The sequence below is a fragment of the Microcaecilia unicolor genome, chromosome 4, assembly GCF_901765095.1.
Source record: "Microcaecilia unicolor chromosome 4, aMicUni1.1, whole genome shotgun sequence".
Classification (NCBI taxonomy): Eukaryota; Metazoa; Chordata; class Amphibia; order Gymnophiona; family Siphonopidae; genus Microcaecilia; species Microcaecilia unicolor.
Genome location: NC_044034.1, coordinates 45148844 through 45674724, shown reverse-complemented (window position 1 = coordinate 45674724; position 525881 = coordinate 45148844). Strand labels below are relative to the sequence as shown.

Below are 525881 nucleotides of genomic sequence, written 5' to 3'. Positions count from 1 at the left end.
GTGGACAGGATGCTGGGCTCAATGGACCCTTGGACTTATCCCAGTGTGGCATTACTTATATACTTATGTTGGAAAGTTTTTGCAGGTTCCAGAACCAGGGCTGACTCTTCTGCCTGAGTGACAGTAATAGGAGGAGACACCCCCATGGAGGGAAACAGAGGGAAATGCCATGGGAGCATCTTTGCTTTGGCTTTTTTTGCTCCCTGCCACTGCACTATCAAGTAAAGGGGAGCTTCTGGCTGACTAACACAGCCAGTGCACCAGGGGATAAAAGAAGTGAGAGAAACAGCAACAAAACCCACACCATTGCTGCACTGATTCCAGGTAGATTTGGAATGGGGATCAGGCCACCAGCGCTGCCTTCAGAGGAGAAATAAGGAGAGAACACGTGTGGAAACCATCTATCCAGTAAAACGCATTAGGAAAGAGAACACCAGTAGTGAATCCCAGTGGGAAAGGGAAGCAGCTATCAGCAGGTGTACCTGCAGGCTCAAAGAGCCCAGCTTCCTGAAAAACTTGTGACTCAAAACAGCCCTCTCAGGATCTGGTGTGGGTGGGTGGGGGGGGGGGGGGGGGGGGGGGGATCTACATTTAAATTTTAGCAAGATATCATTCATTTTTTAAGTAATACTAACATTCATTTAGAGATTTCAGTCATGTACAAATGTGGACTCCAATAGCCAGGATTAGATTGAAAATTATATTAAGAAAAAGCGGACAAATAGAAGCTACTATACTAAGAAAGCATCAGATGTGAAAAATAAAACTAGTAAATGACTGATAAAGAAGTAGATGTCATGAAAAAAAAAAGTGAGTAGGTTGTAGCAGACTACCAACTGAATATAAGCCTAGGCTAATACCAAAGACAAGTAGGGAAAGCATGCAAAGGCATTGTTTGGATCTATATTTAGAACAAATCAATTTAATTTATTTTTTTATAGTAATACACATATCAAACTTCCACAAAATCCCTTTTCCCACCCCAACTCTCTCCCCTTGCCCCCTCCATCTCACCATTTAGGTAATCATAGCATTTAAGAGTAAAACGTCTACAATGGGGTATTAGAATCATTACAAAACGGATGCCACATTTTCAAAAACGTTTCCTTCTTTTCAAACTGCTTCACAAACGTTCCATCTTCAGTAACTGGTGCGTTTGCATGTGCAAACCTTGAAAAGGTGTGTGGACCAGGCTCCACCAAATGAATCAATATACATCACTTAATGGTCAAGCAAGCACTGCATTAATAGTTGATAGTTTAATACCAGTCTGCCATCTTTGAACTTCAGACAGACAAAAGGTATCCCCCAAGAAACTAAGTGGCAATACAGTTATGAAATTAACCCTACTCGCACGAATTGCCTCATCAAAATCTGATCTATAAATTCACTTTGGAGAGTCTGGAATATCTGAAAATACCCCTAAAAATATTGACTCCACAAACCAAACTCCCTCTGCAACTCCACAAAGGACCATCGCCTTTCGCTTCCAAAACTATCCCACCCTTTGAAGCCCCACCTGACTCCATCTATGAAATATCAATGGTCCTATCCCTGGCAGGAAGTCCTATTCTCACAAACTGAAAGATAGTCCAATGTCATGGGTACCTACCCACCCTTTTATACATATAAACCCAAGCCCAGCATATAGCCCTAATCAGCAGACTTTGTAGCACCTGCTCAAATGAACATGACACTTCACTATGCAAAGATGTAGAACAAAAGATAAGATACAAGTCTCACGGGTATGCAGCAGCAAAAGAGGAGGAGTGAGGCACCAAAGACACTGATTCCAATAATACAGATTATTTAAAAATATTTTATTAAAAAGTCTCAATTTCACGTGTTGAGAGGATTCACCATGGCTGTGTTTTGGCAACTATACCTGCATCAGGAATCTTTCAACCTTATAAAAACATAAGAAAAAACAAGTAAAAAACATATAAATGTACAAATACCATAAAACTGAATAACTCATAGAACTTCATATTGTTACAAATCATAAGAAATAAAATAGACATAACAAAACAAGCCATATATAAAATATATTTAAAACGTTTTTAAAAAATCTATCACAAAGCAATTGTTGTAGTGAAGGGACTATTGGCCTTATTTTCTAAAGTGATGGGCGCCCATATTTCGACCCAAACTGGGAGATGGGCGCCCATCTCACAAAGGAGCCCAAATCGGTATAATCGAAAGCCGATTTTGGGCGTCTTCAACTGCACTCTGTCGTGGGAACGAACAAAGTTGACGGGGGCGTGTCAGAGGCATGGTGAAGGCAGGACTGGGGCGTGTTTATCGGCCAAGGAGAGATGGGCGCCTTCGGCCGATAATCAAAAAAAAAAAAGGCGGCAGAAGCGAGAATTTGGGTCGCTTTTGCTGGAAACTTTTTTTTCACGATCCAAGTCCCAAAAAAGTGCCCCAACTGGCCAGATGACCACAGGAGGGAATCGGGGATGTCCTCCCCTGACTCCCTCAGTGGTCACTTACCCCCTCCCACCACAAAAAAAGAACTTTAAAAACTTTTTTTGACAGCCTGTATGCGAGCCTCAAATGTCATACCCAGCTCCCTGATAGCAGTATGCAGGTCCCTTGGAGCAGTTGTTAGTGGGTGCAGTGGACGTCAGGCAGGCGGACCCAGCCCCATCCCCCCCTACCTGTTCCACTTGTGCTGGTTAATGTTGAGCCCTCCAAAACCCACTGTACCCACATGTAGGTGCCCCCCCCCCTGCACCCCTTAGGGCTATGGTAATGGTGTAGACTTGTGGGCAGTGGGTTTTGGGGGGGATTTGGGGGGCTCGGCACACAAGGAAAGGGTGCTATGCATCTGGGAGCTATTTAAATTTTTTTTTTGATTTGTAAAAGTGCCCCCTAGGGTGCCCAGTTGGTGTCCTGGCATGTCAGGGGGACCAGTGCACTATGAATCCTGGCCCCTCCCACGACCCAATGCCTTGGATTTGTTCATTTTCAAGCTGGGCACCTTCGGTTTCCATTATCGCTGAAAACCGATAGCGCCCAGCTCAAAACCGCCCAAATCCTAGGCATTTGCCCCACACAACCTGTATTATCGAAAAACAGATGGGCACCCATCTTTTTTCGAAAATACGGTTTGTCCCGCCCCTTCGCATGGCCACCCACGGAGATGGGCACCCACTTTCGATTATGCCCCTCCACATGGACCAAAGATTCCATAGTACAGACATAATAAAGCAGAATATATCAAAACAAAGAAAGGGCATGCTATATGTAAAAAAAATTTACATAGTAAAGTACAAATGTAGGTCACAAAACAATTGTAGTAGTGATAGGAAAAGAATTTTATGATACAGAGAGGAGTCTGTGAACACAGAACAGAAATATTTATTAAGCAATTTGGCTTTATACTTATTAGCTTCTACATATTCCTCCACTTTACCCCTGAACTCCACAATGTCACTTTGGCACTTCCTCCTATCACTTACATATCTAAAAAAATGTCTCCCAATTTTACAGTATTGGCTATTTTTTCCTTCATTTGCTTTTCTACTTGTCCAACTTCCCTTAGCTTTTCCCGGTAGTGTTGCCTATCTTCCTCTTTCTGTGATGTCTTGTCATTTATGAAGGCTAACCTCTTTTCCCTTACCTTTTCAGCGACTACTTTTGAGAACCAAAGCAGCCTTCTTTTCCTCTTACTTTTATTTACTTTCCTAACACAAAGGTATGTCATCTTTAAAATAGTTCCTTTCAGTTTTATCCACTGCTTTTCTATTTCCCTCAGTTGTTCCCATGCAACTAGCAACTCCTTGAGATATTATCCCATGTTGACAAAGTTTTTTTGAAGTTTACAACCTTCAGTCTTAAATAAACCCTTTCCTTGTGTCTTAATATTGAACAACACCATCAAGTGATCACCAGATGCCAAATGATCATCCATTGTAACATCAGAAACATTCTACCCATTCATAAGCACCAGGTCCAGAATAGCTCCATCCTGACATGTTAGGTCCAATGCGGTACCCAATTTCAAAACATTTTCTTTAGGAACTCATGATGATGCTGCTTTCAAAAACCTTACATTGACATTTCAATCCATACACCAGTGTTCTAAAGTCTATTAAAAAAAACTCAGTCCCCTGAAGGTATTCTTTCCTTTCTCTCAACTGAGCTGTGGAGAGGGTTTGAATTTAATGAGGATGCCAGCATCACACTGATGATATCACCCAGATGGGCATGGTCAATCTCCCAGAAGGCCCGGTCAAATTTCTCCATGGGTCCCCCAAACTCAATCTCCATGGAAATTGGTGCTCCAGAGCCCCCTGAAGGTACTCCTGCCTCTTCCTTATTTTAAGTCAATTTCCTTAGTGATAAAAGAATGAGATTTCATTTAAGAAGTGCAATATAATGAATTCTTAACTTGAAAAAGCAGTAGTTTACAAAGCAAATACTTTCTTGCAATTTAGGATTCTAATTAGTGCCCCAGCCCATAGCTATGACAAATTAATTTCTTATAATCCACCTGCAAGCCCAAAAGCTATCAAAGTAGTGTACATTCAAGTACAGTAGGTATTTATATAGTAACTCTTTTTTGGAAGTTAACATGTCCATGCACTGAGAGGAAGTGAGTCACTGCCATGCAAACACTAATAAGCCAAATAGGACAATTATGGGCGAATATTCAGTTCATCACCTCTCCTTCTACAAATGATGCAATTACTGAAATGTGCTTTTCTAATTTTTTTTGTTGTTAATGTGTGTAATCCCCTGTTAGGTTAGGGATTACTAGAAGAGTAAGTTCCCTAGAGAGAGTCACTGGAGGGAGTGACTGCCAATAGGAGTAGCTTTGAAATAAAATGCAAAGAGATAGTGCCCTGAGACTGAAGAGTGACAGGGGGGAGGAGGTTGGAAAGAGACAGTTTGCCCTTTGGGGGGGGGGGGGGGGGGGGGGGTTGCCTGATGGTTCCCTGCCACTGACCTGGAGGAGTAAAGGGGAATCCCAAAATAGGGACGTGTGGCTCAGCCAAGCAACAACTGTGGAAGAGGAGAGCTACGAGTGGGCAGAAGCAGTGCTGCCGAGAGGAGGATGGGGGGGGGGGGGGGGGGGGGAGAGGGACAAAATTCCCCAGGCCCCGCCTCCAAGGGGGGCCCGGTGCCAGGGTCTATCTCTCTTTCCTGCTCCTGACAGGACCCAGGTTATCACCGAGCCCCCCTTGGAGGCTGGGGAAGAGCAGACACAGCAGGACTTTGGGCCAGGGTCTCTGGTTTGGCTGGTAGGACCCACCAGCAGAAGAGGTCTTCCTCCAGTGCTGTTCTTCACTCTGCCACATTGCCTGCCAAGCAGCTGCTTTTCCCCTTAGGTCGCACATGCTCGGTTTTGAAACCGAGCATGCTCAACGTGAGAGAAAAAGCAGTTGCAGGGACAGGGCAGGCAAAGTGGCAGAGTGAAGAGCAGCACTGAAGGAAGACTTCTTCTGCTGGCAGGGCCTCAGAATCCCCGCCAGCCAAGGTATTTGTAGGGGGGGCACAGTGATCCTGGGGGGGGGGGCAGCAGCGGTGGTGATCCTGGTGGGGGGCAGTAGTGGTGATGATCCTGGAGGGGGGCAGCAGCCCTGCCTGGAGACCCAGCCTGTGAGTGTGGGATCGGAGCCAGGGAGTGCCCATCCCAAGACGATGATGGATACCGCTTTTCTACAGTTTTTGCAACCACATCCAAAAGCGGCTTACCTGGGGCAACGGAGGGTTAAGTGACTTTACCCAGAGTCACAAGGAGCTGCAGCGGGAATCAATCCCAGTTTCCCAGGACCAAAGTCCGCTGCATTAACCGCTAGGCTACTCCTCAACTCCATCCAAAGTAACGATCAATCTGGAGGAAAGACCAGGCCACAGGGGGTTTGGACCTGTGAAACTGAGGAGCACAGCAGCTGGGACACTATTCTCTGGGATAGGCATGGACAGGAGTCTGCAAAAAGTGTACATAGTCCTGCTGAAAAGAATCTGTAAATATATGCAAGGGAGGAGAATATAGGAGTTCCCCTGGGGAATACTAGGACTGTGGCTTTAAAAGACTTGCATTCAAAGTTAGAGAGTTGATATGGTTTGATATTCCTGTTTTGTGGAGTTGAAGAACAAACAGTTTGAGGTTTTTATAAACTGCTGACTCCAGCGTGATTTGTGGACTTGAAAGAGTGTGTCACAGTCTCCTGAACCCACAGAGTATCATCCTGGAGCTGGACCACCCATCCCAACCTGACCTGTGGGATTCGATGGCCAGCCTTGTTCACAATTTCCTTTTTGGATTTCTATCTCTTTTGTTTTCCTGGGGGAGAAGAGCGTAATCCCAACCACTAATGCTTCTTTCCCAGGTGGAAGCACCAAGCAGCAATGAGTAAGGGACTGACAGAGACTGCCTTCGGGAGGCTCCAACTGGGTCAGTTACATGTGCAAGGCAAGTGGATGCAAGAAAAGACCCCCTCCTACTAGACATAGGAGGAAAAGTAGTGATACTGGTTTAACCCTGCCCTGACTAGCCTACTCAGCAGCTGCAATAGGAACCACCCTTTAAAATGTAGACTTGTGGGAGACTGCTTGGCTTCAGAATTTGTCTTCTAACTAGGTTTGTGCTCTCACTTGGCTACAGAATATACCTTCCTTTATTCTCTTAATATATTTCTTATCTATAGAATGTCAGACCGGCATCTGTTCTTGCAATATTCCCTTAGTCAGTGTGATTGCAAGATGAGAGATGCCATTCTCCAGGTCTAGACACTAAATCATTGAAAATAATTCATATTTGAAAGAAACTCTCATGCTAATTAAGAATTAGATGTGGACACCATCCATCAGCTTAGCAGTGCCGTAGCGAGGGTGCCTGACACCCGGGGCGGGTCGCCGCTGCGCACCCCCCCTGGGTGCAGGGCATGGCGCCCCCCCCCATCTGGAGCACACCCCCCAGAAACGCACCCTTACCTTGCAGCGGAGGGCAGGCGGGAGGGCCGATCCGCCCCCAGTGCACATCACTGGGAGCTGCGTCGGCTCTGCTGCTTCCCTGCTTTCTCTGCCCTGGAACAGGAAGTAACCTGTTCCGGGGCAGAAAGAGCAGGGAACCAGCGAGCCGACACCCCCCCAGCGGCGTGCACCCGGGGCGGACCGCCCCACCGCCCCCCCTTCCTACGCCACTGCAGCTTAGTTATCTTAGAAATGAACTGGGTGTTTTGAGGCACATTTTAAAATTATGGGATAAATATTCAATCAGCAGCAGACTGCAATTTTTTTTTGCCACCACCAGCTTTATACCCTGAATATTCAATGCCAAGTCATGCCCGGGCACAAGCGTTGAATATTCAAGTATGTATAGATGACTGACACTTAACAAGTGCAGTGCCAATATTCAGCTTTAACTGATTAAGTTAAAGAATCCAAAGATAAAGCTGCTATTTATGTGGTGTTATTTGGCCTATTAACATGACCAGTTAAGTGCCCGCTCTGTCCTTGGACTGCCCACTGATCAGTTCCACACAGATGATCTAACTAGGCAGAAGTCTCTCCTGCCCAGTTAAATTGCTTTTAATATTTACCCCTGAGTGTATAAAGTTATGAACAAAATATTTAATGTACGCTGTCAGCAACCACAAGCCCCAGGAGAATGGGAGTCCCACGTATTGTCAGTGGCCAGGCTCAAGGTCAATCTGCCACTTTCAAAGAATGGCAGTTCTGTTCAATGTGCATGTTGGGCCTCCTGCTGCGGAGGAGGAGAATGTGACCCAAAGTGCTACTGCTGTCCTCATCATATTGCCAGCCTGATCAGAACACGAGAGGGAACTGGCAGGCTGAAGAGGGGCTGGGGTATGGTTTGCCATTTATTGAACTTGTTATACCACTTAATGTATACAAGAACACAGTGGTTTACAAGAAGAAAAAAATGAAAAAAAAACCTCCATCAATGAGACAGGAAAGAACACACCCATGAAAAGGTACCCAAAACAAAATTCTATTTCAGTTTAATTGATTGGATTTATTTATTTATTTGTAGCATTTGTATCCCACATTTTCCCACCAATTTGCAGGCTCAATGTGGCTTGCATTTGCCGTAATGGCGGTTGCCATTGCCGGATAGCAGAATTACAAAAGGCGTTGCATTAAGGTGCATACATATATTGTAAAGAAGAATACGTTATGGTAATGCATATTGGTTCCTAAGTGATAGATTGGATTGTAACATACATTAGGTCATGCTTGTATCCCACAAGCATCCGAGTTGGTAGTTCTATGTGGCTTACATGAGATAAGCAGATATACACATGTATAGGTCAAGGATGCATTGAGCAATGGGGTGTGGTTATAAGAATAGGGAGGGGGGAGATCAGGTTTAGAGTGAATTACTTATTGGTTTGAGGCATGAAGCCTATGGGGAGTAGATGAGTCCTGGTTGGGGAGGGGGAGGGGAAGTACATGATGATGATTGATACCCGGGAGTGCTTGGCAAAAAAGGACCAGCCTCACCTCCATGAGGATCCCCCAAATGCAATGGTGAAATAATATTAACAACCGCTTGAACGGCTTCAATGAGCCCTCAGCTTGTAAACCTTTAGAAAGCACATTCCACAATGTACTACTACTACTACTACTATTTAGCATTTCTATAGCGCTACAGTAGGTGCTAAATTAAAAAAATGCTCCAGCAGGTGGCCTCCTGAGAGTGCGGGATAAAACAGGTATCTCTAATTTGTGAGCAGTGACATACCTCAAAGTCCTCTTGGGCACATACGGCCTGTCCAAGACAGCAAGGGAAGGAGAAGATCCATTATGAAGGGCCCTATCAGTAATACCAGTATCTTAAACTCATATCTGTATCGCATAGGGAGCCAGTGAAAATGCACAAAGTAGAGAGACATGATCAAATCTCTGCAGCTTCCCAAATAAGTGAATTGCAGCATTTTACAGAGTTTGCAACCTCCTAAAATTAAAACCTGCTATCCCAGTGTAGCCCAGGTCTCACCTGGTTCTAGCTCTTGTCCTAGGCCCATAAAACAGTCACTGCTCATTCAGGCCATGCTTACCACACTCGAGCCTTCTAACTCCAGTCGAGCTGGGAGTGGGTCAATAGTCCGGAATAGCAATCCGGGGTTTTGAGAAACACTTTACCAGGTAGGATTCTGGCCCGCTCTTCAGTCCAGGAACCACTCTGCATTTCGGGAGGTTTTATAAACAAACTTAACTTTTATTGAACTTGACTGCAACAGGTAGTTAGTTACTTGAACTTTTCTTCAATACAATCCGAAGGTTTCAATTTTCAAAACAGTTTTAGTTTTGAGACTGTTGATGACTGGGGGACCCCATGGGCCCCGATCTTTTCTCATAGGCATATGTACAGGGAATTTTTAAATCGGGGCTATTTACATATAGACAAATCCTCCTGTCCATGCCTATCCTGGTAGCCAGATGTTGGTTTACAAGGGCTATATTTCTCCTGCTTCCAATCTCTCCTCTTCCATCAGGCACAAACCCCTTTAGAGCTGTCCTCCTTCCACAAGTGCACCTTGCTGGGTCACACCCCAGCCTTCAGCAGACACTTTCCTGCTCTAAATCCTGCTCCTGGATAGGACTCCCCAAGAGCTTCTTTTCCAGTTATTGTGAGAACGGCAATAGCTGCTCCTTAATTTCTGCCCAATTTTATAAATGGTGTTCCAAGATCCTCCTTTTCCTTCCTGGTCACTTGGCAGAGACTTCAGAGTTCACTAGGTACCCTTTGTCAGAGGCAAAACCAAGGACATCTTCCTGCTCAAAATCTCCTTTATCACCATCCTTTATCTCCACCTCCCCTGTCACTCTTCTCTCCAGGGGCACTTTTCCTCTGCATTTTGTTTCATAAACACTCCTATAGGTTGGGCTTCCTCTCGCCCAGAGACCGCCCAGTCACTCCCCTCATGGGCCGATGATCAGAAGCCCTGAACTGTTCCAAACAGCGCTCTAAAAATAGCACCGGAACAGCGCAGGGCTATAACGCCCCTAGGAGCAAAGCTAATAGCTTGCAAATTTATGTGCACTATTAGCTCTGATCATAGGGGTACTTCTGCAGGAGGATTGTGCCTGAGCATGTGTCCAAAGCACAATCCTCCAGCAGAAGTTGTTTGACAGGTCTTTCATTCCTTCCTCACTAGCAAACCTTAACACCAGCTCCTAGCTGGCATAAGGTTTGCAGTGGTAGCAGTGCCCTTGTTTGGTGTGCTGCCCGCTGATCATGAGGGAGACCCTTGTTTGTATGCATTTGCATACAATTAGTGTTCAGAGCCAGCATGCGCATTATTACCCACACTCACCGGCTCTGATCATCGGGCGGGTGCGAACATAGGTGCTAGTATGGCACTGTTGGCCTCTAGCACCCGTGTTTGCTTCTGATCATCAGCCCATTTAGTGACTATGCACAGGGACTCTGTCTTTTAGTAATCCCAAGTCAACAGAGGATTACACCAGCAAATACTACATTCCCATAATCCAACTGATATAACAAAGCATGCAACAACATAAGGCAAGAAGCCTCATCAAAAAACACACCTAGCTGCCTGCAATTTAAATAGAATACAGAAGCCCCTCTGCACAATTACTGAAATCTGTTCAGTAAAAGCAAGATGAAAATCAATCATGATCTCCAAGTAAAGTTATCGACAACCAAAACTGGTACACCAAAAAGCATAGGCGGTTGGTGGCCCAACTGTTTGGGGAGGCTAAAGAAGGCGGGGTTTGGGGTGGGGCCAGGGGTGGAGCTTAAATCCATAATTGTCTGATAACACAGAAAAAAAAAATAAAAATAAAAGTCACAATTAATACCTTTTATTAAATGTAGGTATTAGCTATGTATCATATGTCAAAGAATAAAGTGGTTGCTCAAAGCATATACTAACCACAATCGCTCAACTGCAAAACACTATGCACAATTCAAACCTTCATTATACTAACTTCAGAAACAATCTAAGTAATAATCTGTCATGGAAACAGGACATCTAGAACCCGAGTTCACAAATTGAAGGCACATAAAATAAAATATGTGAATCAACCTAAGCATTTTTTCAACAGAGAAAACAAACTAAATGGCTAATCTAGTATCCCTTGAGCTACTACTGAAAAAGATGTGAGCAAAAATCCAAATAAATAAACACAGACTCATGCCAGTGCACCCACAGTTATCATGGGAAATCAAATTTTGAAATTTAAGACTGTGATAACACTGAAGTTTACTGTACAGAATAATATAATTAAAGGGCTCTTTCCTTGTACAAAATATCTTGAGTGAGATGTGTTAACCAGTTTGCCATGCAGTTACCTTTCCCAGCTTGTCTGTGTGTTCCTAGAACAGATTACCTGCCCAGATATTTAGAGTTTAAGCTTAATGCTTTCCCTATGGCTTCTAATCAGTTTCCTTCACACAGCAAATACATCAGCTTCTAAAACCCTGATAGTTCCTTACTCCAAATTCTATAGCAGTATCCAAGTTCCTACCTCATTTCAAGACAACGAAGCCTCAATCATCCCCTCCTGAGGCCATCCTGTAGCTTTGCAGCTCTCATCCTTCTGCCTTGCGGACTTGGCACTAAACACCCCATGCCGCCGCCCACCCCCCGCTGAGCCCGATCTCTCAGCTCCCCGACCTTCCTGCAGTGGCCCGCCCGGGGACGGCGTTTAAACCTTTTTAAGTTGCAGCGACGGCTCACCTCCGCTCCAGCCTTTCCCTTCTCGCTCAGTGTCCCGCCTTCCTCTGATGAGGTATTTCCTGTTTCTGTGAGGGCGGGACACTGAGCGAGAAGTGAGAAGGGAAAGGCTGGAGCGGAGGTGAGCCGTTGCTGCAACTTAAAAAGGTTTAAATGCCGTCCCCGGGCGGGCCACTGCAGGAAGGTCGGGGAGCTGAGGGCGGGCTCAGTGGGAGGGGGGCGGTGGAAAAGGTCACAGCTTGGCTGGGGAGGCTTAGCCTCCCCAAGCCTCTTATACGGGGCGCCTATGCCGAAAAGTGTCAAAAATCATGGATGATTTCTGAGAGAGTCCCACAATCCAATACACTGTTGTTTTTGACATGTTCAAGACTAGACTGTGAGCAGCAAGCCAACAGAAAGCTACCAGTGTACAAAATCTGTAAGGTCCAAGGAATATGCTGGGAATGTAGTAACCGGCAACAGGTCATCAGCATCAGCATAAGCATAACTATTTATCCCAAACTTCTAATCACTGACAATAAAGGACTCTGAAAGATATTAAGAAGAATTGGATATTTATTTATTTAATTTATTTATTCATGACATTTATACCCCACATTAGACCAAAATAGACTCAAGTTCAATGTGGCTTACAAACAATAATACAGTGAATAAAACATAATAATGTACAGAATATAACACAAATTACAATAAGTTCAAGAAGCAAATTGATACATGTGCAGTAAGTAACCAGGGATTTAGACTATCTCAAGGAAAAACTAATAATTAAGGGTGGATAGGTGAGAGCATAATTAGGCAGGACTAGATGGGAAACGAGATTAAGAAAAGGGTGTGTGTTCTTTGTATTCTTTGTGTGTAAAAGATGGGTTTGGAGGTCAGAAGATGTGTTCAAGAGGTGGTAGGCAATATGGATGTGAAATAAAGGTTGGGGAATCAGAAGGTGTATGAAAAAATGGCAGGGGAATGTGAAAGAGGAGTTGAGGTGTGTGTATGTGTGTGAGTATTTCTACTTAGGAGGAGGAATGAGATGGCAGATTCCTAGTAGAGAGCTGCATGGGAATGGGGTTCGCGGGAATCCTGCGGAACCCGCGGGACTCCCACAGGGACGGAGGCAGTTCCACGGGGATGGAAGCAGTTCTGCGGGGTTCTCACGGGGACGGAGGCAGTTCCTGCGGGGTTCCCGCGGTGATGGAAGCAGGTCAGCGGGATTCCCGTGGAAGTTTAGGCTGCACCTGCACCAGCCTCTCATCTACCGAATACCAAGTTCTTTGACTGCTGTCTTCTCCTCTTCTTCCTTGCTTTAACAGCACAAATGTGGAAAGTCTTCCATTAAGGCGGTGCTAGAGTCACAAATGATGACGGAATTCAAAAAGGCATGGGATGAATACAGAGGATCTCTAATTAGAAAATGGAAGTTATATAAAACCTAACCTTAAATGGCTGCATGTGTGTGGATGTGTCAAGTGACGCTTAGATGGCGACTCTGGCTGTGATGAACTAGGGCTGATACCTGGCAGACTTGTATGGTCTGTGTCTCATACATGGCAATCTGGTTTAGGATGGGCTGGAAAGGGCTTAGACAGCAACTTCAGTGGCTGGAACATAAGTAATGCCACACTGGGAAAAGACCAAGGGTCTGTCGAGCCCAGCATCCTATCCACGACAGCGGCCAATCCAGGCCAAGGGCAAGCTTCCCAAACGTACAAACATTCTATACATGTTATTCCTGGAATTCTGGATTTTTCCCAAGTCCATTTAGTAGCGGTTTATGGACTTGTCCTTTAAGAAACTGTCTAACCCCCTTTTTAAACTCTGCCAAGCTAACCGCCTTCACCACATTCTCCGGCAACGAATTCCAGAGTTTAATTACGCGTTGGGTGAAGAAAACTTTTTCTCTGATTTGTTTTAAATTTACTACACTGTAGTTTCATCGCATGCCCCCTAGTCCTAGTATTTTTGGAAAGCGTGAACAGACGCTTCACATCCACCTGTTCCACTCCACTCATTATTTTATATACCTCTATCATGTCTCCCCTCAGCTGTCTCTTCTCCAAGCTGAAAAGCCCTAGCCTCCTTAGTCTTTCTTCATAGGGAAGTCGTCCCATCCCTGCTATCATTTTAGTCGCCCTTCGCTGCACCTTTTCCAATTCCATTATATCTTTCTTGAGATGCGGCGACCAGAATTGAACACAATACTCATGGTACGGTCGCACCATGGAGCGATATAACGGCATTATAACATCTTCACACCTGTTTTCCATACCTTTCCTAATAATACCCAATATTTGCTTTCCGAGCCGCAGCAGCACACTGAGAAGGTTTCGCGTATTATCGATGACGACACCCAGATCCCTTTCTTGGTTCGTAACTCCTAACGTGGAACCTTGCATGACGTAGCTATAATTTGGGTTCTTTTTTCCCACATGCATCACCTTGCACTTGCTCACATTAAACGTCATCTGCCATCTAGCCACCCAGTCTCCCAGTCTCGTAAGGTCCTTCTGTAATTTTTCACAATCCTGTTGCGAGTTAACGATTTTGAATAACTTTGTGTCATCAGCAAATTTAATTACCTCGCTAGTTACTCCCATCTCTAAATCATTTATAAATATATTAAAAAGCAGTGGTCCTAGCACAGACCCCTGAGGAACCCCACTAACTACCCTTCTCCATTGTGAATACTGCCCATTTAATCCCACTCTCTGTTTCCTATCCTTCAACCAGTTTTTAATCCACAATAGGACTTTTCCTCCTATCCCATGACCCTCCAATTTCCTCTGTAGCCTTTCATGAGGTACCTTGTCAAATGCCTTTTGAAAATCCAGATACACAATATCAACCGGCTCCCCTTTGTCCAAGTTTGTTTACTCCTTCAAAGAATTGAAGTAAATTGGTCAGGCAAGATTTCCCCACACAAAAGCCGTGCTGACTCGGTCTCAGTAATCCATGTCCTTGGATGCGCTCTGTAATTTTGTTTTTAATAATAGCCTCTACCATTTTCCTCAGCACCGACGTCAGACTCACCGGTCTATAATTTCCCGGATCTCCCCTGGAACCTTTTTAAAAAATGGGTGTTACATTGGCCACCCTCCAATCTTCCTGTACCACGCTCGATTTTAAGGATAAATTGCATATCACTAGCAGTAGCTCCACAAGCTCATTTTTCAGTTCTATCAGTACTCTAGGATGAATACCATCCGGTCCAGGAGATTTGCTACTCTTCAGTTTGCTGAACTGCCCCATTACGTCCTCCAGGTTTACCGTGAAGTCAGTAAGTTTCTCCGACTCGTCAGCTTGAAATTTCCAACACCGCTATATCCCACCCAAATCTTCCTCGGTGAAGACCGAAGCAAAGAATTCATTCAATCTCTCCGCTACATCTTTGTCTTCCTTGATCGCCCCTTTTACCCCTTGGTCATCCAGCGGCCCAACCGATTCTTTTGCCGGCTTCTTGCTTTTAATATACCGAAAAATTTTTTACTATGTTTTTTTTTACCTCTAATGCTATTTTTTTTTTCGTAATCCCTCTTGGCCTTCTTTATCTGCGTCTTGCATTTGCTTTGACACTCCTTATGCTGCTTCTTGTTATTTTCAGACAGTTCCTTCTTCCATTTTCTGAAGGCATTTCTTTTAGCCCTAATAGCTTCCTTCACCTCACTTTTCAACCACGCCGGCTGTCTTTTGGAGTTCCGTCTTTCTTTTCTAATTTGTGGAATATGTTTGGCCTGGGCCTCCAGGATGGTATTTTTGAACAGCGTCCATGCCTGTTGTACAGATTTTACCTTCTCAGTTGTCCCCCTAAGTTTTTTTCCACCGTTCTTCTCATTTTATCATAGTCTCCTTTTTTTAAAGTTAAACGCTAACGTATTTGACTTCTTGTGTATAGTTACTTCAAGGTCAATATTAAAACTGATCATATTATGATCACTGTTATCAAGCAGGACAGTGCTGGACAGACTTTTACGGTCTGTGTCCCACAAATGAGAAGACAAATAGACTGGAGTGGGCTTCAACGGCAATTCCAGTAGTTGTAACATAAGGATAGGGCCAGATACCGACTTCTGTGGTCTTTGTTCCAGAAACACGAAAGAAAGACCATAATCAAGTATATAATATCACACTCGTTGATTTAATGATGAATTGATAATGAGTGTGACTATTGGGCAGAGTGGATGGACCGTTCAGGTCTATTTGCTGTCACTTACTATGTTACTATTAATCCTCTTTGCTCCCAGGCTGGTGCACAGACCTCAGCTCTGACACAGGCATGAGAATCAGATGTCACCTGACCTACTGGCACGTGTATGTGGTGACCTCTCAGCACACAATGCCAGTGAATCAGAGACAAATCTTACATGTGCGCACCAGAGTGTTCCAAGTTCCAACTTCCGTTCCTTCCTTGCCTACAGTGCTGTGGCTCAAATCGAGAGACAGACTGAGGGAGATGACTGGAATTTTCTTTTATGTACCATTAAAATTTTACGAGGATGGGTTAAATTCTTGCGGGGACAGGTTGGGATGGGTTAAAATTTTGCGGGGATGGGTAAGATTCCAGTGGGGACGGGTAAGATTCCAGCGGGGACGGGTGGGGATGGGTAAGATTTCTGTCCCCGTGCAACTCTCAATTCCTAGGATGGGTAGTGGAAGTGAGAGAAAGAAGACTGCGAGTTGGAAGGGGGAAAGAGCAATGGAGAATGAGAGTGGAGAGGCAAAAAGGATTGGAGATGGAAAGGGGAGCAGGTCCAGAGCCACAGAAGGGACACCTCTCCCCCCCACTCCAGATTCCCCTTGGGGGGGGGGGGGGGTTGGGAGTGGGCCAATGATTTTGAGGGAAGGGGAAAATATGGATATACACTCATTTCAAAGCAAATATGAAATTCAGGGCTGGATAATCAGTGTTTGAATTGAATATCAAGGCCTAATTTAGCTGGCGGCAGTCAGCATTTAACAAAATGTTGACAGTTGCCGGATGAATATTGAGCAGTTAGTTACTATTCAGTTGGGATTTGCATGCATTTGAAACAACATGGGAAATGTGAACACCATTTCTCATGTCTTATTGTGTCATTTCCTGCCCAAAACTATAGGAATAACCTGAAATATCTAGGGTTTTCTTTGTCTAGGGTATTAATAATGCTCATGCTTCTGACCGAGTGTGCCCTCTTTTGGAGGGCACACTGTTTGTGAAAGAAGGCATATTATCACCAATATTGCTTTGGTAATGAAAATAATGAAGAAAAAACTTGAACAAAATGCAAGTTCTCGGAAAAAGCATGGGAAATAATACAAAACAAAAATGTATGGACTGCACACCCCTATTTATCAGCGGTTTGATTATAGATGGAGAGTTCTGTTTTTCTGTTCTTATTTTGTTATATGCTGTAATTGTAGGGTACCCACTTAAAACTGTTTCAGTTGTTTGGCTGTCCACCTTATAATCGAAAGAGAAAAACGCCTAGATTTCGACCCAAATCGGGAGATAGACGTTTATCTCACAAAAACGAATAAATCGGTATAATCGAAAGCCAATTTTGGACGTTTTCAACTGCACTCCGTCACGGATGCGGACAAAGTTGATGGGGGCGTGTCACAGGTGTGGCGAAGGTGGAACTGGGGCGTGGTTATCGGCCGAGGAGAGATGTACGCGTTAGGGCGATAATCGAAAAAATAAAGGCGTTTTTAGCGGAAATTTAGGACACTTTTGTTGGATCCTTTTTTCACACGAACAGGTCCCAAAAAAGTGCTCTAAATGACCAGATGACCATCGGAGGGAATCGGGGATGACCTCCCCTGACTCCCCCAGTGGTCACTAACCCCCTCCCACCACAAAAAAAAATGATGTTTCACAACTTTTTATTTTCACCATCAAATGTCATACTCACCTCCCTGGCAGCAGTATGCAGGTCCCTGGAGCAGTTGTTAGGGGGTGCAGTGGACTTCAGGCAGGTGGACCCAGGCCCATCCCCTCCTACCTGTTACAATTGTGCTGCTTAATGCTTATTAGTTGTCCAACCCCCCCAAACCCACTGTACCCACATGTAGGTGCCCCCCTTCACCCCTTAGGGCTATAGTAATGGTGTAGACTTGTGGGCAGTGGGTTTTGAGGGGGATTTGGGGGGCTCAACAGACAAGGGAAGGGTGGTATGCACCTGGGAGCTCTTTTACCTTTTTTTTTTTTGTTTTTGTAAAAGTGCCCCCTAGGGTGCCCGGTTGGTGTCCTGGCAGGTGAGGGGGACCAGTGCACTACGAATCCTGGCCCCTCCCACAAACAAATGCCTTGGATTTATTCGGTTTTGAGCTGGGTGCTTTCATTTTCCATTATCGCTGAAAGACAAAAACGCCCAGCTCACAAATTGTCGAATAAAACATGGACGTCTATTTTTTGCGAAAATACGGTTCGGTCCGCCCCTTCACGGACCCGTTCTCGGAGATAAACGCCCATGGAGATAGATATTTTCGTTCGATTATGCCCCTCTGTATTTTCTTGATGACCTGTGTGGGGAAATTTGTGATTTTTATGATTGTTGTTCCTCACTGAGAGTGCTTTTAAAGTGATTTGGTGAGTAGTAAATTGGTATAAATAAATATAACCTATTAACTCCAGGAATCAAATTCAATATGTGGCATGAGGAGGGTTTGTACCAGTAAAATACAGTACCTGGAGTTTTACATCCACAGTGTTTGAATGAGTCTTTTTTTTTATTTCAGTTTATACAAAGATGACAATCTGAAAGATACACCAATATTTGAATAACATCTCATCAAAAGAGAGAAAAAAATAAAGGCAAAACAATATTAAGTAATCATGAAAATAATGTTTTTTAACAGTCCACAATATGAGAGCGAATCCAATATATGCCAAAGGAAGTTGGTTTTTAAAATAATCAAAACCAAAAAGAAAAAAGAGCAGGAGGTTACCCCTTCAATTCAATTAACCTGCTTCATATCTATCAGTCAATCTTTCTTGTTACCTTGCATATTTAAAAAATTACATAATTGTTCAGGTTCATAAAAGACATATCCATTATCTTTAAAGAACAGTAAACACTTGCATGGAAATCTCAATTGAAAAGAAGCATTTATCTTCATAGATTCTTGTCTCATTTCCAGAAATTTCTTCCTCCTTTGTTGTGTCCATCTGGAAATATCCAGGAAAATTGAAACTTTGCTTCCCATAAATTCAGGATGAATCTTTTTAAAGTACAGCCTTAAAAAGGCTTCTTTGTCTTGTAAAAATACAAAGGTAATAATTAGGGTTGCTCGAGTTTTAATTTCCTCTTTAGATTGTTCCAAAAAATCTGTGATATCCAAGATATCTGTTGAAATGTCCTGTTGGATTGGAGCTTTTTGTACATTAGTTTCTTGAAGCTTTTTTTTAATCTTCTAAATAGTATAATTTCTGTAAAGGTGGAAGAGATTGTTCTGGATACTTAAAGTTCTCTTTTAGGAATTTAGTAAACATATCTCTAGGAGAAACATACTTAGTCTGTGGGAAAAGCGAATGCTACATACCTGTAGAAGGTATTCTCCGAGGACAGCAGGCTGATTGTTCTCACTGATGGGTGACGTCCACGGCAGCCCCTCCAATCGGAATCTTCACTAGCAAAAGCCTTTGCTAGCCCTCGTGCGCCGATGCGCACTGCGCATGCGCGGCCGTCTTCCCGCCCGAAACCGGCTCGTGCCGGCCAGTCTCATATGTAGCAAGACAAAGAGAAGGGAAGACACAACTCCAAAGGGGAGGCGGGCGGGTTTGTGAGAACAATCAGCCTGCTGTCCTCGGAGAATACCTTCTACAGGTATGTAGCATTCGCTTTCTCCGAGGACAAGCAGGCTGCTTGTTCTCACTGATGGGGTATCCCTAGCCCCCAGGCTCACTCAAAACAACAACCATGGTCAATTGGGCCTCGCAACGGCGAGGACATAACTGAGATTGACCTAAAAAATTTACCAACTAACTGAGAGTGCAGCCTGGAACAGAACAAACAGGGCCCTCGGGGGGTGGAGTTGGATCCTAAAGCCCAAACAGGTTCTGAAGAACTGACTGCCCGAACCGACTGTCGCGTCGGGTATCCTGCTGCAGGCAGTAATGAGATGTGAATGTGTGGACAGATGACCACGTCGCAGCTTTGCAAATCTCTTCAATGGTAGCTGACTTCAAGTGGGCTACCGACGCAGCCATGGCTCTAACATTATGAGCCGTGACATGACCCTCAAGAGCCAGCCCAGCCTGGGCGTAAGTGAAGGAAATGCAATCTGCTAGCCAATTGGATATGGTGCGTTTTCCTACAGCCACTCCCCTCCTGTTGGGATCAAAAGAAACAAACAATTGGGCGGACTGTCTGTTGGGCTGTGTCCGCTCCAAATAGAAGGCCAATGCTCTTTTGCAGTCCAATGTGTGCAGCTGACGTTCAGCAGGGCAGGAATGAGGACGGGGAAAGAATGTTGGCAAGACAATTGACTGGTTAAGATGGAACTCCGACACAACCTTTGGCAAGAACTTAGGGTGAGTGCGGAGGACTACTCTGTTATGATGAAATTTGGTGTAAGGGGCCTGGGCTACCAAGGCCTGAAGCTCACTGACTCTACGAGCTGAAGTAACTGCCACCAAGAAAATGACCTTCCAGGTCCAGTACTTCAGATGGCAGGAGTTCAGTGGCTCAAAAGGAGGTTTCATCAGCTGGGTGAGAACGACATTGAGATCCCATGACACTGTAGGAGGCTTGACAGGGGGCTTTGACAAAAGCAAACCTCTCATGAAGCGAACAACTAAAGGCTGTCCTGAGATCGGCTTACCTTCCACACGGTAATGGTATGCACTGATCGCACTAAGGTGAACCCTTACAGAGTTAGTCTTGAGACCGGACTCAGACAAGTGCAGAAGGTATTCAAGCAGGGTCTGTGTAGGACAAGAGCGAGGATCTAGGGCCTTGCTGTCACACCAGACGGCAAACCTCCTCCATAAAAAGAAGTAACTCCTCTTAGTGGAATCTTTCCTGGAAGCAAGCAAGATGCGGGAGACACCCTCTGACAGACCCAAAGAGGCAAAGTCTATGCTCTCAACATCCAGGCCGTGAGAGCCAGGGACCGGAGGCTGGGATGCAGAAGCGCCCCTTCGTCCTGTGTGATGAAGGTCGGAAAACACTCCAATCTCCACGGTTCTTCGGAGGACAACTCCAGAAGAAGAGGGAACCAGATCTGACGCGGCCAAAAAGGAGCAATCAGAATCATGGTGCCTCGGTCTTGCTTGAGTTTCAACAAAGTCTTCCCCACCAGAGGTATGGGAGGATAGGCATACAGCAGACCCTCCCCCCAGTCCAGGAGGAAGGCATCCGATGCCAGTCTGCCGTGGGCCTGAAGCCTGGAACAGAACTGAGGGACTTTGTGGTTGGCTTGAGATGCGAAGAGATCCACCAAGGGGGTGCCCCACACCTGGAAGATCTGTCGCACTACACGAGAATTGAGCGACCACTCGTGAGGTTGCATAATCCTGCTCAACCTGTCGGCCAGACTGTTGTTTACGCCTGCCAGATATGTGGCTTGGAGCACCATGCCGTGACGGCGAGCCCAGAGCCACATGCTGACGGTTTCCTGACACAGGGGGCGAGATCCGGTGCCCCCCTGCTTGTTGACGTAATACATGGCAACCTGGTTGTCTGTCTGAATTTGGATAATTTGGTGGGACAGCCGATCTCTGAAAGCCTTCAGAGCGTTCCAGATCGCTCGCAACTCCAGGAGATTGATCTGCAGATCGCGTTCCTGGAGGGACCAGCTTCCTTGGGTGTGAAGCCCATCGACATGAGCTCCCCATCCCAGGAGAGACGCATCCGTTGTCAGCACTTTTTGTGGCTGAGGAATTTGGAAAGGACGTCCCAGAGTCAAATTGGACCAAATCGTCCACCAATACAGGGATTTGAGAAAACTCGTGGACAGGTGGATCACGTCTTCTAGATCCCCAGCAGCCTGAAACCACTGGGAAGCTAGGGTCCATTGAGCAGATCTCATGTGAAGGCGGGCCATGGGAGTCACATGAACTGTGGAGGCCATGTGGCCCAGCAATCTCAACATCTGCCGAGTTGTGATCTGCTGTGACGCTCGCACCCGCGAGACGAGGGACAACAAGTTGTTGGCTCTCGCCTCTGGGAGATAGGCACGAGCTGTCCGAGAATCCAGCAGAGCTCCTATGAATTCGAGATTCTGCACTGGGAGAAGATGGGACTTTGGGTAATTTATCACAAACCCCAGTAGCTCCAGGAGGCGAATAGTCATCTGCATGGACTGCAGGGCTCCTGCCTCGGATGCGTTCTTCACCAGCCAATCGTCGAGATATGGGAACACGTGTACCCCCAGTCTGCGAAGTGCCGCTGCTACTACAGCCAAGCACTTTGTGAACACCCTGGGCGCAGAGGCGAGCCCAAAGGGTAGCACACAGTACTGGAAGTGACGTGCGCCCAGCTGAAATCGCAGATACTGTCTGTGAGCTGGCAGTATCGGGATGTGCATGTAGGCATCCTTCAAGTCCAGAGAGCATAGCCAATCGTTTTCCTGAATCATGGGAAGGAGGGTGCCCAGGGAAAGCATCCTGAACTTTTCTTTTACGAGATATTTGTTCAGGGCCCTTAGGTCTAGGATGGGACGCATCCCCCCTGTTTTCTTTTCCACAAGGAAGTACCTGGAATAGAATCCCAGCCCTTCTTGCCCGGGTGGTACGGGCTCGACCGCATTGGCGTTGAGAAGGGCGGAGAGTTCCTCTGCAAGTACCTGCTTGTGCTGGAAGCTGTAAGACTGAGCTCCCGGTGGACAATTTGGAGGTTTTGAGGCCAAATTGAGGGTGTATCCTTGCTGGACTATTTGAAGAACCCACTGATCGGAGGTTACGAGAGGCCACCTTTGGTGAAAAGCTTTCAACCTCCCTCCGACTGGCAGGTCGCCCGGCACTGACACTTGGATGTCGGCTATGCTCTGCTGGAGCCAGTCAAAAGCTCGTCCCTTGCTTTTGCTGGGGAGCCGAGGGGCCTTGCTGAGTCGCACGCTGCTGACGAGAGCGAGCGCGCTGGGGCTTAGCCTGGGCCACAGGCTGTCGAGAAGGAGGATTGTACCTACGCTTGCCAGAAGAGTAGGGAACAGTCTTCCTTCCCCCCAAAAATCTTCTACCTGTAGAGGTAGATGCTGAAGGCTGCCGGCGGGAGAACTTGTCGAATGCGGTATCCCGCTGGTGGAGCTGCTCTACCACCTGTTCGACTTTCTCTCCAAAAATGTTATCCGCACGGCAAGGCGAGTCCGCAATCCGCTGCTGGAGTCTGTTCTCCAGGTCGGAGGCACGCAGCCATGAGAGCCTGCGCATCACCACACCTTGAGCAGCGGCCCTGGACGCAACATCAAAGGTGTCATACACCCCTCTGGCCAGGAATTTTCTGCACGCCTTCAGCTGCCTGACCACCTCCTGAAAAGGCTTGGCTTGCTCAGGGGGGAGCGCATCCACCAAGCCCGCCAACTGCCGCACATTGTTCCGCATATGTATGCTCGTGTAGAGCTGGTAGGACTGAATTTTGGCCATGAGCATAGAAGAATGGTAGGCCTTCCTCCCAAAGGAGTCTAAGGTTCTAGAGTCTTTGCCCGGGGGCGCCGAAGCATGCTCCCTAGAACTCTTAGCCTTCTTTAGGGCCAAATCCACAACTCCAGAGTCATGAGGCAACTGGGTGCGCATCAGCTCTGGGTCCCCATGGATCCGGTACTGGGACTCGATCTTCTTGGGAATGTGGGGATTAGTTAGAGGCTTGGTCCAGTTCGCCAGCAATGTCTTTTTCAGGACATGGTGCATGGGTACTGTGGACGCTTCCTTAGGCGGAAAAGGATAGTCCAGGAGCTCAAACATTTCAGCCCTGGGCTCGTCCTCCACAACCACCGGGAAGGGGATGGCCGTAGACATCTCCCGGACAAAGGAAGCGAAAGACAGACTCTCAGGAGGAGAAAGCTGTCTTTCAGGAGAGGGAGAGGGATCAGAAGGAAGACCCTCAGACTGCTCGTCAGAGAAATATCTGATGTCTTCCTCTTCCTCCCACGAGGCCTCACCCTTGGTGTCAGACACAAGTTCACGAACCTGTGTCTGCAACCGCGCCCGGCTCGACTCTGTGGAACCACGTCCACGATGGGGGCGTCGAGAGGTAGACTCCCTGGCCTGCATCGGCGAAGCTCCCTCCGCCGACGTAGTCGGGGAGCCTTCCTGGGAGGCGACGGCAGTCGGTACCGCGACGACGGCGACCTCACCCCGGGCGATGGACCAGCCGGCGCCACGCTCGACGGTACCGGTGGCGCAAGCACCGACGGTACCGGAGGGGTAGGGCGCAGCAGCTCTCCCAGAATCTCTGGGAGAACGGCCTGGAGGCTCTCGTTCAGAGCGGCTGCAGAAAAAGGCAGGGAAGTCGATGCAGGCGTCAACGTCAGAACCTGTTCCGGGCGTGGAGGCTGTTCCGGGCTGTCCAGAGTGGAGCGCATTGACACCTCTTGAACAGAGGGTGAGCGGTCCTCTCGGTGCCGATGCTTGCTGGGTGCCGACTCCCTCGGCGACCCAGAGCTCTCGGTGCCGACGCGGGAAGGGGACCGGTGTCGATGCTTCTTCGACTTCTTACGAAGCATGTCACCGGAGCTTCCCGGCACCGACGAGGAGGACGTAGAATCCAGCCGTCTCTTCCTCGGGGCCGAGACCGAAGAGGGTCGGTCTCGGGGGGGCTGTACCGCAGGAGCCCTCAGGGTAGGGGGAGACCCACCCGAAGGCTCACCGCCACCAGCAGGGGAATGGACAGCCCTCACCTGCACTCCAGACGAAGCACCACCGTCCGACGACATCAGCAGACGAGGTCCCGGTACCACCGACGTCGATACAGTCGTCCGATGTCTCAGCGCCGATGCAGAGGGCCGATGCCTCGATGCACTCGATGCACTGGCAGCCGAGGATGAAGGTCTGGACGCTGAAGACGTCGATGCACTCGATACCCCCGGTGCCGATGCCGACGAAGAGCCCGAGAACAAAATGTTCCAGTGGGCTAACCTCGCTACCTGAGTCCGCTTTTGTAAAAGGGAACACAGACTACAGGCCTGAGGGCGGTGCCCAGCCCCCAGACACTGAAGACACGACGCGTGCCTGTCAGTGAGCGAGATTACCCGGGCGCACTGGGTGCACTTCTTGAAGCCGCTGGAAGGCTTCGATGTCATGGGCGGAAAAATCACGCCGGCGAGATCAAAAGTCGAAATGGCGAAATTTGGCACCAGAAAAATAGCGGAAAGGAAATTTCGACCGGGGCCTAATAAAGGCCTACCCTGACGACGAAAGAAAACTTACCGGGGCGAAAAAAACTCGAAGTACAGGAAGGGAAAAACCAAAAGAGGTCTTTCCGAAACTATTTACAAAGTTTCTCACGGAAACGAGTTGAAAACGATGCGCGAGGTCGACTTTTCGGGGCACGAACGGCAAACACAACCGTACCGAGCGCGGAGAAAAGAAGACTGGCCGGCACGAGCCGGTTTCGGGCAGGAAGACGGCCGCGCATGCGCGGTGCGCATCGGCGCGCGAGGGCTAGCAAAGGCTTTTGCTAGTGAAGATTCCGATTGGAGGGGCTGCCGTGGACGTCACCCATCAGTGAGAACAAGCAGCCTGCTTGTCCTCGGAGAATTCAATATACGCAATTTAAAGTCCTTGTTAAGCTCTCCAAATTTTCAATCTTTCGATGTAGCATTAAACGGTCTCCTGATATTTGAGATTGTTGTTCTTGTACTTTAACCATATCCGATTCCAATAAAGTTTGTTTACTTGAAACAATCTCAGTCTTTTCTTTAATATCTCTTACTTGCGTGGCATTATTTAATGAAACTGAAATAAAAAAAGCACAAACCTTATGCAAGGATTCAAGAGCTGACCAGATAGATTCCAACGATATTAAAGCACACAGGGAAAATTCCTCTTGCAGACCAACGGTTTGAATCCCTTTCACTGTTGCCTCTCCCGATGCCATTCCTGGTGAGCACTGATTACCCTCCACCAATCCCAAGCTGGTCTCATCTGCCGCTTCCTTCGGCGAGGCCTGCCGCCCCTTCGAGTCACCATTTGTCTTAGTGCTCGGCACTATGTCCCCGTCTGGTTGCAGAGGTGGAGGAGTTGCAGGTCCTAATGGGCTGAGTGAAATCTCGCTCTCCAGACCGGGGCTCTTCCTTGCCCCGGTAGCGGAAATGCCTGTCGGGGTTGAAACCAAAAATGATGAGATGGAAGATTGTCCCGTGAGATGGGGCCAAGAGCTTCGGGAGGGGGTGGTCCCTTGGGCTTTCCCTTCCTCTTCGGCATGCTCATTCCTGAGGAAAAAGGATATTTTTAAGTTCTAAAGAGAGCGTTCCTCTCACACATCCTGCTCAATCGCCATCTTGGATTCTCTCCTGTTTGAACGAGTCATAATCTAAACTGTGCAATAATTGCTGAGGATAGTGCCATTCCCTAAGCAGGAATGAGTTTAATGATCTGCACTATATGGCTTTGTCCTGTTTCCCATGCCCCTCATGAGCACTCCTTTAGTCAATGTTTCATTTTGCAGGCGTTTGCTACTGTGGTTATTTGTGTGATAGCTCTTTTCTGCCCTCTAGTGGTGAATGTCATATGAGTTACTGTAGATCCCAGCCACTGTAGTTAGATTTCCATCTCATTAGACAAATAGTATAGAAAGGACTGGAAGATGCCATGCAAAAGATTTGGGTTCAAGCACTGTGTTAGGGCTTCTGTTCCTTGAGCCAGCCTCCCTGGGTGGAGGGAATATAAGTCAAGCCATCTGCCAGGACTCCTTCCTCTCAGTCATCCTATTCTCTTAGGAGGAAGGAGCCCTAGTCATCACACAACATCAGTGCAATCACAGAGTTTCTGAAAAGACACTATTGCAAATATTACACCAGTCCTTAGAACCTATCTCTTATTGGGAAAAGAAAGCGAGCTAAACTGCTACAAATCCCTATACAGGAGCTATATGCCTACAATCCCCTGTCTGGATTCCATAAATAACTCCAAAAAAGTCAATCCCTTATTAGTATGAACCAGGTATTTACTGAAAACACACGCATAGATAATATTAATAAGATAAGTGAAGAACCAAAAAGAGAGTTCATTATAGGCTGTACCCACAGCCGAGCATAATATTCAGTGAGTCTAGCCGTGAATACGGCTCACTATAAAGCTCTATACATCTATGTATAGAGTTTTATAGTGAGCCGTATTCACGGCTAGACTCACTGATTATGATGCTCGGCTGTGGGTACAGCCTATACTGAGCTCTCTTTTTGGCTCTTTTCTTTATGTTTCAACAATTTTATTGGAGATTTAGCATGTTATACATAATCACAAGGTTCAACATTTAATAGTTAACTGACCTAACACACTAGTATAAATACACCGTAACTTCTAACGCCAATGTTATTTAACAATTTTCCCCTACCTCGCAAACAACCTTTATAATAGCAAGCAGCATATTTGCGTATATCTTTCCCCCCTTTGCAGAATGTTGAAAATACTTTAATGTAAAACATGACACCATATCAACATCAGCAGAAAGTTACCAACAATCAGCACTTTGAGATAGTATTGAACACATTACCCCCCTCATTCTTGTCTGTGTCTGACGCAGTTAACGTAACCAGAATTCTATCCCTATCCCAATCCTCTAAGTGAACCCCCCTATGAAAACTATCAATACCCCCCTAACGCCTCACCCCTATCCCTCCCTCCCTCCCCTGAACCCCCATTCCAGACAACTGCTACCTTGTCATAATTAAGATTATAAGCTATTTCTCTAGTGGGCAGGCCATCTAGCTTCCAGCTCTTATATCCTACCCAGTTGATTGAGAATGGAACTACGAGCCCTATGGGCCAGATTATTAATATAGGGCTCCCACACTTGGTAGAATTTGCGTTGTATTTTAGGTTTGTAATAACAGTCTCGCAGCTCCACCATTAGCAGAGCATGCCATCTGTTACGCCACTGCCAAAATGACAGTGCTTCAGAATTTGTCCAATTTACCAAGATACATTTCTTCCCCATTACACATGCCTTATCTCTCTATATAAAAGGCAACACCAACGTTCTATGAAGCCTCCAGCCGGAAGTGTGAAGGGGGCGAGATATCCGGTTTCCCTATGAGTGTCTGCCCCGCCCTCTCTGTAACACAGTCAGTGAAGGAAAACAGCAGAGCACGAAATCAAATCGCTGGCTCTGTAACAGTGAAGGACTCAGAGGGGGGAGGGGAGAGAGGCCAGAGGGCAGGGACACACACACTCCCACATGCACACAGAAGAAAACATTGCTAGCCCCCGTTTCATTTGCATCAGAAACGGGGCTTTTTTACTAGTATATTAATAAGTTATGATAGACAGTACCATCTCCCAGCAACAAATCCTTCCCCAAAAGGGCTGCCTCTGGTGTCAGTACCACAGTTCTACTCAGGATGTCCCCCAAGAACTTCGCGATCTGCATCCAATAACTATGGATCACTGTACAGGCCCACATTGCATGGTAATAATTATAATGAGGGTCACCACACCTACTACATATGGATGATTCTGCTCTGCCCATTTTATGCAGTCTCGACAATGAAGTATATGCCCTATATATGCTTCAACCTTGACACTCCCTCAACTCAGCACTACTAAGCCTTGTTGCTATTTGCCGCAAACTACGTAGTAAGGCACTTACAGTAATCCTTTTTTGCAAATCTGCCGTCCACCTCAAAGCCAACTTCTCTAGTTGTATGACACAGGAAGTCGCTTAACTTTCTTGAAGCAACGGGGCTGTTTGCTCTTTCCAATGACGAGGGGTTCCAATTTCTCACTCCCATCCATATTGCAGCAAAGGAGTATCATCAGTCGGTCCTTCAACGTTTTACCTCCAGTTGTTTTGGCATGTTTGAATGCAAGTGTTCCATCAGGAATCACTCTCCAGTACAGACCATTTTCATCAGCATTGAAAATGTCACGAGGTGCAAACTCGTTCAAGATGGTAGGAAGAACTGAAACAACCCAATTTTCAGCACCAAAGTCATCAGTTTCTTGTTTCTCACCATGCTGTTTCTTGAATTTTATGTTGTTCCTCTCCTTCCATCTTTCCAACCATCCAACAGTGGCTTTGAAATTAGTTAGTCCAAGACTTTCAGCTAGCTGGTTAGCTTTCTCCATAAGCAGTGGAAACTGCTCCTGACTCGAGAAAACCACCGAAGAGCAACTTCTACCTCCTCAGCTTTTCCCACCCTTTTTCGCTTCCTGTGTGGATTTGTATTGTTTTGCCAGTCTTCCAGAAGCTGATCTTTCTGCTTCAAGACAGTGAAATTTGAGTGGGATTGACACCATATTCTTTAGCAATAATGCTTGACTTCGTTTTCTAATTTTTTAAGAACTTCTATTCGTTCAGCCAGTGTTAGTCTTACAGTTCCGCCCACAACGACGACGACCCCAGTGTACACTTTAACAACATTCTTTCACTTATTCTGCTTGTGGCAGTTAAAGGGGCGGTAAATTTGAAATCTCGTTGGTTGTCACGCGCCAATCGGCTTCCATATTGGCCTTTGGGACCACTTAGTAATTGCGTCTAAACACCATAGAGTGAATGGATCGCTTCACCACTCATCTCAGGGGCACATTTCATCTCCACTTCCACCCAATTATGGAATGCCTTGCCTAGAGCTGTTCAACAAACCAGAACCGTCTCAGCATTGGGAATCTACCTAGGACCAGCCTATCTCGGAAAGCCTTCTTTAAGGATTCAACATATAACCTAAAGTCCTTCCTAATAACATATCCGTGGACCATTTTAGACTCTTTAACCTTTCCCTTTTTCTACCCTTTTCTTTCTATCCTATCTAATTTGATTGTAATTGTATAACAACTGGTCTGGCATTAGCCTCACAGTACATTGTAAGCCACTTTGTGCCTGCAAAACTGTGGGAAAAAGTGGGGTATAAATGTGCAAAATAAATAAAAATAAATAAAGGTCCATCGAGCCCAGCATCCTGTTTCCAACAGTGGCCAAGCCAGATCACAAATACCCGGCAAGATCCCAAAAATGTACAAAACATTTTATACTGCTTATCCCAGAAATAGTGGATTTTCCCCAAGTCCATTTAATAACGGTCTATGGACTTTTCCTTTAGGAAGCCGTCCAAACCTTTTTAAAACTCCGCTAAGCTAACCGCCTTTACCACATTCTCTGGCAATGAATTCCAGAGTTTAATTACACTTTGAGTGATGAAAAAATTTCTCCGATTCATTTTAAATTTACTACATTGTAGCTTCATCGCAAGCCCCCTAGTCCTAGTATTTTTGGAAAGCGTGAACAGACGCTTCACATCTATCCGTTCAACTGCACTCATTATTTTATAGACCTCTATCATATCTCCCCTCAGCCTCTTTTTCTCCAAGCTGAAGAGCCCTAGCTGCTTTAGCCTTTCCTCATAGGGAAGTCGTCCCATCCCCTTTATCATTTTCGTCGCCCTTCTCTGCACCTTTTCTAATTCCACTATATCTTTTTTGAACACAATATTCGAGGTGCGGTCGCACCATGGACCGATACAAAGGCATTATAACATCCTCATTTTTGTTTTCCATTCCTTTCCTAATAATACCTAACATTCCATTTGCTTTCTTAGCCACAGCAACACACTGAGCAGAAGGTTTCAACGTATCATCAACGACGACACCTAGATCCCTTTCTTGGTCCGTGACTCCTAATGTGGAACCTTGCATGACATAGCTATAATTTGGGTTCCTCTTCCCCACGTGCATCACTTTGCACTTGCTCACATTAAACGTCACCTGCCATTTAGACGCCCAGTCTCCCAGTCTCGTAAGGTCCTCTTGTAATTATTCATAATCCTCCCGCGATTTAACGACTTTGAATAACTTTGTGTCATCAGCAAATTTAATTACCTCACTAGTTACTCCCATCTCTAGGTCATTTATAAATATGTTAAAAAGTAGCGGTCCCAGCACAGAGCCCTGGGGAACCCATCAGGTGAGCACCAACACTACAAAAACAGAAAATATTTTTGTAGTGCTGGAAAAAGCACGCGCTGGGGGTGGGAACTACTGCCAGGCTCCTGTGGTAGCTCCGGATTGGTGCACAGCAAACCCTTTAGTAACAGGGCCCCTCAATTCAGCTGCTCTTTGTTGCTTTCCTAATGGCTAAGCCGGCTCTGGACTGCGAAACATGAAAGAACGCCGACATCTTTTGCATTTTTTTCCCATTTTTATTAACAGCTTGTAAGATTAGATCATACATGAAACCAGGTCCCAAGGGAGGTTCTCCCTTTTAGGCATGAACCCCCATAGTTCTTCACTTAAATTATCATTCGCTTTCAACAAAGGAAGCAATAAGAACTATGTATTTGCATATGCTTTCTAGTGCTTTTCATGGTTACCTATTGAAAATGATCCAAGTCTCATTCTGGTCATCTTCAACAGCATAACTTGCAGGACCCAGTTTGGACCTTACTGGTGTAGTTTAGGATATATTGAACTAGCCCCCTAATCACTTTGACACATCCTGAAAAATAAAAGTCTCTCTCTTCAATCACCATGAAAACATTCTCAAAATGTAAGTACATCTACCATATAATAAAAGTAAGGTAAAAACATGTGCTCAGAACAATGACTCTAACCATAGGAGGGTTGATATTCAAGGTCACCACTTTCAATTATTGCACATGAAAAACCTTTCTGAAAAAAAAAAATAAAACATAAAAATAACAGTGCTGACTGCCGCTGACATTATGCCTGGAAATTCAATGCCAGGCTATGTACAGGCTCCGGCATTACATTTCTGAGTTTACTGGTATAGGGGCCCTTTTAAAAAGGTGCGCTGAAAAATGGCCTGCGGTAGTGTAGACGCATGTTTTGGGAGTGTGCAGAATCATTTTTCAGCACACTGTTAAAAAATGCCTTTTTTAAAACTTTTTGCTGAAAATGGACGTGCAGCAAAATTGACCTAGTGGAAAGGTCTCATGCAGTAACAAGGCGGTAATGGTCTAGGCTATGCGCGTAAAATGGCAATTACCACCCGATTACCATCTGCGCACCAGAAAATAAAAATATTTTCTGGCACACATAGCGGATGCGCATAAAAAATGAAATTACCACAAGGGCCACGCAGTAGCCAGGTGGTAACTCAAAACTGACACACGTTGGGTGGGTGTAGGCGCCTACACAGCTTAGTAAAAGGGCCCCTAAGTGCAATATTCAACACTTAACTGGCTATGGTGAACTGCATAAAGATAGGACTAATTCTTATGTGGTCTTATTTATGCTATCATCTTGGTTGGTTAAGTGCTGAATATAAGCACCTAATCAGCCAAGTGCTGACTCCACTGCTGGAATGACCCCAAAATAGCTGGTTTTCAGTTAGGAGCTAACCAGACATTTTCAGCAGCACTAACTTGTTAAGTGCTGCTAAAAATGGATGGTTAGCACCCCATACGTGATTTAACTGACTAGGAACCATTTCTGGCCAATTAAATCGCTTTGAATATTGACCCCTATATATTTATTTATTAGGATTTATTTACCACCTTTTGAAGGAATTCACTCAAGGCAGTGTACGGTAAGAATAAATCAAACATGAGCAATACACAATTACAGTTAACAGCCCACTGAGCCTGCTCCACCACGTTCTTTCTGTATGGGCCTTCAGTTCCTCCCAGACTACTGTAAAATGAAGATACTTACCTGTAGCAGGTATTCTACGAGGACAGCAGGCTGGACATCATCACGCGTGGGTCGTCGTCTGCGACGGCCCAGGAGCTCTGGAGTTAAAAAGAAAATTTTTTTAAAACTTCTAGAAGCGACGAGACGGGCGTGGGGACAACACACCGTGCATGCGCGAGTGACTTCCCGCCCACGACACCCGCGCGCTTATCTCAGTTATATAATAAGCAAACAATTAAAGAAGAAATCCAAAGGGGAAGAGGGAGGGTTGTGATGATGTCCAGCCTGCTGTCCTCGGAGAATACCTGCTACAGGTAAGTATCTTCATTTTCTCCGAGGAAAAGCAGGCTGGACATCATCACGCATGGGGTATCCCTAGCACCCAGGCTCACTCAAAACAAAGAACAATGGTCAATTGGGCCTCGCAACGGCAAGGACATAACTAAGATTGACCTAAAAACAAACACAACTAAGTGAGAGTGCAGCCTGGAACAGAACAGAAATGGGCCTAGGAGGGTGGAGTTGGATTCTAAACCCCAAACAGATTCTGTAACACCGACTGCCCAAACCAACTGTCGCGTCGGGTATCCTGCTGAAGGCAGTAGTGAGATGTGAATGTGTGGACTGATGACCACGTTGCAGACTTGCAAATCTTAGAAGCTGACTTCAGGTGAGCCACTGACGCAGCCATGGCTCTGACATTATGAGCCGTGACATGGCCCTCTAGAGTCAACCCAGCTTGGGCATAAGTGAAGGAAATGCAATCCACCAGCCAATTTGAGACTGTGCATTTACCGATGGCAACCCCCATCCTGTTGGGATCGAAAGAAACAATTGGGCGGACTGACTATAGGGCTTTGTCCGCTCCACGTAAAAGGCCAATGCTCTCTTACAGTCCAAGGTATGCAACTTGTCCTCACCAGGGTGGGTATGCGGACGGGGAAAAATGTTGGCAAGACAATTGACTGGTTCAGATGGAACTCCGACACCACCTTCAGCAGGAACTTAGATGAGTGCGGAGGACTACCCTGTTATGATGAAACTTAATGTAAGGAGCATGAACCACCAGGGCTTGGAGCTCACTGACTCTACCAGCTGAAGTAACAGCCACCAAGAAAATGACCTTCCAGGTCAAATACTTCAGATGGCAGGAATTCAGTGGCTCAAAAGGAAGTTTCATCAGCTGGGTGAGAACGACATTGAGATCCCATGACACTGGTGGAGGTTTGACAGGTGGCTTTGACAAAAGCAAACCTGTCATAAAACGAACTACTAAAGGCTGTCCAGAGATAGGCTGACCTTCTACACGCTGATGATAAGCACTGATTGCGCTAAGGTGAACTCTTACTGAGTTAGTCTTAAGACCAGACTCCGACAAGTGTAGAAGGTACTCAAGCAGGGTCCGTGTAGGACACGAGAAAGGATCTAGGGCCTTGCTGTCACACCAGTCGGCAAACCTCCTTCATTTAAAAGCATAACTCCTTTTCGTGGACTCTTTCCTGGAAGCAAACAAGACTCGAGAGACACCCTCTGAAAGACCCAAGGAGGCAACTTCTAAGCTCTCAACATCCAGGCCATGAGAGCCAGAGACTGGAGGTTGGGATGCAGAAGCGACCCCTCGTTCTGAGTGATGAGGGTCGGAAAACAGTCCAATCTCCAAGGTTCTTCTGAAGAAGAGGGAACCATATCTGACGAGGCCAGAAAGGTGCTATCAGAATCATGGTTCCGCGGTCTTGCCTGAGTTTCAGCAGTTTTCCCTACTAAAGGTATGGGAGGATATACATACAGAAGACCTGTCCCCAATGAAGGAGAAAGCCATCTCACGTTAGTCTGTTGTGGGCCTGAAGTCTGGAACAGAATTGAGGAACCTTGTGATTGTGCTGACTGGCAAAAAGATCCACCGAAGGGGTACCCCACGCTTGGAAGATCTTGCGGACAACGTCCATGTTCAGAGACCACTCGTGAGGTTGCATGATCCTGCTCAACCTGCCGGCCAGACTGTTGTTTACGCCTGCCAGATATGTAGCCTGGAGAAGCATGCCGTGCTGGCGCGCCCAAAGCCACATTCTGACGGCTTCCTAACAGAGGGCGAGATCCGGTGCCCCCCTGCTTATTTGTATAATACATCGCAACCTGATTGTCTGTCTGAATTAGAATAATTTGATTGGACAGCCGATCTCTGAAAGCCTTCAGCACATTCCAGATCGCTCGCAATTCCAAGAGGTTGATCTGAAGATGCGCTTCATGGAAGGACCAAACTCCTTGAGTGTGGAGCCCATCCACATGAGCTCCCCACTCCACAAGGGATGCATCTGTCATCAGCATTTTTTGCGGCTGAGGAATTTGGAATGGTCGTCCCAAGGTCAGATTGGAGCGAATGATCCACCATTGAAGGGAATTGCAAAAATCGGTGGAGAGATGGCTGACATCCTCTAGATCCCCCGTAGCCTGACACCACTGGGAAGCTAGAGTCCACTGAGCTGATCTCATGTGTACACGTGCCATGGGAGTCACATGAACTGTAGAGGCCATGTGGCCCAGAAGTCTCAACATCTGCCGAGCTGTGATCTGTTGGGATACTCTAGCTGAGGACACTAGGGCCAGAAGGTTGTCTGCCCTTGCCTGGGGAAGATAAGCTTGAGACGTCCGTGTGTTCAACAGAGCTCCTATGAATTCCAATTTCTGTACGGGAATCAGATGGGACTTGGGATAATTGATGCCAAACCCCAGTAGCTCGAGCAGTTGAATAGTAATCTGCATGGATCGTAGAACTCCTGCCTCCAAGGTGTTCTTCACCAGCCAATCGTCGAGATAAGAGAACACATGCACTCCCAGTCTGCGTAGCGATGCTGCGACAACTGCCAAGCACTTTGTGAACACTCTGGGCGCAGATGCGAGACCAAAGGGCAGTACGGAGTACTGAAAATGCTGAGTTCCCAGGCAAAATCGAAGGTACTGCCTGTGATCTGGAAGCACCGAGATGTAAGTAGGCATCCTTTAAGTCCAGAGAGCATAGCCAATCGTTTTCCTGAATCATGGGAAGAAGGGTGCCCAGGAAAACCATCCTGAACTTTTCTCGGACCAGGAATTTGTTCAGGCCCTTCAGGTCTAGGATGGGACGCATCCCCCCTGTTTTCTTTTGCACAAGGAAGTACCTGGAATAGAATCCCAGCCCTTCTTGCCCTGGTGGAACGGGCTCAACCGCATTGGCACTGAGAAGGGCGGAGAGTTCCTCTGCAAGTACCTGCTTGTGCTGGGAACTGAAGGATTGAGCTCCCGGTGGGCAATATGGAGGTATTGATTCCAGATTGAGAGTGTATCCGGACTGGACTATTTGAAGAACCCACCTGTCGGAGGTTATAAGAGGCCACCTTTGGTGAAAAAATACCAGCCTCCCTCCAACAGATAGATCATCCGGTACGGACACTTTGATGTCGGCTATGCTGCTCTGGAGCCAGTCTAAAGCCCGTCCCTTGCTTTTGCTGTGGAGCCGGAGGGGCCTGTGGCGCACGCTGCTGACGAGAGCGAGGCTGCTGGGAGCGAGCTTGAACAGGAAGCAGGAGTGTACTTACGCCTGCCAGAAGAATAGGGAGCACTCCTCCTCCCTCCAAAAAACCTCCTAGAAGAGGAGGTAGTAGCAGAAGGCGTCCGGCGGGCGAGAAAATCCATAGCATCATGATGCTTCTTGAGGGAATCAACCATATCCTCAAACTTCTCTCCAAAAAGATTATCCCCCCGGCAAGGAACATCCGCCATTCGGTGCTGGGTCTTCTGATCCAGGTCCGAGACACGCAGCCATGACAGTCTGCGCATCACGATACCCTGAGCAGCCACCCGGGATGCAGTATCAAAAGTATCAAAAGCTCCCCTGGCCAGGAATTTGCGACACGCCTTCTGCTGCCTGACCACCTGGTGAAAAGATTCAGCAAGCTCCGGAGGGAGAGCTTCAACTAAACTGGACAGTTGCTTTATCGAGTTCCGTAAGTGAATGCTGGTGTACAGCTGGTATGTTTGAATCTTGGCTGTGAGAATTCCAGCCTGATATGTACGCCTCCCAAAAGAATCCAAAGTCCTAGACTCTCTGCCTGGGGGCGCCGAAGCATAGTCCCTAGTACTCTTGGATCTTCTGAGAGCAGAGTCCACCACCATGGAATCGTGAGGAAGTTGGGCTTTCACCATCACAGGCTCACCGTGGACTCTGTACTGGGACTCGGACTTCTTGTTGACAACTGAATTAGATAAAGGGCAAGACCAATTTAGCAACATCACTTCCCTGAGTGTATTGTGCAAGGGGGCCGTTGCAACCTCTTTTGGTGGAGAAGGATAATCCAGGACCTCGAACATCTCGGCCCTGGGCTCGTCCACGGCCTCCATAGGAAATGGAATGTCCCTAGACATTTCCCGTACAAAAGATGAAAAAGAAAGACACTCAGGTGGAGATTGTCTAACCTCAATAGGTGGAGTAGGATCAGACGGAAGTCCCTGAGAATCTTCCTCCGAAAAACATCTGGGGTCTTCCTCCTCTCCCCATGAGTGCTCCTCTTTGGTATCGGACAGGAGCTCCCGAAGAGCAGCCCAAACCTGAGCCTGCATCGACCTCGAGGATCGATGTCCTAGTGAGGGGTGTCGAGAAGTGGACCCTTGCCTGGACTCCGGCGAAGCTTCCTCCACCGACGTCGAGTCGACCCGGGTGGCAACCGGCTCAGGCACCGCAAGCGGCACCAAGAGCGAAGACCTCCACGCAGGAGATGGGCCAGACGCCGTCTCAGCAGTAGGTACCGGAGGCGCAAGCACCTCCGGTACCGAGGCAGATGGACGCATCATCCCTTCCAGAAGGCCTGGAAGCATGGCCCGGAGACACTCACTGAGGCCCGCCATCGGAACAAGCTGTGGGGCCGGTGCAGAAGTCGGTGCCAGAATCTGAGGAGGTTCGAGAGCCGGTACCTGGCTGACAGACAACCGACGCATCGACACTTCCTGAATGGAAAGTGAGCGGTCCTCCCGGCGCCGATGCTTTTTGGGTGCCAACTCCCTCGGCTCCCCGGAGCTCTCGGTACCGTGACGATGCTTCTTAGCCTTCACCCGATGCCCGTCGACACTCCTCGGTACCGATGAGGAGGACGTGGAATCCTCACGCCTCCTCGGGGCCAGGTCCGACTCAGGGCAGTCCCAGGGGGCCTGCATAGCAGTAGGTGTCGAGACAGGTGGAGACCCACTCGATGCCTCGCTGCTCCCAGCTCTGAGTGGTCTCTTGGCAGCCATTACCTGACCTCTCGATGCTGCTTCCCTCGATGTCGATGCCGCCGACCTCGGTACCGATGTCGATGCCGAAGGACTGGACTGATCTGAAAAAAAGTTTCTCGTGCTGAGCCTTTCGAGCCACCTGGGTCCTCTTTTTCATTAATTTACACAGCTTACAAGAAGCTGGCAGATGGTCGGGCCCGAAGCACTGGAGACACCAAGCGTGAGGGTCGGTAGACAAGATGGTCCAGTTGCAGCGGGAACAGCGCTTGAAGCCGCTGGGAGTCCTCGATGACATGGGAGGAAAAATAGCAGTCGAAAAATCAAACAACTCGATGGTGCCAATGAGAAAGGCACAAAAAAAAGAAAAAAGAAACGCGACTGAGCAGCCTAAAGGCGGCCGTGATGAAAAAGAAAGGAAACCTAAAAAGATGAGAAAATCTAAAAAAGATTAAAAGGAAACACTTTTTTTCCCCAAAGAGATGATAAAGGGAAGAATCGGAGCGCGTAACGCAACAAAAAGTCCCCTGGGCCAAAAAATCACGAGGAGTGACAAAACAGACAACTCACTCGCGAAGTGGAAAAAAAGGAACTGAGAGAAGTGTGCGAGCGTCGCGGGAACTCACTCGCGCATGCGCGGTGCGTTGTCCCCGTGCCCGTCTCGTCGCTTCCAGAAGTTTTAAAAATTTTTTCTTTTTAACTACGGAGCTCCTGGGCCGTCGTGGATGATGACCCATGCGTGATGTTGTCCAGCCTGCTTGTCCTCGGAGAATAGCTATTTCCACCACTCTCCCCCACTGCTTCTTGTGCTCCAACCTGTATTTACAAACCTAGTCTCCAGACATCTCTTGCTTTTTCCTACCCATCTTTTTTTTCTCTTACCTCCTCCCATATCTCTTCACACCTTTCTTCACTTCTTCATTCTCTATCTCCAACTGTTTCATGGTTTGAGATAATAGCCACCACTGCTGTCCTGCTTCCATCTCACAAGCAAAAACTGCCACGCCTGTTTCACTGACCAATATTATCACCAAAATCTCCATTTCCTTCTTGGCTAGTGCTTGCACTGCTACTTCCTCCATCTGCCCATGTGGGCTGATATGTATGCGTTGTCTTCTGCTGGTCTATTCAGATGGATGCTATGATCACTATCTTCTGCCTCTGTGCTCCTACTGGGCAGAAGATCCCACAAAGCGAAAGCCACATACCTGTAGAAGGTATGCTCCGAGGACAGCAGGCTGATTGTTCTCACGAATGGGTGACGTCCACGGCAGCCCCTCCGATCGGAGATCTTCACTAGCAACAACGTTTGCTAGCCCTCGCATGCGCATGCACTGTGAGCATGCGCGACCGTCTTCCCGCCCGAATGCACTCGAGTTCGTCAGTCCAATACATAGCAAAGAAAAAGACTAGGGAAGACTCCAAAGGGGAGGCAGGCGGGTAGGTGAGAATAATCAGCCTGCTGTCCTCGGAGAATACCTTCTACAGGTATGTAGCTTTCGCTTTCTCCGAGGACAAGCAGGCTGCTTGTTCTCACGAATGGGTATCCCTAGCCCCCAGGCTCACTCAAAACAACAAACATTGGTCAATTGGGCCTCGCAACGGGGAGGACATAACTGAGACTGACCTAAACTTATTCAACTAAATGAGAGTGCAGCCTGGAACAGAATAAAAATGGGCCTAGGGGGGTGGAGTTGGATTCTAAACCCCAAACAGATTCTGCAGCATCGACTGCCCAAACCGACTGTCGCATCGGGTATCCTGCTGTAGGCAGTAATGCAATGTGAATGTGTGGACAGATGACCACGTTGCAGCCTTGCAAATCTCTTCGATAGTGGCTGACTTCAAGTGGGCCACTGACGCTGTCATGGCTCTGACACTATGAGCTGTGACATGACCCTCAAGAGTCAGCCCAGCTTGGGCGTAAGCGAAGGAGATGCAATCTGCTAGCCAATTTGAGATAGTACGTTTCCCGACAGCCACTCCCCTTCTGTTGGGATCAAAAGAAACAAACATTTGGGCAGACTGTCTGTGGGCTGTGTCCGCTCCAGACAGAAGGCCAATGCTCGCTTGCAGTCCAATGTGTGCAGTTGACGTTCAGCAGGGCGGGAATGAGGACGGGGAAAGAATGTTGGCAAGACAATTGACTGGTTCAGATGGAACTCCGACACCACCTTCGGCAAGAACCTAGGGTGAGTATGGAGGACTACTCTGTTATGATGAAATTTGGTATAAGGAGCATGAGCTACCAAGGCTTGAAGCTCACTGACTCTGCAAGCTGAAGTAACTGCCACCAAGAAAATGACCTTCCAGGTCAAGTACTTCAGATGGCATGAATTCAGTGGCTTGAAAGGAGGTTTAATCAGCTGGGTGAGAATGACATTGAGATCCCATGACACTGTAGGAGGTTTGATGGGGGGCTTTGACAAAAGCAAACTTCTCATGAAGTGAACAACTAAAGGCTGTCCCAAGATCGGCTTACCTTCCACATGGTAATGGTATGCACTAATTGCAGTAAGATGAACTCTTACAGAGTTGGTCTTAAGACCAGACTCAGACAAGTGCAGAAGGTACTCAAGCAGGGTCTGTGTAGGAGAAGAGCGAGGATCTAGGGCCTTGTTGTCACACCAGACGGCAAACCTCCGCCATAGAAAGAAGTAACTCTTTTTAGTGGAATCTTTCCTGGAAGCCAGTAAGACCCGGGAGACACCCTCGGAAAGACCCAAGGAGGCAAAATCTACGCTCTCAACATCCAGGCCGTGAGAGCCAGAGACCGGAGGTTGGGATGTAGAAGCGCCCCCTCGTTCTGTGTAATGGGGGTCGGAAAACACTCCAATCTCCACGGTTCTTCGGAAAACAACTCCAGAAGAAGAGGGAACCAGATCTGACGTGGCCAGAAAGGAGTGATCAGAATCATCGTGCCTCGGTCTTGCCTGAGTTTCAGTAAAAGTCTTCCCCACCAAAGGTATGGGAGGATAAGCATACAGGAGGCCTTCCCCCCAATCCAGGAGAAAGGCATCCGACGCTAGTCTGCCGTGGGCCTGAAGTCTGGAACAGAATTGAGGGACCTTGTGGTTGGCTCGGGTAGCAAAGAGATCCACCAAGGGGGTGCCCCACGCTTGGAAGATCTCATGTACTACTTTGGAATTGAGCGACCACTCGTGAGGTTGCATGATCCTGCTCAACCTGTCGGCCAGACTGTTTACGCCAGCCAGATATGAGGCCTGAAGACACATGCCGTATCGATGAGCCCAAAGTCACATTCTGGCGGCCTCCTGACACGGTGCCCCCCTGCTTGTTGATGTAATACATGGCAATCTGGTTGTCTGTCTGAATTTGAATAATTTGGTGGGACAGCCGATCCCTGAAAGCCCTTAGAGCGTTCCAGACCACTCGTAACTCCAGGAGATTGATCTGTAGACCTTGTTCCTGGAGGGACCAACTCCCTTAGGTGTGAAGCCCAACGACATGAGCTCCCCATCCCAGGAGAGACGCATCCGTCATCAGCACTTTTTGCGGCTGAGGAATTTGGAAGAGACGTCCCAGAGTCAAATTGGACCGAATTGTCCACCACTGCAGGGATCGAAGAAAACTGGTGAACAGCTGGACTACATCCTCTAGATCCCCAGCAGCTTGGTACCACTGGGAAGCTAGGGTCCATTGAGCTGATCTCATGTGAAGACGGGCCATAGGAGTCACATGAACTGTGGAGGCCATGTGGCCAAGCAATCTCAACATCTGCCGAGCGGTGATCTGCTGAGATGCTCGCACCCAGAAAACGAGGGACAGAAGATTGTCGGCCCTCGCGTCCGGAAGGTAGGCACAAGTCTGAGTATCCAGCAGAGCTCCTATGAAATCGTGTTTTTGAACTGGGACTTTGGATAATTTATCACAAACCCTAGTAGCTCCAGGAGTCGAATAGTCATCTGCATGGACTGTAGAGCTCCTGCCTCGGAGGTGTTCTTCACCAGCCAATTGTCGAGGTAAGGGAACACGTGCACTCCCAGTCTGCGTAGAGACGCCGCTACGACAGCCAGGCATTTTGTGAACACCCTGGGTGCGGAGGCGAGACCAAAGGGTAGCACACAATACTGAAAGTGCCGTGTTCCCAGACGGAATCGAAGATACTGTCTGTGAGCTGGCAGTATTGGGATATGAGTGTAAGCATCCTTTAAATCCAGAGAGCAGAGCCAATCGTTTTCCTGAATCATGGGAAGGAGGGTGCCCAGGGAAAGCATCCTGAACTTTTCTTGGACCAGATATTTGTTCACGGCCCTTAGGTCTAGGATGGGACGCATCCCCCCTGTTTTCTTTTCCAGAAGGAAGTACCTGGAATAGAATCCCAGCCTTTCTTGCTCCGGTGGCACGGGCTCGACCGCATTGGCGCTGAGAAGGGCGGAAAGTTCCTCTGCAAGTACCTGCTTGTGCTGGAAGCTGAAGGACTGAGCTCCCGGTGGGCAATTTGGAGGCTTTGTGACCAAATTGAGGGAGTATCCTAGCCGGACAATTTGAAGAACCCACTGGTCGGAGGTTATGAGAGGCCACCTTTGGTGAAAAAATTTTAACCTCCCTCCCCCTCCCCCCGACCAGTAGATCGTCCGGCACGGACACATTGATTGTGGCTATGCTCTGCTGGAGCCAGCCAAAAGCCCGTCCCTTGCTTTTGCTGGGAAGCTGCAGGGGCCTGTGGAGGCGCAAGCTGTTGATGAGAACGAGCGCGCTGGGGTTTGGCCTAGGCAGCAGGCTGGCGAGAGGGAGGATTGTACCTACACTTATTAGAAGAATAGGTAACAGTCCGCCTTTCCCCATAAAAATGTCTACCAGTTGAGGTAGATGCTGAACGCGTCCGGCAGGAGAATTTGTCGAAAGCGGTGTCCCGCTGGTGGAGCTGTTCTACCACCTGTTTGACCTTTTCTCCAAAAATATTATCCCCCCAGCAAGGAGAATCCGCTATCCGCTGCTGGAGTCTATTCTCCAGGTCTGAGGCGCGCAGCCATAAGAGTCTGCGCATCACCACACTTTGAGCAGCGGCCCTGGACGCGACATCAAAAGTATTGTAAACACCCCTGGCCAGGAATTTATGACATGCCTTCAGCTGCCTACCTGCTGAAAAGGCTTGGCTTGCTCAGAGGGGAGCTTGGCCACCAAGTCCGCCAACTGCCGCACATTGTTCCGCATATGAATGCTCGTGTAGAGCTGGTAGGACTGAATTTTGGAAATGAGCATTGAAGAATGGTAGGCCTTCCTCCCCAAAGAATCCAAGGTTCTAGAGTCTTTGCCCGGGGGCGCCGAAGCATACTCTCTAGAACTCTTGACCTTCTTAAGGGCCAGATCCACCACACCAGAGTTGTGAGGCAACTGAGTCCGCATCAACTCCGGGTCCCCATGGATCCGATACTGGGATTCGATCTTCTTGGGAATGTGGGGATTAATTAGTGGCTTCGCCAGCAATGTCTTCTTGAGGACATGGTGCATGGGTACTGTGGACGATTCCTTATGTGGTGAAGCGTAGTCCAAAAGCTCAAACATTTCAGCCCTTGGCTCATCCTCCGTAACCACAGGGAAGGGAATGGCCGTAGACATTTCCTGGACAAAGGCTGCGAAAGATAGACTCTCGGGAGGAGAAAGCTGTCTTTCAGGGGAGGGAGTGGGATCAGAAGGAAGACCATCAGACTCCTCATCTGAGAAATATCTGATGTCTTCCTCTGCCTCCCACGAGGCCTCACCATCGGTGTCGGACACCAGTTCATGAACTTCTGTCCAAAGCCGTGCCTGCCTCGACTCCGTAGGAACATGACCACGGTGGGAGCGTCGAGAGGAAGACTCCCGTACCGGCGGCGATGGAGCTCCCTCCATCGATGTCGTCGGGGAGTCTGCCTGGGAGGCAGCCGATGCCGTACCGCAATGGGAGACCTCACCACGGACGAGGGCCCAGCCGACGCCTCAGTCGTATGTACCAGCGGCGCAAGCAACTCCGGCACCGGAGAAGGGCGCAATAGCTCTTCCAGGATCCCTGGAAGGATGGCCCTGAGGCTCTTGTTCAGAGTGGCTGTCGAGAGAGGCAAGGAGTCCGGTACCGGCGACGAGCTGCAAATCTGTCCAGGACGTAGGCTGTCCACAGGGGAACGCATCAACACCTCCTGAATGGAGGGTGAGCGGTCCTCTCGATGTCGACTCTTGGGTGCGGGTGCCACCGGCGACCCAGAGCTCTCGGTACCATGTCTGGAATGCGACCGATGACGATGCTTCTTTGCCTTCGCACGAAGCACGTCACTGGTACCTCCCGGTACCGAAGAGGAGGACGTCGAATCCAAACGTCTCCTATGGGCCGGGTCTGAAAGAGGTTGATCCCGGGGGGCCTGTACTGCAGGAGCCCTCGAGGCAGGTGGAAACCTACTCGAGGGCTCACCACCACCAGCAGGGGAATGGACAGCCCTCACCTGCACTCCGGAAGACGAAGCACCCTCCGACGACATCGATACCACCGATGACCTCGGTATCGTAGACGCTGGATCACCGGCAAAAGAGCTGGGTACCGCAGACGTAGACACACCGGACGATGACCTCGGTACCGAAGACGTTGAAGCACCGGACGAGGCCCTGAACAAAAGATTCCACTGGGCCAATCTCGCCGCCTGAGTCCGCTTCTTCAAGAGAAGACAGAGAGTACAGGCCTGGGGGCGATGCCCGGCCCCCAGACACTGAAGGCATGAAACGTGCCTGTCAGTGAGGGAGACAGTCCGGCTGCACTGGGTGCACTTTTTGAAGCCGCTGGCAGGCTTCGAGGGCATGGGCGGAAAAATCGCGCTGGTGAAGTCAAAATTCTTGATGATGGCTAATGGCACGAAAAAAGTTAGAAAAAACCCGTACAGGCGGCGAAAAAGGCCGCGCCCGACAACGAAAGGAAACTTACGAGAAAAAACGAAGTAAGGGAAGTTTTTTTTAAAAAAACTAAGAGAGACACGACGGAAAAGACAAAAACCGGAAACTTCCGAATGGAAGAATGCGGCAAAAAGACGTGAGGGGTCTCCTTGGGGCGCAGACCGACCGAAAAACAGCCGTCCTGAGCCACGGAAAAAAGAAGACTGACGAACACGAGCGCGCTCGGGCGGGAAGACGGTCGCGTATGCACACGGTGCATGCGCACGCAATGGCTAGCAAACGCTGTTGCTAGTGAATCTCTCCGATCGGAGGGCTGCCGTGGACGTCACCCATTCGTGAGAACAAGCAGCCTGCTTGTCCTCGGAGAATCCATTGCATAATGCAACATGGAGTGGCTGAAATGCAGGCTGATTATAACCCATGGGGATCCCAACTTTAGAACATGAAAGACAGTTTGACATGGCATCTGTTAGAACATGGTATCTGGAAGTGAAGGCCACAACTCAGAATGCCTACATGCATGGTCAGCACAACTGAAGGATTTAGAATTTGGAAGAATTTATTCCATTATAACAAATAAAACAAGAAGATCAAAAAGAAAGTATAAACATCTTTCTTTTTGGGTCAAAATCAATACATGAAAAAATAAGTTTAATTCACAATAAACTTTATTTTTACACACAATAATAAAAACACCCAAAATCATTGGTCTGAAATCCTTTTTATCCTTGGAAACATACTGTTTTCTATTTTTACCATGCTATTATCAGTTTTAGCAACAGACATTTTAGGATAGATTGCATTCTCCTACATTCTTTCTGCTTCTATACAATATAAAATTCTGGCATTGTGACTGAAGAAATAAGTGTACCCTATTCTGGTGCTCTGTTGTCATCTTTACTCACTACACTATACACATAAATACAGTTTCTTAATTACAAAGTATAAAGCTATTCTAGGTCAATTCTGTCACACTTCTGAAAAATGATGCATACAGTGCAAAACATCCGGATCATAAAGTGACTTGGCATAAAGTCAACTCTTGGATCTTTCTCGGCCACTAGCATTTTGAAATACAGCATATAATAAAATTAAATTTCTCTAAAACAGGGAATTTCATCCTTGCCCTCAAATAGCCCCTAGCCACTCTAATTTTCAGGATATCCACAATGAATAGCATGAAATGAAGGCAGTGTATGCAAATCTTGCTTATGAATATTATGAATAAACTGCAAAAATAGATTGATTAGGTGGAGGGAAGCTCAAGGATAGGGTTGAAAACCTCTGCTCTACAACTTAAAAAAATATACAAGTACTTCAAGTAACAAACTTGCCTTTTAAAACTCTATTTTTCACAGTACATTCCAATGCGAGCAAATGAATGTGCTGTGAACAATGCACACATTTTTGAAAGTTAAAGCTGTCAATTTCTTAGAATACCTAAATAAAAACAGTAACATGCACTACATCACTTAAATCCCTTTGAAGTTACATCTAGTTTTAAACTGTTTGTTTTCTCCCCCTACAGATAGTAAAGATATTCTGCTAGTTCCATGCTGGGTTCTCTATGGATGCTCTGCCCCACTAGGAAAGTTAGCTTGTGAGCATACTGGCAAGGTGCTGGCACACGGATAACACCCTGCGAAACAAATAATAGAAATGAATAACTGTTTCATCTAATCACTGCTAATAAAAGTACTGCATTTTATCATTTGCATAAAGGTCAAATTACTGAGGTTTCCACATATTTAAAAGCTTAACTGCAGAAACATTTTACATACTGGAAGTTCTGAATACTGTAAACTTTTTTTTTATTATCAAACTAAAGGGGTCTTTTACTAAGGTGCACTATTGGATTTAGCATGAGCTAGATGATAAGACACTCATTATATTCCTATGGGCATCTTATCATTTAGTGCGCACTAATTGTTAGTGCATGATAAATCTGTTAGCGCACATTAGCAAAAGGAACCCTAATTTTCTTTTCACTAGAATTTGCTAGGAGCGGAGAAAAAAACTAAAAGTTTTACCACTGGTTTACCTGTACTTTGGAATCTTTTTGTTGGTCTTTTTATAGATCTCCGTTTAGCTTATAACAGTTAATAATCACATGCAATGTTAATGTATGAACAACTTTGCAGAACATCTGCTTCTGTTTCATGCTATAACCATGAAATGTGAAAGAACATAAAGGCTATTATTTTAGAAACATACTCATATGTAAACAGCAGCATACACACGTGTATATCACATACCTATGTAAAATGAAGATACATACCTGTAGCAGGTATTCTCAGAGGACAGCAGGCTCAATATTCTCACCGATGGGTCGTCGTCTGCGACGGCCCAGGAGACCGGAACTTCAAAACAAACTAGAAGTCTCTGGAACGCTCCGTGCGCGGCCTGAGCGCACCACGCATGCGCAGACGGGTTCCCGCCCGCGACATGAGAGTCAGTTCCTTAGTTTAATAACAAGGAAACCAGAAAAGCAAGGACAACTCCAAGGGGAGGAGGGCGGGTATGTGAAAATATTGAGCCTGCTGTCCTCGGAGAATACCTGCTACAGGTATGCATTTTCTCAGAGGACAAGCAGGCTGAATATTCTCACCGATGAGGTATCCCTAGCCCCCAGGCTCACTCAAAACAAAGATCATTGGTCAACTGGGCCTCGCAACGGCGAGGACATAACATAGATTGACCTGAAAAGAAACACAACTAAGTGAGATTGCAGCCTGGAACAAAACAGAAATGGGCCTAGGAGGGTGGAGTTGGATTCTAAACCCTGAAAAGATTCTGCAGCACTAACTGCCCAAACCGACTGTCGCATCGGGTATCCTGCTGAAGGCAGTAGTGAGATGTGAATGTGTGGACTGATGACCATGTTGCAGCCTTGCAAATCTCTTCAATGGAGGCTTACTTTAAGTGAACCACTGAAACAGCCAAGGGTCTGACATTATGAGCTGTGACATGGCCCTCTAGAGTCAGCCCAGCTTGGGCATAAGTGAAGGAAATGCAATCTGCTAGCCAATTGGAGATTGTGCGTTTTCCGATGGTTGACTCCCCTCCTGTTTGGATCGAAAGAAACAAACAACTGGGCGAACTGTCTATAGGGCTTCGTCCGCGCCATGTAAAAGGCCAATGCTCTCTTACAGTCCAAGGTGTGCAACTTGTCTTCACCAGGGCGGGTATGTGGACGGGGAAAAAATGTTGGCAAGGCAATTGATTGGTTCAGATGGAACTCCGACACCACCTTCGGTAAGAACTTAGGGTGAGTGTGGAGGACTACTCTGTTGTGATGAAACTTGATATAAGGTGCATGCACTACCAGGGCTTGGAGCTCACTGACTCTAGCAGCTGAAGTAACAGCCACCAAGAAAATGACCTTCCAGGTCAAGTACTTCAGATGGCAAGAATTCAGTGGCTCAAAAGGAGCTTTCATCAGCTGGGTGAGAACGATGTTGAGACCCCTTGACACTGGTGGGGGTTTGACTGGGGGCTTTGACAAAAGCAAACCTCTTATGAAACAAACTACTAAAGGCTGTCCAGAGATAGGCTGCAGGGCCGGTCTTAGGGCGAGGCGACCGCATAGGGCCCCACGCTCAAGGGGTCCCCGCGCGGCGCGCCTAAGGTCGCCCCGCCCACCGTTCCCACCCCCCCGACGGTCGATCGCTGCTCCTACCACCCTGTCCTACCTTAAAAAAGAAATTTGAGAAGCGCCGGAGTAGCAGGCAGCGCCTCGCGTCTGCCCTGCTACTAAAAATCTCCTGGACGTCGTTGGGCCTTCCCGCATTGAGCCCCGCCCTCCTCTGAGGGGGCTGGAACTGGGATTTGAGAAGGGGCCATATGGGAAAATGGGGGCCATGCATGGGGCTGGTGGGAAAATGGGGCATGCATGGGTCAGGTGGGAGAATGGCTCTGGGGCTGAAAAGGGGGGCCCTAATACAAGGCATGTGGATGAAAGGGGCTGGAACTGGGGGCTGAAAAGGAGGGTAGGTGGGATAAGGGGGCTAGTACTGGGACTGGAGGCTGAAAAGGGGCAGGGGCTGAAACTGGGTACTGGGGGCTGAAAAGGAGATAGGGAGAAGTGGCTGGGGCTGAAGCTTGGGACTGGTGAGAGAAAAGGGCTGGGGACTGGGGTTAAAACTGGGGGCTGAAAAGGGGACAGGGAGAAGTGGCTGGGGGCTGAAGCTCGGGACTGGTGGGAGAAAAGGGCTGGGGCTGAAACAGGGGACTAGTGGGATAGTGGGGCTGGAACTGGGGGCTGAAAAAAAGGGGCAGAGAGAGGGGCAGATCCTGGATGGAAGGGGGAGCGAGAGGGAGGGCAGACCCGGATGGATGGGAGAGGGAGGGCAAATGGTGGATGGAAGGGGCAGAGAGAAAGGGCAGACAGTGGATGGAAGGGCTAGAAAGGGCAGGCCGTGAATGGAAGGGGAGATGGCAGACAGGGGCAGATGGTGGATGGAAGGGGCAGAGATAGAGGGCAGATGTGGATGGAAGGAGCAGGGAGAGAGGGCAGACATTGGACGGAGGGAACAGCAGAGAGGGCAGACACTGGATGGCAGAGAGAGAACGAAGACAGATGCTGGATGGAAGGAAGACAGTGAAAAGAAGATGAGGAAAGCAGAAACCAGAGACAACAAACTGTAAATAAAATATATATTTTTATTTTTTTGCTTTAGAATAAAGTAGTATTGTAGCTGTGTTAATAAATGTTTATAATAGAACATGTAAACAAGGTAATCTTTTTATTGGACTAATTTTAATACATTTTTGCTAACCTTTGGAGAACAAAACCCCCTTCCTCAGGTCAGGATAGGATACTGTAACAGTACTATACTGTATTGACCCGAGGAAGGATGTTTTGGCCTCTGAAAGCTAAATGTATTAGTCCAATAACATGGTATTATTTTATTTTCTATATTTATTTTATTTCTATTTGCTAATTTGTAAAGTGGTGATTGGTATTTGTTAGTTTTTTTCAAATTTACATTTGCTGTCTTTATATTTTGCACAGTACTAGGGGACATTTTCTGTTTCTGTGGTGTTGCATTGTATGCAGAGTCTGGCATCTTGGGGGTTCAGTTTAATTTTTGTCTAAATAGAAAGTTTAAATATTACTACTTATTCTATAGTGGATTAGGGTGTTATCTGTGTTTGTGAAAAAGACATGGTTTTCAGTTGGCATTGACTCTGCAGGATCGACAAGCCCTGGAGCTGGGGGCCTTGGAGCTTGGAGGGAGGGGTGGCCGGCCCTGGAGCTAGGGTGGGGCCCCATCAAATTGGTCTGCATAGGGCCCCACACTTGCTAAGACCAGCCCTGATAGGCTGACCTTCTACATGTTGATGATAAGCGCTGATTGCACTAAGGTGAACCCTTACGGAGTTGGTCTTGAGACCAGACTCTGATAAGTGTAGAAGGTATTCAAGCAGGGTCCGTGTACGACAAGAGAAGGGATCTAGGGTCTTGCTGTCACACCAGACGGCAAACCTCATCCATTTGAAAGAGTAACACTTTTTCGTGGAATCTTTCCTGGAAGCAAGCAAGACTCGGGAGTCACCCTCTGAAAGACCCAAGGAAGCAACCTCTAAGTTCTCAACATCCAAGCCGTGAGAGCCAGAGACTGGAGGTTGGGATGTAGAAGTGACCTCTCGTTCTGGGTGATGAGGGCAGGAAAACACTCCAATCTCCACGGTTCTTCGGAGGACAACTCCAGAAGAAGAGGGAACCAGATCTGACGAGGCCAAAAAGGAGCGATCAGGATCATTGTTCCCCTGTCTTGCTTGAGTTTCAGCAAAGTCTTCCCTACTAGAGGTATGGGAGGATAAGCATACAGGAGGCCTGCTCCCTAATGAAGGAGAAAGGCGTCTGACGCTAGTCTGTCGTGGGCCTGAAGCCTGGAACAGAACTGAAGGACCTTGTGATTGATCTGAGAGGCAAAAAGATCCACCAAGGGGGTGCCCCATGCTCGGAAGATCTTGCGGACAACTTCCATGTTCAGAGACCACTCGTGAGGTTGCATGATCCTGCTCAACCTGTCAGCCAGACTGTTTACGCCTGCCAGATACGTGGCCTGGAGAAACATGCCGTGTTGGTGAGCCCAAAGCCATATTCTGACGGCTTCCTGACACAGAGGGCGAGATCCGGTGGCCCCCTGCTTGTTGGTGTAATACATTGCAACCTGATTGTCTGTCTGAATTAAAATGATTTGATTGGACAGCCGATCCCTGAAAGCCTTGAGCGCATTCCAGATCACTCGTAATTCCAGGAGGTTGATCTGAAGATCCTTTTCCTGAAAAGACCAAGCTTCTTGAGTGTGAAGTCCATCTACATGAGCTCCCCACCCTAGGAGGGATGCATCCGTTGTCAGCACTTTCTGCGGCTGAAGAATTTGTAATGGACGTCCCAAGGTCAGATTGGATCGAATGGTCCACCCCTGAAGGGACTTGCAAAATTTGGTGGAGAGATGGATCACATCCTCTAGATCCCCTGTGGCCTGGCACCACTGGGAAGCTAGGGTCCACTGAGCTGATCTCATATGTAGGCGTGCCATGGGAGTCACATGAACTGTGGAAGCCATGTGCCCTAAAAGTCTCAACATCTGCAGAGCTGTGAACCATTGAGACGCTCGAGCCAAGGACACCAGAGCGAGGAGATTGTCCGCCCTTGCCTGGGGGAGATAAGCTTGAGACGTCCGTGTGTCCAACAGAGCTCCAATGAATTCCAATTTCTGTACCGGGACAAGGTGGGACTTGGGATAATTGATTACAAACCCCAGTAGCTCTAGTAGTTGAATAGTCATCTGCATGGACTGTAGAGCGACTGCCTCCGAGGTGCTCTTCACCAGCCAATCGTCGAGATAACGGAACACATGTACTCCCAGTCTGCGTAGCGATTTTGCGACAACTGCCAGGCACTTTATGAATACCCTGGGCGCAGATGCGAGGCCAAAGGGCAGTACACAGTACTGAAAGTGCCGAGTTCCCAACTGAAACCAAAGATACTTCCTGTGAGCTAGGAGTATCGCAATGTGTGTATAGGGATCCTGTAAGTCCAGAGAGCATAGTCAATTGTTTTCCTGAATCATGGGAAGAAGGGTGCCCAGGGAAACCATCCTGAACTTTTCTCGGACTAGGAATTTGTTCAGGGCCCTTAGGTCTAGGATGGGACGCATCCCCCTTTTTCTTTTGCACAAGGAAGCACCTGGAATAGAATCCCAGCCCTTCTTCCCCTGGTGGAACGGGTTCGACCGCATTGGCCTTTAGAAGGGCGGAGAGTTCCTCTGCAAGTACCTGCTTGTGCTGGGAGTTGAAGGACTGAGCTCCCGGAGGGCAATTTGGAGGCCTGGATTCCAGAATGAGAGCGTAACCTAACCGGACTATTTGAAGAACCCACCTGTCGGAAGTTATAAGAGGCCACCTTTGGTGAAAAAAAATCTCAACCTCCCCCCAATCGGTAAGCCGTCTGGTACGGATACTTTTTCTGAGGCTATCTTGCACTGGAGCCAGTCAAAAGCCCGTCCCTTGCTTTTGTTGGGGAGCCCTAGGGGCCTTAGGCGCACGCCATTGACGAGAACGGGCATGCTGGCACTGAGCCTGGACAGGCTGCCGAGAGGCAGGAGTGTACCTACACCTATTATAAGAATAGGGAGCACTCCTCCTCCCTGCAAAAAACCTCCTGGATGAGGAGGTAGTAGCAGAAGACGCCTGGCGGGAGAGAGAATCCATAGCATCATGGTGCTTTTTGATCTGATTGACCATGTCCTCTACTTTCTCTCCAAAAAGATTATCCCCCTGGCAAGGAACATCCGCCATTCGCTGCTAGGTCTTATGATCCAGGTTAGAGACGTGCAGCCATGAGAGTCTGCGCATCACTATACCTTGAGCAGCTACTCAGGATGCTACATCAAAAGTGTCATAAGTCCCCCTGGCCAGGAATTTGCGAAACGCCTTCTGCTGCCTGGCCACCTGGTGAAAATGTTCGGCGAGCTCCGGAGGAAGAGCGTCAACCAAACTAGACACTTGTTTCACAGAGTTCCGTAAGTGGATGTTCGTGTAGAGCTAATAAGTTTGGATCTTGGCGGCGAGCATAGCGGCCTGATAAGTTCTCCTCCCAAAAGAATCCAAAGTCCTAGACTTTCTGCCTGGGGGCACCGAGGCATAGTCTCTAGTACTCTTGGCCCTTCTGAGAGCAGAGTCCACCACCATGGAATCGTGAGGAAATTGGGCCTTCACCATTACAGGTTCTCCATGGACTCTGTACTGGGATTCAGATTTCTTGGGGACCACTGGATTAGAAAGAAGGCACGACCAATTTCGCATAAGCATTTCCCTCAGTGTATTATGCAAGGGGGCCGTTGCAACCTCTGTGGGTGGAGAAGGATAGTCCAAGACCTCGAGCATCTCGGCCCTGGGCTCATCCACAACCTCCATAGGGAATGGAATGTCCTTAGACATTTCCCTAACAAAAGATGAGAAAGAAAGACTCTCAGGTGGAGACACTCTACTTTCGATTGGCAGAGTAGGATCAGAAGGGACACCACATGACTCTTCCTCCGAAAAGTATCTGGGGTCTTCTTCCTCTTCCCACGAGCGCTTCTCATCGGTATCGGACAAAAGCTCCCTAAGAGCAGCCCGAACCTGAGCCTGTCTCGATGTCAAGGATCGAAGACCTCGTGGGGGGTGGCGTGAAGTCGACCCTTGCTTAGACTCTGGCGAAGCATCCTCCACCGACGTCGAGGGGGAATCGACCCGGGTGGCAGCCAACGCCGATACCACAAGCGGTATCGAGGACGGGGACCTCACCACAGGTGATGGCCCAGATGCCGCCTCCGCAGTCGGTACAGAAGGCATAAGCACCCCTGACACCAAGGCAGACTGGCGAAGCAACCCTTCCAGAAGCTCCGGGCCCTGATGTGCTCATCGAGAGCCTGCATCAGAAAAGACTGGGGGGCCGATGCAGAACTCGGTTGCAAAATCTGAGGGGGCTCGAGAGCCGGTACCAAGTTGCCTGAAGACTGACGCATCGGCACCTCTTGTATAGAGGGTGAGCGGTCCTCCTGGCGCCGACGCTTTTCGGGCACGACTCTCTTGGTTCCCCGGAGCTCCCGGTATCGTGCGTCGAAGGAGAATGATGACGGTGCTTCTTCGCCTTTGCTCGATGCCCATCATCTAGACTCCTTGGTACCGAAGAGGAGGACGTGGAATTCTCATGCCTCCTCGGGGCCGGGGGACCTGCATGGCAGTAGGCCTCAAGACCCGCTCGACGCCTTGCTGCTCCCAGTGCGGTGTGGTCTTTCGGAAGCCATTACCTGCACTCTCGATGTCGATGCTACCCTCGACGTTGACGTCAATGCCGCCGACCTCGGTACTGAAGCCAATGTCGAAGGACCGGACCGATCAGAAAAACTTTTCTCAAGTTGAGCCTCCCTAGCCACTTGGGTCCGTTTCTTCATCAAATTACACAGCTTACAGGCAGCTGGTAGATGGTCGGGCCCCAGGCACTGAAGACACCACGCATGGGGGTCGGTTCCCGAGATGGTCCGGTTGCACCGAGTACAACGCTTGAAGCCGCTGGGTATCCTCGATGACATGGAGGGAAGAATGGCAGCAGCAAAATTAAAGGGCTTGATGGTGCCAAATAAAAAGGCACAAAAAAGGAAAAAGTAGCCTGATCGAGCAGCCTAAAGGCAGCCATGACAAAAAAACAAGGAAACTTCAAAGGGTGAAGAAAAAAACTAAGAAATAAAGGGATTTTTTTAAATTTTGGTTTAAACACGAGGAAAAACTAAAAGAAACAAGAAAAATGAAGTGAAAAATGCCAAAATCCATCTCCTGAGCCTGAAAAAAGGGATCGTAATGGAAAAAACAACTCTCCCGATCGCGGATCAGAAGAACTAAGGAACTCACGCTTGTGTCGTGGGTGGGAACCCGTTCGCACATGTGCGGTGCGCTCGGGCCACGCAATGGAGCATTCCACAGACTTCTAGTTTGGTTTGAAGTTCCGGTCTCCTGGGCCGTTGCGGACGAAGACCCATCGGTGAGAATATTCAACCTGCTTATCTTCAGAGAAACAGCAACTTCAGAAATCTTCTACTTATATGTAGAGATCCTCACCATGTAGCTATTTGGGTGTGGTATGGGCAGTACTAAAATCTACAGATGTATTCCCCATTTTCCAAAATGGAATACACATGTATAGGAAAAACATTTCCATGTTGGGTGTTATACCTGTTTATTTTGGCCAGGGGCTTAAGGGAGCCATTTTCCTCAATCCCCTGTAGTTTATTTCCACCTCCAAAATGAAACCAAGTTAAAATTGTGGCCTCACTATTTAACTTGTGGTACCTACAGATGTAGGCTTGTAAAATGGGGCAGCCGCATGTGGAAATGGTGCTACCTATATGTGGGAACTGTGAAAGTGCCACTTCCACATGTCATTGGCAACATCTCTGTTGAAGTTGCCAGATTTGTGCCATTCATTTTATTAATGTACACGTGGAGGGGCATAATTGAACGTCGCCGTCGAACTAGATCGCCGGTGATCTATTTTGGCGGCGGCGCAACAGCTGGCTGGAACCGTATTTTCAAAAAAGATGGCCGGCCATCTTTTTTTTCAATAATACGGTTTAGCCTGGCCAAATGCCAGAGTTCGCCGGGGTTGAGATCGCCGGTTTTGTTTTTCAGCGATAATGGAAAAAACTGCCAGCCATCTCAAACCCAGTGAAATGCAAGGTATTTGGTCATGGGAGGAGCCACCATTCGTAGTACACTGGCCCCCCTGACATGCCAGGACACCAACTGGGCACCCTAGGGGTCAGTGCGGTGGACTTCAGAAAAAGCTCCCACAAGCATAGCTCCCTTACTTTGGGTGCTGAGCCTCCCAACCCCCCCACAAAACCCACTACCCACAAATGTACAACACTACCGTAGCTCTTAGGGGTGAAGGAGGCAACTACATGTGGGTACAGTGGGTTTTGGAGGGCTCCCATTTACCAGCACAAGTGTTACAGGTAGGGGGGGATGGGCCTGGGTCCGCCTGCCTTAAGTGCACTGCGGTACCCACTAAAAGTGCTCCAGGGACCTGCATACACGCAGGCCTCTAGGACTTGTTGCTGCTGTATAACCTTGGCACACCAGTTGACACCTGAAGACTAATCTCTTTGAAAAAGTCCTTTATTTGAAAAAGCACGTTTACTCACAGTTAACTGCAGATCAAAGGTTGTGCCCCACTGGCAAAGTGTGTCCCTGGTACTGAGATTAGCAGTAGGTCAGAGCTGGCAGAATGGTGTACAATGCCCTCTTTCAGCAACATTCAAGGTAATAACTAAGTTCTCTAACATGGTAACACATGAAAGGGATCGAAAAGTGGCTGACAAAAATGGCTACTACCTCATGGACTACCGGAAACAAAACTGGACACACTCTGACCCAGTTAGCAGGAGGAAAAGCACCATGGAAGTAGAGCCCACTACCCTACACCCACCACAATGCATTGCTGATGTGACTCTGCAGTGCAACTAACAGAAAAGGTGTCACACTCACCCGAGAGCCACATCACAACCAGGGAAAGGCTGTCAGAGGATAGAACACATTCTGCTGTCATTGAGGTGGGTACGGCATTTGAGGCTGGCATACAGGCTGGCAAAAAAGGTTTTTATTTTTATTGTTTTAGTGTGGGAGGGGGTTGGTGACCACTGGGGGAGTATGGGGAGGTCATCCCCGATTCCTTCCGGTGGTCATCTGGTCAGTTGGGGCACCTTTTTGAGGCTTGGTCGTGAAAATTAAAGGACCAAGTAAACCCGGCGAAATACTGCTGAACACCGCTTTTTTTTCCATTATCAGCGAAAGTCGGCCATCTGGTAGCCACGTCCATGCCTGCTCATGTCCCGCCTTCGCTACGCCGCTGACACACCCCCTTGAACTTTCGCCGGTGAGGCGACGGGAAAGCGGCGATGCTGTCAAAAAAGCCGCTTTCGATTATACCGATTTGGCTGCTTTTGCGAGATCGCCAGCCATCTCCCGATTTATGGCCGGCGATCACTTTTGAAAATAAGCTTGATAGGTAAAATGGCTGCTTCTGTTGCACATGCCAGCAAATACACAAACTCTTGCACTGGTACAGTCTTTTCTAAAATACCACCAGAACTGAAGCACATCCCAACTGGGACTCTTAATTTCCATCCCTATATTTTGGGGTGCAATTATATAACTGGCCGCCACCATTTAGGCACCATAGTAACATGAGTAGTGAGCCTATTCTATAAGAACACATATGCTTATGCCTGCAGGTATCATCTATATGTAGGTACAGTAGGTTTTTGGTGAGTTTTGGAGAGCTAACACTTTCCACCAGAAATACCAGTTAGAGTGGAATAGGGCCTAGGACCCCTTTGCACCGACCTCTAGGCTACTCCAGGAATAGCTTCACATGGTATGGCCAATCCTATTAGAGCAGCAAACAGGTCCCCAGAGTAGCCTAGTGGTTGGTTCAGTGCACTGTAGAGAAACTGTCATAGAGGCTGGCATATACGTTTTCATTCACATCTTTGGAGGGTGAGAGGGGGTCATTGACCACTGGGAGAGTAAGCGGGGTCATGCCTTAATCCTTGCAGTGATCATCCAGTCATTTAGGGCACCTTTTTGTGACTTAGGCATGATTGAAACAAGTCTAGACCACATCATCTAACCATTATGGCAGAAAAACATCCAGGTTTTGAGAAAAACGTTTCAAATCTGAGTTTCAAAAATTGTGATTTGGATGTGCTACAGAGAAAAATGTCCAAATGCCACTTTTTGCTGTTTTTGAGACATTTTTCTCTTTTGAAAATGAATCTCAAGATCATGCAAATCAGATCAGTAATAGTCAATTTTGCAAAAATGAGCACCTCACTGAGGCTCCTTGGTGCCGACAAGGACAACATCGAATCCCCATGTCGCTTCGAGGTCGGGTCCGATGATGGACGATCCCGGGGGGCCTGCATAGCAGGAGACCTCGAGGTGGGTGGAGACCCACTCGATGCCTCACTACTCCCGGCATGTCGTGGCCTCTCAGCACCTATGCCTACTTCCACTTTCGACGTCGATGCATCCCTCGATACCAACGTCGATGCAGCCATTGATGCTGACGTCGAAGGACTGGACCGAGCCCCAAAATGTTTTTCCCTCTAGGCTTCTCGAGCTAGTTGAGTCCTTTTCTTCATACAAAGACAAAGAGCACAACTAGCCGGGCTATGTTCGGGCCCAAGGCACTGGATACACCATGAATGGGTATCTGTGCCTGAGATGGTCTGGTTGCACTGAGTACAGCATTTGAAGCCAATGGGAGTCTTCGATGACATGGAAGGGAAGACTGCCTAGCAAAATCAAAAAACACGATGGTGCCAAAGAAAGGGCACAAAAGAGGGGAGAACCAGCCGAGCAGGCCTAAGGACGGCCGTGGCTAAAAGAAAGAAAACTTAAACGCGGGCGAAACCAACTTGCCTACACCTGCTTTAACTTCACAGGTTTTTGTTAAACCAGCAGTTGTGACATTAGAGTCAATATGGGACCTTGCATTTGACATGCATTCCTTTTTACAAACTTTGACATTGGAAAATACTAAATATATTAAAGTTTTATCAGAGGCTGCTCTTCTTCAAGCACAGGAATCTGCTCAGCAGTCCTCTAGATTGGATTTCTTGGAAGGTAAAATTCAAAAACTGGAAACTTTGGGTTTAACCAGAGTTAAAGATAAGAATTTTATACATCGTTGTTTGGAATACCTAGAAAACCAGATTAGAAGACTTGAGGTTACTCAATTTTTCCAGGTCTCCTCTTATAGCACCTTTTGATATGGTTAAGAAATATCTAATTGAGGTTCTAGGGATGTTTGGAGATTCATTATCTCCTTTTACGTGAGCCCAGTACATACTGGCCTCGGGGAAACCTGTGGGGGAGGCCCTGCGAGATCAAGATCACTCCTGGTAGTGGGAGGCAGGGATAGTGCTGGGCAGACTTATACGGTCTGTGCCCAGAAAAAGACATGTACAAATCAAGGTAAGGTGTACACAAAAAGTGGCACATATGAGTTATCTTGTTGGGCAGACTAGATGGACCGTGCAGGTCTTTTTCTGCCGTCATCTACTATGTTACTATGTAACTAAGAAAATAAGGGGATTTATTTTTTAAACAAATTGAAAGAAAATAAAAAGGAAGGCGAAATAGTTGAAACAGGCAGAAAAAAAGGCTCTTCCCGGGCGAATGAGGACCAACAGCAGAACCTACCACTCCTGACGCGGAAAAAGAAGAACTGAGGAGCACAGTCACGCGACGGGCAGGAAGGCACTCTGCGCATGCACGGTGCGGCGCTGCACGCATGTCAGAAGGCTCTAGCAAAACCTTTTCTTTTTTGTTATGCATTATGTCGATTCCCGGGCCGGCGTAGATCGCCGACCCATCTGTGAGAATAATATAGCCTGCTTGTCCTCAGAGAATTGCTTGTTAATTGGCAATTACTGGTGCTGACTGGCTTGTTAATTAAGTTGCATGTGCAAATCCAGAATACGACCGGATCTGTGTATGCAACTTAAGTTGTGCTATATAGAATCCAGGGGATAATGCTGCTGAAAATCTGGTCTGAATGCTTTGGCATTATCCAGGTAGTGAAGGGGCAATTCGAGGGCAGAGATACGGTGCAGCCTTAGGTTATCTGGGTACCACTGATATTCAATGCCAGTACCTGGATGACTATATGGCTAAGGGGTTGGGACTCTACAGTTCTGAACTTGAGATAACAGTGGACGTGCATTTTGGAAAGAAGTGATGTACTTTTGAAAGTAAAGAAAAAGAAGTGAGGCAACAAAAGACGAGGATTCCAAAGATGTAGTGTAGCACCTTTAATAATATCACAAGTCCATTCACCTAGTGTGTCAGACTCTGTGTCAGACATGACATGGCCATGCTAATTTACATGCAGAATGCTGTTACTCTCACTCTACAAGCTGTACACCACTGGTCCCCTGCACAAGCCTTGTTAAGAATTAGATTTTTTATATCTCTGATTACATATGTTTTGCACAATTTTGCTTTGCTGGATGACAGGTTCTATTGACTCCTGACACAGGCACACTCACTGAAACATAGCCGTGTCGAGTGACACAGAGACTGACACACTAGGAGAATGGACTTGTGATATTATTAAAGGTACATCTTTGAAATCCTTGTCTTTTGTTGCCTCACTTCTTTTTGTTTGCTGTTGCGTATTCATGAGGATTTAGACCTCCTTCTTTTCTCTTTGGACTGTTGTACTTTGGAAAGCACTACAAAGGGGTATCTTCTGAATTTCTCCAGAAGAACACAGCAGATAAGTGATTTGTTCCTAGTGCATATGGAACCTTGGGTGCATTCTACTGTGAAACTTACATTGTCACTACATTTAAGAGATTAAGGTTTTTTACATAAGGACTTAAGAGTTGCCATACTGGGTCAGACCAATGGTCCATGTAGCCCAGCATCCTGTTTTCCAAACAGTGGCCAAGCCAGGTCACAAGTACCTGGCAGAAACCCAATGATAGAATTGAAGACAGCGGTTACTTGTGGGTTTTCCCTGAATAGTTGTTACTTAAGTTTGAGGCTTTTTCTCCATCTTGAGTATTGTATCTTGTGGGTTTCCAGTGAAACGCCTTAAAAGTGTGCTTTAGGCAATTTGGGAGAAGCTGTGCCAACTTAGGTCAGCACCATAGCTGTCCTAACTTGCTCGAATAGCTATCTGGGTACTTGTGGTTAATATCAGTAGTACCTGGACAGCTTCTGGATAGCTTGGTGTTGAATATCCTGGTAATGAAAAACCCACCTTAAAATTTAAAAAAAATGCTGACCACCGCAGATGTAATATGATCTCCCCTAAAGTTTTACTTACTGGCCAGTTGTAGTAGAGATGGCACATCTTGTAAGTAAGTCTCTGCATATGGTCAGGTTTTAATCCATTGTCATCGTATACAACATTATAGTATGTGGGGTTGACTGTCCCCTGACGAGCTACTTGGCTGATGAGATAAAAATCATACCTACGGATCAGAAGGAATACAATTATCAGTTTAAAAAAATGTCTAATGTATAGAACGATGAAGAGTCAATCCAGTGCCTGAATTGGCTCTCTAGGTTTTATAAAGATTGGCATCTGAAGAAAAAACAAGTGTGGTCTCCAAACTTCAAGTACTTCTAAACTGTCCTTTTCTGCTGGTCTTCTATACAGTGTCACAAGTGTAAAGGCAAACAAATTGCAGGTGAAAACATTTTACTATCATTTCAAGGGCAATTTTCAGACTCGCTGCTTTGTTATCAAGCTCATGGGTGCTATTCACCTTTGTGCTACTTTCAAAAGGGAAAGCATCTGTTGTCTTTGCTTTGAAAATTACCACAGCCATTTATGACTAAAACCTGCATAGTTTTCAAATATAAAATGTCCAGCATTATCACTATAGCAATTCCTGCCCTAGTCATGTCCCTGGGAATCAGTCCATTGAATGTGGTAAAAGTACACGCAGAGGAACAGCATATGTTCTTTCACCTGTGCATAGGGTAACATAGTAGATGACGGCAGATAAAGATTTGTACGATCTATCCACTCTGCCCAACAAAATAAACTCATAGCATAAGGTATGATGTGATACTACATATGCATACTTGATCTTGATTTTTCCTTGTCATTTTCAGGGCACAGACCATAGAAGTTTGCCTAGCACTAGCCTTATTTTCCAACTACTGAAGCTGTTGTCAAAGCCCACTCCAGCCCATCCAAATTTCTCCAGCCACATATGCCTTCAGAAACCGGTGTGTGATTTGGTTCTAGTTAGCCCTCTTCCATCAACACCCTCTACTTCAGGGGCTACTTTAAGCCCCAATTTGAGACTGCCTCCACCTCTTTCTGGTACTCCTCTTTGTCCAGGTTTTAAGGGAGAGGTCTCAGCGAATGTGTTTCAACCCGCCTTTAACTTCATCTCCAGAGTCTTCTGACCAGTTGCTAATACCAAATCCTATTAGGTTGCCAATTGATTTAGATTTACAGTCATCTTCTTCTGGTGAACTCTCTAGTGATATTTCTTTGAAAGATATTTGGACGTTGCTTGCTAAGAATAATTTGCTTCTGCAGGGACTTGTAGGGGACTCTGAGAAATTTTCTCAGACTATTGCTAAATTGAAGGAACATGAATCTGATTTGTCTAAAGTAGCTGGTCCTCTTAATAGATTAGAATCACAAGTGAATGCTATCCAGAATGTAAGTGTTGCACATATTAATGATAGTATGAGTATGCACAGACATATAGAATTATTGGAAAATTCATTAAAAGCTAGAAACTTGCATATTCTTAATTTTCCTAAAACTCATCCTTGTTACAGAATTATTTCTGTGATGTTTTGCAGCTTGTTAATGTGGATAATATATTAATTTCTAAACTCTATTATTTAACCCCTTTGGGGGGTTATCAGCCCAGGCTTTCCCGGTTGATAGGGATCCTACTATTACTAATTTAACTGATTTCCTGGAATCATCTCAGGATAACATCTCAACCGCTACACAAAGAAAAAGAAGATTAAAAAAAATTGAAACCTGGCTGAAACGCGGCACCCCGGCACTGTAGACAGCCATTAGGCATTGGCTGTTGCCCCGCAGCTGCTCCTCCTCTTGCCTCTACGTCACTGCGCTCCTCCGGGGTCTTCCTCCAGGGGCAGTGATGTAGAGGCAAGAGGAGGAGCGGCTGCGGGGCAACAGCCAATGCCTAATGGCTTTCTACAGTGCCGGGGTGCCGCGTTTCAGCCAGGTTTCAATTTTTTTTAATCTTATTTTTCTTTGTGTAGCAGCTGCTGCTGCTCAACAGGAGAAGCAGCAGCGGCCGGAAATAGGGGCTGGTGCTGCGTGCGTCGCGGCTTCGCGCCGTTCGCGGGAAACTTGGCAGGGAGAGGGAAACCAACAGAGGGAAGGATTGGGGAGAGAGAGAAAGAGGGAAAACAACAGAGGGAGGGATTGGGGAGAGAGAGGGAAACCAACAGAGGGAAGGATTGGGGAGAGAGAGAAAGAGGGAAACCAACAGAGGGAAGGATTGGGGAGAGAGAGAAAGAGGGAAACCAACAGAGGGAAGGATTTGGGGGAGAGAGAGAAAGAAAGAGGGAAAACAACAGAGGGAAGGATTTGGGGGAGAGAGAGAAAGAAAGAGGGAAACCAACAGAGGGAAGGATTGGGGAGAGAGAAAGAGGGAAACCAACAGAGGGAAGGATTGGGGAGAGAGGGAAACCAACAGAGGGAAGGATTGGGGAGAGAGAGAAAGAGGGAAAACAACAGAGGGAGGGATTGGGGAGAGAGAGGAAAAACAACAGAGGGAGGGATTGGGGAGAGAGAGGGAAAACAACAGAGGGAAGGATTGGGGAGAGAGAGAAAGAGGGAAACCAACAGAGGGAAGGATTGGGGAGAGAGAGGAAGAGGGAAAACAACAGAGGGAGGGATTGGGGAGAGAGAGGGAAAACAACAGAGGGAAGGATTGGGGAGAGAGAGAAAGAGGGAAACCAACAGAGGGAAGAGAGAGAAAGAGGGAAACCAACAGAGGGAAGAGAGAGAAAGAGGGAAAACAACAGAGGGAAGGATTGGGGAGAGAGGGAAAACAACAGAGGGAAGGATTGGGGAGAGAGAGAAAGAGGGAAACCAACAGAGGGAAGAGAGAGAAAGAGGGAAACCAACAGAGGGAAGAGAGAGAAAGAGGGAAACCAACAGAGGGAGGGATTGGGGAGAGAGAGGGGAAAACAACAGAGGGAAGAATTGGGGAGAGAGAGAAAGAGGGAAAACAACAGAGGGAAGGATTGGGGAGAGAGAGAAAGAGGGAAAACAACAGAGGGAAGGATTGGGGAGAGAGAGGGGGAAAACAACAGAGGGAAGGATTGGGGAGAGAGAGAAAGAGGGAAAACAACAGAGGGAAGGATTGGGGAGAGAGGGGAAAACAGATGGAAGGATGGGGAGAGAGAGAGGGAAAAACAGATGGAAGGATTGGGGAGAGAGGGGGAAAAACAGATGGAAGGATTAGGGAGAGAGAGAAAGAGGGAAAACAACAGAGGGAAGGATTGGGGAGACAGGGGAAAACAGATGGAAGGATGGGGAGAGAGAGGGGAAAAGATGGAAGGATGGGGAGAGAGAGGGAAAAACAGATGGAAGGATTGGGGAGAGAGGGGAAAACAGATGGAAGGATGGGGAGAGAGAGGGGAAAAGATGGAAGGATGGGGAGAGAGAGGGAAAAACAGATGGAAGGATTGGGGAGAGAGGGGAAAACAGATGGAAGGATGGGGAGAGAGAGGGAAAAAACAGATGGAAGGATTGGGGAGAGAGGGGAAAACAGATGGAAGGATTGGGGAGAGAGGGGAAAAACAGATGGAAGGATTGGGGAGAGAGGGGAAAACAGATGGAAGGATTGGGAAGAGAGGGGAAAAACAGATGGAAGGATGGGGAGAGAGAGGGAAAAACACAGATGGAAGGATTGGGGAGAGAGGGAAAAACAGATGGAAGGATGGGGAAAGAGAGAGGGAAAACAGATGGAAGGATGGGGAGAGAAAGCAGAGCTGCTGGATGGAAAAGGGGAATAGAGAAAGACTGGAGAATAAGAGGAAGGGGCATGGGGAGAACAAGGGTGAGGAAAAGATGAAAAGCCACAGGTAGATGAAGGAAATTAATGAATGGATAGTAAGAATGAATTAAATCTGGACAGAGAGAGAGCCTGAAAAATATTGAAGAAAGCAAAGAAAAAGGAGACAAAAATGACAAATGGCACAGAAGAGTTAAGCGAAAACAAAGGAAAGCAGAATCACAGACTGGGACCAATATGGAAAGAAAAACAGTCACCAGACAACAAAGGTAGAAAAAAATAATTTTATTTTCATTTTAGTGTTTGTAATATGTCCAATTTGAGAATTTACATTGGCTGTCTTATTTTGCACTGGGTATACTGGAGCTGTAAGAGCTTACAGAGATTATTTATAATGAAAAAAATCACGTTATTTTTTTCTCCTATAGTACTATAATATTTTCAATGATGTCTGTTTATATGCGCCATGGCTGGTATAGGGGGTGTGGTTAATGTGGGTGTGGCTATCACAGGGGTGGAGCCATATGTGGTGACCCCGCCCATAATGAGTACCGGCACCTTTTTTTCTACAAAAAAAGCACTGCATAAAATACAGTTTTATGTGCAGAAATAGATACTTTGAATATTACCCACTCTATCTTAAACTTAAGATAAGTCATTCCACTTTGTGCCTAAGGCATAGTTTTGACTTTCTAAAAATATGTGCAAAGCTTTACATGGGAAAAGTACACATACAAACTGAAAGGGCAGACTGTGTACATACTTTTCATGACTCTAATTTCCAAGAGAAACTTTCTCTTTGAAAATTGATGCAGTTTACAGATACCTGTATTGTTTGAAAGTTGCCCCTCAAGGTCAATTAATATACATCCAATCAGAAGGCAGACTATTTAAATATTCAATTCCTTTAAAACTAAATTGGCATTTTGAAATGTGTTTTGGCTACTACTCTGTGCAACGAAAATGACTTATAAGTTTAATCCTGCCTATTGCCTAGGTGAAAGTCAATATTCAAATGTCGTATTACAAGTAAACTTTTTAGAATTAAATGAAACTGAAAATTAAGAAATTAAGATATGATCACTTCAGATAACATTGTCCACCTAGGAATGGAAAACAAAGTTACTCACCTGTAACAGATGTTCTCCGAGGACAGCAGGATGAATATTATTACTAACTAGTAAAAAAGGCCCGTTTCTCAAAGAAATGAAACGGGCGCTAGCAAGGTTTTCCTCGGAGTGTGTATGTTTGAGGAGTGTGTGTGAGAGTGACTGTGAGAGAGAGAGTGAATGTGCAAGTGTGTGTATGTGTGTGAAAGAGAGAGAGTGAGACTGGGTGCAAGTATGTCTGTGAGAGAGAGAGTGTGTGTGTGTGTGTGAGATTGAGAGTGTGTGCCAGGGGCCCCCCTCCCTCCCAGTTCCAGTGTCCCCCCTCCCTCCGTGTTCCAGGGTCATTGTCCCCCCTCCCTCCGAGTTCCAGGGCCGTTCCCCCTCCGTCCCTCCGAGTTCCAGGGTCGTTCCCCTCCCTCCCTCCCTCCCTCCGAGTTTCAGGGTCCCCTCCCTCCGAGTTTCAGGGTCCCCCCTCCCTCCCAGTTCCAGGGTCGTCATTTCTCCCTTCTAGTTCCAGGCCCTCTCCCTCGGATTTTTAAAAGTAATTTTCACTTACCAAGTCAGAGTTATGGCGGCGGGCAACAACAGTAAAACGCGTGCAGGCTCGGCCCTTCTCTCTCTTTCTCAGCTGTGGTCCCGCCCTTGCGGAAACAGGAAATGAGGGTGGGACCACAGCTGAGAAAGAGAGAGAAGGGCCGAGCCTGCACGCGTTTTAGCGCTGCTGCCGGCCGCCGTAACCCTGACTTGGTAAGTGAAGATGACTTTTAAAAATCTGAGGGAGGGGGCCTGGAACTGGAAGGGAGGGAGGGAGCAAGGGACGACACCCTCATGCGTGTGACATCGCGTTCCTTTGCCTGGCAACTCTGCAGCGTGCCCTTCCCTCTCACTGTTCCACCCTCGACGTCATCACGTTTTGACGCGAGGGCGGGACAGAGAGAGATGGTGACAGACTGACGAACCTTACGAACGCTTCACTTCAAGTGTGCCACGGTCAGATTCAGAATGTTGGAGGTGCAAATTATTATAGTAGAGGTGTGATGTCACTGATGGAACCCCAGCACAGAGACGTTCCCGTGTCCTTTGTAAAGAACCTTTTGGAAATGGCCATCTATGCACGTGTGCATCTTCTCGCCAACCACTGCCATGTGGGATCAGATCAGTCTGTTTCTGTTTTGGTCTACTGACACTCTGGTCCACGGTGAAGGCACCAAGGAACCAGTGATTTCTGATGCCCCAAGGAAGCTTCCTCCTCCCAGTGGCTGGAGATCAACATGGTCTCAATGTGCATTAGAACAGATTCCCTCTGGGGAACTGGTGTTGATGCATGTCTGACAGGCAGGTCACGGGCCTCGACGATGGGTTGGAGTACCCGAGTCAACATCAATGCCCCTGACAACACAGCATCATGCCAGGCCAGAAGATGCTCCGTCTCATTCTGAATCATGGCTTGGAGCCACTCCTCGAATGCTCCCATCGGTAAAGACTAGGGCTGAGCCGATACGGTCACATTCATGGAAGCCATCAAGGCCAAATCAGTGATCAGATCTCAGCTCGATGGAGGTTGTCACACCCCATCTGGTTCCTTGGAGAATGAGTTCTCCTCATGTTGGGAGCACTTTAAGGGTATCAATACTTTGACGCCTTGGTGCTCTCAAAGCCATGCCTTGAGATGTATCGATTCCAATGCTTCTTGGCCTCTGCCTGATGGATGGCATCAGAGTCCCTCGGTATAGATGAGGATGAAGAATCCTTCCTCCACCTTGGGATGGGATCAGGGGATGCCTGATCCTGAGGGGGTGATACCGACACTCAATATTGAGGCAGGCAGAGAGCTCCTCAATGTCTATGTGTCCCCAGTGTCTGATGCAGCTCCTGGAGCCACTGAAAACGGATATGCCTCTGATGCTGAAGTTGATGGACTGGACTTGCTGGTGACAAAAGTAGTTCATGCTGTTTCTGATGACCTCTGTCATGAAACACCTAGCCACCCACCTGGGGTTACCCCACGGCCACTTAGAGGTCTAACCCCAGCACAGCTTAGGTCTGCCTGCACCTGCTGCTTGTGCTCTACACTACCACCCTCCTTTCACCGACTGGGTTACAACCGCCTCTGGGCGAGCCTCCGGCTCTCACATTATCCCCAGTGATTTCTAGTTTACTGGAGCCACACTCCCAGTGGTCCCACGGTTCCCAGAAAGCACTTACAGACCCAACACACAAAGCACCAGGATTCTTTATCAGTCCAAACAGGGCGAACAAACAATTATGTTTATTCTCTTAAAAAATATTGAACAGTGGAACAAAATAGTGCAATTGGCAAATAACAGGTAACTGAAATATGGATCAATTAAAAAACTAACTAAACAATTGCATACTTCCTAGAAAGTAACTGGGGAGATCAAGACATATACAGCTGTTCACCAGTTATCAAATATAACAGTTTTTTTTACAGGGCTTCAGCAAAAAGCTCTCTATCTCTCTTTTCCAAGGCTGAAACTGAACTCAAAACCAGTAAAGTCCAAATGAGAGCCCAGTCAACAAGATTTCAAATAAAAACTGGTTACATCATTGCAAGGCACTTCCTATTATCTGTGTGCCAACAAGTCAGTCCTCTGTAACAGCTTAAGCATAGACATGCACCATCTGCTGGTCAAACAGGAGAAATACACTTCAGACATATTTAAGACAGGAAAATATGCAATATATTTTACAGGCTTAAAACACACAGTTTCTCCAGAGCTTCCAATCCATCCTCTTTGATATCTGCCACATGAGTTTGAAGTCAGCTGAGAAGAACATAAAGAAAGGTTCCTCACTGCTTAACAGAAAACTAAAGACTGACCCAGTCCTGCGTGATGACGGTGAGAAGATGTGTGCACGGATGCTTCCAAAAGCTTCTAGAAAAAGAATGCTGGGAAGCATCTCCATGCTGGGGCTCCAATGGTGAGATTACCCATTAGTGAGAATATTTTCATCCTGCTTGTCTTCAGATAAACCAGCAAACTACCACAAACATAAAAAAAAATCCCCATGGGACTGGATTTTTAAAAACCACAATGTAGATAAGATAATTTTACCTTATAACCTTTATCCAGATTTTCAGCAGCATCTGTTCAGCCTAAAGTCCTACTGACTATACAGGCTAAATTTACCTGCACAAATTTAGCAAAGTATCACTGACTATCATGCTGTCTCACTAAATTTTAAAAGCCTATCCTGGGAATGATTCATCCCTTTTCATACCCAGCTAAATTTGTGTGGGCAATGAGAGGAATTTTGATACATTCACCTAGGTAATGAGAGGAATTTTAAATGAATAAGATTTACCTGTCTAAATTTTAGCCAGGTAAATCTTTTAATATTGACTCTCAGGTGTTTCAGATGTGAAATATCAAAACATTTGTGCTGAAAATAATGTTCTAAGAGCTACTTTTTTATTCAATCTTACTGCTTCAGCTTTGTGTATGACAATATGCTCAATGAGTGCTTGTATTTCTCTGACTGCACAAGTTGTTATTTTACTATTTGCATATAATTCAGCTGCTTTTAGAATAACAGTATTTTTCTTTTCCACCAATTAAAAGAAACCCCACATTATAATCTACATTAAAAAAAACATGTTGGGATATCATTATACTTTCCCTTTAAGCATCTACTTGCCATTCTGGACGTGTGGCCTCTCTATCCACAACGGTACCAAGAGGGGGATTCTGCAGTTCTCGATTTGCCTCTGAGAAGAATCTAGGAATACATTTCTTCCTCACCACAATCACTGATAACTTTGGGCTTGAAATAAAATGAAAAATATACAGCATTAGTCAAAATTCAGATCAACAATCCTCTCATTCTTGTCAAGACAGTACAGTAAACATATGGGAATAATCACCTCATATTTTTTTCAATTACTGTAAATGAACATTGTTCTGAGCTCCAGAGAACAAAAGTAGGCCAAGTCCATTTTGTTACAATGGGAGACATTGGCCAGGTTGTGAGATATACATTTTAGTAAAAAGAAGAAGCAATGTCTGAATCGGCTTTAATCTCTATTCATGTAGGTATGGACATGGCCCGATATTTCTTCTGTCTTTAGACCATAGATGCTCTGAATCTGTGCATAGCTGAAATAATGCAAAAAGTGGACATGGCCCAATTTTGCTCTGAAGGGCTCAATTTACAACAGGAGGAGTAATTTTCTTTTACTTTGTCCCTTTTAAATATATTTGAGGTTGTTCTATTATTGTGAAATCCAAACTCCTGCAATGTGTATGAAAGCAGTTTTTGCAGTAACATCACAACAATCTCACTGTAGGAGCTTCTTGTAAAACAAATCTGATCAATTTGACTGGGTGACCAGATAGTTGGGTCAGGGGACAGTGCTTGATATAATGCTCAGCACTCCACCAAAGGCTGTGTGAGAGGTGCATCTGTACAAGGAACACGTATTGAGGGGGGGGGGGCACAAAACTTGCTCCCAATACACCTTCTCCTCTCATTGGTGGTGTTGAATAGCCAGGGAGTACCTGTGGGTGAATGCACAGGTTACAATTATAGCCTGGTATGGTCCTGATAGTTTTTTGTGCAGTTTATCAAGTTTCTGCAACATGAGGGTCACAGCTAAAGTTATGGAGACACTGGTAACACAGCGGTTGCACAACTATTTAGAGGAGTTTCAATGTCTAGAACTGCCCCAGTCAGGATTACTGGATGATTTACGAATAATCTGGTATCAAGGAAAGATCCAGGCCATGGCTGGCCTCTACCTGTGGCCAGAATGAATTGAAGGCAGAGTAACAGGGTAGTGGGCTATCAGGTGGTTATATCCAACCCCCCCAACATAAGCAGTGCTCCCTCCTGAACCCCCCCAACACAAGCAGTGCCCCCTCACAAGATCATCTCCCCAATAGACCTCTCCTCCCAACCAGCACAATATAAACAGCACCCCCTTGAGCACATCCTCCCAATATAAGTGGCACCCTCTCCTGAACCCCCTCTCTTAACACAAGCAGTGTCCCCTGACCCAAGATCAGCCCCCCCCCCCCCGAACCTCCTCTGACAAACAGCGCCCCTCCCGCACACTCATCAACACAAGCAGCGCTCATAAGAACATAAACATTGCCATACTGGGACAGAATGACGGTCCATCAAACACCGTATCCTGTTTCCAACAGAGGTCAATCCAGATCATAAGTACTGGCAAGGTCTCTAAAGAGTAAAAAAACAGATTTTATGCTGCTTATCCCAGGAATAAACAGTGAATTTTCCCAACTTCATCTTAATAATGGCTTATGGACTTTTCTTTTAGGAACTTGTCCAAACCTTTTAAAACCTTGCTACACTAAATGTTTTTACCACATTCTCTGGCAATGAATACCAGAGTTTAATTACACATTGAGTGAAGAAATATTTTATCCAATTTGTTTTAAATTTACTCCGTTTTAGCTTCATTGTATGCCCTCTTGTATTTTTGGAAAAAGCAAACAAGTGATTCACATCTACCAGTTCCACTCCACTCAGTTTTTATAGAACTGTCATATCCCCCCTCAGTCATCTTTTCTCCAAGTAGAAATGGCTCTAGGTCATCTGGCTCATCTGCTCTCTCTCGAGTTTTAGACATATTTCTAATCTGTGTTTTCTAGCAAAAGTTACAGAAAAAGTAGCACTTGCACAACTTAATAATTACTTTGAGTCTACTAATGTATTACATCCTAGGCAGTTTGATTATCACTCTGACTGAAGCACAGAAACAGCTTTGGCATCCCTACTTAGTGAACTGCACAAAATATTAGATAGAGGTGACCTGGCATAGACAATTCCATTAAATTTGGCATCAACTTTCAATTTGATAGATCATTCTTTGCTATGTTCTAGATCACATTCACTTGGTATGACAAGTTTTGGATTGGTATCAAGAGTAACAGAAGCAGCCTTGGGTTTATTGCTGGCACAACAGGATGGGTAAAGGACAGGAGCCTGTGTAAATATGTACAGTTTTGGAATACTCAAAGAGTGAAGTGGAGTGGATAAGATTATCACGAATAGTCTTGGGTGGACAATGTACATAGAGAGTTCTGAAGAGTTTGCCTGCTGGTTGCAGAAGATCCAATAAAGCTATTTTGCATTAAATAGAACTCTTGGAGTACAGAGTGATTCTTTTGGCGTGAGAGTGAGGACGCTTGTACCTGGACTGAGAAGGATGTACCCTTAGTAAGTCTCTCTTAAGCTCCCAAAACCCCGAATCTCTATTCCAGGTTTTGCACCTGAGCTAGTAGCGGCGAGATCCGGGTTAAAAGTGTCTATCGGGAGGTGGAGGGAGGGGGCTGATCTCGGGACTAGGACAGGAGGAGTGATCAGAGGAGATCTGAACAAGGGGCAGTGTTGGAGGATCGCAGTGGGGTGGAAGTGGCAGCAGTGGTAACCCAGAAGTTATGAAGGTGCTGGCTAATATTCAATTATCACTAACCTTTCACACCCTAAACATGGCACAGATAAACTCAGGTAGGAAACCCATCCCCCCCAAGTAACACATGGTCACCAATGGAAGAGAGCACGGGATTAGGGTCCGAGCCCTCAACCACAAGATACAGTGGTTGATCTGACGCATAGGCCACATCCAAAATGGTGGTGGTTCCCATCAAACTTGGGACCTCCGCCATGCTTACACCTACTTCACTCCCCGGCCCTAGCACAGCTCTACCAGGCACTTTTTACGAGTCACCGCAGGCCGATGCTTTGAGCTCCCTGAAGTATTTACACTGCGACCCAGAAGCTTCCAATTCCCTGTGCCCACAGGCATTGCACTACTGTAATCACTTAGAGCTCAAGGTGCAAGAGACCTGCAAAGCCCATCGGTAAAAGCTCCTTTGCTGCACAGCTTCAAACACCCACCCTCCATGAACAAGATGGGGAAGAAGGAAAAGGAGGAATGCAAGGTACAGCCCAAGAAGCAGTGTTTCTGCAATAGGCTAAGGGTTTTTTTTTTTAAGACTGTGACTGAGAGCTGCTCAAAAAGCTGCGAGCTGAGGTACAATGTGGTCCTCCTGGAGGGAGGGGGTAGGGGCCTGGTCACTTAGGTGTAACAGTCCCGGAGTAAAAGTGGCTCCCATGGACCAAACACCCCATGAGCCTGAAAACACAGACAAGAGAACCAGACAGGAAAATCTTCCCATTTTTTCCCTTTTCTTTTGCAATTGAAAGTCAAAGGTCCCGGGACTGCTGCTGTTCTTTGATGCCCCCAGAAGCTGCTGTCCTACATAGCTGCCTAATCTGCCCAATGATTAAGCCAGCCCTGAGCTCAGAAAGCACTTGAAAAGTCCACAATCTACAATTCAAAGAAAATGCTCATCTTTGGAGAAACTGGTTAGATTACTGCATGCATGCTATAAGATTAGACTGTGCTATGCTTACTATTTCTATTATAACTGAGAACAAAAAAAACAAAATAATATCAAACATATAAATGGCAAGTGACCGACTCACCTGCAAATGTGCAGTAGAGACTTCTCTCTCTGTCCCGCCCTCGCGTCAAGACGTGATGACATCAGAGGGCGGAACAGAGAGGGAAATGGAGTCGGACGCTGCCGCTGCCGCCTGGAAATGAACATTGCGAACACCAACCTCCCCCCTCCCCGCTGCCGCTCCCTCCCCCCTCCGTGCCGGGCCCCCTGAACTGACCTGACAGCGCCTCTCACCTCCGTGTGGAAGCGCTGCAGGCAGCAGCAGAGCAATCTGCTGCTGCCTGCAGCGCTTTCACACGGAGGTGAGAGGCGCTGTCAGGTCAGTGCAGGGGGCCCGGCATGGAGGGGGGGAGGGAGCAGCGGCGAGGAGGGTAGGTGGAAATCTCACCCGTTTTAACGGGCTTAATGGCTAGTAAATACAGAAAAGAAAGTCAAACAGTGAAACCACATATATTATTTTGCTTTCACTTCTTTGTGTACTCAACTACTTATTTTACAGTTACTATAAGTTACAATACCTGTATTCAATATTGGTTTCTCGGAAGCTGTTGATAAGCTGTGGAATTTCATAATCCATCACCATCTTCAACTGCCCATCTCCTACACCATCACGATACACTATGATGCGACTAGGTAATTCACAATTAACTTTCTGCCACTTTTTAAGGGCACCTATAGTAAGAATCAGTAAATGAAAAGTGGTATAAACAAATCAAATGACAACTACTTGAAATCCATAATATGAACTATATAACACTTTTCTTTACAGGTATGTATGTGAAGCTATGTAACTACAATTTTGGAAGGATATGGTAAACAATATAGGACATGAGAAAATTTCACCAGGAACAAGAATAAATTGTTACAATAAACAATGTAAATAATCTATATAAATAAATCCCACCTCGAACATTCTGAAGCTTACTGCAAGGCAGTGAAGCACAGAACTCCTGTAGTCTTCAACTCCTGTAGTCTTCTTAGGCTAGGCTATCAGGACCACTCACCCTAACTCATAGACACGCCCTCAGCCACGCCCCAAGCCACACCCCATCTGGACATAAAACGCTACCTCAATGTTCTGAAGACAACCTGCTCAAGTCATCCCTAAACAGTTCGTAAGTTCATGGTGGTGAAGCCTTCCAAATCACTGTCTCTATGCCCCGCCCTCGCGTCAAACGTCATGACGTCGAGGGCGTAACACAGAGAGTGAAGGGACTGCAACCCCCTCCAACAAACAACGAACCAGGCAGGGGGAGGAGTAGGGAAACACGCACAGCATGTTTCCCTACTCCTCCCCCTGACTAGGAATCGCTACACAACCTCCATTGCTCCAAGTAAAAATAAGTACCAGCCTGCCATAAGTGGGACACCGCGGGGTACAAGTGTAACAAAAATTTAAAAAAAAACCACCTTCCATAATGAAGGGCGGCGGGGGGGGGGGGGGGGGGGGGGGGGGTGCCTGCGAGAAACCTCTAACTGCCCCCCCTTCACCTGAACAAACCCTGCGCGACGCAACATCACGAAGCCCCGTCCCCTACTGAGGCCACAACTCCGTCACTTCCGTCAGTCATGTTCCAGATATCTGGATTTCCACACTGTAGCTCTGCTCCGCCCTCGCATCAAAACACGATGATGTGGAGGGCGGGGCAGGAAAACCGCCACCTACACAGAGCTACGACAATGGAAACAACAGCGGCACACGAACCAGGTAAAACTGCGACGAGCCACGCAGGGCTAACAAACCGTGTCGCTCCTGCCCCTCACCAGAAATGAGCCACCCGCCGCCAGAACCACGTCGGCCCCCCCTCAAGGAACAACAGCGGCGCGGATGCCGGTCCTGCCCCCTCCCCCCGCCACAGACGACACTCACAAACAACATGACCTCCGCTGCTGCAAAAAACAAACACATCTTCCCCCTGAAACGGAGACATCCAAAAGGTGAGAGGGAGGTACGGAGGGAGGCAGGCGAGCAGGCAGCCAGCCTCAGCTTCTGAGGGAGCCAGCCAGCCAGCCTCAACGTGGTGCAAGGGAAGAATGGAGGGAGCCAGATGCATCATGGTGGCAGTGGCAGCAGGGAGGGAGCCAGATTGAACAACACAATGCAACGGATGACCCTGAAAGGCGGAGGGAGTGGGACTCACCACCCTGAAGCAGGGGAGGGGAGGAAAGGGTGGGGGGAATGACGGGGGGGGGGGGGGGGGGAACACAGGGGGGAAAAGGAAGGAGGGGGAACCCTGCCACACACTCTCATTCTCACACACACACAGACTCACTCTATGTCAAACAACCACACACACTACCGCATTCACTCTGTCTCTCTCTCTCACACAGTCACTCACACACACACTCTCCCAAACATACACATTACCATGAAACCCTTGCTAGCGCCCGTTTCATTGCTCTCAGAAATGGGCCTTTGTTTACTAGTAGTAAATAAAGACTAAAGCGGCCCATCCAGTCTGTCCAGCTAAGAGAATTTGCAGCTCTAGGGAGACTATGGGCCAGAATCATTAAAGCCTTTTGCTTTTTTTGTGTTTCTATAAGGGGGGGAAAAGGCATATTGAATCAGGCCCTATGTCTGGTAATAGGTAAGGAAACCAATGACACTATGAAATCCTTTAGATTTGTTTTGAAGTCTTTAGTTATTTCAATCTCCAAATGTCTTGCATTTTTAGGTAATTTTGAAGTTCCCATTTAGAATCTCAATTATAAGGTAATTGACCAGTGGTTTGGTGTAGAAAACATTTCCTTACAGGATTGTCTCTTTGCTTTTCCTTGTGATGCATTATCTTATCCCTGTAAAGATTCATTTATATCTTTAACTTCTGATGCTCTTCACTAAAGCAACACATTCTTTGGCTTTTGCTGCACTGGATAATAAAGAGTATACTGCATTAACAAATGTACGTGCAATCCCTTACTGAATGCCTTTCATCTGGACTATTTTTATTGGACTAACTTAATAAACATCTTGATTAGCTGTGGGTGAGCGGACATTCCTTTCCATCTAATCAACTGATGTTTTTTGCCATCTTAAAAAGCCCGTCACTCTTAGGCAACCGGTTCAGTTGAAATAAGATTGTGGTTTCACAGACTACAGCAGAAAAGTCCATATTGGCCCCCCTGCCTCTCCCCCCTAGAGGTGATTTCACTGTCTCAGAGAGCTTACAAATAACCTATAGTGGCATATGTCACAGGTGCACACCATGGGCATGTGCACAAGGAGCAGTCAACGCTCTTTAGTGTGCTCCTTCATGTGTCTTTTAGCACAACTTGAGCCTGAACCTGCCCTTTTCCTAATTTTTTCACCTTTTACTATTCACTGTACTATGTGAGGTTTAGCTTATGTTACATCTCTAAACTTTTTCAGTTTACATGCTAGATGTAACTTTTACACTTTCATTGCCTGCAGAGCCAAAATTAATTAAGGTTATGGATGACTGTTTCAGGAGCTTCCATCCTTAATATTTTCCTACTACAAATGTCAGGCCCTGAAAAATTATCTGAAGTTCTAAATTCTGTTGTAACCTCTTTTTTTATCAGAAGGGATAATAAATCCCTGAATAAGAACTTTCTGGTAGCTCAACAATAAATCATCCCATTGTATCAGCTAACATATGAACTAATAGCTATCTTATCCTTCTGCAGCTTGTCCCTGAAGAAACAGCTGGTTTTATGAAACCTCTATTTGATTTCTTGGGTGGGGGAAGGAAGAAAAGTATACTATTAATTGAAATGAACTGTAATATGAAACTGACAGCTCAGTTGTATTATGAGTTGTCAGCTTGTGGGATGAATATAATAGGCCTATAGTAAGGATGTGTGATGATACCTCCACTTTTAACCCTTTATAGGTGTGATTCAAAGCTCTCAGGTTAGGAATTTGAATTTAAATACCTTTCATGCAAACTTTTAAACAATCAGCAATGTCTGAGCTTGAATTCTGAAGGATGCACCGTGAGAACCACCTAAAAATTAGAAAAAGTTAAATTGAAGAGAAGCCACAATAAACCTAGATTACATTTTCTGTAGATTTTTCACATCTTAATGATAAATGTACATTTTTCACATCTTAATGCATTATCAAAATGTAAATGAAATATTTGATTACAGTGGTGACATAATGGCCTCAATGAGTTAATAGATCATATGAAAATAGAAGGCAGCTATTCTGTGCTCTTCTTGCCTGTCAGCACACTTTCATGAATTGTGGATTTTTCCACTATTTGAATAATTAAACAAAATCACCTCATATTTTATCCAAGTAAGCATTCACCAAGATAGATAGAGGGGGTATTTCTATAAATAAGATGCTAATATTTACATTGCAAATACACATGTAAATGATTAGAATACTGGTCTATAAGTGCATGTGTGTGCACATATGCGTGTAAATGCCAAAACTCTGGCTACATACTATTCTGTAAATATACACATCTTCCACACTATGTATTTTACAGGTGAGCATACACATAGATGGGAGTCTGGGCAGGACCTATATGCACATAACTCACAGAATACAATAAGTTACGTGTGTATCTCCAGTATCTAGGTATAAGCATTTATGGCAGTTCCCCCGGACACCTATTCAATAAATGAAAGCAGGCACTTATTTTTCCTTTATAGAATACTAGCATAATTAAGGATATGAGTGCGTATACTCAGACACAAGCATTTACACCAGCTATAAAGCTAGTGTAAGTGCAAGTGGTGTAGCCATTCACAGTGAATATTTTGAGTATGCACCCCCTGTCAACAGCACTTAAAGCACAGGTGCTTTTTCCTGAGTTGGTCATAGGTGTTGCTAGGGGGTGGTACAGGGTGACAAGTGCCATCCCAAAAAACTGCCTTGCCACCCCATCCAGAGTTAGTATACTCCGGCAATCACCTCCCTACCTTTCTCCTCCCACTCATCTCTCATGTCCAGTTCCTCCCCCCTAATCTCTGATGTCCAGTGTCTCTCCCCTCCACCTTGTTGCACGTGCCAGCCAAGGAAGTTTAATAGACAGCAGAGGAAGTGAGCCTATCTAGTCCACTGTAAACAAGGAAGCCAATTTGGTTAATCTCTGTTTCCACTCCCCATGCAGCTGTCATCTCTAGTACACTCAAATCAAAAGCAAGCAAACCTATGAGCTGCTGCACATGAAGAGTAGAACATGCTGCACAGGAAGGGAAGGGAATGGAAGAGGGGAGATGCTGCACACGAAGGGAAGGGAAAAGTAGAGGGAAACACTGCATATGAAGGGAAGGGAAAGGTATAGGGAGACATGTTGTACATGAAGGAAAGAGGGGAGGCATGTTGCACATGAAGGGAAGGGAAAGAGGAGGCATGCTGCATAGGAAGGGAAGGGTAGAGGGATGGAAAGCTAAACAACTGAGGAAGAAAAATGGAAGAAAGCTGAACATGAAAGATCAGTGCCAAACACAGAAAAAAGGCAGGAAGTGAAGAAGAAAGGAGGCGAGAGACGAAACAGCAAACGAACAGGAGGCTCTGGAAACTGAGATAAGTGGGAAGCAGAACCAGAGACTGAAAACAAGGTGATTAGAAAAATAAAAACACCAGACAATAAAGGTAGGAAAAATGATTTTATTTTCATTTTAGTGACTAAATTATGTCAGTGTTGAGAATTTACATCATCAGCTTTATTTTGCACTGTATAGGACATGCATTTCTTTCTATTTCTGTGGTGTTGCATGACATGCAGAGTCTGGTATCTCTGGTTTCAGTTTTTGTCTCCATTTCAGTTTTTCTCTGCATGTTTTCTGTAGTCCCCTATTTTGTATCAGGTGAGAGTCATGGTCCGCACCTGCAACTAAGGTAAAGGATTATGCTAGCATGTAGTTTCTGTGTAGGAATGTGTAACAATTCATCTTGTTCCAGTTTTCCAGGAAAAGGTATATTGGTGCTCTAGGGAAGTGAAATATTTATAGCACTGTCTTTTCATAGATGGGTCAGGGCTATTATGGTTTTCTATATAGGTTTTGAGTGTCCTTTTGCAGGGTACTGCAAAGTGTTTGGCCTGTTTGAAAAATCGGTAGTTGCAGCTATACTAAGCAATGTGTTGATACCAGTACTTAATGTAAACATAAGTTTAACACTAGCAGTTTGCTTTGTATTCCTCACATCTGCAGCCTGTAAAGTACACAAGAACAATAATTGTATTGTATGTGAGTGCGAGAGCCTAATGATTAGAAACTGTGCAATAACCCCGACCTGGCTACAGACGCACCCCCCCCCCCCCCCCCCCCCCCCCACTGGTAAGTGCTCATGCCTAAATGCTGGAGATACAAGTGTAACCTATAATATTCTATAAGTTATACACATAAGTGCAAGTACCACACACGCTTCTCCCAGATTCTGCCTATGTGCATGCCTACTTGTAAAATATGTGTTATGTAAGGTATATGTGCACTTACAGAATAGTGCTTATGGCAGAATTTTGACATTTATGCACACATATGGCATTACTCCAATCTTTTAGATGTGTAATCACCACATAAAGTGAAGACACTTACCTGCAGCAGGTATTCTCCGAGGACAGCAGGCCATTCATTCTCATTTGTGGGTGATGTAATCCACGTTGCCCAGTGAAGAGCTTAAACAAGCTACTTAACCTTTAAGAGCATGCACAGCGTCCCCATCATGCATGTGCGCGTGCCTTCCTGCCCGCCGCAAGAATGTGGGTCCAGAAGTACAATACTAGAGAATACTACAAAAAGGAGACAACTTCATGGGGAGGTGGGAGGATTTGTGAGAATGAATGGCCTCGGAGAATACCTGCTACGGGTAAGTATCTTCATTTTCTCCAAGGACAAGCAGGCTATAATGTCACATGTGGAAATCCGTATCTACCAGGCTCACCGAAAACAATCATCATAGGTCAACTGAGCCTTGCAACAGCGAGGAAAAATAGCAATTAACCTGAAACTACATACAACTGTGTGAGTGTGCAGCCTGGGTCAAAACAATATGGGCCTAGGAGGGTGGAGTTGTATTCTAGACCCCAAACTAATTCTGCAGAACTTTCTGTCCAAACCAATAATCGGGTCAGGTATCCTGCTCAAGGCAGTAATGAGATGTGAATTTGTGGACTGAAGACCAAGTTGTAGCCTTGCAAATTTCTTCAATGGAGGCTGACCTGAAGTGGGCTACTGACACCGCCATGGCTCTGACATTGTGAGCCTTGACATGACCCTCAAGAGTCAGCCCAGCCTGGCCATAAGTCAATGAAATGCAATAGGCCAGCCAATTGGAGATTGCGCATTTCCCGATGGCAACCCCCATCCTGTTGGGATCAAAAGAAATAAAAAGCTTGGTGGACTGTCTGTAGGGCCTAGTCTGCTCCAAGTAAAAGGCCAGTGTTCGCTTGCAGTCCAAGGTATGCGGTGCACTTTTGCCAGGATGGGCATGAGGTTTGGAAAAGAATGTTGGGATGATTGACTGATTCAGATGGAATTCCAACCCTACCTTGGGAAGAAACTTAGGGTGTGTGCTGAGAACTACTCTATTGTGATGAAATTTAGTATAAGGTGGATCCACTACTAGGGCCTGAAGCTCACTGACCTGTGAGCTGAAGTAACTGCCACCAAGAACAGGACCTTCCAGGTCAAGTACTTCAGATGAAAGAAATCCAGCAGCTCAAAGGGAGCTTTCATCAGCTGGATGAGGACGACGTTGAGGTCCCATGACACAGGCGGAGGTTTGACAGAGGGCTTTGTCAAAAGCAAACCTCTCATGAAGCAAATAACTAGAGGCTGTTACATGATGATAGTAAGTACTAACTGCACTAAGGTGAACCCTTACAGAGTTGGTCTTGAGACCAGACTCAGAAAGGTGTAGAAGATATTCAAGCAAGTTCTATGTAGGGCAAGAAAGATATTTCCATCACACCAGACAGCAAACCTCCTCCACTTGAAAGTATAACACCTCTTTGTGAAATCCATCCTGGAAGCCAGCAGTTGAACAGTAAAGATGTCCATCAAGAGGGTGCCACACTCTTGTAAGATCTTGTGGGCAATGCCCATGTTGAGTGACCACTCATCCGGCTGCACGACCCTGCTCAGTCTGTTGGATTTGCCCGCCAGGTAAGTGGCCTTGAGAAGTATCCTATGCTGGAGTGGCCACTGCCATATACGGACCGCCTCCTGACAGAGTGGGTGTGATCTGGTACCCCCCCCCCCCCCCCCCCACCGCTTGTTTGTGTAGTACATTACAACCTGATTATCTGTTTGTTTGTTTGTTTGAATGAGTAAAGTTTGGCTGCACAGCTGATCTCTGAATGCCTTTAGAGCATTCCAGATTGCCAATAGCTCCAGGAGGTTGATCTGAAGGTCTGATTCCTGAGCTGACCAAGCACCCTGGGTGTGAAACTCATCTATATGAGCCCCACCCCAGGCAGGATGCATCCATCATCAGAACCTTCTAGAGCTGAGCAATTTGGAATGGAAGTCCCACAGTCAAATTGTACCAAATTGTCCACCAAAGGAGAGACTGTCAATGCTGGTGTTCCTCGGATGACATCCACTAGGTTTCCTGATGCTTGGTACAACTGGGAAGCTAGGGTCCACTGGGTAGATCTCATGTGAAGATGTGCCATGGGTGTGACCTTAACAATCTCAACATCTTCCGAGTTGTGACCTGCTGGCTGGCTCAGACCTGAGTGGGGAGAATGACAAGAGTATCCACCCTTGATATAGGGAGAAAAGCCTGTGCCTGCTGAATGTCTAGCAGGGCTACGATTAACTCCAATTGCAGAACGGGATGGAGATGGGACTTGGGATAGTTTATAATTAACCATTGTACCTTCAACACCTGAATAGCTCTCTGCATTGATTCCTGAGCACCATCCTTTGACATGCTCTTCAACAGCCAATCGTCCAGGTTGGGGAACACATGGATTCCTAGTCTGCATAGTGACGCTGTGACTACTGCAAGACACTTGGTGAAAACCCTGGGAGCCGACGCAAGGCCAAAAGGCAACACACAGTGCTGGAAGCTGTGTGTTCCCAGCTAAAACTGAAGATACCTACTGTGACCTGGAAGTATCGGGATGTGAGTGAAAGCATCTTTTAAATTCAGAGAGCGTAGACAATAGTTTTCCTGAATCAAGGGAAGAAGGGTGCTCAAGGAAACCATCTTGAACTTTCCTTTGACCATGAATTTATTGAAGACCCTTAGCTCTAGGATGGGACACATCCCCCCCCCCATTTTCTTGAGCATGAGGCACTGGAATAGAATCCCAGCCCTTCTTCCCCTGGTGGAACGAAATGGACCACATAGGCATCTAGAGTTCCTCTGCAAGGATCTGCCTTTGCTGAGAGCTGAAGTGAGATGTTTTTGCTGAGATCTGAAGCGAGATACTCTCAGTGGGAAATTTGGTAGTTATTGATGCCAATGCAGGGAGTAATTGAGATGGACTATTTGGAGAACCAACCGGTCTGAGGTTACAAGGGGCCACCTTTCTTGGAAAATATTTAGCCTCCCCCCGACTGGTAGGTCATCCAGGATGGTTATCTTTACTGTGGCTATGCTCTGCTGGAGCCTGTCAAAAAGTCATCCCTGACTTTGACTAGGGAGCTGGCTGAGCTTTGAGACTGAGCCTGCTGAGGCTGGTGAGAAGGGGCGTACCTACATCTCTGACAGTAGTAGGTCCCCTCTTCGACTTGCCCAAAACCTAGATGAAGAGGAACGTGCAGAAGATGTCCGATGGGAGAGAGTGTCAAGGGTGTCAGTGTGTTTCTTGATGAGGTCAGCGACCTCCTCCACCTTGTCTCCAAAAAGGTTATTTCCCCGGTACATCAGAGACATGCAGCTCTGAGGGTCTAAGTATCACTATACTCTGGGCAGAGATCCTGGACACTACATCAAAAGTGTCATAGGCACCTTTGGACAAGAAATTTCTACATGCCTTCTGCAGCTTAACCAACTAGCGAAGTGACTCAGCCTGCTCCTGTGGGAGAGAATCTACCAAATCAGACATACTGCATACCAAGTTCCACCAAGTACAGGCTCATTTAGAGCTGATAAGATTGAATACAGGAGTTGAGTATAGAAGCTTGGTATACTTTCTGCCCAAAAGAATCCAGGGTTCTAGCTTGTCTGCCATGGGGCGTTGAAGCATAGTCTCTGGAACCCCTAGCTCTTTTGAGCATGGATTCCACCACTAGGGAATGATGAGGCAACTGACGCTTGTCAAACCCTGGGGAACTCTGGATCCAATACATGGTGTCTATCTTCTTGGGCAGGATAGGGATCAACAGTGAGGACTCATCTGAATATCTTTCAGGATCCAGTGAAGAGGGACTGTCACAGCCAATCTAGGAGATTCATAGTCTAGGAGCTCAAAAATCTTAGCCCTGGGCTTGTCCATCTCCAAATGAATGGGAATAGCAGCTGCCATTTCTCACACAAAACCTGGGAAGGAAAGGCACTCTGGTGGAGACTTTATCCTTTCCTCTGGAGGGGAGGGATCAGATGGGATGCCATAGGACTCATCCAAGAAGTACCGTGGATCCTCATCAGACTCCTATGAGCACTCCTCATTGGTGTTGGAGAAAAACTCCTCATGGGAGAGCAGAGACTCAGCCTGCCTTGAAACAGAGCAGCCATGTCCTTGAGAAGGGTGTCAAGGAGTGGGTTCCAGCCTTGACTCCAGTGAAGCTTCCTCCACTGACGTTGAGAGGGCGCCCAGACGGGTGACTGTTGACACCGGTGCCGTACACGACACCGGTGTTGGAGACCTCAGCGCAGGCTGAGTGCCTGCAGGGCAGCAGGAAGTAGCACGGCTGGTGCAAGCTCCACAGATACCAATGCCCACTACTTTAAAATCCCTGCCAATAGCTCAGGGAGTATGGCCCAGATGTGCTCATCGCGAGAGGCTATCAGGAAAGGCTGGAGTGCGGGTTCACAGAAAGCCTGCTGAACTGCCTGGGTCGAGATGGGTGACTGGTCCTGGCTACATGGAGACCTGCACATTGGCACCTCTTGTATGGAGGAGGAGCAGTCCTCCTGGCGTCAATGCTTCTTGTGGACCGAATCTCTCAGTGCCCCTGAGATCCCAGCACCGTGCGTCGAAGGGATTGGTGCCGATGCTTCTTGGCTTTGCCCGATGCCGGTCACTGATACTCCTTGGTGTCAACAAGGATGACGTCAAATCCCACATCACATAGGTGTTGGGTCCAATGCTGACCGCTTCTAGGGGCCCTGCACAGCGGCCAGCATTGCGCAGGTGGAGTCTCGATGCGCGTCCACTCCCAGTGTCTGAGACAGGCCTGTTAGCCATATGGACTGATACACCTGATAAAACTCTCAATATTGAAGCCGACATCGATGTTGATACCAATGCTGAGATTTCGGATGAGGCTCCAAAAATCTTTTCCCTTTGAGCCTCTCTGGCCAGCTGGGTTCTTTTCTTCACACAAAGGCAAAGAACATAGCTGGAAGGGGTATTTTCAGGCCCCAAACACTGAAGACACCAAGAATGAGTGTCTTTGCCAGATATGGTCCTACTGCACTGGCTGCAGTGCTTAAAGCCACTGGGAACCTTTGATGACATGGAAGGGAAAACATCCATAGCCAAATCAAATGGCTCGATGGTGACTAAAAAAGGGGCACACACCAGAAAAATCAAGGGAGAAATATCCAAATGGAGCTCAGGCCTAAGAGGGCCTACTGAGAATGCCAAAAAGAAAGGAAACCTAAAAGTGTGGAAAAATAAACTAAAACTAAATGGGAAGGGAGCGGGACCTTTCTGAAGAAAATAGAAAATAAAGTCAGGACCCCCCCCCCCCCCCCCCTGAAAAGGCATAAAAATTGAAGAAGTATGCTCACTCACCAGACGCTGTGAGAAGCATAGGACAATCATGTTCTCTCTTCACTGCAGATGAGAAGAGACTGATGATCCCGTGCTCTCGCGGTGGGCAGGAAGGTACTTGCACATGTATGGTGGGGACGCAGCATCTGCTCTTAAAAGTCTAGTAGCTTGTTTAAGCTCTGCACCGGGTGACGTGGATGATGTCATTCATATGTGAGAATATGGCCTGCTTGTCCTCGGAGAAATTTAATTTAATTTGGTATTGGTAAAGTGCCTTATTAAGTAGTAGTAGTAGTGAACAGAATAAAGACTAAGACAAAAAGATTTTGTATAGTGTATAGAACATAACGATACATAGAAAAGGCTTTGTACATTATAACATATGACCTAACGATACATTGTAACAAAGTAGCCTAATGACATATTGTGACAAAGTGGCAAAATGATACATGGAACCAGTTTTATTCATAGAAACATGACAGCAGATAAGGGCCAAATGCCACATCCAATCTGCCCTTCCTCAGTAACCAATAACTTCTCCTTTTCCTAAGGGATCTCAAATGTCTGTCCCATGCTTCCTTAAATTCTGACACAGTCTTCGTCTCCACTACATTCACTGTGAAGGAGTGTTTCCTTAGATTCCTCCTAAGCGTGTTTCCTCTCAACTTCTTCCTATGCCCTCTCATTCCAGGGTTTTCCTTCATTTGAAAAAGGCTCACCTCCTGTACATTGATGCCACTAAGGTATTTAAACATCTTTATCATATCCCCTCTCTCCCACCTCTCTTCCAGGAAACAGAAGCTGACTGAAAGAGATGCACTGCAGTGGTGGTTATGTAAGTCAAGTCCGGCTCAGTCGCTTCTCTGCGCATATCCAGCAGATAACCAAGACCTGTCGCTTCTTTCTCTATAACATCAGCAAAATTCGCCCTTTCATCTCTGAGCACACCACCCGAACTCTCGTCCACTCTCTCATTACCTCTCGCCTTGACTATTGCAACCTACTCCTCACTGGCCTCCCACTTAGCCATCTATCCCCCCTTCAATCCATTCAGAACTCTGCTGCACGTCTTATCTTCCGCCTAGACCGATATGCTCATATCACCCCTCTCCTCAAGTCACTTCACTGGCTTCCGATCAGGTACCGCATACAGTTCAAGCTTCTCCTACTAACCTATAAATGCGCTCAATCTACAGCCCCTCACTACCTCTCTACCCTTATCTCCCCGTACGCTCCTACCCGAAACCTCCGCTCACAGGACAAACCTTCCTCTCTGTTCCCTTTTCCACCATCGCCAACTCCAGGCTCCGCCCTTTCTGCCTTGCCTCTCCCTATGCTTGGAACAAACTTCCTGAGCCCATACGCCAAGCCCCCTCCCTGCCCATCTTTAAATCCTTGCTCAAAGCCCATCTCTTCAATGTCACCTTCGGCACCTAACCATTTCACCTCTATTCAGGAAATCTAGACTGCCCCAATTTGACTGTCTGCACATGTTGTCCATTATATTGTAAGCTGACTGCACATGCTGTCCTTTAGATTGTAAGCTCCTTTGAGCAGGGACTGTCCTTCATTGTTAAACTACTGTTCAGAAGGACCCTAGTAGCGCTTTAGAAATGTTAAGTAGTAGTAAGTTCAGGGAAGGTTGTTGAGGGCAAGTAGATGTGCAGAGTATTTTTGGATGGTGGGGTAGTTGTGGGGTGGGGATAGTTGTGTTAAGGGTAGTCGGGGGGGGGGGGGAGTAGTTGAGGGCAGGGGAAGTTGCAAGGAAGTAGATGATTCTGTAGTTTTGGAAAGTAAGGGCATCTTGGGGTGGTAGTTTTGAGAAAGGAGGACAGTTTGGGGGGGTCTAAGGGCCGTTGTGGGGCAGGTAGTTGGGGGGTGGGGCAGTTTAAGGGAAGGAAGCATTTGAAGTGTTAATTTTTTTTTGGGGGGGGGGGGGTAGGGGATAGATTTTGAGGCAGTTGGAGGGTGGAGGTAGTTGCGGGACATAGTTTTGGGGTGAGGCAATTCAGGAAGGGGAGAGTAGGAGGAGAAGAGGCAGTTTGAAAGGAGAAATTCCCAAACTGCTAGGTTTCACAGTTTGTAAGTTTCTATACTGCAGACACTGGAACTACTTCTCCCATAGAAATGCACTGGGCCATATAGGGGGGAGGGGCTTATTTCTCTGGAATTCCTGGCCCTATCTGGACCATTTATGAACTTGATACTCTTATCACTGTTTTTTTCTCTCATGCCAAGTTTCATTCCATTCCATTCAATATTTGGAGAATTATTTTGCCCCCAGAAGACAGGTGGCCAGAAAGACATTTTAACTCTTTTTTTTCTGTAATTCTTTCCAACTTCCATTTGGTTGGAAAGAATAAAACCAGTTCACTAATGGCATTAAGGACTGACTTACCTGGTCATTTTGGCATTGATGCTGGATACGAATCCAACTACTGACTGCCCCTTATTAAGTGCATCCTTGTTGACGTCAATACCAACCAACAAGAGTGATTTCAGCTGTGAAGTAGAACATAGAAATGGCAAGGAGAAAGCAACATGAAATATTTCATACTTTTATAAGTAATAAGATGACTGCAGAAGGCCAAAGGTCGACTAATCACTTAAACTGAACGGGTAATGTGATAAAGAATTTGGCAGATCATTTTGAAAAAGAATTTTAGATAAAAAGTAGAGGGGAATATCCAGCCCACAGAAGTGAGCAGCTTGTAAGCTGCTCACAGCCGTGGGTGAACTAACCCTGGATATTCAATGCCAGGGCATGCACAGCTCTTGGTATTCAATATCCTGGTATGTGCACTGACCTGGAAGTTAACTGGGCACCAGCCGATATTCATACTGGTGCCTGATTGACTAAGCACATAAAGTTAGGACAGCCTTTTTGCAGACCTAACTTTATATGCTTACATAGCTGGTTAGTGGACGAAATATCATTACTAACTATGTTGTGGCTCAGCCCAAACTCCTCCCCTAATCTAGCCAGTTAGGTAATGGCCAGTTAGCAGAGATAGTCAGTGCCACTACCTGGTTAAATGTTGCTAAATATCAGCAGCTGGCCAGCTCAGTGGGTTTAACCAGGCATGAGCCTCTGAATGTCGGGCCTGTAATTGTGGGGAACTTGGGGGGCTCGGGACCCCTCATGTTTGTATATTCAGAGCACCCTTCTGGATAATAAACAAACAAGGATTACCTGAAAGATTTACTTCATCCCCCCTAATTATTCTGTGTGCTGTTTTCAAGCCTTGCTAATTAGATCAGGCTGCAAGGTGGCCTTTTGAAATTATGCAAGGACACCCATGTGAGTCACACTCATTCTTCCCCCCCCCCCAAGTTAATGCTTTATTAAAGCTAAATCAAACAAAATAGAAGTAACAATGCAACAATCATTAAGAAAATTATGAAACATCCAATAATCGTCCATGAGCATTGAAGGATCGGCTCATACAAGCATAAACCCCCCTTTCCTCCCCTAACAACCCCCCACCAGCAAACCAACTACAGAGTGGGTAGAGAAGAGTCAGGATGAGCAGTCCACTGTATATAAGGGTCCCAGATGTGAGAATAAACCAATATTTATCCGCTACGCAGAGCCATCAGTTTAGACATCAGATGAATATGAGCTAGTTTCCTCAAAACAATTCCAAGTCCCGGTAAGGTAGGCTTCTTCCAGGCCACAGCAAGTACCAATTTACCTGCTACAAACAAGTGTGAAACTAGCTGAGTTGTCACCTTCACCCCTCTTGGTCTGAAATGCAGGAGACAGTGTTCCAGCCTCAGGGGGTATGTACTTTTGGTGAGAGAGAAGACAAATTTCAAAACATTAGTCCAGAATTCCAGAGCTTGAGGATATGACCACCAGATGTGGCCCATGTCTCCCACCTTACCGCACTGACGCCAGCACAGCGGAGACCCCGCTGGAAATATAGCAGCCAAGCACTTGGGAGTGTAATACCAGCTATATAAAATTTTGTACCCATTTTCCATCAGAGCACTAGATACAGATACTTTAAGAAGTGATTTGAATACTCGTTCCCATTGTGAATACTCATAAGAAATTCCTAGAACAGACTCCCATTTAAGAAGGGAGTCACACTCATTCTAACTAAACTGGACCAAAAAACATGTTTACGCATTTAGTGTGATTTATTGGGCAAGCAATAGGGGAAGTGGACCTTTTACTGAGACAGATGTGTTTGGGTGAGAGAAGTTATACAAGATCTTGGGGAGGGAGATGTGTCATGAGAATGGAAAAAAAATCAGTTTTTTCTGTATTTTTGCTGACCAAAGTTAAGGTCATGTCTAGGGCAAGATACTGTACATGACAGCTTAAGAATTTATTGTTTGTGAACTTTGTTACATAGTAACATAGTAGATGACGGCAGAAAAAGACCTGCACGGTCCATCCAGTCTGCCCAACAAGACAACTCATGTGTGCTACTTTTGTGTATACCCTACTTTGATTTGTACCTGTGCTCTTCAGGGCACAGACCGTATAAGTCTGCCCAGCACTAGCCCCGCCTCCCAACCACCGGCTCTGGCATAGACCGTATAAGTCTGCCCAGCACTAGCCCCGCCTCCCACCACCGGCTCTGGCACAGACCGTATAAGTCTGCCCAGCGCTATCCCTGCCTCCCAACCTCCAGTCCCACCTCCCACCACTGGCTCTGGCACAGACCGTATAAATCTGCCCCGCACTATCCCCGCCTCCCAACCTCCAGCCCCGCCTCCCACTACCGGCTCTGCTATCCAATCTCGGTTAAGCTCCTGAGGATCCTTTCCTTCTGAACAGGATTCCTTTATGTTTATCCCACGCATGTTTGAATTCCGTTACCGTTTTTATAAGTTTTTAGAAGATAAGTAAATGCATATAGAATGGTCTAATGTAATTAAGATAAGTTTAATGGATATTTAGATTTGTATTAATTTTGGGGTCAAGACTTCCTATGTTTCATACAGTTTGAAACCACATTGTGTCTGGATAGTGAAAAGGGGAAGTTGGGAACAGTCTGCTACCTTAACCACAAGGTCAGCTAGTATATAGTTTGGATATGTGATATAAAAAATAAACAAACTGCTGAAGTAGCATGAGGAGGTGGGCTTGGAATTTCTGACAGAAGGTATGGTGGGAGAGAAGTTACTAGTAGGTGGATGAAGATAGCATGGCTTTGTTACTCAGAGTCAGGTGGAGTGGTGTAACTGCTATTCTAAAAATTAGAGTATGAACTGATAATTGATAGAATTCCGATGTGTTGGATTAGGAAAGTAAATGATTGGTTAGTGGGATGTGCTAAGATAGTAATTAGTTTCCAGATTATTGTATAACATGTACTAAATCAATTGTATAAAAATGAGGAAAATCTATGTGTGATGGGCTTCCTTGTTTCCAGGGCAGCGAACTGGCATGGACCCAAGAAAGTCTATCTAACAATTTCTTTTCTGTATTTCAGACTTGCTATAAGCCTCTGCTTGAGCTACTATTTACTTGTTTCCAGAATAAACCTTTCTTTTTATTTCACTTCTGAGCGATTAAGTATAGCGAAGATACTTGCCTGTAGCAGGTATTCTCCGAGGACAGCAGGCTGATTGTTCTCACAATTGGGTTGTCATCTGCGATGGCCCAGGAGACCAGGAAAAATTTGCAAACCAAAAGCTTTCCAGAACGCTCCATCGCGCGGGCAGAACACTCTGCGCATGTGCGAACGGCTTCCCGCCCTTGACGCGAGCGTGCCCTCCTCAGTTAAATAAAAAGCATAATAGAGAACTGTAACAACTCCAACAGACAAGTATCATTGATTTCTCCGAGGACAAGCAGGCTGCTTGTTCTCACAATTAGGGTATCCCTAGTACCCAGGCTCACTCAAAACAATGAATATTGGTCAATTAGGCCTTGCAACGGCGAGGACATAACAGAGATTGACCTGAAAAGAAACACAACTAAGTGAGAGTGCAGCCTGGAACAGAACAGAAATGGGCCTAGGAGGGTGGAGTTGGATTCTAAACCCTGAACAGATTCGGCAGCACTGACTGCCCAAACCGACTGTCGCGTCAGGTATCCTCCTGAAGGCAGTAGTGAGATGTGAATGTGTGGACTGATGACCATGTTGCAGCCTTGCAAATCTCTTCAATAGAAGTTGACTTCAAGTGAGCCACTGACGCAGCCATGGCTCTGACATTATGAGCTGTGACATGGCCCTCTAGAGTCAGCCCAACTTGGGCATAAGTGAAGGAAATGTAATCTGCTAGCCAATTGCAGATTGTGCGTTTTCCGATGGCGACTCCCCTCATGTTGGGATCGAAAGAAACAAACAATTGGGCGGACTGTCTGTAGGGCTTTGTCCGCTCCACATAAAAGGCCAATGCTCTCTTATAGTCCAAGGTGTGCAACTTGTCCTCACCAGGGTGGGTATGTAGACGGGGAAAAAATGTTGGCAAGACAACTGACTGGTTCAGATGGAACTCCGACACCATCTTCGGCAAGAACTTAGGGTGAGTGCGGAGGACTACTCTGTTGTGATGAAACTTGATATAAGGTGCATGCACTACCAGGGCTTGGAGCTCACTGACTCTTCGAGCTGAAGTAACAGCCACCAAGAAAATGACCTTCCAGGTCAAGTACTTCAGATGGCAGGAATTCAGTGGCTCAAAAGGAGCTTTCATCAGCTGGGTGAGAATGACATTGAGATCCCATGACACTGGTGGAGGTTTGACAGGTGGCTTTGACAAAAGCACACCTCTCATGAAACAAACTACTAAAGGCTGTCCAGAGATAGGCTGACCTTCTACACATTGATGATAAGCACTAATTGCACTAAGGTGAACCCTTACGCAGTTGGTCTTGAGACCAGACTCTGATAAGTATAGAAGTTATTCAAGCAGGGTCAGTGTAGGACAAGAAAAAGGATCTAGGGCCTTGCTGTCACACCAGACAGCAAACCTCCTCCATTTGAAAGAATAACACTTTTTCGTGGAATCTTTCCTGGAAGCAAGCAAGACTCGGGAGACACCCTCTGAAAGACCCAAAGAGGCAACTTCTAAGCTCTCAACATCCAGGCCGTGAGAGCCAGAGACTGGAGGTTAGGATGTAGAAGCGACCCCTCGTTCTGGGTGATGAGGGTCGGAAAACACTCCAATCTCCATGGTTCTTCGGAGGACAACTCTAGAAGAAGAAGAGAAAACCAGATCTGACGAGGCCAGAAGGGAGCAATTAGGATCATTGTTCCGTGGTCTTGCTTGAGTTTCAGCAAAGTCTTCCCTACTAGAGGTATGGGATGATACTCATACAGAAGGCCTGTCCCCCAATGTAGGAGAAAGGCATCTGACGCTAGTCTGTCGTGGGCCTGAAGTCTGGAACAGAATTGAGTGACTTTGTGATTGAACTGAGTGGCAAAAAGATCCACCGACGTCCATATTCAGAGACCACTCGTGAGGTTGCATAATCCTGCTCAACCTGTCGGCCAGACTGTTGTTTACGCCTGCCAGATACGTGGCCTGGAGAAACATGCCATTGTGGTGCGCCCAAAGCCACATCCAGACAGCTTCCTGACACAGAGGGTGAGATCCGGTGCCCCCCTTCTTGATGGTGTAATACACTGCAACCTGATTGTCTGAATTAAAATGATTTGATTGGACAGCCGATCCCTGAAAGCCTTGAGCGCGTTCCAGATCGCTCGTAATTCCAGGAGGTTGATCTGAAGATCCTTTTCCTGAAAAGACCAAGCTCCTAGAGTGTGAGGTCCATCTACATGAGCTCTCCACCCCAGAAGGGATGCATCCGTCGTCAGCACTTTCTGCGGCTGAGGAATTTGGAATGGATGCCCCAAGGTCAGATTGGATCGAATGGTCCACCACTGAAGGGAACTGCAAAAATCGGTGGAGAGATGGATCACATCCTCTAGATCCCCTGTGGCCTGGCACCCCTGTGCCCTAAGAGTCTCAACATCTGCCGAGCTGTGATCTGTTGAGACGCTCAAGCCAAGGATACTAGGGCCATGAGATTGTCTGCCCTTGCCTGGGGGAGATAAGCTCGAGACGTCTGTGTGTCCAACAGAGATCCAATGAACTCCAATTTCTGTACTGGGACAAGGTGGGACTTGGGATAATTGATTACAAACCCCAGTAGCTCCAGCAGTTGAGTAGTCATCTGCATGGACTGTAGAGCGCCTGCCTCCGAGGTGCTCTTCACCAGCCAGTCATCGAGATAAGGGAACACAGGCACTCTCAGTCTGCGTAGCGATGCTGCGACAACTGCCAGGCACTTTGTGAAAACCCTGGGCACAGACGCGAGGCCAAAGGGCAGTACACAGTACTGAAAGTGCCGAGTTCCCAACTGAAACCAAAGATACTTCCTGTGAGCTGGGAGTATCGAGATGTGAGTATAGGCATCCTTTAAGTCCAGAGAGCATAGCCAATCATTTTCCTGAATCATGGGAAGAAGGGTGCCCAGGGAAACCATCCTGAACTTTTCTCGGACTAGGAATTTATTCAGGGCCCTTAGATCTAGGACGGGACGCATCCCCATGTTTTCTTTTGCACAAGGAAGCACCTGGAATAGAATCCCAGCCCTTCTTCCCCTGGTGGAACGGGTTTGACCGCATTGGCCTATAGAAGGGCGGAGAGTTCCTCTGCAAGTACCTGCTTGTGCTGGGAGCTGAAGGACTGAGCTCCTGGAGTGCAATTTGGAGGCCTGGATTCCAGATTGAGAGTGTATCCTAACCGGGGACTGAGCCTGGACAGGCTGCAGAGAAGCGGGAGTGTACCTACACCGATTGTAGGAATAGGGAGCACTCCTCTTCCTTCCAAAAAACCTCCTAGAAGTGGAGGTGGTAGCAGAAGACGCCCGGCGGGAGATTGAATCCATAGCGCCATGGTGCTTTGTGATCTGATCGACCATGTCCTCTACTTTTTCTCCAAAAAGATTATCCCCATGGCAAGGAACATCCACCATTCGCTGCTGGGTCTTATGATCCAGGTCAGAAACATGCAGCCATGAGAGTCTGCATATGATTATAGCTTGAGCAGCTACTTGGGATGCCACATCAAAAGTGTCATAAGTACCCCTGGCCAGGAATTTACCACACGCCTTTTGCTGCTTGACTACCTGATGAAAAGGTTCGGCGAGCTCCGGAGAAAGTGCTTCGACCAAACTGGACAGTTGCCTCACTGAGGTCCGTAAGTGGATGCTCGTGTAGAGCTGGTATGTTTGGATCTTGGCGGCAAACATAGAGGCCTGATACATTTTCCTCCCAAAAGAATCCAAGGTCCTAAACTCTCTGCTGGGGGCGCCGAGGCATAGTCTCTAGTACTCTTAGCTCTTCTGACAGCAGAGTCCACCACCATGGAATCGTGAGGAAGTTGGGTCTTCACCATTACAGGTTCTCCATGGACTCTGTACTAGGACTCAGCTTTTCTGGGGACCAATGGATTAAATAGAGGGAACGACCAGTTTCACATAAGAACTTCCCTTCCCTGTGTTATGCAAGGGGGCCGCTGCAACCTCTGTGGGCGGAGAAGGATAGTCCAAGACCTCAAGCATCTCGGCCCTGGGCTAATCCACAACCTCCATATGGAAAGGAATGTCCTTAGACATTTCCCGAACAAAAGATGAGAAAGAAAGACTCTCAGGAGGAGACATTCTTCTTTCAACTGGCGGAGTAGGATCAGAGGGAACCCCATACGACTCTTCCTCCGAAAAGTATCTGGGGTCTTCCTCTTCCCACGAGCGCTCCTCATCGGTATTGGACAAAAGCTCTCTAAGAGCAGCCCGAACCCGAGCCTGTCTCAACGTGGAGGAATGACGGCCTCGAGAGGGATGTCGACAAGCCGACCCCTGCCTGGACTCCGGCGAAGCTTCCTCCACCGACTTTGAGGGGGAATCGACCCAGGTGGCAGCCAATGCCAGTACCGCAAGCGGCACCAAGGACGGGGACCTCACCACCGGCGATGGCCCAGATGCCGCTTCCGCAGTCGGTACGGAAGGCGCAAGCTCCCCAGACACCGAAGCAGACTGATGCAGCAATCCCTCCAGAAGCTCTGTAAGAAGGGCTCTGATACGCTCGTCGAGAGCTTCCATCGGAAAAGGCTGTGAGGCAGGTGCAGGAGTTGGTGGCAGAATCTGAGGGGGCTCGAGAGCCGGTACCAGGCTGCCAGATGACCGACGCATCGGCACGTCCTGTATGGAGGATGAGCGATCCTCCTGGTGCCGACGTTTCTCGGGTGCCGACTTCCTCAGCTCCCCGGAGCTCTCGGTACCGTGCACGGAAGGAGAATGATGACGGTGCTTCTTAGCCTTCGCTCGACGCCCGTCATCGAGACTCCTCAGTACCGAAGAGGACGTGGAATCCTCACGCCTCCTTGGGGCTGGGTTCAACAAAGGTAGGTCCCGGGGGGCCTGCATAGCAGTAGGCCTCAAGATAGGTGGAGACCCATTCGATGCCTCGCTGCTTCCATCGCGATGCGGTCGTTCGGCAGCCATTACCTGCACTCTCGATGTCGATGCTTCCCTCAACGTCGACATCGCCGACCTCGGTGCCGATGTTGACGTCGAAGGACTGGACCGATCTGAAAAGAGCTTCTCACATTGAGCCTCCTGAGACACTTGGGTCCGTTTCTTCATTAAAGAGCAGAGCTTACACGCAGCTGGCAAATGCTCGGGCCCAAGGCACTGGAGACACCACACGTGGGGGTCGGTACCCGAGATGGTCCAGTTGCAGCAAGTACAACGCTTGAAGCCGCTGGGAGTCCTCGATGGCATGGACGGAAGAAAAGCGGCTACAAAATTAAAAGACTCGATCGTGCCAAATAAAAAGGCACAAAAAAAGGGGAAAAATGACCCGGTCGAGTAGCCTAAAGGGCGGCTGCAACGAGAAAGAAAGGAAACTTAAACAAAGGAAGAAAAACTAATAAAATAAGGAAAAAACTACTTTTTAAAAACATATTTGAGAAAAACTAAACGGTTTTGAAGTTGAAAATGAAAAAGGGGAGCAATAGAGTGTGAAAATAAAGGTCTCCTGAGCCAAAAAAGAGCGAGAGAAACATCTTGTCACTCCAGACATGGATCAAAGAAACTGAGGAGGGCACGCTCACGTCGTGGGAAGCCGTTCACGCATGCACAGAGTGTTCTGGAAAGCTCTTGGTTTTTGCTTTGCAAATTTTTCCCGGTCTCCTGGGCCATCGCAGACAACGACCCAACTGTGAGAACAAGCAGCCTGCTTGTCCACGGAGAATATTTGTTTTATTAGTGTAAGAAACAAATCCAAGAACACGGGTGTTCTAGCAGTAATCAGTTGGGGTTTGGCTAAGGTGGGTGCAGACCCCAACATAATGCCAAATAAGTTACTGATGCAAAGCAAAAAATTCCTCCTAGAATAAGAAAGGTCATGCTGCATAGTTTCAAATTAAACAAGTAGAATATGTAAAATTCTAGCTAACCAACAAACAGAAAATATATTCCACTGAACTAAAGTCTTCACTTATTATTCAAAAAAGTGGAATAGAGAGCGATTTTCACTGAGGAATCAGTATATTACCATGATTCACCACAAATTAAATATTATCTGAAGGAAAAAAGTTCTTGATTTGATTTGAAAAAGAGGCACGAATGGACATCCCTTGATGAAGCAAGAGTGGAACGGGTTCCCGTTGGGATTGCATATTTGAAGTTAAGTGCTTCTTTTCTTTTTCCCGTAGTAGTTTGCATAATGATATTTGGTGTTATTCACAGAGGAAACTTCATAATGAAAGAGTTTGAATTTATGAAAGTTCAAAATGATAAAAAATAAAATTTGAATTGAGAAGATATTTGGAGGGGGGGGGGGGGGGGGTGTGTGTGTTTCAGAGCCAATGATAGACAACAGCTGGAAGTGGTCAGAATTGTGGAATAAATTCTCTGATTCACTAAGAAAGGTTTCCTGCAGGAACTGAAGCTTTTTACCTCCAAATAATATTTAATTTGTGGTGATGAATGGAAATACTGTATACCAATTTTTCAGTGAAAATAATTAGCTATTCCACTTTTTTAAAATTCTAGACAGCCATGATTCAACCCCACATTCATCTTTTGGAAAGGTGCCAAACTTTGTTGCCTTGTGTGCCCTTCTCCTTACAGTGAAACATTCCCTAACTTTGAGAAGTGGGAAAGTTTACTGTTATGCTCAAGGATCTATTTCTATATAAAATCTGGCACAACTTGGGCTAATCATTCACAACACAAACCACAACACACACAGATATTCAGTATGACCTTATTACATTCTCTGTTCTATTTTCAGCCGTGGTGGTCCTATGACGTTGTGATGGCCCTAGCACTTAGCTTAATACAGAAATTCAACAGCACTATTCATTTAAGCAGTACCACAGAATGTACAGTACATGTAAATGGATGATTTCCAGCACCACCTCTCCCTCTCCTCTAAAGCGGACCCTTTTATATCTGGCCATTTAGGGATGTAGTTATCAATGTGGGCTACCACTAAGAAGTGTTATTTTACCACTAACTTGTGATATTTTATCACAGATCCTATTGTAGGCAATGAGACCTAGTTACAAATAACTGGGGTTAACAGTAAAATAACACGTTAATGTTAGCCCACATTGATAATTATGCCCCTGAGTGAGTTAACCAGCTCAGTATTCTCTCTATATGTTTTAAAAATATCCAAATAGATGAATAATACATTAACCTAATGAATGTATTGTGAAAAACCGAAGGTCCATCAAGACTAGTAGCTTGTTTCCAACAGTGGCTGATCCAGGTCACAAGTACCTGGCAGGATCCCAAAAGAGTAAGAGTACAATAGTTTTTTTGCTGCCCAAGTCTGCCTTACTAATGGTTTATGGACTTTTCTTCCAGAATCTGTCCAAACATTTTTAAACCTTGCTTTATCACATTCTCTGGCACTGAATTTCAGAGCTTAATTATACATTGAATGAAGAAATATTTTTTCTGATTTGTTCTAATTGTACTACTTAGTAACTTCATTGCATGCCTCCTAGTTCTTGTACTTTTGAAAAGAGTAAACAATTAATTCACGTCTATCCATTCCTCTTTACTCATTTATCTTATAGAATTCTATTTTTTCTCCTCTCGTCGTCTCTTCTCCAAGCTGAAGAGCCCTAACTTCTTTACCCTTCCCTCATAAGGGAGTCAGTCCATCCCCTTTTTCATTTTGGTTGCCCTCCTCTGTCCCTTTTCTAATTCAGCTGTAACACCAGAATTGCACATTCGAGGTGTGGTTGCACCAAGAAGCATTACAAAGGTATTATATATTCTCTGTGTTGTTCTCAATTCCATTTCTATTGATTCCTAGCATTCTATTTGCTTTCCTGGCCGCCATTGTGTACTGAGCAAAGGATTTCAACATAACATCAAAAATGACATTCAATTTTTTTTTCTGAGTGGCAATTCTAAAGTGGAACTTTGCATCATATAGTTATAGTTTGGGTTGCTCTTCCCTATGTGCATCACTTTGTACGTGCGCATTTTAAATTTGTTCTGCCAACTGGATGCCCAGTCTGATAAGATTATCTTGCAATTTCTCACACTTCTCTAATTATTTAACAACTTTGAATAACTGAGTCATCAGCACATCTGATCCCTCACTTGTTACTCCTGTTTCCAGGTAATTTATAAATATGTTAAACTGCAGATCCAGCATAGACCTCAGGGAACCCCACTATTTCCCCTTCCCCAATGAAAATATGGATCCCTTTTAAAAATTTACCTTTTTGAGAAAGCTTTTAATGTGCAGACTGATAGGTTGGCTCATCCTGGGATCAACTGACACTGCAAGTCTATCTGTTTTAAGGCTATATTATTGTAAGTTTCTAATGTGAACTTCCCTGGAACTGGTCCTTCTTTCTTTACGAGTTTACTCTCTCTATACGCTATACTTTACTGTTATTTACTAGCGGTTTTTCCTGTTTTTTTTTAATATTTACATTTTTATTTTTAAGCAATTTAAACAATTTTTACAAGAAATCTCTTGTTCTGAAAAGAAACTATCACATGGGGCTAAATAGTCGCCCATATGATCCTACAGGCGACTTACACATGCTAATCATTAGAGCACGCTAAAAACGCTAGCACACCCTTAGCATAGCTTAGTAAACAGGGCCCATAGAGAGGAATTACACAGCATAAAGAGAAAAAAAGAATAAGGCTTGAAAAATTCCTCTTAATCCTCACCTTATTCAACAGAAAGAAAATAAAGACATCAATAAAGTAATAATCGTATCTTAAGTCCACAAAAGAGGAGAGGCAAGGCACAATTCAAAGAAATTAAGGTTAGCAAGAAAAAGCTGAAAGCCAGTATCAAGCTAAACATACTTTTACAGAGTAGATGTTACTGGCACCGACAAAGGTGGAGGGGGTGGAAACCAGCCTAGACTCCAAGAAACTCTGTAATCCCCCAGTGGCGCACCTAGGGTATTTGACACCCAGGGCCGATCGTTTTTTAACACCCCCCTCCAAAAGCCAGTACTAAGCATACTGAGAATACAAAACACAACAAATGTCACTCAGGACCTAGAGAACAATTCTACCATATCATAAGCAGTAACTTCTACGAGTCACACAAGAGTGTAAATAGGAAAAGGCAGTATCTTAAATACTGCAATGAGCATGAACATCAATATACCTATTGTAAAACTAAACCAGCCTGGTAGTAAAGATTGTCCATCCTGCACAGTTAATGCCAACAGAAAACCATTGGGCTCATTTTCGAAAGAGAAGGACGCCCATCTTTCGGCATAAATCCAAAGTCTGCCTTTTCTCTCTCCCTGCCCTTGCAATCCCGTGACTGCCTTCTCTCTTTCTGCACCCTCCATCCAGAATCTGTCCTCTCTTTCCCTTCCATCCATTGTCTGCCCTTTCTCTCTGTCTGCCCCCTCTCTCACTGCCATCCAATGTCTGCCTTCTCTGCTCCTTCAACTATCTGCCCTCTCTATCCCTTCCATCCAGCATCTCCTCTCTCTGTCTCCATCCATTCCATCTGTCTGCCCCTGTCTGCCCTCTCTCTCCCCCTTCCAACCACTGTATGCCCTCTCTCTCGCTTCCATCCTGGGTCTGCCTTTTTTGTCTCTGCCCCGTCCATCTACTACTGCCCTTTCTCTCCCTTTTATCCAGGTCTGCCCTCTCTCTCTGCTCCTTCCATCCACCATCTGCCCTTTCTCTTCCTTCCATCCTTCTCTCTCTCTGCTCCTTCCATCTACCATCTGCCCTTTCTCTCCCATCCATCCAGGATCTGCCCTCCCTTTCATCCAGGATTTGTCCTTTCTCTTCCTTCCATCCGCCATCTGCCCTTTCTCTCCCATCCATCCAGGGTCTGCCCTCCCTCTTTCTCCCTTCCATCCAGGATCTGTCCTCTCTCTCTCTCTCTCTCTCTGCCCTTCCATCCACCATCTATGCTTTCTCACCCTTCAATCCAGGATCTACCCTCTCTTTCTCTCTGTCTGCCCCTTCCATCCACCAACTGTTCTTTCTCTCCCTTCCATCCAAAGTCTGCCCTCCCTCTCTCTGCACCACCTTTCTATCCACCATCTTCCCTCTCTCCCTTCCATCCACTGTCTGCCCTCTCTGTCTCTCCCCTTCTTCTATTAACTGTCTGCCCTCTCCTTTCTTCCATGTCTGCCATCCCCTCCCCCCATGCTGCTGCTCCCACTTCAAACTAGCAGCAGCAAAAAAAATAAAATCAATATTGCGAGGCCTTATCTACCCATGGCTGTCAACTCTGCTACAGAACTAGAAGTGATGTCAAAGGGGCAGGATCGGCAGCCACAGGTAGCGTAGACCCCACAATTTTCCTGCTTTTATTTGTTTACCGTCACTGCTGCTAGTCTGCAGGAGGAGAAATAGCAGTTGCGATGCTGACAGCCCAAGCAGGGATGGAGGCTGCTAGAGGAAGGCATGGGAACAGCCAGAGGAGAGGCAGCGGTGGCGGCCCAAATAGAGGGACTGGAGAAGTGGGAGTGGGGCACCCCCTTTTGATTTGTATCCGGGGTGCGCCGCCTCCTCCATCCCGTCCTTGGTACATCACTGTAATCTCCCCTTTTACAAAGATGCGCTAGCAGCTGCCGGTGCAGTAATGCCAACGAAATCCATTCAAACTGAATGGCCTGTATCTGCATTGCCACACAGTTTTGTATGGGGGGGGGGGGGGGGGGTTAATGAGAAGGTTCAAAGAAAACAGGTTTAACTGACGGTAGTTTTATTTATTTGTTACATTTGTATCCCACATTTTCCCACCTATTTGCAGGCTCAATGTGGCTTACGTAGTACCATTACGGCGTTCGCCCGTTCCGGTATGAACAAATACAAGGTGAGGACAAGTATAAGGTGTGGTTGTGGTAGAATGGGGTTCATGTATGGTAGATACAATGGGGGAACATTAGGGAGGAAGAGGGAAAATTAAGCCAACATATACTCCCTAACTGCAAAACACGTGGACACAGTTTCAAAAAGGTTTGACGCCTCTGTTGAGTTTGTCTGGAGATATTGGGAAAAACTCTTACTCTATGATTCAGAAATTCTTCTTGCCTGTGACAAAAAGCAGCCTCAAAATCCAATCTCAATCTAGTTGTAGAACAAAGTACACAATCAACGTAGCAGTCTGCATTCCCATAGTTTCATCTTCTATTGTCTGAGTTAATTTCAAATGATCAAAAGGTACCTCACACCCCTCCGCTATTAACTGTTGAAAAGGTTTCTTTACATAAGGTAACAAATAATATATTCTAGACATGGGGCGGGGGGGGGGGGGGTATGACTGTTTTGGTATATTCAAAAACTCAACAAGATATCTTTCAAAAGTAATGAGAAGCGCTATAGCTTGTAGTTTAGGAAAGTTAATAAAACGCAACGTTTTCAATCTCTGCAGAATTTCTTAATTTTCAATTTTTCTTTGTAACATCACATTCTCTTTAATTAAAGCAAGCTACTCCTCCTTAAGTTTCACAGTCTCACATTTAATTGTTGTTGAAGGAAGAGTGATAAACCATTCAACCCTATTCTCCGTTTTCTATCTTCTTAATCCACAATAGGACATTGCCTCCTATCCCATGACTTTTTAATTTTCTCAGGAGTTAATCTAAACTCAATGGGATCTTTCCCATTTTTATTCTGTGATCTGCCTAAAGCCTATTTAGGCAAAAAAGATAGAAACGTCCATATTGGTTTAAATCAGATAAGATTAGATTAGATTCATGAGGTACTTTGTCAAATGCTTTCTGAAAATCCAGATACACAATTGCAGCTGACTCAGATATAGCCAAATATTTATTCACGCCTTTAAAAAAAATGTAGTTGTTTGGTGAGGCAAGATTTCCTTTGACTTAATCCATGCTGGTTTTGGCCCATTAATCCATGTGTATGTATATGTTCAGTAATTTTGTTCTGGAGGATGTAATGGTGCAATTTCAGAAACTGAAGAGTAGCAAGTCTCCTGGACCAGATGGTATTTATTTATTTGTTACATTTGTATCCCACATTTTCCCACCTATTTGTAGGCTCAATGTGGCTTATATAGTACCGGAGAGGTGTTTGCAGACTCCAGTGAAAACAAATACAAAGTGATATTGTGGTAAGATAAAGTTCATGTGGCACAGCCACATTAGGGAATCATACAACAGAAGAATTGTGTTATTCATCCCCGAGTACTGATAGAATTGAAAAATTAACTTGCAGAACTATTGTTAGTCATATGTAATTTCTCTTTAAAATCAAGCATGATTCCGGAAGATTGAAGGGTGGCCAATAAAATGCCGATTTTTAAAGAAGGTTCCAGAAGACATTCGTGAAATTATAGACCAGTGAGCCTGACTTCGGTGCCGGGCAAAATGGTACGGACTATTATAAAGAAAAAATTACAGAACATATTCAAAAGCATGGATTAATGAGACGTGGAGGGGCATAATCGAACGGGGCACCCAAGATTTCCTGAGGACGTCCTCGCAGGACATCCCGGCAAAGGGGCAGGGAAACCCGTATTATCGAAACAAGATGGGCGTCCATCTTTCGTTTCAATAATACGGTCGGGGATGCCCAAATCTCAACATTTAGGTCGATCTTAGAGATGGTCGTCCTTAGAGATGGTCGTCCCTGATTTTCGGCGATAATGGAAACCGAGGACACCCATCTCAAAAACGACCAAATCCAAGCCCTTTGGTTGTAGGAGGAGCCAGCATTCATAGTGCACTGGTCCCCCTCACATGCCAGGACACTGTAGGGGTATGTCCCTGTGTCTCCCTTGCTGGTCTTGGCCTATACAAGCCTATGACATCTTGTTACTAGAAGATGGCTGCTGCAAACCTCTGACTTGCACATCTCTGTGTCAGAGTTAGCTTCAGTTTGTGGAAAATCACTGACAGGCTTGCTGAAACCAAGGACACTCTGTGCTCCAATTATTCCCCTTCTATCTCGGAGATGATGAGAAGGGAGGCATGCATAGCACCAGAAGTTACCATTTCCAAGGTCACAAAGAAAAAAATAAGAACTCTTCTTGCCATGCACAGGATGGTACAAGAGGATAATTGGTATCACCTGACCGAGAGGCGCTGGAAGAGCGGGAAGAGTTGGGGAGTTAGTGAGTCGGAATCCTTGGAAGAAGGTGGAGGTGGAAAGAAGACCAGTGACCTAAGAAGGTCCACCAACTGATGAACTGTGTTTCTGGAAGAGTACCGTGTGGTTCAGCAACCTACAAGGTGTGACCTGTGCCTTTGCTGACTGCTGCAGAGTGCCTGTCGTGGCTCTGACGAAGACTCGCTGATCTCTCAGCTTGAGTCTGGGAAGTAACCTGTGCTACTGAGAGGTGTCCCCGGAGGTTGCCTGGTGAGAGACACAGTGATCTATCTCCTATTAGTCTGGGTTAGCGAGTGGTGATTACCTGAGCATAAGGCTGGTGTTAGTCATAACCTTGGTCGGGAAAGAAGCTGCTAATTACCATACTACCTCGTAACATAGTTATTGCATTCTAATCAGTTGTGCAAGTTTACCTAGCAACCAGTAAGAAATGTGTGTAGTGTGAGAATATAGTTGTAAGAATTACTGCCAGTATTTTTGTTCAGCCAAAGCTTTGCCAAATCTCTATTTTGTATATCTTTTTTTTATATTATCCATAATAAAGCTAATATATATCTCAGCCTGATTTCTCAGCTCTCTCTCTGACCGAAATAGTGGCATGTAGGGCCATAGCCAAGGTTTTCCCCCTTCCCCTAGACAGAGAACAGAATATTTTGCTTGCGGATAGTTCTGTTGGGAAACCTTGTTTCAGGTAATTTATTATCTGGGAAATCCGCCTACAGATATGGGGGCTCGTCCGGGATCTCTAAGAGATGAGAAAAGTATTCCGGTTTGTGTTTCGGTAGTGAGAGAGAATTGCTGCTGTGATATTAAACGCTTTGTTGAAGTCTGGATTCATTCTGCAATTCCTTGCTCTGTGTCTCTTAGACTGTTCAGAGACGTGCAGGGGGGGAGTATTTTGGCTGTGTCTCATCAGGTTTCTGTGTGTGAAGCTGCCTGCAGGCTAAGCCATAAATCTCGCCTGTTTCTGGCTTGTTAATACAGCCTGTGTTTAGTGCTTACAGATAAGCAGAGATCATGTCAACTCATACAGTTACGCTTTCTAATTTGGAATTAGAAGCTTTAGAAATTCTGGTGTCTTTCACAAAACCGAAGTTGAAACAAGGGTTGACTGTAACCTCTTTATTTAACTTGTTTCACAAGGCGGGCGATGATAGCATAGCCGCATATTCATCAGCAATTAACCGGGTGATAACAAATAAAGCACGCCTTACTGTCCCAGATCTAGCTGAATTAAGCTGTATTCTCCTGGCAATTAAAGAATATAATGCAAACCGTAGCTCCGCTCAGGGGGAGAGGCTACAACAGATGCAGAGCACTGTTGAGACTCTACATAAGGAAAAGGCAGAGTTAATTGCACAGGCAGCTGATAAGGATAGGAAAGGTGCGGACGGCATCCAGGTTCAGGCATGTGTCGAATGTGTTGTGCTCAAAGAAAAATGTTCTGCTATTGAGATGGAAAGATCTAAAAGGGAGGAACATGCTCTCTCCCTGCGTAGAGAACTGAAGGAGGAGTCCTCTCTGTGCTCTCAGGCCCAGCGTTTAGCTGATATGAATCACGAGTTGGGCATGACGCAGCAAGAGTTAGACCGGCTTCGGTTTCTCCATCAGGAAGAGAAAGAAACTTCCCAGGGGTCGCTCGCTGCCCTCCGGCTAGAATTGCAACAGGAAAAAGATAGCCTTAGCTCCGCTCAGCAGGAGAGGCACAAAGCTAATCAAGAAATGATTGATTTATGGGAGCAGAACAGAGAGCTCACACTGAAGTTACATAAAGCCCTTCAGGATAACGATACCTGTGTAAATGCTTTAGATCTGTACAAAGAAGAATTAGACGCTATGAGTAAGGAGATCTGTAGCCTGGAATATGAACATACTGTAATGCCTATGGAGTTGCTAGACAGTGATGATGCCCAGTTACCTAGCCCTGCGCTGGAACTTGCCAGACTGTCTGATCGGTACTCCAGATATGATCAGCAGCTGGACCCTCAGAGCTTCCAGTTAGGCTCCAGGGATCAGACTAAGTCAGCCCCTCCCCGGTACAGTACCATAGTTCCTGAGACTTACGACGGCATGCATGAGCCTAGACTCCGCCCAGTCCGGCCAAGGAACACTGTATCTCTTGGTGAGGCCCACAGGGTGGAGACACCTATGCCCCTCCCAAGAGGGACACAGCTTAGTGCACTATCTGAGGTAGACACCGGTACCATTACACACATGCTCCACCCAAGAAAGGCACAGCTCTCTGCCCAATCCGATGAGGTCACTAGGAATCGTGGGCCAGTGCCCCTCCCCAGGAGGTCACTGCCCCCAGCCATACTTGATGACATCAGCAGCACAACCGCATCCCTGTACACTACCACTACTGGTAAACAGCAAAATTCCACTCAGACAAACACAGTTACTCCTTTATCTAGAGAGCAGCACAATCAAGTAATGAGAACACTTCGCACTATGATTGTACCTTTTAAGGAGTCTTCATGGGTTACCATACACGTTCACCTGGATAGCGTGCATGACCTTTTTAACTCACTACAGGTTTACGCCGAATCAGATAAAAGAGCTCTACTGAAATGGACGTTTGCGGCGGAGTGCCAAACGTATTTAAAGGCCATTTTAGCCGAGCATAATGATCTATTCACAGTGGAACAAGCCCTGAAGAAGCGGTATGGACTGTTCGCGGATCCCACAGAGGCCAAAAGAGCAGCATATAATATGCGCTGTGGTCCAAATGAGAGTCCCCATGAATGGGCCTATCGCCTGAGGGAAGCATTTCAGGAGGGGGGGGGGGCAGACCCTGAGACCCAAGAGTTTGAAGTTGGAGATTTGAGAACTCTCTTTGTGAAAGGCCTGCCCAACCACGTAAAAGTGTCTTTAGCGGGTTACCAGAAAGAACCGTTCTCCGTTATGTTGAAGCGGGCTGAGGAGGTTTTTGATATGTGTCGCACACAACCCACGGGGGCGGCACCCAAACCGGCTGCGAACCGTGGGCTTCACCCAGTGTTTGTGCTGTTTCCTCCACCCTTTCTCTGGAGAATAAGATGGCAAGCCCTCATACACAATTCCAGGGTGGCAGTAATCAACCACGCCGGCTGAGGGATACAGTGCCCCCTGCTGCTGCGGAAGATCAAGAACACCCAAGAGGGCGGCGCTATAATCAGAGGAAGCGGGCCCAGGACATGATCCGGTCCTTGCAGGCACAGCTTGATCAAACGATAGAGCAACATCGGAGTCCCGATTCTGAGGAGAAGATCAGGGCCCTAGAAGCCCAGATTAAAGCATTGCGGGATAAACAACAAGGTTCAAGTTCGGGAGCATTGCAGCAACCCTCATCTTCCTACATGAGAAGAAACAATTACCCAGGGACCAAGGATCAGGTCCCCAATAATATCAGCAAGACAGGGCCTAGTGTCAAGTCCACTGAAATCTCTGAACACCAGAATACAGAAGAAGAACCGGCATGACTAGGCTCGGCTCCTTCTTCACCAACCCTTTTGCCCATTGTTCAAGTAGATGCTGTGTCAACCGTCAGTAAGGAGTTATCTGATGCAAATGCAGATACCCCGCCCTCGAACCCGGAAGGGCCTCTATGGAGTGACTCAATTAAGGAAACCAGGTACTTTATGGGTAACCTTACTCCTAAAGGTTCCAGATATACCATGGATCTGTTGATTCAACAGACATTTTCCTGTCAGGGTCTACTGGATATGGCTTCAGAGGTGACTTTGATTAAACAAGGCCTGTTTCAGAAACTTGAGGCATCTTTAGCTGAGGGTCGAGATAGCTTGAGCGTCACCCCATGCAATTTCTCATTGGAGGCTTATGGCAAGCAGAGCATTGGTACTGTGGGTCAGGTGTGGCTTTCCTTACAGCTCGGGGAAATGTACATCAAACACCCCGCCATAATTACTACTTGTCCTGGTGAAGAATTCTTAATTGGAATTGATCTTCTGAAAAGATTGTGGGCTACTTTGGACTTGCGCCATGAGGTGATCTGGGCCCAAGTTACGGACCCCCTTCCATATGGGAAAGTAAGGCATATGAGCAGAGTCAGTGGTTCCAGTTCTGTGGGACTTAAGGATTCCCCTATCCGAATCAATTTTCAGAATTCCGAAGACCCTCACATCTGGGAGCTCCAGTTGTGTGGTGCACAAGGGGTGGACCAGCGTGGGGACGATCGGATAGCTGACATTGTTCTAGGGGATGACAATCTGGAGATCGTGTTGAATAACTCGCCTACGGTGAAAGATTCTCCAGATGACGCCGTCATAGCCCAAGAGTCCGCTGATTCCACTTCCAGTCCTGACCCACCACATCCTCGCAAGTTGGTTGATGTCCTACAGAAGGATGAGACCTACACCATCCCTGTCCAGATAGCTGACCTTACACTTCAGTCCACTTTGCTGTTGCCTAGCGACGTTTCCTTCATCAGTGACACTCTGTTTCACAGTCTTCGCAAGTCTCTGCAGCTACCCTTCAGCAAGGGGTCTTCCACTTCTGTGCAGGTACCTGGACAAGGTGCCAAGACGCTTGTGGGAATGTGAAAACTGCCCATGATCGTGGGACAGAAGTCGTTCACCCACAGCTTCTCGGTGGTCAAAGGCCTACAGGAGTCCTTATGTTTAGGTTCCGATTGCCTCGTACGCTTGGGAGTCTATGTGGATCTGGTGAACCTTGTCTTGTGGAGTCGACTTGATGGCAACCCTGTGGAAGTTGAAGCTACGTCTGCTGGCCTGAAATCGGGACAGACCATACCCCAGGTCTGCGAAGTAGTCTGTGATAAAAATGTGACCATTCTGGCAAGAGTGAGGGACTTTTCCATCTGGCTCCGTCTTGCACAGGGACAGCGTCTATTGGACAAAGTGGTATTCTTCAACCCTCATTCCCATTTTCGGGACCTAGGGTTGTGCACTGGTGTCCTGCCATGTTTGGAGGTGACTGGTACTTCTTTTCACTTGTTGGTCACCAATCCGCAATCAGAGGAAGTATTTGTATCTAATGGAGACCCTTTTGGATTTCTGGTGGGAGAGTCTTTTCCTGATATCGAGGTAAGTTTGCCTATTATTGGCAGGCTGCCTTCCTCTTGGAACACCTGCCGGGGGGGGGGGGAGGGGAACTGAGAGTCTGTTTACCTCTCCCAGAGGCCTCGTCTCTCTGGAGTTTGTCTGGCCTTATGACGCAACGGGTTCACAAGTGCTGTTGGAAGACGACTTCTTGATTTTGTCCAGAAAGATGGCTAGAGTTGTGAATTCTGTGGAAACCTCATCTCTGCAGGCGGACATTGAGGAACAAGTGGAAAGAGCTAATCGTACCATCGTCACCATTCTGAAGAAGTATGTATCCTCATCAGGTAAGGATTGGGACATGAAGTTGCCACTGGTCCTCATGGCCATTCGTGCCACACCTCCTCGGTCTACAGGAGTGTCACCTTTTGAGATGATGACAGGTAGGGAAATGATGTTACCAATTCATTTGCTTTACAGGACTAATGATGTAAACTTGTCCAGTGCTACTTCCTCTCATGAGTATGTCACCCATTTGTGTCAACATCTGCAAAGTGCCTTTGCACAAAAGAACTTGGAAAGTAGTGCTAGAGGTAGAAAAGCCTACTATGATCAAGGGACTACCTCCAAAGAATACCAAATTGGCGACAAGGTATTCTATTTCAATTTTGCCAGAAACAAGGTAAAAGAAAATAAGTTTTTGCCCAGTTGGCATGGTCCTTTCCCTATAGTGGAAAAAGCTTCACCTGTGGCTTACCAAATTCGCTTCAGAAAGAATTCTCAAGGTGAAGATAACCTTAAATGGGTCCACATCAATCAATTGAGACCATGTCATCCCAGTCATTTGGTTCCAGATACATGCATTGTTGAAATGACCCAAACTAACCATGAAGCAGAATAGCTTCGTTTTCTTTTGTTTTTCAGCTACAGAGAAAAAACAAAACCTTGAAGATTCAGTGCAGTTGCCAAACAGATTGATCCTGTTTCCGTTCCTGATGTCGTTCTTCAAGATGTTCCTGACGCCCTGCTTCCTAATCCATTGGTGGTTTTCAACATTCCTTCCCTTTGTCCCTCATGATTTCCATTGTTTAGTCATGACTGTTGGATTTTCTTTGCCCAAGAATCATTCTTCTTGTTGGGGGGGAATTTGTTTGGTTTTATTTTAACCGATCCAGTGTTCCTGAAAGTGAAGTTTTGGATGTGCTTATTTGTTTTTGGGACATTTCATTGACTTTCTTTTTGAACTGTGTCCAATGCTTATGTTTGAAGACTTTCTTCATCATCACCATTACGTGGACCATTGTTCCTGTTTGATGTCTTCTTGATGTGAGAAGTTGTCCATTTATACCTCATCATTCATCACGGTCCACCCTATTGACTTTGGTTTGGACATTATGCCATTTTTACAGTCTAAAGACTCTCATACTATTGACTTTGTTAGACTTTGTGGAGGTCAACCATGAGTAACTCTCCACTATGCAACATCTTAGTTTACATTTTCATATTCCGTACTAATTTTGCTGATGCTTTTGCCATGCATTTTATAGTATCATGTAATGATGATTTCATGTATTAAGACATAACTGCTAACACCCTACAAGTGTTCTAGAATTAGTAGTTTGCTGTATTAGCCTTTTTGAAACTACCATGCTTATGATTTTATGAAGTATGTGCTTCTAGTTATCATTGATAGCGTGTTAGTATTGAGTTAATGACATTGACTGTTTTTCTGTCTTCAGTCTTGACCATGAGTTCTGATGTACCCGTCTAGCTGTTTTAGTTAGGTTGGAGAAGGCTTTTACTCCTTTGTAGTAAATTCCATCTCCAAGGGGGGGAATATGTAGGGGTATGTCCGTGTCTCCCTTGCTGGTCTTGGCCTATACAAGCCTATGACATCTTGTTACTAGAAGATGGCTGCTGCAAACCTCTGACCTGCACCTCTCTGTGTCAGAGTTAGCTTCAGTTTGTGGAAAATCACTGACAGGCTTGCTGAAGCCAAGGACACTCTGTGCTCCAATTATTCCCCTTCTATCTCAGAGATGATGAGAAGGGAGGCATGCATAGCACCACAAGTTACCATTTCCAAGGTCACAAAGAAAAAAACAAGAACTCTTCTTGCCATGCACAGGATGGTACAAGAGGATAATTGGTATCACCTGACCGAGAGGTGCTGGAAGAGCGGGAAGAGTTGGGGAGTTAGTGAGTCGGAATCCTTGGAAGAAGGTGGAGGTGGAAAGAAGACCAGTGACCTAAGAAGGTCCACCAACTGATGAACTGTGTTTCTGGAAGAGTACCGTGTGGTTCAGCAACCTACAAGGTGTGACCTGTGCCTTTGCTGACTGCTGCAGAGTGCCTGTCGTGGCTCTGACGAAGACTCGCTGATCTCTCAGCTTGAGTCTGGGAAGTAACCTGTGCTACTCCTGAGAGGCGTCCCCGGAGGTTGCCTGGTGAGAGACACAGTGATCTATCTCCTATTAGTCTGGGTTAGCGAGTGGTGATTACCTGAGCATAAGGCTGGTGTTAGTCATAACCTTGGTCGGGAAAGAAGCTGCTAATTACCATACTACCTCGTAACATAGTTATTGCATTCTAATCAGTTGTGCAAGTTTACCTAGCAACCAGTAAGAAATGTGTGTAGTGTGAGAATATAGTTGTAAGAATTACTGCCAGTATTTTTGTTCAGCCAAAGCTTTGCCAAATCTCTATTTTGTATATCTTTTTTTTATATTATCCATAATAAAGCTAATATACATCTCAGCCTGATTTCTCAGCTCTCTCTCTCAGACCGAAATAGTGGCATGTAGGGCCATAGCCAAGGTTTTCCCCTTCCCCTAGACAGAGAACAGAATATTTTGCTTGCGGATAGTTCTGTTGGGAAACCTTGTTTCAGGTAATTTATTATCTGGGAAATCCGCCTACAACACCAACCGGGTACCCTAGGGGGCACTGCAGTGGACTTCAGAAATTGCTCCCAGGTGAATAGCTCCCTTACTTTGTGTGCTGAGTCCCCCCAAACCCACTACCCACAACTGTACAACACTACCATAGCCCTAAGGGGTGAAGGGGGCACCTACATGTGGGTACAGTGGGTTTCTGGTGTTTCAATTTCTTTTCGAAACTCAAAGAATATTTATGCTCATCACAATCTTCAGATTTGTGGTTAAATTCTTATCTTATCAAGCACTTGAGGTTGATTTAAACATACAATTCTTAGTTCATTCATCTATTACTCAATAATTAGAAATTTCCGATATTCTATCTCCTTAAACATAATCTATCATGTCTACTTGTTTTCATTTAAATTACCTCTTATTTTTAAATAATGATAGTGTTGTATTTTAAATCACGTTTACTTTATTCATCATCATTTGTTTATTGAGAAAAATATTTGTTAATGTCCATGCAACGCAAGTTCTTCATTTGCTAATCAGATAAGTTGCGGCTTATCGCATATATTTTTTCTCACACACACACATCACACAATTAGTATAGTTTTAGGGCTGTTCCAATTTCCGTTTTCCAATTAGCTGTCATCATTTGACTTTTAGCCGTTGGTTTCTTCCCTCCATTTTTTGAAAAACGTCACTTCCTTCATTTTATCTACTTAAGTGGCACTGTTGCCACCGCCATTTTTTATACCATTTTGTAATCGCAAACGTATGAGAGAAGGTAAGCATCAAGAATCAAAGTATAACTTTTGTTCCACAGCATTTAACCATCACACATACGTTTCATTGATTTAGTTTGCACATCTCTGTTCGTCCAGCACAGGTATTGCCTTCGATAATCTTGGTTTTAAAGGGGTAGAGATACACATATATATAACACCAAGTTTATATAGAGGCACTCACCCAGTAGTGGGTTCAAAAAAAACTTTTTCTGGAGAGTAGACATTGTTTTAATATATATTTAAGTGACCATAAAATCAGTAATAGCTATAATTTTATCTTGTTCATTTCACAAAATTTCGGCCATTCACCATTTTACAAGCATGTATAAAAAGTTTCTTAGGATTCGTATTTAATATCAACGCACTTTAACTTTAATTAATTCACCGGCTGCTTTATTTAATTATTTATTTATTTTTTATCGGTAAATTTTTCACCTTCCTTCTTTACTTTTTCTTCACTTTGTCGCAGTATCACAGGTTTAGTTCCTGGTCATTACAAAAAATTTTCTTCAGAGGAGAGGAGGTAAGTTAATTTTGATTTTTCATAGGTCATTTTTCAAATACTGTTCAACACAAACATATCTCTATACAGCATTATTATTATTTCTTCACATAGTATTCTATATACAGTGGTGGAAATAAGTATTTGATCCCTTGCTGATTTTGTAAGTTTGCCCACTGACAAAGACATGAGCAGCCCATAATTGAAGGGTAGGTTATTGGTAACAGTGAGAGATAGCACATCACAAATTAAATCCGGAAAATCACATTGTGGAAAGTATATGAATTTATTTGCATTCTGCAGAGGGAAATAAGTATTTAATCCCTCTGGCAAACAAGACCTAATACTTGGTGGCAAAACCCTTGTTGGCAAGCACAGCGGTCAGACGTCTTCTGTAGTTGATGATGAGGTTTGCACACATGTCAGGAGGAATTTTGGTCCACTCCTCTTTGCAGATCATCTCTAAATCATTAAGAGTTCTGGGCTGTCGCTTGGCAACTCGCAGCTTCAGCTCCCTCCATAAGTTTTCAATGGGATTAAGGTCTGGTGACTGGCTAGGCCACTCCATGACCCTAATGTGCTTCTTCCTGAGCCACTCCTTTGTTGCCTTGGCTGTATGTTTTGGGTCATTGTCGTGCTGGAAGACCCAGCCACGACCCATTTTTAAGGCCCTGGCGGAGGGAAGGAGGTTGTCACTCAGAATTGTACGGTACATGGCCCCATCCATTCTCCCATTGATGCGGTGAAGTAGTCCTGTGCCCTTAGCAGAGAAACACCCCCAAAACATAACATTTCCACCTCCATGCTTGACAGTGGGGACGGTGTTCTTTGGGTCATAGGCAGCATTTCTCTTCCTCCAAACACGGCGAGTTGAGTTCATGCCAAAGAGCTCAATTTTTGTCTCATCTGACCACAGCACCTTCTCCCAATCACTCTCGGCATCATCCAGGTGTTCACTGGCAAACTTCAGACGGGCTGTCACATGTGCCTTCCGGAGCAGGGGGACCTTGCGGGCACTGCAGGATTGCAATCCGTTATGTCGTAATGTGTTACCAATGGTTTTCGTGGTGACAGTGGTCCCAGCTGCCTTGAGATCATTGACAAGTTCCCCCCTTGTAGTTGTAGGCTGATTTCTAACCTTCCTCATGATCAAGGATACCCCACGAGGTGAGATTTTGCGTGGAGCCCCAGATCTTTGTCGATTGACAGTCATTTTGTACTTCTTCCATTTTCTTACTATGACACCAACAGTTGTCTCCTTCTCGCCCAGCGTCTTACTGATGGTTTTGTAGCCCATTCCAGCCTTGTGCAGGTGTATGATCTTGTCCCTGACATCCTTAGACAGCTCCTTGCTCTTGGCCATTTTGTAGAGGTTAGAGTCTGACTGATTCACTGAGTCTGTGGACAGGTGTCTTTCATACAGGTGACCATTGCCGACAGCTGTCTGTCATGCAGGTAACGAGTTGATTTGGAGCATCTACCTGGTCTGTAGGGGCCAGATCTCTTACTGGTTGGTGGGGGATCAAATACTTATTTCCCTCTGCAGAATGCAAATAAATTCATATACTTTCCACAATGTGATTTTACGGATTTAATTTGTGATGTGCTATCTCTCACTGTTACCAATAACCTACCCTTCAATTATGGGCTGCTCATGTCTTTGTCAGTGGGCAAACTTACAAAATCAGCAAGGGATCAAATACTTATTTCCACCACTGTATATATTCCTTATCACATTTCGTTTATAGCATAGAGTTGGCAGTACTAATTTCTCAATTATTCAATCATTTTCATTTAGCGCTGAGTTTTATATCGCATCATCATAGATGCATTATTTTTTTATGCTACACTAATATCACACAAGAATCTTAATAGATTTTCCACTTGTTTTTTGCATTTCGCTCATTCATTGGTTATTTTTAACAGTTTCTGTTTTTTATGTTTACTCCCATCATCATATACATAGACCTAAGAGGGTTCTGCTATATTATTTTTCTCAGAGTGTACGGCTCACATCAAACTACCCAAGGTATTTTAAAAATTAAAATTTATTCATTAGATTCTTATTTATATTATGAGTCATGTACAATTTTTACTTGTGTATGGTTAAGTCACCATATTCATGTAGCAATCAGTAATATCAATGGTTCATTGATATTGATTATTTAATACTTCATTTTCATGGTTCATATTCTAATATATAGCAATTATGGATGTATGTATATCCTTACATATATTATTAATCATTCTTTTATCTTCCATTATTCTCTGTTTTTAATTTGAAATAAACGATAATGTTTGTTTCCAAATATATATTTATGTATCATCCATTGCACAATCAATGCGTTTTAATAACTTACACTTGTTAAAATAAAAAATACCTGTTCTCATATAATTTTAATATACCTTTCAAATAACTTATAATATTCAAAATCACATTTTTAGATTATGTCGTTGACAATTCTATGTTCATTTATGATGTAACATTAAGCTCTCAACGATTGTGTCATTTTATTATACACAATATAATAATTATTATTATTTTTAATTATTTTTAATATCTTGTTTTATTTGTTCCATTGTCTTGTTTAGGTTATAAAGACCCCTGAGTCAGGCCTTTGGGCCGAAACACGGCCGTGTCGGGTCATTTTTTATGTGAATAAACAATTTTTCTGGTATCCTCATTCATTCTCCTCACTTTTTTGTTTCATATCTCACGGTGTCGTGAGGGTTTTTACCTCCTTTTTGTTGTGCCGTGGGTTTTGAAAGGCTCACATTTACCATCACAAGTGTAACAGGTAGGGAGGGATGGGCCTGGGTCCGCCTGCCTGAAGTGCACTGCAGTACCCACTAAAACTGCTCCAGGGACCTGCATACTGCTGTCAGGGAGCTGGGTATGACATTTGAGGCTGGCAAAAAATATTTTTAAAGTTTTTTTTAGGGTGGGAGGGGGTTAGTGACCACTGGGGGAGTAAGGGGAGGTCATCTCCTATTCCCTCCGGTGGACATCTGGTCAGTTCGGGCACCTTTTTGAGGCTTGGTCGCAAGAAAAAATGGACCAAGTAAAGTCGGCCAAGTGCTCGTCAGGTACGCCCTTCTTTTTTCCATTATCGGCCGAGGACGCTCATTTGTTAAGCATGCCCCAGTCCCACCTTTGCTAAGCTTCTGACACGGCCCCGGGAACTTTGGTCATCCCTGTGATGGAAAGCAGTTAGGATGCCCAAAATAGGCTTTCGATTATGCTGATTTGGGTGACCCTGGGAGAAGAACGCCCATCTCCCGATTTGTGTCGAAAGATGGGCGTCCTTCTCTTTCGAAAATGAGCCCAAAAGCCAACATGGATTTAGTGAAGGGAAATCTTGCCTCACCAATCTATTACATTTCTTTGAAGGGGTGAACAAACACGTGGATAAAGGTGAGCCGGTCGATATTGTGTATCTGGATTTTCAAAAGGCATTTGACAAAGTACTTCATGTATGACTCCAGAGGAAATTGGAGAGTCATAGGATAGGAGGTAGTGTTTTATTGTGGATTAAAAACTGGTTAAAAGATAGAAAACAGAGAGTAGGGGTAAATGGTCAGAATTCTCAATGGGACCACTGCTTAGAGATAGGAGTAACTAGTGAGGGAATTAAATTTGCTGACGACACAAAGTTATTCAAAGTTGTTAAACTGCAAGAGGATTGTGAAAAATTACAAGAGGACCTTACAAGACTGGGCATCTATATGGCAGATGACGTTTAATGTGAGCAAGTGCAAAGTGATGCATGTGGGAAAGAGGAACCCAAATTATAGTTATATAATGCAAGGTTCCACATTGGGAGTCACCGACCAGGAAAGGGATCTAGGCCTCATCGTTGATGATACGTTGAAATCTTCTTCTCAGTTTGCAGTGCCCCTAAGAAAGCAAATAGAATGTTAGGAATTATTAGGAAAGGAATGGAAAACAAAAATGAGGACATTATAATGCCTTTGTATCGCTCCATGGTATGACCGCACCTCGAATATTGTGTTCAATTCTGGTCACCACATCTCAAAAAAGATATAGTGGAATTAGATAAGGTACAGAGAAAGGCGACGAAAATGATAAAGGGGATAGGAAAACTTCCCTATGAGGAAGGGCTAAAGTGGCTAGGGCTCTTCAGCTTGAAGAAAAAAATGGCTGAGGGGAGATATGATAGAGGTCTATAAAATAATGAGTGGAACGGGTAGACTTGAATCGCTTGTTTACTCTTTCCAAAAATACTTGGACTAGGGGGCACGCAATGAAGCTACAAAGTAGTAAATGTAAAACGAATCGGAGAAAATATTTCTTCACTCAACGTGTAATTAAACTCTGGAATTCATTGCCAGAGAATACAGTAAAAGCAGCTAGCTTAGCAGGGTTTATAAAAGGCTTATATGGCTTCCTAAAGGAAAAGTCCATAGACCATTATTAAAATGAACTTGGGGAAAATCCACTGCTTATTTAACATATTAACGTGGAGGGGCATAATCGAACAGGGGCGCCCATCTATAAGGGCGGCCATCTCAAATGACGGCCCCGTCAAGCAACGTACCCGACTGTATTATCGAAACAAGATGGCCGGCCATCTTTCGTTTCGATAATACGGTCGGAGACGCCCAAAACTCAACATTTGGGCCGCCCTTACAGATCACCGGCGTTAGAGATGGCCGCCATTGGTTTTCGCCGAAAATGGAAACTAATGGCGGCCATCTCAAACCCGGCCAAATCCGACCCATTTGGTCGTGGGAGGAGCCAGCATTTCTACTGGTCCCTCTCACATGCCAGGACACCAACCGGACACCCTAGGGGGCACTGCAGTGGACTTCACAAATTGATCCCAGGTGCATAGCTCCCTTTCCTTGGGTGCTGAACCCCCAAAACCACCTCCCCATAACTGTACAACACTACCATAGCCCTTAACAAGTAACGGGGGGCACCTAGATGTGGGTACAGTGGGTTTCGGAGGGCTCCCATTTACCACCACAAGTGTAACAGGTAGGGGGGATAGGCCTGGGTCCGCCTGCCTGAAGTGCACTGCAGTACCCACTAAAAACTGTTTCAGGGACCTGCATAGTGCTGTGATGGAGCTGGGTATGACATTTGAGGCTGGCAAAAAAATGTGTTTTAATTTTTTTGGGGGTGTGGGAGGGGGTTGGTGACCACTGGGGGAGTAAGGGGAGGTCATCCCCGATTCCCTCTGGTGGTCATCTGGTCAGTTTGGGCACCTTTTCAAGGCTTGGTCGTGAACAAAAAGGGACCAAGTAAAGTTGGCCAAATGCTCGTCAGGGCTGGCCTTCTTTTTTCCATTATCGGCCAAGGATGGCCATCTCTTAACGACGCCCCCGCCTCACCTTCGGTACACTGCTGACATGCCCCCTTTAACTTTGGACGGCCCTGCGACGGAAAGCAGTTGAAGCCGGCCAAAATCAGCTTTCAATTATACCGATTTGGCCGGCCTTAGGAGAAGGCCGGCCATCTCCCAATTTGTGTCGGAAGATGGCCGCCCTTCTCCTTCGAAAATAAGCAGGATAGTAACTTAGTAACTGACGGCAGAAAAAGACCTGTACGGTCCATCCAGTCTGCCCAACAAGATAAACTCATATGTGCTACTTTATATGTATACCTGACCTTGATTTGTATTTGCCATTTTCAGGTTACAGACCGTAGAAGTCTGCCCAGCACTAGCCCCGCTTCCCAAGCACTAGCCCCGCCTCCTAATCACCGGTGCTGCCACCCAATCTCTGCTAAGCTTCCGAGGATCCATTTCTTCTGAACAGAATTCCTTTATGTTTATCCCATGCATTTTTGAATTCCGTTACTGTTTTCATTTCCACCACCTCCCTTGGGAGGGCATTCCAAGTATCCACCACTCTCTCCGTGAAAAAATACTTCCTGACATTTTTCTTGAGTCTGCCCCCCCTTCAACCTCATTTCATGTCCTCTAGTTCTACTGCCTTCGCATCTCCAGAAAAGGTTCGTTTGCAGATTAATACCTTTCAAATATTTGAACGACTGTATCATATCACCCCTGTTTCTCCTTTCCTCCAGGGTATAAATGTTCAGGTCAGCAAGTCTCTCCTCAAACGTCTTGTAATGTAAATCCCATACCATTTTTGTAGCTTTTCTTTGCACCGTTTCAATTCTTTTTACATCCTTAGCAACATACAGCCTCCAAAACTGAACACTGTACTCCAGGTGGGGCCTCACCAATGACTTGTACAGGGGCATCAACACATCCTTTCTTCTGCTGGTCACACCTCTCTCTGTACAGCCTAGCAACCTTCTGGCTATGGCCACCGCATTGTCACACTGTTTCATCACCTTCAGATCCTCAGATACTATCGCACCAAGATCCCTCTCCCTACCTGTACATATCAGACTCTCATTGCCTATAAATGCATCACTTTGCATTTCTTCGCATTGAATTTTAATTGCCAAACATTAGACCATTCTTCTAGCTTCTGCAGATCCTTTTTCATGTTTTCCACTCCCTCCCGGGTGTCCACTCTGTTACAAATCTTGGTATCATCCGCAAAAAGGCAAACTTTATCTTCTAACCCTTCGGCAATGTCACTCACAAATATATTGAACAGAATCGGTCCCAGCACCGATCCCTGAGGCACTCCACTACTCACCTTTCCCTCATCCGAGTGAATTCCATTAACCACCACCCTCTGGCGTCTGTCCATCAACCAGTTCCTAATCCAGTTCACCATGTCGGGTCCTATCTTCAGCATGTCAAGTTTATTCAAGAGCCTCTTGTGAGGAACTGTGTCGAAAGCTTTGCTGAAGTCTAAGTAGATTAAATCTATAGCACGTCCTTGATTCAATTCTCTGGTCACCCAGTCAAAAAATTAAATGAGATTCGTTTGGCACGATTTACCTTTGGTAAAACCATGTTGTCTCGGATCTTGCAACTTATTGGCTTCCATGAAATTTACTATCCTTTCCTTCAGCATCGCTTCCATTACTTTTCCAATAACTGAAGTGAGGCTTACCGGCCTGTAGTTTCCAGCTTCTTCCCTATCACCACTTTTGTGAAGAGGGACCACATTTGCTCTTCTCCAATCCCACGGAACCTCTCCAGTCTCCAAGGATTTATTAAACAAATCTTTAAGAGGACCCGCCAGAACCTCTCTGAGCTACCTCAATATCCTGGGGTGGATCCCGTCTGGTCTCATGGCTTTGTCCATCTTTAGATTTTCAAGTTATTCATATACACTCTCTTCTGTGAACGGTGCTATATCCACTCCATTCTCATATGTACTTTTGCCAGTCAATTGTGGTCCTTCTCCAGGGTTTTCTTCAGTGAAAACAGAACAAAAGTATTTGTTTAGCAAATTTGCTTTTTCTTCATCATTATCCACACAGCGATTTACAGCATCTTTCAGTCTCACAATTCCATTTTTAGTCTTCCTTCTTTCACTAATATACCTGAAGAAATTGTTGTCGCCCCTCTTTACATTTCTAGCCATTTGTTCTTCCGATTGTGCTTTCACCAGACGTACCTCTCTCTTGGCTTCTTTCAGTTTCATCCAGTATTCCACTCCGTGTTCTTCTTCTTGAGTTGTTCTGTATTTCATGAACGCCAACTCTTTAGCCTTTATTTTCTCAGCCACTTGCTTGGAGAACCATATCGGTTTCCTTTTTCTCTTGCTTTTATTTACTTTCCTTACATAAAAGTTTGTGGCCATATTTATAGTTTCTTTCAGCCTGGACCAGTGCCCTTCCACTTCTCGTATGTCCTCCCAGCCCATCAACTACTTCCTCAGGTATTCCGCCATTTTACTAAAGTCAGCATGCTTGAAATCCAGGACTTTGAGTTTTGAGTGGCCACCCTCCACTTCAGCTGTTATATCAAACCAAATTGTTTGATGGTCACTGCTGCCCAGGTGGGCACCCACTCAGGCATTTGACACACTATCCCCATTTGTGAGCACTATGGGGTTTTTTAAACATTAAAAATTAGTAAAATAACCTGTTTCATTCTTACTCTTTAATCTGTGCTAACAGCTTGTCTCCTTTATCCTCTCTTTCATTATGTCATTGTTTTATTCAAAATAAAACATATTCTGCCTTCACATTGGAAGGTATGTTTAGAGTGAAACTGGCCTACTTCAAATGCTATAGGTATTTTTTGGTAACCATTTCAACTTCACATTTTAAATGTGCATTCTGGTAAAATTATGTCTTATCTGATAATTTTCTTTCCTTTAACCGTAGCAGATGAATCCAGGAACTGGTGGGCCACATCTGTCCACCAGCAGATACAGACAGACAAAAAGAACCGAAGGCAGTGATGCCAGACGGCCAGCCCCCCTCTCAGCTAGCATATGCCATTCGTAAGCAGTAACCAAGGCAAGAAGAAGAAAACAAGTAGAACTCAGTAACCATCCTCACTATAAAAAACAGAGAACCAAATAAATTAACTTGAAACAGAATCCATTTGTCATATGAACTGAAATCTGTACAGTGTTCACATCTCTGTCTGAATCTGTAAGAGAACACGGAATGAAAAATGCTGCAATTCGTGCAGAACGAACAAAGTCAGCTCAGAGGGAGGGATCCTGGATTCATCTGCTGCGGTTAAAGGAAAGAAAATTATCAGTTAAGACATAATTTTACCTTCCTTGTCACCTGCAGCAGATGAATCCAGGAACTGGTGGGATGTACCAAAGCAATCCTTAAGCAGGGTGGGAAGCCGACGCTGCCCATGCCAACACCTCTGCCTCAAAACGGGAATCTTCTCGAGCGGCTACATCCAATCTGTAATGCTTCGTGAAGGTATGACGGGAAGCCCAAGTAGCTGCGCGACAGATCTCATCCAGAGATAAAATAGACGTCTCTGCCCAAGAGGTTGCCTGCGCTCGAGTAGAATGGGCCTTCAAAGCTGGTGGAGGCAGCCGACCATGTAAAATATATGCCGACACAATGGCCTCCTTAATCCACCAAGCAATGGAAGCCTTGGAGGCTGCCTCACCCCTCTTCCCTCCAGAAAGAAGCACAAAGAGATGATCAGAGCGAAGAAAATCATTAGAGACTTGCAGATATCGGAAGAGAGCTCTCCGCACAACCAAAAGGCAAAGAAATGCAAATTCCTCCAGATAATCCTCTTTCCTAAATGAAGGAAGATAAAGAGTCTGCTTGAGGTGAAAGGCCGAGACTATCTTAGGCAAAAATGACTGTAGCGTTCGAATAGAGACCCTGGCATCAGAAAACTGCAAAAAGGGATCTCAGCAAGACAAGGCCTGGAGTTCCGAAATCCGTCGAGCTGAAGTAATGGCAACCAAAAACACTGTTTTAAGTGTAAGATCCTTTTCAGAATCCTTGTGTAAGGGCTCGAATGGGGGTGCTTGAGGAGCACGGAGTACCAGGTTTAGACGCCAAGAAGGGCATGGTCGCCGAAGGGGAGGCTGGAGACGAAGAGCTCCGCGCAGAAAACGAACCACATCTGGGTGAGCTGCCAGGGAAGAACTGGCTACTCATCCCCGAAAACAGGCCAGAGCAGCTACGTGGACTTGAAGGGAATTATACGCCAATCCCTTTTGAAGACTTTCCTGAAGGAACGCCAAGATGACTGAAATGGAAGTCTGAAAGGGCGACTCGGCACGCTAACCACACCATACCAAAAAAGTTTTCCACACTCAAGCATAAGCTGCCGATGTGGACTGTTTCCGTGCCCTCAAGAGAGTGGTAATGACGGGTTCAGAAAACCCCTTCTTCCTCAACTGTCGCCTCTCAATAGCCAGGCCGTCAGACCAAAGTGCGAGGGATTTTTTTTTTGTTACATTTGTACCCCGCGCTTTCCCACTCATGGCAGGCTCAATGCGGTTTACATGGGGCAATGGAGGGTTAAGTGACTTGCCCAGAGTCACAAGGAGCTGCCTGTGCCGGGAATCAAACTCAGTTCCCCAGGACCAAAGTCCACCACCCTAACCACTTGGCCACTCCTCCACTCCATCCGAACTGGTCTTTGATGTAGAAGATCCAGAGTCACTGGGAGCTGCAAAGGAGAACCCCTGATCAACCAAATCAGATCCACATACCATGGGCGCCAGGGCCAATCTGGTGTCACTAGCACGACCGGTTCCTGATGAAGTCCTATGAGGTACAGAATTCTCCCTATTAGTGGCCACAGGGGGGAAGACATATAACAGCTCCCCCTCCGGCCATGGCTGGAGAAGGGCATTGAGGTCTGTGGTTCCGGGTTGTGTTTTTCGACTGAAGAACTGTGATACTTTGGCATTTTCTGCCGTGGCCATAAGATCCATCACCAGCGTCCCCCAATGCCAACTGATCAGATGAAACGCCGATTCCTACAGTGCCCATTCCGCTGAATCCAAAAGAATCCGGCTGAGAAAGTCCGCCTGAGTATTGTTCTGACCCACAATGTATGCTGCTGACAGGCAAAGGACATGAGATTCTAGCCACACTAGCAGCCGGGGTGCCTCTTCTGCTAGGGGAGGACTGCGAGTGCCCCCCCTGTCGATTGACGTAGGCCACTGTTGTAGTGTTGTCTGAAAACAGAATAAGCAGCATAAAATGTATTGTACAGTTTTGGGATCTTGCCAGGTACTTGTGACCTGGATTGGCCACTGTTGGAAACAGGATGCTGGGCTTGATGGACCTTTGGTCTGTCCCAGTATGGCAATACTTATGTACTTATTTTGCCTGGCACTGTCAACAGGTTCACTAGTCTAATTACCTGGGTTATCTCTGGAACCCTTCAGTGCCATCTGAAACTGAACATGGCTCAATCTGAACCCACCTTTCCTCTTCCCCCATTCTCTATTTCTGTGGGTAACTGTCTTATTCTCCCTGTCTCATCAGCTTGTAACCTTGGGGTCATCTTTGACTCCTCTCTCTCTCTAAAACTTGTCATTTCTTTCTCTGTAACATCACCAAAATTTGTCTCTTCCTTTCTAAACACACTACCAAAATGCTTATCTACACTCTCAAAACCTCACACTTAGATTACTTCAAATTACTTCTCACAGGTCTCCCATTACCTCTCTCCTCTTCAGTCTGTTCAAAATTCTGCTGCTGGACTTATCTTCTGCCAGCATCACTACACTCACATAACTTCTCTTCAGATCACTTCATTTGGTCCCTATCCATTTCTATATACAGTTCAAACTCCTCCTACTGACTCACAAATGAATTCATTTTGCAGTTCCTTAGTATACTATTGTTAAACTGTTTTCTTCATTCTGTCTTAGTTTTGTTACCCGCTTTGAACCAGTAATTGGGAGTTGGTGGGCTATAAGAACCAAGCCACCATCAAATCACCCAGGAACTCCATTCATCAGGTGAGTCTCTCTATCTGTACCTTTCTCCTGCTCTTCCAACACCAGACTTCGTCTCTTTTATTTTGCTACTATCATACTCACTGACACAAGATGGACACCTACACTATGGTCAGACCACCATAAAGCAAATGTCTCTCTCTGCTGGCGAAAAACACACACAAACACAATCAATAAACAGGAGCGAACAACATACACAACGAGAGGAAAAATAGACCCCATAATATTCTGGCAACAGATCTACCAGAACGAATGGCCAACAAACGCTGACACCATCCAATTCCTCCAAGAATGGGATGATCTATGTACAATAACATTAGACAAAATCGCCCCAATCCAAACCAGAACATCACACAGGAAAAAACAAACCCATGGTTCACCGAAGAGCTGAAAAAACTTAAAACACAAGTCAGGAAACTAGAAAGAGAATGGAACAAAAAAAAAAGACGAACAAACACTGAACGCATGGAAATTACTTCTGAGAAAATACAAATACACCATAAAACAGACCAAAAGACTACATTACAAAACAATAATAGGACCAAACTACAAAGACACACATAAACTCTTCAACCTTGTGAACAAACTGTTAGACACCACACCAGTTACAAACAACGGCAAAGATGTACCAGATATGGACAACCTTGCGAAATACTTCAAGGAGAAAATTATACAACTACGACTCAAAATACCTGCCAGCCCTATTGAGTACACCACAATTTTAGATTGTCTAGACCCAGAAGAAGGAACATACCCTGCAGACAGAACATGGACCGAATTCGAAATACTATCAGAAGACCTCATCTCTGAAAGATATGCCAAATCCCACTGCAAACTAGACACGTGCCCAAATAACCTCATGAAATCTGCTCCTCAACAATTCATAACAGACCTAACGAGCCATGTGAACTTCATGCTACAAAACGGACTTTTCCCAAAAGAAAAAGGAAAATTCTTACTCACCCCAATTCCTAAAGACACAAAGAAAAGCATGAGTGAAATAACCAACTACAGGCCAGTAGCATCCATACCACTAATAACCAAAATAACCGAAGGAATGGTAACCAAACAACTCACAAACTATCTAAACAAACACTCAATACTGCATGACGCCCAATCAGGATTCCGGTCGAATCATAGCACAGAAACAGTATTAGTCACCCTTATGACTAGATTTAAACAAACAATTGCAACTGGCAACAATATACTCCTCCTACAATTTGACATGTCAAGTGCCTTCGATATGGTAGACCACGGAATCCTACTACACATACTCGAATACTTTGGCATTGGAGGAAATGTCCTGAATTGGTTCGAAGGGTTCCTAACCCAACGTTCGTATCAAGTCACATCAAATTCGACCACATCTAAGGCATGGACACCTGAATGTGGAGTACCACAAGGATCACCTCTCTCACCAACCATTTTCAACTTAATGATGATCCCTTTGGCAAAACTCCTATCAAACCATAACCTTAACCCATATATATACGCTGATGACGTGACAATATACATCCCCTTCAAACAAGACATTAACGAAATCTTCAACGAAATCAATCAAAGCCTACACATCATGAACACATGGGCGGATGCATTTCGTCAAATTAAATGCAGAAAAAACTCAATGCCTGATTCTCACCTCCCAATACAACACAAAAGAATTCACAGCCATAAACACACCAAATCTGAACCTTCAAATCTCAGAAACGCTAAAAATCCTTGGAATCACTATCGACCGCCACCTAACGCTTGAAACTCACGCTAACAACACAACAAAAAAGATGTTTTACAGCATGTGGAAACTAAAAAGGATAAGACCATAGTTCCCAAGATCCGTCTTTCGCAGCCTAGTGCAATCCCTCGTGCTCAGCCATTTGGATTACTGCAACTCACTATACGCAGGTTGCAAAGAACAAACACTGAGGAAACTTCAAACAGCCCAGAATACGGCAGCCAGACTCATCTTTGGAAAGCCAAAATATGAAAGTGCAAAACCATTAAGAGAGAAACTGCACTGGCTTCCACTCAAGGAACGCGTCACTTTTAAAGTATGCACATTAGTCCACAAAATCATTCACGGCGAAGCCCCAGCCTACATGTCTGAGTTGATAGACTTACCACCCAGAAACGCCAAAAGATCATCCCGAACCTTCCTTAACCTCCACTTCCCCAATTGCAAGGGCATGAAATACAAAGCGCTACACGCGTCAACCTTTTCTCACATGAGCACGCAGTTTTGGAATACACTGCCGCGCAACTTAAGAACAATCAACGAGCAAGCTTCCTTCCGCAGATTACTGAAGACCCATCTTTTCGAAAAAATTTACGGAAAGAAACAACACACATAAAGTCCACACTTACTGTTCACTAATGCATCATACATTCACCTCTGAACTCTCATTCCCGTAATATCACATCACTCATACCTTTACTCACAGAAAGATATATACCATACGTCTTCATGCCTTTTTATCGCCCTCTAAACTCCCATTGTTTCCTTCCAAAGTTTCAATGTTTATGTTCCATTGTTACATTCCTTAACGACACCTCAATTGTTTCGCATAACTCTGCACAATGTAATCCATAACCAATCTGTAACAAATTGTATTTCCAACATTCAACTCATATTGTAAGCCACACTGAACCCGCAAAAAGGTGGGAAAATGTGGGATACAAATGCAATAAATAAAATAAATAAATAAATAATGCCTGGAATAGACTTTCTAATTTGGAATGTCAAACTCCTTCTCTGGCTGTATTCAAATCTATGCTAAAAGCCTACCTTTCTGAAGCTGCTTTAAAACTCTTAACCCTCTAATTCACCTGTTCAGTACCCATATCTGTTGTAATCAATCCCACAATAAATAACCCCCTAATCCTTTATTTGTCCTTAGTCTGTCTTGAATATATTGTAAGCTCTGTTGAGTAGGGACTGTCTCATATGTGTTTTGTGTACAGTGCTCTCTCTATTCCTTTTAAAGCAGACCTTAGCGAGATCCATGAGGAACTACGACTTGGATTACACACCATGCTCGACTGGGCCAACACCTTTCAGTTCAAGCTCAATACTGAGAAAACCCATTGCCTCATTCTTTCCTCCCCTTATAACAAATATGCACCGCAAGCCTTAATTACTCCTGAGCTTACCCTCCCAATTTCTGAATCCCTGAAAATCCTAGGAGTGATAGTCGATCGAAACTTAACGTTAGAGCAACATACGACTTCTTTTTTGTTACATTTGTACCCCGCGCTTTCCCACTCATGGCAGGCTCAATGCGGCTTACATGGGGCAATGGAGGGTTAAGTGACTTGCCCAGAGTCACAAGGAGCTGCCTGTGCCTGAAGTGGGAATCGAACTCAGTTCCTCAGTTCCCCAGGACCAAAGTCCACCACCCTAACCACTAGGCCACTCCTCCACACAACAAACATCATGTTCTTCACTCTTTGGAAACTTAAACGCATAAAACCATATTTTCCTAGAGACGTCTTTCGCACTTTAGTGCAATCACTGGTCATTAGCCGTCTTGAGTATTGCAATGGCATCTACTCAGGGTGCAAAGATGTGCTTCTGAAAAAACTACAGACAGCTCAGGATACGGCTGCCAGGCTCATTTATGGTGCATCTAGATTTGAAAGTACAAGGCCTCTGCGAGAGAAACTGCACTGGCTTCCTGTCAAAGACCGTATCACTTTTAAAATTTGCACTCTGGTGCATAAAATCATCTATGGTGAAGCCCCTGCATACATGGACACCCTAATCAACTTGCCACCAAGGAACTCCCACAGATCCTCACGAACGTACTTAAACCTCCATTACCCAGTATATAATGGACTTAAATACAAAAGCACCTATGCATCAACTTTCTCCTACTCTAGCGCTCATCTCTGGAATGAACTGTCTAAACTGGTGAAACTTACTACTGATCACCCTACTTTCAAAAAGCGCCTCAAGATCATTCTATTTGGCAAATCGTATGCATCACTCCCGCCAGGCATCTCTACCTTCTGATCTGTCTTACCCCGGTGTCACATTACTCACCGCTGCTCTCTCTCTTTTACTTTACCTAGCTTTGCCTTTTCCCCATTATACTTCTAGGACATTAATTGTTTGACCCCTGACATACTGTGTTTTTATGTAGATTGTTGTAAGCCACATTGAGCTTGCCCATGGGTGGGAAATTGTGGGATATAAATGCTGTAAATAAATAAATAAATCCAAGTATCTTTATAGAAAGATTAGTAAAGGTAGTAACCCTTTTAAAAAATTGGCGTCACATTGGTCACCCTCCAATCTTCAGTTACCAGGCTTGATTTTAAAGATAAGTTATAAATTACTAATATATCTGCAATTTAGTGAAGTTACTCACCTGTAGCAGGCGTTCTGTGAGGACAGCACGGTGAACATCCACTCTGATGGGTGACATCATCTGACAAAGCCCTGCATGGGAATCGCTCTCCAGCATCTTCTTGAAGCTTTTGAGAATAGTACACTGTGCATGTACATGCCTTCCCATCCACTGTTGTCACTCGGGACCAAGCCAGTCTAAAACTGTAGCTGACAGAATACAACTCCCAGAAGTGGGCAGGGCAGTGTGGATATTCGTCCTGCTGTTCTCAGAGAACACTTGCTGAGGGGAGTAACTTCTCTTTCTCTGTGGACAAGCAGGACGATATCTCCACACTTATGGAAAACCCCAGCTATCAAGGCTATCTGAAATAAAAAGAGGAAAGAAGGCCTGCAATGAGCAAGGTAAAAGAGAACTATAATAAAAAGTCTTAAGACCCCAAGGGGGTGGAGTTGGATTCTAAACCTCAAATAAATTCTGAAGGACTGTCTGACTAAACCGTCTGTCGCATAGGGAATCCCATTTTAGGCAGTAGTGAGATGTGAATGTGTGGACTGATAACCACATTACAGCTCTGAAAATCTCTGTGGAGGTTGTTCTCAGGTGGGCTATTAATACTACCATGGCTCAAACATTGTAAGCCATGACATGCCCTCTAGAATCAACCCAGATTGGGTAAAAGTGAAGGAGATTCAGTCTGCTAGCCAATTGGATTTTGTGCATTTGCAAATGACCACACCCATCTTGTTGTGGTCAAAAGAAACAAAAGCTAGGTGGACTGTCTATGGGCTTTAGTCCACTCCAGAAAGAAGGCCAAGGTTCCCTTGCGGTCCAGAGGGCAGTGCGCTTTCACATTGATAGGCATGTGGCCTTGGAAAAAATGTTGGCTGAACAATCGACTAGTTAATGTGGAAATCCAACACCATTTTAGGAAGGAATTTAGGATGTATATGCAGAACTACTCTGTTATGATGAAATCTTGCATAAGGTGGGTCAGCTACTAGGACTTGGACTCTGCATCCTGAAGTGACTGCTACCAAAAACAGGATCTTCTAGGTCAGATACTTCATGAGACAAGCGTCAAATGGCTTGAAAGGAGCTTTCATCAGCTGGGTAAGGACAACATTGAGATCCCATGACACCGGAGGGGGGAGGGAGGACTTGATGGGAGGTTTGAGTAGTAGCTAGCCCCTCATGAAGTGAATAAGGGCTTACCCTCTACACAGTGATAAGCTCCAATTGCACTGAGGTGGACCCTTACAGAGCTGGTCTTGACACCAGATTGAGTAAGGTGTAGAAGATATTTCAGAAGTTTTATATAGGACAGGAAAAAGAATCTATGGTCTTATCCTCACACCAGTCATTACACTTTCTCCATTTGAAGCCATATGACCTCAAGCAGGTGTACGGAATGTACCTCTAGCCTCTTAACATCCAAGCCATGAGGGCTAGGGACTGAAGGTTGGGATGTAAAAGGGATCCTTCATTCTGCTTGATGAGGGTCAGAAAGCATTCCAATATCCACGGATCCTGGCAAGCTAATTCCGGGAGCAGGGGGAACCAGATTTGCCTTGGCCAGTATGAGGCTATGAAGATCTGTCTTGCTTAAGGTTCAGGAGACTTTTTGCTATGAGAGGCGCTGGAGGATACGCGCACCGAAGACCCTTTGCACAGTTGAGGAGAAAGGCATCTGAGGCTAGTTTGCTGTGATCCCAGTCTGGAACAGTACTGAGGGACACTGTAGCTCAGGTGAGTGGTGGTTGACCAAGGGGGTTCCCCATTATTGGAAAACCTCTTGGGCTATGCCCATTTTTAGCAACCACTCGTGAGACTGCATGACCCAACTCAGTCTATCTGCCAGACAAATGTTCTTCCTTGCCAGATATGTGGCTCTGAGTACCAACTCATGGGCTGTAGCCCAGTGCCACATTCCGACTATTTCATGCAGCAGGAGGAATAACTCCTTACCTCCCTGCTTGTTGATATAATACATTGCAACCTGATTGTTTGAATGAGGATAATTTGACACAGTAACCAATTTCTGAAAGCCTTTAGGGCATTCCAAATGGCCTATAAAAGATTGATCTGGAGCAATCTCTACTGAGAAGACCTCTGAGACTGGGTGTGCAGCCCATCTATATGAGCACCCTAGCCCAGGTTGGATACATCTGTCATTAATGTCTTGTGGGGCAGAGGAATTTTGAAAGGTAGTCCCTTGGCCAAACTGCTGCAAGTTACCTACCAAGACAGAGACTGTTTGAGGGAAAGAGTGACAGTGATGACATTTGCTAGATTCCCGTGGGACCACTGGAAAGCTAGAGACCACTTGGCTGGCTGCCAAGGGTGTAATGTATACAGTTGAGGCCATGTGGCTGAGAAATCTCAACATATGACATAGTCTGCTATTGAAACAGACATGGGGGAAGCCACTGCTTGCCATGGGATTGGTAGCATGGAATGTTGCTACTATCTGGGTTTCTGATAGGTACTTCTGACCCAGATTGGTCACTGTTGGAAACAGGATACTGGGCTAGATGGACCATTGATCTGACCCAGTACGGCTATTCTTATGTCTTCAGCACTGCTGGTATCAATATGCCAGCACCTCACATCACTCTAACCACAGGAGTGTCCCAGCATTGTCACAGACAGTGTGAAACTTCAGTCTGTGGTCCTGCACAAAGACAACTCTCCATCCAGTAAAACTTTTACTAGCACTAGTTCAGAACTCCCCTCATACCTACAGTTCTTGCAGCTAGGTCCAAAGTATCACAGAGCTTGTACAGATTGTAGGGGCCAGGAGCCAGGAGATGAGGCACCAAAAGAAAAAGAAACAAAAAAAAAAAAACCCAGAGTAAAAATAAAATAAAATCCTCTCATGCAATCAATGTCTCATCTCCTAATAGATGTTCACCACAACTGCTACACCCCTTCCTTCCTACACAGTATAACAGGGCCAAAGAATGACTGTGCCTGGCTTGAACAGTCGTTGTAGACCTCCTTTACAGGTAAGGCCTGCATAGCATTTATGTGCTAATGTACCTTATTTAGGGTATCAAAAATGGGTCTTCCCATCAACTGTGATCTGTAACCATGCTGGGCACAGTAGTGCATAGGGCATTCTCTAGTCTTTGAGCAGTTGTTTGACCTCCAAGTAGCTTTGGTGGATTTTTTGTACTGAAAAATACATATGTATTGTCCTTGGATAACTAATTCCCCTTTTGAAGACTGCATCCATAATATGTCTTTTGTCACCAAATGTGCAGTCTCAACAAAAAAGCTCATGGCCTCCAGTGAGGCCCAGAATTGGTGCCAATGTGTGATGCATCTGCTCTATTTTGAGCCTTTTATTCTTGCAATTCAAGCCCAACAGGCCTGTAAACCAAGTGAAAAGGAACTCTGTAGTGTTTAGGCCCTCAGGTTTCTCTGGTAATCGCACAATGTGGAGGTTCTGCCAGTGATTCCAATTTTCCAAGTCCTTCTATTTCTCTGCCACAAATTATTGCTACTTCAACCTATCTTCTGTCCATATATGGTGAGCGCATCCTTGAAGTCCCTGATGTGGTCTCCCACTCCTTTGATCCACTCCTCGTTCTCATGCACTGAAGAGTCTAGCAGCACAAAATTTATTCACCACAATACTCGACTTTGAATCAAGGCTCTTGGTGATTTTGCTGGTAAAGTACTCAAGAAGTCAGTGTATATTCTCTGTGGAATCTGGGGTAAGTCAGTATTAGTGTAAATATAGAAAAAAAAAGAAGCCTTTACCTTGTCTTCCCCCCCTTTTTTCCAGGGAAGGGGAGCATCCTGCAGAGGACAGGGAGGTACAGAGGTCTCAGGGCAGCACAGCACTGACACCTTTTAGTTGAAATGTTTAGTGTTTAAAATGCTCCAGCACTGTTGTACAAAGAACTCAGATGTCCATGGCTGCTAGATGTGTGTTTTTAAAGTTTCACAAGTTTGAATCTGTGTGGAAGGGACAGGGAAACCTGTTAGAAAGCTTCCAATTGGCTGCCTGCAAGCCCAGAGTGAGATGAGGGCTAGGGGAGAGAAAGAGTGAAAGTCAGCCAATAGGAGCCAGGATCTGCTAAAGGGCATGGATTTGGACCAATGGGATAGCAGGAGGCAGTCTGATCCTGAGATTGGCACGAATTTCAAGCCAATCCAGGGGACAGAGAGGTGGGACAAAGAAGTTTTACAGTGCAGAGGCTGCCTGGCAAGGGGAAGGCAATCGGGGGACAATGGAGACTGCAAGCATGGCTTGAGAGGAGAAATCGGACTCATGCAGAGGGACACGCTCGGGCAGGCTGGATGAGGAGAAGATCCAATCAAGACAAGGAGAGACAGCTGCAGGCTGATAGAGGACCCACTGATGAGACCCGGACGAAGAGAAAAAGAGAGCTGGTGAGTGTGGCTGGGCACTGAAGCAGGAAGGAACAGGAGAGGGGAGAGGGGGTTTGGAGTGAGCTGGTGCAGAATATTTGCTGTAACACTGGGAAGCTGGATGGGAGCAGTGCAAAGCTGAATAGCAACGTGGCAAGGTCCCTGGATCACCAGAGAAGTCTACCCTGTGTATCCGTGTGTGTGTTTGTCTGCCTGTCCAGAGAAGAGAGACACCCCACCCCCTGCACCGAATGCCCAGACTCCAAAGGAACTTTTTTTTGAGTACCTTCCAGCAAGTGTCTGCCTCAGGAGAATATAGATAGAAGCCTGTCCTGGGGAATAAAACTGTCCAGCCTAAGCCTGCACCTGAGCACTGAGAGCATCTGCATGTAAGAGTCTGCCTTGCCTTTTATGAGATTTAGTGTAGCAGTCCATCAGTGAGATTAGGAGTGGTTGTAAAGCAGAACAAAAAAAAGGGTCGTGTTTTCGGAGGTTTTAGATAGGAATTCCCCCTGCTTATCTTTTTATTTGAATTTAGTTAGTCCACAAGTTCCACAGAAAGTCAGGGTCTTCCTTTTTTGAGTTTTTTTTTAGTCAGAGCAGTAGGTACCCTGCAGTTCCTGAACCAGTGAGCTGACCTCACAGCCGAGGAGACGTGGACGTGGAGAAGACCAAGGTACCCAACGCAAGGAAGCAGCAATGCTAGCGAAGATTTGATATACCGGTAATATTATTGTGTGCACACAAATTGAAAAAAAATATATATATATCAGATCTGAGTATACTAATTAGTGCTGTGTACATGTGTGGGATGTTTTGGGTTACTGCAGATGTGGAGTTGGGGTCTTGATAGCTATGATCCTTGATAACTGTGATTGTAGTTTTAAAATTGTTATTGCCTTTATTTCCTTTGTAACTTATCACAAAGCATTTAACATCTTGCACTAATTTTATTTAATACCATCAACCTGTAAAAATTGGTACCAACATTTAAGAAACATATCCCAGTGTTTCTATTTACTTTACCCTTTAATAAAACCTTTAATGTTTCTTTTCTTGCTAAATCCCTTGGTTGTGTGGAGTTTATTTGGGAACGCTATTTAAAACTGTGACACTCATATATTTATTTCTTTAATTATTGTTGTAATTCACCTGCTCCACGACTAGGGGGTTTACATTATACCACTCTTCAGTCTTGTTGCAACTGAGCCTGCCTTGTTCACAGTCATTGGGAGAATATTCTCTGAAAATTTAGATTTTTTTTTTTTTTAATTTATTTATTTATTCATATTGTTAAATTTATTACAAGAAAACATCTTGTGTAGGAAAGTATCCGTTTATCAATAACATATTCAAACCTAATATCAAGAAAAAAAAGAAAAGGTGAAGAAAAAAAATTCCTCACATTTTCAAAAGAAAACAATACTCAAGTCCATAAATTCGGATCCAAGATTTCGGAAATCTGTAGGAGAAAAACATTACAAGGGAAAAGAAAAATATCGCAAGATATGCAAATTCTACTAAGCAGAGTTAATTCTTATAATTAGCGCTTTTCCACTTTCACTGAGGCTATAAGCGCCGACACATGGGCAGGTTCTGTAAATACATATTTTTAATCCCTAAACTTTATTATGCACTTGCAGGGTACCTTAAAAAAAAGGTGCCCCCCAAGTGCAGAATTTCAGGTCTAAGGAGCAGAAATTGTTTCCTCCGTCGTCTTGTCTCCTTAGAGACATCCGGAAATAATAATACTTTAAAACCTAAAAAAGGTTTGTCCTTATTACGGAAAAACAGACGAAAGATCCAACTCTTATCTGGTAATAGTGCGACTGTCGCCACTAATGTGGCTGCAGTCGCTAAGTCAGTGTCCGAGGTCTCCAACAAAAGAGAAACATCTATCGGAGCTTCAGGTTGATTCAGGTCTTTCCCAGGAATATAATAAGCCATAGTCATTGGTGGTATATTTTGTTCGGGAATTAATAGTATTTCGCGCATATAGCGCTTCAACATTTCCAAGGAAGCAACATTTTGAAGTTTAGGAAAATTGACAAATCTAAGGTTATAATTTTTAGTGTAATTATCAAAAATTTCCAATTTAACCCTTAGGTTCGTCAAATCTTTAATCATAGTAGGTTGTACTGTTTCAAATTTCATAATTCTTTGGTCCATTTTAACAACTTTATCGTTCAAGTCCTTAATCTGCTCTTCTTTCTTTTGTAAGTCTTTTCCCAAGGTTTTTAATTTAGGCAATACCTCATTAGTTTGTTTTAAGAATATCTGTCCAAGGTTAGAAACTAAATCCCACAAAGCTTCTAATGTAACCTCGTTTGGTTTGACCAGGAATTCTATGGGAATTTCAAACCTTACAGTCTGCTCAGGGGTCGCACTCTGTTCCTCAGGTCTTCTCTCCTCAATCCGCGGCGTTTCCATGGGCGAACTGCCCTCCAGTCCGGCCCCAGGTGTAATAACAGCTTCCATTCGACGATCTTCTGGGCCCCTACCCTCTTCCGGGGTGGACCCTGTCGAATCCTCGAGGTAGGAACTGGCGCCTAGCGGTTGGGGAGGAGGGGTGCGCTCGGCGGTGCTCAAGGTGACGTCGAGGCCAGGGGACGCCGAAATCTCCAGTTCGCCGGCGTCTCTCACTGGCAGCATTCCGCTTTCTTGAAGAGGAAGAAGGGCAACCTTCGAAAGCTAATCAAGAAATGTATTAAGTTATGTCCAATAAAAAAGGTATCATCTTATTTTCTTTTCCATGTTTTATTTTGTTTGATTTCTATTGATAACGCTTTCATGAAGAACTCCCTGCGGCCTCAGATAGCGATCTAAAGGACCAGGTAAGGAGGGAGTTAGCGGGGAAGCTCTGACTGCTAGTCTCCCTCTCCATTTAGGCAATTTTATTTTTAGTAAAGAGATCGAGACTCGCAGCTACTTAGCGAGTTGCGGCCATCTTGGATCGGCCCATTTCAGTTTTTGAAAATTTAGATTTATTAGCCTTGTCTTCCCACATATTCATGTTGGATCACTTGAACACTGCTTTAGATATGCTGATGTTTTAATAACTCTGCCTAAAATCAAAATTAAACTAGTGATCTGAGCAAAAGGAACAGAGATCAATACAAATGCTGTTGTCTCTTCTAAGGTGTTAAGTGACCTCTCCTTCCCCTTTGTTGGTCTTTTAAAAGTTACGACTATGCTAGAGTCCACTGATTATCCAATGCAAATGTTATTTTCAGAATTGCTAGTAGTTTTTAAGCCCCTGACTGCCACAGGCTAAATTAAGCCTGGACAGTCACTGCTAGATCATGCCTATGCTACGACATTGATAATCTGGTAACAGTGGCCAGTCGGAAGTTAACTGAGCACTAGCTAATATTCAGAATATTCCTGCTAACTGGTTAAGTACTGGCTCTGCCCACAGTCTGCCCCAGCACTAACTCTATGTTCAGTGGTACTGTTCAGTTAAGTGCCACTGAATATCAGTGGATAGGCAGGCACAAGTGATTTAACTGGGCAGGAGAGCCTCCTCTTTGATTAAATCGCTTTGAATATTGAACTTCTAGGTTTATAATGCGAAGAATCGGGTTTGATTGTGAAGAAGACTGGTCTTAACAAACAGAACAACAAATCAGAGGCTATAATCCCATTAACCAGGAATCTCTGATCTAAGTGAAAGCCTATCCAACTTATAATCTAAAGTGATCGCCGGCCATCTTCCGACACAAATCGAGAGATGGCCGGCGATTTCTTAAAAGCGGCAAAATCGGTATAATCGAAAGCGGCATTTTTGACAGCATCGCCGCTTTCCCGTTGCTTCGCCGGCGAAAGGTCAAGGGGGCGTGTCGGTAGATTAGCGAAGGCGGGACATGGGCGTGGCTACCAGATGGCCGGCTCACCGATAATGGAAAAAAAAGCGGCGTTAAGCAGTATTTCGCCAGGTTTACTCGGTCCTTTTATTTTCACGACCAAGCCTCAAAAAGGTGCCCCAACTGACCAGATGACCACCGGAAGGATTCGGGGATGACCTCCCCATACTCCCCCAGTGGTCACCAACCCCCTTCCATACTAAAAAAATAAAACTAAAAACCTTTTTTGCTAGCCTGTATGCCAGCCTCAAATGCCGTACCCACCTCCATAACAGCAGAATGTGTTGTATCCTCTGACAGCCTTTCCCTGGTTACGATGTGGCTCTCGGGTGAGTGTGACACCTTTTTTGTTAGATGCCCTGCAGAGTCACATTAGCAATGCATTGTGGTGGGTGTAGGGTACTGGGCTCTACTCCCATGGTGCTTTTCCCCCCTGCTAACTGGGTCAGAGTGTGCCCTGTTTTGTTTCCTGTTGTAGTCCATGCGGTAGTGGCCATTTTTGTAAGCCAGTTTTAGTTCCCTTTCCTGTGTTACCCACGTTAGAGAACGTAGTTCTTACCTTGAATGGTGCTGAAAGAGGGCATTGTACACCATTGTGCCAGCTCTGACCTACTGCTAATCTTAGTACCAGGGGACTCTTTGCCAGTGGGGCACAACCTCTGATCTGCAGTTAACTGTGAGTAAACGTGCTTATTTCAAGAAAGGACTTTTTCAGAGAGATTAGTCTTCAGGTGTGAACTGGTGTGCCACAGTTATACAGCAGCAATAAGTCCTAGAGGCTGTATGCAGGTCCCTGGAGCAAATTTAGTGGGTGCAGTACATTTGTGGGTAGAGGGTTTGGGGGGCTCAGCTCCCAAAGTAAGGGAGCTATGCACATGGGAGCTTTTCTGAAGTCCACCGCAGTGACCCCTAGGGTGGCTGGTTGGTGTCCTGGCATGTCAGGGGGGCCAGTGCACTAAAAATGCTGGCTCCTCCCACGGCCAAATGCCTTGAATTTGGCCGGGGTTTGAGATGGCCGACATAACTTTCCATTATCGCTGAAAAACAAACCCGGCCATCTCAAACCCGGCAAACTCCACGGCATTTGGCCGGGCTAAACCATCTTATCGACAAAAAAGATGGCCGGCCATCTTTTTCGATAATACGGTTCCGGCCAGCTGTAGCGCCGCCGCCAACATAGATCGCTGGCCGTTCGATTATGCCCCTCCACGTCTACTACCCCTCAATGATGTCAAGTGACAAATACATTAGAAGGCTCAACACATCACCTCGGCAAACACAATACACAGTATACAGGCCAATATTCAAATGATCTAGGTGCCTAAATCTGCCAAAATAAAAATTCTTCCTTGCTGAGCACCAGATGTGTGTGTCTATAATGTAGGTAGGCCAGGTCAGTGGAATAAAGTTACACATTCATTTCTGGGCTTAACTTGAGAATATCAAGAACTGCCCTAAATCGAGGAGCCTAAAATAAGTCAGGCACCATTTTTTGCCCACAGTTTTAGGTTCTCAAATTTTAGTGCTCAGCTTTATCTGAATATTGGCCTAATATGAATTTAAAAGCCTATAACATGAAATTAAGACTGTCGGAAGAGATTGTTCAAAAGTATAAGGGCATGCCATCAATGTGATAATGACTAAAGATGCATGGAAAGAGGTACAGGCTTCTGCTCACAATTTAGGAACTAACAATAATAATGCTATTCTGTAATGCAAAAGTGAAAAAAAAACCCTGTTTCCCTAAATTTCAAATTGCAACAATGATATTTCTAATAGGGATTACTTACAGGAATTTCTACTGCCCACAGCTCTCCTCCAATTTTACAGATTATTTGCATCGCAATTTTTGTGGCAACACTCATCAGCATCTGCTGTCGGCTCAAAGTGCGGACTGTGACACACTGGCTTGGGGTGGGTCGATCAAAATTCAGGAACTTTTTAATTGCATCATAGCAGTCTTTCTGATTTGAAGAAAGAATGCACAATACCTAAGCAGAAATAGAAAAACCATGCGAGTCTATAATTGGGTGCAAATAATATCCATGAACATAGCCTCATGTATAATGAAAAGGCAGCTCTGTGATTATCTACGTTTTTCTGTACTGCCTTCCATCAAAAGATGATCAATGAAGTTTACATATAGTTAAAAAACTAAGTAAAAACAAAAAAATAATAAAAATTACAAAACAAATGCAAAGTAAAACTAAAATATAAAACAACTAAAATCCAGTCTCCCTCTTTCCTGAACCAACCAGATCCTAACTTGTCATCCTTACCTGTCTGTTGGCAAAAAAAAGCCTTTAGGTGCTCTCAGAACTTTAAATACTCTTGTTCCAGTTGCAGTTCCAATGGGAGAGAGTTCCATAACTCAGTACCCACCACTGAGAAAATCCACTTATTCCAGAGTACATAAGAACATAACACAAGAATAGCCATACTGGATCAGATCAATGGTTCATTTAGCCCAGTATCCTGCTTCCAACAGTGGCCAATCCAGGTCACAAGTACCTGGCAGAAATCCAAAAATAGTAGCAACATTCCATGTTACCGATCCCAGAGCAAGCAGTGGCTTCCCCATGGAGAAGAAGCCTAATGGTGGGTGATGGGGTGAGATCCTGGGGAACTGGGTTCAATCCCACCGTAGATCCTTGTGACCCTGGGCAGATCACTTAACCCTCCATTGCCTCATTTGGGACTTTAATGTCTAGTCCCTGCCTTGTCTGTCATACTTGTTGCCTTGTCCAGTCCCGTCCGGATCCAGTTCTCGCCTTGCCTATCTGGACCCAGTTTTAGCCTAGTTCCATGTCTTGTCTTATCTGGGATCCAGTTATCGCCCTGTTGCCTTGTCTTCCTTGCCTTGTCTGGATCTGGTCTGTGTCTTGTCTTTCATGCCCTGTCCTGTCAAGCCTTGCCTTGCTCAGCCCTGTGTAGTCTTGCCTTGTCAGTCTGGTCCTTGTCCTGTCTAGCCTTGTCTTACTCAACCTTGTCCAGCCCTACCTTGTTCAGAGTAGTCCTGTCAAGCCTGGTCTTGCTTTGCCCAGTCCTGCCTTAGATCTTGCTCTAACTCCTGTCCTGTGCCTGCCCAAGGGACTTGTGTGCTGCAGCTCCAGCTACGGCTCATGAGCTCACCATCCTGCATCCGTGACAGATGTAAGCTTCCTTTCAGAAAAACTTAATATGGGTTGCCCAATATGCACAGAACTGAAAGTCATCATCCCTAGAGACCAACTGTGCTTACTCTGTCATATGACAAACAAGCAAATAAAACAAGATAATCGTAACAGTGTATTATTTTAAAAGCATTCACAACATTGCATATGGCAGTGCTTCCAAACTTTTATCTAATATGACCCCATTTTAACACTTAAAAATTCATATAACCCAGGATGGTGATGAAAACAAAATAGCAGACCCCCACTCCACCCGACTCTCTCATCCACTCCTCCTTCTCCCATCTGTCCTAAACATGAAGACAGCAGCAGCAGCAGTGGTGGTGATATTAGCAGCAGTCAGCACAAGGCCAGTGTGCACTCATAGATAACATTGAATGGGGTTTCTTGTCTAACGGAAAGCCCACAAGGAGGGGGGGGGGGCAGGGCCTGACTCACAGGACCCATGCTGCTTGCCACTACTGGACTAGGTCACAGTGGACACCCAGAGAATAGGGGAGCAGCCCTGTTTCTATAACCCCATACATTGGTGATATGGCCCCATTTACGAAAGGCAGTATATTAAGTTAATAAACCATAAGCAACCAGTCCATTGTCTTCAGCTATACACTTACTGCCAACTTTGCTCTATCCAGCCACCATGCCAGCCAGCTCATTATTGAAAGGGAAGCCTTAGGGGACAAGATGGCGCCTAAAAGGGGACAAGATGGCGCCTAGAAAGGTCACGTGAACTTGAGCTCCCGACCCTCAGCAGACGTACCTGAAGAAGCAGCACTCTTTCTCTGGAGGTTCCATGGGAAAGAGGAAGGGGAAAACCAAGGTACAACCGTACAACCCTCCTCTGATCCTGGAAGACTGGCTCCTTGGCAACAGATGCTGGAAAGTTTCGGTGTTCAAGCATTGAAAGCACAGACGCCCAAGTTGATGGGATCCGATGCAGGTGAGACGGATCGCAGCATTGAGGCGGCTTCGTTAAGCCCGCCTCAAAATACAGCCCCCCCCCCCCCCCCCCACGACCCGGAAGCAATTTGTTACCGGTGGAGGTACAGCTAGAGCTACTGACCGAAGAGTCGTTTGCCCAAGTAGCTGGAGGAGGCCCTGCCGTTACCTCAACCCCGGAGATGTTAATATCTAGAAGTACAAGGGTTGATAGCCCTGTACTTCTTCCTGATCTGGAGGCTGCTTCCAAGGGGACTGGAGGCCAATTGAAACCTGCTGTAATAATGTTGGAGACACTGGGATGCTATTCAAGGAATGAATACAACCCTTATCCAGGTAACAAATTCAATTAAAGAAGAAGTTATAGGTCTAAAACAAGGTCCAGATTCTTTGAGAGAGTACAAGAAAATGAAGGAAAAACTGAATTATTAGGAGAGATTAAAAAAACTACAGAACTTAACAGGAACAATGATTAAAGACAAGGATATTCTGGTGAGGAAGCTGGAATATCTTGATAACCAAGGGAGGAGGAATAATTTAAGATTTCTTAATTTTCCAAAGTCACCTTTGATTCCTGCAATTGATATGTTAAAAAAATATTTTGGAGAAATCTTAGGAGTTCTGATGGAGGGTTTTCCACCCATTGTTAGAGCTCAATATATAACTGGAATTAGAAATCAGCTCTTGGAACCTGAACCTGGACTAAATCTTACTGAGTTCTTGGAAAGTTCATTAGAGGTGATAACCCAACGTACAACCCTCCTAATGACTTTTGCACTTGAGCCAGACAGAAATAATATCTTTTGTTTATATTTTAGACTTATGAATGCACAATTCTTTGGAACCAAGATTCAAATATCTCCTGATCTGAATAAAGAAACACAAAAAAGAAGGTGAAAATTTATGGTGTTAAAACCAAGAATACTCGCCCTAGGTGGAACATATGTATTAAAATATCCTTGCAGATGTTTTGTGTGTTTTGATGAAGTAAACTATGTATTTCTTGACCCGAAGAAAATGCAAAAATATGCAATTTCCAAAGAAGAGGGCAAGAGTGGCACTTCTACCTGATGCTTCCCACAGAATATTATGCTGGTAACATCAGCTAGCGGGTATCTGTGTTTTCCCTTTTCGAATCTTATTGAATGATAATTATCTTTCTTTTGTACTTTATTTTCCTAGTATCTTGTCCCAATAATAGTGGTCAATGTTAAAAGAATATAAGTTTAATTTTGTGAGATAATAATCCTCTAATTGTATTTCCTACATTTGTAATGATATGGATGTAAATTAGCAAAATCATAAAAAAAAAGAAAAGAAAGGGAAGCCTTAACCACGACTTTGCAAACTGGCTAACCATTGAGAGAGCAGCAGCTTTTACAGAGTCTGAACCTACAGTACCAGGTCCAGTGCTGCCACACTAACCTCAAAACCTGGAGAAAATCAAATGCTCTGGGACAAGGGACTCCAGAAAATTGCGTACCTACTCCTGCAACTTCCAGATTTCTGTCAAGAACACTTTGTCCTCCTTTCTATTGAAGAGAACCCCCAGATATTCAAAAGACTGAGTTGGTACCAACCTGCTCTTGATAAAGTTGGTTACTCAACTCCTATAGGAGATGAGCCCCTAATCCCTTGAGTCATTGCCATCTTGCTCTTGGTGTAAGACCTTGCCTAAATCAGCCAATCATTGAGCTAAGTGTGATCCAAGAAACCATTTTTCTGAAGAGTGGCTGATACCACAATCATCATCTTTAAGAAAGTTCTTGGTGCTATGTCCACACTGAAGGGCAGGCCTTGAAACTGAAAAAGCTACTACTACCGTGTTTCCCCGAAAATAAGACACTGTCTTATATTTATTTTTCCTCCCCAAAACGCGCTAGGTCTTATTTTCTGAGAAACATCGGTCGCCCCACCCCCACCCGAGGTCGCCCCCCCACCACCCCCACCCGAGGTCGCCCCCCCACCACCACCACCCGAGGTCGCCCCCCTACCTCCGTCGCTCCTGGAACTAACCTGAAGCTCCTTTCACCTTCGCAAGTTCGGATTCGGAGCAGCAGCATGGCAGACCTCTCCTTCCTTCCGTGTCCCGCCCTCACCTGACGTAACATAACGTCAGGTGAGGGCGGGGCAATGAAGGAAGGAGAGGTCTGCCCTGCTGCTGCTTGCTGCTCTGAATCCAAACTTGCGAAGGTGAAAGGAGCTTCAGATTAGTTCTGGGAGCGACTGAGGGGGGGCCCGACAACCTCGGGTGGCTCTTGGCGGCCCTGCTTAAAAAAAAAGTTTGGTAGGTCTTACTTTTGGGGGGATGTCTTATATTTTAAATTTGCAGGAAAACCCCGGTAGGTCTTATTTTCGGGGTAGGTCCTTTTTTCGGGGAAACACGGTACTAATCATTTCTATAGCGTTACTAGACGTATGCAATGCTGTACACATTATATGCAGGTACTTTTCTCTGTCCCTAGAGGGCTCAAAATCATGTTTTTCTTTTTATTATTTATTTATTAAATTTTACATTTATATCTACAAACATAAATGTATTGGCAATATCAGAAATAATAAAGTAAAAGGCAATATAATATCTTATATCACAATAATATAATATGGGAATCATGATCTTAACTTTGTCCATCATAGTGAGGTTGCAAAAGAGATTGTAGTAGATCGGGTATCTTTAAATAACAATAAAAATCAGACAAAAGATTGCCAATTAATACTGTCAAGTACTAAGCATGATGTACTTAGGAACAACAAACATAGTTTGAAATGTCTATATGCGAATGCCAGGAGCCTAAGAAATAAGATGGGGGAGTTGGAATATATTGCACTAAATGAAAAATTAGATATAATAGGCATCTCTGAGACCTGGTGGAAGGAGGATAACCAGTGGGACACTGTCATACCGGGGTACAAATTATATCGTAGTGATAGGGTGAATCGGATTGGTGGAGGGGTAGCATTGTATATTAACGAGAGCCTTGAATCAAATAGATTGAAAATTCTGCAGGAAACAAAACACTCCTTGGAATCACTGTGGATTGAAATTCCATGTGCAAAGGGGAAAAGGATAGTGATAGGAGTGTACTACCGTCCGCCTGGCCAGGACGAACAGACGGATGCGGAAATGTTAAAGGAAATCAGGGACGCAAACAAACTGGGCAACACAATAATAATGGGGGATTTCAATTACCCGCATATAGACTGGGTTAATGTAACATCTGTACACGCAAGGGACATAAGATTTCTTGATGAAATCAAGGACAACTTCATGGAACAGCTAGTTCAGGAGCCGACAAGAGAAGGAAAAATACTAGACTTAGTCCTTAGTGGTGCTCATGATCTAGTGCAGGGGGTAACGATACGAGGGCCGCTTGATAACAGTGATCATAATATGATCGGTTTTGATATTGGCATTGAAGGAAGTGAAACTAGGAAATCAAGTACGCTAGCGTTTAACTATAGAAAAGGTGATTACGACAAAATGAGAAAAATGGTGAAAAAAAGACTGAAAGGAGCAGCTCGCAGAGTAAAAAACTTGCATCAGGCGTGGATGCTGTTTAAAAACACCATCCTGGAGGTTCAGGACAAATATATTCCACGTATTAGAAAAAAGGGAAAAAAGACTAAACGTCAGCCGGCGTGGCTAAACAGTAAGATAAAGGAAATCATTAGAGCCAAAAAACAATCCTTCAGAAAGTGGAGAAGAGAACCAACTGAAAGTAACAGGATAGATCATAAGGAATGCCAAGCCAAATGCAAAGCGGAGATAAGGAGGGCAAAAAAGGACTTTGAGAAGAAATTAGCGTTGGAAGCAAAAATACATAGTAAAATTTTTTTTAGATACATTAAAAGCAGGAAACCGGCCAAAGAATCGGTTGGGCCGCTGGACGAAAATGGTGTTAAAGGGGCGATCAAGGAGGACAAAGCCGTAGCGGAGAAATTAAATGAATTCTTTGCTTCGGTCTTCACCGAGGAGGATTTGGGGGGGACACCGGTGCCGGAAAGAATATTTGAAGCGGGGGAGTCGGAGAAACTAAAAAAATTCTCTGTAACCTTGGAGGATGTAATGGGTCAGTTCAGCAAGCTGAAGAGTAGTAAATCACCAGGACCTGATGGTATTCATCCCAGAGTATTAATAGAACTAAAAAATGAACTTGCGAAGCTACTGTTAGAAATATGCAATCTGTCCCTAAAATCGAGTGTAGTACCGGAAGACTGGAGGGTAGCCAATGTTACTCCGATTTTTAAGAAGGGTTCCAGAGGAGATCCGGGAAATTATAGACCGGTGAGTCTGACGTCGGTGCCGGGCAAGATGGTGGAGGCTATTATTAAGAATAAAATTGCAGAGCATATACAAAAACATGGACTGATGAGACAAAGTCAGCACGGATTTAGTGAAGGGAAGTCTTGCCTCACCAATCTAATGCATTTTTTTGAGGGGGTAAGCAAACATGTGGACAATGGGGAGCCGGTTGATATTGTATATCTGGATTTTCAGAAGGCGTTTGACAAAGTGCCGCACGAAAGACTCCTGAAGAAATTGCAGAGTCATGGAATCGGAGGTAGGGTATTATTATGGATTAAGAACTGGTTGAAAGATAGGAAGCAGAGAGTAGGATTGCGTGGCAGTATTCTCAGTGGAGGAGGGTAGTTAGTGGGGTCCCGCAGGGGTCTGTGCTGGGTCCGTTGCTTTTTAATGTATTTATAAATGACCTAGAGATGGGAATAACTAGTGAGGTAATTAAATTCGCCGATGACACAAAATTATTCAGGGTCGTCAAGTCGCAGGAGGAATGTGAACGATTACAGGAGGACCTTGCGAGACTGGGAGAATGGGCGTGCAAGTGGCAGATGAAGTTCAATGTTGACAAGTGCAAAGTGATGCATGTGGGTAAGAGGAACCCGAATTATAGCTACGTCTTGCAAGGTTCCGCGTTAGGAGTTACGGATCAAGAAAGGGATCTGGGTGTCGTCGTCGATGATACGCTGAAACCTTCTGCTCAGTGTGCTGCTGTGGCTAGGAAAGCGAATAGAATGTTGGGTGTTATTAGGAAGGGTATGGAGTCCAGGTGTGCGGATGTTATAATGCCGTTGTATCGCTCCATGGTGCGACCGCACCTGGAGTATTGTGTTCAGTACTGGTCTCCGTATCTCAAAAAAGATATAGTAGAATTGGAAAAGGTACAGCGAAGGGCGACGAAAATGATAGAGGGGATGGGACGACTTTCCTATGAAGAGAGGCTGAGAAGGCTAGGGCTTTTCAGCTTGGAGAAGAGACGGCTGAGGGGAGATATGATAGAAGTGTATAAAATAATGAGTGGAATGGATCGGGTGGATGTGAAGCGACTGTTCACGCTATCCAAAAATACTAGGACTAGAGGGCATGAGTTGAAGCTACAGTGTGGTAAATTTAAAACGAATCGGAGAAAATTTTTCTTCACCCAACGTGTAATTAGACTCTGGAATTCGTTGCCGGAGAACGTGGTATGGGCGGTTAGCTTGACGGAGTTTAAAAAGGGGTTAGATAGATTCCTAAAGGACAAGTCCATAGACCGCTATTAAATGGACTTGGAAAAATTCCGCATTTTTAGGTATAACTTGTCTGGAATGTTTTTACGTTTGGGGAGCGTGCCAGGTGCCCTTGACCTGGTTTGGCCACTGTCGGTGACAGGATGCTGGGCTAGATGGACCTTTGGTCTTTCCCAGTATGGCACTACTTATGTACTTATGTACTAATGTGAATCAAGAAACTAAGAAAATATTTTAAGTGGAAATATATAGTAAATTAAATTAATTACATACAACGGTAGAGATAGATCGGATGTTCACAGCCGATATAACAGCATTCTTAACTAGGGAGGCGCATTCATAGGCGGTCCGACCATTTCTTTTGATTCAATACATTCTAACAATTTCTTGGGAGTGAAAAAAACATAGTTTGCCAATTCAAAAGAGACAAAACATTTACAGGGAAATTTCAACAAAAAAGTTCCACCTATTTTAAGAACTCTTGATTTATACATCAAGAATTCTTTTCTCCTCTTTTGTGTACTTCGTGCCATACCAGGAAAAACCTGTATCTTTTGTCCCACGAAGGAATCATTTATATGGCGAAAATATGACCGAAGAATGTTGTTCCTGTCTGGTTCAAGAGCAAAAGTTACCAATAATGTCGTTCTTTCAGTAATAAGTTCAAGCGAACTCTTCAAGAATTCTGTCAGATTTAGATTAGAATTAGGAGCAGTTTGAGGTTGCTCTTTAGATAATCTAGGTATCCCTGTTATATATTGGGCCCTCGTTATGGGGGGATATCCCTCCACTGGAATCCGCAATATATCACCAAAGTACTTCTTCAGCACATCCACAGCGGTAATTAGAGGCGATTTTGGAAAATTCGAAAATCTCAAGTTATTCCTAAACCCATTATTTTCAAGGTGTTCTAACTTTCTATCCTGGATTTCTCTTTCTTTGATTAAAGCCGCAGTGAGATTCTGTAATTTTTCAACTTCTCCTTCTATCTTAGTGGTTTTTGCACTCTGTTCTTGAGTATGGTCAGTTTTTGATTAGTCTTTTTTAATTCCATTATTTCACCTTTAACAGAAGTATTCATCAAAAGCAATATGTTGTTCATGCCCTGAATAGCGTCCCATAGTGTGTTCATAGTCACCACTGCAGGTCTCAATAATCTTCCGATACTCACGGTTGCAATCTCCCGGGTAATAGGAGCAGTGTACTGCACTTGCTCCTGCTCTGATGTTTCTTTACCGGGGTTGAAGTGCCCATAGGCCCTCCTTCCACGGGCGCTAAAGGCCTGACCATTTCCAAGGCCTCAAGCTGCCGTGACCCCACAGGCAACAAATCACCTCCGGGTTGCGGAGGAGCTGTGTAGGAGGGAGGACTTAACGTCACTCCCTCAATGCTGCGCTCTACGCCTGAGGAGGGCGATTCAATCGAGGTGGGCATCTGATCCCCAAGGGCTCCCACTCCAAAGCTCTCCAAAGTCATCTGGCGGGTGGTGGGCATTGGCGGCGGAACCACAGAGGAAGAAGCTACCCTCTTCCCCTTTCTCTTCCCTATCCTAAAATTGGGAAGAAAAGTCCTCTCGCCAGGGCAAAGTCAAGTCTCAGGAGCTAAAGTCCACACTACCGTTCCTGACGCCATCTTGATTCATCCAAAAATCATGTTTTCCTATCTGTAGCAATAGAGGGTTAAGTGACTTACTGAAGTTCACAAGGAGCGCCAGTAGGAATTGAACCCAGGTTACCAGGATCAAAGCCTGCTGCACTAACCATTAGGCTACTCCTCCACTCTTCAAGGACAGTAAAGCGAAGTTACTTACCTGTAGCAGGTATTCTCCGAGGACAGCAGGCTGATTGTTCTCATGATTGGGTGACGTCCGACGGCAGCCCCAGATCGGAAGATCTTCCTAGCAACTAAGTTTTCTAGCCCCTGTGTGGACATGCGCGAACCGCGCATGCACGACCTTCTTCCTACCCGTAGCGCGAGCGTGCTCCTCAGTCCAGTAGAAAGCAAAAGACAAGGGAAGACACAACTCCAAAGGGGAGGAGGGCGGGTTTGTGAGAACAATCAGCCTGCTGTCCTCGGAGAATACCTGCTACAGGAAAGTAACTTCGCTTTCTCCGAGGACAAGCAGGCTGCTTGTTTTCATGATTGGGGTATCCCTAGCACCCAGGCTCACTCAAAACAACAAACAGAGGTCAATTGTGCCTCGCAACGGCGAGGACATAACTGAGATTGACCTAAACAGAACCAACTAACTGAGAGTGCAGCCTGGAACAGAATAAAACTGGGCCTAGGGGGGTGGAGTTGGATTCTAAACCCCAAACAGATACTGCAACACCGACTGCCCGAACAGACTGTCGCGTCGGGTATCCTGCTGTAGGCAGTAATGAGATGTGAATGTGTGGACAGAAGATTACGTCGCAGCCTTGCAAATCTCTTCAATAGTGGCTGACTTTAAGTGGGCCACTGACGCTGCCATGGCTCTAACACTATGAGCCGTGACATGACCCTCAAGAGTCAGCCCAGCTTGGGCGTAAGTGAAGGAAATGCAATCTGCTAGCCAATTGGAGATGGTGCGTTTCCCAACAGACACTCCCCTTCTGTTGAGATCAAAAGAAACAAACATTTGGGCGGACTGTCTGAATGTGCTTGTCCGCTCCAGATAGAAGGCCAATGCTCGATTGCAGTCCAATGTGTGCAACTGACGTTCAGCAGGGCGGGTATGAGGACGGGGAAAGAATGTTGGCAACACAACTGACTGGTTCAGATGGAACTCTGACACCACCTTTGGCAAGAACTTAGGGTGAGTGTGGAGGACTACTCTGTTATGATGAAATTTAGTACAAGGAGCATGAGCTATTAAGGCTTGAAGCTCACTGACTCTACGAGCTGAAGTAACTGCCACCAAGAAAATAACCTTCCAAGTCAAGTACTTCAGATGGCAGGAATCCAGTGGCTCAAAAGGAGGTTTCATCAGCTGGGTGAGAACGACACTGAGATCCCATGACACTGTAGGAGGCTTGATAGGGGGCTTTGACAAAAGCAAACCTCTAATGAAGTGAACAACTAAAGGCTGTCCCGAGATAGGCTTACCATCTACACGATAATGAAAAGCACTAATTGCGCTAAGGTGAACCCTTACAGAGTTGGTCTTGAGACCAGACTCGGACAAGGATCTAGGGCGTTGCTGTCATACCAGACGGCAAACCTCTTCCACTTGAAAGAATAACACCTCTTCATGGAATCTTTTCTGGAAGCAAGCAAGACTCGGGAGACACCCTCAGAAAGACCCAAGGAGGCAAAGTCTATACTCTCAACATCCAGGTCGTGAGAGCCAGGGACTGGAGGTTGGGATGCAGAAGTGCCCCCTCGTTCTGAGTGATGAGGGTTGGAAAACACTCCAATCTCCACGGTTCTTCGGAGCACAACTCCAGAAGAAGAGGGAACCAGATCTGACGCGGCCAGAAGGGAGCGATCAGAATCATGGTTCCACGATCCTGCTTGAGTTTCAGCAAAGTCTTCCCTACCAAGGGTATGGGAGGATATGAGTACAGGAGGCCCTTCCCCCAATGAAGGAGAAAGGCATCTGACGCTAGTCTGTCGTGGGCCTGAAGTCTGGACCAGAACTGAGGGGCCTTGTGGTTGACCTGAGTGGCAAAAAGATCTACTAAGGGGGTGCCCCATGCTTGAAAGACCTTGCGTACTACTCTTGAGTTGAGAGACCACTCGTGAGGTTGCATTATCCTGCTCAACCTGTCAGCCAGACTGTTGTTTACGCCTGCCAGATACGTGGCTTGGAGAAACATGCCGTGCTGGCGAGCCCAAAGCCACATCCTGACAGCTTCCTGACATGGGGGCGAGATCCGGTGCTCCCCCTGCTTGTTGATGTAGTACATAGCAACCTGATTGTCTGTCTGAATTTGAATAATTTGATGAGACAGCCGATCTCTGAAAGCCTTTAGCGCGTTCCAGACCGCTCGCAACTCCAGGAGATTGATCTGAAAACCTGTTTCCTGGAGGGACCAACTCCCTTGAATGTGAAGCCCATCGACATGAGCTCCCCACCCTAGGAGAGACGCATCCGTCGTCAGCGCTTTTTGTGGCTGAGGAATTTGAAAGGGACGTCCCAGGGTCAAATTGGAGCTTATTGTCCACCAATGGAGGGAGGTGAGAAAACTCGTGAACAGCTGGATCACATCTTCTAGATTTCCTGCAGCTTGAAACCACTGGGAAGCTAGGGTCCATTGAGCTGATCGCATGTGAAGACGGGCCATGGGAGTCACATGAACTGTGGAGGCCATGTGGCCGAGCAATCTCAACATCTGCCGAGCTGTGATCTGCTGAGATGCTCGTACCCAGGAGACAAGGGCTAGAAGATTGTCTGTCCTCGTCACAAGAAGGTAGGCATGAACAGTCTGGGAGTCTAGCAGAGCTCCTATAAATTCGAGTCTTTGTACTGGAAGAAGATGGGACTTTGGATAATTTATCACAAACCCTAGAAGCTGCAGGAGTTGAATAGTCATCTGCATGGACTGTAGAGTAGAGAGTTGCATGGGGACAGAAATCTTACCCATCCCCGCCTGTCCCTGCTGGAATCTTACCCGTCCCCACCCGTCCCCATTGGAATCTTACCCATCCCCATCCATCCCCGCAAAAATGTAACTCATCCCAACCCGTCCCCACAAGAATTTAACCCATCCCCACCCATCACTGTAAGAATTTAATGGTACATAAAAGAAAATTCCAGTCAGCTCCCTCAGTCTCTCTCTGGATTTGAGCTACAGCACTGTAGGCAAGGAAGGAATGGAAGCTGAAATTTGGAACACTCTGGTGTGCACATGTAAGATTTGTCTCTGATTTACTGGCGCTGTATGCTGAGAGGTCACCACATGCACGTGCCAGTAGGTCAGGTGACATCTGATGCTCATGCCTTTGTCAGAGCTGAGGTCTGCTCATCAGCCCGGGAGGAAAGAGGATTAATTGTAACATAGTAAGTGACAGCAAATAAAGACCTGAATGGTCCATCCAGTCTGCCCAATAGTCACACTCATTATCAATTCATGATTAAATCAACGAATGTGATATTATATACTTGATTATGGTCTTTCTTTTGTGTTTCTGGAACAAAGACCATAGAAGTCTATCTGGCCCTATCCTTATGTTCCAACTGCTGGAGTTGTCGTTGAAGCCCACTCCAGTCTATGCGTCTTCTCATTTGTGGGACACAGATCGTAAAAATCTGTCCAGAACTGTCCTTATGTTCCAGCCACTGAAGTTGCTGTCTAAGCCCGTTCCAGCCCATCCTAAACCAGACTTCCATATATTAGACACAGACCATACAAAGCTGCTCGGTATTGGTCCTAGTTAATCACAGCCAGAGTCGCCATGTAAGCATTACTTCACACATCCACACACATGCAGCCATTTAAGGTTAGGTTTTTAATAACTTCCATTTTCTAATTAGAGATCCTCTGTGTTCATCCCATGCCTTTTTGAATTCCATCATCATTTGTGTCTCTACCACCTCCTTAATGGAAAATTTTCCACATTTGTGCTGTTAAAGTAGGAAGAGGAAGAGGAGAAGGAGGAGGAGGAGACAGCAGTCAAAGAACTTGGTACTCGGTAGATGAGAAGCTGGTGCAGGTGTAGCTTACATTTCCACGGGAACCCCATAGGAAATGCTTCTGTCCTCGCGGGAACCCCACAGAACTGCTTCCGTCCCCGCCCGGAAACCCACAGAACTGCTTCCGTCCCTGCGGGTTCCACGGGATTCCCGCAAACCCCGTTCCCGTGCAGCTCTCTACTGTAGAGCTCCTGCCTCTGAGGTGTTCTTTACCAGCCAATCGTCCAGATAAGGGAACACATGCACTCCCAGCCTGCGTAGAGATGCCGCCACGACTGCCAGGCATTTTGTGAACACCCTGGGCGCAGAGGCGAGACCAAAGGGTAGCACACAGTACTGAAAATGCTGTGTTCCCAGACGGAATTGAAGATACTGTCTTTGAGCTGGCAGTATCGTAATGTGAGTATAAGCATCCTTTAAGTCCAGAGAGCATAGCCAATTGTTTTTCTGAATCATGGGAAGAAGGGTGCCCAGGAAAAGCATCCTGAACTATTCTCGGACCAGATATTTGTTCAGGGCCCTTAGGTCTAGGATGGGACGCATCCCCCCTGTTTTCTTTTCCACAAGGAAGTACCTGGAATAGAATCCCAGCCCTTCCTGCCCCGGTGGCACGGGCTCGACCGCATTGGCGCTGAGAAGGGCGGAGAGTTGCTCTGCAAGTACCTGCCTGTGCTGGAAGCTGAAGGACTGAGCTCCCGTGGGCAATTTGGAGGTTTGGAGATCAAATTGAGGGAGTATCCTAGCCGGACTATTTGGAGAACCCACTGGTCGGAGGTTACAAGAGGCCACCTTTGGTGAAAAAAACTTTAACCTCCTCCTACCGGCAGATTGCCCGGCACAGACACTTTTATTTCGGCTATGCTCGCCTGGCGCCAGTCAAAAGCCCGTCCCTTGCTTTTGCTGGGGAGCTGCAGGGGCCTGTTGAGGTGCACGCAGTTGACGTGAACGAGCGCGCTGGGGCTTAGCCTGAGCAGGCTGGCGGGAAGAAGGTGTGTACCTACGCTTATTGTAAGCGTAGGGAGCATTCTTCTGACCCCCGTAAAAACGTCTACCTGAAGAGGTAGAAGCTGAAGGCGTCCAGTGGGAGAGCTTGTTGAATGCGATGTCCCGCTGTTGGAGCTGTTCTACCCCCTGTTCGACCCGCTCACCAAAAATGTTATCCCCCCGGCAAGGAGCATCCGCAATCCGCTGCTGCACTCTATTGTCCAGGTCAGAGGCACGCAGCCATGAGAGTCTGCGCATCACTATACCTTGAGCAGCAGCCCTGGACGCAACATCAAAAGTGTCAAACACCCCTGGACAGGAATTTGCGACACGCCTTCAGCTGCCTGACCACCTCCTGAAAAGGCTTGGCTTGCTCCGATGGGAGATTATCGACCAAGTCCGTCAGCTGCCTCACATTGTTCCGCATGTGGATGCTCGTGTAGAGCTGGTAGGACTGAATCTTGGACACGAGCATAGCAGAATGGTAGGCCTTCCTCCCAAAAGAGTCCAGAGTCCTAGACTCTTGCCCTGGGGGCGCCGAGGCGTAATCCCTAGTACTCTTGACTTTCTTGAGAGCCAGATCCACAACTCCAGAGTCTTGAGGCAACTGGGTCTTTATCAACTCTGGGTCCCCGTGGATCCGATACTGGGACTCAATCTTTTTGGGAATAGTGGGATTACTTAAGGGTTTCATCCAGTTCACCATCAATGTCTGCTTCAGGACATTATGAAGGGGAACAGTGGACGACTCCTTAGGTGGCGAAGGATAGTCCAGAACCTCAGCCCTGGGCTCATCCTCAGTAACCACTGGGAAGGGAATGGCAGTAGACATTTCCTGGACAAATGACGAGAAAGACAGACTCTTAGGGGAGAAAGCTTTCTGTCTGGCGAAGGAGTGGGATCAGAAGGAAGACCACAAGACTCCTCATTAGAGAAATACCTGGGGTCTTCCTCCGCCTCCCATGAGGCCTCACCTTCGGTATCGGACACCAGTTCACGAACTTCAGTCCGAAGCCGAGCCCGTCTCGACGCCGAGGAACTAAGTCCTCTATGGCGATGTCGAGAAGAAGACTCCCTCGCCGCTGGCGACGAAGCTCCCTCCAGCGACGTCGACTGGGAGTCAACCTGAGTGGCAGCGGATGCTGATGCCACAAGCGGTACCGGCGTCGCAGTCCTCACCACGGGCGGGGAGCCAACTGCCGCATCTCTCGACGGTACCGAAGGCGTAAGCACCGGCGGTACCGGAGCAGAAGGTCGCAGCAGTCCTTCCAGAATCCACGGAAGTATGGCTCGGAGGCGCTCGTCTAGATTGTCCGTCGAGCAAGGCTGTGGGGCCAGTACCGGCGACGAGGACAGAATCTGTCACGTCTGTGGTCGTGACCACCCTCAGACTTACCTTATTTCTGGGGGTCAGCATCTATGCTGGCTTCTGTCTGTTTCTGTGTTAGTCTTGTCTCTGTCTCTGTGTGCTGATTGCTTCATTAGACCTCACCTGTGTGGGCTATGCCTCTCTGAGGAGCCAGCATTTAAGATGGTTCCCGCTTGTTTTGTGCCAGCTTCCAAGATGGGTCCTGCCTGTTCTTCCTATGTGTTCCAAGCCTCTCCTTGGTGTGAGTGTGTTCCCTGCTCCTGTCCTGCAGTAGGTGACATCATCAGTGACAGCCTTCATAAGGAAGTGCTGTGCTTGCATTCAGGGCCTTTGCATAGTAAGTAAGAGTGTTATGCCAAAAGGCCGTGAGGTTAGTGAGAGCACTGTTGCGCTGCTACTTAACCTTTCTCTGGGGCTCTTGCCCATCTCCTATTTGTGTCTGTGGACTGCCAGTCCTTCTGTGTGGGCACTGCTTGCCCTTCTGCTTTGTGTCTGTGGACTGCTAGTCCTTCCGTGTGGGCTTTTGCCCTTCTGTTTTGTGTCTGTGGACTGCTAGTTCTTCCTTTGCCTTGCTCTGCGTTTGGAGTCTGAAGCTTCAGCCATTTTCTCTTGGTCTGTGTTTGGAGCTGCTGAAGCTTCAGCCCTGACTCTGTTATCCCTGGTTTATTCCTCTGCCTGCTGCCTGCCCAAAGACTCTGTTAGCTCCTGGTTTTTACCTCTGCCCGCTGCCTGCCCAAAGACTCTGTTGCTCCTGGTTTATTCTATTGTCCGCTGCCTGCCCAAAGACTCTGCAAGTTCCTGGTTCTTCTTCTGTCTGCTCTGCCTAGCTTGCTTTGCTTGTATATCCCGAGTCCTGTTTCTGCCAAGCTTGCTTGTATTTCCTGAGTCCTGCTTCTGCCTAGCTAGTGTGTATATCCTGAGTGTTTATCCTGAATCCTGTCTCTGCCTAGCCTTTGTGTACGTCTTGTCCCCTTGGTCTGTCTTGTGTTTCTGGTTTAGTGGCTGCATGCAGCTTTCAGTCCGAGTTTAGTATTTAGCCTAGTCTCCCTCATGTATCCCGGACCCAGGGTGGGTCCTCTGGATCTTCAGTTCCTGCCTTATCCTGCAAGTCCTGCAGGCCACCCGCACTATGGAGCTCAACTCCGGAGGAACGGTGGTCAAGCGCAGGTGAAGTTGTTCCTGTTCTGCCTGTTCTAGTTGCATGCCTCAGTACTACTCCAGTCCAGAGTTCCAGTCCTGCTCTTCTGTGTATCCAGTTCCAGGGTGGTCTTGCCTGCCGCTGCCGCTCCTCGGCAGTGGCCCAAGGGCTCACGTATTCCGGTTCTGCCTCGAGAACCTGACAGAATCTGTCTGGGGCACGGAGGTGGTACCGAGCTGTCTGGAGAAGAGCGCATCGACACTTCCTGGAGGGTGAGCGGTCCTCCCGGCGTCGACGCTTTCCGGGTGCTGATTCCCTCGGCGCCCCGGAGCTCTTGGTACCGTGACGGGAAGATGACCGATGACGGTGCTTCTTCGCCTTCGCTCGAAGTATGTCAGCGGTACCTCTCGGTACCGACAAGGAGGTGGAATCCACACGTCTCCTCGGGGCTGGGTCCGAAGGGCGGTCCCGGGGGGGGTCTGTACTGCAGGAGCCCTCGAGGCAGGTGGAGACCCACTCGATGGCTCACTGCTACCAGCGTGGGATCTCTGGACAGCCATCACCTGCGCTCCGGACATCGATGCACCCTCCGATGCCAACGTCGATACCGGCGATGACCTTGGGACCGCTGGCTCCGTCGACGTCGAAGGACCGGACTGGGCTCAGAACAACAAGTTCCACTGAGCCGATCTCGCCGCCTGGGTCCTCTTTTTCAGCTGAAGACACAGCGTGCAGGCGTTGGGACGATGACCAGCCCCCAAACACTGAAGACACGAGACGTGCCTATTAGTGAGTGAGCGAGATTGTCCGGCTGCACCGCGTGCACTTCTTGAAGCTGCTGGCAGGCTTCGAGGACATGGGCGAAAAATTGCGCTGGCGAGGTCAAAATTCGTGATTGTGCCGAAAACAGACACCAAAAAAGGGAAAAAACCCGCACAGTCACGACAAAGAAAGGAAACTTACGGGGAAAAAACTAAAGAAATAAGGGAAACTTTTTTTTTTTTAACAGAAGAACACGAGCGAACTCGTAAACACGCCAAACCTCGGAGAAAACGACAAAGAAACGCAGCAAAAACGCAGCGGGGGCCTCTCTTGGACACAGAACCACCGTAAAACAGCCGTCCTGAGCTGCAGAAAAGAAGGGACTGAGGAGCACGCTAGCGCTACGGGTGGGAAGACGGTCGCGCATGCGCGGCTCGCGCATGTCCATGCGGGGGCTAGCAAACTTTGTTGCTAGGAAGATCTTCCGATCTGGGGCTGCCGTCGGATGTCACCCAATTGTGAGATAAAGCAGCCTGCTTGTCCTCGGAGAAAGCTGGTCATCTGGATGGACAGGAATAAGTAGATAAGCCTCCATGAGATCCAAGGAAGTCTAGTACTCTCCTTGGCACATCACCACTATAATAGATGATAGACCTTACAATTTCCTTGAGGAACCCAGGCGCTCACAGTGTGCTGATTTCAGTTAGGTCTATGATGAGCCGAAAGGTCCCTTCCAATTTTGGTACCAAAAAATAAATGTAGTACTTCCCTACACAGCACTTCTCCAGAGGCATCTGAATGACAGTCCCCAGTTTCAACAGCCTTTCTGAAAGATGCTGAGAACAGCTAAGTGGAGAGTGAAGAGGATAACGCGAATGGGCTAAACAAATACAGTGTTCACGGAAGAAAATCATGGAGAAGGACCATGGTTGGCTGCCGAGGTTTATCTGGGAATGGAGTGGGTATTGCACTGTTCAAGGAAGAAAGCATTTATAAACAACTGAAAATTTGAAAGTGGACAAAGCTATGGGGCCAAATAAGATACATCCCAGGATACTGAGGGAGCTCAGAGAAATCCTGGTGGGAACTCTTAAGGGTTTATTTAATAGATCTGTAGAGATGGGAGAGGTTCTGTAGGATTGGAAATGAGCAGATGTGGTCCCTCTTCACAAATGTGGGGACAGGGACGAAGTGGGAAACTACAAGCCAGTAAGCCTCACGTCGGTGGTAAGAAAAATAATGGAGTCACTGCTGAAGGAAATGATAGTTAACTTTCTAGAATCCAACAGGTTGCAGGATCTGAAGCAACATGGCTTTACCAAAGGAAAATCCTGCCAAGGATATACGCTAGATGTAATCTACTTGGATTTCAGCAAAGCCTTTGATAATGGTTCCTCATAGAAGACTCATGAATAAGCTGAGAGGGATGAATTTAGGACCCAAAGTGGTGAACTGGATTGGACACTGGTTGACCGACAGGTGACAAGGGTTGGTGATAAATGGAATTCCCTCAAAGGAAACAAAGATGAGTAGTGCAGTGCCTCAGGGGTTAGTACTGGGGCCAATTCTGTTTAATATATTTGTGAGAGACATTGCTGAAGGGTTAGAAGGAAAAGTTTTCCTTTTTGCAGATGACACAAAGATAGTCAATAGAATGGATACCCCAGTGGGCATAGAAACTATGAGAAGAGATCTCCAAAAATTAGAAGAATGGTTAAATTTTAACTGCCAGATGTTTGATGTAAAGAAATGCAGAGTGATACACTTTCGATGCAAAAATCCAAAGGAGATGTAGGAGATAGGAGAAGAGAGATTGATAAGCACAGCTAAGGAAAGGGACCTTGGCACAATGGTGTATGAGGATATCAAGGTGATGAAACAATGTGACAAGGCAGTGGCCAATACCAGAAGGCTGCTAGGGTGCATAGAGAGGGGTATAACCAGCATTGATGCCCTGTACAAGTTGTTGAAGAGGCTCCACTTGTTACTGAGTTCAGTTTTGGAGGTTGTATCTTGCAAAGGACATAAAAAGACTTGAAGCGGTTCAGAGAAAAATGACAAAAATGATATGGGGTTTGTGCCACAAGACATATGGGAAAAGACTTGATCACTTGAAGAGTTATACCCTGGAGGAAAGGAGAGACAGAGATGATATTATATAGACATTCAATTATTTGAAAGGTATTAATATAAAAACAAAACTCTTCCAGAGATGGGAAGGTGGTAGAACTAGAGGACATGAACTGAGGTTGCAGGAAGGCTGACTCAGGAAAAGTATTTTTTCAAGAAGAGGGTCACAAAGTACTTTTTCAAGGAGAGGGAGGTAGATAACCGGAATGCCCTCCCATAGCATCTGGGGCTGAAACTTCAACATTTTGGTCTAGACCTGTTTTCAGAACAAATAAGGCACAAAAAGGTGCCCTAAATGACTAATGACCACTGGAGGGAACCAAGAATTACCTCCTAATACACCCCTACTAGCCACTGACCCCCTCCCACCCCTCAAAGATGTGAATAAAAATATGACTTACTAGCCTTTATGAGAGCCTCAGTTGTTATTGCCAGGTCTATTAGAGCAGCATGCAGGTCCCTGGAGTAGTGTAGTAGTCAGTGCAGTGCACTATGGAGTGGGGGACTCAGGTCCCTATCTCCCTCTACCTGTCAAACTTGTGGTGGAAACTGTGAACCCTCTAAAACTCACTAGAAGCCCACTGTACCCACATATAGGTGCCCCCTTTACTCATAAGGGCTATGGTAGTGATGTACAGTTGGGGGTAGTGAGTTTTGGAAGGCTTAGCAGACAAGATAAGGAAGCAACAATGGGAACATTTATTTGAAGTCCACTGAAGTGCCCCCTAGGGTGCCCCATTGCTCTCTTGGGATGTCTGGGGGACTAGCCTGTTAAAAATGCTGGCCCCTCCTACATCCCAATGGCTTGATTTTGTGCGTTTTTAACTTGTGCATTGTTTTTTGAAAATGGCCTAAAAGGATAAATGCACAAAGCACAAAACCTGTTTGAAATGGTATTTTTGAAAAAAAAAAAAAGAGAGACTTTTTCTTTTTTCGAAAATGGATATATTTTCTATCCGGATTTTGGATGTTTAGCACAAAACGTCCAAAGTCCAACTTAAGTGCACTATCAAAAATGTCCCCCCAGGTAACCATTTCCACCTTTAAGAGGGACGGGCAGGGGGACTCCATAAAAGCATCAGAGAGTGGCCATGCTACTCGTGGCCATGCTACTCTTCAATATCTTCTGAAATCTGGGCCAGCTCATGCGCCCTCAAGTTGAACGGGCTCCTTCAGGACCTGAGGATCCACTGTCCGTACCACCCTTTTTCTCATTTCTAAAGGACTGAGTTCTGAACAAAAACTTAGACCGCTGATGTGCTCCTACCTTAGAATGATACTTCCAGAGTTCTCAAAATTGGCCACGTAATGAGGGAGAATGCCTCACATTTCATGGCCTATCGTTCAGCAGCTTGAGCACCTTGGTATCCAATAAGTCCTTCACCACCTTTTCCAGCTCTACACCAAAGCAGAGCTTCCCTTTAAAAAGGAGCTTACTGAGCAGTGTTTTAAAACACCATTGGGCTCATTTTCAAAAGAGAAAAACGTCCAAAAAGTGGCCTAAGTCTGCATTTGGATGTTTTTCTCCCAAAAACATCCAAATCAGTATTTTTGAAACCTATTTTTAGACGTTTTTCTCTAAAGTCCTTCAGAAGTGCATCCAAATCTCAAGGGGGAGTGCCAGGAGCGTATTCACGGTGGAATTTGGGCGTTCCAAAGACCTAGACGTTTTTCAGCCATAATGGAACAAAACAAAGCTGTCCAGGACTAAAACTTAGACGTTTTGAGCTAGACCTGTTTTTATACTGAATAAGGCAAAAAAAAAGGGTGCCCTAAATAACCAGGTGACCATTGGAGGGAATCAGGAATGACCTCCCCTTATTACCCCAGTGGTCATTAACCCCATCCCCATGGATTATCTGGTGGACTGGTCTAGCAATGAACCACAGAATCCATTCAGAAGTTAACAGTTGCATATAGAAAGTGTGGTAAAAGCGTCCTTGAGAATCCATGTTGCAGTGAAACAATATTCATATTCTGAGTGTGGTAAAGGCTTTAGCAGAAGGCAGACCTCACAATACACAAGAAAATCCACAATAGAGTGAAACCATTTACAGGTTCTGAGTGTGGTAAAAACTTTGGTTGGAAAGAAAGCCTCACACAGTATAGCGAAGATACTTACCTGTTGCAGGTATTCTCCGAGGACAGCAGGCTCATTGTTCTCACATATGGGTTGATGTCCACGTCGGCCCAGGAATCGGCAAATTTTTTTGCAAGCATAAAGGAAAAGTTTTGCCAGATTCTTCTGGTGCGCGAGCAGTGAGCACTGCGCATGCGCAGACAATTTCCCGCCCGTCGTGCGAGCGTGCCTCTTCAGTTAAATCAAAAAGCATAGAAACAAAGTAACAACTCCTCCAAAGGGGAGGTGGGCGGATTTGTGAGAACAATCAGCCTGCTGTCCTCAGAGAATACCTGCTACAGGTAAGTATCTTCGCTTTCTCCAAGGACAAGCAGGCTGCTTGTTCTCACATGTGGGATATTCCTAGCAACCAGGCTCACTCAAAACAATGAACATTGGTCAAATGGGCCTCGCAACGGCGAGGACATAACATAGATTGACCTGAAACCATAAACAGCTAACAGAGTGCAGCCTGGAACAGAACAAAAATGGGTGTAAGGGGGTGGATTTGGATTCTAAACCCCAAACAGATCCTGTAGCACTGACTGCCCAAACTGACTGTCGTGTCAGGTATCCTGCTGAAGGCAGTAGTGAGATGTGAATGTGTGGACTGAAGACCATGTTGCAGACTTGCAAATCTCTTCAATGGAGGCTGACTTTAAGTGAGCCACTGACGCAGCCATGGCTCTAACATTATGAGCCATGACATGGCCCTCAGGACAGCCCAGCATGGACATAAGCGAAGGAAATGCAATCTGCTAGCCAATTGGAGACTGTGCATTTTCCGATGGCAACTCCCCTCCTGTCGGGGTCGAAAGAAACAAACAACTGGGCGGACTGTCTGAAGGGCTTCATCCGCTCCACGTAAAAGGCCAATGCTCTCTTGCAGTCCAAGGTATGCAAACTGCTTTCGCCAGGGTGGGTATGAGGACGGGGAAAGAATGTTGGCAAGACAACTGACTGGTTCAGATGGAACTCTGACACCACCTTTGGCAGGAACTTAGGGTGCTTGCGGAGAACTACTCTGTTGTAATGGAACTTGATATAAGGTGCATGCACTACTAAGGCCTACGAGCTGAAGTAACAGCCACCAAGAAAATGACCTTCCAGGTCAAGTACTTCAGATGGCAGGAATTCAGTGGCTCAAAAGGAGCTTTCATCGGCTAGGTGAGAACGACATTGAGATCCCACGACACTGGTGGGGGTTTGACTGGGGGCTTTGACAAAAACAAACCTCTCAGGAAGTGAAAAATTAAAGGCTGTCCAGAGATAGGCTTACTCTCTACACGGCGATGATAAGCACTAATCGCACTAAGGTGAACCCTTACGGAGTTGGGCTTGAGACCAGACTCTGATAAGTGTAGAAGGTATTCAAGCAAATTCTGTGTAGGACAAGAAAGAGGATCTATGGCCTTACGGTCACACCAGACGGCAAACCTCCTCCATTTGAAAGAGTAACACCTTTTCGTGGAATCTTTCCTGGAAGCAAGCAAGACTCGGGAGACACCCTCTGAAAGACCCAAGGAGGCGAATTCTAAGCTCTCAACATCCAGGCTGTGAGAGCCAGAGACTGGAGGTTGGGATGTAGAAGCTACCCCTCATTCTGGGTGATGAGGGTCGGAAAACAGTCCAATCTCCATGGTTCCTCGGAGGACAACTCCAGAAGAAGAGGGAACCAAATCTGGCATGGCCAGAAGGGAGCAATGAGAATCATGGTTCCCCGGTCTTGCTTGAGTTTCAGCAAAGTCTTTCGTACTAGAGGTTTGGGAGGATAGGCATACAGAAGGCCTGTTCCCCAATGCAGGAGAAAGGCATCTGACGCTAGTCTGTCATGGGCCTGAAGCCTGGTACAGAACTGAGGGACCTTGTGATTGATCTGAGTGGCAAAAAGATCCACCGAGGGGGTACCCCATGCTCGGAAGATCTTGCGGGTGACACCCATGTTCAGTGACCACTTGTGAGGTTGCATTAGCCTGCTCAGCCTGTCGGCCAGAGTGCTGTTCACGCCTCCCAGATAAGTGGCTTGGAGAAACATCTGGACAGCTTCCTGACACAGAGGGCAAGATACGGTGCCCCCCTGCTTGTTGGTGTAATACATGGCAACCTGAGCGTCTGTTTGAATCAAAAGGATTTGGTTAGACAGCCGATCTATGAAAGCCTTTAAAGCATTCCAGATTGCTCACTATTCCAGGAGATTGATCTGAAGAACCTTTTCCTGAAAGGACCAGGCTCCTTGAGTGTGAAGCCCATCTACATGAGCTCCCCACCCCAGGAGGGATGCATCCGTCATCAGTACATTTTATGGCTGAGGAATTTGTAATGGACATCCCAAGATCAAACTGGATCGAATTGTCCACCACTGAAGGGAATTCTGAAAGTCGGTGGGCAGTTGGATTACATCCTCTAGATCCCCTGCAGCTTCATACCACTGGGAAGCTAGGGTCCAATGAGCTGATCTCATGTGTAGATGTGCCACGGGAGTTACATGAACTATGGAGACCATGTGCCCCAGAAGTCTCAACATCTGTCGAGCTGTGATCTGTTGAGACGCTCGAACCATGGATACCAGGGACAGGCGATTGTCTGCCCTTGCCTCGGGAAGATAAACATGAGCTGTCTTTGTGTTAAACAGTGCTCCAATGAATTCCAACTTTTGTACTGGGATGATATGGGACTTGAAGTAATTGATCACAAAGCCCAGTAGCTCTAGCATCTGAATAGTCATCTGCATGGACTGTAGAGCGCCTGCCTCCAAGGTGCTCTTCACCAGCCAATCGTCGAGATAAGGGAACACATGCACTCCCAGTCTGCGTAGTGACGCTGCGACTACCGCTAGACACTTTGTAAACACTCTGGGCGCAGACGCCAGACCAAAAGGCAATGCACGGTACTGAAAGTGCCGAGTTCCCAGCCGAAATCGAAGATACTTCCTGTGAGCTGGAAGTATAGACCTACCAACCAGAAACACATCCGGATCAACACGAACATATCTAAATCTCCACTACCCAAGCTGGAAAGGACTCAAACACAAATCAACTTATGCATCCAGTTTTTCCTACATAAGCACACAACTGTGGAACGCATTACCAAAAGCCGTGAAAACAACGTATGACCACCTAAACTTCCGGAAATCACTAAAAACTAACCTGTTCAAAAAGGCATACCCTACCGATCCAACTTAAATGCCTGAACTCTGCAATACAACGAAACCAAAGCACATAATGGACATAACATAACTCTTCCGCTCTATGATTCCCTAATGTGTCTGTTCCACATGAACCTTATCCTACCACAACATCACTTTGTATTTGTTCATACCGGAGTTGGTGAATGCCTCTCTGGTACTATGTAAGCCACATTGAGCCTGCAAATAGGTGGGAAAATGTGGGATACAAATGTAACAAATAAATAAATATCAAGATGTGTGTGTAAGCATCCTTTAAGTCCAGAGAGCATAGCCAATCGTTTTCTTGAATCATGGGAAGAAGGGTGCCTAGGGAAACCATCCTGAACTTTTCTCGGACAAGGAATTTGTTCAGGGCCCTTAGGTCTAGGATGGGACGCATTCCCCCTATCTTTTTCTGCACAAGGAAGTACCTGGAATAGAATCCCAGCCCTTCTTCCTCTGGTGGAACGGGTTCGGCCGCATGAGCCTTTAGAAGGGCGGAGAGTTCCTCTGCAAGTACCTGTTTGTGCTGGGAACTGTACGAATGAGCGCCCAGTGGGCAATTTGGAGGACTGGATTCCAGATCGAGGGTGTATCCTAACTGGACTATTTGAAGAACCCACCAGTTGGAGGTTATAAGAGGCCACCTTTGGTGAAAAAATATCAACCTCCCCCCGACTGGTAAGCCGTCCAGTAAGGACACGTTTCTGAGGCTATGCTGCACTGGAGCCAGTCAAAAGCCCGTCCCTTGCTTTTGCTGGGGAGCCCTAGGGGCCTTAGGTGCACGTCGTTGACGAGAACGAGCATGCTGGGACTGAGCATGGACAGGCTGCTGAGAAGCGGGAGTGTACCTATGGCGATTTTAGGAATAGGGAGCACTCCTCTTCTCTCCAAAAAACCTCCTAGAAGTGGAGGTGGTAGCAGAAGACGCCCGGCGGGAGAGAGAATCCATAGCATCATGGTGCTTTTTGATCTGATCCTCTACTTTTTCACCAAAAAGGTTGTCCCCCCGGCAAGGAACCTCCGCCATTCGCTGCTGGACACATTGATCCAGGTCAGAGACACGAAGCCATGAGAGTCTGCGCATGACTATACCTCGAGCAGTGATCCTGGATGCTACATCAAAAGTGTCAAACGTACCCCTGGCCAGGAATTTTCGACATGCCTTCTGCTGCCTGACCACTTGGCGAAAGGGCTCGGCCATCTCCGAAGGGCGTGCATCAACCAAGCTAGACAGTTGCCTTATCGAGTCCCGCAAGTGAATGCTCGTGAACAGCTGGTATGACTGAATCTTGGCGGCGAGCATAGCGGCCTGATACGTCTTCCTCCCAAAAAGATCAAGAGTCCTAGCTTCTCTGCATGGGGGTGCCGAAACATAGTCTCTAGTACTCCTGGCTCTCGAGGGTGGGATCTACCACCATAGAATTGTGGGGTAACTGAGACCTCATCAATCCAGGTTTACCGTGGATCCGATACTGGGATTCAGCTTTCTTTGGGACCACAGGGCCAGACAGAGGGGCCGACCAGTTTCGCATAAGGACTTCCTTCAGTACCTTATGCAGAGGAACTGTTACAGCCTCTTTAGGTGGAGAAGAATAGTCCAGGACTTTCAGCATCTCAGTCCTGGGCTCATCCTCAACCTCCACAGGGAAGGGAACAGCTGTACCCATTTCCTGGACAAAAGAGGAAAAGGAAAGACTCTCTGGTGGAGATAGTCTCCTTTCTGTTGGAGGGGCAGGTTCAGAGGGTATCCCATAGGACTCATCTGAAGAAAAGTACCTGGGACCTTCCTCTGACTCCCACGAATGCTCCTGCTGAGTATCGGATAAGACGTCCCTTAAGGTACTTCGACACTGAACCTGCCTCGACGCTGAGGAACGAAGTCCTTGATGGTGATGTTGAGAGGCCGACATCCACTCGAACTGCGGTGAAGCTTCCTCCACCGATGTCAAAGGGGAGTCGACCTGGGTCACAGGCGGCACTGCTGTCGGGGACCTCACTGCAGGAGAAGGGCCAGACACCACTGCAGCAGACGGTACAGAAGGTGTAAGCACCCCCGACAATGAAGCTGACTGACGTAGCAGTCCCTCCAGAAGTTCTGGAAACAAGGGCCGGATGTGCTCGTCGAGAGCCGCCATAGGAGAAGGCTGAGGGGTCGGTGGAACAGGCGGTGTCGGAATCTGTGGAGGTTCGGGAGCAGGCCCCGGACTGTTAGAAGACCAACGTATCGGCACCTCCCGTATAGAGGGGGAGCGATCCTTTCGGCGCCGATGCTTCTCGGGTGCCGACTCCCTTGACGCCCCGGAGCTCCCGGCACCGTGAGTCGAAGGAGAACGATGATGGTGCTTCTTCGCCTTCGCTCGACGCCTATCTTTGAGACTCCTCGGTACCAATGAGGACGTGGAATCCTCACGTCTCCTCGGGGCTGGGTCCGATGAAGGTCGGTCCTGGGGGGCCTGCATAACAGGAGGCCTCGAGGCAGGTGGAGACCCACTCCACGCCTCGCTGCTCCCAGCACGAGTTGGTCTCTCAGCAGCCATTACCTCTCCTCCCGACGTTGATGCTCCTCTCGATGTCGACGCCGCCGACCTCGGTACCGATGTCGAAGGACCGGACCGAGCCCCAAAAAGCTTTTCTCGTTGGGCTTCTCGAGAAGATTGGGTCCATTTCTTCATACAAAGACACAGAATACAAGCGGCTGGGCTATGGTCGGGCCCAAGGCACTGGATACACCAGGCATGGGTATCGGTACCTGAGATGGTCCCGTTGCACCAAGTACAATGTTTGAAGCCGCTGGGTGTCTTCGATGACATGGAAGGAAAAACGGCTTCAGCGAAATCAAAAGATGCAACTGTGCCTGTTAAATAAGGGCACAAAAAATAAGGGACTAACCCGACAGCAAAAACAAAGGAAACTTTAAAAAGTGAAGAAATCTGAAAGACACTACGGGATTTCTTTTTTTTCTTTTAAACTGACAATAAATTAAAATAAAGAGAAATTAGAACAAAATAGCGAAAATTCACAAAGACTTATTTTCCTGGGCCTGAGAGGAGCAGAGACAAAAACCAACTGCACCTCAACATGGAAAAGAGAAAACTGAAGAGGCACACTCGCACAATGGGCGGGAAGTTGTCCGCGCATGGGTAGTGTGCGCTGTTCACACGCCAGAAGACTCTGGCAAAACTTTTCCTTTTTGCTTGCAAAAAAAATTTGCTGATTTACTGAACCAACGTGGACGTCGACTCACATGTGAGAACAAGCAGCCTGCTTGACCTCGGAGAACAGAGAATCCACACAGGGATGAAACCATTTACATGCACGGAGGAGGTAAAACGTTCAGTTGCATTGGGACAGGTAATTAGGGAATGTACACTCTTGCTATGAAGTATGGAAAAATAGCACTCTGGTATTTAGATATATGCAATGAGACCTCCTTTTTAACTATAGATCTGAATTCAAAGCCTTAGCTACTGATAAACAATAGACACAAGGCTCAGATGTATTAAAAAATAGAAAGCTTGGCATCAGGTAGAATAATGGAAAAGTGACATCCCAGGAAAGCAACAGGGCACCCTAGAGGGGGCTGCAGTGGACTTCATAAAATGCTCCCAGGTACACATCTCACCATTGCTCCTTTACCTTGTCTGCTAAGCCCACCAAAACCCATCCAAAACGCACTATCCCCAACTGTACACCACTACCATAGCCCTTACGGGTGAAGTGGGCACCTATATGTGGGTACAGTGGGTTTCTGGTGAGTTTTGGAGGGTCCACAGTTTCCTCCACAAGTGTAACAGGCAGGGGCGTAGCCACGGGTGGGCCTGGATGGGCCTAGGCCCACCCAGTTTGGGTTCAGGCCCACCCAGCAGCGGAGCGGAGGGAGCAGGCAGCGCTGATCCTGCATCTGCCCCCTTCTCTCTGACGGCAGCGCTTCCCAGACGCTGCCTCCGCCGCCACGATCTACCTCCTCCCTCTGTCTCACTCAACAGATCGTGGCGGCGGTAGGCAGCGTCTGGGAAGCGCTGCCGTCAGAGAGAGGGCGGGCAGGTGGAATGGGAGGGAAGGATGCATGGGGGTGAAGGAGAATCGCTGGACACATGGATGGGAGCGGGAGGGGAGAGAGGAGAGTCACGGGACGGATGGATGAAGGTGGGGGTCAGGGGAGAGAGGAGAATTGCTGGGGATGGATGGATGGAGGTGGTGGGCAGGGGAGAGAGGAGAATTGCTGAGGATGGATGGAGGTGGGGGTAGGGGTAGGGGAGAGAGGAGAATTGCTGGGGATGGATGGAGGTGGGGGGCAGGGGAGAGAGGAGAATTGCTGGGAATGGATGGATGGAGGGGACAGGGGCAAGAACAGAATTGCTGGGGATGGATGGATAGGGGCAGGGGAGAGAACAGAATTGCTGGGTATGGATGGATGGATGGAGGGGAGAGGAGAGTTGCTGGACATGGGTGGATGGAGGGGAGGGAAGAGGAGAAAGGAAGGTTGCTGGACATGGGTGGATGGAGGGGAGGGCAGGGGGCAGAGGAGGGTTGCTGGACATGGATGGATGGAGGGAAGGGCAGGAGAGAGGAGGCTGCTGGATATGGATGGAGGAGAGGGAAGGGAGAGAGAAGAAATGCTGGACATGGATGGAGGGGAGGGAAGAGTGAGGAAGGAGATGAGATGAGGGAAAAGGAAGAGAGGAGAAAATTGCACATGGATGAAGAAAATAGGCAGAAGCTGGATCCACTGGACAGTCAAGTCTGCGGAGGACCCAGAGTAAGAAATGAAGAAGAAAGGCGGAAAGTAAAGAAATAAATGGAAAGAAGCCCTGGAAACGGAGTAAAGAGGACAGATAGCAGCAGAATCAGATACTGGGCCAGTATGATCAGAAAAACAAAGTCACCAGACAGCAAAGGTAGAAAAAAATCATTTTATTTTCATTATAATGATTGGAACATGTCCACTTTGAGAATCAGGTGCTCAACATTAAAAGTTTATATTTATTTACTTATTTATGGCATTTTATCCCACATTAAACATGAATTAGATTGGAACCTGGGGTCATTTAATGTTTTTTTCCCTGGAGAGAGAAATGCATTGCCTCCCCCACCCTCCCCCACCCCCCAGGCTCTCTCCCCGGCTATAGCCAGCGCTGCAATTTTGAGGGGAGGTGCACAGGTGGAAGGGGGGGGGGGGGGCGCAGAGGTGGACCGGGGAGAGAGCCTGTTGTTAAACATTTACCAGCACACCACTGTCTAGTGCCCACCCATCCAACCTGTTGGCCCACCCAAAAATTGACTTCTGGCTACGCCACTGGTAACAGGACTGATTCTACAGCAGTTTGAACTTTGTTTTAGATGTCATATCGAAAATGCCCTTTAAGTCTGCCAACCAATTTCTCAGTCACAGGAGCCAACACACTACAACCAGCAACCCATGTTCTTTGCTTTTACCAGGTCATACAATGCATCCACTAGAAAGGTGGTTCCCATCTTCAAACAGGCAGCTTCAAATAAGGCCTAGTACCCCCCCCCTTCAAGCCAAAGGCTCCTCAGGGAAGCACTGAGCCCAATGGATATAAGCTCTGGCCATGTAACCTCTACAAATGGTCACCTGCAAGGCCAGCACTGAGATGTCAAAGGACTGCTTGGACCCCCTCCCCCCCAAGCCAAAGGCTCCTCAGGGAAGCACTGAGCCCAATGGATATAAGCTCTGGCCATGTAACCTCTATAAATGGTCACCTGCAAGGCCATCACTAAGATGTCAAAGGACTGCTTCACAAGGGCCTCCATCCGATGGTCCTGAGCATCTCTGTGCTGCTCCCTCCCCCCTCCTGATGAGACTAGGGCATCCACCATAGACAAACATAGCTGTTCCCTTTCCTCTGCACGAATCAGGTATATTTTGGCCATAGATTCCCCAGCTTTCATACCTGGATCCAGGTTGTCCTAATCTGCTGCCACACAACATCATCTGACATTACCCCACTAACTATTATTACAGCCCCTGGGTCCTGATATAAAATATGCAGTATATACTTGCATAAAATACCTCCCAATCCATAATGCTCCAGTACTGCAAATAAAAAAAAAACACTCCATCATGTCTCAGCATCAAAGCTAACCACCAGGGCAGGGAATTTTTGACATGTACAGTATTCCTTGGAGACCAACAGGTATACGGGCACTGGCATTGAATATTGGCCAGCCCGCATATAACTTCTGGGTCCAATGAGGATCCAGATATTCAGTTCCAGTGCCTGACATTGCCAAGCATTGAATATCCTGGTCTAATTCAGTCTGTGCCTGTCAGTGGCTCTAAAACTGCTGACCATTATGATATTGTACCTTTACTCTGTACTTTGTACTATTTACTGAAACGGAATAAAAATGTTGAACAATAACAACAACAACAAAAAAAAAAAAGAACTGCTGACCACTGTAGCTGGGTCACCCATCCAGGACCCAGCTAGGCTTGACCCTGCTTAGCTGCCTCTTCCTCCACACAATGACTGTTGCCTTCACTCCACAGCAATCTGGCTCCTCTGAGCCTTGGCTCCAGGCCCTGTGAACTCCCAGGACTTCCTCCTCCCTCCGTTCCTTTCACAGAGGCATATTCAAAGCCCAATGTTTATAAGTAAGAGCTTTTATTTTCTTGCTTCAAATCAAACAAAACACCCTTCACTCCAGGTTGTTTAGGCCAGCAGCCCAGAGCACAATCCAGGTTCAACACAGTCAAATTCAGGTTCAAAAACAGTCCATATAACTTCAAACTCAGGTTCAAAAACAGTCCATATAACTTCACTTTAGCTCAGATTATGTCACTTAGGGAACAGTACATTATCAGAGGGAAAAACCCAATAGCTTGGTAGATTGCAGCCCAGACCTTTTTAGTATGAAACAGTTTACACAGTCTTTCTTGCACCTTCTTACAGCACGGTTATTCCCACCTGGTTCAGGCTGGGGTTTCAATTGTGCCCAGCTCTCTTTCTCTCCCACAGGCTGCACCTGTTTCCTCTTTAGTAGACATTTCCCCCAGTGCCTCAGCCTCTCTCCTCCGGTCTTCCACCAGTTTCTCCAAGGTACAGCTAGCCACCCTCTTACAGCAGCTTTTTGGGTTTGAGCCAGGGCTCCAATCTCCATCTGTTCCTCCCCTAGCCCTTCAGTAATCTCCATTTTATCCTACTTTCCAACTTTTGCACAGCCAGGTGGGGAAGAGAAGTATTCTGGGACTGGTAGTTCCTCCCCTTCTTCCTTAACCCAGCCAACCTCTCTGCCTCCGGTAGCCCAGCTTTCTGAATGTGGGTGTTGTGCACATGAAATCTGCCCCGTTGGGATTCCCCGGCTCCCTGTACCCCCTTTCTTCATGCCTTCCCGGATCCCCTTTCACCTGCACTCTCACACCACTGTGGGTTGAATATTGCCCAGGATGTTGTTTTGTGCATAAGTAAAATTACACCTGCAACTCTGAAGTTGGAGCACTACTGAAAATTTACACCATCAACTGCACCATGCCAAGGCTGCTCATACAATGTATTTAGTGAAATCTACGTTTTCTTGTTTAATCTAGATAATAAGATCTGAAAATAAATGTCATTTTAAAAGTATCAATGAGAACATGTTATCCATCAATCTTAACATTTTTACCAATTCCTTGCCCCTGCATGAAAAAGCAAACATAGTACATACCAGCTGTATATCAGGATCCACATGTTGTTGTAGTGCTCGCAGAAATGCTGATGTGCTATCTTCTATCCGCACTCTATATGAAAATGGATAAAGTGAGGCAGAAATGACCCAGGATCTATTTACTATGTGAAGTATATGGACCAAATGTGCTAAAGGGTCTTTCCTATTTTGCACTCTATGTACTGAAACTCAAACCAAATATTTTGAGTGTATGGTGGTAAAAATGTAATAGGCATACTAATATACAACTTAAGGGGCCACGCACTAAATTTCATACTGTATAAATTAAAAATAGCACAATATGATGTCTAAGTAGTAGCATACATGTAAACCACAAAGGTACTGTATAGCAACATATATTAGTTGGCAGTAAACTTAAAAAAGAAAATACTGCGTTTTGCTTGCTTGAGAGGGCATACAGGTTTGATCATGTATCCTCTCTCTTGCAGAGCTGGTGATACCATATGTTCCTGGAAGAGCACTGAGATCTGCCTTGGATCATAAACTAGTAGTCCCTGCAGTATCCCGGGCCTGCAGACAATCCACGTGTGCTGGTGCGTTTTTTATTTGGTGCCTATATCGTGGATTGCTCTCCCAAAAGATCAGCGGGCTGAAAGTTGTTACTGGAGTCATATTATTTTGCCACTGCATTTGAGGCATTGTCCTGTAGAGACTAGATGGTTTCTTTATCTCATGTATCTGTCTCTAGCGTGACCATTATTCGCTGTTTGCAATGTAATGTAATATAATGTAATATGACTCTTGTAAACTGCCAACTCCCACTGAAGTGGTTCAAAGTGGGTAACAAAAATAAAATATTATAATATAAAATTTAAGACAGCACCACAAAAAGGCCTTCAGAACTGGAGCAATCAAGAGATCTTTAATAAATAGACCTGACACTGGCCGTGTTTTGGCATACATACGCCTGCGTCAGAGGTCAAATACAGTGAAATCACTCCCCCAAAAATCGTTAATGCTCACAGTGTTGTTAGATGCAATACTTTAAGATGCATTTTCAAGTTCTGTTGACTGCACGTCTGCAATTTTGTCTGGAGATAAATCACACGATTTGAGTGATTTCACTGTATTTGAGCCCTGACACAGGCGTATGTATGCTGAAACACTACTTACTACTACTACTTAACACTTCTAAAGCGCTACTAGGGTTACGCAGCGCTGTACAGTTTTAACAAAGAAGGACAGTCCCTGCTCAAAGGAGCTTACAATCTAATGGACAAAATGTGCAGTAATCAAATAGGGGCAGTCTAAATTTCCTGAATAGAGGTATAATGGTTAGGTGCTGAAGGCGACATTGAAGAGGTGGGCTTTGAGCAAGGATTTGAATAATATTGATGTGGATAGATATTTTTCAGCTTCATCTTTGGCTTTATATTTTTCAGACAAAATTTTAATATAAGGAAATCAGTTTCCCCCCATGTTAGATGCTGTCTCTGATCTGCCTGTTTTGGCTTTGTCGAATTCTCAAGCCATTCCAGAAGACAGATTGTGGGATTCTTTTCAACTCATTAAAGCAGAGCAAGTGGCTACTCTTCTTTCTAAGCTAGCCTCATCCTTCTGTATTTCAGACAGTTGCCCTCTTATGTTATAAAATCACCTCCTTTTTTAGTAATTAAATGAGTTAATTTTTGAATTCCCTCCTAGGTTTGGGACATTACCCTTTGAGTTTAGGTGAAATTGTTCTTACATCCATCATTAAAAAAAGCTAACGCTGATCCAAGTTTACCTGCTAATTTTTCTGCAGTGGCCACTATTCCACTTCTTTCTAAACTGTCGTGAGTCTATTGTTGCCACTCAATCATCATCTTACCCGGACAGTTGTGGCTACTTAAGTTCTCTTCAATTTGGATTCAGAGCACTTCATAGTACAGAGTCAGCTTAATCAGCTCTTGTTTCGTATGCTAAACGCTTTATGGCGAAAGGTAAAACTGTTGCAGTTTGACTTGACTGCTACATTCAACACAGCGGATCATGAAATAGTATTGTTGAAATTAAACAAAATTTGGCAAAATTTTACTGTGGTTTAAAGAATTTTTGGTCATTAGAAGTTACTCTTAAAATGAAGGGTGAACTTTCCACTTCCTGAATACCACCCTGCGGTGTACCACAGGGTTCCTTCCCCATTATTGCCCATCCTGTTTAATGTTTACATGACCAAAATGGACTATGGTTCTTCCACCTTAGGTACATTTTTACTCATACGTGGATGATATGTTGCTTTTGGTCCCAGTTAGTGAGAGCCGGTCCGATACTACAACAAAAGTTGCCAAATGTATTGGTATGATTAAACACTATAGTACAATTCATGGTAATGTGAGCAAGTGCAAGGTGATGCATGTGGGAAAAAAAGAACCCGAATTATAGCTACGTCATGCAAGGTTCCACGTTAGGAGTTACGGACCAAGAAAGGGATCTGGGTGTCGTCGTTGATAATACGCTGAAACCTTCTGCTCAGTGTGCTGCTGCGACTAGGAAAGCAAATAGAATGTTGGGTATTATTAGGAAAGGTATGGAAAACAGGTGTGAGGATGTTATAATGCCATTGTATTGCTCCATGGTACGACCGCACCTTGAGTATTGTGTTCAATTCTGGTCGCCGCATCTCAAGAAAGATATAGTAGAATTGGAAAAGGTGCAGCGAAGGGCGACTAAAATGATAGCGGGGATGGGACGACTTCCCTATGAAGAAAGATTAAGGAGGCTAGGGCTATTCAGCTTGGAGAAGAGACGGCTGAGGGAAGACATGATAGAGGTATATAAAATAAGGAGTGGAGTGGAACAGGTGGATGTGAAGCGTCTGTTCACGCTTTCCAAAAATACTAGGACTAGGGGGCATGCAATGAAACTACAGTGTAGTAAATTTAAAACAAATCGGAGAAAATATTTCTTCACCCAACGTATAATTAAACTCTGGAATTCGTTGCCGGAGAAAGTGGTGAAGGCGGTTAGCTTAGCAGAGTTTAAAAAGGGGTTGGACGGTTTCCTAAAGGACAAGTCCATAAACCGCTACTAAATGGACTTGGGAAACATCCACAATTCCAGGAATAACATGTATAGAATGTTTGTACGTTTGGGAAGCTTGCCAGGTGCCCTTGGCCTGGATTGGCCGCTGTCGTGGACAGGATGCTAGGCTCGATGGACCCTTGGTCTTTTCCCAGTATGGCATTACTTATGTACTTACGTAAACTTAGCGGAGATTGGGTGGCAGAGCCGGTGGTGGGAGGCAGGGCTGGTGGTTGGGAGGCGGGGCTGGTGCTGGGCAGACTTCTACGGTCTGTGCCCTGAAAACGGCAGATACAAATCAAGGTAAGGTATACACAAAAAGTAGCACATATGAGTTTATATTGTTGGCCAGACTGGATGGACCGTGCAGGTCTTTTTCTGCCGTCATCTACTATGTTACTATGTTTCAAGTTAAATGCTGACAAAACCAAATTACTTTGGCTCGCTCGTATAGGTGACCTTATCCCCAATTTTTTCCCGGTGTCTAGTGATTTATCCTTAAAAATTGATTGTTCTTCAATGATTCTTAGAATTATACTTGACACCTCTCTCTCAGTTGAAGCACAGGTAAATTATTAACTTATACTGTCTTTTTCAAGCTATGTCAATTTTGTCATATTTGACTTTTTTTGATAAAGCTCATTTTGCCATTTTGGTTCAGTCATGTGTTTTGAGTCACTTACACTACTGTAATGCACTTTATTCATCTACTTCTGTGAAATTACATCATAAATTACGGTTGATACATAATACCACTGCTAAACTCATTCTAGGTCTCAAAAAATCTAATAGTTCCACCTTAGCTCTTGCGTCTCTGCACTGGCTCCTTGTTCATCTCAGAATTCTAATAAGCTGGCTTGTTTAATTTTCAAGATGTTTGTTGGTTCATCTCCTGAATATTTTTAAAATTTGATTTCTTTTCCTTTTGCGCATGATGAATTGAGAGCATGAGATCCATTTTGTTTGTTGCTCCCTTCTTTTTCAGGTATTAAATATAAAAAGAATCTTGAGTCGTCCTTTTGTTATCAGGCCCCTCATTTTTGGCTTTCACTTCCAACTGAACTTTGAAGCTTTTCTAGTTATTTTCAATTTCATAAGAACCTAAAAACTTATTTGTTGAGGTAGATTCCAAGATGGCCACGGACACTGAAGCACTGTGACAATGTTCCATGAATTTCTATTTCTAAAATAGTTTCCTCTACTGTTTTGCTGCTGGACAAGATGCCTAAGAGACGGGGAAGAGTAAGGAATCTCCCTCCAACCTTGACGCCGACTCCGTTGGACGTGGGGCAACGATCCATGGAGCAGTTTGTCACGGTTCCCCAATTCACAGTTCCCCAATTACTTCCAGGTGTTCTCATTGCGGAGACCGCCACACCGCTGGGCAGCAACATGCACCTGAATCCATTATCTCCACCCCTGCCACCAGCTCTTCGTGTTTCGATGGGGAGTCAGGTACAGGAGAAGCCTGTTATGGCAGCCTCGATCCTGCGGGAGATCCTAAGTGAAACACAGTCCATGTTTGGTCTATTTATTAAAGATCTCCTGATTGCTCCAGTCCTGAAGGCCATTTTGTGTTGTTTTTTGTGCAGTCTTTGCTTGTGTTCTTTTGGACCTTCTCTGTTGCTACCTGGTAAATAGAAAATCAACCATAACATTTCTTAAACAAATAGGTTTTCAAATTCCTATGAAAGGAAAAATAGGTAGGTGATGAACGAAGGACAGAGGGAAGAAACAACAAAAAATGAGGGGCCCGATAAAACGAGTTCTCCAGTTTTTTAAACCTTATGCCTAAAAAAGAAGGCAGAAACAGGCGAAATGGATCTCTAACCTTTGAGGCAGCATGTGCAGAAGGAAAAGATATCAAACTAAAAAAATAGGCAAGAGCGAAGCTCTCAAACATTTTAAAAACAATACAAGCCAACTTAAACAAAGCATGAACCTGAACTGGGAGCCAATGAAGAGCAGATGTGACACTATCCAATCTTTTGAGGCCAAATATAAGCTTAGCAGCAGTGTTCTGTAAGATCTGAAGTTTAGAGTGGAGTCTAACTGAAATAGATGACTAGAGAGCATTACAGTAGTCTAAATATGACTTAGAACAATAGCTGGACCAAAATCACAAGATGTTTCCTATCAAAATAATGATGAACACAGTGCGAAGAATTTAAAAAATACTACTTGAACTAAATGGTCACAATAAATAAATAAATAAACCCGTGGTTCAAAGGAGATAATGGTATCTACAATAACCCCAAGAACCTTGGACGTACACTCAACTTTTAAGACAAGATCATCAGAAACAACAAATAAATCTGGGGCAGTATTAACATTACAGTCAAGCCAAAGTAATTTATTGTTCTCAGCATTCAGTTAAAACCGTGAATCAAGCTATAGAATTTGATCTTCAAAATACACAAAGCAACCTTATTCTAATTGTTACCAACAGGAATTAACAACAACATATCATCTACGTAAGAGTAAAATTTTACTCCTAAGGAGGAAAACCCATAGTCCATTGATGTCACATAAATGTTAAAAAGATTGTTACCAACAGGAATTAACAACAACATATCATCTGCATAAGAGAAAAATTTTATTTCTAAGGAGGAAAACCCATAGTCCACTGATGTCAAATAAATGTTAAAAAGAATGGGAGATAATGGTGAAACCTGTGGGACTCCTCAAGGAAGAATCAAGCATCTGAAAGAGTTTCTTTCATTTTGACCAAATAAAATCTGTTGAATAAGAATTGCTTAAACCATGAAGCGAATGCTACATACCTGTAGAAGGTATTCTCCGAGGACAGCAGGCTGATTGTTCTCACTGATGGGTGACGTCCACGGCAGCCCCCTCCAATCGGAATCTTCACTAGCGAAGGCCTTTGCTAGCCCTCGTGCACCGATGCGCACTGCGCATGCGCGACCGTCTTCCCGCCCTAACCGGCTCGTGTTCGTCAGTCCCGTATATAGCTCACAAATGGGAATAGTGTGTCAAATGTCAGAGTGGGTGCACACCTGAAAAGCAGTGACCATCAAACGGTTTGGTTTGATATGACGGCTGAAGTGCAGGGCGGACACTCTAAACTCAAAGTCCTGGATTTCAAGCGTGCTGACTTTAGTAAAATGGGCGAATACCTGAGAAAGGAGCTGATGGGCTGGGAGGACGTACGAGAAGTGGAAGGACAGTGGTCCAGGCTGAAAGAAGTAATAAATAGGGCCACAGACCTTTATGTAAGGAGAGTAACTAAAAGCAAAAGAAAAAGGAAACCGATATGGTTCTCCAAGCAAGTGGCTGAGAAAATAAAGGCTAAAGAGTTGGCATTCCAGAAATATAGAAAATCTCAAGAACAGGAACACGGGGAGGAATACCGGATGAAACTGAAAGAAGCCAAGAGAGAGGTACGTCTGGCGAAGGCGCAAGCGGAAGAACAAATGGCTAGAAATGTAAGAAGGGGAGACAAAAACTTCTTCAGGTATATTAGTGAAAGGAGAAAGACTAAAAACGGAATTGTGAGACTAAAAGATACAACAAAACGCTATGTAGAAAATGATGAAGAAAAAGTCAATTTTCTAAATAGATACTTTTGCTCTGTTTTCACAGAAGAAAATCCTGGAGAAGGACCGCTAGGGACTGGCAAAAGTACACCTGAGAATGGAGCGGATAGAGCACCGTTCACGGAAGAGAGTGTTTATCAACAACTTGGAAAGCTAAAGGTGGACAAAGCCATGGGACCGGACGGGATCCACCCCAGGATATTGAGGGAGCTCAGAGAGGTTCTGGCGGGTCCTCTTAAAGATTTGTTTAATAAATCCTTGGAGACGGGAGAGGTTCCGAGGGACTGGAGAACGGCGGAGGTGGTCCCTCTTCACAAAAGTGGTGATAGGGAAGAGGCTGGAAACTACAGGCCGGTAAGCCTCACTTCGGTTATTGGTAAAGTAATGGAAGCGATGCTGAAGGAAAGGATAGTGAATTTCCTGGAAGCAAATAAGTTGCAAGATCCGAGACAACATGGTTTCACCAAAGGGAAATCGTGTCAAACGAATCTCATTGAATTCTTTGACTGGGTGACGGGAGAATTAAATCAAGGACGTGCTGTGGACGTAATCTATTTAGATTTCAGCAAAGCTTTCGACACGGTTCCCCACAGGAGGCTCTTGAATAAACTAGATGGGCTGAAGATAGGACCCGAAGTGGTGAACTGGATTAGGAACTGGTTGACGGGCAGATGCCAGAGGGTGGTGGTGAATGGAGTTTGCTCGGAGGAGGGAAAGGTGAGTAGTGGAGTGCCTCAGGGATCGGTGCTGGGGCCGATTCTGTTCAATATATTTGTGAGTGACATTGCCGAAGGGTTACGAGGTAAAGTTTGCATTTTTGCGGATGACACCAAGATTTGCAACAGAGTGGACACCCCGGAGGGAGTGGAAAACTTGAAAAAAGATCTGAAGAAGCTAGAAGAATGGTCTAACGTTTGGCAATTAAAATTCAATGCGAAGAAATGCAAAGTGATGCACTTAGGGAGTAGAAATCCAAGGGAGACGTATGTGTTAGGCAGGGAGAGTCTGATTGGCACGGATGGGGAGAGGGATCTTGGGGTGATAGTATCCGAGGAGCTGAAGGCGACGAAACAGTGTGACAAGGCGGTGGCCGTAGCTAGAAGATTGCTAGGCTGTATAGGGAGAGGTGTGAACAGCAGAAGAAGGGAGGTTTTAATGCCCCTGTATAAGACGTTGGTGAGGCCCCACCTGGAGTACTGTGTTCAGTTTTGGAGGACGTACCTTGCGAAGGATGTTAAAAAAATGGAAGCGGTGCAAAGAAAAGCTACGAGGATGGTATGGGATTTGCGTTCCAAAACGTATGAAGAGAGACTGGCTGACCTGAACATGTATACCCTGGAGGAAAGGAGGAACAGGGGTGGTATGATACAGACGTTCAAATATTTGAAAGGTATTAATCCGCAAACTAATCTTTTCCGGAGATGGGAAGGCGGTAGAACGAGAGGACATGAAATGAGATTGAAGGGGGGCAGACTCAGAAAAGATGTCAGGAAGTATTTTTTTCATGGAGAGGGTGGTGGATGCTTGGAATGCCCTCCCGCGGGAGGTGGTGGCGATGAAAACGGTAACGGAATTCAAACATGCATGGGATGTGCATAAAGGAATCCTGTGCAGAAGGAATGGATCCTCAGCTTAGCTACAATTGGGTGGCAGAGCAGGTGGGGGGAAGAGGGGTTGGTGGTTGGGAGGCGAGGATAGGGGAGGGCAGACTTTTATACGGTCTGTGCCAGAGCCGGTGATGGAAGGCGGGACAGGTGGTTGGGAGGCAGGAAAAACTGCTGGGCAGACTTATACGGTCTGTGCCCTGAGAAAGACAGGTACAAATCAAGGTAAGGTATACACATGAGTTTATCTTGGGCAGACTGGATGGACCGTGCAGGTCTTTTTCTGCCGTCATCTACTATGTTACTATGTTACAAAGACAAGGGAAGACACAACTCCAAAGGGGAGGCGAGCGGGTTTGTGAGAACAATCAGCCTGCTGTCCTCGGAGAATACCTTCTACAGGTATGTAGCAGATGCCAGAGGGTGGTGGTGAATGGAGTTTGCTCGGAGGAGGGAAAGGTGAGTAGTGGAGTGCCTCAGGGATCGGTGCTGGGGCCGATTCTGTTCAATATATTTGTGAGTGACATTGCCGAAGGGTTAGAAGATAAAGTTTGCCTTTTTGCGGATGACACCAAGATTTGCAACAGAGTGGACACCCCGGAGGGAGTGGAAAACATGAAAAAAGATCTGAAGAAGCTAGAAGAATGGTCTAACGTTTGGCAATTAAAATTCAATGCGAAGAAAGAATGTTGGCAAGACAATTGACTGGTTCAGATGGAACTCCGACACAACCTTCGGCAAGAACTTAGGGTGAGTATGGAGGACTACTCTATTATGATGAAATCTGGTGTAAGGGGCCTGCGCTACCAGGGCCTGAAGCTCACTGACTCTACGAGCTGAAGTAACTGCCACCAAGAAAATAACCTTCCAAGTCAAGTACTTCAGATGGCAGGAATCCAGTGGCTCAAAAGGAGGTTTCATCAGCTGGGTGAGAACGACACTGAGATCCCATGACACTGTAGGAGGCTTGATAGGGGGCTTTGACAAAAGCAAACCTCTCATGAAGTGAACAACTAAAGGCTGTCCTGAGATCGGCTTATCTTCCACACGGTAATGGTATGCACTGATTGCGCTAAGGTGAACTCTTACAGAGTTGGTCTTGAGACCAGACTCAGACAAGTGCAGAAGGTATTCAAGCAGGGTCTGTGTAGGACAGGAGCGAGGATCTAAGGCCTTGCTGTCACACCAGACGGCAAACCTCCTCCATAGAAAGAAGTAACTCCTCTTAGTGGAATCATTTCTGGAAGCAAGCAAGACACGGGAGACACCCTCCAACAAACCCAAAGAGGCAAAATCTACGCTCTCAACATCCAGGCCGTGAGAGCCAGAGACTGGAGGTTGGGATGCAGAAGCGCCCCTTCGTCCTGTGTGATGAGGGTCGGAAAACACTCCAATCTCCACGGTTCTTCGGAGGACAATTCCAGAAGGAGAGGGAACCAGATCTGACGCGGCCAAAAAGGAGCAATCAGAATCATGGTGCCTCGGTCTTGCTTGAGTTTCAACAAAGTCTTCCCCACCAGAGGTATGGGAGGATAAGCATACAGCATGCCTTCCCCCCAATCCAGGAGGAAGGCATCCGATGCCAGTCTGCCGTGGGCCTGAAGTCTGGAACAGAACTGAGGGACCTTGTGGTTGGCTCGAGATGCAAAGAGATCTACCAAGGGGGTGCCCCACACCTGGAAGATCCGGTGCACTACTCTGGAGTTGAGCGACCACTCGTGAGGTTGCATAATCCTGCTCAACCTGTCGGCCAGACTGTTGTTTACGCCTGCCAGATATGTGGCTTGGAGTAACATGCCGTAACGGCGAGCCCACAGCCACATGCTGACGGCTTCCTGACACAGGGGGCGAGATCCGGTGCCCCCCTGCTTGTTGATGTAATACATCGCAACCTGGTTGTCTGTTTGAATTTGGATAATTTGGTGGGACAGCCGATCTCTGAAAGCCTTCAGAGCGTTCCAGACCGCTCGTAACTCCAGGAGATTGAGCTGCAGATCGCGTTCCTGGAGGGACCAGCTTCCCTGGGTGTGAAGCCCATCGACATGAGCTCCCCACCCCAGGAGAGACGCATCCATAGTCAGCACTTTTTGTGGCTGAGGAATTTGGAAAGGGCGTCCCAGAGTCAAATTGGACCAAATCGTCCACCAGTACAGGGATTTGAGAAAACTCGTGGACAGGTGGATCACGTCCTCTAGATCCCCAGCAGCCTGAAACCACTGGGAAGCTAGGGTCCATTGAGCAGATCGCATGTGAAGACGAGCTTTGGGAGTCACATGAACTGTGGAGGCCATGTGGCCAAGCAATCTCAACATCTGCCGAGCTGTGATCTGCTGGGACGCTCGAACCTGGGAGAAGAGGGACAGCAGATTGTTGGCCTTTGTCTCCGGAAGATAGGCACGAGCTGTCCGAGAATCCAGCAGAGCTCCTATGAATTAGAGTCTCTGTACTGGGAGAAGATGGGACTTTGGATAATTTATCACAAACCCCAGTAGCTCCAGGAGTCGAATAGTCATCTGCATGGACTGTAGAGCTCCTGCCTCGGAATTGTTCTTCACCAGCCAATCATCGAGATAAGGGAACACGTGCACTCCCAGCCTGTGAAGCGCTGCTGCTACTAAAGCCAGGCACTTCGTGAACACCCTGGGCGCAGAGGCGAGCCCAAAGGGTAGCACACAGTACTGGAAGTGACGTGTGCCCAGACGAAATCGCAGATACTGCCTGTGAGCTGGCAATATCGGGATGTGCGTGTAGGCGTCCTTCAAGTCCAGAGAGCATAGCCAATCATTTTCCTGAATCATGGGAAGAAGGGTGCCCAGGGAAAGCATCCTGAACTTTTCCTTGACCAGATATTTGTTCAGGGCCCTTAGGTCTAGGATGGGACGCCCCCCCCCCCCCCCTGTTTTCTTTTCCACAAGGAAGTACCTGGAATAGAATCCCAGCCCTTCTTGCCCGGATGGCACGGGCTCGACCGCATTGGCGCTGAGAAGGGCGGAGAGTTCCTCTGCAGGTACCTGCTTGTGCTGGAAGCTGTAGGACTGGGGTCCCGGTGGGCAATTTGGAGGCTTCGAGGCCAAATTGAGAGCGTACCCTTGCCGGACTATTTGAAGAACCCAACGGTTGGAGGTTATAAGAGGCCACCTTTGGTGAAAAACTTTCAACCTCCCCCCGACCGGCAGATCGCCCGGCACAGACACGTTGATGCCGGCTATGCTCTGCTGGAGCCAGTCAAAAGCTCGTCCCCTGCTTTTGCTGGGGAGCCGTGGGGCCTTGCTGAGGCGCACGCTGCTAACGAGAGCGAGCGCGCTGGGGCTTAGCCTTGGCCGCAGGCTGTCGAGAAGGAGGATTGTACCTACGCTTACCAGAAGAGTAGGGAACAGCCCTCCTTCCCCCATAAAAACGTCTACCTGATGAGGTAGATGCTGAAGGCTGCCGGTGGGAGAATTTGTCGAAAGCGTTATCCCGCTGGTGGAGCTGTTCTACCAACAGCTCTCCCAGAATCTCTGGAAGAACGGCCCGGAGACTCTCGTGCAGAGCGGCTGTGGAGAAAGACTGAGAAGCCGATGCAAGCGTCGAGGTCAGAGTCTGTTCCGGGCGTGGAGACGGTTCCGGGCTGTCCAAGGGGGAGCGCATCGACACCTCCTGAATAGAGGGTGAGCGGTCCTCCCGGTGCCGATGCCTACTGGGTGCCGACTCCCTCGGCGACCCAGAGCTCTCGGTACCGAGACGGGAAGGAGACCGGTGTCGATGCTTCTTCGACTTCTTCAAGCGAAGCATGTCACCGGAGCTTCCTGGTACCGACGAGGAGGACGTAGAATCCAACCGTCGCTTCCTCGGGGCCGAGGCCGAAGAAGGTCGATCTGGGGGGGGGGGGGGGGGGGGGGGGGGGGGGAGGAGACCCACCCGAAGGCTCACCGCCACCAGCAGGGGAATGGACAGCCCTCACCTGCACTCCAGATGAAGCACCACCGTCCGACGACATCAGCAATAGTGGAGGTCCCGGTACCACCGACGTCGACGCAGCCTTCTGATGTCTCGGTACTGACGATGCAGGAGGTAGAAGCCTCGATGCAGTCGATGCCGATGCAGAGGTCGAAGACTTCGATGCTGTCGACGTCGATGCACTCGACGAGTCCCATGCTGTTGTCGTCGAAGAGCCCGAGAACAACACGTTCCACTGGGCCAATCTCGCTACCTGAGTCCTCTTTTTCAAAAGAGCACAAAGACTACAGGCCTGCGGGCGGTGCCCAGCCCCCAGACACTGAAGAGACGAAGCGTGCCTATCAGTCAGCGAGATTACCTGGGCGCACTGGGTGCACTTCTTGAAGCCGCTGGAAGACTTCGATGACATGGGCGGAAAAATCACGCCGGCGAAATCAAAATTCACGATGATGACGAAAGGCACCAAAAAGAAGGGAGAAAAAAACCCGTACCGAGGCCAAATAGGCCGGTCCCGAAAGCTAAAGGAAACTTACATGGGGAAAAAGCTGGAAACACGGGAAAGGGGTAAAGACCTGAACGGTCTCTTTTTTTTTTTTTAAGCGAAAATCGCGAAGACGCGCGAGGTCAACTTGAGGGGCACGAAACGGCGCAAAACACGACCGTCCCGAGCGCGGACAAAAGTAGACTGACGAACACGAGCCGGTTCGGGCGGGAAGACGGTCGCGCATGGAGGGCTAGCAAAGGCCTTTGCTAGTGAAGATTCCGATTGGAGGGGGCTGCCGTGGATGTCACCCATCAGTGAGAACAAGCAGCCTGCTTGTCCTCGGAGAAAAGAACATTACTAGAAATGCCAATAGAGTTCAACTTAAATAAAAGAATGCCATGGTTCACAGTATCAAATGCAGTTGAGGTCAGATTGAAGTAATATAACAGCTTTACCCTTAGACAAGATTCTAGCATCAGAAACAAGTACTAATAGTGCTCAGTCAGTACAATGAAATGCTCTGAAGTCAAATTGTAGTGAGCTCAAGATACCACAGCTTTCCAAATAAGATGTTAATTGGCCTGCTACAATGGCCTCTGAAAGTTTGGACAATAATGGAATGCTAGCCACTGGTCTAAAGTTGGTAGGTAAAGTGGGATCCAAATTAGATTTTCTAAGAAGAGGTGTAAGAATAATTCCACCTAAATTTGAAGGATAATATTCCTGTGATAATAGAGAATTTAGAAAGGATGTAAGCCAAATCAAAGATGTAACCAAAATCAATTACTAAAGAAGGAGGAGATTTCATAAGGTACAAAAGACTGCTGTCCAATGAACAAGATAAAGAAGAAAGTATAGAAAAAAGAAGCAAAATCTCATCGTTACTAACTGTTGAGAAGTCAAACCAAAGCCTATCTGCAGGAGTTGCTGGAGTGGTCAAAGAAACAGAGATAGAAAGATTAGCAACTGACAATAAATCAGGGGGGTACAAGATCCCAAATTTTAACAATTTTATCTAGGAAATAAGATGCTAAACATGAAACTGATAGACAATTTGTTATAATCAATATCAGCAGACAAATCAGGTACTAAAATACTAAAAAGCTTTTTAGATGAAGATGATGACATGATGAAAAAAACTGCTATATTTCACTTCATCTTAATTTCTATGCTGCAGAAGCTGGAACTGCTTCCCCCACAGAAATGCACTGGGCCATATTTTTTTTTTTTTGGGGGGGGGGGGGGCTTATTTCTCTGGGATCCCTGGTTGGATGCACCACTCCTTATTCTGGTGATGATATCACCAAAATGTCAGTGTTCTCTGTCTCCATCTGCTGCTTGGGTAGCATAACCCACTCACCTTAACTGGTCTAGCAGAGTGATAAGGAAGGAAATATTTAATGGTAAAATTATGTCTTACCTGATAATTTTCTTTCCTTTAACGCAGCAGATGAATCCAGGAACTAGTGGGTTAAATCCGCCTACCAGCAGGTGGAGATAGAGATAAACAAACTAAAGGCAGTGATGCCAGACGGCCAGCTCCTTCCTCAGTTAGTATGTAATTCGTAAGCATTTGCCAAGGCCAAAAATATGAAACCAATAACAACCAGAAATCATTCTCACTATGAAAAACAGAGAACCAAATAAGAACTTCGAAATAACTGCAACTTGATCCAGAAATTGGAATCCTTTCCGTGTTCCCATATCTGTCTGAAATCTGCAAAAGAGAACCCGGAAGGAAAAAATAGCCACACTGCGCGGAAAATGAAAAAAAAAAAACGCTGGCTGAACTAGGGAGGGATCCTGGATTCATCTGCTGCGTTAAAGGAAAGAAAATTATCAGGTAAGACATAATTTTACCTTCCTTGTCACTTGCAACAGATGAATCCAGGAACTGGTGGGATGTACCAAAGCATTCCTTAAGTAGGGTGGGAAGCCAATGCTCCCTGCGCCAATACTCCTGCCCCAAACCTCACATCCTCCCCGAGCAGACACGTCTAGCCTGTAATGCTTTGCAAAAGTATGACGGGAGGCCCAAGTAGCCACCCGACAAATCTCTTCCAGAAATAAGGCCTCCGCCCAAGAAGCTGCCTGTGCCTGAGTAGAATGTGCCTTCAGGGCCACTGGAGATGCCCGCCCTTGTAGCAGATATGCCTCTCCAATGGCTTCCCTAATCCAGCGAGCAATGGAAGCCTTAGAAGCCGCCTCACTTCTTTTCGATCCCGACAAGAGCACAAAGAGATGATCTGAGCATCGAAACTCATTAGAGATCTGCAAGTACCGAAACAAGGCTCTCCGCACGTCCACGAAACGTAACGAGGCAAACTCCCCTGGATAATCCTCTCTTCGAAAAGACGGAAGATAAACTGCCTGATTGACATGGAAAGCCGAAATCACTTTAGGTAGAAACGACAGCACCATCCGGAACACCACCCCTGCTTCAGAAAACTGCAAAAAAGGATCTCTGGAAGACAAAGCCTGAATTTCAGAAATCCTCTCAGCTGAAGCAATGGCCACCAAAAACAATGTATTAAGTGTTAGATCCTTCTCAGAAACCTTATGCAACGGCTCAAACGGTGGGGCCTGGAGGGCTTACAGTACCACATTCAAATGCCACGCCGGGCACGGCTGAAGTAGAGGATGCCGAAGCTGAAGAGCCCCGCGTAGGAAACGGACTACATCAGAGTGAGCTGCTAAAGAGGAACCATCCAGTTTGCCCCTAAAACAAGCTAGCACGACCACCTGCACTCGAAGGGAATTATATGCCAATCCCTTTTGAAGACCATCCTGAAGGAACTCCAGAATAACTGGAATGTCTTATATTCCGCCAGAGTCGCTATACTCACGTTAGCCCTCTCCCTATCCGCTTCCGCATACGGTTCAAACTTCTCCTTTTGACCTACAAGTGCATCCACTCCGCAGCTCCTCAGTACCTTTCCGCTCTCATCTCTCCCTACACTCCTCCCCGTGAACTCCGTTCGCTGGGTAAATGTCTCCTGTCGTCCCCCTACTCCCCCACTGCTAACTCCCGGCTCCGTTCCTTCTATCGCGCTGCTCCCTATGCCTGGAATAGACTCCCTGAGCCAGTACGTCAGGCTCAGTCTCTGGCTGTCTTCAAGTCTAGGCTAAAAGCCCACCTCTTTGCTACTGCTTTCGACTCCTAACCATGACTCTCTTACTCAACACCCTCACTTATCATCCCTACCACTGTAATTTCCCCACCCCTAACTGTCTGTTCATCTGTCCAATTTAGATTGTAAGCTCTGTTGAGCAGGGACTGTCTTTTCATGTTCATTTGTACAGCGCTGCGTAAGTCTAGTAGCGCTATAGAAATGTTTAATAGTAGTAGTAGTAATAGTAATGTCCGCCCAAAAAGGCGATTAAGCACGCAAAGCACACCACACCGAGAAAGCTTTCCACACTCGCGCATACGCTGCTGAAGTAGACTGCTTCCGTGCCCCCAAAAGAGTGGCAATGACTGGTCCTGAAAATCCCTTCTTCCTCAGCTGCCGCCTCTCAATAGCCAGGCCGTAAGACCAAAGCGGGAGGGATTTTCCATCTGAACTGGCCCTTAATGCAGTAGATCGGGAGTCACCGGAAGTCGCAATGGTGGCTCTGAGAGTGCTCGAACGAGATCCACATACCACGGCCGTCGAGGCCAGTCTGGGGCCACTAGAACGAACGGCCCCCGATGCCGCTCTATGCAGCAAAGTACTCTCCCTATCAGAGGCCACGGAGGAAAAACATACAGTAGCTGTTGTTCCGGCCATGGCTGGAGAAGAACGTCCAATCCTGCGGATCCTGGCTGCCGTTTGCGGCTGAAGAACTGGGGAACTTTGGCATTGCAATCCATGGCCATGAGATCCATTACTGGTCTTCCCCAACGTTGACAGATCAGCCGAAAAACCGAGTCTGACAGCGTCCATTCTGCTGCATCCAAAAGAGTCCGGCTGAGAAAATCCGCTTGAACATTGTTTTGACCTGGAATGTGCGCTGCTGACAGACTCTGAACATGCGCTTCCGCCCATACTAGAGGACAAGACGCTTCCACTGCCAAGGGAAGACTGTGAGTGCCCCCCTGCCGATTGATGTAGGCCACCATCATGGTGTTGTACGAGAATACACGAACTGCCTGCCCCTGCAGAAGGTCCTGCAAACTCCGCAGCGCATTCACGATTGCTCACAACTCCAGACAATTTATCGGCCAAGTCGCTTCAAGAGGGGTCCACAATCCATGGGCTACTCGATGAAGACAATGGGCTCCCTAGCCCGCAAGGCTGGCATCCGTCACGACTACCACCCAATTGGAAGACGCCAGAAAAACACCCTTCTGCAAATTGGCTGACTGGAGCCACCATGTGAGACTGTCCCTGGTCCGGCTCGACCAAGGAAGGAGGCATCGTTGATAATCCAGCGATGTCGGCGACCATCTGCTCAAAAGGAAATTCTGAAGAGGCCGCATGTGAGCCCTTGCCCATGGAATGACCTCCAAGGTCGCCGTCATGGAACCGAGGAGCTGAACATAGTCCCACACTCGGGGAGCACGACGACTCAATAAGGTCCGTACCTGAGAAAGCAATTTGATCCTTTGACCCTCGGGAAGAAGCACCTTCCCCCACTTCGTATCAAATTGCACTCCAAGATACTCCAGACTCTGAGTAGGAACCAGATGACTCTTGTCCATATTGACCACCCAACCTAAGGATTGCAACACCGCAATCACTCGGTCGATGACCACTCGACTCTCCTCTGCTGTTGTCGCCGAATCAGCCACTTGTTGAGATATGGATGCACTCGAATCCCCTCCTTCTGCAGGAAAGCCGCCACCATCACCATGACCTTGGAAAAACTGCATGGGGCAGTGGCCATTCCGAAAGGAAGGGCCCGAAACTGGAAGTGCTGACCCAGCACCGCAAATCTGAGAAATCTCTGATGGGGCTGCCAAATGGGAATGTGCAGGTAAGCTTCCCTCAAATCGAGAGCTGTCAAAAACTCGCCTGGTTGAACAGCAGCAATAACTGCCCTTAATGTCTCCATGCGGAAGTGACGAACCCGCAAAAACTGGTTTAGTTTTCTGAGATCGAGAATAGGCCAAAAAGCCCCTTCCTTCTTTGGAACCACAAAGAAGATGGAGTACCGACCTGTGCGGCTTTTGGGAGGAGGAACAGGAACGATAGCCCCTATCCTTAGCAGGTCTCGCAAACACTGCAGAACCGCTGTCGTCCTGGCCCGCGATACACAACGGGACTCCAGAAAAAAGTCTGTGACGGGAGAGAAGAATTCTAGCTTGTAAGCCGCATTGAGCCTGCCATGAGTGGGAAAGCGCGGGGTACAAATGTAACAAAAAAAAAACAAAAACCTTCTCGCACCACATCGAGGACCCACTGGTTCGAAGTAATTCTGGCCCACTCTGGAAGAAACAGAGAAAGCCGACCACCGATCTACTCTCCTCCCGAGTGGGCCTGTGCCCCATCATTGGGAGGCCCGAGAAGGAGCTCCCTGATGGGAGGGGGGTCCAGCCGGACGCTTCTCATTGCGAAAGGAAGAATGCTGCCCAAAACAAGGACGCTGAAAGGCTGCATTTGACTGCCCCGGGCGATACCGTCGCGTCTCTCTGAAACGTGACCTCGAGGCTCCCTGCCTGGAAGTAGACTTGGGTCTATCCTCTGGAAGATGCTGAGATTTGGAATCCCCCAAATCTTTAACAATCTTTTCTAGGTCTTCCCCAAAAAGCAATTTCCCTGGGAAAGGCAATTTAATGAGCCGTTGCTTAGAGGCCATATCTGCGGCCCAATGACGGAGCCACAGAAGACGCCGAGGAAATGGTCAAGGCCATGAGTTTGGCTGAAGCACGGAACAAATCATACAAGGCATCCGCCAAGTACGCCAGCCCAATATCCATCAGCGACATCTGAGGAGTTCCCGGCATATCAGACTCCGAAATCGAATCCATGACAGAATGTAGCCAACTGAGACAAGCTCTAGCCGCATAAGAACTACAAACAGAAGCTTGAAATGTCAAAGCGGCCACCTCAAAGGCATGTTTTAAAGAGGCCTCCAGCCATCTGTCTTGCATATCCTTAAGTGCCACACCACCTTCCACTGGAACAGTAGTCTTCTTAGTGACCGCCGTCACCAGGGCATCCACCCTAGGTAGAGCAAACTACTCTAAATGGTCCGCTGAAACTGGATACAGCCTGGCCATAGCCCTGGCTACTTTCAGCCCCCCATTCGGATCTACCCACTAGGCCGAAATCAACTCTTCAATAGCTTCATGTACCGGAAAGGCCTTAGAAGGTCATCTGGTACTAGCCATCTTGGGGTTGACCGCCTGAGAAGCCGCAACCTCAGGGTCCTCTATATTCAGGGCTTCCAGCACCTGAAACATAAAGGAGGACAACTCCTCCTTATGGAAAATCCTCACGGCGGAAGAGTCCTCCGGTTGGTCAATGAGGACACCGTCCTCCACGTCCTCTATCCCCGTCTGCTCCGAGAGAGCCTCAATCAGAATCCACAACAAAACCCTACGCGATCATTTGAATTGTGTCTTGTTTTACAGACCTCCAGGTAATTGAAACGAAGGCCAGACCAACTTCTTGGACTTCATTTCAAACACATGTGTAACCAACTCCAATTCACTAGTACTAGGAGACATCAACCTTCACTTAGAAGACCCGAACTCTGTCAATGCATGAGAATGTAAGGAATTTCTCCGTTTATGCGATCTCAAATGGCCACAAATGCAAGCAACCCACATCCAAGGGCACACACTTGATCTAATCTCACACAAACTCTCAACAGACCAGAACCTAAAAATAACAAATACGAAATGGACCGAGACACCCTGGACCGACCACTACAAACTAAACTTATCCCTACATTGGCGGAAGAAGGGTATACAACGAATACTAGCACACACATATTACAGCAGAAGAGGTCAAGTAGACATGAAAACATTCTGGCAATTAATATACAATAATGAATGGGCAACACAAACAGACTCCATATACTACCTCATAGAATGGGACAAAAGATGCAAAAGCATAGTAGATGAAATTGTGCCCTTACGAACAAGAACCCCATGCAAGCATAACTCGATACCATGGTTCAACGATGAACTGAAAAAGTTAAAAACACAAACCAGGAAACTCAAACGAGCATGGAATAAAACAAAAGATGTACATACACTCAACACATGGAAACAAATACAAAGAAAATACAAATAAGCAATAAGACAGGCCAAAAGATCATACTATCAAACCAAAATAGGGACACATTACAAAAATATGAAGAAATTATACCAACTCGTGAACAAACTCCTAGACACCAACTTAGTCACTACCACGAATACAGATATCCCATCTGCAGATGAACTTGCGAAGTATTTCAATGAAAAAATTGTAAACCTACGCAACACGCTACCTCAGAACAACACCGACATTGAAAACTTCCTTAATGAATTGTACCCAACCATTGGAGAATACCCGGCAGATCGGACCTGGTTAAACTTCGCCCTCCTTACCGTCAAAACAGTTACCCAGGCGATTAGTAGGTTTTCCAACACTCACTGTAAACTAGATACCTGTCAGCTACCTAATGAAATCTGCTCCTGACCACTTCATAGCAGACCTCACATCCCACCAATTACATGCTTCAGCAAGGCCTCTTCCCTAAGGAAAATGGCAATATCCTACTCACCCCAATACCAAAAGATACCAAGAAAAAAACAAACAAAATCACTAACTACCGTCCAGTAGCATCTATCCCGTTGGTGGTCAAACTGATGGAAAGCATGGTAACCAAACAACTTACAGATTACATAAACAAATTCTCAATATTACACAAATCACAGTCAGGCTTTCGCCCTCTCCACAGCATGGAAACAGTATTACTCATTCTTCTAGCCAAATTCAAGCAGGACACAGCAACAGGCAAAAACATCCTTCTCCTCCAATTCGACATGTCTAGTGCATTCGACATGGTAAACCATAATATATTAATAAGATTACTAGGTAAGTTCGGGATTGGTGGAAACATACTTAACTGGATCAAGGGCTTCCTAACCCAGTGGCATCCACAACAAAGAAAATGTTCCACTCAATGTGGAAACTCAAACTCGTGAAGCAATTCTTCCCAAGGGAAACATTTTGCAATCTGATACAATCAATGGTACTAAGTCACTTAGATTACTGAAATGGAATTTATGTGGGATGTAAAGAACAAACCTTAAAGAAACTTCAGACCGCTCAAAACACGGCAGAGCTAGGCTTATATTTGGTAAAACGCGATTTGAAAGCGCAAAACCCCTCCGTGAAAAACTACACTGGCTCCCAATCAAAGAACGCATCGCCTCTGCATCCTGGTTCACAAAATCATCTACGGAGAAGCCCCAAGTTACATGACAGACTTGATCGACTTACCAATTAGAAATACATCCGAATCAACAAGATCTTATCTAAATCTGCACTACCCAAGCTGAAAAGGACTTAAATACAAAATAGCTTACGCATCTAGTTTTTCCTACATAAGCACACAACTGTGGAACGCATTACCAAAAGTCTTGAAAACGACGTACGACCACCTGAACTTCCAGAAATCACTAAAAACCAACCTGTTTAAAAAGGCATACTCTACCGATCCAATTTAAATGCCTAATCTTTGCAACACAACCAAACTAAAACATGCAGTGGACATAACATAACTCTTCCGTTCTCCGATTCCCTAATGTGGCTGTGTCACATGAACTTGATCTTACCACAACATCACCCTGTATTTGTTCACACCGGAGCCTGCAAAGGCCTCTCCGGTACTATGTAAGCCACATTGAGCCTACAAACAGGTGGGAAAATGTGGGATACAAATGTAATAAATAAATACTGCTGCTTAGCTCTGTATACTTATTCTCAGTTTATTATCCATGAATACCCTGGTCTTTTTGCCAGTTACTATTAACAAATACTAATTGGTTCAAAGTACACAGCACTTGCCTATTTGTAATGCCCCATATGGACACCCCACTCTTACGCTTTTGGTCGTTCAATCCCGAATCCCATTCCAAATCCAACTCTTTGCAAGCAGTTTAGCAGCTTCTCAGCTATCTCTTCACTTCTGTTACTGTATACCATCAGCCACCTCTCCAAGGGCTGTGCTTCAAGTATCCTGGCATTACGGATATCACGTGACCAGTCTGCAGCTGTCATTGGCTGACACTGGAAGAAAAAAAAAACATAAAATCATTGAACAACTGAATCAACAAGAAAGAAAACACCAAGCACTGAAACTGATCATAAAATATATTAGAACATTACATGCAGAAGTATCCGAGTACACTTCTCTCTATACATAAATACCATAGTTGCCTTTTCCGTTCTGAGGCATACGGACCTAGGAAAAGCCCTAAAAGTACTTTTTTAATGAGAAAATAAACTTGTATAATTTTGACATGTTTTCTGTTTCTATATTTGTGCTGGCTTTGGATCTCCGTAGCTTGCCAATATTGCAGCCTCGCTACATAACTGATAGCATTTACAAGTGTAAATTTGTAAAATGGGACAGCTACATGTGGGAGTTGCAAAAATAGCCACTTCCACATGTAAATGCCAATACCTCCACACCAAAGCTGCTGGGTTTCTGCTGTTCATTTTTCAACACGTATATTTATAAAATGGGTGCTCCCACTGCACATGCCAGAAAATGCACATTCACTTTATTTTATTTGTTGCATTTGTATCCCACATTTTCCCACCTATTTGCGGGTTCAGTGTGGCTTACAATACATTGGAAATGATGGAATTACGATTTGTTACAACTCAGTTATAGATTACATTATGAGAAGTTATGCGGAGACAAAATCAAAGTATCATTAAGGGAATAGGACAGAGGAAAAGAACAATGGGACAGTGGAAAGAGACAGCGGGAAACTGATAGGGTAATAGTACATTAGCAAAAGAACATTTGGTATAACATTTTCTGTGAGTAACGGTATAGATGTGATAAAATTATGGGGAATGAGAATTCAGAAGAGAATGTATTGGTGTATTTCTGAAACAGTGAGTGTGGACTTCATGTGTTTTAATCCTTACAATAAATTTTGTCGATTTATTTTAGAAAAGGTTCTGCATCATCAGGGAGGGTGGAGGGGGCGGGGAATTGGAAGTACCTGGGAGGAAGGGAATGGAAAATCGGATGTACTCCAGGGGGAGGGGATGATGAGGTTCAGGCTACGACTGACAGCTATGTGGGTGCCAGCCAATATTCAATGCAGGCACCCATATGGCCAACCAGGCAAAGTTAGGACTGCTTTTTACCTACATGCCTGGTTAGCTACGTGGGTGCTGGCACTGAATATTTCTGGCACCAGTATAACTTCCTGTAATACACCCGACCTTCCCACTTGGGTCATGGCTGGTAAGTGCTGATATTCAGCAGCACTCTCCAGTTAAGTGCTGCTGAATATCGGTGGTTAGGCAGGCACAAGCAATTTAATCAGGTAGGAGGCTCTCTTGCCTGTTTAAATCACTTTGAATATCAATCGGTACGTACGTAATTGGTACATAACAGTTAATGCATATATTATAGAATTGTCCTCCACATGACTACCAGTATTGCTAAAAGTTGCTATGAAACACGTTATTAAAAATGCATTCTTTAAAAAAAGGAACGTAGATTCAAATGATGAAAATCAGAAAGAGCACAACGTTAATATGGGAGACCAAGAGAGAATATGAGAAAAAATTAATTGAGGCAAAAGTTACAAATAAAGCCTTTTTATTATTAGAGCAGTTCAATAAAATTTATAGGAAACTAATTTATAGGAAAAGCGAGATTCAGTTCAGATATGCACATAATAAGAAACAATATAAAAGCTCTATCGAGCAGGGACTGTCTCTCTGTGTCAGGTGTTCAGTGCTGCGTGCGTCTGGTAGCGCTATACAAATGTTAATAATAATAATATAAAGCGAAGTTACTCACCTGTAGCAGATATTCTCCGAGGACAGCAGGACACATATTGCCACATATGGGTAACGTCATCCGACTGAGTCCAGCATGGACGCTACCCAGCATTCTAATAACTTCTGAAGCCTTTGACAGCACTGTACTGCGGATGCATGGCACTTTCCAGTGTGACATGAGCACACAGAAGGAGTATAACTAAAAATGCTTAAGGAATACAGTTCCTAGGGGAGGAGGGAGGGTATGTGGCAATATGTGTCCTGCTTTCCTCGGAGAACACCTGTTACAGGTGAGTAACTTTGCTTTCTCCAAGAACAAGCAGGACATCATATGTCACACATGGGGATCCCCAGATACCTGGCTCACAAAAAAAAAAAACATACAATGGAGAATAAGGTCTTGCAACAAGCAAGCCCAACGCAGAACCAATTAACCTATAATTTATATACATTCCTGTTGTGAGCGTGCAACCTAATGGGCCAAGAAGGGTAAAGTTGGATTCTAGACTCCAAACAAATTCTGCAAAACTGTCTGAATGAATTGACTATTGCGTCAGGAATCCTGCTCAAGGCAGTAGTGAGATGTGGATGAGTGAACTGAAGATCATGTTGCAAATTTGCAAATCTCAACGGAAGCTCAACTCAAGTGGACTACCAACGTAGCTATGGCTCTGACACTGTGAGCCATGACGTGAACCTCTATAGTCAGCCCAGCCTGGGCATAAGTAAAGGATAATGGAATCTGCTAGGCAATGATACAGTGCATTTACTGATGGCTGTCTCCATCCTGTTTGGGTCAAAAGAAACAAAAAGCTGATGGACATTCTATAGACTTTAGTCCACTCCAGATAAAAGGCTAAGGCTCGCCTGCAATTCAAGGTGTACAATTCACTTTCGCCAGGATGGGCATGAGGTTGTGGGAAAAATGTTAACAGAACAATTATCTGAATAAGATAGATCTGCTATGCTCACTGACACTGCATGCTAAAGTGACCGCCACCTGGAACAAAACCTTCCAACTGCATTGAGGTGAACCTTTATGGAGTTCATTTTTAGGCCAGACTCAGAAGGGTGTAGAAAGTATTCAAACAGTTTTTATGTAGGGCAGGAAAAAAGGATCTAAGGCCTTCCCCTCATACCACAGGGCAAATCTCTTCCATCTGAAACTGTATGACCTCTTAGTGGAATTTTTTCTAAGCAGGATATGGGAGATACCTTCAGGTAGCAGTAAGGATGCTAGCTCTATGCTCTCAACATCCAAGCCATGAGGACTAGGAATTGGAGACTGGGATGCAAGAGAGACCCCTTGTTCTGAGTGATGAAGATCATAAAGCAATCCAGTCTCCATGGCTCTTCTAATGGTAACTGTAGAAGTAGAGGGAGCCATAACTGTCTTCCAGTAGGGCATGATGAGGATCATGGTTCCCTGATCTTGCTTGGGTTTCAACAAAGTCTTCTCCACAAGAAGTATCAGAGAATATGCAGACAGAATGCTGGTCTCCCAATGAAGGAGGAAGGCAGCTGATGCTAGTCTGTCGTGTGATTGCAGCCTGAAGCTGAACTTAGGGACTTTGTGGTTGGAGGCGAGTGGTGAAGAGATCCACCGAGGGGTGCCCCACTCTCAGAAGACCTGTCAGACAACACCCATGTTTAAAGACCATTTGTGCAGTTACATTACCCTGCTCAGTCTGTCCACCAAGTTCTTGTCTTTTCCTGCCATGTATGTGGCTCTGAGCACCATGCCATGGCTGGAGGCCCAAAGCTACATCCTGACCACCTCCTGACACAAGAGATGGAACCCATGCCTCCCTGTTTGTGGACATCACTACCTGAATGTCTGGTTGGATGAGAATAATTTTGCTCAGCAGCCGTTCTCTGAAAGCCTTTAGAACGTTCCAAAAGGCCCTCAGCTCCAGGAAATTGATGTGAAGTTGTTTCTCTTAAGTAGACCAGTGACTCTGGGTGTGATGTCCATCTACATGAACTCCCAAGCCCAGACCTGATGCATCTGTTGTCAGTGTCTTGTGTGAAGGAGAAATTTAGAAGGGAAGTCCCATAACCAGATTGGGCCAAATTGTCTACCACAAGGGTGATTCCTGCAGAAAAGGAGTGACAGAGACAACGTCCACTGTTTCCCATGGCTAAACACCACTGAGAAGCTAAGGTCCACTAAGCCTCTCTCAAATGGAAAAGTGCCATGGGTGTTACATGCACTGCGGGGGCCATAAGTCCCCAAAACCTCAATATCTCCTGAGCTGTGACCTGCTGGCTCTGGCAAACCTGCAGGGTGATAGCAATCAATGCCTCAACCCTGGCTTCAGGAAGGAAGGCTCATGATTGAGTCATGTCTAGCAGGACTCCAATGAATTCCAATTGCTGAATGGGAATGAGGTAGGACTTTGGGTAGTTTATGCTGAACTTTGCTTTGGCTGGATAGCTGGCTGGGCATTCTGGGGCCACTGATGTCTTGGTCTGGAGTGGGGCTCCTGAGATTGCTGGGAACAGTGGGTTGGAAGAGTATACCTACAGCTTTGAAAGTAGTAGGATCTCCTTTGGGCACCACCCAAAAACCGCCAACAGGTGGAGGCCTCAGAAGGATTGGGCCAAGAGAGAGACTTCATGGTATCAGTTCTTTTCTCAATGAGTTCAGCAACCTCTTCCATTCTGTCTCTAAAATGACTGTCACCTCAGCAAAGAATGTCCACCAGTTTTTCCTGAACTGCAACTTTTTGGTCTCAAACATGCAGCCAGGCGAGTCTGCACATGCCATTACCTAAAGATGAAACCCCAAATGGAACATCAAAAGCATCATAGGTTGCTCAGATACAATGCTTTTCACATTCCCTCTGCTTGGCTACTAACACACTGAGTTCTGCAGCCTTGTCTGAGGGCAGAGAATCTACACTTTGCTACACTGCATAGCAAGTTCCACAAGTAGATGCTCATGTATGTTGGCATCAAGCATAGAGCTCTGATAAACCTTCCTCCTAAAAGACTAAAGTTCTAGCATCTCACTCCAGGGAAGCTGAGGCACGGGTCCTCTTAGCTTTCTTGAGAGCAGATTCGACCACCATGAAATGGTGTGGCAGCTATTGCTTCTTGAATCCTAGGCCCACCTTCTAAGGTACAGACTGCACAGAGAGGATTCCTCATCTGTGCTGTATGAAGGATTCATTGCATAGGCACTGTCATGGTTTTATTAGGAGGATCCTCACAGTTGAGAATGTTCAACATCTGGACTTATTCTCACCATCCAAATCAAATGGGATGGTCTTAGCCATCTGCCTCAAAAAACTGACAGTTCCTCTGGTGGGGATTTTCTCCTTTGCTGAGGTAGGGAGGACTCAGATGGTAGACCAAAGGAGCCTTCCTCTGGTTCAACCTCAGACACCCAAGAGCAGTCCAAGCAAGACTCAGCAAAATGCTGCTCCTGAGTGGGCTACGTCTGTGTCCGCTTTGCTCTACTGGACTCACATCCAGACCCTGAGTGAGAGTGCAGAGGAAAAAAAAACAACGGGGGTGAAAGTGATGAAAGTTCCAAATGACCAAGGCAAACAAGGAGTAAAAGCATCCAAAAGTTTATTTGCCAAAATCAACTGACCCAAAAGACCCTACACGGGCTGTGTTTCGGCACACAGCCTTCCTCAGGGGTCAAGATGGTTCAGATAGATCAGCTTCGCAGAGAGGACTGGTTACCATGGAATGCAGCGTATTGTGCTCCAGTTCTTTAATGGTTATTACCACTTACATTCTCTGCGAAGCTGATCTTGTGATGCTCTTACTCCTTGTTTGCCTTGGTCATTTGGAACTTTCATCCCTATTGTTTTTTGCTTGCCTTTCCTGTGGAAGTTGTGAGGAACCCCTCCTTTTTTCCTGCCACGAGTACTGAGGAACAGGTTCCTTCTTAGACATCAGGGGAGCTTCCTCCCCCAATAGGCTGCAGAGGAGCAGCACCTCTTCTGGCACCAGCACCAGTCAAAGCATAGGCATCGATGAACAGGCAACAGACAGAATATGGACCTCAAGGATTGGTTAGGGGTGGAGCCACAGTCAACATCAGCACCTTTGAGGTTTCTGCATTACATGGAGTCAAGATCTGCTCCAACTCCTCTTGCAATAGGGCCTGGAGCCGCTCCTCAGGGGTAGACATTGCCAAAGGTGGGGCCAGTGTTGGTTTGGGGACAGCCTGTCAAGATTGAGTGAATTAGAAGGCTGTTCCCGGTGTCCATGAGGCTGATGCATCAACACAGACTCCTCAAAGGGGGAGTGGTCCTCTTGGCACTGATGCTTCTCGAGTATTGGCTGTGCCAATGACCTGGAGCTCCTGGCACTGTGTTTTGAGCAGGACCAATGCTGATACTCCTTCACCTTCACTTGGTGCATGACATCAGGATCCCTCTATGCCGATGAGAATGATGTAGAATCCTGATGCATCCTCAGTGATAGGTCTGACACAGATCAGTCAGATAGGGCACTACCTGCTCCTGATGTCAAGGCAAGGGAAGACTTCCTCGATACCGGTGCGCCCCCAGTGTCCAATGCAGCTCAGTCAGCCATGGGGAGTGATACCTCTGATGCCGAAAACAATGGATAGGACTTAGAAGAGCCAAAAAAGTTTCTTGCACTGAGCCTCACAACTTTTTTGGGTTCTTTTCTGCATTTTAGAACAGAGAAGAAAATTAGAGGCCTTGTGGTTATGCACTAGTTACGGCAAGCACCAATTGTGAGGGTCAGTCACAGATATGACTTTGTCACACCAAGAACATTTCTTAAAACCACTGGGAGTTTTAAGGGTCATTGGAGCAAAAATAATAATAGCGAAATGAAATGGCACAATTTTTTTTTTTAAGTAAAGGATACCCGGACCTAAGAGGGCTGAAGGAGCCTCACAAAAAGATAAAGAAAACTTAAGACAAACCAACAAGCACTAAGAAATTAAAAGGAGTAAGGTGCCAACAAAAGAAAAAATAATAATGAGAAAAGGGTCCCACATACCACAAGGGAAGGCACAAAAACCAGTGAAAAAGATGTGCTGAGGAGAGCTTGCTGAGATGCGACTGCTCTGTTCTGCAGAAAGAGAAAAGACTGCTGTCCTACATGCTCATGTTGAGCCGAAAGACATGGTATGATGCTGCCAAAGGCTTCAGAAGTTACTAGAATGATGCGTAGCATCCATCAGATCACATCACCCATATGTGGCAAATGATATCCTGTTTGTCCTCAGAGAAAAAGAAACCTCAAATACTGACTAACCTCAACCAAAACCACATCCATTGGGGTGGCAGGGAGAGTGTGGAGGTACGTGTATAAAAAGAAAAAAAATGAAATAAAAAATGAAACAGCCAATAACCTTCAATGATTACTACATCTTACCCCTACCATAAATCCCACAATCCCACCTAAGATATAGGTTTGCCTTGAAAACATAATCTGAACTGCATGGGGATGTAAAAAATGATCTATTTACAGTGTGGGCTACTAAGAACTTGCACAGGAATTTTAAATAACAAGTCTCACACAAACTTTAAAATGAAGGGAGTTTTTCCTATTCGACTGTGTCACTCTTGCCACATCTGGGAATAATGAGATCTTCTATTAAAAAAAAAAAAATAAATAAATAAAAACAGAAACAAAAAAAACCCACCATCCTTATTCTTAAAGAAACTTCTAAATATAAGGATCTTATCTAACTCTGAGCAAATAAAATAAAAAGGACATAACCTGGGTTTATATACCACATTCAGGTCATATTCACAACCAAGATATCTCATCAGACATACTTATATCCTGCTGAAATCAATGTTCCCCGTGCTAGAAACAAAGGGGCTCTTTGAAAAGTTATGGTTAAGCACTAACATGTGCTTACAGCAGCATAAAACTGCGGGGAGTACTGAGGTGTCCTGCAGTAATTTTGGGATGTGCATATGCTACTCATTAAAAAAAATTAAAGGGTTATGATTGTGTTGTATCATCTCCACTATTTGTTTCCCTTTTTCCCCTGCAAACTTCCAGTTTTCCCTGTCCTCCCAGAATACCCCTTTGCCCTCTTGTTTCTACTGGATTGTTGTCCTACTGTTGAATGCTAGACTCCTGTCCTATCCATACACTGTGTTCATTTTCAATTTTCTTATTTTGTTGTTATTTTAGTTTGTAAACCACCCTGCGAGTCAGTTTGGGTGGTATAGTAAGTATAGGGATGTGTGTATATGCATCCTTCAAGTCCAGAAAGCATAGCCAATTGTTTTCCTGAATCATGGGAAGAAAGGATGGGATGCTTCCCCTATGTCTTTTTCTGCACAAGAAAGTACCTGGAATAGAATCCCTGCCCTTCCTCTCCTGGTGGAATGGGTTCGACTGAATGGGCCTTTAGAAGGACGGAGAGTTCCTCTGCAACTACCTGTGTGCTGAGAGCTGAAAGAATGGGCTCCTGTGGACAATTTGGAGGTTTGGAATGCAAATTGAGGGTGTATCCGAGCTGGACTATTTGAAGAACCCACTGGTTGGAGGTTATGAGAAGCCACCTTTGGTGAAAAAACATTAACCTCCCCCCGACCGGCAAGTCATCCAGGGCGGACACTTTTATTGTGGCTATGCTCTGCTGGAGCAAGTCAAAAGCTCGCCCCTTGGGCGTATGCTGTTGATGAGAACAAGCACGCTGGGGCTGAGCCTCAGCAGGCTGGTGAGCCGCAGGATCGTACCTATGCTCGGAATGGGAATATGGGGCACTCCGTGACCTTCCAAAATACCTCCTGGATGAGGAAGCAGTTGCAGTAGATGCCTGGTGGGAGAAAGAAGACATAGCATCAATGTGCTTCTTGATTTGGTCGACGACCTCCTCTCTGAAAAGATTATTTCCCCCCCCCCCCCGGCAAAGGGCATCCATCAACCTCTGCTAAACAGAATGGACCAGGTCAGTAACACGCAGCCATGAGAGTCTGTGCATTGCTATACCTTGGGTAGAAATCCTGGATGCCACGTCAAAAGTGTCGTAAGTGCCCCTGGCCAAGAACTTGCGACATGCCTTCTGCTGCTTGACCAACTGTTGAAACTGCTTGGCCTGCTCCAGAAGGAGTGCATCGAGCAAGCCTAACAGCTGTCGCACTGAGTTCCACAAGTAGACGCTCATGAAGAGCTGGTAAGACTGAACACGGGCGATGAGCATAGAGGCCTGAAAAATCTTTCTCCCAAAAGAGCCCAGGGTTCTAGCTTCTCTGCCTGGGGGAGCAGAGGCATAGTCCCTAGTACTCCTGGCTTTTTTGAGAGCGGCATCCACCACCATGGAGTTGTGGGGTAACCGAGACCTCACCAACCCAGGTTCCCCGTGGATCTGATACTGGGTGTTGATTTTCTTGGGGACCACAGGGACAGATAGAGGTGATGCCCAGTTCTTAACGAGGACTGCCTTGAGTACCTCATGGAGAGGAGCCATCACTGCCTTAGGTGGGGAGGTGTAGTCCAGGACCTCGAGCATCTTGGCCCTGGGCTCATCCTCCACTTCTAGGGGGAATGGAATGGCCTCAGCCGTTTCCCGTACAAAAGAGGTGAATGAGAGGCTCTTAGGTGGAGGGAAGGGCTCAGGAGGAATCCCATAGGACTCATCTGAGGAAAAGTACCTGGGATCCTCTTCTGATTCCCATGAGCGCTCCTCTTCGGTATCAGACAGAATTTCCTTCAGGGATGTCCGAGACTGGGCCCACCTCAATGTCAAGAACCCATGCCCTCCAGAACGGTGTTGAGGAGCCGGCTCCCGTCTTGACTCCGGCGAAGCTTCCTCCACCGACGTTGAAGTGGTACCGGACTGGGTGGCTGTCAACACCGGGGAAGCAAGCAGCACCAGCGTCTGAGTCCGCACCATGGGCTGAGGGCAGAAGGTATGGCAGGCACAAGCACCATTGATGCTGACACACATCGCTGCATGAGGACTTCCAGAAGCTCAGGAAGCAAGGTCCGGCAAGGTAATTGAAGGTCGTTGTCGGTAACGGCTGTGGAGCCAGTTGGAGCTCAGGTTGCAGAACCGCTGGGACCGATGCGGGAGATGCACGCATCGGCTCCTCCTGGATGGAGGGAGAGCGGTCCTCCCAGCGCCAGTGCTTTACAGGTGCTGAATCCCTCAGCGCCCCAGAGCTCCCAGCACCGAGTGTTGATGGAGATTGGTGATGGTGCCTCTTGGCCTTTGCCCGATGTACATCACCCATGTTCCTCGATGCCGAGGATGACGTCGAATCCTCACATCGCCTCAGGGTCAATGATAGATGGTCCAGGGGGGGCCTGCATAGCAAGAGGCCTCGAGACAGGTGGAGACCCACTTGATGCTTCACTGCTCCCAGTGTCTCAGAGCTTCGTGGCAGCCATTCCTACCGTGACTCCTGATGACAGTGCAGCACACGACGTCAATGCCTCCGACCTTGATGCCATTGCAGACGTCGAAGAACCGGACCTGGCTCCAAAAATCTTCTCATGTTGAGCCTCTCTGGAAATTTGGGTCCTTTTCTTTATACGAAGACAAAGGACACAATTGGCAGGGCTATGGTCGGACCCGAGGCATTGTAGACACCAAGAATGGGTGTCTTTTCCCGAGATGATCCGGTTGCACCAGGTACAATGTTTGAAGCCACTGGGAGTCTTCGATGACATGGAAGGAAAAATGGGTTTAGCAAAATAAAAAATCGCGGTGGTGCCTAAAAAAGGGGAAGAAGGCACAAAACGGAGACCTGACCGAGCAGGCCTAAACCCGGCCCGCGCTGAAAAAGAAAAGAAACTTAAACACAGGCAAAAGAGCTAGGGACTATAAGGGACTTTTTTTTTAACAAATTGAGGAAAGAGGAAAAAAAGGAAAGCGGGTAGCAAACACCACCAAAAGGCACAAAAGTAGCTCTCTCCTGGCTGTTGAGGAGCAAGCAAAAAAGCCGCTGCTTCTCATGTGGAGAAAATGAAATTGAAAGGCGCGGCCGAGCTGCTGGTGGGAAGGCACTTGTGCATGCGTGTTGGAGACACTGCTCATGCTCCAGAAAGCTCTCGTTCTTTTTCTATTGCAACGCGGGATGCGTCTACCCACTTGTGAGAATGGTAAGCCTGCTTGTCCTCGGAAAATCAACAGCACTAAGGCTGGCAGTGCCACTGAATACCACCTCTGACTGCAAAAAGTGGGCAGGTCAGAGGCAGCATTAGGGAGGGGCCTGGGGTTATGGCGGGTGCCTGTATTATTCAGTGCCAGCACCAGTATAGCTAAGCGGCCTAATTAGGACAGCTCAAAGCAAGCAGCCATTTTCACTTAGCACCTGCAAGGGGCTGGAACAAGGGGGCTTAGCTCCTGCCTCCAACAATCTCTATGGACCACTAGGGAGGAAACACAGACCCAGGAGGGGGCTTACCTGGACCATACAGGGGGGCTGAGGGTCTTGAGCCGAGTGGGAGGGGATGGAAGGAGAGGGGGCTGGAAGGGCTTGGAGGGGGGGACTTTACCCCCCCCCCAAGAAAAAGACCTATGCTCGTCCCAGACGATATTCAGCTGGGACCCGCATAACTATTTTATACAAGCCCCGGCTGAATATTGCCCAGGATCTGCATAAGCTCCGGCAGCCAGGCCATATAAAATTAGCACCGGATATTAGGTGCTATTGCCCGCACAAGGCCCAGCACAGTATATCTTGAGCTAATCTAGCCGGCGACACTACGTATTTGAAAAAACACTGACCACCGGCGGCTGAATATCAGGGGGATAGATTTTAAAAAGTGAAATGAAGAAAATGGGCTTGGAGGAAAAATTTAAATGACAACATTGAAAGGGTGGCTGAAATTTGGGACTACAGTCTTAGTTGAACTTGGCAAAGAAGTCTTGTGATGTAGCCAAGACTAATCAAAGTTGTTCCCAACTTAATAGCATAGTATTAACCGAATTTTAGGCAACCAATTCTCCTCATCGATCACTCATCTCTATAATTAAATATTAATTACTATTTTTTAAATCCATGCTAATGCTGAAAAGATGGCAAAATAAACTTTTCCAAAGTTAAGCTATCACAACATGTCTGTTCAGGATTTTCACTTTCCAGGCACTGATCTCTCTTTTAATTGAGTAATAGCATGTCACCTGCAACAGTCTGAAGAAGAATCTAGATTGTGTACACTTACGATCTGGTCCAACATTAGGATTTTTTCTGAGGGAATTACACGGCCAACAAGGGAAACTTGTGTTTGGAGGTGCAATCCCCAGTTCTCTAGTTCTAAACGGGCCTCCCTGTTCCTGTAAAGAGAATTAAAGTCAAATTACCAGCACTGTATGTACTTATGTATGTACTTATGTACTATTAATAAATATGTCATCTCTGGGAATTCAAGAGAAATCATCTATCCTAAAATCCTTCTATACCAATAAATTATAAGAATACCAATTTTTAAGTAGGGAATTTAGGACTATTCAAGAGAGGTATTAGTCACGCCCATTTATTTTTGGATTTGGAAACTGACTATCTGTAGATATGTGTTCTTTTCCCCACATAGTAACTGTTGTAAAGGTAAATTTAAATTTACCATTTAATTTCCTTTTTAGTCTTGCTAGACCAATCCATATAAATTGGTTATGTTTATTAAAACTTACTATACCACCTATTCCAAGTAATAAAAAGGATTAAGCAATGTACAATAAAATCAAATCATATAAGAACATAGAAAAAAAGTGAAGGGGAATTATTGAGTTAATCATTTTAACATATACTAAACAACTGTACATTATAAGAAAAGAAACGGCTTCTGACCTTGTGTGTTACAAGAAGAACTGAATGTTCTTAGATATGCTTTTTGGCTAGCTTGTAAAAACCTCCTAATGGTCTAAAACTGTAACATGTTCATCCAAGCTTAAAAGATATGCTTCATGTACAGCTGCACGTAGATGAGAGTCTAAAAGATATATAAGAAACGGGAAGGTATGGGGAGGGCAGACAACTTAATGAGGGTATGCTGCATTTGTCTCCTTGCAAGAAATAAAACTGCTTTAAGCCTAACTTGGTCTCGTGGTGTTTGTATCATTGGTAACAGCTTGGTCCTTCGAGCTGGAAACCAATAACCTTTTCCTTGTGTCAGGATCAGAAATGTTGCGCACACGGATTTTGAAAAAAATCCCTTAATCAAAGTCCCCGGGGAGATCACGTAAAAGGGGCCAGTTCTTCTGACACTTGGAAGGGTGACGGTTTTCCTTCTTAGATGTCACGAATCACATGGGATCAATTTAGGTAATGTTTTTGAGTTTTTTTAGTAATGAGATTTGGAGTGAGGACTCTTTTCAGTCTGGGACTGCTATAGTATAAAAGAACTCCAAGGTCTGGGACCCACTCGGAGGAGAGTGCAGACTCTTTTTTTTTGTCTGGGACTGCTATAGTGTAAAAGAAGTCTGGGGTGGGACCCACTCAAAGACCATAGTCTTTGTGAGAAAACTGCAGGAATAAATAACTCCGTGTGCACATTAAAAAAAAAGAGAGAGAGAGAGAGAGAAAAGAGTTGGTAGGAATTTGGAGTTCCTGAAACCAACAGTTTAATAACCATGGGAAATTTATGTTGTAAGACTGGTTGTTGCGCATGTCTGTGTTGTTGTTTTAAGAGATCTCCAGGGAAGGAGATCCTTTATGGGGACCCAAAGTTTATGCATAAAAGTAATCCAGAAAATGTGTTGTATTTACATAAATAGAAAAAGAAGTTTGGATTTGATGGTAAATTAACTGTTGATTTGTGTAAGAAATTACTACAAGATATAGAAGATTATGAGATCACTAATCCTAAGAAAGCAGGGAAGAATGGCTATAAAGAAGCTCAAGACTGGTTCCTAGAATCTTGTAAAAGGCAGAAATTAATTGAAGAAAAGCGGTCAAAATCCGAGGCACATAATGTACTAACACAGGAGGATGACCTCCTAGTAATTAAACCCCATGCTCAGCCATGTCCTAATGCTCGACTTACGCCACCACCCTATTCAGAACCACCTAAGCCTAGCTGCCCTATTTAACCAGTCACTCCCACTACATCACATAAGGCTAGCCATGTTACTAGAAGTGGAAAATCATGGGGATAGTGGCAAATTTAAAAGTCCCCATGCATGGCAGACGGACGAATATGAAAAATTTCCCCTTATAGAAGTACCCAACCCTCGAGCAGGTGAACAGGGTCAGAATGACACCATGTTCGTTTACCGATCATGGTCCCTAAATGATGTAAAAAAGGTCACAGAAGGTACTCCAAACCCCAAAATTAAATCATTAGATTTTGAAACTCAGATTCGTAACTTATGTCAAAGTTACCGGTTAAATGGGGTGGAAATGGAAAGAGGTTTTAGGCAAATTCTTGGTCCTGATTGGTGCCTTATCAGTGGAGACTGGTGACCCACCGATGGCAACAACAGACCGCTGAACTATGATGATGCCGTCCTTGCCCAAGCATTAAATCAATTAATGGCTCATATTAGGCCTAAATTTGTACCGAGGGCAAAATCCCCCGCCCAATATGGATAATGATACACCATATGAACAACAGCTTAAAAATGCCTTTTTAAAAGGGTGCTTACAACCTATTAATGGTTTTATTACTAAACATACAGTAACACATCACACATGTCATCTCAGCTGTCTTCTTGAATATGCTAAACATGCAGAGACACATTTTCAAGAAAGGAAAAAACAGAAAAAGTCCAATCTTTTAATGGTGGATGAGGGTACCGGCGAAATATACCTGGCACAACCAAGCCAAAATTTTAGAGGGAACCGAGGGCAAGGTAGAGAAAGAGATAGACAAATTAGAAGGGAACCAGGATGTTGTTATGTTTGCAGTAAGAAGGGACATTGGGCTCGGGAATGCAGAGATCGGAAGGACGAACCGAGAGCATGACTAAAAAGGGAGTCCCCACTGTTAGTCTGGGACAAGGGAGATGATGACTTGGAGGAAATAGGAAAGCTGAAATGGAAAACGGATGTTGAAGATGAAGAAGTACTGCAGCTAGAAAGAGTTTATAATTGCCTTGAAAGTCATACCTTGCCTCAGATAACCCTCATGGTCAAGAAAAAAGAAATTACTTTTCTGTGTGATACTGCGGCTGGATGCACAGTTGTAAAATTTGATGATGCAAAATTAATTCCCTTATCCTCCGAGACTATTATAGTAAAGAATGCAGGTGGTAGCATAATAAAGGAACCACTATCTAAATTAATAGAGGTTCTTGAGCCTGAGAGTGGTAGATGCAGTACATGCCAAGTGATTGTATCTAAAGTCTGCCCATGTAATTTATTAGGGAGAGAACTTCTTCACAGCTTAGGAATTGCCATAGTGCCAACCGAAAAGGGCTTAAAGGCTTTTAGAATTGAGGAAGGCATGTATATAACACAGGCTGTACAACCCTTCATTCACTTCTACAGTCTGGACCTTACTCATGAACGGACCATCCTCTGTAAATAGGGAACTAGTGCAGATAATACAGACCCTTGTTAAACCAACAGCTGTAGAATTCATATGTCCTGAGGATTTGCACTGTACTACTTACTCATACATCAAAACCTGATTCCTTGTATGAGACCGTTTTTTTGAGGCTGAAACAGTGCCGAATAACTATTTTGAAATTGTACTGGGATGACAAAGGCTTTTGCGCAGCTCATGTACAACTGCCTGACATGTTTCAGAAAACCATCTCTATAGATCAAGATATGCCCCACACATTTCCCTGTCCAAACCCCATCTTGCTAAATGGGTAGATGTGGGCAGATTTGTCACTACTTGTGTACATAATGATAATCGGGAACCCCTGGAAGAATATGGACTCCAATTTAATCCCACAGTAGGTGCCTGGTCAAAATTAATGTCATGGACCACGGTGGCACTGCCCACGGTACACCTGAAAGATTTACCTGAAAACTTTGACTGATATCTGTACTACCTGAATGAGCCCAAGGATATAGAGTTGCCCAAGATCCCCTCCACCTTATGGTCCAAGGGAAGTACTGATATTGGTACAATCAAAGATGCACCGATGATTTACATCACCCAGAAAAGCTCATTCAGGCCCTATCAAAAGCAGTATACCCTGAAACCAGAAGCAGCGGATGGAATCCGACCAGTCATAAAAGACCTTTTACAGACAAGAGTATTAATTCCATGTTCAGACTCACCCTGTAATACTCCTTTGTTCCCTGTAAAAAAAGCACCTCCTTCCCAAGGATGGAGAATGGTGCCAGATTTACAAGCAGTAAATAAGGCAGTAATCCCGAGAGCACCCACCTGATCCATCCACCTTGCTAAATGACTTAAGACCACAAAACAAATACTTTTCAGTCATAGACATCACTAATGCCTTTTTCAGTATCCAAATTGACCCACGGAGTAGGTTTTGGTTTGCATTTACCTTTGAAGGAAAGAGGTATATACCTATACTAGCCTTCCTCAAGGATACTGTGACTCACCCACCATTTTTTCCACAAATTATGTCCGCAAACCTAGCAAAATTTGAACCACCACAAGGGAGTCAGATACTACTTTATATCTTTTGATTCATTATGTAAAACCGTCAGATATTGAACTTACACAAATTCAAAATAGCCTTGATGAAGTAGCTAGCTGGCTTAAAAACATCATTTAGTACTGAACTCAGACAAGACCGTTACATCATGGATTACAGGTCGTGAAACAATCCCTCCTATTATACCTATCTTATTTGATAAACCGATACCAATAGTGCAATCTTTCAGATATCTTGGAGTCATTATTGACTCAGCTTTATCATTTAATGAACAAATATCTGAGGTAGTCAGGAAGTCTATCACCTTCTAAAACTATGCTCAATTAGAAATTCAATTGATAAAGCTTCACTATGTACACTAACACATGCATTTTTTACAATACGTTTGGACTACTGCAATATCACTTATGCAGGACTTACTAAGATGAATATAAAACGGTTACAGATGATACAGAATACTGCAGCCCGTATCATCTGCAGGGCCTCAAAATATGACAGAATTACGCCACTTTTATTCCAACTTCACTGGCTTCCAATGGAAGCCAGAATAGAATTCAAAATCCTTACCTTGACTCATAAAGCACTATATCTATTAATTCCATCGTATTTAGCAAATCTTATTTGGCTTTATTCGCCTAGGCGAACAGTTCGATCACGTACAGACAACAGATTATCCCATCACCACAGAAGGCCAGATGGGAATCCACTAGAAACTCAGCTTTCTTTTTTTGGCCCCTTCTTTTTGGAATTGTTTCCCAAAAAATCTTAGATTGGAAGAGTCCTACATCCAATTTCGTAAACTCTTGAAAACATACTTATTTCAGAATATGTTTGAAAATAATCTGTGATGAAAGGCAGTTTTTAGGAAGGATTAAATATGCAGCACAATTATATGTTAGTCATGTACTTGTTATGAATGGTGGTTTTAATAAGCATTGGTGTTTGTTATCTTTTAGAATGGTTGTCTTAGTTTGCTTTCCTATCAAATCGATGGAGTTCTTTTATGTTTTGTTTTTACTATGATTTTTATATTAATATGTAAACCGTTCTGTTTTGTAAACACAATTTGAAACGGTATAGTAAAATGAATAAATGATAAACGATACTCATACCACTGGTTGTACATGCTGAGCAATGCAGGAAAAAGGATTGTAGCACAGTATTAACTGCTGCAGAATACGTGGCCGCACACTGCATTAAAAAGAATGGATATGAGGCCATTAAGTATTCTGCAGGATGCACAGAAGGAATCAGTCACTTTCGCCAGGTCCAGGGCAGCATAGCTCATTCTGACCACTCTCTCAATAGCTTTCTGCACAGCATCCCAACCCAACCACACTCCATTCTCCCAATATTTAAAAAATGATGTTCCCTGGTGTCTAACAGCACCTTAGCCCTGGTATAAGTGGCACCTCTCCCTTCCCCTCTCTCTGAACTGATCTTACAATCCCTTATCCAGGGACTGGACTTTCTTTGAGTCAGAGATGGAAGGAAGGGGTGAAGGGTCATGTTGGGTGTGCCTATAGACAGGAATTGTAGGATTGGTTGAGGGAGGGAGGGAGGCCAGTGTAGATGCTGGTGGCTTCACTTGAGTGAGTTAGGTTTGGTTTTTTTTTTTTGGTAAATGTCATCCTTTTTTGTCAGTGTGAGAGCCAATCATCATTTACGATCTGACAGGAAGAGAAACATTTTGCAATGTGATGCCAATTACCGCTCTGATTTTAATGCAGTAGTAATTTGCTTGCTTATTGTTTACAGCATACTGTGGTTATTTTGGAGCACTAATTTTGCGGTAGATCCACATGCTCAGCCAGCTCTTCTGCGACGCTTTCTGCATCAGCCCCTTTATCTAGATAGTTATCTGGATACAGCTGCTAGCCCGATAATTCTCGGCTCCCTCAGCCTGAACTCACTAGGGGGGCTTAATAGCTTGTTTCCTCCTCCTGCCATAGGATCCCTCAAAAGAACTCAAAGGGTGCACTCCCAACCACAACAATTCTGCTCTGGATTGTCTAGGTCACTAAGGGGGCTGAGCTCATCTCAGAAGTGGTTTGTTAAAAATTTACCACAAAACTTTTCAGCAATGCAAATAGAAACAAGGCAGCATACAGCTAAAAAGCAAATGGGTCAATAAACAAAAGCATTTATTCAAATACAAGTACCTGGAGAAAAAGTTCATAGTCTGTTATTGAAACAGACATGGGGGAAGCCACTGTTTGACCTGAGATTGGTACCATGGAATGTTGTCACTAACTGGGTTTCTGCCAGGTACTTGTGACCTGGACTGGCCACTATTGGAAGCAGGATACTAGACTAGAAAGACCACTGGCCTGACCCAGTATAGCTATTATGTTCTTAATTTTCTGTTTCCTCATCCCACTTTTTTATTTCAGTATTTGCTTCATTTCCCTTTTACTCATTCTCGTCTTGTTAGTCATCACATCTCTCTTCCATGCCCTCATCTCACCATTCTCGCCGCTGTCATACAATCTTCTTCTACTTCCCATTTTCTCCATCTCTACACCTATCTCCTTTCTCTAAGGAGGAGCAAGAATAATATTATAGTTCTGAAAAATTCAATATCTTCTTTTGTTTCTTTGTGCTAAAACTCTGGACTATAAATTATGGCAGAGTAAGGAATTTTCAAAAATTTTCACTTAAGTTTTCAAGTATGTACTAAAATCCTGATGACAAATTAGAACTTAGTGCCACATCAAATAAATTACCTCTGAATGTTATCAGCCAGCCTCAGTAACCGCTGCTGTCTACGCTCTGGGTTTAGCTGAGTTTCCAATGACAGATCCTTCATCAAACGGAAATCTGCACGAGCCTGGCTAGACAACCCTACAAAAAAAGAAAGCATCAAATATTAAACAGCAACAATAAAGTAATGTGTTCTGTGTCATGCCATCCAGTCATTTATGTTCTGCATACAGGAGGCAATCCTTTAACAGAGCACTTACAATTAGGTGCCCAGATGGGCATGGTAGGAGCTTATTCTAGAAAGGAAAGCAGGCACCTACTTTCCTTTCTAGAATACTAGTGTAATGGGTATAAAAGCGCTTACCATTTAGATGCAAACATTTACACCAGCCATTGAGCTGGTATAAGTGTTAGTGCCTAAGTGTTGCAGATACACATATAACCTACAGTATTCTGTATGTTATATGCATAAGTTTGAACCTAGCCCATGGTCTGCCCAAGCTTCACCTATGTATACACCCTCTATGCAAATGCACACATGTGCGCACATACAGTGGTGGAAATAAGTATTTGATCCCTTGCTGATTTTGTAAGTTTGCCCACTGACAAAGACATGAGCAGCCCATAATTGAAGGGTAGGTTATTGGTAACAGTGAGAGATAGCACATCACAAATTAAATCCGGAAAATCACATTGTGGAAAGTATATGAATTTATTTGCATTCTGCAGAGGGAAATAAGTATTTGATCCCCCACCAACCAGTAAGAGATCTGGCCCCTACAGACCAGGTAGATGCTCCAAATCAACTCGTTACCTGCATGACAGACAGCTGTCGGCAATGGTCACCTGTATGAAAGACACCTGTCCACAGACTCAGTGAATCAGTCAGACTCTAACCTCTACAAAATGGCCAAGAGCAAGGAGCTGTCTAAGGATGTCAGGGACAAGATCATACACCTGCACAAGGCTGGAATGGGCTACAAAACCATCAGTAAGACGCTGGGCGAGAAGGAGACAACTGTTGGTGCCATAGTAAGAAAATGGAAGAAGTACAAAATGACTGTCAATCGACAAAGATCTGGGGCTCCACGCAAAATCTCACCTCGTGGGGTATCCTTGATCATGAGGAAGGTTAGAAATCAGCCTACAACTACAAGGGGGGAACTTGTCAATGATCTCAAGGCAGCTGGGACCACTGTCACCACGAAAACCATTGGTAACACATTACGACATAACGGATTGCAATCCTGCAGTGCCCGCAAGGTCCCCCTGCTCCGGAAGGCACATGTGACGGCCCGTCTGAAGTTTGCCAGTGAACACCTGGATGATGCCGAGAGTGATTGGGAGAAGGTGCTGTGGTCAGATGAGACAAAAATTGAGCTCTTTGGCATGAACTCAACTCGCCGTGTTTGGAGGAAGAGAAATGCTGCCTATGACCCAAAGAACACCGTCCCCACTGTCAAGCATGGAGGTGGAAATGTTATGTTTTGGGGGTGTTTCTCTGCTAAGGGCACAGGACTACTTCACCGCATCAATGGGAGAATGGATGGGGCCATGTACCGTACAATTCTGAGTGACAAAATTCTCCGGGCCCGGGCCTCCAAGGGAGGCGCTGGGGTCTCACTCTCTCTCTCCTGCTCCTGACGGGACTTAGGTGATCGAGTCCCGAAAGGAACAGGAGAGAGAAAACACTGGCGCCAGGCCCCCCCTTGGGGGTTGGGGAGGAGCAGACACAGCAGGATTTTGGGCCAGGACCTCTGGTTTGGTTGAGGGGGTCCCCCCTAGGCCCTGCCAGCAGAAGAGGTCTTCCTCCAGAGCTGCTCTTCACTCTGCCACATTGCCTGCCAAGCGGCTGCTTTTCCCCTCAGGATGCGCATGCTCAGTTTTGAAACTAAGCATGTGTGACATAAGAGAAAAAGCAGCTGCAGGGGCAGGCCATGTGGTAGAGTGAAGAGCAGGGCTGGAGGAAAACCTCTTCTGCTGGCGGGGCCTTGGGATCTCCACCAGCCAAGGTTTTTGCAACTGCAGTGATACTGGGAGGGTGGCAGTGGCGATCCTGAAGGGGGTGGCGGCCCTGTCCCGGGCCCAGCTCAGTCTCTTGGTGGTCCTGCCAACAGGTCCAGAGCCTAAGACCCTGAAGGACAATATGTCTGCAAGTTTCGGACCAAGGCTAATGGAGCATCATCATGAGGTGCCTGAAACAAGAGCTTAAATTCAATGCACCACACTATGGGCAGCCAAAGCAACATCTTTAACTGTGGTGTAATATGTACTTCTCAGCTTACACCTGTGAGAAGCCATGCTGCAGAATTCTGTGTTACCTGCAATGCTCTTAACGTTGAATGTGGAAAACCACACAAAGCGAATGCTACATACCTGTAGAAGGTATTCTCCGAGTACAGCAGGCTGATTGTTCTCACTGATGGGTGACGTCCATGGCAGCCCATCCAATCGGAATACTTTACTAGCAAAGGCCTTTGCTAGTCCTCGCGCGCCGATGCGCACCGCGCATGCGCGGCCGTCTTCCCGCCCGAACCGGCTCGTGTTCGTCAGTCCCATAAGTAGCAAGACAAAGACAAGGGAAGACACAACTCCAAAGGGGAGGCGGGCGGGTTTGTGAGAACAATCAGCCTGCTGTCCTCGGAGAATACCTTCTACAGGTATGTAGCATTCGCTTTCTCCGAGGACAAGCAGGCTGCTTGTTCTCACTGATGGGGTATCCCTAGCCCCCAGGCTCACTCAAAACAACAAACATGGTCAATTGGGCCTCGCAACGGCGAGGACATAACTGAGATTGACCTAACAATTTATCCAACTAACTGAGACTGTAGCCTGGAACAGAATAAACATGGGCCTAGGGGGGTGGAATTGGATTCTAAACCCCAAACAGATTCTGAAGCACTGACTGCCCGAACCGACTGTCGCGTCGGGTATCCTGCTGCAGGCAGTAATGAGATGTGAATGTGTGGACAGAAGACCACGTCGCAGCTTTGCAGATCTCTTCAATAGTGGCTGACTTCAAGTGGGCCACTGACGCAGCCATGGCTCTGACATTGTGATCCGTGACATGACCCTCAAGAGCCAGCCCAGCCTGGGCGTAAGTGAAGGAAATGCAATCTGCTAGCCAATTGGATATGATGCGTTTCCCCACAGCCACTCCCCTCCTGTTGGGAGCAAAAGAAACAAACAATTGGGCGGACTGTCTGTTGGGCTGTATCCGCTCCAGATAGAAGGCCAATGCTCTTTTGCAGTCCAATGTGTGCAGCTGACGTTCAGCAGGGCAGGAATGAGGACGGGGAAAGAATGTTGGCAAGACAATTGACTGGTTCAGATGGAACTCCGACACAACCTTTGGCAAGAACTTAGGGTGAGTGCGGAGGACTACTCTGTTATGATGAAATTTGGTATAAGGGGCCTGGGCTACCAGGGCCTGAAGCTCACTGACTCTACGAGCTGAAGTAACTGCCACCAAGAAAATGACCTTCCAGGTCAAGTACTTCAGATGGCAGGAGTTCAGTGGCTCAAAAGGAGGTTTCATCAGCTGGGTGAGAACGACATTGAGATCCCATGACACTGTAGGAGGTTTGACGGGGGGCTTTCACAGAAGCAAACCTCTCATGAAGCGAACAATTAAAGGCTGTCCTGAGATCGGCTTACCTTCTACACGGTAATGGTATGCACTGATTGCGCTAAGGTGAACCCTTACAGAGTTGGTCTTGAGACTAGACTCAGACAAGTGCAGAAGGTATTCAAGCAGGGTCTGTGTAGGACAAGAGCGAGGATCTAGGGCCTTGCTGTCACACCAGACGGCAAACCTCCTCCATAGAAAGAAGTAACTCCTCTTAGTGGAATCCTTACTACTACTAATACTACTATTTAGCATTTCTATAGCGCTACAAGGCATACGCAGCGCTGCACAAACATAGAAGAAAGACAGTCCCTGCTCAAAGAGCTTACAATCTAATAGACAAAAAATAAATAAAGTCAGCAAATCAAATCAATTAATGTGAACGGGAAGGAAGAGAGGAGGGTAGGTGGAGGCGAGTGGTTACAAGTGGTTACGAGTCAAAAGCAATGTTAAAGAGGTGGGCTTTCAGTCTAGATTTAAAGGTGGCCAAGGATGGGGCAAGACGTAGGGGCTCAGGAAGTTTATTCCAGGCGTAGGGTGCAGCGAGACAGAAGGCGCGAAGTCTGGAGTTGGCAGTAGTGGAGAAGGGAACAGATAAGAAGGATTTATCCATGGAGCGGAGTGCACGGGAAGGGGTGTAGGGAAGGACGAGTGTGGAGAGATACTGGGGAGCAGCAGAGTGAGTACATTTATAGGTTAGTAGAAGAAGTTTGAACAGGATGCGAAAACGGATAGGGAGCCAGTGAAGGGTCTTGAGGAGAGGGGTAGTATGAGTAAAGCGACCCTGGCGGAAGATGAGACGGGCAGCAGAGTTTTGAACCGACTGGAGAGGGGAGAGGTGACTAAGTGGGAGGCCAGCAAGAAGCAGATTGCAGTAGTCTAGACGAGAGGTGACAAGGGTGTGGATGAGGGTTTTGGTAGAGTGCTCGGAAAGAAAGGGGCGGATTTTACGGATGTTGTAAAGAAAGAAACGACAGGTCTTGGCGGTCTGCTGGATATGAGCAGAGAAGGAGAGAGAAGAGTCAAAGATGACCCCAAGGTTTCGAGCTGAGGAGACAGGGAGAATGAGAGAGCCATCAACAGAAATAGAAAATGGGGGGAGCGGGGAGGTGGGTTTGGGGGGGAAAATGAGAAGCTCGGTTTTGGTCATATTTAATTTCAGGTGGCGTTGAGACATCCAGGCAGCAATGTCAGACAAGCACGCTGAAACTTTGGTTTGGATGCAAGGTGAGATATCAGGGGTAGAAAGGTAGATTTGGGAATCATCAGCATAGAGATGGTAGGAAAAGCCATGGGATGAGATTAATGAACCAAGGGAAGAAGTGTAGATAGAAAAGAGGAGGGGACCAAGAACAGAACCCTGAGGTACGCCGACAGGCAGAGGGATAGAAGTAGAAGAGGATCCACCAGAGTGAACACTAAAGGTGCGGAGGGAGAGGTAGGAAGAGAACCAGGAAAGGACAGAGCCCTGGAATCCAAGTGAGGACTGGGTATCGAGAAGTATGCTGTGATCGACAGTGTCAAAAGCAGCGGAAAGATCAAGAAGAATGAGGATGGAATATTGACCTCTGGATTTAGCCAGTAATAGGTCATTGGAGACTTTAGTAAGCGCAGTTTCGGTTGAGTGGAGAGGGCGAAAACCAGATTGTAATGGGTCAAGAATAGCATGTGAGGAGAGAAAATCAAGGCAGCGGCGGCGAACAGCACGCTCAAGTAATTTGGAGAGAAAAGGAAGGAGGGAGATGGGTCGGTAATTAGAGGGACAAGTAGGGTCAAGTGAAGGCTTCTTTTTTTTTTTTTTTTTTTTTTTTTTTTATTATTATTTCAATAATTCACAAGTAAATGTAACTTGTCAGAAAAAAACAGCCAAAAAAAAAAAAATTCAAATTTACAGAAATTTGCTTCACAAATAAAATAGGAAAAATAATCTCCTTTTGGATGCTTAAAAGTCCTCAACTAAGGATTCCAAGATACAGATAAATTGGAGATATAAGGAAAAGAAATTAAACATTTCAAATGTATTATTAATAAGAAAATAAGATTTCAGCATTTCAGGCTTGGTATATATTACACTTAAAGAGCTCTCTTAGATGTTAAAAAGGAACATAATTGGGAAGGGTCAAAATACACATATTTAACATTCAAATAATTAACCAAACATTTACATGGATATTTTAAATAAAACGTTGCTCCTAATTGGAGCGTCTCCTGTTTTAACTGCAAGAACTTTTGCCTGCGCTTTTGCGTATCTCTCGACAAGTCAGGGAATATCCGTGTTTGTAATCCTCTAAAAGTTTTCTCTTTCTTTTGAAAGAATTTTTTTAATATCCATGACTTGTCTGAGGTCAACGCAACCGTGGCAAGCAAAGTAGAGGCAGCTGGAATTTCACTATCTGAACTTTCTAACAATGCAGAGACATCTATTGCCTGAGTGTTTAAATGTTGTTCCACTTTTTTAGTCGGAATGTAGAAAACCTGGGAAATAGGAGGAAAATGTTCTTCATTAATTTCAAGAACTTCTTTAAAATAATTCCTTAACATTTCCCTCGGAGAAATTAGAGGTTGCACAGGAAAATTAATAAAATGTAAATTGTTATTTTTGAGACTATTTTCAAGAAACTCAGATTTTCTCCTTAGGTTTGTCAAATCTTTAACTGTTGTTGTTTGCACTGTTTGTATTTGTTGTATTTCTTTTTCAAGTTTTTCAGTTTGTGAAGCCACAGAATTAAATTTAGTTTCTACTTCCTTAAGTTTCCCATCTATTAAGGCAACTTCTTCTGAGATCTTTTTCATCTGTGGGCATAAAGCCTTACCAAGGTCCACAATTAGTTGCCAAAGATTGTCTAAAGTTACTTCAGTAGGTTTTTTAAAGGGAAAAAACTCTTCTGTTCCGGTGTGTATTTGACTTACATTTCCCTTTGTTCCTGCCGTCTCCTCCTCAGTTCTTCTTTCTACGGAGGCAGTTAAGGTGGGGAAAAACAAACTTCCCAAACCTACCAACGAGGATTGAATTGCCTCCCGTTCCCCTCCGCTACATGACTCTCCGGTCTTCGCGGTCGGGTACGACATCGTCGGTGAACTGCTTCCAATTGGTTGTGGAGGCGGGTCTCTACCGTCGGGGCTCAATGAGACTTCCAGCCCTGTGTTCAAAGCACTATCTCCATCTAGTGAATGGACAGGCGGGCTGCCCATCGACGGTGTTGCCATGCCTGCGGCCCTCTGCAAGAAAGGCTCTATCGAGCCTGGAGGGGGTAGATTCCTCGTCTGCTGGGAGGCAGTCGCCGCAGCCCTTCCCCTTCTCTTCGGCATTACAGAAATTTTCAGGTAAGAGAGAGACGAGAGAAAACGCGTCCGTCCTATTCAGCGGCCATCTTGGAATCAAGTGAAGGCTTCTTAAGGAGAGGTGTGACCACAGCATGTTTAAAGGCAGCAGGGACAGTCGCAGTGGAAAGTGAGAGGTTGAGAATGTGACAGATAAAGGAATAAGAGTAGGAGAGATGGCATTAAGAAGGTGGGTGGGAATGGGATCAGAGGAACAGGTGGTACATTTTGAGGAAGAAAGGAGAAGTGTAGTTTCCTCAATAGTAACTTCAGGAAAGGAGGAAAGGGCATGAGGGGAAGGAGAGAGAGGGGAACGGACTAGTGGAGGGAGAGGTGGTGAGGTAGAGAAAGCAAGGTTTATCTTTTGAACCTTGTTGTGAAAGAATTCAGCAAGGGTCTGAGGAGATAATGAAGGGGGAGTTGGGGGAGGGGGCACCTTGAGGAGAGAGTTCAATGTGGTGAAGAGAAGTCGAGGATTAGAGCCAAGAGAGTTGGTCAGTTGGATATAATAATCCTGTTTGGCACGTAAAAGAGCAGATTGGAAGGAGGTCAGCATGAACTTAAAGTGTAAGAAATCAGCAAGGGCCCGAGATTTCCGCCAGAGGCGTTCGGCAGAGCGGGTACAGGAACGTAGGTAGCGGATATTAGAAGTCAGCCAAGGTTGGGGTTTTGTACGCCTTACAGGGCGGGTCATCAAAGGTGCAAGAGTGTCTAAGGCAGAGGATAGAGTATTGTTGTAAGAAGAAACAGCCTCGTTGACAGACGTGGATGGTGCCACAGTAGAGAGGAGGTTTGAAACATGGGAGGATAGAGATGAAGGGTCAATATCGTGAAGATTCCTAGATAAATTAGATAGGATAGGACGGGACTGGGAGGGAGGAGATTTAAGTGTGAAAGTTATAAGATGGTGATCAGAGGAGGGATGATCAGAGGCAAGGAAACTAGAAGGTGAACAGTTGGAGGAGAAGATGAGATCAAGACAGTGACCATTTTGATGAGTGGGGGAGGTGGAGCATAGTTGGAGATTAAAGGACGACGTTAAAGCGAGTAACTTGGAAATATAAGAGTTGGAAGGATCATTAGCAGGAATATTAAAGTCACCAAGGATGAGAGAGGGGGAGGAAGGATCCAGGAATCCTTCCTGGAAGCAAGCAAGATGCGGGAGACACCCTCTGACAGACCCAAAGAGGCAAAGTCTACGCTCTCAACATCCAGGCCGTGAGAGCCAGAGACTGGAGGTTGGGATGCAGAAGTGCCCCTTTGTCCTGTGTGATGAGGGTCGGAAAACACTCCAATCTCCACGGTTCTTCGGAGGACAACTCCAGAAGAAGAGGGAACCAGATCTGACGCGGCCAAAACGGAGCAATCAGAATCATGGTGCCTCGGTCTTGCTTGAGTTTCAACAAAGTCTTCCCCACCAGAGGTATGGGAGGATAAGTATACAGCAGACCTTCTCCCCAATCCAGGAGGAAGGCATCCGATGCCAGTCTGCCATTGGCCTGAAGCCTGGAACAGAACTGAGGGACCTTGTGGTTGGCTCGAGATGCAAAGAGATCTACCAAGGGGGTGCCCCACACCTGGAAGATCTGTCGCACTACTCGGGAGTTGAGCGACCACTCGTGAGGTTGCATAATCTTGCTCAGTCTATCGGCCAGACTGTTGTTTACGCCTGCCAGGTATGTGGCTTGGAGCACCGTGCCGTGACGGCGAGCCCAGAGCCACATGCTGACGGTTTCCTGACACAGGGGGCGAGATCCGGTGCCCCCCTGCTTGTTGATGTAATACATGGCAACCTGGTTGTCTGTCTGAATTTGGATAATTTGGTGGGACAGCCGATCTCTGAAAGCCTTCAGAGCGTTCCAGACCGCTCGTAACTCCAGGAGATTGATCTGCAGATCGCGTTCCTGGAGGGACCAGCTTCCCTGGGTGTGAAGCCCATCGACATGAGCTCCCCACCCCAGGAGAGACGCATCCGTAGTCAGCACTTTTTGTGGCTGAGGAATTTGGAAAGGGCGTCCCAGAGTCAAATTGGACCAAATCTTCCACCAATACAGGGATTTGAGAAAACTCGTGGACAGGTGGATCACGTCTTCTAGGTCCCCAGCAGCCTGAAACCACTGGGAAGCTAGGGTCCATTGAGCAGATCACATGTGAAGGCGGGCCATGGGAGTCACATGAACTGTGGAGGCCATGTGGCCCAGCAATTTCAACATCTGCCGAGCTGTGATCTGCTGGGACGCTCGCACCTGTGAGACGAGGGACAAGTAGTTGTTGGCTCTCGTCTCTGGGAGATAGGCACCAGCCGTCCGAGAATCCAGCAGAGCTCCTATGAATTCGAGTCTCTGTACTGGGAGAAGATGGGACTTTGGATAATTTATCACAAACCCCAATAGCTCAGGAGGCGAATAGTCATCTGCATGGACTGTAGAGCTCCTGCCTCGGATGTGTTCTTCACCAGCCAATCGTCGAGATAGGGGAACACGTGCACTCCCAGCCTGCGAAGCGCCGCTGCTACTACAGCCAAGCACTTCGTGAACACTCTGGGCGCAGAGGCGAGCCCAAAGGGTAGCACACAGTACTGGAAGTGACGTGTGCCCAGACGAAATCGCAGATACTGTCTGTGAGCTGGCAGTATCGGGATGTGCGTGTAGGCGTCCTTCAAGTCCAGAGAGCATAGCCAGTCGTTTTCCTGAATCATGGGAAGAAGGGTGCCCAGGGAAAGCATCCTGAACTTTTCCTTTACCAGATATTTGTTCAGGGCCCTTAGGTCTAGGATGGGACGCATCCCCCCTGTTTTCTTTTCCACAAGGAAGTACCTGGAATAGAATCCCAGCCCTTCTTGCCCGGATGGCACGGGCTCGACCGCAGTGGCGCTGAGAAGGGCGGAGAGTTCCTCTGCAAGTACCTGCTTGTGCTGGAAGCTGTAAGACTGAGCTCCCGGTGGGCAATTTGGAGGTTTGGAGGCCAAATTGAGGGTGTATCCTTGCCGGACTATTTGAAGAACCCAACGGTCGGAGGTTATAAGAGGCCACCTTTGGTGAAAAACTTTCAACCTCCCCCCGACCAGCAGGTCGCCCGGCACTGACTGCTGGAGCCAGTCAAAAGCTCGCCCCCATGGGGCCTTGCTGAGGCGCACGCTGCTGACGAGAGCGAGCGCGCTGGGGCTTAGCCTGGGCCGCAGGCTGTCGAGAAGGAGGATTGTACCTACGCTTACCAGAAGAGTAGGGAACAGTTTCCTTCCCCCATAAAAACGTCTACCTGTGGAGGTAGAAGCTGAAGGCTGCTGGCGGGAGAACTTGTCGAAAGCGGTATCCCGCTGGTGGAGCTGCTCTACCACCTGTTCGACTTTCTCTCCAAAAATATTGTCCGCTCGGCAAGGTGAGTCCGCAATCCGTTGCTGGATCCTATTCTCCAGGTCGGAGGCACGCAGCCATGAGAGTCTGCGCATCACCACACCTTGAGCAGCGGCCCTGGACGCAACATCAAAGGTATCATATACCCCTCTGGCCAGGAAATTTCTGCACGCCTTCAGCTGCCTGACCACCTCCTGAAATGGCTTGGCTTGCTCAGGAGGGAGCTTGTCCACCAAGCCCGCCAACTGCCGCACATTGTTCCGCATGTGTATGCTCGTGTAGAGCTGGTAAGACTGGATTTTGGCCACGAGCATAGAAGAATGGTAGGCCTTCCTCCCAAAGGAGTCTAAGGTTCTACAGTCCTTGCCCGGGAGCGCCGAAGCATGCTCCCTAGAACTCTTAGCCTTCTTTAGGGCCAGATCCACAACACCAGAGTCGTGAGGCAACTGAGTGCGCATCAGCTCTGGGTCCCCATGGATCCGGTACTGGGACTCGATCTTCTTGGGAATGTGGGGATTACTTAGAGGCTTGGTCCAGTTCGCCAGCAATGTCTTTTTTAGGGCATGATGCATGGGTACTGTGGACGCTTCCTTAGGTGGAGAAGGATAGTCCAGGAGCTCAAACATTTCAGCCCTGGGCTCGTCCTCCACAACCACCGGGAAGGGGATGGCCGTAGACATTTCCCGGACAAAGGCCGAGAAAGACAGACTCTCGGGAGGAGAAAGCTGCCTTTCAGGGGAGGGAGTGGGATCAGAAGGAAGGCCATCAGACTCCTCGTCAGAGAAATATCTGATGTCCTCCTCCTCCTCCCACGAGGCCTCACCATCGGTATCAGACAAGTTCATGAACCTGTGTCTGAAGCCGTGCCCGGCTCGACTCCTTGGAAACACGGCCACGGAGTGAGCGTCGAGAGGTAGACTCCCTCGCCAGCACCGGCGAAGCTCCCTCCGCCGACGTCGTCGGGAAGCCCTCCTGGGAGGTGGCCGCAGTCGGTACCGCAAGCGGCACCAATGTCGGAGACCTCACCCCGGGCAAGGGGCCAGCCGGCGCCTCACTCTACGGTACCGGAGGGGAAGGGCGCAACAGCTCTCCCAGGATCTCTGGAAGAACGGCCCGGAGACTCTCGTGCAGGGTGGCTGTGGAGAAAGACATAGAAGCCGATGCAGGCGTCGAGGTCAGAGTCTGTTCCGGGCGTGGAGGCTGTTCAGGGCTGTCCAAGGTGGAGCGCATCGACACCTCCTGAACAGAGGGTGAGCGGTCCTCCCGGTGCCAATGCCTACTGGGTGCCGACTCCCTCGGCAACCCAGAGCTCTCGGTACCGATGCGGGAAGGAGATCTGTGTCGATGCTTCTTTGACTTTTTCAAACGAAGCATGTCACCGGAACTTCCCGGTACCGACGAGGAGGCCGTAGAATCCAACCGTCGCTTCCTTGGGGCCGAGGCCAAAGAAGGTCGGTCTCGGGGGGGCTGTACCGCAGGAGCCCTCAGGGTAGGGGGAGACCCACCCGAAGGCTCACCGCCACCAGCAGGGGAATGGACAGCCCTCACCTGCACTCCAGTCGAAGCACCACCGTCCGACGACATCAGCACTAGTGGAGGTCCCGGTACCACCGACGCAGCCTTTCGATGTCTCGGTACCGACGATGCAGAGGGTCGATGCCTCGATGCAGTCAATACAGTCGATGCCGAGGTCGAAGGTCTTGAAGCTGTCGACGTCGATGCACTCGATACTCCCGGTGCTGTTGCCGACGAAGAGCCCGAGAACAACACGTTCCACTGGGCCAATCTCGCTACCTGAGTCCTTTTCTGTAAAAGGGCGCAAAGACTACAGGCCTGCGGGCGGTGCCCAGCCCCCAGACACTGAAGACACGACGCGTGCCTATCAGTGAGCGAGATTACACAGGCGCACTGGGTGCACTTCTTGAAGCCGCTGGAAGACTTCGATGACATGGGCGGAAAAATCACGCCGGCGAAATCAAAACTCGTAATGGCGGTAAAGGCACCAAAAAGAGGGAGAGAAAAACTCGAACCGAGGCCTCAAAAGGGCCTACCCCGAAAATGAAAGGAAAATTAGCGGGGTAAAAACTGGAAACACGGGAAGGGGAAAAACACCGAAAAGGTCTTTCTCCAAGATCCCTTTTTTTTTTTTTTTAAGCAAAAAGCTCAAAGATGCGCGAGGGTCAACTTAAGAGGCGCGAACGGCGCAAACACGACCGTCCCAAGCGCGGACAAAAGAAGACTGACGAACACGAGCCGCTTCGGGCGGGAAGACGGCCGCGCATGCGCGGTGCGCATCGGCGCGCGAGGACTAGCAAAGGCCTTTGCTAATAAAGTGTTCCAAATGGAGGGGCTGCCGTGGACGTCACCCATCAGTGAGAACAAGCAGCCTGCTTGTCCTCGGAGAAAAGAGCATTACAGTAATCAAAATGAAGTAGCACAAAAATTTAGACATTTGAAACAGTTTAACCAGGGAGGAGAGGTTCTTGCTTATCCCCTAATGTCCAGTTTCTGTCCTTTCTCCCGCACCATCTTACTGCACTGTGCCCTTCCCTCTGGGCCCAGCATATTTCCATTTCCCTTTTTTGTCTCATGTCACAACTGTCAGGAATGGTGAACCCTTAGATCAAAGCTGGTGTTTGGCAGACAAATCACCGGGGCTGGCACAGGCAAGAATCAGAACAGACTGGACTAGGATAAACTAACAGACTCAACAAGGCAGGACAGAGGTATCTAAACACAATGGACAAGAACCGGATCCAGACGAGGCAAGGAAAAGAAGGCCAGAACTGGAACCCATACAGGACAAGGCAAGACTCGGAACTGGATTAAAACTGAGACTGGGACCCAGAAATGCAAGACAAGGCAAAACACGGAAGTAGATTAAAACTGGGTCCAGAAAGGGGCAAGACAAGGACTGGATCCAGGCAGGACTAGAATGAAAGAGACAAGACAAAGCACAACTAGACAGGTAAGACAGGGTAGGAGCTAGGCAACAGAATAACAGAAGAAAAACAATACACAAGGCAGGAACAGAATTCAGGATTCTCAAACAGGCTTGGCTGGAACAGGATTCAGGATTCTCAAACAGGATTCAGGATTCTCAAACAGGCTTGGCTGGAACAGGATTCAAGATTCTCAAACAGGTTTGGCTGGAACAGGATTCAGGATTCTCAAACAGGTTTGGCTGGAACAGGATTCAGGATTCTCAAACACGATTCAGGATTCTCAAGCAGGCTTGGTGGGAACAGGATTTTGGAATGGACTTGGCTGGAACAAGATTCTGAAACGGGCTTGGCTGGAACTGGATTCTGGAACGACTTGGCTTGACTGGAACCGGATTTTGGAATGGACTTGGCTGGATCAGGATTCTGGAATGGACTTGGCTTGGCTGGAACCGGAGTCTGAAAGGGACTTGGCTTGGCTGGAACAGGAGTCTGAAAGGGACTTGGCTTGACAGGGAACATGATACCGAAAGGGACATGGCTTGATAGAGAGCAGGGACAGAACTAGCTCAAACACATAACAGGGACAGAACCTGGCTCAAACACACAACAGGAACAGAACTTGGCAGAAACAGAGCTCAAGAGCCAGGAAGCAAACATAGCAGGCAAAGGATTAAGCAAACTAAGGGAAGACAAGCAAACAAAGAAGCAATGTGCTTACCAGCATCCACAGCTAGAAAGGGAGAGGCCAGGCAGATTGAGAGGAAGCAGACCCAGCTGCATAGCAGTGAGATAATTAGGGATAATGCTGGCTTCTACAGACTCTCAGAATTAACAGACAAGAACTACACACACAGGAAACAGAACAGAGGGAACAGGAACAGAGCTTGGCTAAACACAGAGCTCAAGAGCCAGGAAGCAAACATAGCAGGCAAAGGATTAAGCAGACTAAGGGAAGACAAACAAACAAACAAACAAACAAACAAACAAAGAAGCAATGTACTTACCAGCACCCACAGCTGGAAAAGGAAAGGCCAGGCAGGCTGAGAGGCAGCAGACAACAAGGGCAGGGTGTGGCTCTAGAGCCAGGCTTTCAGGATCAAGGTACAAAAGCAAACACACAGAAACAAAACAAGCATTGAAACACAAGACTCAAAGAAACACAGAACAATAGTTCCCTTTCCCTATGTGTCCTATCTGTCCTGATTTAGATTGTAAGCTCTTTTGAGCAGGGACTGTCTTTTCTTCATGTTCAATTGTGAAGCGCTGCGTACGACTGGTAGCACTGTAGAAATGATTTGTAGTAGTAGTAGTAGAACAGACCTTCAGGAGCAAGATACTCAGGAACAAAGACAAGCAGGGAAATGTTCTAAACAGGTAACACAAGATTAAGAGACCTCTTGCAACGGCAACGTAGGAAAGCTCCCTGGGTCCTTATAAAGGAGTAGGCTGATGATGTCACAAGTAGGAAATGAAGCAGAAGCAGGGAGAACAAAGCGAGGCTTGGCTAACAGGAAGAACAACAACAAGAAGAAATGAAGCAGAAGCAGGGAGACTAAAGCGAGGCTTGGCTTAAAGGAAGAACAACAACAGGAAATGAAGCAGAATCAGGGAGACCAAAGCGAAGCTTGGCTTACAGGAAGAACAACAATAGGGAAAAAGGCAGACTGGAGAGGTCACAGAGCTAGATACAGAGAAACAGTAGGTCTGAACATAAGGGCATGGCCAAAACCGTGACACCTCATGACCTCCCAAAACCCAAGGGTCAACATCACTTCTTCTCTCTTCCCTCCCTCTGCCCCCCTCCCAGGGGGGTCCAACAAGTGTCCCTTTCTCTACCATCCTTCTGATCCTCCCTCCATGGGTCTAGCATCTTTCCCTCTTTTTCCTTCCCCCACAGGTCCCGGCATCTCTTGTTCTTAAATTGTAAATGGATGCAGTGGCTGCAAAATCAAAGATTCTTTATAGTAAACAGGAAGCCACTATAGAACTTGAGAAGCTCAACAGGAAGAAAAGAAAGCAGCAGCTACCACTGCACATAGGGAAGCAGAATTAGAAGAACAGGTAAGAGAAGCAGCTGCCACTGAATGCAGGAAAACAGAATTAGAAGAAGAGGAAGAAAAGGCTGCTGCTGAATACAAGCAGGCAGAGTTAGACAGTGCCTTGAAGATGTTCAAGCAGGAAAAAGAAACAGTTGTTATCGAGGCCCAAGTTAAGGTACTTCAAGAGGCCACAAGGCAGGATGGTGGGGGAGAGTCAGCTCAACCACATAATCATAGAAGATTCTGCCCAGTGAACAGCAGAATATGTGAAGGCTCATAACCTGGCTCACAAAAGTGCACAGTCACAGTCTGATTCAGAAGAGTCATCAGATTCTAAGCAAGCATGTTCCTCCACAACAGAGTCTAGCTTGCCCAAAAGAAGCAAGCCTAAGGCAAAGCATGCTACAGAGGTGAACCCCACCATAGTGATCCACGCATTCAATCAGATGCACTACAACTGGCTCTCGCTCCAGAAAAGCACACCAAGGGAAACACTTCATTTCAACCACAACTCTGGCACTACCCAAGAACTGGGCTCAAATAAAGGTTGAGCAGTTATGCCCAGCAAAACAAACTGTGATTAAGCAACATCCACCTGACCAGTCACACTCCACGCCTGACTCCAAACAAACCCCAGCACACAGCCAGCCACAGGCAACTACTGCCAGCACACCAGACTTCAGAGGAAGAAGATTTCACAACCTATATGAGTCACAGAGATGGTAAATATGGGGCTTACCCAATTCAATGACTGCCCCAAAAAGTACGGAAGATGTAAATCCAACTTCAAGGAGAGCATGATACTCATGAAGCCTGGGAGTTGCAGAACTTGATTAAAGCACCAACAATAAAGACCCAATGGTCTATGTTTCGATGGGTGAGCCACCTGTTTTAGGGATCACATACAAACACTGTATGTAAAACAAATATAAAAAGTATAAACGTAAAATACAAACTAAAAAAAACATGACCACAAAAAACCTTATAAACACATACTTAAACTATGTATGTAAATATATGTACCATCTCCCAATAATATTTATATATATATATTTCTTATGCATCATCCTTTATATGTGTTTTCATTAAGTATTATCCACTATTTTTATATGCATAATTTACATATGACTTCTTATCTGATGGTATATGGTATTAAATTGTATGATGAGCTCTGTCCCATATTTTGTCTCACCACTTTGTTTTTTTAGTTATGCAGTTTATCATCAATACATTTTTTTAAATATTGGTAGTCCTCTTTTTACACTGGCAGACCATTTTGTGACATATTTTATATGCTTCTGTTATATGTCTTTTATACTGGCAGTCCACTTCATATATTTTTATATACATAGTTTCAAGTACGTGTTTTAAGGTTTTTTTTGTGACCATGTTTTTTAGTTTGTATTTTATGTTTATACTTACATAAGTATATAAGCACCGCCATACTGGGAAAGACCAAGGGTCCATCAAGCCCAGCATCCTGTCTCCGACAGCGGCCAATCCAGGCTTCAAAAAACCGGCAACCCACCCCCCCACCCCCAAAAAAAAAAAAAAAAAAATTAATAATGTTCAATGGACTTTTCCCTCAGGAATCTGTCCAAACCCCCTTTAAATTCCGTAAGGCCAGCTGCTGTCACTACATTCTCCGGCAACGAGTTCCAGAGTCTAACTATACGCTGAGTAAAGAAAACCTCTCTCCTATTTGTTTTAAATCTACCATATTCTAGCTTTTTTTATATTTGTTTTATATACAGTGTTTGTGTGTGACCCCTGAAGCAGGTGGCTTGCCCGCCGAAACATGGACTTGTGTTGGGTCTTTATTGTTGGTGCTTTAATAAAGTGGTTTCATCTGCAACTCCCAGCCTGTGAGTCCTGTGTCATCCTCTACTTCTTTGGTGTTGACTTTGGATTTGTCACAGAGAAACTTCCTGTTTTTTGTTCCTTTGGATACTTATGAAGCCTACTCTGAACCAAGAAATGAACATGATATTAAATTGGCTTGGAACAGGTGTATACAGGGAATTCCAGATGCATATTTGCATGACCCCTCCAGAGGATTGAAAGAGATGTGGGAGAGACCTGACCAGTGCTATAGCAGCCCAGAAGCTATTCAATAGGCATTGATGAAAAGAAGGTGTTTCTCAAAGGTCACAAATAAAGATAATAACAGGTTACAGGCACTGGGAGACCTCCTTTAGGAATTGGAAGCACTCAAAGCTGATCTGAACCTTCCTGGCCTGTACTACTTGGATAAATTAGATTATATCAAAGCTGCCATATGACATAAGAGAAAAATGGTCATCAGTAGGTGACAAGTATAAAGACAACTACCAATAAAAGTTCCCTCCCATCACTCTTTGAAGTTTATCCGGGAACTGGCAAAGAGGAGAAATGATCCCTGTTTCATGTTTGATGTACCTGACGCAGTCAAGACAGGCTACTTCCCAAGTGAAAGGACAGTCAAGAAGTACGGTAACACTGTGAAACATGTAGCTGTACACACATGTCACCCACAGCAACACCACCAACTGATCGTCCTCCTATTACAGAGAAAATAGAGGATCCAGACAGTTTCCCATATATAAGAAACCTCATTCATTCAAGAAATGTAGATGGTTTAGGGAGACACTTTTACAAGAGTGTAAACATATGTTTAAAAAGTACAGAATCTGCTATAAATGTTGCTGTTTATCCAGCACATGGCTAAAGACTTCAAAGCAGCCATCAAGTGTGCAGAGTGCAATAGTGACCAGCAGGTCAGCATCTTACACCCTGACAAAGGTAAGCCTACTTCTACGGGAACCCCAGCCTCAGCGTCAAGCCATGGCGGGGAGAAGGAGGTGGAGCAAAAATCACTACCGAACATTACTCCAAACTGTTCAAAAGCGTGTTCAGGAGGCTGCAGTGGGTGGTTGTGGACCAAGATATATATAGCTAAGTGTTTTGCTCAATCACTACAGACTGCACAGAAAATAAATGACTGCAGATTCTTTTGGATTCGTATTGGGTAAATGAGACTTTTATTAGAGGTTCACTTCAAACGGAGAGTGTATAAGTCATTATTGTCTAAGATAAACAATGATTAAGAAATATACATATCTATGTAGTTGAAGAGAAGCAATAATACAGACATACAATATAATCCTATATAATAAAACGCACCTCCAACATTCTGAAGCTGACTGCATGGCTGAGGCATTCCTGCTCTCTGTATCCATCTCCTGGATTGACATCACGTACTTCCGGGTTCGTCACAAGCAGAAGTGACCAACCACACAAGGTTTCTCGGCTTCAGAATGTTGGAGGTGCATTCTATTAAATAGGATTGGTCAGAATGTAAGCTAAGGGAGGAAAGGGAAGCAGAAGTAGTCCATCTTACAGCTACCCTGGAAGGGACCAAAGCCATAAATGAGACCCAATTAGCAAAGCTGCAGTCCACACAAGAGCAAGAGATAAGGGACCTCACAGACTAGTTGCAACAAGATCAGGAGCAGAGGGTTTCCCTAGTTAAAGCTGAGTTCCAGAATGCTCGCCAGGAGTGGCATAAAGAGCAGGCGGCCCTAAGGGAAAGTATAAGGGAACAGCAAGCCTTGACTCTACTCCAGAGGTAAAGAGAAAATAAGGTTGTCACCTCTGAGAGGGCAGAACTAGAAGAAGCCAAGCAGGAGGGAAATCAGAAGGAAGTGGAGTTGGCCAAGAGGCAGGAAAGGGTTAAGGAGATGGGTAAACTAAAGCAAACAGCTATAGGCGAGCTGAGGGGGATTTTAACCCAGGTAAATGCTTGGCTGGGAGAATTGAAGGGCCAACAGGAAAGCCAGCTGAGGGAAGTGCAGCAGGGGTATACTGAAGCATGGGCTAAGTTAACCGAGACCTTGCAGCAGGCCCAAGCTGAGGCCAGGGGCGTGGCAGAGCTTAATGGGGAGAAAGGTGTCCAAATAGATGAACTGCACAACAAATAGATGAACACCCAGAGGATAGACGGGGTATTCAGGGAGATGCAGGAAGCCCAGGGAAGGGTAGGATACCTGACCCAGAGGAACCTCGAGTTGGAAACTCAGATAAAGGAGTTGCAGCAGGTTCAAGCTCAGGTGACAGCTGAGTGGGCTGTAGAGAGACTGCAGGCCAAGGAAACCACAGAAAGGGCAGAAAGCTGCAGGGTGGCCCTGGAAGAGAGGTGCAGAGTGTTGACCCTAGCAGTGGATGTCCTCTTCCAGGATGGGCAGAGGAGATTAAGGGAGATTCAGGAAGCAAAATCCTGCATTTTAGACCTCCAGCAAAAACTTGAGGGAAAGAAGGACCCAGGAGGGGTTAAATTAAGTAAACTCCTATTCCTGAGTAAGAATCATGATAGGGAGAATCAGAAGGGCCCTGTTAAAACCACAGAGAGAGGTGGTGTAAAGTTTAAAGAGTTTGAGAAACCCTGGAAGGGCAAGCAGGATAGGGAAGAGGCTGCCCAATGGAGGGAAAGGCTCAGGCATCAGAAGAAAAGGTTGATCCTAGGGCCCAGACACCACACGTTAGAGTCAGGTGAGGAAAGAGCTCCTAGGCAGGGGACACCGGCTCAGGGAGGGTGCCAGGGGGATGCTAGAGCACCCAGGGGTTGGGGGGAGTCCTGTACCAAAAGTGGTTATCCTTTACCAGAAGGGAGGGATAGGAGACGCCTAAGAGTCTAAGGGAAAAGGAGACTTAGGACCCTATACACAACCCACAAATACCAATCAGGGCCTAGTAGGCGAAGAAGTATAGCCCAGGGTTGTAGCCAGGAGAAGGATAGGACTACGAGTTCCCCTGATGTGATAAGGAAATTAGGCCTGAGGAAAGTACGCCAGAAACCCATAGTGGTAAAGGGGGTGTACCCATGGGTCAGGAAAGTGGGCTAACAAATTAGAAGCCGAGGCCTAGGGAGGCGTAAAAAGAATGGACGAAGGATCCTGGAGTTTCTAGGGGCTCTGTCTAGAATTGCGAATCCCTGGGAAGGTCCTAAAGGGACTCGCAATTTCTTAAGTGGGGGTGTGTGTGTGATAAAGTCACATCCAGGATAGTTGGGTTAAGGCAGTGTCAGTTTGAAATACAAGTCCCAGAAGGCATTGCAGGCAAGCCAGGGGGTGAGATGAAGAACCCGGAATTGACTCCTAGCTGCAATAGGGGAAGACAAGGGTGTTAGCTGGCAGGATGTGTAGATTGGCTGCCACTAGGGGGAAAGAGATAGGAAACCCTGTGTGCAGGAGCTCATCATTAGTCTAATGCTCAACTCAGCTGGTATGGGTGTGGTGGAAGCTAATGGAAGGGGAATGACTGGTTGTGAGAGAAGCCAGGGATTGATTAGGCAAGGGAATAAACCTCAATGGAATGGGAGTTTGAGAGCACTGAGGAGCGCAGCACCTGAAGGTTTGCAAATCTACATTGTTTGGAATTTATTTTGGTTTAAATCCTGCTTAAATAGAGAAGCCTGCTTTCTTTTGTGGGACCTGTTTGCTTTGGGAGAAACCCTGACTGTAGAAATCTCAGCCAAAATCCAGGCCAAAGTATCAGCCTGCCTGTCTGACATTGCTACCTGGATGTCTCAGCGCCATCTGAAACTAAACATGACCAAGACTGAGCATCTTATCTTTCCCCCTAAACCAACCTCTCCTCCTCCCCCATTCTCTATTTCTGTGGATAACACTCTCATCCTTTCTGTCTCATCAGCTTGTAACCTTGGGGTCATCTTCGACTCCTCCCTCTCCTTCTCTGCACATATTCAACAGACTGCTAAAACCTGTCATTTCTTTCTCTATAATATCAGCAAAATTCGCCCTTTCCTTTCTGAGCACACTACCAGAACCCTCATCCACGCTCTTATCACCTCTCGCTTAGACTATTCCAACTTGCTTCTCACAGGTCTCCCACTTAGCCATCTCTCTCCTCTTCAATCTGTTCAAAATTCTGCTGCACGACTAATATTCTGCCAGGGTCATTATGCTCATATTAGCCCTCTCCTCAAAGTCACTTCACTGGCTTCCTATCCGTTTCGCATACAGTTCAAACTCCTCTTACTGACCTATAAGTGCATTCACTCTGCAGCTCCTCAGTACCTCTCCACTCTCATCTCTCCATACATTCTTCCCCGGGAACTCCGTTCGCTGGGTAAATCTCTCTTATCTGCACCCTTCTCCTCCACTGCTAACTCCAGACTCCGTTCCTTTATCTTGCTGCACCATATGCCTGGAATAGACTTCCTGAGCCGGTATGTCAAGCTCCATCTCTGACCGTCTTCAAATCTAAGCTAAAAGCCCACCTTTTTGATGCTGCTTTTAACTCCTAACCCTTGTTCACTTGTTCAGAACCCTTATTTTATCATCCTCACTTTAACATTCCCTTATCTCTTGTTTGTCCTGTTTGTCTGTCCTAATTAGATTGTAAGCTCTGTCAAGCAGGGACTGTCTCTTCATGTTCAAGTGTACAGCGCTGCGTACGTCTAGTAGCGCTAAAGAAATGATAAGTAGTAGTAGTAGTAAAGTTTGCTGGGGAGAATTACAAACCTGTTTCCCAAACTGAAACCTGATTATTTGAGAAACTCTGTTGAATTTGAAAGGCTTGTTTATGAAGGGGGGGAAATCCTGCTTGGGGGCAGGTACTGTTTGTTTGCGACTGATTTTGACAAGAAGAAATTTCAAAAGGACTATTGCCTCCCTCTCAGGGAAGGGGGCACAGACTGTGTTTAGTGGGCTGATGTACTAAGCAAGGCAGAACAGCCCTGCCTGAGAAGCCCTAATCCAGGGCTCTGGAGTGAAGTTTTAGTCATTAACCTGAAAAATAAAGGAATGTTTTGAAGTATCCCCGGTGGCAGTTTGTGAAGATCTGGCTAGACGCGGGAGGCGGCTTCCTCCCCCATACTGAAGCAGCGGGCCCGTTTACAATAGGCAGTACAGACAGATCCCATGGAATGGAGTACTTTGGTTAGGTGGGTATTGAATGTATAGATAAGTTAATAAATAATGGGTTCAAAAGAGAGGGTGGAACTATTATTATTATTATTACATTTGTACCCCACACTTTCCCACAGAAGCAGGTACAATGTGACTTACATAGTTAACAGAATTACAATTATTAGATTCATTAAGAAGAATGAACTATAATATAACATAATAATAGAATGCTTTAAGGTAAAATTATGTATCATACCTGATAATTTTCTTTCCATTACTCATAGCTGATCAATCCATAGACTGGTGGGTTATGTCCATCTACAAGCAGGTGGAGATAGAGAGCAAAGCTTTTGCCTCCCTATATGAGGTCATGTGCTGCCGGAAACTCCTCAGTATGTCGATATCAAAGCTCCATCCGCAGGACTCAGCACTTAGAGAATTACACCCACAAAGGGACACTCTGCCCAGCTCACCACCGCCGAAACAGGGGAGGGGAATTAACCCAGCTCATCCCCACACAAGTGGGGGAGGGGAATCCGTCCAGCTCATCCCCGCGGAGCGGGGGAGGGACACCACCCCGCCGATGCGGGGGGATCTGGCTTATCCTGCAACCGCGGGAGGAGCTGACTGACCCTAACACCGCCGAAGCGGGAGGGGTATAAAGCTGCCCTACAGCCGCACGAAGCGGGAGGGAGCGCGGCAGAATTTATGTCTCAATCCAGCCCTGAAAAACGGAGGGGAGAGGAATGCAGCAGCTCACTGTAACACAAACTCGTCTCAACTCTTGAAGAATCCAATTGAAAAAACTTGAACACAAAGTCCTCCTGAACAGGAACTGAAGACTAAACTTGAACCTGAAATGCAACCAGAATATAAACAGTACAGATATCTGGGAGGGGCTATGGATTGATCAGCTATGATTAATGGAAAGAAAATTATCAGGTATGATACATAATTTTACCTTCCATATCATCATGCTGATCAATCCATAGACTGGTGGGATGTACCGAAGCAGTACTCACCCAGGGCGGGACATAGAAATCCCTGACCGTAACACTGAAGCTCCAAACCGGGCCTCCGCCCGAGCAGCCACAGACAAGCGGTAATGCCTGGAGAAGGTATGGGCCGATGCCCAAGTTGCCGCCTTGCAAATCTCTTCCAAGGAGACGGACCCGGCCTCTGCCATCGAGGCCACCTGAGCTCTAGTGGAGTGAGCCTTCAGCTGGATAGGCGGCACCTTCCCCGCGGCCACATAAGCCGCTGCAATGGCTTCCTTGACCCATCTTGCCACTGTAGGCTTAGCAGCCTGCAGACCCTTACGAGGACCTGCAAACAGGACAAACAGATGATCCGATTTCCGGAAATCATTGGTCACTTCCAAGTATCTGATGATGACTCGTCTCACATCCAGATATTTGAGAGCAGAGTATTCCTCTGGGTAGTCCTCCCTACGAAAGGAAGGGAGACAGAGCTGCTGATTCACATGGAAGCGAGAAACAATCTTGGGCAGGAAGGAAGGCACTGTGCGAATAGTCACTCCTGCCTCAGTGAACTGCAGAAAAGGCTCTCGACATGAGAGTGCCTGGAGCTCGGAAACTCTTCTGGCTGAAGTGATAACCACCAAAAAGACTGCTTTCAACGTCAGGTCTTTCAGAGATGCCCTCGACAAGGGTTCAAAAGGCGGCTTCTGCAAGGCTCTTAGCACCAGGTTGAGGTTCCACGCAGGCACCACTGAGCGCAGAGGAGGGCGCAGGTGATTAACTCCCTTGAGAAAACGTACCACATCTGGCTGCGAAGCCAGGGAAGCACCCTTCAGGCGGCCCCTGAAGCAAGCCAGAGCCGCTACCTGGACTTTAAGGGAACTGAGCGACAGGCCTTTCTCCAGACCTTCTTGCAGGAACGCCAGCACTGAAGAAATTGGAGCAGTGAAGGGAGAAAGTGAGCCTGCTTCACACCACGCTGCAAAGGTACGCCAAACCCTGGCGTAAGCAGTAGAAGTAGAGCGCTTCCTCGCTCTCAGCATAGTGGCGATGACCTTGTCTGAGAAGCCCTTCTTCCTCAGACGCTGCCGCTCAATAGCCAGGCCGTAAGACCAAAGGGGGAGGGATCCTCCATCACCACGGGACCCTGATGCAACAGGCCCTGCTCCACTGGCAGCCGCAGAGGGTCGTCCACTGAGAGCCTGATCAAGTCCGCATACCAGGGACGTCTGGGCCAGTCCGGACCCACCAGGATTATCCGGCCCGGATGCTTTGCCACCCGGTCTAGTACCCTGCCCAACACGGGCCAGGGCGGGAACACATAGAGAAGCTCTTGTGTTGGCCACTGTTGGAGAAGAGCATCTACTCCCAGAGATCGAGGGTCCCGTCCTCTGCTGAAAAAGCGCGGCACTTGGCAATTGGCCGATGACGCCATCAGATCTAGGCTCGGCTGGCCCCAGCGCTTCGTGATGTCCAAGAACGCCTGAGCCGATAACTGCCACTCTCCGGGATCCAAGGTATGGCGACTGAGAAAGTCCGCCTTGACATTCATGACTCCGGCAATGTGGGCCGCTGACAGCTGTTCCAGGTTCTCTTCCGCCCACTGGCATAGATTCATGGCTTCCTTGGCTAGAGGGGCGCTCTTGGTACCTCCCTGGCGGTTGACATAGGCCACAGCCGTGGCATTGTCCGACAGGACCCGTACTGGCTTCAACGCCAGTACCAGGAGGAACTCCAAAAGCGCCAACCGAATGGCTCTGAGTTCCAGGAGGTTGATAGACCACTTTGCCTCTGCAGGAGACCAGAGCCCCTGCGCTGTCCTTCCCATGCAGTGGGCTCCCCAGCCCGTCAAAGAGGCATCCGTCGTGACGACAATCTACTCCGGGGTCACAAGAGGCATCCCTGCAGACAACTTGTCTGTCTTCAGCCACCAGCTCAGCGCCTTGCGCACTGCTGGGTCCAAGGGAAGGTGCACAGCATAATCCTCCGACACCGGAGTCCAGCGCTGCAGCAGAGAGTGTTGTAGTGGTCTCATATGAGCCCTGGCCCAGGGCACTACTTCCATCGTGGCCGTCATAGAGCCCAACAGCTGCACATAGTCCCAAGCCCGAAGCGGAGAGGCTACTAGGAACTGGTCCACCTGAGCCTGAAGTTTGACAATCCGATTGTCCGGCAGGAACACTCTGCCCACTTGGGTGTCGAATCGAACTCCCAGATACTCCAGGGACTGAGTCGGGCGCAGCTGGCTTTTCTCCCAGTTGATGATCCACCCCAGGGAGCTCAAAAGAGCAACCACCCGGTCCACAGCTTTGCCGCACTCTGCATAAGAGGGGGCTCGGATCAACCAGTCGTCTAGATAAGGATGGACTTGTACTCCTTCCTTTCGCAGGAAGGCCGCGATGACCACCATTACTTTGGAGAAGGTCCGCGGAGCAGTAGCCAACCCGAACGGGAGGGCTCTGAACTGGAAGTGTCGGCCCAGGACTGCAAAACGCAGAAAGCGTTGATGAGGAGGCCAGATGGGAATATGCAAGTACGCTTCCTTGATGTCCAAGGATGCCAGGAACTCCCCTGCCTTCACTGCCACTATAACAGAGCGGAGAGTCTCCATGCGAAAGTGCCGAACTTTCAAGGCCCGATTGACCTCTTTGAGGTCGAGGATAGGCTGTACAGAACCTCCTTTCTTTGGTACCACAAAGTAAATGGAGTAACGTCCCTTGCCAAGCTGATTTTCTGGCACCGGAACGACCGCACCCAGGCGGATCAGATTGTCCAAGGTCTGCTGCACTGCCACAGCTTTGACCGGAGACTTGCAGGGAGAGAGTACAAACCCGACCTGCTGAGATAGAGAACATACTGAGGAGTTTCCGGCAGCACATGACCACATATAGGGAGGCAAAAGCTTTGCTCTCTGTCTCCACCTGCTGGTAGATGGACACAATCCACCAGTCTATGGATTGATCAGCATGATGATATGGAAGTATATGTTAATTGACATGGGAAAGAGTAATGAAGATAGATAAAGAAATGGGGATGATTGTGATGAAGAAAGGAATGGGGAAGGGAAGACTAGGATAGTATGGGGTATCTAGGGGGAAATGGTTAATATATAGACAACGTTATAATAAGAGAAATGTGTAGGTTTATGAATAAACTCTGTGACTATGATATGCATAATGGGGGATGTTATAAGAACAAAGGCACCCCCCCCCCCCCCCCCCGTTTAGTTTGTTTTCTTGCGACCAGTAGTAGACAGTTAGAGGTATGCCACGTACATTTATATGATGGTTGTTATTTTTCTAATTTTTAATCTCAAATACAGTACTTTGGTGCTGAGGATATATGGGCCGGGGTCAGGGTTGGTTTCTGTTAAATATTGAACATAGATTGTGCTTACCTCTGTTTGTATCTACCTTGTTCAATAAAAATTGCTTTAAACATTAAATCAAGCATGGTTCCAGAAGACTTGAGGGTGGCCAATGTAACGCCGATTTTTTAAAAAGGTTCCAGAGCAGATCTGGGAAATTATAGACCGGTGAGCCTGACGTCAGTGTCGGGCAAAATGGTAGAGACATTATAAAGAACAAAATTACAGAGCATATTCAAAAGCATGGATTAATCCAACATGGATTTAGTGAAGGGAAATCTTGCCTCACCAATCTATTACATTTCTTTAAAGAGGTGAACAAACATTTATTTTTATTTATTATTTTATTACATTTGTACCCCGCTCTTTTCCACATACAGCAGGTCCAGTGCGGCTTACATAGTAAAACAAAGCATCTTACATGGTAAAGAATACAGTAAAAACAAAGAAATGTAGGAACAGTATTACAAATTGTGATGATCATAACTACTTACATTATGAAAGGCATTACAAAGGACATGTGAAAAGAACATAATGAACTAGAATAGGGAAGGTAGACAAGGATATGATAGGTGAAAGGGAAGGAGAATGGGAGGGAAATGGTAAAGGATGGAGGGAAGAAGATGAGGGATTGAGTATAACACTGGGATCAGAGTAAGCGTCGAGGTCTTAGCAGGAGTATCGTAGGTGATCTGGTGGAATTAAGCTGGTCCATTAGGGTAAACTTGCTTGAAAAAATGGGACTTTAACACTTTCCTGAAAGGTAAATAGTTATTAATATTTGTCTGACATTGCTGCCTGGATGTCTCAACGCCACCTGAAATTAAATATGACCAAAACCGAGCTTCTCATTTTCCCCCCCAAACCCACCTCCCCGCTCCCCCCGTTTTCTATTTCTGTTGATGGCTCTCTCATTCTCCCTGTCTCCTCAGCTCGAAACCTTGGGGTCATCTTTGACTCTTCTCTCTCCTTCTCTGCTCATATCCAGCAGACCGCCAAGACCTGTCGTTTCTTTCTTTACAACATCCGTAAAATCCACCCCTTTCTTTCCGAGCACTCTACCAAAACCCTCATCCACACCCTTGTCACCTCTCGTTTAGACTACTGCAATCTGCTTCTTGCTGGCCTCCCACTTAGTCACCTCTCCCCTCTCCAGTCGGTTCAAAACTCTGCTGCCCATCTCATCTTCCGCCAGGGTCGCTTTACTCATACTACCCCTCTCCTCAAGACCCTTCACTGGCTCCCTATCCGTTTTCGCATCCTGTTCAAACTTCTTCTACTAACCTATAAATGTATTCACTCTGCTGCTCCCCAGTATCTCTCCACACTCGTCCTTTCCTACACCCCTTCCCATGCACTCCGCTCCATGGATAAATCCTTCTTATCTGTTCCCTTCTCCACTACTGCCAACTCCAGACTTCGCGCCTTCTGTCTCGCTGCACCCTACGCCTGGAATAAACTTCCTGAGCCCCTACGTCTTGCCCCATCCTTGGCCACCTTTAAATCTAGACTGAAAGCCCACCTCTTTAACATTGCTTTTGACTCGTAACCACTTGTAACCACTCGCCTCCACCTTCCCTCCTCTCTTCCTTCCCGTTCACATTAATTGATTTGATTACTTTATTTATTTTTTGTCTATTAGATTGTAAGCTCTTTGAGCAGGGACTGTCTTTCTTCTATGTTTGTGCAGCGCTGCGTATGCCTTGTAGCGCTATAGAAATGCTAAATAGTAGTAGTAGTAATAGCTCAGATGGGTCTTGGGAGAGCATTCCAAAGTTGACTACCCAGAAATGAGAAACTGGATGCATAGCATATTTTATACTTGACACCTTTGCAGTTTGGGAGGTGTAGATTGAGGTATTTTCGCGATGACATTGTTCTATTTCTAATTGGGAGGTCAATCAGGTTGTTCATATAACTGGGGGATTCTCCTGATATGATCTTATGGATAATTGTATGGACCTTGAAGTATATTCTCTCTTTGATGGGGAGCCAGTGAAGCCTTTCTCGAAGGGGTGAGGCGCTTTCAAATCTTGACTTTCCAAATATAAGTCTGGCTGCCGTGTTCTGGGCAGTCTGGAGATTTTTCAGGACTTGGGATTTACATCCAAGGAAAACACTGTTGCAATAATCAACCTGAGTGATGACTGTGGATTGAACCAGGTTCCGGAAAGTGTTCAATGGAAGATAGGATTTCACTTGCTTCAGGATCCACATCATATTAAACATTTTCTTTGTGATCAGCTTAGCGTGGTTATCGAAGGATAGATGACTATCTATTGTAACTCCAAGGATCTTTAAACTACTGGAGATGGGGATGATTACATCTGGGGTATTGAGACAAGAGAACTAGGCATTGAGTTTTTTCTTTATTTAATTTCATCCTAAAGGCATTGGCCCATGAGATCAAGGTGGACATACCAGTAGTGATTTTATCAGAGATTTCGGATAAATTTGATTTAAAGGGAATAAAAATGGTGACGTCATCAGCATATATAAAGGGATTAAGGCCATGTTTGGCTAATAATCTGGCCAAGGGGATCATCATGATATTGAAGAGTATTGGGGAGAGAGGAGATCCCTGTGGTACTCCACATTCAGACGACCATGGGGATGATATATTTGTGGTTCCTTTAACTTGATAAGACCTGGTTGTGATGAAGTCTCTTAACCAATTGATAATATTACATCCAATTCAAGTTTATCCAAAAGTTTAGCAAGAATGTTATGATCTACCATGTCAAAAGCACTTGACAAATCAAATTGCAAAAGGAGGATTTTGTTTCCAGTTGCGATTTCCTGTTTGAATTTAGTTATTAGAATAAGGAGGACCGTTTCTGTGCTGTGGGCAGATCGGAAGCCTGATTGTGACTCATGAAGGATAGAAAATTTCTGAATATATTCATTTAGTTGTTAGGTCACTCTATTCTCCATTAGTTTAGTGATTAGAGGAATGGACGCAATTGGACGGTAGTTGGTAACGTTGTTTGAAGATTTCTTTGGATTTTTTGGTACAGGTGTTAATAAAATATTACCATGATTGGTAGAGAAGGAACCTCGTTGAAGCAGGAAGTTTATGTGAGTGGTGAGATCCAAGATGAAGCATGTTGGGGCATCTCTTAAAAGGTAATCTGGACATGGGTCTAGATGGCATTGTGACTTGGAGAGTATGGAGATGGTTTTGGTGACTTCTTCGGTGGTCAGGGGGGTGAAGTTAGACCAAAATCAGTCAGCTGGTATTTCATCTATACTGGGATGAAGTTCGTCAAGAAATGAGTCTGCAGTGATGTTGCCTTGAGAAATTGATTTGCCAAGATTAGTGATTTTGTCACTAAAGTATTTTGCTAATTGGTCAGCCGAAGGATGGTTTGATGGTGAGGTTGTCACTGGATCTGTGTTTAAAAGATTTTTTATAAGTTGGATAAAAGTGAGTCGGTCGATATTGTGTATCTGGAATTTTAAAAGGCGTTTGACAAAGTACCTCATGAAAGACTCCAGAGGAAATTGGAGTCATGGGATAGGAGGTAGTGTCCTACTGTGGATTAAAAACTGGTTACAAGATCAGTGCATTTTTTTCTAGCAAAAAAGGTGCCGGTACTCAAATGCCAGTCCACCCTTCAGGGGTGGGGTGATCATTGAGGGACCCACCCCATAATAGCCAGGACCCTGAAACCAGTCACAGAATCTATGACAAGGCAGAACTGGTGTGTAGAGCCTGAGCTCTTTCATTAAAATTTGGGGACCATGGGTCAATTTTAGCAGACAATGGAAAAGGTGCTGGTACTCAGAACCCCCAAGAACCTCCTCACAAAAAGCACTGTACAAGATAGAAAACAGAGAGTAAGGTTAAATGGTCAGTATTCTCAATGGAGAAGGGTAGATAGTGGGGTTCCCCAGGGGTCTGTGCTGGGACTGATGCTTTTTAACATATTTATAAATTATCTAGAGATGGGAGTAACTAGTGAGGTAATTAAATTTGCTGATGACATAAAGTTATTCAAAGTTGTTAAATCTCAAGAGGATTGTGAAAAATTACAAGAGGATCTTACAAGACTGGGAATCTAAATGGCAGATGATGTTTAATGTGAGCAAGTGATGCATGTGGGAAAGAGAAACCCGAATTATAGTTATGTAATGCAAGGTTCCACGTTAGGAATCACTGACCAGGAAAGGGATCTAGGCGTCATCGTTGATGATACATTGAAACTCTCTTCTCAGTGTGCAGCAGCGGCTAAGAAAGCATATAGAATGTTAGGTATTATTAGGAAAGGAATGGAAAACTAAAATGAGGACATTATAATTCCTCTGTATTGCTCCATGGTGCGACCACACCTTGAATACTGTGTTCAATTCTGGTCACTGCATCTCAAAAAATATACAGTAGAATTAGAAAAGGTGCAGAGAAGGGCAATGAAAATGATAAAGGGGATGGGACGACTTCCCTATGACGATGGCTAAAGTGGCTAGGGCTCTTCAGCTTGGAGAAAAGACAGCTGAGGAGAGATATGATAGAGGTCTATAAAATAATGAGTGGAGTGGGACGGGTAGACTTGAATCGCTTGTTTACTCTTTCCAAAAATGCTATGACTAGGGGGCACACAATGAAGCTACAAAGTAGTAGATTTAAAACGAATCGGAGAAAATATTTCTTCACTCAACGTGTAATTAAACTCTGGAATTCATTGCCAGAGAATGTAGTAAAAGCAGTTAGCAAGGTTTTAAAAAGGTGTGGATGGCTTCCTAAAGAAAAAGTCCATAGACCATTATTAAAATGGTCTTGGGGAAAATCCACTGCTTATTTCTAGGATACACTCAAAACTGATAAATATAGTAGAGGATACACAAAAAAATACAATATGTTACAATCTCATACGCGGGTGAGTCTCATATATACTTAACGGCTGGTGTCACTTCACTCCCTCGGTGAACCTATTGCCGTACAATATTGTAATCATAGACTCTTACCCCCAACCTACCGATGCCTGAAAACTTTACTATTTATTCTTTTATTCTTAACATTGTATGTAAAGATCAGGCAATGTGTTACTTATCTTAGCTTGTTTCTAATGGGTGTGCTCACAAACCCTGACAGGTAGCCTGTTTCGCAATTCTTGCTTTGTCAAGGGGGAGCGCTTCACCTCATCTGTCAAGATACAAGCAAATATGTCTTAAAATCCTGTAATCATAGTGTACTTCTGACTATTTCTATTAATATTGGTCCCAGCTATTAGACTTACGTTTGCTCGTAACACCTCTGGTTTCTTCAACAAGAACCTAAAATGGTGACAGCGTCTTTAAACTATTGCCGCTACCGGAAACAGCTGGTCACTGTATCCGGTGATGTGTAATAACAAGTCAGCTTACATGTAACATCCCCAATGTACATGAGTATTCAGTCCATTGGGTTCTGTGGTGTTTAATTTATGTATCCAGAAAGTCTCCCTTTGTAGAACCTTTCTATTGTAATCTCCGCCTCTCGATGACGGAAAAACTCGCTCTATAACTGAACATCTTAGCGATTCTATATCGTGAGCAAACTGTATACAGTGCTGTACAAGAGGGGCTCCTAGATTGTGTGCTTGGATGCGTGAACGATGTTCCGTCATGCGTGCATGTAGTGACCTGATGGATTTTCCTATATATATTTTATCACATGGGCATCTTATCATATATATGATTCCCACCGTCCTACATGTCGTATGTCCCTTTAAAATATATTTCTTGCCAGCATGTATGAAATTGTCTCCCTCTTGAGTGATCGTACATGTCTTACAATTCAATTTTTGACACTTAAAGTGACCTGCTGGTAATGTAATATCACTGTGTCTATTTTCTCTATCTTCCTCGGGTAATTTGGCTGGACTTAAAATCTCTTTTAAATTGCTGGAACGTGAAAAGGCTGTTCTTAGTTGACTGTCACTAAATAAAGGGTGGGATTTCATAATATCCCAATGTTGCTTAATCATCTTAGTGACCATTTCACTACCCGGAACGTATCTCATCACAAAAGTGAACAACTGTTTGTCCTCCATTTCTCTCCGTTTCTCCTGTAATAGAAAACTTCTCTGATTGTATTTGGCTCTTTTGTATGCACGATTCAAAATAGTTTTAGGATAATGTCTCTGCTGTAATTTCACACTGAAGCGTTCTGCTTCTGCTGTGTAATCTTCTTCATTCGTGCAAATCCTTCTGAACCTGAGAAACTGTGAAAACGGAAGGCTATCTCGTAAACTTCGAGGATGACAGCTATTGTAATCTAACAATGTGTTCCTATCCGTAGGTTTGGTAAAGACTCTCGTTGTGAATTGTCCATTTGTTAGTTGGATCTCTACATCCAGGAAATGTATGGTAGTATCTGACCAAGTAATTGTAAATTGAATTCTTGGATGGCACTGATTCAGCCAATTGTGAAAATCTATCAGTTCTTGTACTTCTCCTTGCCATATGACGAAAATGTCGTCAATGTATCTTCTCCAAATAACAATCTTAGTCTGGAAAGGGGAACTCTTTAACCATTTCTCCTCGAACATCACCATAAACAAATTGGCTAATGTGGGAGCAAATACAGCTCCCATTGCTACTCCAGATTTTTGTAAGTAGATATCATCTTTGAACTGAAAGAAGTTGTTGCATAGTGCCAGTTTCGTAAGCTGTAGCAAAAAATCAGTTGGCACTTCATGGGGTTTTGCATGTGATTCAAGTACTTTGAAGATCACTTCTAATAATTCATTCTGCGGAATCATTGTGTATAGTGATTTGATGTCAAACGTGACCAATAATACTGGAGAACCTGGTAATTGAATATCTCGCAAGATAGTTAAAAAGTGGGTTGTGTCCTTGATGTATGTAGAACTACTGCTGACAAAATATTTTAGGAAGGAGTCCACATATGTTGAAAGAGGTTCAAATTAGGAACTGGTTGACGGACAGAAACCAGAGGGTGGTGGTGAATGGAATTCGCTCAGAGGAGGGGAAAGTGAGTAGTGGAGTGCCTCAGGGATCGGTGCTGGGATCGATTTTGTTCAATATATTTGTGAGTGACATTGCCGAAGGGTTAGAAGGTAAAGTTTGCCTTTTTGCGGATGATACTAAGATTTGTAACAGAGTACCTTGCTAAGGATGTAAAAAAAATGGAAGCGGTGCAAAGAAAAGCTACGAGAATGGTATGGGATTTGTGTTACAAGACGTATGAGGAGAGACTTGCGGACCTGAACATGTATGCCCTGGAGGAAAGGAGAAACAGGGGTGATATGATACAGACGTTCAAATATTTGAAAGGTATTAATCCGCAAACGAACCTTTTCCGGAGATGGGAGGGCGGTAGAACGAGAGGATATGATATGAGAGTGAAGGGAGGCAGACTCAAGAAAAATATCAGGAAGTATTTTTTCACGGAGAGAGTGGTAGATACTTGGAATGCCCTCCCGCAGGAAGTGGTGGAGATGAAAACGGTAGCGGAATTCAAGCATGCGTGGGATAAACAAAGGAATCCTGTGCAGAAGGAATGGATCCTCAGAAGCTTAGCCGAGATTGGGAGGCGGGGCTGGTGTTTGGGTGGTGGGGCTAGTTCTGGGCAAGACTTCTACGGTCTGTGTCCTGAAAATGGCAGATACAAGTCAAGGTAAGGTATACACAAGAAGTAGCACATATGAGTTTATCTTGTTGGGCAGACTAGATGGACCGTGCAGGTCTTTTTCTGCCATCATCTACTATGTTACTATGAGCCCTCTCCTGGATACTGGGGGTGGGGACACTTCCTCCTCTGATGGGCTGGAAAGGAGCATCAGCTCCAACACCTGACAAAGCACTGATATCAATGAGCTGTCAATGGGCAGGGCATGGGCCTCCAAGATCCATTGAGGTGGCATCATGGATGACATTGTCACCCTTGATGCTACAGCATCACACCAAGCCAAGATGCACTACAGCTTCTCCTACAGCATGGCCCGGAGCTACTCTTCAGAGGCAGGCATAGATAAAGGCTGGGCAGGTGCTGGTGACAGCCTGAGAAGATGGAGGACTGAGAAGGGCGACGAAAATGATAAAGGGAATGGAACGACTTCCCTATGAGGAAAGGCTGAGAAGGTTAGGGCTCTTCAGCTTGGAGAAAAGGCGGCTGACGGGTGATATGATAGAAGTCTACAAGATAATGAGCGGAGTAGAGTGAACAGATGTGAAGCGTTTGTTTACACTTTCAAACAACAACAAAACCAGGGGACACAAGATGAAGCTAGAATATGGTAGATTTAAAACAAATAGGAGAAAGTTTTTCTTTACTCAGCGTGTAGTTAGACTCTGGAACTCGTTGCAGGAGAATGTAGTGACAGCAGCTGGCCTTACAGAATTTAAAGGGGGTTTGGACAGATTCCTGAGAGAAAGGTCCATTGAACATTATTAATTTTTTTTTTTTTTTTTTTTTTTTTTTGGGGGGGGGGGGGGGGGTTGCTGGGTTCTTGAAGCCTGGATTGGCCGCTGTCGGAGACAGGATACTGTGCTTGATAGACCCTTGGTCTTTTCCCAGTATGGCAGTGCTTATGTACTTATGTACTAACATCGACTTCACAGATGAGAAGCAGCACTCTCAGTGTCGATTCTTCTTGGGTACTGACAATACCAGTGTCCCTATCTGAGTCTGGCACCATGTTTCAAAAGGTCTGATGTCAGTGCTTCTTCACCTATGCTCGATGCCCAACATCTGGGTCCCTCAGTGATGGTGATGATGTTGGATCTTTGCATATCCTTAGTGTCAGTTCTGAGGCTGTCATTGATGCAGATGGAGGACTCCTTGGTGCTAGTGTGTCCCCAGTATCTGATGCACCACCGTGAGCCACAGAGACCAATGTCTCTGCTGATGGTGATGGACTGGACTTAAATGTGCTAAAAAGTCTCTTGCTCAGGGCCTCATGACTCTTTTGGGCTCTCTTCTACATTCTAGGAAAGTCTACAATTAGAGGCTCTATGGTCAGGTCCAAGGAACAGCAAGCATCACTTATGAGGATAAGTCACAGATATGACCTTGCAACACTAAGAACACTTCTTAAAACCACTGAGAGTTTTGAGGGGCATTGGAGAAAAAAATAGGTGAAGTGAAATCAAATGGCTCAATTTTTTTTTTTTTTAAGAAAGGAAGTCCCAGCCAGGAAGCTCAGGCCTAAGGGGGCTGCACAGCTGTGGAAAATGAAAAAAAAAAAACTTTAAAAGGCCAAAAAAGCACTAAAAGCACTAAAGGGAGCAAAGAAAACAAAAAAGGGAAATTGGTCCCGCGATAATCACATGAGGAAAAAAGCCGACGGCAGGGAAGGCTGTAAGTGAAAAAGCGTGCTGAAAAGAACACAGACAAAAATAGCTCCACAGAAAGAAAGGAACTGCTAGTCCTGCGCAACTGAGACGTGCAAGAAGACACACGTGCATGAGCAGCCAGGGTTGCCAAAATCTTGTAGAAAACTAGAACACTAGGCAACATCCGCACTGGGGCTCCGTCACCCCATGTGTGGTAATATAGCTGTCCTGCTTTGACTGTGGAGAAACAGGATTCACAAAAGGGTACATCCTTTACCTATTCATCACTCTAGGCATTACAACTCAGTGCCATGGTTTCTTACATGAAATTCCTCTGAGTTCAACTTCTCCTGCAGACAGCATAAATAAGATTACAATGAGGGGCATTTTCGATATGACTTCTAAGTCCAACTTTGGACATTTTGCTAAAAACGTCCAAAATTCAAGTGGGGAATATAGCCATTTTCAAAACAGAAAAACGACTATTTTGTTTTCCGAAAATGGCTATTTGCTAGATATTTTTGTGCTCTGTGCATTTATCTCTTAGGTCCATTTAAAAAAAAAAAAACATCCAAGTGAAAAATGCAAAACATCAAGCCATTGGGATGTAGGAGAAGCCAGCATTCTTAGTAGACTTGCCAAACAGACATCCCAGGAGAGCAATGGGACACCCTAGGGGGCACTGCAGTGGATTTCAAATAAATGTTCCCAGGTATACATCTCACTGTTGCTCCCTCATCTTGTCTTCTGAGCCCCCCAAAACCCATCCAAAACCACTACCCAAACTGTACACCACTACAATAGCTCTTATGGGTGAAGAGGGCACCTCTATGTGGTTACAGTGGGTTTCTGGAGAGTTTTGGAGAACTCACAGTTTCCATCACAAGTGTAACAGGTAGGGGGAAGTATGGGCCTTGGTCCACCTGTCTGCACTGCAGTGCACCCACCACTAGACTACTCCAGGGACCTGCATGTTGCTCTAATGGACCTGAGTATAACATCTGAGTCTGGCAAATAATGTTTTAAATCACATTTGTTTTGTGGGGAGGGAAGGGGTTAGTGACCACTGGGGGACTAAGGGGAGGTCATCCCTGATTCTCTCCAGTGGTCATCTGGTCATTTAGGGCACTTTTTGTGGCTTATTTGTTAAAATAGGTCTAGAGAAAACGTCCAACTTACAGCCATGGATGTTTTTGTTCTGTTCCATTATGGCAGAAAAATGTCCAAGCGTTAGGAATGTCCAGATCCTAACACGCCCTTGACAAGCCCCCTTGTGATTTGAATGCACTACTGACGGACTTCATAGAAAAATGTCTAAAAATTGGTTTTGAAAATACCAGTTTGGACTTTTTGTGAGAAAAACATCCAAATGCAGATTTATGCCACTTTTTGGACATTTTTCTGTTTTGAAAATGAGCCGCAATGTCTAGTTAAATGGACGTGTACAGGGTTCAGCTTCCCAGGTAAACAGCATGAATAAAATTAAAGAATGTGTTTAAAGGAGGTGTATGAAATCTCATCCCCCTTCTCTTTCTCTCTCTCTCATGGCTGTTGGAGCTCACTGCCTCAGCCATACTCTCCATCACTGGCACCTCCAATTCTGCTCATGGGCCTGCAACCCTACCCCCACCCAGGGTTCAACACCTTCCCCCAAACCCCTTGCCTGTCTATCTTAAAGATGGTCTTCTGTTGGTCCCCAGAAGTGGCAGTTTTGTGGAGTCGAGGAGTAACCTAATGGTTAGTGCAGTGGGCTTTGGTCCTGGCAACCTGGGTTCAATTCCCACTGTAGCTCCTTGTGACCTTGGGCAAGTCACTTAACCCTCCATTACCCCAAGTACAAAAAATTTAGATGGTGAGCCCTCTAGAGACATAGAATGTACCTACATGTAATGTGTATAGTGCTGTGTAATAGTAGTACATATGCTGCCTGTGGCCTGCTCCAAAGGGGGGCAAGATTCCCCTGGGCCTGACCTCCAAGGAGGGTCCACATACCTGCCACATCCTCTACATACAGCAAGAGTTGCATAGGTCATCTCCTGCACTCCCACTAGGGAGGCAAGCACTCCTGCTGAGCAGCCTCAGTGCCTTCCTACACATCCCTTGCCCTTACAGTCTAGCCTTTTCCCCTCTCTGCCTCCTTCCCCCCCACACACCCCACAGTCCCTGCTTTGCTTTCCACCACCCCCTTCAAGGTCCTCCAACTTGCCCTCAGTTGCTGGCAGCAGCGCACCACACAACCTGTCTCCAGCTTTCCTCTGTCACATCCTGCCCCTCTGAAACAACTTCCTGTTTCCGGCGAGCAGTTCATGACAGAAGAAAGGCTTTGCAGGCTGGCCGGAGACAGGCTACATTGAGAGGACAGGGGTAGGGACACAAAGGAAGTGCTGGACTAGGTGGCTAAGAACACAGAGGGAACATGAATGGTGAACATGGAGAGATAAGAAATGGGAAAATGGAAAAGGAGACTGTGGGAAAAGAGTTAAGAAAAGACAGTGGTAAACAGAAACCAAAGAGTGAGACCAGCACCATTAGAAAAATAAAATGACCATTCAACAAGGTAGAAAAAATAATTTTATTTTCTACTTATTGATTAGAATATGTCAGTTTTTGGAATGTATATCTGCTAGAGCTGGTGGCAGAGGTCAGAAATGGCTGGGGCCTATGAAAAAAAACCTCATTCATTGGCCTGTCAACAAAGGGGGAGGTGGCCATGGCACCAACAAGCCACCTTGGAGGGGAGGTGGCTTGTTGGTGCCATGAAGAACTGGAGGAAGAGAAGGTCATGGAATTGAGGTGTGTGGGGGTGGAGCCAGGAAGTGGAGTAGGTGGAGCTGGAGCTGGGGGGCAGGGCAGAGCTGGAGACGTGTCCTACAATCTCCCTCTCAAAAATTGGGTCCCCTTGGCAGCTCTGGGCCCGGTGCTAGCCAAATGAAAGCCACTTTTTTCAATGATGCTGCTGCCAGCCTTGCTCAGTCAGATCCAGCATTTTTCCCTCCCTTCCACCCCCCCCCCCTTTGGTCCTCTACTTGCCTCAGAGTCATTGGCTGGCAGGCAGCAGCGATCGTGAGAAACTGCTCCACATCTGGTATAGCATGCTCCAGTTTCCTGTTTATTCTCCATGGTTTTCTTGGATAATAATTCTGTCTTGTGTTGTCCCTCTGGATATAGCTAGCAGAAAGGACTCACTCTCCAGTTGCCCCAAACAGGTCTGCTCCCTTCCTTGAAAGTCTTCCTTCCTTTTACTCTAGGACTGTTGCTCTTATTGAGTTCACCTAGGTCTAGCTTGTCTCCACCCTTGTCTACCTGCAGTATATAGTCCCAGATATTTACTGAACTAACAGCTCTGCCTAGTCTTCTCCTAAACTTAGGGTAGTTTTAACAAGGAGCTTCAGGCACTCCTAACTACAGCTGTCCTGAATAGCATATTTTACTATTCAGCTGAATAAAAATAATGGAAAATATTATTCGGCTGTCTACGAATATGAATAACGGGTATTGTGCTTTAACATAACAAATAATAAAAGAAGCAACATGGAATATTTGATTAATTGTTTATTTCAGTAGGATTTAGCATAGTAGAGTCCTGAATTATTCGTATTTGAATGTAAATCACTATTCCTCCGAATACAAATAATGTATTCGGGGGCCCCACTCCTTACCCTGCTTGTGAGCAAATACCAGTCTGCTCATCACACAAGGCACTCAGGAGCTTGGAAACAAAACAGGAATCCTGGAACAAGGACTCAGAACAAGAAATCAAGAATCAGGAAACAATGACCTTATCAGAATTGGAAAAACAATTCAGTTACAATGATGACACTTTTTTTTCATGTTCACATCTAGTAGCGCGTAGTAGTAGTAGTATAAAGTTATGCTTGTAAAGACAACAGGAATAACGAAATATCCTCTATTCCTTTGTGAAAATACACCGAGGAAAATAGTTGATACTTTAATACATTTGGGTAGCAGCAATGCTCGGGTTAAAGCTGTAAGACACTTGGGTAGCAGCCATCCTCTTTCGGCTCCGAGAGAGGATGGCTGCTACCCAAGTGTCTTACTGCTTTAACCTGAGTCCCCAAATATTAATTACTTCAGCTAGCATGGATCCCAAACCCTGCCAGCTGAAGACTTCCTCTTTCTCCATGAGCAGCCAGCACTCTTCCAAACGGCAGCCAGCAGCACTTGCCTCAAACAGATGCTGCTGCCGGCAGGCCATGCGTGCTCAGTGTTTTTCAATGTGTGAAAACTGAGCATGTGCAGAAGGGCCGGTCTCATCCTCAGCTCAAGCCAAGTGCTGCTGGTTGACATTTGGAAGAGTGAGGGATGCCCAAGGAGAAAAAATCTTCAGCTGGCAGCCCATCAGCCATAGCAAGAGTGTCACAATTTTGGGTGGGCCTGAGTTCAAAGTGGGTGGGCCCCAGCCCACCCAGGCCCACCTGTGGCTACGCTACTGGTCCTAATTGGATTAAAGATAAGAAAAGTTGGAACTTGGGCATAATTGGATATATGTGCCAATTATGACGAAAGTGCAGGTGGGAAAGTGAAATGTTCATAGGAATCTATGGGATGAAAAATGTATAAAAGGTCTGCTACCTAAGCAGTGCCTTAGAGAGAGAGAGAAGAGGGAAGCCAGCAACCTTTGAAGGCACACGTCATCAGTCGTGAAGTGCTGTACTACCATGTGAATGCCTGAACTGCTTGTACTGTCTTTGAGTAAGATCTCAATGCTAATAAACTATATTTCTTTATCTACTAAATACTGGGTTCCTTTCTAATTACATAGTAACATAGTAAATGACCTGCATGGTCCATCCAGTCTGCCCTACAAGATAAACTCATATGGGCTACTTTTTGTGTATACCTTACCTTGGTTTGTACCTGTCCTTTTCAGGGCACAGCCCGTGCAAGTCTGCCCAGCACTATCCCCGCCTCCCAACCACCAGCTCTGGCACAGACCGTATAAGTCTGCCCAGCACTATCCCCGCCTCCCGCCACCGGCTCTGCCACCCAATCTTGGCTAAGCTCCTTAGGATCCATTCCTTCTGAACAGGATTCCTTTATGTTTATCCCACGCGTGTTTGAATTCTGTTACCGTTTTCATTTCCACCACCTCCCACGGGAGGGCATTCCAAGCATCCACTACTCTCTCCGTGAAAAAATACTTCCTGACATTTTTCTTGAGTCTGCCCCCCTTCAATCTCATTTCATGTCCTCTCGTTCTACCGCCTTTGCACCTCCGGAAAAGGTTCGTTTGCGGATTAATACTTTTAAAATATTTGAACGTCTGTATCATATCACCCCTGTTTCTCCTTTCTTCCAGAGTATACATGTTCAGGTCATCAAGTCTCTGCTCATACGTCTTGTAACGCAAATCCCTTACCATTCTCGTAGCTTTTCTTTGCACCGCTTCATTTCTTTTTACATCCTTCGCAAGGTACAGCCTCCAAAACTGAACACAATACTCTAGGTGGGGCCTCACCAACGACTTATACAGGGGCATCAACACCTCCTTTCTTCTGCTGGTCACACCTCTCTCTATACAGTCTAATAACCTTCTAGCTACGGCCACCGCCTTGTCACACTGTTTCGTCGCCTTCAGATCCTCAGATACTATCACCCCAAGATCCCTCTCCCCGTCCGTACCTATCAGATTCTCCCCGCCTAACACATACGTCTCCCGAGGATTTCTATTCCCTAAGTGCATCACTTTGCATTTCTTCGCATTGAATTTTAATTGCCAAACCTTAGACCATTCTTCTAGCTTCCTCAGATCCTTTTTCATGTTTTCCACTCCCTCCCGGGTGTCCACTCTGTTGCAGATCTTAGTATCATCCGCAAATAGGCAAACTTTACCTTCTAACCCTTCGGCAATGTCACTCACAAATATATTGAACAAAATCGGTCCCAGCACCGATCCTTGAGGCACACCACTACTCACCTTTCCCTCCTCCAAGAGAATTCCATTCACCACCACCCTCTGGCTTCTGTCCGTCACTGTACGTAAGCTTTGCTGAAACCTAAGTAGATTACGTCCATAGCTCGTCCCTGATTCACCCAATCAAAGAACTCAATGACATTCGTTTGGCACGATTTCCTTTTGGAAATAGGTTTATACTGCCTTGACTGTGTAACCCTGTCATGAGCAGATACCAGGTTGGGGTGATTAAGTATCTAGAAGGGATATGCAGTTCTTTCCAGGATAGTACAGAGAGCCCAAGGCTCCACTGCTGCCCAAATGGAGATGGCAGACCTAATAAACAAACAGTTTATGCACAAGAGTGGCCCGATGAAAGAAATGCTATGCCACCGTGGCAAAAGAAATTATATTGCCGTTAAAAGAGTGGTTGTTTCTGAGGGCACTCTGTTCACTACTGAGTAACAGTAGTAATCAATGTGCATACCAAAAAGCATTTTGTATTAAAGTATCAACTATTTCCCTCGGTGTATTTTCACAAAGAAAGTCCTAGTTCTATAGAGGATATTTCGTTATTCTTACTGAGGACGGTGGGATTTGCTTTTGCATATATCCGGTGTAAAGCCAGTAGCACATCAAGCTTTGTATTGTTCAAAGATACTAAAGGAAATGTTTGTTAGGTCAGCCACTGGACCTTGTTCTAAATTAACTCCTCAAAATGTAACCATAATTGTGTTGTAACAAATTGTACTTCCATCATTACAATGTATTGTAAGCCACACTGAACCCGCAAATAGGTGGGAAAATGTGGGATACAAATGCAATAAAATAAATAAATAAAATAAATATAACCCTTTACCTCCAATAAAGGGCTGCCCTCAGTGACCACAGTAACCTGATCTCAGGTTCCCTATTGGTTTCCTTGTGTGTGCTTTTGCCCCTCCTTAGCTCTGCAAGACACTCTATCTTGTCGCAAGGGCTTGCTGCTCTTTTGCCCTCCTCTGAAAGGTGAATTCTCTTTTTCACCTTATTTGAACAAATTCAGCATCCTACCCACAGGATCCAACTTTTCAAAATTATTGGGGGTGCTAAGCCCAATGGAAATAACCCCTCCCTGGACACATACAAGGAATTTCTCAATCTTGGGGGTGCTCAAGCACCCACAGCACCCACAGAGTCGGCTCCAATGATCCTACCTTTCAACTACTTGCACCGAATACCTGAAACTCCGGAATAAATAACTTCTCCTTCAAAGCTTCAATTTTACCTTTCAATTAACAGTTTGAATCCGCTAGCCGTGACCTCAACTACACACTGTACGTAAATTGTCTATGCTTACCCTGCAAATAAACGTTTGAAAACTCAGAAAAAAAAAAAAAAACTTCTTGTGGATGCTGAAGTGCAGGTTTTATACTGTCTGATAAAAGCGAATGCTACATACCTGTAGAAGGTATTCTCCGAGGACAGCAGGCTGATGGGTGACGTCCACGGCACCCCCTCAAATCGGAATCTTCACTAGCAAAGATGTTTGCTAGTCCTCGCGCGCCGATGCGCACCGCGCATGCGCGGTCGTCTTCCCACCCGAACCGGCTCGTGTTCGTCAGTCCCGTATGTAGCAAAACAAAGACAAGGGAAGACACAACTCCAAAGGGGAAGCGGGCGGGTTTGTGAGAACAATCAGCCTGCTGTCCTCGGAGAATACCTTCTACAGGTATGTAGCATTCGCTTTCTCCGTGGACAAGCAGGCTGCTTGTTCTCACTGATGGGGTATCCCTAGCCCCCAGGCTCACTCAAAACAACAAACAAGGTCAATTGGGCCTCGCAACGGCGAGGACATAACTGAGATTGACCTAACATCTTATTCAACTAACTGAGAGTGCAGCCTAGAACAGAACAGAAATGGGTCTAGGGGGGTGGAGTTGGATTCAAACCCCAAACAGATTCTGAAGCACCGATGCCCGAACCGACTGTCGCGTCGGGTATCCTGCTGCAGGCAGTAATGAGATGTGAATGTGTGGACAGATGACCACGTCGCAGCCTTGCAGATCTCTTCAATAGTGGCTGACTTCAAGTGGGCCACTGACGCAGCCATGGCTCTAACATTGTGAGCCGTGACATGACCCTCAAGAGCCAGCCCAGCCTGGGCGTAAGTAAAGGAAATGCAATCTGCTAGCCAACTGGATATGGTGCGTTTCCCCACAGCCACTCCCCTCCTGTTGGGATCAAAAGAAACAAACATTTGGGCGGACTGTCTGTTGGGCTGTGTCCGCTCCAGATAGAAGGCCAATGCTCTTTTGCAGTCCAATGTGTGCAGCTGACGTTCAGCAGGGCAGGAATGAGGATGGGGAAAGAATGTTGGCAAGACAATTGACTGGTTCAGATGGAACTCTGACACCACCTTTGGCAAGAACTTAGGGTGAGTGCGGAGGACTACTCTATTATGATGAAATTTGGTATAAGGAGCATGAGCTACTAGGGCTTGAAGCTCACTGACTCTACGAGCTGAAGTTACTGCCACCAAGAAAATGACCTTCCAGGTCAAGTACTTCAGATGGCATGAATTCAGTGGCTCAAAAGGAGGTTTCATCAGCTGGGTGAGAACGACATTGAGATCCCATGACACAGTAGGAGGTTTGATGGGGGGGCTTTGACAGAAGCAAACCTCTCATAAAGCGAACAACTAAAGGCTGTCCCGAGATCGGCTTACCTTCCACACGGTAATGGTATGCACTGATTGCGCTAAGGTGAACCCTTACAGAGTTGGTCTTGAGACCAGACTCAGACAAGTGCAGAAGGTAGTCAAGCAGGGTCTGTGTAGGACAAGAGCGAGGATCTAAGGCCTTGCTGTCACACCAGTCGGCAAATCTCCTCCATAAAAAGAAGTAACTCCTCTTAGTGGAATCTTTCCTGGAAGCAAGCAAGACACGGGAGACACCCTCTGACAGACCCAAAGAGGCAAAGTCTACGCTCTCAACATCCAGGCCGTGAGAGCCAGAGACTGGGATGCAGAAGCGCCCCTTCGTTCTGGGTGATGAGGGTCGGAAAACACTCCAATCTCCACGGTTCTTTGGAGGACAACTCCAGAAGAAGAGGGAACCAGATCTGACGCGGCCAAAAAGGAGCAATCAGAATCATGGTGCCTCGGTCTTGCTTGAGTTTCAACAAAGTCTTCCCCACCAGAGGTATGAGAGGATAAGCATACAGCAGGCCTTCCCCCCAATCCAGGAGGAAGGCATCCGATGCCAGTCTGCCGTGGGCCTGAAGTCTGGAACAGAATTGAAGGACCTTGTGGTTGGCTCGAGATGCGAAGAGATCTACCAAGGGGGTGCCCCACACTTGGAAGATCCAGCGCACTACTCTGGAGTTGAACGACCACTCGTGAGGTTGCATAATCCTGCTCAACCTGTCGGCCAGACTGTTGTTTACGCCTGCCAGATATGTGGCTTGGAGAAACATGCCGTGACGGCATGCCCACAGCCACATGCTGACGGCTTCCTGACACAGGGGGCGAGATCCGGTGCCTCCCTGCTTGTTGATGTAATACATGGCAACCTGGTTGTCTGTCTGAATTTGGATAATTTGGTGGGATAGCCGATCTCTGAAAGCCTTCAGAGCGTTCCAGACCGCTCGTAACTCCAGGAGATTGATCTGTAGACCTTGTTCCTGGAGGGACCAGCTTCCCTTGGTGTGAAGGCCATCGACATGAGCTCCCCACCCCAGGAGAGATGCATCCGTAGTCAGCACTTTTTGTGGCTGAGGAATTTGGAAAGGGCGTCCCAGAGTCAAATTGGACCAAATCGTCCACCAGTGCAGGGATTTGAGAAAACTCGTAGACAGGTGGATCACGTCCTCTAGATCCCCAGCAGCCTGAAACCACTGGGAAGCTAGGGTCCATTGAGCAGATCGCATGCGAAGACGAGCCATGGGAGTCACGTACTGTGGAGGCCATGTGGCCAAGCAATCTCAACATCTGCCGAGCTGTGATCTGCTGGGACGCTCACACCCAGGAAACGAGGGACAACAGATTGTTGGCCCTTGTCTCCGGGAGATAGGCACGAGCCGTCCGAGAATCCAGCAGAGCTCCTATGAATTCGAGTCTCTGTACTGGGAGAAAATGGGACTTTGGATAATTTATCACAAACTCCAGTAGCTCCAGGAGTCGAATAGTCATCTGCATGGACTGTAGAGCTCCTGCCTTGGATGTGTTCTTCACCAGCCAATTGTCGAGATAAGGAAACAAGTACACTCCCAGTCTGCGAAGCGCCGCTGCTACCACAGCCAGGCACTTCGTGAACACCCTGGGTGCAGAGGCGAGCCCAAAGGGTAGCACACAGTACTGGAATTGACGCGTTCCCAGACGGAATCGGAGATACTGTCTGTGAGCTGGCAGTATCGGGATATGCATGTAAGCATCCTTTAAGTCCAGAGAGCATAGCCAATCTTTTTCCTGAATCATAGGAAGCAGGGTGCCCAGGGAAAGCATCCTGAACTTTTCCTTGACCAGATATTTGTTCAGGGCCCTTAGGTCTAGGATGGGACGCATCCCCCCCTGTTTTCTTTTCCACAAGGAAGTACCTGGAATACATTCCCAGCCCCTCTTGCCCGGGTGGCACGGGCTCGACCGCATTGGCGCTGAGAAGGGCGAAGAGTTCCTCTGCAAGTACCTGCTTGCGCTGGAAGCTGAAAGACTGAGCTCCCGGTGGTGAAAAGCTTTCAACCTCCCCCCGACCGGCAAGCCGTCCGGCACGGACACTTTGATCTCGGCTATGCTCTGCTGGAGCCAGTCAAAAGCTCGCCCCCTGATTTTGCTGGGGAGCTGTGGGGCCTTGCTGAGGCGCACGCTGCTGACGAGAGCGAGCGCGCTGGGGCTTAGCCTGGGCCGCAGTCTGTCGAGAGGGAGGATTGTACCTACGCTTACCAGAAGAGTAGGGAACAGCCCTCCTTCCCCCATAAAAACGTCTACCAGAAGAGGTAGATGCTGAAGGCTGCCGGCGGGAGAATTTGTCGAAAGCGTTATCCCGCTGGTGGAGCTGTTCTACCACCTGTTCGACTTTCTCTCCAAAAATGTTATCTGCACGGCAAGGGGAGTCCGCAATCCGCTGCTGGATCCTATTCTCCAGGTCGGAGGCACGCAGCCATGAGAGTCTGCGCATCACCACACCTTGAGCAGCGGCCCTGGACGCAACATCAAAGGTATCAAATACCCCTCTGGCCAGGAATTTCCTACATGCCTTCAGCTGCCTGACCACCTCCTGAAACGGCTTGGCTTGCTCAGAAGGGAGCTTGTCCACCAAGTCCACCAGCTTCCGCACATTGTTCCGCATATAGATGCTCGTGTAGAGCTGGTATGATTGAATCTTGGCCACGAGCATGGAAGAATGGTAGGCCTTCCTCCCAAAGGAGTCTAAGGTTCTAGAGTCTTTTCCCGGGGGCGCCGAAGCATGATCCCTAGAACTATTAGCCTTCTTCAGGGCCAGATCCACCACACCAGAGTCGTGAGGCAACTGAGTGCGCATCAGCTCTGGGTCCCCATGGATCCGATATTGGGATTCTATCTTTTTGGGAATGTGGGGATTAGTTAGAGGCTTGGTCCAGTTCGCCAGCAATGTCTTTTACAGGATATGACGCATGGGTACTGTGGACGCTTCCTTAGGTGGAGAAGGATAGTCCAAGAGCTCAAACATTTCAGTTCTTGGCTCATCCTCCACAACCACCGGGAAGGGGATGGCCGTAGACATCTCCTGGACAAAGGCCGAGAAAGACAGACTCTCGGGAGGAGAAAGCTGCCTTTCAGGGGAGGGAGTGGGGTCAGAAGGAAGGCCATCAGACTCCTTGTCAGAGAAATACCTGATGTCCTCCTCTGCCTCCCACGAGGCCTCATCATCGGTATCAGACACAAGTTCACGGACCCGTGTCTGAAGCCGTGTCCGTCTCGACTCCGTGGAACCACGGCCACTGTGGGAGCGTTGAGAGGTGGACTCCCTGGCCGGCAGCGGCCTCACTCCCCCGACGTCGGGGAGTCCACCTGGGAGGCAGCCGAAACCGGTACTGCAAGTGGCACCGGTACCGGGGACCTCACCCCGGGCAAAGGGCCAGCTGTCGCCTCACTCGACGGCACCGGTGGCGCAAGCACCCCCGGTACCGGAGAAGGGCGCAACAGGTCGTCCAGAATGCCAGGAAGAACGGCCCGGAGACTCTCGTGCAGAGTGGCTGTAGAGAAAGACTGGGAAGCCGGTGCAGGCGTCGAGGTCAGAATCTGTTCTGGGCATGGAGGCGGTACCGGGCTGTCCGAAGTAGAGCGCACCGACACCTCCTGGATGGAGGGTGAGCGGTCCTCCCAGTGCCAATGCCTGCTGGGTGCCGACTCCCTCGGCGACCCAGAGCTCCCGGTACCCAGTCGGGAAGGTGACCGGTGACAATGCCAAGAAGGCCGCTGCCAAAAGCGAAAGAAAACTTACGCTGGGAAAAAGCTAGAAATACGGGAAAAAGGTTCTCTCTCTCTTTTTTTTTTCCGAAAACACGAAAGACGCACGAGGGTCCTCTGAGGGGCACGAAATGGCGGCAAAAACACGACCGTCCCCAGTGCGGACACAAGAAGACTGACGAACACGAGCCGGTTCAGGCGGGAAGATGACCGAGCATGCGTGGTGCGTATCGGCACGCGAGGACTAGCAAACGTCTTTGCTAGTGAAGATTCCGATTGGCGGGGGTGCCATGGACATCACCCATCAGTGAGAACAAGCAGCCTGCTTGTCCTCGGAGAATATTGCATATGCTTGCTTTATGAGATCAGAATCAGTTCATTACACCCTCCTTTCTGTTTTCAAAGTGAAAGAATTGAAACCAGTGTATAGCAGTTAACCAAGGACCATGCTATGATGGCGATAATTGGCAGTTAGCGAGTGCTGGATGGTTACAGCATGGGTAGCATGTGAGCCCTTACTGCTGTTAGTGGGTGGCATTAAGGACTCAGGCCATAAATAGACAAATGCTGGTTTAAATTTTGCCGCACATCCATTTCCCAACCCCCAAAATACCCCTTTTGTCCAGACGCGGTGGAGAAATGGTCCAGCGCACATCCAATACACTCACCCAAACTACCGCAGGGCAATTTTTGGTGTGCCTTTGTAAAAGGGCCCCCGATCCTTCTTTTCATGAACAGGCAAATAGCCACCAATTAAAATACTATACCTCACTGAAAATCTTCGACATACCCAAGTTCCTTGTTAACTTGATCTTCACCTCTAATCTGTACTCAATCTTTTTATCCACAGATAGGCAACTAGCAGCCAACTAAAATACTTTACCTTCACTGAAAATCTTCGACATACCCAACCACCATTCTCCAACAACATGTAACTAACATATATGACCCTATTTAGATTGTAAGCTCTGTTGAGCACGGACTGTCTTTTCATGTTAATTTGTACAGCGCTGCGCAAGTCTAGTAGCGCTATAGAAATGTTTAATAGTAGTAGTAGTAGTATACCAGTGATAACAGATCAGCTCATCGAATGTAATACGTTTGAAAGCCACATTGAAGCAATGTTAATTGGAAAATGTAGGCTATAAATGCTGAAATAAATTAAATAAATCAATAATAGCATTGGTTGATTTTTCAGACAGCCCTATTCAATAATGCATACCTGTTATAAAGCATAGTTCAGGGACAAGGTGAACAATACGGGCAGCTGTAGTAGTGTCACTCTTCCTATTTTTCAACTGACTTACAAGCAGGGGCTGGCTTAAATCAGTCACAACTACTTCATATTGCTGCAAAACAAAATATTAATATGCAAGAAAGATAAGCACAGCATCTTTCTTGCTACAGACTAATGTATAATTAGGCATACATTTATTTATTTGAAAAATTTATAGTCCACCTACAACCTAGGAGGATTACAAAAAACACACATAATAAAAGCAAACAATCGACTATAAAACATAACAACATTAAACCTTTCATCATCCTCAATTCTTGTTCACTTTAAGTTGCTCACAAATAACACATTTAAACAGTAATGAATGCCTAACAAATAAATATGTTTTCAAAAGCTTCCTAAATTGCACAGTACTGTTACATAATTGCAGAGTCCCAGGGAATGTGTTCCACAAAAGCAGACCAGACAAAGAAAAAGCAGTGCCCCTAGTTTCTGCATAATGGACTTCAAAAGTCTCGTGAATTGACAACTGCATAGCAGTTTCAGAGCATAATTGTGGACTGGGTAGTAAATTACCAAAGCCTGGATCATATACCAGGGAACAACAGAGTTTGATGAATCAATGAAAGTAATATGGGATAATTTTATAATGCATGCATTAGAGAAAAGTAGTGTAACACAGTAACGAGTAAATGACAGCAGATAAAGACCCACATAGTCCATCCAGTCTGCCCAACAATGTGGCCAGAGCCACGCCCACCACCCCTGATAATTTGTTATTTATTTAGTCATTTGGATCATTTATTGTGGTCAGAATTTTTGTCATTTAATTTCCTTAAATATTGGCTTAATGCATATTCTCTATCCTTCCAGTATTCAGCCAGTGGGGGTCAGAGTTTTTTTAAATGCCGATTGTCACCAGCTATATTCAGTGCTGGGCTATGTTCGGGCACCGCCACTGAATATCGGTGGAAAAGTTTGGGCGGGCTGGATGCTGGAACTTATTTGAGCCTTCAGTGGAAAATTTTGGGCGGGCTGAACGCAGGAACGTATCCGGGCCAAGCCGTTATGCAGCCCTGGCTGAATATCGGACTGGGCCCACATAACTTTAATTTTGGTTTAAAAAACAATAAAGAGCTCCAGTTTGCCCTGCCTCGCCTCTCTCGGGAGGTGAGGACATGCTTGGATGCTTCCTTGAATGCTCTCGAAATTCAAAAGACTATCAAATGAGTCAGTTGAAGTACAACTTCGGGCCCTGATGGCTTCTCCAATGAGTACTACCATCTACTCTCTCCACACATTTGTGCGCCTCTGGCCACCAACTATGATGCAGTAATATCTCAGGGCATGTTTCTCACCTATGCCGAGGCTCTGGTTTGCTTGATACCCAAACCAGGTAAGCCTTTGGATCACCTGGGATCTTACCTCCTACCTCTTTGCTCAATGTAGATATTAAAATCTTATCGCAGATCCTGGCTGACAGAATGGCCCCCCACATTGCAACGCTTGTGGGGAGTTACCAGGTAGGTTCTATCCACGGTCGCCACGCTGTTCTGACAGTGCAGAAAGCCTTACTTGCTATTGCACAGGCGATAGCCACAAAAACCCCTCTTTTATTAATAAGCTTTGATGCTGAGAAGGCTTTCAACCACGTCAACTGGTCCTATTTATTTGACGTGCTACACTATGTGGGCCTCGACAGTTGACTGGGATGGGCAATTTCCTCCCTTTATCAATATCTATGCGCCTTGCTGTTGGTAAATGACACTCATACCCTATCTTCTGTTTTTCAGCGAGGGACACGGCAGGGGTGCCTCCTCTCTCCCTTCCTTTTTCTACTATATTTGGAACCTCTGCTGTGCACCATCCATATAGATCCCGATATATTGAGTGTAGAGTTGCTGGGTCTCATGGTTAAAGCCTTAGCGTTTGTGGATGACATGTTTCTCACGTTGACTTGCCCTCGTCAAGCACTCCCTAACTTGTCAGTGTTAGATGAATTTAGCTTTTATTCCGGGTTTTGCTTGAATCTCCTTAAATCAATGGCGTTCCCCATCCCATCAACAATTAAAGAACAGTGGGGAGATGGCTTTTTCAGTGGGCCAGTGATAGGGTATGATACATACCTGTAGCAGTTGTTCTCCGAGGACAGCAGGCTGATTGTTCTCACGACTGGGTTGACGTCCGCGGCAGCCCCCACCAACCGGAAGAAGCTTCGCGGGACGGTCGGCACGCAGGCCACGCCCACCGCGCATGCGCGGCCGCCTTCCCGCCCGTGCGCGACCGCTCCCGCCAGTTGAATGACAAGCAATAAAATATGAAACACACAACTCCAAAGGGGAGGAGGGAGGGTAGGTGAGAACAATCAGACTGCTGTCCTCGGAGAACAACTGCTACAGGTATGTATCATACCCTTTCTCCGGATCCAGTTAAAAGCCCGTCCCCGGCTTTTGCTGTGGAGGCGCAGGGGGCTGCTTAGGCGCACGCTGTTGACGGGAACGAGCGCGCTGGGGCTGTCCCTGTGCCTGACGAGGCCTTCGGGCCGGCTGGTTGTACCTACGCTTCGCAAAAGAATAGGGTGCAGCCTGCCGAGCCCGGGAAAAATGCCCGCCCGCGGGGGCGGGTGCTGAAGGCGCCCGGTGGGAGAGCTTGTCGAGAGCGGTTTCCCGCTGATGCAGTTGGTCAACCATCTGCTCGACCTTCTCGCCAAAAATATTATCCCCCCGGCAAGGGACGTCAGCCAGTCTCTGCTGGGTGCGGTTGTCCAGGTCAGAGGCACGCAGCCATGAGAGCCTGCGCATCACTATACCTTGGGCCGCAGCACGAGATGCCACGTCACAGGTGTCAAAAATCCCCCTGGACAGGAACTTTCTGCACGCCTTCAGCTGCCTGACCACCTCCTGATAAGGCCTGGACTGCTCCGGCGGGAGCTTATCGACCAGGTCCGCCAGCTGTTGCACATTGGTCCGCATGTGGATGCTCATATAGAGCAGGTAAGATTGGATGCGGGTCACGAGCATGGAGGATTGGTAGGCCTTCCTCCCAAATGAGTCCAGAGTGCGAGACTCCCGCCCCGGGGGCGCCGAGGCGGTATCCCTCGAACTCCGTGCCCTCTTGAGAGCAGAATCCACGACCGCTGAGTCATGGGGCAACTGGGGCCGCATGAGCTCTGGGTCAGAGTGGATCCTGTACTGGGACTCTGCTTTCTTGGGAATGGTGGGGTTAGTTAGTGGTCGCACCCAGTTCCGAAGCAGCGTCTCCTTCAGGACATTGTGCAGCGGTACCGTGGAGGACTCTCTAGGTGGTGATGGATAGTCGAGGACCTCGAGCATCTCGGCCCTCGGCTCTTCCACAGAGACCACGGGGAAGGGAATGCTTATAGACATATCCCGCACAAAAGAGGCAAAGGAGAGACTCTCAGGAGGTGAGAGCTTCCTCTCCGGTGAAGGCGTGGGGTCCGAGGGAAGGCCCGTAGACTCCTCTGAGGAGAAATATCTAGGGTCCTCCTCTTCCCCCCACGAGTCCTCATCCTCGGTATCGGACATTAGCTCATGTAGCTGAGTCCTGTACCGGGCCCGGCTCGACGTCGAGGCACCGAGGTCTCGGTGTCGTCGAGCGGTGGACTCCCGCGCCGGCGGGGACGGAGCTCCCTCCATCGACGTCGACGGGGACTCCACCTGCGTGGCGGTCGAGACCGGCACCGCAAGCGGCGGCGGTGTCGACAGCCCCGGCGCCGGGCTAGAGCTCGCCGGCGCCACAGTCATCGGCACCGAGGGCGCAAGCACCCCCGGCGCCGGCACAGCCTGGCGCATCAGCCCTTCCAGGATCCCCGGAAGGATGGCTCTGAGGCACTCGTCCAGGCCCGCTGCCGGGAAAGGCGGTGGGGCCGGTAAGGGTGTCGGTGCCAGAAGCTGCTGGGGGCCAGGAGACGGCACCGAGGTGCCGGAACCCCGACGCGTCGGTACCTCCACCACCGACGGAGATCTCTCCTCTCTGCGATGACGCTTCGGCGTCGACTCCTCTTCAGGGTGCACCGAGGGCTCCCGGTGACGGCGCTTCTTATCTTTTTTCCGGTGCACGTCACCGGCGCCGGAGGGCATGGAGGAGGAGGAGGTCGATCCCCCTCGGTCTCGAGGTACCGGGTCCGACAGGGTTCGGTCCCGTGGCTCACGAGCTGAGGGAGTGACCGGGGCCGACTGCCCACGCGGCCTCTCAACCCCACTCTCACCGGCGGACCGGCGGGCCGACGGGACCTGTTCTCCTGGGGTCGCTGCCATCGGTGCCGATGTCTCGGGCATCGATACCGGTACCGAAGAACCGGCCTTCGATACCGATGCCGTCGAGGTCGACGTCGAGGGGCCGGCGCAAGTTCCAAAAAGACGGTCCCGCAGAACTTGCCTCGCAACCTGAGTCCGTTTCCGGAGACCGAGACACAAAGCGCACGACTTGAGATTGTGCTCCGGCCCGAGGCACTGGAGGCACCAAGCGTGGGTGTCGGTCTGCGAGATCGGCCGGCCGCAGCGACCACACTTTTTAAATCCACTCGGGACCTTCGAGGACATCGACGGAAAAATCGCGTCGGCGAAGTCAAAGTCGGCAATGGTGGCTAAAATCACACCACGAAAAAATCAACCGACCGAGCGGCCACTAGGCCGCAACGTGGCGTCCCCGCTAGTAAGCGAGGGAAAAGGGGAGCGCGTGCTCCACACGCGCGAAAAATTTTTTTTAAAACAATACAAACAAGATGAGAGGAAACCGAACGGGAATCCAAGCGACGATCCGCGTAAACGCGGTCGAAAATCCGGCGGCTGAACAGAGAGAGAGGCAATTGCACAACTCTCTCAGTCGCGGAAAAAAAGTAACTGGCGGGAGCGGTCGCGCACGGGCGGGAAGGCGGCCGCGCATGCGCGGTGGGCGTGGCCTGCGTGCCGACCGTCCCGCGAAGCTTCTTCCGGTTGGTGGGGGCTGCCGCGGAAGTCAACCCAGTCGTGAGAACAAGCAGCCTGCTTGTCCTCGGAGAAAAACGTAATTACCTAGGGATCTATCTTACTGCGGACGCTTCCTGCCTGTATTCTGCGAATATTGGCCCCCTTCAGACTTCCACTCAACGGATGTTAAAGGGATGGAGGGCACTGCCGCTCTCCCTTTTGGGTAGGGTGGCTTTATACAATACTAGTAAAAAAGGCCCGTTTCTGGAATGAATGAAACGGGCGCTAGCAAGGTTTTCCTGGGAGTGTGCATGTTTGAGAGAGAGAGCCAGAGTGAATGTGCGGCAGACTGAGACTGTCTGTGTGACAGTGTGTGTGTGAGAATGAGAGTGTGTGACAGGGCCCCCTCCCCTGTTCCTAATGCCCCTCACCCCGTTCCCTCCCCTCCTTTTCCTCCTCCTTCCCACACTTTGGGTTCCTTAAGGCTTTCAAAAGTCTATGTACCCCCGTGGCCCTAACGCCCAGTATCCAGATACCCCACCGCTTTCCTCCTCACCCCTCCCCCAAGATGTAATACTTTCACGTCCTTCATTTTTTAAAAAAAAGTGTCCTATCTACCCTGTGTACAAATGCCCGGCATTCAGATTGTGTTCCTCTCGTAAATTTTCATTTCTTTCATTCATTCATTCAGAACTTGCCCCCCCCCCCCCCCCCCCGAACACTTTTGGTTCCTTCAGTCTTTTAAAACTCTCTTATGTACCCTGTGTGCTAATGGCCAGCATTGAGATTGTTTTCCTGTCCCAAATTTGCATGTCTTTCAGTCATTCACAACTCCCCCCCCCCCCCCCCTTCTCCAGTTTAACACTTTCGTTTCCTTCAGTCTTTTAAAACTCTCCTATCTACCCTGTGTCGTAATGGCCAGCATTCAGATTGTTTTCCTTTCTCAAATGTTCATGTCTTTCAGTTGTTCAGAACTCCCCCCCCCCCCCCCCCATTTAACACTTTCGGTTCCTTCAGTCTTTTAAAACTCTCCTATCAACCCTGTGTCCTCATGGCCAGCACTCAGATTGTTTTGCTTTGCCAAAATGTCTGTCATTGATGTCACTGAGGTCAGTGCTTGCCTGCCTAGCAGACCACTTCCGGCAGGCATGGTCCCAGGCACATCCTGTTGGAGGTGAGAATTATTATATAGGATGATCTTAGTCCCCAAATGGATCTACATATTGCAAATTTTACCCCTATACTTACAATACAGGGATAAGTTTTTTTTTTTGCGGAGAGTGCTCTCTGTGTTCCTTAAGCAAAATACATGAGCTCAGTGGATGTTATTCTAAAATACCATCTTGGAAGTCCAGTCCAGATGCATTCCACGTATTTGCAAAGGTGGAAAGAAGAGAAAACAACAGCCAGTATGGTTAAAAGGTGAAGTAAAAGAGGCCATTACAGTCAAAAGTTTGTCCTTCAAAGAATGGAAAAAGGACCTAAATGAAGAAAATAAGAAGCAACATAAGCACTGGCAAGTCAGATGCAAAGCATTAATAAAGAAGGCTAAAACAGAAACTTGCAACAGATGCTAAAACTCACAATAACAACTTTTTCAGGTACATAAGAAGCAGGGTACATACATCCAAGGGTACTCAAAGAACTCAAGCATGAAATTGTTGTTAGTAATATGTAACCTGTCGTTAAAATCATCCGTAGAATGAAGGGTGGCCAATGTGACGCCGATTTTTAAAAAGGGTTCTAGGAGTGATGTCGGTGCTGGGCAAAATAGTGGAAACTATTTTAAGGAATAAAATCACGGAACACATAGATAAACATGTTTTAATGGGAGAGACAGCATGGATTCAGCCACGTGAGATCTTGCCTCACCAATTTGCTTCATTTCTTTGAAAGCGTGAATAAACATATCGATAAAGGTGAGCCGGTTGATGTAGCATATCTAGATTTTCAGAAAGCTTTTGATAAAGTTCCCCATGAGAGACTCCTGAGAAAATTAAGGAATCATGGGATAGGAAGCAATGTCCTTCTGTGGATTAAGAACTGGTTATTGGACAGAAAACAGAGGGTAGGATTAAAAGGTCATTTCTCTCAATGGAGGAGGGTGAACAATTCCAGCTAAGGACATATTCCAAGATTCATAGTGATGTGACATAGTAGATGACGGCAGGAAAATACCTGCACGGTCCAGTCTGTTCAATGTCCACTATTAAAAGATTCACCTCTCCCAATACACATGCCCATGTAAACAGTTCAGTATCTTTGCTACTGTTCTTTTTGAAATTATGCTACTGTATTAGGTTAGAGTTAAGGGTTTCTTTTGTAGCCTTTATAGTTTATTTTTATGGTTCTTCGCTCCAAATATTATGTTAATATTTGTCACTTAGAACCAAGAGAGGGAGTGTAATGGTATCAGTTTATTATCAGATACATATATATACACCAATATATTTGTGCAGCTTTTAAATATATATATTTGACACTGCAGCAGAGAGAATAGTTTCATTTCAAGCCCCTCTCTCCCCATCCCTTTTTCTGGGAACTTCTGATAGCAGGGATAGTTAATTACAAACACTTAACAAAGACAAAAGAGAGATATACAACTCTCTCTGCCCTCCCACCTAAAAAGACTGAACAAAAGGTGGGTACCTGGACGCTCATCAGGACATCTCTGAAACCCAAAGACCCAAGAGACCGAAAGTCTGGAGAGCCCATTGAAGACAAAGACTTCAGAGGGGAAACCATAAACAGGACATTTGCTTGTCAAAGGTATACATGCCCCTCCCATCAGCTTTCAGACATGTGCAGAAAGGAAGGACTTATAATGTGGTCATGTGAACAGACTACATTAACCATAATGCCTTGCAAAATATCCAGGACATGCACACACCATGCTTCTCTGCTAACATTATAAAAGGCCTGGAAACAGCCCAGCTCGCTCTCTTGGAACCTGCCTCCTCTTGGGACCTGCCTCCTCTTGGGACCTGCTGCTCTCTTTGGGGTCCGCTGATGCCTTGCTCCTGAAACATGTGCTCATCAATCAGCTGGACCACAGCATGCTTGTAACAAGGACTTGTAAGTAACATAACTTTTGATCTAGACCTGCTACTTTGCCTTACTTAAGCACAGATTATCTGTAAAGATCTCTTAAAACCTACCTCTCGTGTGCAATTGTATATTAAATCAACATTTTTGAAGCTAAAAATACGGTCTCTTTGTGTTCTGAGTATATGGTATCTTTTATATATACTTAATCTATTTAATTTATTGCAATTATCACCTTTGGTGATTGGTGGAGAAATTAATATCCTAAAACTTATAAATACAGCATCTGCTCTTAAATTATAAACAGTAGCGAGTGCTCTCGAGCTATTTTCCCCAAAATAAATAATTTCTTGTAACAGAGTGCTGCAGGGATCTGTACTGGGACCGGTGCTATTTAACATATTTATAAATGATAGGGAAATTGGAATGATGAGTGAGATGATTAAATTTGCAGATGATACAAAACTATTCAAGGTTGTTAAAACACATGCGGACTGTGAAATATTGCAGGAAGATCTAAGGAAATTGGAAAACTGGGCATCCAAATGGAAGATGAAATTTAATGTGGACAAATGCAAGGTGATGCACATTGGAAAGAATAATCCGAATCATAGTTGCCTGTTGCTAGGGTCCACCTTTGGGGGTCAACAATCAAGAAAAAGATCTAGGTGTCATTGTAGATAATATGTTGAAATCTTCTGCTCAGTGTGCATCAGCAGCCAAAAAAGCAAACAGGATGCTAGGAATTATTAGTAAAAGGATGGTGAATAAGACCGAAAATACTATAATGCCTTTGTATTGCTCTATGGTATGTCCACACTTTGAGTACTGCGTTCAGTTCTGGTCGCTGTATCTCTTAAAAGATATTGCGGAATTAGAAAAGGTTCATAGAAGAGCAACCAAAATGATAAAGGGGATGGAACTCCTCTCATATGAGGAAAGGCTAAAGCTTTTCATCTTGGAAAAGAGACGGATGAGGAGAGATATGATTGAGGTCTACAAAATCTTGACTGGTATAGAACGAGTAGAAGTAAATCAATTTTTTACTCATTCCTAAAGCACGACGACTAGGGGACACTCGTGGAAATACTTTTAAAACAAATAGGAGGAAATATTTTTTTCACTCAATGAATAGTTAAAGCTCTGGAACTTCTTGCTGGAGGATGTGGTAACAGCGGTTAGCATATCTGGATTAAAAAAAAAGGTTTAGACTGAGATCCAAGATGGCCGCATCCTGCTAAGCTACTGCGAGTCTCGATTTCCTATCTTTGAAAAAAATGCCTAAACGAAGAGGGAGATTAGCGGTTAGGGCTTCCCCGCTAACTCCCTCACTACCTGGTCCTCTTGATCGTTATTTGAGACCGCAGGGAGTTCACCCAGACGGCGGACCGATGCCAGTGAGAGACGCCGGTGAACTGGAGACTTCGGCGTTTCCTGGCTTAGATGTTACCGAGTCCCGCCGAACGCACTCCCCCTCCCCAGCCGATAGGCGCCAGCTCCTTCCTCATTGATTTGACGGGGTAAACCCCGGAAGAGGCTAGGGGCCCAGAAGATCGTCAAATGGAAGCTTCTCTTACAGCAGAGGTCAGACTGGAGGGCAGTTTGCCCATGGAGACGCCGCGGACTGAGGAGAGAGGAGTTGAGGGGCAGAGCGAGATTCGTGACCAACCTGTAAGGTTTGAAATTCCTAAAGAATTTGTGGTCAGACCAAATGAAGTTACATTAGAAGCTTTGTGGGATTTAGTCTCTAACCTAGGACAAACTTTCCTAAAACAGATAAATGAAGTATTACCTAAAGTAAAATCCCTTGAAAGTGACTTGTTAAAGAAAGAAGAGCAGATTAAGGAGTTGAGTGGGAAAGTTGTTAATATGGATCAAAGAATTACAAAGTTTGAAACTATACAACCTATTATAGTGAAAGATCTGACTAATCTCCGGGTTAAAATGGAAATCTTTGACAACTACACTAAAAATCATAATCTGAGATTTGTCAATTTTCCCAAACTACAAAATGTTGCTCCTCTGGAGATGTTGAAGCGCTATATACGTGAAAATTTATCTATTCCTGAACAGAATTTACCACCAATGACTATGGCTTACTATATCCCTGGGAAAGAAATGAATCAACCTGATGTTCTGATAGATGTTTCTCTTTTGCTTGAGACCTCAGACTCTGAACTTGCGACTGCAGCCACATTGGTGGCGACAGTCGCATTATTACCTGACAAGAATTGGATTTTTCGTCTCTTTTTCCGAAATAAGGATAAACCTTTTTTGGGTTTTAAAGTGTTATTATTTCCGGATGTCTCTAAGGAGACAAGACGACGGAGGAAACAATTCTTGCTCCTTAAGCCTGAAATTCTGCACTTGGGGGGGTACCTTTTTTCTAAGATACCCCTGCAAGTGCATAATAAAGTTTAGGGAAAAAAATATGTATTTACAGAACCTGCTCACGTGTCTACGCTTATAGCCTCAGCGAAAGTTGAAAAGCATTAGTATATAAGTGTTCACTCTGCTTAGCAGAATTTGCAGACTTTTTTTGTTCTTGTTTTCCTTTTTTGATATTAATGTCTCCTGTAAATTTCCGAAATCTTGGATCAGAATTTATGGACTTGAGTATAACTTACATAGTAACATAGTAGATGACGGCAGAAAAAGACCTGCACGGTCCATCCAGTCTGCCCAAGAAGATAAATTCATATGTGCTACTTTTTTTATTTGTACTGTCCTCTTCAGTGCACAGACCGTATAAGTCTGGCCAGCCCTATCTCCGCCTCCCAACCACCAACCCCGCCTCCCAACCACCAGCTCTGGCACAGACCGTGTAAGTCTGCCCAGCACTATCCCTGCCACCCACCACCGGCTCTGGCACAGACCGTATAAGTCTGCCCAGCACTAGTCCCCCCTCCCAACCACCAGCCCCAGCAGAGACCATATATGTCTGCCCACACTAGCTCCGCCTCCCAACCACCAGCTCTGCCACCCATTCTAGGCTAAGCTCCTGAGGATGAAAGTGAAAGCTTTTTTTTGAGTTCCTTTTTATTTGATTATTATGTTTAAATATTTTATTAGTTATTAGATATTTTCCTAAACAAGATGTTTTCTTGTAACAAGTTGAATAATATGAATAAATAAAATAAAAATAGGTTTAGACAAATTCTTGGAGGAAAAGTCCTTTGTCAGCTATTGAGACATAAATGGGGAAGCAACTATTTTTAGGATAGAATGTTGAAACGATTGGGGTTTCTGCCAGATACTTGTGACCTGGCTTGGCCACTGTTTGGAAAACAGGATACTGGGCTAGATGGACCACTGGTCTGACTGTGAGAGAGAGAGAGAGTGTGTGTGTGACAGACATACCTCCCCCCCTCTCTGGTGATAGGCCCCCCCTCCCTCTCTCTGGTGTCAGGCCCCCCCTTCTCTCTCTGGTTTCTGAGCGTTACTGTGGAGGACCCAGTATGGCTACTCTTATGTTCTTATGCCTGTTTTCTAGGCTCCAGCTACCCCATAACTGGGGAGGAATGGGCCTACTTGATGGTCTATGGTTTATTGGATTTGCTATACCTGTTAAACTCTTCTCTGTAGCGTGCTGCATGTGGCATCTGACAGACTGGTTCAGAGGCACATCTTTTTTTTTCATTCAAAAATACTGAAGTAGTTTTTCTATGGTACACCATTTTAGCTATTGGCTGCAGGTTCCACCTGGCAGACTTCATGCACCGCCCCATTTTTTTGTTTACACCTCTCTGTAAAGATTGACATTGGCTCTGCAGACTACATGGGCTGTCTAAAGAGGTTTCCACCTTGTTGCCAATTGCTGGAAATATATCCTTTCCGGTGAGGACTTCCTTCTTGGTATTTCAGCAGTGGGAGGCAGAGGGGACCCAGTACTTTTATCATGATCTGACTGACTCTGGCACCTTGAAGTCCTTGTGGGACCTGAGTGAGGAAGATCCAACCTGACCACTGAAGCGTGGGAGATCTTTAATACCATGCTAGGCCTGGACACCCAACTGTCCATTCTAGTTAAGTACTACCATGAGCATCTGCGAGATCAACTGGCAGAACCTAACTATGATAGCCTTGCACAGAAATGGACAAATCTTTCTACTTCAGTGCAGACTGCCCAACTCAGGTCCTGTCTCCTATGGGTGTATACTTTAGTAGAAGGTGCTGTGCTCTGGGAGCTGCAGTTTAGCGAATGCTACATACCTGTAGAAGGTATTCTCCGAGGACAGCAGGCTGATTGTTCTCACTGATGGGTGACGTCCACGGCAGCCCCTCCAATCGGAACACTTTCTAGCAAAGTCCTTTGCTAGTCCTCGCGCGCCGATGCGCACCGCGCATGCGCGGCCGTCTTCCCGCCCGAACCGGCTCGTGCCGGCCAGTCTCATATGTAGCAAGACAAAGAGAAGGGAAGACACAACTCCAAAGGGGAGGCGGGCGGGTTCGTGAGAACAATCAGCCTGCTGTCCTCGGAGAATACCTTCTACAGGTATGTAGCATTCGCTTTCTCCGAGGACAAGCAGGCTGCTTGTTCTCACTGATGGGGTATCCCTAGCCCCCAGGCTCACTCAAAACAACAACCATGGTCAATTGGGCCTTGCAACGGCGAGGACATAACTGAGATTGACCTAAAAAATTTACCGAGAGTGCAGCCTGGAACAGAACAAACATGGGCCTAGGGGGGTGGAGTTGGATTCTAAACCCCAAACAGATTCTGAAGCACTGACTGCCCGAACAGACTGTCGCGTCGGGTATCCTGCTGCAGGCAGTAATGAGATGTGAATGTGTGGACAGATGACCACGTCGCAGCCTTGCAGATCTCTTCAATAGTGGCTGACTTCAAGTGGGCCACTGACGCAGCCATGGCTCTAACATTGTGAGCCGTGACATGACCCTCAAGAGCCAGCCCAGCCTGGGCGTAAGTGAAGGAAATGCAATCTGCTAGCCAACTGGATATGGTGCGTTTCCCCACAGCCACTCCCCTCCTGTTGGGATCGAAAGAAACAAACATTTGGGCGGACTGTCTGTTGGGCTGTGTCCGCTCCAGATAGAAGGCCAATGCTCTTTTGCAGTCCAATGTGTGCAGCTGACGTTCAGCAGGGCAGGAATGAAGACGGGGAAAGAATGTTGGCAAGACAATTGACTGGTTCAGATGGAACTCCGACACAACCTTTGGCAAGATCTTAGGGTGAGTGCGGAGGACTACTTTGTTATGATGAAATTTTGTGTAAGGGGCCTGGGCTATCAGGGCCTGAAGCTCACTGACTCTACGAGCTGAAGTAACTGCCACCAAGAAAATGACCTTCCAGGTCAAGTACTTCAGATGGCAGGAATTCAGTGGCTCAAAAGGAGGTTTCATCAGCTGGGTTAGAACGACATTGAGATTCCATGACACTGTAGGAGGCTTCACAGGGGGCTTTGACAAAAGCAAACCTCTCATGAAGCGAACAACTAAAGGCTGTCCTGAGATCGGCTTACCTTCCACACGGTAATGGTATGCACTGATTGCACTAAGGTGAACCCTTACAGAGTTGGTCTTGAGACCAGACTCAGACAAGTGCAGAAGGTATTCAAGCAGGGTCTGTGTAGGACAAGAGCGAGGATCTAGGGCCTTGCTGTCACACCAGACGGCAAACCTCCTCCACAGAAAGAAGTAACTCATCTTAGTGGAATCTTTCCTGGAAGCAAGCAAGATGTGGGAGACACCCTCTGACAGACCCAAAGAGGCAAAGTCTACGCTCTCAACATCCAGGCCGTGAGAGCCAGGGACCGGAGGGTGGGATGCAGAAGCGCCCCTTCGTCCTGTGTGATGAGGGTCGGAAAACACTCCAATCTCCACGGTTCTTCGGAGGACAACTCCAGAAGAGGGAACCAGATCTGACGCGGCCAAAAATGAGCAATCAGAATCATGGTGCCTCGGTCTTGCTTGAGTTTCAACAAAGTCTTCCCCACCAGAGGTATGGGAGGATAAGCATACAGCAGACCCTCCCCCCAGTCCAGGAGGAAGGCATCCGATGCCAGTCTGCCATGGGCCTGAAGCCTGGAACAGAACTGAGGGACTTTGTGGTTGGCTCGAGATGCGAAGAGATCTACCAAGAGGGTGCCCCACACCTGGAAGATCTGACGCACTACACGGGAATTGAGCGACCACTCGTGAGGTTGCATAATCCTGCTCAACCTGTCGGCCAGACTGTTGTTTACGCCTGCCAGATATGTGGCTTGGAGCACCAATGCCGTGACGGCGAGCCCAGAGCCACATGCTGACGGCTTCCTGACACAGGGGACGGGATCCGGTGCCCCCCTGCTTGTTCATGTAATACATGGCAACCTGGTTGTCTGTCTGAATTTGGATAATTTGGTGGGACAGCCGATCTCTGAAAGCCTTCAGAGCGTTCCAGATCGCTCGTAACTCCAGAAGATTGATCTGCAGATCGCGTTCCTGGAGGGACCAGCTTTCTTGGGTGTGAAGCCCATCGACATGAGCTCCCCACCCCAGGAGAGACGCATCCGTGGTCAGCACTTTTTGTGGCTGAGGAATTTGGAAAGGACGTCCCAGAGTCAAATTGGACCAAATCGTCCACCAATACAGGGATGCGAGAAAACTCGTGGACAGGTGGATCACGTCTTCTAGATCCCCAGCAGCCGGAAACCACTGGGAAGCTAGGGTCCATTGAGCAGATCTCATGTGAAGGCGGGCCATGGGAGTCACATGAACTGTGGAGGCCATGTGGCCCAGCAATCTCAACATCTGCCGAGCTGTGATCTGCTGGGACTCTCGCACCCGCGAGACGAGGGACAACAAGTTGTTGGCTCTCGTCTCTGTGAGATAGGCGCGAGCCGTCCGAGAATCCAGCAGAGCTCCTATGAATTCGAGTTTCTGCACTGGGAGAAGATGGGACTTTGGGTAATTTACCACAAACCCCAGTAGCTCCAGCAGACGAATAGTCATCTGCATGGACTGCAGGGCTCCTGCCTCGGATGTGTTCTTCACCAGCCAATCGTCGAGATATGGGAACACGTGTACCCCCAGTCTGCGAAGTGCCGCTGCTACTACAGCCAAGCACTTGGTGAACACTCTGGGCGCAGAGGCGAGCCCAAAGGGTAGCACACAGTACTGGAAGTGATGTGTGCCCAACTGAAATCGCAGATACTGTCTGTGAGCTGGCAGTATCGGGATGTGTGTGTAGGCGTCCTTCAAGTCCAGAGAGCATAACCAGTCGTTTTCCTGAATCATGGGAAGAAGGGTGCCCAGGGAAAGCATCCTGAACTTTTCCTTTACCAGATATTTGTTCAGGGCCCTTAGGTCTAGGATGGGACGCATCCCCCCTGTTTTCTTTTCCACAAGGAAGTACCTGGAATAGAATCCCAGCCCTTCTTGCCCGGATGGCACGGACTCGACCGCATTGGCGCTGAGAAGGGCGGAGAGTTCCTCTGCAAGTACCTGCTTGTGCTGGAAGCTGTAAGACTGAGCTCCCGGTGGACAATTTGGAGGTTTTGAGGCCAAATTGAGGGTGTATCCTTGCCGGACTATTTGGAGAACCCACTGATCGGAGGTTATGAGAGGCCACCTTTGGTGAAAAGCTTTCAACCTCCCTCCGACTGGCAGGTCGCCCGGCACTGACACTTGGTTGTCGGCTATGCTCTGCTGGAGCCAGTCAAAAGCTCGTCCCTTGCTTTTGCTGGGGAGCCGAGGGGCCTTGCTGAGTCGCACGCTGCTGACGAGAGCGAGCGCGCTGGGGCTTAGCCTGGGCCGCAGGCTGTCGAGAAGGAGGATTGTACCTACGCTTGCCAGAAGAGTAGGGAACAGTCTTCCTTCCCCAAAAAATTCTTCTACCTGTAGAGGTAGAGGCTGAAGGCTGCCGGCGGGAGAACTTGTCGAAAGCGGTATCCCGCTGGTGGAGCTGCTCTACCACCTGCTCGACTTTTTCTCCAAAAATATTATCCGCACGGCAAGGCGAGTCCGCAATCCGCTGCTGGATTCTATTCTCCAGGTCGGAGGCACGCAGCCATGAGAGTCTGCGCATCACCACACCTTGAGCAGCGGCCCTGGACGCAACATCAAAGGTGTCATACACCCCTCTGGCCAGGAATTTTCTGCACGCCTTCAGCTGCCTGACCACCTCCTGAAATGGCTTGGCTTGCTCAGGAGGGAGCTTGTCCACCAAGCCCGCCAACTGCCGCACATTGTTCCGCATGTGTATGCTCGTGTAGAGCTGGTAAGACTGAATTTTGGCCACGAGCATAAAGGAATGGTAGGCCTTCCTCCCAAAGGAGTCCAAGGTTCTAGAGTCCTTGCCTGGGGGCGCCGAAGCATGCTCCCTAGAACTCTTGGCCTTCTTTAGGGCCAAATTCACAACTCCAGAGTCATGAGGCAACTGAGTGCGCATCAGCTCTGGGTCCCCATGGATCCGGTACTGGGTCTCGATCTTCTTGGGAATGTGGGGATTACTTAGAGGCTTGGTCCAGTTCGCCAGCAATGACTTTTTGAGGACATGATGCATGGGTACTGTGGACGCTTCCTTAGGTGGAGAAGGATAGTCCAGGAGCTCAAACATTTCAGCCCTGGGCTCGTCCTCCACAACCACCGGGAAGGGGATGGCCGTAGACATCTCCCGGACAATGGAAGCGAAAGACAGGCTCTCAGGAGGAGAAAGCTGCCTTTCAGGAGAGGGAGTGGGATCAGAAGGAAGACCCTCAGACTCCTCGTCAGAGAAATATCTGATGTCCTCTTCCTCTTCCCACGAGGCCTCACCATCGGTGTCAGACACAAGTTCACGGACCTGTGTCTGCAACCGTGCCCGGCTCGACTCCGTGGAACCACGGCCACGGTGGGAGCATCGAGAGGTAGACTCCCTCGCCGACGTAGTCGGGGAGCCTTCCTGGGAGGCTACCACAATCGGTACCGTAAGCGGCACCGATGTCGGAGACCTCACCCCGGACAATGGGCCAGCCGGCGCCTCGCTCGACGGTACCGGTGGCGCAAGCACCCCCGGTACCGGAGGGGTAGGGCGCAACAGCTCTCCCAGGATCTCTGGGAGAACGGCCCGGAGACTCTCGTACAGAGCGGCTGTGGAAAAAGACATGGAAGCCGATGCAGGAGTCGATGTCAGAACCTGTTCCGGGCGTGGAGGCTGTTCCGGGCTGTCCAAAGGGGAGCGCACCGACACCTCTTGAACAGAGGGCGAGCGGTCCTCTCGGTGCCGATGCCTACTGGGTGCCGACTCCCTCGGCGACCCAGAGCTCTCGGTGCCGACACGGGAAGGGGACCGGTGACGATGCTTCTTCGATTTTTTGGGACGAAGCATGTCACCGGAGCTTCCCGGCACCGACGAGGAGGAAGTAGAATCCAGCCGTCTCTTCCTCGGGGCCGAGGCCGAAGGAGGTCGGTCTCGGGGGGGCTGTACCGCAGGAGCCCTCAGGGTAGGGGGAGACCCACCCGAAGGCTCACCGCCACCAGCAGGGGAATGGACAGCCCTCACTTGCACTCCAGACGAAGCACCACCGTCCGACGACATCAGCAGACGAGGTCTCGATACCACCGACGCCGACGCAGCCCTCCGATGTTGCCCCGATGCAGAGGGCCGATGCCTTGATGCACTCGATGCAACCGGGGGCGAGAATGAAGGTCCGGGCTCCGACGACGTCGAAGCAGTCGATACTCCCGGTGCCGATGCCGACGAAGAGCCCGAGAACAAAACGTTCCACTGGGCTAATCTCGCTACCTGAGTCCGCTTTTGTAAAAGAGAACACAGACTACAGGCCTGCGGGCGGTGCCCAGCCCCCAGACACTGAAGACACGACGCGTGCCTGTCAGTGAGCGAGATTACCCGGGCGCACTGGGTGCACTTCTTGAAGCCGCTGGAAGACTTCGATGTCATGGGCGGAAAAATCGCGCCGGCGAGATCAAAACTCGAAATGGCGAAAATGGTACCACAAAAATAGGGGGAAGAAAACTTCGAACCGAGGCCTAAATAGGGCCTACCCCGACGACGAAAGAAAACTTACCGGGGCAAAACTAGAAGTACGGGAAGGGAGAAAACCATAAAGGTCTCCTTCCGACACCTTTTTTTTTTTTTCAAAGCGAAGTCAAAAAACGACGCGCGAGGTCAACTTTCGGGGCGCGAACGGCGAAACACGACCGTACCGAGCGCGGACAAAAGAAGACTGGCCGGCACGAGCCGGTTCGGGCAGGAAGACGGCCACGCATGCACGGTGCGCATCGGCGCGCGAGGACTAGCAAAGGACTTTGCTAGAAAGTGTTCCGATTGGAGGGGCTGCCGTGGACGTCACCCATCAGTGAGAACAAGCAGCCTGCTTGTCCTCGGAGAAAAATTTGTATATCGTCTCTATGTCTCACCTCATAAAGCCTACCGAGTGACTGAGATCAGATGACAATTGTCCTAAGTGAGTGTGTGTGTGTGTGGGGGGGGGGGGGGAGTGCACACCTGAGACACGTTTTGGTCATATCCCTCACTTCAGTCCTATTGGGCTCAGCTGGCCCAACATGTCTTCCACAGATCTGGCGGATTCTTTGGACGCTTTCTCCTTCTCAACTGTTTGATGTTTTTAGATTGTGGGGGCCTCGCCCAGCTGGCTTTCGAGCCTTTTTCAGGCAATTCATTTTGATGGCGAAAAACAACATTTAGAGCCTCTGGTTGTTGCCTGAGGCACCACACTATCTCACTGGTGGTCATCTATGATTCTGCTTAGTGCTCTTGAACGTAAATCAGATCTTGCTTCCCCCGCAGGGGCCAGATTCCTATGAGCCTGGACCCCCTTTTAAGCTGTCCTAAATTAAGCTGCTTAGCTATGCGGGTGCCGGCACTAAATGTTGCCAGCACCCACATAACCTGGGGCTCCTCCCCAGTGCTGCCCCTAACCTGCCCATTTTTGTTTGGGCGGTCTGGATATTCAGCGGTTCTCTCCGATTAAGTGCCTCTGAATATCTCCACGTGGGTGTCTGGAAGTGATTTAAGCGGGCAGGAGTCTCTCCCACTTAAATCGCTTTGAATATTAGCCCCCTATTTATGTCACAATGAGGTAATTGTGATTCTAATATTGAAATTATGATAAATAAAAAGTTTTTAAAAATGTACTTTTCACTAAATGGACTTTGCTGGATCTTCAAAGCAAAAGTATTTGTATACTTTCATTTTGAAACTACTCCAGAAAAATTATGCAAATACAGTTGTTATTCAGTGCACACAGTTTCCTGTGAAAAATTACAACTATGTCCAAATTTTCAGAAATATACACATAAGTACAAACTCATAGAAACACAGAAAAAATGTAGGCAGAGAAAGACCATTTGGCCTATCCAGCCTGCCCATCCATGCCATTTATTCTCCCTATCACTTCCTCAGACTTCCTATGTACTTGTACCAGGCTCTCTTGAATTCATATACTGTTTTCATCTCCACCACTTCCACTGGGAGACCGCTCCATGAATTAATCACCCTTTCCCTGAAGAAGTATTTCCTCAGGTTACTTCTGAGTCTATCCCCTTCCATCTTCACCCTATACCCTCTCATTCCAGAGCTTCCTTTCGTTTGTCCCTGGCAATGCTTCTCAGCCACAGGTAAGGAAAAATTAGTTCTCACCCGATAATTTTCTTTCCATTAGTCCCAAAAGAACAATCCAGAGACTTGTGGGTTATGGCCCTCTACCAGAGGTGGAGATAGACAGACCTTCGGAGGTTTGCTATAAGTGGTCACATGCAGCCATCTCAGTCACAGTATGAGCGATACCAAAGCAGTGGAAGAAAACCCCCACTCTTCTGCCTCTTCAGAAACATTAGAGAGTGTCAACCACCAATGCGGGAGAACCACAACCCCCCCCCCCCCCCAAAAAAAAAAAAAAATAATAAAAAAACAGACATACTTTAAACTGATAAACATCTGATTTTTTTTTTAAAATAAGCCATAAGAAGGAATCCCTGAACCAAAACTAGAATCACACTGGAAGAAGCACAACAGAGCGCTGAAGAAAGGGCAGGCCTCTGGATTGATCTATTGGAACTAATGGAAAGAAAATTATTAGGTGAGAACTAATTTTTCTTCCATAGTGCCCCAGAGATCAATCCAGAGACTTGTGGGATGTACCAAAGCAGTCCTCAAGTAGGGTGGGATAACCCCAACCCTGCTGTAAGAGCCGATGCACTGAAAACCGCATCCTGATGAGCTGCAACATCCACTCTATAATGCCTGGCAAAGATATGCACTGATGCCCACGTGGCGGTTCTGCAAATGTCCTCCAAAGATAACGAATATGATTCCGCATGTGAAGAAGCTTGCGTCCTAGTAGAATGGGCCCAGATTTGTAAGGGGGGAGACCTCCCCATAGCCAAATGCGCCAAAACTATTGCCTCTCGGAGCCATCGGGCCACTGTGGCTTTGGAGGCCAGATTACCTTTCTTGTGACCTGCAAAAAGCACAAAAAAATGGTCCGAATTCCGAAACTCGTTTGTCACCTCCAGATACCAAAGGATACATCTGACGTCCAGACAACGAAGCACCCTATAATCCTCAGGGTAATCCTCCCTATGAAAAGCCGGTAGCATCAGCGATTAAGATGAAAATGCGAAATTACCTTGGCAAAAAGGAGGGAATTGTCCAAATGGACACCCCTGCTTCCGTGAACTGGAGAAAAGGGTCCTTGCATGAGAGCGCCTGCAACTCAAGATCCTCCTGGCTAAAGCAATAGCGACCAAGAAGACCATCTTCAAAGTAAGATCCTTTAAAGTCAAATTCACCAAAGGTTCGAAAGGAGGCCGTTGCATGGCTTTGAGAACAAAGATCAGATTCCAACTTGGAACCACTGGTGACAGTGGTGGTCATAGGTGGTTCACAACTCTCAGAAAATGCACCACATCTGGGTGTGCTGCAATGGAAGCACCCTGCAGTTGACCTCTAAAGCACGTCAAAGCTGCCACCTGAACATTTAATGAACTCAGAGACTTCTCAAGCCCCTCTTGGAGAAAGGCAAGGATGGCAGACACCAAGGCCGATGCCACCAAAAAGCCAGACCCCAAGCACCAAGCCTCGAAGGTGCGCCAAACCCTCCCATAAGCCGTGGACATAGACCGCTTCCACGCCTGAAGTATGGTGGTGATGACCTGTTCTGGATAACCTATATGCAATACCATAATGTACTATTCTTTACCATGTATGTAAGCACCTTAATGCAATACCATTTGTAATTCTGTTAACCGGAAATGGCAATCGCCATTACGGCAAATGTAAGCCACATTGAGCCTACAAATTGAAGGGAAAATGTGGGATACAAATGCTATAAATAAATAGAGATTGTTCTGTTGCTCTGGATGGGCAGACTGGATAGGCACTATGAACTTTTTCTTCTGTCATTTGCTATATTTCCATTTTTCTACATTTCTATGATTATACTAAACCTGTGGACAACAAACCCATTTATGCAACCCCAATAATCAGGTTTGGTGACCTTTGAGGGATAGAGATACTGTCCCCTTCCCTCCCCATTTTCTTAATCTTTATCTTCCCACTGATGTGGTGGAGGGCCCATGTAGATGCAAATTGCCATGAAACTGGCATTTGCATTCATAGGATATTTTGAGGGCAATAATCAAAGGCATTTCTGCAGGTAAAAATCTGTGTACTTACAAAATAGCGTTCAGGTGGCATATTAGCATATACACGCTTAAGAGCACACCTATGGTGTGCATATGCTAGTATTCTAAAAATTTACAAACACAATAGATGCATAAATGTTAGCAGTTTGTTTATACAACTTCCTTTTTTGTAAACACCCAAGTTGCTTACATGAGGCCAAATGACAGAATGTAGTACTACTACTACAGCGCTACCAGTCGTACGTAGTGCTTCACAATTGAACATGAAGAAAAGACAGTCCCTACTCAAAAGAGCTTACAATCTAAATCAGGACAGACAGACAGGACAAATAAGGGATAAGGGTAGGACAGACAGATAGGACACAGGGAAAAGGGACTATTGAAGCGAGGAAGACAAGATAAAGGTTACGAGCAGGTGACAAGTTAGGAATTAAAAGCAGCATCAAACAGGTAGGCCTTTAGCCTGGATTTGAAGGCGGCCAGGGATGGAGCTTGACGTAATGGCTCAGGAAGTCTGTTCCAAGCATAAGATGCAGCGTGATAAAAGGAACGGAGTCTGGAGTTAGCGATGGAGGAGAAGGGTGCAATTAGGAGATTTGCCTAGTGAACGGAGTTCCTGGGAAGGAGTGTAGGGAGAGATGAGGGTGGAGAGTACTGGTAGTAGTGTTGTCCTATGACAAATCACAGATACTATTTGCGACTTGGATGTATTTGTATGTGGGTATAAGCATCCTCTAGGTCCAGAGAACATGTCAGTCCCATTTTAGAAATGGGTTTTTAGAACAGCAGCCACTGACAATCAATATGAATGTATTGACTCAATATGAATCAATATGAATGCTATGCCCTTCCACTTTTTTTAAAACATTCATTTATATTCTTCATCATCATTATTGACCCACCAATTCCTTACATTTGAAGTACTGTTTTTTCACTTTATGATCAAAATGTACTTGAAAACTCATAGATTTAGGCTCTTAATCATTGTTATCATTATCTTTTATGAGTACTATGCTTTCACCATTGATTACGGCTTATTTATTGATATTGTATAGTTGTTTTTATAACTCTTTTTCATGTGTTCTTTACAGTTCAAGTGTATTAATGTGTTTTATTTTGCTAACGTTTGTACATACTGACAGACTCTTGATGCAGGTTTGTTGCCAAAACATGACCGTGTTGAGTCTTTTTTAACAAACTGACTTTTTAAACAAATTATATTTGCCTTCACATCTTGGACTCTTTACTGGACCTCACTTCTTCTGTTCCTTGCTAGAGCCTAACAAAACCATACTAAACTTTGTCTAGTGAGATGTTTGTTCAGGGCTCTTAGGTCCAGGATAGGGCAGAATACTCCCATCTTCTTTGTGTAACCCAGGTCTCACCTACTTTTCCTCCACTCACTCTTTCCACATAGTCCAGTCTCTTGTACTCCAGCTTGGGCTCAGGCCGGGGCCAGATAACTATCTGCAAGGCCACAGGATGTTAAATTAGGCTTTATCTTGAGCATCCTTTAGCAGTCCGGGACCAGTTCTCCACTTTCTCTCTCAAGGATACTTAGCACACCAAGGAATGATCTTTTATGCAAAACTTTACTGAACTCTGCAACAGGCAGTAAAGCCAAACTCAAAAAATCCTTATGTACAGTCAGTATTTTGGTTTAAGAGGTTTCCTGTCAATCCAAGACTATTTGGTATAGTCTTATCCACCAGTTAAACAGTTTCTTACAGCAATCTCAAAATATGTACAAATATACAACTCCTCCAGTCCAACACCCATCCTTTTGAGCTATATAATCCAAGGCTGTGCTCCTAGCGTTGGTTATCACCAGCAAACTCCTCCAGGATCAGACCTTCTTGTCTGTCCTCTTCTCTAGAGCTGTAGCTCAACGGGCTGCACCCTCTGGCTTTGAACATGCTCTTCCCTGTACCTGCTCGTAAGCTGCACTCCCCTTGCCCACCCAGAGCACTCCTTAGGTTATCTGGCCTTTCCAGAATACACCCTCTCCTCCTAGTTTCCTGGCAGAGGTGAAGGCAACCAAAGACCATGTGCTCACACAAACAAGAACTTTTATTACCTTCAAACTCCACCTTTACTGTCAATCACAAACTAGAAACATTTCACTCTAAAACTTATCCACAGTAACCCACCTCCTGAGTTGGATCCTTTACCTCCCACAATCTCAGATGACTTTCTCAGAACTCCAGACCCTTCCCCGCAGAGACTCTGGAGCACTCTCTCAGATGACTCTAGTAATCCACATTATAATGGGGGATTATATTTGTGATCAGGAAATACTGGAATATAATCTCTGACCTCTTTCCTGTGGTGAAATTGGCTTGACCACATTGGCCTGTAAGAGCAAACAGAGTTTCTGTGTAAGTATTTCTTGGTGTTCAGAGCTTGACTGAAATGCTCTCAGTGGGCTGATCCATTAATTGAAGACTGTATCTCATTTGGATGATTCTGAGAACCCACCAGACTGAGGTTACACAGGGCCATCTGTCTGCAAAAAATATGTAGCCTCCTTCCTACTGGAAGGCCATCCAAAATGGATACAGGAAAGCGAAGTTTCTTACCTGAAGTAGGTATTCTCTGAGGACAGCAGGCTGCATATTCTCACATGTGGGTGACGTCACGTCGGCCCGGAGGATTTTCTAGCAAAATCTCAAAAGTCTCTTCCAGAGCATTCAGTCGCGCAAGACGATCCCATCGCGCATATGTGCACGCACGTTTTCCTGCTCGCTGCGCGGACACGCTCCTCAGCTTTCTCCGAGGACAAGCAGGCTGATATTCTCACATGTGGGGTATCCCTAGCCCCCAGGCTCACTCAAAACAAGAAACATTGGTCAATTGGGCCTCGCAACGGCAAGGACATAACAAAAATTGACCTGAAACAAGAAATATCTAACTGAGAGTGCAGCCTGGAACAGAATAAAAATGGGCCTAGGAGGGTTGGAGTTGGATTCTAAACCCCAAACAAATTCTGCAGCACCGACTGCCCAAACCGACTGTCACGTCGGCTATCCTGCTGAAGGCAGTAGTGAGATGTGAATGTGTGGAATGATGACCACGTCGCAGCCTTGCAGATCTCTTCAATAGTGGCTGACCTCAGATGAGCCACTGACGCAGCCATTATGAGCCGTGACATGGCCCTCTAAAGTCAGCCCAACTTGGGCATAAGTGAAGGAAATGCAATCTGCTAGCCAATTAGATATGGTGCGTTTCCAGACAGCAACTCCCCTCTTGTTGGGATTAAAAGAAATAAACAACTGGGCGGACTGTCTGTGGGGGCTTGTCCGCTCCATGTAAAAGGCCAATACACTTTGGCAGTCCAAAGGGTGCAGCTTGCTTTCGCCAGGACTTGTATGAGGACGGGGAAAAAATGTTGGCAAGACAATTGACTGGTTCAGATGGAACTCCGACACCACTTTTGGCAAGAACTTAGGGTGCGTGCGGAGGACTACTCTGTTTTGATGAAATTTAAGGTAAGGTGCATGAACCACTAGGGCCTGAAGCTCACTGACCCTACGAGCTGAAGTAACAGCCACCAAGAAAATGCTTACATTCAGAACATACGAAATATGATCAGATTGGAGCTGCACGAACAACAGTTGATTGAATATGTCAAACAACATATAATACCTAGAGGACTGCGAATACAGAAAGAACCAAAAATTTTTCGAGATAAAATTCCTTTTTTGGAACGGTGGGCAGCCATTTTAAATCGCTGCTCGAGGGACCTTATGTTATTAGTGATTGAAATGGCGCAGGAGACAATTAAGGAACTCCAAGTTAGCACAGAAGGGATTATTACCCAATTACAAATGCTATCTCAGACACCAGAAGTGATATTTAAACCGGAAGAACAGCTTAGTTTTGAGCTGTCGGCGCTGGACCAATACTATGGTTCTTTCAAGCAGAACAAAATTAAAAAGCTCCAACGTGACCAGTCGGATTATGCAGCTGGTCCTGTTTACAATTGGCTTGGAGCAAAGAATAATAATGATCAAAGTCAGGAATCAGGTATGGTTCCAGAAGCCTTTTCAAGTTCGGATGACAGCTCTGATGGCGGGAAGCAATCCCTTGATCGTAGACGAGGAAGAGGTGGCAGAGGAAAACGTTCATGTCAACGAGGTAATCGACGCCTTGGGTTTCAGGACCAGCAGCAACACTATGTACAACAACCTATGTTTCAATCACATTTTCAAGGTCCAATAACTACATCTTCTTTTCCATGCGCTACGGCACCCAATGTGGGATATCAACATCAATATCAACATCAGTACCAAGACATTGCAGCCCACAGTAATGCCAATACTCATCAAGGTTCTTTGCAAATGATGCAATCTAATACGACAACATCGATGATACCACCTGCTCCAGCTTTTTTAGAGACGCAAGGCCCGGTAACGCGATCCAGCCATTCCAGGAATCAAACGTAATTAACATTTCTCAGAGGCCACTCACTGCTGCACAAATGCAGGTGTTAGAAAGAGGGCTTTCGTTCGTTCCTACTATATCTCATAATGCCTTTTCAACTAGGATTGATTTGGCTAGAATCTTTAGGAACTTACAGGTCAAATTATTTTTTTCTCAGCAAATTTCACCGCAAGAGGATGGGTCCTTATTTCGTCCCAAATCACGTTGGATTCCTCCGGGTCCTATGGACACCCACATAGCGATGTTTAGAGCTTTAGTTCTTAGAGATGTGGAAAAATTAGAAGCAACAGAGTTCATTTATGGACAATATAGAAGACGGTATGACAATTTGACAAGAGTGGAACGGAAGGAGTTAGATGTATTATCCAAGGATCCTATGATTATTATACGTCCCGCGGATAAGGGCGGGTCGGTAGTAATTCAGGATAAGGACACATATGTGGAGGAGGCCCGTCGGCAACTTTTTGACATCAGATATTATCAACGATTATCAGAAGATCCAGGCCCTACATTACATAGAGATTGTTGATATAGTTGATCGAGCCACAGAAAGCGGCTATCTTACTAAAGCTGAGTCACGTTTCTTGAAAGTCACCAATCCCAGGAATCCAGTGTTTTACACGGTCCCTAAGGTTCATAAAGATCTTTTGAAACCTCCTGGACGTCCCATTGTGTCCTTATGTGGCACTATTTTGGAACCTTTGTCCAAATTTTTGGATTATTTTTTACAGCCTTATGTCATTCTGGCTAGATCTTATATACAAGATACTGCTCATTTTTTGCGCCAGTTGGCTGAGATAAAGGAAGTCCCAGAGGGAGCATTTTTAGTCACTCTGGATATTGAATCTTTGTATTCAAATATCCCTCAGGATCTTGCTCTTGATATTGTGGAAAATACGGTGTCTAAGCGTCCTGTCACCGAACGCATACCATCTACTTTTTTGCTGGCCCTGGCCAAACTTGTTTTGAAATCGAATTACTTTGAATTCGAGTCAACATTCTTTTTACAAATTACTGGAGTGGCCATGGGTACAGCAGCAGCTCCTAGCATCGCTAACCTATATGTCAGTGATTTTGAGGAAATTAACTTATACAATTCTCAGTGGATTACCCACATTAAATATTGGGGTAGATTTATAGATGACATTTTTTTCATTTGGTCATCTACAGAAAATCATTTATATCAGTTTTTTGATTGGCTGAACAGCAGAGATGTTCATTTGAAATTCACCATGAACAAAAATAGTCAACATGCTGTATTTCTGGACACGGAAATTTATAAAAATAATGGCAGTTTATATACCACAGTCCATCATAAGCCTACGGACAGAAACACTTTATTGCAGTTCAGCAGTCACCATCCTCATAGGCTAAAGTGGTCATTACCGGTGGGACAGTTTTTAAGATTACGGAGAATCTGTACCACTGACATATCTTTTAAACAACAAGCTGCCTTATTAATGGATAAATTACGGATCCGTGGGTACCCTGAGAATTGTATTCGACAAGCGTACAAACGAGCATGGTTCGTGCAAAGGTCGCTATTACTGACAGATAAGCCTAAGGAATCATTAAATAGGATGGTATGCGTGCTAGGTTTTTCTACCATGGCCCCTCAAATTGCCCAAATTATTAATAGACACTGGCAGGTTTTAACTTTCCACACTATTTTTTCAGAGCACCCTTGTATTGCGTATTCGCGGGGGCAGAACCTCAGGGACCGGTTGGTGCATACTTCCATTGGATATAACAATCAAAGTAGAGAAGATGGCATACATCAACCTTGTGGCACTTGGCAATTCTTCAGTCAAACCTACAGTATGACACAGTGGACTCATCAAAAAACGTCACGAACATTTAAATTGAGATATAACACTATGAGGCATATTTTCAAAGCACTTTGGGAGGCTAAGTTCCATAGGTTTCTATGGAACTTTGGGAGGCTAAGTGCTTTGAAAATGAGCTTGTATGTGCACTACATCTTGTGTTGTCTATATTATTGAATGCCCTTGCCATTTGTATTATGTAGGGCGTACTACAAGGCACATGAAGGTGAGGTTAACAGAACATAAAAGCAGATTATCTACAAAACCTATGACAGCTCCTATGGTTGCCCATTGTGAGCAATTTAAACATACATTTGCAGATTTACGTTGGTTCATCATTGATCATGTCCCTGTTTGGATGAAAAGCATGGATCGGGCTACTGCATTAGCCAGACGTGAGCAGTGGTGGATCTTTACTTTACAGACAGTGAACCCTCAGGGGCTCAATGAAAATGTGGAATGGAATACTATAATTTGACCTGGAGTGGTCTGCAGAGATGTTTGCAGCTCGATCTTCTGACTGTCTTTAAGTAGTTTGTATAAAGCTAGTTGTGATTATGACGTCATTTCCGACCTTACATGGATGCGGATGCCTTATAAGCCACAGGGGAAAAGCAGGCTTTAGGTTTTGCTTTGTCTTGTTGATTGCTTGAGAGAAAAAAGAATGAGGAAGAAAAGAATTATGCAGCCTTAACCCTTGTCCCTGAGGAAAGTGATTGAAACCCCGCGGAGTCGGGCGGTTTCAGGGGAAGGCAACTGATGAATGTTTCAGCAAGGCAAGATAATTCTGCCAGGGAGGCAAGAATTTGCTAAGATAAGTGTACAGTTTTCACCTAGTATATACATTTTTAAAAGTGATAAGCGATTTTATAGCACTGAGGTGATTGGGAAGCATAAAAAAATAAGCATATGTTGCTCCTCCCAAAAAATTTGTTAGAGTTACCCGATGAAAGAAGTGCTATGCCACCTTGTAGCAGCATTATTGACTGCAGTAATAGTGGTAAATATCTGAGGGTACTCTACACACATAAAAAATTTCTATTATATTATACTGGTGTGAACTGTTTTAAGCACTCTCTTTGAGTTGGTGGCTACAAGTCCTGGTTTGTGTGTATATGTCATTGAATGTTGCCAGAGACACTGATATTGTGGATTCGTTTACTGGAGGAGGTTTGACAGGGGGGCTTTGACAAAAGCAAACCTCTCATGAAGTGAACAACTAAAGGCTGTCCAGAGATAGGCTGACCTTCTACACGTTGATGGTAAGCATTAATCGCACTAAGGTGAACTCTTACGGAGTTGGTCTTGAGACCAGACTCTGATAAATGCAGAAGGTACTCAAGCAAGGTCTGTGTAGGACATGAAAAGGGATCTAGGGCCCTGCTGTCACACCAGATGGCAAGCCTCTTCCATTTAGAAGAGTAACATCTTTTAGTGGAATTTTTCCTGGAAGCAAGCAAGACTCGGGAGACACCCTCAGAAAGACCCAAGGAGGCAAAATCCTAAGCTCTCAACATCCAGGCCATGAGAGCCAGAGACTGGAGCTTGGGATGTAGAAGCGCCCCCTCGTTCTGAGTAATGAGGATTGGGAAACACTCCAAACTCCACGGTTCTTCGGAGGACAACTCCAGAAGAAGAGGGAACCAGATCTGACGCGGCCAGAAAGGCACAATCAGAATCATGGTTCCGCGGACTTGCTTGAGTTTCAGCAAAGTCTTCCTCACCAGAGGTATGGGAGGGTACGCGTACAGAAGGCCTATTCCCCAATGAAGGAGAAAGGCATCCGACACTAGCCTGCCATGGGCCTGTAGTCTGGAACAGAACTGAGGGACCTTGTGATTGAATTGAGTGGCAAAAAGATCCACCGAGAGGGTGCCCCACGCTCGGAAGATCTTTCTGGCGACAGTCATGCTCAGTGAGGTTGCATTATCCTGCTCAATCTGTCAGCCAGACTGTTGTTTGCGCCAGCCAAATAAACGGCTTGGAGAAACATGCCGTGTTGGCAAGCCCAAAGCCAAATCTGTACGGCTTCCTGACACAAAGGGCAAGATCCGGTGCCCCCTTGCTTGTTTGTGTAGTACATTGCAACCTGATTGTCTGTTTGAATCAGAATAATTTGTTTGGATAACCAATCTCTGAAAGCCTTTAGAGCGTTCCAGATCTCTCGCAACTCCAGGAGGTTGATCTGAAGACACTTTTCCTGAAGGGACCAAGCTCCTTGAGTGTGTTAAGCCCATCTACATGCACTCCCCACCCGAGGAGGGATGCATCCGTCGTCAGCACTTTTTGTGGCTGAGGAATTTGGAATGGGTGCCCCAAAACCAGATTGAATCGAACTGTCCACCACTGAAGTGAATTCCGAAAGTCAATGGACAGCTGGATCACATCTTCTAGATTCCCTGCAGCTTGAAACCACTGAGAAGCTAGGGTCCACTGAGCCAATCTCATGTGAAGACGTGCCATGGGAGTTACATGAACTGTGGAAGCCATGTGCCCCAGAAGTCTCAACATCTGCCGAGCTGTGATCTGCTGAGACACTTGAACCCTGGAGACTAGAGACAGAAGGTTGTCCGCTCTTGGCTCGGGAAGGTAGGCACAAGCTGTCTTCGTACATAACAGAGCCCCAATGAATTCCAATTTTTGAACTGGGTTGAGATGGGACTTGGGGTAATTGATGACAAACCCTAGAAGCTCCAGCACTTGAATAGTCATCCGCATGGACTGTAAAGCACCGTCGTAGGAGGTGCTCTTCACCAGCCAATCGTCCAGATAAGGGAACACATGCACTCCCAGTCTGTGCAGAGACGTTGCAACAACTGCCAGGCACTTGGTAAAGACCCTGGGCACAGACGCCAAGCCAAAAGGCAGCACATAGTACTGAAAGTGCTGCGTTCCCAGCCGAAACCGCAGATAATTTCTGTATCGAGATGTGAGTGTAAGCATCCTTTAAGTCCAGAGAGCATAGCCAATCATTTTCCTGAATCATGGGAAGAAGGGTGCCCAGGGAAAGCATCCTGAACTTTTCTCGAACCAGATATCTATTCAGGCCCCTTAGGTCTAGGATGGGACGCATCCCCCCTGTCTTCTTTTCCACAAGGAAGTACCTGGAATAGAATCCCAGCCCTTCTTGCCCTGGTGGAACGGGCTCGACCGCATTGGCGCTGAGAAGGGCGGAGAGTTCCTCTGCAAGTACCTGCTTGTGTTGGGAGCTGAAGGACTGAACTCCCGGAGGGCAATTTTGAGGTTTGGTTTCCAGATTTAGGGTGTATCCTAACCGGACTATTTGAAGAACCCACCGGTCGGAAGTTATCAGAGGCCACCTTTGGTGAAAAAATTTTAACCTCCCTCCGACAGGCAGATCGTTCAGCACGGATACATCTATGGTGGCTATGCTTAACTGGAGCCAGTCAAAAACCCGTCCCTCGTTTTTGCTGGGGAGCTGCAGGGGCCTGTTTAGGCGCACGCTGTTGACAAGAACGAGCTTGCTGTGGCAGAGCCTGAACTGGCTGTCGAGAAGTAGGAGTGTACTTACGGCCCCTAGAGGCGTAAGGCGCACTTCTCTTCCCTTTAAAAAACTTCCTAGAAGAGGAAGTGGTTGCAGAAGGCGCCCGGCGGGAGAGATAGTCCATAGCGTTATCACGCAGATAGAGATGATCAATGAACTCTTCGATGATCCCCCCGGCAAGGGATATCCGCAGTTTTCTGCTGAGTTCTCTCCTCCAGGTTATAGGCAAGCAGCCATGAGAGTCTGCGCATCACTATATCCATAGCAGAAAATCTGGATGTCACATCGCAAGTGTCGTAAATGCCCCTGGACAGGAACTTGCAACACGCCTTCTGCTGCCTGACCACTTGGCGAAAAGGCTCGGCCTGCTCCGGTGGGAGTGCATCAACCAAACTCTCAAGCTGCCGCACTGAGTTCTGCAAATGAATGCTCGTAAAAGCTGTTAGGACTGAATTTTGGAAGCGAGCATGCCAGCCTGATATGCCTTCCTCCCAAAAGAATCCAAGGTTCTATGTTCTCGCCCCGGGGGTGCCGAGAAAAGTTCCTAGAACTCTTAGCTCTTCTGAGAGCGGAATCCACCACCGCAGAGTCATGAGGCAACTGAGGCCGGACGGAACTGGGTTCCCCGTGGATCCGATACTGGGATTCAGCCTTTTTGGGGATAGTTGGACAAGAAAGAGGCTTCTCCCAGTTCCTCATCAGCACTTCCCTGAGTGTATCATGAAAAGGAGCTGTGGTAGAAGACTTAGGTGGAGATGGATAATCCAGGACCTCGAACATCTTGGCCCTGGGCTCATCCACAGTCTCCACAGGGAAGGGATTGGCCTCAGACATTTCCCGCACAAAAGATGAAAAAGACAAGCTCTCCGGAGGGGAGAGCTGTCTCTGAGGTGAGGGGGTCGAATCAGACGGAAGACCTAGAGAATCCTCGGCAGAGAAAACTCCATGACCCCCATCTTCATCAGATGAGCCATCTTCATATGGGGCTAACAACTCAGAAAGAGCAGCCCGGATCCGAGCCCGTCTCGACATAGAGGTGCAATGACCTCGATGACGGTGTCGAGAAGTTGACTCCCCAGGAGACTCCAGTGAAGCTTCCTCCACTGAAGGCAATGGAGAATCGACCCGGGAGGCAACCGGCTCCGATACCGGAAGTGGTACCGGAGAAGGAGACGTCACCACCGGCAAGAGACACAGTGCCACAGGAGCATCCAGCACCGTCGGTACCGGTACCTCTGGTGCTGGGCGCATGTGATGCAGCACCACTTCCATGAAATCTCGAAAAATAACCTTGATGCGCTCATCTACAGAAGCTGTCGGGGAAGGCTGCGGTGCTGGTGTGGGCGTCAGAGGCAGAATCTACAGAGGCTTGGGGAGCCGGTACCAGGCTGCCAGATGACCTGCGCGTCGATACCTCCATAACAGAGGGAGAGCGATCCTCTCGGCACCGACACTTCTCGGGTACCGAATGCCTCGATGACCCGAAGCTCGTGGTACCGTGTCGAGAAGGAGAACGATGACGGTGCTTCTTGGTCTTCACCCAACGCCCATCATCGAGACTCCTCGGTACCAGTGAGGAAGACGTGGAATCTACATGCTTTCTCGGGGCCTGGTCCGATAGAGGTTGGTCCCGGGGGGCCTGCAAAGCAGGAGGTGCCGAGGCGGGTGGAGACCCACTCGTTACATCACTGCTCCCAGCGTGCATTGGTCTCTTGGCAGCCTGTACCCGGTCTCCCGATGCCAACGCTGCCCTTGACAACGACGGTACCGATGTCGACGCCAACGTCGAGGTACCGGACCCAAAAAGCTTTCCTCTTTGGGCCTCTCAAGAAAGTTGAGTGCGCTTTTTCATTTTTAGGCACAACTTACAACTGTCCTGAAGATGGTTGGGCCCAAGGCACTGAAGGCACCAGGAGTGCGGATCAGTGCCAGAGATGGTCCGGTTGCAGCGGGCGCATGGCTTGAAGCTGCTGGGTGTCTTCGATGACATCGCGGGAAAAATCGCCTCCGCAAAATCAAAGGACGTGATTGTGTCAGGAAAACAGACACACAAAAAAGGGAAAAAATACCCGATCGAGCGACCTAAGAACGGTCGCACGAAAAAAGAAAGGAAACTTAGAAAACAAAAAAACTATGAAGACTAAAGGTTTTTATTTTTTTTTGTAAAACAACACCCGAAAGGGTAAAACGAACTCGTTTGAAGAGAAATTCCACTCCAAAGGCCTGGAAACCGCGAAGCGCTGAAGCCAGAAATCCGTGTCTCCTCAGACGCGGAAAAGAAAGAACTGAGGAGTGTGTCCGCGCCGCGAGCAGGAAAACGTGTGTGCGCATGTGCGATGGGATTGTCTCACGCGACGGAACGCTCTGGAACAGACTTTTGAGATTTTGCTAGAAAATCCTCCGGCCCGACGTGACGTCACCCACATGTGAGAATATCAGCCTGCTTGTCCTTGGAGAACTGAAGCTATTTTCTCATGGAGGAAGTCAAAACCCCAGCCTGCCTATGATGCAGGCTGGGACCTTCTGATGAGAGTGAGACCCCTGTCTAGACTGGGAAGGAGGAGAATACCTACACCTAGGAGAGTAACAGAATCTCCATTGCCCTCCATTCTGATACCTCCTAAAAGAGGAGGCTAGGTCAAAAGTGGGCCTGGAGAGAATCTTAACTAAGAGTGTTACTGTGCGGCTTGATGAGAGTTGCAGCCTCCTGCACCTTATCCCCAAAGAGATTGTCTTCATAGCATAGCACATCAGCGAGCTTTACCTGCACATCTAGTCTTAGGTCTGAGGCCCTCAACCATAGCAGAAGCTTCCAATGCCATATACAAAATACTATAGGTTTCATGGAAGATGTATTTTCAACATTCCATTCCTCTGGCTTCTAGCAAGCAGAGTTTCTCAGCCTTCTCCACTACACTGCACAGTGTTCTTCAAGTACATGTCCATGCAGGGCATGAGAATAGCATTCTGAAACAGTCTTTTCCCAAAAGATTCCAGTATCTGACTTCCCTCCCAGGGGACAATGAGAAGTGAGTTTTTGAACTTTTGGCCTTTTTGAGATTTGACCACCATGGAATGGTGAGGAAGCTGCTGCTTCACAAACCCAGGGATCTTTTGCACTCTACATAGGAGTTGACTTTTTTTATTAACAGCAGATACAGAGAGGGGCAGGATTCACACTTATGCACATAACTTATAGAATATTATAAGTTATGCATGTATCTCCTGTATAACCAGTCACACTAGTGTTCTATAAAGAAATGTGGGCATGTATATATATATAAACTCCCTGAGCCCATACGCCAGGCCCCCTCCCTGCCCATCTTCAAAGCCTTGCTCAAAGCCCACCTCTTCAATGTCGCCTTCGGCACCTAATCACCATACTTCTATTCAGGAAATCTAGACTACTCCAACCTGACATTTCGCCCATTAGATTGTAAGCTCTTTTGAGCAGGGACTGTCCTTTTTTGTTAAACTGTACAGCGCTGCGTAACCCTAGTAGTGCTCTAGAAATGTTAAGTAGTAGCAGTAGTAGTATGTATGTATGTATTTTCCTTTACAGAACAGGCGTCTAATTATATGCACACTGTTATAGAATTATCCCCCACATGTCTGTAGAATTTTGCAGAATTTTAAAATATTGTGCACATTATTTTGCCCAGAATTCCCCTATAAGTATTCTTTCTACTGGGGTGCAGAATAATCAAAGAAACAGAGAAAAATGATGGCAGTTAAAAATCATATGGTGGTGGTAGAAATGTTGAGTACATTAGCATCATATTGGATCAATGTTTAATAAGAGAAAGAGTTGAGAATGCTAACTATTTGCTGTTATTGTTGGAATTTCATCAATAAAAATTAATGAAACTAAAAATCATATGGCCCATCTAGTCTGTCTATCTATATACTATATACCATCCACTTCAAGTATAAAATTGCCAGTGAAGGATAAGGAAAAACTAAATTATTTGGAGGATTATAAGTAGACAGAAAAGAAAAGAAAAAGAAAGTCCAGAGGAAATGTGTCAAGGAAGAAGAACTTATTATGTCTTCTGGGAAACATTGAACATTAAAAATAGGTTGTCTGCAAAGGAAGGACATACTGAACTTTGGACAGGCTACACTGATACTTGGAACAGCTATCAATTTGAGAGTATACTGTCCACATTCACAAGCAATTAACACTCTGTCCAGAAAAGAGGGAGTGCAAATTACAACTGTGAACCTTAACTTGAAAAACAAATTTGTTATTCTTATAAATCAATGCTGAGTGTCACAGTAATGGGTCTGAAGACTGAATTTCAGTAGCAAAGATTACCTACTACAGTACAAATGTAATAAAAAATAAAAATAACCAACACAATCCAAATGTTAGAAAGGATTTTGTGATACAGTTTTGTTGAAACATGTTGACCATTTGGAGATTGTAATAAATTTGGATTTAATTATTAGACAGGCCCTGCCCAAGAGGTGTAGTATCATGTGTTCAGCTTTTCAAAATAACCAGTGAAGGCATTTTGATAAACACTAGTGAGTGTTGTTCTTTTTATTATTTCCAATCCAGTACAAGGTAGACTGAATTACCTATATAAAGAAGTCAAGAATGTCCATTTGTCTGCCTTTCCAACTGGGGGCCAAATAACTCTTCAAAGATTTTATAGAATGAGATGAAAATTGGCATGTCATAAAAACCAGTAAAAAAGACACAAAGACAAATTTGGGTGTTCTAGAGAAATAAGCCTCACCAAAAAATGGCTCAATGCATTTCTATTGAAGCAGTAATTGCAGCTGCTGTAGCATAGAAAATTTAATGGAATAGGATGAAACTTGGCGTGTGGTTAAAACCAGTAAAAGGACATATCAAGTTTTAAAATAACCCAGATCAGGGGTTCCAGAGAAATATGTCCTCCCCCCCCCCCCCTCCAAAAAAAAGGCCCAGTGCATTTCTATGGGGAAAGGAGTTTCAGCTGCTGTAGTATATAAACCTACATACAGCGAAACATAATATTAAAACCTAACTGCTCCAAATTTTATACAAACATGCAACCATAATCTACTCACACTCACACATACAAACACTAAGAAATCCTTAGGCAACAAAGACATACATATAGTGGAGTTGGAAATAATTATATGAGTCATGCTCTACATTTTCTCCCCACTTATCAGTCTGCTGTACCAATGATTGCTTTATCTCTTCTTCTGGTGATCAGATTTTATCTTGGCCTATAGTACAATCATTTGCCAGTACAGCTTCTGGGAAATCCAAAAATAAATATCTAACACTAGTGAAAAAGGCCCGTTTCCGAAACAAGTGAAATGGGCGCTAGCATGTGCTTTTTTTTTGTTTGTTTTTCAGTTTGATATTAAGGGATATAAATGTTTTTTAAAAGGTGATTGAGTGTGTGTGGCATTGACACAGTATGTCTGAGAGTGAGTGTAAGAGTGGTCTGGCAGGCACCAACATATCTCTGTGAGTGTAAGTGAGCATTTTTGAAAGAGTGAGAGAGTGTTGTAAGGCTTGAATAGTATTTCTTCTTTTTTATCAGCCTTCCTAGGCTAGGAAGGTAATGTTTTTCTGCCACTAATGTTTCAGCAGTTGTATTATTGAACCCCATCTCCACTTCTGAATTTAATTGTTTTACTGATAATCTATGTGTGTGTCACAGAGAGAGATTGTGTGCGTGTATCTGTGAAAGTGAGAGAGGTGGGTGTAACTGAGAGGGTGGTGGCGAATGTCTGTGAATGTGTTTGTCAGCGATTCTTTGTGTGTGTCTGAATGTAAGAGGAGGGAGGGGCTGATTGTTTAATTGCTAGGGTGTTGTGGGGTGACTGTAGTGGGTTTCAGACATGTTGTTCCTCAGTGGGAGTTTTTGAAAGGTGTGGGCAGGGCTGGCGAAGTTGGAGGCTGCATTAGTATGTTTGTGTGTGTGAGACAGTAATTGTGTATGGGTGTGAGAGTCACAGGAGGAGGTGGCGGGGTGGTGAACTGTGACCGTGCATGAGTGTGTGGGTGTGGGGGGGGGGGGGGGGGGGGGGGGGGGAAGTGACACAGTATGTGTGAGAGTATATAAATTAACATAAAAAAAAAAAATAAATAAATAGTTGTGTATTTTTTGAACAGTTAGAGAGTCTGGCAGGTACGAACATATGTCTGTGAGTGATTGTAAGGGTTTGTTTGTTTTTAAAGAGTGAGAGAGCATGGCAGGACAAAGCCTGCAAGTCACCAGCCAGTAACACTGCTTGGAACGATCAGCGCGATCGCCGGTCTGCGAGCCCTGCTCCCCGCCCCCATGTGCTGCAACGCGAGCGCCTACCTGCACCATGATGGCCAGTCGCAGCGAGCCGTTGGCGATGCGCTGCCGCCCGCATTTCTTGCACGAACCTCGGCCGCTCTTGGCATACTTGGCCCGGTAGAGCTTCTCGCCTGCATGACAATCTTCCATGGTAATGGCTGCAGGAGACAGCGGAGCAGGAGAGGACGACGCAGACCGTTGCCCCTCGCTGGTGCACAGCCGCCTTCACCGCTGCAGGCTAAGGTAGTCGCTCGCAGAGCCGTCGGCAGCAGCGCAGGCAAAGCAGGGCTGCCGAGCTTTGTCTGAGATGGGGTTAATTGTGGGTAACTGAAATCTTGCTTGGCTGTGGGGTCTTCAGGAAAGATTTGTGAAGCATTGCTCAAAAGGAGGGGAGGAGGGAGGGAGGTTGTGGGGGAAGGAAGCACTTTCTGCTCCGTATGATCGGGTGCTAAGGAAAACTTTTTGGGTTAGGCTTGTTTGTCGGGTGGAGGGGGGGGGGGTGGTGTGGTGATGAGGCGAGGGGGGGCTGTGTTGCCCCGCTCCTTGCCACTTGTTCCGAAGTGGCAGGGAGCGGCGCACTGACAGCCGATTCCCAGGCAGGGGGAGGAGTAGGGAAACACTCCGCGTGTTTCCCTACTCCTCCCCTTGCTTTGGAATCAGCTGTCACTGACCTATTACTGGCTAAATCCAGAGGTCAATATTCCATCCTCATTCTTCTTGATCTTTCTGCTGCTTTTGACACTGTCGATCACAGCATACTTCTCGATACCCTGTCCTCACTTGGATTCCAGGGCTCTGTCCTTTCCTGGTTCTCTTCCTACCTCTCCCTCCGCACCTTTAGTGTTCACTCTGGTGGATCCTCTTCTACTTCTATCCCTCTGCCTGTCGGCGTACCTCAGGGTTCTGTTCTTGGTCCCCTCCTCTTTTCTATCTACACTTCTTCCCTTGGTTCATTAATCTCATCCCATGGTTTTTCCTACCATCTCTATGCTGATGACTCCCAAATCTACCTTTCTACCCCTGATATCTCACCTTGCATCCAAACCAAAGTTTCAGCGTGCTTGTCTGACATTGCTGCCTGGATGTCTCAACGCCACCTGAAATTAAATATGACCAAAACCGAGCTTCTCATTTTCCCCCCCAAACCCACCTCCCCGCTCCCCCTATTTTCTATTTCTGTTGATGGCTCTCTCATTCTCCCTGTCTCCTCAGCTCGAAACCTTGGGGTCATCTTTGACTCTTCTCTCTCCTTCTCTGCTCTTATCCAGCAGATTGCCAAGACCTGTTGTTTCTTTCTTTACAACATCTGTAAAATCCGCCCCTTTCTTTCCGAGCACTCTACCAAAACCCTCATCCACACCCTTGTCACCTCTCGTTTAGACTACTGCAATCTGCTTCTTGCTGGCCTCCCACTTAGTCACCTCTCCCCTCTCCAGTCGGTTCAAAACTCTGCTGCCCGTCTCATCTTCCGCCAGGATCGCTTTACTCATACTACCCCTCTCCTCAAGACCCTTCACTGGCTCCCTATCCGTTTTCGCATCCTGTTCAAACTTCTTCTACTAACCTATAAATGTACTCACTCTGCTGCTCCCCAGTATCTCTCCACACTCGTCCTTCCCTACACCCCTTCCTGTGCACTCCGCTCCATGGATAAATCCTTCTTATCTGTTCCCTTCTCCACTACTGCCAACTCCAGACTTCGCGCCTTCTGTCTCGCTGCACCCTACGCCTGGAATAAACTTCCTGAGCCCCTACGTCTTGCCCCATCCTTGGCCACCTTTAAATCTAGACTGAAAGCCCACCTCTTTAACATTGCTTTTGACTCGTAATCACTTGTAACCACTCGCCTCCACCTACCCTCCTCTCTTCCTTCCCGTTCACATTAATTGATTTGATTTGCTTACTTTATTTATTTTTTGTCTATTAGATTGTAAGCTCTTTGAGCAGGGACTGTCTTTCTTCTATGATTGTGCAGCGCTGCGTATGCCTTGTAGCGCTATAGAAATGCTAAATAGTAGTAGTAGTAGTCAGTGCGTGCCTGCCTAGCAGACCACCTCCGAGGGAGGCACGGTCCCAGGCACATTAGAACGTTGGAGGTGAGAATTATTATATAGGATAACACTGCCAAAGTAATAATAATTTACTGCTTAAAGTTATGAATTTGCCACAACAGCTTTTATGATTAACTACCAATACCAAAAGAAAAAGTACTGCAACTAATCCAAAGGCATCATATATTCAAACTGCTTTCTGGGGGGGCTTTCAACTACTTTAATAGTTGCAGCAATACAATTTACCTGCTTGTAATAGTCCACATAGGTAATTTCTGTACCATCATGTTTCTGAAATTTGTTAGTTGGATTCACAGACCAATCCATGTCATCGATCCGATAGGTTTTGTTATTATACCTAGCAACAAAAAACAGGTTGTTTTCTTTTTGAGATATAGAAGAATTATAAAATATATTATTTTGATGCCACTCCCTATCAAACAACAAGCAGGTAGTGGCAGCAAACACAAAATCTGAGTATTCTGTACTTGAGCTCATAGAATTAGAATCCAGTATAATTCCTTTTCAGGTGGTGTAACTTACTTTTTTGTAGAATACATATTATATAACTTTATATCAAGGCTTGGCAAATCCTAGGTACTAGGCTGCCATGCCAAGTAGAAATTTCCTGTGGTGCCTGGAATTTTCATGGCAACTCCTCCCCCCAGCTCAGCCCTCAACAACTTTACCATGCTACTTAACCACAGGGATAAGTAGTGGTTTTCCCCAAGTCTCCCTTAATAACAGTTTAAGGACTTTTCCTCCAGGAAGCCCAGCTACATTAACTGCTTTTACTATTTGCTCCATTACGAATTCCAGAACTTAACTATACATTAACAGAAAAAAATATTTTTTCTATTTGTTTTAAATGCGCTACTACGTCACTTCATTGAATATCCCTTAGTCTTTGTACTTTTTGAAAAACTAAATAATCAATTCATGTTTACCCATTCCACTCCATTAAGAATTTTATAGACCTTTATCATATTTCCCCTCAGTCATCAGTTATTTATTTTGAAAAAGTTTCTATTCACTTATAACCATGCAGCACTGAAAGGGACCCTTTTTACTAAAGCTTAACACACACTAAACATACATTAGTGTATGCTAAGTCCCATATGGCCAATAGGTATAAAATAGGATGTACAGTATTTTAGCATGCGCTAAGTGTTAGTAAAGGGGCCCCAAAATGAGCAAATATCTGCATCAGGAACAATTCTCAGCAGTCAAAAAAATATATACAGTTCATGTAACATAAAATAAAATTCAGATCATACCTAAGAAGTAATTCCAGCAGGGACAAAACTAAGGGTTCCTTTTAAAAAGGTACACTAACAGGTTTAGCGCACACTAACGATTAGCGTGCGCTAAATGATAAGACACGTATAGGAATATAAGGAGTGTCATCATTTTTTTTACCACCCACCAGGGAGGTGGCAATCAACAAAAAATATCTTCACTGAATTTGTATCTAACACATGCACTAAATTTGATAATGTCCTCTAATAGGGGATATTTATTTATTTATTTATTACATTTATACCCTACATTTTCCCACCTATTTGCAGGCTCAATGTGGATATCAATTTACACCTAGATAATCAGAATGATAGTAACATAAAAAATTTACTTGACTTTTTAAACTACTGGCAATTCACGCAACCATTCACAAATACCTCTCACAAAAAAAGGTCAGTTACTTGACCTATTAGCCTATAAATTTGCAAACAACAACTTTCATCTAAGTATTCATACTTGGACTCAAACTCCCTGGTCAGATCACAGTAAATTCAGGTTCTCTCTCTATTGGAAGAGAAATACAAAATCAATGAAAAATAAAAGTATTATGACTCCTCACAAAACTAGAGGAAAAATAAATACCACAACTTTCTGGTCTAACGTCTTGAACAATCCTGCTCTTCCTCCAGTAGACAATAACAACTTCATGGTTAAATGGGATGACCTATGCGAAAATGTCTTAAATAACAGAGCTCCCCTCAAATCTACATCCAAACCAACCCAGAAAATTTCACCTTGGTTTAACCAATCTATACTTCTTTTGAAAAGGAAATGTAGAAAACTGGAAAGAAAATGGGCTAAAGACAACAAATTACCTTGGAAAATTGCCATCAAAACATACAAAAATGAGATCAAAATTGCAAAAACTCAATACTATAACAAAATAATCGGTGGCAATTTCCTTAATACTAGTAAACTTTTCAATCTGATAAAAAACCTATTATGCACAAAAGAAATAACCATAACCACTGAGTCCCTACCAACAGTAGAGCAGTTGGCTACTTTTTTCAAACAAAAAATAGTTAAAATCAGAGAAGGAGTACTCAAATTAAAAATCAACCATCAAGATATTTACGAAAAACAGTCAGACACAAATACAGGAATAGCCACCAACAGAACCTGGTCTTCCTTCCAACTACCAACCCATGACACAGTAAAACATTACCTCCTAAAATACTCAACCTCACAATGCATACTAGACCTTTTTCCTAGTTACCTTATGATGGAAGCTCCTAATATATTCATTAATCTGCTTCAGCAGTATATCTCCTTCCTACTATTCCATGGCACTTTCCCTGAAAATAAAGGCTTTATTATCCTAACACCAATACCTAAAAACAATTCAATCACCATAACTGATGTAACAAACTACAGACCAGTAGCCTCCATTCCTTTGATGATAAAGGCAATGGAAGGAATAGTAACAGCCAGGGCCGTGCCAATGCGGTAAGCGGGGTAAGCAAGGCAGGGGGGCGCCTGCCTTCGAGGGGCGCTGCTGCCCTGCCGTCCCTGCCTTCCGCTCACTTGCAAAATCTTATACCGGGAGTTCCGACTCTCCTATCTCCCCTGCCCTCCTTTTCATGGTAAACCCAGAAGTGAAAGCAACGCAGCAGTATTCACTGAGGCAGGCAGGCTCTTCAAGTTATTTGAAAGAATACAACCAGATTGCTATATATGCTTTGGTTTGGCGATAACTCCTCACTCAGGGTGAGCTTCAGAGCTTGAACAGCATTCAAATTAAAGAGAACCTGAAATTTTAAAAGTGCTAAAAATAAGTTTTAAAAGTATTTACATTAAATCTAATTGCAGAATTCAGGTGCTGGGAGTCTGTACTTGGTTGTCATATGCTCAGATTTGTTTAAATCGTATGTAAATTTGTCCGTTTTTGGGAGGTTCTCATTTGCATATTTATGGATAAAAATGATGGAGTGTTTACAGCCTTAATGTTAGGTTATGGCTCTGATCAAAAGTGTGAAGTTTGGTCCAAAAACAAAGGGTTTATCTAGTGTTTTTGACTAAAAATTCCCAGTGGCTGTGTGTTAATCTGCATTCAAATAGAGCTCTCTGATTGGATAATCAGCTTCTGTTAGAAATCTGCCCGGAAGGGAACAGAGTGAGACAGCAACTGACCGTCGGTTTGGCCAAGAGAGACATGCAGCTGTGAGCTCCTGTGTGTGTTGACTGAAATTATAAAAGAGTGCCTGATTATGTGGTAAATGAGAAAATATGAATAAAAAGAGGTTGGTGGAGATTGAAGTTTGAATCTAGTGAGAAAAGGATCTGAATATTTCAGGATTACTTGAAGTTTATGAAGAATAGAAAAGGGTGAATTTCAGTTTAAGAGTGTTTAAATCCTATAAGCTATATAAAGGCTAGGTAGATTTAAGTGACTGTAAGCAAGGAAACCTTAATATTTGATCTGAAATAAATATTTGATCTGAGATAGTTGATCAGAGATAAATGTTTGATCTGAATTATATCCTTTGGTGCAAAGGAGATTAGAAAAAGAATCTTTGGAAACTAAGAGGACTTTGCTCACATTTTGAATTAGCATTCCTATTTTGAGTTGGAAATCTTTGAAGTGTTATGAAAATACATTTTGCTTTAATGAAATTGCTAAACTTTAGAGTCAGAGACTTATCAATGAGAGATACATAAAGTGTTATTTTTTCCTGAGGTCCGGCTTACTTGCCTGCTCCCTTCTGTTCCTGCTCTGCTAGACGGGGGGGGGGGGGGGGGGGGGGGGGGGGCACCAGAGACCCTAGGCACGGCCCTGGTAACAGCACTACATCCCACTACACAAATCACAATCAGGTTTCAGACCACGCTTTCCTTGGTCACCGGACTGTGGCATCCCTCAAGGCTCTCCACTATCGGCCATACTGTTAATGTAATGATCTCATCACTAGGTAACAATCGAGAAACAGCAGGATTCAAAACATTCATATATGCTGCTTATGTTACCATATACATAACCTTCAAAAACAACATTCAAGACATCTTACAAAAGGCAAAACTTGGCATAAATTTGAAGGAAACCTGGGCCTCAGAATCCAAACTAAAGCTAAATAAAGAAAAAAAACTAAATTCATGGTCATTACCAACTTATTTGACCAAAACGACTACAACAGTTTCACAACTGACAACATTTCATTCCCCACTGACATAATCTAAAAATTCTAGGTATAATTATAGACAAACATTTAACATTTGATACTCAAGTTTCCTCAATAGTCATAAAGCGAATGCTACATACCTGTAGAAGGTATTCTCCGAGGACAGCAGGCTGATTGTTCTCACTGATGGGTGACATCCATGGCACCCCCCTCCAATCGGAATCTTCACTAGCAAAGACGTTTGCTAGCCCTCGCGCGCCCATGCGCACCGCCTTCCCGCCCGAACCGGCTCGTGTTCGTCAGTCCCGTATGTAGCAAGACAAAGACAAGGGAAGACACAACTCCAAAGGGGAGGCGGGCGGGTTCGTGAGAACAATCAGCCTGCTGTCCTCGGAGAATACCTTCTACAGGTATGTAGCATTCGCTTTCTCCGAGGACAAGCAGGCTGCTTGTTCTCACTGATGGGGTATCCCTAGCCCCCAGGCTCACTCAAAACAACAACCATGGTCAATTGGGCCTCGCAACGGCGAGGACATAACTGAGATTGACCTAACAACTTATCCAACTAACTGAGAGTGTAGCTTGGAACAGAATAAAAATGGGCCTAGGGGGGTGGAGTTGGATTCTAAACCCCAAACAGATTCTAAAGCACTGACTGCCCGAACCGACTGTCGCGTCGGGTATCCTGCTGCAGGCAGTAATGAGTTGTGAATGTGTGGACAGATGACCACGTCGAAGCTTTGCAGATCTCTTCACTAGTGGCTGACTTCAAGTGGGCCACTGACGCTGCCATGGCTCTAACATTGTGAGCCGTGACATGACCCTCAAGAGCCAGCCCAGCCTGGGCGTAAGTGAAGGAAATGCAGTCTGCTAGCCAATTTGATAAGGTGCGTTTCCCAACAGCCACTCCCCTCCTGTTGGGATCAAAAGAAACAAATATTTGGGTGGACTGTCTGTTGGGCTGTGTCCGCTCCAGATTGAAGGCCAATGCTCTTTTGCAGTCCAATGTGTGCAGCTGACGTTCAGCAGGGCAGGAATGCGGACGGGGAAAAAACGTCGCAGCTTTGCAAATCTCTTCAATAGTGGCTGACTTCAAGTGGTCTACCGACGCTGCCATGGCTCTAACATTATGAGCCGTGACATGACCCTCAAGAGCCAGCCCAGCCTGGGCGTAAGTGAAGGAAATGCAATCTGCTAGCCAATTGGATATGGTGCGTTTTCCCACAGCCACTCCCCTCCTGTTGGGATCAAAAGAAACAAACAATTGGGCGGACTGTCTGTTGGGCTGTGTCCGCTCCAGATAGAAGGCCAATGCTCTCTTGCAGTCCAATGTGTGCAGCTGACGTTCAGCAGGGCAGGAATGAGGATGGGGAAAGAATGTTGGCAAGACAATTGACTGGTTCAGATGGAACTCCGACACCACCTTCGGAAAGAACTTAGGGTGAGTGCGAAGGACTACTCTATTATGATGAAATTTGGTGTAGGGAGCATGGGCTACCAGGGCCTGAAGCTCACTGACTCTACGAGCTGAAGTAACTGCCACCAAGAAAATGACCTTCCAGGTCAAGTACTTCAGATGACATGAATTCAGTGGCTCAAAGGGAGGTGTCATCAGCTGGGTGAGAACAACATTGAGATCCCATGACACTGTAGGAGGTTTGATGGGGGGCTTTGACAGAAGCAAACCTCTCATAAAGCGAACAACTAAAGGCTGTCCCGAGATCGGCTTACCTTCCACACGGTAATGGTATGCACTGATTGCGCTAAGGTGAACCCCTACAGAGTTGGTCTTGAGACCAGACTCAGACAAGTGCAGAAGGTAGTCAAGCAGGGTCTGTGTAGGACAAGAGCGAGGATCTAAGGCCTTGCTGTCACACCAGACGGCAAACCTCCTCCATAAAAAGAAGTAACTCCTCTTAGTGGAATCTTTCCTGGAAGCAAGCAAGACACGGGAGACACCCTCCGACAGACCCAAAGAGGCAAAGTCTACGCTCTCAACATCCAGGCCGTGAGAGCCAGAGACTGAAGGTTGGGATGCAGAAGTGCCCCTTCGTTCTGGGTGATGAGGGTCGGAAAACACTCCAATCTCCATGGCTCTTCGGAGGACAACTCCAGAAGAAGAGGGAACCAGATCTGACGTGGCCAAAAAGGAGCAATCAGAATCATGGTGCCTCGGTCTTGCTTGAGTTTCAGCAAAGTCTTCCCCACCAGAGGTATGGGAGGATAAGCATACAGCAGGCCTTCCCCCCAATCCAGGAGGAAGGCATCCGATGCCAGTCGGCCGTGGGCCTGAAGTCTGTAACAGAACTGAGGGACCTTGTGGTTGGCTCGAGATGCGAAGAGATCTACCAAGGGGGTGCCCCACACTTGGAAGATCTGGCGCACTACTCTGGAGTTGAGCGACCACTCGTGAGGTTGCATAATCCTGCTCAACCCGTCGGCCAGACTGTTGCTTACGCCTGCCAGATATGTGGCTTGGAGAAACATGCCGTAACGGCGAGCCCAAGCCACATGCTGACGGCTTCCTGACACAGGGGGCGAGATCCGGTGCCCCCCTGCTTGTTGATGTAATACATGGCAACCTGGTTGTCTGTCTGAATTTGGATAATTTGGTGGGACAGCCGATCTCTAAAAGCCTTCAGAGCATTCCAGACCGCTCGTAACTCCAGGAGATTGATCTGTAGACCTTGTTCCTGGAGGGACCAGCTTCCCTGGGTGTGAAGGCCATCGACATGAGCTCCCCACCCCAGGAGAGACGCATCCATAGTCAGCACATTTTGCGGCTGAGGAATTTGGAAAGGGCGTCCCAGAGTCAAATTGGACCAAATCGTCCACCAGTGCAGGGATTCGAGAAAACTCGTGGACAAGTGGATCACGTCCTCTAGATTCCCAGCAGCCTGAAACCACTGGGAAGCTAGGGTCCATTGAGCAGATCGCATGCGAAGACGAGCCATGGGAGTCACATGTACTGTGGAGGCCATGTGGCCAAGCAATCTCAACATCTGCCGAGCTGTGATCTGCTGGGACGCTCGCACCCGGGAGATGAGGGACAACAGATTGTTGGCCCTTGTCTCCAGAAGATAGGCACGAGCCGTCCGAGAATCCAGCAGAGCTCCTATGAATTCGAGTCTCTGTACTGGGAGAAGATGGGACTTTGGATAATTTATCACAAACCCCAGTAGCTCCAGGAGTCGAATAGTCATTTGCATGGACTGTAGAGCTCCTGCCTCAGATGTGTTCTTCACCAGCCAATCATCGAGATAAGGGAACACGTGCACTCCAAGCCTGCGGAGCGCTGCTGCTACCACAGCCAAGCACTTCGTGAACACCCTGGGCGCGGAGGTGAGCCCAAAGGGTAGCACACAGTACTGGAAGTGCCGTGTTCCCAGACGGAATCGAAGATACTGTCTGTGAGCTGGCAGTATCGGAATATGCGTGTAAGCATCCTTTAAGTCCAGAGAGCATAGCCAATCTTTTTCCTGAATCATGGGAAGAAGGGTGTCCAGGGAAAGCATCCTGAACTTTTCTTTGACCAGATATTTATTCAGGGCCCTTAGGTCTAGGATGGGACGCATCCCCCCTGTTTTCATTTCCACAAGGAAGTACCTGGTATAGAATCCCAGCCCCTCTTGCCCCGGTGGCACGGGCTCGACCGCATTGGCGCTGAGAAAGGCGGAGAGTTCCTCTGCAAGTACCTGCTTGTGCTGGGAACTGAAGGATTGAGCTCCCGGTGGGCAATATGGAGGTATTGATTCCAGATTGAGAGCGTATCCAGACTGGACTATTTGAAGAACCCACCTGTCGGAGGTTATAAGAGGCCACCTTTGGTGAAAAAATATCAGCCTCCCTGCAACAGGTAGATCATCCGGTACGGACACTTTGATGTCGGCTATGCTGCTCTGGATCCAGTCTAAAGCCCGTCCCTTGCTTTTGCTGTGGAGCCGGAGGGGCCTGTGGCACACGCTGCTGACGAGAGCGAGGCTGCTGGGAGCGAGCTTGAACAGGAAGCAGGAGTGTACCTACGCCTGCCAGAGGAATAGGGAGCACTCCTCCTCCATCCAAAAAACCTCCTAGAAGAGGAGGTAGTAGCAGAAGGCATCCGGCGGGCGAGAGAATCCATAGCATCATGATGCTTCTGGAATAGAATCCAAGCCCTCTTGCCCCGGTGGCACGGGCTCGACCGCATTGGCGCTGAGAAAAGCGGAGAGTTCCTCTGCAAGTTCCTGCTTGTGCTGGAAGCTGAAAGACTGAGCTCCCGGTGGGCAATTTGGAGGCATGGAGGCCAAATTGAGGGCGTATACTTGCCGGACTATTTCAAGAACCCAACGGTTGGAGGTTATAAGAGGCCACCTTTGGTGAAAAACTTTCAACCTCCCCCCGACCGGCAGATCGTCCGGCACGGACACTGTGATATCGGCTATGCTCTTCTGGAGCCAGTCAAAAGCTCGCCCCCTGCTTTTGCTGGGGAGCTGTGGGGCCTTGCTGAGGCGCACACTGCTGACGAGAGCGAGCGCGCTGGGGCTTAGCCTGGGCCGCAGGCTGTCGAGAGGGAGGATTGTACCTACGCTTACTAGAAGAGTAGGGAACAGCCCTCCTTCCCTCCTCCCCCCATAAAATGTCTACCTGAAGAGGTAGATGCTGAAGGCTGCCGGCGGGAGAATTTGTCGAAAGCGTTATCCCGCTGGTGGAGCTGTTCTACCACCTGTTCGACCTTTTCCCCAAAAATGTTATCTGCTCGGCAAGGGGAGTCCGCAATCCGCTGCTGGATCCTATTCTCCAGGTCGGAGGCAGCCATGAGAGTCTGCGCATCACCACACCTTGAGCAGCGGCCCTGGACGCAACATCGAAGGTATCAAATACCCCTCTGGCCAGGAATTTCCTACATGCCTTCAGCTGCCTGACCACCTCCTGAAACGGCTTGGCTTGCTCAGAAGGGAGCTTGTCCACCAAGTCCACCAGCTTCCGCACATTGTTCCGCATACAGATGCTCGTGTAGAGCTGGTATGATTGAATCTTGGCCACGAGCATGGAAGAATGGTAGGCCTTCCTCCCAAAGGAGTCTAAGGTTCTGGGGTCTTTTCCCGGGGGCGCCGAAGCATGCTCCCTAGAACTCTTAGCCTTCTTCAGGGCCAGATCCACCACACCAGAGTCGTGAGGCAACTGAGTGCGCATCAGCTCTGGGTCCCCATGGATCCGATACTGGGATTCTATCTTCTTGGGAATGTGGGGATTAGTTAGTGGCTTGGTCCAGTTCGCCAGCAATGTCTTTAGGTGGAGAAGGATAGTCCAAGAGCTCAAACATCTCAGCCCTTGGCTCATCCTCCGCGACCACCGGGAAGGGGATGGCCGTAGACATCTCCCAGACAAAGGCCAAAAAAGACAGACTCTCGGGAGGAGAAAGCTGCCTTTCAGGGGAGGGAGTGGGGTCAGAAGGAAGGCCATCAGACTCCTCGTCAGAGAAATATCTGATGTTCTCCTCCGCCTCCCACGAGGCCTCATCATCGGTATCAGACACAAGTTCACGAACCTGTGTCTGAAGCCGCGCCCGTTCCGACTCCGTGGAAACACGGCCACGGTGGGAGCGTCGAGAGGTGGACTCCCTGGCCGGCAGCGGCGAAGCTCCCTCCCCCGACGTCGTCGGGGAGTCCACCTGGGAGGCAGCCGAAGCCCAGGGACCTCACCCCGGGCAAAGGGCCAGCTGTCGCCTCACTCGACGGCACCGGTGGCGCAAGCACCCCCGGTACCGGAGGGGAAGGACGTAACAGCTCTTCCAGAATGCCTGGAAGTACGGCCCGGAGACTCTCGTGCAGAGCGGCTGTGGAGAAAGTCTGAAGCCAGTGCAGGCGTCGAGGTCAGAATCTGTTCCGGGCGCGGAGGCGGTACCGGGCTGTCCGGGGTACAGCGCACCGACACCTCCTGGATGGAGGGTGAGCGGTCCTCCCAGTGCCGATGCCTGCTGGGTGCTGACTCCCTTGGCGACCCAGAGCTCCCGGTACCAAGTCGGGAAGGTGACCGGTGACGATGCTTCTTCGACTTCTTCGAGCGAAGCATATCACCGGAGCTCCCCGGTACCGATGAGGAGGACGTTGAATCCAGACGTCGCTTCCTCGGGGCCGGGTCCGAAGATGGTCGATCCGGGGGGGGGGGGGCTGTACTGCAGGAGCCCTCAGGGCAGGAGGAGACCTACCCGAAGGCTCACCGCCACCAGCAGGGGAATGGACAGCCCTCACCTGCACTCCAGACGAAGCACCACCGTCCGACGACATCAGCACCAGCGGGGGTCCCGGTACCACCGACGCCGACGCACTCTTCCGAAGTCTCGGTACTGTCGATGCAGGAGGAATACGCCTCGATGCCGTCGACGCCGATGCACTCCCCGAAGACTTCGGTGCTGCCGACGCCGATGCACTCGACGAATCCCGAGATGCTGTTGCCGTCGAAGTGCCGGAGAACAGAACGTTCCACTGGGCTAATCTCGCTACCCGAGTCCTCTTCTGCAAAAGAGCACAAAGACTACAGGCCTGCGGGCGGTGCCCAGCCCCCAGACACTGAAGACACGAAGCGTGCCTATCAGTGAGCGAGATTACCCGGGCGCACTGGGTGCACTTCTTGAAGCCGCTGGAAGGCTTCGATGACATGGGCGGAAAAATCGCGCAGGCGAAATCAAAATTCGTGATGATGACAATAGGCACTGAAAAAAAAGGGAGAAAAACCCGTACGGGCAGCCAACAAGGCCGCTCCCGAAAGCGAAAGGACACTTACGCTGGGAAAAAGCTAGAAATACGGGAAAAAAGGGGAATCCTCTTTTCTTTTTTAACAAACACAGAAAAAAGTAGAAAAAACGCGAAAGACACGCGAGGTCTTCTGAGGGGCATGAAACGGCGGCAAAACACGACCGTCCCGAGCGCAGACAAAAGAAGACTGACGAACACAAGCCGGTTCGGGCGGGAAGACGGTCGCGCATGCGCGGTGCTCATGGGCGCGCAAGGGCTAGCAAACGTCTTTGCTAGTGAAGATTCCGATTGGAGGGGGTGCCGTGGACGTCACCCATCAGTGAGAACAAGCAGCCTGCTTGTCCTCGGAGAAACTCTTTCATGTCTCTTTAGAAACTAAAAAGGATCAGACCATATTTTTCATCAGAAACATTCAGACTATTGCTACAATCATTAACATTATCCCAATTTGATTACTGTAATGCTATATATGATAGCTGTAAGGAGTACCTATTGAAAAAACTCCAGACAGCACAAAACACTGCAACCAGGTTCATATACAAAAGCTCTCATTTTGAAAATGCCTCCCCTTTATTAATCAGATTACACTGGCTTCCCATCAAAGTGAGAATCACCTTCAAATTATGTACCTTTATCTTTCAAATCCTAAATGGCACAGCTCCAGACTATATGGTACCATTAATAAACTTACTTCAAAGAAACACTAAAGATGAGGAAAGAAACTACCTCAGACTACAACTCCCAAATTACAAAAATGCGATCTACAAAACTATCCACTCTGCAGACTTCACTTACCTAGGAACCAAATGGTAGAACTCCTTACCACCCAAAAAGCGAAGATACTTACCTGTAACAGGTATTCTCCGAGGACAGCAGGCTGATTATTCTCACACGTGGGTCGATGTCCGTGTCGGCCCGGAAATTGGCATTTTGCAACAGCAAAACCAAAAATGTTTTGCCACAGTCTTCTGGTGTGCATACAGCGCACACCTCGCATGCATGGACTGACTTCCCACCCGCTGCACGAGCATGTACCTCAGTTAAATCAAAAAGTATAACAAATAACAATAACAACTCCAAAGGGAAAGGTGGGAGGAATTATGAGAATAATCAGCCTGCTGTCCTCGGAGAATACCTGCTACAGGTAAGTATCTTCGCTTTCTCCGAGGACAAGCAGACTGCTTATTCTCACACATGGGGTATCCCTAGCATCCAGGCTCACTCAAAACAATGAACACTGGTCACTTGGGCCTCACAATGGCGAGGACATAACATAGGTTAACCTGAAACTATATACAGCTAGCTGAGAGTGCAGCCTGGAACAGAAGAAAAACAGGCCTAGGGGGGTGGAACTGGATTCTAAACCCCAAACAGATTCTGCAGCACTGACTACCCAAACCGACTGTTGAATTGGGTATCCTGCTGAAGGCAGTAGTAAGATTTATTTATTTATTTATAGCATTTATATCCCACATTTTCCCACCCATGGGCAGGCTCAATGTGGCTTACATCAGTCTGCAAAAACATACATCAATTCAGCAAACAATCAAATACATTGAAGTTAAAGAGATTAGTGAGTAACAGCAAACGAGAGGAAAAGGAGAAAGAGTAATAGAGTTCAATATGTCGTGACAACTGCAGTGTTCAGAAGATAGAGATGCTAGGCGGGTCTTTAGCGTAAGCTTTTCCAAATAATAGGGTCTTTAGAGATGTGAATGTGTGGACTGATGACCACATTGCAGCCTTGCAAATCTCTTCATTGGAGGCTGTGTTTAAATGAGCCACCGACGCAGCCATGGCTCTAACATTATGAGCCGTGACATGACCCTCCAGAGTCAGCCCAGCTTAGGCATAAGTGAAGGAAATGTAATCTGCTAGCCAATTGGAGATTGTGCGTTTTTTGATGGCAACTCACCTCCTGTTGGGATCAAAAGAAACAAACTGGATGGACTGTCTGAAGGGCTTCATCCGCTCCACGTAAAAGGCCAATGCTCTCTTGCAGTCTTGCAGTCCAAAGTGTGCACGCTGCTTTCACCAGGGTGGGCATGAGAACAGGGAAAAAATGTTGGCAAGACAATTGACTGGTTCAGATGGAACTCCGACCACACCTTCGGCAGGAACTTAGGGTGAGTGTGGAGGACTACTCTGTTGTGATGAAACTTAGTATAACGTGCATGCACGACTAAGGCCTGAAGCTCACTGATCCTACAAGTTGAAGTAACAGCCACCAAGAAAATGACCTTCCAGGTCAAATACTTCAGATGGCAGGAATTCAGTGGCTCAAAAGGAGCTTTCATCAGCTGGGTGAGAACAACATTGAGATCCCATGACACTGGTGGAGGTTTGACAGGGGGCTTTGACAAAAGCAAACCTCTCATGAAACGAACTACTAAAGGCTGTCCAGAGATAGGCTGACCTTCTACACGTTGATGGTAAGCATTAATCGCACTAAGGTGAACTCTTACGGAGTTGGTCTTGAGACCAGACTCTGATAAATGCAGAAGGTACTCAAGCAAGGTCTGTGTAGGACATGAAAAGGGATCTAGGGCCCTGCACTGAAAAAAAATGGAACTTCATATAGCTTTGTGGGTAATATCCTTAAAAGCAAGAACTACTAAACAGTGATGCTATGAACACCTGAGGATCCTTGCCGAGCGATATTGATTCAGCAAACTGAGAAGAAAATGGGGTTCACCTGAAGTCAAAATTTTATGAACCAAAAGAAGAAGGTTATATGTAATATGAGTGACAGGTAACCAATGAGCCTCTTTCAGCAATGGTGTGACGTGATCGTATTTCTTATGAGCAGTAATGAGCTTGATGGCCGTGTTCTGGATAAGCTGAAGGCATTTCAGATATTTTGATTTAAGAACACATTAAAGAGCACCTTAGTAAAAGGACCCCTAAGTGTTAGGGTGTCCAGGGCAAGCAATACATATCCTCAAAAGCAGGATATGGGCAAGCTACCATGATGGTAGCAGGTAGTGGCAAAGATAGCATTTCTTCTATTCTCTCTCCCCCCTTTCCTTATCCTGCTCTGTGTAAATACATCTGGGACGGGGAGTCACGTGATGCGGTGGGAGCAATAACAGCGTTTTTCTGCTGCTCCGAGAGCCCCGCTCGCTCCTGGCCCATAAAGACGCGATACAACCTTTGAAACACTGACCTGGCACTGCTGGAGCACAAAGAACGGTGCATGGAACCATATCTCGTTCCTATGCCACTCGGAAACACAAGGAAAAGCTCCAAAAGTGACAAAGAAAAGCTGTTTACGGCTGGCAGTGAATCCAAGATGGCGACCGCGTCCCCGAGAGGCGAGGCCAAATTCACCGCCCGTCAGCTCGCGCAGCTAGTAGCAGCGGTGGGAACCGCACTAGAACCCCGTTTCACCACGTTAGAAGGCCAACTGCGCTATATAGCGCTAGGGCTACAATACACTGATGCCCCATGGGTGTGGGCGGGAGATTTTAATCAGGTACAAGATCCAACTTTAGATAGATCCTCCCCCACAGCTATTCCAGGGGTAGGTAAGGGGAAGGGGATCCCTGCACTCTGTAAACACCTTCACTTAATCGACCCGTGGCGCTCTCTCCACCCTACTACAAAAGATTACACCCATCAATCCAAAGCTCACCAATCTTGGTCCAGAATCGACTATATCTTTTTTTTTTTTAAATATCTTTATTATTAGAAGAAAAGACATGTAACATTTGAACATCACATTCCGGCTCAATGAAGCCAACTATTTCCAATATTTCCAATATCTAGCAGCCGATAATAACCTATGAATACAATGAATACATTGACTACATGTGTCAGCTAACAAACCTTATTGTATAACCTTAACATAATACAACTTTCAAAATGAGGCCATTTTAAACATAAATATATCTCCTCTGCCCTTCCCTCTAACTTTTTAGTTTATACCCGTCTAACCCCCACCCCCCTCCCCGCTCCTGGAGATTCCTTCTTTGCAGAATACAGTACCTCAAACAGCTTCCATAAAGAACCATATGCCTGACCTCTCCCTCCAGTGGACTTACTGTGTTCCGTTTCCCATCTAGCCATCTGCAGCATTCTAGTCCACCACTGGTTGATAGTCGGCGGGTCTTCCAAAATCCAGTGTGCTAATACCGTTTTTCGTGCCAGCATCAGCGCTACACATAAAAACCGGACCTGAGATGGCTGCAACCCCTGTTCTCGCAACTGAGACTCATCCCCCAACAGCAAAATCCGGTAGGACCACTCTACAGCCTGTGCCAACAAATGCTCCAACACTTGCAGCACCCCTTTCCAGAATACATACAACTCAGTACACTCCAAAAAGGTAGTACTGTGTTTACATCTTATGCAAGTGTCATCTTCCCAAAGCCCCATCTGCTTTCCTTTCTCTCTTGTTATAAAAGCACCATGTAGCAACCGAAACTGCATCCCCTGCAAATTTGCACTAGTTGTCAGTTTAAATGACGCTGCAAAGTAGGTTGCCAACATGTTACCCGTGATTTCCTCCCCCACTTGTTCACCCCACCATTTTGTCAGGCCAGCAATGAAGAAGTCCTCCTTTTGCTCCCTTCCTATAGAATACCATACCGCCAATTTGTTTGCAGCGTTCGGCATCTGACAAAACATCTTATCCAGCCGCGAAAAACTAGGCCCCCCCTCTTTCCTAGAAGACAAGGTCGCACAATAGTGCTTCAATTGAAGAAAAGGGAAATAATCTTCCTGCCCCAAGCTCCAAGAATTCCGAGCCTGCTCAAATGTGGGGAATATCCCCTGTCCCTCCACCGTAAAATGTCCCACATAACGACACCCATTTTTGGCCCACACTTTGAACCGCGACGCCCCCTGACCCGCTGGAAATGAGGGGTTATCTACTACTGTCAGAAACGGAGATGGTCCTGTGGCCTTTCCCAGTCCACCCCGCCACCAATTCCAGGCCTTTCTCAGAGGCTGAAGCAAACACTGGAGGTCTCCTTTCGAGCTTCCCTGTACTTGTAAACTATTAAACACTGAATATGGCAGCACCTCACCTTGCCAGATACCTTTTGGGGCATATTTAGCAGACCCAGAATGGAGCTCAAAAATCCACCTAAGTAGCGCTGCCACATTGTATAACCGCAGGTCCGGAAGATTTAATCCTCCCTTATTCCTAGCAATTGTCAATTTAGCAAAACTTATCCTGGCCCGCTTTCCCGCCCAAAGAAAAGTACCAATAAACCCCTTATAGTATAGTTCATCTTTCCGTGTTATCCAAAATGGCATCATCTGTAAGGGGTATAGAATCTTGGGCAACATAACCATTTTTACTAACGCTACACGCCCCAATAAAGAAAGGGGCAAATCTCTCCATCTGTGCCACAGTTTTTTAATGCCATCTAGCTTGTCCTGTATATTGCGACGATATACCACTCTCATATCCGCATGCAAATACACTCCTAAATATTTTAAAGTTCCGGTCGACCAAGCTAAGGGAAACGTGTGGAGCTGCCTACACTATATCTTAATATCACAATTTTGGTTCTTCAAAGTCTAGAAGGACATTATTGGCCCCATGGAAATCTCTGATCATAATATGATTTGGGTAGAGCTTGATCTAAGGGAGGGGGGAGGGCAAATAGCCAGTGGAGATTCCCCGCCTATTTGTACCGAGATAAATAACTATTAGAACACCTATTGGAAAAGTGGAAATTGTACGAGGACACGAATCAGACCTCGTGTGACTCACCCATATTATTCTGAGAGGCCTCCAAGGCGGTCATGAGAGGGGAAGTGATAGCGTTTCAAAGTGTTAGGAAAAAACGATTAGCAGCGGGAATCCTACGATTAGAGACGGCTTACATGAAAGCAAAGAGGCACTATCTAAAGTATCCTACACTAGCTAACAGGGACTCAATGTCAGCGGCCCTGGTAGCATTAAATTCCCTTATCCATGAGCAAGCTATGAAACAGTTGGTGGCCCGGCGCTTGAATTTCCAGCGCTTTGGGAATAAATCGGTCAAATTGTTAGCAAGAGTGGCTAAATCGCATACCTCCCAAAGATACATCCCAGTGATAGAGAATCTCAGGAGGGACAAGCTCACCAAGCTACACGATATAGTGGACATATTCCGTGAACACTTTATGGAAATGTACAGTTCCGAAGACAGGGTTCAGGGCCCCTTGACTCGGGATTACTTGGAAGATGCAAAAATGCCCCATCAGAAACAGCCCTCCAAGTGTTGCTGGCGCCACTCCAAGCGCAAGAAGTACTCAAAGTAATAAAGGCCCTACAGTTGGGCTCAGCCCCAGGGCTCGATGGTTTTTCTAACGAGTACTATGATTATTTTGAGGCAGTAGTGACTAGGGGGTTTTTCTCACCAAGGGAGAATAAGGCATTGATAACATTAATCCCCAAACCAGGTAAACCCAAGGATCAAGTAGAATCTTACAGGCCCATCTCCCTCATTAACGTGGATATTAAGATCTTGTCCCAAGTGCTGGCAAATAGATTGACGGCCTATATCCCAGACTTGATAGGGGAACACCAAGTGGGGTTTGTTAAGGGCCGGCAGGTGGTAAGGCAGGTACGGAAAGCCCTTCTAGCAGTGGCGTATGGACAAGCTACGGGAGACCCTTTATTATTAGTCAGCTTAGATGCAGCCAAAGCCTTTGATAAAGTCAATGGGGACTACCTGTTCCAAGTACTCGAATATATTGGACTGAACGGTTGGTTTTTAAAAGCCAGTCAGACGCTGTATAATAATACCACTGCACAAATACTGATTAATGGTACTAGATCTATGCCTTTCCGGGTAGAGCGGGGCACAAGACAGGGTTGCCCATTATCTCCTATACTGTTTCTCCTCTATTTGGAGCCCCTCCTACAAACGATTCTGCTAGACCCAGTCATACAGAGAGTTCCAGCCCATGGACAGCTAATAAAAGTGCTGGCTTTTGCGGACGACTTGTTTCTTATACTCACTCAACCGAAAACTTCAGTCCCGCACTTGGTAGAAGTTGTAGATGAATTTGGATTCTTTTCGGGATTGCAATTAAATCTGCACAAGTCACTGGCTCTCCCGATACAGGAGGAGGTGCAGGCGGGGTGGGGAGGCCCATTCCGTTTCAGTGGGCTACAGGGACACTTAAATACCTAGGGGTCTATATTCCAAGAAATTTAGCGAATCTGTATAAAGAGAATATGGACCCCCTGAAGAATCGAACTAAGGAAGTTCTGCAAGGTTGGCAGGGTTTGCCCCTATCCTTAAAGGGGAGAATCGCTATGTATAATATGTTCATTTTCCCCAGATGGACGTGCATTTTTCAGATGATCCCAGCCATACTGAGATACAGAGAGGAGAGGTGGCTACACAAAACCCTTACAGTTTTTCTTTGGCAGGGCAAACGAGCACATATAGGTTTGAAGAACCTCATGAGGCCCTATTCGGGAGGGGGACTGGGGCTGCTTGATTTAAAACTTATAGCGATAGCATGCTGCCTGCAGCACTTATCTGATTGGTTCCGTTCAACAGAGTTCTTCTCCTGTATGGGAGAGGAAACCTCTTTGATGGCCCCAATGAAGTTTGCCTATTGGCTTCATGCCCCATCAGAGGAATTACCAGCACTGGGACCATATGGGTTCATTTTAAACCCACTGCGCAAAGCATGGAAATGGTTGGGTAAGACATACAAATGGAATAACACAGTAACCCCACTGTTACCCATAAAAGGTAACCTAGCGTTCCCAGAGGAGGGAAGGTCTGCTCTGTTCAAGAAATGGGAAAATTGTGGTATTAAATATTTGTTTCAGGTGGTGTCTGAGACAGGGATTATTAAACCCTTCCAGGCTTTATGTGAAGAGTTTGGATTGGGGCAGAAAGACTATTTTCAATACATACAGCTTAGCCACTATGTTAGAACATTACCTGCAATAGACCTTGCGCAACAAACATGGGACTACATGAACGACCTTTTGGCCCTGAAGGCCCAACTGAAAAGTGCCACTTCGTTATTTTCATCACCACCTAAGAGATTTACAGGGGACTCTAGACTACAGTCATGTGTCGCAACAGTGGCATCAAGAACTGAGGTGGAAACCTAACCCTGAACAGATAAAATTGTGCTTGACGAGCGTGTATCAGGTGACAGAGAATGTGGCATGGTAGGAAATGAAATACAAATTCATTTGACTATACATTTCGCCACACAGGGCTTTCAGAGTGACCTTGAGGACTACAGATGACTGCCCTAAATGTGGGCATGTGGGAGCCTCCCTGGGCCATATGTTTTGGTTTTGCGCAGTGGTACTTCTCTTTTGGATAAAATTGGGGCACCAAATATCACAAATGTGGAAAGTACAATGGTACCCAACACCAGGTCAAGCTCTTTGGTGTGTATAACATCCGTGGGCAAACCACCAGAGGAGCTGAGAGCTTTTCTGAAAAGAGCAATTTTGATGGGAAAAAGAATTACGCAGTTGTGCCTACAACCAGAGCTGCCTGGAGTGCCGCAATGGAGAGGAGCTATGATCCAATGTTGCATGGTGGAAAAGAAGAGAGTGGGAGACCTGGCCTCAAAGAGGGGAGACCAATACTGTAAAACCTGGTCACCATTCTGGAACATTCTAACGCCTGTTGCGAGAAGCAGGATTTTGAACTGCTAACAGGACCAGTAGGGGAGGGTAGAGGGGTGGGGGAAATGAAAATCGATGATACATATTGTGTGATGTTTAACACAAGGTTTATAACATGTACGTTGATATGTTGAATTCTTTCGTGTCATCAATAAAAATTGTTAAAAAAAAATACATCTGGGACAAAGCCCTGACTACCCTACCCTAGATTCACCCCTGTCATCCACAAAATATTATTTAGCTCTAAGAATTACACAATTATTTGAATTCATTTTAATTAAAATTTTAATGTAGAAAAAAAATCAATAAAATAGTTAATTATAACAAAATAAAATCACTAGTAAACACTAAGCAAAAATACAGGAACCAGTTTCCAGCATCAAAGATACAGGCCCAAGGAAAGCAAATGTAAACCTCCTGGTGGCAGAGCAAGGTATTAAATGATGGTACCAAATATGTCACAGTGTTTCCCCAAAATGACTCAACACCAACCAGGGAGTTTAACAATAAAAAGAAAATATTTTTTTATTAGTTGAATTATATTTAAATGTTAATGAAATTTTACCAACTTGCAAATTTAACATATATATTTCAATTACAGGTTTGCAACACAAATCAGTTTAGTCCCTAGAAACATTGAGAGCATTTTCAGATAAGTGTAAATATTAGTTACAGAAATCATTTAAGTACATTCAATTCTGCAAAATACTAGATTCTTTAAAGTTTCTTTTCTCCTGTCTTTCAGATTTCCTGAGACCTTCAAGGATCTCAACATGTAAGTTTTCCTCTACTCTTTTTTTCCCTTCTTTTAGTTATCTCTCACTTATTGTTCAGGTTTCCTTTACTATTTTCTCTTATGTGCACTTTTTTTAAATAGTTTCAGTCACTTAGCTGCTCTCTTTGTTTTCTCTCTCTGGCTCTCTTGAACGGTGGGCACCTTTTCCTTTCAGGTGATGATCTCCAGCATCAACTTTCTTCCAGTCTTTTCCTAGTAACATGTTCTCACCAATAGAGCTCTCTCCCAACTGCCAGCCTGAGCTGTTTGTCACTCTCCTGAGAGTTCCATCGGCATGCGGAACACTCAGCGCATGCACACAGACTACTCAGTTTCACTGCACTGCTCACTGTCTCTACACCAGAGCTAGAAGGAGCCAGGTAATCTTTTCAAATTTAACCCATAGGGTTACACAAATATATTGGTGCAAACCCTGCAAATAAAAACTATTGATGTACTTTGCATCAGTGTGAGTAGTATGATTATTTGCTTCATTATTAAACAGACTTACACTGTAGAATATGCAACATAGCAAAGTTACTCACCTGTAGCAGGTGCTCTCCGAGGACAGAAGGCCAAGTATTCTCACAGCCAGGGTGACTTCATCTGATGGAGCCCAGTGCGGACACTGACTAGCGAGATAAAAAATCTTTCTAGCAGTGTTCCATCACGAATGCACTGTTGCCTTCCTGCCCAGTCCCTCAGTCATTGCAGAAAGCTAAAGAATACAACTCCAAGGGGAGGAGGGAGCATATGTGAGAATACTTGCTGTCCTCGGAAATCACCTGCTACAAGTGAGTAATTTTGTTTTCTCCAAGGACAAGCAGGCCATTGTATTCTCACAGCTCGGAATCTGTAGCTACTAGGTTCACCAAAAACAACAAAGCTAGGACAACAGGGACTAAAAACACTGAGGTTTATAGTCCAATCAACATGAAACCATTTACCTACTAATTGTGGAGGTGCAGCCTGGAACAGAACAAAACTGGGTCTAGGCAGGTGGAGTTGGATTCTAGACACCAAACAAATTCTTCAGGACTGCTTGTCCAAACTGGCTGTGTTGTCAGGTATCCCGCTCAAGGCAGTAATGAAATGTGAATGAGTGGATAGATAACCATGTTGAAGCTTTGCAAATCTCCTCTATGGAGGCTGACCTCAAGTGGGCTACTGACAGAGCCATGGCTCTGACATTATGAGCCTTGACAAGTCTCTCTAGAGCCAGCCCAGCCTGGGCATAAGTAAAGGAGATGCAATCTGCTAGCCAAATTGAAATTGTGTGTTTGCCGATGGCTACCTCCATCCTGCTTGGGTCAAAAGAAACATGCGGAGAGCTACTTTAAGGCATGATTAGGATCATAGTTCCCTGGTCTTGCTTGGAGGATACGAATACAGAAGACTCTTCCCCCAATGTAGGAGAAAGACATCTGGGCTTCTCTCAAGTGGAGGGATGTCATGGGAGTGACATGCACTATTGTATCAATCTCAACATTTTAAATCTGCTTTGAAGACCTGGCTTTTCCTCATTTCTTCGTTTTAGGGTCGCCGCTGCCAAATCTTGATAAACCTCAATCTTATAGGTGTCCATGTAAATTCTTGGGCTTGGCGCGCAGCTTTCAGCACCTGCTCTTTAAGCTTGTAGCTGGAAAAGCATGCTATGATGTCCTTAGGAGCATTATTCCTCATGAAGCCAAGTGCTCTATGTGCTCTTTCCAGCTGGACATCCTCCTCCTTTATGGGCGCGCCTTCCCTTCCTAACAGTTCCACTACCATCTTCTGGACCACCTGTTCAGAGTTTTGGTATGCGGGTGTCTCTGGTAGGCCCCGGAATCTTAGGTTGTTCCAGCGGCCTCTATTTTCTAGATCTTCCAGCTTTTCCATCTGTTGTTGTTCCTCTGCTCGCATATCGATCAGCTGTTGGTCCACCGCTCCCAGCGCTTCACTATGGCTCTCCAACTGAGTTTTCATTTCCTCAAGTCTGGTGCCCAGCTCGCAGATTTCGCTTCTGAGATTGGTCCCCAGCATCGCTACTTCGGACCTCAGCGAATGCAGACTTGAGCTGATTTTCTGCAGCCAATTTTTCAGCTCCGGAGGAATCTCCGATGGTAGGTTCACTGTTTCATGTTGTTTCAAGGCAATGTCCGTTTGGCGGGGCTCCGCCGCAACCAGCGGTTCTGGCGATTTCCCTGCCTCCGCCATTTTGTCTCCTCCTTTTTCCGCTCTCTTCGAGAAGGTAAAGCGCGCTAGGTCCACTCCCGAGGGCCTCTGGCTCATGAGTCGTCCAAGCTCAAATGATTCGGGAGTCTCTTCTTCGGGTATGCTAGTTCTTTTTTTATGCTTTGATTTGGTTTAATCGCCTTTATTTAATGGGGGAAGCGGGAGCTCCGTCCTCATGCGACCATGCTGTCTGATCGTCATCACTTCCTCCTCCGAAGACCTGGCTTTTCCAACAACCCTATACACATACCCTACGGTAGGTGAGGGCTGCATGATGCAACATTTCCTATCTGTTCTTACTTGCACTATCTTTATTTTTTCTCTTTTCTCTCTTGTGAATTGATTGAGTTCCTGTCCTATTTTCTTTTTTGAGCTCCTTTCTTTTTATGTTTTAGCCTGTGAACCATTTAGCCCTCTCTCATCAAAATAAGTGGTATAGTAAATTATAAATAAATAAAATTTGCTGAGCTGTGACTTGCTTGCTGCTTTGGACTTATGAGGCAAGCATTGATAAAGTCTCTGCTCTCGCTTGTGAAAGAAAGGCCTGAGCCTGCAATGTATCCAGCAGGGCTCCTATGTATTCCAACTGAAGGAGTGGCCTAGTGGTTAGGGTGGTGGACTTTGGTCCTGGCGAGCTAAGGAACTGAGTTCAATTCCTGGCACAGGCAGCTCCTTGTGACTCTGGGCAAGTCACTTAACCCTCCATTGCCTGCCGCATTGAGCCTGCCATGAGTGGGAAAGTGCGGGGTACAAATGTTGCCCCCTCTTGTGATGTGCTCTTGACCAGCCAATCATCCAGATAGGGAAACGCATACACTCCCAACCTGAATAAATACACTGCTACTACCGCTAGACATTTGGTGAATACCCACGTGATACTGGTAATGGTGTTTCCCTATTCAAACTCTGAGATTCTTCCTTTGACTGAAAAGTATTGAAATGTGGGTATTGGCATCCTTTAAATCCAGAGAGCACAGTCAATCGTTTTCCTGAATCATGGGGTGCCCAGGGAAATCACCATGAACTTTTCTTTGACCAGGAATTTGTTCAGGGCCCTTAGCTCTAGGATGGGATGAAATTCCCATTTTCTTGGGCACAAGGAAGTACCTGGAATAGAACCCCTTCTCTTCTTCTCCTGGTGGCATGGGTTTGACTGCATTGGCCTTGAGAAGGGCGGAGATTTCCTCTCCAAGTACATGCTTGTGCTGAGAGCTGAGTGACAATGCTGTCGATGGGCAATGTGATGGTCTGTGACACCAATGCAGGGCATAAACGAGATGGACTATTTTTAGAACCCACCAGTTGGAGGTTACATGGGGCCACCTGTGATGGAAAAAATTCAGCTTTCCCCCTACTGGTAGGCCATACCGGATGGTTACTTTGAGTGTGGCTATGCTCTCTCTTTCAAAATTACCCCTTTAATGTTCTTGATTCACATAAATTCAAGACATCTTTCCAGTAGAAACATGTAATCCTCTGTCAGGTTGGGGATTACTGAGAGAGTAGGTCCCTGTAGAGATTCACTAGGAGGAGTGTCTAGGAGGTCCCTTGGTGAGAGGAAGCCCAGCTCAAGGGGAGTAATTTTGGAATAAAAAGCAGAGAGAGAGTGCCCTAGTAAAGAAGAATGAAAGAGGAGGAGAAGATTGCAAGGAGATAAAGATAAGGTTATGCCCTTTAGAAGGGGCTTTGGTGTTGAGTATTTGGTTGCCTGATGGTTCCCTGCCACTGACCTAAAAGAGAAAGGGGGACTCCCAATTAGGAGAAAGGACCATTGGCTGTAAAGGGGAGATGCGGCTCAGCAACACTACTGCTAAAACTACTACTACTACTTATCATTTCTAGAGCGCTACTAGATTTACGCAGCGCTGTACACTTGAACATGAAGAGACAGTCCCTGCTCGACAGAGCTTACAATCTAATTAGGACAGACAAACAGGACAAACAAGAGATAAGGGAATATTAAAGTGAGGATGATAAAATAAGGGTTCTGAACAAGTGAATAAGGGTTAGGAGTTAAAAGCAGAAGAAAGCAGACCTCCACAAAGGAAAAATCAAGAAAAGAACACAGCGAAGGTGACAAGATGGATGACGCCAAACAAACTTCTACTGGACTCAGAAAAAAATTCACAGCAAGAGTTTATTCTTAAAAAACTGGAAAAAAGGAGATGGAAAAAAATGAGACATCAATTGTCATTATTTGCGTGGCATTATGAGACAAAAATATCATTACTGCTACCGTTGTTAGCCAAATTATCAATGCATAGATCTGCTTTCAAGACTCAGTTATTCACCAAACAGTCACTAGAATACTGTTAATCTAGATCTGTGTTAAGCCCTTTAGGGTGTAAAATGTCTAATTCAAAAATCAAACGTTGTTCCTCTTGTAGCAGGAGACTGTCAATGTTGCCCCCTCTCCATTTGGGGATTATTTGTTTAAAAACCAAAAACGTTTTAGATAATTTTAAAATACAATTTATTGTATTAGTAATATCATTCTTTAATACATTTTTAAATGTTGTTTCCATGTTTTATAAATCGGTACACACATCTTTTTAGGGTATTTGGTTTGTGTCTGTTATAATTATAATTAATTTTGAGATTGTGCTTTTATTCATTTTTGAGATTATGCTTTTAGACTATTTGTAATGTATCCGTTTTTATTAATGTTTTGAGTTAATATAATTTATTGTATATCACTTTAGGGACTCCTGAGGCAGGCCTCAACGGCCGAAACACGACTCGTGTCGTCCAGTTTTTTAAGAATAAACTCTTGCTGTGAACTTTTTTATAAGTTCAGTAGAAGTTTGTTTGGCGTCATCCATCTTGTCACCTTCACTGTGTTCTTTTCTAGGCGTTAAAAGCAGCATCAAAAAGGTGGGCTTTTAGCTTAGATTTGAAGACGGCCAGAGATGAAGCTTGACGTACCAGCTCAAGAAGTCTATTCCAGGCATCTATTCCACATCAACAGTGGAGGAGGAAAGCTACAGGTGGGCAGTGAAGAGACCCAGCCCAGGAGTGTAGGATCAGAGCCAGGGAGTGCCCATCCCAATACCAGGGTGGATCCAACGCACAGGGCACCTTGGAGGGAGGTCAGGCCATGGAGGGTCTGGACCTGTAATACTGAGAGGAGTACAGCTTTTGCGACACTGTTCTCTGGGTCAGGCACGGGCAGGAGCTGTAAAAAGTGTACACAGTTCTGCAGGTAAACATCTGTAAATATATCCAACAGGAGACTTAGGAGTTCCCCTGAGGAGCTATAGAAGAGCTGAGGTTTTAAAGAACTACACTGAATGGTTAGAAGTTTCTACAGTTAATATTCCTGGCTTGCAGAGTTTGAAGAATAAACAGTTTGAGTTTGCATGAACTACTGACTCCAAAGTGTTCATTGAACTGGAAAAAGTAAAAGTGTCTCTCAAATCTGCCAGACTAACAGCTAGCCTTATTCCCCCATAGTTTGCATTTGAACTTGTTTTGGGGTTCCTGGGGGAGAAGAAGGTAAACCATTAATAATTCTTTCCCGAGGTGGAGGCACCGAGCGCAGCCAAGGGTCCAACGGAGACTGCCCTCAGGAGGCTCCAGCCCGGGTCGGACCCTGAACCCAGAAGTGTTACAAACATATTCATCAACTTTAGTGAAAGTTAAATTATATACCTGTAATGTTCATTTTTTGATGACAGCCAGTTACTGGAGTCACACACATAAGCTATGCCACCCTCTATCATTATCAACCCCTACTGAACAAATTCTGAAGCTTTTTCTAGGAAGCTTTGGAGATGAACTGATGATAATACAGGATGCATAGCTTGCATGGATTTTTGCCACACTGGCTACTTTAATATGTATTAGAGGTTAGCATGGGTATATGTTAATGTCTAATACATTGTAAAACCCAAGCTAACTGCATCATGCAGCATAGAAAAAAGGGCCCTATTGGGTGGTAAATGCCTACTGCACAATTTTCTGTTTTTGAACTCTTCCAACAGCACTTTGATGTTTGAATGGGAGGCCAAACATTTAGAACTGCTAGGGATATTGGGAATTAAATTACAGCAGCCATTTTGGGACAATGATGGTTTGGAAACAGCTGAAACTTTGCTAGGAAAAACCAGCTGCAACCATTTTAAAAACGCATTGTGTAGAAGCTGATGGGGTTATTTGGAAGGAAAAGTAATTTTCAACTTCTTTTTTGAGGAAGATTTACAACTGAAACATTGAAACTGAGTCTAAGAGATTATGATATTTATTATGTATAATGTCTATATCAAGGGTTCTCAACCCAGTCCTCGGGACACTCCAAGCCAGCCTGGCTTTCAGAATACCCACAATGAACATGCATGACTTAAATCTGCATATAGTGGTGACAGTGGATGCAAATTTATCTCATGCATATTCATTGTAGGTATCCTGAAAGCCAGACTGGCTTGGTGTGTCCCAAGGACTGGGTTGGGAACCCCTGGTCTTCATATAGGAGAAAGCATATTGGGATTAAATATAACAGGTTTACCTGTACAGAGGACGCTATTTTGAAAAAGCATTTGTAGCAGTGAGTTTTCTCTCATGTTTCATTTCTATTTAATATACTGCCTATCAATCTATGACATCTAAGCAATTTACTCTGGACTACAGCGTTTCTTCATTCTGGCAGAATCTAATCTGGACTGTCAACAGTGCCACTTCCCAAGCAAGCCTGGAAGGAGTAACCAAAGAAGACTCGTTGTGACATAGTAAAAAGAAAACTCCAAATAAATATGACAGCATCCTAATGAAATTTTTGAGCACTGCCATAGCTCTGATGTCCAAAGGCTTTAACAGCAAAACACCAAAGACAAACTACATCAAAGTCACTAAAGCTGAAGTTACAAGCTTTGAGTAGCCAAAGGCAATAAAATAATAACATGGTGTAGTTTTTCCTTTACCTTGTAAGCACTACAAGACCAAGCAGCTCCTTTAGACAGGTTTCTACAAATCTCTGTGGGCCTATTTTATTGTATAGATTGGTCATGAAGTCCAGAACGGTCTCACTACGCAGGACTTTGTGGCTCACATCAGCACTTAACATCAACCTGTTCTCAAACTGCATGACAGAAACAGAAAATCCTGGCCACAGAGTCAACCTGAAACAAACAAACAAAAAAAAAAAATTAGGAATAAGCACTCATCTGATTAACCATATTAACAATCTATGATACAAAGGTAAAATTAGTCCTTACTTGATCATTTTCTTTCCATGAGTCCCAACAGATCAATCCAGAGACGATCGGGTTATGTCCCACTACCATGAGGTGGAGACAGAGAGAACGCCGGAGCTCTGACATAAGGGATACTGTGCAGCAGCCTCACTTTCAGTATGATCATACCAAACCAGTAAGGAAATCAGGATACCATGCATCAAACTCCTGCCTCTGTCACAAACAGAGAGAAAACCAGCAAACCTGTGATCAAGCGACCACAGTCTTATTCCCATACCATCCTGCCATGGAAGAGATGTCCATAAAAGACCCTGAAACAACAACTGCAATAATTTGAATCCAAATCAGAAAGACACACACTACACACTATACCCTAACCAAGAACAACAAAGGGCAGGCCTCTGGATTGATCCGTTGGGACTAATGGAAAGAAAATGATCAGGTAAGAATTAATTCTGCCTTCTATAGTATTCCACAGATCAATCCAAAGACGAGTGGGATGTAACAAAGCAGTCCCCAAGTGGGGTGGGACCGTGAAGCCAGACCAAGCCCCAACAGCCAGTGCTGGCACCAGATCCCAGACATGGGGACAGGAAGAGCGGCGAGACTCCGAGAGAATTTGCCATCTCAAGACAGCACAAGAAACTCCCTCCAAGGCCAATAGAAGCAGCTACAACCATAGTCAAGAGAAAGAAGCCCAGACCCAACCACCATAAGGAAGAAGACTTGGCAACCAGACAAGGCATGAGACTTCCTGATGAATGAACGAGGAAGTTCGATACCCGGAGATGAAGCCAGTCCCAACATCCCGAGATGGAACCACCCTGGAGCCCCAAACTGTAGAAGAAAGTCTGGCAACAGGCAGCAGAAAAGCCGTGCCAGCACGCAAAGGAGTAAAGTACAATAGCCAGCAACAGAGCAAAGCCCGCAACGGGGCCAGACTCAACAGGCAGAGGTAACGAATGCCTCACTAGCTATTGACAAGCAAAGCACAGTGGCCAGAGCTGTGCAGTAGGCCAATCAGATATGGCACAAGGTTCGACAGTCAGGAAGAATATCCGGCCCACCCACCAGAGAAGGAGGAAGACTCAAAACCAGGGCAACTCACAGCCCGACCCCCGCGAGGAGGCCAAGGCACAACATCCAACGCCAAATCAATAGCCAGAGATGGCTCCCAGTGCGACCTCCAGCAAGAAGGCTAGGCTTGCCCACCAGAGACAGAACAAGGCCCGACAGTGGAGCCAGGCGCGACAGCCCAAAACAGATCCAGACATGACAGGCAGAGAGGGAGCCCGGCCCAACCGGCAGAGATGGAGCCAGGCTCAAGCAATAGCAACACAGCCTGGCACAATGGCCAGAGATGGAACAAGCCTTGACTGCCAGAAACGGGGATGGACTGAGAGCTAGAGGTGGTGCAAGTTTCAACTCCCAGAAAATGGAGCAAGGCGCAACCTGCCAAAATGGGCCAGGCACCATTGGAAACAACTGATCAATGCTCGAACTCCAAAAACAAAGCAAGATCCAGAGACAGAACTCTGGATGACATCAAGGGACAAAGTGCGGCTCAACCCTGTGAGACACAGACAGAGCCGGCCTCCACGATGGAGTGAGACTCGACCTCCAAGACAGAGCAATACTGTGAGTCCAAGGTGGAGCGAAGCATGGTAGCCAAAGATGGATTCAGGATGCCAGATTGAAACAGCCCGGCCTGACAGCAGGCCGGCAACGACAGAGAAAGGCTTGACATCTAAAGACTTGACATCTAAAGGCTTGACATCTAAAGACGCAGCCAAACCAGTCATCCAGAGACAGGGCAAGACTCGACCTCCAGTGAAGGCGCTCACCCCGATGCCCATAGACAGAGCCACGTGCCACCACATGAGCAGGGTGCAATCCACAGAGGCTGCACAACGCCCACCGCCCAGAAATCGAGCAAGGCTCATCAGCCAGGGACGGAGTAAGGCTTGATGTACCGAGAGGTAGAAAGGCATGGTATATCAAGACAGGGCAAGGTGCCAACACCAGAGCAAGGCTCAACATCAAAGACGGAGCAAGTCTCAACCTCCCGAGTCAGAATAAGGCTCAAACAGAGGAAGGCTTGACATCCAGTGAAAGAGCAAGGCTCAACCCCCAGCAACAGAGGCACAACGGCGCAATGCTCAACCTCTAAATATGGAGACAGGCTCGACTTCCAGAGATAGAGTAAGACTTGATGTCTAGAGACAGAGCAAAGCCCAATGTCCAGAGATGGTGCAAAGCTCAATGGCCAGAGACACAGCAAAGCTTGATGTCCAGAGATGGAGCAAGGCTCAACGCCCAGAGATGGAGCAAGGACCGACATCCAAAGAGTGAATAAGGCTCAACGTCCAGAGACGGAGCTAGGCTCGATGTCCATAGATGGAGCACTGACCTAAATCCAAAGACTGGACAATGCTTGATGTCCAAGGATGGAGCTAGGCCCGACGTCCAGAGACGGAGCTAGGCTCTACGTCCAGAGACAGGGCTAGGCTCGTTGTCCATAGATGGAGCACTGACTTAAATCCAAAGACTAAACAAGGCTCAACGTCCAAGGATGGAGCTAGGCTTGACGTCCAGCGACAGGGCTAGGCTCGACGTCCAGAGACGGAGCACTGACCGACATTCAAAGACTAGACATGGCTTGACGCCCAAAGACGGAGCTAGGCTCAATTTCCAAAGACAGAGCAACTCCCATCAACGAAATTTACCAGGATGCTGCTAAGAAGCGGAGAACAAGGATGCTGGCCATTCCACCAGCAGGACTGCTGCTACCATGTCACATGTTGCAATGCTGCTATCAGGCAGCAAACCATGCTAACACAAGTTGTCACAATACAGTCCACTAGTATGCTGCCAGGACAGTGCTCAGAAACAGTCCACTGGAAGCTGACAAATGCCACTACAGGGGAGGTACAATATAACAAGAAGGGTGCTACCCCACCATAGTGGTAACTGTACCGCCAGACCAAGCCTACAAGAAGGTGGCACTCAGAGTTCAGGAAGTGCTGCCACCACACAGGTTACCAAGGTGCTGGCAAATGGAGCTACAGGAATGCCACAATACATCACTACGGATGCTACCAGACCATAGCCAAAAATAGGCTGATGTCATGTATAATAGCTAAAGACAATAGCGTAAAGTGTAACTCCAGACCAGAGTCTGCAAGAAGCTGGCACTCATAGCCCAGATGGTGCAGCTATCTACCAAGGTACTGTCCGTAAGCAAGCAAGAGAGAGAAAGAGTTGCCAAGGCAGCATGCAAGATACAGGGTAGCTAGCTGGAAGCCACAAAAGAATGTCATTATGTATAGCATATAATGAGGTTGCTAATACTCAATATCCTGCATCACAAAGAAAATTAGAATTCTGAACCACACAGCAAAAAGTAGGTTGATGTCATGTATAACAGCTAAAGACAATATCGTATCACTGAAATTATAGCTGCCCCTACACAGAAACATAGCCGAGGGAAAAAGGGACACTGCTATGCAGTCCAAGAGCTTGAAACCAGTAGTGAACTCATGGAAAACCAATGCAGAACCCATGAGGCAAAGGCAACAGCCCTGAGGACTGCAGAAACCTTCCAGAGATAACTGCCGGAAGATGAACACAAGGGGCTGGGTGCCCCAGGTAACAGGTGAACAAAACAAAAAAGGCCAGCGCTGCAAATACCTATCTAAAGGAGAGCCACAGAGGCTCAAAAAAGCAATATGAAATGCATGGGAGATGCAGGACCAATGCAGCTGCCAGCGCCTTAAAACATATCACAGTAGCATGGTCCCCCCCCTTTTTTTTAATGAGGAGCTAGGCATTAGGCATAAACAGAAAAACTCCCCAGAAATAATCCAGCACCCCAACAAAAGGAGGAGGGCCTAAGTAGTGTCAAGGGCCAAAAGGCAGGCCTACCCTCTGTCCCGGGAGGCCCAGGGAGAAGCCTGTGCCCGTGGCTGTCAACCGAAAAAGCCAGGAACAGGAAGACCCCATAAAGGGCTCCAAACCAAAGGCCCAAGCAGCCACAGGGGACCAGCGTCTACCGACAAAAAACCCTCGGAAGCTTGAAGTAGGAGACTGCGCTCCTCCAGCCTGCCCTTGTTTTTTTTTTTTTTAAAGTCCTCTGCCGCTAAGAAAAGAAAGACCAAGCCGCAACTCTCTGGCCGCAGTCAAATGCCCAAGGATAGGTTCTCCTGCCAAAGGGAGCGAATAGAAACGTGGACCGCCCAAGATCCCTAAACACCATCAACCGCAGAAAGGCACAGTGACTGCAAAGCCCCATGGCTGACTTTGTTGTCTTGTTCATTTTTTTTTACATTGCAGAGAAAGGAATCCCCCAAAAAGGTGTGGTGTAAAGGGGTGTCACCAAATGCCACTAACTTGGCAATAGCATGAGGCTCAAAGCGCATCAGTGAGGATGGAATATGGCCGGATCTAAAGAGAGTCGGGGTCTGTGTTCCGTAAAAGGCGCCACTTCAAGATGGCAGCCAGAAGCGTATGACCGGAGCACAGCTTGTCATAAAGAAAAGACCCTTCTGAGGTAACCACCAAATAATGTGGGAAGGGACCCCGAGTCGTAACAGTAAAAGGGGAGCCAGAGACTGTCTAAGAGAGTTCCAACTGCTCAGGTACCGGCAATAGAAGGCTTTTTTTTTTTTAAACGAAGGGCAGAATGGCGCTGAGCAACAAACAGGACAACAGGATATAATATACCCTTGGTTACACGATCCAGTTACAGCTACTACACATAATGTTTCTATAGCACCTAGACCAGTTAGAACGGCCATTACTGAACATCTATCAAGCTCAGATGAAAGCATTAATGTTATTACCAATGGACGTTTTTTACGAGGGAACCGGGGAGGCCGACAGCGCAGCAGAGGACAGCGCAGACGAGCACAACAGTTCAACCCACCACAACAATATTGGGCAGGGCCGGTAACACGATCTGGGACACAAAGTCATCAATGTGATCAATTTGTCAGAGGTAACCCTTTCTTCTATACAAACTCAAGTACTTAACCACAGATTATCTTTCGTTCCGACTAACTTTCATCACAGATTCAATGCAAGAGTGGAGCTGGCACGTTTTTTCAGTAACTTACAAGTACGGTTACACTTCTCCCAACAACAGGATAATTCTGAAGGATTTTCTCATCCTTCAGATGGCCCCCTTGTTCGTCCCAAATCCATGTGGATTCCTCCTGGGCCAATTGATTCATATATTTCTACTTTAAAGGCTTTAGTCTGCAGGGATGTTGATAGGTTGGAACAAGTCCAGAACTACCATCCTTTCAAAAAGAAAAACAATTGTTAATTTTACTAATAAAGAACGTGAGGCAGTTAGCAATTGGCTTCTAATTCCGCCATCGTGATACGTCCTGCAGATAAAGGAGGATCCGTGGTAATACAGGACTTTAGTCAATATCAGAAGGAGGCCATTACACAGTTGTTGGACACTACTTATTATGCACCACTAGATCAAGACCAAACTACTACTACTCATCATTTCTATAGCACTACTAGACGTACACAGCGCTGTACACCTGAACATGAAGAGACAGTCCCTGCTCGACAGAGCTTACAATCTAATTAGGACAGACAAACAGGACAAACAAGAGTACCTGTGTCGCGCCCCTCACCTGCTTGCGGTCCTGACCGCCCTCCAGTCCTGCCTCTGTGCGAGGGAGCGTCGGCCATGCTGGTTGGGCCGGCGTCCCGATGCTGCTGTTACCCCCGTGCTCGCGGCCATGTCTGGTCTGGTGTCACTGGCGTGGTGCCCCGGGCTTCAGGACTTGCCCTCTCTACAGTTTTTGGAGCGCCGACCATCTTTGCAGCACCGGCGCTCCTGGATCGGCGCTCCTCTTCCGGGCCCGGGAACTTGGGCCACGCCTCCTTCGTCCAGATTGGCTCCCGCATCCAGGTCCCACCTCCTCTGGCCGGCTGGCCAATTGGGATCCCCTCTTGCCAGCTGAACCCTTTTTCTCCTTGTCTCCGCCAGCTGAGTCTCATCTCTCTGGAAGGTGGGGGCTATTTAAGGAGCAAGCCTTTCCCTCAAACTTTGCTTCGGCTTCTACTTTTGTAGATCTGCCTGTGCATCAACTCCTATGCTGATAAAAGAAATGGCAGAAATAGTTCAAACAGCTGTTCAAGAAGGAATTATTTTGAAAATGGAAAATGGAAGCGAGATACCTTCAAAATAAAAATCCTAAAACGCCAATATTTTACACAGTTCCCAAGGTTCATAAAAGATTAGAAAACCCTCCAGGACGTCCCATAGTGTCCCTTAGAGACACTGTGCTGGAACCCGTCACACTTTTTGGACTTGCATATATAACCTTTTGTTACATAAGCAAGATCATACATACATCTCATTTTTTGCGTGTCTTAACACAAGTAGGACCTATAACTCCTGATACTATGTTTGTGACTCTTGATGTGGAATTGTTGTATTCAAATATACCTCAAGCAGCAGCGTTAGATATAGTACATCGAACTCTGGAAAAAAGACCTATCACATCTCTGGTCACCACTCCATTCCTGATGCAGATAGCTCGAATGGTCCTTCTAAAAAATTATTTTCTTTTTGAATCCACCTTTTATGCCCAAACCCATGGAGTAGCTATGGGCACAGCAGCAGCATCTAGCATCGCGAATTTGTACGTAAGCACCTTTGAGGAGATACATTTATATACTTCCAGATGGTTTCAATACATCAAGATCTGGCATCGATTTATAGATGACATTTTTTTCATCTGGACATCATCTCAACGTTCTTTGCAGCAATTTCTTATATGGCTGAATACTTTAGACAAACATCTCAAATTTACGATGCAAAACAGCTATGACAGTATATCATTTCTGGATACTTTAGTATATAAGCAAAATCAGGAGATTGCAGTCACAGTTTTTCGAAAACCTACGGACCGCAATTCTTTACTACAGTATCACAGTCATCATCCTTTCCGCATGAAAGAATCTTTACCCGTGGGACAGTTTTACGTCTTTGACGTATTTGCTCCTCTGATGAGACATTTCGACAACAATCAGCTCATTTAATAGAGCGCTTAAAAGAAAGGGGTTACCTGGATCACAGTATACGTCGTGCTTATAAGAGAGCATGGTTTGCCAAACATTCACTCCTATTACAAGACAAGTCTGAAGAACCATTAGATAAATCTGTATGTGTTTTGACATATACTGATTTAGCTCCCCAAATTGCACAAATTATCAATCAACATTGGCATGTTCTCTTATTTCATCCAGTTTTCCAACAACGCCCCTGTATAGCATACCGAAGGGGCCAGAATCTACGAGATAAATTGGTGCATTCCGTGCATACTATACCTAATGCTACCCCACAAATTTTGAAAGGGCATACAGCTTGTGGACATAGTCAATTTTGCAAACAAACTATTACAGGAACCCAATGGTGTCATCCAAGTAGAGCTGAAAAGGTGCATCACTATAGAACCAACACCACATGTGAGTCTACATATGTGATTTACAGGATTATATGCCCCTGTTACGGTATGTGGGGTGCACTAAAAGACATATTAAGACCCGTCTTACAGAGCACAAAAATAGACTCCATAAACAAGTATTAACAGCTCCCCTTGTAACACATTGTATTGAACATAATCATCAATTGACACAATTGAAATGGCTTGTAATAGATCAGGTATTTCGTTCCACTAGGGGCGGTGACATGTCACAAGTACTAAACAGGAAGGAACAATTTTGGATCTTTGAATTAGACACAATAATCCCTAATGGACTCAATGATTTCATTGAATGGAATACGATTATTTAAATCTTTCTATCATCAATTAACTATCAGCTCGATGTTCAAATATCCTCACGAATCATTCAATTAACTTTAGGAGGAGGGCACGTGATGATATTATTTCCTGCCAGGGAACATTTAAATACCTTTGCTCAACTGGAGCTATGCACCAACTGAGTAGGGGCGCTTTTCTTTCTCACATGTCAAGTGAAAATTAATCATACCCAGAGTTCCTACTACTACTACTTAACATTTCTAGAGCGCTACTAGGGTTATGCAGCGCTGTACAGTTTAACAAAAAAGGATAGTCCCTGCTCAAAGGAGCTTACAATCTAATGGGCGAAATGTCAAGTTGGGGCAGTCTAGATTTCCTGAATAGAGGTATGGTGGTTAGGTGCCGAAGGCGACATTGAAGAGGTGGGCTTTGAGCAAGGCTTTGAAGATGGGCAGGGAGGGGGCCTGAAGAAGTTCATTCGAAACCCTGCAGAGTCGAACTCGTTATGATTTCACTTTTGACAGCAGTACACCATAGCTTGGGAGCATTTGATACCTGAGACACGGAAATAACAGGACCTGCTCCTTCAGAGAAACAAGCAGTATTGGTGTACTACTCTATGAGACTACAAGTTGTGAATATGGATTGAATTTGGTTTGAGTGTGGATCATCTGACTACACAATGTGAAGTGCCCATTGATTATATTGTTTAGTAGTATATCATTGTGCTAAGAAATGATTACAGCACATTAATTTAACACACTATTGTGATTATGAATGTTTGAAAGGAGTGAATAATTTTTTTTGAAAGTAGTGTGCATGTGTGGTTTGTTGGAACAAATGATAGGATTGACCCAGAAATACTTATATATTGAACAAGCAAAATTTATTGTTGCAAAAAGAGAACTGGTGTGTGTATGCATAAAATATATATATATATATATATATATATATAAAAAAGCACGGAAATATTCTATAATCGAGAAGCTTATCCACCCTTAGAGACATAAACCATTTTGGTGTAGCCTCGCTTGGGTGAGTTTATACTCTGAGAATTTCTCTATCATTTTAAAATATTTCCTGTGTCTTTTTCACACATTGCATCATAGTTTCTCTGGACCGATCTTTCTATCTATTTTGTTTCCTCTTTATTATACTATGGCTTTTTGACATTTGATTATTTGGATCTTTACCAGAGATTCATTTGGGATCGACACTTTTTGATATATATAAAGATCATACACAAAAGGTGTAAAGCACTGAAATGTACAAACATCTATATACGTGCAAAAAAAGTGTAAAGTACTGTAATGTACGAAAAACTATATACATGCCAAGAAAAATGTACACACTAAAAGGTAAAATTATGTATAATCATACCTGATAATTTTCTTTCCATTAATCATAGCTGATCAATCCATAGACTGGTGGGTTGTGTCCATCTACCAGCAGGTGGAGATAGAGAGCAAACTTTTGCCTCCCTATATGTGGTCATGTGCTGCCGGAAACTCCTCAGTATGTCGATATCAAAGCTCCATCCGCAGGACTCAGCACTTAGAGAATTACACCCACGAAGGGACACTCTGCCCAGCTCACCACCGCCGAAACGGGGGAGGGGAATTAACCCAGCTCATCCCCACACAAGTGGGGGAGGGGAATCCGTCCAGCTCATCCCCGCGGAGCGGGGGAGGGACACCACACCCGCCGATGCGGGGGGATCTGGCTTATCCTGCAACCGCAACCGCGGGAGGAGCTGACTGACCCTAACACCGCCGAAGCGGGAGGGGTACAAAGCTGCCCTACAGCCGCACGAAGCGGGAGGGAGTGCCGGCAGAATTTATGTCTCAATCCAGCCCCGTAGAACGGGGGGGAGAGGAATGCAGCAGCTCACTGTAACACAAACTCGTCTCAACTCTTGAAGAATCCAAGTGAAAAAACTTGAACACGAAGTCTTTCTGAAGTAACTGAAGACTAAACTTGAACCTGAAATGCAACCAGAATAAAAACAGTACAGATATCTGGGAGGGGCTATGGATTGATCAGCTATGATTAATGGAAAGAAAATTATCAGGTATGATTATACATAATTTTACCTTCCATATCATCAAGCTGATCAATCCATAGACTGGTGGGATGTACCGAAGCAGTACTCACCCAGGGCGGGACATTGAAATCCCTGACCTCAACACTGAAGCTCCAAACCGGGCCTCCGCCCGTGCAGCCACCGTCAAACGGTAATGCTTGGAGAATGTATGAGCCGAAGCCCAAGTTGCCGCCTTGCATATCTCTTCCAAGGAGACGGATCCGGCCTCTGCCATCGAGGCTCTCGTGCAGTGAGCCTTCAGCTGGATAGGCGGCACCTTCCTTGCGGCCACATAAGCCGCTGCAATGGCTTCCTTGACCCATCTTGCCACTGTAGGCTTAGCAGCCTGCAGACCCTTACGAGGACCTGCAAACAGAACAAACAGATGATCCGATTTCCGGAAATCATTGGTCACTTCCAAGTATCTGATGATGACTCGCCTCACATCCAGATATTTAAGAGCAGAGTACTCCTCTGGGTAGTCCTCCCTACGAAAGGAAGGGAGACAGAGCTGCTGATTCACATGGAAGCGAGAAACAATCTTGGGCAGAAAGGAAGGCACTGTGCGAATAGTCACTCCTGCCTCAGTGAACTGCAGAAAAGGCTCTCGACATGAGAGCGCCTGGAGCTCGGAAACTCTTCTGGCTGAAGTGATAGCCACCAAAAAGACTGCTTTCCACGTCAGGTCTTTCAGAGATGCCCTTGACAAGGGTTCAAAAGGCGGCTTCTGCAATGCTCTTAGCACCAGGTTGAGATTCCACGCAGGCACCACTGAGTGCAGAGGAGGGCGCAGGTGATTAACTCCCTTGAGAAAGCGCACCACATCTGGCTGCGAAGCCAGGGAAGCACCCTTCAGGCGGCCCCTGAAGCAAGCCAGAGCCGCTACCTGGACTTTAAGGGAACTGAGCGACAGGCCTTTCTCCAGACCTTCTTGCAGGAATGCCAACACTGAAGAAATTGGAGCAGTGAAGGGAGAAAGTGAGCCTGCTTCACACCACGCTGCAAATATACGCCAAACCCTGGCGTAAGCAGTAGAAGTAGAGCGCTTCCTCGCTCTTAGCATAGTGGCGATGACCTTGTCTGAGAAGCCTTTCTTCCTCAGACGCTGCCGCTCAATAGCCAGGCCGTAAGACCAAAGGGGGAGGGATCCTCCATCACCACGGGACCCTGATGTAACAGGCCCTGCTCCACTGACAGCCGCAGAGGATCGTCGACTGAGAGCCTGATCAAGTCCGCATACCAGGGACGTCTGGGCCAATCCGGACCCACCAGGATTACCCTGCCGGGATGCTTTGCCACCCGGTCTAGCACCCTGCCCACCATGGGCCAGGGCGGGAACACATAGAGGAGCTCTTGTGTCGGCCACTGTTGGAGAAGAGCATCTACTCCCAGGGATTGAGGGTCCCGTCCTCTGCTGAAAAAGCGCGGCACTTGGCAATTGGCCGATGACGCCATCAGATCTAGGCTCGGCCGGCCCCAGCGCTTCGTGATGTCCAAGAACGCCTGAGCAGATAGTTGCCAGTCTCCGGGCTCCCAGGTATGGCGACTGAGAAAGTCCGCCTTGACATTCATGACTCCGGCAATGTGGGCCGCTGAAAGCTGCTCCAGGTTCGCTTCCGCCCACTGGCAAAGATTCATAGCCTCCTTGCCTAGAGGGGCGCTCTTGGTACCTCCCTGGCGGTTGACATAGGCCACAGTCGTGGCATTGTCTGACAGGACCCGTACAGGCTTCAACACCAGTACCGGGATGAACTCCAAAAGCGCCAACCGAATGGCTCTGAGTTCCAGGAGGTTGATAGACCACTTTGCCTCTGCAGGAGACCAGAGCCCCTGCGCTGTCCTTCCCAAGCAGTGGGCTCCCCAGCCCAACAAAGAGGCGTCCGTCGTGACGACAATCCACTCTGGGGTCACCAGAGGCATTCCCGCAGACAACTTGTCTGTCTGCATCCACCAGCTCAGCGCCTTGCGCACTGCTGGGTCCAAGGGAAGGCGCACAGCATAATCCTCCGACATCGGAGTCCAGCGCCGCAGCAAAGATTGTTGAAGTGGTCTCATATGAGCCCTGGCCCAGGGCACTACTTCCATCGTGGCCGTCATAGAGCCCAACAGCTGCACATAGTCCCAAGCCCAAGGAGGAGAGGCTACTAGGAACTGGTCCACCTGAGCCTGAAGTTTGACAATCCGATTGTCTGGCAGGAACACTCTGCCCACTTGGGTGTCGAATCGAACTCCCAGGTACTCCAGGGACTGAGTCGGGTGCAGCTGGCTCTTCTCCCAGTTGATGATCCATCCCAGGGAGCTCAAAAGAGCAACTACCCGGTTCACAGCTTTGCCGCACTCTGCATAAGAGGGGACTCGGATCAACCAGTCGTCCAGATAAGGATGGACTTGTACCCCTTCCTTTCGTAGGAAGGCCGCGATGACCACCATTACTTTGGAAAAGGTCCGCGGAGCAATAGCCAACCCGAATGGGAGGGCTCTGAACTGGAAGTGTCATCCCAGGACTGCAAAACGGAGAAAGCGTTGATGAGGAGGCCAGATGGGAATATGCAGGTACGCTTCCTTGATGTCCAAGGATGCTAGGAACTCTCCTGCCTTCACTGCCGCTATAACAGAGCGGAGAGTCTCCATGCGAAAGTGCCGCACTTTCAAGGCCCGATTGACCCCTTTGAGGTCGAGGATAGGCCGGACAGAACCTCCTTTCTTTGGTACCACAAAGTAAATGGAGTAACGTCCCTTGCCAAGCTGACTTTCTGGCACCGGAACGACCGCGCCCAGGCGGATCAGATTGTCCAAGGTCTGCTGCACTGCCACAGCTTTGACCGGAGACTTGCAGGGAGAGAGTACGAACCCGTCCTTTAAGGGTCGGCAGAACTCTAGCTTGTAGCCGTCTCTGATGACTTCCAGCACCCACGCGTCTGAAGTTATTGTGGTCCACTCGCCCAGAAACGAGGACAGCCGCCCTCCAATCTGCACTGGGGCGTGGACCAAGGCCCCGTCATTGGGTACGAGACCCTGGGGGAGGACCGGAGGGAGCACCTCCGGGACGGCGGTCTCTGCGAAAGGAATGCTGCTTGGGGGAGAAATTCCTCTTGAAGGAAGAGGGGGCAGAGGAACCCGACTTGCCCGGGCGGTACCGACGGGCTTCCTGCAACCGTCCTCTAAAGGTACCGGGACGAGTACTAGCCCGAGCCCTGACCTCTGGTAATTTCTTGCCCTTAGACGTGCCGAGATCGGTCACGATTTTGTCCAGCTCGACCCCAAAGAGCAGCTTGCCTTTATAAGGCAATCTAGCCAGGCGGGATTTAGAGGCGTGGTCAGCAGACCAATGTTTCAGCCAAAGCCACCGCCGCGCAGAGATTGTCTGAGCCATGCCTTTAGCTGAGGCCCTCAAGACATCATACAGCAAGTCTGCCAAATAGGCTAAGCCCGATTCCAGGGCCGGCCAATCAGCCCTCAAGGAATGATCTGAGGGGGAAGCCCGCTGCACCATAGTCAGGCACGCCCTGGCCACATAGGAGCCGCAAACTGAGGCCTGCAAACTTAAAGCAGCCGCCTCAAAGGACGACCTTAAGGCCGCCTCCAATCTTCTGTCTTGGGCGTCCTTTAGGGCCGTGCCACCTTCCACCGGCAAAGCCGTTTTCTTAGTCACCGCAGTGATTAAAGAATCCACGGTAGGCCACAGATAGGCCTCACGTTCACTCACAGCCAAAGGATAGAGGCGGGACATAGCCCTAGCCACTTTAAGGCTCGCTTCCGGGACATCCCATTGAGCCGAAATTAAGGTGTGCATGGCATCATGCACGTGGAAGGTTCTAGGCGGGCGCTTCGTCCCCAGCATAATGGCAGAGCCAACAGGGGCTGAGGGAGAGACGTCCTCCGGAGAGGAAATCTTCAAAGTGTCCATGGCCTGTAACCACAGGTTGGGCAAATCCTCTGGGCTAAAAAACCGCGCTGCAGAGGGGTCATCCGCTCCATCCGAGCGGGGATCTATCTCCTCCAAGGAATCCGCAAAGGACCGTTGGGAGACCTCAGACACGCTGCCCTCATCTACATCGGAGGAGACAAAGTCCTCCAAGGCCTGGGAATCAACCCGAGGGCGTTTACCTCTGGGAACCTCAACCTCTTTACCAGAAGAGGGAGCAGGGGCAGCATTTTGCATGAGGAAAGCCTGATGCAGCAGCAAAACAAACTCGGGGGAGAAACCCCCCAGACTGTGCACTTCCGCAGCCTGGGCAACAGCCCTAGACGCACCCTCAACCGGCGCTCGCAAGAGCGGGGGAGAGACATGCTGCGCATCCAAAATGGCGTCCGGCGCGACACTCCGCGAAGGAGCCGCGCGGGAAGAACGGCGCTTAACTTTAGCCGCTTTTGTGCCGTCGCCCAAATTAAGGGCGTTCATGGCATTAATGTCTCCAACCTCAAGGGCGGCCCACGAAGAAGCCGTCCGAGCCGCGTGGCCGGCCAAGATGGCGGAGGCGAGGAGCGGGGGATGGGCGTTTATGGCGGGAAAAACCGCCACGCCAGAGGAAGGACCGGGACATTCATCGGTCACTAAACTGTCACCCATCAAGGGCGAATCAGGCTGTAAAACCCCCGCATCCCCTCTAGAAGCGCTCCAGCGATCCGGGGAGCGACCCTTTGCGCCCTCGCCCTCCGACGCCATATGCCACGAGGAGAAGAATCGGGGAACCCCCTGCCCGCTATAAAAAGGTAAAATTACCTGCTTGCCGCTCCGAGCTGTAACGAACTGGTGTCCCAGTGAGTAGCTGCAATGAACGTTTAAATAAACGTCGAAATAAACGCCTTTGAGGACGTTTAAAATTTTTTTTTTTTTTTTTTAACGGAGCCAGCGGGAGGGGGGAGAAAAGGAGGGACCTGGCACCACCAGGTTTGCACTTGCTCAAAAGAGCCCTCAACCCCAGGCCTCAACAAAACCTAAGGATTAGGCTTGGAGGCCTAGCCAGAGCTGCTGCTGTGTGTGACCACCACCTGCTGAGATAGAGAACATACTGAGGAGTTTCCGGCAGCACATGACCACATATAGGGAGGCAAAAGTTTGCTCTCTATCTCCACCTGCTGGTAGATGGACACAACCCACCAGTCTATGGATTGATCAGCTTGATGATATGGAATTAGTATTTATTTTACTTGAAAAAAAACATATTTATCCAATAGATGTTGACTGTAATAAAATAAAATGATCATCAATGGGTATAATACAGGACAAAGTTCAATAAGTCTATACTCACATCCAAAGTATATAAAGAAATGAGACCTCAAGTCTTATAATATAGAGGAGATATACTGTATAAACATATATATAGATATATAAAGAATATATGTCAAAAAAGGAAACTGATACTTATAGATATCTCAGGATCCACAAACTAAAATAATGAATAACAGATATTGAAAGACAAGAGCCTATATTAGTACTCAAAATATACAATGATCATAAAGGCTGAGGTAACGGATTCACACATATAAGATGTAAGATAACACAATACTAACATCTAAAAACATATCAGAATACTGACTAGCAAATACAGACAAGATTCACCCCGGAGTGGTGGACTTGTAGTTAAAGATATATGCTGAAACCCTCCATCGCCCAAGCCCTAGTAGAAAATGGTTATAAAATACTATATTGGTGGTATTACACACCGGAGAGATTACACAAAATTTATCCCCAGGTTCCTGTGGATTGCTGGAGGGAATGTGGTGGCCGGGGAACATTTCTTCATATATGGTGGGAGTGCCCAAAGGTAAAGGTGTACTGGACACAGATAATAGAACTGGTGAAGAAAGTAGTGCAGGTGGACTACCCATGTCAAACGGAAACATGCTTATTGCATTCAAGGCCCCGGAAAAGCAAGAAATATAGTCATAAATTAGCAATACACTTCTGGGTAGCCGCAAAAATGGCACTGGCGAAAGCTTGGAAACAAGTAGCAACACCCAGCATTAAGGCAGTGTTGAATAGAGTAGAATATCTACACTTGATGTCGAAATTGACGGCCTTGAGAAAAGGCCAGATGCATATCCATCAAAAAATATGGCAGGTGTATGAAAATGTAAAACAAAATTTAATATGACTCCATGGCTGAAGAGGAAAGGGGAGGGGGGGGGTAAGGTCGGGTGGGATAAGTTCTGCTGTGGATAATGTTACAGATTGTGGATCAGAGATGTTGGTTGTAAAACATATAAGTATGTGTATTTAGTTGGTGGTGTATGTTCTATATGTTAGAACTGTTATGATAAAAATAAAAAAACATATTATAAAAAAAGAATACTGACTAGCATTTAAAAACGAATAACACTGAAAATAAGAGCCTATCCAGCTTATTTTCAAAGGAGAAGGGCGCCCATTTTCCGACACAAATCGGGAGATGGGCGTCCTTGTCCTAAGGGTGCCCAAATCGGCATAATCGGAAGCCGATTTTGGGCGTCCTCAACTGCTTTCCGTCGCAAGGATGACCAAAGTTCGAGGGGGCGTGTCGGCAGTGTACCAAAGGTGGAACGGGGCGTCCTCGACCGATAATGTAAAAAAAAGGGCGTCCCTGACGAGCATTTGGTCGACTTTACTTGGTTGTTTTATTTTCACGTCCAAGCCTCAAAAAGGTGTCCGAACTGACCAGATGGCCACCGGAGGGAATCGGGGATCACCTCCCCTTACTCCCCCAGTGGTCACTAACCCCCTCTATCCTAAAAAAATATTTAAAACTACTTTTTTGCCAGCCTCTATGCCAGCCTCAAATGCCATACTCAGGTCCATCTCAGCAGTATACAGGTCCCTGCAGCAGTTGTAGTGGGTGCAGTGTACTTCAGGCAGGCGGACCCAGGCCCATCCCCCCTCTGTTATTTTTATTTTGCTGCATTTATATCCAACATTTTCCCACCTATTTGCAGGAGAATTCGCAATCTGCTGCTGGATCCTATTTTCCAGGTCGGAGGCACGCAACCATGAGAGTCTGCGCATCACCACACCTTGAGCAGCGGCCCTGGACATGACATCAAAAGTATCGTAAACACCCCTGACCAGGAATTTACGACATGCCTTCAGCTGCCTGACCACCTCCTGAAAAGGCTTGGCTTGCTGAGAAGGGAGCTTATCCACCAAGTCCGCCAACTGCCGCACATTGTTCCGCATATGAATGCTCATGTAGTGCTGGTAAGACTAGATTTTGGCTACGAGCATTGAGGAATGGTAGGCCTTCCTCCCAAAAGAATCCAAGGTTTTAGAGTCTCTGCCCGGGGGCGCCGAAGCATACTCTCTAGAACTCTTGACCTTCTTAAGGGCCAGATCCACAACCAAAGAGTCGTGAGGCAACTGAGTCCGCATCAACTCAGGGTCCCCATGGATCCTATACTGGGATTCGATCTTCTTGGGGATGTGGGGATTAGTTAGTGGCTTCGCCCAGTTCTCCAGAAGTGTCTTCTTGAAGACATGATGCATAGGTACAGTGGACGATTCTCCTTAGCTGGCGAAGGATAGTCCAAAAGCTCAAACATTTCAGCCCTTGGCTCATCCTCCGTAACCACAGGGAAAGGAATTGCCGTAGACATTTCCTGGACAAAGGACGTGAAAGATAGACTCTCAGGAGGAGAAAGCAGTCTTTCAGGGGAGGGAGTGGGATCAGAAGGAAGACCGTCAGACACCTGACATCTTCCTCTGCTTCCCACGAGGCCTTACCATCAGTGTTGGACACTAGTTCATGAACCTCTGTCCGAAGCCGTGCCCGCCTTGACTCCGTAGACATGGCCACGGTGGGAACGTCGAGAAGTAGACTCCCGCACCGGCGGCGATGAACCTCCCTCCATCGACGTCGTCGGAGAGTTTGCTTGGGAGGCAGCTGACACGGGCACCGCAAGTGGTACCGGCACCGGAGACCTCACAACGGACAAAGGGCCAACCGTCACCTCACTCAACGGCACCGGCGGCGCAAGCACCCCCGTTACCGGAAAAGGGCGCAATAGCTCTTCCAGGATCCCTAGAAAGGATGGCCCTGAGGCTCTCGCTTAGAGCGGCTGTTGAGCAAGGCTGGGAATCTGGTGCAGGCGACGAACTGAGAATCTGCTCGGGGCGCGGAGGTGGTACCGGGCTGTCCAGGGTAGAGCACATCGACACCTCCTGAATAGAGGGTGAGCGGTCCTCCCAGCGTCGATGCCTAGCGGGTGCCGACTCCCTCAGCGACCCAGAGCTCTCGGTATCACGATGGGAAGGTGACCGGTGCCGATGCTTCTTTGCCTTCACACAAAGCACGTCACCGGAACCTCTCGGTACCAACGAGGAGGACGTCGAATCCAAGCGTCTCTTCCTTGGAGCCAGGTCCAAAGAAGGTCGATCCCGGGGGGGCTGTACCGCAGGTGCCCTCGAGGCAGGGGGAGACCTACTCGAGGGCTCACTGCCACCAGCAGGGGAATGGACAGCCCTCACCTGCACTCCGGACAAAGAAGCACCCTCCGACGACATCAGTACCAACAATGATCTCAGTACCTTGACATTGGAGCACCGGTCGATGACCTCGGTACCGCCGACGTCGATGCACCAGCCGATGACCTCGATACTGAGACCGTCGAAGCACAGGGCGAGGCCCCAAACAGAACGTTCCACTGGGCCAATCTCACCGCCTGAGTTCTCTTTTTTAACAAACAACAGAGAGTACAGGCCTGAGGACGGTGCCCACCCCAGACACTGAAGGCACGAAGCGTGCCTATCAGTGAGCGAGATAGCCCGGTTGCACTGGGTGCACTTCTTGAAGCCGCTGGAAGGCTTCGATGATATGGGCGGAAAAATCACGCTGGCGAAATCAAAATTTGCGATGATGGCAAAGGCACCAAAAATAAAAGAAAGAAAAACCCGTACAGGCGGCCAACAAGGCCGCTACCGAAAGCGAAAAGAAACTTACACGGGAAAAAGAACTCGAAATAAAGGAAAAAATTCTTCTTCTTTTTTTTTTTAAAGAACACGCGAAGTAGATACAAAAAGAAGACTTCTGAAATGGAAGGACGCAAGAATAGCGCAAGGGTCTCCCCAGGGCACAGAATGACGGTAAACACAGCCGTCCCGAGCGCAGAAAAAAGAAGACTGACGAACACGAGCGAGTTCGGGCAGGAAGACGGTCGCGCATGCGCGGTCGACGTGTGCGCGCGAGGCCTAACAAACGTCTTTGCTAGGGAAGATCTCCGATTGGAGCGGCTGCCGCGGACGTCACCCATCAGTGAGAACAAGCATCCTGTTTGTCCTCGGAGAAAAAATTGTGTCTGGTGTAGTTTAGATCGTTACACTTTTGGTGGTAAATGGGAGCCCTCCAAAACCCCCCACAAACCCACTGTACCCACATCTAGATGCCCCCCTTCATCCCTAAAGGCTATGGTAGTGGTGTACAGTTGTGGGGCGTGGGTTTTGGGGGGGGGGGGGGCTCAGCACCAAAAGTAAGGGAACTATGCACCTGGGAGCAATTTTTGAAGCCCACTTCAGTGCCCCCTAGGGTGCCCGATTGGTGTCCTGGCATGTGAGGGGGGACAAGTGCACGACGACCGCTGGCTCCTCCCATGACCAAATGGCTTGGATTTGGACGTTTTTGAGATGGGCGTCCTCGGTTTCCATTATCGGTGAAAACCGAGGTCGCCCATCTCTAAGGTCGGCAATCTCAACATTTATGTCAACCATCTCTAAGGTCGACCTAAATGTTGAGATTTGGGCGTCCCCAACCGTATTATCAAAACGAAAGATGGACGTCCATCTTGTTTCAATAATACGTGTTGCCCCGCCCCTTTACGGGGCCGTCCTTAGAGATGGGCGCCCCCGTTCGATTATGCCTCTCTATATTGATACTAAAGATATATGATGATCACAAAGGCTGAGGTAATGAAAACATATAGCGAATGCTACATACCTGTAGAAGGTATTCTCCGAGGACAGCAGGCTGATTGTTCTCACTGATGGGTGACGTCCACGGCAGCCCCTCCAATCGGAACACTTTCTAGCAAAGTCCTTTGCTAGTCCTCGCGCGCCGATGCGCACCGCGCATGCGTCTTCCCGCCCGAACCGGCTCGTGCCGGCCAGTCTCATATGTAGCAAGACAAAGAGAAGGGAAGACACAACTTCAAAGGGGAGGCGGGCGGGTTTGTGAGAACAATCAGCCTGCTGTCCTCGGAGAATACCTTCTACAGGTATGTAGCATTCGCTTTCTCCGAGGACAAGCAGGCTGCTTGTTCTCACTGATGGGGTATCCCTAGCTCCCAGGCTCACTCAAAACAACAACCATGGTCAATTGGGCCTCGCAACGGCGAGGACATAACTGAGATTGACCTAAAAAATTTACCAACTAACTGAGAGTGCAGCCTGGAACAGAACAAACATGGGCCTAGGGGGGTGGAGTTGGATTCTAAACCCCGAACAGATTCTGAAGCACTGACTGTCCGAACAGACTGTCGCGTCGGGTATCCTGCTGCAGGCAGTAATGAGATGTGAATGTGTGGACAGATGACCACGTCGCAGCTTTGCAAATCTCTTCAATAGTGGCTGACTTCAAGTGGGCTACCGACGCAGCCATGGCTCTAACATTATGAGCCGTGACATGACCCTCAAGAGCCAGCCCAGCCTGGGCGTAAGTGAAGGAAATGCAATCTGCTAGCCAATTGGATATGGTGCGTTTTCCCAAAGCCACTCTCCTCCTGTTGGGATCAAAAGAAACAAACAATTGGGCGGACTGTCTGTTGGGCTGTGTCCGCTCCAGATAGAAGGCCAATGCTCTCTTGCAGTCCAATGTGTGCAGCTGACGTTCAGCAGGGCAGGAATGAGGACGGGGAAAGAATGTTGGCAAGACAATTGACTGGTTCAGATGGAACTCCGACACAACCTTTGGCAAGAACTTAGGGTGAGTGCGGAGGACTACTCTGTTATGATGAAATTTGGTGTAAGGGGCCTGGGCTACCAGGGCCTGAAGCTCACTGACTCTACGAGCTGAAGTAACTGCCACCAAGAAAATGACCTTCCAGGTCAAGTACTTCAGATGGCAGGAATCCAGTGGCTCAAAAGGAGGTTTCATCAGCTGGGTGAGAATGACATTGAGATCCCATGACACTGTAGGAGGCTTGACAGGGGGCTTTGACAAAAGCAAACCTCTCATGAAGCGAACAACTAAAGGCTGTCCTGAGATCGGCTTACCTTCCACACAGTAATGGTATGCACTGATTGCACTAAGGTGAACCCTTGAGTTGGTCTTGAGACCGGACTCAGACAAGTGCAGAAGGTATTCAAGCAGGGTCTGTGTAGGACAAGAACGAGGATCTAGGGCCTTGCTGTCACACCAGACGGCAAACCTCCTCCATAGAAAGAAGTAACTCCTCTTAGTGGAATCTTTCCTGGAAGCAAGCAAGATGCGGGAGACACCCTCTGACAGACCCAAAGAGGCAAAGTCTACGCTCTCAACATCCAGGCCGTGAGAGCCAGGGACCGGAGGTTGGGATGCAGAAGCGCCTCTTCGTCCTGCGTGATGAGGGTTGGAAAACACTCCAATCTCCACGGTTCTTCGGAGGACAACTCCAGAAGAAGAGGGAACCAGATCTGACGCGGCCAAAAGGGAGCAATCAGAATCATGGTGCCTCGGTCTTGCTTGAGTTTCAACAAAGTCTTCCCCACCAGAGGTATGGGAGGATAAGCATACAGCAGACCCTCCCCCCAGTCCAGGAGGAAGGCATCCGATACCAGTCTGCCGTGGGCCTGAAGCCTGGAACAGAACTGAGGGACTTTGTGGTTGGCTCGAGATGCGAAGAGATCTACCAAGGGGGTGCCCCACACCTGGAAGATCTGTCGCACTACACGGGAATTGAGCGACCACTCGTGAGGTTGCATAATTCTGCTCAACCTGTCGGCCAGACTGTTGTTTACGCCTGCCAGATATGTGGCTTGGAGCACCATGTCGTGACGGTGAGCCCAGAGCCACATGCTGACGGCTTCCTGACACAGGGGGCGAGATCCGGTGCCCCCCTGCTTGTTGACGTAGTACATGGCAACCTGGTTGTCTGTCTGAATTTGGATAATTTGGTGGGACAGCCGATCTCTGAAAGCCTTCAGAGCGTTCCAGATCGCTCGTAACTCCAGAAGATTGATCTGCAGATCGCGTTCCTGGAGGGACCAGCTTCCTTGGGTGCGAAGCCCATCGACATGAGCTCCCCATCCCAGGAGAGACGCATCCGTGGTCAGCACTTTTTGTGGCTGAGGAATTTGGAAAGGACGTCCCAGAGTCAAATTGGACCAAATTGTCCACCAATACAGGGAGTCGAGAAAACTCGTGGACAGGTGGATCACGTCTTCTAGATCCCCAGCAGCCTGAAACCACTGGGAAGCTAGGGTCCATTGAGCAGATCTCATGTGAAGGCGGGCCATGGGAGTCACATGAACTGTGGAGGCCATGTGGCCCAGCAATCTCAACATCTGCCGAGCTGTGATCTGCTGGGACGCTCGCACCCGCGAGACGAGGGACAAGTAGTTGTTGGCTCTCGCCTCTGGGAGATAGGCGCGAGCCGTCCGAGAATCCAGCAGAGCTCCTATGAATTCGAGTTTCTGCACTGGGAGAAGATGGGACTTTGGGTAATTTACCACAAACCCCAGTAGCTCCAGGAGGCGAATAGTCATCTGCATGGACTGCAGGGCTCCTGCCTCGGATGTGTTCTTCACCAGCCAATCGTCGAGATATGGGAACACGTGTACCCCCAGTCTGCGAAGTGCCGCTGCTACTACAGCCAAGCACTTGGTGAACACTCTGGGCGCAGAGGCGAGCCCAAAGGGTAGCACACAGTACTGGAAGTGACGTGTGCCCAGCTGAAATCGCAGATACTGTCTGTGAGCTGGCAGTATCGGGATGTGCGTGTAGGCGTCCTTCAAGTCCAGAGAGCATAGCCAATCGTTTTCCTGAATCATGGGGAGAAGGGTGTCCAGGGAAAGCATCCTGAACTTTTCTTTGACCAGATATTTGTTCAGGGCCCTTAGGTCTAGGATGGGACGCATCCCCCCTGTTTTCTTTTCCACAAGGAAGTACCTGGAATAGAATCCCAGCCCTTCTTGCCCGGATGGCACGGGCTCGACCACATTGGCGCTGAGAAGGGCGGAGAGTTCCTCTGCAAGTACCTGCTTGTGCTGGAAGCTGTAAGACTGAGCTCCCGGTGGACAATTTGGAGGCTTTGAGGCCAAATTGAGGGTGTATCCTTGCCGGCCTATTTGGAGAACCCACTGATCGGAGGTTATGAGAGGCCACCTTTGGTGAAAAGCTTTCAACCTCCCTCCGACTGGCAGGTCGCCCGGCACTGACACTTGGATGTCGGCTATGCTCTGCTGGAGCCAGTCAAAAGCTCGTCCCTTGCTTTTGCTGGGGAGCCGAGGGGCCTTGCTGAGGCGCACGCTGCTGACGAGAGCGAGCGCGCTGGGGCTTAGCCTGGGCCGCAGGCTGTCGAGAAGGAGGATTGTACCTACGCTTGCCAGAAGAGTAGGGAACAGTCTTCCTTCCCCCGAAAAATCTTCTATCTGTAGAGGTAGAGACTGAAGGCTGCCGGCGGGAGAACTTGTCGAATGCGGTGTCCCGCTGTTGGAGCTACTCTACCACCTGCTCGACTTTTTCTCCAAAAATATTATCCGCACGGCAAGGCGAGTCCACAATCCGCTGCTGGATTCTATTCTCCAGGTCGGAGGCACGCAGCCATGAGAGTCTGCGCATCACCACACCTTGAGCAGCGGCCCTGGACACAACATCAAAGGTGTCATACACCCCTCTGGCCAGGAATTTTCTGCACGCCTTCAGCTGCCTGACCACCTCCTGAAAAGGCCTGGCTTGCTCAGGGGGGAGCGCATCCACCAAGCCCGCCAACTGCCGCACATTGTTCCGCATGTGTATGCTCGTGTAGAGCTGGTAGGACTGAATCTTGGCCACGAGCATAGAAGAATGGTAGGCCTTCCTCCCAAAGGAGTCCAAGGTTCTAGAGTCCTTGCCCGGGGGCGACGAAGCATGTTCTCTAGAACTCTTGGCCTTCTTTAGGGCCAAATCCACAACTCCAGAGTCATGAGGCAACTGAGTGCGCATCAGCTCTGGGTCCCCATGGATCCGGTACTGGGACTCGATCTTCTTGGGAATGTGGGGATTACTTAGAGGCTTGGTCCAGTTCGCCAGCAATGTCTTTTTCAGGACATGATGCATGAGTACTGTGGACGCTTCCTTAGGTGGAGAAGGATAGTCCAGGAGCTCAAACATTTCAGCCCTGGGCTCGTCCTCCACAACCACCGGGAAGGGGATGGCCGTAGACATCTCCCGGACAAAGGAAGCGAAAGACAGGCTCTCAGGAGGAGAAAGCTGTCTTTCAGGAGAGGGAGTGGGATCGGAAGGAAGACCCTCAGACTCCTCATCAGAGAAATATCTGATGTCTTCTTCCTCTTCCCACGAGGCCTCACCATCGGTGTCAGACAAGTTCACGGACCTGTGTCTGCAACCGTGCCCGGCTCGACTCCGTGGAACCACGGCCACGGCGGGAGCGTCGAGAGGTAGACTCCCTCGCCCGCACCGGCGAAGCTCCCTCCACCGACGTAGTCGGGGAGCCTTCCTGGGAGGCTACCGCAATCGGTACCGCAAGCGGCACCGATGTCGGAGACCTCACCCCGGACAATGGGCCAGCCGGCACCTCGCTCGACGGTACCGGTGGCGCAAGCACCCCCGGTACCGGAGGGGAAGGGCGCAACAGCTCCCCCAGGATCTCTGGGAGAACGGCCTGGAGGCTCTCGTGCAGAGCGGCTGTAGAAAAAGACATGGAAGCCGATGCAGGAGTCGATGTCAGAACCTGTTCCGGGCGTGGAGGCTGTTCCGGGCTGTCCAAAGGGGAACGCATCGACACCTCTTGAACAGAGGGCGAGCGGTCCTCTCGGTGCCGATGCTTACTGGGTGCCGACTCCCTCGGCGACCCAGAGCTCTCGGTGCCGACACGGGAAGGGGACCGGTGACGATGCTTCTTCGATTTTTTGGAGCAAAGCACATCACCGGAGCTTCCCGGCACCGACGAGGAGGACGTAGAATCCAGCCGTCTCTTCCTCGGGGCCGAGGCCAAAGAGGGTCGGTCTCGGGGGGGCTGTACCGCAGGAGCCCTCAGGGTAGGGGGAGACCCACCCGAAGGCTCACCGCCACCAGCAGGGGAATGGACAGCCCTCACCTGCACTCCAGACGAAGCACCACCGTCCGACGATATCAGCAGACGAGGAGGTCTCGATACCACCGACACCGACGCAGCCTTCCGATGTCGCCCCGATGCAGAGGGCCGATGCCTCGATGCACTCGATGCAATCGGGGGCGAGGATGAAGGTCCGGGCGCCGACGACGTCGAGGCAGTCGATACTCCCGGTGCCGATGCCGACGAAGAGCCCGAGAACAAAATGTTCCACTGGGCTAACCTCGCTACCTGAGGCCGCTTTTGTAAAAGGGAACACAGACTACAGGCCTGAGGGCGGTGCCCAGCCCCCAGACACTGAAGACACGATGCGTGCCTGTCAGTGAGCGAGATTACCCGGGCGCACTGGGTGCACTTCTTGAAGCCGCTGGAAGACTTCGATGTCATGGGCGGAAAAATCGCGCCGGCGAGATCAAAACTCGAAATGGTGAAAATGGCACCACAAAAATAGGGAGAAGAAAAACTTCGACCGAAGCCTAAATAGGGCCTACCCCGACGACAAAAGAAAACTTACCGGGGCAAAAAACTCGAAGTACGGGAAGGGAGAAAACCAAGAGGCCTCCTCCCGACACCCTTTTTTTTTTTTTAAAGAACAAAGTCGATGAACGACAAGCGAGGTCAACTTTTTGGGCCGCGAACGGCGAAACACGACCGTACCGAGCGCGGATAAAAGAAGACTGGCCGGCACGAGCCGGTTCTGGCGGGAAGACGGCCGCGCATGAGCGGTGCGCATCGGCGCGCGAAGACTAGCAAAGGACTTTGCTAGAAAGTGTTCCGATTGGAGGGGCTGCCGTGGACGTCACCCATCAGTGAGAACAAGCAGCCTGCTTGTCCTCGGAGAAAAAATGTATACACTAGCACAATACTGACTAGCATTCAAAAACATATCAGAATCCACAGATTGGAACAACAGGTGACAGATATTAAACCGACAGGCATAGATCAACCTTATTGGCTTGTAGGTGGAGCGTCAGAGCCTCCTGGCCATGTTGGCCGGCGCGAACCTGCTCCCGACCGCCCCCTCCTATGAGACCGACGTTCTCTCCGGCGGCCGCCGATCCCGGTCCGGCCTGCCAGGCCCGCGCCCACGCCGGCTCCTCCACGGGACCTCTCCGACCGTCCTCCGGTGCTGTGGAGGCCGCGTGCTCCCACTCCCCACCGCGGGAGCGCAGGTATGGGCGCGAGACGCCGCGCGGGACGCGACACAAAGTTGACGGGGGCATGTCGGAGGCGTGGTGAAGGCAGGACTGGGGCGTGTTTATTGGCCGAGGAGAGATGGGCGCGCTCGGCCGATAATGGAAAAAAGAAGGGCGGCAGAAGCAAGAATTTGGGCCGCTTTTTTTGGACCCTTTTTTTTCACGAACAAGTCCACAAAAAGTGCCCCAACTGCCCAGATGACCACCGGAGGGAATCGGGGATGACCTCCCCTGACTCCCTCAGTGGTCACTAACCCCCTCCCACCAAAAAAAAAGAACTTTAAAAACTTTTTTTCCAGCCTGTATGCCAGCCTCAAATGTCATACCTAGCTCCATCACAGCAGTATGCAAGTTCCTGGAGCAGTTGTTAGTGGGTGCAATGGACTTCAGGCAGGCGGACCCAGGCCCATCCCCCCCTACCTGTTACACCTGTGCTGGTAAATGGGAGCCCTCCAAACCGCCCCCAAAACCCACTGTATCCACATCTAGGTGCCCCCCTTCACCCATAAGTGCTATGGTAATGGTGTAGAGTTGTGGGGAGTGGGTTTTGGGGGAGATTTGAGGGGCTCAGCATCCAAGGTAAGGGAGCTATGGACTTGGGAGGTATTTTAATTTTTTATTTTACTTTTTACAAGTGCCCCCTAGGGTGCCCGGTTGGTGTCCTGGCATGTGATGGGAACCAGTGCACTATGAATCCTGGCCCCTCCCATGACCAAATGCCTTGGATGTGTTCATTTTTGAGCTGGGCGCCTTTGGTTTCCATTATCGCTGAAAACCGATACAGCCCAGCTCAAATCCGCCCAAATCCGATGCATTTGCCGGGCACCAACCGTAATTATCGAAACAAAAGATGGACGCCCATCTTTTTCGAAAATACGGTCTGTCCCGCCCCTTCGCGGACCCGTCCTCGGAGATAGTCGCCCATGGAGATGGGCGTTCGCGTTCGATTATGCCCCTCCAATAGTCTCAGGTAACAGATCGGTCCTAGAACCACTCTCTATATTCTTTTCACTGTTGTTTTCTTTGTGGGATTTCGGGGTTTTTCTGCCTCGGCTGGCTTTCACTGGAACATGAAAAGGGCACCAACATTTAAGTGCCAAGAATTTGCGTAAATGACCAGAATATCAGCATATACGCTTATATATGTGCACATACTCATGTAAATGCCAATATTCTGACTATGCACTATTCTATAACATAGTGTCTAAATTCAATGTGTGTAGGTTGACAGTGGGGGCACATGTGAGTGCAGCACATAGCTACATGTGTAAATTATAGAATTCTATAATTTATGCATTTTAAACAATCTAGCTGCAAGCATTTACACCAACACTATGACCGGTGTAAATGGCCATGCTTAAATTATACAAATGTGTTGGCACTGATACACTAGTATTCTATAAAGGAAAGTAGGTGCTTACTTTCTGTTATAGAATCGGCTCCAAAAAGGTGCCTTTCTGGTATCTAAGTTTAGGTGCCCCTCTATAGAATTGCCCCCCCCTCCCCCTCCGTGTGGGTACCTGGGGCAATGGGAGATAAAGTGATTTCTGCAAGGTCACAAGGAGGCATATTTTCAAAGCACTTTGGGAGGCTAAGTTCCATAGGTTTCTATGGAACTTTGGGAGGCTAAGTGCTTTGAAAATGAGCCTCAAGGATTGTCTGTGACAGAACAGTGGGTTTTTTAAGCCTGTAAAACTGCCTTAATTAATTCTTGAAGTGTATTTTTCCAGTTTGGCCAGCAGATGGTGAATGTTTATCCTTAAAGCCGTTACAGAGAAAAAACCTGCATAATAGTGTGCCCATTTTTATTTTAAACTTATTGTTCTGGCCTCTGATAGGCCTGGGGTTTGAAGTTACCCAGAAGTTGCTGGTTTTGTCTTCAGTCGTATCCAGGGAGATGAGACAGATCTCTTTGCTGAGGCCTTGTGATCAGTTATATTTGATAATCTGTGAGCAGCATATTTCCTGATCTCCCCAGGTACTTTTTAGAAAGTAAACAAATGTTTAGCTAGTGTTATAATTGACCCATATTTCAGTTACCAGTTATTGATCTGCTGATTGCACTTTTCTGTTTCACTGTTCAAGTTCTGACAATAAACATTTTCAATTTGTTGACTCTGCTTGTCTAGACTGATAAAGAATCCTAGTGGTTTGTGTGCTGGGTCTGTGAGTGCTTTCTGGGAACTGTGGGACCACTGGGAGTGTGGCCTCTAGCAACCTAGAAACCACAGGGGATAATTTGAGAGCAAGAGACTCGCCCAGAGGTGGTTGAGACCTAGTCGGTTGGAGGAGGGTGTTAGTATACAGCACAAGCAGCAGGTGAAGGCAGACCTGAGCTGTGCTGGGGATAGACCCTCTAAGAAGCTCAGGGCAGGGTTGCCAGGTGGGCGGTTTTACCACCCAATGTGGCGGGTTTTCGCCAGCGGAGGCGGGAAAATTTCGCCAGCCGCGGGATGCGGTTTTTTGGGCGGTTTCCCGTCACCGCTGTGCGAGTTCGGCAGTTTTTTCCGGGGCTTCTATTGGTCCAATTTGGTCCAATAGAAGCTTTTCCGGGGCTTCTATTGTCCAAATTGGACCAATAGAAGCCTTTCAGGGGCAGGGCTGACATCAGGGATGACGTAGGGGGCGGGGTTAGGTGATGCAGGGGCGTGGTTGGTGACATGGGGGGCGGAGTTCGGTGACGCGGGAGACGGGGATTGGCTACAGGCGGGTTTACGGCTGGTTTGGGGCTGGGAAAATCTTTCCCAGCTGGCAACCCTGGCCCAGGGTAGCCCCAGTCAGGTGGCTAAGCATTTCAAGACAGACCGTTTGTCCTTTGTTTTTGGTGGCAGCATGGTGAGATTGTCAGGCTCAGTATGTGGAGTGAGGGTCACCATCCACTGAGTGGTTCAGAGTTTACTTATCTGCAACTCCAGACACAGAGCACAGTGAAAAAGTACAGCAGTAACAAGGTCCCTTCACAGTTCAGTTATTTTGGTAGTGTTAGAAGATTAGCAGCATGCTGATGGCGACTGGCAGTGGCCAGAAGACACCAGAGATGTCTGATCTAACACAAGAGTGTCCGGAATACTTCAGCGAGGAGGAGCTGCAGGACCCGCCTGTTCGGAATTCAACTCCTGGGCAGAGGCCCTTGAGTTGGCAGGGCCAGATGCCATGCCCGCTGAAATCCTGAACTACAGGGAAGAGCACTAGTGGTAAGAGGAACAGGAAGAGCGACAGTGGCGAGAGGAACAGGAGCAGTGACGTGAAGAGCATGAGCAGGAATTCCAGCTATAGAAAATGAAGTTGGAGATGAAAATGGCTCGCATCCAAAGCTACAGTCCAACCCCTGTGCCAAGGCCAGAGGCAGGATCTATAGCCTGGATTGGGCCCAACTTGTTTTCGCAGTTTGATGATTCCTCAGAAAGACTGGGTGCACTATCTGGGAGGAAAGCTCACTGGTAGAGTACTTGAGGCATTCCAAGGACTGTCCATGAAGACATGCTCCCAGTTTGAGGAGATGTGCAAAGCTTTGTTGAACCTTTAAGCCATTACCTCAGAGACCTACAAACTAAAGTTCTGGACTTGGCAAAAGGGGGTGGATGATACCACAGTGAGTTTGCGATTCAGCTAAAATACCAGCATCAGCAGTGGCTCGTTGGAGCTTGTTAAAACCCTGGAGGACTGCCAAAACCTGATAGTCTTGGAACAGTTTCTTCAGTGTTGTCATCCAGAGGTGAGGGAACATGTTCAAGAACACCAGCCCCGTATTTCAGAGAAGGTGGCTAAGTTGGCTGACATCTTTATCGCTAACCATCCCTGTTGGCAAAGAGAAGCTGTCCTTATCCACAGCAGCCGGAATCTAAGGGCAGCAAAGCCCTAAGTCAAACATTCCTGCAACCTCATAGACTGTCAGCAAACCCTGCAGTGTTCCCCAAAAACCTAAATACTTTAGGTATGAACGTCCTTGTTACCAGTGTGGGCGTACAGGGCATTTCAAAGTGGATTGCCCAGATAATCCCATGCCTGCAGTAAAGAGGCATTCAGTTCCTGCACCTAAGCTGGCAGCTTTTGTGGGTAGCTCCAGTACCGCAAAGGAGACCCACACAGTTGCCGCAGCACAAAAAGTTACTGGCCATTCATCAAGCAAGGAAGCAGATGGGTTTCCACAACACTACAGCGCCCCAGTAACTGTGAATCAGACCCAGGTAGCTGGGCTTGTGGATGCTGGCTCTAGCATAACTTTGTTATGACCAGAGCTAGTGCTGGAAGATGCTATTCTTCCAGGGTGCTCTGCGGAGGTAGTGTTAGCCAATGGATACACCCACTGCTCACGTATTCCTGGATTGGGGTACCAAGCCTGGATACAGAGAAGTAGACATAATGAAAAACATGCCGGTACCAATGCTGTGTGGGACTGACATGGGTTCAATGAACATTACCCTTGACGGCAGAGTCAGCATTTCTGCTACGGTGACCCATAGTCAGGCACAGGTGACCCAACAAGCAGAAGCAGCAGAGATCATCTCTCTGGTTCCAGATCATGAGCCAATCCAGGTGGAACCAGCTGACAAAGCACCAGGAGAAGGCGCTCCTGTACTTCCAGAAGCATTAGTTCCAGAGGTGACAAGGGCCGTGAGTATGGAACAGCCTAACTTAACTGACACACCTATTGATCAGACTGTTGACCCTGATTTGACTTCCAGATATGGATATTGAAATAGGACAGAGAAATGCTTTTCAGGAAGAACGGCACACTGACCCTGACCTGGAAGCCCTGAGGAAGAGGGCTGGTCAACCAATCAGTGAGACTTGTAAAGATCGTATCTTATGGAAAAGTGACCTGTTGTACAGAAAGAACAGGAGACAGGCAGTTTACAGTGCCCAGGGCATACAGAAAACAACTCATACAAATTGCACATGATATTCCACTAGCAGAACATCAGGGGGTGACCCACACATGCACAAAGATCCAAGTTCACCCCCCCCCCCCCCCCCCCCCCGAGCTCCTCTGGAACCTTTACTATTATCAGTGAGCCCTTTGAGAGAATAGCTGTGGATATAGTGAGGCCTCTAGCTGTCCCTAGCTGGACTGGGAAAAGATATATATTGACAGTGGTGGACTTTGCTACCAGCTAATGTGGTAGCCTTATCCTCCATAGAATCAGAGAAAATTGCCACTGCCCTGCAAGAAATATTTTCCTGGGAAGGATATCCACGAGAAATACTCTCAGACCAAGTGACACAGTTTATGTCTGAGCTGATCCAGAATCTGTGGACACACTATGGAGTGAAATCTGTACGTACCACACCATATCACCCTGAAACTAATGGGCTGGTGGAGAGATTTTATGGGACATTAAAGCACATGTTAAAGACTTTTGTGGAATCAGGAGACCGTGACTGGGAAAAATACTTAACCTACCTACTGTTCGCATACAGAGAAGTACCTCAGGAGTCTACAGGGTTCTCCACATTTCAGCTACTTTATGGCCAGAGGTGAGAGGGCCCCTTGACCTAATAAGAGAACATTGGAAGGAGAAAGTTGACACCTCTGACACCCCTGTAACTGAATGCATAGTTAATATATGACAGAGATATTGTGGGCTTTGTCAGAGATAACTTGCAGGCAGTCCAAACTAAGCAAAAGACATGGTGCGATCATAAGGCCCGAAATAGAGAGTTTTATGAGGGCCAGCAGGTACTTGTTTTAGTCCCAGTAAATCAGAATAAACTTCAGGCCCTTACCAGGTCACAAGGCGCCTGAATGATACAAACTATGTTATATCTATGGACTCTCAAGACAGAAAGCAGCGTACCTTTCATGTAAATATGTTAAAGGCCTGTGCAAATCGCACAGCTATAATGCTAGCTGTGGGCAGCCTACCAGAAGAGAGTCAGGATACTGAACCCATACCTGACCTCCTAGCAGAGACATTAGCAGAGGGATCTGACACTGAAGAGAGAGCATCTAAATATACAGACTGTGGAAAAACCTTCACTCTAAAGGGAGAACTGAAAGAACAACAGGAAACAAGTATAAAAGGGACACATTTTAAATGTTCTAACTATGAGAAAGATTTCAATACGAAGAAAGAGCTAATACCTAAAAAGTAATAAAGAAACTGGAATATATACAAGTATAGAATGTGGGAAAAGCTGTATCAATAAAGCAAGCATTACAGAATATCAGAAAAACACTGAAACCTTCTGCTCAGTGTGCTGCTGCGGCTCAGAAAGCGAATAGAATGTTGGGAATTATTAGGAAAGGTATGGAAAACAGGTGTGAGGATGTTATAATACCATTGTATCACTCCTTAGTGTTGTGTTCAATTCTGGTCGCCGCATCTCAAGAAAGATATAGTGGAATTGGAAAAGGTGCAGCGAAGGGCGACTAAAATGATAGCAGGGATGGGACGACTTCCCTATGAAGAAAAACTAAGGAGGCTAGGGCTTTTCAGCTTGGAGAAGAGACAGCTGAGGGGAGACATGATAGAGCTATATAAAATAATGAGTGGAGTGGAACAGGTGGATGTGAAGCGTCTGTTCACGCTTTCCAAAAATACTAGGACTAGGGGGCATGCGATGCAACTACAGTGTAATAAATTTAAAACAAATCGGAGAAAAGTTTTCTTCACCCAATGCGTAATTAAACTCTGGAATTCGTTGCTGGAGAACGTGGTGAAGGCGGTTAACTTGGCAGAGTTTAAAAAGGGGTTAGAAGGTTTCCTAAAGGACAAATCCATAAACCACTACTAAATGGACTTGGGAAAAATCCACAATTCCAGGAATAACATGTATAGAATGTTTGTACGTTTGGGAAGCTTGCCAGGTGCCCTTGGCCTGGATTGGACGCTGTCGTGGACAGGATGCTGGGCTCGATGGACCCTTGGTCTTTTCCCAGTGTGGCATTACTTATGTACTTATGACAGTAGCTTCAACCAGGAAGAAAGCTCCACAAGAAATACAAAATTTCACCTAGGAAAGAGACCAGTTTCAAGTACAGAGTGAAAGAAAAGTTTCAGTTGCCGGAAATTATTGTCAAAGCAGCACAGAATCCATTCAGGAATGAAAACTGTTTACATGCAATGAATGTAGGAAAAGTTTTATTCTCATAAGATGGTAACAGATGTGTTTTCTGCACAAAGCCCACATCTATTTTTGCCCTACCTGCCTCCTTAAAAAATAAGTTCCTTTTCTAAGGGAAGTTCAAGCCCCGTACATTATAGGTGAGAAAATGTAATGAGCTCATGACTTAAAAGGTAAAAGGAACCAGAACCATTCAAACAAACTGTATGGTCACGGTAGTCTCACCGATGCGCCAAAGTTGTGAGGGACAGACATGTGGGATCCCTTAGGAAAAGGATGAGTTAGTGTTTACTGAGGATGGGCAGACTGGATGGGTCATACAGCCCTTATCTGCCATCATGTTTCTATGTTTCTCACTCCACTGCCCTGAGTGGCCTGATTCTGACAAAGCAGTCATAAGTACATAAGTAGTGCCATACTGGGAAAGACCAAAGGTCCATCTAGCCCAGCATCCTGTCACCGACAGTGGCCAATCCAGGTCAAGGGCACCTGGCACGCTCCCCAAACGTAAAAACATTCCAGACAAGTTATACCTAAAAATGCGGAATTTTTCCAAGTCCATTTAATAGCGGTCTATGGACTTGTCCTTTAGGAATCTATCTAACCCCTTTTTAAACTCCGTCAAGCTAACCGCCCGTACCACGTTCTCCGGCAACGAATTCCAGAGTCTAATTACACGTTGGGTGAAGAAAAATTTTCTCCGATTCGTTTTAAATTTACCACACTGTAGCTTCAACTCATGCCCTCTAGTCCTAGTATTTTTGGATAGCGTGAACAGTCGCTTCACATCCACCCGATCCATTCCACTCATTATTTTATACACTTCTATCATATCTCCCCTCAGCCGTCTCTTCTCCAAGCTGAAAAGCCCTAGTCTTCTCAGCCTCTCTTCATAGGAAAGTCGTCCCATCCCCACTATCATTTTCGTCGCCCTTCGCTGTACCTTTTCCAATTCTACTATATCTTTTTTGAGATATGGAGACCAGTACTGAACACAATACTCCAGGTGCGGTCGCACCATGGAGCGATACAACGGCATTATAACATCCGCACACCTGGACTCCATACCCTTCCTAATAACACCCAATATTCTATTCGCTTTCCTAGCCGCAGCAGCACACTGAGCAGAAGGTTTCAGCGTATCATCGACGACGACACCCAGATCCCTTTCTTGATCCGTAACTCCTAACGCGGAACCTTGCAAGACGTAGCTATAATTCGGGTTCCTCTTACCCACATGCATCACTTTGCACTTGTCAACATTGAACTTCATCTGCCACTTGCACGCCCATTCTCCCAGTCTCGCAAGGTCCTCCTGTAATCGTTCACATTCCTCCTGCGACTTGACGACCCTGAATAATTTTGTGTCATCGGCGAATTTAATTACCTCACTAGTTATTCCCATCTCTAGGTCATTTATAAATACATTAAAAAGCAACGGACCCAGCACAGACCCCTGCGGGACCCCACTAACTACCCTCCTCCACTGAGAATACTGGCCACGCAATCCTACTCTCTGCTTCCTATCTTTCAACCAGTTCTTAATCCATAATAATACCCTACCTCCGATTCCATGACTCTGCAATTTCTTCAGGAGTCTTTCGTGCGGCACTTTGTCAAACGCCTTCTGAAAATCCAGATATACAATATCAACTGGCTCCCCATTGTCCACATGTTTGCTTACCCCCTCAAAAAAATGCATTAGATTGGTGAGGCAAGACTTCCCTTCACTAAATCCGTGCTGACTTTGTCTCATCAGTCCATGTTTTTGTATATGCTCTGCAATTTTATTCTTAATAATAGCCTCCACCATCTTGCCCGGCACCGACGTCAGACTCACTGGTCTATAATTTCCCGGATCTCCTCTGGAACCCTTCTTAAAAATCGGAGTAACATTGGCTACCCTCCAGTCTTCCGGTACTACACTCGATTTTAGGGACAGATTGCATATTTCTAACAGTAGCTCCGCAAGTTCATTTTTTAGTTCTATTAATACTCTGGGATGAATACCATCAGGTCCCGGTGATTTACTATTCTTCAGCTTGCTGAACTGACCCATTACATCCTCCAAGGTTACAGAGAATTTGTTTAGTTTCTCCGACTCCCCCCCTTCAAATATTCTTTCCGGCACCGGTGTCCCCCCCAAATCCTCCTCGGTGAAGACCGAAGCAAAGAATTCATTTAATTTCTCCGCTACGGCTTTGTCCTCCTTAATCGCCCCTTTAACACCATTTTCGTCCAGCGGCCCAACCGACTCTTTGGCCGGTTTCCTGCTTTTAATGTATCTAAAAAAATTTTTACTATGTATTTTTGCTTCCAACGCTAATTTCTTCTCAAAGTCCTTTTTTGCCCTCCTTGTAATGGATACAAGTCGTCCCCCCCTAGACTTGTATCCATTACAATTGAAAATTCAGATGAGGATTCCATAACAAAATCTTTCCTACGATTTCTGCCATCTAAGCAGAAGCCTAAATTAGACCTGGTCTCTCTCAGCAATGTGGTTCTCAGCAGATAGCTCTGTGGCTGGGCTGACCAATGCAAGAGCAGAACCCTCTGCAACAACTGCATGTGGGCCTTCATCTAAAGAACCAAATCCACAGCTGCCTGGATATCTGGACATGGCACACAACAAATCAGCGACTGCTGCTTTGAAACCCTCTTCTTAGTCATGAAAACCTTTCCTACCTCCGTTCTGAAGTATACCCCCAAATTGTCTAAAAATTGGTAAAGAGTCAGCTTGCTTTTTGGGAAACTGATCAACCAACTGAGATCTTGAAGCAGTTTGATCACTTTGCCCATCAATGCTTGGCTCTCTACCTTGAACTTTGCACAAAAACCAATTAGTCATCCAGATATGGGTGAACTAATATGCACTCCTTATAAAGAACCACCACCACAACCACCATTGCCATGGAATGATGGGGACCATAGCCAGTTGGAATGGGAAAGCCCAAAATTGAAAATAGTTGCCAAAGTCGTAAACCTGAGAAGCCTAGGATGGGATGGAATGAACCCTCTTTCTTGGAGACTACAAAATAGATGGAATGCCTGCTCCAACTGCACTCAGCGAGAAGAACTATTATCACTGCCTCAAAGTCCAATAGTTGATCTAGTGTTGACTTTACTGACTCTCGATTTGATGGAAAATCACAGAGGAACATCATAAAGGCTTTGGAGAAGGGGCACATGAACTCTAATGCATAACATTCCCGGACTATCTCACACTCACTGGTCTGAGGTTATCTGGGCCCTGCTCCTATGAAAATCTGCCAGGTGACTTTATATGCAGCATTGGAGCCTAGGCCCTCCAAACTTCACTGGGGGTTTGGTGTACCTCCTTTACCCTGAACCTCCATCTCAATCCATTTATCATCCTCAAAAAGGAGTGACCCCCTTCGGGGAAAGTGCCTTCTCTGGTACACTAGGATCTTGCCCATGCAATATCTATGAATATCCAAGTACAGCCTCTTGGAAGGGTGCAACCAGAAAGATCCATACAAGCTATCCTAGGGAAACTTGAGGACCTTGGATTTGCCTATGTTGTTAACCAACTCTTTTAGGTCCTTTCCTAATAGAAGCTTGCCCTTGAAAAGCAATTTGCATAGGTGGTTCTAGGATGCTACATACACTGCCAGTTTTGCAACCATCTGGCTCATAAGCATCATGGCTATATTCTTGGCTGATGCTTGGATGAGATCAAAGTGTCTATCAGGAAGGTCAACTCAGACTCAGGCTGAGCCACCATCCTGATGCCCAAGCTGGCTTCCCCAAGGAACTGCTAAGCAGGCTTTAGGTATGTAATCACCACACATCACTGCCTGCAGAGCTAAACCAGCAAATTCAAAGCCTGCCTCAACAGCACTTCCATCCTTCTGTCCTGAGAGCTTTTAAAAGTTCTCTTACAGCAGGATGGTTGTCTTACACATCACAGCTGTGATCAGAGCATCCATGCTAGGGAATCAGCTCTCCTTTTTTTCTTTCACCCAAATGGGGTAGTGCCTGCCCAGAGTTCAAACTAACTTCAGTACGGTATCCAGGGTATCCCATGCAACTGTGTTCATCTCCCAGATTGCCTTTGTGAAAGAGAAATTCCCTAGATAGCTTCCTGATACCCTCTAGGAGGGTTCCTTCAGAGGATTTACCTATCTCTGTGTACTCATCAGTGATAACAAGGGTCCCTATATAATGAGAGAAGGAAGCTCTTCCTTCTTAAAAAATCCTAACCACAGAGGAATCATTACCATCCTCTGCCAGTGATTCCTCAAAATGGGGACACTTTATGGATTCCCTTTAATGTCTGGTGCATTAACAAAAATAATTCTGGGAGAAAAGGATCTTAATAATGGAGGAGGGGGTCTCAGTCCTATAATCTACAGCCAGCAGTGTAGGTGACCCAGTCACATGGCTTTCCTTGGGCTCTAACCCGTTTCACATGGTGGCACTTCCCACTAACAAACAACCCCTTCCACCAGGCCTAAATCAGCTCCAGAGTCTCTGACCAGCCCTGACATGGCTGGAATTTTCCTGCTCTTAGCCTCTGCAGCGAGAAGACTCCACATACTTGAATCTCCACCAACTGGCTCTTACCAGCATCACACCCCTGACAGAGACTACCCACAGCAACTTCCAAACCTCAAGCTACGCAGCACCTGCCATGCAGTCTATTCCAACATCCTCATGGCAGGACACACCTTTCCCTTCTGCTGCTTCCAAATCATTCTAACCACCTGCTCCCATGGTGCCTGGGAACTGTCTGGACCTTCTCACTGGCCTGAACAAGCTGCTTGCTGTTTTGCTCTTCCTTTGCTTTTTTTTTCTTTTTTCTTACTGTATATGGCTCCCTTCTCCCTTGCTCTCTGCCTTTTTCTCTCTTGGTTCTAGCTGTCTCTGCTTAACCCTAGGTAAACTGGAAGGCAAAAAGGAAGACAGCTGAGGGTGGCTGAGTGTTATGACTGGGGACGTGAGCCCTTGTGCCCCGACTGAGCACAGCGAAGATGGAGTGCACCGCACTCGGTCAGGCAGCCAGATAACCCCTAGCTTCACCTGCACTTAGCCACTATTCCCCAGGAGTTGAGCCCCTGGGTTCAAGCGGCCGGCAGGACTTCCGGAACCGGCGGGGTTGCAGGACCACCGACCAGACAGGTAGCCAACAGACTCAGTCCAAGAGCCAGGAAAACAGTAGAGCTGAGAATAGTCCAAACACAGTCCAGGGTCAAAAGGCAAGCAGCAACACAACACGTGGTCAGGAAACAAGCCAAGGTCGAAACTCAGGAATCAGGTAAGGACCATGGATGCAGACCACAACCTCTGCGCAGCAGAAGCCGAAGCACTGAAGGGCTGGAGGCAGTGCCTTAAGTAGAGGAGGAATCAGGCTAAAGCATGTGCAGCTGAACCAAGATGGCTGCCCCCTTCAGCAGAGCTCTAAGGAAAAAATATGGTCTTCCTTCCTGTCCTCGTTAGTCCAAGATGGCTTCCTGGGATATGATCTATCCAAGATGGCTGTACCATTGCTCTAAGTCGGATGACGGCTGCCACACTTAGGAAACCGAAACAGACCTACCCAAGACCGATCCTCGTCCTAGCTGGGAGGAGCGTCGTACAGGTGAGGGACGTAACAGTATCCCCCCCGGAAGCCTCCCTCTTCTCCCTGGCCCGGGCCAAGTAGGATGAAGAGCATGGAACTCACGGACCAGGTCTGGAGCATGTACGTTAGTGGCCGGCTCCCAGGAGTTGTCTTCAGGGCCGAAGTGCTTCCAGGACAAGAGGTAGAATAGCCTTCCTCTACACAGCTTGGAGTCCAGGATGCAGTCCACCTCGTACTCAGGATCAGGATCACTCTCAGGCACAACCACCTCCTTGGGTTCAGGATGCCACTTGGACCTGCGGAAAAGTTTCAGGAGAGAGACATGAAAAGCATTGTGCACCCGGAGTTTGCTGGGTAGGTGCAACCGGTCTTGGACATGTTCAGTTTCAGGTGGCGGTTGGACATCCAGGCAGCAATGTCGTGTAAGCAGGCTGATACCTTTGCCTGGGTCACCGCGATGATGTCTGGTGTGGAGAGATACAGCTGGGTGTCATCAGCATAGAGATGATACTGGAAACCATGAGATGAGATCAGGGAGCCCAGGGAAGAGGTGTAGATTGAGAAAAGAAGGGGTCCAAGGACAGATCCCTGGGGAACACCAACAGATAGGGGGATGGGGGTGGAGGAAGATCCATGAGAATGAACTCTGAAGGTGCGGTGGGAGAGATAGGAGGAGAACCAGGAGAGGACAGAGCCCTGGAACCCAAATGAGGACAGTGTGGCAAGAAGTAAGTCATGATTGACAGTGTCAAAAGCGGCGGATAGATCGAGGAGGATGAGGATGGAGTAGTGACCTCTTGATTTGGCAAGGAATAGGTCGTTACAGACTTTAGAGAGTGCCGTTTCTGTCGATCATAGAGGGCGAAAACCGGATTGAAGTGGATCGAGGATGGCGTGAGAGGAGAGAAAATCAAGGCAGCGGCTGTGAACGGCACGCTCAAGTATTTTGGAGAGGAAGGGTAGGAGGGAGATGGGGCGGTAGTTGGAGGGACAGGTAGGGTCAAGTGATGGTTTTTTGAGGAGAGGTGTGACTACGGCGTGCTTGAAGGTGTCAGGGACAGTTGCAGTGGAGAGAGAGAGGTTGAGGATATGACAGATGGAGGGGGTGACAGTATGAGAGATGATGTTGAGTAAGTTGGTGGGGATGGGATCAGAAGGGCAGGTGGTGCATTTCGAGGAGGAAAGAAGGCGAGCGGTTTCCTCCTCGGTGATGACAGGAAAGGAGGAGAAAGAGGCCTGGGTTGGTTGGTTGAGGGAGAGGGTTGAAGGGTGAAGAGGAGGAGATGGCTTGGTAGAGAACTCAAGGTTGATCTTTTGCACCTTGTCGCGGAAGTAATCAGCCAGTGATAGTAGTAGTAGTAGTAGTAGTACTGTAATCAAAAGTGCCTCCACTGTCCCTTTACTGTTGACATGAGTTTCCCTGCCCCAAGGATTTTAACTAGCCCTGCCTAACCCCACCCTAGCCTCACCCCATTCCACTTTACCTGAGCTTCCCCAAACAGTTGAATCACTGATCATATATGCCTATGCGGATTTTAACCCTCCCCTCTCTTTCATGTTGTTTGTTGTTTATGTTGTCTCTCTCTCTCTCGCTCTCTTTCTCGTTTCAGCTCCTGTGAGACTGCAAGACAGAAGTCATCTGAAGGACAGAAAACTTGAGACAAGCAAGGAATTGTCAACCTACATTATCCAGCTTTACTAATGGACTTTGCATGCTTATAATGTTGATAGTTTGGTAAATTAAATAGTGGTATCTACAGATACTAGGCAAGCAATGTGCTGCCCCCTTTCACATGGAGGCAGAGAATTGGGTCATGCCCTTGAACTACAAATCCCTGTAATCCTGTAGTTCCCTGTGATAGGTTTTTCAGATCACATGTCCTGTTCCCTGTGTCTTATAGGACTTTTTCTATCAGCTTGCCTTGTTCTCTATGCAGGCTGGGCAAGTTACCCCCCTCCCCAGCACCACACACACACTTTCTCTCTCCATTGGGTCTGTAAGAGTTAGTTTGCAACATATCTCCTCTGTGAACCAAAATTGTCTATGCTGTATTCTGTTGTATGATCTTCTCAAGCTACTGTGACTATCAAGATTTTCAGGCAAAACAACCACAGAAGGTGATCTCTCCACAGGAGAAAAGAAGAACAGCAGGTACACACAGTGGATCCAAAAAAAGAGTCAAGATTTTACCAGTGTAAAAATATAAACAGCATTACTCTCGGTGTGTTGTTGCATTACTGCCAGCATCAATCTTGCATGGAGAGAGAGCTTGTGAAGAGACTCCCAGTCTGCAAGGCAAAACCTCTTGTTCAGCACATCTGAACTGTAAGTTATTTTCCTTGTTTGATTACTGCATTAAAGAAGATTTTGGTTCAAGAGTTCTGAGTGTTCTCATAGTGATGTTCTATACACTGGTTTAAGCTGCATGCCAACCACATCTAGTGAGAGGGCAGAACAGTAGCATTACCACTTTAAACAATACGACTTCTCTTAAAATTACTTACCCATATTGCAAAAAAATGCACCAAAAGTAAAACATACCTATGCTGTGGAATTTGCACAGGATCAGAGGGACTGTAGTAGTTTCGTCCAACCTGGTGCATCGACAGCATTTTCAAAATCCTAAAAATATGTAATGTTTTGATTAAAAGTGTTCTAATAGCTCACAGAAGCATAAAATAGTTGCAGAAGAGAATTCTGAGCAGAAAGATGACCTACAGATCTAGTTTTGCATCTCTTTTACTAACATGTGGTAAATTTTGTACTTACCATACCTTGATTGCAAAAGCCTGTGCAGTAAATGCAGGGGTGTGCCCAACATCTCTCCTGCATTTAACGCACAGGGCAGACACTTACTGCACAGGCACCGTGTTAGGATGCACAGGCAGATAAGGTGGCTGCACCCATGCTATCTGACAAAATATGCAAAACAGTGCTGGCCTAGCACAACTGTTCCACGGTGGCACAACCCAATCGAGCCCCCCCCCCCCACAAGAGCAGACCCCTTCAACTCTCCCCCCAAGAACAGATGCCCCTTCAAAAACCTCAACCCTATCCCAACCCGAAACCTCTCTCTGCCCCCAGAACTTACCCAGAGATCGCCTTGGTAGTCTAGTGATATTCCTTTACTCTCTTTCCTGCACTTCCCTGGGTTCAAATGGCACTCATAGCAATAGTCTCACAGAACTACCGCTAAGGGCTAATCTGCCAGTTAAGGGCAGATATATAGCAGGTTTACCCCTAGCAGTAGTAATATTAGACTACCACTAGGGGTTCACAAGTACCATTCTGGAACCAGGGCAGTGCTGGGATGGGAGTGGAGGGAGACCTTTTCATCTTGGACCACTAGACTAGCAGGGCAACTCCTAGGAACGTCCCTGGTGGGTCGAGGTATTGAGGGTAGGTCTGATCTGGAGTGGATCAGCTTGGGAATGGGCCTATTCTGGGGGGAGGGGTCAGACTGAGGGAGAAACAGGTATTTTAAGATGGCATTAAGTGCAGACATGCTACTGGAAATCATGACAGTGAATGGCACTGACCCATGAACTAGCTTTTACAGCTGACTACACCTCCACTTCACCCATCTCATGCCCATTATTAATCTTTGCTGCCTACTTACATTAGGCATTAAAGATTAATAACAGATAAAAAAATTGATGATATTTTAAAATATCAAAAATGTCAGATCAACAGACTGAGGGTCCAATATTGAGCAGCCGGCAGGTAGTGCATTTGCTGTCCACCACTGGCGTTAAACCCAGATATTAAATGCTGGGCCATATCTGGAGACCAGCACTGAATATCCGGGTTTATTTTGGCCACTAAAAGGTTTAACTGGTTATGCCTATATTCAGCACTAACCAGTTACCTTTTCAGCGGTCAAAGATAGGTCTGCTATTTAAGCAGTCTGCTTTGACCGCTCAATATAGCCAGTTTGACGCTATCAGCACCTAGCCAGCTAGTCACTAACCGGGATATGCTGCAGGAGATAACTGGTTATCTCCCACTGAATATCCACGGTTAAGCGCTTAAACCCTATTTAATCCAGTTACATAGTTTTGAATATCAGGGGGTGAGTGTCCCAAACCTCTGAAGACTGCTAGGACCAGTGCAACTATTAGAATTATACTACTGAATATGTAAGCAACACCCCAAAAAGTAACTGTTAAAACAAATATATGATAGAAATTTCTAACTGTTAAAACAAATATATGATGGAAATTTATATCTAGGGAATTTTTGTGTTACAAAAAAATGTTTACTTATTTAAGAATATAATTTTTGCTTTGTTTTTTCCCAGCAGCCTCCTTCAGTTTCTTGGGCTTCCAATCAAACTGGAATCTACCTCAACTGGAACTATAACACCCATGGATTTCCAGTGTTGGCTACCCAAACATTCTCCTCAACTGTTATAAGCTCCTGTCCTCCCTCTCTTTTAGCAAGTCCTTATATGAAGGCAGACCTCTAACAGTAGAAGCGCGAGACTACCACGAGAGCTTGCTACAGCCATTTTCAACTTGGAGACACTAGGGGCAGGAGCAAGTGGGATTTGCTCCTGCCCAACAGACCTCACTGGACCATCAAGGAAGTAGAGGTAGGCCCTGGAGGGGGGCCTATATCTGGGTGAGTAGCTGGGTGGAGGTGGTGAAGGGGCCAGTAGGGGGGTTTGGCATCGGGGAGGAGCTTGTGAGACAGAATCGGGCAGGGTGCAATGTTGCTGGAGGGCATCCAGAGAAGAGGGAGTCTGGCATCTGGAGGTGGATGCAGGAGAAAGAGGAGCTGAATCACAGCTTTGGCAACTACCCAGAAGTTACACAGATGCCAGACAATATTCAGTGCCAGAACCCAGATAGCTAAGTGTACCTCTCATGAACCTTGAAACTAATGGGTGAGTGGACAGGATTTTCCTTCAATGTGGTGATGGCAAGCTGATAGGTGGAGGCACACTGAAGAGGTCTTCAGACCTGAATCTGAAAGTTGAAGGAGCTGGGAGAGAATCTGCAGTATTACACATAACAAAGGATTCTGTTTGAACCTTAGTCCATGTGGAAATGTGAATCACTTGAATTCATATGAATTTCTAGTTGTGGGTTTCCTGGAAGCTAGCAGGCAGTTGATTACTGTCCAGTCAACATCCACACCATGAGAGGCAGACCCTTCATACTGGGTTGCAACAGGAGACTTTGTGTTGCATTAGTAGTGTGGGATAGATGACGTCTGAAAGTAAATTGATGACCCAGTGGTAGAATGAGTAAACGGGAAGAACACAGTTGTCTTGACCAATGCACAGCAATAAGAATTACTCAAGCTCTGTCTGTGTGTACCTTCAGTATGACTCTTGAAACTAAGGGAAATGGAGGGAAGGTATAGAGGAGGCCTTGACTCCAGGATATTGAAAGGCATTGTCAGCTAGCCTGTCTAGGATTGGATGTATGAAACAGAAGAGAAAGGGCATGATATTCAAAGGATTTGTGCTCCTAACTTTGAGAGTTATGCTTATAAATTGAAAATTTACTAAGGCTGAGAGTATAAATTTTCCTCAAAATTTCACTAAACTCTTAAAATTAGGAGCAAAAAAGCAGGTGGCAACAGGGGAGGATTTAGGGCAGTGAAAACAAGTTAGAAGTTTAGCAGGGCTGCCTTACGCAAGGGCGATGAGGCAGCCGCACAGGACCCCGCACTTCAAGGAGCCTTGAGCCCCACCAGTGGAACTGGTCTTCCATCCTGAGCCTGGCAGTTGGCAGTGTTTTCTATGTTCCCCCACCATATATTTATTAAAAATCTTACATACCACACAATCCAAAAGTTCGCAGCGGTTCACAAAATATAAATATCGGTTTGCACAGGGCCCCACTATTCCTAAGGCTGGCCCTGGAGCTTAGCACTGATTTTTAGCACTAAGCTCATAAATCTAGGCAAATGAATGGCAGGCATAAATTTATGAGCATAACTTTTAAACTATTAATTTAAGGTGAGTTTTCAGCTGAAAAGTTATACTTTTAGTTTGGTTGAAAAATAGGGCACAAATTTAGGAAGCTAACCTAGGAGCATAAATTTAAGAGCTCAGAATATTCTGAATATTGGGCCCAAAACGTTTTGCATTTTGTGCACATATGAATAGGTCTATTTCTGGAGTACCCCAGCATTGAACAGACACTGTGCTACTTGTTGACCAAGAGATCATTTTTGAGGGTCTAGCTTTCAACTTAAGTCCACTATCTGATTATGTTACTCTGGCAAGTACACTGCTTGTAATGTGACCTACATAGAACATGTAAGGTTTCAGTGTCTCAAAGCCTCTCGACAGAGGTGTTGAAAAGTGAAACCTTCTTGTTTACAGTACATACAAGATAGCAACTTAATTGTCTATTCTTACAAGCACAATCATGTTTCAGATCCAGGGTATGAAGGTTTGCAATGCACTGAAAATTGCTCTGAGCTGTAGGACATTTATATGTAGATATTGTGCCTGTGTTTCATATTCTTTGCATATAAAGATGGAAGAAGTGGGCTTCCCAGCTATGCATGGAGTAACTGTGGTGAGACTAATGTAAAAGTGTCATGAATGGGCATCCTTGGATTAGGTTGTCTGCATCAAGCCACCTTTGCAGAGATTGTTCGACTACTGTAATGCGGTTTATGCTGGACTCAAGACACCATTAATTAGAAAAATACAAACTTGCTCAAAATACAGCAGCTCATCTTGTACTTAAAGCTAATCATTACTCCAAAGCGACCCCGCTTCTATTCAAACTTCACTGGTTACCAATATGTTTACGCATTACTTTCAAATTATGTGAATTCATTCATCAAATAATCTATGGTTCATCCCCATCTTACATGCAGAATCTTGTGGCTTTGCCAACACGTAACACTAAAAAATCCTCTGAAAGCTAATTGAAAAAGGTATTAGCCTAGTCTAATAAAAAGGTATTTTATTTTCCATTTTCAAGTGCCTGAACTGAGCGTAAGCAGGAGGGCCGGCATTGGTGGCTGAAGCACGCTGCCATCTGCTGCACTGCTCAAATAGCACGGTATGGGGATCATGCAGTGAACCTCTTCAGCTAGCGGGGCTTGGGCAGCTCCACCAGCGATTCAACCAGTGCCACAATTTTAGGGTGGGTTTATGCTCAAAGCGAGGGGGAGGGGGAGGGGGAGGGGGAGGGGGAGACCCCCCCCCCCCCCCCCGCAGTTATGTCCCTGGGGAGAATAGATGCTGGATAGGGGATGTAATATAGTGAACTGAAACAGTCCCTCTTACTATCCCTGCTGTCACTGGTGTAAATAAAATATTTTCTGGAATGGCCGTGAAATTGAGGTGAGTGAAGGGGCAGAGCCATGAGGTAGAGTGGGCAGAGCTTGGGCCGTGTACTAAAATCTCCCTCAAAAATCGGGACCACTTGGCAGCTCTGCCTTTATCTCCTGGACCACCTCTTTTATCTTTCTTCTCAACCCCTGAAATTCATTTTTGAGCTCAAGTGCCCACTCTTTAAGCTCCGCTTTTGTGATAGGGGCAGAGTCATCTGATATGTGGCTGCACAGCGAATTCCATGTAGAGGGGTCCTCATTGGAAGCACTATCACCCAAGTCTGACAGCACCATGTGAAAAGCACCCACACATATCGCAGGCCGCACACATCTCCTGAACGTGAGGTGCCTCGGGACTCGTCTGGCTTCTTTTTTGCCAGCATAATTTTGTTGTTAACCAGATCAGGGACAATGCTTCCTCAAAAATATACAGTATTCTCATGAGGTAATCACTCAGGATGCTGAGTTTATTTGCTAACCAGGCCGGAGCTCTGTCTTCACCCAGCCATGTCGCCTAATGATGTCACCGGATGTATAAATTCTGAAGAACTGTCTGACCAACCCAGATGTTGCGTCAGCAGTCTTGTTCTAGTCAGTAGTGAGATGTGAACATGTGGACTGATAATCATGTTGCAGCCCTGCAAATCTCTTCTAGGGAGGCTGATCTCAGGTGAACTACTAATGCTGCCATGGCTCTAACACTGTGAACCTTGACATCTTGACATGGCTCTCCAGAGTCAGCCCAACTTGGGTGTAAGTGAAGGAGATGCAGAGATGAGCTTACCCTCTACATGGTGATGAGCTCGGAGGTGGACCCTTACAGAGCTAGTCGTGAGACCAGTCTCAGAGAGATGTAGAAGGTATTCAAGCAATTTTTGTGTAAGAGAAAGATCTATGGCCTTGTCCTCTCACCAGACAGTAAACCTCTCCACTTAAAACCATATGACCTTCTTGTGGAATCTCTCCTGGAAGCACACAAAACTTGGGAGACACCCTCCGGCAGGTTAGGAAGTCAACCTCTGGTCTCTCAATATCCAAGCCATGAGGGCTAGGGACTGAAGGTTGGCATGCAATAGGAGCCCCTGAGGTCCTGGCAAGCTTGTTCCAGAAGAAGGGGAAACCATATTTGCCTTGGGCAGTATAGGCTGATGAGGACCATGGTTCCTCTGCCTTGCTTGATTTTCAAGACAGCTTTTGCTCTGAGAGGTGTTGAAGGATGCACATACAAAAGGCCCTAACCCCAATCAAGGGAGAATGGCATCCGAGGCTAGTCTGCTCTGTGATCTCAGCCTGGAGCAGTACTGGAGGAATCTGTGGTTCTCAGGTGAGTGCAAAGGAGGTCCACAAAGTGGGTGCCCCAGTCTTGGAAGATCTCCCAGGCTACGCCCATGTTCAGTGACCACTGGAGTAGCTGCATGACCTGACTCAGCCTGTCTGCTAGGCAATTGTTTTTTCCTGCCAGATAGGTGGCTCTGAGAACCATCCAATGGGATGTGGTCCAGTGCCACTTCCTGACACAGTAGTTATGAATTCATGCCTTCATACTTCTTGACATAATATATTGAAACCTGTTTGAATGAGAACAATTTGATTCAATAGTTAATCTCTGAAAGCCTTTACAACATTCCATATGGCCCATAACTCTAGGAGGTTGACCTAGTGTTGTCTCTTCTGAGTAAACCACTAGACCAGGATGTGGAGTCCATGTACATGCATCCCCACTTCAGTTTGAATGCATCAGTCGTCAATGTCTTCTGAGGCAGAGGAATTTGGAATGGTAGTCTCTTAGCCAAATTACTGTGAATGAGCCACCAAGACAGAGATTTCCCGAGGGAAGGAGAGACAGTAATGACATCCACTAGGTTCCTGTTGATCTGGAACCATTGAGAAGCTATAGTCCACTGAGCTGGCCTCAAATACAGATGTCCCATGGGCTCATCCTTGATCTCCAAATCAAATGGGGCAGACTTAGCCATCTCCCTAATAAAATCAGAAAAGGAGAATTCTTTGGTGGGGTCTGAAAGGATACCAAGTGACCCCTCCTCTGAGAGGACCTCTGGTACTTCTTCAGAATCCCAGGAGTGGTCTGAATCACTTATAGACATCCAGGGAGAATTATTTCTGTCTGTGCCTACCTTGGTCTACTGACAGGTTGATCAGGCCCTGCATGGGAGCACCAAGGAACTAGTGATCTCCAGTAGTCCAAAGAAGCTGCCTATCCCAAGGGGCTGGAGACTGGCATCACTTAATGTGAACCAGCTCTGATACTCTGCGAGGTATTGGAATTGATGCATATGTGACAAGCAGGGCATGGGCATGAAGAATGGGTGAATCTCCACCAGAGATGACATAGAAACCCTCGATGCACTGGCATTGTGTCATGCTAAGAGGCGCCCCTATCTCCTCTTGGAGTATGGCCTAGATCCACTTCTCAAGGTGAGCTGCTGGTAAAGGCTAGGGCTCAGCAGTGTGGTCATATCCCTTGAAGACACTGAGGCTGAATCAATGGTTGGTTCTGGCTCGATGGAGGCTAGTGCACCTTTTCCAAGTCCTTGGAGGGTGAGCAGCCCCTACAGCGGGGGTGTCTCTTAGGTATTAATGGCTTTAATGCTCTAGTGCTCTCGATACCATGCCAAGAGGGGGAACTGATGCCAATGCTTCAGCTACAGTTTATTAAATTTTGATATACCGCCAATACGTTATCATATCACGTGGTATCATTGTCCTGTATATAATATGTAAACCGTTTTAACTGTAACCACAGAAAGGTGATATATCAAATCCCATTCCTTTTTTTCAGCATCGACAAGGATGAAGATGAATCCTTTCTTATGCTCAGGGTGGGATCAGAGGATACCCAATCCTGATGGCTGCTACCAACTCTCGATGTCGAGGCAGGCACAGACCTCCTTGATTTTGATGCAATCTAGTGTCCAATGCAGCTTTGGGACTGATGCTTTTGTTTCCAAAATTGATGAACCAGCTTCTCTGCACCAAAAATACATTTGTGCTACTTTTCACAACCTCACATACTACTTGATATCTGTGAATAGAGTTTACAAGAAGGATTATGGTTGGGCCCCAAACACTGCAGTTACCAATATGAATGTCCATGAGGGACAAGGTTCTTTCACACTGGGTGCACTTTTAACAACCACTGGGAGTTGTACAGGACACGTTGAGGAAAAATGGCTTGATTTTGGAAAACAAATACCCCGACTGGGACGCTTGAGGCCTAAGGGGGCCTATAGGCTCATTTTCAAAGCACTTAGCCTCCCAAAGTTCCATAGAAACCTATGGAACTTAGCCTCCCAAAGTGCTTTGAAAATATGCCTCCTAGTGAGCCACAGGAAAGAAAGGAGACTTAAGAAATGCCGGAAACCTGACTGGAGAACTAAAAGGGAAGGGTAGGCTCAAAGGCTTCTCACAGTTGAGAGCGCTCCATCGGATGACATCACCTATCAGTGTGGTGATCTTTATCCTGCTTGTCCTCAAAGAGTGTAAGTTACCCCCGCCATTACAGAATAGTGTTTAGGCACTCTGAAGGCACTTTTAAAGGTAAGTGCTAGTATTCTAGACATTTACATGAGCAAGGAGTGTGTAAATGTGGGTGCCTAGATTACATGTAAAGCACTATCCCCTGGATTCTATATATGGTGACTAAAGTTGCATGTGCAAATCAGCAACTTAACTGCTAATCAGCGGTGATAATGGGCCACTAACAAGCAATTAGGAGTGGAGGAGTGGCCTAGTGGTTAGGGTGGTGGACTTTGGTCCTGGGGAACTGAGGAACTGAGTTCAATTCCAACTTCAGGCACAGGCAGCTCCTTGTGACTCTGGGCAAGTCACTTAACCCTCCATTGCGCCATGTAAGCCGCATTGAGCCTGCCATGAGTGGGAAAGCGCGGGGTACAAATTTAACAAAAAAAAAATTATCAGCACTAATTAGAATTTACATGTGCGACTCTGTAAGCATAATCTGTAAAATGGTGCAAGTAAATCCGAATGTGCATATCAGAAAAGGGGGTGATGCTATGGGAGCTCCTATAATTTACTCACAGTTACAGAATATGCCCAATCTGCGCCTAAATAAAGACATGGACATTTACACCAGGATTTACTTGCCATAAATGGCTGCACCTAAATTTTAGTCATGGGAATGGCCACTGCATGTATTCTATAAACCACACCTCACTATAGGCGAGGTTTATAGAATAGCGCTAAGTTTGGCACCAATTGTTTTGTGCCATATATAGAATCTGGCCCTATAAGGGCAATTCTATAATGCTGCATTATATTTTTTAAAAGGCACTTAGATATTCAGTCCAGTGCTGAATATCTCATTGATTTTTGAAAAATCAAGCTGAAAGTGCATAACTAGCTACATAACAATTTGTATGTTGTAAACTATGATTGAATGCCACAAAGACTTACTGTTCATTACAGTTATCCATAAAACATTCAGAATCACAAGCAACAACTTACTTCTTGAAGAGGATATTGAAAAACTGAATGCAAACTGGGGACCCAGATGGAAGCTGGCTTGTTAGCCTGACTGTAATTTTTACAGTCTCACCGTTTTTAGTTATACTTGATAACTCTGTGACCTTTGGGGGGGAAAAAAAGTTTTTTTTAAATAAACTTTAACTAAGTATACAAGTTCTGGCTGTACTGAGTTGGCATGTTTTATGCTTTATATAGCATTTTCAGGTATAAAAATGATATAGGTAAACATTTAAGACTTATAACTGAATACTTTGTACCAACTGTTTATTTCTCAAGTTCTCACTCTAGGTTAAAATGTTTGTTTTGTAATGACTGTGAAACAATAGACAATAAAAATAAAAGTATACACTACACCAAATTATTAAAAAGACTAGAAAAACAGGCCCGTTTCTGACACAAATGAAACAGGCGCTAGCAAAGTTTTCCTCGGAGTGTGTATGTTTGAGAGAGTGTTGTGTGAGAGTGACTGTGTGAGAGAGAGTGAATGTGTGAGTGTGTGTGTATGACAGAGAGAGTGTGAGACTGGGTGTGAGTGTGTCCGTGAGAGAGAGAGTGTGTGTGTGAGAATGAGAGTGTGTGCCATGGGCCCTCTGAGTTCCAGGGTCGTCCCCCCTCCCTCCAAGTTCCAGGGTCGTCCCCCCCCTCCCTCCGAGCTCCAGGGTCATCCGTCCCTTCCTCCCTCCGAGTTCCAGGGTTGTCCCCTCCCTCCGAGTTCCAGGGTCATCCGTCCCCTCCCTCCCTCCAAGTTCCAGGGTTGTCCCCTACCTCCCTCCCTCGCTCTGAGTTTCAGGGTCGTCGTCCCGCTCCCTCCCTTCCTCCGAGTTCCAGGGTCATCCCCCCTCCCTCCGAGTTCCAGGGTCATCCCCCCTCCCTCCGAGTTCCAGGGTCGTCCTTTCCCTCCCTCCGTCCCCTCGAGTGTCAGGGTCCCCCCCTCCCTCCCTCTCTCAGAGTTTCAGGGTCCCCCTCCCTCTCTCCAAGTTTCAGGGTCCCCTCCCATTTCCAGGATCCCCCGCCCCCCCAGTTCTAGGGTCGTCGTCCCTCCCTTCCTCCCTCCCTCCCTTCCAGTTCCAGCACCCCTCCCTCCGAATTTTAAAAGTCATCTTCACTTATCACGTCGGAGTTACGGCGGCTGTCAGCAGCGGTAAAAGGCGTGCAGGCTCGGCCCTTCTCTCTCTCTCTTAGCTCTGGTCCCGCCCTCATTTCCTGTTTCCACAAGGGTGAGACCAGAGCTGAGAGAGAAGGGCCGAGCCTGCACGCCTTTTACCGCTGCTGACAGCCGCCGTAAACCCGACGTGGTAATTGAAGATGCTTTTTAAAATTTGGAGGGAGTGGGCCTGTAACTGGAAGGGAGGGAGGGAGGGAGGGTCGACGACACCCTCATGCGTGTGACGTTGCGTTCCGTTGCCTAGCAACTCTGCAGCGTTCCATTCCAGTGGTTGGTCACTGCTGTGTTTGACGTACCCAGAAGTACGTGACGTCAATTCAAGAGATGGAGCCTTACAGAGAGTACGAATGCTTCAAGGCTTCACTGCCACGGAGTCAGCTTCAGAACGTTGGAGATGCGTTTTATTATATAGGATAATATAATTTCAAATTTAAACATATGTAATCCCTCATTACAATGGGGATTACTAAGAGTTATCTGAGAGAATTCTCCAGAGACTCTGAGAGGAGAAATCTGGAATTGAGGGTGGTAAAAAAAATCCAGGCCGGGGGGGGGGGGGGAAGATAAGTTGCAAGGGGAAATGTTTCTAGCTACTGAGTGACAGTGTGAGAGGAGTTAAGCATTAATAAATATTATGGATGGGGAGTGCACGAGGTCTTTGGTTGCCTTCACCCCCACCAGGACCCTTGAAGGAGAGGGGATATCCTGGAAAGGCCAGATAATCGGCTGAGTCAAAGAGGGAGTTATTGTCAGCCAAAGGCAGTAACTGTTTGAGAGGAGTGCTCTGAGTGGGCAAAGAGAGTCCAGCTCATGAGCAGGAACAGGGAACAGCCTGTCCAAAGCCTGAGGGTGCAGCTCAATGACATGCAACTCTGGAGGACAGGACGGACAAGAAGGTCTGCTGGAGGAGTTTGCTAGTGACAACCACCACTACCAGCATAGTCGTGGATTATACAGCCAAAGGGACGGGTGATGAATTGTTGTATATATGTACACTACTGAAACAGGCCCGTTTCTGAAAGAAATGAAACGGGCGCTAGCAAGGTTGTCCTCTAATGGCAATTATGTTTTTAAGGGAACTGTTAGGAGATAGTATGTGTGAAAGAGAGTGAGTATGTGTAAGACAGAGAAAGAGTGTGTGTCAGAGACAGAGAGTGTGTGATTAAGAGTGAGACAGAATGTGTGTGTCTGTCTGTGTGAGTGAGAGAGTGTAGTGTGTTTCCCGTGTGCACCAATTATGCTGTCTCCCCTGCATTCATCCATATGCAGGCAACGTTCTCTGTGCCCTGCCCACTCCATCCATCCATGTGCAGCAACTCTCCCCTGCCCCCTCCATCATCACACCTTCCCCCTCCACCTCAATCCGAGTTTCAGGCCCCCCTCCCTCCCAATTTCAGGGCCCCCTCCCCCCCCTACGTGTTCCAGTGTCCCCCCTCCCTCCCTCCCACCCATTTCCAGGGTCCCCACTCCCTCCGTCCCAGTTCCAGGGTCCGTCCCTCCGTCCCTCCCTTCCCTCCCAGTTCCAGGGTCGTCGTCCCTCCCTTCCTTCCTTTCTCCATTCAAGTTCCAGGCACCCTCCCTCCGATTTTTAAAACTCATCTTCACTTACCATGACAGCGTTACGGCGGCCAGCAACAGCGGTACAAAGCGTGCAGGCTCGGCCCTTCTCTCTCTGTCAGCTCTGGTCCCGCCCTCATTTCCTGTTTCCGCAAGGGCGGGACCAGAGCTGACAGAGAGAGAAGGGCCGAGCCTGCACGCTTTGTACCACTGTTGCCAGCCGCCGTAAGAGAAGATGAGTTTTAAAAATCGGAGGGAGGGTGCCTGGAACTTGAAGGGAGGGAGGGAGGAAGCACGTTGGAGGAGAGTGACGTCAGGAGAGCAACGTTCCAATGTCTCAGCCCTGTTTTTTTTTTTGGCGCTTCCCGCCTCCTGGCTTCAAATTTCTGTGGGAGAGTGACGTCAGCTGGTGGTTACGAACGCAGCCAGAGACATTGGAATGTTGCAAGACCAAATTATTATATTAGGTATTTCAGGACTGTTTTAAGAAACTGTTTAATTAAAGGATAAAACCGTACCAAATGGTCTTGGATGGACAGAAAAACTCATAAACCAAATGCTGACTGTATATAGGGAATTATGGAGTTTGGATTAATTGCCTGTTGCACAGATCAGTAAAGTTTGCATAAAACGCATCCCCTTGATGTGGCAAGTTTTCCTTGAGAGTGAGGGAACAGCCTACTCCCAGACTGTACAAGGATACATCGTACGGCCTCCTGGATTTTTATCCGGCCCCAGCCTGCACCCAAGCTCATGTGAGAAAGACTGAATTGTGAGTAAAGGGTGAATTGTGACTATATCTGTTTATGGCCCGGGTCAGTCAGAGAACTGAGATGGTTGATGAGACCTGGGTTACACATATAAATATATAATCTAAACATTAAAACTCAACCACTGCAAGTGGAGGTGTCTAGAAGAGGACTAAGGTACGCTTCCCAACTGCTGAAATAACGGATGTTATCCACGGAAATGGAGCAAGATGCCCAGAATTCTGAATAGGCTGGACCTGAGAAGAGCACCATTTATTTCTTTTAACTTTCATTTATATGATATGGTGTTTCTTTTCCAACTTAACCACTGTTTGTTTTTATTTGTAAACCACTATGAGGCAGATGCAGCAACCAAACGTAAAAAAATCTAAATTGTTAAAGTCCCTAACGATTTTAAAATAACGAAAAATGCACCAAAAAAAAAAGTCACACATGCTGAGATCGGTAGTGAAACGTACAATGTATGAAAGAATCACAATACACATCGTTAATCGGCCCCCAAATCATGCGCAGAGCAGCCAAGCGTTATGTTAGCTGCTCTGCGCATGCCACAAACAGTCAAAACACAGTCAAATCGCAAGCACATGGCTCCCAAATAAAAACAAAAATAAAAAAAAAGGGTCGGGAGGGGGCAAGGGCGCTCATCAGGAGCGTCCTGTACAGACGGCCTTGCCCCCCCCCCCCCCGCTGCTCCCCACTTTCCGCCGCTCCCCCCACCCCGAAAAAGCAAAATTCTAGCAGCCCCTGCCCCCTCCCCACTTTCCGCCGCTCCCCCCACCCCGAAAATGCAAAATTCAAGCAGCCCCTGCCCCCCTCCCTTCCTCACTACTCTCACCTCAGCTCCGCCTCCCGACATCCTCCGTCCTGTGCCCCGCCCCCTTTTGGGGTCGTCGCCGCCATTCCCCTCCTCCATCGGGCCCCCCTCCCTCTTACCGGGCCCGTGCAGCGCCTCTCTCCTCTGTCCGAAGGCGCTGCACGGGCAAGAAGAAAGCCTGATGCCTGCCTTCGCCCAGCTTCTACGGCGCGTCTTTCTCCTGCTGGGCCCGCCCCTTTCTGACGTCGGTAACCGTACAGGACGCTCCTGATGAGCGCCCTTGCCCCCTCCCGATCCTTTTTTTATTTTTATTTTTTTATGTGTTTTCTGACGTCCTTTGGACCAATCACAGCGCTTTTAGCTCTGCTAATGCGCTGGGATTGGCTCAAAGTTTGTTTATTTTTTCACTTAACACTTTTTCCTGCCACGGAGCTGTCCTAACGAGAGGTCCAGACCTCTCGTTAGTTTTCCTGCCTTTTTCCTGCGTAAAGGCAATCGGAAAAGGTTAGTGCATGTCGTTTCAATGGGGTTTTCACACTAATTGCTCATCTCCATTCCGTTTTCGTTAGCTGCTACTGTCGTCGGAAAATAGGCTTAAGTGCATGGAAAGGATAGGAAATTCTTCCCTGAGGGCTCATTTAACGATGAAAAACGTTTAGTGCATCTACCTCTATGACGGTTTTCCAAATGATGGTATATTACATTTTTAAATCAATTGTAAATTGTTATCCATTGAGCCCTTGCTTCCAGATGCAACACTGTAGACAGCAAATTAAGTTTTGAACAATCATGCTGGCTCATCTAGGGTTTGAATTTAATGATAACCACAGGTTCCTTTAAACCAACCATGCTTTTTAAAAGGTCTCTATTATTTGGCTTGCTAGGCCAAAGACAAGTAGCACAAAAAATATGGGAGCAACAGATTTATTTGGATTTTGCTCACAGCTTTTTCAGTACTTGCTCAAGGTGAGTTACATTCAGGTACACTGGCCAGCTTATTTTCGAAAGAGATAAACGCCTATATTTCGACCCAAATCGGGAGATGGGCGTCTTTCTCCCGTGGGCACCCAAATCGGTATAATCGAAAGCCGATTTTGGGCGTTTCCAACTGCAATCCGTCGTGGAAACAGGTAAAGTTGACGGGGGCGTGGTGAAGGCGGGACTGGGGCGTGTTTATCGGCTGAGCAGAGATAGGTGCCTTTGGGCGATAATCGAAAAAACAAAGGCGTTTTTAGCGCGAATTTAGATCACTTTTTTGGACCCTTTTTTTTCACGAACAAGTCCCAAAAAAATGACCAGATGACCACCGGAGGGAATCGGGGATGACCACCCCTGACTCCCCCAGTGGTCACTAACCCCCTCCACCAAAAAAAAAAAAAAAAAAAAACTTTAAAAACTTTTTTCCCAGCCTGTATGCCAGCCTCAAATGCAATACCCAGCTCCATCACAGCAGTATGGAGGTCCCTGGAGCAGTTGTTAGTGGGTGCAGTGGACTTCAGCCAGGTGGACACAGGCCCATCTCCCCCCTTACCTGTTACACTTGTGGTAGTAAATGGGAGCGCTACAAACCCTCCCAAAACCCACTGTACCCAGATCTAGGTGCCCCTCTGCAGCCATAAGTACTATGGTAATGGTGTAGAGTTGTGGGCAGTGGGTTTTGGGGGGGATTTGGGGGGCTCAGCACCCAAGGGAAGGGAGCTATGGACTTGGGAGGTATTTTAATTTTTTTTTATTACTACAAGTGCCCCGGCATTTGAGGGGACCAATGCACTACGAATCCTGGCCCCTCCCACGACCAAATGCCTTGGATTTGTTTTTGAGCTGGGCGCCTTTAGTTTCCATTATCGCTGAAAAACGATAACGCCCAGCTCAAATCCGCACAAATCCGATGCATTTGCCCGGAACTACTACTAAACATTTCTAGAGCGCTACTAGGGTTACGCAGCGCTGTACAATTTAACAAAGAGAGACAGTCCCTGCTCAAAGAGCTTACAATCTAATAGACAAGTGAACGGTCGGTCCGATAGGGGCAGTCAAATTGGGGCAGTCTGGATTCACTGAACGGTAAGGGTTAGGTGCCGAACGCAGCATTGAAGAGGTGGACGCCCATCTTTTTCGAAAATACGGTTTTTCCCACCCCTTCACGTACCCGTTCTCGGAGATAGAAGCCCATGGAGATAGGCATTCGCGTTCGATTATGCCCCTCTGGGTATTTCTCTGTCCCTGGAGGGCTCACAATCTAATTTTGTACCTGAGGCAATGGAGGGTTAAGTTATTTGCCCAAGATCACAAGGAGCAGCAGTGGGATTTGAACCAACCACCTCTGGATGTCAAGACAGTGCTCTAATAAGTTACTTACCTCCAGCAGATGTTTACTGAGGAATGGATGAATATCAACACTGATAGGTGATATCATCCGATGGAGCCCGGCATGGCAAGCATTCCCCTGCTTTCTTCTCAGTTTTTGGAAGCAGCCCACTGTACATGCTCACATCTTCCCACCCACTGTCACTGCACAGGGCCAGCTCAGTGTAGCATAATAGTTGATAAAATACAACTCCAAGGAGAAGTGGGCAGGGCATTGCGCACATAATACTTTGCAACCTGATTGTCTGTTTAGATCAAAATAATTTGATTCTGCAGCCCATCTGTGAAAGCCCACAGCGCATTCAAAAATAGTGCCAGGAAATTGATCTGGTGTTGTCTCTCCTGAGCAGACCACAGACTCTGGGTGTGGAACCTATCTTCATAAGTCACCCACCCCTGGTTGGATGCATCTGTGTCTTGTGCAGCTGGGATATTTGGAACAGTATTCCCTTGTCCAAACTGCTGCAAATTAACCACCAAGACAGAGACCTTAGAAGGAAAATGTGACAGGGATAATATCCTGCAAATTCCCTCTGGCCTAAGACTTTTGGGAAGACAGGATCCATTGAGCTGTCCTCAAACTGAGGAGTGCCATGGGTGTGACATGTGGCCCAACAACCTTAACATTTGCCAAGCTGATACCTGCTGATTCTACAGACTTCCTGGACCACAGAGGTAAGAGCCTGTATTTGTTAGGTACAGAGGAAAGTCCAAGCTTGAGTTGTCTAGCAGGGCTCCTATGTACTCCCAATTTTTAGGATGGGCTAAAATGGAACTTAGGATAATTGATTATGAACCCTAGTAGCTCCAGCACACAAATTGTTTTGAGCATTCATATTTGTTCCCCTTCCTAAGTTGTGCGCTTAACCAGCCAATCATCTAGGTAGGAAAACACATGTACTTCCAGTCTGTGTAGGGATGCTGCAACCACTGCTAGGCATTTTATAAAGACTCTGGGTGCTGATACAAAGCCAAATGGCAGTACATGATACTAGTAGGGGAAGGTAAAGGGACTTGATATACTGCCTTTCTGTGGCTTTTGCAACTATATTCAAAGCGCTTTACATAGTATATACAGGTACTTATTTGTACCTGGGGCAATGGAGGGTTAAGTGACTTGCCCAGAGTCAAAAGGAGCTGCAGCAATCGAACCCAGTTCCCCAGGATCAAAGTCCGCTGCACTTACCAATAGGCTACTCCTCCACTCCACTGTGTTTCCTTAGGGGGAATAGGGTGCCTAGGGAAACTATCCTCATATTTAGATCTGGGATAAGATGAAATCCTCCTTTGTGACCAGGAAGTTTTTCCACTGGTCTGTAAAAGGGAAGAGAGTTCCTTTGTAAGCAATTCCTTGGACTGAGAGCTTTGACAACCTCAGTGGACAATCTGGCGGGATGAGTTCCACTTGCAGCATGTATCCTGAATGGATTATTTTATGAACCCACCAATCTGAGGTTATAAGGAGCTACTTTGCTTAGAAAAAAATTCAGCCTCCCTCCTACTGGACGATTCTCTGGAACAGTTACAGGACTGCAGCTATGCTCCCTTGAAGCCAGTCAAAAGTTCATCCTTTGCTTTGACTGAGGAGCCAACTGGGACTTTTGGGTCCTCTGCTGCCTCTGGTGGGAGCGAGAACCTTAGCTATTTTGGGGAGGCAAAGAATGAGAAGGATACCTACATCTTTAAAAGTAGTAGGTCCTCCGTTGCCCTCCCTCCACCCTAGCACATCTTGGATATGGAAGCTGAGCCAGAAGTAGGCCGGGATAATGACTTGATGGTTTCAGAACATTTCTTGCCGAGGTCTATGACTTCTTCCAATGGTCATCAAAAAGGTTATTTTCTTAGCACAGAATGTCCACCAGCTTCTCTTGAACTCATAGCCAAGGAAGTCTGAGCAACCCAACCACCATGGTGGAGGCCTCTGGATGCTGTATCGAAAGCAACATCGATTGACTGCACCATGTACTTTCTACAATCTTGCTATCTGGTTACTAGCTGACAGAGTTACTCAGCCTTCTCCCAAGGAAGTGTCTGCAAACTCTGCCACACTGCACACAATGTTCCGCAAGTGCATGCTCATTTAGAGCTGGTAAGAAGCTGTGTGGGAGGCAAGCACAGTATTCTGATACAATGTCTTCCTAAAAGACTCCAAAGTTTGGACCTCCCTCCCCAGGGGGACCAATGAGTGAGTTTTGGCTCTTTTGAGAGTGGATTTGACCACCATGGAATAATGAGGAAACTAAAACTTCTTGAATCTCAGAGCCTTATGGACCCTAAACATAGAGTCCACCTGCTGTACAAAAAGGAAGGGCCTCCCTTTGCTTCATTTGTATGAGCGTAAAGATTCTGTACACAAGCACTGTTGCAGCTTCCTTTGGTGGGGTGGTCTCAAACTGAAGGCTGTCCAATGTCTCGGCCCTGGGCTCATCCTCAGTCTCCAAATCAAATGGAATGGACTTAGCCATCTCCCTAATGAAATCAAAAAAGGAGAGTTCCTCTGGAGGCAACTTTCTCCTGTCATATGGAGGGGAGGGGTCTGAGGAAACACCAAGTGACCCTCCAAAAGGACCTCTGGTGCCTCCTCAGACACCCAGGAGCAGTCAGAATTAGATTTGTAGAAGTACTCACCAGGAGATGTCCGAATCTCTGCTTGTCTCACACATCTGAATCTGTTCAGGCCCAGCCAAGGATGTCGAGGCACCAGGAATCCCCAGCTCCCCAAGGAGGCTCCCTTCCTCCTCCACCACCCCCCACCAGCATTATCCTGCTCAGCCTGTTGGCCAGGCTGCTGTTTACGCCCACCAGAGAAGTGGCTTAGAGAAACATGCTATGGCGGCGCACCCAATGTCACATCTGGATGGCTTCCTGACACAAAGGGCGAGATCCAGTGCCTCCCTGCTTGTTGGTGTAATACATCATAACCTGACTGTCCATTTGAACTAGGATAATTTGATGGGACAACCAATCTCTGAAAGCCTTTAGAGCGTTCCAGATCGCTCGGAGCTCCAGGAGGTTGATCTGAAGATTCTCTTCCTGGAGGGACTGAGTTCCTTGAGTGTGCAGCCTATCTATATGAGCCCCCCCATCCCAGAAGAGATGCATCCATCGTCAGCGTCACGTTTTCACACGGAACACAGGGTTTGTGAGCCCTTGGACCACTGCCGAGGAGCGACAGTGGCAGGCAAAACCACCCCAAACCAGAAACATTGACAGACCTCTGACAGGGATGGCTAGACTTCACCTGCACTTGGCCACCCTTCCCCAGGAGGTGAGGCCCTGGTTCTAGGCAGCCAGCAGGACTTGCTGGACAGAGCAGGAACAGAATACCCACTAGGCTGAACAGGGGCTGAGGGTCAGAGGGGAAAGGGATGTACATGGGCAGCAAGGCAAGAAACTGGGCTAGGACACACAGACAGACAATACTACATAAAGCAGGAGAAGGACAAGCTAAAGGACAGGAACTGAAAGCTGCCAAGCAGCCACTGAAACAGGGAACCAAGATTGACAGACAAGAGACAGGACTGAAAGCTGCAAAGCAGCCACTAAGCAAGAGACACAGACAAACAGAAACTAAACACAGAAAGACAAGCAAGAAACAAGACTAGGAAAACAAGCAATAAACCTAAGCTAAACTACACACAGACTAACTAGAAACAGACAAGGAACCAGAAATAAACCCAAACTAGGCCGAAGTACAACAAGCACCAACCAGGGCCTTAGGTGATGCAAAGGCAAATGCAGAAGCTTCCAGGTGACTAATAAAGGCCACATACAAAGGAGTTCACCAGGTAAGGGTGCTGCTAAGTTCCAAAACTCCCAAGACAATCTGGCAGGCTGGAAGATCTGGACTGGACTGGGCTGAAGTCTGGAACGGGTGACAGTAAACAGACAGTCCACTGCAGCCACCAGGTCTGGCCATCAGAGGGCGAGGTGAGCACAGACAAGGAAACGGTCACAAACATGACAGTCAGCACTTTTCGTGGCTGAAGAATTTGTAATTCTAGTCTCAAGTTCAGATTGTATCGAATTGTCTACCATTAAAGAGAGTGTACAAGCTCTGTGGACACTAGGATGACATCTTCTAGATTCCCCGTGGCTTGATACCACTAAGAAGCTAGGGTCCATTCAGCAGATCTCACGTGAAGTCAAGCAATTCATGTAACAAACTGTGGAGGCCATGTGGCCCAACAATCTCAATATCTGCCGGGCCGTGACCTGCTGAGATGCCTGAACTTTGGACACAAGAGAAAAGAGGTTGTCTGCCCGTGCGACCAGGAGGTAGGCTTCGACATTTCTTGTATTGAGCAGGGCTCCTATAAGCTCTAATTGTTGAACAGGTTGGAGTTGGGACTTGGAGTAGTTTATTATGAACCCTAGTAGCTCCAGCACCTGAATAGTCATCCGCATGGACTCTCAAGCACCGGCTTCCAAGGTGCTCTTTACTAGCCAATCATCGAGATAAGGGAACACTTTAACTCTCAAGTCTGCGTAGCGATGCAGTGACTACTGTTAGGCATTTTGTGCATACCCTGGGAGCTGACACGAGGCCAAAAGTCAATACGCGATACTGAAAGTCATGTGTTCCCAACCGAAATCAAAGATACTTCAAGTATCGGGATGTGAGTGTATGCATCCTTTAAGTCCAGAGAGCATAGCCAATCATTTTCCTGAATCATGGGAAGGGTGCCCAGGGAAACCATCCTGAACTTTTCTTGGATTAGGAATTTGTTCAGGGCCCTTATGTCTAGGATGGGAAGCCTAATCTAGACTCATCCCCCCTGACTTTTTCTGCACAAGGAAGTACCTGGAATAGAATCCCTGCCCTTCTTCCCCAGGTGGAACAGGTTCGACTGCATTGGTCTTTAGAAGGGCGGAGAGTTCGTCTGCAAGTACCTGCCTGTGCTGAGAGCTGAAAGAATGAGCTCTCTCGGTGGGCAATATGGAGGCTTGGAAAGCAAATTAAGGGTATAACCGAGACGGACTACCTGAAGAACTCACCGGTTGGAGGTTATGAGAGACCACCTTTGGTGAAAAAATTTTAACCTCCCTCCATCAGTAAGTTGTCCGGCACGGACACTTTGATAGCAGCTATGCTCTGCTGGAGCCAGTCAAAAGGTAGTCAAGGACCCATGCCTTCGAGTATGGTGTTGAGAAGCTGGCTCCCACCTTGACTCCAGTGACGCTTCCTCCACCGACATCAAAGGAGAACTGGCTTGGGTAGCAGCCGACACTGGCGCCGCATGCGGCGTCAACATCAGAGGCTGCATCGTGGGCTGGGGGTTAGGCGGGGTGGCAGCAGAAGGCATGGCAGGTGCAGCCACCACCGATACCAATGCACATCACTGCATGAATCCTTCCAAGAGCTCTGGAAGCAAGGCCCAGATACACTTGTTGAAAGCCGCCCCTCAGCCTTTGGCTCAGGTTGCTGAACCGCCTGAGGTGCGGGAGCAGGATCTCGGCTATTGGGAGACAGATGCATCGGCACCTCTTGGATGGACGGGGAGCGGTCCTCCCGGCATTGACACTTTTCAGGTGCCAAGTCTGAGTCTCTCGGCGTCCCACCACTATGCATTAGAGATCGGTGTCAGTGTTTCTTGGCCTTTGCCCAATACACTTCATCCAAACTCCTCGGTGCTGATGAGGACGACGTCAAATCCTCACATCACCTCGGTGTCGGGTTCGACGATGGCCAGTCCCAGAGGGCCTGCATAGCAGGACACCTTGAGGCAGTGTGTCAGGGTCTTGCAGCAGCCATCCCTACCTAGACTCCCGACTCTGATGCTTCCTTCAATATCGACGCCGATGCTGCCAACCTCGATGTCAATGCGGACACAGAAGAACCGAGCTCCAAACAGTTTTTCGCGTTGAGCTTCTTGGGAAATTTGTGACCTTTTCTTCATATGAAGGCAAAGGACAAAATTTGCCGGGCTATTGTCGGGCCCAAGGCACTGAATACACCAAGAATGTGAATCAGTACCCAAGATGGTCCGGTTGCACCGGGAGAAACATTTGAAGCCACTGGGAGTCTTCCATGACATGAAAGGGAAAATGGCTCCAGCAAAATCAAAGGTTGTGATTGTGCGTGAAAAAAAGGGTAAGGCACAAAAATAGGATTGAAGAGACGGGGAGATGCTGCGGGCAATAAGGAGCTCCGTGCATGCACAGTGGGGCACGACGCGTGCCCCAGAAGGCTCTGGAATTTTTTCTTTGCTGGCTAATGTGACGATTCCCGGGTGATGTGGATCGTCTACCCACTTGTGAGAATGTAAGCCTGCTTGTCCTCGGAGAAAAGAGGTAATTTCAGTCCACCCTGTTAAAGGCCTTCTCTGCATCTAAAGACAAGGACACGACAGGGTGCGAACAGGAGTTGGCAATATGAGAGATATGAAGAAACAAGTGTGTGTTATCATAAATAAGTCGACCTGGCATAAAGCCAACCTGATTGGGATAAATAATTTTTTATAGAATCTGATTAATTCTATTAGTTAGTATTTTTGCATATAATTTGTAATCTACATTTAGCAGAGAAATTGGATGGTAATTCAAAACAAAAAGGGGATCCTTATTAGGTTTTGGAATGACACTGATACTGGCTTCTAAAAATAAACTTTGAGATACAGTGTCTGGGGATAAATAGTTAAATAAATCTGTTAATACAGAAGAGATTTCTTTTTTAAATAATGTGTAAAATTCAATAGGAGTTCCATAAGGGCCTGGAGTTTTTTTTCCCTATAGGAGTATATTTGATTGCAACGAGAAGTTCTGGTTCAGTGATATCTTTTTTGTAAGAGAGAGGTATCATTAGATGTACACTGCAGTCTGTCTAGTGAGGAAAGAAATTGGGCAATCATATCATTAGAATTGAAGGATTCTTATTAATACAATTTTGAGTACAATAGATAAAGCGAATGTTACATACCTGTAGCAGGTGTTCTCCGAGGACAGCAGGCTGATTGTTCTCACGACTTGGTTGACGTCCACGGCAGCCCCTCAAACCGGAGGAAAAATCTTGCGGGAGGTCCCGCACGCAGGGCACGCCCACCGCGCATGTGCGGCCGTCTTCCCGCCCGTGCGCGACCATTCCCACTCATTTGAATGACAAGCAAAGAAATGAGGAAAAAACGCAACTCCAAAGGGGAGGAGGGAGGGTAGGTGAGAACAATCAGCCTGCTGTCCTCAGAGAACACCTGCTACAGGTATGTATCATTCGCTTTCTCCGAGGACAAGCAGGCTGCGTGTTCTCACGACTGGGGTATCCCTAGCACTCAGGCTCACTCAAAACAAGAAACCAGGTCAACTGGGTCTCGCAACGGCGAGGGCATAACAGAAATTGACCTACGAAGAACAACTAACTGAGAGTGCAGCCTGAACAGAATAAAATCGGGTCCTGGAAGGTGGAGTTGGATTCAAACCCCAAACAGATTCTGCAGCACCGACTGCCCGAACCGACTGTCGCGTCGGGTATCCTGCTGGAGGCAGTAATGTGATGTGAATGTGTGGACAGATGACCACGTCGCAGCCTTGCAAATCTCTTCAATAGTGGCTGACTTCAAGTGGGCCACTGACGCAGCCATGGCTCTAACATTGTGAGACGTGACACGACCCTCAAGAGTCAGCCCAGCCCGGGCATAAGTGAAGGAAATGCAATCTGCTAGCCAATTGGAGATGGTGCGTTTCCCGACAGCGACCCCCTTCCTGTTGGGGTCGAAAGAAACAAACAATTGGGCGGACTGTCTGTGGGGCTGTGTCCGCTCCAGGTAGAAGTCCAATGCTCTTTTGCAGTCCAATGTGTGCAGCTGACGTTCAGCAGGGCGGGTATGCGGTCTGGGAAAGAATGTTGGCAAGACGATTGACTGGTTAAGATGGAACTCCAACACCACCTTTGGCAGGAACTTAGGGTGAGTGCGGAGGACTACTCTGTTATCATGGAATTTTGTACAAGGAGCCTGAGCTACCAGGGCTTGCAGCTCACTGACCCTACGAGCTAAAGTGACTGCCATCAAGAAAATGACCTTCCAAGTCAAGTACTTCAGATGGCAGGAGTTCAGAGGCTCAAAAGGAGGTTTCATCAGCTGGGTGAGGACGACGTTGAGATCCCATGACACTGCAGGAGGCTTGACAGGGGGCTTTGACAAAAACAAGCCTCTCATGAATCAAATGACTAAAGGCTCTCCAGAGATGGCTTTACCGTCTACACGATGATGGTAAGCGCTAATTGCACTAAGGTGATTCCTTACTGAGTTGCTCTTGAGACCCGACTCTGATAAGTGTAGAAGGTATTTAAGCAGGGTCTGTGCAGGACAAGAACGAGGTTTTAGGGCCTTGCTCTCACACCAAACGACAAACCTCCTCCACTTAAAAAAGTAATTCTTTTTAGTGGAAGCCTTCCTGGAGGCAAGCAAGATGCGGGAGACATCCTCAGAGAGACCCAACGAGGCAAAGTCTACGCCCTCAACATCCAGGCCGTGAGAGCCAGACTGAGGGTTGGGGTGTAGAAGCACTCCGTCGTTCTGCGAAATGAGAGTAGGAAAACACTCCAACCTCCATGGTTCCTCGGAGGACAACTCCAGAAGACGAGGGAACCAGATCTGACGGGGCCAAAAAGGCGCGATCAGAATCATGGTGCCGCGGTCTTGCTTGAGCTTCAGTAAGGTCTTCCCCACCAAAGGTATGGGAGAATAAGCATACAGGAGGCCCGTCCCCCATTGGAGGAGAAAGGCATCCGACGCCAGTCTGCCGTGTGCTCGAAGTCTGGAACAGAACTGAGGCAGCTTGTGATTGGTCTGGGAGGTGAAAAGGTCTACAGAGGGAGTGCCCCACTCTCGGAAGATCTTGCGTACCACTCTGGAATGGAGTGACCACTCGTGCTGTTGCATGAGTGCGCTCAGCCTGTCGGCCAGACTGTTGTTTATGCCTGCCAGGTATGTGGCTTGGAGAAGCATGCCATACTGGCGTTCCCAACGCCACATGCTGACGGCTCCCGACAGAGAAGGCGAGATCCGGTGCCCCCCTGCTTGTTGATGTAATACATTGCAACCTGATTGTCTGTCCGAATTTGGATAATTTGGTAGGACAGCCGATCCCTGAAGGCCTTCAGTGCGTTCCAGACCACTCGGAGCTCCAGGAGGTTGATCTGAAGACCATGTTCCTGGGGAGACCACATCCATCGACATGAGCTCCCCACCCCAGGTGAGATGCATCCGTCGTCAGCACTTTTGTGGGCTGAGGAATTTGGAATGGACGTCCCAGGGTCAAATTGGTTTGAATTGTCCACCAGCGCAGCGAATTCCGACAACTGATGGGCAAGCGGATAACATCTTCTAGATTCCCGGTGGCCTGGTACCACTGGGAAGCTAGGGTCCATTGAGCTGATCTCATGTGAAGACGAGCCATGGGAGTCACATGGACTGTGGAGGCCATATGGCCCAGGAGTCTCAACATCTGCCGAGCTGTGATCTGCTGGGACACTCTGGCCTGGGAAGCGAGGGACAGGAGATTCTGTGCTCTCGCCTCGGGAAGATAGGTCTGAGCCGTCTTTGAATTCAGAAGAGCTCCTATGAATTCCAGAGATTGGACTGGCTGGAGATGGGACTTCGGGTAATTTATCACAAACCCCAACAACTCCAGTAGATGAATAGTACACTGCATGGACCGAAGAGCTCCCGCCTCTGAGGTGCTCTTTACCAGCCAATCGTCGAGATATGGGAACACGTGCACCCCCAGCTTGTGTAGGTATGCTGCAACCACCACGAGACACTTCGTGAACACCCGTGGTGCAGAGGCGAGCCCAAAGGGCAGCACACAATACTGAAAGTGACGTGTCCCCAGGCGGAATCGAAGATACTGTCTGTGAGCTGGCAGTATCGGGATGTGAGTATAAGCATCCTTTAAATCCAGGGAACATAGCCAATCGTCTTTCTGAATCATGGGTAGAAGAGTGTCCAAGGAAAGCATCCTGAACTTTTCTCGCACCAGGAACTTGTTCAGACCTCTCAGGTCTAGGATGGGGCTCATCCCCCCTGTCTTCTTTTCCACAAGGAAGTTCCTGGAATAGAATCCCTGCCCCTCCTGCCCGGATGGCACGGACTCGACCGCATTGGCACTGAGAAGGGCGGAGAGTTCCTCTGCAAGTACCTGCTTGTGATGAGAGCTGAAGGATTGAGCTCCCGGTGGACAATTTGGTGGGGTGGAGACCAAATTCAGGGTGTATCCGCACCGCATTATTTGGAGAACCCACTGGTTGGAGGTTATGAGAGGCCACCTTTGGTGAAAAACTGTCAACCTCCCTCCGACCGGCAGGCCGTCCGGCACGGCTACTTTGATGGCGGCTATGTTCCCATGGATCCAGTCAAAAGCTCGTCCCCTGCTTTTGCTGGGGAGGCGCGGGGGGGCTGCTTAGGCGCACGCTATTGACGGGAACGAGCGCGCTGGGACTGTCCCTGTGCCTGAGGAGGTCTTCGGGCCGGTTGGGTGTACCTACGCTTGTTGTAGGCGTAGGGTGCAATCTGCCGGGCCCGGGAAAAACATCCACCTGTGGAGGTGGATGCTGAAGGCGTCCGGTGGGAGAGCTTGTTGAGAGCGGTTTCCCGCTGGTGTAGTTGGTCCACCAACTGCTCGACCTTCTCGTCGAAAATGTTATCCCCCCCAGCAAGGGACATCCGCCAGCCACTGCTGGGTGAGGTTATCCAGGTCAGAGGCACGCAGCCATAAGAGTTTGCGCATCACTATACCTTGGGCCGCAGCTCTGGATGCCACATCACAGGTGTCATAGATACCCCTGGACAAGAATTTTCTGCACGCCTTCAGCTGCCTGACCACCTCCTGAAAAGGCCTGGACTGCTCCGGGGGGAGCTTGTCAATCAGGTCTGCCAGTTGCCCCACATTGTTCCGCATGTGGATGCTCGTGTAGAGCTGGTATGATTGGATTCTGGTCACGAGCATGGAAGAATGGTAGGCCTTCCTCCCAAACGAGTCCAGAGTGCAAGACTCCCGCCCAGGGGGCGCCGAGGCAGTATCCCTCGAACTCCGTGCTCTTTTGAGAGCAGAGTCCACGACCGCTGAGTCATGAGGCAGTTGAGGCCGCATCAACTCCGGGTCTGAGTGGATTCTATATTGGGACTCCGCTTTCTTGGGAATGGTGGGATTAGATAAGGGCTTCAATCAGTTCCGAAGCAGTGTTTCCTTGAGGACATTGTGCAACGGCACCGTGGAAGACTCTCTAGGTGGTGATGGATAGTCGAGAACCTCGAGCATCTCAGCCCTCTGCTCATCCACGGTGACCACTGGGAAGGGAATGCTAATAGACATGTCCCTGACAAAAGAGGCAAAGGAGAGGCTCTCTGGAGGCGAGAGCTTCCTCTCCGGTGAAGGTGTGGGGTCGGAGGGAAGACCCACTGACTCCTCGGAGGAGAAATATCTGGGGTCCTCCTCCCCCCCCCCCCCCACGAGGCCTCCTCCTCGGTATCGGACATGAGCTCTCTCAGCTCAGCCCGCAACCGGGCCCGTCTCGACTCCGAGGAACCACATCCTCGACAACAGTATCGAGAGGTGGACTCCTGCGCCGGCGGGGACGAAGCTCCCTCCATCGACGTCGACTCCACCTGAGTGGCAATCGAGACCGGTGTCGAAGACCGCATCACAAGGCCTGAGCCCGCCGGCGCCTCCATCAACGGCACCGAGGGCGCAAGCACCCCCCCCCCCCCCCGGTGCCAGCAAGGCCTGGCGCATCAGCCCTTCCAGGATCCCTGGGAGGATGGCTCGGAGGCACTCGTCTAGGCCCGCTGTCGGGAGAGGCAGGGGGGCCGGTGCGGGTGTCGGTGCTGGAAGCTGTCGGGGTCCAGGAGATGGTACCGGGGTGCCCGACGACCTGCGCATCGACACCTCTTCGATAGAGAGGGAGCGCTCCTCCCGGCGCTGACGCTTCTTGGGAGTCGTCCTCCCTCAATGTCCCGGAGCTGCCAGTCCCATGCGCCATGGGCGACCGATGACGGTGCTTCTTCGCAGCCTTCTTCCGATGTCCGTCATTGGCGCTGCGCAGCATAGACGAGGAGGAGGTAGAGTCTCCGCGGCCTCTGGGGATCGGATCCGACAGGGATCGGTCCCGATGGCCCTGAGCAGCGGGAGTGAACGGGGCGGACTGCCCACGCGGTTGCTCACCACCGCCATAGCTGGCAGGTCGTTGGGCCAAGGGAACCTGTGCTCCTGGGGTCAGTGCCATAGCCGGCGTCGAGGACGTCGACATCGGTACCAAAGACCCGGCCATCGACACCGATGCCGTAGAGGTCGACGTCGAAGGGCCAGCGCAAGTTCCAAAAAGACGGTCCCGTAGAACTTCTCTCGCCACCTGAGTCCGCTTTCGCAAGCCGAGACACAAGGTGCACGCTTTGGAATTATGCTCTGGGCCAAGACACTGGAAGCACCAAGCGTGAGGATCGGTCTGCGAGATCTGCCGGCCGCACCGACCACACTTTTTGAATCCGCTCAGGACCTTCGAGGACATTGACAGAAAAATGGCGTCGGCGAGATCAAAATCGTTGATGGTGGCGGTGAAAGGCACACCACAAAAAAAAGAAGAACGGCCGTGCGGCCACAAGGCCGCGACGAGGCGACCCCACAAAGGAACTCAAGGGGAAAGGAAAGAAAAAGAAACTTCTTTTATTTATTTATTTTAAAAGGGACGCGCGAACGTGCGGAAAACAAGAAATAAAGAAAAAACGAAATAAAGAGAGTGCGGACTAGGCCGCAAATTGGTTTTCCAGGGCTGACATGGAGAGGGACGAAGACGCGTCTCTCTCCAGTGCGGAAAGCAAAAAACTGAGCGGGAACGGTTGCGCACGGGCGGGAAGACGGCAGGACCTCCCGCGAGATTTTTACTCCGGTTTGAGGGGCTGCCGTGGACGTCAACCCAGTCGTGAGAACAAGCAGCCTGCTTGTCCTCGGAGAAAAGGCTTTAGATATATTATGCATTGATGTAGCAAGTATATTGTTAGACAAATTGATAGCAGGAATTTTAACTTTGGATGTTTTTCTCTTTAAATAATTAGCTAACATTTTACAACTTTTATCTTGTTCTACATAATGCTTAGAATAAAAATCAAAAATTTGCTAAGTAGTTTATTCAAGGAATAATTTAGATTCCAAAAGTATTAAGGAAGAGCGAGTTTTCAATACAAAAAAATAGTTATTTTCTGTCTCTTTAGTTTGATGTTCTAGCTGTGTAATTTGGGCCTTATCTTGTTTGGTCTTATAAGCAGCAATAGAAATCAATTTGCCACGAAGAGCATCGGGGCCAGAGTGCTATAAATAGAAGGGCTCTATAAAAGCAAAACTAACACAATAATAATTTTACAGTCCACATAGTAAAATGGTGCTGGCTTTGAGTCACCGGCACCACTGTGGAAAAGGATCACCCCTGTCCCATAAACTTGATGGATGTAGCTAGAGGCTGGAGGGCTGCAGTAGGTGGGCACATGACCTAGGAGGGTTATTTTATTTTTTTGCTGTGGTGACAGGGTTTAAAACCTCTCCAAGCTGCAGGCAAAATAACTGCAACTGGTTCAGACAGCTTATGAAACAGAAATTGCTTACTGCAATTCACACACTTGCATCCATAGTGAGGTCTTTTGGACAAGTTGTTGGAGAGAAATTCTATAAAAAAAAACTATTAGACAGGTAGACTTGAGATAGCCATTATTCATCCCTGGAAATGGACTATGGGAAACAGATCTACATTTTAGCCTTTCCCAAGTACTTTAACCTGGACTGGTCACTGCTGGAGACAAGATGCTGGGCTCAATGGACTTTGGTTTCACTCAGCATGGTTTATTTTCTTATGACTGAGAATGAACAATGCCACATCCAGGGTTTAGACAATCAACAAACTTAGTGGATCGTTTACTAAAACATGCTAAAATTTTCAAGTAATGCAGCTTAACACAGGATTTTCCTGTGTGTTTTAGTGCATTTGGGGGGTGGGGGGTTGCAGGTCATGTGCTAATATTGTCATTAGCATGTAAGACCTGCAAAAGCTTAAGTGCTCCTGCATATGGCTACATTAACCAATTAGCACACGCTAACCATAACACACTAGCTGGTTAATGCAAACATGTCCATTCCCCCTCTCATGCCATGCCTGTTCCCAAAAATATTTTTTAGAAAATTCTTAGCACTCAGTTTAGCACTCGGTAACAGGGAAAATGCAGCTGCTACTGCACAAATGGCCCCTTGGATTGCCAATTTTTAATTGAGATGAAGCCTGAATACAGCCCCAATCATAGAATAATGCCTTCCACAAAACTACTCTAGCACTATCATTGTCTAAGCTATGAGAGTTTGCCTGCAAAAAAAGCGAACATACTTACCTGTAGCCGGTATTCTCCAAGGACAACAGGCCATATATTCTCACATGTGGGTAACGCGGTCCATGTTGCCCAGTCTGAAGCCTGAAAAAGCATTATAGAACTTTGAGCACAGGCAATACTCCCACCACGCATGTGAGCATGGGACCTGCAGTAGCATACTACTGCATACTACAAAAAGGATTTTCCTGGGGAGGTGGGAGGATATGTGAAAATATATAGACTGCTGTCCTCAGAGAATACCTACTACAGGTAAGTATCTTTGTTTTCTCCAAGGACAAGCAAGCCAATATTTCTCACATATGGGAATCCCTAGCTACCAGGTTCACTGAAAACAATAACCATTGGTCAACTGGACCTCACAATGGCGAGGACAAAACACAGATTAATGTGAAACTAATGTGAGAGCGCAGCCTGGAACAGAATAAAATTGGCCTACAGAAATGGAGTTGGCCAAACAAATTCTGCAGAACTGTCTGTTCAAACTGACTATCGCGTCGAGTATCTGGCTCAAGGCAGTAGTGAGATGAGAATGTGTGGACTGACAACACGTTGCAGCCTTGAAAATTTCTTCTATGGAGGCTGACCTCAAGTGGGTTACCGACGACACCATGGCTCTGACATTGTGAGCCGTGACATGACCCTCAAGGGTCAGCCCAGCCTGTGCATAAGTGAAAGAAGTGCAATCTGCCAGCTAATTGGAAATTGTGCATTTCCCGATGGCAACCCCCATCCTGTTTGGGTGAAAATAAATAAAAAGCTGGGTGGACTGTCTGTGGGGCCTAGTCCGCTCTAAGTAAAAGGTCACTGCTCGCTTGCAGTCCAAGGTGTGCAGTGCGCTCTCGTCAGGATGGGCATGAGGTCTGGGAAAGAATGTTGGCAAGACAATTGGCTGGTTTAGATGGAACTCCGACACAACCTTAGGCAGGGACATAGGGTGTGTGCAGTGAACTACTCTGTTGTGATGAAACTTCCTATAAAGTGCATCCACTACTAAAGCCTGAAGCTCATTGAACCTGTGAGTTGAAGTAACAGCCACCAAACATACGACCTTCCAGGTCTGGACCTATCCCCCAATGACGGAGGAAGGCTTCTGATGGTAATGGTAAATTGGTTTTTTATCCTGCTATTACCTCGCAGTAAGCAGGTTACAACTTTTTAAGAAGCCAGTTTCATTTAACTGGGAAGAAGGGGCATAGTAATAAATTTAGTAATTATGAAAAAAAAATAGTAAGATCAGTAATTAGCATGAGATATATATTTCTGAAACAAGAGGGTTTTCAATTTTTTCCTAAAAAGAAGACAGGACTGAGAAGATATAAATATCGGTGAAATCATAGTCCAAAATGCTAGTCTGTCATGGGCCTGGAGCCTGGAACAGAACTGAGGGAATTTGTGATTGGACTGAGTGGCAAAGAGATCCACCAAGGGAATGCCCCATGCTCGGAAGATCTCATGAGCAACCCACATGTTGAGTGACCACTTGTGCAGTTGCATGACCCTGATCAGTCTGTTGGCCAGGCTGGTGGATTTGCACACCAGGTAAGTGGCTTTGAGGAGCATTCCATGAAGTACTGCCCAATGCCACATCCCGATGGCCTCCTGACACAGAGGATGTGATCCAGTGCACCCCCTGCTTGTTGGTGTTGTATACTGCAACCTGATTGTCCGTTTGAATGAGTACAATGTGATCAGCCAATCTCTGAAAGTCTTTAGAGCATTCCAGATTGCCCGGAGCTCCAGAAGGTTAATGTGAATACCTGTCTCCTCAGCTGACCAAGCTCCTTGAGTGTGAATCCAATCTAAATGAGCTCCCCACCCCAGATAGAATTTGGAATGTGAGTCCCAGAGTCAAATTGGATCAAATAGTCCACCACACCAGAGACTAGACCAGCTCTGGTGGCACCTGGATGTCATCCGCCAGGTTCCCCGTGGCCTGACACCACTGGGAAGCTAGAGTTCACTGGGCAGTTCTAATGTGAACATATGCCATGGGTATCACATGGACAGCGGATGACATGTGGCCTAACAACCTCATCATCTGCCAAGCTGTGACCCGCTGACTGGCTCGAACTTGAGTGGCAAGGGTGACAAGAATGTCTGCCCTCAGCACAGGGAGAAAAGCTTGTTAGCGCTGCATATCTAGCAGGGCTCCAATGAACGCCAATTGCTGGACAGGGAGCAGATGGGACTTGGGGTAGTTTAAAACGAACCCTAGTAGCTTAGCCTGTATTCTCTAAACCTCACTTTGCTTTGTAATCCTACTACTATGTAAGCCGCATTGAACCTGCTATGAGTGGGAAAGTGCGGGGTACAAATGTAACAAATAAATAAATAACACCCGAATAGTCCTCTGCATGGACTCCTGAGCACTGTCCTTCGATGTGCTCTTCACCAGCCAATCGTCTAGACAGCACAGCACAGGGACTCTCAGTCTGCATAGCGATGCTGCAGTTACTGCAAGACATTTGGTGAAGACCCTGGGAACCAATGCGAGGCCAAAAGGCAACATGCGGTATTGGAAGTGATGTGTCCCCAGCCGAAATCAAAGATACCTCCTGTGACCTGGAAGGATCAGGATGCGTGTATAAGCATCCTTTAAGTCCAGAGAACATAGTCCATCATTTTCCTGAACCTTGGGGAGAAGGGTGCCCAGGGAAACCATCCTGAACTTTTCTTTGACCACGAATTTGTTCAGGACCCTTAGGTCTAGGATGGGACACATTCCCCCCATCTTCTTTTACACAAGGAAGTACCTGGAATAGAATCCCTTCCCTTCTTCTCCTGGCGGGACGGGCTTGACCGCATGGGCCTTTAGAAGGGCAGATAGTTCCTCAAGTACCTGCTTGTGCTGAGAGCTGAAGTGATTTGCTCTCGGTGGGCAATCTGGTGGTCACTGTCACCAATGTAATGCATAACTGAGACAAGACTATATGAAGAACCCATCAGTTGGAGGTTACAAGGGACCATCCTTCTTGAAAATATTTCAGCTTCCCCCCCCCCCCTCCAGCCGGCAAGTCATCTGATATGATGACATTTGTTGTGGCTATGCTCTGCTGGAGCCTGTCAAAAGCTCACCCCTTGCTTTAACCGTGGAGCTGTCTGGGCCTTATGCACATGCTGTTGATAACAAGTGCACCAGTGCTAAGCCTGCTGAGGCTGGTAAGAAGGAGCGTACCTATGCCTCTGTGAGTAGTAGGGACCCCTCTTTGACATGCCCAAAAACCACCTGGATGAGGAGGTAGCTGCAGAAGGCATCCAGCAGGAGAGAGTATCGATGGTATCAGTGGTATCAGTGTGCTTCTTGATGAGGTCAGCTTCCACCTTCTCTCCAAAATGATTATTTCCCTGGCACGTGGTATCTGCCAACCTCTGATGGACTGCTGGGTCCAAGTCAGAGACATGCAGCCATGAGAGTCTGTGCATCACTATACTTTGAGCAGAGATCCTGGACGCCATATCAAAAATGTTGTAGGCACCCCTGGTCAAGAACTTATGATATGCCTTCTACTGCTTGACCAACTAGCAAAGTGATTCGACCTGCTTCGGTGGGAGAGTCTGCCAAATCAGATATACTGCGCACCAAGGACTGCAAGTACTGGCTCGTGTAGGGCTGGTACGATTGTATACGGGAGATGAGCATAGAGGCCTGACACATCTTCCGCCCAAAAGAATCCAGGGTTCTAGCTTCCCTGCCATGGGGCATCGAAGCATAGTCCCTAGTAGCCCTGGCTCTTTTGAGCGCAGATTCTACCACCAGGGAATAATGAGGCAACTGAGGCCTATCAAAACCAGGGAAAGACTGAATCTGGCACATGGTGTCAATCTTCATAGGGAGGACAGGGATCGACAGAGTGGAATCGCAGTTCTTCACTTGAACATCCTGCAAGATCTCATGAAGCGGGACCATCACAGTCTCTAAAGGAGGAGACTCGTAGTCCAGGACCTCAAATATCTTAGCCCTGGGCTCATACACTTCCAAAGGAATGGATATGGCAGAGCGCCATTTCCTTAACAAATGATGGGAAGGAAAGGCTCTCAGGTAGAGACTTTCTAAATCCCTCCTCCGAGAAGTACCATAGATCCTCATCTGACTCCCATGAGCGTTTCTCATCTGTGTCAGTCAGAAACTGCTCATGGGAGGGCTGAAACTGAACCCACCTTGACAAGGAGGAACTATGTACCTGAGAGGGGTGTTGAATTGTCTGCTTCTGCCTTGACTCTGGTGCAGCTTCCTCCACCAACTTCAAGGCGGTGCCGACATCAAGGCTGCAAGTGGCACCGGTGTTGGAGACCTCACTGCAGGCTGATGGCCATGTGGTGCAGCAGCAAGAGGGAAGGAAGGTGCAAGCACCCCAGAAGCCGATGCAGTCTGTTGTAATAGCTCCACCAAAAGTTCAAGGAGCAAGGTCCAGAGGTGCTCACTGATGATTGACATCAGGAAAGGCTGAGGCTTTGGTGTAGAGACAAGCTGCTGAACTGTCGGGGTTGATGTGGGCACCTGGTCCTGGCTGTATGAAGACCCATGCATCAGCACATCTTGTATGCAGGAGAAACAGTCCTCCCGGCACAAACAATTCTTGGGTACTGGGTGATTCCTCGGTGTCATGGAGCTCCCAACACTTTGCATTGAGGGTGATCGATGCAAATGCTTCTTGAGCTTCCCCTGATGCCGGCCATCGACACTCCTGAATGCCGATGAGGATGACATCAAATCCTCACATCACCTCGGGGTTGGGTCCAATTCCGACCGATCCTGGGGAACCTGCATAGCGGCCAGCATCGAGGCAAGTGGAAACCCACTCAATGCACGGTCACTCCCAGTGTCTAAGGGCCTCTCAAATATGCGAACTGATGCACCCAATGCCAATGCAACTCTCAACGGTGATGCCAATACCTAAGACTCTGATGCTAATACTGACGTTGAGGCTTCAGACCTGGCTACAAAACGTTTTTCTCGTTGAACCTCTCTGGCCAACTGGGTTCTTTTCTTCATACAAAGACAAAGAACACGGTTAGAAGGGGTACGTTCAGGGCCCAAACACTGAAGATATCAAGAATAGGTGTCTTTGCCAGAGATGGTCCTACTGCACCAGCTATACCACTTGAGGTCACTGGGAACCTTCAATGACATGGAAGGAAAAACAAGCATGGCCAAATCAAAGGACTCAATGGTACCAAAAAAAAGGGCTAAGCACCACAAAAAAAGATAAGAAAGCCCGACCAGAGCTCAGGCCTAAGTGCGGCCTATTGAGTGCAGTAAAAATAAACAAAACTTAAAAGTAGGCAAAAAATAACCTAAACCATAAGGGAAAGGGAAAAAAAAAAGAACCCTGAAAATGAACATGGCAAATTAAAAGATAAAAGAACTGAGAAGGCACAAAAAATATGCTCTCAAAGAAGTGGTAAAAATGATGTCCTCTCCTCACTGCGGAAAAAAAGAGAACCGCGGGTCCTGTGCTCTCACAGTGGGCAGGAAGGTACTCATGCATGTGTGGTGGGAGCACAACGTGCGCTCATAAAGTTCTATAAAGCTTTTTCAAGCTCCAGACTGGGCAACGAGGACCGTGTTACCAACATGTGAGAATTATTGACCTGCTTGTCCTTGAAGAATATCATTTTCAATAACTGAGAAAACTAGCATTCAGAACAGTTTTAACACAAAAGTACTGCAAAGTCTTTACCTCATTTTCCAGTTTGTGGGACAAAAAAAGGGTGGCTCCGTCAAATGCTTTGGCTTTACCAAGAAGCTCATTATGGCTGTAGAGCAAGGCAACCTTCAGGCGTCTGGATTCAAATGCTGGGCTAAACGTCACATGGTACTGGAACAGCAGCCATGTGTTGGGCAAACCTAGCCCAAAAAGGTTTGTAACCATTTTCAGTGGAATGCCACTTGATCCTGTGGAACATGCACCAGTTCAATACTGAAACAATTACATGGACAGCACAAAGAGAAAAACAACAATAGAGAATATGATCACATTAGAACAAGACTACAAGATCTATCTAGTCTGCAACAGAACAGCCCCAGCACGATCTCCAGCTTTACCCTTGTTAAGCTTTCTTTCTTGTTTGGTGATTATACGTTTTTTATGACAGAAATTCTACTACCAAGAAAGTGAAGTTGCATACTTGTAACAGGTGTTCTTGGAAGACAGCAGGGAAATGCAACCATATTGTGCCGGAGTTCTCTCCTAGCTAATAACAAGGTTTAGGCATGTCCTGGGCATGTGTGGGAGTTCCCACACTGGAGGCACCCGCCAGAGGGATTGGGATGAACTATTGCTACTGTGAGAGGTTTGAATGTAGATTGTCAGTGGGGGAGTTGGGAGATGTGGAGGGGCATTTTCGAAAGGGACATCCAAGTTGCGATTTGGATGTCCTTGCAAAATGGAGAAATCCAGGGGCAGGGAAACCCATATTTTCAAAACAAGATGGATGTCCATCTTTCGTTTCGAAAATACCGTCAGGGATGTCCAAATTCTTAAATTTGGTCTTGTTAGAGATGGACGTCCTTAGACATGGACGTTTCTGACTTTTGGCAATTTTTGAAACCAAAGACGTACATGTCAAAAACATCCTAATGCAAGCCATTTGGGCATGGGAAGAGCCAGCATTTGTACAGCACTGGTCCCCCTGACATGCCAGGACAGCAACCGGGCACCCTAGGGGGCACTGCAGTGGACTTCATAAAATGCTCCCAAGTACATAGCTCCCTTACCTTGTGTGCTGAGTCCCCCCAAAATCCCCCCAAAACCCACTATCCACAACTGTACATCACTATCATAGACCTTATGGGTGAAGGGGAGCACCTATATGTGGGTACAGTGGGTTTGTGGTGGGTTTTGGAGAGCTCGCTGTTCCCTCCACAAATGTAACAGGTAGGGGGGGTATGGGCCTGGGTCCACCTGTCTGAAGTGCACTGCAGTACCCACTAAAACTGCTCCTGGGACCTGCATGCGCTGTCATGGACCCAAGTATGACATCTGAGGCTGGCACAAAATATTTTTAAAGATGTTTTTTGAGGGTGGGAGGGGGTCAGTGACCACTGGGGGAGTAACGGGAGGTCATCCCAGATTCTCTCCGGTGGTCATCTGGTCAGATCGGGCACCTTTTTGTGCCTTAGTCGTAATAAAAACACATCCGGGTGAAAATGGCCAAGTGTTCGTCAGGGACGTCCTTGTTGTTTTCGATTATGGGTCAAGGACGTCCAAGTGTTAGGCACGCCCAAGTCCCGCCTTCAACACGCCTCCGACAACCCCCCTTGAAATTTGGCCGTCCTTGCGACAGAGTGCAGTTGGAGACGTCCTAAATCAGGTTTCGATTATACCGATTTGGACGTCTCTGGGAGAAGGACATCCATCTTCCGATTTATGTCAAAAGATGGATGTCCTCCTCTTTCGAAAATGAGCCCAATAGTGTTCTTCATGGACAGCAGGGTAATGCACTCACAATTGCTACAAATAAGCAAGTTTGCTTTATCTGTAGACAAACAAAGGATATACAGGCACATAAGTTGGTGATTCTCTAGCTGGGGATTGCCATCATCTGCAAATGTTTACTTGGGACCCAAGGATTCTGAGAAGGTAGCATAGTTAATATGTAAAGAGATTGCAGAGGTGTCCTGTGATGTCCTGTGTTGGTCCTGGGTGAAAGTGTCTGAAGGTGTCCTGTGTTGAATGAAAGTCTAGACAATAGTGTCAGGGGAAAGTGTGCACCAAAGAACAAGTTATAGCTTTGTAGATATCGCTAAGAGGAGCTGCTCTAAGGTTCGTCTCAGAGCTTAGGCGGTAACATTATTAACTGGATAATAGGATTCATCACCTCAAGATCCTATCAAATTAAATCACCCACTGATATCTCATCCCCCTGGTCACCTATCTGCAGAGTACCTCAAGGATCCCCTTTATCAACGATACTCTTCAATCTTATGATGATCCCACTAGCCAAAGCCCTATTCAGACATGGTCTAAACCCTTTCATTTATGCTGATGACGTTACTATATTTATTCCCTTTAAATCAAACCTAACAGAAATCTCTGATAGAATATCCATGGGCATGAACATCTTAACTTCCTGGGCCAACGCCTTTAGGATGAAATTGAACAAAGAAAAAACACAGTGCCTAATCCTTTCATCTCAGCACTCTGCAATCCCCCCATCTATTCTCACCATCTCCAACACTACAATCCCCATTTCTGAAAACCTGAAAATCCTTGGAGTGACACTAGACAGCCACCTCTCCCTCGACAATCACACCACATTCACCACAAAGAAAATGTTCACAATGATGTGGATACTGAAATGTGTAAAACCATATCTACCCCTGAAAACATTCCAGAATTTAGTGCAATCCACGGTACTTACCCATGCTGATTATTGCAACAGTATTTTCTTAGGCTGCAAAGCCTATATCCTAAAAAAACATCAGACCGCCCAAAATACAGCAGCAAGACTCATCTTTGGCAGATCACGTTTTGAGAATGCAACTCCTCTCCGTGCAAGACTGCACTGGCTCCCAATCAAAGAACGTATCAATTTCAAAGCCCACACTTTAATCCACAAGATAATACACAGAGAATCTCCGAACTATATGATAAATCTGGTCGACCTTCCAGCAAGAAACATGTCTGTATCTTCACGAAAGTACCTCAACCTGCATTACCCCAGCTGTAAAGGTCTCAAGTACAAAACTTATTATGAATCCAATTTCTCCTTCCTGGGCAGCCATCTATGGAACGCTCTCCCTAGACCTATCCGTGCAATCCATGACCACCTACCATTTAGAAAAGCACTAAAAACCCATCTATTCAAACAAGCCTACCCAAAAGACCCAGAATAATCTCTTGAACCCATCTACCTTACATATACTGAAGAGAAAACAACATTGACCCAGACTCTATCTCCCACCTTACCTTTGTTGGAATGTAATTGTATTTTACATGCATTGCCTGTCACCTATTATTTCTCTGTGATTACTCTGTGACCTCTGATGTGAATTACTTAGAGAGGTCACACAGCTATGCAACTTCCTGTGGGGGTTAGACACAGCAGATGCAGCACATGGAGCACATGGAGCTCATGATCTCTCCTAACCTGAGAGGATCTATGGTGGTGTGAGCATCCATTACCATCTAAGCACATGGAAGGAGCTGATAATACAAATGTATAGTAATATGTATATATAAGCCTGTCTGATTATAATCTAACTACAAACTGTGAGTAAACAGATGTTTTGTTACTTCAACTTTAAAGTGACTCAGCAGTGAATTATTCAGGGGTGAATGAGAGAGAGATGAAGAAAGAAATTAACATTTCTAAAGCTGAAGCTGTGTGTACTAAAATCTGCTAATTATTTACTACAAATAATCCAACAAAAGGGTTATGGGCCCAGGGCTCAGGAATTGAAAAAGAAGAGAAATATTACCAGGCAGAAAAAAAGGCCACATTTTTCTCTTAAGTTTTAAAGGAAAGATTCAGTCTGTCTCTCTCTCCCCCCACACAGCAGACAGAAGGCTAAGAAAATGGCTGAGGGAGGAAATTCACCATTTTTCTATTCTCTCAAGGTGCCTAAATTAAATGAGTTTAATTATCGGCAGTGGGAACTAAGATTCATATGTCTCCTTCGAGCAAAAGGATTAAATATATGCTTAGACCAAGACAGAACAGATGAAAATATGGCTGAATGGGACAATGCAAACTATTATGTGAAGTGCATGCTTTTGGAAGCTCTCTCAGAGAAACAAGCCATATTAGTGGAGGGAAAAGATACACCAAAGGACATTTTATGTAAGCTGAGAACTATGTATGCAACTACATATGCAAAGCAGCAACCAATTTGGCTGGCAGAGTTGAATGAAACCAAATTAAGGGATAAAAGTAAATGTAATGATCACATTATGCATCTTATGTCTTCATTTCAAAAGCTAGAACTTTCTGGAATTCCCATGTGTGATGCATTGAAAAGAGCATTTCTTTTTACCTCACTATCAAAGAAGTTTGATGTTTTTAGGTCTGTAAATGAGGCCATTGAAGGGCAATCTTTTGAACAGGCAACATCAAAACTAAGGCAGGAATGCATAATAAATGATTCTGAGGAGATGTGTTCTCAAAGCAAGTCAGAGAGAAATGAAACAAATTTCTTGGCAAAGAACAGAGGAAGGCGGAGCTATGGGAAAACTCCACCCAAGGGCAAGCTGATTTGCTACTCATGTGGAAAGGAGGGACATGTATCTAAATGGTGTAAGGAAACACAAAACACTCCCTCTAGCTCACCTAAGCCAATGGAACTAAAGAATTTTCAAACCAGGAAATGTATGAAGGACAAAGATAAACACAAGGGCTTTCTAATGGCAGAAAAATCTTTGACTATGGTAAATAATAATTCAAATGAAAGTACTTGGATTTTGGATTCAGGGAGCACATGCCATTTAACCAATTGTAAGAATTTCTTTCAGGAAATGTGTCCAGAGGAAGGTATTCTTAAAACTGCAAACGCAGGGACTGCTAAGATCCAAGCAAAAGGTATTGGATTCTTAAAATGCAAAGTGTCTAATGAAGTTAAAGAAATTCCTGTAAGTGATGTCTTGTATATTCCCCAAGCAGTTTGCAATATGCTTAGTGTATCTACATTAGATAAGAAGGGATTTGTGATTCATTTTGAAAACAGTAAGTGCACAATCTCTAAAAATGATGAAGTGTATGCTGAAGCTTTTATGCATAATGATGTTTATAAGCTGAACATTTCAGGTGAAGCCTCACATATGGCGCAAGTAAGGAAGAATGATGGTAAATGTAGTCTGGAAATCTGGCACCGCCGCCTGGGACATCGTGATTCTAAGGTGATCCAGGATCTTTACAGTAAGCAACTAGCCACAGGCATTCAGATAAGTGCAGATGCTGGTAAAATGGAGAAATGCATAGACTGTGTTACTCAAAAGGTGTGAGACCCTCATTTCCTGCATACACAGGAAATAGGAGTAATAAAGTGCTGGACTTAATACACAGTGACTTATGTGGACCGTTTAATATCCCATCATTGGGAAATAACAGATTTGTGCTAATATTCTTGGATGATTTCTCTAGATATTGTGTGGCCTATTTGCTGAAAGAGAAAAGTCAAGTCACAGACATGCTGAAGAAATACGTAGCCATGGTGAGCAATAAATTTGAAAGAAAACCAAAGGTTCTTCAGACCGACAATGGTGGTGAGTTCACTTCACAAAGCATGCGCACATTTCTAGAACAAGAAGGCATTCAGCATATCACAACAGTAGCTTATACACCAGAGCAAAATTCTGTTGCAGAGAGAAAATTTAGGTCACTTGTGGAAATGACCAGATGTATGCTGTCAGATAGCAATCTCCCTAAAAGACTATGGGGGGAAGCCATTCTCACAGCAGTGTACCTACAAAACAGAATGCCAACTAAAGGCGCTGAGCGCACACCACATGAGACATGGCATGGTAGGAAGCCAAACCTGTCACACATAAGAACATTTGGAAGTACAGCATATGCTCATGTACCAAAGCAAAGAAGGCATAAGCTGGATTCCACAACAGAAAGGGGCATTTTAGTTGGCTATGCTCCAGGACACAAAGGATATAGAATTTTGAATCTGAAAACTGGCATTGTTGGCATAAGACATGTTACATATTTTGATGAAAACAAAAGGGTTGATAAAGGCTGGATTATCCCAGATGAGCCTTATCATCCAGAATATGAAACTAGAACCATAATAGACATGCCAGTGTATATAAATGCCATACCAAGGCAGATGTCTGAAAGCAACTCACCTGTATCTAACGTGGAACAGGCAGAGGAAGCAGACACAGAAAGGATCATTGAAGAAGACAGTACAGTTGGAGAAGGGGAATCAATTGGAGAAGAACTCTCAGATTTAGAGGATGCGGAAAGGTCAGACCAACCTGTTGTCAGACGCTCATCCAGGGAAAACAAAGGTGTTCCACCCCCAAGACTGTCTTACCTAACAAAGTCAGCAGAAGCTCAAGAGCCCTTAACATGGGATGAGATTGAGAAAATGCCAGCAGAAGAAGCTGCTGAATGGCGTAAAGCTGCACAAGAAGAAATTGATGCATTGGATAAAAATAATACTTGGATTCTTACAAAATTACCTCCTGGCAAGAAAGCTATAGGATGCAAATGGGTATTCAAGTTAAAAAGGAATGCACAAGGAAAAGTGGAAAGGTATAAAGCCAGATTAGTGGCAAAGGGATATCTTCAAAAATATGGAGAAGATTTTGATGAAGTGTTTGCACCTGTAGTGAAACACACGACTATAAGAACACTTCTGAGCATTGCAGTCTCAAAAGGCATGCAAGTCAACCACATTGATGTGAAAACAGCGTTCCTTCATGGAGATATAACTGAAGACTTGTACATGGAACAGCCAACAGGTTTCATAAATACAAAACAAAGACAGCTAGTGTGTAAATTAAACAAAGGTCTTTATGGATTAAAGCAAAGTGCGAAATGTTGGAATGAAAAATTGCATGAAATATTGACAAATTTAGGATTTAAGCAAGGTGAAGCAGATAAATGCTTGTACACTAGGTGCACAAATGGACAATATGCATACATTTTAGCTTTTGTTGATGATCTGCTCATTGCAAGCAAAAGTGAGCAAGAGTACAAGGACATTGTAAAGTGTTTAAACCTCAATGTTGAGATAAAAGAACTTGGTAATGTGTCATACTATCTTGGTATAGAAATTGAGAAACAAAATGATGGTTCTTATCTTCTAAGCCAGAAGCAGAAAATAAATGAGCTTATTGAAAGTTTAGGTATGCAAGATGCCCAAGTTGTAAGCACTCCCATGATCACTGATTTTCTGAAGGATGAAACAGTAAGAGAACCTTTACCAGATAACATCCAATATAGATCAGCCATAGGTAAGCTTTTATATCTAGCTACCACATACAGGGCTGATATAGCAAATGCAGTAGGAATTTTGAGCAGAAGGGTCAGCTCACCTACCGAATCAGATTGGACTGCGGTTAAAAGGATGGTAAGGTATTTAAAGGGTACCATTGATTGTAAATTAAAGATTTCAGCCAATAGTAATCCAAAACTAATATGTTACTGTGATTCAGATTGGGCAGGGGATCATTCTGATTATAAATCCACAAGTGGATATGTGTTTATGTATGGAAATGTACAAATTTCATGGGCCAGTCATAAACAAAGTATTGTGAGTCTGTCTTCTACAGAAGCTGAATATGTGGCCGTATCGGAAGCGTGCAGAGAACTGATGTGGATTGAAAAACTTATGCTGGATTTTGGAATAGCTGAAAAGAGACCAATCCAGATAATGGAAGATAATCAGAGCTGCATCCGACTGTCACAGAATGACAAGGTTCAGTCACGCACCAAGCACATCGCAACGAAATACCACAACGTGCGAGAGTTGGCGAAAGAAGGGGTCATCAGTCTACACTATTGTCACACCAGTGAGATGACAGCTGACATCATGACCAAACCGTTACCCAGAGAACATTTTGTGAATCTGCGTATAAAGCTTGGACTTTGTATGAATAAATAATTGCATGACAGTTATGCATGAGAAGGGGTTTGTTGGAATGTAATTGTATTTTACATGCATTGCCTGTCACCTATTATTTCTCTGTGATTACTCTGTGACCTCTGATGTGAATTACTTAGAGAGGTCACACAGCTATGCAACTTCCTGTGGGGGTTAGACACAGCAGATGCAGCACATGGAGCACATGGAGCTCATGATCTCTCCTAACCTGAGAGGATCTATGGTGGTGTGAGCATCCATTACCATCTAAGCACATGGAAGGAGCTGATAATACAAATGTATAGTAATATGTATATATAAGCCTGTCTGATTATAATCTAACTACAAACTGTGAGTAAACAGATGTTTTGTTACTTCAACTTTAAAGTGACTCAGCAGTGAATTATTCAGGGGTGAATGAGAGAGAGATGAAGAAAGAAATTAACATTTCTAAAGCTGAAGCTGTGTGTACTAAAATCTGCTAATTATTTACTACAAATAATCCAACAACCTTCCTCTCTCTATCACCTGTCTCTACCTACCTATCCATCCTATTACTACCCATCCATCTTATTATTATGTGATACTTAATTTCCTACCTTACATAACAAAATTCTGTGTTACCTATTACTTTGTAAGCCGCGGGATACAAATATAATAAATAAATAAATAAATAATACAGTGGCTCTGAGCCTGTGGGCGCTAACCCAGAGTGGAGGAGTAATGGCAGTCTGATGATAGCAGAACATGATGCAGTCTGATATCCAGGATGATATGGTACAGTATGTTTGGAAGCAGACAAGCCCGGGTCGTTAAGGTTGCAGCTGACAAAAAGCTGTGAGGACTTCTAAATAGCTTTGATCCCTCTGAGATAGAAGAGAAGGGTGTGTTTGCAGTCCAGTGTGTAGTGCTTCTTCTGCTGGTGTAGAATATGGCCGGGGAACACAATGGACTGATTCCTGGGGAAGTCAGACACAAACTATGGAAGGAATTTGGGATAGGTGCATAGCAGCACCCTGTTGTGGAAAAGCTGAGTGTATGGAGAATAGTTAATCAGAGACTGTAATTCAGTGACTTGTCTGCCTGATACGATCGCTATAAGGATTGCTGTCTTTCAAGTGAGATGTTTGATTGATTGAAGCTATGACTAGCAGCTCCAAAGGAACTTACAAGAGAGCCACTAAGATGATAATGAGGTCCCATGATGGAGGTGGTCATGACCGGAGGGGGAGGGGGAAGGGTTATGAAGTGAGAGACAAGAGGATGAGTAGATATAAACTTCTCCACAGTGTCATGGTAGGCTGCAAATGCAACTAGGTGAAGTTGAACCAAAGTGATTTTGAAACCCTGCTAGGAAAGGAGCAGCAGGTATGTAAGGATTTGTGAAAAAGGGCAGGAAATGGGGTAATGCCTCGCTGAGTTTGCTCAAGATGTGTGTGTCCATTTGCAGAGATATGATTGCTGAGTTAAGAGTTTTTGAGTTGAGAACAGGACATTTTTTACCTCTAGAGTAATTATGAGGTGGCTGAGGAAGCTCCTCTCAAGCACCACGCAGTCAGGACAATAACCCAAAACTGGAGTGAAAAAGCAAACCTTTTGCTGGGTCAGAAGCACTGGAAAAAGTGCAGCTATATTGGATGGTCTGCCTGCATGAACAGGACGAGTGGGTACCAGAGATGCCTGGTCCAACACAGTGCTATGAAGATGAGTTGTGTCCTGCCCAAGTGAGCCTTCAGTAAGGTTTTGGTCAGGAAGGGGAATGGTGGAAAGTCATATAAAAGGCCCTTGGACCAGGGAATGGCAAAGACCTCAAGAGAGAATCTGCAAGGATCAGGACAAATGAAGCAGAAGCTCCTGCATTTAGCATTCTCTGAGAGAGAATCAGATCAATGTCCAACTGTCCCCACTGCGTGAAGAGAGGAGCAAATGTTGCTGAGTCAAAGTACCCCTCATGAGGGTCCAGCTTGTGACTGAGTGAATCTGCTAAATGGAGGCAGTCACCTGGGAGATACGTCGTCTGGATCTGGACAGGGATGGCCATAGCAAAGTGCCAGATGTACAGGGCCTTCCAAAAGAGCTTGTATGTTGTAGGAGTATTTCCCTGTGTGTCTCACCTTGCGGGCCATGGCCTGTATAATCCTATGACAGCAAAATGGAGGCTGTAAACTCTGACCCGCACATCTCTGTGTCAGCAAGAAACAGCTTTGCAGCTTGTGGAAAATTACAGCAGAAGCTCAACACCAAGGACATGCTGTGGGCAAAGCAGGCCCCCTTATCTCCTTGAGAGGCTAACTCCAGCAAGGCGGGTGAGAAACAGAAAATGCATACCAAAATGTAACAACTTGAAGGTCAAGATCAACGAATTGTTCTTGCCATGCAGTGAACCGAGGAAGATCCAGATTGGTTCCTGCAGCCACCGGACCAAGAGGTACGGGGAGAGCAGGAACAAAGAAAGTTATTCGGAAGCCTTGGAAGAAGGTTGAGGTGAAAATAAGACCAGTGAGAACTAATAAGGTCCACCAACTGATGAACTGTGTATCTGGAGGAAAGTATCGTGGTTCAGCTGTACCTGCCCTGCGTGACCTGTGACCTCTTTATCTGCTGCAGAGTTCCCTTCCAGCTCTGACTAAGACTCGCTGCTATATCAGCTTGAGTCTGTGAGGTGTCCCGTGCCAGCTCCCGAGAGAGACGCCCCTGAGGTCTCAGCCTGGTGAGAAACACGGTGATTCATTTCCTACTAGTCGGGGGCTAGTTAGTGGTATTTACCTGAGCAGAAGGCTGGTGCCGTCATACTTGTGATCAGGAGAAGCTGCTAATAACTGTACTACCTTGTAACATAATGTGACTGATCAGTGGTGTAATTTTATCTGGTAACCAGTAAGAATTAGTATTTAGTAGTGTGACGTATGAGTGTAATTTTTATCAGCCAGTAATTTTGTATTCAGCCAAAGCTTTGCAGAGTTCTATTTTGTATACCTTAGCTCTATTTTCTTACCTGATATACCATAATAAATCTAATATATATATATATATATATATTCAGCTTGCTTTTCTAGTCACATTTCTTTCTCTCGGAAGAACTGTATAGGCTCTAATCCAAGGTTCCCGCCCCCTAGACCAAGTGCTGAGCAGTGTGTGTGCAGATAGTGTTGTTTGGGAATTCATTATCTGTGATAACGATCCTACAATGTTCCTGTGCCCCCCTCGCTTGTTGATGTAGTACATGGCCACCTGCTTTTCTTTTTGGATGACTACACCAGGGAGCAAAGGCCTGGAGGATGCAGAATATGGCCCTGAGCTCCAGTAGGTTGAGATGATGTGGCTCCCATCATAAGGGCGAGGTGTTGGTCATGAAGGTCAGTTGATGAGGTGGTGTGTGAAGGAGATTGCCAATGCAAAACAGGTGATGGAAGAAGAATCCTGGTCATGAGGGGTTGGGAGTGTTGATTTCAATGCACTTTCTAGTGCCATTGAAGAAGATTGGCATGCAAGATCATATGCACTGTGGCTCTTAAGAGTTGGAAGACAGGTCTTGCACAGATGTGTGGCAGGCTTGAAGAAACTGTTCAGCAAGATAAGAATAGCCATACTGGGTAAGACCAATGGTCCATCTAGCCCAGTATCCTGCTTCCAACAGTGGCCAATCCAGGTTACAAGTACCTGACAGAAACCCAATTAATCATCAATCAAAGAAAGGGGAACACATACAAATGTGCAACAACTAATGTTCCTCAATCAATCGTAAAGTATTATAAATAGGAACAAAAGGAAAAGTGATATGAAGGGAAAAAGAGGAAAAAAGGAACTGGAGGCATCAGAAATAAATCAGTGAACAGGCTATCAGGTCTCTTATAGCACTTAGCTATTTCAGACCCCTGAGCCTCCTGAATGTCATTAATCATTTGCCTATCCGGAACCAAAACCTCTATACATGTTACAATCTTTATTAGTATCTTTATTAATTTATTTTATTTAGTCCAGTAGACCTTAAAATATCAAAGACAAAAAATAGCGACTACTTATCCCTGCATCTGCAGCTTCAGAACTGAATCGAAACTGTTATGACTGCCAGATGCTGATATCTTGGTGAGAACTGCATTTCGGTCAAAAGACCTGCTTCCGGGGACTGCTGAAACATCCTGTGTTTTCGTGGAAGATGAAAATTTGTGCTTTGTTTCATCTGTCTCCCTTCCCCCAAACAGGAGTTGCCCCTCCTCCTGGACCCCTGAGGTACTCCAGACTAGGACCAAAACTGGGAACTCTTGGAAAAATTTACCACTCAACCAAGGTGTTGAAGCAGTTGGACCATGCAATTGGTGTTGGCAGAGCTCTCCTTGAAGGACTTCACCTGAATCAACCAATTGTTCATATAAGGGTGAACCAAAATGCCCTACTTCCTTAAATGTGCTGGTACCACCACCATCACTTTGGAGAAGGTTCTTGGAGCTGTGGCAAGGCACAAGAACTTCTGATGATCTGGACGGATAAGAAATGTGCAGATATGCCTCTGACAGGTCTCACTGTATCTCATCACTACTAGAATTGAACAGAGCATCTCCATGAGGAAGGAAGAGACCTTTAGAACTCAGCTGACTCTTTTGAGATCCTGGATTGGCCAAAAAGTACCATCCTTTTTGAATACCACAAAGTAAATGGAACAACTGCCAGAACCTCCCTGATCTAGTAGAACCGGGATCACAGCATGTAGAACTAGAGGTTTGTCCAATGTCTGCCGAACGGCTGTGCCCTTTTAAGGACACTTGAGGGGGAATCTAGAAATGCCTTGGGCGGAGGCCACTGAAACTCCAGGCAATTGCCGTGCTGAAAGACCTCCAAGATCTACAGGTCTGAGATGATGTAAGCCAATCTCCAATAAAAAAGAGCTTTAACCTGTCCCCTAGTGGAACCACTGGAGAATGGGCCCCCACACCTTCACTGGGAGGATCAAGAAGACCAGACGTTTCCTGACCCCTCCTCTTTTGACCCCCACTATGGCTCACACAAAAGGACTGAAAGGACTGCCCCCTATTCCAAAACTTACTCTTTTGAGAACCAGATACCCTGCCTGGACAATAAACAGGCACCCAAATGCGACTTTTCCTCAGGAAGGCGAGGAACCTTAGACTCTTCTACATCCTTAATTAATTTATCTACATCCTTACCAAACAAGGACTTACCATTGAACAGCAATTGACTCAGGTGTACTTTAGAGGCCATATCCGCGACCCAGTTACACAGCCAAAGAAAATGCCTCTCTGCTACAACTAAAGCTAGATTCTTTATGGACCAGATCATACAAGGTATCCGCTAGAAAGGCAGTCCCCAATTCAAGATTACTCACATCCTCTGACACCTGACCTGAACCCTCACCCAGAAAGTCCAGCAACAGCTGAGCCCAACGAAAACACACCTGAGCCACGTAACCTCCATATATGGCAGCTTGTGCTGAGAGCTCAAAGAACCTCTTAAGACAGCTTCCATGCTGCGGTCTTGAGGATCCTTCAGAGCTGCTCCACCTTCAACTGGAACAGCTGTCTTCTTGGTGATTGCCATGATAGTGCATCTACCTTAGGTAATGTAAACCTCTCCAGGTCTGGCAAGGGAAGCTGGTAAATCCTTGCCATTGCTCTCCAGGGACTGCCACTCAGTACTTTTTATCTATGGTTTTTGCTCCAATATTTAAAGTTAAAGCACACACAAACCTTCACTTTGAAATCAGTCTAAAGAATATCTACAAAGATTTGCACTTACGTTTTCCTGTAGGTATTTTTTCCAAGTAAAACAATGCAGATTTGAATACATAAAACTATGAATCTTGCGGCAATCCCTGCCCTACATCAACCCCAGTGTAATACCCCATGATTTGGGTATTACTAGAAGATATGTTTTCCCAGAGGCCCTAGGGGAAGAAGATCCCTACCAGTGGGATGAAAAGTGAGACTGGGAGGCCTGCCAAGGGGAGGGGTTGGCAGAGAGGTTACAGGGATAAAGTGGTTCCCTGTAGTGAGTGACAGCAAGGGTGGAGATTGAAAAATAATAAAGAGGATTGAAGTGAGGTACATGAGGCCTTTAATTTCCTGTACCCCCACCAGGACCCTTGGGAGCACTGGGGGATCCTGGAGTGAAAGAAAGAAATATAGACTAATTAAAGGAGTAGTTGCTGACCCTATAAGTGGCAACTGGGAAGGAGAGAGAGCTTCAGGTGGATAAGGGGAATCTAGCCTGGAAGCAGGAACAAGAACAGGGGACGCCTATTCAAGGCTGGGGTGCTGCCCTGCGAGGTGTATCGCTGGAAGGACAGCCTAAAGGGTCTGTGCCTGAAAGAGTTGGATTGGTATCAGGAGTAACAAAAGCAGCCTTGGATTTATTCCTAACGCAACAGGATGGGTGAAGGATAGGAGCCTGTGTAAGTATGTACAGCACTGACTTAATCAAAGAGTGAAGGGAAGTGGACAAGATTATCAAGGATGGTCTTGGATGTATAATATATATACAGTGCACTCCATTTACGTGCACGTCGGATAAGCGCATGCTCTGTTTAACTGCATGCCGTACTTCGGTCCCATTTTTGGCACCATCAATTTCTATGGGGACAAACTTCGGTTTAGCGCACCACTGATAAGTGCAAGATTCGCTTATATGCATGGTTTAAGACTGCTCCTCTGCAGGAAAGACTCCGCATAACGCACGCGAGGAATATGGAAGCTGATTGGCACGTGATAAGGGGGCGGTAAATTTGAAATCTCGTTGGTTAACTTCCACAGGCAGAAGCAAAAGAATGTTGTTAGAGCGTACACTGGAGGAGTCGTCGTCGCGCAACTGTAAGACTAACACTGGCTGAACAAATAGAAGTTCTTAAAAAATTAGAAAACAAAGTCAAGAATCTATTGCTAAATAATATGGTGTCAATCCCAGTCAAATTTCACGTATCTTGAAGCAGAAAGACCAGTTTCTGGACGACTGGCAAAACAATACAAATCCACAACGGAAACGAAAACGGGCGGGAAAAGCTGAGGAGGTAGAAGATGCTCTTCTTCAGTGGTTTTCTCAAGTCAGGAGAAGACAGTTTCATGTCAGTGGTCCACTGCTTATGAAGAAAGTTAATCAGCTAGCTGAAAGTCTTGGACTAACTGAATTCGAAGCCACTGTTGGATGGTTGGAATGATGGAAGGAGAGGAACAACATAAAATTCAAGAAACAGCATGGTGAAAAACAAGACACTGATGACTTTGGTGCTGAAAATTGGGTTACGTGGAGGGGCATAATCGAACTGGGCGCCCATCTTTAAGTGCGTCCCGGCGAAGGGGCAGAGCATCCCGTATTATCAAAACAAGATGGGCGTTCATCTTTCGTTTCGATAATATGGTCAGGGACGCCCAAATCTCAACATTTAGGTCGACCACCTTGACATTTAGGTCGACCTTAGAGATGGGCGACCTCGGTTTTTGCCGATAATGGAAACCGAGGACGGCCATCTCAAAAATGAACAAATCCAAGCCATTTAGTCGTGGGAGGCGCCAGCATTTAGTGCACTGGTCCCCTCTCACATGCCAAGACACCAACCGGGCACCCTAGAGGGCACGGCAGTGGACTTCACAAATTGATCCCAGGTGCATAGCTCGCTTACCTTGGGTGCTGAGCCCCCCAAAACCCACTACCCACAACTACACAACACCACCATAGCCCTTAAAGGGTAACAGGGGGCACCTAGATGTGGGTACAGTGGGTTTCGGGTGGGTTTTGGAGGGCTCACATTTACCACCACAAGTGTAACAGGTAGGGGGGGATGGGCCTGGGTCCGCCTGCCTGAAGTGCACTGCAGAACCCTCTAAAAACTGCTCCAGGGACCTGCATACTGCTTTGATGGAGCTGGGTATGACATTTGAGGCTGGAAAAAAATGTTTTTTAATTTGTTTTTTGGAGTGGGAGGGGGTTGGTGACCACTGAAGGAGTAAGGGGAGGTGATCCCCGATTCCCTCCAGTGGTCATCTGGTCAGTTTGGGCACCTTTTCGAGGCTTGATCGTGAACAAAAAGGGACCAAATAAAGTCGGCCAAATGCTCGTCAGGGACGCCCTTCTTTTTTCCACTATCGGCCGAGGACGCCCATCTCTTAACGTCCCTGTCCCGCCTTCGGTACACTGCCGACATGCCCTCTTGAACTTTGGTCGTCCCTGCAACGGAAAGCAGTTTACGACGCCCAAAATCGGCTTTTGATTATGCCGATTTGGGCGCCCTTAGGAGAAGGACGCCCATCTCACAATTTGTGTCGAAAGATGGGCGCACTTCTCCTTTGAAAATAAGCTGGATAGTTACATAGCAGATGACGGCAAAGAAAGACCTGCACGGTCCATCCAGTCTGCCCAACAAGATAAACTCATATGTCCTACCGTTTGTGTATACCTTACCTTGATTTGTATCTGCCATCCCCACGGCACAGACCGTAGAAGTCTGCCCAGCACTAGTCCCGCCTCCCAACCACCAGCCCCGCCCCCCATTCTCCGCTAAACTTCTGAGGATCCCTTCCTTCCTTCTGTTACCGTTTTCATTTCCACCACCTCCCGCGGGAGAGCATTCCAGGCATCCACCACTCTCTCCGAGAAAAAGTACTTCCTGGCATTTTTCTTGAGTCTGCCCCCTTCAATCACATTTCATGTCCTTTAGTTCTACCGCCTTCCCATCTACGGAAAAGGTTCGTTTGCGGATTAATACCTTTCAAATATTTGAACGTTTGTATCATATCACCCCTGTTTCTCCTTTCCTCCAGGGTATACCAGTGGCGTAGCCAGACCTGACATTTTGGGTGGGCCCAGAGCTAATATGGGTGGGCACTATGGGCTTGATATTCAAAATTATTTAACCAGCCAGGAACAGCTCTTGGCCAGTTAAATAGCATTTTAGCACATAACCATGGCTATTCAGCAGGAGATAACCTGTCATCTCCTGCTGAATATCCACGTTTAGCAGCTAGCCATTAACTGGCTATATCGTGCAACATAGGTGGCTAGGCACAGGTATTCAGTGCCAAACCAAGTATGTTTAGCGGTTAAATTAGGCCACATAAATAGCAGGCCTATCTTTAATCGCTAAGCACTTAATGGGTTAGCACTGAATGTTGACTTAACCAGTTAAGTTGCCACAGTCAAAATGAAACTGGATATTCTATGCCAGACGCCGGAAATGGCTGGAAGTGAATATCAGGGGGTCTGTATATAGGTATGTTTCTTGGGATAGTACTAAATAATGCCTTAGAGTACACTTGATGACGGATTTCTAAATAAATAATCTGCCCAACTGTCCTGCATCAACATAAACCACATACATACTTAATGGAAACACTGACATTTTAATATATAGTTACAGTATCCCATAACTTAAACTTGACCAGTCTATAATAATGAAAATACCCTGCAAAATAATTATAGCAATGGCACATATCCTTCAAACTTTGCTTTATAGCAAATGTTCATGTTGACGGCACACTGAAATTTGCAGTCTGTGGCAGAACTAAAAAAAAAGCCCTAATATAATTTATTTACATTTTTTTAAAGGGAAGCAAGGGAAATATAAACTGCTCTTGACAGAATTTACTTTCATTTCAATATCAATTCATTTACACACGTTAATAAATTTACATTTTTCACAAATGTTAACCTTTGTCTACACCAACACATCAAAAACTGCATGAAGCAAAGCCCAGATTTCTCACTGATGAAATAAGCAAAATCACACTGTCAAGATCAAGATTTTTTTTCTCCCACCTATTGTGGAATCTGTAGCATACAAAACGTTTCCTCTTACAGCTTTCCATAGGAAAAATATATCCAAATTCTGGGAGCACCTTAATAATAGCAACACAAAATTCCTTCACTGCCAGATACTTAGTGAAGTAACACTAAATCCTGCGAAGAAGCTTCTCAGAGTCTATGCTGCAAACCTAAACAACAACGATTCTGAACTCACAAATACCAATGACAGTATCTTTAAAAAGGAAGCAGTGAATATACACAACAGCGCCAGACAAGTCAGACTGAGATATAGATCCTGACACTAACCACATGCCAGCAGAATCTCTCACCTCAGTCACATGCAGAACACAGATCAATCTTGATCAATTACAAAATAAAGGACCCCCCCTCCATTCATCCCTGTAGCCTAATATCAGCCCTATCCTTTCCTACCCCCCATCCATCCCCATAGCCCAGCATCAGCCCTACCCTACCCTTCCTATCCCCCCAATCTATTCCTGAAGCCCAAAATCAGCCTTACCCTTCCCTACTCCCCATCCCTCCCTATAGCTCAGCATCAGTACTACCCTTCCCTTCTTTACTCCTCCATCCATATAACCCAGCATCAGCCCTAACCTTCCCTACCCCCACCCCTCTCTGTAACTAGTGCCAGCCCTACCCTATCCCTTTATTATTATTATTATTTTTATTTATTTATTTATTTATTGCATTTGTATCCCACATTTTTCCACCTATTTGCAGGCTCAATGTGGCTTTACCCCCTTACCCTGGCATCAGCCTTGACCTCTCCCCTACCCCATAGTCTGGCATCAGCCCTGCCCTACCCCCTCCCCCACACAGAAGCACATTAGCATTAAACACTTTTTTTTTTAACATCTCCACCCAAAAACCCACCATGAATGAAATACAAAACTTTACTTTTTAACCCGGGAAATGTAGACAGAGCCCACCCCCACTCAGAAGCCCATCAGCATTACACAAAACAACTTTTTGAGCTTCCCTGCAGAGGTCTACCCCCCCCCCCCCCCCATGAGGCCCAAGATCACCTGGTGCAAAGTGCTGCCTGGAAAGGAGGCCCAAGCTGATTACAGTGAGTGAACCCGATTTCTCTAGCACTGCTCAACAGCTCAACTCTCCGATTTTGCCCCTTGTTGAGTCCTGGAGCTCAATGCTGTGCTTACCTACGGCTAACACGGCTTGGAGGGAGACCGGCTGCAGGGTCACTAGGCAGGCATCACCATCATCGCAGCACTGCAGAATTGACGCGATCGCAACCGCGACAGCGACGCGAGCTGAGGATGGCATGGCAGATCCTGAGGTATGTGGCGCCGCAACCACGTCATCCACCGAAGCTGGTCCCTGCCGACCCGCCCCAATGCCTGACTCCCAATGCGACACACTCCCAGTAAAGATCGGCGCTGCAGGAGAGCTGCTGCTTGTTTCCTGGACTGACTCCTGGAGGCTTCCTTGCACGTCCGTACGTGATGTGACTGATTGCAGCTGTGATTGGCGGTCACAGAAACTGGGTGGGCCTTAGCTGAGTTTGGGTGGGCCCAGGCCCACCCAGGCCCACCCTTAGCTACGCCCCTGGGGTATACACATGTTCAGGTCAGCAAGTCTCTCCTCATACGTCTTGCAATGCAAATCCCATACCATTCTTGTAGCTTTTCTTTGCACTGCTTCAATTCTTTTTACATCCTTAGCAAGATATGGCCTCCAAAAATGAACACAATACTCCAGGTGGGGCCTCACCAGTGACTTATACAGGGGTATCAACACTTCCTTTCTTCTGCTGGTCACACCTCTCTCTATACAGCCTAGCAATCTTCGGCTGTATAGAGACAGGTGTGACCAGCAGAAGGAAGGAAATGTTCTTCCTACCATCTTGAACGAGTTTGCACCTCTTGACATTTTCAATGCTGATGACATTTTCAATGCTGATGAAAACAGTCTCTACTGGTAAGCGATTCCTGATGGAACATTTGCATTCAAACAAGCCGAAACTACAGGAAGTAAAACGTCGAATGACCGACTGACGATCCTCCTTTGCTGCGATATGGATGGGATGAGAAGTTGGAACCACTCGTCACTGGAAAGAGCAAACAGCCCTGTTGCTTCCAAAAATGTTAAATGACTTCCTGTGTCAACGAGGCTAACGCAAATTCATGGATGACTGGGGAAATTTGGAAGAAGTGGATAAAGAAATTAGACACTAGAATGCGGGCACAAAAGCGTCAGATTTTGTTGCTTTGTGATAATTGTGCTGCACACAGTGATGATGTCAGGCTGTCTAACGTCAAGGTGGTCTTCCTGCCACCAAACACTTCCTCTCTGATCCAACATATGGATCAGGGCATAATAGCCAATTTCAAACAACATTATCGAGCTCTTGTGCTACGTTGTCTGATGAGCCTTATGGATGACCAGACTAGCAAGGATAAATGTGCTGTTGAACTGGCTCGTAATCTATCACTGTTGGATTCCCTACATATGCAGAAAGAAGCCTGGAACCATGTTACACAGGCAACCATTGTGAACTGCTACAAGCGGGCAAGCTTTGTTAGGAATGTGAAGAGGAACGAAACAGATGCAGCTGCTGCAAACGCGTCAGATGAACAGGCTACTGACATCCCAGCCAGTGTTACTATGGGAAAATTAGGTTCTTAAAATGATAATTTTCTTTCCTTTAGTCATAGCAGATGAAGCCATTACGTATGGGTTATGTCCATCAACCAGCAGGGGGAGATAGAGAGCACTCAACTTTTCACAGTGCCTCATGGCCAGCTAGCTCCACTGCCTCTCCAGTATTTAAAGCTTCCAAAGCAGTATGGCAAACCGCAATGGGAATAACATGAACTTTCCTCACAGCGAATGATGGTCCCTTAACAAGGGCATAAACTCAAAAAAAGGAGGGAATGAACTCATCCTCCTAGAGGGAATAAACTCGTCCTCCACTTTGTATAAACGGAGGGAATACTTGCAGCCTCCTGGAGGGAATAAACTCATCCTCCCAAAACATGAACTGGAGGGAATGAACTCATCCTCCTATAACTGTAACAAGAATCCTGAAGATTGTTTTCCGACTCCCCAAGGAAGGAATATAACTTCAGGAAAACAAGAACAGCACCTAAAATCAGAATCACTGCAATACAGACAATCATACAGGGAGGGCTCATGGCTTCATCTACTATGACTAAAGGAAAGAAAATTATCATGGTAAGAACCTAATTTTCCCTTCCTTGTCATCAAGCAGATGAAGCCATTACGTATGGGATGTAACAAAGCAATCCCTAAATAGGGTGGGAACAAGCCACACCACACGCTAGCACCTGTGCTCCAAAACGCACATCCCTCCTGGCAGCCACATCCAGCCTGTAATGTCGGGCGAAAGAAAGCTTAGAAGCCCATGTTGCAGCACTGCAAATCTCATGAAGAGATAGTGTTCCAGTTTCCGCCCAGGAAGAGGAAATTGCTCTTGTGGAATGTGCCTTAAAGACTTCAGGCGGAGCCCGGCCAGACAGCAGATATGCTGAAAAGATAGCTTCTTTGAGCCAACGGGCAATAGTGGCTTTAGATGCTGAAGACCCTCTGCGAGGACCTGCAAACAGCACAAAAAGATGATCAGAGGTCCTGAAAGAATTTGTAATTCGCAGATACTACAACAGAGTCCTGCGCACATCCAAAAGGTGCAACTGCCCAAATGAATCTGGAAACTCCTCCTCAACAAAGGAGGGAAGAAAAACAGGCTGGTTTAGGTGAAACGCTGAAACCACCTTAGGCATGAAGGAAGGCACGGTCCGAACCGTGACCCCTGACTCTGAGAATTGCAGAAAAGGGTCTCTACAGGACAGCGCCTGGAGCTCTGACACCTGTCTCGCCGAGGTAATGGCCACTAAAAAGACGGCCTTCAGTGTCAAATCTTTCTCTGAAGCACGCCGAAGCGGTTCAAAGGGAGCCCCCTGAAGGGCCTTCAATACTAACCCCAGGTTCCAAGCTGGACAAGGTGCCCGCACGGGAGGACGGAGCCGAAGCACCCCTCTAAGAAACCGTGCCACATCTGGATGAGCAGCTAAGGACACGCCTTCAACCTTGCCACGCAGGGAGGCCAATGCTGCCACTTGCACCCGCAGGGAATTATAGGCCAAGCCCTTGTGTACACCATCCTGCAAAAAGTCCAGAATCGGCGAGACAGGAGCCCGCAACGGAGAAAGCGCTATTGAAACACACCAGACTTCAAACTGGTGCCAAATCCTGGCATAAGCCACGGAAGTGGAGCACTTACGGGCCTGCAGGAGAGTGGAAATTACCTTATTTGAGTAGCCATGGAGGCATATTTTCAAAGCACTTATCCTTCTAAAGTTCCATAGGTTTCTATGGAACTTTGGAAGGCTATGTGCTTTGAAAATATGCCTCTTTATCTCTCAATTGCGCCCTCTCAATCGCCATGCCATAAGACCAAAGCGGCAGGTGTCCTCCATGGCCACCGGACCCTGTGACAACAGGTGCTGAACCAGAGGTAACGGAAAGGGAGCCTCCAACAGCATCTGTCGGAGGTCCACATACCAAGGCCTCCTGGGCCAATCCGGGGCGATGAGCACCACTTCTCCTGGATGCAGCCGAATCCGCAGGAGCACCCGCCCTATCAAGGGCCACGGAGGGAAAACATACAGCAAGCCCAGGGGCCAGGGTTGAGCCAAGGCATCCAACCCGGCAGAGCGAGGATCCCTCCATCTGCTGAAGAAGCACGGGCCTTTGGCATTGGAACTGGTCGCCATAAGATCCATCACTGGCTTGCCCCATTTGGCACATACCTGCAGGAATACATCGTCTGCTAGTTCCCACTCCGCTGGATCGATCTGATGCCTGCTTAGATAGTCGGCTTGCACGTTGCTCTGACCTGCAATGTGAACTGCTGACAGGGACTGTAAATGCAGCTCGGCCCAGTGGCAAATTTGTTCGGCCTGCGCGGCTAGAGCTCTGCACTGAGTGCCGCCTTGTCGATTTATGTAGGCCACTGCTGTCGTTTTGTCCGACATCACTCGGACAGCCAATCCTTCCAGGGTCACTTGAAAGGCCAGAAGAGCCAGAAACACCGCTTTCAACTCTAGGCGGTTGATAGACCACTCCGACTCGTCGGGCGTCCACAGACCCTGGGCATGCTTCCCCTGGCAATGTGCGCCCCAACCCTTCAGGGTGGCATCTGTCACCACTAGGCACCAATCGGGGAGCGCCAGTGGCATTCCCCGCCGCAACATGCTGTCCGAGAGCCACCATTCCATACTGAGGCGGGCTGCAGGGAGCCAAGGAAGTGTGCACTGATAATCCTGAGATAATGGAGACCATCGTTGAAGTAGAGAATACTGTAGAGGTCTCAGGTGCGCTCTCGCCCATGGCACCACTTCCAAGGTGGCCGTCATCGATCCCAACAGCTGGACAATGTCCCAAGCTCGCGGGTGGGGCATCCTCAGGAGCAGACGGACCTGATTCTGAAGCTTGCACCGCCTTTGCTCGGGAAGAAACACATAGCCCAAGGCTGTGTCAAACCTGGCCCCCAAATATCTATATATATAAAAGGCACCACTGAAGCCTCCAGCCGGAAGTGTGAAGCGCCAGAGATATCCGGTTTCCCCATGAGTGAAGGAAAACAGCACAGCACGAAATCCCACGAAACAGTGAAGGACTCAGAGGGGGGAGGGGAGAGAGATGCCCTCACTCTCTCTGTAACAAAAACACAGAACAGCAGGAAACAACACTGAAGGACTGGACTCGGAGGGGGGAGGGAGAGAGGGCAGGGACACACACTCCGAAGAAAACCTTGCTAGGCCCCGTTTCATTTGCATCAGAAACGGGGCTTTTTTACTAGTTCTAGAGATTGCGAGGGGGTCAGGTAACTTTTGGCCATATTGACGACCCAGTCCAGAGATTGAAGGACTGAAACCACTCTGGCTGTAGCTAGATGACTCTCTTTTTCTGAGTCTGCTCTGATGAGCCAGTCATCTAGGTACGGGTGAACCCGGATACCCTCTCGCCTGAGAAAGGCAGCTACTACCACCATTACCTTGGAGAAGGTTCGGGGAGCTGTGGCGAGGCCAAAAGGCAAGGCCCAAAACTGGAAATGTTTTCCCAACACCGCAAACCGCAGAAACTTCTGGTGCGGGGGCCAAATTGGTATGTGCAAGTAAGCTTCTTTCAGGTCCAGAGACGTGAGAAACTCTCCTGGCTGTACCGCCGCAATGACAGAGCACAGGGTTTCCATGTGAAAATGCCGCACTCTTAAGGCCTTGTTTAGCTCTTTTAAGTCCAGGATCGGGCGAAAAGACCCGCCTTTTCGTGGCACCACAAAGTAAATGGAGTAGCGGCCTAGACCTTGTTCGGCGGGAGGCACCGGGGTCACAGCCCCTATCTGGCACAGACTGTGCAAAGTCTCCTCTACCGCCACCCGTTTGGCGGCAGAACCGCATCAGGACTCCACAAACACGTCTCTCACCGGGGCATCGAATTCTATTCGGTATCCGTCTCTGATCAGGTCCAAGACCCACTGATCTGCGAAGATTTTGGCCCACTCCTCGAAAAAGAGGGAAAGTCTTCCTCCGATGACAGGAAATGAGGAGGGGGCCGGCGCACCATCATTGAGAGGGTCGCCCCTGAACTCCAGGCCTTGAACCGGCAGCTGCGGAACGTTTGTCCGAGCGAAAGGAGTTTCTCTGCTGAAAGCGGGCACGCGAAGTGAACCCAGCAGCACGCCCCGGGCGGTACCTTCTAGCTTCATGGAAGCGAGGTCTGTAAGAGAAGGGCATCTACTTTAGGCATTGCAAAGCGAGCCAAATGTTCCTCACTCAGAGGGTATAATTGCCTCATAGCCCTGGCAACCTTCAAAGGTCCCTCGGGGTCAGCCCATTAAGCCAAAATAAGCTCTTGGATGGAGTCACGCAAAGGAAAGGCTCGAGCAGGCTTTCTGGTACTAGCCATCCTTGGATTAACAGAGGAGGCTGTGCCACTCCCAGGATCTTCAATTGAGAGGGCTTGTAAGGCATCTGAAATAAGCGCTGGCAGCTCCTCGCGGTGGAAAATCCTCACCGCAGACGGATCATCAAGCTCCTGTGGCAATTCTGCACCCGACTCTGGTTCCTCAGCTCAAGAAGTTCTGCCAGACCCCTCAGAATCCTCATAGCCCGACCACGGAGGGGAAAAAGGAGGGTGCGCCACACTCAGTAGGGGAATTAGCTCTTCTGCGTTTATCAGGAGGATAAGAAACAGGCAAAGCCAACTCCAAAAGGCCAGGATCCACCGGGGGGGGGGGGCAGACAGAGGGTCCGAAGAACCCTGTGGAAGAGCTCTTTTAAGCATGTACGCCCTATGCAGCATTAAAACAAAAATCAGGGGAGAAAACCGCTCCCTGACCGCCCAGATCCTGCCCAGGGCTATCAGCTCTATTATTAGCCTCACTCAGAGGACCCCCCCTCCCCCAGATTCAGGGCTCTCCGTCGCAACGGAGGCCGCGCCATGTGGAAAATCCAAAATGGCGTCCGCTGCCAGCTCAGAGCGCAAAAGATCACCGCTCGCCATGCTCGGGTCGGCTCTACCATCTGTACAGCACAAATTACAGAGCCCCACTGCTGATTTGTGCTCGCCACATTTAGAACAGCGCTTTACAGTCTCCGCAGCCATCGCCGAAAACGGCGGTAAAATTCAAAAAATGGCAGTTCGCGCCAAAAACGTCCCGATCGCGGGCCCACCCCGGAGGAGTCAGAAAACACTCTTACCTCACTAGACCGAGTATCACAGCTCCGGTCCTGCAGAAGAATCTCAAGAAAAAAACCTCTTTTCCAAGATCGCTGCGCTAAAGCGCGACGCGACTTTTTTTTTTTTTAACGCTGTGAGGAAAGCAGAGGCAAAAGAGGTAAATAAAAACACTCCGGAGGCTCAGATAAGTGGGAAAGGCAGGGAAAGGCAGGGAAAGGCGAACCAATGTGCCTGCATCCACTGAGTGGGAAAGGACAGGGAAAAGCAAGCTAATATGTCCACATCCACGGGGGCATGGGTAAGGCAGGGAAAGGGCTGACCTATGTGCCTTCAAAGTGAAGCTGCTATAGCCTCTAACACCCCGGCTAACAATTGGCAAGCCAGGAGCCACCCCCAGGCAGATTTCTGATGGAGCTTGAAGAAGCTGCAGCCACCCTGCTTGGGGAGATAGAGAACACTGAAGAGGCAGTGGAGCTGGCCATGAGGCACTGTGAAAAGTTGAGTACTCTCTATCTCCCCCTGCTGGTTGATGGACACAACCCATACGTAATGGCTTCATCTGCTTGATGACAAGGAAAGAGGAGTTTCATCAGTACGTAACTGTTGACTACGATCTAAAAACAGCTGACGACAGCACTAATGTCCAGATATGCGCCTACACGTAGGCACCGGCTGATGATGAAACAGATGATGAAATGAGCAGCGAGGCACATGCTGACGAAATTCAACAACCTCCTGTCACTTTTGCAAAAACGCTGAAGAGTCTCAACACCGTGCGGGCCTATCTGGAGGCCACTGGATATCAGTGCTATGAAAGTTTTTACCGTCTGGCAGACGTAGTCTATGGAACTCACAGAAACAAGAGTATACAGAGGACTATGACTGATTACTTTAAGTAAGCTTAACGTCAGATAACAGAGACTGTATAACGTCAGTTAACGGAGACTGTATACTGTAAGTATAACAAACAGTACTGTACATATGTTTATCAGATGTCAAGCTTCTTTGGGTCACAACGGTTAAGTGCACACTCCAGTTAACTGCATGTATTTCTTTGGTCCCAGACCCTTGCACTTAAGCGGATTGCACTGTATATATATATATAACTATATATAACTATCCAGCTTATTTTCGAAAGAGAAAAACGCCTATAGTGCGACCTAAATCGGGAGATAGACGTTTGTCTCGCAAAGGCGCCCAAATCGGTATAATCGAAAGCCGATTTTCGGCGTTTCCAACTGCACTCCATCGCGGAAACGAATAAAGTTGACGGGACGTATCGGAGGCGTGGTGGAGGCGGAACTGGGATGTGGTTATCAGCCGAGGAGAGATGGGCGTCTTTAGCTGATAATCGAAAAAAAAAAGGCGTTTTTACCGCGATTTTGGGTCACTTTTTTTGGACCCTTTTTTTTCACGAAGTCCCAAAAAAGTGCTCCAACTGCCCAGATGACCACTGGAGGGAATCGGGGATGACCTCCCCGGACTCCCCCAGTGGTCACTAACCCCCTCCCACCAAAAAAACCCCACTTTAAAAACTTTTTTTCCAGCCTGTATGCCAGCCTCAAATGCCGTACCCACCTCCATGACAGCAGAATATGTTTGATCCTCTCACAGCCTTTCCCTGTGTCAGATGTGGCTCTCAAGTGCAGTACAGGGTCACATCAGCATTGCATTGTGGTGGGTGTAGGGTATTGGGCTCCGTGATTTCAATAGCTTGTGTTACAGTCTCACGATGTTGGTAGTTGGTAGGCTCTTCTCCCATGGTGCTTTTCCACCTGCCTACTAGGTCAGTGTGTGCCCAGTTGTGTTTCCTGTTGTAGTCTATGCCAGTTTTAGTTCCCTTTCCTGTGTTAGCCACGTTACAGCACTTAGTTCTTACCTTGAATGTGGCTGAAAGAGGGCATTGTACAGCATTCTGCCAGCTCTGACCTACGGCTCATCTCAGTACCAGGGAGACTCGTTGCCAGTGGGGCACAACCTCTGATCTGCAGTTAACTGTGAGTAAAGGCGGTTATTCCAATAAAGGACGTTTTTGGAGAGATTAGTCTTCAGGTGTCAACTGGTGTGCCAATGTTATATAGCAGCAACCAGTCCTAGAGGCCTGCTTGTATGCAGGTCCCTGGAGCACTTTTAGTGGGTACCGCAGTGAACTTCAGCCAGGTGGCCCCAGGCCCATCCCCCCCCCCCCATCTGTAACACTTGTGCTGGTAAATGGGAGGCCTCCAAAACCCACTGTACCCACATGTAGGTGCCCCCTGCACCCCTAAGAGCTATGGTAGTCTTGTACATTTGTGGGTAGTGGGTTTTGGGGGAGGGGGGTTGGGAGCTCAGCACCCGTGGTAAGGGAGCTATGCATGTGGGAGCTTTTTCTGAAGTCCACCGCACTGACCTAGGGTGCCCAGTTGGTGTCTTGGCATATCGGGGGGGCCAGTGTACTACCAATCCTGGCCCCTCCCACGACCAAATGGCTCGGATTAGGACATTTTTAGTTTCCATTATCGCTGAAAAAAAAAACCCACCCAGCTCAAAAACGTCCATTTTTTCGAAAATACGGTTCGGCCTGCCCCTTCACAGACCCATACTCGAAGATAACTCCTCTCTCTATTCTGGACAACTGATTCACTCCCAAGCTTCACTGCAGGCGACCTAGGACTTGAGTACGGTGTGTGTGTGTGTGTGTGTGTGTGTGTGTGTGTGTGTGTACCACCTCTGGAGAGGAGTGTGTGGTTTATCCCTGTGACCCGGGTCGGGGTTCTGCACCCAAATTAGTAGCACCAAAACCTACTTACACCCAAAAGCACCTCCACTGAATGACAGTAAAGTACATGAACTATAGACCAACATGTATACTTTTCACTCACACACAGGGTGGGGGATTTTTTAAATAGTGCTTTTGCCTGTGTAAATGGCTTTTGAAAAACACTCTTGTTACATTGAACATGGCCGATAGAACATACGAAAAAAAAATACACTAGCCAACTTTACCTGATTTGCTTTCCTTCACATGTGCCATGTTCATTCTAGTATTGATCCCTAAATCATGGAGGTTGCGTCCCATTTTTCCTCCTCTCTCAGCAATTATGTGTTCACCCATGCCACCAGACACAGTTCCTTGATGAGAAAAAATGCAGGGAAAAACATCAAATGCATATCTCAGTGCCACACTGTGATATTCTCTTAATGAACACTGTAATGAGAACAGTCACATAAGCACATGAAATGTTGGCTGGTAAACTGTAAGTAAGGGATATAACTATTTAAAGTGCAGGTCAGTGTAGATGATCAAGGAAGAATTCTTTGCTTTTATGTTTCCTGAGAAGGATGTAAGAGACCTTCCTGTGCCAGAAATACAGAAGCACTGAAACAAATCTCAATGAACCTGGAAGACATACTGATCCAAATTGACAAGTTAAAGAGCAGTAAAACACTTGGACTTGATGGTATGCACCCTGGGGTAATGAAAGAACTCAAAAATGAAATTGGTGGTTACAAGGTTGCTTTTGTTATTGGGAATATTTAGATTGATTTACAAAAGTTATATTCCAGGGGAATTTGAAAGTTTAATCTTGAACTGAAAATTCCTTGATCAGACTTGCTAGAGAACTTTCATTGATACAGCAACTAGCTGAATCACTGGCACTTATAGTCCCACCCACCCTCCCCACATCCCACCCACCCCAGGATTTTCCACTCAATTATAGACAAGCCAAAACTCATTACCTTTACTCATCAGTCATACACAAGCAATCTTACAGACTGTTCACCCCAACATAGTACACCTATTCATACTCATTTCAACTAATCAGGATGACTTTTATTCTCTGTAATAATTGTGGTGCTTTTGTTTCAAGGCCAATCATCTGGAGACTTAAGGCTTGTCCTATCTGTCTTCAGCTATCTAGTTTAAAACAGGAGCTCAGTAAAGTAAAACAGGAATTGAATGCACTTAAAGCAAACTTCTAAGACTGCACAGAATCATACCAACTTCTCACCACTGCCTCAAAGAATAAAACTACCTAAGAATAGATGGTTCACGGTGGCTCAGGCAGACTTCGTTATGTGACACAAAAACATCCGCCCTCACAAGTGTTGCCCCTACAGAATTCTTTTGCTCCATTACAGCACGGTGATGATCCTGAAAATAGAACTGAGGCAGAAGAGAAAGAAATGAAGTTGGAACAAAAGGATGTGAAGGTACCCAAAGATAAAAGACATCCCCAAATCACAAATGTTGAAGCACATACCAGGAAATGTATATGGAAAGCGATGGCCACAAATGCTCACAGTCTAATCAATAAAGTTCATGACCTTCAAGCCCTGATGTTGGAGGCAGACTTAGATGTTGTTGCAATCACGGAGACGTGGCTTAATGGTTCCCAAGAATGGGATGCAAACATACCAGGCTATAATCTATTTAGGAAGGATAGAGAGGGTCGTAAAGGTGGAGGAGTAGCTCTATATATGAGAAATGATATCACGGCGACCGAAATGACAGGGACCTGGGGAAAGGAAGAAGCGATATGGATCACCTTCAAAAGAGATGATAGAACCTCTGTACGCGTGGGTGTTGTCTACAGACCTCCGACACAATTGGAGGAATTAGATAAAGACCTGATCGCAGATATTCAAAGGTTGGGAAACAAGAGAGAGGTGCTCTTGCTGGGAGATTTAAATCTGTCGGATGTAGATTGGAAGGTTCCATCTGCGGAATCGGAAAGAAGTAGAGAGATCGGGGATGCTTTCCAAAGTGTTTTGCTCAGACAAATGGTGACGGAACCCATGAGGGAGGGAGCGACGCTGGGTCTGGTGCTCACAAATGGGGATAGCGTGTCAAATATCCGAGTAGGAGCCCACCTGGGCAGCAGTGACCATCAAACGGTTTGGTTTGATATAACAGCTAAAGTGGAGAGCGGCCACTCAAAACTCAAAGTCCTGGACTTCAAGTGTGCTGACTTTAGTACAATGGGGGAATACCTGAGGAAGGAGATGATGGGCTGGGAGGAAATACAAGAAGTGGAAGGACAGTGGTCAAGGCTGAAAGAAGCTATAAATAGGGCCACGAACCTTTATGTAAGGAAAGTAAATAAAAGCAAGAGAAAAAGGAAACCGATATGGTTCTCCAAGCAAGTGGCTGAGAAAATAAAGGCTAAAGAGTTGGCGTTCCAGAAATACAAAAAAACTCAAGAAAAGGAACACGAGGAGGAATACCGGATGAAACTGAAAGAAGCCAAGAGAGAGATACGTCTGGCGAAAGCGCAAACGGAAGAACAAATGGCTAGAAATGTAAGAAGGGGTGGCAAAATTTTCTTCAGGTATATTAGTGAAAGGAGAATGACTAAAAAGGGAATTGTGAGACTAAAAGATACTGCGAACCGCTATGTGGATAATGATGAAGAAAAAGCAAATTTGCTAAATAGATACTTCTGTTTTCACAGAAGAAAATCCTGGAGAAGGACCGCGATGGACTGGAAAAAGTACAAATGAGATTGAAGTGGATAGAGCACAGTTCACGGAAGAGAGTATGTATGAACAACTTGAAAAGCTAAAGGTGGACAAAGCCATGGGACCGGATGGGATCCACCCTAGGATATTGAGGGAGCTCAGAGAGGTTCTGGCGGGTCCTCTTAAAGATTTGTTTAATATATCCTTGCAGACGGGAGAGGTTCCAATGGATTGCAGAAAGGCGGATGTGGTCCCTCTTCACAAAAGTGGTGATAGGGAAGAAGCTAGAAACTACAGGCCGGTAAGCCTCACTTCGGTTATTGGAAAAGTAATGGAAGCGATGCTGAAGGAAAGGATAGTGAATTTCCTGGAAGCCAATAAGTTGCAAGATCCGAGACAACATGGTTTTACCAAAGGGAAATCGTGCCAAACGAATCTCATTGAATTCTTTGATTGAGTGACAGGAGAACTGAATCAGGGACGAGCTATGGACGTAATCTACTTAGATTTCAGCAAAGCTTTTGACACGGTTCCCCACAGGAGGCTCTTAAATAAACTGGATGGGCTGAAGATAGGACCTGAAGTGGTGAATTGGATTAGGAACTGGTTGACGAACAGACGCCAGAGGGTGGTGGTGAATGGAATTCGCTCGGAGGAGGGAAAGGTGAATAGTGGAGTGCCTCAGGGATCGGTGCAGGGGCCGATTCTGTTCAATATATTTGTGAGTGACATTGCCGAAGGGTTAGAAGGTAAAGTTTGCCTATTTGCGGATGATACTAAGATCTGTAACAGAGTGGACACCCCGGAGGGAGTGGAAAACATGAAAAAGGATCTGAGGAAGCTAGAAGAATGACCTAAGGTTTGGCAATTAAAATTCAATGCGAAGAAATGTAAAGTGATGCAGTTAGGGAATAGAAATCCACGGGAGACGTATGTGTTAGGCGGGGAGAGTCTGACAGGTATGGGCGGAGAGAGGGATCTTGGGGTGATAGTATCTGAGGATTTGAAGGCAACAAAACAGTGTGACAAGGCGGTGGCCGTAGCTAGAAGGTTGCTAGGCTGTATAGAGACAGGTGTGACCAGCAGAAGAAAGGGGGTGTTGATGCCCCTGTATAAGTCGTTGGTGAGGCCCCACCTGGAGTATTGTGTTCAGTTTTGGAGGCCGTATCTTGTTAAGGATGTAAAAAGAATTGAAGCGGTGCAAAGAAAAGCTATGAGAATGGTATGGGATTTGCGTTACAAGACGTATGAGGACAGACTTGCTGAACTAAACATGTATACTCTGGAGGAAAGGAGAAACAAGGGTGATATGATACAGACGTTCAAATATTTGAAAGGTATTAATCCGCAAACGAACCTTTTCCGGAGATGGGACGATGGTAGAACGAGAGGACATGAAATGAGATTGAAGGGGGGCAGACTCAAGAAAAATGTCAGGAAGTATTTTTTCACGGAGAGAGTAGTGGATGCTTGGAATGCCCTCCCGCGGGAGATGGTGGAAATGAAAACGGTAACGGAATTCAAACATGCGTGGGATAAGCATAAAGGAATCCTGTGCCGAAGGAATGGATCCTCAGGAGCTTAGTCAAGATCGGGAGGCGGGGCTGGTGGTTGGGAGGCGGGGATAGTGCTGGGCATACTTATAAGGTCTGTGCCAGAGCCAGTGGTGGGAAGCGGGACTGGTGGTTGGGAGGCAGGGATAGTGCTGGGCACACTTGTACGGTCTGTGCCAGAGCCGGTGGTTGGGAGGCGAGGATAGTGCTGGGCAGACTTATACGGTCTGTGCCCTGAAGAGCACAGGTACAAATCAAAGTAGGGTATACACAAAAAGTAGCAAATATGAGTTATCTTGTTGGGCAGCCTGGATGGACCGTGCAGGTCTTTTTCTGCCGTCATCTACTATGTTACTATGTTAGTGAAACTGCAAGGACCAAAGGAACACACTGTAAAGGCTGCATCTGGCCCTTGCCCACAGAACAACCTCCAGGGACACTGCCATGGAACTGTAACATAAAAAATAAGTGTTGCCATACTGGGACAAACCAAAGGTCCATCAAGCCCAGCATCCTGTTTCCAACAGTGGCCAATCCAGGTTACAAGTACGTGGCAAGATCCCAAAACAGTACATTTTATGCTGCTAATCCTAGAAATAAGCCGTAAAATTTCCCCGTCCATATTAATAATGGCTTATGAACTTTTCTTTTAAGAAGTTATCCTTTTTAAACCCTGCTATACTAACTGTTTTTACCACATTATCTGGTAACGGATTCCAGAGTCTAATTACACATGCATCACTTTGCACTTGCTCACATTAAACCCAAGATCTTGGAGATGGGAGTGCACAGAAAATCTGAAGCTCGGACTAAAACTTGCTCAAGTTTGTGCAAGGAAGATCAACCCCAAACAGATATTAAATCATATCCCCAGATTCTCAAAGACCTGAACTGGTTACAAGTCACACTTGATAAAATTAACCACCCAGCCAAGGTTCTGCAGAAAAGACACCATCCAAGTCATCATCTTCCAGGCTTCTTACTCAAGACTGGATCAAATCAACCAATCGTTGAGGCAGGGATGCATTCTGATCCCTTCCTTGCGAATGAATGCCACAGCTACAACCATTATCTTGGTAAAGATCTGAGGGGCTGTGGCCAGGCTAAACATGATCACTCTTCCTGAGATCACCTAATAAAGAGTCTCCACTAGAAATTCTGGACTCCTAAGGAAGCACTGACCCCCTTGAGATCCAGAACTGACCAAAATGTCCCCCCATTCTTGGGGATGACAAAATAAATTGAGTAATGGCTCTGTCTGCACCCCAGTGATGGCACTGGCTCAATGGCTCTCAGAATGTGAAGACAATGCAAAGTCTCCCTTACAGCAGACACCATAAAGGCAGATGAAATAGGTTCTACGAACTCAAATGCATAGCCAAGCTGAATCATCTTCAGGACACATTGATTGGAAGTAACAAAGGTTCATTCCCTGTGAAACAGGCCAAACGTGTCTCCTACCATTTCCACTGCAGAGGAGACATGCTGAATCTCAATAGGAACCCAGACTCTCCAGCAGGGTTGATGAAGCAGAAAAGGTCTGAGCTCCCAGCCTTTTTGCACCCCTCTCCCCATAAGGGTTGGCTTCTCTGCACACCTGATGAAGCAAGAAAATAAGTCCTCTTACTGGAATAGAGGTGGCTCCAGTTATACCAGATCCTCCCCACAGATACAGTAGAGGACTACGCCCTGTCCTCCCCAAGGTTCTTAATGTGCTCCAGATTCTCGCCAAAGGGCAGATGGCCATGGAATGGGAGGTTGCTTAGGTGCACCTCAAGAGTAGGCATCAGCTGACCAATTTCTATGATCTAACATGCCTGAGGCCACTGAACACGCACAGATGTGCACAAGATCATACAATAATATGTCTACCATAAAGGCCACCCCTGATTCCAAAAGAGCCACATCTGGTGACACCCCTTAAAACCCACAGCTCAGAGGTAAATGAAAGATCTGTTTTAATTTCTGATATCTGTATTAAAGCGAATGCTACATACCTGTAGAAGGTATTCTCCGAGGACAGCAGGCTGATTGTTCTCACTGATGGGTGACGTCCACGGCACCCCCTCCAATCGGAATCTTCACTAGCAAAGACGTTTGCTAGCCCTCGCGCGCCCATGCGCACCGCACATGCGCGACCGTCTTCCCGCCCAAACCGGCTCATGTTCGTTAGTCCCGTATGTAGCAAGACAAAGACAAGGGAAGACACAACTCCAAAGGGGAGGCAGGCGGGTTCGTGAGAACAATCAGCCTGCTGTCCTCGGAGAATACCTTCTACAGGTATGTAGCATTCGCTTTCTCCGAGGACAAGCAGGCTGCTTGTTCTCACGGTTGGGGTATCCCTAGCCCCCAGGCTCACTCAAAACAACAAACATGGTCAATTGGGTCTCGCAACGGCGAGGACATAACTGAGATTAACCTAACAACTTATCCAACTAACTGGAACAGAATAAAAAATGGGCCTAGGGGGGGTGGAGTTGGATTCTAAACCCCAAACAGATTCTGAAGCACCGACTGCCCGAACCGACTGTCGTGTCGGGTATCCTGCTGCAGGCAGTAATGAGATGTGAATGTGTGGACAGATGACCACGTCGCAGCCTTGCAGATCTCTTCAATAGTGGCTGACTTCAAGTGGGCCACTGACGCTGCCATGGCTCTAACATTGTGAGCCGTGACATGACCCTCAAGAGCCAGCCCAGCCTGGGCGTAAGTGAAGGAAATGCAGTCTGCTAGCCAATTTGATAAGGTGCGTTTCCCCACAGCCACTCCCCTCCTGTTGGGATCAAAAGAAACAAACATTTGGGCGGACTGTCTGTTGGGCTGTGTCCGCTCCAGATAGAAGGCCAATGCTCTTTTGCAGTCCAATGTGTGCAGCTGACGTTCAGCAGGGCAGGAATGCGGACAGGGAAAGAATATTGGCAAGACAATTGACTGGTTCAGATGGAACTCCGACACAACCTTCGGCAAGAACTTAGGGTGAGTGCGGAGGACTACTCTATTATGATGAAATTTGGAGTAAGGAGCATGGGCTACCAGGGCCTGAAGCTCACTGACTCTACGAGCTGAAGTTACTGCCACCAAGAAAATGACCTTCCAGGTCAAGTACTTCAGATGGCAGGAGTACAGTGGCTCAAAAGGAGGTTTCATCAGCTGGGTGAGAACGACATTGAGATCCCATGACACTGTAGGAGGTTTGATGGGGGGCTTTGACAAAAGCAAACTTCTCATAAAGCGAACAACTAAAGGCTGTCCTGAGATCGGCTTACCTTCCACACGGTAATGGTATGCACTGATTGCGCTAAGGTGAACCCTTACAGAGTTGGTCTTGAGACCAGACTCAGACAAGTGCAGAAGGTAGTCAAGCAGGGTCTGTGTAGGACAAGAGCGAGGATCTAAGGCCTTGCTGTCACACCAGACGGCAAACCTCCTCCATAAAAAGAAGTAACTCCTCTTAGTGGAATCTTTCCTGGAAGCAAGCAAGACACGGGAGACACCCTCCGACAGACCCAAAGAGGCAAAGTCTACGCTCTCAACATCCAGGCCGTGAGAGCCAGAGACTGGAGGTTGGGATGCAGAAGCGTCCCTTCGTTCTGGGTGATGAGGGTCGGAAAACACTCCAATCTCCACGGTTCTTCGGAGGACAACTCCAGAAGAAAGAGGGAACCAGATCTGACGCGGCCAAAAAGGAGCAATCAGAATCATGGTGCCTCGGTCTTGCTTGAGTTTCAACGAAGTCTTCCCCACCAGAGGTATGGGAGGATAAGCATACAGCAGGCCTTCTCCCCAATCCAGGAGGAAGGCATCCGATGCCAGTCGGCCGTGGGCCTGAAGCCTGGAACAGAACTGAGGGACCTTGTGGTTGGCTCGAGATGCGAAGAGATCTACCAAGGGGGTGCCCCACACTTCAAAGATCCGGTGCACTACTCTGGAGTTGAGCGACCACTCGTGAGGTTGCATAATCCTGCTCAATCTGTCAGCCAGACTGTTGTTTACACCTGCCAGATATGTGGCTTGGAGAAACATGCCGTAATGGAAGCTGACGGCTTCCTGACACAGGGCGCGAGATCCGGTGCCCCCCTGCTTGTTGATGTAATACATGGCAACCTGATTGTCTGTCTGAATTTGGATAATTTGGTGGGACAGCCGATCTCTGAAAGCCTTCAGAGCGTTCCAGACCGCTCGTAGACCTTGTTCCTGGAGGGACCAGCTTCCCTGGGTGTGAAGCCCATCGACGTGAGCTCCCCACCCCAGGAGAGACGCATCCGTAGTCAGCACTTTTTGCGGCTGAGGAATTTGGAAAGGGCGTCCCAGAGTCAAATTGGACCAAATCATCCACCAATGCAGGAATTCGAGAAAACTCGTGGACAGGTGGATCACGTCCTCTAGATCCCCAGCAGCCTGAAACCACTGGGAAGCTAGGGTCCATTGAGCAGATCGCATGCGAAGACAAGCCATGGGAGTCACATGAACTGTGGAGGCCATGTGGCCAAGCAATCTCAACATCTGCCGAGCTGTGATCTGCTGGGACGCTCGCACCCGGGAGACGAGAGACAACAGATTGTTGGCCCTTGTCTCCATAAGATAGGCACGAGCCGTCCGAGAATCCAGCAGAGCTCCTATGAATTCGAGTCTCTGTACTGGGAGAAGATGGGACTTTGGATAATTTATCACAAACCCCACTAGCTCCAGGAGTCGAATAGTCATCTGCATGGACTGTAGAGCTCCTGCCTTGGATGTGTTCTTCACCAGCCAATCATCGAGATAAGGGAACACGTGCACCCCAAGCCTGCGGAGCGCTGCTGCTACCACAGCCAGGCACTTCGTGAACACCCTGGGCGCAGAGGCGAGCCCAAAGGGTAGCACACAGTACTGGAAGTGATGTGTTCCCAGACGGAATCGGAGATACTATCTGTGAGCTGGCAGTATCGGAATATGCGTGTAAGCATCCTTTAAGTCCAAAGAGCATAGCCAATCTTTTTCCTGAATCATGGGAAGAAGGGTGCCCAGGGAAAGCATCCTGAACTTTTCTTTGACCAGATACTTGTTCAGGTCTAGGATGGGACGCATCCCCCCTGTTTTCTTTTCCACAAGGAAGTACCTGGAATAGAATCCCAGCCCCTCTTGCCCCGGTGGCACGAGCTTGACCGCATTGGCGCTGAGAAGGGCGGAGAGTTCCTTTGCAAGTTCCTGCTTGTGCTGGAAGCTGAAAGACTGAGCTCCCGGTGGGCAATTTGGAGGCATGGAGGCCAAATTGAGGGCGTATCCTTGCCGGACTATTTGAAGAACCCAACGGTCGGAGGTTATAAGAGGCCACCTTTGGTGAAAAACTTTCAACCTCCCCCCGACCGGCAGATCGTCCGGCACGGACACTTTGATATCGGCTGTGCTCTGCTGGAGCCAGTCAAAAGCTCGCCCCCTGCTTTTGCTGGGGAGCTGTGGGGCCTTGCTGAGGCGCACGCTGCTGACGAGAGCGAGCGCGCTGGGGCTTAGCCTGGGCCGCAGGCTGTCGAGAGGGAGGATTGTACCTACGCTTACTAGAAGAGTAGGGAACAGCCCTCCTTCCCCCATAAAAACGTCTACCTGAAGAGGTAGATGCTGAAGGCTGCCGGCGGGAGAATTTGTCGAAAGCGTTATCCCGCTGGTGGAGCTGTTCTACCACCTGTTCGACCTTTTCCCCAAAAATGTTATCCGCTTGGCAAGGGGAGTCCCCAATCCGCTGCTGGATCCTATTCTCCAGGTCGGAGGAACGCAGCCATGACAGTCTGCGCATCACCACACCTTGAGCAGCGGCCATGGACGCAACATCGAAGGTATCATATACCCCTCTGGCCAGGAATTTCCTACATGCCTTCAGCTGCCTGACCACCTCCTGAAACGGCTTGGCTTGCTCAGAAGGGAGCTTGTCCACCAAATTCGCCAGCTGCCGCACATTGTTCCGCATATGGATGCTCGTGTAGAGCTGGTATGATTGAATCTTGGCCACGAGCATGGAAGAATGATAGGCCTTCCTCCCAAAGGAGTCTAAGGTTCTGGGGTCTCTGCCCGGGGGCACCGAAGTATGCTCCCTAGAACTCTTAGCCTTCTTCAGGGCCAGATCCACCACACCAGAGTCGTGAGGCAACTGAGTGCGCATCAGTTCTGGGTCCCCATGGATCCGATACTGGGATTCTATCTTCTTGAGAATGTGGGGATTAGTTAGTGGTTTGGTCCAGTTCGCCAGCAATGTCTTTTTTAGGACATGATGCATGGGTACTGTGGACGCTTCCTTAGATGGAGAAGGATAGTCCAAGAGCTCAAACATCCTCCGCAACCACCGGGAAGGGGATGGCCGTAGACATCTCCCGGACAAAGGCCGAGAAAGACAGACTCTCGGGAGGAGAAAGCTGCCTTTCAGGGGAGGGAGTGGGGTCAGAAGGAAGGCCATCAGACTCCTCGTCAGAGAAATATCTGATGTTCTCCTCCGCCTCCCACGAGGCCTCATCATCGGTATCAGACACAAATTCACGAACCTGTGTCTGAAGCCGCGCCCGTTCCGACTCCGTGGAAACACGGCCACGGTGGGAGCGTCGAGAGGTGGACTCCCTGGCCGGGAGCGGCGAAGCTCCCTCCCCCGACGTCGTCGGGGAGTCCACCTGGGAGGCAGCCGAAGGACCTCACCCCGGGCAAAGAGCCAGCCGTCGCCTCACTCGACGGCACCGGAGGTGCACGCACCCCCGGTACCGAAGGAGAAGGACGTAACAGCTCTTCCAGGATGCCTGGAAGTACGGCCCGGAGACTCTCGTGCAGAGCGGCTATGGAGAAAGACTGAGAAGCCGGTGCAGGCGTCGAGGTCAGAATCTGTTCCAGGCGCGAAGGCGGTACCGGGCTGTCCGGGGTATAGCGCACCGACACCTCCTGGATGGATGGTGAGCGGTCCTCCCGGTGCCGACTCCCTTGGCGACATTAGGGTCATGGAGTGGCCTAGCCAGTCACCAGACCTTAATCCCATTGAAAACTTATGGAGGGAGCTGAAGCTGCGAGTTGCCAAGCGACAGCCCAGAACTCTTAATGATTTAGAGATGATCTGCAAAGAGGAGTGGACCAAAATTCCTCCTGACATGTGTGCAAACCTCATCATCAACTACAGAAGACGTCTGACCGCTGTGCTTGCCAACAAGGGTTTTGCCACCAAGTATTAGGTCTTGTTTGCCAGAGGGATTAAATACTTATTTCCCTCTGCAGAATGCAAATAAATTCATATACTTTCCACAATGTGATTTTCCGGATTTAATTTGTGATGTGCTATCTCTCACTGTTACCAATAACCTACCCTTCAATTATGGGCTGCTCATGTCTTTGTCAGTGGGCAAACTTACAAAATCAGCAAGGGATCAAATACAGCCCAGCTTAAGGATTACCTGTTCAATATTGCCTCTGGCAGTGCTTTGTAATGGTGTCCTATCTTCTTTCCCAAGACCTACACCCTCTCTGGTCCCCCACAAATATCCTCTCTCCTTTTTCCTGTCTTGAATTGAATTCTATTCTGTTCTCAATATTATGTACTAAATTTGTATTTGATGGATTTCCCATGAGCGGTATATCAAGCCTAAATAAACTTGGAAACTTGGAAAATGGTCAGAGGTTACAAGGGACCATCTACGTTGGTAAAAAGTGAGCCTTCTTCTGACCGGTAAGCTGTCCAGGATAGATACTCATTGAGCAGCTATGTTCTGCTGGAGCCAGTCAAAAGTTTGTGCCCTGCTTTGATTGGGGAGCCAGCTGGGACTTCTGAGGATGGGGCTGTCGAGGCCTGAGATGCTGGGCCTGAATCAGTGGCGTAGCAAGGGCGGGGCGGTGGGGGCAGTCCGCCCCGGGTGTCAGCAGGTGGGGGGTGCTCCGCTCCTGCTGCTCCCACCCTGCGTTTAAAAAAAAAAATTTGTGAAGCGGAGTTGCAGGCAGGCAGCACCTCGCGTCTGCCCTGCTTGTAAAAGAAGTAAATCTTCTCGTCGTCTCGTTGGCCTTTCTTCATTGTGTCCCGCCCTCCTCTGAGGTAACTTCCTATATCCGCGAGGGCGGGACACAGTGAAGAAAGGTCAACGAGACGAGAAGATTTACTTCTTTTACAAGCAGGGCAGACGCGAGGCGCTGCCTGCCTGCCTGCATGCGTGCAAGAGATGCTTCGGCCTGCGGTGGGGTGGACTCCGGTTCTGAGAAGTGCTGTAGTGTTGGTTTGCGCTGATCAGAAAGAGCAGGAGGGGAAGCCCCGGAGAACATTGAAAAGCGCAGGGCGCTGCTAGGCATGGGGGAGCCCAGACTCGCTGGTCCCGAAAGCGCCTGAAATTGGATCGGGATCATGGAGCTGCAGGTGTTGGCTGCTTTCTGCTACTGGATCATCCTGCCCCTTAGCCGGTAAGTGACCTCCGTTGTGTCTGACGAGCTTCTTACCCAGGGCTTTTTTGGGAGAGGTTTTCTTGAGGCCGGAGAGGAATTTCCTAGATCTAACTTTCCCGTTAATCTGCTTCCAGCTGATTCCTCGGCTGTCCTGATCCTGTGCTTATACTTGTACGCATGGGCGGAATCAGAATCGAAAGCACATTTCTTTTCACATGGCTCTTGTAGAGGTGTTTTTAGTTTGAATTGTCGTGCACTCCGGACTGAAGGTTCATTGCATTTGGGACAGACTGGAAGAAAACTAGCTAGAGCCTGGGCTACATTTAGGACTGAACATTCGTACCCGGTTTAGAAGGAGCAGTGGAGGCACCTTTTTGGTTGAAGGGGCCAAATAAATCAATATTCGTCCCCACCCCTATATTTTCTAATTGCTGATGCTTTGTTGGGTAAAAATCGTGGTAGGGTGACGGGTCATGGCCTCATTGTGCTGCCAATGAGAAAAAAAAAACAAACATCTGGCGCAGTTACTGGCCCTCAGGGTATAGGAAGCAGGGCCACCGACGTGGCCCCCAAAACTTGTTTGTCCTACACGGACTCATCTGCAAATAAGGAATTGGGGGAGGGGGTGCAGAGACAGAGGTTGACTGGTTGGTTCAATCCATATCTATCAATCAAAAAGCTGCTCTGCTCCTGGCTACAGGAAGCCTTAAGCAGATTCTTGGTCAGCTTCAGAGAAGGGAATGGAGCTGGGGCAGGGGAGTCAGCTTTTCAGAATGATTAGGGGTTCCAAACTCAAAGGCAATAACCCCTCCCTGGGCACATACAAGGGGTGCTCAAGCTGGTGCCTATAGGCTGGGGAATCAGCGCATTGTAGTGTTTAAGATGCTTTCCTTTTCCTTGTGTGATGTGTAGAAATGACTGCTTATGGTATGGTAGAATTGCTCTATAGGTCCTGAGTGTTTTGTATTCTCGGTATGCCTAGTACTGGATTTGGGGGGGGGGGGGTGTTTAAAAAATGACTGGGCCCGGGTGTCAACTACCCTAGTTACGCCACTGGCCTGAATTGCCTGAGCAGAGTGAGAGTGAGGTGAGAACTTACACCTTTGAGAGTAATAGGGTCACCACCTAGGCCCACTAAAAAATCTTCTTGTTGAAGAAGACACAAATGGAGGATGCTGAGATTCAGTTTCTTAATGAGGTCAGCGATCTCTTCCACCTTCTCTCCAAACAAATGGCAGATGCAAGGTGAAGTACATTGGAAAGAATAATCCAAATCATAGTTATCTGATGTTAGGGTCCACCTTGGGGGTCAGCAACCAAGAAAAAAAGATCTAGGTGTCGTTGTAGGTAATACATTGAAATCTTCTGCTCAGTCTGTGGAAGTGGCCAAAAAACAAACAGGATGCTAGGAATTATTAGGAAAGGGATGGTGAATAAGAACGAAAATACTACAATGCCTCTATATCGCTCCATGGTGCGACCGCATCTTGAGTATTGTTTTCAGTTCTGGTTGCCATATCTCAAAAACGATATAGCAGAATTAGAAAAGGTTCAAAGAAGAGCGACCAAAATAATAGAGGGGATGGAACACCTCTCGTATGAGGAAAAGCTAAAGAGGTTAAAGCTCTTTAGCTTGGAGAAGAGACGGATGAGGTTTCCCGAGTAGTACAGAACAAGTAAAAGTAAATCGATTTTTTACTCATTCCAAAAGTAAAAAGACAAGGGGACACTCAAGGAAGTTATATGGAAATACTTTTAAAACAAATTGGAGGAATTATTTTTTCACTCAACGAATAGTTAAGCTCTGGAACTCTTTGCCAGAGTATGCTCTAACAGCGATTAACGTATCTGAGTTTAAAAAAGGTTTGGACAAGGATTGTTATTGAGACAGACATGGGGAAACAACTGCTTGCCCTAAGATTTGTAGAATGGAATGTTGCCACGATTTGGGTTTCTGCCAGGCACTTGTGACCTGACTTGGCCACTATTAGAAACAGGATATTGGGCTACATGTTGGTCTGACCCAGTGTGGCTGCTCTTATGTTCTAACAAATTATCCCATCAGCATGGCACATCTGCCAACCTCTCTTGAACCATCATTTCAAGGTCAGAGACATGCATCCAGGACTATGCCAGAGTCTAGATTTTATTTATTTTATTTATGTTGATTTATATACCTTATCTTATTCCAACTGCAAAACAGAACAGTTTACATATGTATAAAAACTAATGTATACAAATAAACAAACTAATTCCATTCATGACAGGAAAGCAGATGTCAGTGTTTTGAGAGAATCCTTTTTTCTTTTTTTTTGTTACATTTGTACCACGTGCTTTCCCACTCATGGCAAGCTCAATGCGGTTTACATATTGTATACAGGTACTTATTTGTACCTAGGGCAATGGAGGATTAAGTGACTTGCCCAGAGTCACAAGGAGCTGCCTGTGCCTGAAGTGGGAATTGAACTCAGTTCCCCAGAACCAAAGTCCACCACCCTAACCACTAGGCCACTCCTCTACTCCTTACTTACTGAATTTCTAACTGACCGAAGCCGCCTCAGATGGAAGAAAGATTTTTTCACTACATCGAATACTTGTTCCTCAAAAGTCAATGCGGAATCAATAATGACCCCAAGATATCTAAAGGACTTAACTGTAGGGATATTCTGACCAAATAGCATAGGTACCACAAAAGGACATGTGCCTTGCCCTACTATCCAAGATGTTATAGTCTTATCCGGGTTCAATACCAACTGATATGTTGTCAACCAGTCTGCCACTTTATCCAGACACATTTGAATCGGTGTAAAATCTATGTTTGATGGTCTAACATAATGAATAAGAAGAAAATCATCTGCATATGAGTAAAAACTAATACCCATTGTTTGGATGAGGAGCGCCAGGGGACTAATATATAGGTTAAACAGTAGTGGAGATAAAACCGAGCCCTGAGGAACTCCACATGATAAGTTGTATAATGTAGAACAAGATTGCTGCTGAACTACTTTAAATGATCCGTAAGAAAGGATATAAACCATTTCATAGTTGTCCCTGAGATACCAATCTCATTCAGTCTGTCAAGAAGTAGGTTATGATTAATTAAGTCAAAAGCCGCAGACAAATCTAATGAAACAAGCAGGGCAATATAGCCAAGCTCTAATTTAGCGTGGATTTCATTTAACAATGAAGTCAGAATAGTCTCTGTACTGTGACCCTTCCTAAAACCCGATTGTCTGGGATGTAACAAATTTTTAGAATCTTCATAAGTTTGCAACTGTCTAAACACTATTGTCTCTATGACTTTGGATAGAAAAGGAAGATTAGAGACTGGTCTATAATTAGTAGGTAATAAGGGATCCAGTGAAGATTTCTTTAGACTAGGTTTTACTAGCGCTTCTTTCAAAATAGTAGGGACTATCCCATCAGAAAGACTCAACATGACAATTGAGTACATAAACTGTTGGAATTCTAGCATATGTTTTTTCAGCCATGCAGAAGGTATAGGATCTAAAGAACTATAAGTAGGTGATCGACCTGCAACCAAGGTATATAGTGATTCAGCAGACGGAATTTCAAAATCCTGCCAAGGTACAGATGATTGTGAATTTGGGGAATTGTCAATATGTCTTAGCCCTGGTACCCGTGGAAAGCAAGCTCTTAATTTCTCAATTTTGGAGCTAAAGAACTTTGCTAGAGTTTCAGAGTCAATAGCAGGCAATTCTCTATTTTCATTAGTTATTGTTGTCAAGCGTTTCATAAATTGAAACAATTTTTTCTGCAAACTGGCTGCTTCTTTTATTTCTTTTGAGAAATATGCAGTTTTAGCATCCTTTAACTGTGTCAGATAATATTTTGTACACTGTTTGCACTTTTCTTTTAGTTCTACAGTCTTGTGCTTACGCCATTGGTGTTCAGCTCTACGTACCTGTTGTTTACATAGTTTTAATCCTGGATGGTACCAAGGCTGGGAACGTTTTGTTGTTTTATTAATTATCCTTTCCGGCGCAATATCGTCAAAGGCTACTGAAAGAACTTGGTTCCATATTTTAATTTGGTCATCTGTTGGTTCCATATTTTAATTTGGTCATCTATTGGGAGTGTATCAAAGTTTAGTGGGAATTTATCTGCTAAAGAAGGTAAAGATATCAGGTCGATTTTATGTAGACTCCTAGTTTTAATGTGAGCTGGTTTAGTATTATATAATAACTGTGGTACTAATAAATAAAATTGAAGAAGGTAGTGATCTGATCAAGATACCGGTGTTAGTACAATTTTTGAACATTTTACTTCGTCCAGTTTATGTGTCATTACTAGATCTAATGTGTGGCCAGCGATACGAGTTGATCCATCCACATGTTGTTTAAGATCGATATCATGTAAAAAATTTTAAAATCTAGCTGATCGCGGATTTGATTGATCATTTAAATGAACATTAAAATCACCTAGTATTAAAAGATTTGGGAACCTAATTGTAGCATCTGCAAGTGATTGATATATGTGGTCCCACCCCGCTGCCGTAGTAGATGGAGCACAGTAGTAAAGTAGTACATGAAAAGTAGACCTAGCTGCACTAAATTTTAACAAAAGAAGTTCAGGATATGAGAGTCTGTGATCATTAATTTCCTGAACCTTAAAGTCTGACTTAAATATTAGGGCCAATCCACCACCTCTTCTCCCTGTACGTGATGAATAGCTGACCGAGTAACCTGAGGGTAAACATTGAAAGAGATAAGATTCTTCCCCTGATAAAAGCCATGTCTCTGTAATGGCAAATAAGTCAAGCTGGTACAATTTACAAAGATCCAAAATGTAGGTGAACTTGCTGTTAAGAGATCTACAGTTAATTAATGCTACAGATAATGAAGATAGAGGAGGAACACTATCGGAAGCTATATTATTAGATAATGTGACTGGCGTTAAGTAACGAAGGTTGTTAAACGTACAAGAAAACGAAGTATTCTGGTTAGCACGCCAACTCCATTGTACTGGGATATATGCTGTATCCTGCATACCCTCAGGTGCTATCAAAGGCAGTAAATTAGTGTTCCAGAGGCACAGCAGGATAAAAACAAGAAGCATCATTATTCATTTGAAGAATAAGAGCATTACCTCACCAGAGGGCTTAAACAGCAATCGTATATTCCCATGTCGCACACCCAAGGAGCACACCTAAGGAGTGTACCTGCTCCTCAGGTGCGCTCCTCCGGCGCGCACCCGACGAGCGCCGCTGCTGCTCAGTTTAAATAAAGTTCAACTTGCTTTTGATTGGAGGAAGTGACGTGCAGGTCACGTGACTCCGCCTAGAAAATCGTCAGCTGGCAAGGTAGATGGATAACCCCGATTAAAAGGTGAAAATCTAAACATATAAAATAATAAAAAGCAAAATAAAACACTTTTCCACAGTTTAAACAGCTTTAGAGAGCTCACATTCAGTCCAATAATCTCAAATCTCTTTGCAGCACGAGCGCCGCTGCTGCTCAGTGCAATTAAGGTTCAACTTGCTTTTGATTGGAGGTAGTGACGTGCAGGTCACGTGACTCCAACCAGAAAAACGTCAGCTGGCAAGGCAGATGGATAACCCCGATGAAAAGATGAAAATTTTTGATTGGAGGTAGTGAGGTGCAGGTCACGTGACTCCGCCCAGAAAAACGTCAGCTGGCAAGGCAGATGGATAACACCGATTAAAAGGTGAAAATTTTGATTGGAGGTAGTGACGTGCAGGTCACGTGACTCTGCCCAGATGCAACATCAAACGTATCATAGGCACCCCTGGCCAGGCCAGATAATGTCCATCTGTTTGTTGGCCAGCTGGCGAAGCTCTGTGGCCTGCTCCATAGTAAGAGAGTCTGCCAGATTCAGTGTACTGTTCACTAAAGACCCTAAATAAAGGCTCATGTAGAAATGGTAGGACCTGATGCAGGTAACAAGCATCAAGGCCTGAAATGTCTTTCTCCCAAACAAATCCAAGGTCCTGGACTCTCATCCCAGGGGCGCCAAGGCATGAGACCAAGAACTCCTGGCCCATTTGAGAGCAGATTCTACTACCATGGAGTGGTGTGGCACCTGTGCCTTCTCAAATCCAGGAGTCTTCTGCATACAATATTGTGCATCCACCTTCTTGGATGCGACCTGCACTGCGAGGGGAGACTCCCGGTTCTTCCAACAGTACACCCTTAAGGATAAGGTGCAATAGCACAGTCACCCCTTCCTTAGGAGGAAACTTATAACCCAGGACATTTCTGCCCTAGGCTCCTCCTCCATCTCCAACTTAAATAGGACGGCTGAAGTCATCTCCTTTAAAAAACTGGTGAAAGAGAGTGCCTCTGGAAGAGATTTCCTTCTCTCTTGAGGAAAAGCGAGATCAGATGGTATACCACATGACTACTCCTCCTCTGAGAAGGAATGCAAATTCTCATCTGATTCCCAACAGCGGTCTCAATCAGACTCAACTGCATACTCAGAGGCAGCTGAATGAGACTGCACCAATCTCAGTCTGGTGGAGCGAGGTCCACACCCCAAAGAGCCCCGAGGTACAGCCCTACTCTCAGACTTCATGGAAGCTTCCTCCCCTGATGTCAAGAGCGGTAGTGCATGTCCAGAAGTTGACATTGACACCTTGCGAGGCACCGGCATCGAAGATCTGAGCACCTGCACCGATGAAGCCTCAGAGAGGGCCTCGGACTGTTCCACTGCTCCGGAACTGCGCATCAAAGGTGGGCATCAGCACAGGCATGGAAGCCAGGGAAGAGGCAGTCTGAGAAGGTGTTGGTGCTGAACCAGCGGTGGGGACAGGGCTGCTCAATGACTTGTACACCTGCACCTCTTCTAAAGAGAGGGAGCGCTCCTCCCAGCGCCAACGCTAATGCATAAAGCTCCGATCCCCCGGTGCCAAGAATGATGCTGATTTCGTGCACATCCTCGGTGTCAGGTCCAATGCTGACCGGTCTCGGGGCCTGCTATCAGCGCCTGGTATCAAGACAGATGGAGACCTCCTCGATGCCGGTGCACTCCCTGTGGATGCTGAAGTCTGAGTAGCCATGGAGGTTGATGCCAAGGTGCTAAAGTCGATGTTCCAGCCTTTTAGGAGCCAAAAAGTTGCTGTTTGAGCTAGTCACGCCCGCTGAGTTCTCACCTACATTTGTAAACAGAGAACACAATCAGTCTGACCCAAGGCACCCGATGCACCAGTTGTGCAGATATGTAACAGAAATCACCTGATTACATTGTGCGCACCTCTTGAAGCCACTGGGGGGTCTTCTGTTGACATCAAAAAAAGAATCTAGGCCAAGTTAAACTCCTCAATCTTGAACTCTCAAAAGGGGCAGAAACCTAATCTGGACAGCCAAATCCAAACACAAAGAAAACATAAAAAGGACAAAAAACTCAAAGAACTAAAAGGGGTTTGAATAAAATGAAAATGAGAAGTATCAGGAACAAAATAATGAAAAATAAACCTGCATGGGAAGACACTTCACAAAAAAAAACAGCACAGCATGAAGAGAGAACACATGAACACGTCCTCTCAGCTCCATGGAAAACAAGATTGGAGAACCCACACTCGCGTGTTGGGCAGGAAGGCAGCAGCGTATGTGCGGTGGGATGCTGCTGTAAATTTTACATTACTCACTAGTCAGCATCTGCACAGGGCTCTGTCGGATGACATCACCCAGATAAGAGAATAAGAAGGCCTGCTTGTCCTCTGAGAATTCAATGTTTCTGTATTTCTGTTTACTGCTTTTAGAATAGAACCCAATTGGAAAACACAATTTTTTTTAATGCACTTACTTCTCTGCACAGTGGTTGATAGTCTTGGGCGCTTGCTGTCATACTTGCTTTCCTTTTCAGACTTCAAGGTCTCCAATGGAAAGTGTTCACTGTATCTAGAATAGCTCTGAAATAGGCCAACAGAATGGGCTAGATTTCCAAAAACTTATATGGGACATTCAAAGGCAATTATGCATTCACCAGCAATCAGCAAATGTATAATTAAACAACCCAAGAGAAACTGCGGCAGTCATTTTCACTATGGAAACTGTACGAGCAGGAGCGGAGGACTGCTCCTGCCCCAGCTCACCACTGGACCACCAAGACTGTAAAGTAGGCCCGGGGAGGGGGCCTACAGTGGTTCTGGGAGGGGTGGGTGTTCTCTGCACAATGGCGGGAGTGAGCGAGTAGGAGTTTCAGATGGGGGGTGGGGGAAGAGCAAGCTATGGCAGGACACCTCGGGAAGGGAGGAAATGGTGGATGCTATGGGGTCAGTAGTGCCAGTTATCGGGTGGGGAGGGGAGGACAAAAGGGCCGGTCATTGGATGGGGATTTGAATATAACTGAGACCCCCATTTTTGGGCCATTTTTTTTACCCAAAAATCTTGGTTTATAGTCAAGTATATAGAGTACATGGTTCAAGCACAGCAACTGCACTACTACATATTCAACACCACTACTTATACTGACAATCATGCTGAATATGGAACAGTTATGTCTTACCTGAAAACTTTCTTTCCTTTAGTCCTATCAGACCAGTCCAGACCAATGGGTTGTGTCCATCTACCAGTGGATGGAGACACAGAACGAAAATAGTTCTCAAGTGATAGCACCTTAAGGGTATTGTGCTGCACAGAATGTTCAGTACTTCAAATAGCTAAGCAATGGTGCTCAAAATTCACCTGGCGGCCAATATTAAAATTTTGAGGCCAAATGTGTCAATCCAGTCAAAAACTTACCAGCCATTGCAAAATATACTCTACTGACATACAGATATTTCACTGAGTCAGGAGGCATGCGACATACAATAGGTTAGGAAACTTAAAAGTAGAATCAGTGATATCTGAAAAATCTAACTTGTAAATAAAGGAAAATAAATGAACCAGGGAGGAATTCTGGACTGGTCTGATAGAACTAAATAAAAGAAAACTATCAGATAAGACTTTCCTCCCATAGCATCCTATCAGACCAGTCCAGACCAGTGGGATATGGCGAAGCAGTGTCCCCAAGAAAAGGCAGGACTAAAAGATTGAAACACTCAAAAGAGAGAGAACCTGAAATAGCCTTAGAGATCCTTCCCAGCAAAACCCAGTAGAAAGAACCAAGACCAATCAGAAGGACTCTGGAAAGACAAAGGGTATGGAAAAGAAAAAGGAAGTGAAAATAGAAGTGACAGACAATGAAAGAGATGAATAAAGAAAGAAACACCCAACTAGTGATTTTTCTTGAATGGGTCTTTGAAGGCGACAGCCTAAGACCAAAACATATCTATGAAGGGAATATTGCAACTACAGTAGATATCCTGGAGAAGTTGAATATCCAGAGAATGGAATACAAGACGAAAGTTATCAGGACTTGAAAAACCACTATGCTTCCCCATCTACATCTATGACAACTAGGAAAATCCACACAGAAATTGAAGAATCACCCTTCACTAAGAATACAAAACGGAGACCAATGAGGTTGAAATGGAATGTCTATTGACTGACCTGGTGCAAAAGAATGCCCTATTCAGAAATAAAAATCCAAATGTCATCATAAGAGCAAGAAGAGAGCATAAGAGCCCTGAGGCATGCCACGAAATATGAAACACTTGGACAGGACAAGCAAGAATGAGAGCCTATTAGGACCAAAATAAAACCACAATATTAGACTTCCTGAAGTAGTATAACAGTGGTGGCTAGTGCAAGTGCTATTGAGTTAGCTGCACAAAACAGATAGAGTGTAGGATCGCACAAAGAATATGGTTTTATATACCCAAAGTATGTGGTGTATGTGGAGGAGCATAATCGAACGGAAACACCTATCTCCGAGAATGGGTCCGTGAAGGGGCGGGCCGAACCGTATTTTCGAAAAAATGGATGTTTTTGAGCTGGGCGTTTGTTTTTTTTAGCGATAATGGAAACTAAAAACGCCCAGCTCAAAAACGTCCTAATCCGAGCCATTTGGTCGTGGGAGGGGCCAGGATTGGTAGTACACTGGCCCCCCTGATATGCCAGGACACCAACTGGGCACCCTAGGTCAGTGCGGTGGACTTCAGAAAAAGCTCCCACATACATAGCTCCCTTACCACGGGTGCTGAGCTCCCAACCCCCCCTCCCCCAAAACCCACTACCCACAAATGTACAACACTACCATAGCTCTAAGGGGTGAAGGAGACACCTACATGTGGGTACAGTGGGTTTTGGAGGCCTCCCATTTACCAGCACAAGTGTTACAGGTGGGGGGGGGGGGGGCTGGGCCTGGGGCCACCTGGCTGAAGTGCACTGCGGTACCCACTAAAAGTGCTCCAGGGACCTGCATACACACAGGCCTCTAGGACTTGTTGCTGCTGTATAATATTGGCACACCAGTTGACACCTGAAGACTAATCTCTCCGAAAACGTCCTTTATTGGAATAACCGCCTTTACTCACAGTTAACTGCAGATCAGAGGTTGTGCCCCACTGGCAACGAGTCTCCCTGGTACTGAGATGAGCAGTAGGTCAGAGCTGGCAGAATGCTGTACAATGCCCTCTTTCAGCCACATTCAAGGTAAGAACTAAGTTCTGTAACGTGGCTAACACAGGAAAGGGAACTAAAACTGGCTTACAAAAATGGCCACTACCGCATGGACTACAACAGGAAACACAACAGGGCACACTCTGACCCAGTAGGCAGGAGGAAAAGCACCATGGGAGAAGAGCCTACCAACTACCAACATCGTGAGACTGTAACACAAGCTAATGAAATCACGGAGCCCAATACCCTACACCCACCACAATGCAATGCTGATGTGACCCTGTAGTGCACCCGAGAGCCACATCTGACCCAGGGAAAGGCTGTGACAGGATCGAACACATTCTGCTGTCATGGAGGTGGGTATGGCATTTGAGGCTGGCATACAGGCTGGAAAAAAGGTTTTAAAGTGGGGTTTGTTTGGTGGGAGGGGGTTAGTGACCACTGGGGGAGTCCGGGGAGCTCATCCCCAATTCCCTCTAGTAGTCATCTGGGCAGTTGGAGCACTTCTTTGGGACTTGTTCGTGAAAAAAAAGGGTCCAAAAAAGTGACCCAAAATCGCAGTAAAAACGCCTTTTTTTTTTTTTCGATCATCAGCTAGACGCCCATCTCTCCTCGGCTGATAACCACGCCCCAGTTCCGCCTCCACCACACCTCCAACACGCCCCCGTCAACTTTATTCGTTTCCGCGACGGAGTGCAGTTGGAAACGCCCAAAATCGGCTTTCGATTATACAGATTTGGGCGCCTTTGCAAGACAAACGTCTGTCTCCCGATTTAGGTCGCACTATAGGCGTTTTTCTCTTTCGAAAATAAGCTGGATAGTCAAAACTATACTAAATAGTTGTGCAGAGTAGATGAGGCTCATAGCTATCAAAACCAGGGAAGACAATCTACTGACATGGCCAAGCAGCATAAGCAAATACATCAAGATATGTTATACATGTAGCTATAGTAGCTAGAGCTATAGATGCTGTCAAAACTGGACACATCCATGCCACCACTGAAGCGAGTGCACAGCTGTATCCATACAAGCGTCCACTGTAGCTGGTGCCATATAGTCAGTTGCGACAGATAGTGCCATACAAGCAGTCAAGGTAACAGAGGCTCTGTGGCAACTAGTGTAATACTAGCAGGTGAAATGGCTGGTGTCATACAGGCGGCTGTGGCGACTGGTGACAGAGAAAGACAGCTGAAGTAGCTGGAAACATACAGGTGGCAGAGTAGCAGAGGTAGCTGTGGTAACTGGCATCATACAGGTGGCTGCTGCATCTGAAGCCACACAATTGTGTGCTGTAGCAGAAGCCATATCTATAGATGCTGCATGTAATATGATAGCTATAGTAAGTGCATGGATGCTGAATCTGATACCCTACTTAATGGGTAGTGTAGCCGAGATCATGCAGTCAGCTGCTGCATGGGAAACCACACAAATGTGAATCTAATGTCCCAGGACACTAGTATATCTGATGCCCCATAGGCAGCTTTGCAACTGTGCCATATACATAGCTTCCATAACTGAACCATACAGACAACTGCTGGAACTGTGATATACTGGCAGCTGGTGAACATATAGGGTCAGATAGTAACCATGCTACACAGCTGGCTACTAGAACAGCGTTATAAAGCTGACTTATAACACTATGACATGTAGGCAACTGCTGAAGGTAAAAAAGAAATCTGACTATTTATTGGGCAACTATATAAGACAGATGGCTGTCACATCTAAGAAATACTGGAACTGTGACTGAGTGGTTGTTAAAGGGACAGAAAATGCTTAAGCTGAATAACACTGGTAGTTGTTGCAACTATGGAAACGGCCCAGTTGTTACAACTTTGCAAAACGGGTGACTCTTGCAACCATAGAAAAGAGATGGTGGTAGCAGGAGCCTCACAGGTAGATGTTGCAGGAGAGCTAGACTGGCAGCTGCATAGGATAGCAATACAGGTGATTGCCGCTACTGGGGAAAAACCAAAAGTGGTGCTGCAATTATGCAATATAGGTAGCCGCTGCCACTGTACAAACAAATGGTTTGTGCCACTGTGCATCCAAGACGGTTCCTGAAAACATGCCACACAGGTGGCCAGTGCCACTGTGCAACCAGGAGTTGCTGCAAATGTGCCATGTAGGTGGCCAGCACCACTGTGCAACCAGGATGTTTGCTGAAAATGTGCCACGCAAGTGGCTAGCGCCACTGTGCAACCAAAACGGTTGCTGCAAATATGCCACAGAGGTGGCCAGCGCCACTGTGCAACCAAGTCAGTTACTTTAAATGTGCCACATAGGTGGCCAGCACCACTATGCAGCCAAGATGGTTGCTGCTAATGTGCCACATAGGTAGCTAGCACCACTATGTAACCAAGGCAGTTACTGAAAATGTGCCACACAGGTGGCCTGTACCACTGTGCAACTCAGGTGGTTGCTGCAAACATATGACCTAGGAAGCTGCTGTCCTGTGCAATACAAGTGGATTAAGAAAGCTTACAACCCAGGTGGACAGCAGTACCACCAAGCAACCCAGGTGGTCAACAGTGCCACACAGGGGCTGTGAAGCACAGGAAGGTATAGTAAGAGCTGTGCACTACACGAGGAAGTGCACCATAGCTAAATGGAAGAACTGTGCAATTGGGCAACTGAGCCAGCTCTGAATCATCACTGTGTGGGGACAAATCACATATTATCAAACTTCAGGAAAAGTCTGGCAGAGAGTGAGACGTATTTGTATTCAGCACTCTGGATTATATGTTGCACACACACCTCTCACTCATGATCCTTATTCCAAACTGTCCAAAACTATACTTATAATTACACTTATACTAGGAGTAACGGACAAGGCTCAAGTGTTATTATAAAAAGGTAAAACTGTTTATTATACAATGCTGAAATAAACTAACACAAGGGACTGATATTGTAACTATTCCACCAAAGTTATAATTTTGGTGGAATAGTTACAATATCAATCCCTTGTGTTAGTTTATTTCTGAATAGAATTGTTAGAGGGAAAATATGGCACACATAGGATGGGAGACCAAGGTGGGATTGTCCATGGAACGAATCTCAGATTTACTAGGAGGAGGTCGATTATTTACCACTCAGGAGGAAAGTCAGGAAAGTGATTGGTTAGATTTGAATAAATATCATAAATTGATGATTAGAACAGAGCTGAATTCTGCTGCCCTGGTGGAATATTGTCATACACACAGAATCCCGAGAGGGTTACTCTTAAATAAAGAACCCAGATTTTTGGATGACCCCGAGTATGTAGAAGAGTGGAACACGATATTAACTAGATGTTCCCTGGACTTAATGCTTCTATCGATAAATTGGATAAATTAAAAACGAATCAACAACAAGAAGTGCAGGATAAGATAGAAAATTTTAAATCATCTACAACTGAAGAGGTCTTTACAAAGAATATGGGAGAACATAATGCTAATCTTGAAAAATATCTGCAACAGATACGAACACAAAAAATTAATAAATATAAAAGGGATTCATATGTTTATGGGTGGATGGATAAATCTGCAGGGCAAAGATATGAGGAGAAGGAATAGACAAGTTAAATTTATTAACTCGTCGAGTGATTCATCTGGGGATGATTTAAAAATGGGAGCCATTAGAAGATCAGACCAGGAGATTAGAACAGATAAATAACACAACATAACACAAAAAACTTCTCCACCATAAATCACACCATACTGTTCCCTTCCTGTCTCACAAAACTTGAAAATTCTTGGAGTCACCTTTGATCGAAACCTCACTCTTGATACCCACGTGAAAAACACGACGAAAAAGATGTTCTACATCATGTGGAAACTTAAAAGAGTAAAACCTTTCTTCCCGAGATACATCTTCCGTAACCTGGTACAGTCAATGGTAATAAGTCATCTGGACTACTGCAATGCACTGTATGCCGGATGCAAAGAACAGACAATCAAAAAACTCCAAACTGCCCAGAATACGGCCGCCAGACTCATATTTGGAAAAACTAAATATGAAAGTGCAAAACCCCTAAGAGAGAAACTTCACTGGCTCCCACTTAAGGAACGCATTGCGTTCAAGATCTGCACGACTGTACACAAAATCATTCACGCAGACGCCCCAATCTACATGCTAAACCTCGTAGACCTACCTCCCAGATACGCCACAAGATCATCCCGCAAATATCTCAACCTGCACTACCCCAGCTGCAAAAGACTTAAATACAAGCTGATGCATGCCACTACCTTCTCCTACATGAGCACGCAGTTATAGAATGCATTACCTACAGACCTGAAAGCAATCAACGAAACAACTATCTTTCGAAAATCTTTGAAGACATTCTTCTTCAACAAGGCCTACAATGAGAACCTATAGCCTCACTAAGTCACCTCACCAACCCACTCAATTATGAACGCCTACCTTCTATAACTACCCTAATCATTCTCTTCCTTCTTCTTTCTTCCCTTCCTAATCGCTACACATTACTAACTGTATCTTATATCCTGAAATGACAATGTTAACAAATCTATGTAAGCCACACTGAGCCTGCAAATAGGTGGGGGAATGTGGGATACAAATAAAATAAATTAAATAAATAAATAACCATCCAATTTTTTAAGAATTGCAGACAAAACAGTAGAACAAAACCCACCCGACAATATAAGGGTCAACAAGGGGCGCAAATAGGGCAAGAATCGTTGATGGAGATTTATAATATATCTTCAGGTTATCAATAGAAATCAAACAAAATAAAACATGGAAAAGAAAATAAGATGATACCTTTTTTATTGGACATAACTTAATACATTTCTTAATTAGCTTTCGAAGGTTGCCCTTCTTCGTCAGATCGGAAATAAGCAAATGTGCTAGCTGACAGTGTATATAAGTGAAAACATTCAAGCATTACTACAACAATCTGACAGGGTGGGAGGATGGGGGTGGGTAGGAGGTATGCATGGGGACATCAAAGCATATCATTGATATTCTAACAGGATGGGTGTGGATAGGTGAGGGGTGGGGTGATCAACAGAGAAATACAGCTTTATGGTTTATAATGGGCTAGGAACCCCAGATCCTTGTTAAGTCCTTTCTGTTGGGTGTTAAAATATTCAATCATTCTGACTTCAAAGGTCTTACGTTCTTGTATGGTTTTAAAGTTACCTTTCAGGATTCTCACTGTGAAGTCACTGGTACAGTGTCCTGGTCCTGTAAAATGTTGACCAACAGGCGTGAGAACCCTACTGGCACCAGTATTGTTCATGTGATGTCTATGTAAATTGAATCTTGTCTTAAGCATCTGGCCTGTTTCTCAAATATAGTATGTTTTATTTTGTTTGATTTCTATTGATAACCTTAAGAGTGGACTAACACGGCTACCACACTCCTCTACATAATATATCTTCAAAACAATTAACTAGTGATCAACTTGAAGTACTCCGATTGGGTTTATCATTTGTGCCTTCTAGTCAACATGATCCATTCAACACGAGATTGGATTTAATGAGATTTTTCAGGAAGATGCACATAAATTATTCTTTGAGGGTCAACACAATCAGCAACAACATAATTTGCAATTTTCTGACAAATATAAGAATCCTTCAAAATGGTGCCCCCCTGGGTCATGTGACCCAATTATATCTACATTTCAACAATTAGTATCGAAAGAGTTAGAAGGAAGAGAACAAGATCGTTGTATAAAAATAACACACAAATACAACAACAAAATGCATTACATCAATTAATTAATGATCCAACATTAATTTAGTAGAGCGGACAAAGGAGGAGGTGTGGTGGTGATGGATAAAACAATGTATCACATGGAAGCTATTAAACAGAAGATTCTAGGTATTACAGAAAGTTACCATATGATCCAATTGATACTTATAAGGAACAAGTGGCTACATTAATAACTCAAGCCCTTGCTGTGTCTATTACTCCTAAAGAAGCAAAATATTTATATAGAGAACATGCTAGGACTGCTATTATATATTTTATTCCTAAAATCCACAAATCACTCACACACCCTCCAGGACGTCCAGTTTCTGGAACTGGATCATTATTAGAGCCATTGTCTGTCACGTATACACAACAGGAACCTAGGTTTGTGAGCCCTAGGGCCACTGCCGAGGAGCAGCAGCGGCAGGAGAATCACCCCAACACCAGATAAGGCAGACCAGAACTGGAACACAGTGGACTGGAGTAAGGCTTCACCTATACTTGGCCACCTTTCACCAAGAGTTGAGCTCTGGGCTTCAGGCGGCCGGTAGGACTTGCAGGACAAGGCAGGACACAGCAGCAGGCTGACAAATAACAGGAACACTAGAAACACGCTGGGTTCCAGGAAAAACAGCAGGCAAACGAACAATCCAGAAACAATCCGGGTCTGGGCAGGCGGCAGGCAGAAGAATAGTCCAATAAACAATCCGGGTCTGGGCAGGCGGCAGGCAGAAGAATAGTCCCATAAACAATCCGGGTCTGGGCAGGCGACAGGCAGAAAAATAGTCCAAAAAACAAGCAGAGTAAAAGTCACCAACACGAAAAGCACAAAGGCACTGCAACACTTCACACCAAAGGAACGCCTCTGAAGAAGCTTTCGGCACCTAACCTTTATACCTTTGTAACTTTCATGTAATCGTGAATGCCCCAAATTGACTACCCCTACTTGACTGACTCTACACTTGTCCATTAGATTGTAAGCTCTTTGAGCAGGGATTGTCCTTCTGTGTTAAAATTGTACAGCGCTGCGTAACCCTGGCAGCGCTTTAGAAATGTTAAGTAGTAGTAGTAGTAGTAGTAGTAGTAGAAGAAGAAGAACACTGTTGCAAGGCAACTAGGAACCTTACCAGGTGGTTAATAAAGGCAGGTCACAAGTGAGTTCACCAGGTATGGGTGCTGCTTGGTTCCAAAAAACTCCCAAAACAATCTGGAGAGCTGGAAGATCCAGACCGGACCAGCATATCTTCTGGAACACGGGAAACGGTAAACCATCACTTCGCAACATTCCCCAGGTCTAAACCCCGGGGACTGAGGTGACTGCAAGCCAGGGACCTGGGCACAACCGTGACATTGTCTCAATATGTAAATTATTATCTGCAAGAGTTTGTCCCTCAAATAAAATCATACATACGAGACTCATCACATTTAATAGACATATTGGATCAGATTGAAATTCCTACTGACTCGTCAATAATTCTAGCCTCTTTAGATGTTAATGCCCTCTATACCAACATACCCCAGCAAGGAACTAAAGCTGTAATAGCTAATTACATAGAACAAACATCTTTAACAGTACCTCATTAACAATTGATTAAAGATATGTCTACATTAGTTACTGATAATAATACGTTTAAATATGAGATGTTTTATTTACAGGTAAAAGGTGTGGCTATGGGGGCTATGGTAGCCCCCACCATAGCCTGCCTTTATATGGCAGATTATGAGGAGGTATATATACATATATCCATCCTCATACACAAAACATATTCTGTGTTGGAAACAGTTTATAGATGACGTCTTGCTTGTAAGGACGGGGACAGATCAACAGTTGACTGAATTTTTAGATTATATTAATCAATGCGACCCAAATATTACATTTAATATGGAAAGAAATACACAAATGATAAATTTTGTAAATATATATATACATACAAGAAAATAAATATCATACTTCGCTTTACAGGAAACAAACTGATAAGAATTCATTGTTACATTTTACTAGTTATCACCCTAAACATCTACGGGAGAGCATACCCACAGGGCAATTTCTTAGAGTGAAGAGATTATGTTCTGAGCAACATAATTTTCAACTTCATGCGGAAAATATGAAACAACGCTTTTTACAAAAGAAATATCCAAAAAAAGTGATTAAAAGGGCTTATAAAAGAGCACAAAATGCCAATAGAGATTGGCTTTTACAAAATCCTAAGAAATCAAAAGATAATCAGGCCCTAGTATGTGTTCTCCCATATTCAATTCACACAATGCAATTACGTAAAGCGATATTACGTCATTGGAACGTTTTACAAATTTATCCTACATTTAATGAACAACCTACTTCTGCATATATATATATATAAAAGGCACCTTCAACGTTCTGAAGCCTCAAGCCGGAAACTTGAGGCGCCAGAGATATCCGGTTTGGCAATGAGTGTCTGGCCCGCCTTCTCGAGGGCGGAGCATTCACACTCGGTGAAACGTCATCTCCCCCTGCCCCTCGGCGACCATTTCCCACCTCCGGAGGACTAACATCGCCTGAACAACGGCGGACGGAGGGAGGCGGGGACGCGGGCAGCGGCGACACGCGATCTCCCCCTGCCCCTCGGCGGCCAATTTCCGCATCCGCAGGACTCGGACTCACGGACGGAGCCAGCCAGCCTGCCTGCCTCCTTGAACGGGCGAGGAAGGGAACCACCTTCAGCAGACGGACACAGCCTGCCTCCCTGAACCTGCGAAGAAGGGAACCAGCATCACCGTCACAGTTTCACCCTGAAAGGCGGAGCGAGGGGGGCACTCGACCCTGAAGCTGCGAGGGGGAAACGGGGAGGCCAGGAAGGGGAGGAGGGAAGACAGGGGGGAGAGGGACAAAGGGCGGAAGAAAGAGGGACCACCATCCTGAAAGGCACGGGGGGGGGGCAACTCCCTGAAGCTGGGATTCTCTCTCACACACACACACTCTCTTTCTCGCACACACACTCGCGCATTCACTGTCTCTCTCACACACTTACTCTCAAACATACACACTACAATGCAGAAAAAAGGCCCCAGACGGAGGGGCCACAATCCTGAAAGCCAGACAGCGGGGGGGGGGGGGGGCCACAACCCTGAGGCGCTGTGGGGAGGACACATGGGAGGGGGAGGAGAAGGAAACGGGAAAACGAAACACAGGGGGGACCGGGAAGGACGCCAACAGACGGAGGGGGGGCCCCTGCAGCACACTCTCATTCTCAAACACACTCTCTCACACATACACTCGCACATTCACTCTTTCTCTCTCTCTCTCTCACACACACACTACGATGAAAACCTTGCTAGCGCCCGTTTCATTGCTCTCAGAAACGGGCCTTTTTTACTAGTCGTAGGAATAAAAATTTGGGAGAATTGATGTCGGTTACTAAAAAAATTCAAGTGAACGCAACATCAGAACAGGGATTTAAACCGTGCCAGAGCTGTTGTTATTGTAGTCAGGTATTGGAAGGAGACAATATCTATAATCAAGTTATGAATAGATCATTCCATCTAAAATGTTCAGGAGATTGTAATACAGAAGGGATAATATATGTAATAGTTTGTCCTTGTAAACTGTGGTATGTTGGTCAAACTAAGAGGAAGCTGAAAATCAGAATAGGGGAACATCTAAGTAATATTAGAAGAGGAAATGTAGAAGCGCCTTTGGTACAACATTGCCAGGATATTAATCACAAACTAGATAATCTCAGATTTTCTATTCTAATTAAAATTGACATGGGGATAAGAGGAGGTAATATTAGTCAGAGACTGCTAAATACTGAACTAAGAATTATTTTCACCTGGAGAACGTTTTCCCCGTATGGGCTGAACAAGGATGCTGAATGGACAGAAGTAATTTAGCACCTAGCAACAGTAGTATGGAGAAATTAGACCTTACCTGCTAATTTGCTTTCCTTTAGTCCCTCCGGACCGGACCTGGATTGGACTCTTGGGTTGTGCTCGCTTACCAGCAGGTGGAGACTGAGAAAAACTTGTGACTCTGGAGAGCTAATAAGAGCCCTGGTCATGTGACCCTAGCCTCAGTATTTGACTAACCAAGCAGAAAAGAGAGAAACCTTCTGTGCCGTATGGAATCCTAGCAGCCACAAATTCCTCGACAAAGCCGAGTACTAGAGCTCACCAGCAACTCTCACCAGAGAAGCAGTATGGCCCCTTTTGTATTAGAGCTCACCAACAACTCTCACCAGAGAAGTGGTATGGCTCACTTGTAATATAGCTCACCAGCAACTCTCACCAGAGAAGTGGTATGGGCCACTTGTATTATAGCTCACCAGCAACTCTCACCAGAGAAGTGGTATGGCTCACTCATATTCTAGCTCACCAGCACTAGAGAAGAGGTATAGCCCACTTGTAATATAGGTCACCAGCAACTGTCCCCAGAGAAGTGGTATAGGCCACTTGTATCATACTTCACCCGCAGCTCCCACCAGAGAAGAGGTATGACTCACTTGGCTCACTTGAAGTATGGGTCACCAGCAACTCTCACCAGAGAAGTGGTATGGCCCACTTGTATAATAGCTCACCAGCAACTCTCACCAGAGAAGTGGTATGGCTCACTTGAAGTATAGGTCACCAGCAACTCCTACCAGAGAAGCGGTAAGGTCCCCTTAAAGTTGTATAGATACATACATACATACATACGTACACCTATATAACAGCAACGGAACCCACCTGCAACTCCAACTAGAGATGTGGCATGGGTCACTGAAAATGCTAAATATACAAGCTTGTTATTATTGTTGGGGTTTTTTTTTTTTAATTATCTATTTATTTTACTATTCCGCTGAAAAAAATGACAAAACATGGGAGGGGCCTGGTCCGGTCCAGAGGGACTAAAGGAAAGCAAATTAGCAGGTAAGGTCTAATTTCTCCTTCCTTAGCGTCCCTCCGGACCGGACCAGGATTGGACTCTTGGGAAGTACCAAAGCAGTAATGTTACGAGAGGGACTGGCATTGAGAACGCGGAAGAGTACCTGAAAACAGACTAGAATGAATACGAAGCCAAAAGCTTGAAGATCAAAGAGCCGCCAACAAACCAAATAGGATGACTACAAAACAAAAAAGAAACCTACAAGTCCAAGCGACAATGACTATTGTCCCCTACCTACCGCACTAGCTGTGCAGTGCGAAGGACAGGGAGACTCTAGAAAGAGAAAAACTGCTGAAAGAAAGATTGCAAAGCTAAAGGCAGAGCCGCCTTGAAACAAAAAATCTGCCAAGAATCCACCTCAGCTGAGAAAAATGGCAACAGGAATACTGAACTACCACTCCTACAGATATCCTAGCCGACCTAACAGCAGATTGGAAGAAAGAAAAAACTGACAGAGAGAAAGTACCTGATCACCTGAAACTAAAAAGGTGAAAACAAGAGTACAATTAAATAAATTATCATAGCCGAAAATGCTAAGCAGGAGAAGAAAGCATCTAAATCCCTGCCGCCAAGCTGACTAAAGGTTCAAATAAAGTGACAGCCACTGCAGTTACAGAATATGGAGAAAACATATCTCAGAGCGCAATTGAAATGAGCTAGAACAATCATCTGTAGCTGCTGCCTCTGCAAGCAGATCACCTAAAATTCTTGCCGCAAAGACCAATTAGAGGAAACGTGAATAACTGAAATGCAATGTAGACACTTGTTAATACCCTCATTAATACCTTTTATCATATTGAATTCCATAAACCACTACACAGTTCTAGGAATAACATGTATAGAAAGATTGTCTGTTTAGAAATCTAGGCAGGTGCCCTTTGGGCTCGATGGGACATTTGACCTTTTCCGAGTGTGGTAATACACATGTACCTATGTAGAAAAATTGTCCACTGTCTATATTCTCGAGACATACCTACAGAGAGGATGCTCAATCTCAACCAGCAGACCAGAGTGCTGCACTCTAAAGACTACCTAGGCAACTGAGGGATTCCATCCGAGAAAAATAACCAGATAGGAGAGAATATATGAGAGGTGAGAGAATATCAGAGAGATGTAAAGAAATTCATAACCCAAGAGAAAATATCGAGGAAAAAGATAGAGAAGAAGAAGACCGTAAGATCCCTGCTGCCAGAGGACATGTACTCCTGCCGTTGTCTTTGCAGCAAGAGACTAAGCAAAGCATACCTGAGTTCAAAGCGAAAACAAAAAGCTGTAGAAGAGGGACATCCCATTAAGGTACTATCCGCTGACAAAGCCCAGAAGCTGCGAGTCTCTTCCCCTGAGAGCATGTAGCTCTAGGGAAGAATTCTGCACTCAGGCAGAACAGATGATCAGTAGGTTTCGGGTTCGAGGCTATCCCCACAAAGTTTTGAAAAATGCTGCTAAGCGAGTATTTAATTATCATCCTGAATGGGAACGGAAGGTGAATAGGGTTAATGAATGTAAACCTTTAACGTGTGTTTTACCTTTCACCAGAGCATCTAATGATATTATAAACATCATTCGTCGACATTGGCCCATGTTAAATATTCATCCTGCATTTAAGGTCACACCCCGGTTTGCTTTTTCTAGGGGTATGAATCTAGGTGAACAATTGGCTAAGAAAACCGTGATAGTTCAGTGGGAAATAGTGGCCACCATAGATGCAATCAATGTACATATTGTCAGTATGCTATGGAAGTTACTCAAATTCAAATTCCTCATTCTGAGAAAATACATTATCTTTATGAAAACACAAATTGCAATACTATGAATTGTATATATGGGGTGATTTGCCCTTGTGGTTTGTGGTATATTGGCTTGACTTCTCGGAGGGTTAAATTGCGTATTTCACAGCATTTAAGTAACATACGTACAGCTCGTTTGGAAGCTCCTATTGTAGCCCACTGGTTGGAAATGCAACACAAATTAGAGGAGTTTCGATTTGTTGTCCTTGATTGTGTTAAGTTAGAGAGGGGTGGTAACATGCTTCAGGCACTACTTAGGAAGGAGCAACGTTATATATTTCAATGGAACACGGTAGCTCCAGCTGGACTCAATAAAGAGATTGAGTGGTTAAACCTCTAGAGTATTTAACCTCTGTGTTAGTTGGTAACCATCTATGCGTTTGGGAGAGCAGTTCTAGCTCACCACCGCATCGCTGGTATTTGACTACCCCACCACCTGGATGAGCCAGTAAGTGTATCTATGATAGTATGTCAATGTATTTTGAGAGTTTTTAATAATGATATATATTAAGTAGAATTAGAGTTAACCCATTGTTATTGTGTTTAGAATTCAAGACCCCTGATGATGCTTTTATAGCGAAACATGAGCATGTTGGGTCCTGGTCGTATGGTGGAATACTATAAGAATTGGAGAGATTGAAACTCTAATACAAATGTAACCACATTTCAAAAAATATATATATCTGGAACACATGATACTGCTAATGGTGAAAATGGACAGTTTTGGATGTTGCTGACTGATATCAATGGTTATTCAAGATTTATCACTAACGTTACAATGGTTTGTTGGAAAAAAGGACAGAACTATTTTACAAGTTGGTGATTCAATGAGTCTGATTTGAAGCAAGGCTGACTCTTGTGGGAGACTCTGGAGCAGTGGATTAACACATGACTAAAGAGCTATGATCACACACATTGATGTAAAAGATTGCCAGATATATGCTATTTGAATGTGTATTGAAAGAGTATTGTGGAGAATTGTTTGGTTTTAAATGTATTGGTGTATGGATTGGTTAATAACTATGGGTTAAGGGAATGGATTTTATTTTAGGAAAATTGTATTGATCTATTAATAAAGAAATATATTTTAAAATGTTAAACAGTTACTAGTGAATAATTTGTAATATAATGTGTAACTAATTATAGAGTTGAGACCTAGATTATAATTGTGATTCCCCTGAAAGTAGAGTGAAATCCAAGAGAAAAAATACACACAATGCGTTTTTTTTTAATCCAACCACATGCCATGTGAAGAGTAGATTCTTCATTGTACTTTGACAAATGACCTAAGCTACTGTTAAGGCATTGTCCGTCAGACTCTCACCACCTCGCTATCCAGTAGGGAAAGAAAAAACACTCTCCCAGAGTTAGACAAATACTCCCATGTCCATGACATTGAAGAAGTGAAAAGTTGCCAAAGGAGACTACTGAGACTCGAAATATAATGAAGAAAAATTCCTTCTCGGGCGCTAGAAACAGAAAGTGGGATGCATGTAGAGAAGACAGAATACTCTGCTCCAGCTTGACTCAACAAAGAGAGAAAAACAGAGAGATGTAATGAAATCTAATGAGATCACATGAGAAATCAAAAGAGAGAAAAAATGATAAACCTGGCAACATTCACCACCCAACCTAGAGTCAGCAGAAAAATGCACCCCCCTCTGCGTGACATGACCACTCTGCCAATAAGACGTTCTGTCATGAACCGGTCGTCCAGGAAAGGATGAAACGAGGAGGCCTTGTTTCATGAGCGCCGCTGCGAAAAAGCAGGACAATAAAACTGGTAATGTGGACCTTGCCATCATCCTCGTATCATGGCCTTTTCTCCTGCCATAGTGAGATATACGGACCCACACCCCATAGAGAAGAATGTGGTAATTACAACCTGTATTGGGCCCAACGTAGTGATGGCAAAAAATGCCCAGGAAGTGGAAACAAAATCCCCTTCCAAATGAAAAGAAGCTCTGGAGTGAGAGAGCAGAGCACGAAAAGAAAAAGGAAAGGAAAAATATTATAAACGGAAAAAGGTGGTGAATTTGTGCCATAGCCTTTCTGGTGAAGGCGGAGAATACAAGACTGTATCTGACTGTAAGAAAGTATGAGACTGTATCTGACTCCAAGAAAGCTTGAGACAAGAACAAAAGGTCTGTAAGCAAGAGAAAAAGATAGTAGATGCTATGAAAGGGCATACTGGGCCAAAAAAACCAGAATGTGTACAATCTGTCAATGCTATATTTATTGCAGACTTGACTGAAGGTCCAGATAAACTGCCAGCCGCTGCAGTTACACAATATTCCCTTGAAACTCATATGATATCAGAAGAAACATCCAAGATCCTATGCCACACTAAAAGTATATTTTCTTTGCCACTTAATGACTCCCAAGGTCCTTATGCAATACTAAATGTATAATCTCCTATATATTTTCATCATGCATGATGTAATGGAACATGGGATACATATGCAACAAATAAATAAATAAATATCCCAGAGCGCTTGACGCCAATTCGCGGGAAACTGAATTGAACCAAATGTATAAATGATTTGTTCTTTATTTATAATTTTTTTTAACAATCATAGTACATATATGAGTGCTAATACACTAATCTGAAACAATGTATTATAAGAAAAAGTACTGAGGACATACAGTCGAACACTAATGCTTTAGGGCCTTCTTACCCCAGGATTTTCAGCCTGCTCGTCTCCTTTGGACACCCAGTCCACCACCAGTCCAAAAGGTTAGCCAGTATCTTCCAGGGGGGATCTCTCTTCTCCTGCTGCCAGCTCACTTCTCTTCCTTTCCCCCGGAGGGGTCCTCGGGGTCTGCAGTTCCTGCCCTGTCCTGCAAGTCCTGCCAGCCACCTGCACTCAGGGGCTCAACTCCTGAGGAACGGTGGTCAAGCACAGGTGAAGTTGTTCCTGTTCTGCCTCAGGCGCTATGCCAGTCCAGAGTTCCAGTCCTGTTCTTCCTTGTGTCCAGTTCCAGGGTGGTCTTGCCTGCCTCTGCCGCTCCTCGGCAGTGGCCCAAGGGCTCAAGAATTCCGGTTCTGCCTCAAGAACGCGACAGTTGTTTATTATTTCTTTTAATGAGTAGGCAATGTCTATAGGACAGAAAATAAAGGAAAAAAGAGATCCCTTTTCCCTTGCTGAAACTGAGATTTTCTTCTCAGGTAAAATTATACATAACTTCATAATATCAGAAAACAGAGAATAGATTCTTGTGGGAAATACAGCCGAGGTCCTAGGCCAAGATAATCTAATTTCCAGCATAGACATATAGATAAAGCGAATGCTACATACCTGTAGAAGGTATTCTCCGAGGACAGCAGGCTGATTGTTCTCACTGATGGGTGACGTCCACGGCAGCCCCTCCAATCGGAAACTTCACTAGCAAAGTCCTTTGCTAGCCCTCGCGCGCCCGCGCGCACCGCGCATGCGCGGCCGTCTTCCCGCCCGAAACCGGCTCGAGCCGGCCAGTCCAGTATGTAGCAAGACAATACACTTCAAGGGAAGACACAACTCCAAAGGGGAGGCGGGCGGGTTTGTGAGAACAATCAGCCTGCTGTCCTCGGAGAATACCTTCTACAGGTATGTAGCATTCGCTTTCTCCGAGGACAAGCAGGCTGCTTGTTCTCACTGATGGGGTATCCCTAGCCCCCAGGCTCACTCAAAACAACAACCATGGTCAATTGGGCCTCGCAACGGCGAGGACATAACTGAGATTGACCTAAAAAATTTACCAACTAACTGAGAGTGTAGCCTGGAACAGAACAAACAGGGCCCTCGGGGGGTGGAGTTGGATCCTAAAGCCCAAACAGGTTCTGAAGAACTGACTGCCCGAACCGACTGTCGCGTCGGGTATCCTGCTGCAGGCAGTAATGAGATGTGAATGTGTGGACAGATGACCACGTCGCAGCTTTGCAAATTTCCTCCATGGTGGCTGACTTCAAGTGGGCTACCGACGCTGCCATGGCTCTAACATTATGAGCCGTGACATGACCCTCAAGAGCCAGCCCAGCCTGGGCGTAAGTGAAGGAAATGCAATCTGCTAGCCAATTGGATATGGTGCGTTTCCCTACAGCCACTCCCCTCTTGTTGGGATCAAAAGAAACAAACAATTGGGCGGACTGTCTGTGGGGCTGTGTCCGCTCCAGATAGAAGGCCAATGCTCTCTTGCAGTCCAATGTGTGCAGCTGACGTTCAGCAGGGCAGGAATGAGGACGGGGAAAGAATGTTGGCAAGACAATTGACTGGTTCAGATGGAACTCCGACACAACCTTTGGCAGAAACTTAGGGTGAGTGCGGAGGACTACTCTGTTGTGATGAAATTTGGTGTAAGGGGCCTGGGCTACCAGGGCCTGAAGCTCACTGACTCTACGAGCCGAGGTAACTGCCACCAAGAAAATGACCTTCCAGGTCAAGTACTTCGGATGGCAGGAATTCAGTGGCTCGAAAGGAGGTTTCATCAGCTGGGTGAGAACGACATTGAGATCCCATGACACTGTAGGAGGCTTGACAGGGGGCTTTGACAAAAGCAAACCTCTCATGAAGCGAACAACTAAAGGCTGTCCTGAGATCGGCTTACCTTCCACTCGGTAATGGTATGCACTGATTGCACTAAGGTGAACCCTTACGGAGTTGGTCTTCAGACCAGACTCAGACAAGTGGAGAAGGTATTCAAGCAGGGTCTGTGTAGGACAAGAGCGAGGATCTAGGGCCTTGCTGTCACACCAGACGGCAAACCTCCTCCAATGAAAGAAGTAACTTCTCTTAGTGGAGTCTTTCCTGGAAGCAAGCAAGATGCGGGAGACACCCTCTGGCAGACCCAAAGAGGCAAAGTCTACGCCCTCAACATCCAGGCCGTGAGAGCCAGGGACTGGAGGTTGGGATGCAGCAGAGCCCCTTCGTCCTGCGTGATGAGGGTCGGAAAACACTCCAATCTCCACGGTTCTTCGGAGGATAACTCCAGAAGAAGAGGGAACCAGATCTGACGCGGCCAAAAGGGAGCAATCAGAATCATGGTGCCTCGGTCTTGCTTGAGTTTCAACAAGTCTTCCCCACCAGAGGAATGGGAGGATAAGCATACAGCAGACCTTCCCCCAATCCAGGAGGAAGGCATCCGACGCCAGTCTGCCGTGGGCCTGAAGCCTGGAACAGAACTGAGGGACCTTGTGGTTCACTTGAGATGCGAAGAGATCCACCAGGGGGGTGCCCCACGCCTGGAAGATCTGTCGCACCACACGGGAATTGAGCGACCACTCGTGAGGTTGCATAATCCTGCTCAACCTGTCGGCCAGACTGTTGTTTACGCCTGCCAGATATGTGGCTTGGAGCACCATGCCTTGACGGCGAGCCCAGAGCCACATGCTGACGGCTTCCTGACACAGGGGCCGAGATCCGGTGCCCCCCTGCTTGTTGACATAGTACATGGCAACCTGATTGTCTGTCTGAATTTGGATAATTTGGTGGGACAGCCGATCTCTGAAAGCCTTCAGAGCGTTCCAGATCGCTCGCAACTCCAGAAGATTGATCTGTAGATCGCTTTCTTGGAGGGACCACCTTCCTTGGGTGTGAAGCCCATCGACATGAGCTCCCCATCCCAGGAGAGACGCATCCGTGGTCAGCACTTTTTGAGGCTGAGGAATTTGGAAGGGACGTCCCAGAGTCAAATTGGAGCAAATCGTCCACCAATACAGGGATTCGAGAAAACTCGTGGACAGGTGGATCACGTCCTCTAGACCCCCGGCGGCCTGATACCACTGGGAGGCTAGGGTCCATTGAGCAGATCTCATGTGAAGGCGGGCCATGGGAGTCACATGAACTGTGGAGGCCATGTGGCCCAGCAATCTCAACATCTGCCGAGCTGTGATCTGCTGGGACGCTCGCACCCGCGAGACGAGGGACAACAAGTTGTTGGCCCTCGCCTCTGGGAGATAGGCGCGAGCCGTCGAGAATCCAGCAGGGCTCCGATGAATTCGAGTTTCTGCACTGGGAGAAGATGGGACTTTGGGTAATTTATCACAAACCCCAGTAGCTCCAGGAGGCGAATAGTCATCTGCATGGACTGCAGGGCTCCTGCCTCGGATGTGTTCTTCACCAGCCAATCGTCGAGATATGGGAACACGTGCACCCCCAGCCTGCGAAGCGCCGCTGCTACCACAGCTAGGCACTTTGTGAACACCCTGGGCGCAGAGGCGAGCCCAAAGGGTAGCACACAGTACTGGAAGTGGCGTGCGCCCAGCTGAAATCGCAGATACTGTCTGTGAGCTGGCAGTATCGGGATGTGTGTGTAGGCATCCTTCAAGTCCAGAGAGCATAGCCAATCGTTTTGCTGAATCATGGGGAGAAGGGTGCCCAGGGAAAGCATCCTGAACTTTTCTTTTACGAGATATTTGTTCAGGGCCCTTAGGTCTAGGATGGGACGCATCCCCCCTGTTTTCTTTTCCACAAGGAAGTACCTGGAATAGAACCCCAGCCCTTCTTGCCCGGATGGCACGGGCTCGACCGCATTGGCGCTGAGAAGGGCGGAGAGTTCCTCTGCAAGTACCTGCTTGTGCTGGAAGCTGTAGGATTGAGCTCCCGGTGGACAATTTGGAGGTTTTGAGGCCAAATTGAGGGTGTATCCTTGCCGGACTATTTGGAGAACCCACTGATCGGAGGTTATAAGAGGCCACCTTTGGTGAAAAGCTTTCAACCTCCCTCCGACAGGCAGGTCGCCCGGCACTGACACTTGGATGTCGGCTATGCTCTGCTGGAGCCAGTCAAAAGCTCGCCCCTTGCTTTTGCTGGGGAGCCGCGGGGCCTTGCTGATTCGCACGCTGCTGACGAGAGCGAGCGCGCTGGGGCTTAGCCTGGGCCGCAGGCTGTCGGGAAGGAGGATTGTACCTACGCTTGCCAGAAGTATAGGGAACAGTCTTCCTTCCCCCGAAAAATCGTCTACCTGTAGAGGTAGAAGCTGAAGGCTGCCGGCGGGCGAACTTGTCGAATGCGGTGTCCCGCTGGTGGAGAGACTCTACCACCTGCTCGACTTTTTCGCCAAAAATGTTATCCGCACGGCAAGGCAAGTCCGTAATCCGCTGCTGGACTCTATTCTCCAGGTCGGCGGCACGCAGCCATGAGAGCCTGCGCATCACCACACCTTGAGCAGCGGCCCTGGACGCAACATCAAAAGTGTCATAAACTCCTCTGGCCAGGAATTTTCTGCACGCCTTCAGCTGCCTGACCACCTCCTGAAAAGGCTTGGCTTGCTCAGGGGGAAGAGCATCAACCAAGCCCGCCAACTGCCGCACATTATTCCGCATGTGTATGCTCGTGTAGAGCTGGTAAGACTGGATCTTGGACACGAGCATAGAGGAATGGTAGGCCTTCCTCCCAAAGGAGTCTAAGGTTCTAGCGTCCTTGCCCGGGGGCGCCGAAGCATGTTCCCTAGAACTCTTAGCCTTCTTTAGGGCCAAATCCACAACTCCAGAGTCATGAGGCAACTGAGTGCGCATCAGCTCTGGGTCCCCATGGATCCGGTACTGGGACTTCGATCTTCTTGGGAATGTGGGGATTAGTTAATGGTTTGGTCCAGTTCGCAAGCAATGTCTTCTTCAGGACATGGTGCAAGGGAACAGTGGACGCTTCCTTAGGTGGAGAAGGATAGTCCAGGAGCTCAAACATTTCAGCCCTGGGCTCGTCCTCCACAACCACCGGAAGGGGATGGCCGTAGACATCTCCCGGACAAAGGAGGCAAAAGACAGACTCTCGGGAGGAGAAAGCTGTCTCTCAGGAGAGGGAGTGGGATCAGACGGAAGACCCCCAGACTCCTCGTCAGAGAAATATCTGGGATCTTCCTCTTCCTCCCACGAGGCCTCACCCTCGGTGTCAGACACAAGTTCACGGACCTGTGTCTGCAACCTCGCCCTGCTCGACTCCGTGGAACCCTGTCCACGATGGGGGCGTCGAGAGGTAGACTCCCTCGCCCGCATCGGCGAAGCTCCCTCCGCCGACGTAGTCGGGGAGCCTTCCTGGGAGGTGGCCGCGGTCGGCACCGCACGCGGTACCGACGTCGGGGACCTCAACCTGGGCGATGGGCCAGCCGGCGCCACGCTCGACGGTACCGGTGGCGCAAGCACCGCCGGTACCGGAGGGGTAGGGCGCAACAGCTCTCCCAGAATCTCTGGGAGCACGGCCCGGAGGCTCTCGTTTAGAGCGGCTGCAGAGAAAGGCTGAGAGGTCGATGCAGGCGTCGACGTCAGTACCTGTTCCGGGCGTGGAGGCTGTTCCGGGCTGTCCAGAGCGGAGCGCATCGACAACCTCCTGAACAGAGGGTGAGCGGTCCTCTCGGTGCCGATGCCTGCTGGGTGCCGAATCCCTCGGCGACCCAGAGCTCTCGGTGCCGACACGGGGAGGAGACCGGTGTCGATGCTTCTTCGATTTCTTCCGAAGCATGTCACCGGAGCTTCCCCGGCACCGACGAGGAGGACGTCGAATCCACCCGTCGCTTCCTCGGGGCCGAGACTGAAGAAGGTCGATCTCGGGGGGGCTGTACCGCAGGAGCCCTCAGGGTAGGCGGAGACCCACCCGAGGGCTCACCGCCACCAGCAGGGGAATGGACAGCCCTCACCTGCACTCCACCCGATGCACCACCGTCCGACGACATCAGCAGACGAGGTCCTGGTACCACCGACGTCGATGCAGCTATCCGATGTCTCGGCGCCGATGCAGAGGCCCGATGCCTCGATGCAACTCGATGCAGGGGCGGACGAGGAAGATGGTCTGGACGCTGACGACGTCGATGCACTCGAAGATCCCGGTGCGATGCCGACGAAGAGCCCGAGAACAACACGTTCCACTGGGCTAGTCTCGCTACCTGAGTCCGCCTTTGAAGCAGGGAACACAGACTGCAGTTCTGAGGGCGGTGCTCGCCCCCCAGACACTGAAGACACGACGAGTGTCGATCAGTGAGCGAGATAACCCGGGCGCACTGGGTGCACTTCTTGAAGCCGCTGGAAGGCTTCGATGTCATGGGCGGAAAAATCACGCCGGCGAAATCAAAAGCCGACATGGCGAAATTCGAAGCACCAAATTTAGAGGGAGAAAAAATCTCGACCGAGGCCGAAAAAAGGCCTACCCCGACGACGAAAGAAAACTTACCGGGGCAAAAAAGCTGGAAGTACGGGGAGGATTTATACGAAACCCGGCGGGGGGTTTCCGGAGCACTTCCCGACTAGGACAAAGCTTTCCCGAAGGAAAAAAACACGTTCAAACAAATTGGACGCGCGAGGTCGACTTTCCGGGGCTCGACACGGCGAAAACACGACCGTACCGAGTGCGGACAAAAGAAGACGGGCCGGCTCGAGCCGGTTTCGGGCGGGAAGACGGCCGCGCATGCGCGGTGCGCGCGGGCGCGCGAGGGCTAGCAAAGGACTTTGCTAGTGAAGTTTCCGATTGGAGGGGCTGCCGTGGACGTCACCCATCAGTGAGAACAAGCAGCCTGCTTGTCCTCGGAGAAGAGATCTTGCACTGTCAAGGTGCAACATACAATTGATTTGCTTACTTTATTTTTTTGTCTATTAGATTGTAAGCTCTTTGAGCAGGGACTGTCTTTCTTCTATGTTTGTGCAGCGCTGCGTATGCCTTGTAGCGCTATAGAAATGCTAAATAGTAGTAGTAGTAGAACCGACATACAAATGAACAGCAAGCAGAATGTTCCAGCATATTCATAAATATAGCTCTGAAGATTAGCAATTATTTTGGTTTTCAATCCATGTAGATTAGTAATTATTTGACCTCAGGATCCACACCTGAGAAAGAATAAAAGTGAGAGGCACTCAGTGAACTGCCTCTTTTTTTTCCCCAACGTAAGGAGAGAAGAGCTAATAAATGCCCAGATTTGCCTACTGAGAGTCATACAGCTAGGATAGTCAAGCAGCTTAATTAAAAAACAAACAACACCAGTTTATAGAAACAGGAAGAGAATTCTGGTGGAAAAAAAAACTGTGGCAGAAAATTTAAAGCAGCACCTATAAATAAAAAACTAGTCCTCCACATAGAGAGTCACAGATAAATATTAACTGAAAGAACAAGGCTTTCTGTCAGTAACTCATGCAGCTGAAAGGGCAGACTGACAGGGATCTGGGCCCCCGGGCAATAAGGGTCATCCTGCCCCACCTCCAAGCTGACAGCTGACTGGCTCTGAATCTGTCGTAATATTTCTAAAATACACTTTAGACAAAAAAAAACTGATGTGGAAATATACAAAAATCATGCTAATGGTGCATCCAGGGTATACATCTGGAATGATCTGCATGTTTTGCTTTCTAAATGCTGCTAAGGCTCAACCTTTTTTCATCTGGACACACCTGAAGTACGATGATCACATATATGACACACTGCATATCGGACCCTCACAGACCTTTGGTACATATATACATATGCTCTGCATCCACAAAATCCAACCTCTCCCCAACAACAATAGATGCAGATCAGAATAGGAAATGTCTCCATGGTAGTCATTACACAAAAAAAAAAAAAATTCTGATTCTCATGTCATCTGAGGAACAATATAAATCTCGCCACTTCCAGACACATTGTGAAATACAAAACCTGAAATAAATCCTAACTTAACATAAATGTAGCAAACGTCATATGACAATAGCACTAATCCTATGATTCAAACAGGCTGCAGCACAACTATTAAATTGGGCCCTAAAACACCAATACACCAATTACAGGCAAAACAGAACAAGTAGAACTAACAAGTTCTTCACAAAACTATATACAGAATACCACACCTCAGTCATATCCAAAACACAGACGCTCATCAAATGCAGAACAAGGGATCACAGATTACAAATAGAAATTTGAAGACAAAATTTGAACTGAGAACCCCAAGAAGTCAAACTCAGCACATATCAAAACACTGAAGAAATAAAATCAAATGCATAAACATAATACAAAGCCATTTGCAATGCACATTTCCCAAAGCTAACATATTCCAGTTAAACATTCAAAATAAACTTATGTTTACCATTGTCTGAACATTTTTTCCCATCATGCTGGTTCTAGTTTCTGTTTTCCTACTCTTTCCATCAATTGTCCATTCATTTCTCCCCTTTCCTCCTGTCTTGTTCCATTCTTCCGTTACACCTGTCTGACACACTGATCTTTCCCTTTTAGTTATTTCCTCCATTTTTTTCTTTTCTGCCTCTGTCCACTCAAGTTTCACCCTTTTTCTTCACTTCCAGTTCTCTATCTCCTATTTCCTTTCACCTACCTATCAATTTCCATCTCCTCTCACCCTATAGCTCTCCCATTTCTGGTCTCACCCTCTTTCCCAGCTTCCTATTCCATTCTATCTTTCATCTACTCCCCAATACCACATTTCTATCCTCTGACCTCCTCCTAATCATCACCTTGACAACTCCCCATGGCCTCCCCATATGGTTCCAACATTCCCAGTATTATCCCTCCCCTGCAGCCCTGTACTCTGATATCCCTTCCACTCAACCACTGTCCCCACCCATGGTCCAGCATCTCTCCTTTCTGCCTCCAGGTTCAACATCTCTCCCTCTCTTTTTCTCCCTATGTCCCTTCCCTGGGGTCCACCATCTCACCCTCCCTCCCCTCTACACCCATGTTCAACAGTCTCCTCTCCTCTCTTCCTTCCCTCCCTCCCTGTGTATAATATTTCTCCTGTTTCCTCCTTCCCTGTGCCACAGGGTCCAAAGTCTCTCTGTTTTCCTTTCTTACCCCTTTCCCCTCTGCCCACAGATCCAACGTGTCCATCTCCTTCCCCTCCACCTTTAGGTCCTTCCAACTCTCTTCTTTTCATTCCTTCCTTGGTATAACATCTCTCCAGAGCTGGATTAAAACACTGGCAAACTAGGCACGTGCCTTGGGCCCAAAAGTTTAGGAGGGCCCTGTCAAATGTGTCTGGAGTTTTCCAGGATTCTACAAATTTGTACATTACCTGTTTCAAAGCCAGAAGGATGACTAAGTGTGATTTCAGAGTTCAGCCCACGACAGCTCTCCAATGCTCCCCCTTTCCAGTGCAGAGGCTGTGGTAGACTCCAGAAAGTGGGAAGGCGCTAGTAGTCATAGGAAGGGAGGGGCTGAGCTATAGGGGCTGTGGGGAAGCTGAGCTCTGTACAAGGTCTTTGGAAAGAATCAGTCAGTGTTCTTGGAGAGGGGAAAGGGGGTACTGTTGCAAAGGAAGGGAAAGTGTGAAAGGTCTGCTGAGGAAAAGAACAGGCAGCAAATGCCAGAATTTTACACGATAGTGGGCAGACCTGGTGGGAGGGTAGGGGCACTGCCTGAATGAGCACGAGCAGCAGGACAGCTAGGGTTACCATATTTGCTCCCCCCAAAAAAGAGGACACATGCCCCGCCCCGCCATCTCCCACCCCAATCACACCCCACCCCGCTCCCTGTCACATACTGCCCCGCTCTACCCCTCTGTTACACTCCCTAAGGCTGTCCTATCCTCCCCTCCCCTTACCTTACTGTACTGCCCTGGTGGTCTAGTGACCTCTTCAGGGCAGGAAACAGCCCCCTCTTTCCTGCCTGGAGTGGCTGCAGACTGTCTGCTGCCACCCGTACCGGCGTCGATTCAAAATGGCTGCTGAGAGGACCTTGCAAGGCTTCTGCGGAAGTCTCATGAGGCCGCCGCTTGACACTTGGCCTTGCAGTCAACATGCAGAACAGAAATAGTCCTCTTAAAATTCTTCAAAAATTAACATGAAATCCTAAGAAGCTAGACTCTGCATGCAGCACAATACCAGAAAAACAGAAAGAAACACATTGCTATACATTGCAAAATAAGACAGCAGATGTAAATTCTCAAATTAGACATATTCCAAACACTAAAATGAAAATAAAATGATTTTTTTCTACCTTTGTTGTCTGGTGACTTTGTTTTTCTGATCATGTTGGTTCCACTCTCTGATTCTGCTGCTCTCTATCTGTTCTCATAACTCCATTTCCAGGGCTTCCTTTCCATTTATTTCTTTACTTTCTCCTTTCTTCTTCATTTCTTGCCCTACATCCATAGGTAAAAGCTGGGTCCTCCGCGGACTTGACTGGAGGAGGTAGAGAGTGGATCCAGCTTTTGCCTATTTTCTCAATCCATGTGCAGTTTTTCTCTTTTCCCTTTCCCTCATCTCTGTCAGAATGCATCTCCTTCCTCTTTCTTCCCTCCCCTCCATCCATATGCATCTCCTTCCCTCTCCTCCATCCACGTCCAGCATTTTTCCTCTACCCCCTCCATCCATGTCCAGCATTTCTCCTCTCTCCCCTCTATACATTTGCATTTCTCTGCTGCCACCGCCACGACTTGAGGTAAAATAAAAGTTTTAAATGCAGGGCGGCAGGAAAGAAGTTGCAACGGCCCTGATCATGCTGTTGCTGTGCAGGTCATGTGACCGAACTGGGAAACCTGGACAAATAATGAAAAGTGGGAAACCCGCCCGGACTCCCGACAGTGCCCTAAAAAAAAAAAAAAAAAAGGACGTATCCAGGGAAATCCAGACATATTGTAACCCTAAGGACAGCACTGGAAAAGAGAGCTGGAAAGTGCAAGTCATGTACTTGTGGATGTTTCGGTATATCTGGTGAGGATAGTCTCATAGAAATGAAGCTTCCCTTTGAAAATCTGGGCTGGAATGGGGAAGTTCACTGGTACAAATGTACCTGTGCCATATTAAGTGAAGGGACGTTTTCAACCCAGGGAATTTACCCTGTTAACTATTGTTACTCAAGCAAATTCCTTTGACCACTGTCCTAATACTGCCTCCACTCTGCCTATATTCTTTCAGAAGAATTAAAAAAAAAAAAGCTAAAATATTTTATTTAGCTTTTTCCATTTGTGAACCTTTTTTCACATGTAAAACTTGTAAATTTATATCGTGGACCCATTGCCCTTACTGTTTCAGGCAGTTCATCCTTGGAATCTCTTGTTTATATCAGAGGCAATAGAGAGTGAATGTGGCTTCCCTGGTTCTGAGCCACTGCAAGTTACCCAGCTCTAGTCCAGGAGGGAGACTTTTGGCCAGTCCTGTTTCTGAACATATACCAAATCAGTATTCTTTGTAGTCTTTGATATCATCAACTGAAATCAGCACTTTGCGTCCCATAATGTACCAGAATAGGGTTGCAGGACTGGCTCAGAATTTCCCTCCTAGAACTGGGTAATTTGGCAGCTCTCCTTCTCTACCCATTAATCCACTCCCTTCAAAGCATGTGCTTTCATAGTTCCAGTGCTCACTCACCAACTATTAGTGATATCATACCCACAGCTAGGTTCTGCAATTTTCACTGCTACTTCTGGAGAGGTGAAATGATGGTGGGGGATGGGGTCCCTGTAGGGGGGCCCACAAATATATGTTTGCCTAGGGCCCAATATAGTGTTAATCCGGCCCTGCAATTCTCCCTCCTGTTCCTTCTTTTCCACTGCCACTGGGTCCAATGTTTATCCATCTCTCTTCTCCCTTACCCTTACGAGAACGAGAGGACATGAAATGAGATTGAAGGGGGGCAGACTCAAGAAAAATGTCAGAAGTATTTCTTTCACGGAGAGAGTGGTGATGCTTGGAATGCCCCTCCCCGCAGGAGGTGGTGGAGATGAAAACGGTAACGGAATTCAACATGCGTGGATAAACATAAAGGAATCCTGTTCAGAAGGAATGGATCTCAGGAGCTTAACCGAGATTGGATGGCAGAGCCGGGTAGTGAGAGGCAGGGCTGGAGGTTGGGAGGCGGAGGTAGTGCTGGGCAGACTTATACAGTCTGTGCCAGAGCCGGTGGTGGGAGGGGGATAGTGCTGGGCAGACTTATATGGTCTGTGCCAGAGCCGGTGGTTGGGAGGCGGGCTGGTGGTTGGGAGGCGGGATAGTGCTGGGCAGGACTTATACGGTCTGTGCCCTGAAGAGCATAGGTACAAAATAAAGTAGGGTATACAAAAAGTAGCACATATGAGTTGTCTTGTTGGGCAGATTGGATGGACCGTGCAGGTCTTTTTCTGCCATCATCTACTATGTTACTACCCCACCCCATGTGTCTAACATCTATTGTCATCCTCTTTCCCCTCTGCCTCTGGATCTGACTTGTCTCCATCTCTCGTTTTTCCCTTCCTCCCTCTCTGCATTTAACTCTCCCTCTTTTTTTCCTCTTTCTTTACTACCCCTGGGTTCAAAATCATCTTTCCATCCCTTTCTCCCATCCCACCCATCCATCATTTCTCACTCTGCTTCCCCTCTACCCCTGGGTCTGGCACTACTTGTCTCTCTCAACTCTCCTTCCCTCCCACCAGCGGCCCGGTACTTCCTTATGTGTCCGACCCCCCTTCTCTCTCCTTTAAAACCTGCATTTCTGTGGCAGAACAGCAGCAATCCCTTCAGCTGTCTGCTGCCGAGCTCACAGCCTGCTCTCTACTGTACTGCTGCATCCCACCCTTGTGGAAGTAGGAAGTTGCATCAGAAGGAGGCAGGATGAGTAGAGAGCAGGCCGCGAGCTCGACCGCAGACAGCTAAAGGAAGTTGTTGCCATTCTACCACAGAAATGCAGGTTTTAAAGGGGAGGGGGTGTCAGACACAGGAGGAGATACTAGGCCATGGGCAGAGGAGGGAGAGAGGGAGAGGAGTTCAGAGAGATGAGTAGTGCCGAACCCGGGGGCAGAGGGGAAGCAGAGTAAGACAAACACGTGAGCCGGGAAGCGCTGGGCCCTCAAACACTGCCCGGTTGCCCGAATGGTCAGTTCGCTCCTGTGCAGCTGAGCAGGAAAGGGTCCTTGTTGTGAGGAATAAACATGCCAGTTACCAGTGTGTATTTAAAAAGGAACATAAACGCAGACAACACTAACGTATTGAAAGAGTGGAAATAAATCAGAGCAGGCTCACCAAACACAGGCTGACTTCCAACAATGATGGATCTCAGAGATCTCTGAGATATACTTCAGCTCCATAGAGCTGCCTTATTTTAACAGGAGCTTATGCCAAAGAAGGCACCACAACTCAACTGAAACACAGATGTTAAACTGGGTCAGGAGAACAAGCCCAGGAGGGAACCCCTAACTCGGCTGAGGTACAGCTGAGAAGCTGGTTCAGGAGAACAAGCCAAATAGGCACCCCCTTCTCAACTGAAATACAGTGAGAAACTTATTCAGGTGACAAGCCAAACAGGCAGCCCCAAGACAACTCAGCATAAAACTGGCTCAGGAGCGCAAAACCCCAAATGAAACTAGTTAGAAAGCAGGTCAGAAGCAGGGCTGTTAGCCTATCATTCATCTGCTTGGGAGGCAGAGAAATACTGAACATTCTATGCAGAACAATACACTTAAGGGGCAAATCACTTGAGAACTATTTGCATTCTCATGTCTCCATCCACTGGTAGATGGACACAACCCATTGGTCTGGACTGGTCTGATAGGATGAAATGGAAGCAAACCATGCTAAGTGCTAGCACCAGCACTTAACTTAAAATGGTTACCATGCTACCTGAAAATTTGGCCCACAGATTTTAGCTGTACCGCAGAACACATTTAAAAAGAGAAGTTTTTTATAAATAGATTTGTGCATCATACAAACACATGTGAAAGACAATTCTATAAACAGGTGCCCACATTTACATGGTCTTTATGCACCTAAATGTATAGAATAAAACACTTACACCTGTAAATACACACTTATGCATGCAAGTGCCAGCAGGGCACCTAAGTGCTACTCTGTATCAACACGCGAAAGTGGCACAGTGTGTAAATGCAAGGGGGTGTACAAATGGCCGGAACATGAGCTGGGCTCCCATTTATGTAAATAATTTACAGAACACCGTGTTACGTGTGTCCCTGCCACATTCAGGCACACACATATGTGCGCATAAATGTTAGGTGTGCCAATACCAGGTTATGCTACTGTTCTATAAGAGAACCTGGATGCTCAGGTGCCATTATAGAAGACTCCTACCACATTGGCTCAGAATGCCTAGAATTGCCCCATAGTGCTTTACTACAATCTTCATACCCTTGTACATTTTTCACATTTTGTGGACTACATAACGTATTCTACACTTTCAACATGAAAAAAAATTGTAAAAATATTCAAAAAATAATTAACCAAAAAGAGAAAATGGATCTTACCTGCTAATTTTCATTCCTTGAGTTTCTCTAGATCATTCCTGATGAGTGGATATGGGCCCTCCTACCAGCAGACAGGACACTGACAACTGCTGAGTGATATCTAATATAAACACCAGTATTTCTATTGACAAAGAAACATGGTAGAGAATAAAGAACAACAGGTCCCCAAATAAACCAGGGGAAGAAGGAAACAACCTGCAGAAATTCAACTTGTCTGACATAAAGTGGTGCATCACCTTACAGAATTTAGGTTCTACAGAAGGACACATCTGAATAAAAGCTGTATATGCAAACACAGAACAGCATCAAAACACGCATCTCCAAATTCAGTGTGAGTTCGGGATGGTCTACAGAGTAGCATAGTAACATAGTAGATGATGGCAGAAAAAGACCTGCATGGTCCATCCAGTCTGCCCAACAAGATAAATTCATATGTGTATACCTTACCTTGATTTGTACCTGTCTTTTTCAGGGCACAGACCGTATAAGTCTGCCCAGCAGGATTCCCCGCCTCCCATCACCGGCTCTGGCACAGACCGTATAAGTCTGCCCTCCACTATCCTCGCCTCCCAACCACCAACCCCTCTTCCCCCCACCTGCTCCACCACCCAATTTCGGCTAAGCTTCTGAGGATCCATTCCTTCTGCACAGGATTCCTTTATGTATATCCCACGCATGTTTGAATTCCGTTACCGTTTTCATCTCCACCACCTCCATTCCAAGCATCCACCACCCTCTCTGTGAAAAAATACTTCCTGACATCTTACTGAGTCTGCCCCCATTCAATCTCATTTCATGTCCTCTCGGTCTACCGCCTACCCATCTCCGGAAAAGATTTGTTTGCGGATTAATACCTTTCAAATATTTGAACGTCTGTATCATATCACCCCTGTTCCTCCTTTCCTCCAGGGTATACATGTTCAGGTCAGCAAGTCTCTCTTCATACGTCTTGGAACGCAAATGCCATACCATTCTCGTAGCTTTTCTCCCTGACAGTATAAAAGTAAGACTTTTTCTTTATCAGCAGGAGGATAATTTCTGCTAGTGCCCCTTATCTCTCCCCCCCCCCCCTTCTTCTGATCCTGAGCCTTTCCTTCCATTCTCTGTGTGCAGGAACTGAAAAAAGTCACAATCCTGCCCGATGCCACTTTCTCTAAGTCTGAAGGGAGCCCCAGAGCCTCTGTGCCTTTTCCCAGGCCCTGTGGCTTCCATGCTGGGTGGCTCTGAGTGTGAGAGCATGATTTAAGCGTGATTAATGCAGCAATATAGGAAGCAATGGAGAGAGCGCTGGCTCTCTTCAGGCTGGAGGAATGCAAGGAGAGGAGGGACCATCTCTTCATGTTTAACCCTTCCCAGAGAGCAAAATGCTGCAATTACAATAGAGCAGATGCCTATGGGAGCTGGGTACTAGTCACAGCTCTTCTACAGCACAAGATGGAACAGGTGAGACAGTTACAAACTCGGGGCATTAGCCAGGAGAGCTCCTGGTCTCTTAGATCAATGCTGCTCTGATGTGGGATGGTCACAGAGACTTGAAGAATAAAATTTAGCAGGTAAGATTTAATTTCTCCTTCCTTGTCATCTCTCCAAACCATTCCTGACAAACAGAAAGTACAAAATCAGTACTCAACGAAGGCAGGACGCAGCGAACCCCTGAGCTAAAACCAAAACTTCAAAGGATGTCTCCTGTCTTGCTTGAACATCTACCTGGTAATATTTGACAAACAAATGGAGGGTAGACCAGGTTGCCACTCTCTAATTATCCTGAGAAGCACCAAGCCATGTTGTACCCACGAAGAAGCTTGAACTCTTGTAAAATGTGCCTTCAAACCTTCAGGCTCCTGCCTGCCACTGAGGTTGTAAATTGAAGTATTGTCTCTTTGATCTACCTAGCAATTTTAGCCTTTAGAGGCCACTTCTCCCTTCTTCTGTCCTCCAACCAGTGTAAAATGTCTGTCAGACTTCTGAAATTCCTTCATCTGCTGAAGATAACAGCAGGACACTCTGCAAACATCTAAACAATGAACAGCATCCTGATTATCCTCCAGGAAAACACTGGAGGAGTAATCGCCTGATTCAGGTGGATGGGAGAGCCAAGCTTTAAAAGGAAGGAAGGCACTGGCCTTAGAACCACTCTGTCTGGAAAAAAAAAGAGGAGAAACAGTTCACAACAGGAAAGGACCTGTAACTCCAAAATGTGTCAAGCCAAACTAACTGCCATCTTCAGAGCATGGTCGTTGAGAGTACAGCACTTCAGAGTTTCACTTTGACCAAAGCTGGCAAGACAAGATTCAGATCCCATGGAGGAACAACTCTCTGAAACAGAGTCCATAAGAACATATGTGTTGCCACACTGGGACAGACCAAAGGTCCATAAAGAGCAGTATTCTGTTTACAACAGTGGCAAATCCAGGTCACAAGTAACTTGCAAGATCCCAGAACAGTAAAGAAAAAATACTTACCTGTAGCTGGTGTTCTCCGAGGACAGCAGGCTGATTATTCTCACATTTGGGTGATGTTATCCAGCGGAGTCTAGTTCAGACGCTGACTGGCGAGTAATGTAGAAAATTCTAGCACCCTTCCGGCCCAACATGCGAGAGTAGGTCCTCCAGTCAAGTGGAAAAGCAAAAAGCCTACAAATAAATTCAACTCCTAGGGGAAGTGGGAGGGTATGTGAGACTAATCGGCCTGCTATCCTCAGAGAACACTAGCTAAAGTAAGTATCTTTGCTTTCTCTGAGGACAAGCAGGCCTTCTCACATCTGAGAAACCCTAGCTACCAGACAACTGAAAACAAGAAAGCTAGGATAACTGAGTCTTGAAACGTTGAAACTAAAACTTTAGTCAACCTGAAACTATATACATGCTAGCTGTGTAGATGCAGCCTGCAACAGAATAAAGAGGGTCTATGGGGTGGAGTTGAATTCTACACACCGAACAAATACTGCAGAACTGCCTGTCTGAACTGAGTGTTATATCAGGTATCCTGATCCAAACAGTAGTGGGAAGTGAATGTTTATCGTTTCTCATTTATTAGTTTTTCGTTGAACTGAAGACCACGTTGCAGTCTTGCAAATCTCCTCTATGGAGGCTGATCTCAAGTGGGATATCAACACAGCCATGGCTCTGACATTGTGAGCTGTGACATAACCTTCAACAGTAAGCCCAGCCTGGGCATAAGCAAAGGAGATGCAATCTACTATCCAAATTGAAAGGGGGTGTTTCCTGATAGCCACCCCTAACCTGTTGGAGTCAAAAGAAACGAAAAGCTGGGTGGACTGTTTATGGGCTTGAGTCCATTCCAGATAGAAGGCTAAGGCTCACTTGTAATCTAAAGTATGAAGTACACTTTCGCCAGGATGGACATGAAGTTTTGGGGAAAATGTTGGCTGAACAATTGACCGGTTAAGATGGAACTCCGACACTACCTGAGGAAGGAACTTTTAGGGTGCATGCGGAGGGCTACTCTGTTGTGATGACATTTAGTATACGGTGGGTGACCTACCAGGGCCTGGAGCTCACTGACTCTGCAAGCTGAAGTGACCACCACCAGAAACACAACTTTACAAGTCAAATACTTCATATGACAGAAATTCAGAGGTTCAAAAGGAGCTTTCATCAGCTGGGTGAGGCCTATGTTGAGATCCCATGACATAACCGGTGGTTTGGTAGGGGGCTTTGTCAGCAACAAACCTCTCATGAAGCGAACAACCAAAGGCTGTACAGAGATGGACTCGCCTCCTACAAGGTGATGATAAGCACCAGTTGCACTGAGATGAACTCTTACAGAGTTGATTTTCAAACCAGACTCAGAGAGATGTAGGAGGTACTCAAGCAGTTTTTGTGTAGGGCAAGAGAAGGGATCTAAGGCCTTACCTTCAAACCAGATGGCAAACCTTTTCCATTTAAAAAAGAGTAATACTTCTTAATGGAATCTTTCCTGGAAGCCAGCAAGATACGGGAGACACCCTCAGGCAAACGCAAGGGTTCAAGTTCTATGTTCTCAGCATTCAAGCCGTGAGGGCCAGGGACTAGAGGTTGGGATGCAGAAAGGAACACTCATTCTGCGTGATAAGGGCCAGAAAACAGTCCGATCTCCATGGATCTTCGGGAAAACAACACCAGAGAATAGGGAACCAGATCTGTTGTGGCAAACAAGTGATTAATATCATAGTTCCTTAGTCTTGCATGAATTTCAGCAAGATCTTCCCTATGAGAGGTATAGGAGAATACGCATATAGAAGTCCTCTTCCCTAATGTAGGAGAAAGGCATCTGACGCTAGTCTACCGTGTGATCTAAGCCTGGAACAGAACTGAGGGAACTTGTTGTTGAGATGAGTGGCAAAAAGATCCACAGAGGGTGTGCCCCACTCTTGGAAGATCTTTCGGGCTACGCCCTTAAGGGACCACTCGTGTGGTTGCAATATCCTGCTCAATCTGCCTGCCAGGCAGTTCTTGCCGGGTGTCACGACTGTGCCCATGTTTCATGCTCTCATTCATCTCATTCAGACCTGGTGGCTGCGATGGACTGTCTGTTTGCTGTTTCCCATATTCCAGAAGTCATGCCGGTCCGGTCCGGATCTTCCAGCCTTCCAGACTGTCTTGGGATTTTTGGAATTTAGCAGCACCCCTACTCGGTGAACTCCCTTGTATGTTGCCTTTATTAACCACCTGGGAACTTTCTACTTTGCCTTGGCAACAGAGGTCTTGAGTTGTGTTCCTGTTGGTCTGTTGCGGTTCCTGCCTGAAAGCTTTCTTTGTCAGCTTGACCCTGCTTGTTTTCCTGGATTATTCTACTGATTGCTGCCTGCCTTTGATCCTGCTGGTTTCCTGGTTTATTCTACTGTCTGCTGCCTGCCCAAGACCCTGCTTGTTTCCTGGTTTATTCTTCTGTCTGCTGCCTGCCCAAGACCCTGCTTGATTCTGGCTTATTCTCCTGTTTGCTGCCAGCCCAAGTCCCTGCTTGATTCCTGGTTTACTACTGATTGCCGCCAGCCTATAGACTCTGGTTCCGGGTATCCCTTCTGCTTTGCTGCCTGCCGGTAAGACTCTGCTTGGCTCGTGGACTATCCTCCTGCTTACTACTTATTGCTTCTGTTCCAGTCCAGCAGCTTCAGTCCGGCCGTTCCAGTTCTGGTGGTACCAGTCTGTTCTGCCTTGCCTCCTGTTTGGGTGATTCGCGTGCGCCCGCCACTCCTCGGCAGTGGCCCAAGGGCTCACTATTCCTGACCAACGTGACCCTGGGAAGGTATACGACGCGGAGGCTTATCCCAAGGAGGGGCCATTGCACATATCCACCACTTTTTGACACAAGGGGTAGGATCCCGTAACCCCACCCCCCCCCCCCCCCCCGATTTTTTACATAAACATAGCAATCTGGTTGTCTGAACTTGGTTTTGGAGTCAATCTTTGAAAGCCTTTAGAGCGTTCCAAATGGCCCATAGCTCGAGACTGATTTGAAGATGAGTTTCCTGAGCGGCCCACTGACCTTGAGTATGAAGCCCATCCACATGATCTCCCCAACCCAACCATCCAGGTAAGGAAACACATATACTCCAGTCTGCATAGATATGCTGCAACTACCGCCAGGTACTTGGTGAAACCTCTTGGGGAAGATACCGGTCCAAATGGCAGAATGTGATACTGGATGTGGCATTCCCTACTCAAAATCTGAGATACTTCCTGTGACTGGGAAGTATCAGAATGTGGGTATAGGCATCCGTTAAGTCCAGAGACCATAGACAATCATTTTCCTGAATAAGAGGGAATAGGGTGCCCAGGAAAATCAACCTGAACTCTTTTACTAAAACTTTGTTCAGGATGGGCCAATACCCCCCCTTTTCTTGGTCACAAGGAATACCTGGAACAGAACCCCACCCTTCTTCCTCTGGTGGCATGGGTTTGATGGCTATAGCCTGAAGAAGGGCAGAGATTTCCTCTACTTGTGCATGCTTGTGCAGAGTCCTGATGTAAGACACTCTCAGTAGACAATTTGGTGGTCGTTGATGCCAATTCAGGGCTTACCCATGATGGACTATTTGTAAAACCACTAGTTGGTGGTTAGAAGGGGTCATCTGTCGTGGTAAAAACTGAACCTCCCTCTGACCAGTAGGCCGTCTGGAGTGGATACTCTTTGGGTGGCTATGCTCTGCTGGAGCCAGTCAAAAGTTCATGCCCTGCTTTGACTGGGGAGCTGGGTGGACTTCTGAGGGCAGGACTGGCGAGGCCTGGGATGCTGGCCTTGAGTAACCTGAGTGGACCAGGCCAGGCTGGTATCTTCGCCTTTGAGAGTAGCACCTGCGCCTCTACCCAGTCCAAATTCTTCTTTTGGAAGAAAATGCTTACCGAGAGAGTGTGGAGGAGTATCAGTGTGTTTTTTATCTTCCACTTTTCTCCAAATAGTTGTCCCCTCAGAAAGGCAAGTCCAGCAACCACTCTCTGAACAGCCTATTCCAGGTCAGAGAATGCAGCCATGAGAGTCTGTGCATTCCCAGACCCATTCCAGACAGTCTGGATGCAATATCAAAAGGTATCATAAGCACCCTGGCCAAATAATGCCTACACTCCATCTGTTTATTGGCCAACTGGTGAAGCTCAGTGACCTGCTCTGCAGTGAGAAAATCCACTAGACATAGAGGCATATTTCAAAGTTCTTTGACTTACAAAGTTCCATAGGTTACTATCCGCTTATAATCGAAAGACAAAAACGCCTATATTGCGACCTAAATCGGGAGATAGGCGTTATCTCCCAAAAACGAATAACACGGTATAATCGAAAGCCGAACTTGGACGTTTTCAACTGCACTCCATCGCGGGAAGCGTACAAAGTTGATGGGGGCGTGTCGGAGGCGTGGTGAAGGCGGGACTGGGGCGTGGTTATCACCCAAACAGAGATGGGCGCCTTTCGCCGATAATGGAAAAAAAGTATGCGTTTGTAGCTAGAATTTAGGGCACTTTTCCTGGACCCTGTTTTTTCACGAATAAGGCCCCAAAAAGTGCCCTAAATGACCAGATTACCACCAGAGGAAATCGGGGATGACCTCCCCTGACTCCCCCAGTGGTCACTAACCCCCTCCCACCACAAAAAATGATGTTTCACAACTTTTTATTTTCACCCTCAAATGTCATACCCACCTCCCTGGCAGCAGTATGCAGGTCTCTGGAGCAGTTGTTAGGGGGTGCAGTGGACTTCAGGCAGGTGGACCCAGGCCCACCCCCCCCCACCTGTTACAATTGTGCTGCTTAATGCTTAGTCGTCCAACCCCCCCCCCAAACCCACTGTACCCACATGTAGGTGCCCCCCTTCACCCCTTAGGACTATAGTAAAGGTGTAGACCTTGTGGGCAGTGGGTTTTGAGGGGGATTTGGGGGCTCAACACACAAGGGAAGGGTGCTATGCACCTGGGAGCTCTTTACCTATTTTTTGTTTTATAAAAGTGCCCCCTAGGGTGCCCGGTTGGTGTCCTGTGCATGTGAGGGGACCAGTGCACTATGACTCCTGGCCCCTCCCACGAACAATGCCTTGGATTTATTCGTTTTTCAGCTGGGCGCTTTCATTTTCCATATCACTGAAAAACAAAAACGCCCAACTCACAAATTGTCGAATAAAACATGGACGTCCTATTTTTTTTCGAAAATACGGTTCGGTCCGCCCCTTCACGGACCCATTCTCGGAGATAAATGCCCATGGAGATAGACGTTTTCGTTCAATTATGCCCCTCCACGTAACCTTTGCGAGTCTAAGAGGCATATTTTTCAAAGCACTTTGGGAGGCTAAGTCCATAGGTTTCTATGGAACTTTGGGAGGCTAAGTGCTTTGAAAATGAGCCTCTATGTGTTTTGAAAATGAGTCCCTTAGTGTACTATACACTAAAGACTCCAAGTAAATACTCATGTAGAGCTGGTATGACTGGGTGTTGGCAACGAGCATCGAGGCGCCAAAGCATGAAACCAAGAGGAGAGCTCTTGGCTCATCTGAGAGCAGATTTGACTACCAAAGAGTGGTGAGGCAGCTGGGCCTTCTAGAATCTGGAAGCCTTCTTGATACAGTACTGCGTATCTACCTTCTTGGGTGCTACCTGTACTGAGAGGGGAGATTCCCAATTCTTCATCAATACATCCTTAGGAATAGGGTGCAATGGTACAGTGACCCATTCCTTAGGAAGAGACTATAGACCAAGAGAGATAACATTCTGTCCTGGGCTCGTTCCTCCGTCTCCAACTTAAATGGATGGCCGCAGCCATCTCCCTGACAAAAACAGTGAAAGAGAGCACCTCTGGAGAAATTTCCATCTCTCTTGAGGTGACTCCTCCAAGAAGTAATGAGGATCTATATCCGATTCCCATGAGCGGACCAATCAGACTCCTCTTCCTCGTTAGGAACAGAAGATTGGGTCTGCACCAACCTCAATCTAATGGAACGGCGTCCATGCTCCAAGGAGCATCGAGGTGCAGCCCTTCTCTTAGACTCCAAGGAAGCTTCCTCCCTTGATGTCAGAGGGGGTGCTGCCTGCTCAGGCCTCAGCCCTGGCACCCTGTGAGGTATCAGTGTCCATGGAGCCTCGGAGAGGAGCTGGGGCTGTTCTGCTGAGGGCACAAATGCCCTTGATGCCAAAGCAGGACCACCCTGCAGCAAATGCACCAGCTCTTCTTGGAGAATGCTCTGGAACTGCTCATCAAATGCGGGCATCGGCAAAGGCATGGGGAAACTGGTGTGGAGGCAGCCTGCAAAGTCATCGGTGCCAAACCAGTAATGGGGACCTTACTGCTCAATGACTGGCACACCAGCACCCCTCTTGCAAAGAGGGGAAGCATTCCTTTTGATGCCGGCACTTCTCGGATATCGGAGAGTTTGATGCCTGGTGCTCCCAGAGCCTTGATTCGCCAATGCCGATGAGGGATGCCGCTGAATCTGAGCGTCCTCCAGGTTATCGGGTCTGATGCTGACTGGTCCCAGGGCCTGCTAATAGCACCCGGTGTTGAGGAAGGTGGAGACCCATTCGATGCCGGTGCACTCTCAGTGGTTACTAGTGTTAGAGAAGCCAAGGAGGTCGATGCCACTGGTGCCGAAAGACGATGGGCCGCCTTCAAAGAGCCAACAAAGCTTCTCCTGTTGAGTCAATCGCACTCTCTATATCCTTGCCTACATATGAAGATCACAAACAGATGGGTCATGATTGCCCAAGCACCAATTGTACAGGTCCGTAAGAGAATAACGCAGCAGCACTTAGCGCTCTGCTTGAAGCCACTGGGGGTCTTCTGAGACATCAAGAAAAGAATTTTACTAAATTAAAGTCTTCAGTCTTGAACAAGTAAAAAAAGGGGAGCATTCAATTTGAGGTTGGGGGTTGTAGCTTAACCACACAGCCACTCATGAAAAAGAAAGGAAACTACAAAAATGGAGTGGAGAAGTGGCCTAATGGTTAGTGCAGTGGGTTGCAGACCAGGGAACTGGGTTCGTATTCCCACTGCTGTCTGATGGTCTGCAGTGAGTTGAGATCCTGAGGAACCAGTTTCACTCCCTCTGCAGCTCCATGTGACCCTAGGCAAGTAACTTAACCCTCCATTGCTCCAGGTACAATAGTAATACAATGTACTACTCAGATTGTGAGCCTACTAGGGACAGACCCAGTACCTGTAAAATGAAACTGTACACCGCTTAAGTCAAGCGGTATATAAATACTTAAATGAACGAATGGAATGAAACTGTTGAAAAATACGAGAAAGAAAAAATTAAGAAAATAAGGGGAGATAATTACCCGCTGGGGAAGGCACTCGCTAAAGCAAAACAATTTTGAAAAAACACAGCATGAGAAGACTACAAAATACGTCCTCACAGCTCCGTGGAAAAAAACAGATTGAGAAACCCATGCTCAAGTATCGAGCAGGAAAGCTCCTGCGCATGCAAGGTGGGATGCTGCTAGAATTTTTTTTTTTATTACCGACGATTCAGCTTCCGCACTGGGCTCCACTGGATGACATCACCCACATGTGGGAATAATGCGGCCTGTTTGTCCTCAGAGAAATATTTCTTCACTCAATGTGTAATTAAAATCTAGAATTTGCTGCCAGAGAATGTGGTAAAAACAGTTAGCTTAGCAAGGTTTTAAAAAGGTTTGGATAATTTCCTAAAAAAAAAAGTCCATAAGCCATTATTAAGATGTGCTTTGGAAACTTCTCTGCTTATTTATAGGATAAACAGTATAAAATCTGTTTTGTTGTTCTGGGATTTTGCCAGGTACTTGTGGCCTGGACTGGCCACTGCTGGAAACAGGATACTGGGCTTGATGGATGTTCGGTCTGTATCAATATGGCAATGCTTATGCTCTTATAAAATGAAACCATTTCCATAAGGCCATAGTCCTGTGCATGCCACTGCTGGCTTCCCCCCCCCCCCCCTCCCCTCCTCCCTCCCCAAAACATGAAGTTACATTATGAGGGGAGCAGAAAGAAAAAAAACCAACAGCAGCATGCAGGGCTATGGCTGCGAGCACAGTTTTATTTTGTTTTTCTGCAGCAGCCGCAGTAGTGGGTGGGGGGGGCAGAGAGGAGGGAGGAGAGTGTGCGAGAGGCAGGGCAGTTCACGGTTCCTCCAGGCCGCCACAGTAGTGGCCCAGGAAGAAGTTAGTAGCTTGGTGCATGTGTCCTTACCCTGTTCAGGTAGGGGCAGCTCATTTGGGGGAGAAATACCCCCCTGCCTCCCCCAAACTACACCCATGGGTGTACAATATATAAAAATCATAAAGAATAAGAAAAAAATGCCAATAAGCTATAGGAAAGCACGCTCACATATAAAGAAAAAGCAAAAGCTAAAACATTCAAGCAAGATAAAATTAAATGCACAAACTGCTAGACCTCAGGAAGAGAAGCATTAAATGCTTGAACAAAAACATACCCTTTAAGCAAACGTCTAAAGCACCTTAAAGTAACTGCTGTGGCAATGAATGCCACGGACGGGTGCCACGTTAAAAAAGGCTCCTTTCCTTGGACTTGCCAACTGTGCCAGCTATAAAGCCAGGACGGTAAGCTGAGACGCACTACCAGAGTGTAACAAGCACCATGGTACATATGGAGCAACCATTTGAACAAGAGGTGTAGGGAGCTTCTCCTTAAAAGCCTTGAAATTCAACAACAAAACTTTAAAAAGAATCTTATACTGCACTGGAAGCCAATGATAATGTATATAAAGAGGAGTCACATGATCAAAAGAGTGAACTCTACCCAAAGACGAATCGCAGTATATTGCTGAGGAGACTGAGAAATACTGGTGGGCTCTGGGCTGCACAGATGGTTCTCTCTCTCAATAGTTCTCAGTCTCCCATCTGCTGGTAGATGGTCACATACTCCGCTTGTTGGGAATGGTCTGGCGAGATGATAAGAAATAGCACTTAGGCAGCATACCGCAATATACTTGCATAAGTGCGCCCCTGTGTGGGCATATGCTGGTATTCTAAACATTTAGGAGTATGTTTACTAAGGTGTGCTATAGGCGCATTAGCATTTTTAACGTGTGCTAATGTTTGACATGTGTTAAACTCTAATGCGCCCATAGGAATATATTGGCGCGTTAGAATTTAATGTGCCTTAACTTTAAAGCGTGTTAAAAATGCTAACGCGCCTTAGTAAATATACCTATTAGGCACACAATAGGCTTATAAATGTTAGCTACTAGTATAGAGAATTGCCTTTAAGGTCTGAACTCTATTTGCTTGACTCAGTCCTGCTTGTGGACAGAAAAAAAACTTCTGTCTCATTGTACACCCTTAATTATGATCATAATCAATGTACTTGTCAAGTCCAAGACCCCAAATCTGAATCAGGATCAGCCTAGGCACTTAATATCGGCCAGCATCCATGTAACAGTTTTTTTGTTTGTTTGTTTTTTAAACTCCTGCGATCACCCTCTAGCCCCCCCCCCCTTTATTTTCTCCCTCCCCTCAGCTGCTGACAATCACAACCCCCCTTTCCCCCCTCTGGCAAGACCCTCCATAACCCCAACCCCTCCTAACATACCTTTGCACCCTGGTTGTCCACTGGGGGTGAAGGAGGCAGGAGTGAAGCCTACTCACTCCTGCCCCTTGCGGATGCCAATTGGAAATGGCTGTCATGACCTCTCGTGGTACTACACAACAGTTCATGGCAACCATTTTTTTTTTTTACTGGCAGGAGAGAGTGGACTTCACTCCTGCCCCCATCGCCCCTGCTGGGCCACCAGGATGCAAAGGTAGGTATGGGGGAGGTGGGCTATGTAGATCAGGAGGGTCATTGTGACGGCAGCTGGGGAGGAGGAAAGGAAGGAGGGGTGCTGCATCAGGGGGGATCACAAGCGTTAAAAAAAATAAATAAATAACCAGGACCCACATAACTGCCTTAAGCAGGCCCTAGCTGAATATCAGCTAGGACCCGCATAATCTCTGGAGGCCTCTCCCACTTAAATTAGCCCCAGATATTCAGTAGGGGTGTCTGAACATGGCCTGGCATGGAATATCTGGGGCTAATTCTGCCCATAGCTGTCAGGATTAAAAACAAAAATTCCCCACCGTATTTTAAATTTAAGGACAAGTTTAATACAGAACAAGCAGATAACTGCACTGTGACAAAATAGTTACTTAGTGCTGCTGTCCAGGAACCTCTAAACTGGTAGAACAACTGGCGCAGCAGACATCAACTATAGTAAATTAGCTGGAATTTTTAAACAAAACATAGTGGATGACAATCGTCTGGGTGGCAGTGACACAAAGAGGGGCGTCCATCTTTCGTTTCGATAATATGGTCGGGGACGCCCAAATCTCAACATTTAGGTCGACCTTAGAGATGGTCGTCCTTAGAGATGATCGTCCCCGGTTTTCGGCGATAATGGAAACGGAGGACACCCATCTAGAAACGACCAAATCCAAGCCATTTGGTCATGGGGGGAGCCAGCATTCGTAGTGCACTGGTCCCTCTCACATGCCAGGACACCAACCGGGCACCCTAGGGGGCACTGCAATGGACTTCAGAAATTGCTCCCAGGTGAATAGCTCCCTTACCTTGGGTGCTGAGCCCCCTAACCCCCCCCCCCAAAAAACCCACTACCCACAACTATAGCCCTAAGGGGTGAAGGGGGCACCTACATGTGGGTACAGTGGTTTCTGTGGGTTTTGAAGACTCACATTTACCACAAGTGTAACAGGTAGGGGGGGGAGGGCCTGGGTCCGCATGCCTGACGTGCACTGCAGTACCCACTAAAACTGCTCCAGGGACCTGCATACTGCTGTCAGGGAGCTGGGTATGACATTTGAGGCTGGCAAAAAATATTTTAAAAGTTTTTTTTAGGGTGGGAGGGGGTTAGTGACCACTGGGTGAGTAAGGGGAGGTCATCCCCGATTCCCTCCGGGTGGTCATCTGGTCAGTTTGGGCACCTTTTTGAGGCTTGGTCGCAAGAAAAAATGGACCAAGTAAAGTCGGCCAAGTGCTCGTCAGGGAAGCCCTTCTTTTTCCATCATCGACTGAGGACGCCCATGTGTTAAGTATGCCCCAGTCCCGTCTTCGCTATGCTTCCGACACGCCCCCGAGAACTTTGGTCGTCCCTGCGACGGAAAGCAGTTGAGGGCGCCCAAAATCAGCTTTCCATTATGCCGATTTGGGCGACCCTGGGAAAAGTATGCCCATCTCCCGATTTGTGTCAAAAGAGAGCGCCTCTTCTCTTTCAAAAATGAGCCCAAAAGCATTGCAGTATTCCAGTAGAAATGAAGCAATGCTATGATTCGGCTTATGTTTGTACTTTTACATTACAGAAAACCTAAATAAAAAGGCTATTTTTAATTGCAGAGTTAATTTTTCTATGATGACAGCTAAAGCAATCAACATAAATACTGAATTTCAATGTAATACAGCTGATTCCAAATAATACCTAATTGGATATATAGATGTAAAAACATACTGCTTTAGGGGATGTTCGTCCAGCGATGGGGGTATCTTCCCAGAGGGCCTTTCCTCGAGCCCTTATCCGTGCCCGACCTTCCATGGGACCTTTGTGGACAGCAATACAGAATAGTGTCAATGAGTGGACAGCTATGCATAACTCAAAAAAAATGCCAAACAGTTCCTTCACTTTCAGGATACCTTTGTGTTACCACTCAACCCCAAGAAAACAGTGGGATCTTGCTATAATTCAAAACCTTTTGAGGCTAGGCGTTGGTTACTGATGGTTTTATTTCTGGATCAGAAGACAGAATGGGAGGGTATTAATAACTGTCATGCTTCTCCAGTTACAAAGCCCTCATCCTCTATTTTACCTCCCTGTGCCAAGTCCCATCTAACCATTATTGCATCTCACCTGAACAGGTCCATTCCCAGCCATGCTCAATACTATAACTCATTAAACCAGGTCCTTCCCCAGATATCACACCTCACTCCACCATGTTGCTCACCCAATATCACACCTTTGCCTGCCATCACACTTCACTGCATCAAGTTCTTCTATTATTATTAGCATTTGTATAGCGCTATATCACTTTTCCATCCACCACGACACCTCAATGCAAAGGAGCCAACTTTTCAAAATGATTGGGGGTGCTGAATTTTTTTTTTTTTTTTTTTTTTTACAGGTGGTGCATTCCCCCCTCCACCTCATCCCTTCCCTCTCCCCCCATATTCCTTGTCCCCCCTCCCTCTCCCCCATACCCCTCGTCCCCCTCCCTCTCCCCACATCCCCCTCCCTTGTCCACCTCCCTCTGAGTTCCAGGCCCCCCCTCCCTCCCTCATCTGCCCTCCACCTCCCTCCAAGTTCCAGGCCCCCCTCCCTCCCAGTTCCAGTCCCTCCAAGTTCCAGGCCCCCCTCCCTCCCAGTTCCAGTCCCTCCCAGTTGCAGGCCCCCCTCCCTCCCTCCCAGTTCCAGGGTCCCCCCTAGTCCCCCTCCCTTCGAGTTCAAGGGTCCCCCTCCCTCCGAGTTCAAGGGTCATCATCCCTCCCTTCCTCCCTGCCTTGGAGGTCCAGGCCCCCTCCCTCTGAATTTTAAAAGTCATCTTGACTTACCTCGTCTGGATTATGGCAGCCGGCTGCAGCGGTAAAAAGCGTGCAGTCTCAGCGCTTACTTCAGTTTTCCCTTCTCTCTCTCTCAGCTCTGGTCCCGCCCTTGCGGAAACAGGAAATGAGGGCGGGACCAGAACTGAGAGAGAAGGGAAAACTGAAGTAAGCGCCGAGCCTGCACGCTTTTTACCGCTGCTGCCGAATCCCCAACGAGGTAAGTCAAGATGACTTTTAATCACGATTGCCTCGGCCTGAAAACAACAGTTCGCTCCTCCACTTGTTAAAGTTATACATAAAGTGGACTATATGTATCAGATGGCAAAACTAACAGCAATGAAGAATGGCCAGATGATACAATTCCTTAAGGTATGGGACAGTTATAAGACCTGGAGAGCTAAGGCAGGGATTGAACTAGATGCCCCACAGTTAGTGGTACCGGCGCTATAGATTCAATTTATAAACCCGGGTACACTCAGAACGGCGATATTAATTACATAAATCACCTGTGCAGGAGACCTCTAAGAGAAGGAAGGGAGAGGGGGGAGGGGGGAAGGGAAGGGAAAGGGGGGGGGGATAATGATAAGATGTAAAATGTGTTATGGATGTATTCTATACGTGTTCTGTATCTGCACTTAAAATAAAATTTGTAAAAAAAAAAAAAAGATGACTTTTAAAATTTGGAGGGAGGGGGCCTGGACCTCGAAGGGAGGGAGGGAGGAAGGAAGGGACGACAACCCTGGAACTCGGAGGGATGACCCTGGAACTCGGGAGGGAACAAACTTCCAGTCAAATACTGGGGGTGCTCGAGCACCCAAAGCACCCACGGAGTCAGCGCCTATGCCTCAATGCACTAGGTCCCTCCCAGAATATCACTCTACCACTCGCCAAGTAAAGAGTGTTCTATACTTGTACTATATTTGATTGCTAAGAAGTCCTGTTACATGGTTCTCCAAAAAGAGAGCTCCACTCGCACATCTTCCCATGGTGACAGGCAGCCTTTGCAGCATCAACATTCAGTAATCATTGATGGAGAGTCTGAGGCTTTTTCTTTCATTGATGAAAAGTGTTTCATGCTTTGTATACTTCTATCCCTGGAGTTTTGTAGGTAATTTTGTGTCTTGGTGTCTTGTGTATGCTTTCTCATAATGAAGGCTTGTAAAGGCTCATACCCAACGCTTCCCTCTCAATGTGGCTGACAGCATGTGTGAACTGTTAGCTAGACTGAGGGAGGGCAATAAGTTAGTTTGGGAGTGTCATTTGGTGTGGTCTTGTTTTTATGGACTTTGGTTAAGTCAAAAATCATGCATCTTTTTGGGTGATGCAAATCTGGTCTGGCAGGTGATGACATTGGTCTCAAGGAAGCTGCTCAGTTGCTCCAGCAACTGTATCTGTAGGTTACAGCTGGTGAAATCACTGCTACCAGATTTCTGCTGGTGGGTCCATGTGACACTGTTACTGCGATGTCTTCAAGGGGTTGCAGGTAGTGTTCAGGACATGCTTCAAGGTTTGTAGAGCTAATAAGCTGTGTTTTTACTACATTACATGGCAAGTGGCATTTATAACCTGCCATTACCCAAGCAGTTCTCAGAAGAAAATCACAGCCTTCTCAGGGGCTAAGAACAAAATTGCAGTATCAGTTATAGTTGGTTCTCAAAAACAGGACTGAGCGTTCTCGGGAATATCTACAACTGGCCTTATTAAATCAACAAACCCATATTCTGTCGACTCTGGTAACACATTTCTGAAACAGAAATGCTTTCAAAGACTTATGAAAGTGTTTATAACTGGACATGCATTTCAAGTTTGTGGTACTGAATTCCACTTTTTAGAGGCTTGGAAGGTAACTGTCAAGAATGGTCTCTTTCAGGAATTTGCAAGCTCTTCCATCAGTCTACTGGAAATGGGATGTTTAGCTTTATGGGCCTTTGAGATGCTGCTTGATTGGAAAAGTTTCAAGATAGCATCAGGCGGGACCCCCACAGCAATATTCAAAGTGATTTTTTTCACTGGGGTACCTTGAAAAAATGTCATGCAAAACGTCCGTGTTGGGACCCTAGAGATAAGTAATATAAAACACACTGATTTATGGAAATTATAAAAACTGTCAGACATCGATGATTATACCATTATTGGACAATGAGAAAACTATCACGGTCAGTGAAAGTCCTTTAAAAATTGGTGAGCACACTTTTTCACCATCATTACTGACATGGTTTAAAGTCTATCATTGGTTCAGTACTTAATGTGTAATTCAGTGATACTTTGGGTGGCAGAGCCTGTAGTGGGAGGCGGGGATAATGCTGGGCAGACTTATGGTCTGTGCCAGAGCCGGTGGTGGGAGGCGGGGCTGGTGGTTGGGAGGCGGGGATAGTGCTGAGCAGACTTATACGGTCTGTGCCAGAGCCGGTGGTGGGAGGCGGGGCTGGTGGTCGGGAGGCAGGGATAGTGCTGGGCAGACTTATACGGTCTGTGCTAGAGCCTGTGGTGGGAGATGGGACTGGTGGTTGGGAGAAGGGGATAGTGCTGGGCAGACTTATAGGGTCTGTGCCAGAGCCGGTGGTGGGAGGCGGGGATAGTGCTGAGCAGACTTATATGGTCTGTGCCAGAGCCGGTGGTGGGAGGTTGGGACTGGTGGTTGGGGGGCGGGGATAGTGCTGGGCAGACTTATACGGTCTGTGCCCTGAAAAGACAGGTACAAATCAAGGTAAGGTATACACAAAAGTGGCACATATGAGTTTATCTGTTGGGCAACTGGATGGACCGGTGCAGGTCTTTTTCCTGCCGTCATCTACTATGTACTATGTTACTACTTACTCGCCACTGGCACCTCAATGAACCAGGACTCTTACCCAATATCACATCTTCACAGCACCAGGAATTCTCTCTACTCTCCCCTCCCCCTATCATTTTCCACCCGCCTTTACAATTCATTGCACTAAACCCTCCCCAGAATATCATTTTTCCACTTACCAACCTGCCTCACTGCACCAGGATCTCCATGAAAGGAAGGAAAATGTGACTTGATATACCGCCTTTCTGAGGTTTTGCAACTACATTCAAAGTGTTTTACATATATTCAGGTACTATTTTGTACCAGGGGCAATGGAGGATTAAGTGATTTGCCAGAGGGCGGGCTGCATGTGGGAATTGAACTCAGTTCCCCAGGATCAAAGTCCACTGCACTAACCACTAGGGCTACTCCTCCACTCCACTGAATATCACCATCACATCTCCACATATCATCACACTTCACTACACCTAGACCAGTGATGGCGAACCTATGGCACGCCTGCCAGAGGGCACGCAGAGCCCTCCCTGTTGGCACACGCGCTGTCACCAGGGGCGTAGCCACAGGCGGGCCCAGGCCCAGCCACTTTCCCTCCAGGCCCGCCCATCCAACATCCCCTCGCATGTCCTCCCCGCCGGCGCTGATTACCTCCATCAAAGCGGCCGCGTCTTTGAAAGCCCTGCCCGTCTCTAGCCTTCCCTTCGTGAGTTCATTCCCTCAGAGACAGTCCCGCCTTCTGACATCATTTCCGCGAGGGCAGGACTGACTTTGAGGGAACAAACTCACGAAGGGAAGGCTAGAGACTGGCAGGGCTTTCAAAGACGCGGCCACTTCGACAGAGGTAATAAAAAAGATTTACATGCAGGGCATGGATGGGAGCGGGAGAGGAAGGCAGGGGAGAGAAGAGAATCGCTGGGTATGGATGGATGGAGGGCAGGGGAGAGGAGGGTTGCTGGACATGGGGGGAGGACAGGGGAGAGAGGAGGGTTGCTGGACATGGGTGGATGGAGGGGAGGGCAACTGTTGGACGGACGGAGGGGAGGGGAGACAGGAAGGAAATGAACATGGATGGAGGGGAAGGGAGTTATCAGCATGTATGCAACAGCAAAAATCACATTAATTATTCAAAAGCATGCCAAATGCTTTTAAAGTTCTGTTATTCAGGTTAAATTGCCCTGTTGGCACTTTGCGATAAATAATTAAATTTTGGGTCAGGGGCGTAGCCAGACAACAGATTTTGGGTGGGCCTAGGCAAGAATTGGGTGGGCACCAAGTGTTCTTCCCCCCTTCAAAAAAAAATCTCAGCTGATGGGAAAACATTTATTTTCATCTTGGCAGCAGGAATGCACTGAAAACTGAGCATGCGCAGGTGTCATGGAGAGTAGCGTTTTTGTTACCATCAGGGGAAAATCTTCCACTGGCGGAGCTTGGGATTTCCACCAGTTACCACTAAACGTGTGCTACTGTTGGGTGGGCCTGAGCCATAAATGGGTGGGCCCTAGCCCACCTAAGCCCACCTGTGGCTACGCCACTGTATTTGGGTTGCTGTTTGGGCACTCGGTCTCTGAAAGGGTCGCCATCATTGACCTAGACCATCTCCAGATATCACACCTACTACATCAGCCATCACATCTCACTGCACCAGGTACCTTACCCAATATCATATCTCCACCAGCCAACATAACTCACTGCGCCAAGTCCCTCTCTGGATATCACTTCTCCACCCACCATTATACCTCACTGCGCCAGATCCCTCCCTAAATATCAGACTACTATTCTCCACTCTGTGACTGCACCTCACTTAATCAGTATCCTCCCTACTAGGTATCACTTTTCCATCTACCATCGCACCTCACTGCACTAGGCCTGAATATCTCCCACAGCCCTCACTACACCAAGACCTGCTCCATATATCACACCTCCAGTAGCCATCGCACCTTACAGCACCAAAAGTCCCTCCTCGAAAATCGCACCTGGCTGCAACAGGTCCGTCACCCGATCATACAGCTCCTGAGCTCCACCACCAGTCACTCACACTTGACTACACTAAGTCCCTCCCCCAGCAACCACTACCACACCGTTCACTCCACCTCATTGCAGGCAGCAGACCCTCCTGACGGATCACACCCACACACCCTCCGACGAACCTCCAAGTATCCAGAGAAATGTTCGCAGCCGCCACTCCGCACTGGAGAAGTGAACGGGCCCATTCAGTGCTACCAAACATTTCCCGTTCTATACCATCATGTATACTTTGTGCCAGGCAGCAGAATGAAAAAAACGTCATACCCAAAATGGCACAATAAGGTTCTCACCGGACGACCCAGCGAACTGAGGCTACTACGACGACGACGACCCGCTTCTCACCTTTCAACGCTTCGCCACAGCAGCACTGTCCCAACAGCTCTTTGCCTGCTCCACCTGAGAACTGAGCAACAGGCAGCCTCGCGCCTCCTATCGATCTCGCGCCACAGGGCTACACCCACTGCTGCAACGTTTTTCTTCTACCGCCTTTTCTTCACACCACTTCAATCAATCTCCCAACGAAAGCTCCACCCACGACCGCGTTGTCAAATTTTCCGGCGCCTTCGGCTGGTGGTGGTGATGGTGAGCACGTGCCGGTAGGTAGAATAAGCTCCGCCCCTGCGCTGCAGCTCGTTCTGATGCTTCTGTTTCGAGCCACGTGCCTACCATCTGCTTCTCGTGCGCAGCGCTACCTGTCAATTAACGTGGACCCCGCGGCTCAGAGAGTGAGAAGCGTGCGGTGTCTGGCCGAGGCTTGGTCACAGCTACTGCTGTTAGGATAGACGAGGTTCTGATGATGCTGTAAACAATAACTCTATAAAAAAAAGATGAAACAAGATAAAGGAAAGTGAGAGAAACGTGTGTGCTGGAAAGGGCGAGGGAGCAGGGAGCTGGAAAGGATTAGAAGAGGCTAAGAGAATGAAATGGGAAAAGCACAGGCCATAGGCGGTCGGTGGCCCAACTGTTTGGGGAGGCTAAACAGGGTTGCCAGGTGGAACAATTTTTTCCCACCCAAACAAGCCCAAAACCAGCCCAAAACCCGCCCAAAGTCAAACCCCGCCCCTGACACCCCCACCCCCGCCGTCATCAACCCCGCCGTCACCGGCCCCGCCTCTTCCATCACCAGCCCCGCCCAGAACATCACTAACCCCGCCCCCGCGGCCCAAAAAACCGCAAAAAAACCCACCAAAAGACCCCAAAACAAGCCCAAAAAACTGCAACCCGCCACGGGCAAAACTTTCCCGTGGCGGGTCGCGGAAAACCGCCCAATTGGGTGGGAAAACCGCCCACCTGGCAACACTGAGGCTAAAGGGGGTGGGGTTAGGGGTGGGATTATGGGGTGGGGCCAGGGGTGGAGCTTAAATCCATAATTGCCTGATAACACAGAAAAAAAATAAATAAAAGTCACAATACCTTTTATTAAATTTAAATATTAGATATGTATCATATGTCAAAGAATAAAGTGTTTGCTCAAAGCATATACTAACCACAATCGCTCAACTGCAGAACACTATGCACAACTTTGTGCAAAAACACACTCAGAACCTTACTGTACCATAAATATTACACTGGGCAGAACCTAATACACCATTAGGGGCTTATAGCCCATGTAGTTATGTTTAAACAAAAGAGATCTGCATTAAAAAATATATTTATTTTTATTTTGACCTATAAAACCACTTGTCCCTGAAACATGCCTAAAAACAGAATAATCCAGTTGTATATCTAAAATGTAAATTCCTACAAATGAGATGACGTTAAAATGTGATTCCATATGCCCCAATGAAAGGTGAGTTTAATTCTACTTCCATTTAATTTCAATATATTCTATCATCTTTATAACACCAGCTTCCCAAGGCAGAGTACAACAGTTAACATAAACTCATCAGGAAACAGGATATCCTCACTTAAATCTTGGTCATATGTATTGTATAGACATCAAAACATAGTAACATGCTTGTATATGCAGCTGTTTCCACTAGCCTGTATATCCAATCAGATATTATACTTAATCCTACAGTACAGCTACCTTTTACAAGAAATACGGTTTTCCTTTCATACGTATAGTTTGTAAAACCTTTTTCATAGCGATGAAGAAGTTTGAAATTCTGGTACTTACCTCTGTAAAAAAACACTCCCAGGATGAAATTGATAGATGAATAGAGATGCCAGTTGATCCTTCTGGAACTCCCCCAAAATGCCCATGTCTAGGTTTTGGGCTCCAAGGAAGGTAACGGACAGGAGGATGAGCTCTTCCAGCGCTAGCTCAAGAGGAAAACGCCTCAGTGAGCTCCATGCTCAGCCCAACCTAGCGGGCTCATGAGGTCCTGTGGCCAGATTTTCAGGGCTTGGAACTCCTCAGGCACAGCCCAGCTCCGCTTTTCATCCTGCGCTGCTTCCACCGACCACACACTCCTTCTGATGCCCCTATTGCTTTGACTGGATGCCCAAGGGAACTTTTTCAGCCCTGGCACGTGTAGGGCCAAGGGGAGGCGGGTCAGTTTCCCTTTGTGGTTGCAAATGGTAACGTTTCCAAGCCGAGTATCCTCAACAGAGCAGCCTCCTGTGCAGCACCTTTCTGAAGCCCTCGGGTTTATTAAAAGCAGATGAGCTGTAATTTATTATTATTTTTTTAAGTTCTTGGTGTCCTCTTTCTCGTTTGCTTTGCTTCCCCTTGTTTTATCCCAGCATTTTTCAAACTCTGACCATCTCCTGCAGACTTTTCGCAAACCAGAATAAAGGAGGAGGAGAGGAGGGTCTTGCTGAAGGACAATAGTATGCCCCAGCCAGAAGCAGCTCTCATTCAGGGTCCCTGTGGAAGAGGGCGTGCCCGCATGCTTCTTTAGCCAATCCCAGTGGGAGCTGCAGGGGGCGGGGAAGGCTGGTGGCTTGGAGGGAGGGTCTTTGAAAAAGATTCCTAAACACAGCCAGGAGCGTTGCCGAGAGGGGAGGAACGATTTCAGGTATCAGATTTCAACCATGGGACCGAAATTCTGCTCTGCCGCAGAACTCTTCAGGGCAGTAAAAATGACAACGGAGACGGCGGGCAGCAGAAGAAACACAAGGAGATTGATGCAAGACTATGCGGCAGGCGGCGGTCACGGTTGGGCTGGGGAGGCTTAGCCTCCCCAAGCCTCTTACACGGGGCACCTATGGCACAGGCCCATGAGTGTGGTGTCAATATAGGGGCAGCTAAGTGGGGTGGAGCAGATTTGGGAGGGTGGTAGAAGATGTGTAGTTGGGATAAAAGGGGGGGGGGGAGATAAGGGATGGGGGTATAAGTGTTAACTTTTCAGAATGATTAGGGATTCCAAACACAACACTAATTATCTTTCTGGACAAAATGAATGAGCTTGCTCAATATTGGGGGTGCTGAGCACCCACTGGCTCCCATGGGTGGGGGTAAATGTAGGTGAGTGGCTGGCTTGGAGATGGGAGTCAGATTTTGGGATGGTGGTGTAGTTGTAGGGGCTAGTTGTAGGCAGTGGCATAGCTAGGGTAGTTGACACCCAGGGCCAGTCATTTTTTAACACACCCCCCCCCCCCCAAATCCAGTACTAGGCATACCGAGAATACAAAACACTCAGGACCTATAGAGCAATTCTACCATACCATAAGCAGTAATTTGTACGAGTCACACAAGGAAAAGGAAAGCATCTTAAACACTACAGTGAGCACTAGAACATCAATTCACCTATTGTAAAACAAAAACAGACAGATTAGTACAGATCATCGATCCTGCATAGTCAATGCCAACCGAAAGCCATGTCTTTTTCACAAACACAGATACACCCTAATCCACTATAGAATAAACTTTCTATTTAGACAAAAATTAAACTGACCCCCCCCCCCCCCCGATGCCAGATTCTGCATACAATGCAAAACCACATAAACAGAAAATGTCCCCTAGTACTGTGTAAAATATAAAGACAGCAGATGTAAATTTGAAAAAAACTAACAAATACCAATCACCACTTTACAAATTAACAAATAGAAATAAAACAATTACAGAAAATAAAATAATACCATTTTATTAGACTAATACATTTAGCTTCCAGAGGCCAAAATCTCCTTCCTCAGGTCAATACAGTATAGTGCTGTTACAGTATCCTATTCTGACCTGAGGAAGGAGGTTTTGTTCTCTGAAAGTTAAGTCAAAATGTATTAAAATTAGTCCAATAAAAAGATTACCTTAATTACATGTTCTATTTATAAACATTTATTAACACAGCTACAATACTATATCCTAAAGCAAAAAAATAAAAAAATATATTTTATTTACAGTTTGTTGTCTCTGGTTTCTGCTTTCCTCATCTTCTTTTCACTGTCTTCCATCCAGCATCTGTCTTCGCTCTCTCTCTGCCATCCAGTGTCTGCCCTCTCTAATGTCCCTTCCATCCACTGTCTGCCCTCTCTCTCCCTTCCATCCACATCTGCCCTCTATTTCTGCCCCTTCCATCCACCATCTGCCCCAGCCATCTCTCTCTCCCCCTTCCATCAACATCTGCCCTCTCTCTCCCTTCCATCAACATCTGTCCTCTCTCTCTCCCTTCCATCCACATCTGCTCTCTATCTCTACCCCTTCCATCCACCATTTGCCCCAGTCTGCCCTCTTTCTGTCTCCCCCTTCCACCCACCATCTGCCCTTTCTCTCTGCCCCTTCAATCCGTCTGCCCTCCCTCTCCCATCCATCCAGGGTCTGCCCCCTCTCCCATCCATCCAAGGTCTGCCTTCCCTCATGCTCCCCCCTTCCACCCAGGGTCTGTCCCCTCTCTGCCCCCTCTTTTCAGCCCCCAGTTCCAGCCCCCTTATTCCACCTGCCCCTAGTTCCAGCCCAGCCCACATCTCCCACCTGCCCCCCTTTTTTCAGCCCCACTATCCCACCAGGCCCCAGCCCTTTTCTCCCATCAGTCCCGAGCTTCAGTCCTCAGCCACTTCTCCCTGTCCCCTTTTCAGCCCCTAGTTTCAACCCCAGCCCTTTTCTCTCACCAGTCCCGAGCTTTAGCCCCAGCCAGTTCTCCCTGTCCCCTTTAAAGGCCCCAGTCCCCACAGTTTCAGCCCCTGCCCCTTTTCAGCCCCCAGTTCCAGTACTAGCCCCCTTATCCCAACTACCCTCCTTTTCAGCCCCCAGTTCCAGCCCCCTTCATCCACCACATGCCTTGCATGCCCCTTTTCAGCCCCAGACCCCATTCTCCCCACCTGCCCCAGGCATGGACCCATTTTCCCTCCTGCCCCCTTGTCAGACCCCCAGTTCCAGCTTCAGACCTCTTCTCCCCATCTGATCACTCCCCTCCCCAGTCCCCTTCTCCCCCCTCTGAGCTCCCCCACCCCTCCCCAATCCCCTTCTCCCCTCTCCCCTCCCTCCCCTTCTCCCCTCCCCAATCCCCTTCTCCCCTGAGCTCCACCCCTCTCCAATCCCTTCTCCCCTCTGAGCACCCCTCTGAGCTCCCCCACCCTCCCCAATCCCCTTCTCCCTTCTGAGCACCCCTCTGAGCTCCCCCACCCCTCCCCAATCCCCTTCTCTCCTCTGAGCTCCCACTCTCCCATCTGAGCCCCCCCCCAACCCGGTCCCGTCCCCCCTCCATCGAGAGCTGACAGAGCTCTCTTCTCCTGCCACCACCCTGCCTTTTTCTTTTAATCCATGCAGCGCGTGCCTTGCCCTGCGTGTGCTGTGAAAGGAGAAAATCGTCTCGCTGGCGTTGGGCCTTCCCTCGCTGTGTCCTGCCCTCGAGGAAATAGGAAGTTACCTCAGAAGAGGGTGGGACACAGCGAGGGAAGGCCTGACGCCAGCGAGGTGATTTTCTCCTTTCATAGCACATGCAGGGCAGATGCAAGGCGCTGCCTGCGTCGCTGCGTAGATTTAAAAAAAAAAGGCAGGGTGGTGGCAGGAGACGAGAACTGTCGGCTCTCGACGAAGCACCCCCCTACCCGGTGACACCGGGCGACCGCCCCACTGGCCCGCCCTTGCTACGCCACTGGTTGTAGGATGTGTGTAGTTGTAAGGGATAGTTGTAGGGTATGGGGGTAGTTGGGAGGGTGGTAGGGTAATTTTGATACCATAATGGAATTGGAACAGTTTGGGGTAGGAGAGTTGTAGTTTTGGGCTGGGGCAGCTTGAGGACAGCTGTAGGGTAGCTTTGGAGATTGTGGGCTAGAGCAATTAATGGATAGTTGGGGTGGGGCCAGTTGTGGAGGTTGTTTTGGAGGTGCAGACAATTTGGGGGTTGGGACAGTAAGTGGGGGGGGGGAATTTTGTAGTTGGAGCAGTCTGGAGGTTGGTTTTGATGGTGAAGGGCCAATTGTGGGAGCAGCTTTAGGGGGTGGAGCAGTTCCTGGGGTGCAGTAGCGTTGGGTAGGGACAGTTCACGGATGGGGAGAGTAGAGAACAGGGAAAGGCAGTCTGAAAGAAGGAATTTCCTGACTGCTGTGTTTCACTCGGGGCCAATGTCTCCAAATGGCTTCGTTTTGCACAGTAATTAACCTCAACCTTAAGGCAGGATATGTGGAGTATGATCTCAGTTTCAGATTTACTTGCCATAGTACTTCAATTGTGCAAAAGACAGTTTCCTTCTGGAAGTCTATAACATGTATAGACATTCTATCTAAGTGTGTCTCCCAATACAATGGGAAATACAATCTGTATCTTTCTGCCTGCCATTTTCGTGGTTTCTGACAGCACTTTTTAGTATTTAAAAATCTTTTCCCTCTCCAACCACAGAGTAATCACTTGGAACTGACGCTGAAATCTGCTCAGTGTGTGTTGGCGGCAGCCAAAAAAGCAAACAGGATGCTAGGAATTATTAGAGAAAAGGGATGGCGAATAAGACCGAAAATACTATAATGCCTTTATATTGCTCCATGGTGCGTCCACACCTTGAGTATTGCGTTCAGTTCTAGTCGCCATATCTCAAAAAAAGATTTAGCGGAATTAGAAAAGGTTCAAAGAAGAGCAACCAGAACAATAAAGGGGATGGAACTCCTCTCGTATGAGGAAAGGCTAAAGAGATTAGGACTCTTCAGCTTGGAAAAGAGATGGGTGAGGGGGGATATGATTAAGGTCTACAAAATCCTGAGTGGTGTAGAACAAGTAGAAGTAAATCGATTTTTTTTACTCGTTCCAAAAGTACAAAGACTAGGGGTCACTCAAGGAAGTTACATGGAAATACTTTTAAAACAAATAGGAGGAAATAGTTAAGCTCTGGAACTCATTGCAAGAGGATGTTGTAACAGCAGTTAGCGTATCTGGGTTTAAAAAAGGTTTGGACAAATTCCTGGAGGAAAAGTCCATAGTCTGCTATTGAGACAGACATGGGGAAGCAAATGCTTGCCCTGGGATCTGTAGTATGGAATGTTGCCACGATTTGGGTTTCTGCCAGGTACTTGTGACCTGGTGTTACGTCTGTGCTCACCTCGCCCTCTGGTGGCCAGAACCGGTGGCTGCTGTGGACCGTCACCCGTTCCAGATTTCAGCCCAGTCCAGACCGGATCTTCCAGGCTGTCAGGTTTGCTTGTGCTGTTTGAGCCTGCACAGCACCCGTAGCTGCCTGGTGATTGCAGCAGCTGAGTTCCAACTGCTTCTGGGCTTATCAGCCATCTTGGAACATTTCTGCTTTGCCTTTGCATTGCGTCTAAGGTCCCTGGTTTGTTGGCGCTGTGCTGCACTTCTGGCTAGTCTGATTTCCTGATTCTGGCTTTGACTCTGCTTGTCACTGGACTATTCTTCTGCCTGCCGCCTGCCTAGACCCGGATTGTTTTGGACTTTTCTTTGGCCTGCTGCCTGCCTAGACCTGGATTGTTATTGGACTTTTCTTCTGCCTGTTGCCTGCCTAGACCCGGATTGTTACTGGACTATTCTTGCTGCCCGCCTAAGAGACCTTGCCTGGATTTGCCGGTACGTTTGTTCTGCCTTGCTTCTGGTGTGGGGTGGTTTTGCCTGCCGCTGCTGCCCCTCAGCAGTGGCCCAAGGGCTCACTAACCTAGGTTCCAGCTTTGTAAACGTGACACCTGGCTTGGCCACAATTTGGAAATAGGATACTGGGCTAGATGGAACATTGGTCTGACCCAGTATGGCTACTCTTATGTTCTTATGCCATTCTGGTGTTTTTCACCACTCTATCCAGTTTACTTGTTGCATCCAGTTTTTTATTCGTCCTAATGGAGATATCCCATGTGATCATAACCTCTTTATTCTCTAAAATTCTCTTAGGGTTGTGATCCCTGTGCTTTTCCAGTACAGCAGCTGGTAATGTTTACAAAGTTTCCAGTAGATGAAGTATGCTGAATTATTTTGTCTTCTATATAGAAACTTTCTGCTATCAAAACTTTGCTGCCAGCTAAGAGATGAGTATCTGTTTCTAGCTCTTTCTTACAAAATCTGTAGATGTATGTTGTATTTTTTTCTCTATAATCCACTGTCCTGGGCTGCAACTATCAATCACTCATTCTTAAATTTAAATTCACCTCTCCTTAACACTTCATTTTTCTGGTTTTGATGAATGAATGGCACCTCAATAACATTTTGTATTTCCTACTGTGCATATTCATTTCCATTTGTTTTTCCTCCTGTCTTGATTTAATTCTTTGAAGATTTCTTTCTCTTCTCTTGTAAATTCTGTTTTTCCTTCCCTATATGGCCCTTTTACTAAGGTGTGCTGAAAAATGGCCTGCGCGTGTAGGAGCGTGTTTTGGGCACGTGCAGCTCCATTTTTCAGTGTGCCTGCAAAAAGCATTTCTTCCTAATCCCCCCCCCCCCCCCCCCCCACTTTGGCATTAAAAATATAATTTTGCTGGCAGGGATGCCGATGCTGTACAGTAAAAGTTGTCAGCGTGCCTCCAGTCAGTGACACCAGGACTCCTCATGTATGCTCAGTTCGCGCAACTTTGAATAGTTTTTCTGTCATCTGCAAATGTAATCACTTCACTTGTCTTTCCAATTTCCAGATCATTTAATAAATATGTTAAATAACATTGGTCTCAGTACAGATCCCTGCAGCACTCTACTATTCATCCTCCTACACTGAAAAATAAAATGGCCATTTAACCCTACCCTCTGTTTTCTATCCACTAACAAGCTCCTAATCCACAACAAAACATTGCCTCCTACCTCATGTTTGTTTAATTTTCTCAGGAGCCTGTCTTGAGGGACTTTTTCAAAAGCTTCTGAAAATCTAGTTACATCAACCGGCTCACCTTTATCCACAGAAATGAGGCAAGTTGGTGAAGCATGACATCCCTTGGCTGAATGCATGCTCTGTCCCATTAAACCACATTTGTCTATGTGTTCAGTAATTTTATTCTTTACAATAGTTTCCACTATTTTGCCCCACTGAAGTCAGGCTTACCGGTCTGTAATTTCCTGGATCACCCCTGGACCCTTTTTAAAAACTGGTGTTACCAGCAATTTCATGTTTGAGTTCTTTCAGTATCTTGGGGTGCTTACCATCTGGTCCAGGTGATTTACTACTCTATAATTTGTCGATTTGGTTCAGTACATCTTCCAGGTTCACCGAGATTTCTTTCAGTTCCTCCCTATCGTCGGCATTGAAAACCATTTCTGGTACAGTAGATCTCTTACATCTTTTTCATTCAGTCTCTCCACTTATGGCCTTGCCCTCTCTGAATGCCCCTTTTGCTCCTTGATAATCAAATGAGCCCACAGGGCATGTTCAAAACTCTTGGGCAGGCCTGGCTTTGATGCTGACCTTGTGATGAAATACATCCTATAGAGAGAGGTAAGTGGCCCATGATCTGGTCCAATGCTATACAAGTATTTGGTGTTCAAGGGTCAATGTTTTACTGATATGCTCAGTTCTGATGAGTCTATGCTGGTCAGTACTATGCTTTCTTTAGCCATGAAAGTGGTTTTTACCCACTGGAAGGCACTGCAACTAGCTACTCATCAGGAGTGGTGGAGTCTGTAGCTCCAAACTTATCAATTTGAAATGTATTTGGCTAAAAGCAGCCACGTTTGTTAAGTTTAAGGGAAAATGGTCTGTGTTAGCGTCCGATCTCTCAGAGTGAGCTGAGCGTAGTTGCATGTTCCTTGGTCTTCTCTGCATGAACAGTCCTGTCTGTTGAATATATCCTCAGCTACTATGTGTCCACCTTTTCCTCCTTTCTACTTAGATCTTTTTAGAGATGCAGAGACCAGAATTGCACACAATACTCAGATGTGGTCACACCATAGAGTGAGACAGATGCATAATGATATTTTCTGTCTTATTCTCCATTCCTTTCTTAATAAATCCTAACATTGGGCCCTGTTTACTAAGATGCGCTAGCACATGCTAACCATGTAGACACCCATAGGAAATATAATGGGTGTCTATATGGTTAGCAAATGCTAATGCTTAGTGCATGCTAAAACGCTAATGTGTTTCTAGTGCGGCCTTGTAACAGTGCCCATTGTTTGTTTGTTTTTCTCTCACCGCTATTGAGGGTTTCAACACTAGAACCTTTTCCTGGGTAGTGATTCGTAATGTGGAACCTAATGTAGCTATAATTTGGCTTATCCATTCCTATGTACACCACTTTGCATTTGTTCACATTAAATTTCATCTAAAATCAGGTTGCTTAGTTTCATAAACTTTTTGCAATTTCTCAAAATCCACTTGTATTTTAACAAGTTTGAATAATTTTGCATCTGTAAACTTGATCACCTCACTAATTCCCATTTCCAGATCGTTTATAAGTATGTTAAAAAGCACAGGTACTAGTACCGATCCCTGGGGCACTGCAGTTTTCACTTTTTCACATTGAGAAAAATTGATTGTTTAGTCTCATCTCTTAACCAGTTTCCAATCTACAATAGGACGTGGAAGCCTATTTTCAAAGCACTTAGACTTACAAAGCTCTTCAGGTTATTATCAGGCTCATTTTCAAAAGAGAAGGACGTCCATCTTTCGACATAAATCAGAACATGGACGTCCATCTCCCAGAGACGTCCAAATCAGTATAGTTGAAAACCCGATTTTGGACGTCTCCAACTGAAGTCCATCGCAAGGGGGCGTGTTGGAGGCGTAGCGAAGGCGAGACTTGGGCGTGCCTAACACTTGTACGTCTTTGACCCATAATCAAAAAAGCAAGGACGTCCATGACGAACACTTGGATGTTCTCACCTGGAACATGTTTTTTTTACGAATAAGGCACAAAAAGGTGCCCAAAATGATCAGATGACCACCGGAGGGAATCGGGGATGACCCTCCCCTTACTCCCCCAGTGATCACTAACCCCCTCCCACCCTCAAAAAACATCTTAAAAAATATTTTGTGCCAGCCTCAGATGTCATACTCAGGTCCATGACAGCGCATGCAGGTCCCAGGAGCAGTTTTAGTGGGTACTGCAGTGCACTTCAGACAGGCAGACCCAAGCCCATACGCCCCCTACCTGTTACATTGGTGGAGGAAACAGCGAGCTCTCCAAAACCCACCACAAACCCACTGTACCCACATATAGGTGCCCCCTTCACCCTTAAGGGCTATGGTAGTGGTGTACAATTGTGGTAGTGGGTTTTGAGGGGCTCAGCACACAAGGTAAGGGAGCTATGTTCCTGGGAGCATTTTATGAAGTCCACTGTACTTCCCCTAGGGTGCCCGGTTGTTTTCCTGGCATGTCAGGGGGACCAGTGCACTAGAAATGCTGGCTCCTCCCATGTCCAAATGGCTTGCATTAGGACATTTTTTACATGGACGCTTTTGGTTTTGAAAATCACCAAAAGTCAAAGACGTCCATGTCTAGGGACATCCAAATTCAAGGACGTCCTTGGTATTTTTGAAATGAAAGATGGACGTCCATCTTTTTTCGAAAATACGGTTTTCTCCACCACCCCCACCCCCCCCCCCCCCCCCCCCCCCCACCCCCGGATTTGGACATTTTACAAAGATGTTGAAATCCTAACATAGACGTTTCTTTGAAAATGCCCCTCTGTTAAACTTTAAGTCTTACCTCCTATCTCATTACTTTTTTAATTTCCTGAAATGTTTCTCGTGAGCAAAGTTCTTCTGTTTATTCAACCAGCTTTTTATCTGGAGACCCCTCTATATGATCACACAATAGACTACGAAAAAAGGATGATCAGGATGAGCAACTGTTAAATCATTTTCAACTACACATTCAATGAGGTGAGAACTTAAAATTATAATAACTACCCTAAACTAAATATAGTTCTCCAAAAAACAGTGGAAACCAAACAGTGTCACAAATACATGGGTTGAGGGATGGAAAAAGCTTCTAGGGATAAAACCGGTCGGATGCTATAGTGCCAAAATATGGCTAAAGATTCATCATTGGCATAAAAAACCTTCCTGCTCAAATATACAAGATCTCAATGCCGGGTGCCAGCAGGAGGTAGGAAGGGGACAGCATCTCATCCGGGGAAGGCGGCATCCTAGCTCTGCCTCAGGCGGCATCTTGCCTTGGGCCGGCCCTGTTGCCAGATGCTTGCGGTCTGGATTGGCCACTGTTGGAGATGGGATGCTGGCTTGATGGACCTCCAGTATGGCAACGCTTGTGTTCTTTGTGTGTTCTTGTGACTCCACATTAAATAATCTCCTAAATAGCCTGACCCTTCAGTTCTCTCATCTCTTCACCCAGCACCAACGACCATGGTATCAGCATGGCCTCTGTCTGCTCAAACATCAAGTATGCAGAGTTCTGTAAAAATATTACATTTCTTCTGCCCCTTCATGCCTATTGATTGCAACAATGATTTTATACTGCTCAGGTTAAGAAAGCCAATAAAATCTGTTTCTGTAATTTTATATCGTCTTCACTTAACTCAGCTATTTGGTGTGTTACTTCTTTGATCTCTCCTTCCCATGCTGAAGATAATACAACCTTCCATATGCCTTCCTCTGATTAGCTTGCTCATTATGTTCATGCCAAGATTAATGTTTTACAAAGTTCACTTCCCCAGTCCCCATGTTAGGTCCACTCCCCTCCTCCCCATTCCAACCTCTTCCTGGAGTGCATTTGATCTTCCTTCAACTGATTATCTTCTAATGTCCTGTCCTCTATGAACCTTGCTCCTTGAAGCTCTCCTCTTTAGTTTTACTTCCACTTGCTCATCAAATCATAGCCAGTGTTTGTATAGTAACTAAGTAAATGTAATTAGTTACTTTTTACTTGCAAAGAAATGCAGTATAACATTTGTTCTTTTACTGATGTAATAATTTTGCTAAGTTTTACTACTTTTACTAAGTTACACCTGATGCTTGCAGTTAAAAGTAAAAAGTAAAAGCGGAAGCAACATGTAAATGATGGTTCATCAGTAAACCGGGGGAACAGGATTGCTATTGTACACAGCATGATGATAATAAAGATGAAGACGTAAGTGATGAATTAGACAGCACTACTTCTAGTGCAGATGTAATGACAATAATGATGATAAAGTACCTTTTGCTATATAGATGTCAAGTGTTTCAGACAGAGAATAGAAACATGATGGCAGATAAAGGCCAAATGGCCCATCCAGTCTGCCCATCCTCTGTAACCCCTAACTCTTCCTTTTCCTAAGCAATCCCACGTGCTTATCCCATGCCTTTTTAAACTCTGACACAGTCCCTCGACTCCACAGCCTGCACCGGGAGGCCTTTCCAAGCTTCCACCAACCTCTCCGTGAAATAATACTTTCTTAGATTACTCCTAAGCCTATTCCCTCTTAACTTCATCATATGCCCCATCGTTCCAGAGTTTTCCTTCAGTTGAAAAAGGCTCACTTCCTGTACATTAATGCCCTTGAGATATTTAAACATCTCTATCATATCTCCTCTCTCCCTCCTCTCTTATATACATGTTGAGGTTCATAAGCCTGTCCCTATATTTCTGTGTTCCGACCACATACTAATTTTTTTAGCAGCCCTCTGGACCGACTCCATCCTGTTTATATCTTTTCGTAGGTGCGGTATCCAGAACTGCACACAGTACTCCAAACGGGGCCTCACCAGAGACTTATACAATGGCACTAGCACCTCCTTTTTCCTGCTGGCTTGTTTATGCACCCAAGCATCCTTCTGGTTTTGACTGTCACTTTTTCTACCTGTTTGGAAACTTTTAGGTCAGCAGACACAATCGCCCCCAAGTCCCGCTCTTCCTTTGTACCATGAAGCACTTCACACCTATACTGCACCATTCCCTCTGATCTTGCAACCCAAGTGCATGACCTGCATTTTTTAGCATGAAATCTAGTTGCCAAATATCAGTCCGTTCCTCCAGTGGCGTAGCAAGGGGGGGCGGGAGGGGCGGTCCGCCCCGGGTGTCACTCAGGGGGGGTGCTCCCTGCCAGCTCCCCCCCTCGGCGAATCAACATCCCCCCCCGACCAGCTCCCGCACCCTACCTTTAAAAAGAATATCGGGAGGCGAGGCGCAGCGCCTCCGCCTGCCCTGCACAAAAAGAAATGTGGACCGCGTCGGGTCTTCCCTCGCCAGTCGCTCTATCTGTCCCGCCCTCACGCTGATGCAACTTCCTATTTCCGCAAGGGCGGGACAGACAGAGCGAGAGAAGGCCCGACGGTCCACGTTTCTTTTACGTGCAGGGCAGGCGGAGGCGCTAATACCGCCCCGTTTCTAATTTATCATCTTATCCAAATTCACAAAAAAAGTTATCTATCATCAATGACTCTCTCATATCAAATTCACTAATGCTTTCTATCCTCGCCAATCAGGATTCCAGTGTGGGCACAGCACTGAAATCATCCTTGCTTCCCTTCTCAGTGTACTTCACAGTCACCCTGAGAAAGCTTATATTGCTCTTGTGGTCTCCCTAAACCTTTCTGCAAAGTGTTTGACTTGGTCCAACATTCTGTCTTGTTACATAGACTGTCAGAATTTCTGGTCAGGTCCTTGGTTGGTTCTTCTGTTCCTTAGAAAAACTGTTTATTCACTGTGTCCACCTCTGTCACACAGGTCTCCTCCCCTTTCCCCTGGCCCAGTGTAGTTCCGTAGGGTTCCTTCCTTTCCCCTGTCTTTTCAAAGTTTTCCTCAGTCCTCTGGCCACCTTAATTTAGTCCTTCAATATCAATGCTTACTATAATGCGGACGATATATTTTGAAACGCTACACAGATTATTGTTCCATCAATTCACAGCCTCTACAAACTTGAGGAAGTTGCCGACTGGCTCTTTAAAAATAATATTGTTATTAATCAGATGGACCATCAATGTTGGATTTCAAGCCAAAACCCACCTCCCTCTATAATTCCTATTCTTTTCAATTCTCCCATCCTCACTGTTGACTGATCCTGCTACCTTGGGCATCATTCTAGACTCCAAGCTTAATTTCTCAAAATATATTTCCCTGGTCCTGAAATTGGGTTTTTATGCCTTCCACAGACTTAGATCCACCAGACTTGTTTTGGACTCAAATGCACATCACATCCCTTATCATGCTTTTCTTGGTTCAAATTTAGACTACTGTAATGTGATCTTTGCCGGCCTTGCTCAATCAGAAATTAAGCAGCTACAGTCCCTTCAGAACACTGCTACCCATTTCCTCTGCCATTTCCATAAATCTGATCAGTGTACCCTCTCTTTCGGTCAGCTTCACTGACTCCCTTTAAAATAAGGGTATAATTCAAGATCTTGTTTTTACTTTTCAGGTCCTTCATTCTGGTTCTCCCCTCTTACTTATCCTCCCTTGCTGTTCCCTATATTTATTGTTATTTTTTTTTTTTTTTTGTTACATTTGTACCCTGCGCTTTCCCACTCATGGCAGGCTCAGTGTGGCTTACATGGGGCAATGGAGGGTTAAGTGACTTGCCCAGAGTCACAAGGAGCTGCCTGTGCCTGAAGTGGAATTGAACTCAGTTCCTCGGACCAAAGTCCACCACTCTAACCACTAGGCCACTCCTCCACTATATATGTGTGAACCTATACTTTACATTCTATCAATGATCATTGCTTTGCACTTCCTAGCCCTCCCCAACCAAAACAGATGAGAGTGGACGAAGAACAGTGTCGTCTTCTTCTTGCTCTTACCTGTGATACAATATGCCACTGTCACTGCATGCAGAATTCTCTCTCGGACCTATGGGCTAATTTGAAACCTTACCTATTCAGTCAAGATTTCATCTGAAATCTTTGTTGACATTGACTGCTAGTCCTGGGTTCTGCAAATGGAACAACTTTTTTTTCTTGCTTGCTTGTGTCCTTTCCTTATTGAATGCCTGGTTCTTTCCTATTTGAATTGTAGCTCTTTTCTGCTTTTATTTGTTAATTCTTTGCAAACCACTTCAACTTGTCTTGCAACTGAAGCGGTATAGCAAATTTAAATATACCATAAACCAAACCAAACCAAAAAGGAATAGGTGTTTCTAGTGATGAAACACTGAGCTTGGGAGAGAGACTAATCTTTTAATCGGAAAATGAAACACCCATACAGAGGGGTAAGAGGGAAAAAAGAGAGCAATCTCCTGTAACTAGGGGTCCTTTTACTAAAGTGCACTGAAATCTGGGTTTTAAGATGTTCTAATGCAGGCATTTCCTACTCACTGAGCCCAGATTTAATGTGGCACTTTTTAGATTTTTATTGTTTTTAAATGGAAGGTTGTGCGCTAATGATGCCATTAACACACAAGACCTGCAAAAAATTAATGTGGAAGTACTTACTGCCTCCTATTTAAGAGGCATTAAGAACTAAATTATATAAAGGATGCCCAAAGGTAGCACACGTGGTGCTAGATTCTATATATCATGCCTTGATATGTATGTATGTAACAAAGTATGCTTTACTTTAGGCATAAGTTATAGAATACGCTGAGTGCTGCCCCATGTGACTAAATTTAGTCATGGTCAGTTACGTCAACTAAAACCTGTTGTAAATCCTGATGCGTAAATTAGGTGCGGAGCGGGTGTATTCTATAACAAAGCACATAGATTTTATAAATGCCCACAACCCGTCCATTCCATTCCATAACCATACCTACTTTCAACTATGTGATCTAAATTTATGCGCATGTTTACAGAATACGCTTAGCGAGTTGTGTGTGTAAATCTTAATGCTGATTAGTTCTGATAACTGCTTGTTAACATCCAATTAACAGCGCTGATCAGCTAGTTTGGCTAATTAAGTATGCACATTATGATAGAAATACGCTTTGATTTCCATATGTAATTAAGGCACCATATATAGAATTCTGGGAATAATGTTGGCACCTAAGCACAAATTCTATGAGGAAGCTCCACATGGAACTGTCTTATAGATACTAGCTTCAAAAAAGGCTTCCGAGATATGCTAACTCAGCATTGAGTACATTGATACCGAAGCCAGGGAAACCTCTTGATAAAGTGGAATCCCTATAGGCCGATATCTTGCTTAATGTTGATACGAAAATAATGGCAAAGATGATGGCGGAACGACTAGCGCAATGTCTGCCATCTCTGATTGGGCGGAACAGGTGGGATTCGTACGAGGTCGTCAATCGGTCCACAACGTTAGAAAAACCCTGATGGCCCTAGCAGCTAGTCAACAAGTCGGAAAGCCCACCCTGATCCTGAGTTTAGACGCCGAAAAGGCCTTTGATGGGTTGGATGGACTTCATGTTTCAAACTTTGACAATGATGGGCATAGAGGGCTGGTTTATGCATGCAGTGCAGGCATTGTATAGAGCACCCCGAGCAGGGGTGTTAATAATGGTGTTAAAGAACCAGAGTTCCAAATATATCGAGGGTACAAGGCAGGGCTGCCCCCTGTCGCCTTTGTATTTCTGCTACCTCTGGAACCCTTAATAAGGAAAGTCTCCTCAGCTCCGGATATCCAAGGGGTCACGTTGGCAGGTCAGGAAATAAAAATTTTAGCCTATGCAGATGACCTGCTATTAATTCTAAGAGAGCCTACTGAAACCCTGGGAAAGCTAATACAGATACTAGAGCAATACGGGAGTTATTCAGGCTTCTGCTTAAACCTGGATAAATCAGTAGCACTCCCGGTATTTCCGGAGGTGCGCAGGGGTGGCCTGGGACATTTCCCCTACAATGGGCACAGACTACTCTGAAATATCTGGGAGGTGAGCATCCCCATGAACTTGGCCACACTTTATGAACAGAATGTGCAGCGATTGATGCAGGACACGAGTAAACAATTGCAAGCTTGGGGCCCATTACCACTCTCCCTGATGGGGAGGATTGCTTGTTCAACATGGTCATTGCCCCTAAATGGCTATACACATTCCCAACGCTACCGCTTTTTCCTAAAAAAGACTGACGAACATAAACTGACAAAGATAGTGCAATCCTTTTTATGGAAAGGGAAAAAGCCACGCCTCCCATTTTCCACCATATGTGTCCCAACGGAATATGGAGGACTGGGAATGTTAAATGTAAAATATATGACTGTTGCCAGTGGTATGCGACACCCTGAATGATTGGTTCAGAGGAACTCCAAGACTATACAAATACCTCAATGGAGATGCAACTGTATCCTGAACTGCACTTCAGTAACTACCTCCATACAAAGGGGCCTTCGCCGCCATATATCCTGCAGAAAACAGGAATAATGGGGTCAGCGAAAGCAGTGTGGAAATGGATCTGTAAACTCCACAGATTCTCGGCTAGAGTCACTCCATACCTGTCGATATGTGGAAACCCTGCTTTCAACCCAGGGCTCCTCTACCTAGCATTACCCGCTGGAAACGGAACGGGATGGTGTATCTAATGCAGTAATCACGCAAGAGGGGAAGATAAAACCTTTCCATGAGTTACAGACCGAGTTTGCAATGCTTCCTTCGGACAAGTTTTCATTACCTCCAGTTGCGGCATTATATACAACTAGTAAAAAGCCCGTTTCTGATGCAAATGAAACGGGGGCTAGCAAGGTTTTCTTCAGAGTGTGCATGTGGGAGTGTGTGTCCTGCCCTCTCTCCCTCACCCTCCCCCTCCCCCCCTTGGAGTCCAGTCCTTCAGTGTTAAGTTTCTGCTGTTCTGTGTTACAGAGAGAGTGAGGGCATCTCTCTCCCTCCCCCTCTGAGTCCTTCACTGTTACAGAGAGAGGGATTTCGTGCTGTGCTGTTTTCCTTCACTCATGGGGAAACCGGATATCTCTGGCGCTTCACACTTCCGGCTGGAGGCTTCAGAACGTTGTCTTGCCTTTTATATATATAGATCTTTACTGTGGGAAGACCTAGCTGCAGATGTCCAAGAGGAATTGGCCTCAGCTTTCTCATTGGCAGCACAACAGAGGGTGCCACTCAAATTTCATCATAGGCACATTCGAGATACGGCAGAGAGTTGGACTATATGAAAACTACTAACCATGTGGCAACAAGACATACCAATGAATCTTACCCTATCTCAGTTTAAATGCATATTATTACAATGCGAAAGCAGACAGCCATGATCTCACACTGGGAGACACAATATAAAGTGGCGCTCCGGCTGTATA

The 525881-nt window shown here is 46.6% G+C and overlaps 1 protein-coding gene and 1 long non-coding RNA gene across 2 annotated transcripts; one reads left to right on the top strand and one right to left on the bottom strand.

Annotated features, from left to right (window-relative positions):
- Nucleotides 1-45223: 45223 nt before the first annotated feature.
- PIWIL4 (piwi like RNA-mediated gene silencing 4) lies at nucleotides 45224-500693 on the bottom strand. Its single transcript, XM_030200207.1, has 20 exons — nucleotides 500610-500693; nucleotides 454498-454603; nucleotides 434333-434458; nucleotides 406002-406216; nucleotides 379267-379388; nucleotides 370015-370095; nucleotides 328266-328463; nucleotides 300847-300958; nucleotides 260880-261006; nucleotides 211523-211640; nucleotides 204440-204551; nucleotides 192381-192565; nucleotides 170749-170821; nucleotides 137939-138139; nucleotides 86896-86999; nucleotides 76582-76652; nucleotides 73203-73356; nucleotides 68891-69016; nucleotides 60416-60563; nucleotides 45224-46159 (listed from the first exon to the last, which is right to left on the bottom strand). Exons 1-20 carry the CDS (start codon nucleotides 500691-500693, stop codon nucleotides 46043-46045), a joined length of 2580 nt encoding a protein of 859 aa, XP_030056067.1. The 3' UTR covers nucleotides 45224-46042.
- Nucleotides 90574-108712, top strand: LOC115468468. Its single transcript, XR_003941877.1, has 3 exons — nucleotides 90574-90584; nucleotides 103834-103840; nucleotides 108552-108712. It is a non-coding gene; the product is annotated as an uncharacterized LOC115468468 (long non-coding RNA).
- Nucleotides 500694-525881: the final 25188 nt, after the last annotated feature.

Excerpts from the sequence above, each read along its gene's own strand:
- PIWIL4 (XM_030200207.1), bottom strand. The coding sequence starts at position 500,693 with ATGGAAGGTCGGGCACGGATAAGGGCTCGAGGAAAGGCCCTCTGGGAA. Across the intron at positions 192,566-204,439 it reads TCCTAATGTTGGACCAGATC|TGTCAGCCAATGACAGCTGC; the intron begins GTAAGTGTACAC and ends TTTTTCTTCCAG. Across the intron at positions 60,564-68,890 it reads GAGGCCACACGTCCAGAATG|GTATGATTTTTATCTCATCA; the intron begins GCAAGTAGATGC and ends TCTGATCCGTAG.